The 561,656-nt window shown below is 40.3% G+C and overlaps 8 protein-coding genes and 4 long non-coding RNA genes across 25 annotated transcripts; 6 read left to right on the top strand and 6 right to left on the bottom strand.

Moving 5' to 3' along the window:
* Positions 1 to 8,462: 8,462 nt before the first annotated feature.
* snca (synuclein alpha) lies at positions 8,463 to 85,721 on the top strand. The gene is made up of 6 exons (XM_003221301.4): positions 8,463 to 8,867; positions 21,598 to 21,743; positions 37,221 to 37,262; positions 42,556 to 42,701; positions 81,283 to 81,369; positions 85,086 to 85,721. Exons 2-6 carry the CDS (start codon positions 21,623 to 21,625, stop codon positions 85,116 to 85,118), a joined length of 429 nt encoding a protein of 142 aa, XP_003221349.1. The 5' UTR covers positions 8,463 to 8,867; positions 21,598 to 21,622; the 3' UTR covers positions 85,119 to 85,721.
* LOC134299348 (uncharacterized) lies at positions 48,466 to 53,665 on the bottom strand. The gene is made up of 2 exons (XR_010006535.1): positions 53,232 to 53,665; positions 48,466 to 49,299 (listed from the first exon to the last, which is right to left on the bottom strand). It is a non-coding gene; the product is annotated as an uncharacterized LOC134299348 (long non-coding RNA).
* Positions 85,722 to 178,315: 92,594 nt separating the features above from the next.
* gprin3 (GPRIN family member 3) lies at positions 178,316 to 226,982 on the top strand. Of its 3 annotated transcripts, XM_008111046.3 has the most exons (3): positions 178,316 to 178,758; positions 185,836 to 185,939; positions 216,865 to 226,982. In XM_008111046.3, exon 3 carries the CDS (start codon positions 216,981 to 216,983, stop codon positions 219,261 to 219,263), a length of 2,283 nt encoding a protein of 760 aa, XP_008109253.1. In that variant the 5' UTR covers positions 178,316 to 178,758; positions 185,836 to 185,939; positions 216,865 to 216,980; the 3' UTR covers positions 219,264 to 226,982. The 3 variants fall into 3 exon arrangements, with proteins under 3 accessions (XP_008109253.1, XP_008109252.1, XP_062838024.1); XM_008111045.3 differs by lacking the exon at positions 185,836 to 185,939; XM_062981954.1 differs by lacking the exons at positions 178,316 to 178,758; positions 185,836 to 185,939 and adding an exon at positions 185,957 to 188,968.
* LOC103278898 (uncharacterized) lies at positions 199,089 to 202,421 on the bottom strand. The gene is made up of 3 exons (XR_506398.3): positions 202,329 to 202,421; positions 200,359 to 200,436; positions 199,089 to 199,215 (listed from the first exon to the last, which is right to left on the bottom strand). It is a non-coding gene; the product is annotated as an uncharacterized LOC103278898 (long non-coding RNA).
* Positions 222,993 to 252,903, bottom strand: LOC107982879 (uncharacterized). Of its 2 annotated transcripts, XR_010006527.1 has the most exons (5): positions 252,595 to 252,903; positions 243,147 to 243,339; positions 237,146 to 237,188; positions 229,097 to 229,209; positions 222,993 to 223,080 (listed from the first exon to the last, which is right to left on the bottom strand). It is a non-coding gene; the product is annotated as an uncharacterized LOC107982879 (long non-coding RNA). The 2 variants fall into 2 exon arrangements; XR_010006528.1 differs by lacking the exon at positions 237,146 to 237,188.
* A 9,132-nt stretch (positions 252,904 to 262,035) lies between these two features.
* On the top strand, positions 262,036 to 416,682 carry fam13a (family with sequence similarity 13 member A). Of its 4 annotated transcripts, XM_008111041.3 has the most exons (24): positions 262,036 to 262,257; positions 269,258 to 269,447; positions 277,469 to 277,678; positions 286,706 to 286,886; positions 295,117 to 295,276; positions 298,912 to 298,992; positions 317,882 to 318,051; positions 359,826 to 359,867; positions 370,143 to 370,190; positions 373,163 to 373,342; positions 378,779 to 378,965; positions 380,632 to 380,711; positions 381,582 to 381,624; positions 392,368 to 392,515; positions 401,134 to 401,347; positions 402,168 to 402,306; positions 403,101 to 403,182; positions 403,326 to 403,546; positions 404,982 to 405,065; positions 406,626 to 406,721; positions 408,522 to 408,605; positions 411,134 to 411,330; positions 412,614 to 412,715; positions 414,075 to 416,682. In XM_008111041.3, exons 1-24 carry the CDS (start codon positions 262,231 to 262,233, stop codon positions 414,199 to 414,201), a joined length of 3,093 nt encoding a protein of 1,030 aa, XP_008109248.1. In that variant the 5' UTR covers positions 262,036 to 262,230; the 3' UTR covers positions 414,202 to 416,682. The 4 variants fall into 4 exon arrangements, with proteins under 4 accessions (XP_008109248.1, XP_008109247.1, XP_062837972.1 ...); XM_008111040.3 differs by lacking the exon at positions 262,036 to 262,257 and having other exon boundaries at positions 269,114 to 269,447; XM_062981902.1 differs by lacking the exons at positions 262,036 to 262,257; positions 269,258 to 269,447; positions 277,469 to 277,678; ... (2 more) ...; positions 298,912 to 298,992; positions 317,882 to 318,051 and adding exons at positions 341,486 to 341,837; positions 346,514 to 346,668.
* Positions 416,683 to 422,741: 6,059 nt separating this feature from the next.
* LOC100563151 (probable E3 ubiquitin-protein ligase HERC3) lies at positions 422,742 to 484,220 on the bottom strand. 4 transcript variants are annotated; one of them, XM_008111037.3, is made up of 26 exons: positions 484,032 to 484,220; positions 469,185 to 469,311; positions 454,383 to 454,659; positions 451,498 to 451,657; positions 450,925 to 451,001; positions 449,447 to 449,668; positions 447,749 to 447,840; positions 446,416 to 446,546; positions 445,718 to 445,878; positions 443,661 to 443,737; positions 442,336 to 442,460; positions 440,928 to 440,990; positions 439,391 to 439,502; positions 438,646 to 438,835; positions 437,405 to 437,568; positions 434,824 to 434,937; positions 434,080 to 434,103; positions 433,908 to 433,997; positions 432,786 to 432,956; positions 431,877 to 432,020; positions 431,417 to 431,583; positions 430,601 to 430,667; positions 428,865 to 428,947; positions 427,115 to 427,298; positions 426,169 to 426,271; positions 422,742 to 424,627 (listed from the first exon to the last, which is right to left on the bottom strand). In XM_008111037.3, exons 2-26 carry the CDS (start codon positions 469,308 to 469,310, stop codon positions 424,419 to 424,421), a joined length of 3,333 nt encoding a protein of 1,110 aa, XP_008109244.3. In that variant the 5' UTR covers position 469,311; positions 484,032 to 484,220; the 3' UTR covers positions 422,742 to 424,418. The 4 variants fall into 4 exon arrangements, with proteins under 4 accessions (XP_008109244.3, XP_008109245.3, XP_062837971.1 ...); XM_008111038.3 differs by having other exon boundaries at positions 440,928 to 440,987; XM_062981901.1 differs by lacking the exon at positions 469,185 to 469,311.
* A 1,841-nt stretch (positions 484,221 to 486,061) lies between these two features.
* On the bottom strand, positions 486,062 to 528,264 carry LOC103278896 (E3 ISG15--protein ligase HERC5). 4 transcript variants are annotated; one of them, XM_008111035.3, is made up of 24 exons: positions 527,727 to 528,264; positions 523,789 to 523,921; positions 522,833 to 522,909; positions 521,526 to 521,747; positions 520,773 to 520,864; positions 519,114 to 519,244; positions 518,646 to 518,794; positions 517,670 to 517,746; positions 516,982 to 517,085; positions 515,958 to 516,017; positions 515,634 to 515,736; positions 515,033 to 515,216; positions 514,327 to 514,499; positions 512,912 to 513,019; positions 512,311 to 512,349; positions 511,076 to 511,180; positions 510,886 to 510,996; positions 502,620 to 502,763; positions 500,779 to 500,945; positions 499,987 to 500,053; positions 491,896 to 491,978; positions 490,301 to 490,484; positions 489,589 to 489,688; positions 486,062 to 488,714 (listed from the first exon to the last, which is right to left on the bottom strand). In XM_008111035.3, the coding sequence occupies exons 1-24, from the start codon at positions 528,058 to 528,060 to the stop codon at positions 488,500 to 488,502; spliced, it is 3,162 nt and encodes a 1,053-aa protein (XP_008109242.1). In that variant the 5' UTR covers positions 528,061 to 528,264; the 3' UTR covers positions 486,062 to 488,499. The 4 variants fall into 4 exon arrangements, 2 of the variants coding, with proteins under 2 accessions (XP_008109242.1, XP_016849281.1); XM_016993792.2 differs by lacking the exon at positions 489,589 to 489,688; XR_010006521.1 differs by lacking the exons at positions 489,589 to 489,688; positions 491,896 to 491,978 and having other exon boundaries at positions 488,579 to 488,714.
* pyurf (PIGY upstream open reading frame) lies at positions 505,614 to 509,166 on the top strand. Its single transcript, XM_003221247.4, has 2 exons — positions 505,614 to 505,822; positions 508,138 to 509,166. The coding sequence occupies exons 1-2, from the start codon at positions 505,644 to 505,646 to the stop codon at positions 508,277 to 508,279; spliced, it is 321 nt and encodes a 106-aa protein (XP_003221295.1). The 5' UTR covers positions 505,614 to 505,643; the 3' UTR covers positions 508,280 to 509,166.
* On the top strand, positions 508,321 to 509,716 carry pigy (phosphatidylinositol glycan anchor biosynthesis class Y). Its single transcript, XM_003221299.4, has one exon. The coding sequence runs from the start codon at positions 508,321 to 508,323 to the stop codon at positions 508,534 to 508,536; it is 216 nt and encodes a 71-aa protein (XP_003221347.1). The 3' UTR covers positions 508,537 to 509,716.
* A 45-nt stretch (positions 528,265 to 528,309) lies between the features above and the next one.
* Positions 528,310 to 560,352, top strand: LOC134299339 (uncharacterized). Its single transcript, XR_010006522.1, has 3 exons — positions 528,310 to 528,580; positions 537,205 to 537,279; positions 559,678 to 560,352. It is a non-coding gene; the product is annotated as an uncharacterized LOC134299339 (long non-coding RNA).
* Positions 531,331 to 558,321, bottom strand: LOC100568112 (probable E3 ubiquitin-protein ligase HERC6). Of its 2 annotated transcripts, none has more exons than XM_008111034.3 (23): positions 557,800 to 558,317; positions 555,120 to 555,276; positions 554,787 to 554,863; positions 553,387 to 553,614; positions 552,659 to 552,753; positions 551,434 to 551,564; positions 550,641 to 550,786; positions 547,104 to 547,177; positions 546,056 to 546,183; positions 545,033 to 545,092; positions 544,800 to 544,896; positions 543,261 to 543,450; positions 542,842 to 542,993; positions 542,642 to 542,758; positions 540,373 to 540,474; positions 539,447 to 539,617; positions 538,375 to 538,521; positions 537,501 to 537,667; positions 536,768 to 536,834; positions 535,815 to 535,885; positions 535,033 to 535,216; positions 533,858 to 533,960; positions 531,331 to 532,966 (listed from the first exon to the last, which is right to left on the bottom strand). In XM_008111034.3, the coding sequence occupies exons 1-23, from the start codon at positions 558,242 to 558,244 to the stop codon at positions 532,740 to 532,742; spliced, it is 3,336 nt and encodes a 1,111-aa protein (XP_008109241.2). In that variant the 5' UTR covers positions 558,245 to 558,317; the 3' UTR covers positions 531,331 to 532,739. The 2 variants fall into 2 exon arrangements, 1 of the variants encoding a protein (XP_008109241.2); XR_010006519.1 differs by lacking the exon at positions 531,331 to 532,966 and adding an exon at positions 534,789 to 534,875 and having other exon boundaries at positions 557,800 to 558,321.
* Positions 560,353 to 561,656: the final 1,304 nt, after the last annotated feature.

Genomic DNA, 561,656 nt, shown 5'->3' with positions numbered 1-561,656 from the left:
TCCTGTTTTCAATAAACATATTTTTGGTTATCTTTAATCAGCTTCTAGAGTATTTACTTTGGGGTTTGAGGTATAATTATAAGGTAAACCGAAGCCGCTTGGGTAGCCAGACCTAGAGATAGCCATTTTCCCCCAGCGTGCCTTCACACTAGAGGATTTAGAGCAGTGATTCCCAAAGTGGGAACTACCGCCCCCTGGTGGGTGCTGGAGCAATCCAGGGGAGCGGTGATGGCCACAGGTACATATATCTTTCTGTTTAATTGCTATTAAAAAATTTTAAAATTAATTTCCAGGGCGCTGAGTAATATTTTTTCTGGAAAGGGAGCAGTAGGCCAAATAAGTTTGGGAACCACTGATTTAGAGATTCCAAGAGAATTGTTATCTCTAGAGATATTTAGGTTCTCCAGCATGGTCAATATCTAGCAGAGGTTGAGAGTTGCACTGGAGGACTTAGGGATTCCTCAACAGAACACTTTAATCAAATGCATGAATAACCAAATCCACAAATCTAGAGGGCTCACTGTACTTTGTAACAGGGCATCGTATTGACTAGCACCTTGGTTTTTAAAACATAAAAGCTGGGTTCTTTAGAATGCAGTATTCTTTGTCTGCTCCTGAAAAGAATAGCAGATCAAACACTTCTGTTCTTAATGAGTTGCATCGCCTCTGCTTCAAAGTCCTCATTACATTCACCCTCACACACCATTTATGCTTAAACCTTTCACAATAAAGATTTGAAATTCAAACCAGATTTGGAGAAACCAATTTAGAAGACCAAATAGAGACAATGCATTCCTCCACATTTTTTCAAACATGAATTGTACTATTCACCATTTCTTTTGCCTTGCATTCCACCAAAGCTCTCCATTTCCCTGGACACCAAAAGCATTCAGAAGCTTTCTGTTTTAACTGTCCATAGTCTACTGATCCAGAACACAGGAGGTTATCTGGATATTGTATAAGTTCTCTCTGGGATTACAGGAAGCTGCTCTCATTGCAATTACTCTTCTTGTTACATTCGATGTGTGGCAGGCAGACCTGATCATGGGTGACAAAATGTGGAGAAACCAATACAGACATGAGTCTATACAGGCCTGAGATCTAGAAGGAAAAAATATATTAGTGGTTTAAAGTAATCAGTAAAGTAGATGGACAAACTAATTCCCCATTTGGCGTTAGTTCTCCAATAGTGTTAAAATTCATAATTCCCAAGAGACTTGTGTCATGATCTCCAATCTTAGACATCTCCGGATACAGAGCAAGCGCTGACAAAGAATAGATGCCAGCCATAAAACGGGCCAGCCATAAAACCTCAATTACCCTCTGGTATGTGAGAGCCCCTATATAAATGGGCTAAAGAGAAGATTCTGGTATTCTGTACAATAAAACCTGTTGGAATCTATCCAGCATGTGTCTTGGTGCTTTCTTCTGTGGAAGACTTACCCACAGCACAACTGGAAGAAGAGAACCTTACAACTTGACAATGGGGATGTTGGGAAACATAGTTCAAGACATCTGGAAACCATTCAAATTGTAGAAGGCTCCCTAGAACCTGGGAGTAAATCTAGAACCCAATGGATAAGCTTAATAACATTCCTATTTCATAACAAGCTGTGAAACCCAGAATTGGAATGTGGAGGTTTGAATCTTTCCATATACATTGGACGAGGGGGCTGAGCCCCTGACATGATATGGCCAGATTGGACTACCAGAATCTTATGTATTTGACTTTCCTCAAGCCTTGCCCCTGTCTCAGAAGAACTATCACTCCCAAGATTCTGTCAGAAAAAGATTGTTTAACAGAATGAGGTTTCCAATAAACTGAAGAGAAAGAAGCACACTATTTGGACTGGAGCTCCTGCTGTTTTATGCCTGTTCAGATTTATTCAAGGAAAAGCCAGCTAGCTTCAAACTGTATTATATGGTTTGCACAGATGTACCCACTGTTTATACTAAATTGGAACGGTTGGAGGGTATATGACTGTGGGTTTCTGAGAGTTAGTCTTCCTCCCAAACCCTTTCCCAGGACATGAGCCTTTGTTCCATGTGTTATTATTGCCTTTGCACTCCCAAAGTCTTAAAAATGGAGAAAAAAAATGAAGCAGGGAGAGAAATAGAACATATTACAGAAGATTATAAAAGCATTAACTGTGAAGTAAATGAAGAGAGAAACGATAGTTTGCATTTTCTCATAATATTAAGACTCTGGGTCATCCAATTAAATTGAGTGACAGAAAACTAAGGGCAAGACAAAAGACATCACTTCTTCATTCTACAAATAATGAACATACCACATTCACTGACACTCTGTTTCAGGGCAAGCTGAGCAAAGTTTTAATCAGTTTAGTCAATTTTAGTTCAGTATCATGTGTCAATGCTATATTAATTACAGTCAACTTAAAGTACATTTAAAGTTCATTTATCTATAAAGATACATTTAATAAGAATGAATCATGTGTTTTTAATATTTCATATATTTAAGAATGAGAGAGCGCCAATGTGTTGCAGTTGTTCGAGCTGGAACCATGCCGGACTTTAGCACAGCAGCTGCAATAAATCTTGCCAGTCGAAAGGTTGGCAGTTCGAAGCCCAGGTCGGGGGTGAGTGTCTGACCTTCAGCCCAGCTCACTGCCCACCTAGCAGATCGAAAACAGCTATGAGTAGATAAATAGGTACAACTTAAGCGGGGAGATATTTTAATGGCACCATAAGGAAATATCAGAAAAAATGCCTGTGAAGGAGGAAGTCTGTGGACAGGGCTCTTTGACATGGAGGATGGAGCGACAACACCTCCATGTGGCCGGAATCGAGCACAACCTCGAGGACGACGAAGATGAAAAAGGCCTATATACCTCTATCTGTGCTGTTGTCTCTCCTGTCAGTGTCTAACAGCATTGAATAAGTGTTCTGCGATCCTCCCTGAGTCTCCTTTGAGGTGAGAAGGGTAGAATATAAATATTGTAAATAAATAATACATAAATGCCATTTTCTAAGAGTGGTAAAAGGCAAGAGCTTAGGACCATACAGCCATATAACCCAGAATGTCAAGGCAGATAATCCACAATATCTTCTTTGAACTAGATTATCTGAGTCCACACTGCCATATAATCCAGTTCCATGTGGATTTTATACAGCTATGTGGAAGAGGCTTTAGTCTGTCCCAGGAGAACCCCTGACAAACACTGGCCCACTGTAATGCTATTTCAGGCCTGTGTGAATGGCTAGGCTGGAAAATGGCCATAGTGGCCTCGAGTGACTGGACCCCTGAGGCAACACTGGCCTTTTCCTCTCTCTGTGGAATGACCTTCAACATATCCAAAAGTCACATCAAAATCCATAGTTTGAGCCACAAAATTAGTCCTTGACTAATACATTATGTCACCATACACATAATTATATCCAGTATATACATTTTTCCTGCCAGAGATAGTCAGAGGTGCTTGCAGGATCTTAATTTTCATGTGCTGAAGTAACTCAACTACTAAATACTTCACTTAAGTGGGAGATGGGTCTCAATTAGTTTTCTATTTCAGGCAGAAAAAAAATGTTTTGGGCAAAATACCTTGGAAATGAGTGATCCTTCATTATTTTCCATTGAGTAGCAAAATCGCTCAGCTAAAAAACTCCTCCAAAAAGGAAAAATGCATCTTTGCTGGGGTCGCTGGTGGCTCCAAGATCATAGAGGTGGTGAAAATATTATACGGTTATCCAAGGTATTGAACCCTATTTTGAAATAGGTTGAACACCTTTAATAGCTCCTTTGACATCTGAACTAAAATCCAAAGCAGATTCAAAACTCCACAGACATTGGATCCATGACTTTCCTGTAGTATCCTAAAAAGTTAGGTAACTTATAGGAAGTACCCAAAACAGAGACATATTATAATTACAGAATGACACTTAACACTTCTGGATTCACTGTGTTTGCAAGACCCAGACTTAAAATAAATGGAAATTAAATTGAATTGCAGAAATGTGTTTTTCTACCTTCCCCGCAAATATATTTTAATACCCTATGGCTGATAGCACCATTTTAAATTGTTCAAGAAAAACAGAACAGTTGTATGGAGAAAACTCCCACATAGAGTTCATTCCACTTCTACTCCAGTCATTCAATTTTGGTATCTCAAGGGAGGAAAAATGAGCTCTTCCAGAGATCTGTCTGAATCTCTCTGCATTAGGTTATATTAACAAGAAATAGAAGGACAGTGGGACAATATAAAATGTAAAAAATATACACAAATCACCTCAACGGTGAAAATGAGAAATTCTGTACACCCTTTATTGTGGATTAAATGGTGATGTAACAATGAACTGACCTTTATAACAGCAAATTGGTATGGTGTTTTTCTTATGTCTGAGTGAGGTTTTTAAAATGTGTAAATAACAAGGGAATGGAAGACTTTAACTCTCTTCTTTACTATGGTTGCACTCAAGATGACTCCTGTGTGACCAGCTTTATATAAAGAGGAAAGTTTCTATTGAGGACTTTGCAGGCATTCTTCCAACGCAACCATAGGTATTAGCCAGAGTAGGCTATTATATGGAAGATAAGTGGAGCTGGACTGTAGTGAAGAAAAAGAGTTTTATGACCTTATCAGAAAGGCCAGGTGAAGCATCCCACGTCTTCTGGCTTCGCAAAGGAGAGGGGCAGCAAAGTGAATCCGTTGCCTCACAGGCAGCTCCTCTTGGCGATACTTTCCCCATCAGATGTGGGAAGCATCACCCTTCTGGGGAGGATTTGTGCTGGCTCTATTAGAAGCCTCCAAAGAAGCTTCCACCCCGGTTGGGCCTCCACCAGATATCATACAATGTCATGTGATGGTTGCCATGGGGCTCTGTCTCCAAAACAGATTGAAAGCATCATAGGACACTGTGTTTGGTGAGTGTGATGAGGTTGTTAAACTCCTTGAACATTTCCCTTCTAAAATCCCAATCCAGACTGGTAGTACTACTAGTTGTGGAAACTGGTTATCCCTCAACAGGGATATTATTTAAGTTTTTTTCTTAGGGCCTCATCACATGGGACAATTGAAGCAGCCTAGGATGCTTTTGCTCCAATTCGTCCATGGAGCCCCATGCCACTCATCAAACAATGTATAATGACTTCTGGTGGGGCTCCTTGGGCAAACTAGATCATAGCTTGGTGGGACACTGCCGCAGCCAACACAAAAGCCACGTTCCACAAGGAACAACGGAGCTTTGGCGTAGCAGTGACTGCCCCACTGCCACTCCAGTGCTACCATGATTCACCATGGACTGGCGAATCACAATGCTGAGCCTCATTCATGTAATGAGGTCATTAAAAGAAGAAAGATTTTAGCAATTTTCTTTCGGCTGCCAGAAACTCTTTGAAAAACACAGTTTTTGAAGCACATTGGAAACTTGGGTCTTATTCACATATGGTTATTTTGCATAGAAAATAGTATTTTCAATACAGAAAATATTAATGCATAGAAATATTATTTTATGTGCAGAAAATGCTTTCTATGAAAATCACTCATGTACAAATTTTCCACAGAAAAAAGTCACCAATTACCCCATTTTCTGCACAGGTAACATTTTATGTAGAGAAAATAATGTTTTTCTGCACATTTGGAGAAATGTGATTTTCTGAATATTTTGGATTCTTTTGGGATGCAGAATTCATGGACGTTGAGGACCAACTAGATGTCTGAGACTTCAGTTCCCAGAAGCCCCAGCCAGGATGTCCAGTGAAGGAGGGGGTCATTAGAAGCAGTAATCCAAAACATCTCAAGAGACAGCCAAAAGTTCCCCGTTCCAGCTCCATTATTTGATATGCAACTGATCCTCTTTATCCACAAAGTCTGCATTGACAGATTCCATTATCCACAGTTTGGAAAAATTCGCATCAAATTCCAAAAAACAGTCATATACAATTTTATATAAGGGACACTCTTTACTACACCATTGTATAGTATGTGATTTGAGGATCCACGGATTTTGGAGGGCCCTGGAACCAAAAGCAGCTGATACTAAGAGCCCACTGTATTTAGTATGCAATTAGTGATGTTTCTTTTACAACCCACCTATCACTTTAGAGCACTGGGTATCATCCTTTGGTCTTTCAGGTGCTTTCGACTTTGGATCTCAGAATTCCAGGTAGTTAACTAAGCTGGGTGAATCTTCAGGGAGTTGAAGACCAAAAACACCTGGAGGACCAAAGTTTGGGAATCACTGTAAATTTAGAGCCCACTGAATTTACTGTGCAATAAGAGATACTTTTGTGTTTTGCTCCCACGGGTGTTCTGGATTTCAGCTGTCAGAATTCCTGACAGTTGGTCAAGCTGGCTAGGACTTCTGAGAGTTGAAATCCCAAAACCTGTAGGACCAATGCTTGAGGATCACTACAAGTTTAGAGGAAGCCTATGGAAGGGCAAGAAGCAGCAAAACGTATAGCTATGGGTATAGGAGTGTCACGCCCTGGCAGCGGAGCACTAAGAACCAACACACTGGGCCAAATACAATCTAATATCTTTATTAAGGAAATATTATAGTAGAATAAAAACAAATAGAAAATGTAGTCCAGCAATAGACCTTTCAGGGAAGGTCAAATATAGTCCAGAAATATATTGTCCAGTATTTAATATTAGAGTTCAAAGCGGTAATCCCAAAACCGAAACACACTCTACTTCCAAGCAGTAGAGTGGGGAAAGCGTCCAAAGTATTTCTAAAGTTCAAAGTAAGTCCAAGGCAGGAACTGGAAACAAGGCTAAATACTTGGCATAAGATGTAAAGCTGGAAACACGACGAAATAGTTCATGAAAACTTTCCAAGGGAAAGAGAAGCGAAACACAACATCATCCAGATGCGCTCCTCCCTGCAAATTCCCAGGGGAGACTTAGCTAATTATCGTCCTGTCTGAGTGCTAATCTGGTGCTTCTCCTTGTTTGTTCTTTTTGACCCCGACTCGCCGCATAGAACTCTTTTCTCGCGAAGGGGGGAGAGGCGATGGGAAAAGCTTGTTCAAGGTCCGTTTTAATGGGCTCTTGGCAAGAATTGTCAACAACAGGCATCTGGAATAAGTCTGTCTCCTGCTGAGACGGCAAAAAACCCATGTTGTCGTCATCATGAGCCATAAAGGCGCTGGGGTCAGAACTCCGAGGCCCATGGGACATCACAAGGAGTGGCGCTCACTAGACCTTTGCCCCCAACCTGTTTTTCTTGGGTGTATTTACACTGCAAAATACACTGCTGCTGCTCAGTCATTTAGTCATCTCCGACTCTTCGTGACCTCCTGGACCAGTCCACGCCAGAGCTCCCTGTCGGCCGTCACTGCTCCCAGTTCCTTCAAGGTCAACCCAGTCACTTCAGGGATACCGTCCATCCATCTTGCCCTTGGTCAGCCTCTCTTCCTTTTTCCTTCCATTTTCCCCAGCATCGTGATCTTTTCCTGTCTCCTCATGATGTGGCCAAAATACTTCAGCTTTGCCTCTAATATCCTTTCCTCCAGTGAGCAGCCGGGCATTATTTCCTGGAGGATAGACTGGTTGGATCTTCTTGCGGTCCAAGGCACTCAGGATTTTCCTCCAGCACCAGAGTTCAAAAGCGTCTATCTTCCTTCGCTCAGTCTTCATTATGGTCCAGCTCTCGCAGCCATAGGTTACTATGGGGAATACCATTGCTTTGACTATGCAGACCTTCGTTGCCAGTGTGATGTCTCTGCTCTTCAGTATTTTGTCAAGGTTGGCCATTACTCTCCTCCCAAGAAGTAAACGTCTTCTGATTTCCTAGCTGCAGTCTGCATCTGCAGTGATCTTCGTGCCTAGAAATATAAAGTCTGTCACTACCTCCACGTTTTCTCCCTCTATTTGCCAGTTATCAATAGGTGTAGTTGCCATGATCTTGGTTTTCTCGACGTTTAACTGCAGAATACACACACCACTTTAACTGCCATGGCTCAATGCTACAACTCCCTTGATTCCACAGCATTGCACCACAGCAGTTAAAGTGATGCCAAACTTAATGAATTCTATAATGTAGATGCACCCTGGAACCAAACTCCTGAAGATACCAAGAATGGGCTGTATTTACTATCAAATAAGAGATGCTTCTTATATAACCTGTCTATCCCTTTAAACCACTGCTTCCCAATATTTGGTTCTCAGGGTGTTTTGGACCTCAACACCCAGAATTCCTGATGGCCAAAGCAGCTGAGGCTTCTGGGAGCTGAAGTCCCAAAAACCTGGAGGACAAGAGTTTGGGAATCATTGCAGGAAGGCAGCGCAAACTGCAAGGGAAAATTCCCCACTTGTTGCCCATCGGAGGAGGAAGAGTTTCTCCTTTCAGGAAAGCCTTCGGGGTGTCTTTCGGAGGTGAAGATGGAAGAAAGGGGTGGGGGGCTTTTTTACTACCGGGTGGAGCCAGCAAAAGATGGAGAGAGCAGGGAGGAGGAGGAGGAGGAGGAGAGGAGGAAGGCGGCGTCCTGGCTCCGGCTTGGCTCCTGGGCGCGGCTTTTCTCCGCTACCTGACGAATGAGGCAAGAGGCGGTGGGAAAAGGCGCAGGGAGAGGGAAAGAGAGGGAGGGAGAGAAGGAGAAGAAGAAGAAGCAAGGGAAGAAGCTGACTGGCCTCCCCTCAAGCCCTGGCATTCCTCCCTCTTTCCCACCCATTGCCCTGAAAGCGGGACCCGAGACCCCGGACCCATCCTTGCCCTCCTCGCCTGACTTCACCTGGACCTGGGTCCCACTCTCGCCTGAATCTCTGCATCCTTCAGCCGGGATGTACTGAGCACGCCATCGGAGCGCATCCTTGGTGAAATAAACTCGCCCTGTTCCCTTCTCCGGGCTCTTAATCACTTCCAAAGAGTCCCGAGGCGAAAGGAGTCACATTTCATTGGCAAGGAAGGTAAGTAAACTGGCTGAATTGATACTGGGGTTCTTTTATTTCTCCCCTTTAGGGAGAGAAAAAGAGAAGGCTTGTGGAGGGATGGCTTTTGCGAGTCTTGGGTGCATTTCCGTGGGAGTAAATTCCACTGAGCTTGATTTTGATAGAGTTATGGTGCATCTACATGCCTACAATTCAGTTTCAAAGTCTTTGAATTGCCAAGGCTCAATAGTATGGAGTCATAGGATTTGTAGTCTGGTGTCCTGTCCGTGTAGAGTGAATGTAGTTGGACACCACTTTAAACTGCCATGGCCCAATGGTATGGAATCCTTGGAGTTGTAGTTTGGTGAGGTACTAGCACGGTTTGGCAAAAGCTAAAGACCTTGCAAAGCAAACATTCCAGAGTGTTGTGGAAGGCTGTCATGGCCAGAATCACTGGGTTGCTGTGAGTTTTCCGGGCTGTATGGCCATGTTCCAGAAGCATTATCTTCCGACATTTCGTCCACATCTATGGCAGGCATCCTCAGAGGTTGTGAGGTCTGTTGGAAACTAGGCAAGGGGGTATATATATATCTGTGGAATATCCAGGGTGGGAGAAAGAACTCTTGTCTGTTTGAGGCAATTGTGAATGTTGCCATTGGCCACCTTAATTAGCATTGAATAGCCTTTCAGCTTCAAAGCCTGGCTGCTTCCTGTCTGGGGGAATCCTTTGTTGGGAGGTGTTAAGTGGCCCTGATTTTTTCAAAGCAATCAAACCAGGAAGCAGCCAGCCTTTGAACCTGCAAGGCTGTTCAAAGCTAATCAAGGTGGCCAATGGCAACATTCACACTTGCCTCAGACAAGCAACAGTTTCTTTCTCTCACCCTGAATGTTCCACAGATATATAAACCCCACTTGCCTAGTTTCCAACACACCTCACATCCTCTGAGGATGCCTGCCATAGATGTGGGTGAAACATCAGGAAAGAGTGTTTCTGGAACATGGCCATACAGCCCAGAAAACTCACAGCAACCCAGTGATTCCATAGGATCGAGCTATGGCAATTTAATAGTGTCAGACACCATAATTCTATAGTGTCCAGATGGACAATAAGAAATGTATCCCTATGGCAATGCCAGGTTGTACATCTTACTCAAAGACCAGAGTGTGGAAATACTCATGGGCAGGATTACAGGCAAACACAGCAATCTTGTGTCATAGGCTGCCTTCTGAAGTAAGTCCTGTTGGAAGTAGCAAGATTTATTTTACATTTTTATTTTATTTATTCTTATTTTTATCATTCCTTTCTCCCAAGGCTGCAAACAATACATATGACACAATAAATGTCATGTTTACAAACAATGTACGTAAATGCATTCAAATATTAATGCAAATGTTTTTTAAAAACAATTTAACTCTTTGAGTTATTAAAACCATTAGATGTTAAAATTCATTAAAATTCCACACCAATCCCAAAATACCAAGATTTATTTAGGAATTTTTTAAAAAAAACACCTTTCAAAGCTACACCTTTGATTTGAATGTTGGCCAGGGGCAGGTTATGACACTTACAAGAAGAAATCTCCTCAAAGTATCTACAGTTAGTATAAGAAAATGACTCTGAGACTTTGGATACCTGTGGAGCAGATTCCAAATGTTGCAAGTACGTGTGAACAGGTGTCTAGTCCCAAACACTTGTTTTTCAAAAACTCTGAATCTGTATACAGCTTTATAAATCTTTTGACTCATTTACTTTAAATCAAAAGATGGATGTGATTTAGTTTTTTTCCCCTGAGGGGCTGAGGTTGATTTGCATCACTTTGCTGGTCTTCTAGGACCAGTGAGGAACGTTGTAGTATATATTCAAAAGAGAGCTGAACTGTTTTTGCTATTGGGGCAACACATCAATTTCAGCTAATGGGCTAAACCTGTATCTGTATCCCAATGAGGCAACATCCTCTGTCTTCCCCACAATGGAAAACCAAATGCTCCAGTAAACACCTCCAGAGCCTCGCCCTGACTCCTCAGGAATTCAGTGGCATTGCTCCTAGCAGGATTTGCTGCTAAAATTCCCTTGGGGAGATGGAAATAACAAGAATAGAACTGTGGCATTTTAAAACACTAACAAGTCTCTGGGGCAACTGTAAGCATAGTTATTGGACTGTAATTCCCAGCAGCCCTAAGCAGTATAGCCAGGGGACAGGAAGGATGGAGTTGTGGTGCTTTAAGATAACAGGTGTTTTGGCTATTTTTGGATCTAGCACAAATGCAACCTGCTTCTTGGGTTGTTGTGTGTTTTCCGGGCTGTATGGCCATGTTCCAGCAGTATTCTCCCCTGATGTTACACCCACATCAATGGCAGGCATCCTCAGAGGTTGTGAGGTAACCTCTGAGGATGCCTGCCATAGATGTAGGCAAAATGTCAGGAGAGAATACTTCTGGAACATGGCCTTACAGCCCAGAAACACACACAAAAACCCTATGATTCCAGCCATGAAAGCCTTCAACGCAACCTGCTTCTTGATTTCCAAGTCATGAAATATTAAGTTACGGTATGTTCTATCTGTTTATAATTTACCTAGAACCAGGACTTCGTTAATGCCCTCCACCCCCAGACTAATGGTGCTTCTTCTTTGTAGTAGTGTTCAAAGAGACTGCCATGCTAGTCTGCTTTGCTTTGTTAGACTTCGTTATATATAAACATGAAAAGGCATAAAAGAATCCAAATGTGTTTTTGAGGCTGAGAAAAAAATGTTAACCTAAGCTCTCACGGAGACAGTCTGTTTCACTTATGCATTGCTTTCTGTAAAAACACACTCATCCAGGATTCTATGGAATCTGTAGGTGGGAAATTGGATATCTTTTTGAGATGTGTGAGGGAGGGTATGTTGTCTCTTTTCACAGGAGTAAGGAAAATTCATACAGCCCTTACTACTTCTTTACTTGACTAAATAGGTTAGATATGGTCTAGAAATAGTCTTTTCATTATTGAAAAGGGATAAAGAACTCCCTTACCCACACAGAGAGAGAGTAATCAAATTAAAGTGAAATGTTTCTGTTTTAAATTGTACAAATGTGAATAAAACTAAATCAGATGCATGACATCTTGTGCAGAGATGTGCTCTCCTTCTCTGACTGCAAATAGTTCCATAATTGGCATTTCAACACTTTCAATATAGGAGGATTTGTCTTAAAAATACTATGAAGAAATGCTGTCCCAGATGTTAGTAGTAGTCGGAGGTGGTCCCTCCCTGTAAAACAGGCATAGTCAAACTTTCCAGAAAGGACATGGTGGGTCACCACATCCTTATGCTGAGAAGACAGGGAAAAATAGGAGGGCCAGAGGAAAATGTCCATGGGGCCACATCCACCCCACAGGCCTTGCTTTGCCCATACCTGATGTAAAGGGTGTCATGATCACACAATACTTTCATGGGCTAGTAGGAAGTGGTTTTCCGAGCATCATGAGCCAAGTAGTACATGCCCCACTGCAGAAGCCCTGCCCAAACCCGATGTCCCCTCCTCTCAGAAAGTCCCACTAGTTAGTGGGGTCTATGGAAGGATCGTGTGATACTCCATGATCATGTGACATCCTCAAGAACCAGTAAGAAGTGGTCACATGATCACAAGAGGGATCACATGATCCATCCTGGGTTCATCTGGGCAGAAGGAGAAATGGCCATTTGGACCATTTCAGTTCACTTGGGTAATGAGCCTCTGAAAATCTGTTCCTTTTGGTCCACATGGTAATGGAGTCATCCTCTCAGAATTCCCCACTTGCATTTCAGACATCCAATGAAGGCAGTACATCTGTTTGAGATGGGACTAAGGTGGTGCACTTGTCAAGGGGCAGAAGTTAGGAATTTGATGGGTAGTACCACCTTTGACTGCTTGATGTTAATTCCAGAACTGGCCTTGTAAAGACAATTTAATATTTCTCCTCTCTTAAAGAATGCTAGGTGTCTTTTTTCATCCCTTTAAATTATAATTCACACCTTTATTGTCAAAATATTACTCACTTAATCATGGGCTTGCTGTACAACAGCCAAAGTAGGAATATAAGCTTCTGCTCTTTCACCTATTTTAATGTGGCAGAATTAGAGTTTAGATTTATTTATTGGTTTAATTATTTAATTTGACTAAAAATGAACAACAAAGTGCCATCTGCTTAAAACGGGTAGGCAAATGCTGATTTCCCATCAGCTCTATCTAACAGAGCCAATGGTGCAAAAGCACGCCATTGTGGTTACTGGTTTGAACATCTGATGGTAGTTCTGGAAACGAGGGTCCAATTCCCTGCTTAGCCATGGAAATCCATTAGATGACCTTATTTGAGTTGCACACTTTCCTCCCAGAAAATCCAATGACAGGTTCACCTTAGTTGTTATGGCACTTAAGCTACATGATTGAAACTGTAATCACAGTTATTAGAATCAACTCAAAATATTTTGGTACTTGAGGCAAAGATGCCCATCATTCATTCAAAAGCTGATTGACTATCCACTGGATCTTCTTTTGACTTCAGTAATTGCACAGCTCTGCCCTGAGAGGCTTGGTTCATTTAGCGCTGTCCTCCAACAGTTTCCATCACCCAAAGCAGCTGCCTTTCCCTAATAGTAGGGTTGGGTCTGATAGTTACTTAAAGCAAGACACATTGTGAAAATGGATAGGATTACCAGTTTAGTAATCACTGATTGGGTTAGCTGCTGATGCATCATCTGAATGCCACTCAGACCTGATGAATTGCAGAAGTTCTTCCCTTGGTATTCAAGACAGGCTTTTCCTCCCTGGTTCCCTTATGTCTGGCAGCTACCCACTCATCCCAAAAAGAAATTGTAGTGCAAGATTCAAAATGGAAGTCCTGTATGAAAATGCATTCTCAAAAGACCTGAATAAACCAGGTGGAAAAATTACACACGCGTGCTTTGCACTGTAGCAGAATTATAAATGGTGGTTAAATTGACAGCTGTTTGAGGGGTCTTGAACTGAAACATCCATTTTACTAAGTGGTGAATAAGATTAAAGATGTAAGGAGATAGGCTTAAAAGAAACCAACTGATGCAAAATAATGTCTTACTATGGAAACACAGAAGAAGAATCATGCAGAAGTATAACGTTCTGTGTCGTGTTGCTGGATAAATTGATAGATTGCTGATCTTAAAAGACTGATAAATGTTGTAACTGAAGAAAAGACTATATTCCCCTTATCACACTGGAGCTTTAACAGGGGCAGCCCCATTCTTCTGGTATAAACAGAATTCTGGGAAATGTAGTTTGGGAAGGCGAGGACCTCTGTAGCAGAATATTCAAAAGGCTGCACTGTAAACTATATTTCCCAGAATTCTGCTTGCACCAGGAGAATGGGGTTGCCTGTGTTAAAGCCCCAGTGTGATGAGGAAGTGCCTTTTTTCCAGATAATACACATAATAAATCTCATGAAGTTAATAGGGTCCTTGTAAGGTGACGGGTGATTTGAAGGCACATACACAACGAAGTGTAACTAATTTGGGAGTTCAAGTCCTTGCTTAGGCTAAATCTGGTCTAGTCATTATCTTTTAGCCTAATTTACTTCCTGGGTTTGTTCCTTGAAGGTACAATGCAATATCAGAGATACAAAGATGCAATGATTACACAAGCAGTCAGGCATTTATCTCAACAACCATATAGCCATATACTGCAAGGAGAGTCCAGAAATGGAGGCACTTGTTTAGATCTATTTGTGGATTTTTACATATATGTGTGTGTGTGTGTGTGTACAATAGATGTTAATTAGCTCTGAGTTGTATATATATACATGTCATGGAGCCAGATCCCAGGGCTGAATTTCCAAGCCCTGAATCTGACTTCATAACATAAAACAACCCTGCAAGCACCTGGCGGGAGGAGATAAAATGAGCCTGGGAACTCAGAGTTGAAAGTATAAACAATTATAATTGCTGTAGTGTGTGGGAATAGAAATCATGGTAGAAATGTGATCCCGAAGGTGGGGTTTGATGATGATATTTGCGTGTGATATTACGTTGCATCAGAAGTGATAAAATTAGATGTATGTAAACATTAGGTCATTCTCGACTTTTCCAAAGTCATGTATTCTTCAATAAAGATTGAATTTGAGAGCAGCTATCTTTGATCTGCGTTCAGACTGGTCCTTTGAAGTGAGCCTGACATTAAAGTCGAGAATCCATTTCTCACCCTCCTGCGGAATTCGCAGTGAAGTGATAATGAGTGAAGAAGGAGATCAAAGCCCAAATGGGGCAGAGAGGCCTTTGCAAGGGGCCCGGCCGAAGAGAGAAGAAACGCTGCAAGCCATAGCTTCCTCTACGGGGTACCCCAGGCCGAACGGCGTGACCCAGAGAATTCCCAGGGGAGGAAGAGGCGTCTCTGCGGCTGCAGAAACCAGTTGGGGATCTGGAGGAAGTATGCCGGAGACCGTGGCCCTGCGGTTATCCATCCTGGAAACTAATTTATCCAGGCTGTCGGAAACCGTGGGGAGATTGGTGCCATTATTGGAAGAGAATCTCCAAAAGGAGCCCAGCCGATATGGCGCCGAGAGAGAACCAAGTAAAGAAGGAGATTGGAGCCAGAGGGGCCAGCGAGCGTCAACGCAGAGTCCCGTGGCGGCAAGGGACGAGGGAGATGAGGAATACTGGCGGGAGCTGGAGTTCCGGGACAGAATGGCGCGAGAAGTGGAGCGTCAGCGAGCCCTGGGAACTCTGAGGCCGCCATCTCCAACAGAGCTCCCAACCCCCCGAATGGGCGTCGGGGTGGAAAGACCACTGGGGCCAGGGATCGGGTCCAGTGGATTAGCAGACGAAGGCGGAGAGGAGCGGGGGACCCAGGAAGAGGAGGAGGATGTGCCGTACGACGAGGAAAGGCGAGATGAGGGGGCTACAGCAAGGCCAGTATGCGGATGGGCGGAAGAGCCGACAGCGGCGGCAGACTTTCGGGAGCCGCGCAGAATGACCACCGGAGTGGGGCGCGGCGTGTTCCAAGGAGCCGCCCGAGGAAACCTGATGCAACCCTTCCCCATGCCTCCCAGACAGCATCAACGGGCTGCAGAATGGATGCCTAGAAGGGAAGATCTCAAACTAGAATACGGAGGGGAATCAGATGAACTGAACTTTTTTCTAATTAGCATCAGAGGATACATGGAAGACAATGCACACACATTCCCCTCCGAGGCAAGCAGGGTTCGAGCCATCGGCAACACACTAAAGCGAGGAGCAGCCAGCTGGTATGTGCAGCTTCATGCCAGACGCGACCCATGCCTGAGGTCAGTGCCCCGCTTCCTCGCCGCACTGGAAAACCGGTTCAGAGACCGGCTAGAGCAATTGAGGGCTCGAGACCAGCTGAAAGGAATAAAGCAGAGGGACAAAACAGTGCCCGAGTACGCAGAGGAATTCCTTCACCTCGCGGAAAGGGTACCAGAATGGTCTGAAGTGACCAAAGTGGAGTTATTTAAAGAGGGACTGCGCCCCGAGATTTTCAGCTGGGCAGCGCACAGAGACGACCCCGAAACGCTCCAGGGATGGATTCAACTAGCGGGGCGCGTCGAATCCACCCTGGCCCAAGTAAAGCGCTTCAGGAGCAGCAGCGGCCAGCAAAGACCGGTGGCGAGGGGTCGAGGAGAAACGAGGAAGCAGGAAAGACCCGGAGGGAGGCCGGGGATTCCCTCCAGAGGAGACGACAACAAACCTAAACCGGGATGCTTTGTATGTGGGAAGACGGGCCATCGAGCAGCAGAATGCTGGGCCCGGAAGGGGGAGCCGCCAAAAGCCCCAAAGCCCAAGCCAGCAACCGGGAGGCGCGCGGAAGAGGAGGTGCAGGCCCCAGAATCTTCAGAAAAACTGGTGAGTCGGGACAACCGCATGATAGTAGTGCCAATCTGCCTCTCAGGGCTAGAAAATCGGGCCACCTGCAAGGCATTTGTGGATTGTGGGTGTTCTAGAAATATTATAACCCCGGAGTTAGCAGGAGCGCTGAAATGCCAGCAGATGGCGCTTGACTCCCCAATTGCATTTTCGCAGCTAGATGGATCAGTCGCTGCTGGGGAAGTATCTACAAAGGAAATACGAGGAATCCCATGTAAAATAGGCAAATGGGAAGGAAGAATATCCTTTGTGATAGCCCCTATTGCCACATACCACGTAATATTAGGGATACCATGGCTCGAACAGGCAAATCCTGAAGTAGATTGGAGAGGAAAAAGCCTAGCATTCAAAGAACAGCAGATGCAATGGGAGATAAGCAAAATTGCAGAAGAGGAGGACGAGGAAGATGAAGCAGGGGAAATAGACCCACAGCTATTGCCACCTGAATACAGGGACTTTGTGGATGTTTTCAATCAGAAAGAGGCCAGTAAATTGCCTCCCAAAAGGAATATAGAAGTAGAAATTGAAATAACCCCAGGAGCAAACTTACCCAAACCAAAAGTGTATCCCATGTCTGTGCAGGAGAAGGAGGAATTGAGGAAATACATTGATAAAAACCTGGCGCGAGGCTTCATTAAGCCATCCAATTCTCCTCTCGGGGCCCCAGTGTTATTTAGGAGAAAGAAAGACAACTCCCTAAGATTGTGCATTGATTATCGAAATTTAAACGCAATTACTAAGGACAATAAATACCCTATGCCCTTAGTCAAGGATTTAATTACCGTATTGAAGAAAGGGAGCATATTTACTAAACTGGATTTAATTGAAGCGTATCATAAATTAAGGATCAAACCGGAGGATACTTGGAAAACTGCATTTTCCTGCGCATTCGGCCATTTTGAATACGAAATTTTGCCTTTCGGGTTAAAAAACGGAGGCGGCTGCTTTATGCAGCTTATAAATGAAATACTACACCCGTTATTGTACAGAGGGGTATTCATATTTCTTGATGATATCTTGATTGTAACTGAAGATAAGGAAAAGCACGTAAAATTGGTCCGGGAAGTTTTGCAGAGACTAAGAGAAGCAAAGCTGTACGCAAAACTGTCCAAATGTGAATTCAATAAAACTCAAATTGACTTTCTGGGGTATCGGATATCTCCAGAAGGGTTAGCTATGGATCCAGCTAAAGTAGCAGATGTGAAAGAATGGGGAGTGCCTCAAACAAGGAGGCAATTACAATCATTTCTGGGGTTTGCAAATTTTTACAGACCCTTCATAAAAGGTTTCGCGCAAATAACCGCACCCCTTACAGAACTTTTAAAAACAAAAGGGAAAGGGGAGACAGCAAAAGTGAAAGCTCCTGGCGCCAAACTGAGTTGGACGCCAGAATGCCAAAAGGCATTCGAAACCTTAAAAGAATGCTTCACTGAAGGACCCATCCTAAAACACCCCGATATCAGGAGCCCTTTCATAATCCATTGCGATGCCTCAGACTGTGCGTATGGGGCAGTACTATTGCAAAAAGATCAAAATGGGAACTTAAAACCCTGTGGATATTTGTCACGGAAGTTCAGCGAAACTGAAAAAAGTTGGCCAATATGGGAAAAAGAGGCATTAGCCATATTAAAAGCCTTAGAATGCTGGCGACACTTCCTCGAAGGAAGCGGAATCCCATTTGAAATTTGGTCTGACCATAAGAACCTACAATATTTAAAGTCTCCTAGAAAATTGTCCCCCAAACAAATTAGATGGGCGCAATACTTCAGCAGATTCGATTTCCAATTAAAGTTTTTTCAAGGGAAGCAGAACGTCTTGGCAGATGCTCTTTCACGCATGCCTCAACACGAAGGCATAACCACAGCAAAAGAGGGGACAATATTCTCTGACAAACAATGGGGCTTAGCTGTCAGGACAAGAGCACAAACCCAAAAGGAGAACACGGCTTTTGTTGAACTCGGCGGGGAAGAAAACTGGGGAAATGAACTTAAACAGTCTTATGAAGGAGATCAATGGATCGCGTCCAACGCAGAAAAGGGGGAACAGAAGGGGGGATTTTGGTTTGTAAACAAGAAACTGTATATCCCAGCAATATTAAGGATTAAGATTCTGCATCGTTTTCACAACAACCAGAGCGCTGGTCATACAGGAATTACAAAAACAACAAAGGCAATAGTAAAACATTGTTGGTGGCCAGGAATGAGGAAGGACATAAAGAATCATGTTGTTCAATGTGATGATTGTGCCAGAAATAAATCGGGAGGAGGGAAGCCTATGGGATTGTTACAAACAGTAGCGGAACCTACCAGACCTTGGGAATGTGTAGCTATGGACTTTGTGGGAGAACTGCCGGTTAGCAAAGGACATCGTTATATTTGGACAGTATTAGACCTGTTTTCTAAACAGGCTCACTTTATAGCGCTGACGAAACTACCATCGGCTGAGAAACTAGCTGAATTGTACATAAATCATATTTACAAACTACATGGATGTCCCAGTAGAGTAGTCAGTGACAGAGGAGTACAGTTCACAGCAAAATTTTGGGAAAAATTCTTGGAAATGCTAGGAGCAGAAAGGAGTCTAAGTTCTGCTTTTCACCCCATGACAAACGGGGCGGTAGAACGTACTCAGCAAACGCTTGGGCAGTTCCTTCGAATGTACTCTAACTTGAGACAAAATGACTGGTCTAGGTGGTTGGCTTTTGCGGAACTAGCCTTTAATTCAACTATACATTCAGCAACAAATAAAACCCCCTTTGAAGTAGTTTACGGGTATGAAATACAGCCTTTACCCCAGTTGCCAAGGTGGACAGAAAATGAGGAAACAGAGGCAGGGAAGTGGAAAACGCAAATGCTAGAATGTTGGAGTCAAGTGACTGCATCCTTAAAGGAAGCACACAAAAAGTATAAAGCGTTCGCAGACAGAAAGAGAGTGGAAGGCGATAAATTAAATAAAGGAGATCTAGTGTGGTTAAGTACCCAAAACATCAAATTGGGGCTACCTTCAAGAAAACTGGGCCCCAAATATATTGGACCATTCAGAATACAGGGTGTTATCAATGAAGTGACTTTCCAGTTGGCATTGCCAAAAAGTTTAGGGAAAATACACCCAGTATTCCATCGCAGCTTACTGAAAAAGTATATGGGGACTTTGGACAAAATGGACACATAGAGTTATTGTTTGATTTGTTTCAGAACTATGATGAAAGAAGAACCGAAGAGGAGGACGAAGAAAACGAGGGCGCCATGTCATGGAGCCAGATCCCAGGGCTGAATTTCCAAGCCCTGAATCTGACTTCATAACATAAAACAACCCTGCAAGCACCTGGCGGGAGGAGATAAAATGAGCCTGGGAACTCAGAGTTGAAAGTATAAACAATTATAATTGCTGTAGTGTGTGGGAATAGAAATCATGGTAGAAATGTGATCCCGAAGGTGGGGTTTGATGATGATATTTGCGTGTGATATTACGTTGCATCAGAAGTGATAAAATTAGATGTATGTAAACATTAGGTCATTCTCGACTTTTCCAAAGTCATGTATTCTTCAATAAAGATTGAATTTGAGAGCAGCTATCTTTGATCTGCGTTCAGACTGGTCCTTTGAAGTGAGCCTGACATATACACACACAAAATTGATTAGCATATATTGTTGCTGGAGAAATCTGTTTTATCTCTAGGCAAGCCTGTGGAAGATGAGGGCACCATCCCTATTAATCAGAACATCCTGATATTTGAACCCTCATGGCCCAATTTCCATTGTGTGAGAACAGACACATGGCTGGGCTTAACACAGTGGGATAAACCATTGTGCTGCAAAAAAGTCCTGTTGATCAAAAGGTCAGCAGTTTGAGCCCAGGTCAGACTGTCAACCCCAGCTCACCTGCCCTCTTAGCAGGTTGAAAGCTCTTAGTGGGAAAGTAATAAAGGCGCCTTTAAGGACATTGATCGGCAAGAAAGCTCCTTGGCATGGAATATGGAGAGACAGCACCCCTCAATGGCCAGAGTCAAACATAGCCTCCAAGATGCCGGAAATAATATGGGCAAAACTACCTTTACCTCTGTTGTGTTGTCTGTCCTTGTCAATTGTATAATTGGCATTGAATATTTGCAGTATGTGTGTTCTGTAAGCCACTCTGAGTCTCCTTCGAGGTGAGAAAGATGGGGTATAAATACTGTAAATAAATAAATAATAAATATGTTTGCATTGCATGAAACGACTGTTTCAAATGTGTGTGTATGCGTCAGTCACTCCTATAAGAATTGGTGGACACTCTCCCGTAAATTCATGAACTTGGCTCACCTGCTGGAAATAAACAAGCTGTTTTACAGAACAGTACAACCTTCTTTTATGTGATCCGTTATAGAGCATCTGTCCAGGTTCAGCAGTGAGCAGAAAATGGATGGGAGCAATTCTTCTCCATTAAGACAGCTCTTTGTAGCCACATTTCCCTATGTCATTTGGGTATTTAAAAGAGCATGAAATCTTATAAAAGCACACAGGGGGATTTAAAAAATATTACTAAGCTTTACATTTTCTGCAGTAAATATGGGACATCAAAATATATTACTGCAAACATATAACCCCATATATGTTGATGATTTCTGGTTGTCATATAATGTATAGATTTTTAAATGTTTTGAAAATATTTTAATTTGGCTTAAAAATTAGTTATAATACACATCTGATATACATAAACTGGATATACACAGGCTCAGTATAGAAGAAATAAATGAAACATGGATGTCAGTACGAAGTCTTTTTGTCATGGTCGTGCTCCCTGTTTCCTCCTCATATGGATTATCTCTGTATGAATTTGATTACTATACCAGTTGATTGATCACTTTGAAGAAGAATGCATACATAAGCTGTTGTTTATACTATTGGGTTTTTTCTTTCCAGTCCAGCATACAGTCATTCTTTGGCCATGGATGTGTTCATGAAAGGATTTAATAAAGCCAAGGATGGAGTTGTGGCAGCAGCAGAGAAAACAAAACAAGGTGTTGCAGAAGCAGCAGGGAAGACGAAAGAAGGTGTCCTCTATGTGGGTAGGTGAGCAAGAAACTCTAAACGAAGCTTGCTATTTGTCATCTTTTGAGAGCAAGACAGGGGGAATATGTAGCTCTCCAAATCATCTCCATTCCAGCCTTCCCAATGGTGATGGATGCTGGATGTTGTTCATCCATAATGTGAATACCCCTGGTTCCCATGTTTTAAAGGGTGTATTCAGGTGACCATTTGGTCACATATTTGCATTTTTCTATGGAATAATTCACCAAGCTTCTCCAGGAAGCAAGAGTTCACTTGAATTATATATATATATGAGCTCAAAAATTGACAGCAGTGAAGAGAAATGGCAGTGGGTGGGTTATGCTGGTATAAACAAGGAGCATTTATGGTTGGGGAAAGCAGTTGTGACACTCTAGAGCAGTGGTTATCAACCTGTGGGTCCCCAGATGTTTTGGCCTTCAACTCTCAGAAATCCTAACAGCTGATAAACTAGCTGGGATTTCTGGGAGTTGTTGGCCAAAACACCTGGGGACCCACAAGATGGAAACCACTGCATTAGACGATTAATGGTAAGAAGGCCAAGTTTAATCAGAGGGAGAGCATTTGGATCTATGGAACCTGTTTTAGAGGAAGGCAATGAAAATAGAGTTTACCTATCAAATTCACGAGGTCACCATAAATCAACAGGTGTCTTGAAGATACACATACAAGCAAGGTTGGGATTTCTGAGAGTTGTAGGTCAAAACACCTGGGAACCCACAGGTTAAGAACCACTACTAAACCTGTAGGTTTCCAGGTAAGCTCTAGAGCAGTGTTTCTCAACCTGTGGGTCCCCAGATATTTTGGCCTACAACTCCCAGAAATCCCAGCCAGTTTACCAGTTGTTAGGATTTCTGGGAGTTGAAAGCTAAAACATCTGGGGACCCACAGGTTGAGAACCACCACTCTAGATGTTTTTTAACTATATTCCATTATCTTTGAATACTAGGTTCTTATGTCCTGAAGTGTCTATATGGAAAAGATATAAGTAACTGAAGCAGTAAACAAGGGGAATGAAACAGAGTGAAGCAACTTTCTCAGGTGGTTACTAACTCTGAACTCCCAGAACTTTCCACTTTAGAGAGCAGAGATAGAAACTTTTAGCTAAAGTTCAGGTGTGAGTTTATGCGTAAGATGCTGTCTCAATGCCACTGTTAAAGTACAATTCATCTATCAAGTTATGTAAAAAGAAAGGAAATACTATATCAGGAAGCAAAAAGTTGTGAGCTGGCTGTGGCAGTGAGACAACAAGACCATGTCTCTTGCTGGGAATCACTTTTGTTGAGACACTGATGTTTTTCTTTAACTGTGTGATGAGGTGTGCATGTATTTTTCTAAAGAAAGTGGGTGTAATTGTTGTTGGCAGTTACTGGAAGATGACTGCTGTCATTACTATGCTTATTAGCAGAAATTTAGATGTTTCTTTAAAGAAAACTTTACCTATTACTTGGATCACCCAACAGGTCAATAGTTGTTACTGTAATCCAGACAGATAAATCACTAGATCACTTGTTACCAACCAATCAGTTACTATTACAGTTACTATAGTGCCATTAAAAATACCAGTAATGCTCTCTGATGCGATTGATTCTGATGTTTCAACCTGGAACTAGAGAAGAAATACAAAGACAGCAATAAGTAGTAAATTAGAACCATTGTAATCACAGGAGAAAAGTATTTTAGTTCTCGTTCATTACTGCAAAGAATAACACTTAGTTATCAGAGTAATTCATTAGAAAAATAAGTAACTTCTTAGCAACATTTATCAGTATATTCCGCATCAGTTTTCTAGGCCATTGTGTTCTATTTGGGACATGTATTTACCTTAATTAGTTCTTCCTCCTTTTAGAAAAGTTACTCTGTATTAAGCCTCTTATCACAACAGTATGGTAACATTAGGATTCTCCTCCATTACCCCAACACACTGGTGTTTTCACTGTTTTTGTTGCTTTTGGGCTCAAAGGGTGCAAGTGATGACAAGAAACAGCAAAACCATGGGGCCTTTTCCAAGAGTGTGCCTCTCAGCAGACATCCAATACTGTGAACCATGAACAACGACCCCATTTTTTCTTTTTCTCTTTGTTAAACGCAGATCATTGCCACATAGCTCAACTTATCAGTATGCTACACAGGTGGTTTTGCTGGAAATCTTAGCAACTTGTTGCTCCCGACTTTGAATTTTATGATGTTTTTTGTACCTGCTGTAAAAGGGAAGATACTCAGATGTGTGATGGATGCATCCTTCAGATGTGTAGATCAATGTAAAACTACATATCCTGCAGTGTGTCTTCACATTGCAAGTCATGTTATTCTAATGGGTTGGAAACAGATTGAAATAGGCTAGATTTAGGCTTCAAAGGACTGGCATGGGGCTTGTTTATTTTTGTTTTGTTTTTTGAAAATCCTCAAAAACAAGGAGTGTATCTTTACAAGCAACCAAAAATTGGATCAAAGAGAACACTCTTTGATTGGAGTATCAACCAAGTCTCTCATCAATCTTCATATCTTCTGCAGCAGGAGTATTCCTAACTGTTCGATTTCCAATCTTTGAGATATGTCTGTGTTGCCAATATCAGAGCTTGGAATATTGCTTTTTAACAGAAACCAGTTCAGTTACTCATCAGCCAAGAAAATATTACTCATTAATGTTACTACAGTCCACAAAGGTAATTTGCTGAATCACTCATATGCTACAATTATTGTTACTATTGGGCTATTGAAACAGGCAGGAAAATGCTCCTTGCTCCTCCAGCCCCTGCATCTCTCAATGAACATAATTCCAAGTGGATTCGCCTGTCTGGATTTCCATCTTCACAAGAACAACTTAGCAGACCATGCAGCTATCATGCACACTGCACACAGATGTTTTGGGTGGATGCACAGAAGGCATCAGTTCAGTCCTGTTTCCCCACAAAAATGTTCTAAATCTCATGCCTAATCCAGACATACAGAAAAGCATCTCCTCTTCTAAACTCTCATACAGCTCAAGAAAACCCAGGCACACCCAATGCTGCCTTTTACTAGCATCGCAATGTAGCTTCCCCACCCCCATACATTCACAATGACTCTTTCTTTCTGGCAATAACAGCAACTTCTTTCATTAAAGAAAAATAGAGAAAAGCAAAAAAAAAAAAAAAAAGGCGACATTTCAAACATTTTTAAAATTGTATTTGTAGTGGTCATGTTTTCCATGTTCTCCTCTTCCTCCTTCTCCTTGCCTCCCTTTCTTATTGTTGCCTCCCATATTCATCACTTGCCCTATACCATATCACCAGCCCTCTCCTCTCCCATTACTCAGATTGAATCAGAATGCAACCAGGAAGAAGTAGCAGGCGGAAACCCTATTATCTCTATTATCATAAGTTGAAAAGTAGTAAATTATAGCTCTGGATCTAACAAGCCAAAAGGTAACACTGTTCCAGGTCAATATTGCAAAAAGCAATTTGTTACTAATGTAACATTTTACTTTTACGCTTAGTCTGTTATGGATAACAGTGTGTGATTGACTACAGCAAGGAATTGTTATATCTTATTTATTAATTTGTGGAGATGGAAATTGAGCCCCCAGTGGTGCAGTGGATTAAATCACTGAGATATTGAACTTGCTGACTGAAAGGTTGGCGATTCGAATCCAGAGAGCAGGATGTGCTCCCGCTGTTAGTCCCAGCTTCTACCAACCTAGTAGTTCAAAAATATGCAAATGTGAGTAGATCAATAGGTATCGCTTATGCGGGAAGGTAACGGCGCTCCATGCAGTCATGCCGACCACATGACCTTGGAGGTGTCTACGGACAACACCGGCTCTTTGACTTAGAAATGGAGATGAGCACCAATCCCCAGAGTCAGATGTGACTAGACTTGATGTCAGGGGAAAACCTTTACCTTTATTTATTAATGTCACAAATAAAATATCTTCATTATGATGTACAACTGTATCCCTTATCCAAAGTGATTGGGAGCAGAAATATTTAAGATTTTGGATAAGATTTCTTGGAAATGGGACCCAAATATAAACACAAAAAATCTTCATATACACATTCTCTAGAGATAATTTTATACAAAATGTATTCAATAATTTTGTGCATGAAACAAAATTTGTGTGCATTGAACCATTAGAAAGTGAAGGTGTCACTAACTGAGTTACCTATTTGGACAATTTAGGAACTTTTCAGTTTTTTGATTTCCATTTAAGGGATACTCACCCTGTATTTCTTGCAAATGTAAAGGGATAGTCTTATATAGTCAGCCTATTGTTATTTGGCATACATTTGGAAGGGCAACTGAAAAAAACAACCCAGCTATCTAATGACCTCATCCCAAAAGACTGGGGGATGCAGGACGGATCATCTTCTTACAATTTCTGTTCATTTGAAAGATGGAGTCCCATAGAGCCCATGAAATGATGCAGAACTGCTTCTGGTGGATTTCGACTTTAAAGTGTATAGAAATAGAGACTCATGAAGCCAAGTAACAATCAACTGCACTGCCATCCCTGTGCCAGAAATGGCTGAAACCAGGTATTTAGGGTGAGATGGGAACTGTTGCATTTTAAGATAGGATGCAACCGTTGGTTTTTAAGGTGGGATGGGTACTATTGTTAAATGCTGTTTCCTTTGGAAATAGAAGGCCACTCTCTAAACTATATTTCCCAGAATTCTGCAGGTGGCAGAAATGTGAGACTGCCCACTTTAAAGACCTGGTGTGATAATGTCATTAGAATATGATTCTCCCACTTTCTTTTCCTTGTGGAATGAGGTCCTTAGATAAAGTAGTGCCAAGGAAAATTCCATTAGTCAGCATAGTGAATTTAGGTGTTGGACTAGGACTCTAAAGATCAGGATTTGAATACCTGGGTGACTTCAGTCAAGCTACACTCAGCCTTGGAGGAAGGCAATGGCAAACCATGCCAAAAAAAAGCCTGAGTGTCACCATAATGATTTGAAAGCATACCATAACTAAGTCCATACTTTCATTTTCAATTCCTGCCCATGGTTTCTAAGAGTATTGAACACAGAAAGGAAGACAAAGTAAAAAAAGCTGATTTAGTTCCTTCTTAAGGATGGAGGGTACCATGCATATTATCTGCCTCCCCATTAACCACTTCTTTTGGAGTACTTCAAGAGCAATGACTCTGAAAGCAATTTAAGGGCCAGGTGTTTCCCTGAAATATTGCTTACAGTATATAACTCATTTTCTTTCCACAAAAGTTGAAAGTGATAAACCTGTACCAGCCCTTCTGGGACTAGGCTGAAAGGCAAACAGAAGCTCACTCAACCCAAAATGTTCCTGGACCACTTGTGTTTAGTAGTACAATATGACTCCAGAATCCATGGGGGATACATTCCAGGATTTTGAGGAGAGTGCAAAACCAGGGATACTATTTAAATGAAGGACTTTTAGAGCAAGGATGCTGGAAGTCCTAGAACATACCTAGAAAGGAAATATAAAATGAAATCAAAGATAGTCGTTCTACAAATACCAAAGCTGTATACTTGAATTACCATGGCTCCATCGTACAGAAGCCTGGGATTTCATTTTGTTGAGGAGCTTAGAATTCTCTAAGGCCATGGTTCCCAACCTGTGGGTTCCCCAGGTGTTTTGGCCTTCAACTCTCAGAAATACCAGACAGTTTACCAGCTACCAGTATTATGATTTCTGGGAGTTGAAGACCAGAACCACTGCTAAGGCATTCCTCTGTGCTAAAACTATTTAGCTGTTTGTGATTCCATTATTTTGTCACTTTTGAACTTTTGTTGTGCAATGCTTTTGACACGAAATAAATAAATAAATTCCTCTGTGCTGTAGCTTTAGAGTTTTCTCACAGAAAATTCTAAGTACCTCATGAAACTACAAAGCCAGGGTTTGGTAGGATAAAGTTGAAATAATGTCGGAGTACTGTGACTATATATAACTAGTACACTCCATGCCTTAAATTAGAACTCATTGATTATTTCATAAATCGGTGCATGGCACTGAGTAGCAACTATTTGCATCATTTCAACCTGGGTTCCTTCCTTTTTGTGATTGTTTGAAAGTATGATACTACCACAAGGATGGACAACTATAACAAGTCTAGCAGCTAATTTTCTGTCCCTGAGACCCTACGGAGCTGCATGGACTGCCTAAAATATAAAGCAGAACTCCAAAAACTGAAATGGAGGGAAGTCCATTTTGCTTTTGAGAAACTGGTACAGTAGTGTCTCACTTATCCAACATAAACAGGCCAGCAGAACGTTGGATAAGCAAATATGTTGGATAACAAGGAGGGATTAAGGAAAAGACTATTACACATCAAATTAGGTTATTATTTTACAAATTAAGCACCAAAACATCATGTTATACAACAAATTCGACAGAAAAAGTAGTTCAATACTGTTGTGACTGCGCCTTCGGGGATTATGGTTGATGGTGATGGAATTCGAAGAGGAAGAAAAAACCCTCGTGATGAGGGTTCACTGGAGGAGTTGCGCAGGAAGCGACTTAGAGAGCTTTATGGGGGATCTTCTGAGGAAGATTCAGATGGGGAGATGGATGCTGAGGAACAGGTGGTGGCTGGGGAAGCAGGCACTGAATGGGCACAGCCACCGGAGATGTCTGGGGATTTGGGGCCTATGGATACTTCTGAACCTGGGGTTTCTGCAGGAGCTGATCCCAATTGGGATGCTTGGAGAAGGGAGGATGGTTCTTTAAGTGTTCATGGGGCTAAGTGTGGGCAGGATGATTGGGACTCCGATGAATTGCTAGGTACTCCAGATCCACGAGCTCTAGCTGTGTGGAGTTCAGACTCTGAGTAGATTTGGGACACCTGGTGTTTGGGTGTGAGTGTTTGGTCACCCAGGAGGAAGGGGAATAAAATGGGAATGTTTGGCCACTGCACTTTGCGTGTGGCAAGGTGTTGCTGAGGCGCCATTGGGATCTCTGTGTTTCCATGAAGACTGGACTTGGACTATGATTTGAATCTGCTGATATCACCTAGCTTGGCTCTCGCTGTGTTTTATCATGGACCTGTTTTGGATGACTGCACCCTCTTCGGACTTTGGATTGAATTTGACCTGGCTTCTGTCTACTCCCTCTGACTGACGGCTACTCCCGGCTTCTGACTATTGGTTTGTCTTTCGGAATTTCTGCTGCCTCCTGACCTGACCTTGGATTCTTCTGACGACGGCTATTCATCATCCCTTTGAGGCTTTCGGCTTATCTGCACCGTGGAAGCAGCTTTATTGCTTTTCTAGTTTGTTTATTTTCCAGCAATTAACTATATTTGTTTTCCAAAGCTGAATTGAAGCGTTATTTAGTTTTTTATTGAATGCCAGCATGGGAAATTAGCGTGACTCGTTTTTGAGTTATTACTGTCCAATCTACTCTCGAAACACTGAAAAGTGAAGTGTTTCAAGGATATTTCCTGTGTTTATGTTATTTTCTGGTTTATCTTCGGAATAAACTCTGTTTTGTATGTTAACTGGCGTCTGACTCTTGACAAATACACACTAATGCTATGTAGTAATTACTGTATTTATGAATTTAGCACCAAAATATCACGATGTATTGAAAACATTGACTACAAAAATGCATTGGATAATCCAGAACATTGGATAAGCGAGTGTTGGATAAGTGAGACTCTACTGTATCTTTTAAATGCTTGACAGTAGACAAGGGCCCTTGCCTTTTTAAAAGGAGAAACACCATTCCTGCAGGGAGGGATTCCTAAAAAAATTAATAATACACTTTTTATTTTCCTTTGTCTTGAAAATAGGTGTCCAGATTCTGTAGGAATCAAAAACTGCAAAAACAGCCAGAGGTACTGCCTGAGGTGCCAAGTCCTTGCTTTGCCCACCTATGTGTTAGATCATGGCCAAAGAGTGATTCCTTCTTGATATGCCTCGTTAAGAAGATTCCTTTGGGTTTCTAGTAGCATGAAGAACTGGGCCACTTAATATTTCTTGTCTGATGGAGAGATGGTATGATTCATAGCTGATGGGAGGGTAGCTTTTCCATAGATGATCTGTTTTAGAACATGCATTTGCTTTGAGTTTCCTATCCCTCCCCCCTTCCACCATCTGGCATGCAAGCAGCTGAGCAGATCTAGAAAGCTACATAATTGATTTGCCTTGGAGGGAAATGCTTGGTTTCCCCTGCCATTAGCAAAGGGGTACATGGCCACAAAGTATGCCTCCTCCAGCTTCCCTGTAATGAGCAATGTGTGCTTTTGCTTTGCACTGGGAAAAGGCTGCACATGGGATCCTCCTTTGGCTGGTGATTACAAGAATGCTTCTCTTTTTTATCCTACTATAATAATCTTAATGTTTCTTCTTAGAATAAACTGAATTGCAACATTTAGAGCAGGAGAATATAGGTTTAAATTTTTGGTAGTCAGCCAAATGAAAAGCACTTGAGAAGGGGATTTTCTTTTAATGAGTCAATTTATTTCAGGGGATTTTCTTTTAATGAGTCAATTTATTTCAGAGCTATCTCAATTTTCTGAAAGGAAATTTGTTTTCTGACATCTAGCAAAAAGCTTAGAAGCTTTTGCTTATATCCCTAGCATGTCATGGATGGAAAACAGCAGGTCAAAGTTATGATGATAGCCCAAACCTCAAAGACTTGATCCACAAGTTGACTCCATTCCCACCACTCCTTTATTGAATGGCACATTGGTTTACTCTGTGTTCCCTGTTGGAGCAGAGAGTATGGAGAGTCCCTTGAAAGAGGAGGATATATGCCATAGAAAACCTGGGTTAAAAAAAATAGTGGACCATCAGTGAAGTGGGATGAACATGGCAATATGCAATAGGAATGATTAATGCAAGTTTGCCTGCTTTGTGCGATAAAGTCCTTCATGGGCACAAGTGGCACTGTGCCCTTTCCTTTCATCTTCATGGTCTCTGTGAAAATTGCACATATGGTAGTTTCCTGCATAGTAGCCTCAGAATCTTCTGGAAAGCTTTAGTTCTTTAAGGCTAGCCAATGTTTTTTTTCTCAGATTCCTATGCTTGCTGCTAAGCAGACAAAAGTAACTGAGGCTACAGCCCCTCTCTCTGGCTATATACCTCTAGGGAGTATGGGCAGGGCTATAGCCTTAAAGAACTAAAGCACAGGCACAGGAAACTACCATATGTGCGAATTTCAAAGGTGACGACTCAAGAAACACAGTTACAGGTAAGCAACTACTCCTTCTTAAATCATCTAGCAGTGGAGCACATTAAGGATGGCATGCTGGTATATTGGCATGCAAGACTCTAGTAATAATCATTGGGAGGCCCATTAGTGGGTGCTGTTGCCTCTAGGTAGCAACTTGAAGGGATGTTTCTTCTGGAGTTGCTTCTTCAGCAGGTGTGGCCACTGGAAAAGACTGAACTATCCAATAAAATTGCCACGTCTATAAGCCTTAGCCAGTGTGGCACCTTCTGGCTTTGTTCTAGGTATGCACCTATGTGCTGTCATTGTTTTATACATTAAATTGCCCCTCATGTCTGGAAACAGCTATACACTCACTGGGCTCCAAAGTTCATGAACATTGCTTTTTGAATTCTCCCATTCAGGAGCTGCCATAAGCATGGAAGGCAAAAACTGTTTCAAAAGGTGAAGCTACCTCAAATAGACCAATTACTGCTTTCGCCTACATGATAATTTGTCGATACCATTACATTAGGAAGTGCAACGTTTCTCCTATCATCTGTGATCTAATGGTGTGGCTATTTAGTTTTCCATGCTTCCTCAACTTCTTCATGCCCAGGAATGAATTCAGTGCTCATTTTAAATGCCAATTTTGGGGATTAGCATTAAGACTGTAGCAGGGAGACTCAAGAAGATGTCCTTAACTGATTTTCTTTCTGCTTCTGTCACTGCCTTTCCCTTCTTTTGAGCCCTCCTTCTGTACCCAGTTGCTACAATCATCCAGAGAGAAATTGCACTGCAAATGAAGGAAATTGCTCTCCTCCCTTTTTTGCTGAGAGCAGACAAATGATGCCAAGGGAGAAAAGCACAAATTTATGAAATTCTGGCAGTTGAATGTTGAACCCTTTCCAGAGGGATGTTGGGTACTGACCCCATCTTTGCTTTATTTTTACTTGTGAAACACAGACCAGCCTACCATTAGCTTGTTTTCCTGGAAGTCTCAGAAATCAGAAACTGTTTGCTTTTGAATTTCATGATGTTTGTTGTATCTGCCCCCAAGGGAGGAACTCAGATGTGTGGCAGACCCATTTAGGCAGCCAGAGCAATATTAAAACCAAAACATTCTGTGGTGTGTTGGGATTGCAAAGCATTTTATTCTGATGAATTGAAAAGGCTTTAAAATGGGATTAAAACAGGCTATATTCAGGCTTCAAAGAGCTAACACATTTTTTGAAGAACCCTCAGGAACAGTGAGTTCACTTTTACTAATGATGAAGGAAATTAGATCAAGAAGCACACTCTTTGACTGGAGCATCAACAAAATCTGGTATCTGTCCTAGAATTTTCTTCTGCAGGAATACTGGTTCTATGGCTTGGTGTCTTTAAAGATTGCCAATCTCTGGCTGATGTTAAGACCCACCTGGGATACTAGCAAAGGTAACAATGCACAATTCAACCTGTCTAGGGATCCAGCAGCTATACATGTATGCCTAGTGAAATATCTCATTATGGCATGTTCTGTAGATGAGTCTCCATGCTGCTGGGTTACCAGAAGGTTTAGTATTATTTTTGGTATTTCTGTATCAATTGCATCTAAAGGCAACAAAACAGTTTAAGGGGTCTGGACAGATACTATGTCATACCTTGCAGACAAGAGTAGCCTGAAGCTTCAGGAAGAAAAACTAAATTATTACAATCAACAGACAGTATAAGCTGTCTTTTTCATTTGCCTTATTTTGCCTAGTAGTAAAAACAAGGTTACAGACCTAAATACCCTGGAGGTGTCAGATACTGTCTGATCTTGGAAGCAAATTAAGGTCACGGTAGTACTTGGATGGGTGGAATATCAAGTGCTGTAAACTATATTTTAGAGCAGTGGTTCTCAACCTATGCGTTCCCAGATGTTTTGGCCTTCAACTCACAGAAATCCTAACAGCTGATAAACTAGCTGGGATTTCTGGGAGTTGTTGGCCAAAACACCTGGGGACCCACAAGATGGGAACCACTGCATTAGACGATTAATGGTAAGAAGGCCAAGTTTAATCAGAGGGAGAGCATTTGGATCCATGGAACCTGTTTTAGAGGAAGGCAATGAAAATGGAGTTTACCTATCAAATTCACGAGGTCACCATAAATCAACAGGTGTCTTGAAGATACACATACAAGCAAGGTTGGGAAGAATTTCTCAGTGCCAGTAAGGCTATACGAGAGCATTGTAAAGCAAATTAAAAGCTTCTCCTCTCACAGGCATATCTCTTCTTTTCTCCCAGGATTATCTGTTATTTCTCTCAGCCTTAAACCATTGGGCCTCTATGCTATATTTGATTCTCCTGAATGATTGAAAATACCTAGCATTCAGAGCAGAGGGAGACAAGGGAATCGAAACTGATTATTACTCAAGGCCAGGCTGTTGTGCCTTTGTTATGAGTGATGACTTCATGCCTATTATAGAGCCATACGGCAGCCTGCTTGGTAAAGATGCCAGACGTTCTGTGTGTGTTCAAGAGGAAACTGGCTCTCTGCCTGCAAATGAGGAAACAGAACAATGGCCATCTTTGGAACTTTAGTGATTAGAGCTTTGGGGAAGGTAACGCTTCATACATAGACCCCCAGCCAAGAGAGCAGCTGATGTAATGTGAAAGAACACAGAGAAAGAGAGAGAAGGAGAAGCGGTGGGAGCTGAGAGTTATTTGATAAATGAACATGGTATATAAAGGACATAACCTGCACCTGTCGCTATTTGGAAGGGCCATTCCTGACTAATTCTCTCCCCCCTCCCTCACTCCCTCACTCCCTCTCATTTCATTTTTCCAGTTGCTTTTTAAATTCCCCAGTTTTCTTTCCTTTTCCTTCTCCCTCCTGTTTTCAGCTTGCTTCCATTGGTGCAACCTGATTTCTAATTCTGCAAGTAGTTCCTACTCAGATAACTCAAGATCACACTTACCCCCACCTCCAAGTAGGCTTAAGCAAGAGCATGCTGATGCAGCCTCTCCTAATATGCATATACTTCCTCATTTATAAGTTTTGCCACTTTGCTTATACTCTGACATTGTTTGCCCACACATTCCTGAGCCTTCATCTGTGAAATGTTGGAATTTATGTAATTACAGCCCAAAAACAGTGCCTCCCAAGGAAAATTGTGACAAACTAGCATGTCTACAAATTAAAAGACAACTATTGTCTGTATCAATGCTTTCAAGCGTTGTTTTTGCTTTTTGGACTATAGCAGTCTTAGAGTTGCTGTTTTGTTCCTTCAAATGGTTTCTTGCTTCTCAGTGGTGGCCCCTCGACTCTGGAACTCTCTCCCCAGGGAGATCAGACTGGCGCCTTCATTGTCCACCTTCCGTAAGGATTTAAAAACGTGGATGTTCTGGTGTACATTTGAGTGAATAGCCCCACCAGTTAAGCAGTTTGTATACAATTTCTCATTACACTTTATCTCTACTCCACATTTTTAGATTTCTAGTAACTTGATGACATCGTATCTCTCGCCCCTATCCTTGATTGTCCCTGTACTTCCCATGTATCCTACTTAGAGTCCGGCACTAGTTACCCTCCGCTTTGCAGCTTTTAAAATAATTGTTGTGTTTTATGTGTTTTATTCAGTTTTTATATTTATATTTTATTATTTTTATTAATTTTTATTAATTTATTATTATATTATTTATATTTTATATTGTTTATATTGTTTTAATGCATGTACTGTGTTTTAACCTATGTTACTGTTGGGCTCATCCCCATGTGAGCCGCCCCGAGTCCCTTCAGGGAGATGGTGGCAGGATACAAGAATAAAGTTGTTGTTGTTGTTGTTATTTCTTATGGCAACCTTATGGTGAACTTACCATGGCTTTTTCTTGGCAAGACTTGTTCAGAAAAAGTTGGCCCTTGCCTTCCTTTGAGGCTGAAAAGGTGTGACTTGCCCCAGTGGGTTTTATGGCTGAATGGATATTTGAACCCAAGTCTCTGGACTCCTAGTCTAAGCTCAAACCCAAACCACTACCCTACACTAGCTCTCTCTTAGAGTTGTTCTCCAAAGAAGTGAGGTTCTTTATCTCAGAGAAGGGTACCATGACCACTTGTATATTAAGTAGCTTTTATTCCCTAAACGTAGGAGACACTAAGTGCATATACGTATGAAGAATAGAGTGCCTTTCAGGTTTTCCTGTAAACTCCCTTAAAAACAAGTCTTCTGCAAAGCAATGCAGCAGATTAATCAGGCCAGCTCCTAAGATGGGTTTGACAACCACAATTAGCTACAACTCAAATTCAAGATATGTAACAAAGAGAAGTTCAGGAACAGATGGTTTAAAATAAAATGCATGTAACTCTTGATCTTAGATCAAGAACAGATATGACAGCTGGAGGTGTAGAGCTGTCCAGAAAGCTGAAATACATTCCGGAAAAGTATTGTGTAAAGAGGTACTAGATAGTTCTTAAGACAACATAAGGAATAATAGCTACTCTGGCATATCCCCTGGCTATGCCAATGCAAATCACCAAGAGGATTCAACCCTTCTCCCAAATGATGAAACATTTGAGGCCACAGTGATTCATTTCGTTGAATGCAGATAAAATGCATTGGGATTTCGTTATATAGTATGAGATGTGGGTTCACAACATTAAAACCTGAATTATGTTTTTAGTTTCCATCAGGGAAGCCTGTAATCCCTCAGGACTAGCTAGGTGCCTACTTGCTTTTCAGATCCAGTTTCAGCACCGAGTGCGGCCAAACTACAGCATTATCACTTGAGTTCCTTGCCGGAACAAGGAAGGTCACTTGCTATCCTGGAGCTCCAGCAGATGACATGATTTCTCCTGTTTCTTTTCTAGGGATTTGATGTGAGGCAGCCAATATGTGCCACAGAGTTCCTCTTATGTTGTGTATAGATTGCGTACAGTTGAGGAGGTTTAAGTCCATAGTGCTCTCTGCTTCTGGGTACTGTTGTCCATGGAAATTTTTACCCATTCAGAGAAGTAGGAATAGCCAACATCTTGAGTTTTATGTTGTCTGTTTAGTTTCATGATCACTAATGAACATGAATACTACTTATTGATGGAATGAATCAGGTTGGAATGGTGGTCATACCTTTCCTATTTTTAAAAAGGACATCCCCAAATGTGAATTGGCTCAGACAGGCTTTAAAACATAACAAAATGCCCTCATGCCCTTCAGAGGGTTCTGAGCATGTCTCCTTCCAGGTCTCCTTGGCAGCTCCTTGCCTTCCACAATTTATTTGAGTCAATTTTTACCTCACTTTTCTCCCACTCTAAGGCGAGACTCAAAATGGCTAACAATACAGTAAGAACATACAAAGTAAAAATTAAAAGAGATTAAAACCCGATAATTTTTATTGCAACCCAATTATCTAAAACTGTCAGCAATAAAACCATATTTATAAACATAACATATTTAAAAAGCAGTGGCCCATCCTTACATAGAAAAGGGGCTAAGTCTTTCCATTTTTGCTTTTATTTAAACATGTCTGATAAGAAGCAATGTTTTAAAGCAAAGGATTGCTGGGGGTGTTGAGAATTGTCAATATAATTATATGAGTCATCTCAGAACCTTTGCCCATTTAGTCTGTGTGAGGAACCGCAAACCTAGGAATGAGCATTTCCACATGTTTTGATCCACCAGCACCAGTGTGTACGTGTTTATCAGTGTGAATATATTATTTACGTTCATGCCTTAGTTTGGGTTAGTGGCAGATGGTAGCTGACATTCTGTTAGTGGCATAGGCATGCATAAGTCACACTAAAAATGCAGGACCAATTATTCATGCAACAGACTTGTTCTGCTGAAGTACAGCAGTATTGTGCAGTTCAGTGTGCAATCTTTATCTGGTGTTTCATAATGTTGCAAACAGTACCACATAAAGGTTATAATAATGCTGCTATATATAAATACATACTACTTATGCAACACTGAGGGATGTTGGGTGGTAGCCCATTGACATCAAAGCTACCTGCTCCCATTGGTAGTGTGTTTGTGTGCATGAGAAAGAGAGGTGTGTCTTTATGATTGTGACTTATTTTGTGCATGTGAATGTCTATGTCTGTGAATTATAAATATGTGTTCAGGTATCTGTGTTATGCATGAATATATATGAAAGTGTATTTATGTAGATATGTCTATAGATATGAGACCTCTGGCAGGCATCCAGAAACAAATTTGATCCGTGAACCAGTTTCTTTTTATAAGAATACACATCCTATAAAATTTTGAGCTTGATCTTGCTACAACTAGGAAAGGGAAACTGTACTTGCAGCACTCCAGTTCTCTAGTTTTATACTGTTGCTTGCTACGATCTGTTTCATTCAAATCTGCTGATGACTGATTTTCTTCCTTTTTTGATCAACAGGTTCAAAGACCAGGGATGGAGTTGTTCAAGGAGTCACAACAGGTAAGTCCAGATCATAATTTCCAGTTCTTTGTCCATCATATATCTCCCACCAGCCCTGTAAAGAAGTCTTTCATCCCTGATGAAGCTCTGATTCATGGCAGTGAGTAGGTGGGCAATGAAACCAAGTGTGCTGGAAAACACGTAGCTAGTGTCACCGGGGAATGAATGTGCCTTTAGGTAAAACTTGTAAGGATCCTAATTTGCATTGTGATTCTACTTCCTTTGACTTGAATAAGCTCTAGTACACCAATAGATGCTTAGCAATCAGCAAATTGGCTCACATTTATCTTGAGCAACAGCTGGTGTGAAGCCAGTCTGATTAGCCTAAGATAGAGAATTGTGCCCCAGGGCTGTTTCTTTCCCTCCAGCAATTGTGTATTGGAAAGGTGTATTAATGGAGACTAAACACACAGCCTTAAGAGTGCTACTTATAGGTTGTAGGTCATATAATTCCCATTTTGGCATGTACAGTTCCAATCAATCCTCTGTTGTCCCACTTTTTACCACTGCTCTTGTAATGTCCCAGTTTCTTTTTCTATAGTATCCCTCTGTCCTCAGCTTGCTTCAGATGCTGCAAACTGAGTTCAAAGTGCAAGAGTAGTTTGAATGCAACTGAATCCAAAGAGGAGAAAGTGGAACCTTGCCCATCCCAATAGGCTCAGGCAAAAGTAAACTGCACCAGCTTTTGCTGGCTTATTTGTTCATCTTCAATAAAAATTTTGCCATTTTGGCCACACTATGATGTTGCTTGGCCACACATGTCCCAGGTTTCATCTGTGAAATGATGGAGGATATACACAGATGTGTACCCTGTAGTAATTAGGGAAACAGAGCAGAAAACAATGTGTTCTGTGGTGGTCTCATGGAAAGCCAGTCATGAAGTTCAACACTGTGCTATACTCCTGGATAATGTAACAGAACTTGATCTATATATCCAAATACACTCCCTTTTGGGTTTGTACCAGCCAGTATAATTGAACCCATAATCTCAGGTGTTGTAATCTGGAATGGACGAAGGATTGGGGGAAATCCAACCCCAAATAGGGAAACAAGTTGTCCAGGAACACCTGGCCTCTCTAAACGAATTCAAGTCCCCAGGGCCAGATCAGCTACATCCAAGAGTATTGAAGGAATTAGCGGAAGTTATTTCAGAACCACTAGCAATTATCTTCGAGAGTTCTTGGAGAACGGGAGAAGTCCCAGCAGATTGGAGGAGGGCGAATGTGGTCCCTATCTTCAAGAAGGGAAAAAAGAACGACCCAAACAATTACCGTCCGGTCAGCCTCACATCGATACCAGGCAAGATTCTGGAAAAGATCATCAAGGAAGTGGTCTGCGAACACTTAGAAACAAATGCGGTCATTGCTAATAGTCAACACGGATTTACCAAAAACAAGTCATGCCAGACTAATCTGATCTCTTTTTTCGATAGAGTTACGAGTTGGGTCGATACAGGGAATGCTGTGGATGTAGCCTACATGGATTTCAGTAAGGCCTTCGACAAAGTCCCCCACGACCTTCTGGCAAATAAACTAGTAAAATGTGGGCTAGACAAAACTACGGTTAGGTGGATCTGCAATTGGCTAAGCGAACGAACCCAAAGGGTGCTCACCAATGCGTCATCTTCATCATGGAAAGAAGTGACAAGTGGAGTGCCGCAGGGCTCCGTCCTGGGCCCGGTTCTGTTCAACATCTTTATTAACGACTTAGACGAAGGGTTAGAAGGCACGATCATCAAGTTTGCAGATGACACAAAACTGGGAGGGATAGCTAACACTCCAGAAGACAGGAGCAGAATTCAAAACGATCTTGACAGACTAGAGAGATGGGCCGAAACTAACAAAATGAAGTTCAACAGGGACAAATGCAAGATACTTCATTTTGGCAGAAAAAATGGAAATCAAAGATACAGAATGGGGGACACCTGGCTTGACAGCAGTGTGTGTGAAAAAGACCTTGGAGTCCTCGTGGACAACAAGTTAAACATGAGCCAACAATGTGATGCAGCAGCTAAAAAAGCCAACGGGATTCTGGCCTGCATCAATAGGGGAATAGCGTCTAGATCCAGGGAAGTCATGCTCCCCCTCTATTCTGCCTTGGTCAGACCACACCTGGAATACTGTGTCCAATTTTGGGCACCGCAGATGAAGGGAGATGTTGACAAGCTGGAAAGCGTCCAGAGGAGGGCGACTAAAATGATTAAGGGTCTGGAGAACAAGCCCTATGAGGAGCGGCTTAAAGAGCTGGGCATGTTTAGCCTGCAGAAGAGAAGGCTGAGAGGAGACATGATAGCCATGTACAAATACGTGAAGGGAAGTCATAGGGAGGAGGGAGCAAGCTTGTTTTCTGCTGCCCTGCAGACTAGGACACGGAACAATGGCTTCAAACTACAGGAAAGGAGATTCCACCTGAACATCAGGAAGAACTTCCTCACTGTGAGGGCTGTTCGACAGTGGAACTCTCTCCCCCGGGCTGTGGTGGAGGTTCCTTCCTTGGAGGCTTTTAAGCAGAGGCTGGATGGCCATCTGTCGGGGGTGCTTTGAATGCGATTTCCTGCTTCTTAGCAGGGGGTTGGACTGGATGGCCCATGAGGTCTCTTCCAACTCTACTATTCTATGATTCTATGATTCTAATCTCAGCACACCATATCTCTTCACTCACACGCAGTTGGAAAATGGGGTCTGCTGGATAGTAAACACTGCCAATGGAAGAGTCTGGGTAACACTACAGAATTATAGTGCTATCATTCCACTTTAACTGCTGTGGTGCCGATCTATGTAAGCCTGGGGTTTGTAGTTTGATGTGGAACTGCAGTATGTTGGTTGATAACTCTGAATGCCCTTCCTAAACTGCCAGTCCCAGGATTCCATGGGCAGGAATCATGACAATTAAAGAGTAATAATACTGCTATAATTCATGGGGGCCTTCTGGAGATGTGATGGTCCATTTTTATGCAGGTTTTTTCCACCTCCAGAGTGTTGAGGTTTGGTGAGCAGCATGCTCAGAGAAATCATTTGCATTTGCCAGATCCAACCTTAATTGGTAAAGCATTAATAATATTTGCAACTGGAGGGAAGAGAGAGCAAAGTTTTCTTCTCAGCATGAGCCTGAGAAAGCCTAAGAGGGACCTGTTAGGAACTAGCACCACTGTTTTTTTTTTGTTTTTGTTTTTTTACATATCTCAATGTGCTGCTTTTCATTAAGTATTCAACATGCACATTTACAGGGTAAAGTGGCTTGGCAAGTGAAGCATAAGATATGGGATAACAAATGCATTTCTCCTGCATTCTTTTCTCTTTGGTGCTCAATCTCTCCGCATTTAGAGAACTGGTGGCTCATTTTGTGTGGGCTGGATTCCTGCTGCTGAATGTAGGAAGCCAAAGAATCTTTTTGTCATCTAGGAAAGGCTAAAAGAGGACAGCCCACAAGGTGTTAGCTCATAGCATTTCAAGGAGCTCTGGGTTTTGTGGAAATGCCAAGGTTAAGAGAGGGAATGCCAGACTGCTTTATCATCTGCTGTTCATCCTAATGTCTAAGGGTTTACTCTCTCTGCTACTCAACTGCATTTGTTTTGTACTTGTTTCTTTTCTTCTTCTTCTTTTAAACTAAGCTCTATGTGTGTGCGCAGATATCACTTGACAAATTAGCTTTTGAAAACTTGGAAAACATTTACAAGGAGATCATAGCAAGAGCAATCAGATCACTCACTCAACCTCTTAATGATGATGATGATGATGATGATGATGATGATGATGATGATGATAACTTTCTTCTTATAACCCATCTCCATCTCCCCAAAGGGACACTTGTTGATGTTTGTAAGAAAGATGCCCTGTGTCCATCTGCACAGAGAAGCTATCTCAAATATATCTGAAACTGAAACCAACTGGAAGCGTGGCTTTGATCATTTTCTCATTTCCTCTTGTTGAGAGAAGGAGACACTGGTTGAGTATGGAATCCCCTCCTGCAAGAGCCCACTAACTCTTTTCTGGCTCACAAATTCCCCTTCTCTTATGTCATGGCATGCTCCTGAGGTTGGCCAGGAAGCATGCAGCCAGGAAAATGTTATAGGAAATAAATATTTGACTATTTAATTCTTGCATGAAGCAATAACTTCAAAGATTTTCTTTCTGGTTGGACAGAAGTTATAAGATTTTCTGAATGTGTTTTTTCAGGACATTTTTGCAATCAATTATACAAAGAATTGCCACAAAAAAAAAGGAAAGCCCCCATGTCTTAGCATAGAAAATTCTTGTGCTCAAGACCCTCCTTTTTTTCATTGTGGTAAAAGTCCTTTTTCTGTAAAACCCAATTTTTGGCCATTTGTTTTGCAAAACTCCCTAATTAGAGCAATGACCACTTTTGAGAGGAAGCCAGATATGTCAAGATACTCCTGTTCCCTTCTTAAAATTTCTTAGAAGGAAACAGCTACTGTTAATTTCTTTCTTGCTCATCATCTCTGGACACTGCAGCAAGATGAACATGCTTTTGAGAGTAGGCATTGTCCATAAGAAGATCATGTTCCTATCACCTCACCCCGCCTGCTCTAAGCATTGTAGTATGCAAGAAGATCAGACAGAGCTACCCCATCCTCTCTTTTGCTCACATGAATTTTCCTTCTGGGAGAGCTGAGAGTAGGGATTCTACTCAGCAAACCAAATCCTTAGTTTGGAGCCATTTGGAAAGAAGGTGAGCAAGAAGAAGCAGCTGCTGCCTATGCATACTGGCCTACTGCCTGCTTATTCATTGCTACAGGATTAATGATTTGCCATATGATTAATATAATGTGAAAAATGCAATATATGTGTAAATAAGGATACCTGGATTGGGAGGACTAGTATATTGCGAGCCTCTTTGCTCTCTCACTAGTTCAGGTGGAGAAATAGGGAGGAAGTGAGTCAACAAAATATGTTGCCAGCAAACAAAAAGTGGCCCTTCTTTATGGAATCAACCATCACTCCAGTCTGCTAATTGGTGTTTTCTATCTGGGCCAAATGGAGGACTCCATAAATCAGACCCAATCTCTACCACATTGGATTCAAAGAATGAGCATGGGTGAATGTGACGATAACCATCTGTACTGAAGGAAATGTGATGTTGTATTCAGGCCAGAAGGATTGGAATAGGGGTTGCCAGAGTTTGAAAGTAACAAGTTATTTGAAATTAGTTATTTTTTGCATTAACTCAAAAATATAATTATCTGAGATAGCCAAACTGACCACAGTACTGACCACATGAAAAAAAATCAGCTTTCTCCCTCCTTCTATAACTGTACATGGTTTTTTTTCCACAGTGGCTGAGAAGACCAAAGAACAAGTATCAAATGTTGGGGGAGCTGTAGTGACTGGAGTCACAGCTGTAGCACAGAAGACGGTGGAAGGAGCTGGAAATTTTGCTGCAGCCACCGGCTTTGTCAAGAAGGACCAACTGGGCAAACAGGTTTGTTTTTCTGCTCTGTCTCTGAAAAGGACTAATCTGATATTTTTCTGCCTCTGCTCTTTTCCCCCCACCTCCATCATCTCTCTTCTTCATAACATTTAGGCTTACGATGGGGGAAGTGACCCTATAGATATTGTTGCCCTGTAATTCTATCATTTCCAGGCAGCATACCACTGGTGAGAGATTATGGGAAGTGCAGTATAAAAGCATCAGGGAAGTCACATAACTCTTGGCCATATCTAGGTAAACGCAATTCATGATGGATTGTCATAATATTACATTGTCTTGCCCTGCTTCACACTGCTGGCTGTTTGGATCAAGATAGTGCTGTGGCATCCCAGCATGTGGGTGTTCAATTTATTATATTTTTGAAATGTCACTCCTCCTGGCTCCCACAGCCACTTATCTTCTGTTTCTCACTGCCCAGCCAGAAAACTCCTACGACTTAATTAAGTGCACATTCTCCATGTCTGACACCTTGTAATGTGTTAGGGTCCACAAGCAGATTAGGAAAATATTGAGTTGGCCAAAACAGAACTTTATTCTGTAGAGTCTTCACTACATTCTTGCAGCAATGCATAATATTTTGGCATGTTTAGTTAGCTGCCCACTAAGTGACTTCAGAACAAGTCCAAAGATTATCAACTTTCATCATTAACTGAGTGTCAGGAGATTATAAATACCATCAATACAGTCCAAAGAGGTCAGAGAAGCAGACATGATTCCTCTCTATATCCTACGACTTTATCAGATGTGCCACCAAAATTGTTTTGAATCGTGGTCGAGCAGAGGGTGTGGGGAGATGTTGCCCACACTGTGCTCCGTCACGGCTTCCCCCTTGCCTCATCACATGGGGGAAGCCCTTTTTTCAGCAGTTCAACCCATTTTACCTTATGGAAAGATGGGGAGTCTCCCAGTGTTCGCCGTCATAGTTATCCAGGGTGTGATAGGAGCCTTTAGGCTTTGTGACTGAAATTAAAAACTCCCACTGCCGCCACTGGAAAAAGGGACATGTGAAAAGGTCCCTAAAAGCTATCTGTGTGGTCTGTTCCATTGTGTTAAAAACACTGACTGAGCTTAATAGAGATTCTAACCCAATGTGTTGAGCTTTCTTAAACATGAAGCTGCCTTATGATAGGGTAGAAGAGTTGTCGGCCTGGCCCACTTTTCTATATTATGACTGGTAACACCTGAAACGCAAAAACTGTTGGGGTTTTTTTTTGTTCTCCTTCAGAAGCTTACAGTTTAAAAAATCAATAGAGTTAAAACATGCAAAAAGTGTACATTGAAATACCATCACCTTATATAGGGCATGAGGTGCTGGAGATCACACCAGGAACCTTCTTGACTTGCCTGATGTTGCAGACTAGCACATTGCAAAATCAAGTGAAACACTTAGTAAATTAAATTTTCTGTCTCACTAATGTCTTATTTTTAAAAAACTCTACTGTGAATTCTCTCACACAGATATTGTAGAAGGCTGTTTTATACCTATCTTCCATGGTATTTTAAAGTATGTAACATTTTAAGTGTTGAAGGAAATAATGCTTTACTCTGCATTTGGTTTAATATTTTTGCATCAGTGCCATTTCTAAGTATTTACTAATTATTTCTAAGTAGCAAACCTTTGGGGAATTGGACAAAAAGCTGTTAAAAGGAAATGTGTCAGATTCAGATTGAGTAAAAAGAAGTTTCTGTGTTGTTATATTTTATCACTTGTGGGCAGCCCTCTCTATCAGCATCAGAAGGGAAGTTTTATGCAGTCTTATACAGTTCTTTGAAAACAATGTCCATACTGATGTAGCAATTATATTGAAATACAAATAATGTTACCATTACCTAAATGAAGTTGTTAGGTAGACACACAACATCAATGGGAGTCTATCAACACTACAAAAAAAATTTTTTTATTTAGACAGGTTAAAACAAAACCTACATATAAACACTGTTGTTTATTCATACAAACATACAAAACAAAAAAATCATCAAGAAAAGATTAAAATTATTTTTCTAGAATAATACTACATTCTAAACCTAAAAAAACACCCCAAAAATAACTACAGACTGTAAACAAATCTATGTTATGTAATCTAAGGGCTTTACATTCTGTGTCTAGTGGTTATATTATCTCAGTTTTGTGCACCCATTTAGTGAAAAGGAACCATTGGTACATCCTTTCTCACACAGAAACACACATCTAATCCTAAAAAAACAGTGATAGAGATTTGACCCCCTCTTTGCTGGAGGAACACATTAAATGAGCCCCAGTCCCTAAGATGTTGAATTCCAGGTCCCATCAGCCCTAGCCAGCACAAGCAAGGGTGAAAAATGCTGGCAATTGTGGTTCAACAACTGGAGGGCCACGTGATTTCCAATCCGAATCTTCTGTGTTTAGCTATCACAAATGGATTTAAGCCCTTGTGTCCAACTTCTATTTTGAAAGGCAAAAATGAAAAGGAAAGAGACCCTTAACTACATTGGGTACATTTAATTGACATCCTCCTCAGCTACACTATATATCTTGGCTATGCCAATAGACAGTCATTGTAACCTTTCATTTGGAGTGGCTCATGATTGGCAGAAAGATCACCACTGATGGGGTTTTAAGCAGAGGAATTTTAATGCGTATGTGTGCAGTTGTACTCTTCAAATCAGACTGCAATTGGGAGTTGCCTGTTTTAATCCTTCATAGAGAGATAAGAAAGAGGATATGGAGTCAGCATTCCAGATCCATGAGGTGTGGGCCTATGGATTGAACCAACCACAGCTTGAAATATTGGGAAAACATTCCAAACAGCAAATCTTGATTTACTACATTCAGAGCACCATGCTGATGTTTAGATATACCCACTGTGTTTTTCTGCCATTTCATAGATACTCAGGCTTCCTCTGGCACTCACTTGAGTTGTTTGCCATTTTATATCAGGGGTGCCATTTTACTATTCCATAGGAGCATTCACAGATTTCAGTATCCACAGTGGCTCCTGGAACCAAAACATCATCAAATACTGAGGAACCACAATATAGATTTCTCCATAGGCTATATTTATGTGCTCAGAATCTAGTATAAGTCAACAAGTAAGGGAGTGCCCTGTGCCCCCTCTGACTTTATTCTCCTCATATGAAGAATGACAGGATAAAGAAATTCTGTAGGACATTGACAGCCTACACATGCAGGAAAAGCTCTTTAGACTATTACTCTTCATGTGAAGTGAAAAATGATTAGGATGCTTGAAGCTAACATACTCCGTTCCCACATGTGTCAATTCTTACTATAGTCTGAACACCTGAATGGGGCTATAGGAGATGTGGATAACACTCTCCAACATCTCTCAAGTTTAGAACTTTAAAAGGTCCTTGTATTTTTGATGGGCAATGGGGGATCCGACATGGGGTGGAGGGAGAGCCTCAACTTGAATTCACTTCCAATTTTGATTTTAAAAATTTAGGGAGCCTTAAACAGTTCAGAAAGGTCAAATATGCAGCAAAGTTGCCCCCCTGCACTACTAGAGGCTTCATGGGGCCCTTTAAGGTTGAAAGCATCAGGGTTAGATGGAGTACATATGGCTTGGCAGATGGTCACATTTGGCAGCCTCTTGGCCATGACCAGCCACATGACCTTGGAGGTGTCTACGGACAACGCCGGCTCTTCAGCTTAGAAATGGAGATAAGCACCAACCCCCAGAGTCAGACATGACTTAACATCAGGGGAAAACTTTACCTTTATCTTTACCTGGCAACAGAAAAGAGGTGCAGTAGGGCAAGTAATTTCCCCCATCTTTTCTTTCCAACCAACTTATTAACTTTCAGTGTGAACAGAGGTTTCAAGCAGGGCTTTGACTGTGCCATTCTCAGATATAGACTGAAGGTGTGCCATCCCAAGTGACTCTACTGCATGCTTTTTCTGATCATGGAGATCAGCTCTTAACAGATATCTCTTCACAGTTTAGATGTACTTAACCTTTGCTTACTCCCTCCCCTTTTGCACAGCTGAGTAGGATCCATTGTGCATGTGTGCTTCATTGAACATCCCATTTTAAGCCTTTTAGATGACATAGGGCAAGCCACACTCTCTCAACCTCAGAGAGAAACAAAGGCAAGTTCCCTCCAACCAAATATTGTCAAGAAAACCCAATGAAAAAGTTGCCTTAGAGTGATCATAAACCAGAAATGACTTGAAGGCACACATTTTACTGCACATTACAGGAAAAATCCCCATTTTCCTGGTTGCAGACTTCAGCTTTGATGAAGCCAGAGTCAAACAAATGCTCTTGGCACATGCATGAACATTTCCACAGTTCTGGCTACTAACAGAAATTCTGTTTCCACTGCTTATGATCACTGACTTTTTTTTCTGATGGAAATCTTAATTTCCCATCTGCTTTCATGTACAATAACTTCCTTTGTTCTTAATCCTGTCAGTGGATTTTTAAAGTCTAATCCTGAAGCTGCATTTGAAATGAGCTTATCTAAGCTTAAAATTCTTCACCACTTTGTCAGATTGATCCTTCCTGTCCATGCATGTAAAGAAGATCACTACTGTGCATTTAAATATGATCTTGTATTCTGTACCAGGGGCACCTTAATACATAATTGAAAACTGGGGGAGAATTATATTTTGAAACATGCTTGATTCTTGTTTATTTGTATATCGAAATAGCTATTGCAGAGGTGAACAATTCAAAGCTGTCAGTCATATGGCTCCCTATCCATCCTCTTAGCCATCCCTGCTGTTATGGAATTTGTCATGCCAATAAGGAGTAGTAAAACGTGTGCCACTTATTTGCTGAAGTACTGTACTGCCGCTTGTTTTACAATTGTCCAAATTTTATTATTGAAATAATTATAGTGCAGATTATAGCCTAAAGAAATTCAATAATAATAATAAATCAAGGCATGCAATAAAAGATAAATATGGTACCTCTGTCTGTAGGGCATATTGTGTCTATGTGCTTATTCTGAAGGGTTGTTTTGTTTGTTTGTTTGTTTGTTTGTTTGACTGGTGGCACTCCAGTTTCAGTAGCACATCAGCAGGGTGGGTGGCACTTGGGACACTGGGTGGATGACAATATGCCTTCAGAACACCAGAAGATACCCATCCCAATGCATGGACCTCCCCCTCAAACACCTTAGGACACTCTTCAGAATTGTGTATCTAGCTCTCTTCAAAGGTCAGATAGAAGCATAATATAGAAGGAGAGCTGTAATCAGACTTCCTTATTTTAAAAGAACTGTAAAGAAGAGTAGAAGGAGGGAAGGGGTAATTTTAATGGTTAGCCTTCCTCTCATATTATTGCTGCTCTAAATCAGTTCTTTTCGCTCCCTTTCTATTTCTGTCTCTAGTATGGTTGGTGTCACCTATTAGGACAACAGATCATTGCAATTGGGTAATAATGCCAGTTCTGACCAGAATGCATGTGCATTAAAATTTCAAAAAAGCACAGACTTGTGGGTAAATTGATATGGTATATGTAAGATGGGCTTATGAAAAATAATGGTGTTCTATTTATTTATTATTTTATTTAATTATTTATTTAATACATTTATATCCTGCCCTTCTCACCTCGAAGGGGACTCAGAGCGGCTTACAAATTAAATTTACATACAATATTATATTATTAGCATAGCACAATGCTGGCAATAAATTACTATATTGTACTATATCAATATATTGTAATATTATTATATATTGTATATATATTGTAATATATCTCTGTCAGGACCCAGGCTGCAGAGCACCAATAACCATGCACAGAGACCAGAATCTATCTAATATCTTTATTAAAGGAATATATAAAGTCAATAAAAACAAGTGAAGAATATAGTTCAGAAGTAGACCTTTCAGGAAAGGTCAAATATAGTCCAGGAAAACAATGTCCAATATGAGATATTAGAGTCCAAAGTTATAATCCAATAACCGAAACACACACTTTGCCAAGCAAAGTGTGGGGAAATGACAAGGTCCTTTAGTCCAATGGAGCTTGACAACAAGGCTGGAGAGTAAAATAGATTCTTGGCAAACAAGGCTTGATTCAAGGCAACAAGAAGCAAGAGACGAGAACAGGGTCCGTGGCGAGGTCCGTGGCAAGGTCCGGGGAAACAAGGCAGGGCTGGAACAAGAACAAGGTCCTGGAAACAAGGAACTGGAATAGCGAGTCCACACACGATCTCGCTCCCGAAGCTGACGAATTGACTCCGCAAGGATCCCCTTGCGGTTAAACACCTATATAGGATCTTGTTTTCCCGCCAAGGAACACTTTCCCTGGGGAACAAGAAGTGAAACCCATACTGTGTCCAGATGCATGACTCCTTAAGATTTCCCAAGGGAAACAGGCTTAATCAGCTAATTGTCTGGCAGCAATTCTGGCGCTTCTGCGATTCGCCTCCCTAGCGCCTCTATCTCGATTATAATTATCCCGGCGAGAAAACGGGGGAGATTTCTGCTCAAGGCTTGTTTGGCTGACTTCTTGTGGGCAAACATCTTGCAGGTGCAAGGGCTCCAATTCTGGCTGAAACGGTGGGAAACCCAAGTTGTCCTCTTCATCTGCCACAATAGTACTAGGAACGGGACTACATGGCCCATGAGTCATCACAATATCTGAAACACAGCACAAAAATTGTCATTTTGGTGTCACATCTTCTGATGGTGTGATCCGATGTGGTCCACACCCACCACACTTATTTATTTATTTATTTATTTATTTACAGCATTTATATTCCACCCTTCTCACCCCGAAGGGGACTCAGGGCGGATCACATTACACATATAGGAAAACATTCAATGCCTTTTAACATAGAACAAAGACAAGACAAACATGGCTCCGAGCGGGCCTCGAACTCATGACCTCCTGGTCAGAGTGATTGCAGTGATTTATTGCAGCTGCTCTCTAGCCTGTGCCACAGCCCGAGCCATTCCATGCTATCCTACTGCCCTTCTCTCTCTCCCCCCGCTCCCACTATCTATCTATCCCTCTCTCTCTCTTACAAATGCACACAACCAATGGTAAAAGTTATTATAAGCTGCATTCCAATAATAATAACAACAACAACAAACAACAACAACGACGTATCCCACCACCATCTCCCTGAAGGGACTTGGGACAACTTACACAAGGCACAAGGTACCTAAAAGTAGGGCATGAAATGAAACACAATATAAAATGCAACTGAATGAAACAGATAAGCATGTAACAACAGAATAAAACTCAGAATAAAACAGGGCTCAGTCGTCAATGGCAATAGCTTATGTAAACATGGCCAGTCTGCAAACAATAGGGCCAGGGAATGGGAATAAGTGCAGAGCTGTAACCATGGGACAAGGACAGAATAAAGTGCAAGGCTGTATAACAAATTCATAGATCAACTAGGGACTAGGCATTCTCAAAAGCTTGTTTGAATGGTCAGGTCTTCAGGTCCCTATGGAAGGAGGACAGTGTCAGGGCTTGCCTAATCTCCCTGGGGAGGGCATTCCAAAGCCAATGGGCCACTACTGAGAAGGCCCTTGTCCCCACCAACTGCACTTGAGACAGTGGCAGGACCGAGAGGAGGGCCTCCCCAGCCAATCTTGGGGGGGGGGGGGTGCAGTCACGAAGATAGGCAGGACCCAAACCAACTTTAGGGCTTTGTAGGTAATAACCTTCACTTTTAATTGGGACCGGCAATTTATCGGGAGCCCATGGAGTTGCTTTAGTGGGGCATCATGTGCTCCTTTTAGTAACCTAATTGCCAATCTTTGCACCAGTTGCTGTGCCTGGAGGACTTCATGTTTCCCTTTCATTGTATCTGAAATACTGATCTAGACTGATCAGCTTCCTAAAGACAAGCTGCTTTATCACATACAACATCCACTTATAATTTCTACTGATTTTTAAACAGAACCACTGGTTCATTATCATTTAAAGCACAGCCTCTTTGTGGAATGTACTAACCTCTCATTAAATGTTTGTTCAACCTGCATCAGGGTGGATTTATAATGTGGGTCAATGGTGCAAGATAAATGCATCCATTTCTAACAGCTTTTGCACTCACATATGATCATAATTTAATTTTGGGGCCCTTTACTAAATCCCAGTGGATGTTTTTAATTGTCCTGAGCTCTCAAGGCATAATTTTTTTTCAAAAAATTAAACAGAGTGTGTGTGTTTTAAGAGATGAAGAGAGGAGACTTGAATAAACAAAAGGGTTGTATTCCAGTCATAGAGACACAGATAAATTATCCTCATCCTAGGTCAAAAGGTCACGAGATGGCCCAACCATAAGTAGTCATCCTTCAGCATTGTGTTGAAGGAGAGCTATATGTCAAGCAGCCTGCCTGGTACCTTCCAAGCAAGCCTGCTGTCTTTAAGTGTAGTGGATTTCCATATCAGAAAATAGTTCTGTATTTCACATTTTATGAGCAGAAGGAGAGGAGAGGAATTGTGAATTTTTTCTTACTAGTAGATTCAGGCAAAAGCAAACCTCTGCAGCATCTTCTATTATGGATGTTCTTTCTCACTAATACCTTTTGCTATCTTGAACACATTCTGATGTTAGCCATACATGTCATGGTTTTCATCTATAAAATGTTGAAACTTTGAATGAATGAAACTTTATTTATAGTCTGCCCTATCTCCCCAAAGGGGCTTAGGACGGCTTTCAGCAAAATAAACAGTGGCAAACATTCAATGCCGACAGTAATATATAAACAATTCAAACAACTCAATAAATTATAAAACAATTTAAACAAACAAGACATGACATAATCCACATAATTACAAACATTAAATCCTTAAAATCTCATTAAAATCTCTAAAATTGGACTAAAATTATTGGAGGGGAGATGGTAAACAGCAGATTAACAGAATGATAGCAGTTAGGCAAAGGTGCATATAGAAGGTATGTGCCCCATACACCAAAGCAAGAGGACATATTTTGTATTATCCATAAGCCCATTGTGTATTAATAACAGCAATACTGGAAAAGTGCTGTTTACATTTGCAGTGTTTTCTGAACCTTGACAGAGATTTGAATAGCAGTTACATAACTCCTGCTTGAGATTCAGTTTGGTCCATGGTCATAGTTTCTTGAGGGGTTAATAGCTTGAACACCCAGTATCGTTAAATATGAATTTACTGTTTTTCTAGCACTTCAGCAAACAAAGGGAATGTGTTAGCTTGAGTGGTTGAATCCGCAAAGGAACGACTTGGAGAACTTCACTGGGTTATAAAAGACAAAAAAATGCAGAACAAAGTTCATCTTTGCTATAGAAGAATTCCAGGTTCAGGGGAAACTGCTTCATTTTCTCTTGGCTGCTAGAGAACAATTCGATGCCATTCAACAATCCACCTCTAATTCAAATACATAAAATCAATACATACAAAATCTATAATACTCCTCTATCAACAATATTACATGGTAAAACATTATTGAAACTAGCAATAGTTAAAATTCAAAATCGCTTCTATCTCATTGCCATTTTCCACATCCATTGCACTTAGCCCAGTTAACTATTGCCATCCCCAAATTCTTCCCTCCACATACATTTTTGTATCTGCTTTCTAAAGGATAACAGGGATGGAGCCATTCTGATGTCCCTCAGGAGAGGGTTCAAGAGCCAAGGAACCACTGTCCCGAAGGCCCTATGTCTCATTCCCACCAGGTGTAGTGGGAGAAGCTCTCACATTACCAGGAAAGGAAATGGGAAGATTCCATTGCCTCGTTAGATACCACAGTGGGCTCCACAAAATGTGGGTGGGCACCATCTTGCTCATCCCACATAGGGAAACGGCTTACAGTCAGGAAATGTAAGAAGCGCATCTTAAACCACTGCCCTCAAAACATTAGAATTCTCATTTGTATCAAAGAAGACCCCATGACTCACATATTGCAAAACCTGGAGCATTAGTAAAAACCTATCTTTCAGTTCATTCATATATATCATATATACACATGTATATATTGACATCATGTATAAGTCGAGAGCATACTTTGGGACCAAAATTATGAATTGTAATGCAATTTGTGGATAAGTCAATGGTCATTCTGCAGACAAAAGAAAGACCAGCAATACCTCTATGATAACCTGGCAGCTACCATGTTTCCGTCCATCCAGGCATTCAGAATGATCAGAAGCATCACTGTGGAAGAGTAGAGAGGACCAGTGTTTCCTTTAGGTTTTCCAGAGCTAGATTAAGCTCTCACTTTTCACAACACTACTCATAGATCATTCATTTTATGATAACAGCACTTATATTGAACCATGGATAAGATGACCAAGGTTTTTAGTGTCAGTGTTTTGACTAAAATGTCTGCACTTATACATGAGTATATATAATATTCAGTTGACCCCAGAGCAAGAGGGCAACAAGGTCTAGCTCTTCCAGCTAGGCATTAGAGGGGTAAGACAATCCCTATAAATGGTCTGGATAAATTGGACCACCAAAATTTCTAAGTAGTTGAGCTCACTCAGGAGTTATCAATCAGAAGTGTACCAAATAAAAATATATCCTCAAGGTATATTATTTGGAGGCAACCATTTTGGGTGCTACCTACCTCAAAAGCAGTTCTGGGGTCCCTCCAAAGAGTCCAGCCTTGAGGGAAAAGTCCTCTTGGAGAAAGCATTTCAAGTTTGGAGCTGAGAAGTGCATAAATTAAGACCTATGCTCACATACCTTTGAGAACTGTACATTTTATGCAGTAAGTTAGCATATGTATTTTAGTGCAAGTTCTGTGAAGAGCATTCACAGAACTGAATGCATATTTAGCACTTTCTCTTTCCACCGCCTACATAAACTATGAGACAGGTTTTTGAAGTTGATGGAGTTCTCTGCAAAGATTGCTCTAAGGCTTCCCCCTCCCTGACACATGGCATGTTCTAAGATGTAGTTAAAACTGATGGTGAACCATATGTTCCAATTTAGGGCCATTTAGAGGACAGTCTTTAATTTGAAGGATTGTCAGAGAACAGTCCTCTACTTCAAGATATCCTCACAGCATAGAAACGTTACTAACTGGACTACAATTTCCAGAAACCCACATAGCTAGCCATCTAGTGGCCATGTTAGCTCAGAGATTCTAACAGATATAGACCAAAAGGTAGTTTATGGAAACTCTGGGAGTTCACTGTTTAAAGAAGTTCAGTTTGAGATGTTTTAATTTCTTATTTCATAGCTAAAGAAAAAGAATTACAACTCAACACAAAGAACTAAATCCCATTGCATTTAGTGGTATATCAAAATAAACCCTTCTGAGAAAACATCTATAGGATTTTGTCAAATCTAATAAATAGCTATTCAAACACAACCAAGTAATTATTTGCAAGCCCCCCTCCCCTTCCCATCATGTATATCAAGCAGAGATTGAGGGTTGGGCCACTCATATAATATCATATTCTCAACATGCCTTCCAATTCACATGATCTGGCATGGATAGTCCCAATTAATGTTACTGCAAATAGAATAGCTTTTGCTTAGTGTACCTGTTTTGAACAAGAATGGAAGTCAGTGTCCATTCTCTACTCTTCCATTGTTAAAAGGAAAAACATTACTGCATTATGTAGAAATGAGCCAAGCCTTGAAACCTTCTGTGAAGTCTATTGTCTCAGACACATTACCAACCTCATCAAGCACATTCAGTAGAGACACAAGAACTTTCATATTAGACATTCCCTGGCGGTGGTCCTCCTGTCCTAAGGAGGTGAGTCAGGTCCTTTCCTTGCTGTTGTACTATTCGATTAATAGCAAATATCCTCTCTTTTAGGTAGGTTGTGGGAAGCTGACTGGTTGCTGAGAAAGGGGCTTTTAATGGAGAGACACTGTATAATTTTAAAGGATGTATCTTTTACATTTCTCTTAATTCTTTTCATTTTAATCATTTGGTACTGTTTCATTATCCAAGTGGAGGCCACAAGAAGGCACTAGAGAAGGATAGTCATTTTATGGGGGGGGGGGGGAGTTAAAGGAGGAAAACCATTTTCCCAGTTTTCGCTAGTTATGCCCCCTCCCCCTTCCTATATCATAAACAAGGCTTGCTTCCACGGCAGGGACATGGGTGGAGGGAATAACAGGAGATCAGGGAGAAATGGTTTTACTCCTTCAACCCACCCTCCACCCCCATAAAATGGACTATCCTTCTCTCTCTAGCACCCCCTTGTGGCCTCTGGCCGGAAAACAAAACAGTACCAATCATTGGGTTGATGTGAGTTTTCCAGGCTGTATGGCCATGTTCCAGAAGTATTTTCTCCTGACTTTTTGCACACATCTATGGCAGGCATCCTTAGAGGTTGTGAGGATGCCTGCCTTAGATGTGGGTAAAACGCCAGGAGGGAATGCTTCTGGAACATGGCCATACAGCCCAGAAAACTCACAGCAACCCAGTGATTCTGAGCATGAAAGCACTGACAACAGTACCGGGCTATGGCGCAGGCTGGAGAGCAAGCCAGCTGCAACCAGCTGCAATGAATCACTCTGACCAGGGGGTCATGAGTTCAAGGTCCGCTCGGAGCCTGTGTTTGTCTTGTCTTTGTTCTATGTTAAAAGGCATTGAATGTTTGCCTATATGTGTAATGTGATCCGCCCTGAGTCCCCTTCGGGGTGAGAAGGGCGGAATACAAATGCTGTAAATAAATAAATAAATAAACAGTACTAATCATTTATTTAATTCTGTTTTAAAAACCATTGCTTGGTCTTATGAGCTTCCTTTACTCCCAGTTTTAAGAAAAAGTAGATCTGTAAATCAAAAGCCTGAATAAAGGGATTGATACATTGTAAGAGCAGGCATATATGTTGGAATCACTACACAGAGTTTTTTATTCTCTGCTCATGCTTTGCCCGGAAAAATAGATGATGTAATGTGATGGCTGTGGCTGCCTTTCAACTTTCCATGTAGAGGCCATTAGTGGTTGCTGTGTTACAATATCCTGTTTGACATCTCTCCCTGTTTCTTCTTCAGACTACAAAACAATTCATGAAATGATGTCTGAATTATCAAATTGTTTTGTGTCATCTGAGGATGTATTGTTTTTGAAGCACTCTGACAGAGTAATTTTATATAGAGGATCTGGAGAGTTTTTTTTAAAAAAGGGTTTCTCATCTCTGTGTTTTTCCTGTGATCCCTTCTCCCTATGGCTAGTGTTTTGGTAAATGACTGGAATGGATTCATCACAGAAGTACATTCTTCATGTGCCAAAGCCCACAAAGTAGACCCGGGAGAATGGGATTACTGGAACATTTCAAAACCAGGATGTCAGCTCATTAATTTTTATGTTGTGATGCTCTGAGGTGTCATTTTGGAAGTCTTTAATACTATTAAAATGTGCATATTGTGCTAGGAGATTCAAAGATACAATGACATATTGGCTTGATTGCTCAGGAATATAAAATGTGTGTCCGCACTTGGTCAGCGATGCCAAACGTCAGTTGAATCCAGTAAAGCAGCCTGCAGCAAATGATAGGTGGATCCAACAATATCTCCTAGAGCTCACATATGTTTGTTTTATAGAGGATGTAATTCATTACATGAAAAGAATAAGCTGAAGCTACTTAGGATGACTATCATATCTGAAAAGAGTGTTAGGAGTCTAAAGATCATAGATGCAGTCTTTGGAATTTACAAGAGTGACCTGGAACACTGTTTTGCGTCTATATTTCTTGTTCCGCCAGCAATCTGTTGCCTAGGAAAGAGAAATTGGGGGATGCACTTTAAAACAAAAATGGATTGTGAGGGCAGAAGCTACTGAAAAGAATTTTTTTAAAAAAAACAAAGTAGTTGCCAAGAAAAAATTATAATGCCAAAAAATGTAAAGAAGAAATCAAAAAGGTTTCATAGGGCAGCAACTGGATTGTCCCATGTCTACTCAACACTGTGGAGAAATAACAAGATAGAAATATGATTAATAATGGCACAAGGACACATGCAACAACATGAGGAATCCAGTTTATGTACTGCAAAAACGTTCTTGCACTGTAGGTCTTTTTGCATTCAAGAAGGTACCATCCAAACAAAGGTGGAATGGATGTGTAGAGCAATATTAACTTTCATAATGTTTCTGTGTAGAAGTTGCAGTCCAGCAATTCAAGACAGCATTGTGTCAAGGAAGGCCATAATCTCATATAAGTGGCTGATGGTATTTCCCTCACAGTTTTTTCTAAGCCAAAGCCGTTTCAGATTCAAATTCAGAGAAATGGGGAAAAATAAAATGGAGAAATACCATTGCCTCCTCTTTGGGGAAAAGCAGATATTGGTTTCTAGGATTCCAATGTTATTTTCTAAAGCAATATTTGCCCTCTCTTTCATTATTTCCCATGATGGCATTGCAATACTGTACACCAAGTTCAAATTATCCATGTCTAAATGTTGGAAGTTTTTCCTGTTAGAAATCCAGTAACCACAATTTTTCAATATTGGAAAGACCATAAAAGGTCGTAATTGTGATGCATCTCTACCAAAAAGATTGATGGATGATATGCATATTTTAAAAGTATGCTAGAAATAATCTGCCATGTTGTTAGTGTGGCATATTTCACCCCATCAAAAAACATATTCCATCATCCTACCCCATAGGAGGAGGAAGAGGAAAGGAAGAAGGGTCAATATTTTAATAATTTTTATTCAGGTCTGTGTTTTATACCCAAAGCACTGCACAGGTGCCACTTGTAAGTCACCTTGAGTTCCCCTCGGGGTAGAGAAAGGCGGGATATAAATATTGTAAATAAACAAATAAATAAATAAAGCAATGCAGAATGGCCTATCATTCCCCCACAGACTGCACCAGACTTGACTGATCCTAGGCAAGCAGTCATAGAGCTATGCTTTCTAGAATTTTGGCCATGGATTGACATACCAAAATTCACACCTTCCCAGAGCCTTTCTTGGACCAAATGTATTGTTACAAAATAGAGCTCAAGCTTCTGACTTTCTCCACATTTCTTATCAAGATGGATAAGGATGAGATAAATTTATGGGGCAGTCTTATTTGCAGATACTAATACTTCAGTCAGTAGATTCAAATTACAAAAGAAGAGGTTCTGCCTAAACATTAGGGAGAACTTCATGATGGCAAGAGCTATTTGTCAGAGGAATAAACTGCATTGGAAGGTGATGAACTCTCTTTTATTGGACTTCTGTTTCTCAGGAGGGCTTTAACTATTTAAAGGCAACCACTACCACTCTGAACAAATCTTGCCAAGAAAATCGCATGATAGCTTCACTTTAGGATACCACTAGTCAGAAATGACTTGAAGGTACACAATGACAACAACAACGCTTCATGGCAGGGAGTTGAACCAGATAAGCATTGGAGTAATTCTCAACTCTATGATTCTGCAAAAATAAAGCCATCATTACAGCCATAAGGTCAGCACTTTAGAGACATTCGCCAAATGCCAATTGCAGGCTGTACTGAAGGAATTAGTCACTGTTTATGTGCTACAGGTATCAGATTGTGTTCAGGATCTGGAGATTTTTAAAAAACAATACCTGCTGTCCGTTTCTAAAAATGATGATACCAGCTGTTGCCCAGAACCTTCTCTTTCTTTGAGCAAAACACTAGTTACTTGTACAGGCAGAGAATAGAACTATATATATTCTCCATATATTAGCAAAACCAAAGATTATTTAAGAGTCATTATTTTATTCCCGCTGCCCTCCTCGGTGGTGGCGGCGGGAAAGCTGCCCGTGGGGCGAGGGAGGAAAGGTGCAGGCCTTTTTCTTGCCCTGTGTGCATCTTCCTTGGCAGCAGCAAGCTGCCCACGGGGCGAGGAAAAGGCGTGTGCCTTTCTCTCCTCTCTCGACCAGCACACACCTTTCCCGTTGCCTTCCTCGGCAGCAGCGGCAGGAAAGCTGCCCACGGGGCGAGGGAGGAAAGGCGCAGGCCTTTTACTCGCCCCATGTGCACCCTCCTTGGCGGCGGCGGGAAAGGTGCGTGTGGGCCGGGGTGGAGAGAAATGTGCACACGCAGGCCGGATAAATGGCTCTGGCGGGCCGCATCTGGCCCGCGGGCCGTAGTTTGGGGACCCCTGGCTTAAAGCATCCTCTTGAAAATTAGTCCTTTAGAAATCAAAACACATTCAAAATTGAAATATGTTGCTCGATAAATAACAACTTACTTTATTGACAAAAAGTATTAAATTGTCTTCTCAGGGTTTTTTTAAATTGACCTGAAAGACTTAATGCAAAAGGCTAACAATTAAGATGCAACCTATTGAGGCAGAGAGGAACGTTTAGACGATATCATGGGTCAGTGCTTGGCTTTTGCTTGTATAACAGCCTTTAAAAAAAGACTAAGGTTAAAATAAAATATCACATGGTTGTCAAGTTAAAATAAAGACAATTGCTAGGTGCTAGTAGTGTGTTAAAATTGTAAGATACGCACAGGTAGATAAAGGGTAAGATTTATTTGCATATTATTAACAGTCAACAATGGCAAGTGCAGAATGAGATTGGAGTAGAGAAAGTAGTAAGAAGAAGGAAAAAAGAAAAACAGCAAAGCCAAGATATTGGCTTGGATCTATGAGAATTTGTCCTGACTCAAATGGAATTATAGATCTTCATAGCTCCAGCTCTATATTACAAATAAGTCATAAGTCCTTTCATTTCAACATTACAGTCAGAAATTGGGGAGAAGGTAGATTCTATGGCTTTTACTTTGATAACAGCCGAACAGATTGATCAAAAACCTGGTGATGTAGGTCAGATCAGTTTGAAAAAGGACTGTGCTGAATTTGAGATGGAAGGATTACTCTAAAAAAATTGCTCATTTATAGGAATTTCAAGCTTGATATATAACCTCCAGCAATTTGAAAAATATTATTGGGTTAGTTAGTTTGTTCTATACACCTTGCAGGTGTTAGATTTTTGCTGTTCGATTTCTCTGTTTGTGCAGCACCTTTTGAGTAATAGTTTGTTTTGCCAGCTCAAGGTTAGGGATATTCTTTTTGCTCAGACTACGACACATAGTTCTTTTATTTATAATGCATTTTCAGCCCATTTTAAGGTATGGAGTATATACTCCATGTACTCAACTTTATAGGAAAGACCAGAAGGTAAGATGGCTTAGAAAAGAGGTTGGGTTTGTGTAGTTACTATGGAGATGGGTGGGGAAGTGTAGGTAGTCAAGTAGTCATTGCAAAACAGAACAAAATCAGATTTTAAAACCCTTATCTTCTCTAACCCATACATATGGTGGATGGTTCGGAAAAGAAAAAGTCATATTTTTACTGAAGAATGATGATAGTCGGGATTCTTATGATGTAGCTTGCTTTGCCCTTGAAGCAAGGAAGATTCAAAAGAGCTTTGTGGAAACTCATCATCTTAAACTCGTCTCATCTTTCTGTATTGCTTAGTATTATAATCCTTTGGGTTGCTCTGGTTGAGTGGTGCTTAAAGGCCACTTAGGAAGCAAGAAAGATTCAAAAGAGCTTTGTGGACACTTATCATCTTAAAGTCTCTCATCTTGCTGTATTGCTTAGTGTTATAATCCTTTGGGTTGCTCTGGTTGAGTGGGTTTTAGGGCTGCCGAAAGTTTGTTACTGGCTGCCATCAAGTCAACTTATGACAATGAGTCATGTCTTCTTACGATATGGCTAAAGTAATCATTTATAAATATTTTGTATCTGTCTGTATGTAACATCTACTTAGGTTTTTAAAAATATGTATTATATATGTTTGCAAAGGACCTTAGATGACAAGCAATAAACTAGTTGCCCTTCTAAACAAGAAGAAATACATTGAGAATAGGGGGCAAGTATCATGTTACTATGGTTTAACTCATTGGTGGTATAATTTCACAGAGAGTGCTTTTGAATTTCTGTCTCCTTCCCTCCTGCTCATATAACCAACCAAACCAGTAGTTCTCAACCTATGGGTCCCCAGGTATTTTGGCCTACAACTCCCAGAAATCCCCGCCAATTTACCAGCTGTTAGGATTTCTGGGAGTTCAAAGCCAAAACATCTGGGTACCCACAGTTTGAGAACCACTGAACTAAACTGACTAACTAAAATAACATTTACTAATCGGGTCATCTTTCAGATGCTGCACTGAATGGACATATAGATAAACCAGTTATGCAAGACTTTGCAGGCTGGTCTCATCCATTGTGGTAGCTGGGCACCATTGCCTCATTCTCCCAGTAAATGATAAGCTGGTATTTTTAGAAAGAGTTCTTTATGTGTGCAGATGGATGTGGTTAGAGAGCCTACACATGAAAAGGGAACACGACATATGACCAAGGGAACATGTGTGGTGGACAGAGCTCTTCCATGTATCCCCACAACTCCTCTGCAACTATGCAATGCATGGCACCAATTGTGCACACTGTTCTGATGACAAAACATCTGCATTGCTTCACTCAATGCTAAAATGAACTCTTTTAGGCATAAAATGCCACAACTTTATTGGAAGTATAATTTCAGAGAAAAGAGGAACCTACAACTGTGTGGATCAAGCATGAAAGCCTTCCTGTCTTTTTGCTTCTCTCAACTCTTCCTTTCCCCTTTAAAATTGCTCTTAAATAACAAGTATTTTTTCAGTTCTTCTCTCAGTCTAACCATTCCCCAGCTGTAAAAAGAGAAGAACAGGCAATCAAAAGGAGTATCTCTTATATTCCACACCAGCTATTATTCCAACACTTTCTTTCATTGCTGGGCATAAATTGGATTAGTAATGATAGTTTTGGGGAACTTTGTTCTTTTTCCTCTTGATTTTACACAGCAGGAGGCCTGAGGCTGCAATCCCCCTCCCTGATACCTATAAATATTCTTTCAACATCTACTATGCTGCGCTGCTGCGTTTATGGTTCCCACCAGACACATTCTGCAATGGCCAACAATGATACAGGTTCAGCCATTGCTAATTGTTACACTTGTACCAATCTCTTAATCAGTCTTTGCAATTTACTCAGTTAAATCTTTTGTATTTCCACAACTTCAGTTCTCCCAAAAGGGCTGCCTCGCTACCTGAATAAATACAATTGTCATGCAAACTACGTACCTGCCCTTAAATCTGTCAATGCTTTATGCCTCACTATTTGCAGAGGCTTTCTATTTGTTAAGCAGGGAAATGATTGATCCTCTACATATTTGCTGCCAAAGTAAAGCAAGCACAGTGGGTCACAAGTGGGCAACCTATGGCCTGAGGCCCTCAGAACAACCTTCCTGTGGACTTTCCACATTTACTGGGTTTAAAGGCACAGGGTCCCTGCAAATGTGAAAAAAACATGAATTAAAAAATACCTTTTTAACCTGAGAGAATAACTAGGCCAGAGCTTTCTAAACTGTATGTTGAGACACACTACTGTATTGTAGAGTGTAAAATCACCTGGGGAGGCCCTGCTCTGTTCTGCCCTCTTCGCAGACGTGATTGGCAGGGACGAGAGACGGGGCCTTCTCAGTGGTGGCCCCTTGGCTATGGAACTCCCTCCCTAGGGAGATTAGATCAGCCCCCTCAATTCCTGATCTTCCTCAAAAAAGTGAAGACATGGCTCTTTGACCAAGCCTTCAGAAATCTGGTGCTATAATAGATATGAAAGATATGGAACTGACCAATGTTACGGCCCAGACTATGCCTATGGATCACGTGATTTACTCTGTTGTTCAGATTTAATGGTTAATTGTTTTATTTGTATTTTAATGTTTTATTTTATTTAAATGACTGCTTTTGTATTTTGTTTTTAAAGGCATTGAATTATTGCCATGTTGTGAAGCCGCCTTGAGTCCCCTCCGGGGTTGAGAAAGGCAGGGTAAAAGCACCGTAAATAAATAAATAAATATTGCCTGTAGTCCACAGGTTGTGTCACATGAAAAATGCCCCCCGCTTCTCCACACCCACAAAGAAATGCTGCCAGGTAGGAAAACACATCCAGCCTCTAGTGTATAGACTGCCTGGGAGGCCAGAGGCATCTCCTTCTCTAGAGGTTTTTGAACTGAGGCTGGATGTGTTTTCCTACCTGGCAACTCTGGCGCCGCCCCCCCCGCCCAGCGTGCCCTGGCTCCGCCTCCCACGCTGCGTGGGAGGTGGGGCCAGGGCGAATAGTGAGGGGGGCGGGGCCAGAGTTGGCCCCGCCCCCCGCCCAGCGTGCCCTGGCCCCGCCTCCCACGCAGCTTGGGAGGCGGAGCCAGGGCACGCTGGGCGGGGGGGCGGCGCCAGAGTTGGCCCCGCCTCCCACGCTACTCCCGCTTGCCCGTCTGGCCTTTTCTAACAGGCCAGACTGCAGCGGAGGTCCCTCCAGGCCGCGATCGCAACGTGGGAGGCGGGGCCAGGGCACGCTGGGCGGGGGGGGCGGGGCCAGCTCTGACGCCGCTCCCCCCCCGCCCAGCGTGCCTTGGCCCTGCCTCCCACGCAGCGTGGGAGGCGGGGCCAGGGCACGCTGGGCGGGGGGCGGCGCCAGAGCTGGCTCCGCCTCCCACGCTACTCCCGCTCGCCCGTCTGGCCTGCTAGATAAGGCCAGACGGGCGAGCGGGAGTAGCGTGGGAGGCGGGGCCAGCTCTGCCCCCCCCCCCGCCCAGCGTGCCCTGGCCCCGCCTCCCACGCTGCGTGGGAGGCAGGGCCAAGGCACGCTGGGCGGGGGGCGGCGGCGTCAGAGCTGGCTCCGCCTCCCACGCTACTCCTGCTCGCCCGTCTGGCCTTTTCTAGCTGGCCAGACTGCAGCGGAGGTCCCTGCAGGCCGCGATTGCGGCCTGCAGGGACCTCCGCTGCAGTCTGGCCAGCTAGAAAAGGCCAGACGGGCCAGGGCGCACTGGGCGGGAGGCGGGGCACCGTCAGGGCGGTGCCCCGCCTCCCGCCCAGCCTGACGGCGCCCCCCCCCCGGGCCTGCACCCGAGGCGGCGGCGTCAGGTGCCTCAATAGTGGGGCCGGCCCTGCCTTTAATATATGCCAATATCCTACATCAGTAATTAAGTAACATCTCTTACCTCAAACCCAGTCTTGTCCGACTCTGAGGGTTGGTGCTCATCTCCATTGCTAAGCCGAAGAGCCGGCATTGTCCGTAGACACCTCCAAGGTCATGTGGCCAGCATGACTGCATGGAACGCCGTTACCTTCCCGCCAGAGCGGTACCTATTGATATACTCACATTTGCATGTTTTCGAACTGCTAGGTTGGCAGAAGCTGGAGCTAACAGCAGGCGCTCACTCCTGGGACCTGGGTTTGAACCTGGGACCTTTCGGTCTGCAAGTTCAGCAGCTCAGTGCTTTAGCACACTGAGCCACCCTCAAACCCCTAACCCACTTTAAAGCCAAAAGTCCTATCAAGTTAAGACATGTACAAACAGGGCTGCAAAGAGGAGGATACTTCCAGTGCTTCCCAGTAGTCTTTTATAATCTGGGTAAACCACGATCCATTTAGGTGTCCTGGATTTTTATGGTGTTCCCGATCCATTTTTTTGGGAGCCACACGAATTCGGACAGAAATCCGTTTTTGATCCAGGAAGCTGAAATATTTGTTTTGCAATGGGGGGAGGGAACTTTCTACAGACTCCCCTTTCCATCATTTTAGACATAATTTGACCTTATGTCCTTCATTAAGACCTGTATTAAAAGCATCAAAGTTAAGATACCACTCTTTCTGTAATCCTTCCTCTTCTGTCAGTAGAGGATACAGGGTTTAATGCTATGGTTAAATTGGTTTCTACTCTAGAGGAAACAGGAGCATCAGGCAGTTTTCCAAGGCATTTTAAGGAGGCCCCCACCTCCCAGGGAAGGAAGAGGGAGTGGCCTGGAGGTATCCTATCCTGGATTTCCTTTTCTTTTTTAATATTCGTTTTATTGATACTTTACAAGCAACCTTATTCAACATATATATATATATATATATATATATATATATATATATATATATCTCCAATATTGTTTTACACCTTACATTAAAAGTGGGTGAACAATGCTTAGTAGCGAAAGTAGGAAAGGAAGAGAAGAAAAAGCGACAAAAAAAAAAGAAGAGAAAAAAAAGAAAAAAAGGCGAAAGAAAAAAAGCCCTCTCTTCTTTCTTGATTTGGAGGTGCTAGAGTGGTACCTCCCACTCCCCCCCCCCCCCCCCGCTTTCTGCTTCAGGTTTAATGCTTCGTTAAAGCTGTTTCTACTCTAAAGGAGACAGGACCTGCAGGCACACGTGCTCTCTCTGTAGCAGGCAATTTTCTAAGGCATTTTAAAGAGGCTTTCATTTACTTCTAGCGGCTGCCTCCCTCCCCACACTCCACATGTAACCAAAAGCAGCCAGTTTTCGACAGCCACTGTTCTGTTGTGGCCAGTAAAATAATGGCAGTGGAGACCATTCCATTATGGGCTTCCAAACCAACTGAACAACCTGAAGGCAAATGTCCATAATGAATCCGTGGACAAGCCTACTTCCCACTAGCAGGTAACAAGGAATTGAAACAGAAGTCCTCCTTCTGATTGCTGTAGCCTTGCTTACTGACAGGAGAGACCTGGACACATCATCATTGCACTCTGATTGGCAGTCGAATATAGTTCCTTCACTCACTGCAGCTACTGATTTTTAAAGTGGGTGGGAAGGCATGTAAAACTGGTTGTAGTGCTATGATAGTGACTACATAGTGATATGTAAGTTCGGTACAGAATGTTAGCTATGTTACTTCTCTTAACAATGAATTTTACTAACATATCTTTATACGGCGCTTTGAGTCTTGCTGTGGGAGAAAAGTGGGATAGAAATAAATAAACAAAAACAAATCTATTCCTTAGAAAAACCTTTTAGAGAGCCAGAATATTTATTTGATTCATACATACAAATTTTTGCACATTATGTTCTTCTGAGCATTATCTGTGAACCGATGTTGCTTTGCAATGATTGCAGAGTACTTAACCTATTCATTTGGCTTTGAGCTTCTATGTAAATGTGAAATAGTATGCACTACTTGAATCCTGTAGCAACACCAATGCTCTCTTAAAAGCTGGTATTATTGCAGAATTCCAGACGGATTGTCAGTATTCATTAGCTCAAGCACAAATGTTATTTGTGGGAGGAAGAGCTGTGATGACTGTCCCCCAACTGCTCCTACTGTATTTGTGATCAGTGTAGCTTAACATCCTATTTACTTTTCAATCAGGCCTGTATTCTCAGTTGACAGATTCTAGTGATAATCTTTTGGGTTATGTAATTTCTCAAATTGCTAAGAAATAACTCAATCCTTTTGGCAGAAAATTATGCATCTAAAAATAATATTGGGGAAGGTATTTCTTGAATAAAAGCCCTTTGTGGTGCAAAATCTGTTTTCTTCCTTGGTATGCTGCAGATTTTTCACTAACTTAAAACAATTCCGGGGAGAGAAAAGCCATGTTCTAGATGTGATGGTTCAAAATTTCTGCTGGAAAATCACGTGTTTTTAATGGCTTAGTCTGACCCTCTACCCAACAGTCCAGTATGTATAATCGTATGTATAATCTTGAAAAGTTTGTGGCCAGTCCCACAAAAACGGAAAAGAAGGAACAAAATTTCCAAATGTGTTAAGGAAGAAGAATAAGTACAATGAGGTCATTTTCCAATCCACATACTTTCTGTTTGATTTTGTCTATGAGAAGATTTGCATTTAAAAATCTAAGAATGTCCTTTGTCCTGGTAGTCTAACAATATCTCTACACGTACATACCTTCCACTATCTCAGTTTAACAGGAACAGTCCAAATTAACCTCTTTCATCTCATCTGTTCAGCAGTGTTTAAAATGTCCTAGTATCTCTCTTCTTCCCACCTCTCACACTTTACCCCCTCAGCTTACTTAAGTCACTGCAAACTGAGTTCAACATACAAAAGTGGTTTGTGCTCAGTAAAATCAGCAGGAGCAAAGAGCTGTCCTTGCTCAGGCAAAAGCAAACTGCTGCAGCTTCTCCAAGTTTGTATGTTCTTATTAATAACTGTGACACCTCTGGCTGCAAGAGCACTGGAAACCAATACACCGAGGCCAATAAACAATCTAATATCTTTATTAAGGAATTAAGAAATTAAAACGAAAACAAGCAGAAGATATAGTTCATCAATAGACCTTTCAGAAAAGGTCAAATATAGTCCAGTAGTATATTGTCCAATGTCTAATATTAGAGTTTAAAGTTTGTAATCCAAAACCGAAACACACTCAAACTCCTAAGCGGTTTGAGTGGGGAAACGTCCAAGTCTTTTGCTAGAGTTCAATGTAAGTCCAAGGCAAGGTATAGAAGACAAGGCTGGAACCACGGCGAGGCAAGGCAAGGAAACACGGCTAGGCAAGGCACGGCTAGACTCGAAGGTAGTGGATCCAAACGCGGTCCACACTTGGCTGGAAGTGAAGTTGATCCTCCAACTGACATGTTGACTCCGCGCTGGCTAGCTAACGCACAGAACTTTTAAGGAACTTCAAATTTTTTCACAGAGCAGGTGTCCAAATGCTCTTTTCCCAAGGGAAAAGAGCTAAAACAACATCTTCACCAGATGCTATCCTCCCTGAGAATTCTCAGGGGAAAACAGGTTAATCAGCAGATTCTCTAGCTGCTAATCGCGCGCTCCTTCTCCTGCCAGCTTTCTCAAACCTACTAGTTTCCCAAAATATTCGTCTATCAAAGGGAGGGGAACTGGTGGGAGAAGGCTCCATTTCAAGGGCCTTTTTAATGAGCTGTGGACTAGAATTGTCAATAGGAAGCAGCTGGAAAGAGGCAGAGTCTTGCTGAATCGGCACAAACCCCATGTCCTCGTCACAGTGGTCCATAATGGAGGCAGGATCACGGCCCAAGGGTTCAGGGGACATCACAATAACTTTCTCTATCTTAACCACACTCTGATGTGTTTTTTTGCATCCTACTTTTCAACTATGTAATGTTGGCAGGTATGCGCTTATATGCTTATTTCTTTCAGGGTTGGAATGCTAGAATCATTTTATTTATTTGTGAATATGTATTTTGTTTTTTAAGATAGGGATGTAAATAAATCCTGACATTTGAAAAACACCAGAAAAAACTCCCCATAGTAAGATGGTGAGATTTATTAACTTAATTCCCTTTGGACTCTGTCTGAGGAATTTTCCACATCTATAGAACTGATTTTGTGAATTCTTACAAAATGTGCACAGTTGGAAAATGTGATAACTGTTGCCTTGTTGAAAGGACCAATGAAATGAGTACCACTGAATGGGTTTGTGCCCTTGTGGCCAATCAGTCTTTCCTTTGTGCTTTCATATAAAAAAAGGGGGGAAGCAATATAGATGTTGTTTAAGCTTTCCTTGGATTTGAAAGATTACAAATATTTTCTTCAGTTTAATATTCTGTATCTTTTGTTTTAGGATATGTCTTGCAGATCCGTACTTGTAAATCAGTGTACCTAGAATGTATATAATGGCCACATAAAAATAAGCCATACTGGACTTTCTGGATGGGGCTACACTCTCCCTAAAAGATTGCGTTCAAAGTTTGGGATAAAGACTCCGGAATCCGTCTCTCCAAATATCCGCCCACGTAGATGTGACGGTCAGGAGTGCTTACTATCAGCTTCAGCAGATATGCCAGCCACCCCTTTCTTAGTTTTGAAGGACCTTAAAATGGTAGTGCATGTGCTGGTAACCTCAAAGCTGGACTACTGCAATGTGCTTTACATTGGGCTACCTTTGTACCAAGTTTGGAAACGCAAGTGGTTCCAAATACAGCAGCCAGATTGGTTATAGGAACATCAGTGAGTGAGCATATTGCACCTATACTAAAGTCACTCAACTGGCTAGCAGTTAGTTTCCAGACAAAGCACAAGGTGTTGGTTTTGACCTTTAAAGCCCTACATGGTTTGGGTCCAGATTAGTTAGAGGATTGCCTTCTCCCATATTATCCGCCCTTTAGGACAATGAGGTCCTCTACTCCAGCCTGCCAGAATCTGACTAGCGACTGTCACCCAGAGGACCTTTTCATCAGCCACCCCAAAACTGTGGAATGACCTGCCTGAAGAGTTTTGTCAGCTGTCGAAATTTAAAACCATCTGAAGACTATTCTCTTCTGGCAGGCCTACTCAGCCAGTTTTAATCATGAAATGTATATGCATGCCCTGTGTTTAATCTCTGTTCTCATCTACGCTCTGTCAGCCTCTATCAACTCCAGCTCCATGCGGGGACATGAAAGAAGCCTCCCACAACGATGGTAAAAACATCAAAGCATTTTGGTGTCCCCTGGGCAACGTCCTTGCAGACAACCAATTCTCTCACACCAGAAGCAACTTGCAGTTTCTCAAGTCACTCCTGACATGAAAAAAAATCTGTTCTGTGTATTTTAGTATGAATTTTATAGAAATAGGTGTCATTTCTAGAATGTTTGCAATGGTTATGTGTTTTAACTTTGTTGTAATCTGCCTCAAGCTACAAGGAGTACAAAGTAAAATTATTACTATTATTTACTATTATTAATAACAGATAATTTTCAAACACGATCACCCTTATTATCAGATTGTGTGAAAATATGTCAGCTCTTCCAGATATAAAGACTTTATAGCAGTTTAACCACTAAGCTAATACAAAAACTGGAACTCTACTCTGTTTTGGGAGGAAACTTAGAAAATTTGGAAGCTGTGGGTGGCTTTGTGACATAATTCACTTTGAAGAAAGGAGCTGAAGAATAACATAATAGAAGTGTGTATTATATAATTTGAATAAACCACAATTGCAGGCACCCACGTGTATCTCATAAAACCTGAAAGCAATCAGCACACCTGGGATGCTATCCCTTTTCAGAGTGCAGAAGAACACTTGGCTTTGTACTTGAAGCTACTGAATGCAATTGCCTATTTATATTTTGATGTTTCATAGCACTGAATCATACAGGTGATTCTCAAAAATCTGTAGAAACATCTTTTATCTGGGTGGGTTTTGAATATCTTATCTTTACCCACTAAATACTTTATTCAAGAGGATATAAGCAGCATTTTTCATGTTTAGAAAAAGTACATTATTAAAAGAATGCTAGCAGTATACATGTTACAGAGTCTATATACCAAGTATCTTTAAGTGAAGGTTTCTCTACTAGATAAGATACAGCCCTTAAGCCTATTTTTTCTCATTGATGATTTACACATTTTTTCCACATTCCTTATAATCACAGGTGGTTACTTCCATGTCAGTGAGATTGAGAAACTGTTTCAGATTTCATCTAAATTTTAAGGCAACTGTGCAATGTGATGGTCCAATTTTGATGGTGTAGTTCAGCACCTCAGATAGTTGTCTTAAAACTCAGACAAAAATCCAGAACTTGCATGGAAGCCATCAGTTACTTCTACATTTCTACTTTCTAGTACAATTTTTTACAAGGCTATTATAGTAAGCAATATTCAGTGGGAGGAGGAACCGATTAACAACAGCAGAGGGGTGTTGTGAGAGACAGAAGATATAATCAAAACAGATCTGAAGATAATCAGGATGAGGCAAAGCCAGTTGTGCAGAAGATGGTGAATCCGTTCAATAAGAGATGTAGCAAGTGTTCCATATCAAGGAAGGCTCATCCTTATCTGACATGAAGGGACCAGTTTGTTTTCTGAAATCATATACATCTATCGGTATGTTTGAATTCTATAAATCTGGCAAAAGCTAAAGGCAAGCTCCTAAAACAATGGAGTGTATAGTTATCCCATGCCCAAATACTTAAATTCCCTTATCTCCCCTTCCCAAAGTTAGATGAATGCAATCAATTCTCCTCTAGAAGCACTAAGAATGTAAAATTAAATTGTATCTCTACCCCATTTCTCACAGCTTTTATTTATTTATTTATTTATTTATTTATTTATTTATTTATTTATTTTGTGGAAGTATCCATTGCAGGGAAGAGAATAGTAGAGTCTATTTTCATCTCATATGAGGCCTTCTGACTCTTATCCAGTTTTGCCTGGGATATTATAAATTAAAGTCAGCCCTCCACATTCACTGTGATTAGGGGCTCTGGATCCCCATCGAAAATGCTGTATTTTCCCCCCAGGAGACAAACTTTCTAGGAATCTCTAGATCAGTTTTTCTCAACCCGTGGGTCCTCAGATGTTTTGGCCTTCAACTCCCAGAAATCCTAACAGCTGGTAAACTGGCTGGGGTTTCTGGGAATTGTAGGCCAAAACATCTGAGAACCCACAGGGTGAGAACCACTGCTTTAGATCCTACAGTGCAACTCTGTGGTCAACTTCTGCCAGGAGATGACCATAGAGATTAAAGGACCTAGAGATTTCTACAGGCATGTTCTCTATAGGAATCTCTTAAGTCATCTAGGAATCTCCAGATAAAAGTTTCCCAAAGACTTGCTCTGCAGGACCTAGAGATCACGAGAAAGAACATTATAATCAATTATGCAAATAAATATTCAAAAGTCCAACCCACAAATGTGGAGTGCCAAATGTATAATTAAATATCTAGATTAACTTCCAACTGAGTTGTCAAGGTGAGAAAATCTCAATTCTGTGATTATAAACCATTATGACTACTGGTAGAATGGCAATCTTCAATGTCTGTAATAGCCCATGCCCCTAACACCTATAATGACGATTTGTTGGCTCTCTAGAAGATAAAGAATTCAACAAATGCTTTTTTGCTTTTGTATCGTCACCTCTCCTTGAAAATGTCGCCTTTACTCAAGTAGTTAAAAGGGCTGACTCCAGAATTCTGAGTTGTAATTATCATGGCAAGTCTTTTCTGTGCTGAACGCCTCAGATAACTGAGATTTTAGCCATCTGGGTAGATGGAGGGTAGCATCTGCACTGCACTTGAGGGAGCGCTTGAGAATGAAACTTACAGTGTCAAGAACAGCAGGGCAACCACTTTAAACACAGCAAGGGCATTTTCTTAAGTGCATTACAGATTTTCAAACACTTCCACAGTTTTTCGTTGTTATTTTCTCCTAATACCTTTTGAGGTTATTCAGAGGAAGGGGTAGCAAAGGTATTAACACAGACATTCCTTGCACTCTTTCTTTCACAACTTTTATCTTTGGTTGGTGAGTATTATTCAGCTAAATGTGAAGGTCATGAGCCATTCACTCTGTCTAATACGGTATATCATGGGGAACCTAAAAACACATCCATGAATCCTCCAGCTATTCTGACTAGGTAGGAAAAGCCCCAGTAAATTAGTAATCACCATTGGAACCACCTTTACTGACTTGTGCCAGAGTCTTTGAATTATTATTGTTTTATTAGCCGCCTCTCCCTACAGTTCGAGGTGGGATAAAACATCATTAAAATAGATAGACCACAGAAGATAAAACAATTAATCCTCTGTCATCCCACTTTTTCATCCTCTATTAAAATATCCTAGTTTCTCTTGCCTTCTCCCACTTTCTCCCTTTTCTTTGGCTTACTTCAGTTGCTGCAATGCACAAATATACTTTTTACTCCATTAACCCAATAAGGGGAATGGAGAAGGAAGCAGTCTTGCCCTCCCCAGAAGGTTCAAGCAAAAATACAATTGTTCTACTCTCTTCTAGCTTGTATGTTTACCTCATTAACAACTTTTGCCATCTTGACCATCCTCTGATGCTGCTTGACCACATGCCTCCTGGTTTTCATCTGTGAAATGATGGAGAATATGCTAGCCATATTCTCCAAAATGCACTTTATTCAAACCACCCCTGAGTAGTCTCTGGACTACTATTCAAACCACCCCTGGAGTAGTATCAAACTGTGTCAGTCTTTTTCAAAACAGAAAAATACAGTATATACTCATGTATAAGTCTAGAGATTTAGTCAAAAAACTGATATCCCCAAAACCATGGATCAATGTGAGTGCTGCACCTTAACTCTTATCAGAAAAGTATCATCCTCTTCTCCAAATACAATGATGAAAAGCAGAAACCTAGTCCACCTTGAAAGATCCTAAAAGAAGCATCAACCCCCTCTATTCTCTCTGCTGCAGCCTCACTTCTGACCTTTTTGAATGTCAGAAAATGGCAGAGGTGGCATTGGCACTTTCTCTGTTGACTTATCCATGAGTCACATAACAATCCAAAATTATGGTCCCAGAATCTTCCCCTGACTTGTATATTAAGTCGACTTATACATGAGTATAAGTCCATGCAGTCATGCCGGCCACATGACCTTGGAGGTGTCTACGGACAATACCGGCTCTTCAGCTTAGAAATGGAGATGAGCACCAACCCCCAGAGTCAGACATGACTGGACTTAACGTCAGGGGAAACCTTTACCTATACATGAGTATATATGGTAGTATTTCAATACTACTACATTTTTAAAAAAATATTTGAAAATGTTCCTGTGTAATAAACCTCTTCTGCACCAAAGAGCTAATCATACCAGTCAGCATAAATTGTGCGTGTTTCTAGTGGCATTAATAAACACATAATCAAGAATACCGCCCTTAGTGTTGTGACCTAATTTAGCTTTGGTTACAGCCTTTTCTGCTGCAAATCATAAAGTAATCACAATCATAGGTAATCATAGGTATGCACAATTATGGTTCTTTTACTTCATTCAGAGGAGATAAATTATACACAGAGAAAGACAGCGTGAGTGTTCAGTCAGTCCTAGCCAATGCTTAATTCATATTTGTTAAAATGTTGGCTAGAAATTATTTTGTTCCCTGTACTGCTGATCTGAATTACAGATGGTGCAAATCTACTTTGTTAGAGAAGGTAATTGCAATGAGCTAGTCACTTTTTAAAAAGATTTGCAAATACGAAACTCATTTTTGGGTTGGCATACAATGCAGGCATAATATCCTGACCTCAGTTAACAAAGAAAATCTCAGTTAACAAAGCTTCTGACACAGGCTGAAATGACATAGGTTAAATCATGCCTCTTTTACTTTGGTGAAGAACTGGATTTTAAAAACAGGTGGAGAGATAAGTGGGTGCTCACCTCTAGGGATGCATCTACAATACACTGTAAAATGAATTCAATTTGACACCACTTTAACTACCATGTCTCAGTCCTATGGAATCATGAGAGTTGTACTTTACAAGGTCTTTACTCTTCTCTGCCAAAGAGAGTTGGTGCCCCACCAAATTACAACACCTAGGATTCTATAGTATTTACTCATGGAAGCCAAAATGATGTCAAACTACATTCTTTCTACAGTGTAGATGCCCCCTAGGTCATTTTATTGTTCCCGCTACAGAAGGGTAAAATCCTTACTTGTATCAGTGTCTAATAATTTAAATCCACACACATACACATTTTCCAGCTATCAATCCTTTCCAACCTTGAACTGCCAAATTAATGTGAAAGTCTCCAGCAATGACTACTGGATACAAATTACTCCTTTCTCAGCCACTTTTTAGCCATGGCAATAGCAATAGATACATCTATCTCATAGTAAAATCCATATTCACCAAACAGAAGTCTATAGAAATTCTTCTCCATGTCCTCCAACATTTTGCAGGTCACATGTTACCAAGGAACATCAGACTGTGATCAAGAAGGCAAAATTTGTTTATACCTGAGTCTAAAGTAGTGGTTCTCAACCTGTGGGTCCCCAGATGTTTTGGCCTTCAACTTCAAGAAATCCTAACAGCTGGTAAACTGGTTGGGATTTCTGGGAGTTGAAGGCCAAAACACCTGGGGACCCACAGGTTGAGAACCTCTGGTCTAAAGGGAAGAGCAAGATTTGGCTCCCTCCCCGCCCCCTCTCTCTCCTCCTTTTCACCATGCTGATGTGAGTGAAACTCACTTTTAAACCTAGTCTGCAGCAACTGAAGTATGCTGAGAATGAAGGGAGGAAATATGAGTAGAAGAGAGAAACTGAGACATTTTAAAGTAGTTGAAAAACTAAGATGACAGACAATTAATTGGGACTGCCTTGCCAAATCTAAAGAATTGAATAATATACTTATCCATGTTAAAACACTATGTGAAAAGGAACCTGTAGGTGGATGGATGGTGGAGAGGTGAAGTCAAGAATTTTAATTCACCTGTTTTTGAAAATGCAATAGGCATTGTTAAGTGAGATGGTCTCATTAAGAAAAGACTGAACTTGTAAGTGAATAAAGGTATTAAATATTTCAGTGCGTACCAGAGAGCAACAACTGGAGACAGGAAATTATTCTAAACACTGTTGATTAAAAGTGCTAAATTTCTGCAGTGTTATCAGGAATAATTATGTTAATTCTTTTTGGTATTTCTAATTGTGAAGAGAGTAGATACCAGTTCATTCAGCAGAGCTTCTTCTTATTCAAATAAAAATCCTAATTTGGTTTTAAATGTTTCTGTCAGTTACCTTAAGAAACATTGCTTTAATGAAACAAAATAGAAAGACAGTCAAAGTCACTGTTAGCTAGATAAATATGTTCTGTAACACATAATACATTTGTTGGTGTTATCAACTATAAGGTATTCCACTTTTCTTGTTCAAGTTAATTGGAAACAGAGAACTTTTAAAAAATAGAGGAGGGGGAAAGATAGATCTATAAGTGTATCTTCAGTGTTGAACTAATACAGTTTGACATCACTTTAACTACCTTGGCTCAATACTTTGAAATCCTGAGATTAGTAGTTTGGTGAGACACCAGCCCTCTTTGGCCATGGTTCCATAGCACCTTAGGTACAGCAGTTAGTGTCAAACTGCACTAATTCTACAGTGTAGATCAACCATGGACAAACGTGGGCTCTCTAGGGGTTTTGGACCTCAACTCCCACCATTCCTAACAGCCTCAGGCCTTTTCTTTTCCCCCCTCAGCCGCTTATACGGGGAGTTGAAGTCCAAACGTTAGCTCATGCCTGGTGTCAGTGCACCCTATGCTTCCTTTATCACTGAAGTATAATTTCAGACAAATACATGACGGGACACTTCATAGAACCTAGCTGACAAGCCAGAGAAAATTCCTAAACAAGACCTGGATTAATTTTGCAACTGCTAGTTTTAAAAGTAAGCTACTATGATGCCTAGGAGAGAGAATAACACACTTGACAAAACACAATAGATAACTGTATGCAGAAGTGTAGAGTCAAGGACAACTTGCAGGTGGCATTCTCTCCTGCATACACACACACTTTCACAAATATATTGTACACACAACTCTTACTCTACACTCTGTATGATAGAAGAAGGCTCTTTGAGAAGATGGGTCCTATCATGAGGGCAGATTAGGCATCCCATTGAAGATTTTGCAGTGTCATCAAAGGGCAATAATTTTGTAGATATTTAACGTCTCATTCTTTTGAGGTAGGGTTGTTCAGGACTTTTTATGCTGGAGTGGAGAGAGGAGTTAGTTAAATTGTTTCTTCTGGAGTGTGGGGTTCTCCTAGTTTTGGGGAGAGATTAGAATGGTTGGCTTTGGGTATTATGGCCCTTGACTTGGAGGTTGTGATTTGCATTCTGATTGAGATTGTGGCATTATTTTTCTCATAAATCATAAATTAAGTGTGAATGAAGTAATTTTCACTTCATGAATTTGTACAGAGACCACATATATATGCAGAGATATGATTCACTTGGTATCTGCCTGAAGTTGAAGAAGATGGATCATGGGAATGTATATGAGCTCATATGGAGAATATCTCCATAGGGCTGCCAGGTCTCAGGGCATGGACCTGAATCATCTCCAGGTGGGAAATTAAGATGCTCATTCTCCAGTATTGAAGGTTTGTGTCCCAGGCAAAAGGAAGGGGCTATGTCTCCATCTCAGCTAGTAGAACGGCTGCTTGCTACAGTTGGCAACCATTAATTGATTTGTTAATGCAATTTACAAAGACTTTTCAGGGAATCAGTTTTCTTAGCTTTCCTCTTCCCTAATGGTTGTTGTGGTACCAGGGTTCACCCATGACTCTTTCCTGCATCGACATTCTGTTTAGAAGCAAGAAGATTAAATTTAATTCATTAATTTCAGTGGCACCATGGGTTTTAGGAGAGAGATTGGTCAAACTTTTTCACGTCTGTTGAAAAGTAACATTTAGTTTCCTAATTGAGTTGCATGTATTCCTTTGAAATTAATTAGACGTAAAGGTCACTTACTTAACCTGAATCTGAACCATTTCAAAAAATGATTTTGAAAAATGTACTCAGAGAAGAGACTGAGCAATAAAGTAGATGTTAAAGGAAAGGACATAGAAAGCAGACCTAATTCATTAATGTTATTTTAAAGAACATTGAGTATACCAAAGCTCACAAAGCAGCCTAGAGAGAATTTGAAATAGTGATCACATATAGATTCATCTCATTTTCACCACTAGTGAAACAAAGTAAAAATATACCTATGAGTACGCTACAGGATTGAACTCACTGTTAGCTTTTCTGCCACAGAAACATCGATATGGGTTTATTATAGGTAAGATTCAAAAATACTCTGGTCCAATACTTGATTAAGTGTTCTGTAGGTAAGGCCCTATGTAGCATTTTAATGATAGCTCCCTTTGGTTCATGTCCTTAGTAATATCCAAAATAAAATGTATTATAAGTTGTACAACTCTTTATCTTCACCACATATCCTCACCTTCTATGTGCTCATTGGGCTATTTCCTTTTAAAATATATATATTTTAAAAAATGCAAAATAAGTAGGACATTTGAATATCAGGATGTAAAAATCATCTTGTGCCAGAAATTAATGCAACAGATTTTGGCTGAGAAATGGTTCCAAATCTCTCCAGTGACTGTTAAAATAGGGGAAAAGACAATTAGCATCTATTAGTTACCTTAAATGTAAGGTGTATAATTACAAAGGTTGAATGTGCATATATGCGCCATGACCACTAATGTTCAAAGTAGGACATGAAGCGTTATAATCTCAACAGATTTTTTCCACTTTGTATATCAAGACCAAATTGTTTTAGCAGCTGAAAAATAATTCAATCTATCAAAGTCTATCAAAGGTATTTCAAAAATCTGGATAGAGGGAAGGCTTGATCTAGTTCTTTATTTGATCTGGGAAGGGGAAAGGACAATACCTGGATAACAACAATAGTAAGAAATTAGGTACTTCTCTTAACAGCCATTCTTTTAAAACGTAGTATTCTTAAGGATGAAACCAGTCCATACTCCAGGAAATAATGCTTGACTACTCACTGCAAGGAATGATATTAGAGGCAAAGATGAAGTACTTTGGCCACATAATGGGAAGACAGGAAAGCTTGGAGAAGATAATGATGCTGGGGAAAATGGAAGGAAAAAGGAAGAGAGGCTGACCAAGGGCAAGATGGATGGATGTTATCCTTGAAGTGAATTGCTTGACCTTGAAGGAACTGGGGGTGGTGACTGCCGACAGGGAGCTCTGGCGTGGACTGATCCATGAGGTCACGAAGAGTCGGAAGTGACTGAACGAATAAACAACAACATTCTTAAGTGCCAGAGAAATTTTCTTCCCCAAAAGGTGAGATTCTGTTGAGATAAGGAATCTGTATTGTGTCTTTCCTTCATTCAGGCTGTTAAGGAGCAAATATTGAATTCTCAGTATTCAAACAGAAGGCATCTATACATAACACCTTTTGTACTTGTTAAAAGAACATCATTAGTTAAGGGATCACATTGAAAGGGGCAAAATTCCTTCCCAATATTCTGTTTAGTCACAATATTTCTGAGCACATGTAGAAACCATCCTGCAAAGTTATAGTTATAAAACAGAAGATCTGAACTGTGGGAGGGAGGGGCACATCTCAGATTCTGATACAAGTAAACCCAACGTGTGCAAATGGAATCAATTATTCATATCATACATACATATTCAATGAAGAGAAGGTCGGGGATCTGGAGACCATTGCAATAACTGGGACATGTGTCAAAATGAAGATTTCATGCCCTTTGGTTTAGAAAAGCAAAGCAGGACAAGAACACTTTTAACCCTTTTGTCTGTTATGTCACTGTTATGATCCCAATGCCTGAAGAAGGTAATGGGCTGGATGGGGAAAAACAAATTGAAACTGAATCCAGACAAAGCAGAGGTGCTTGCCACCAAGGGTCCTCATCTCGGGATGAAGTTATGTCAACCAGTTCTGGATGGGGTTACACTCCCCCTGAAAGGATGTTTGCAGCTTGGAGTGCTCCAGGATCCATCTCTCCAAATGTAAGTCCAGGTAGATCAGTGAACGGTCAGGAGTCCTTACTATCCACTTTGGCTGATTCACCAACTGCACCCCTTCCTGAAGATGGTAGTGCATGCACTGGTAACCTCAAGGTTGGACTTCTGCAATGCGCTTTACATTAAGCTACCCTTGTGCCAAGTTTGGAAACTCCAGCTGTTCAAAATACAGCAGTCAGATTGGTTATAGAAACATCTAGGAGTGAGCATATTTACACCTATCCTAAAGTCACTCAACTGGATGCCAATTAGTTTCTGGGCAAAGTACAAAGTATTGGCTTTGACCTTTAAAGCCCTACATGATTTGGGTCAAGATTACCTACAGGATCGCATTCTCCCATACAATTGGTCCCACACACTTAGGTCCTCTGGGGGCATTTGCTCCAACCAGCCAGAACCTGACTGGCAACCGCCACCCAGAGGACTTCTTCATCAGCTGCCCCAAGACTGTGGCACAACCTACCAGAAGATGTCGGAATTTAAAAACCATGTAAAGACCTATCTCTTCCAGCAGGCCTACCCAGACAGTCTTTAAGCATGAATTTTAACTGTGTGTTTAATTTATGTTTTGTGCATTTTAATATGTATTTTATAGAGACATGTTTTGGTGTGTAGTTTTTATAGAGGTATGTTTGAATAACTGGAGCAAAGTGCAATATATGTCTCATGATGATGCCACATGAATGTGAATGTACACTGCAGTTGTTTTCTCCATTTGTTTATTTTATGATGCTTATATTTATTATTGATGTATTCTGATTGCTGTTTATGTGATTTTAATATGTTATAAGCCGCTTTGGGTCTGGTGAAGGAGAAAAGTGGGATAAAAATAAAGATTTTTTAATATTATTATTATTACTACTACTACAGTAGAGTCTCACATATCCAACATAAACGGGCAGGCAGAATGTTGGATAAGCGAATATGTTGGATAATAAGGAGGCATTAAGGAAAAGCCTATTAAACATCAAATGAGGTTATGATTTTACAAATTAGGCACCAAAACATCATGTTATAAAACAAATTTGACAGAAAAAGTAGTTCAATATGCAGTAATGCTATGTAGTAATTACTGTATTTACGAATTTAGCACCAAAATATCATGATGTATTGGAAACATTGACTACAAAAATGCGTTGGATAATCCAGAACGTTGGATAAGCGAGTGTTGGATAAATGAGACTCTACTGTATTACTATATGTGTATTTGTGGTGTTTTTGCAGTGTTTATATCAGTTGTTCTGTAACCTGCCTCAAGCTATGAGGAGAGGCAAGTAAGAAATAAATTTTTATTATTATTCTTTCCCCAGTATGTGCTTGTCTATGTTTTGCATGTTTTAACAGAAACATGTCAAAGATGGGAATTTTAATGCAGAAGGGGGAGAAGAGAAATATGGGAGTCAGTTTCCTCCCTCACTGCTTCTGAAATGCCTTTCAAGCAGTTTGCTTCATAAAAAGATAAAAAGGCATTGGGGAAACATTATTCTTATTAGTGTGAAGCACACAGATAGGCTTTGGTGGAGATTGAAGCATTATAACCTTTCTCATTTCTGAAGTATTGCACCCAGGACTCTGTTGTCAAATATAGTGTTACTACTGGATGGAAATGTCTCTAATCTATCTTTATAAACATTGCAGATAATTGAGGTTGTGATCATTTTCAAGTTGGATTTCCATATGGAAGTCTGCAAATCTATTAGGATACCAAATGACAAATAGAAAGAATATTTGCAAAGATTCATTCTCACATTTTTTAAAAAATCTGACAGATAGGAAATTCTGTTAGGAAGAATAATAGACTGGTGAACATGTGGCACAATTTTATCCTGGCATTCAAACTTCCCTAACCGTTGTGGGGGGAATATTCTGCAAATCAAAACACATGGGTTTTTTGTCCAGGAAACCTGTTTTCAACATGTTTGTGGGGGGTTTTTGCACACACAAAAATCCCATGTGTTCTATCTGTTGAATTATCCTTATACAACATTTGAATACATGGAGAATAATGCAGAGGAAGTTTTGTCTTCTTAACAGTAGGGTGAAACCCAGTATATTTATTTATCCTCTCATACTAGAACAAAAAATAAGCAAAGATTTATATTCTCATCAGTCACATCATCATTAACTTCTGGATTTCAACAGCTATTTATAAAACACCTTCCAAAAACCCAAATTTAAGACAAAGCGTTGTCTTTGCCTCTGTCTGCTCGCCACTGTTTGGACATTTTTATATTTACTTTGAATGTTGAAACGAAGGATTGTTATACTGGTTGGGCTTCCCTTACCTAGATTTCCAAAATTTAGAAAACTCCAAACTCCAAAATTGTTCACTTGCATGGCTGAGATTGTGACACCTTTGCTTTCTGATGGTTTAGTGTACACAAATGTTGTTTCATGCACAAAATCAATACAAATATTGTAAAAAATTCTATTTGGGCAATGCACATAAGATGTATATGAAACACAAATCAGTTTCATATTCTCATCTCTAAGACATTTATTTGTACATAAATACAGGTGTTCCAATATCTCAAGAAAATATAAAATCCAAAACTGTTCTCGTCCCAATCACTTTGGATAAAAAGTACTCAACCTTTGTTTACAATTAAGTGTTTAAAAATCACCCTTTGTTGTTATATTCTCTCCTTTAACTCTATAGGATGAAGGTCTCCCTCAAGAAGGAATGATGGCTAACACAGACATGCCAGTAGACCCTGAAAACGAAGCCTATGAAATGCCTCCTGAGGTAAATCTTTCTTTGACAGCTTTTCTCAGCGTAACAGGGAAGTGATGCAGTGTTGGAGGTTTGTGTTTGCAACCCTTTGGGAAATTAGGAAGCTAGCAAACAAGGACCTCTCTTGAACTTGCTAGAGAATCTCTGTACACAGTGGATGATTCTCATCGGATTCAAAAACTAGTTCTCACTGAATGTTATCTAAATTAGTGAAGGGTAAGTTTTATTCTTCCAAAGGATAATCCTTTACCACTGGCCATGTCACGGCTGATGAGAAAGCATGAACTCAGTCTGCTCTAGCTCAATGTCTTATATTATTCAACCTGTTTATAAATTACTTGGATGATGAAATAGAAGGTATGTTTTTTTCAAATTTGTGATGATAGCCAATTAAGATTAGATGGCCATCTCTCAGAAACTATGAATTTCTTCATGGCAAGGAGTTGGTCAACATGGTACTTGCAGTATCTTTTGGCTTTATGATTTCTGACCACTGGGCTAATTGACTGTGATAATAAGATTTGGAGGCAAGCTATCTTCGAAGCACAGCTTTCCTGACACATGTTATTATGCCAGTACCTTCAGTGTAAGGACTTTAATTATGATCAGATCCTAGATTAGTATCAAAGAAGCACAAAAATACGCATATATTATGCAGTGTGAAAAAGACATGTACATTCTTCTTCCCTTGCACTGCCATTTCTGAATACTGCTTAGAATTGTAGATTTTTGTTCTTTCTTCAAAACACTTTTCCCCACCCCACCTCCATTATCTGCTTTGTTGTACCAGAAACTTCACAGATACACCTCAAACTTAAATACAAAATTGCAGATCTTAATGGACTGTGAGTGTCAGCAAATTGCAGCATTTTCTGAAAAACTGTCTCCATTAAGACTGCATCTTTAACTATCGTTAAAAACAGTTACTACACATTAGAGAAATGCAGCAGAATAGTATATTTGTTTCCTGTGGAGACAAGCAGTCTACTAGTTTAGGGAGAGGAACCTTCCTCTGGGAGCAAAAGAGCAGAAACTCCAATTTACTATGGTGGAAAAACAGCCTCTCTCTGTTCTCCTGAAACAACCGTGTTCCTTCCATATACATAGTGAAGAGCAGGCTCTTGGGGCTCTTCCCTTGCAAGCCCACTCAAGGAACAATATGCCAAAACCAGAAAGAAATAACTCAATACCGAACAATAAACAAGCAACAAGCTTCTCTCAAGGCTCTCCCCATGGCAAATTCCATCATAGAGGGATTTGACACTCAGCTTGTTAAGTAACCCCATATGATCTTGAATAGTAAGAAGAGCAGAGAGAGGCTTAGAAGAATGTATAATGAATCTGCCCAAATTTTCAGATTCTTGGACTTTGTTTTAGGTATCACATGAGGCAAGCAAATCACAATTATGACAAGATAATAGCATATTTGACTAAGACTTAGAACATGACGTCATTCCTCTTCCAGTAGTAGACAAGTTGGATAGTGTTTCTTTTACAAACACAATTCATTATTGATCTGCTTTCATAAAAGAAATTCTTTCAAATGGGGGCTTCCACTGGGAGAACCCAAGAGGAACAAAGTCATGTGATAAGTCTTGCTGTTATCCTGCTGTAACTGAAATTTTCCTCTATAATGTGATATGATCCTTAATCCTACCATCTTCACAGCCATATTTAGTGATGGCACAGCAGACAGGCTCCTCCATGGCTGCTCCCCAGGCATATAATTCTCTGACATTGAAGACTAAACTGGCTCCTCTCCCTGATCTCCTCCTAGCAGAACCTTTTGCCTTAAACTAGTAACTGATGTTCAACTGCCCATGTGGAAAAGTCTTTAATGGGGCCAATGGCTGTATTTTTATTGTTCTTGTTATGATTTTAAATTATTTTACAAGTCAACCTTTTGAGAACAGTATAATTTATTAGTTTTATATATCACTAGGTTATATGAGGCCCCTTCTTCACAGCTGTATAAAATGCACACTGAAGTGGATTATATGGCAGTGTGGAGTCAAGATAATCCAGTGCAAAGCAGATAATATAAGATTACAAATGGGTTATATAGCTGTGTGGAAGGATCTTGAGTCTACATTGCCATATAATCCAGTGCAAATTAGATAATCTGGAAGAGGCCTAAGTGAGGCCTAACTCTGCCTGTCCCCTGGGCTGAGTGGGTTGCTAGGAGACCAAGTGGGCAGAGATTAGCCCTCTAACTGGCAGCAATTGGATAAAAACAATAATTCCTTTCCCTCTAATTAGGACTTTATTTTTCTTTTCTTTTTGTTGTATCAACCTAGAGGCGTGGATGATGGGTTGTGTTATCAAATTTCGAGGTTGGGGGGCCTGTAGTTTGTTGTTTTGCCGGTCGCCGTGATGCCATCACTCATTTATATATATAGATTTCTGACAAAATAAGTAATCTTAAGGCATTTTCTATTCCTCTAGAGAAATTCTATGGTATTCTTGGGCCAGGAGTCCTTCATTTCAATAGGGTGACAGGATGAATGGGAAACACAAAGTAATGTGTAAAGTAAAGGAAGTTGTAGGAATACGATGCTATTTCCCGTCATAGAGCACAGACAAGATTGATCTTGTAACCTTCCCTTCCTTCCCTCCTTCCTTTGTGTTGGAAGTAGATGGAGCACAGTAATCTGCGTCCAGGAAGGGAGAATGGGGCGATCTGTGCCGTCCGCACGCGCGGACGGCACAGATCGCCCCATTCTCCCTTCCTGGCGATCTGCGTCTTATCATCAGGTGCGTCTTATAAAGCGAAAAATACGGTATTTGGTTCAATAGTTGGTTTCTATAAGAAATACCACTACAGATTCTGCAATATGTCCCCTAAGAGGGACTGCAGAATACAAGATCATCCTGTGAATACAGAAGCCTTCCTGAGCACAGAAGCTTTCATCATAGTTTAACATGACATCCATCAAAAGTGTTCAAGAGACAATTTCTGGATGTAGTAAACACATGAAGAGCAGGATCATGTTAATCTGTCTGCTTCTTCAGTACCACTTCTATATCTTCATAAGTTCTCTTATCCCTAACAGAAGTCCTAATCAGTTTCTGATGAGATGTGAAGCCTCTGAGTAATGAATCAAAACAGGGAGAAGACTTTGTGCGAAATAATTAAACAGAAACTAATACAGGGAAGGACTGAATGAAAACTGAAAACTTTTTGTTGAAGAGGAGAGTTCTAAGTCAGCCACATCCCTCGTAGCCTTGTTTTTTTTTCTATGTCTACAACTCATATTTGTTTGTGCACATGTGTGGAATAGAGAAAGGGATAAGAAAAGGAGAGTAGTACCCATACTAATCTGAATATGTCTCCTTGAAATCTGAAGTACAACTTAGAAACAGATTTATCACTTCAGTGAAAAAATTATTCAGTGTGGAATGTATAAAATGGGGCCTTGTTAGTCACTGGGATTTGGTTCCAGCATGGACTCCACCCCATTTATATCAAAATGTATGAATGTTCAAGTCTCATTACATACAGTGATATAGTAAAATTGTATCCCTTACTATATATATAAAATGATAAAATCCAGTTTTGCTTTTGGGATTTTTGAAAATATTTTCAAGATGTGAATTCATGGATACAGACTCTGTGGCTATAGAGAGATGACTATATTAAAATTTAATTTCTTCTTCTCTTTTTCCTTTCCCTTTTCTTCCTTCATTCCCCAATCTTTCTCCGTTGATGTTATTTCTGCTCCCAACAGGAGGAATACCAGGATTATGAACCTGAAGCATGAGTCTCACTCTCTTTCTTCTGTCTTCTGTGACCTGTTAACAAAGACATCCTGTCCTGTACAAGTGCTGAGTTCCAATGTGCCCAGTCGTAAACTATTTTTATAGTTTCTACAGTGTCTTTTGAAGTCTTCCATCAGCAATGATTGGAGCATCTGTAACTGTGTCCAGTTTTCGTTTCAGTAACCTCCTTTCTCTCTGAAACGAAAGTCCAGGTCTCAGAGCCATTGTTGTTGTGTGGATATTGTGGCTTCAACTTCTAAAAAAATGAAAACAATTTTTTTAAAAACCCACCTAAGTGTCTAACTCTATATTTGTAAAGCTGTACTTGTTTTGTTGACCTATTGTCAGTAATTTGATATTGTTTATGAAACAGGATTTTTAAAATGTTTCCTATGATTAGTCTTTTCTGTCTAAGGATGGCATTATAGTGAAAGTTATTAATATATTTCTATACATATATACAGATATATAAAGTAATTGAGCATGAACTATGCACCTATAAATATTAACTGTGAAATTTTATGTGCTTTGTGAAATGTTTTATTAACATGTCTCTGTAAATAATGGTGTCCAACTGGAATAAAATATGGTATCTATTCAAAATACAGATTTAGTGCTGGATATTTTCTCATGTGACTTCAGGTCAACTCCAGTGTAGGGTTTTTTTTTTTCAAGCAATATTCAGAGGAGGTGTACTATTACCAATTTTTGAGGCTAAAATATTGTGATTTAAGATTGAAATTATGGGCACCACAATTCTAGAAGGATATTGGCAAGCTGGAATATGTCCAGAGAAGATCAACCAAAATGGTAAAAGATCTGGGAGCCAAGGCCTATGAGGAGTGGCTTAGAGAGCTGGGTATGTTTAGCTTGGAGAAGAGAAAGTTGAGAAGGGACATAATAATAATGTTTAAATATTTGAAAGGATGTCATATTGAGAAGGGATCAACCATGTTTTCTGCTGCTTGACATGACTCAATAAATTCAATTCACAGGAAAAGAGATTCCACCTAAACATTAGAAAGAACTTCCTAATAGAACTATTCGACATTGGAATATGCTGCCTTGGAGGGTGGTGAAGTCTCCTTCTCTGGAGGCTTTTAAGATGAGACTGGATGGTATCTGTCAGGGATGCTTTGATTAGGTGTTCCTATGTGGCAGGGGGTTGAACTGGATGGTCCTTATGATCTGTTCCAACTGTTTGGTTCTATGATTTGCCATAGGTCACTGTCATGCCCCATGAAGACTCTCGCTGTTTACCTCTAGATTGACCCCCTTCCCTAGTTAAGCCCTTTTTAGTTAAATGGATTAATATTTAATGTACAGTTTCTGAAGGGCCAGTCTAGACAGCTTCTTTACATTTGAAGCCTCTGTTGCCCTGCCCTTTAAGAATCTCCTCAGGGGCAGAGCCTCTAGCAAGACATTTCTGGTTCTTTGAATAGTCATCTTTTCATGACTGAAAGGTGAAGAGAGAGGAAGGCCGGAAGGTCTATAAAATAGCACGTTCAGTCAGAGCTGTATTCAAGTGCATTCAGAGCTGCATTCTAGTCCAGTCGGAGCTGCATTCAAGTTCAGTCAGAGTTAAATATTGAAACCATATTAGAGACAGTTGAACACCATACAAGAAAGAGACAATAAGAAGAAATAAAGATTCTAGAACTGTGTCTATCTCTGAAAGACTTTACGTCTCCTCATAAAGACTTTGTAGTGAGACTCAGGAGAAGAGAGAATCTAAAATTCTTCTCAGTTAATAAATTCTTGTTTGATGCAACTATATAGTTTCTGATCTGTTCCCTGCACAGCCATTTCATCTTCCAAGTAGTTAAGATAGTGTGGGAGCAGAACAGTCACTCAGTAGGTTTTCAATGCTGAGATGGAATTCTCACAGACATAGTTCAACTGCTACACCACACTGGCTCACACCATTACACTATACATTAAGTCCCCCTTTCCCCCTGAATAAATGTCTACAGACTGCATTTAGTGGCCCCTGTTTTCCTACCCTTGGAGGTTGCGTGATATAGGAGCATGAAGGTAAAAGTCATGACATCCTGTTCCTCATTGCTATCATGAGCAGGACAGCAACAGAAGCTGAACTCCTTGCCACTGCACTAGAGAGATCTCTAGCAATGAGCAGCATCCCCAAGAGCGGAGATGATGGTATGTGATATCCTACAATCCACTGCCACTGCCCCCCTGTGGTCTTCCAAGCAGCATATAAGATTGCTCTTCAAATTATATAACATATGATAAATGTTTTTGGATTAAAGATTTTTGATAGTTCTTAATGATAGCCAGATGGAATGCCCTTGTTGCACAGCAGTCTACCTGTAGATGATAGTTGCTGCCGATTGCCACAATCAAAGTGTGCTAGTTCCTTGATTCATGGGCGTTTTGAAAACATTTAGTTGGCCATGTTGGAAATCAGGACACTCTTTGTTAGGCTTACAGTCTGACTCCAAAGGATTCCCTTGAGATGTTTATGCAAGTCTAAGTGTCATTGATGTAATGCATATGCCGATGTAGCAATTTCATGATTGATAGATGGATGGATGGATGGATGGATGGATGGATGGATGGATGGATGGATGGATGGATGACGGACGGACGGACGGATGGACGGATGGACAGACACCAGTGGGATGCCATTTTAGCAGGTGGGTCCTGGCAGTTGTAGTACCAAGATCTGGTATATTCAGCTTTGACTACAACTTATTTTGAATTTTCAAGACATAAGGGTTTCAAACTCAGTAGCAACATCTCTTCCCTGAGGCTTAGGGAAAACATATGCAAAAATAAAAAAGTGTACTTGTCATGGTTATGTATGAAGAATTTGATATTAATTATTTAGAACTTGGTGCCTCCTAAGCTAGTGCTCTCAGAAAATATGAAGTGTATATATCTCTCTGAGAACTGTGAGTCATTTCTGTTTGTTTCCTTGTGTTGATTTTTGTTCATTCATTCCAGGTAAACATCTGAAGAGCCATTCACAATTCAAGGCAATGTGCAGTCATCCTGTGGATGCCAGCTTTAGTTCACATGCCTTGGTTAAAAAAAAAGAAAAGAAAAATGTCCTCAAATGGCCAAAAAGGTAGCTGCCCATAGGTTTTTCTGGTTACCATAGAAACCCTGTGGGTGCATGCATGCATGCATTCATGTGTGTGTGTGTGTGTGTTATTCAACATTTTAATGAAATTCCTCAAGGATTGACAAATCTTTCTAAAGTAAATCGAATACAATTTTTGGAGTGGGTTCTGGTTGATGTTTTGTTACCTGTGGGAATTACAGGACCTGATGGAACGGCTGCAGTGCATAAATAACATGTAAATCTGGCAAAACAGAATCAATTCCAAGATGAATGAGATCCAAAGGGCTGACCCAATCAACATGTTCTCATTTAACAAAGTAATGGGATGCTTGTGCCTAGAGAATAATGTGTGAAACCACTGTTAGGCTTGGTTTCTTCTCAGTCTCAACTGTGTTTTCTTCCCATCATCTTGTTGTGTCAAGTGGCAATATTTCTGCATTTTGTTTTGTTTTGTATTTTTAAAATGCATGTTTTTGCAGCTTGAAAATGCCATTGTATTTTCTATTTCTATGTACAGCTGTGAAAGCTAGACAGTGAAGAAAGTTGAAAGGAAGATAATCAACTCATTTGAAATGTGATGCTGGATTGCTAAAAGATATAGAAATGGGTCCTAGAAAGGACAGCTCACTAGAAAACACAACAGCTGCTTAAGAAGAACCTGACATGTTCACAGACAATCTATTCCAACATTGAACAATTGTTTATGCCGTTCTTCTGAAGTCAGTGCACTTCCTGAACACTTCCTGGTAAGAATCATGCAATGAAAGCAGTACATATTACATGTGAATGAACCCTTATGTTATGTTCCTGAAAAGTGAGATCTTACACTTCCATTCAAGCAACCAGGCCAGTCTCCAACACAGATATCATCCTCCACAGTAGACGATCCTATCAATGTCATCATTAAAAAGTCTCAACTGAAAATAAAATTTATCAGATGGATGAACTAAATCAGAGAAGCGAACGCCCTCAGCCTGTAAGACCTGAGCAGGGATATTGAAGATAGGGTGAGCTAAGGTGCATCTATACTGTAGAATTAAAGCAGTTTTGTTATCGAAAAATTACACACATACACACCTCAAACAAAATGAATTATACAAAAATGTGAATTGTAAGATGGGGCTCCATTGGAAAATATAACTAGCCTCATGGTCATTTTTAATTGACCTAAAAAGTAACCTTTCTATGAAATTCCTTGGAAATTTCCCAGAATGTAAACTCACTTCACCCTCGCCTCACCCTTACCCAGAGAAAATAATCACAAATCAATTTCCTTTCTCTATCTGGCATGATATGATTTAGGCTAATGCTGGGAACATTGCCAGATCTATAGCACCTATCCAGATCCCTTTTGACAACCCTCCATTCTATGTAACTGCACCTCAAACACCTTTTCTCCATTGGCCAGCACTTCCTTTGTCTAGCTGGTATTGGACTATCAGGACCCATCCAGCACCCATCCAACTGCATTCCACTCAGATACACCCAGTTTCTCAGAAGAACTCACAAGAGACACAAGATGAATCCACGAATGGCAGTTTATTAAATTTCCAATCTCGCCTCTGATTGGCTCAGAGGCAGAAGCAGACTCGCGCCTCCTCCAATGAGGCAGCGGATCCTCCAGGACCAATGGGAAACTAGTATTGCAATTTTGAATTGTTATATACGTGCTGAGCTGCTGAACTTGCAGACCAAAAGGTCCCAGGTTCAAATCCTGGGAACGGAATGAGCGCCCGCTGTTAGCTTCAGCTCCTGCCAACCTAGCAATTCGAAATCATGCAAATGTGAGTAGATCAATAGGTACCGCTCCGGTGGGAAGGTAACGGCGCTCGATGCAGCCATGCCAGCCACATGACCTTGGAGGTGTCTACAGACAACGCCGGCTCTGCAGCTTAGAAATGGAGATGAGCACCAACCCACAGAGTCAGTCATGACTGGACTTAACGTCAGGGAAAAACCTTTACCTATTTCTACCAAAAGTAATATTTTAAAAAAATGTGTTCACAATAAGGGGATGTCAATACTTTGGAGTGATTTTCTCTGCTAAACTCCTTTTTGATCAGGAAGAACAAAATCCTCTGCTTTTGCCTTCAAATTGGTCTGTATCCTGATATGACCTTTTGGATTAGCTAGACAGTCTGGGCTCCCTGAATCTACATTTAGCACAGCTGAAACCACATAACAATTTAATATCACTTTAACTGTCATGGTGCAATGCTATGGAATCCTTAGAGTTGTCATTTCACAAGGTCTTTAGTCTTCTCTTCCAAAGAGTGCTAGGGCCTCACCAAACTACAACTCCCAAGATTCCATAGCATTGAGTCCTGGCAGTTCAAATGGTGCCAAAATTGCATTAATTCAATAGTAGATGCACCCTTGGTCTCTCATATGATTGCCTTAAGTCAAACCCAGCTTGCGGCAGTTAGCAATAACAATGTTTTATTTTTGTTCTGTGGTACTTCTGCATAAAGAAGAGAGCAGAACACTCATTCAACTCTGCCTTTCTTTACATAATGAAAATATAATCCCCTTAAAAATGGGTGCAGTCCTTTATGAAGTCTACCTGGCATTTATCAATATTCAAGGAAGCTCTTCTGATCTAAAAATGCCTAGCAGATGGGGAAGCGGTAGGTGGGAGGAACAGATGAAATAGCCAGAGATATAGGAAAGTAGGTCAGATGAAAGCTATCATATTTAGAGTGTTCTAAATATTGAGGTATTCTTTAGTTAAGCATTTAAATGTAGTGTCTGCTATAAATCTGACCAGAGTCTAAATCCATCACCCAATAAGACTTGGCATGTAACTTGCATCTACACTGTAGAATTAATGCAGTTTGACACCACTTTAACTGTCATGGCTGAACACTATAGAATCATGGCAATTGTAGTTTTACAAATTATAATTTTACAGTGTAGGTGCACCCTGGGAGTGGGATATATAATAGGTAGATTATAATCCATATGGTGCCAATAATTTTTTTGAGTACAGAAATGTGCATGTTTCTGACTCACGCAAAGCCTTTCATCAGCTGTTGCCTTCTGCTTCGCAAAAGCTGGAAAGTTAACTTGTGATTCCTCACTATGGAATGTGATTAAAGTAATCTGATTAAAGTGCTCGTGTCAGACGTTTCACACCTCCAAATGATAATAGGAGTCAACCATCATGGCAAAATGTAGCAGTTGTCAACAGACTGGCTGCTCCTATGCCTTTAAAGGATATTTGATATACAAAAAAACAGCAAGTGAAGTTGTTCACAGCTTGGGGATAAGCAGATCACTGCTAATTGCTGCTGCTGATATTTCTGTTAAAGCATCTGGTTCAAAAGTTGCTGGCCCATAGAGGAAAAGAGCAACATGTCTGATAATTAAGGATGATTATTATGGGTAACTAATACATATTTCATCAGTATTATTATAAAGAAAAGAATATTTTAAAAAATCCTGAAAAGGCTGCCTTTCATCTTTCTTTCTCCAGCATCATCAAAAATGAAAATGCCATGCAATGGCATCCATTTCTATTGCTGAAAACCTTGTAGAGTAATGCAGAACTAAAAAAATGCCCTCCTTGTCCAAATACATACATTTTATATCCTGATGGGCAAGATTTGAAGAGCATGGGATTGCTACTATTTGTAATTGTTTATTATTGCTGTGTGCCCCCAAGTCCTTTCTAACTAATGACAATGCTTAGCAAGATTTATGCAGCAGTGGTTTGCCATTACTTAATCATTTAGGCGATCCCTCGTTGTCTGAGTATAATTGTTTTCCAGGTGTGGTGTCCTGGCGGTAGATAAGTAGGCAACTGTGGAGCCCTGTTCTTAACCCACATGTTCTTCCACAGTGAGGACATCCGTTTCCAGGTGGAAAGTGGTCATGATCAGGGTTGGCTTGATGTGTCTTCCTGTTGGCACATTTCTTCCTCCATTTGTGCCTCTTCAAATTCCACAGCACTGCTGGTTACTGCTGACCACTAGCTAGAGCACTCAAGGGCCAGGGCTTCCCAGTTCTTGGTGTCTATACCACAGTTTTTAAGGTTAGTTTTAAGTCCATCTTTAAATCTCTTTTCCTGACCACCAACAGACCAGAGAATAGGGATCCAGCCTGTGCTGGATGGGGTTACATTCCCCCTGAAGATACAGGTCCATGGTTTGAGGATCTTCCTGTACTCAGCACTGAACCTGGAGGCCCAAGTGTCGGCAGTGGCCAGGAGGGCCTTTGCACAATTTAAATTTGCGTGCCAACTGTGCCCGTTCCTTGAGATGCCAGATCTGGCAAAGATGGTACATGACTTAGTTACATTGCATCTGGATTACTGTAACACACTCTACGTGGGGTTGCCTCTTAGGTTGGTTGGACATTTTTTCCTCTTAGGCTGAGAAAGTGTGACTTCTTGGATTGCACAGCAGAATGTGGATTTATTTTAAACCTTGGTATCACAGTCCCCTTATTCAGTACCCAAAACACAATACTACACAGTCTCTAAATGCTGCATCCCAACATCCCAAGGATTTTCTCGGCAGGAATTATTCAGATAAGGTTTGCAACTGTTTTTATCTAAAGGTGAGAGAGCATGATTTTCCCAAAATAATCTACCATTTTCTGCAGAATTTTTTTAATATATATATATATATATAAATGTTTTAGTGTGTTTTTCCTGGTATCCTAGTTTTGCATAGTTTCGCACAAAGATTCCATCAGATGACTTGATTCCAAGATAAAATATGAAGCAAAACAAAAAAAGGTAGTGTTCATTCAGGACCCACATACTGTCATGGCCCTGAGAAATACAAGATTATTATTCTTTGCTTTTCAAGAGCCATCAAATTCCAATCAGACAATGACACTTCAGAAGCCTAATTAACAAGGTCATTTAAAGCAGAGGATGGGGGAGAAGGAAAAGCAATCAATTATTCACAATAATGAAGCAATTGTGTTGGTAAGAAGAAACATTTCAGGAGAATGCATAGGCTGTCTTTGCTCCTAAGTAAATGACTTTCAAAACATGCCTCATATTGCCAGAGAAACAGAGTGAGGTTTTTTTTTAAATCAGATTGTATTTTTTCTGCCTCAAAACTGTGTATAGAAGCATCCCAAACCCATTAGCTGCAAGTGTCAATCAACCGAATTAAGTAAATTTGGTTGTATTCGGTAAACTAAGTATTATTGTTTAATGCTGGAGGAGGAAATAGAATCCCTCTTTTTGATCTCACTCTCTTCTATCATATCTTTATCATTCGATCCTACTACCTTCAATTCCTAAGAAAAAGATATTATGATGTAGGAAACCTATCTATGCATGAAGTACAGGGATGTGTAACAAGGACTCTCCAAAGGTTGGGCTGTAGCTCCCATGATTCACCATCAATTTGTTGGCCTTATTCCATCAATCAGGCCACAGATGCCTGCCCCTGCTATAGAGGGTCCTAAATTGTCTGCAGAACATCTATCTGTAGATGTAGTCTACATATGCTTTAGTCCAGTGGTTCCCAAACTTTGGTCCTTTGAGTCTTTTGGACTTCAGCTCCCAGAAGCCCCAGCCAGATTGTCCAAAAGCCACGAATTCTGGGAGCTGAAATCCAAGGTTTGAAGCCACTACCTTAGTTTTTCCTCCTGTCACATGTTGAAGGCAGCAAGACTAGGCAACAGGAGTGTGATGAAGTGGATGAGGCCAGAGAGTAGGTCTGTTCTTACCCCCATGTAATGAAGGTGAATGACTGAACAGGATGCTTGTTAACAGCATATTGTATCTTCTTGTTCAGATCTGGAGGTAATTGCACAGAAGAGGCAAGTGCCCCTGGAATTTTGGCATCTCAAATGATTGTTTAGTTTGTCCCTACAGTTGGGCCAGTTCTGAAAATAACATGTTTTCACATAATGGCTGGAATCCTATCATTTTCTATCTTATGTAACTTTAAATATATTTAACTATGTAGCGGAGGCACTAAGGAGCCCCGGTGGCGAAGAGGGTTAAAGCACTGAGCTGCTGAACTTGCAGATCGAAAGGTCCCAGGTTCAAACCCTGGGAGCGGCGTGAGCACCAGCTGTTCGGTCCAGCTTCTGCCAACCTAGCAGTTTGAAAACATGCAAATGTGAGTAGATCAATAGGTACCTCTCCGGCGGGAAGGTAACGGCGCTCCATGCAGTCATGCTGGCCACATGACCTTGGAGGTGTCTACGGACAACGCCAGCTCTTCGGCTTAGAAATGGAGATGAGCACCAACCCCCAGAGTCAGACATGACTGGACTTAACGTTTGGGGAAACCTTTACCTTACCTAGCGGAGGCACTAAGAAGCCCTGATAGTGAATTGTGGAGATATATACAGATTTACATCAGCACTCCCTAGCAAGTGTCCTGATGTGCAATTGGACTAATGTGCATTGATCCCGTTGTACCACAGGGTATCAGTCACATTGACAGTTCCCCTACATTGTAATGTCACAGCATCCTGTTATTAGATACAGACATTATTGAAAAACCCAGAGACGCAAGACTGGCCAATGAAAGCATTTAGTCCTCACCTTCAGGAAACAGGAGCAAAATCTATTGGGTCATTCTGCCTACTAGTTGGGCCACCCTGTGGACTGCTACTCCTTTTACTCTTTTGAAAAGTGTACTCTTCATCTGGGATGAGAACAGATATAGCATCAAGGCAAGAGATCAGAGTAAGAAAGATGACTTTCCATGCAGCTGCTTTGATGCATGCATTATTGTCTCCACAGATAATGCCCCATGTTTCATTTCCTGAAGAAACTTACTGTTTCAAAAAGGACTCTAGATTTTTCTATTCTTGCTTAGCCGAAAGATGCTATCACTCTAACACGTTCAGTTTGGAGCTCAGATGGAAAACAGCATCTGCTGAGATGAAAATTAAAGCAGATAAGCTGTTTCTGAAGGATTATTATCAATGCACATTTACCTCTACAAGGAATACATCAAGGACATCAAGGACACAATGCTGAAGCAAGTCTCCATTGCTGGGTCAGTTCCCCCAACAGTGGAAGCAACCCCACAATCCAGCATCACCACAAGCTGTTTTATGTCATGAGGCACAGGACAGGATGCCACAACTTCTTCATGTATAAAAATCAACTGGACAATCATATGAATGATGATAGAACATCATCTAGCACACCTGGAGATAGCAAAAGAGGTAGTCAATAAAGGACATATGTTGGACATAAGCCAATTCTTCAGCCTCCCTCAGCATCTACTGATAGAGACAACTTTGAGAAGTAGTTTAATCAGCATTATTTTTCTGTTCGGATCTTCACTTGCTATGGCCATACATTGGCCTGTGGATAAGTCAACACAGGTTTTTTGGGTCACTTTTCTGACATACACTTCTAGACTTATTCATGTCTATATACAGTAAATGAAGTTGAATTTGTCTCCTTGGAGTGGAATGTAACACAACTACCTCACTGTGCTACCTCAATGTAAAAGTATTTATGTCCATCTTACATACATATTTCCTCCCAAGGTGAAAAGAAAAAAAATGCTAGCCTTTCCAGGGTCATAATGCTTTGGAGTTCCAGGACAGGTCTGCTGTAAATGTCCAGCTCCCAATGTTATGATAGCATCTTTCTTCTAACACTAATGACATAATAAATGCATACATACAGCATGTTGAAAAAATAACTGCAGTGGGAAATAAAAACATAAACATTAATTACCACCCTAACAGGGACTCTAGGGAAGTTGTGATTGATTAAAATTCTGCACGGCAAGCCAATCATTGCTTATTTGTTGTACAGGAAATGAGTTACCAGTTGGATGAGTATGTTGATTCACTGGCGAATTCTAGCAAGTCTCTCTGTTCCTTTAGCAGTCCCAGAATTAGTTTTTTTTTTAAAAAAAAATTCTTTCACAATGAGAGATGAGATAATTAGTACTGAAGAGATTCCTTTACAAGCAAAAAGCTGATATCATATAAGCAAAAATTCTCAGATGATTATTACTAGGGAGATTCCAATATAATGATCAACACAGTCTTTCCATGATGAATTTTGCAAGGTTCAAATCCTGTTTAAAAGTTCAGAGCTGGGAAAAATTTCTGAAATATTTTTAATGACATGCAAGTGCATGTGACTCAAGATATACACAGCAATATCTTGTTTTGGATGGAGTAAAGTGGGTTATTCCAAAGTTCCTTGCATTGTCAGGTCCAAAAAAATCTATGTTCTTAATTAATTATAGACAGGATGCTTAAGTGAAAACTGGAAATGGATCTGCACCTTTAATGGCTGTGTATAAGAGGGAATTGTAATAAAATCACAAGGAACTTCCACTGAAATTCCCTCTTGTACACAGCCATTAAAAGTACAGGAGCCATCTCCAATTTGCACACTGCAACCCTGTTTCAAGGGTGTGTGAGATACCTCATTTCCTATGTATATCTCGTGTCAAAGCAATGCATATTTATTGCATTCAGATTTTTTTTACTTTTGAGGCCTACTTTTTGAAATTGTAACTATACAGTACAATTCCCTTATCCGTGCACTCAATAGCCATGGTTTCACTCACACACTGCAAAAAAATACTCCCTCTGGAAGTGTTTTGGGGGCTCTCTAGACATTCAATCGTACGTTTCCAACTAAAGTGTAGTCAAAATATAGGGCTTACTATTATCTACATTTTCAGATATCTGCTGGGTGTCTTGGAATGTATCCCATGTGATTACAGGGACTGTACTGTAATTTTATTTCATTATTTGAAGAGCCTTGATACTTTAATTATAAGTAATTTTTAGACTAGCATTCCCCTCTTTGGAGCTGAGTGACATCAAGTTGCTGGAAGATAGAGATGTATGTGTAACACGCCAGCTACCTGCTAGCCTTAAAGGTTCCCTACTGTCCTCATGAGTGGTAGAAGCGGCCAGCACTGAAATTTTAGTTACTATATTTTTTGGCTTCTGTACATGGACTGTTACAACAGTGGAAGGGTGGAGAGAGACATAATTTTGTCAATAGTAGTTATATTTCAATTGGGAGAAGGAAAATGAAATAAGTTTCCTTCTCCAGTCTAGATTCTTGGGAGCTATCCAAAGTGCTGAACAATATCCTTAAAATACGAATACTTTGAACAGTTTCAACTTTAGATCCACCAGCCATGAATGTTTCTTGCCTGTCACTTCGGTTATCAAAATGTCTTGGGTCACAATAGTTTCTAATTGCTGCTTCTATCTCAAAACCAACTAGACAGATGTTGTATCTGAGGTCTCAGTCCTGCTATTGGATAAGGAATTGATAATTTAAGAGGATTCATGGGCCAGTTTCCATGCTTCTGGGCCCTTAGGGTAATGCACTTATCCCTTCTGGCAAAATTGGTGACCAGAGGGTTTTCAAAATAGGAGTTGAATAAATCAAGGAAGGGGACTTGAGAAAAATTGTGTTCCATGAGGGCTTCAGGGGAGCAAAAGCAAACTTTGTGCTTCAGTACTACTTGACACCTCTAATTTCAAACCATGTTATTTTGTTCTACCTGACAAGATAGCTTATAATAATTCATTTTCTTCCAAGCTGACCCTTTATTTCCGACATTTTGTTCCAACAACTACATCATTTGTCTTCATTTTCAGAACTACTTGTTTTAGGCCCGCTCTCTCCAACTGGTTAAATCGCAAACTGATGTGTATGTTGACAAGTAACAGTTCAAGCCATCCTTAAAGCTCACTGATGTGTATGTTGACAAGTAACAGTTCAAGCCATCCTTAAAGAGCTGCCTAACATCTGATGGCATGAACTTGATCTACATGCATGCAAGGAGTATATTGCAAAATGAAGCATGGTGGACATTGCCACAGTACAGGTGGGTTTGGTCACTTTCTCATAGTCCCGAACAGAGATTATAACCTTTTCATATATTTCTTTGTGTGTGTACACGCGCGCACACACATACACACAGAGACAGATATCAAACACACACACACACACACATATATATATATATATATACACACACACACACACACACACATACAGGTCATAGTCACTGTTGGCTGCACATATTAAAATGTGTGGCTATCAGCTTCTTGATGCTTATCATAGGTTAACTATCTTACTTATTGCCTTGTTGATCATGCAAAACTCTTTAAAGTTTATGACCCAGCATCAGCAGACTGGGGCTACCTCAAACTTTTTTTTTTAATAGTGAACTCTTATTCCTAAAAGATAACCTGGAACAGTTCATTTTTAGAGGGAAAAACTGCATTCACCTTTCATCTTAAATTGAGTAATGCACTAAACCTAAAATGAGATGCATGGTGCATGCATTCCTTGTTTGTGATGTGGAATTTTTATTCTGTTATTGAGAATAAATAAGTAGATAATCAGACAGGAGTTAATTAGCACCTCTGAGGTGCCAAAGTTTTCCATATGGCTTAAAATTATTCTTAATCATCCACGAGACAGTTCTGGAGGTAAGAAATCTGCAAGGGATTATATGAAAATTTTGCATTGTGAATACTTCCAGTACTAAAAGACAACTGTGTACAATTTTGATTCATGGTGTGTCTTTTGAAGAGATTGATTTAGCTGTCTTTTTATTAGGGCTGTGTCTGTAGGTTTGCTCATTCATTGTGTGTGTCATAAAATCCATGAGATGATCTTGGGCAAGTCACACACTCTTTGCCTCAAAAAAACCATGATAGGCTCACCTTGAAGTCACTGTAAGTCAGAAATGACTAGAAGGCACACAAGAAGGAAGAGGAGGCGTCTATCTTCATTCATGAGTTTCTCTTCCTTGCTGAAGCTCAGTTCTGCAAATCCATGTCGAGAAGTTCATGCCTATATCTTTTGGAATTATCAGCTTAGTGCGCCAAGATTTCCATCCATTTTCTTCTGACAAATAGATTAGTTATTTGGCTTATCTTAATCTTTTTACAGATCTTTCAATATAAAGCTGTCTAGGCTTCCACAACTTGGTGGAGTTTGCATGTGTTGACTTAACAGTCTTGGAGTCATTTTCATTTTTGGTGAAGTATAAAGATATTAGGACTACTCATTTTTGTCTTGGTTTTGTTATTCTTATAAAAAAATATATATAACCAGAAAGCAGAGTCAACCTGTGTGGATTTCCTGTGTTCCTTGGAAGAACTGAAACAGATTGGAAAATATGGCACAATTTCTATTTCACTAAATTATGATCACTCTGTAACTCCCATTCAGCATATGAGACACATGATATTGAGAAAACAGACCACCAAATTATTGATTGTATAAAATATGAGATATCCCTGTGATTTTTCCTTATATCTAAATAGATTATATGTAAATAAGTCAGAAAGTCTCACTGCGAAACAGCATAACACTCCCATGTCAAAAGTTGACTTGTTTGTTTCACAATGTGGAATACAGCAGTAAATAAAGTTAAGATGGGTCATAGAATAGCTCCAAAACAATGCCTCATGGGCTTGCTGCCTGGCAGTGCCAGTCATTCTGAATAGCCTAGTGTTGGCTAGTCATACAATTGTGTCAAAGTTGTTTACCAATTATAGAAGGCAGCCTGCCATGCCATGACCTTGAAGACACAGCACCTCTGAAACACTACCATTGTGTCGGGTGTAAACCTTTGGCTATTGATAACAGCTTTTGAACCACCAGGTTTTTCTCTTCCTACATCTGCTTAATGAATGTATGTCTGTGTCCCTGATCTTCTTACCAACTCTATTTCTTTCTTTCTGTGTTGGCTATAAATATGTCACAATCTGGGAAAATGGCTTTTTGAAAATGTTCTTGCAGTGATTGGGGCCCTATGCAGGTATTTGCCTGCTGTCATGCAGAGTAAAATAGGATAAGGAGAAGTGGCTATGTATGGAAACCTCAACATCAATTCACATATAAGGTAGAGGGGTATGGAAATGTTGGTCCCAATATATTTTGAGCTCCCAGAACCCTCAGCACCTTTCACAATTGTGATTATAATCACCCAATTAACTTTACAGTGGTTTAAGGCCTGGAGAGGTCTTTTCCCAACAAGGCATAAATCCGGCTACTTCCTAAAGGACTCTTCTGGGTCTAAAATTTCCCAGGAAGCCCACTTCCATGGGAAGTCAAAGTTAGGCTTTCCTTTCTTTATTTTGGAAAGCTGCAAAGATAGCTCAAAACATATAGGGAATATTACAATTGATTTTTATTTTGTAGAAATATGAGTGGAAGTTAGGTCCATCACTGGCACGGATTGCCCCATCAGGATTACATCAGAATGTGAAGTTGTGCATGAATTGGAGAGCGGCAGCATTGTCAACCAAAGGAAGATATGCAACTGAACCTGAAACCAAATGTATACATGCACCATGAATAATGGGCACATCCATGCAACATCACATGCATGAACTGTGAGATCACATATGCAACTCCACTTCTGCAAACTTGAACTGAATGCAAATGTTCTGTATCAGACATGGGAAAAATTATGCCTCCATAAAACACCAACAGGATTCCAGTCCTTATCAACTGGTTGATTTTTTAAATTTTCTATTAACTGCTAGCTGGAATCCTCTGTAGCCTAAGCTGCAGACTTGTGTTACTGCTACATATTCATAATCCCTTTGTAGCCCATAAACAAGGCAGAGAATGTGAAAGTCCCCCAATCACCAAGTACTGGACAACAGCTGCTGCAATCAATGGGGTCCTGTTGTCCTGTTAATAGGAAAGCAGTTGGCTAATGGACCTACACCTCTTGAACTATCAGTCCCTGGCTCAATGGGAATTTGTGAATGAGATCCTGTTTATGCTAGTTACACTGGAAACTATTCATGGAAGGAGGTGGAAATGGTAGCCAACTGCTTACCAAGAGACAGAGGAACAGAACCTTACTGGTTGTAGCAGCTGTTTCCTAGAAAGTAGAAATGGAGGTAGGAGGAGGCAGGAATTCACTATGTGGCACCATAGGTACATGCAATGATGCATCATATATGGGATTTTGATAATTATCTGTGTGTGCATGAAATTGCTGTGTCATTGAAAGTTTTTTCCCTATTAACTTTTTATGTTTTTAAAAAAGCAAATGTCACCCTACTAATACTGTTCAACCTTTTGCAAAAAATTTTTTAATTTTTCACTGACAAAAGAATCATTTAACATAAAAGCCACAGCACCAAAGGCCCCAACTGCCTTGAAGTGAATTGACTTCAATGGTCTTGAGATCAATCTCCCAGCCCAGTCCTATTAGACACACATTTTTCATATATATTTCTGACCTGACAGCCTCTTTCGTCCTTATCATCAATCAGCTGAATGTTCAGGTACGCTAGATTCATCGTGTAATTTAAAAACTTATCATACCAGCCGGGTAGGTCTGTTGATCACCTTATCCTTTCATATATTCCTGCACAGCTTACTGATATGTATAGTTCTGACAAAGAAAAGCAAGGTCTTTATCCCCCTTGCTCTATATCCATTTATTGGGATTTATTAAGCCATTTTGAACTATACTGGGGCTATGTGATGTCTGGCTAAAGTGAAATCTTATCTGCTAGGCAGCTTGTGCGAATAAATTATGCTGCCTTCTCATTTTTCAACGAAATCTAAGGAAAATGTGGGATTACAGCACAAGTCTCAAATAGATACAATACATATTTCATCTCAAGAAACTATGACAGAGACAGAATTTGAAGTCACAATACCCATCAAACTGCAACACCCAGAATGCTCCATCACAGGAAACCTGTTATGATCTGCTTTTAATAATACCACCATGATCTTACATCTTGCTTATGTACTGTGAATTTACACTTTTGTAATTAAGCAGCCATAATACTACACCACCCATCTTCCAAATGCCAACATTGTGCAACCAATTGTGTTTCTACAAAAAATTGCTAGAGCACCGATGAACAATTCAAGAATGTGCAATTACATGTGTGATAGTTAACACTTGTGTAACTCCACACGCACAACTGTGAACCTCCTGTACAAATGAACCCATGTGTGTATAAAAAGCTGGAACATGTCTAGAGAAGGCTCGCCAAAATGGAACAATAGATTCAACTTACAGAAGGGATTCCACCTAAATATTAGGAAGACTGTTCTGATGGTATGAACTATTCAACGGTGAAATATCCTGCCTTGGAGCGTGGTGGAGTCTTCTCTGGAGGTTTTTTAACAGAGGCTGGATGGCCATCTGTCAAGAATGCTTTGATTACCTGGATGGCCTTTGTAGTCTTTCCTAACATTTACATTCTGTATTGTGGTGAAATCTATCAGAGCTAGCTTGTCCCAAAAAAGCCATCTAAAAAGTCACACAGCTGATCATTTGAAGAGGAAGCACCACATAAGAGTGGTTGAAAGCCTGGTAAGAAGTCAAACTAGATATTTTGGATCTCTTAAAATAATCTTGTTTGAGAAATACATTTCTCAAATATTATTAGATGGGGAACAAAGAAATAAATGTTCCTAACAAATAAAAAAGCTCTCAGACTGCAGCAGCTACCCTGCTTTTCTTTCTAAGAGCTCTAATACAAATCCAAAAAATGCTATGGAAAAAATGGAATAAGTAAATGCAAAAGGGAAGGTGGCTAAACTCAGCGACTTAGACCAGTCTTGAAAAGGCCTAAGAAAGTGCATAATACACAACTGTGTATAATATACACTATGAAATGTCACACTGCTCAGGAATCTGGGGTCTTTTGCATGCAAAGCATATACTCTACCACTGAGATAAATCCTCTACATTAATGCATGGTGGGCCAAGACTGAGTCATACATTTGGCATTTGTGTGAAAGACGCCCTCATGTGTATACATCAAATTTAAAGTTATTGATAAGGTCACTCCCAATACCAACACATGGTGTTCACATGGGGTAACATCTAGAATCGTGTTCACCAAAAAGATTCAAGTAAGTACAGTTGCTGTATTATTATTATTTTAAACTTTAAGGTGCTACTAAGTGGCTGGGCTGTGTCGCAGGCTGGTTAGCAGCAATAAATCACTCTGACCAAGAGGTCATGAGTTCGAGGCTAGCACGTGTTGAGGTGAGCACCCGACAATTAAAAATAAAAAAATAGCCCCTGCTCATTGCTGACCTAAGCAACCCGAAAGATAGTTGCATCTATCAAGTAGGAAATTTAGGTACCACTTATATCTGGGGAGGCTAATTTACAACACCATAAAAATCATCCAGCCGCCGTTGGAATGAGGAAGTTGCCATCGCAGTGGATGATGAAGCAGCTGCTCCCCCTGTGGCCGGAATCAAGCATACCCTCAGGAAGCTGGAAGCAGGGGAAGGTTTAAATTGCCTCTGCATCTGTCTCTGTCTCTGCTCTATGTTTATATGGCATTGAATGTTTGCCTTATATGTGTACAATGTGATCCGCCCTGAGTCCCCTTCGGGGTGAGAAGGGCGGAATATAAATACTGTAAATAAATAAATAAATAAATAAATATTAGACACTTTTCATGTTTTGTTGCACTAGACTAACACATGGCTATTTTGAAAATGTGACTCAGCAGCATTCTAAGAATCAAACTGGATCGTATATTTAGCACACATTTAGAAGAGATGAAAGACATCTGTCTGCTTAACATAGTACATGCTTTTCATCATCTACATATTTTATATTTAGCATTTTTGCTTTGTTATCAGACATTGAAAGGCAAGAGCAGGATTAATTTGTAAGTTTAATTGTGAAGACATGTCTAAAGGGGGAAAGCATATTGCTCACAGGAACTATGCATTCTTTTTAATTTCTAGTTTGAGCATCTGATTCCAGTTTTATCGTGAAAAGTCACTTGCATAACCAAATTCAACCTAACATTTTCCAGACATGTGTTTAAGGGATCAGGTATGCAAAGGAGAGAATGAAAGGTAGTAGGGCAGGGTTTTGTTTTTGTTTTTGTTTTTTTACCAAAAGAAACCTTTAATTTGATTCATTACTGGTGGGATCCAGCTAAGGGAAATGTAAAATCAGCCTTTTTTTAGCCCCATCACAGCCTGCGTTTGTGTCCAGTGAAGTTCCATCTGTCCTACAAATAGGATTAGTAGTTTGGCAGACATCTTAGCAAGATGATCTAATTTACTACATGAGGCTGACAAGACAGAGGATGAGCAGAGAAACGATAAGATAATTTGGGCAGATACATCCCCCCAAGACCCACAGATCTAGCTCTCATATTGTCTCTGTATTACCAGCCCTGTTAGACTGGCAACAGGTAGGCAAGGATGAAACAGGAAGTCTGCAACTTGCTTCCTTTTTCACGTTGGCTATGTCTGCTGTTCCTTCTTGTTTAAGTTCTTATCTTTTTCCCAAACTTTAATTTTTTGTCTCACTATTTATTCAGCCAGACACTGTAGCTTGTCTCCCCTTCAAGACCAAATGTGTCGACATTTATTTAAATGCCTATTTGTAGATGTTTAACTAAAGAGAGAAAAAAGATGACATTGTCTGGCCCCCAACAAAACACAAAACTCTCCTACTTGCTATATTTGCATCCTCTTGGTCATTTTGACTGGATTGAGACTGTCTATAATACAGTTCCAGAATGCAGATTAACTGCATTGAAGTAGATTTTTTTGAGTATACACTGCCATAGAATCCAGTTCAGTACAGTTAACCTACATTCTGAAACCACTTTATATGGCAGTATGGATCCAGCCTTCTCTGTAGCTAAATCGCTGCATATCTGGGGTTCAGTGTCATTTTCCCCATCATTTTCTCTCCCATTCTGTTTCTGGGGGTAAAGTGCTATTTGTGTTGGATGGAAACTATACACATACTAGGAATTCTTCCCAATACAAAGTGCATCACAAGAGAAGGAATGTAAGTTAGGGAGTATGGAAGAAGATGGGTTAATTTTTTCACTCCAGGGATGTGGCAATCCTAATAATGACAAACCTCCAACTGATGGTATTTGCATTTTATGTGTAGAAGTAGGAGAGATGCCTGCATCCTAACTACCAGGTGCATTTTGACTTGTACTTAGTCAGAAGAACGTGGTAATACACATCTCAGACTTGGTATCCTGTGCATGTGTTGGAGACCAAGGTTCAAATCAACCATTCATCCATGAAGCCAACTAGGTTGATTTGGATCACTCACTTTGTCACAGCATCATTTATCTCACAGAGTGATGTGATAGTAAACGTGGAGAGGAGGACATGTAGCCCAGGCATGGGCAAAATTTGGCCCTCCAAGTGTTTTGGACTTCCACTCCCACAATTCCTAACAGTGGGTAGGCTGTTAGGAATTGTGGGAGTTTAAGTCCAAAACACCTGGAGTGCCAAAGCTGGCCCATGCCTGATGTAGCCTGTTCTGTGTTCGATAGAGGAATAGTGGGATATATAGACTTTTGGACCCAAGACCTGACCTTGACTTATACATGGGATTGGTTTATGCATGATACGTACAGTAATTCTGAACCTCTTTCCATTTACTGGAAATTAAAACAACAAATTATAGTAAGTGACCAGTAGTAGAGGTGAGATTAAATTAGCTGAAGCTCTTTTTAATGAAAAAAGAAAAACAGTTGTTTGAATTATTAACATAAAACAGAAAAACTGATGAGAGAGGTTTACATAATACACACATATAATACTGAGCTATCAGGCTTGGAACAAATTCCTGAACAAGCTTTATATGTGTTGCAAATATTTTGTCAAGTTTCCAATGAGCAGTAAAGTGATATTCTTGAGGGATATGGCACAGTATGAAAACAGACAAAACAGTTTATGCTTCAAATAAGATTCCCTAGGCATAGTTTTACCATAGAGAAGTGCAAACAGCTGCAAAAAGTAAATTCTGTTGATTCTGTTTCCTTATTGCTACAGAAGACAATATCATCACTAATTTAAAAAGAAAATGTATTTATCCATACATCATTTGCAAAAAAAGCTGCAACTTCACAATCCACCATGTAATAATTCATGATGTTCATTTGTACTTCTACTCATAATACTGTGTTACTACTGACAGTGAATTCTGCAAGGAATGAACACTGATGAATAAAACCACCATTTGTACTTTTTTCTAACTTGGCACTTAAAATACTTCATCCAAAATCATTCTCTTTGAGATTTGAAGTGTGCTTTGTATTCTGTTCTTTCCGTATGCTTGTATCGACAGACTTTTGTTTCCTCTGTGCTCTAAGGCAATGGTTTCCAACCTTTTTGACTCACAGAGCCCTTTTTAGAATCAATTTCTATGGCTGAGCCCCTTAGACCTACCCTGTGACTTACAAGTTAATGGTGTTTAGGAGTAGTGTTACCGGGGGGGGGGGGGGGGGGGGGAGAAAGAAGGGACAGATAATAATCATACACTTTATTTATATTCTGCCCTTCTCCCCTGAGGAACTCAGAGTGCATTACAGTATCTATAGAGCAGACAAAGGCAAACATTCAGTACCTTATGTATAAACATACAATGAGACAGACAAAGGCAAAGACTTCCCTTTCCATTTCCTGCTTTGGAGGTGGCCTTCTCCATTTTCAAGGCCTGTGTTGTTACCTCCTGGTTGTGTGGCTGGCAGAATTGTTTGGAACATCTTTTATTGCCTTTTCTTGCTAAAGTGGGACCTATTTATCTACTCACATTTGCATGTTTTTGAACCGCCAGGTGGGCAGGAGCTGAACTAATAGCAGGAGCTCATCCCGACCCATGGATTCAAACTGTTGACCTTCCAACCTTCAGGTTAGCAGGTCAGCTGTTCAGCAGCACAAGGGTTTAACCCATTGCGCCACCTCAGCCTATATAAGGGACTATAAAGTAAAGAGAAAACAATTGTGCAATGTCCATGCAGTGAAATTGTATTTTAAAAATTGTGAAATTTACCATAATATCTCAATTTATTATCAATTACCACCAATACACATGATACTACATTTCTTTCTTAATCTTTAATTTAATTCAGTTCTTTTTTTCTTAATTTTCTTGGAGTGGCCACAGTGTCCTTAGTGCTCTGCAGGGCACAGTTGGAAACCATTGCTCTAAGGTGTTATTCAAACATTTCATGTTTTCCAACTGTCCTGATTTGGCAGGGGCAGTCCAAATTATTTTTCTGCCATCCCACTTTTGCAGCTGACTTTAAAATATCCCAATTTCCATCTCACCCTTGGATTCTCTAAACACTAAGTCATTAAATTACTTGAAAAGAAGAATGCAAATGAACTATTATTTATAATTGTAGTACAATATTAGCCAATGTAATGGCTTGAGCATTGGACTGTGACTCTGGAGACGAAAGTTCAAATCTTCACTCTACCACACACACACCCCGAGTGTCTTTGGGAAAGTCACATTTTCTCAACCTCAGAGGAAGGCAATGAGGAACCTCTTCTGAACAAATATTACAAAGGAAACCCTGTGACAAGGTTATCAAACAACCTCATCAGTCTTACTTAAATCAGTGTCCTAAGACGCTTCCAGCCTGTTTGGGGGATGGAGCTCCATGCTGGCCTTCACACTATGTCATGTCACTTCTGTGTTGTGCTGACTCCAATGGATTCTCCCCAGAAGGGGAACACTTTCCACGTGTGATGGGGAAAGAGTCACTGAGAGGAAGTTGTGCACGGGGCAATGCATTCACCCCACTGCCCCTCTCTTTACTCCGTGGGACGCTTCGCTGGACCTTTATGATAAGGTTGTCAGTGTCGCCATAGGTCAAAAACAACTTGAAGATACACAACAATAACAAAATAATTAGCATATAAATTAGATGCCCTAGAATATTACAGGGTGGGATATAAATACCTGTAATAAATAACATAACATAACATAACATAACAGCTTTAGAGTCTGGCCAATATTTTGCTGTTTTGATCACAAAAAAGTTTATAATTTCAACACTCCATGAAGCTCCCAGCGAATCAAAGGATGAGAAAACTAACCAAAGGATCTTGCTTATAGTTGCCCAGGTTTTCTCTAGTATTTTTATGGGCTCCTTTCAGAATAGCCACCCAGTTAAATTACCTTTGAAGTGAATGTTTTATTGTTTCCTAAAAAATGTGTGGGATTTGGCATTTGGGGATCCGACTGATCCTCTGTCATGTCTCTCCTTCTCTCCCCCCTCTCTCCTTATTATTCAAAGTTAGACGTTTATCTTTTCTTTTATATTTAATAGATATACTTGTCTCTTTCTTTAAAGCTGAAATGGTTAAATTGCTCTAAAAATAAGAAATAAGGAACAGATGCAGGTGGGTTTTTTTTTTGGGGGGGTTATGTGGAAGTACACTCTCAACCATGAATTGGTGTAATTGCGGCATTAAAGAGCAGTGCTATATTGAAGGTACTCAACCGCTATCAATGATAGCATGACTGCCGTGGAATAGTGAGTGTGTGTGATAAAGTTCTTATTTTTCTGTTCAATTCTGTTCAACTCCTATTTTATGATAGGAGTATTTCCTTGTAGTTTGTTTTGTATACTTATACACGATTTAATGCTTGAACACACACCTCACATTTTTTTAGTGTCTTCTCGGGTCCTTAAGACAGGATTTTTTTTTACAACTATGCAGTTCCTACATGCCTTCTAATTTGTGGTGGTTCCAAAGTAGTTTCTCAAATTTCCAATTATGCCCATAGGCCCACATATTTGAATGTACACCTATGGACATATTTGGGCATATCTGAATCTTACATTTTAGTGGTTGACCCATTTACATCATAATCTTTGAATTTTAAACTTTCCATCGTAATATAGGGCAAGTGTGCCTTTGTCTTAGAAAAGAGGAGGGCTACAAGAAATAGAGACTTCATTTTCAGTGACAGTTTTATGTCACTCACATTGCATGTTCCATACAGTTCTATTTTTAAAAATCCCTAGAAACCTTCAGTTTAAAAAATAATTAGCTGCAAAAGCGAATCATTACACTGCATCTCCATCTGGTGGCCACTTTAGATGATTCCATTCTTATTTTTAAATACAGTTTCTGTGAGATTTAAATGTAGAATGAAAATAAAAATGCTAGAAGTTATAACACCTACAGTTTGTATGTAGCCGAAAATCAAAGAAATAGCTTAAGGTTATTCATGCAGATCATGGAAGGAGCTCTTTGGACATGAGATGGTCTACAGGTGGCTTGCTTGTGGGCCAACAACAGTTCATAGCTATCAATGGCTTCTAGATCAGCACCAGTCCATAGGCCACCATTTTGGGTAGCATTTGCCTGGTTGATAATGAACTGAAAAAAACAGAGGAAGCAGAAGGAAAAAGCAGGGGCAATTTTCAGTCATGGAAAATCTCTAGTGATAATTTTTTTTCATGTCAGGAGCAACTTGAGAAACTGCAAGTCGCTTCTGGTGTGAGAGAATTGGCCGTCTGCAAGGACGTTGCCCAGGGGGTGCCCGGATGTTTTGATGTTTTTATCATTCTTGTGGGAGGCTTCTCTCATGTCCCTGCATGGAGCTGGAGCTGATAGAGGGAGCTCATCCACACTCTCCCTAGGTGGGATTTGAACCTGGCAGCTTTCAGATCAGCAACCCAACCTTCAAGTCACAAGGCTTTAATCCACTACACCACCGGGGGCTCCTAGTGATAAATTATCATACATCTATTCTTCGTTTCCATAATAAGCAATATGACATATATTGACATATGACTTTATTTATATTCTTTATTATATCCGAGATGTTTACTTTATCCTCTTCTACTTGAATATCGCTGTTGGATATTATATACCTAACCACCATTTACAGGTATGCTTGTAAAGCTTTTATATTATAACTCTTATTAGTTGGAATCTTACTGGATAGTTACAAATGCATAACCAAGAGTTATATACTTATGAGAGATGTGTATTCATGATCCTTACATATCCCCTCATTTAGAAGATTCACATGAACCACGAAAGTCCTGCAATCCTCACTTACTGAACGGCAGCTACTGCAATTGTCATTCGGGAAGTGGCTGACTGACATTATCACACACACTAGTGTGAACAATCTTCGCTATGATTGCTGCGGGGATCAAGAAAAGAACTTTGTGTCTACTTGTTGCAATGGAGATGCATATGAAAATTCCCAAAAGCAAACCTTGTCTTTGCTGTATGTTTAAGCCAAGGGCAGATTTGAGGCCCAAAAATGTGTATATTCTGCTGTTTCTCATTAAGTGCATGAAGTCTACAATTGCACAATTCACACTGCTATTACAGCCAAAAGGACGGTATTGCTCAGACTTGTCCTATCCACTATGGCTCCCTTATGCACTGCAATACATCTTTGGTCTGCTGTCACCTTTAACTTTGGAACAGTTCAAAAGGAAAAGAAAAAATGTGCCTGTTAGTATTCCATAATTGTGTGTTGCTAAAGTAAATGGCAAAGGTAGCCGCTTACTGGATTATAAGGAGGAGGAAACACTTGCCTCTAGGGAGATGTAAAGCCACATTTGACCTTCAATGTCCTGCCCACGGCAACATGTGAAGACATGGCACAGCTAAACATCCTTTGTCAGCACTGTCCAGTGTTTATCTTGATGTGTCACCTTCTTGAATTGGTACACAATACTGAACAATGTGCCATGTGACTTGTGGGAAATCAAAAGAAAAGGAACCCCAAACTTAACCTTTTTGTGTATGCAGCATCCCAGGAGAGAGGGGAAATGGTCTATTGTAAAAACACAATGCATCTGGGCTAATTCTAGGACAGACTCTTGGGGGAAAAGAATATGGTCAGATAAGGCTTTTAAAAAACATTCATATTCATACTGTATTTCAAACCATGCTAAATCAAAGGTAGTAATGTACAATCCCCTACTTCCACATTGCAGTGTTTAACTGCAACTCCCATCAACTATACCCAACAATGCTGGAAACTGCAATCTTGCAGTATCTGAAAGGCCGCACTTTGCCTATACCAGGCTAAACAAATTGTTGGCCCTCCCTAGAGTAGATCCATTGAAGTGAATTGGACTTAGTAAAAACTAACCTAGCCTGGGTCTGTTCTAGGCAGGTTTAACATTCTAATTCATTTCCTTACTGGATATTCCAACAGCTGGATATACAATGTATTTAGATCTAACCATTGAATATATACCTCTAAGAATGCATATTTTACTGCTGGAATGAATTGTCTTGCAATTACTTGAAAAAATATTCAATTTTGACAAGGAGGAAGGGAAGGCATGCTTTGGGGAAATTTAGGGAATCATAGTAACTTTTTAAAGTTCTTTCTGAAAGATATATATCTGTATTTATATCTATACCTATCTCCATTGTTTCATTGTGAAACAATTATTATTTTTCCAGGATAATTCATTGTGGAATCTCTGCATTATACCCCTAGTGTTTTACTGTGAGCAAATAACAAAGGCAACAGTCACCTCTTCTTTAAGAATTAACAGGTTGTCTGACCCAACTAAAAGCTAGCCATACGTGGCCCATGATTCTTTTTCTTATTTACCACCCTAAACAATTCCAAACCATTTGATTTCAGAAACTAAGCAAGGACGGGCCTCCTTGGTATTTGAATGGGAAACCACTAGGAATACCAGGGATTTAGAGGGAGGTACAGGATGGAATTCCACCTGAAGTCATAAAAAGCGCTGCCGGCCAGCATTGACTATTGTATCTGATTCAGTCTATCATGTGCTTATATAGATTGAGCATACAGTATTTTGTCCAAAACCCAAAATACGACAAAATCTAAAACTGCCCACATAGCTTTCTAATGGTTCAATGTACTCTCATTTTGTTTCATACATAAAAAAGCATTGTATATACTGTAAAATGACCCTCAGGCTATATGTATAAGGTGCCTATGAAACATAAATGAATGTTTATATTTAGACTTGGGTCATATGTCTAATATTTCTCATTTTATATATTAAAATATTCCAAAATCTGAAAAACTCCAGAATCCGAACCACTTCCAGTCCTTCTTTGGAGGCTTTTAAGCAGAGGCTGGATGACTATCTGTTGGGGGTGTTTTGAATGCGATTTTCCTGCTTCTTGGCAGGGGGTTGGACTGGATGGCCCACAAAGTCTCTTCCAAATCTATAATTCTATGATTCTAAGCATTTTGGATAACAGATACTCAGATGGTATGTACTAAATGTTCTTGGTTATATATGCCAAACTAACAATCACTGGACAGATGTATTTATGAATGCAGATAATTGCTGTTGTATGCCTTCTAGTTGTTTCCAACTTATGGCAACCCTAAGGTGAACCTATCATGACCTCTGATCTTGAACTGGAGTCCAACACTCCAGCCACTATGGTGGCTGTCATATACAGAAAATACAGATCTTTTATTTATTTTTAAAGGGTTAAAGTAGGAGTAAAAATATTTAATATCTAGGTATGTCAGCACTTTTCCATGGATGTGCAGCACCACTTCAGCACTTCTCAAGTGACTTTCACCCTGTGTTGCTATGACTGGTGGTTATGTGACTTTGGCCATAGTGAAAAGGTTAAGCTCAACCAATATAATTAATTCCTTAAAATAAAATAATTATGACATAGCAATGAAGGGCTGGCCTACCTTTAGGTCAGGTGCAATACCTGCCTAAGGCACCTGGTTGAGGGTGCAATGACAGGGACCCAAATTGCTCATTATTTAACTTACTATTATATTTAAGTGCAAGAGACAGGTAGAAGAGGGATTTTCTGCCTCAGGTGCCAAAATAATTTGACCAGCCTTGGGGAGGGAGGGGGCAGCAAAGTGTCCTAGCCTACCACCACCACCGCCCTCCCGCGCAATGCAGGAAACCTTGGCAAAATGTTAATAGCATGCACAACTGTGTTTCTCATTTGGACTATTTATAGAGCAATGCTCCCTGCTGTTCCATGATTATCATGAGATCATTTACTACTGGTAATTTAGAATCTAATTTCCCTCCCTCCCTCCCCCATTTTTCTTCTTCTCCTCTTTCCAAAAGCTGGACTGAAATAATTGAGCAACTGTATCAAGCTGCAGAAAAGGAATTGGAGAAAAAATGGAATAAAATCAAACACAAAGCACTATAAATAGAGTTACCCGCGGGTGACATCTAGTGGTGAAAGGCTATAATGGCCAAGACCTAATGGGGAAAGATCTGATCAGGCAAATAGGATGGAAAGATGCAGTATGTGTTGTTACAGTTCTTCAGGTTTTTAAAACTCCAAATGACACATCTGTTGTCCAGGGTATTTTCTGGAAAAAGCTTTGAACCAAATACAACATGTTATTACCATTCGCCAAGTGGGCTTCTTTTTCATTCCTAAGGTGCATCTACACTGTAAATTTAATGCGGTTTGACATCACTTTAACTGCCATGGCACAATATTGTGGAATCATGGGAATCTGCAGGTTGGTGAGACATTAGCACTCTTTAGCAGATAAAGCTAAATAATTTGTAAAACTACAATACCCCGGTGGTGAAGTGCGTTAAAGTGCTGAGCTGCTGAACTTGCAGACCGAAAGGTCCCAGGTTCAAATCCCGGGAGCGGCTAGAGCACCTGCTGTTAGCTCCAGTTCCTGCCAACCTAGCAGTTCGAAAACATGCAAATGTGAGTAGATCAATAGGTACCGTTCTGGCAGGAAGGTAACGGCGCTCCATGCAGTCATGCCGGCCACATGACCTTGGAGGTGTCTACGGACAATGCTGGCTCTTCGGCTTAGAAATGGAGATGAGCACCAACCCCCAGAGTCAGATATGACTGGACTTAACGTCAGGGGAAATCTTTACCTTTACCTACAATACCCATGATTCCATAATATTGAGTATTGACACTTAAAGTGGTGTCAAACTGTATTATTTTTACACTGTAGGTGCAACCCTAGAAACATCAGAACTTTATGCTTCCTCTTCCCCTTTTTGTTTAAAGCATTCCAGTGATGCAATTGATATGTGAAACAGCATTCTTGCATTACAATTTTCTTTTAAATTAAACATTCACAGAGGAGAAATTTTGCTCTGCAAAGTGTAGAACCACTTTAGCAAACTATTTTTAAGAGCCATGAAGCTGTCGTATGAATAACCCTCAAAAAGAAGAGGACAAATAAATATAGAGGTGATACAAACAAGCAAAACCCAAGAACCTGTATCACAAAAAGTCACATTTGTACTAAAGACCAATCTAGGCTGATGGAAGTCATAGTCCCACTCTATTCTTCTTTGATTAGACCTCAGCTGGAATAATTCTGTGTCCAGTTCTGGGCACCACAATTCAAGAAGGATGTTGACAAGCGGAAACGTGTCCAGAGAAGGGCAATCAAAATTATCAAGGTTTTGGAAACCAAACCCTATAACAAATGGCTGAGGGAGCTGGGTGTGTTTAGCTTGTAGAAAGGAAGGATTGAGAGGGAACATGATACACACACATTCAAATATTTCACATTGAGGATGTGGCTACCTTGTTTTCTGATGCTCCAGGGACTGGGACACAATGAAGCAATGGATTCAAACTGCAAGAAAATAGATCGCACCAAAACATTAGGAAGAACTTCCTGATGGTAAGAGCTTTTCAGCAGTGGAATATAATGCCTGGGAACTTGATGGAATCTTCTTCTCTGGAGGTTTTTAAGCAGAGGCTAGATGGTCATCTGTCAGGAGTGCTTTGATCCTATGTTCCTGCATGGCAGGAGGTTGGACTGGATGGCCCTTGTGGGTTCCTCCTGACTGTATAAGTCTATGATTCTAGTCTTCTGTTCCATTTTTATTTTTGTTGTAACTTCCTGCTCCAATTCTCCTGTTCTTTCCTGTTTCAATAGCATCTTACTAGCACATTTAAGAAAAGCAATATTCTGAAAATATCCCAAAGATTTCCCTGTTTTTAATTCAATTTTTTTGCATCCAAATCTCTCTTGTCTATGTGTTTTCTTTCCTTCAGATTCAGATGTATTTAAATATTTTCCTGCTCAAAAAGGAATCTCTGTGTGTGTTTTCACCTTTTTACCCATCACACCTGCCCAGTCAATTTTGTTTAACTCAGTGCCATTTTCCTCCGACAGCACATTTGTTATGTGTTTTCAGCAATGCAAATTGGAAAAGGATTTCCATTAAGGAGTGGGACTTATTATTGTTCAACAAAGGTATCATTTGGCTAAAGATGAGTTCCACTATTCTGTGTCGTTTTATGCACAGTATAATATGCCTGGCAGAATGACGGCTGAGCTCTTCAAAATGCAGATTATAATTAAAACGGGAGCCACCGAGAGAGAGAGAGAGTTTTTAAAAAAATCATTCACTGCAAGCTTCGGTAATTGGATAGATAGAATTTCAAATTGGAAAGCATTGCAATCATTACAAAGGAAGGTTTTGATTATACATATTTATTCCGTGAAGGTCGCCAAGCCAGGGGGAAACAGGCATTTTCTTATTGGTTGCCACACATGGAGAACAATAGGACATATATAATTGTAATTGACAGGTGACATTCAAAAAGTCTTTCATCAAACTTCATAAATTCAATTTTTTCACAATTGCCAAAGGTCATCATTTATGATTTTTTTAAAAAAAAACATCTTAATTGCTCATTGGGGATTTCATATCCCAAAGGCTGTACCCAAAAGGGAACTATGTAAAGGTATTTATTTATTTATTTATTTACAGTATACATTCCGCCCTTCTCACCCCGAAGGGGACTCAGGGTGAATCACATTACACATATAAGGCAAACATTCAATGCCATAACATAGAACAGAGACAGACGCAGGCACCGGGCTGGCCTCGAACTCATGACCTCTTGGTCAGAGTGATGGAATGTTGCAGCTGGCTGCTAACCAGCCTGCACTACAGCCCGGCCTGTTTCCAGTTTGGAACATTAATAGAAAATGAATGAAATTCTCATAGACCACAGACCCAATCTACACTGCCATATAATGCAGTTTGAAACAGTATTATTATATGCTCAGTATTATATAATGCAGTTTTACTGCATTGAATTGCATTATATGAGTCTACACTGACCATACAATAATGCAGCTTTAAACTGTATTATATGGCAGTGTAGATAGGGTGAGACAGCAGAACATAGTTTACACCAGTGGTTTTCAACCTGTGGGTCCCCAGATGTTTTAGCCTTCAACTTCCAGAAATCCTAACAGTTGGTAAACTGGCTGGGATTTCTAGGAGTTGTACGCCAAAACACCTGAGGACCCACATGTTGAGAACCACTAGTTTACACAGAAGCCTGAAAAATTAAAGCAGTTTGATACCACTTTAACTGACACAGCTCAAGGCTAGGGAATCCAGGGATTTGGAGTTCGTTAAGAGAAGTTTGGAAGAGAAGGTTAAAGACTTTGTAAAATTACATCTGCCATGAATCCATAACATTGAGTGAAAGCAGTTAAAATAATGTCAAACTGCATTAATTCTACGATGTAGATAAACCCTGGGATACAAAAGGCAAGTATAGAATGAGACATACAGTAAAGTCTCACTTATCCAAGCCTCGCTTATCCAAGTTTCTGGAACCACTTATCCAAGCCATTTTTGTAGTCAATGTTTTCAATATATTGTGATATTTTGGTGCTAAATTCGTAAATACAGTAATTACAACATAATATTACTGCGTATTGAACTGCTTTTTCTGTCAAATTTGTTGTAAAACATGATGTTTTGGTGCTTAATTTGTAAAATCATAACCTAATTTGATGTTTAATAGGCTTTTCCTTAATCCCTCTTTATTATCCAAGATATTCACTTATCCAAGCTTCTGCCGGCCCATTTAGCTTGGATAAGTGAGACTCTACTGTACTTCTTATCCTAAGAGGGACAGAAAATTTTTTCAACAGTACCCCACATCTTGTATCATGGCCACCCATTCAAAAAGGCAAACGACAAAGCTGTCTTTAGTGAAGCTGAGCTTTACCTGAAATGATTCACAGAGTTACAGGCTTTTGAAAAGATCAATGGGGTAGGGATGGGGTGAGTCACTGAAAATAGATGTCTATCTCTTTAATTTTAAACTGGATTGATAGGTTCACATGAAAAGCTCACTGTCAAAATAACCAGCTGTTTTAAGACTCAATTAAGATGACAAAAGCTCTTTTTACACTGATGTATAATAGAAGCAGATCTCTATCTATCTATCTATCTATCTATCTATCTATCTATCTATCTATCTATAAGGGTAATGAAATTTCGGCCTAGGACAAAACAACAAAACTACACATCCCAGAAACACTAAACTTGGCAGCACAACCCCTCATCCATGCCTCTACATTCATAGAACAAAAAGCTCCAGCTACTCCAGAAAACGGCCAGGCTTTGAGACTGCAAGGCTATTCACTGCTATTCCACCTGGCCAATAAAGGATTCCCATAAGCCACAACAAAGCGTGGTCGGGCAAAGCTAGTTCCTTTATAATTGTGGTGCCTTAAACTCCAGTAAAAAAACAAAAGTTTGTGCCAGAGCATAGAAAGTTCCTTTGCTACAGAATCTAGAAGTGGGTACAATTTGCCTCAAAGTAATTGGTTACCATTTCTGTTGCAGCTACATAGAAACAACTCTTTACAAAAATACCTAACAAAAAGTATTTTTTTAACAAAAAAGAACGAATGCTACTAACGTGTGGTACAAAAATCTCCTTTGTCTATATTGCTGTGGCATCAATACCCGCAATGGAGCACAAGACACAGCATGAACCAACCTGTAACTAATTATAGGTTATTCCTCTACTTATGAGAGAACACCTTCAGAACTGTAAAAACAACTATAAAATAACTAAAAATTACACTATAATGGAGATGCTGGTATCCTTTGTTAAAATGCCATTATCTTACCATCGTAATCTAATTTATGGTATGTCTAAATTATCACACATAAATACCACTTTAAACTGCCAGCACTACTGGCTATAGAATCCTAGGATTTGTAATTTATGAAATCACTGTCTGAAAACTCTAATTCTGTAATTCACGGGAGTGTGTTCTAAGTCCCTCGCCAGCCTGCAGATCCTAGGATAGAAATATGGAGTGATATCAAGTGATTATGATTGAGCGAGTACAGATAAATCTCATGTTGAACTTTAGGAACTGCAGAAATGGGTTACTTCTAAGTTCTGAATTTCACAGGTGTCTACTATATACACACAAATGGTAAATGTGAAGCTCCTTTCCCTTTATTCCACCACTGTACCAAGCAGATGTAAAATTCTGCCATTTGCAGTAAGGCTCTGGGACATTTTAAAAGCAGCTAATCCAATGTGATGACAGAAGATGAATTGGAGCTGTCCCTGCCAATTCAGGAGAGTTGGAAGATATGTTCTCTTGAACAAAGCTGGCCAAATAGAAGCAAAGGGCAAGATGGTGACCCTCTCATTCCAAGCATAGAAACTCTCCAGATGGTCCGATGAATCTTAAGAGTGTATCTCCACTCTAATGCAATATGACGCCACGTTAACTGCCATGACTCAATGCTATGGAACAGGCATGGGCAAACTTTGGCCATCCAGGTGTTTTGGACTTCAACTCCCAAAAATCCCAGCCAGCTTAAGGGCTGTTAGGAATTGTGGGAGTTGAAATCCAAAACACCTGGAGGGCTGAAGTTTGCCCATGCCTGCAATGGAATCATGGGAATTGCTGCCTTCTCTGCCCAAGAGTGGTGGCTCACCAAACTACAAATCCCAAGATTCCATAGCATTGCACCATGGCAATGAAGGTGATGTCAAACTGCATTCATTCCACATTGTCAATGCACACTTTGTTCAACTGGCTACTTAGAATCATAGAGTTGGAAGAGACCTATGGGCCATCTAGTCCAACCCCCTGCCAAGAAGCAGGAAATCGCATTCAAAACATCCCTGACAGATGGCCATCCAGCTTCTGCTTAAAAGCCTCCAAAGAAGGAGTCTCCACCAGACTCCAGGGTAGAGAGTTCTGCTGCTGAACAGCTCTCACAGTCAGGAAGTTCTTCCTAATGTTCAAGTGGAATCTCCATTTCCGTAGTTTGAAGTCATTGTTCTGCGTCCTGGTCTCCAGGGCAGCAGAAAACAAGCGTTCTCCCTCCTCCCTATGACTTCCCCTCACTTATTTATACATGGCTATCATGTCTCTTCTCAGCCTTCTCTTCTGCAGGCTAAACATGCCCAGTTCTTTAAGCCACTCCTCATAGGGCTTGTTCTCCAGACCCTTGATCATTTTAGTCGCCCTCCCCTGGACACTTCCCTTTAGTTGTGGTGCCCAGAATTTGACACAGTATTCCAGGTGTGGTCTGACCAAGGCAGAATAGAGGGATAGCAAGGCTTCACTGGATCTAGACACCATATTCCTATTTATGAAGGCCAAAATCCCATTAGCTTTTTTAGCCGCCGCATACCATTGTTGGCTCTTATTTCACTTGTTGTCCACAAGGACTCCAACATCTTTTTTATACATACTGCCGTCGAGCCAGGCGTCCCCCATTCTGCCTCTTTGCATTTCATTTTTTTCTCCCTAAGTGTCTTGCATTTGTCCCTGTTGAACTTCACTTACAAGTATTCTCCATTGCACATAAGGGAGGAGCTGAAAAACAGGCTAGCTCTGTCTGCCAACATTTCACCACTACTCCTCATAGCCAGCCCTGGGAATTCTCTGCATGATGCACCAGGCTTACACTTCCTAGGGTTGGTGTTAGCATCTACCTGTGGTCTTATTCCTCCACTGCATGCGCAGACACAGTCCAGGACCAGGCTACAGATAACTGTGATAAAAATGCCAGATAAAACAGACTGGAATGGCATTCAGTACCATCACACAGGATTCTGTAGACCTAACCGGATAACAATCATGAACAGAAGTTTGAATGTCATTGCTATGATCTTCCTGACCCAGTTGTTTTGTTCCTCAGTTACACAGTCCCAGCAGCCTCTGTCAAATGTAACCTTCTCCAGCTTTTTCTCTCTAAAACACACCAGTGGCTCATTACACTTTGTGTTGATGGAATCACCAGACAATTGGAGGTGAAAAGTTGGAAACAGCAACCCTGAATGCTTTAAAAAAAATCTTGTTGGTGATCAGTCTTGGTTTTCTAACTGCAGGCGAATCCTATGTATTTATTTGTATCATACAATTTGATCATAAAATGGATTTGTGTCCTTTCCTCTCTCTAATCAGGGCCCAGAGCCCCCAGTGGCGCAGTGAGTTAAACCCTTGTGCCAGCAGGACTGATGACTTGAAGGTTAGGTTGCTGACCTGAACTGTTGTCAGTTTGAATCCAACCTGGGGAGAGCTCGGATGAGCTCTATCAGCTCCAGTTCCATGTGGGAACATGAGAGAAACCTCCCACAAGGATGGTAAAAACATCAAAACATCCAGGTGTCCCCTGGGCAACGTCCTTGCAGATGGCCAGTTCTTTCACACCAGAAGTGACTTGCAGTTTCTCAAGTCACTGACACAAAAAAATAACCAGGGCCCAAGCATCATGGTGGGGTGCACTCACCAAGAATACAGTAATTTATTTGTGTCTGTTGTCACCAAATAGTTATAAACAATCTCCATAGAAAAAGAGCAGATAAGATGAGCATATAACCAAGGGCACCAACCCTGGGCACTGTAGATGGAAAAAGTATTTTCCAAGCTCTCACTGGACTATTGAATATGGGGGAGCGGGAGCAAATAAACACAGGTGAATTCCTCTTTTTTTCTCCCCCTTTCATGGAAAATGAAAGGCTGGAGTTATTTTGACAGGCCAGCTTATTTTATGAGTGCCTGCCAGGAAACAAGCAGCACAGAACATGCTCTTCCTATCAATGAGCTCAGACCCAATGATGTATTCCTCTATTTCACACAAGAGCAACAGTCCATGGATCAAAGTCAAAGTCTTCCAGTCCTGTTCTCCAATGAGGGGTTAGTGGCTAATTCAGCCATTGGGAACATTGAGACCCATTAACAAAGGAAACAATGAGAAAGTTGCTTTTACACCCTTACTTAGTAAATATTAGTGGTATATTTCTGCATTTAATGTTCTGGGTTGCTGTGAGTTTTCTGATCTGTATGGCCATTTTCCAGAAAAATTATCTCTTGGCATTTTGCCAGCATCTATCGCAGGCCTCTTCAGAGGTTGTGAGGTTTGTTGGAAACTAGGCAATTGGTGTTTATATATCTGTGGAATATCCAGGGTGGGAGAAAGAACTCTTGTCTACTTGAGGCAAGTGTGAATGTTGCAATTGGCCACCTTGATTAGCATTGAAAGGCCTTGCAACTTTAAAGCCTGGATGTTTCCTGCCTGAAGGAATCTATTGTTGGGAGGTGTTAGCAGGCCTTGATTGTTTCATGTCTGGAATTCCTTTGTTTTCTGAGTGTTGTTCTTTATTTACTACCCTGATAATTGAGTTTTTTAATACTGGTAGCCAAATTTTGTTCATTTTCATGGTTTCCTCCTTTCTGTTGAAATTGTCCACATGGTCTGACATGGTGGTTATTAGAGTGGTCCAGCATTTCTGTGTTCTCAAATAATATGCTGTGTCCAGTTTGGTTGATCAAGTGCTCTGCTATGGCTGACTTCTCTGGTTGAGTTAGTCTGCAGTGTGTTTCATGTTCCTTGATTGGTGTTTGGGCAATGCTCTGTTGGTGGTCCTTCTGTAGACTTATCCACAGCTGCATGGTATACGGTAGACTCTTGCAGATGTGAGAAGATCTCTCTTGTCCTTATCTGAATGTAGCATTTGTTGGAGTTCTTAGTGGGTCTGTAGAATGTTTGTAAGTTGTGTTTCTTCATCACCTATGCGATCAGTGGTTCCCTTAATGTATGGTAAGAACACTTTTCCTCTGGGTAGATCTTTATCTTTACTCTCGTGACTTGTTCTTGTTCCTGCAGCTCTTCTTATGTCTGTGGTGGAGTATGCATTGGCCTGTAGAGCCCAGTTTTGGTGGGTATTACTTAGAAGGGGAATAATACATCTCATTCTCCCTCTCTTTCTGAACTGAACTAACAAAAACAGCCCCACCATCTGTGATAAATCAACCTTAATAGGGTTATATTTGCATAAATGTTGACTTTCCACTGGGAAATAGTTTCAATCTACTTAGATTTCAGACTAGCAGTTCGACTTAGTATCAGACACATTAGAATGGCTGTACTACTGATGGTTGATTTAGATATTCATATGGCATACATATTAAAAATTCATTACATTGGCTTGAGTGTGTGTTTACCTGCAGTGTGGACAGACAAGATCTGAAAGATACAGAGATCTACAGCCCCTTTTATAGAGGTCAGGTTGTAAAGCAGATAATCTTCTTTTTTCTACATTTTGCCCAGTAAAACCAATAGGTATCAGAATTAGATACTCTTCATAATATTTTCTCAGCTACTTTGTTTCCATAGCTATCAAAAAGAGACACATGCACACACATTTAGACCTGTGACTTCTTTTTGGAGTCAAACCAATATTCCACATTTCTCCATTTCTGTCCTCCCTTTCCTTCTTTCATTTAAAAACAAAGGAATTTTTAATTTTTATTTTTTCATTTCTTACAACTTTGTTTTTGTTATAACGTGAAGATTTGTTTGTTTTACTGTTTCACAAAGAGCTCTCTCTAGCAAAAATGTGCTATATTTTAAACACAGCATGTTTCTACTTTAGGAATCTTAACCATTTTAATTTGTCCTTTCATTACCAAAATGCATCACCAGGAAGGCTTTCTAGGAACACATGCTTGCTCCAACCATAGTAAGAATTGTTTCTATCAGTCAGGCATACTGTCCTATAAAACAGGGTTTCTTAAATGTTTTCCATTCACAACTCCTTTTTATTTTATTTATTTATTTACAGTATTTATATTCCGCCCTTCTCACCCCGAAGGGGACTCAGGGAGGATTACAATGAACACATATATGGCAAACATTCAATGCCAACAGACAAACAACATGCATTAGACAGACTCAGAGGCATTTTTAACATTTTTCCAGCTTCACAATTCCGGCCACAGGGGGAGCTGTTGCTTCACTGTCCAGTAGTGGCTGTACTTCCGCATTCCTTTCCTCATGTTTTGCTGGCAGTTTTATGGTGTTGTAAATTAGCCTCCCGCATAAAGCATCCCTATATTTCCCTAATAGACAGGTGCAACTGTCTTTCGGGGCTGCATAGGTCAACAGCAAGCCGGGGCTATTAATGGTCAGAGGCTTAACCTGACCCGGGCTTCGAACTCATGACCTCTCGGTCAGTAGTGATTTATAGCAGCTGGTTACTAGCCAGCTGTGCCATAGCCCGGCAAAGCTGAAGGATTTTCTTCAACGTCCAGAGTGAGCACTGGATGTTGTTGCTAACAGATTCATGTAAATCCCTAAATCAGCCACTAGGTGGCATTCAGAAACTTTTTATGACTGCCAGATTTTTCATAAACCCCATTTCCTCTTACGGAGCCCCATTTGCAGGCAGGATCCACAATTTAAGAAGCAGTGCCATAGAGTTGCTTACTAAACTTCCTGCTTTTGATGTTTACCTGGGACGTGGGGAAAGGCATCAACAAACAGAATGCCAAATAGTTAGCTGACTATTTACTTACTTAAGCGATCCCTCATAGCCCGAGGATGGTGGCCCTCCAAGTCTAGTGTCTTGATGGTGGAGGCATTGGTGGCTGTGGAGATGTATTCTTGACTCGCATGTTCTTCTGCAGTGAGGACATCGGTTTCCAAGTGGAAGGTGGTCCAGGTCAGGGTTGGCTTGACGTGCCTTTCTCTTGGCACATTTCTTCCTTAAGCCCTCCATTCATGCCTCTTCGAATTTTACAGCATTACTGGTCACAGCTGACCTCCAGTTAGAGCACTCAAAGGCCAGGGCTTCCTAGTTCTCGGTGTCTATGCCACAGTTTTTAAAGTTGGCTTTAAGCCCATCTTCAAATGTCTTTTCCTGTCTACCAATATTATATCTTTTGTTCTTGAGTTGAGAATATAGCAACTGCTTTGGGAGTAATGCCTCTCAGAGAAAATGCCATTATAGGAGGGAAAACAGTGTACTGTAAGGAAATACAACATGACCCCCATAACCATAGAATCCATCTCTGTGGAGCATGCTCTGCCTTCCAGCTATCCTCTCCCTTGATTGAAGAGGTTAAAAGAAAATGTGAATGCTCGGAGCCATTGTGTTCTAAAACCAGCATGTGTTGATGATTTGTTGATTAAGATCAATACTTCAGATTCTGCCCTGAAGCAAACAGCAAACCAGTTCAGCAAGGGGATAATGCACTGCCACAACAGGCAATATCCTGTTTTATTTTGCCCCAACAGAGAAACATTTGCATAGTTTCTCAGGTGAGCACCTTGGATAACTTGTTTAAAATTCAGACTGATACTTGTAATTCTCCATAAATATCATTGCCTCTAGTATAAACTTCCAAAGTTCCAAAAACGGGAAGTCTGATGACAGTGTCACACACCATACACAATAAATCTTACCTCTAATAACGGTCACTGTTTACCTTCTATTTCCAGCATGAAAAGAGGAAAACCAAGGCAGATATAATTAACTAATCTGGATTACAAATAGTTTTGTTTTTCTTTGCAGCCTATACATATCCCAAGTTCATCACAGTTCTGGATCCCCTTCAAAGCTTGGATGAAAGACAATAAGCTAAAGATTCTGATTTAGAACCAGGGAGAAACTCAAGAGACTTCAGAAAAGCTACTAATGGAATGAAATTATGGACAGTTAAAAAGAAGACTAGATGACTCCACTATTAAGAAGAAAGGAAGAGTTGTACCTTTTTTCCAATTTTTAATTTTATTTTTCATCTACTTATTCTTTTCTCTTTCTCTCTCCTCTCCACCCCTTTATCTCCTTTCATCCTTCCCCCACACTGTTTTTTTCTTTTTTTTCTCTCTTTTCCTTTTTTTTCCTTTTATTCCTTCACTTGAAAATCCTTTCAATAAAATTATTTAACATGAAAAATAAGCAAAATATTTGCCTCCCCTTTCCTTTACATTTCAGAACTAGCAACTATATTACTCCTGCAAATGGAAATGGACTGTGTCCTTTGGCCAGCAGTGCTGAACAAGTATAATTAAATTCCAGGGACCTTCTGCAAGAAATCCATTGGATTTATTTCATGCTCACAAGGTCATTATAATGAAACCATTGGCTTTTCCTGTTTAGGTTGCTTATAGCAACACTGTGCAAGCAGTTTGGTGTGGCTAAATAGCAGCCTAATCCTTTTGATTGCTGATAGCCTTTTGGTGTTTCACAAATGCATATGTTTTCTTATATATGCATTTGCACTCTTTTATTTGTGGTGTAAGATCCATATTCAGTTCACAGTTGCATAAGCACAATTAGGCAGAGTTTCTCAAGTATATTACTTGCACACATAGCTGTACATTCTTGGACTGTGTGCAGCTACCTGTCAGTACTCTCACTATATCCACTAGGATTACAAAAAAAATCAAGTATGTTGTGTTTAAAGTACAGGATGGATCATAAAGAAATAAAGAAAACAAAGCGGGGGGGGGGGGCTCTAATCTCAACATTTGAATGTTGGGAAAATTGCAAAGTAAACTTCCAGTAAACAAAATAGGCATGCCCCCAATAGGATTATTAGATAACACAACCGATCAGATATATGGCAAGGTGATAAAAATATGAAACAAAGTGGAATAATAAAGTATGGTGACCTCTTAAACAATAAAAGATTGGGAAGGGTTAAAAGACAAGTGGGGACAAAGTAAATAGTATGAAAACAATATAACTTGAAACACATACTTATTGAGGTACAGAAAGAGAAATTAAACAGTAATGAGAAGGACATTGAATACTAGACAAATACAACTGAAAAATTAAACACCTAAGGACTAAGGAAACACAATGAAAAATTCTGACAAAATGATATTGATCCCCATCAACTAGCCCAGGCATGGGCAAACTTGGGCCCTCCTACTGGCTGTTAGGAATTGTGGGAGTTGAAGTCCAAAACACCTGGAGGGCCCAAGTTTGCCCATGCCTGAGCTAGCCCATATTACAAAAAGCACATCAAAACTATGTTGGCATAAATATGGTGAAAAAGGAACCTTCATACATATGTGGTGGGACTGTGATAAGTTACACATTTTTTATTTTTAAAAAAGTGAGATAGAGGAAATAATAGGGATAAAAATAGAGTTGAATAAAAATCAATCTTTAACCCAGAAAATATAAGTTATAGACGGGAATAAAAATGGACCAAAATTGCAAAATATATTATAGAAGCTGTACAAGCAACAGTTGCCCGAGAATGGAAGGAACACATAAAATAGGAAATAAAAAATGGTTCAAATATTTAGGAGACTACATGCTGCAGGACTATATTACTGAAAGGAGAATTAAATATATGAACGAACATATATACTAGGGAGAATTGGGAGTCAAAATGGAAAGAGCTGATAGCCAGAATTAAAGGGAAAAGAAAATACAAGATCTAACAAATAAAATAATATTTAAAAGAGAGATAAAAACCATTCCTAAAGGGATGGGGGTGAAAGGGAGAGGCAGGGGGAAATAACAGAAATATATAAGTAGTTCACAAATATAGAAATTGAAAGACTAACCATATAGGTTACACCACAATGGTATAAGTAAATAAGTGATTTTCTCTTTGGCTTTTTCCTTTTTTTCTGTAATGTGAATGTGAATCTCTTTATATAATTGAATAAAATATATTTTTAAAAAAATATGCTCGTAGATACAAAAATTGCTTATCACTTATTCAACAGAATGGGTGTATAGCAGTGTAGCTTTACATAAATGCAACTACACAAGTTAACAACCTCAGAAGCAGAGTGGTGTAGTGATTTGGGTGCTGGACTATAATTGGACATCAGGGTTAAAATCCAAACTACACATCTCAGGATTCCATAGCATAGAACCAGGTCAGTCAAAGTAGCATGAAACGCTGTTAATTCTACAGTGTAGGTGCACCTTAGTCTGCGAAAGGTTGTGCTACAAATTTCTTTCTCTGTTAGTGTCAAAGCTACTACAAGATCCCTTTGTGTACATCGTTGTGCTAATTTCTATTGTACTAATTTAGTTCCTGGGTTTATTTTATTATTTAGATTTTGAAATGTTTCTGTCCTGTCCTATATCTAAAGGTCTCAGGACAGCATACAAGTGCAATCAATGCAAACAGAACAATTGAAAGCAATACAAATGTTTTAAATAGACCAAAAACCTCTTAAATAGAATTAAAAAACTCAATAACTACATTTTAAAAGATATTAGTGATTTTAAAATCACATGCGCTAGTATTCTGGGATAAATCAGTGACTCACAACAACTTTGATAAATAGTAATGTGATGGCATGCCCGAGCCTTTGGGAGAACTATAGTGTCTGGCTTTACTCGGGGGCTATCTGAATATCTTCTGTTAAAATCAAGACCCTTAACATACAGAGGCACTTCAGGCAAGATGAAAGTTAACCAAAATGAGTTTACTGAAAACAAGATGAATAAAGGGTTAACTCTACCCGGGACTATTGAAAGATAGCTTAAAACCATACATTACAAAATAAGATTTTGTTGGTCGCAGTCATCTCTCTGGAATCCTTGAAAGTGTTTTGCCTCTGATGTAAAGCGATGGACTTGGGCTGACCACGAGCTTCTGTTGTCACTGGGACTGATGGTATATGAAGAGTTTAGTCCTAAGGATGCCTGTTTGGATTGCTAGGGCTTAGGATTTCCAGACTATATCCAAGCCTCTAAACACTGTAGCTCTATTGCAGAAAGAAAAGAGGGCCTAACAAGGTAGCTCTGAGCAGGCAAATGAACTAAACCAAGGCTGGCCTCTAGGGAGTTTTTTATGCTCCACCCAAAAACTAATACAAACGGAGGCACAGAGGACAGCTCTTCCAGCAGACCTCAAATCACATATAGGGAGAGATTTTCCCTCAAGGATTGAGATCTCAAGTCATTTATGCCTTTAAATGTCATTCAGATTGGAAGCTCATTGGCCACCTTCCCCATGGGAATTTTTTCGGCGTAAACTTGTCCAAATAACTCTTTTCCTTGAACAATCTTAAGTCATTCTATGACATCCCTTATTAGCCAAAATAATTGTGAGCAGAGGTTATACTTTGTCTGAAATTGATTTTTTGTTGTAGTTGTTCATGATTTATCTGCCTTCCCATAGTTCTTTCTTGCATTTGGGAGATGGAGGTCAAGAAGGTGGTCGATTTCCATTTGGCTGTATTAAAACCAAAACATTTCCATTACTGCAAGAAGAATGATGGAATTGTATTCAGAATTGCAAAGAGCCAATTTGAACAGATTGTTTCTATTGTCTCTGGAACAGCCTTCAGCACCAGGCATACAGCATTGTCCTGTTTCCTGTATATTTCCTGCACATTAGCATTCTTCTTCCAGCCACCGACATACCACAACACATGTGTACACAAACCAGTTGGTCAGGTCAGCCCGCAGATTTTCATCTTCCTCATCTAAACTATCTACTTTGCTAGTGCTACATATAATTTTTTTCTACCACTGGTGATAAATTTATCACCTATGCCTTTCTTCTTGCTCCAGAGACTGTACCTTACATTTCTTAAGTCAGTATCTTAACTAGGAATGTCTTTCTTTTCATACTTCACAGCTCTGAAGCTACACTGAGTGGACCAACTGCATGGAGAGGTTTTATTGCTTGCACAGACTGGCTGCCAGTGTATTACCCAGTTATATAATGGTGTGAACCACCATTATAGAGAGTAACACCAAAATGACTTGTCTATAATTTTTTGTGCAATGTTTCAGCAGAAATCTGGTTTTTTATATATGAACAGATCCCTGTATTTAAATATACCAATAATAATAATAATAATAATAATAATAATAATAATAATTGATTGATTGAATTGCTTTGATTGAAGTCAAAAATCAGAAACTCCTCAAAGCACCGGAGACAAAAAAAATTAGTATAAGAAAACTGCAGTACGAACTAGAGCTGACAGTTGGCACAACAAAGCATTGCATGGACAGTTCCTTAACAAAATTGAAGGAAAGGTTGATATATAGAAGGCCTGACTATGGTTCACGAATGGGACACCAAAGAAAGAGACAGAAGGCCTGATCCTTGCAGCCCAGGAGCAAGCCACAGAACAAATGCAATTAAGGCCAAGATAAAAAAACCAGCCAGTGACCAAAATGCAGACTGTTCAAGGAGGCTGAAGAAACTATTGATCATATCCTCAGTGGCTGTAAGAAAATCGCACAGACAGACTGCAAACAGAGGCACAACCAGTTCCTGCACCAGAAGCCAGAATTGCTGGAAGTGGGAAAACATAACTTTGTGCAAGGATAATTATGTGCTTAAAGTGGAGAGCAGAGATATAGGTGTTCATGGCATTTCTTTTTTATTTGTTGTCCATATTAAGATTATGTGCCTAGAACAGAAAAATCCACACTAGTTTGAACACTGAATACAAGAAATCCTCTTTCAAAAGTCATATAGATACACTTCTGAAATTCTTTAATAGCCATTTCTTAATAATAATTTTTAAAGAAATGCATTTGTTATGGTAAAACGCTATGTGTGGAGTTTCAAACCACAGGCATATACATACATACACACACACACACACACACACACACACACACATGCAAGTAAAGACAGAATATATTTTAAGGTGATAATTGGCATGGTATACACATGGCATAAACAGCTGAAGAGCTAACTGCAAAGCCTAATGTTGCAAGGAAGTGCTTGGCTGTCATTTCAATGTTGCACATTATGTGCTGAGAGAATCTGTGGCCAAGTTAACAGAATCCAGTGGAAACACCTATATACCTGTGGAAAATATTGTGCAACTTAAGAGAGTGGTGGTTGATTACAAAAGGGAAGAAAATGAAGAATTGAGAAGCAATTTTTGCTCTTACAAATTCTTATCAATGCTGTTGCTCCTGTTGTTTTGCGCCTTCATGTTATTTCTGGCTTATGGCAGCTCTAAGCCCAACCTAGCATGAGATTTTCTTGACAAAATTGGTTCAGGGCAGTTGCTTTTGCCTTCTGCTAAGACAGAGGGAGAGTGACTTCCCAAAAGCCACTTAGTAGGTTTGAATGGCCAAGTGGGGATTTGAACCTAGATGTCTAGAATCATAATCCAGTGTTCAAACCATTACACCATCCTGACTCTTAGCAGTATGTGATGGCACAATGGGTTAAACCCTTGTGCCATCTGAACTGCTGATCTGCTGGGTTGCTGACCTGCCGGTTCAAATCTGCGAGACAGGGTGAGCTTCTGTCAGTCAGCTCTAGCTTGTGGGGACATGAGAGAAGCCTCCCAGTAACACATCTGGGCATCCCGTGGGCAACGTCTTTGTAGAAGACCAATTCTCTCACACCAGAAACGACTTGAAGTATGTTCTCAAGTCACTTCTGACATTATAAAAAAAAGTATGCCAATATATTTAATAGACAAGAGAAGTGACTTTTCTATGTCTTTACAAAGAAAACGGAGGATATTTCTTTCTCTGACATACTTATGTGGAGGTAGGAGTGTGTAGGCATGGGACTGAATGTTCTTTACCCTCTAATTTGCCAATCTGCAGTGTTGCTCAAACTCTGCTCCTTCAGATACTTTGGACTTTAGCTCCCACAATTCCTAACAGCTGGTAAACTGGGTGGGATTTCTGGGAGTTGAGGAGCAGAGTTTGAGAAACACAGAGAGATTCATGCACATTTCACACCTGCCCCCACAAGGGGAGCATACAGAAGAAACATCTGTGTGCTTGAACAACAGCTTGGGAAAACATTTTACCATCTGATTGCTTGGACACAGAGCAGAACTAAGAGGAGAGGAAACCATGATAAACACTAATCCCTTTGCATTTCTCACTCAGCGGGATGATTGAAATGTTTCTATCTAGCTTGTTCATGCTACACATGGAATAAAATGTTTCCTCTCCTACTTCTCAATCCCTTTTTCTTTGTGTCTCAAATTCAAATGTAAGCCTGGAGGCATGGATTATCATACGATATAACTTGTGAGTCACTCTGGGTACCTTTTCGGATAAGGGGCGGAATATAAAATGCTTTTAACTAAATAAGATTAAATAGATGTATAAACAAATGTCATTTTTTCTGGGGGGGGTTTTTTTTTTGAAACAACACCTTATAAATCAAGCAGAAAAAGTCTTAAATCTTAAAAGAAGAAGTTCTATCCCTCAGGTTAATGAAAACCCGGGCTGTGGCTCTGGCTGTTGAGCAGCCAGCTGCAGCCAGTTGCAACAAATCACTCTGACCAAGAGGTCATGAGTTCGAGGCCAGCTCGGAGCCTGCCTTTGCCTCTGTCTTTGTTCTATGTTAAGGCATTGAATGTTTGCCTTATATGTGTAATGTGATCTTCCCTGAGTCCCCTTCGGGGTGAGAAGGGCGGAATATAAATACTTTAAATAAAATAAATAAATAAATATACAGGCAGTCCCCAATTTATGAAAAAGATAGGTCTGCTCCATACACACACACACACACACACACACATACATACACATATACATATATATACACACACACACACACACAGCCATGTGTGTGTGCTTTGGATAGCATAGGGAAAGGTTAACATGCCTGTGGTGTTTGTTTTGCTGTCTGTGCTCCTGTTCAGAAGATTTTGCCTCACTTTCTGTCCCTGTGATAATTGGATTTTGAAAAATTTGGTTTATTGCGGAAACAAGGATTGGGAAAAAGGCTTCAATTGAGACACATTTTCCCGATGATAACTCTTTCAGGAACTAATTTCTCTTCCAAAGGGTAGACTTATCTCATTTCCAGTTGTCTCACCTCCATTTGTAACTATGAGTTGTTTGTAAGTCGGATGTTTGTATTTTATATTTTATATTTATACAAAATTTCCTATGTTCATCTTAGGGCCATGAATCAGAAATGACTTGAAGATACACAACAAAAACAAAAACAACAATGAAGTCTGAAGCCTTTATTTGGAGGTAGAATTTGAAAGTCCGGGGCATAATCTCTGCACCCTTATTGTACATCATCAATCTGTCTCACATTTTCTAAAAAGTATCCAAATGTACAAATAAATTGAGGGAAGTTAAATGCCCTCCCGCATATCAATCTAAGCCCTTAATCTTGCCTTTTCCTTACATTTCTTTGTCTTCATCTTCCACCCCCAACTCTGAGTTCTTTCTGAATGGGCACACCACTAGGAAACTACAAGTGTTTGACTTCTAGCTACATCGTGCAGTTTATAATTTTCACGGATTACAGCATTTATGTAGTTAACAGCTCACACTGATCAAAGTATATCCCTGCTTTTAAAAGCTCAAGAAACACAGTCATAAAATCTCCAGTTGACCTTCTTTCCAGAGTAAGGTGTCAACTGAAGTTGTCACTGAAAATTCACTGGAGGAAAATATATTTCAAGGCAAGATCCATTCACAGTACTTGCACAGAGAAAGGATTCCTCGAAGATGGGCAAAAAGCAAAATACCATAGCCCCCAACTGTCCCAATATGCAAGGGACAGTCTCAACTATTCTTCCAGCATCCCCTTTATTTTACAAATTATTTTCCATTTTCTCCTCTTGTTCTTTAATTGTTGCAAACTGAGTTCAAAATGGAAATGTAGTATACATTCAACTTAACAAAAGGGAGAGGAGAAAAGAGGACAAAATTTTGTCCCTCTCTATGGCAAAAACAAACTGCTGCATCTTTAATAATCCATGTGCTCTTCTTCATTCATAATTTTTGTGAAAATTCCGATATCGTTTGGTCAGATGTGTCCCCATTTAATCTTTGAAATGTTGGAGGGCATGAGACACATATGTAATTCCTAAGGGGGAAAATATGAACCACTCCCTCCAAAAATAAGATCCTCTCCAAATAATATCCTTCAGCAGTTGGCTTTTTAAAAATGAGAGAGAATGTGTGTAACACATTTTAATGGAATTGTTTGCACTATATAATCACTCTCAATATTGCTTTCCTCCAGTCTGCCATGTTAAATTTTCACAGCTGTGTTTCCAAGCCAGCTGTAGCACATCTTTAATTGAATAGTGTCACCTACAGTACAGCCAAGAAAGTGCCATAAATAGATCTAATTCTTTTTTCTTATATATTTCAGTTGTGTGCAGAGATCCCACATGTGCAACTATAGAGTTTTAATTGGATTTGACCTTTACTAGCCCAGGTGGGGTTTTCTCTTTTTGCACCCTGATTCTAAACACCTGAATATTGCACAATTCATATTTATGCCTATCGCATTGCAGAAAATTGGCAGTAACATTGTGTTTTCACATATTATAGGAGCCTCGCTGTTTTTGTATACTGACAAGGGCACTTATTTAATAAAGTGAGCAATTATAGTCACAGATGACAAATAGAAGTATTCTCACTTACTTAGCTTTATCACATCACTGTCACCATGCAACCACTCATTTCACATGGGGCCCTTCCACACAGCCCTATATCCCAGAATATCAAGGCAGAAAAGCCCACAATATATGCTTTGAACTGGGTTATCTGAGTCCACACTGTCATATAGTCCATTTCAAAGCAGATATTGTGGGATTTTCTGCCTTGATATTCTGGGATATAGGGCTGTGTAGAAGGGTCCATGGTCTCCAAGAGAAATTCAAAAGCCAGTGTTTCTTCTGATCAAAGCAACAGTGTAGTGAAACCAAGGAGCATGAAGATGGCATGATGAGAAGTACAGAGTAGCAGAGTAGATGTCATTACTTGTCACCCTCCTGGGGCTTTCTTCTTCCCCTAAGGTTAGCTGCATTTCTCATACTAGTTGCAATGAGTAGATTTCCTCAGCACAAATATGCTATTGGAAGCCACTTCTGTTGTAAGAGAGAAAGTATTGGCTTAATTTTAAATTGGCAATCGAATATCATTAGCTTTACTAAAGACATGTTCAGTGTTGTCACTAAGATTGGTGTCACCCAGTGCAGTAACTCATGGTGTCACCCAAATAGAATTTCTTCCATACTAGACTATAAGGAGTCCTATTATTTCCTCTATAATATAGCCTAGAGCACTTCTCATTGGCCATCTCTTCTCTAGGGACCTCATCATATTGGCCACCAGAATTGCCACAAATCATGGCAAATCTGGAGGTGCCCCAAATTGCCCAATTTACTAAAAAAAAAAAACATCCCATGAGGGGAAGCATCCACTGCCCAGCTTCCCCCCATTGTTGCCAATGCAACACAGGAAGCCTCCTGTAAAAAAAAAAAACTGGTTCAGCTGCAGTTTAGCCATGGAGCCCCACTGGAAGTAGCTGTATGTCGTCGTCAGATGAGAGCCAGCAAGCTCCATGGGTAAATGTTGCATCATTTGCACCTGTACACACACACACATAAGTGGTGATGAGGGAATTACTGCACCAGAACACTGCACCCCAGGGAAGGATGAGGATATTCTGAATCTGAACCCACCTATTTTCAATCATAATGGAGGTTCTGCCAACTGGCATCTTCCCATTTGCTCTTTCCTTACATACCTCACAGCATGTTAACTCTTTTATCACATGGCAAGGATTTAGTCCTCCCAGTTTTATTCCATGATTTGCGGGGGTGGAGCACTGAGCTGGAGGGAGGAGGCGATAACCGCTTAGGGAGATGACACTGGTGGGTGGCACAGTAGACCTGGCTAAGGAGGATGCGCAGATGCAGCCATAGCAGGAGCAGAAGTGAAGCTACAGAGCCTGGCCATAGCGAGAGGGAAAGTATGGATTCATGTTTGTTGCCTCTCATAGGCAGCCATGTTGGTGTCATCCCCTCTAATGGTATCACCTGATGTGTTCCACATTCTTTGCACCCACCCCAACCCTTGATGGTGCCACTGCACTTTCTCCTGATGAAGACTAAGATACTGTTTTGTTTAAAAAAATATGGATTAACACAGCAACCACAACCAGCATTTTTGTACTCTGCTTGAGCCTAGCTATGATACTTATGATGAAAGCCCTCACTTCAAAATGCACCACTGATCAAAGCCATTTTAACTTTTCCAGAAGATATAATATCTTTGAAGGCGTATTACCTGATATTCATTCAATAAATTGAGTCCCATTTTGAACTAGATGCAAAATTTTCAGTCTCGTGATATTTGAAATAATACCTCCATCACCCCAACATTTCACAGATGAACAGCAGGACACATGCGGTCAAGCAACAACAGAGTGTGGTCAAGATGGCAAAAGGCACAAATGAAAAGGAACAGATGAATTAAAAGTCTTCACTTCTTTCCTCTCCCTTTTTTGTGTTAATTGAGTACAAACTGCTTTTGCACCTCAAACTCGATTTCAGGAGGCTGAAAACAAAAAAGAAAAATAGGAAGAGAGAAGAGAATTTGGAATATTTTATATGCTGCTGAAAAAAGTATGATGGCATAGTATTAATCAGTACTGTGCCTGCCAAATTTTGCCAGTTGAAGGCTATGTGGTAATATGTGCCTTTAAACAAGAGCTTTTTTTGGTCTTCTACACATATACAGTGATACCTTGAGTTAAAAATTTAATTTGTTCCATGACCAAGCTCTTAACGCAAATTGCTCTTATCTCAAAGTGAATTTTACCATTGAAATGCATTGAAATGCTATTAATCCATTCTGACCCCCATTTTGTTACATGTTTTTAAATAAGAAAATGTACTTTATAAATAACAAATGTGTATAAATGCACATCCACATGGAACAATAAAAAGAAATATCAATTTTAAAATGGTAAAAGCACAAAGTTGTGGCAAGGAAACTCAAAGCACAAAGTGGAGAGGCAGAAGCAAGATTCTCTTTATACTGTACTCATTCCAGCCTCCCTCTCTCTCTTGCTCTCTCTTCTTCTCTCTCTTCATGAAGAGAAACATATCAGAAATAAAAACCACACAAAGTCAACTAATCCAAAGTTCATCAAAGTGCACAGCAATCTCCCAAAGCAGACAAGAGCACGATCCATGAGGCACTGAGGCTGCTCCCTTGAAGCCCTAAAGCCCTGTACTCTCATACTCTGGTGTTACTGCTCCCTCTGACACAAGCTCTTAACTCAAAACTGTGCTAGTATGTCAAAGCAAAACCCCGGGCCAAGCAATCACTCTTAATTCAAAATGCTCATAAGTTGGAAAACTCTTAAGTTGAGGTTCCACTATAGTAGAACTCATTTCTCAACCAACATGTTTGCACTCATCTGCTCTCCATTTTAGAATATTCCAACAGTAAGTCCAAAGTAAAACTTGCAAGCTCAACTACTCTTAACGACCTCAAAATGACTGAAGTGCATTTATGAGCAACAACAGAAAGACTGAAAAATTGCTTACCCATTCTTGCAAATAATGTGTTGTCGCAAATCACTCATAGTTCTTACATGGGTGCCATTTCCCCAAAGAACACATTTCCCACGAATAAACGATAAAGAACAGCTTCCTTTTGCTTGGTGCCATTTTGAAAATTGTTCCTCTTGCTCTTGGTGGGAAAAGGAGCCATTTAAAATGATTTGCTCCACATTTACCCGTATTAAGACTTTTTCTGTTAGTATACCTCCACACAAAAGTGGGAAAAAATAAGTACAGCTGTCACCACTTTTTATCTCTTGCTAAGAATGGGCAAACATACTTCCTGGGAGAAAAACATGTCCAAAGAATGGCATTAGAGATTCTGGCTCATTAGACTCTAAAAGCAAGGGTTTAAAGTAGTATTATTCTGTGGCTTCAAGTAATGGTTCTAGTGGAAAACATAGGAATATAGGACATGTACGCAAAGTACTACTTTAATCTTGCAGGAAGGCAGTGTTCCAGTTTGGAAACTATCAAAGGCACATAAGAGAAGATCATTGGAGGTAACTTTTAATTCTGTCCTCCACACATGATAGGCATGTATTTGTTGGCTCTATGACGCAAACCAATACATTTGTGTGTTCTATTGTTCAACAGAAAAGTCAACCTAAAACTGGAATTACATCCTATTTTGAATGGGCCTGTCTGCCTCTGAAAGATTGGGTTCACAGCTTGCGGGTGCTCTTGAATCCAGCAATGCTTCTGGAATGCCAGGAAGGTGCTGTGGCCAGATTCAATTGATGCACCAGTTGTACCACTTCTTAGGGAAGGTGGACTTGACCACAGGGGTTCATGCCCTAAATTAACTCCTCATTAGGCTACTAAAAGGTAATCTATGGGCATGTCGACATGGGCACTATAAAGCAAAACGGGTTAGAATTGTCCTCATGGTATCCACATGATGCACAGTTGCTTCTTGCCCCAACATGGGATAAGGCAGTTTAACACGTTTTTGCCCTGCATTAGCCAAAGTAAGAGATGTTCCAGAGCCTCCCCGAAACTCTGGAGCAGCCCTGCACTTCAAGTTTATAAAGTTGTCTAGTTCTGAATTGTTGTTTTTCCACTTTCCCTGAACTCTGCACCACAAGGATAGGGGATCTTCCTCCAGAGCTAATTGAGATAGTATGGCCTATGTTTTCAAGACAGATATGGAGCTGCATGTGCTTCCCTCCTGAGATATGCAGTCAGGGCCGGTTGTTACTAGGCGGCCGCGGACGCGGCCGCCTCGGGCGCTGGCTGCTAGGGGCGCCATTCGGGCCTGACTTCCTGGTCGCGGCCGGCGATCGCCCGGGCGGTCGCCGGCCGCGACCAGGAAGTCAGGCCCGAATGCCCTAGCTGTGCTGTGCGCGTGCGCACAGCACAGCTAGGCCATTTTGCCCTTAGTAACAAACTAAGGGCAAAAATGGCTTCTCTGGCTGTGCGCATGCGCACAGCCAGATAAGCCATTTTTGCCCTTAGTTTGTTACTAAGGGCAAAATGGCCACGCTGGGCGGGGGCGGGGCCAACTGTGGCCCCGCCCCCCCTCACTAATCGCCCTGGCCCCGCCTCCCACGCAGCGTGGGAGGCGGGGCCAGGGCACGCTGGGCGGGGCCAGGGCGCGGGTGGCGGGGGCGCTTTTCAGCACCCCCGCTTCCCATTAAAAAATATCTCCGGCCGGCCCTGTATGCAGTTTGGAATAGCTGCTATTTACAAGCTTTTACCAGTTTAGAGTTTTTTCTATTCTGGACTAGACTCACCTAACATGGTCAACAGTGGAGTATCATGGAAACTGAAGTCCAAGGCAGTTGGAAGACACCACATTGTGATAAAATGTAGTTTGCATAATCACATGTCCATGGCTAAAGACAAATGGAACTTGCAAACTTTCTGAAGCTGAAAAACTTCTGGTTGATCTGAAAAAGAAATGTGGGAGGGAAGTGCGCAAAAACAGAAGACAAATCATAGTTAAGCTATAACATACCTTCTTAGCCTCTTTATATGCAACTATGCTAGCTATTGCAGAGGATATTAAGATCATGTTTTCGTAGAACCACTGAGTGGCACTGTATTCCAACACCAGGCAAACTGTGAATGCTGAAAAAAAGATCTCTTGTGCTGAGTTCACATGGGCATATAACATAAATAAGAGATAAGACTTTTGTGTTACTTGATATAACTAGATCCTTCTTAAATTCTTTTTTCTTTCTTTCTTTTTCTTTGCCAGATAGTACAAGCTGGGATTCTGGCAGTATGGTTCCCAGATCTCAGAACTAGCCTTTATTTTCTCTAGCTCTAGAGGTGGAATTTCAGGGTGAGAATGGTACCTTAAAAATAGATATTTTCCTCAATACTTAGACTCAGTGCTTTTTATTTTAATGGCATACTCTGTGCAGCTGTGATTGATACATAATGAATGCATGTTTAATGACATCAGAATGTGATATTGCATGTAGCAGCACCCTTGCAGTATTATCGGTGCCCATCCCCCTGTGACAGCCCAAGTGATCAACCCTAGTTATCAAGTTTTGGCCTTGACATCTCTGGGTCTGAGATGGTTCTGAACTGGAAACCCTAACTGATAGGGCTCTAAAACCAGCTTCCCAAAAAGAACTTAAGAGTTCAATTTTCCACAAAGACTTGAAAGACCTGATGCAACCTAAGATGTTTCACATCTCACCTTGTATGAGCTGTAGGTCATTGACTGCGTGGTAACTGGGGACCCCCCCCCCTCAAAATTAAATCAGCCTTTAATATTTCTTACTCAGTTCTCCATATCTCTATTGAAGAACAATGCTGATAGTCCCTCCGATAGTTACAAACCTGACCTCTAGGCAGCACATACAGAGATATTCACCTGAAAGGAACCAGATCCTATCTGATCTTAAAAGTTAAGCAGGGCTGTTCTTTGGTGTAAGTCATTAAAGTACTTTAAAGCACCCACTTTAAGGCAGTAGTGATTAAAGTGAACCTGTAGCCTTCAAACCCAATTTTGTTGCCCCAGATCTCCACAATTTTTTTAAATGAGACTTTTGAGAAATTGAAAATTTGATGCCCGGTGCAGCCACACACACACACAAATACACACACACACAGGTTTTAAGTAAGGATGAGAAGAGAAAGTTAAAAACTTCATAAAATTACAACAGTGAGCCAAAGTCGTGTAAAAATGCATTAATTCTACAGTGTAATTCCACCTTCTTTAAGGTCAAATCTTCCACGTGAATCTGGGTATGTGGGTGTCTGGAATATTATCTCCTTTTCTTTTTAAAAACACTTTAGCCTATTTCCCTTTTGGCTGAAATGTCCCCAGTGCTTTGCAACTCATTTTGAAAAACCAATTTGCTAACATACCTTTGGTTCTTAGCAAGCTAATCAGCACTTTGAAAGCCCTCTCAGCCACTTTGGAAACTAATTGGAGCTTTATCACACAGATCTTTTACCAAGCTATTTTTGGAGAAAGGGATGAGGAAATTCCTTTTCAAAGACAATGCCCTTGTATTTCTTTCTTATTACTTTGGTACTGTCTTCCTCAGCCCTCAGACATTATCCAAAATGAAGCTCTTGACTTAACCCATGATAAAAAATGTTAGACAGACTTATATTGAATTTATTATTTGTGAATCATGAATTTCCCTTGAAATTCCATCAGCTGTTTTGTGATGCGTCTACCACTTAAAACTGTCATGTTCGTCATTGTTTAATACTAAATATGCATTAATTATACTCTGTACACTAAATATGAAGAACAACACTGCTTCTGTCCTGGATCTCAAGGGAAACAGGTTTTCTATTGCTAATGGAGCTGAAATTTGATTTCCTGATTTTTACACCTTCTGCATCTATAGCAGTGGTTCTCAACCTGTGGGTCCCCCGGTGTTTTGGCTTTCAATTCCCAGAAATCCTAACAGCTGGTAAACTGGCTGGGATTACTGGGAGTTGTAGGCCAAAACACCTGGGGACCCACAGGTTGATTACCACTGATCTACAGAGTATAATTAATGCAACATGATAACACTTTAACTGCCATGTCCCATTACTATGGAATCCTGGGACACGTGGTTTAGTGAAATACTAGCACTCTTTGACAGAGAAGGCTAAGGACCTTGTAAAGCTACATCTGGCATGGTTCCATAGCATGACAAATAAAGTGGTGTCAAACTGCAATAGTTCTACAGTGTATATGTATGCTTTGCCTCCCAATGCTCACATGGCCTCTGTCTTCATTGATATCCCTCCACACTATTTTAACTGGCAACAAGAAAAATAACAGAAAATAACAAAAATACTCATCAGAGGAATTTATTGATGGTGAAAGCAGTTTGACTACAGAGCCAAATCATGAGAGGGAATGAGTCAAACTGCCTTTTGTTGATGGTTAGGAAGAACAGAGAGACAGGTATCTGATGTTGGTGCTTTAGCTCTGGATGCCTTGCACTGAGCAAGATTCTGGACTGGGTAGCTTAGAAACCTCTCTGTAACTACGATTTTAATCTATGAAATGTACGCTTGCCAGGTCAGGATCATCCCAGTACCCAAGAACTTGGGGATGACTTCTTGCAGTTCAGCATAATACAATAAGCATCATCCACAGTTGCTCAGATCATGTCATTTTACCAGCACCATTTTTGGAACTGGTGGGCTCCACAAAGCCCAGAGTGATGAGAGCAAGGGAAGAGTCACTGTAATGCAGCAGCAAACTAGTTTTTGTCACCACTGGGTCATGTGTCTATCATCCAGCCACCAGAGGCTGGCTCAGGGCCATGCAGTACAGACACCATCCAGCTCCAGAGTTAGCTGGGGAAGCATTCAGTGTGCCTCCAGTGATACTAATTTGAAGTAGCCCACTCTGGATCAGCATCAACATTTCTGGCCAGTGAAGATGCACCTAGTGTTATTGTGAAATCATCATTATTCATCTGGCTGTGTTACAGTAGCCAGACGAACAATGATGCTTCCACCTTCCTGTACCTTTAAAGAGGTGCTAGTACAGGAATGAGCAAACTGGCTGTCCAGGTGTTTTGAACTTCAGCTCCCAGAAATTCCAGCCAGTTTACTAGCTGTTAGGAATTGTGGGAGTTGAAATCCAAAAGACCTAGAGGGCCGAAGTTTGCCCATGCCTGTGCTAGTGGATGCTTTTATCTATTGACTTTAGATGGGGGGGGGGGGTTATTAGAAACCCACAATATGGATGAGGGGTGACTAGAAACCCACAAAACTAGTCTGAGTTTCCCCAAGTTTGTGTGTGAGAGAAAGAGAGTGAGTGTGAGGAGTGATTGGAGAAACTGCAAGTGGTGTGAGAGAATTGGCTGTATGCAAGGGCGTTGCCCAGGGAAATCCAAATGTTTGATGTTTTATCATCCTTGTGAGAGGCTTCTCATATGTCCCTGCATGGGGAGCTGGAGCTGACAGAGGGAGCTCACACGCTGTCCCCAAATTCGAACCAGTCCTGCCAGCACAAGGGTTTTAATCCATTGCGTCACCGGGGGCTCAGCTCAACCAAATAATCAGGTAATATTGCATCAACAACTCTCTATAGTTGAGTCCTCCCAGGAATAACAAAGGGTGCAGTCTATCTTTTGCACACTTGCCTGAGGATAAGCTATACTGTACATATGGAGGGGGCTTCTAAATATGCACTGTGCTTGTAAGAATCTTCATACTTATGTGTGATTGAATGATACTGAATGAAGAAAGTAATGTGCCCACCCTCTGATAATATCTTCTAGCACAATGGTTCTCAACCTGGGGTCCCCAGATGTTTTTGGCCTTCAAATCCCAGAAATCCTAACAGCTGGTAAACTGGTTGGGATTTCTGGGAGTTGTAGGCCAAAAACATCTGGGGATCCCAGGTTGAGAACCACTGGCGAACACCATAGCTTTGGCGATGACCTAACTGGACATTTCCCATCATAGCAGTGGGCAGTTATTCTTTAACTGTTGCATTAAGCCATGACTCCTTGAATAGAAAGTCAGAGCTTTAAACAGCTGTTTTATTTTGTGTGCTAGGAAAGCTCTGAATTGAGTGAAAACGGAGCTGGGAGACATTTGCCTTTAACGCTTTAGCTTGCACTGGGGTTTGTCATTTAACAAATGGAACTTTTCCAAGTAAAAGAAAGGCTTCCAAGCTTTGCTTTTAAAGGCATGTTCCCATTGACCGGTGCCTTTTGCTGGCAATTTTCTGTCTGTCATTGCAGATTGTTCCCCATGGCCCATAGGGAATGAGGGAGGTAGGAGAGGCGAAGGGAGTGAAAGAAATTCTCCCCCAAATGGCTCCAAAAGTGGGAGGATGTGGCCCTTAAGAGGCTAACTACAGCCTTGGAGTGAATACACTTTCCCCATTCCTGCTTTAAATTTTGTTCAGGAACTTTGCTGTTACCAGTGATACTCCTCCTCATCTAGGAGGACTTTGTTGTTGCCAAACCTAAAGAAGATATATGTGGATATTATTCATAGATGCTATATAAAGCACAAAGTGTTCTGGATTTCCCAATCTCCCTTTACTGTAAATCTGGTATTGGTTTTTCCCCTTACAAAATGGAGAAGTGAAATTAAGAGTTCAATATGCAACGTAAACACTGTTTCACTTACACTGTTTGCCGGTGCTTTGTGTTTGCTTTACGATATAAACCTTTCCAGACGTGGGCTGCTCCTGGCGTGATAAATAAATATTATCTTTAAATAGAAAATCTACATCATTGCAGACGTAATACAGTGAAATAAACGACACCTCATAATCACCATAAATAACAAGCAATGAATTAACACTATGTGGCTGCCAATCACACAGTATGCTTCCAAGCCATTGAGTGGGAATGTCTTGACTTTGTACAGGATGTAAAAGTATAATTTTATCAAATGCCAGATAAGTGTGCTTTAAGAGGAATCTGCTTTCAATAACAGATTGATTAAAGGGATTATCATTCTTCGAAATCTGGTTCCTCTTTGATACATACATTAATACAGGGTACATAAACCATCATTCATCAAAAGCACAATCCTGTTTCTGGAAAGATATAATAACTGTTAAGGACAACAGTTGGAAACAAATCAGTTTGCATTTGTAAGGTATGAAAAGAGTTTATGTCCAGGGACAATTATTCTAAAATGTACATAGAGCCTAGAGGCCCCTGGTGGCACAGTGTGTTAAAAGTGTTGAGCTGCTGAACTTGTGGACCAAAAGGTCCCAGGTTCAAATCCTGGGAGCGGAGTGAGCACCCGCTGTTAACTCCAGCTTCTGCCAACCTAGCAGTTCAAAAAAATGCAAATGTGAGTAGATCAATAGGTACCGCTCCGGCAGGAAGGTAACAGCGTTCCATGCAGTCATGCCGGCCACATGACCTTGGAGGTGTCTATGGACAATGCCGGCTCTTCGGCTTAGAAATGGAGATGAGCACCAACCCCCAGAGTCGGACACGACTGGACTTAACGTCAGGGGAAACCTTTACCTTTACCTTTTACATAGAGCCTACAATGAATGTATCACAACCCCCCATATCCATACGAACAATACTTATCTACATTTAACAAAGTAAATCCTCTATAGGCATTTTCTAGATCCTATGTATGATTCTGTGGTAAGCTTCACTATTTCCCCCAGTTTTGCACCTTCCCATAAAGTCCTGGAAAATATCCCATATGAATACAGGGATTGTACTGTACTGATAAAACAGCCTTTGCATGTGGTTGAAAGTTGATATTTCCATGTTCCATGTTATATTTTATTTAATTTTGCCTGTGTATTGTTTTATCTCATTGTTATCTTGTATTTCTAAAACAAACTACCAATTTTATGAAGATCCCTGGCCTTGTAGCTTCTAAAACAGCTTGAAGAATTTTGAATTTCCATTTCCCCAAAATGGATTCCCAGATAAGTTTGCAAAAGAAGAAAAAAAGGTGTAAGTCTAAGTTCTGGGATGTGATTCAACTCATGAAATGTTACAACTTCCTTGAGACCAGATTGTGATATTTCAAGGAATAAAACATATATGTTCTTATTCAAAATTGTCAGCAAAATGTTTTCTAAACTCCCCTGGCTTTCATCAGAGTGATTTTTAGTCTTCTAACAAGAACCTACCAGCATGGCATCAGGACATGATAAGAATTCAAGCTTTTACCTGATGAAGATAGCATTTTGCTCCAATATTGTTTTCTACTAACATAACCATATAATTAGGGTTGCCAGACTGAAAGCTTGGAGATAGCTCCTGTACCTTTAATGCTCATGTCACAACAACAAATTTCAGCAGGTGTGATGTAACCATAAGCAACACCTGCTGAAACTCCCTTTGCTACATGAAAGCTCTTAGAATCGTAGAGTTGGAAGAGACCTTGTGGGCCATACTTTTAAAACTGCCATGTAGATTCTTCCTGTATCTCTGGATTCTGGGACTGTCAAGACAACAAACTTCCAGAGACAAAAGAAAAACCTAAAAAAGCATCGGTATTCTGTGTCATCACCATCCAGGTCTCAAATGAGTTCCAATATTGCCTGTGTAATCATCTGCATAGCAAAACCACTTTCTTCACTAACAATTTGAAACTGTATTAAATGATCAGTGTAGATGGGGCCTAAGTAATGCTTTATTTATATACTTGGCCCTTGGGATTCCTTCCAACTTTTTGATTCTGTCATTCTCTGTGGTTGGGGGAGGCTGTCTTTTGAACCCCAATTTACCAGCAAGTTCACCCAAAGAATCCTTAAGTTGGAAGGGATCATAAGAATTCATTACTAAAGCATTCCTTAAAGCCCCCCTTCAAACCTTTATTTAAAGAATTCAGAAGAATATCATGGGATATTAGTGTTGGCAAGGACCTGTGCATGGTCCAGTAGCTAGACAATCCGATGTCAGCACAAAAATTAGTGAAGGCAGTGCAAATGGGCTGTGTAGGCACAGTCTAGCATATAATCACTTTGAAAGGAGTCCACTGAGAAATGAATGAAGCCACATTTGCCAGACACACAGCTGCTCTTGAACAACCAGAAGCTATGTAGCAAAGAAAGAAATAATGAATATGCTTACAATATATACTACTGAGAAAACAAATGCTCTTTTATGGCTCCATTGAAAATTTTGCTGAGATTCTGCTTGTCTCATCTGCAGCTCAACTGCATTGAAGGACGTCAACATCATAACAGAGAACGTCAATTATTACATGAAAATATTGTTATCTCCAAAGTCTCCCACTCTGGTGTTTTGTCAGTTCCTATAAAGTTAGCCACATCTGTCTTCAGAATGCAATTACTGGGAAAATACCATATAAACTCCCTGGGTTTTTACCTCTGCAGTCTCCTGAAATGAAGAAGAACAAGAAGAAAGGGAAGCTTAGACACAGGTTGACAAGCTCTGGCCCAAGCACTTTCCTCCTACAAGAATTATGAGGACTTATGCCAAATCTCAATATAGAGATAGAGGGAGAAAGCATAAAGGGGAATAGCTGGAGATAGTCAAAATAAATTTAGATCTGTCCTGCACCATAAGAGCCATCCTGGTTTTAGTGAGACTGGAACAAGGAGACCAGGTTTCGAATCTCTTCTTGGTCTTGGATGACCTTGGGCAAGTCACACTCTCACAGCTAAAAGGAAGGCAATGACCAATCCTCTCTGAACAAATCTTGCCAAGAAAAGTCTATTATAGAGTTGCCATACCGAATGGAGTAGTTTGGGTATTAGATTAGAACTCTGTGGACCCATTGTACAAATCATTGTTTGGTGATGAAAATCCACTGGGTTGCTCTGGGCAAGTTACATTTTCTTAGCCTCAGAGAGGCAAAGGTGAGCCTTCTCTGGAGAAATCTGACCAAGAAAACCCAGTGATAAGATTGCCATGAGTCTGAAATGATTTGAAGGCTATCTGTCTACCTACCTACTTACCTACCTGTGTATCTATCTATCTAGACCTTGATTTTACCATCTTATATAAGGGAACAATTTTTCTATGCCATTGTATATAATGGGAACCCATGGATTTGGCATGCAGAGTGGATCCTGAATGCAAATTCCAAAGGATGTCAAGGGCCCACTATATTCTGCTCTTCCATATGTGGAGATTATAAAGCAGACTGTGATGAGACAAAAGAGTGTATGTGACACACAGATTCTATGGATGCAATAATGTTAGATAAGTCTGCATAGGCAACTGCCTAGTGCAGTGCCTTTTTTAAAAAAAAATCTTTAAAAACCTAGAATACATACACACATACATACATTTAGGACCAAATTTTAAAAGAGCATGAAAAGAGCTTTGCGGTTATTTTTTCTTACTGTGAGGTCATGAGGCTGCCTCATCACACTGTGCTAAAGTCTTGGGTTTTGTCATGGTCCTTTGAACATCTTTTACTCATTAGGTGAAAGAAAAAAGTTCTTCAGACAGTCAATTGGACTGTCATTCTTGTTTAATGAAGTGGACTATAGTCGCTTATTGCAGAAATGTCTTTTTCTCATCCATCTCAAAGATGCTGAAAGATTCCTTTACACCTTTTTTTATGCTGCAACAGACTAATAACAGTTGGAATAATATTTCTTATCAGTGCCATTTCCTGTTTGCAAGGCATTGTTTGCCAACTGCAAGATGACATACCGAGAGAAAAAGAACCTTGCCTAGGACTATTCAGTGTTTGAATAATTTAATCATTATCTACTTGATGTGAGTAGGTAATACAGGTTGCATCTCTCTTATCCAAAATCTTGGATAAGAATTTGGGTATACATAGTGAAGGGAAAGGGGGGGGGGGGAGAGGTCAGATACAAATCCAAGGCCATTGAGTTTTTCTCAAAGAGCTCTCTCTCTCCACCACTCTCAGAAATTTGACAGGTGAACATTTTCCATTTGACTTGCACAAAATCCCTATAAAAAGCGGGTGCCAGGGGAGGGAAATCTTCAGATATATCTGACTGCTGCAGAATTGGGGATTGTTGAGAAGCTCTGGCTGGCTACACTGGCACTCATGAGGCAGTTTGATCAGGATGGCTGGCTCTTTGTGCCAGCAAGCCACTAAGATATAAACTCCAAATATCTGAATCTCACAAAGCCTCATCATGCGGCCACTGAAAGTGTCCCACATTGCTCCGCTTCACCATGGGGCATGGGAAAGCCGCCACACCATATCCCACAGCTGATTCCATGGAGGGAGCATGCTGCACATGTGGAATGTATAGCTTTTCTCCATTAAAGTCAATGGCAACAATGGAAACCTCCCATGTTGCCACAATGGCATGCCGGTTCCACCCTCCTTCACCCACAGAACTGGCATGATGTTGTCTGATGGGACCCAGCTGATCTTCTCTTTTTCAGAGGAAGGTAAAAATATATAAGCTATCTAAGTCAGAAGGTATGCTTTCAGTATTTCCAGGACTTCTTTGGATGATGCCCATCTGGTGAATCCCTTTTCCAAGGCTTCTTTGTGGTAGTGTGCAGTAAAAGATAAATTTTATAGTAAATAAACCATGGGGAAAACAGTGTGATGAATTTAATCTAATCTTTGAGGAGTAAAGTAGGATAATTTATGGTTCTGTAGTTTAGATATTAACTGGAGTGGAAAGTACAGCATAAATCTGAAAGGGAAGAAACACAACTATCCTGTTCCTCTTTCTCACCAAACCTCTGTCTTTTCCAGTCATGGATGATGATGTGAAACAAGTGGACCTCTTGATAATCCTCAGTGGTTCCTTTCTGCTAGAGTTCATAACTCTAGTAGTTCAGAATTCAACTGCAGGTTGACAATGTCCTACCCACTCCACTCACCTCTTAAAAATCTGGCCTGGGAGCAAATGTCTTGGCTTTTGCATTATATTGTTTCATTAAACGCTTTTCCTAATGTTTGCTTGTATTTACTCTTTAAATTGCAGTATTTTAAAAAAGAAGAACCAATTGCATAGCTATAGCATCATTGATATCAACGTATCCAAAGGCTAACATCTGTCTGGTAGTATACAAAGATTTGATTTGTACTTAGAAGGTTTTTGCAAGGTATCTTTTGTATAGGGTGGCACTTTTAAAAAGGCTTGAAAAAGATGGGAAAGCAGAAAACTAAAGAAGGAGTCAATTTTCTTCTGTTACTATGTGTACCATTCTCATTGTTATTTGGAGGGGTTATTCCTTTCACTTTCCTTTGTTCCTGCACTGTATAATTGGAACACATCAACCATGAACCTCACCTGAGGGAGTGGGAATGACCCCAAGCCCGGGGATACCATTCAACTAGCCACAGGGAACAGGAATGTCTGCTATGGGAAATCCAGGTAGACTGAGGTGTTTAGGGGCCAAATGCTACTATTGGCTATGAGAAGTTTTGGATCTAATCAACTAAAGGACCAGGATACTTCTCTGTTTAAGTGCCAACTGAAGTCTTGGTGAGGCCTGAAACTACAACCAGTTTCAAGTTAGAACACATTGTATTCTTATATTATGAAAGATGAGAAGAGGAGCCTCCCTTCCAATGAATTCTGTTGTAACTCACAGCCCATCTATATATATAAAAGAGTGATGGCATCACGGCGACTCACAAAACAACAAAAGTACAGGCCCCCAAACCTCAAAATTTGACAACACAACCCATCATCCATGCCTCTAGGTTGATACAACAAAAAGAAAAGAAAAATAAAGTCCTAATTAGAGGGAGAGCAATAATTTTTTTATCCAATTGCTGCCAGTTTAGAGGGCTAATCTCTGCCCACTTGGTTGCCTAGCAACCAAGGGACAGCCAGGTTTCAGTTAGGGGACAGGCTGATTGAGGCCTCACTTAGACTTCTTCCACAGATTATCAGATTTGCACTGGATTATATGGCAGTGTAGACTCAAGGCCCTTCCACACAGCTATATAAGCCATTTATAATCTTAGATTATCTGCTTTGAACTGGATTATCTTGACTACACACTGCCATATAATCCACTTCAGTGTGCATTTTATACAGCTGTGAAGAAGGAGCCTCATATAATCCAATTCTGAGCAGATAATATAAGATTAGAAATATACAGTAGAGTCTCACTTATCCAACGTAAACAGGCCGGCAGGATAAGTGAATATGTTGGATAATAAGAAGAGATTCAGGAAAAGCCAATTACACATCAAATTAGGTAATCGTTATACAAATTAAGCACCAAAACATCATATTATACAACAAATTTGACAGAAAAAGTAGTTCCATGCGCAGTAATGCTATGTAGTAATTACAGTAGAGTCTCACTTATCTAACACTCGCTTATCCAACATTCTGGATTATCCAACACATTTTTGTAGTCAATGCTTTCAATATATCGTGATATTTTGGTGCTAAATTCATAAATACAGTAATTACTATTTAGCATTACTGTGTACTGAAGTACATTTTCTGACAAATTTGTTGTCTAACATGATGTTTTGGTGTTTAATTTGTAAAATCATAACTTAATTTGATGTTTAATAGGCTTTTCCTTAATTCCTCATTATCCAACATATTCGCTTATCCAACGTTCTGCCGGCCCGTTTATGTTGGATAAGTGAGACTCTACTGTACTGTATTTACAAATTTACCACTAAAATATCACAATGAATTTAAAACACTGACTATAAAAACATTGATTATGAAAAGGCAGACTGCGTTGGATAATCCAGAACATTGTATAAGCGAATGTTGGATAAGTGAGGTTCTTCTTTAATATGAAATAATTACTGGGATAGAATAATGCAGAACAATATAATCTCTAAAACCAGGACAGTAAATAAACAGGGGAATTCCACACAGGAAACAATCAGGACCAGCTAACACCTCCCAACAAAGTATTCCCATCATTAAAGTCTCGCAAATCGTCTGTTTTCTCAGGGCCACAGACAGTAGAAGCACATAAAATATCGCAAACAACACCACTCTGAAAACAAGGGAATTCCAGACAGGAAACAATCAGGGCCAGCTAACACCTCCCAACAAAAAATTCACTCAGGGAGGAAACAGCCAGGCTTTAAAGCTGCAAGGCCATTACATCCTAATCATTTTTCCTAATTGCAGCATTCATACTTGCCTCCAACAGACAAAAAAAAACCAATCGGAAATATTGTATATTCACAACCTTTAGGAAATAATATCCCCTGATGGCGCAGCGTGTTAAAGCGCTGAGCTGCTGAAATTCTGGAACGAAAGGCCGCAGGTTTGAATTGGGGGAGTGGAGAGAGCCCCCACTGTTAGCCCCAGCTTCTGCCAACCCAGAAGTTCAAAAACATGCAAATGTGAGTGCATCAATAGGTACTGCTCCGGCGGGAAGGTAACGCCGCTCCATGCAGTCATCCCACATGACCTTGGAGGAGTCTACGGACAACGCCGGCTCTTCGGCTTAGAAATGGAGATGAGCACCAACCCCCAGAGTCAGACACGACTGGACTTAATATCAGGGGAAAACGTTTACCCTTTACCTTAACTACCACCAATTCCTCAATACTTTATTTCCCATACCACCATACTTCACCACAGCAACGCGTGGCCGGGCACAGCTAGTTCTATTTATAATTGTAGAGCCTTAAGCTATCTTGCCCTTCGTATGCTTCCTGAGGGAAGGGAGTCATAAAACATTCTCCTGTTGGACTGCAGTTCCCAGTATATCAGTTGTTGGGATTTTTCTTCCGACAGTACTTAGAGGGCTACAAGTTTCCCTGTTCTGATGTGGGAAAAGGATAACACCAGCAGCTATCAGCCTGTTTCCCCACCCTTATCTGTCCAAGTTATTGCTACTTTATAGTGTCCTAATTTTGTATGTCACATTTGCATTAATAGCTGACATTTCTTCCATCATGGCAACACTCACAAGGTTCCCTAGGCAGTCTCCTATCTAAACCCTGCTTTGTAATTGTGTTAATTATTCTGTAAGCTGCCTTGGGGATACAAACAAAAAAACGAATCAAGAGCAAGGCCAAATATTCTTGATTGTTTTGCAACCTTTCCACAGATTATCAGTGGCCCAGGGGCCACAATGTGAGAACTTCTGGTTTAGTTTTTCCTCCATTCCATCACACTTGATTCAGTACAGTTCTCAGAAGTAAAACATGCTGGTCATTCTCCAGAGGAGAAAGAAATGTTAAAGTGAAATTGCATAAATGAGAAAAACATAAAATTTCCCAAAGATCTTGAAAATCGGGTTAAGATGGGGCGAAGGTGAATGTTTCAGTCCAAAGGTTAAGAATCCCAAGAAATGGAAAGTTCTTCTACACTGGCCCAAATTTGAGTGAAATCAGCATTTAAAACTCAAATTTGGAAGGCCTAAACACCACCTTTTTGACAAGGGGATGGTCAAACACCTGCCCATGCTAAACCAGTCTGACCACAGGTGGGCATGGCCACCTGGCCTCTAACCTCCCTATACCCCATTTCCTCATTTAACATGTAAAGGAAGCTTTCTTACCAAAGCTGGAGGCTTCTAAGGACCCCATTTTGTGTCTAAATGTCATGACAGAATTCTGGAGAAAGGGGCAGGAAATTAAACCCTCAGAACTCTGTCACATCATTTTGACCCAAAATGGATCCCTTAGAATCCTCCAACCTCAGTAAGGAAGCTGGCTTTACATTTTAAACAGGGTTCAGGGAGGGAAAGGTGGCCCTGCCACACAGGGATTGCTGTGAGGATTGCTCTTGGGATGGTGTATCCTGGTCCCAAGAGCAGTTTCCACAGATCCCACAATTCAAAAAATTCAGACATCACTGAAAGGTCCAGAACTTTGGAGGTATCTTTTTAACCTAGTTTAAACCTGGGGTTCCAGGTTTTTTCCAGGTTAGTCCTGATTATCATGAAGTTTCATTTGGACATCTCGTGATAATGTGCCCCCCCATACCACATTAAATGTCAGTGTAGATGTGGCCACACATGCACAGAGAGCACTGCATTTGAGTAAATTGAACAGTTGCCAGCAACAAGGAGTTTCAACAACTGTGGAGAGATTTATAGGTTTCTGACTGGACACCATGTATTTGATTGCTCAACATTTCTTGTTTAATAGACATTGACTCCTAAATTCCAAAGGATGGGACAGCTCTTCAATGTCCACCCAGTCCTGTTGATGAGCTATAGACCCCCAGCGTCTTTGGCCACCAGCTCCTCAGATTCAAAGAGGGTTCTGTCTATTGGAGCCAGACACCCCTGGCAATCCTCCTCCTTTGCGTCAGATTCCAGAGCATGAGTTGTGACACCTTCCCTCAAGGTCTACCCTGGCAACATTTCCATGTCTAGAAAGACCTTCATTAGTTGTAGTTGACAGACATTGTTTTCATGGCCCCTGGCAAGAGTGTCCTTCATTAGCACTTCAGTATAATAATATTCCCTTCTCTTGTTTTGCTTTTTATAATCACAGACCGACTTTGCCTTTAGAAACACGGAAGGTCAGTAAGGAGCATGGGGTGGAAATCAATAGAGGAAAGCAATTTTAAAGGGGGAAAAACTGACTTAATCTGCATCACACAATCAAATCCTGGTCATTCTGTCTGTAGGATGGGGCATGGGCTGGTAGTACAAACTATTATCTATTCTAAGTTCAACATTATAAAATTATAAAAATGTACTGTTTTCTATGTTTACCATGATTTTTAAATGGAGGTCTCCTCCAAATGTTCTACCTAGAGGTGAAGTTTTTCTGTTCTATTTCAACCTGAGTCACTGCTCTGACATCCATCCTCCTTTCCAACAAATGTTTTGAGTGAGGAAAATTATATAACAATAAAATTGTAGCACCCTCAAGTAGTGAATGGCCTGTAGCAAGTTAGATTAGTGTAGAACAGCGTTTCTCAACCTGGGGGTCGGGACCCCGGGGGGGCATGAGGCGGGGTTCAGAGACGTCACCAAAGACCAGTTTTTTCTGTTGGTCATGGGGGCTCTGTGTGGGAAGTTTGGCCCAATTCAATCATTGGTAGAGTTAAAGGGGCTCGTTGATTGTAGGTGAACTATAAATCCCAGCAACTACAACTCCCATATATCAAGGTCTATTTTCTCCAAACTCCAAGAATGTTCAAATTTGGGCTAATTGAGTATTTATGCCAATTTTGGTCCAGATCCATCATTGTTTGAGTCCACAGTGCTCTCTGGATGTAGCTGAACTACAACTCCCAAACTCAAGGTCAGTGCCCACCAAACCCTTCCAGTATTTCCTATTGGTCATGGGAGTTCTGTGTGCCAAGTTTGGTTCAATTCCATCATAAGTGGAGTTCTAAATACTCTTCAATTGTAGGTGAACTATAAATCTCAGCAACTACAACTCCCAAATGACAAAATCATCCCCCCCCCCCCAAACCCCACTGGTATTCAAATTTGGGCCTATCGGGTATTTCTGCCAAATTTGGTCCAGTGAATTAAAATACATGCTGCATATCAGATATTTACATTGCAATTCATAACAGTAGCAAAATTAAAGTTATGAAGTAGCAACAAAAATAATTTTATGGTTGGGGGTCACCACAACATGAGGAACTGTATTAAGTGGTCGCAGCATTAGGAAGGTTGAGAACCACTGGTGTAGAAGGACAACACAGTTGAATGCTTTCCATGTGAAAACAAACATTTCGCTGGCAGGTGAAAACTTGCTTACCAAAGGGAAAAGGTTGTTGTCCAGCTTTCTCCCTGTTAGTCTGCCTTTGTGTTTGTCCAAATGGCTTTTGGATTGTTTTTCTAAAGCAGGAGAACATATAAAATGTGACTTCCTGACCCCATGCACTCTATAATGGTGCACTGCTTCCTTCTACTACAGATATAAACAATCACATAGTCCAGGGATGGGAAACATCTGACTCTCCAAATATTTTGGTCTATAACTCTTACAGTCTCTTACCATTTGGCATTATGGAAAAATGATAGGAGATCTAGGCAGAAATACAGAACCATAATGTTGAGTTGGTTATCTAGTCCAATTGCTTCCAAATACAGGAAATCCACATGAGAAAATGGCCATCCATTTAAAAAATCCATAACCCCTAGCCAGTGATTCAGCTCTATTGTTGTCTGAGTGGAAACTTTTTCTTTTAACTTGAATTCATTGGTATATATACTTGTCTCTGGAGCAACAGAAAGCAAGGTTGTTCCATCTTCTACATGACAGCCCATCAAATATTTTGAAACAGCTATCATAGCATTTTTCAGTCCTCTCTTCCCCATCAGGAATCCAAATGGATCAGCAATATTTTAGAGACAAGCCTTACATAAGTTATTAAGTGACTGCAATATGAAATTGGAGCCAAAATGGTTTGAATGTTGGACTAGGATCTTAAGATACAAGAGTTCAACCCCCTTGGGCATACTGTTCTCTAGCTCAGAGGAAGATGGAGGAAGACAAGTGCCAGACGATTCTGATGAGGATGATGGGTTTCAAAATGGTCTGAGAGCATTCAGGGAGATCTGCAGACAGGCCTGTCTAAGGCAAGTCAACCTGACCATGAACCAGAAGATGTTGTGTATATGGGGAAAAGTGAAAGTGAACTTTCCCTGGAGAATAGGCCCTGGGAAGCAACAGAGGGAGTAGAGGTCTAGAATTAGGGAAAGGAGTTTCAGGTCCAGATGTGGCAAGAGTGATGACATGAATTCTTTGGTGGGTTTAACTTAGGTGTTTGATTCTCAGCAATTCAGAGAAGACAACTTTGCCGTGGGGAAATAGACTTCTGTTCATGTTGCCAAGTTTCAAATCTATTATTCCTGTAACGTCAAGATTTTTGTTTCATGCTCATGCCTTGTCTCTGTACCTTGGAAGAATTTTTGCCTTTATTAAGTTTCCTGAGTTCAGGTTCCTGTATTTCACGTTCCTGTATTTCACCTTAGATTATTTCTGTGTTCTTGGATTTCTAGTTCCTGTGAAGTTTGCATGGATTTCTCAAGCACTTTTATTTAATATACTTTTGTATATTGCTGTTTATATCCTGCCTGCTGCTTTTGAATATAAACCCCTTTCCCACTTTTTATTATTCTTTATTCAATAAACACTTTATATTTGAACTATTGATCTCTGGTGTGCTGCTGGGTGAAGAGATGCCTCAGGGCTGAGGGGCAACACCTCTCAATACATCCTACCAAGAAAACTCTGTGATAGAAATGCTGCAAGTTGGAGTTGATTTGAAAGTATGTAACAGCAACAGCAGCAGCAACAACAATAACAGCAGCAGCAGCAGCAAAGACCATGGCCAATCTTCTGAATGTTTGTAAAAAATGATTCATAGTTCTCTGAGGGCTATGGGACTAGGTTAGTCTAGAACCAGCATAGTGTGAGAATCTATATGGTTGGACCTGAGGTATTTGGGGTTATGGCAATTGTGTCAGAAACATATATGTGAACATGAACCAGTTATGCAGTTGTAAGTCTAGCTTATGACCACAATTGCCAAACAGGATGGCAGTCATTCTGTTAAAATGCTACTTAAAAGACTTTTTCAAAATCACATTGAAAGTAGTTAGAAATGAAATGACTTTATACCCACACCATATCCCAAGTAACTCATTATCATCATCATCATCATCATCATCATCATCATCATCATCATCATCATCATCATCATCATCATTTAATTACTTATTAATCGCCCTCCATCCACGATGCTCTAGGCGATTTACAAGATAAAATTGCAAAGGGTAAAAATACATACATGCAAATATTAATAAAATTAACATAGATTAAAAGCTCTAGTAAAGAGCCAGGTCTTGAGTGCTAGGGTAAAAGGCCCTAACTCACACATGGCTCTCATATAGGGTGGCAAGGCATTCCATAAGGCAGGGGCAGAAATAGAAAAAGCTCTGTGTCTGGTCCTTTCCAAGTGGACTTCTCTAGGACCCGGTACATAAAGTAAGTCTCGTTGGGATGGCCGTTGCGACCTCCGATGATGGGAGAAGGAGAGACGGTCCCTAAGGTACGATGGGCCCTGGCCGTAAAGAGTTTTAAAGGTCAGAGTAGCCTGGCTGCCGCATTCTGAACAATACGGAGCTTTCAGGTCGTGGACATCGGAAGGCCAACATACAGGGCGTTGCAATAGTCCAGCCTAGACGTGACCGTGGCATGGATGACTGTTGCCAGAGCCTCATCAGATACATAGGGTGCCAGTTGCCTCGCTTGTCATAGGTGGAAAAAGGCCTGTTTGCTGGCAGCAGCGACTTGAGCTTCCATTGTCAGCTGCGAATCTAAAACGACACCCAGGCTCTTAACGGTAGGCGAAGGAGATAGGGCAGCACCATCGAAGGTGGGTAGCAAGTGGGTCAGACAAGTCGAGCGGCCATGCCAGAGAATCTCGGTCTTTGCTGGGTTCACCTTCAGTCTACTAGCATGTAGCCAGTTCGACAGAGCCTCCAGACATAAGGTGAAATTGTCTGGTATTGACGTTGCTCCAGGCTCCAAGCGCAGAAGGAGTTGGGTGTCGTCCGCATATTGATAGCAGTCTAGGCCAAAACTCCGAACCAAACTAGCAAGGGGTCTAACATAGATGTTGAAGAGAAGAGGGGAGAGAATTGCACCTTGGGGTACCCCACATAGGGGGGAGATCTGTCAGAGACTTGATCCATATACTCCACGCATTGGCTCCGGTTTCGCAGAAATGAGTTGAACCAATTGAGGGCCTGACCGCAAACTCCAGACATGGCGAGACTGTGAATCATTAGATCGTAGTCAATGGTGTCAAATGCTGTGGTAAGGTCGAGAAGTACCAGTAGCACTGATCCGCTGCTATCAGACTGGCGACGAAGTTCATCTGTGATGGCAACCAGGACTGTCTCTGTCCCATGGCCAGGGCGGAAGCCTGACTGGAAAGGGTCCAGGCCGGCTGTATCATCCAGAAATTGTTGCAATTGTCCCAGTACAGCCCGCTCTATCATCTTACCCAAGAATGGGAGGTTGGAGACAGGACGATAGTTGGCAAGGGTCATGGGATCCAAGCTAGGCTTCTTTAGCAAGGGACGAACCCTTGCCTCTTTTAGGTTGTCCGGGAAGACCCCCTGTTCAAGAGAACCATTGATTATATTACTCAACGGATCGAGTAGACCTTCCAGGCAGCTCTTCACCAACCAAGAGGGGCACGGATCAAGGGAACAGGTGGTTGGTTTTGCAACAGCCAGGATTCTAGCGACATCTTCCTTGTCAAGCGGAGTAAATCGGTCAAAGATAGGCCCACTAAGCGGCCACAAAGTCTCGAGCTCACTCATTATAGGTAACTACAAGCAGCCCCCAAGTTACAAACAAGTTAGGTTACATAGGTTTGTTCTTAAGCTGAATTTGTACATGTACAAATGTATATTTAGAACAGGTACATGTTTTAAGTCTAACTCCAGCCATTTACACACACGCACATGCACACATATTTGTTTTGGATAGCATAGAGAAGGGTTAATACCCCTGCAGTGTTGGTTTTGCTGTCTGTGCCCCTGTTCAGAAGATTGCACCTCACTTTCTGTCCTTGAGATAATTGGATTTTGAAAGATTTAGCTTGCTGTGGAAACAAGGATTGGTGGTAAAACTTCAGTGGATGATAACTCTTTCAGGAGTGAATTTCCCTTCCTAGGGGTAGATTTCTCTCACTTCCTGTTGTCTCACCCTGTTTGTAACTATGCGTTATTTGTAAGTCAGATGTTTGTAACCCGGGGACTGCCTGCATGCCATTTCTCAAGCCCTAATGGAAACAGCATGGTTATTGTAACAGGAGAATGGGTATAATTTTGTCAATGAATGGGAAAGTATGAAAAACTGTGAACAGGAAGCAGCTTTCCACTTCGGCTTATGCCTTTTCTTCACTATTCAGCCAGACAGTTGCCTCGAAAGACTTCTTGCTTTTTCTCCCATTCAATTTGTATGCAGCACACTACACACGTTCACGCTCTTAAGAGTGTGACTTACACGAAAGAATGTGAGAGCCCGACCAATCCCTGGGCTGCTTCGATTGGGGAGATGGCCAATCCAGAGGCCCTGCTGGTGTTTCTAAATTAAGCAACAAAACTGGAGCTAGGACAGACGTGGGAGCTGAGCTTCATAAACCAAATTTCCCTGCAGTGATGGAGCCATGATGCAATTGAGGCGGCCAATACAGCCCCTCATGAATCCATTCACATGTTTCCAGCCTCGTGTCACAGCAGCTTCTCAGCACAGACACGGGCCTCTCCGGAAGCAGACGCTGCAGCAGCCAGCAGGCTCTATTCAGAGACTGTAGCTGGTGTATTATTAGCTCTGAGCTCGTCAATGAAGTCAGTTGGTCTTACTTTAGATCCCCAAGCTGTGCTCCCACCACTGGCCTGGAGCTATAACATCTACACCTGGTAGAATGGGGCAAGTGCAGGAGTAACTATTTCCACAAACTTTATCTCTTGTCTGAAAAAAAAAAAGTGTGTGTACAGTGGTGAAGTGAATCTACTCTGGGATTTACTCTGAACTTTGTGTTATGTATCTTCAAGGTCCCCTATTGACCTATGAGGATCCCATGTATTTCAAAAGGTTTTAGACGATTCAGAGATTCAGTCGCATGGAACCATGGTGATTAAAGTGAGATTGAATGTGCTGTGTGGATACACAAATGTGATCTTTTTCATGCAACCTCTTTCATCAAACCCTTTCATTTACGCCAAAATGCGGATGAAAACAACTTACTGATAATGAGTATAATTTTCCCAGTCACAAAGGCATGTAACTACCTTCTTGCTATTGTGTGCCTTCAAGTCATGTCCAATTTATGGTGACCCTAAGAAGAGAACCGATGACCCCGTATGAAAAATCAAAGCAAATGAGGAGACAAAGCTCCACATGTTGTTGGCATTCTTCAGAAGCTTACTAAAAATACCAATATAATTGCTTTTAAGATACCCTTGTGACTTATTTCAGAGAAACAGTGGGTTCTTTTGTCTCTCTTCTGATTATCTGAATCCAGAGATGATAAAACCCACTGCCCAGTTCTCTTTGCTTAACGATCTATTTCTTTGGAAAATATATTACACAGCTCTGTCTAAGAGTAGGTATATGCAATGTAGAATATGGACAGTCCATGAGTTACAGACATCTGACTTACAAACAACTCAAAGTTAATAACCAGGGTGAGACAAGAGGAAGTGAGAGAAATCTACCCCTAGGAGGGGAAATTCACTTCTAAAAGAGTTATCCTGGGGAAAAGGTGTCTCCACCGAAGTTTTATCACCAATCTGGAGTTCCATTTTAAAAATGTACTCATTCTGACTTACATACACATTCCACTTAAGAACAATCCTAAGAAACCTATCTTGTGGGTAACTTGGGGACTGCCTATAATGTGACCTATATCTTATTGGAGAATATAACTAATTTAATATTTCCTTGCCAATGTATAAAATTGAATGATATTTGTATTTTTAATGTAATTCCAGAGGAAAGCAAGCTCTAATAATAACCAAAACATGTTCAGCTTTTGAAAACAGATAAAGCAAGTGACCACGGCGCTCCATGCAGTCATGCCGGCCACATGACCTTGGAGGTGTCGATGGACAATGCCGGCTCTTTGGCTTAGAAATGGAGATGAGCACCAACCCCTACAGTCGGTCATGACTGGACTTAACGTCAGGGGAAAACTTTACCTTTACTAAAGCAAGTGACCATATATCACCACATGGGGCTTTGTCCATAAAGAGAACCTATCGTATGATTTTCTTGGCAAGATTTGTTTGGCTTTGCCTCCCTCTGAGGCTGAGATAGTGTGACTTGTCCAGTTGGCCTTCCAAGACCAAGTGAGAATTTGAACTCTGGTCTCCTGAACTGAAGTCGAGCACCCAAACCACTGACCATACTGGCTTTCATACCTGTATCACTTTGTGATAATTATGAGAACATTACTTTATGGTCATTTCATACCTTTGGTGGCATAATTGTAAGCCTTAGTTGCCTTCTTAATTGTGGGTGATCTTATTAAGTGTTGCCTTGTGTTCTGCCATGTGCCGTTGCTCGGATGACAAAAAGTAGATGGGAAGAAAGTTGTTTTTTTGCAACAAGTCAGTGACTTGTAGCATTCTGGTATATGCAATTTTAAATAAATCAAATTCACTATTTCAGTAAAAAAAAAAAGAAGAAGAAGAAAGTAAAAGTCAAGTGCTATGGGGAAGGGTGTTCCAAAATGGCAATTACAATGGTAACTACTGTATAACTGTAAGGGAAAGCACCATCATGACCATTCATAACATCAGCCTGATGTCCTATGATCTGAGAAAATAATGCCCCATTGTCCTCCTGAGTCATTCATTAATCTCTAAATGTATCACTTAAGATGTGGAAACACATTCTTTCAAATGTGTCCTTCTGTAAACCCCCGTCATATGAATGGTTCCACGTTATATAACCAGGCCAAATATATATTTCCTCCCACCTCCTTGTCAGAGCGCAAACAGACCTGTAGTTTATAAAATAACTCCTTTCTTCTATCTAACGGGAATACCATAGCTACTAATCATGGCACAGAGGACAGATATAGATTGTTCAATGCAATCATCTCCCAGATTTCCAGAGGTTGGAAAAGTTGTGTAGACATTTAGTACTTCGTTGAGACACAGTTCTCAGATTCCCTCAGCTAGCATGAACCAAGACCATGCTGGTTGAAGAATTTTTGACAGATGTGAGCTCAAAGATGTAATTTTTCTAGGCTCTGGCTATAGGAGTAGGAATAGGGGTAAGAACTGTATGTTGACATTTCCCTAATTAGGGTTCAACTTCAAATGAACTCCTTTTAACTCAAAAATAAATCATATTATTTCCTGTTTTTCTTGATGGTCTTGACTCTTGTATTTTTTTGAGAAAAATATATAGTTTCTTCTGAATAATCCCATTCAAACCTATGAGAGATTGCCAATCACTGGAAAATACCAAGATAACTCAGAGCTTGCAAAAAATTATTCTGTTGGATTACAGATCCCAGAATCCCACAGCAAACACTTTCTCTTTGGACACAAGACAGAGTTCTATCTGTTTCTTGTTAGTGTGCACCTTCAAGCTGTTTCCAATATATTGTAACCATAGGGCAAACCTATTACTTAGCAAGATTTGTTCAGAAGAATGTGCCATTGCCTTTCTTTGAAGCTGAGAAAGACTTACCAAAGGTCACCCTGCATGGCTAAGCAGGGATTCAAACCCTGGTCTCCAGAGTCGTAACCCAAGTCTCAGACCAATATAACATGTTGGCTTTTTCAATTCTATCCATACACATTGCTGATGCCTACCCCACACGCATTTTATTATGTTATTTTTTTATTCCTTGGACTCTAAAATAAGAATCTCTGCTAAACAAAAACATGTATATTTACGTGCATGGTAGAAAGAAAAGTGGAACATAGCCATACAGCCCGGAAAACTCACAGCAACTCAGTGATTTCTACCAAGAAAGCCTTCAACAACACAAAAGTGGAGTAGTCATGGCTGTGAGGCCAAGAATAATACTATGGATTGGAAATGTGGATTATGTCCTTACAGCAAGTTTCGTTTGGTGGGGGAAATATGTGGCCAGTTCTGGTGTGTGTGATATTTCTCGCATTGACAGGGCTCTAGGTACACTGCCAAATAATGCAGTTTGAAACTGCATTATAGTATCAGTGCAGACTCACATAATGCAGTTCAATGCAGGTAAACTGCATTATATGAGTCTACACTGGCCACATAATGCAGTTTCAAACAGCATTATATGCCAGTGTAGATGGGGCTAGGGTCACTGCAAGACCAATGGAGAAAGGGGAAATGCAATGCCAAACAGATTTTTTTCCATCTCTGTAGGCAAGACTTATGCCACTTTATAATCCTCTAATCCAAATATCTTGTGAAAGCTAATGAATCGCATTCATTCATTGTTGTATGCAGTTTCAAGATTCTTCGTTTGTCTGTCCTTTGTTACAGTAAAAGATTCAAGGTGAATCACTGAAACAAAGGAAGATTTCCGTAATGATATTTTGAGGAACTCTGATGTTATCTCGAATACGAAGGACTGATGCTGTCATTTGACCTCGCAAAGAAGAGAGTCCTGGGACCTCATCCTCATTTTTTTCATGTTTGCCAAGATGAAGAGAATCATGAGTTTGCCTCCACTCAGAACAGATAGCTGGATTCTTTTGTGCTCATTTAATGAGATTTTAATTTTTAAGTCTGATAATCCCTTCACTCTGAAACTGTTAGTCAAGTTCTTTGAATTGACTTCGTGATGTTATTGGTTTGCAAAGTCACTAAGCTTTTGCAGGATTTCTCTTTTTTTTCTTTCATTGATTTCCCAGATTAAAAGATGCACATGAAGAATTCATAATTCAGCAGTGTCTGTCAGCCAAATAGCTAATAGAAACCATTAGCCTGACTAGACAGAGAAAGAGGCCAAGATACACATATGCCTTTAGGATATGCATAAAAAGGGGGTTGGTGGTAAGATACAACTTAACCTTGAAAGCCAGTGTGGTGTCGTGGTTTAAGCATTGAACCAGTAATATGAAGACCAAGGTTTGAATCCCCATTCAGCCAAGGAAACCCATTGTGTAAGTCACACACCTTGAGAGGAAGGCAATGGCCACCTACCTTCCATAAATCCTGCCAAGAAAACTCTATGATAAGATTTTCATATTGAAGTCAGCATGGTATGATGCTTTTATTATGCAAAAGAAGCATTTGTCAATCAGGTCAAAATCTTCATAATCTATATAGGTCATGGAACTCCAGCACAGAATTTTGATTGCCTGTGTAAAATTTGTTGTACTTTTTTCCCCTTTCTTTTTATTCTTTTTACTTGGATTATATACAGTGCTGGGGAACAAATATACCTTAAAGGCATCAGATCATAATATTCTGCATTACCAAGTCCTAAAAAATTTTTTAAGCTCTAGCTCTGAAAACAAACATGTGAGAGCTGGCTAGGGTTAATCACTGGTAGGTGCTCACATCTTCTCTGATATAAATTCTTCACACATTCCAAATGGATTAGACTGTAGTATTTATTTGCTTGGTTTTTATCCTAACTTTCTTCCAAGAAGCTCAGAGAGACGTATATGTCTCTCCTGTTTCTTCTTTGCAGTAACCAGGTAAGGTATGCTAGTCGAGAGATGCAACTGCCTAAAGGTCACTCCATGAAATGCCTGCTGGTGGTGATCATTGTTTATACCCTATCTTTTCCCAAAAGGGTCTGGATGCGTTAGACTTTCCTATTCCTACTTTGCTTTACTGTAATCATAACCAGAATTAGGAAGGAACTTGTACCCCCTCCTTTTGGATAGATCTTACATGTTTTTAAAATGCCTGAAGAGGTTTATTGTTAGGAGTAATATACAAAAAGTGTCAGTATGGAGCTTCAGCCAGTCATATTTTTTTTCAGGGATGCTTTATTTCATACTCTTTTGCAGAGAATTAAGTTCATTCAATGATTATACACCACAGCGCATCATACAGAGAGAGAGAGAGAGAGAGAGAGAGAAAGCAAGGATATTTAGTACTCATTGGTCTGTTTGAATCTCTCATTTCGAAGTATTTCTCTTCCCAAAATATTTTTGTGTTCTTGGAATGCTGATGGCAAGCCTAAAGTCATCACATGGTTTTCTTGGACTCTATCATTTTTCTCACCCAAGGTCACCCAGTGGGTTTTCATGGAATTGCTATGGAATTGAACCCTAGTCTTCAGAGTTATAGCCCAATGCTCAGATCACTACACCATACTGGCTATATAGGGTGACCCAAACTGAATGATATAGTGCAATGAGTTTCATATTTTGTGTTGTACTAAAATATTAAAAATAGTAATGTTCGCACCAATAAACTACATCAGAGCTTGGAAAACCTTGCCTTTTGGATTACAATTCCACGAATCTGCTAACCTTTGTAACCACTGGAATCCTAGGAACTGCAATCCAAAAATATTTTCCAAGTCTAGGCTGTATCAAGGCCGTAACATTGACTGAAATGCTTCCCCTGACTGAAGTTTGTCCTTTTGTAGATCAAAATGACCAGGCAGTTTTCCCTTGATTTTTTTTCTTTTTCAAAGGAAGGCTAATGGAACGTCAAATAGAATAAAACAATACAATGACAAAATAGCAGTCAATTATAACAAAACATATGTTGAACAATGAATGGGGCATAATTCAACAGCAGTACCAAATGATTCATACCAAAACAAGATTGCAATACAAAATGTCTATAAAATTCATGGAAAATTAAATAACAATTCAATTCAATGACAGTGATCCATCTCAATAAACAAGATAATAAGATTACAATTTTATTTCAGTACAAATACATTATGCTTACCCAACCATCCACCAGCAGCAGCCTCACAAGTAGTTTAGGTAGTGGATTGAAATCATGCAGCACTCCAAATATTGTTGGACTCAAAGTTCAGCAGTCTTAACCAGCATAGCCAATGGTGAAAAATGATAGGAGTGGCAGTTCATGTGGAAGGCTATATAACTCCCATCAATAATTTATGCTAATTCAATGTGTGATGGACAATTATTTTATTACATTTTCATCACTCAGTTTCATACCATTGGCTGTTGAAAACAGCTCAATGCATACTTCTGTAGGATTTCAGCATGAACGTGTTTCAGGGCATTTAGTGAAGTCACAGGGTCTCCAACTCGGAAGAAAAATCCCAAGTTGAGTGTTGCTGAGGATGAGAAAATTCTGATTTTGTGTCTGTTGTGGTGACTTTAAAATCTGAGTGGCCTTCTCCACTCATTTTTAGCTGATGCTAGATTTCATTGGCTCAGCTAATGGGTGCATGTACTTTGGCCCATTGTTCCATTTGAAGCTAGGCAAGAAGTAGAATGACAGCATGACCATTCAAGAGCCTTCTTCCACCTGAGCTCATTTCCAAAAATTAGCTGGCCCCGATTATTTTCCTTCCACGCCCCATGCCACTGAACCTTTGTCTCCATTCCCTGTGGCAATATAAGGACTTTCCCTCTGGTTTTGATTTAGACACTAACATATCAGAGAACAAGATGGTGCTAGTCTGACCATCCAAACACTTGTGTCTGATATCATGATCATATTATACCAGTAATGAAGGACATGATCTAGTTGCCAAATGCTACACCTACAAATCCATGCCCAGGTCAATGTGTTGATTTTAATCTTTAAAGATTTGGGTCAGAGATTGCCTGTCCTCCAGAAGCTGTCCTACAGTGGCCATAGGTGGATTCCATATCAGTGGGGAGATAAATTGATTCCAGAATTGAACATAAACTTCAAAGGATCTAGCTCTAGTGCGAAGTATTTACAGTAGAGTTCAGCACCTTGGAGAACTCCTTTGAAAAATTACTAGTTTCTCCTTCAGTTAACAAGGACATTTTTTTTTTGAGGCCCAAGGATTGTTTTAACAGTTGCAATAATCTTAATGGTTACAATATTTTTAGCTGCCTTGACCAATATATACACTCTACCATCTATCTTTCTGTCATATAAAGGTGGGATGGCAATGAAATGAATATAAGCATAAATAGCTTAAATAAACCTTCTATCTGACAAGCTGCTACTTGCAGAAGGATCTGTGAACAGTCACATCCCAGTTTTGTGTATGTGTAAATAAGCATGGAGGCATGTAGAAATGTGTGAGTTGATGACAGGACTTTGTCAGTAGTGGTACCTGAGTTCTCCAACTCATTCCCAGGTAGGAATGAGAAGAATATTTATAACTCTTCATCCTCAGGTCAAAACAGAGGTTCTCCAACAGACAGAAAACCTTGCTGAGAAGAATAACAGAGCAGTAAGAATCTTTCACAAATTTTGCTGTATTAAAATTACAAATTTGTCAGAAGAAATATTCAACAGAATAAAACACAAAGCCTGTTTTCTATGCAAAAAAAAAATGTATCTTGTAACAACAACAAAAACTGTTTTCTGTGTCAAAAAAACCCACACACAATTTCCTGCATTGGATACTTTCTTTACTGCATAGAAAACAGTTTTTATGCCACACACACAAAACAGACACCTGTTTTTGACACAAAAGAGTTACTCTGTAAATATTCAGGACATTTAGGTACATACTAAACACTGAAAAGCGTTCATTTTCTTTTGCAGCATGGAAAAAAACTATCATAAGTATTTGCCCACACATGAAAAAATGAAACATTTGAGGATTCACATCCCAATTCTCAAAAAGGATCAGCCAGTTCCATCCCTACTGAAATTACAGCAGACATCCCAAACTGCATTAACGAGGGCCCTGGTGGCACAGTGTGTTAAAGCGCTGAGCTGCTGAACTTGCGGACCAAAAGGTTCAAATCCCGGGAGCGGAATGAGCGCACGCTGTTAGCCCCAGCTCCTGCCAACCTAGCAGTTCGAAAACATGCAAATCTAAGTAGATCAATAGGTACCACTCCGGCGGGAAGGTAACGGCTGCGCTCCATGCAGTCATGCCGGCCACATGACCTTGGAGGTGTCTACGGACAATGCCGGCTCTTCGGCTTAGAAATTGAGATGAGCACCAACCCCCAGAGCCGGTCACAACTGGACTTAACGTCAGGAGAAACCTTTACGTTTACCTTTTAATGGCCTTAATAGTTTTAATAGTGTGTGCTTAGACCTGATTTTTTAAAATTTTGGTATCACCTTTTAAATCTGTGGGCTGAGAAGTAAACAAATAATGTTAATAAATAATAAGAAATAAATATTGCAGGGGAGATTCCTCTGTTTCCCAAATGTGGGCTCAGTACACTATGTGGAGACATGGAAGGGGCTTTCTCAGTGATGGCACCCCAATTGTGGAATGCCTTCCCCTTGGAGGTCCAATACTCATTTACTTTAGAAGCCAAGGCAAAACATGTATTTTCATTAAAGCCTTTAGTCCTTTTACATTTATCTCAAATACTGATATGGTTAGTGTTTTAAAATTTAAATCTGTTTTACCTCTTTATTTTGTTCAATATGTTTTTAACTTCCATACAACCTCTGTATCCATAGGGGCTACGATCCTGTACTTCGCATAAATAAACAAAACCACAGATAATAGAAAACTCTATTAAAATAAAAGACCTCCAGTGCATCTAGAAATGCTTAGTAAGAACTTTTTTTTCAAGCTCGGGCAATTGAAGCCACATATTTTGATTCTGCAGATGCAAGAGTCATATTGTATTTACATTATTCTTCACTGTTATAAGTGGTTTAATCTATTTTTAATTGTATTTATAAGATGCATTGGAATCCTTTTAATGTATGGCAAGGTAGAAAAATGTTTCAAGATGCTGTTGGACTACAATTCCTATCAGTTGAACCCAGTATTATTACTGGTGGACAGAAAATAGGAGTTGCAGTCCTACGTAATCTGGAGTACCACATTTCCCATTGTTACTCTAGATATTTTACAGTTAGACTCTCATTCTTTTCCTAATTTTTGGTCTATAGAACAGGAATCAGTGTTGCTTAAAAAGAACAAAGTAAAATGATGTTCCAGATTCTATGGTTGTTTAACAGATGAAAATATCAATTAATTAATGAATCAATTAATTAATTAACATTAATGACTGGATCCAAATGAGGATTTCAAGTCAGGGGGAGATGCTTTCCTATTCCTTGCTTCGAGATCAGGGTGACGTAAAGATGGTGTTATTTAGACTGAATTGTGCATCCATTTGTGAGATTCCTGAAGCACTTGATTAAGTATGTGGAAAGCAAAGGGCGCAGGGAGATGCAATGCAGCATGTGGAATGAATATTTACAGTACTCAAGTAGCATGAAGAGAAGGCATGATCAAGGGGAAAATGCACTCACGCCTCACACACACACATGCACACACGCAGCTTGCTTTACAATTAACCACATCTTCCGAGAGAGCAGTGACCTCTGAAAGAGACTCCGTCATTCTCTGAGGGCAAGGAAAAACGAGGCGGCTCATCTGTTGTTTGTTTTTCCCTTTATCCAGAACCAGAGGAAAAGACTATGAATAATATGCCTAAAACCACTGCTTTGAAATTGCCTATTCTTGTATACAAGGATAATGTACAGGGGGAATTTTGTAAAAGGAATGTAGTAATGGCCTGCAATTTAGATAGGTAAGTAAGTTGAATGATGAAGATTCGGAGCACTATCCTACACCCACTTTCTCAGAAAAAAGACCCAGCTGACAACTAAGGTAAGATGATTTAGGGTAGTCAAGCTATCCCTTGACTCTATTACAAGGGATTAATGTTTTGCTTCTGTTGTTGTTCAAAGGATCAACCTCCACCCTTGCCCCTTTAACTTCTAAAAGTAAGCCCACTTCACTTTAAAATTACTTTGTTTTACTTGACTACAGAGAAGTCACCAGTTCTCCCATATGCTATATTTTCATGAAATAGATTATGCAAACTTGACTTTTACTACTCTAGAGACTTATCATAAACTAAATGAAATGAAATGAAACCTTATTTATAGCCTGCTCTATCTCCTCGAAGGAACTTAGGGAAGCTTACAACAAAATAAACAATGGCAAACATTCAATGCCAACAGCAGTTTAGAAATAATGGATTCAAGTTATAAGAAAGAGAATCCAACTACATTTGAGGAAGAATTCTTGACCACAAGAACTATTTGACAGTGAAATTGATAGTGGAATATCCATCTTTGGGGCTTTTAAAATAGAGGTGGGATTTTTCCAAAGTTGTGTCTTTCTGTATAGCAGGAGTTGGACTTGTTGGCCCTTTCCATTGAATCATTCCATGCACAGAAACCAAACTTAAAGACAAAGTAAGGGAGGATGTATAGTTAGGAGAATATTCTGTCCAGCATGAAACAAAAGTGGAACAGACAAAATTGTATAATTGAAGATCATAAGCTAGGGACAGTAGGTTCAGGAATGAGATAGGTTTTAAGCTGAAGAAAGAGGGGTGCCTCCATATTAGGTGTTCCAAGAAAGAAGATACTTTAAAATATTTCCCAGAGATTATTGGAAAACAGAAGCAAAAAGATGAAAGAAAAATTAAAATACTTGAAATGAGAGCCAAAGTGGATGTGGAAATGTGTTATGAAACTAAGAGCAAGCACTGTGCAAATATCTCGTTCCATTCTGAGAACTAGGATTGTTTCTGTCTGAATATGAAAAAAATGGCAGTGTTTTTGGCATTTTGATCAATCTTTTAAAAAAGGATTGCCCAACTAAATGTATGCAACGTTCTTTTTGGAAATTTTGGATGAAAAAGTTAAGAAACTTAACTTCAATGAATTTGTGCTTGTACTTTCTGAAGTGTATTGCTTGTACTTGCATCATATTAGGCCAAATTATAATAAACCTCAGGAGCTTTGCCTTCAACCCAGAGTGCTTGTCCTCAATCGTATCTGATCTGGTTTAGCAGAAGCTTACCAGGCATGGACCTCCTTATCAGCGGTCCTAGCTGAAATCTCACCAGCTTTCTGCTTAATTTTATCCTCGGGATTCTCACATAGTTCAGTTCCGTTGCCTCAAGCAGCAGTTAATGTTGCAGACCAGAAAAACAACAGTATTCTAGCCAAGATAACCCAAGCTTAAGTTTGGCAAGAGGTCAACCCATACATGTGTTTTGTTGTGTTCTGCTAACTTTTCAAGTTAAAATGCTCAGAGCAACTGTAAAGAGAGGAAGATGACAAGGACACCTGTTGACAAAACTTCCTCATTCCTTCTTTTTTTCTTTCCCCTAATAAGTGAAAGATGACCATAGAACATCATAGTGCAATAAACCCCCCTTATGACCTTACAAGGAAAAATAGAGCAGCATAGAAAGGTAGTCACATATTTTCATAACCTGGTTCAATTTTGTTTGGGGAAATATATATACATTAGAGTCTCACTTATCCAAGCTAAACAGGCTGGCAGAAGCTTGGATAAGCAAATATCTTGGATAATAAGGAGGGATTAAGGAAAAGTCTATTAAACATCAAATTCGGTTATGATTTTACAAATTAAGCACCAAAACATCATGTTATGCAACAAATTTGACAGAAAAAGTAGTTCAATACGCAGTAATGTTATGTTGAAATTACTGTATTTATGAATTTAGCACCAAAATATCATGATATACAGTATTGAAAACATTAACTACAAAAATGGCTAGGATAATCCAGAAGCTTGGATAAGCAAAGCTTGGATAAGTGAGACTCTACTGTATGTGTAATTAAGTATGTTAGGTATTTAAGTATGATGGGCTATCTTTCTTCAAGTCATTTGCAACTTAGCGTTCCATAAAATTAAAAAGATAGAAAATGAAACCAATAGAATCCCCACGATGTTTTGTTTGAGCAGAGGAATGGAGATGAGGAGAAGGATACTATTTAACCCCATCCGATTTTTTTTGGTACTTGAAACCATTTTTCCTCTCTTTTCCAACCATGAATATCCCTGATCTGAAATGCTTAGGGCCAGAAGTGTTTTGGAATTTGGATTTTTATTTTGGATTTGAGAATATCTATATTTGCATCTTCACACACAATAAGATAACTTCAAGATGGAACTCCAGTCTAAACAGAAAATTCATTTCTGTTTGAAGTATACCTTATACACACATGGAAGTATTTTTCATACAATTTTTTAAAATTATTATGTGCATGAAACAAAGTTGGTGTATTCTGAATCACCAGAAAGTAAAAGTGTTGACGTCAGCCACCTATGTTGATTTTGGAGTATTTTGGATTTCGGAATTCTAGATATGAGAGGACCTATATGAAAAAGAAGGAGAGTGCGCTATTTTGAGAAAGAGAAATGGCTGAAGAGGAGAAGTGTTCCCTCTTTCCATAATTCCTCTACCCAAAGTTATAGCCTCATTGAACAGTTATTAGTTTTAAAATTACATCGGGCAAGGGAAAATTCAGGACTGAATGCTTTATCTGGCTCTGCATTTAAAATTAACTGCCAGAATGATTTTTTTTAACTTGTAGCATTTGGGCTGCTGGCATATATTTGAATAAACTAAGGATAGTTATCGCCTTGGATATTACTTTGTTAAATTCCTCCTTCTTAAAACCAAACCCTAGAATAGACTCTACTACATAAACAGAAGCTGATGTTTATGGATGTTGTGAAGCTATAAATAGACTTCTGATGGCAAGCTGTTTAATAGGTTTTCCATTTTCATAATTCAGAGCCAGTAAAAAAAAAAGGAAAGTTCAAGAAAAAAATTCAGAAACAGACCCAAGTCTTCTAAAAAACAAATACTGCTCTTAAAAATATAATTATTTTGCAAAATATAGCAGTTTGCATTTCCGAGGACAAATGAAGAGCCTCTGCATTACAGTGTGTTACAGCCACCATAAACCACAGGAAAATCATCTGGCCATAAAGAAGACTTTTGTCTTCAAAGCTGCCTTTACTACTTGAAGTAGCATTTAAGTAGATAGGTTTATTAATCTCTTTTAGGATAAAAATTGAGTAACACTTTTGAGACAACTTGGCAAAAAGAAATTAAATCTATCAGGAACTTTCATGACATCTTCCTCTGAGTCCCTGATAACTTGAGAAAGGAATTATTTCTTCTCAGTCTCAAAGTTGTGACTGCATCCTATGATGGATTTTCTTATTGCTCGTGACTTCAGTTTTACAAATTTGAGAGGCTGCATGAAAAGTGTGTTTTCAAAAAATTCAAGGCAGTTCGACTTTTGGGTCCATTGACACTGCCGTAGAATGCAGTTTGAAACAGTATTATATGGCCAGTGTAAATTCACATAATGCAATTTAACTGCATTGAACTGCATTGTATGAGTCAACATTGTTCATATAATGAACTTTCAAACTACATTATACAGCAATGTAGTTGGGGACTTTGTAAAAAACAAATAAGTAATGCAAACATTGACAGCCCTTGATCATTGGGCTCATTTTCTTAGTTTATATTAGCATCGTATTAAACAAGTGTTAATCCTAGAATTCCAATAAATTGATTTTCTCAATTAATTATGTTGTCCCTTCTTTGTCACTCAATTACCAGTTTATTCCACAACTTCATTGATTTTACAGTCAGCCTTCCACATTCACATGCAATCTCTTCCTCCACAGCTTTTTAGTCCTTTTCTTGCTATTAACTACCAAACACAGCACACAAACACGAATCAAGGAATGTGAAAGGCACTGCAGACTAACTCTACCAGAAAAGTCAGCCATAGCAGAGCACCTGGACACAGCATGTTATTTGAGAACACAGAAATGCTGGACCACTCTAATAACTACCATGTCAGTCTACACAGAGAAGCCATTGAAATCCACAAGCATGTGGACTATTTCAACAAAAAGGAGGAAACCATGAAAATGAACAAAATCTGGCTACCAGTATTTAAAAAAACTCAAAAATCAGGACAGTAAATAAAGAACAACACTCAGAAACAAGGGGAATTCCAGACAGGAAACGATCAGGGCCAGCTAACACCTCCCAACAAAAGATTCCCCCAGGCAGGAAGCAGCCAGACTTTGAAACTGCATGACTATTATATAATGTGGCCAATTGCAACATTTACACTTGCCTCAAACAGACAAGAGTTCTTTCTCCCACCCTGGACCTTTCACAGATATATAAGCCCCACTTTCCTAGTTTCCAACAGATCTCACAACCTCTGAGGATGTCTGCCACAGATGTGGGCAAAATGTCAGGAGAGAATGCTTCTGGAACATGGCCATACAGCCCGGAAAACTCACAGCTACCCAGTGATTCTGGCCATGAAAGCTTTTGACAACAGAAGTATAATGTTCTTTGATGAAATAATAATCATTTTATGCTAGGTTTTTTACATGCCTTTTACATGGCAACCTGTATTACAGTTATTTTACTTTCTCCCAGGGTACACCAGTACTGCAGAACTATAAAATATAGTAATCATTGTTATTATGCAATTCAGAAAGTTCAAGATTTGATTTCTGAAGAGCTCTGTGGTTCCTATGTGACCCCATAAACTTCTTTTTCTTGAATGGAGTCAGTGTCTCAAATCCAACTGCCTTTGGGAATGGACGTTCAGGGTATGGTGAGACAGACAGAGACCACCTAACCTGTATCCTCATTGTAGAGTGGTCTAGTTGGGAGAGACCCAAAGGGCCATTCAGTCCAACCGCTTGCAATGTAGGGATCCACAACCAAAGCACTCCTAAGCGGTGGCCACCCAGCCTCTCTTTAAGAACCTCCATATACCAAAGCAACATGTTCCACTGTCAAACAGATTTTACCATCCAGATTTTCTTCTGAAATTTAGATGAAATTTCTTTTCCTCTAGTTGCACTGTACATTTACACTGTAGAATTAATGCAACTTGACACCACTTTAACTGTCATGGCTAAATGCTGTGGTATCCTGGGAGTTGGAGTTTGGTGAGGCATCAGCCCTCTGGCAGAGAAGGTGAAAGACCTTGTCAAGACCTAGCCTTGAGCCATGGTAGATAATGTGGCATCAAATTGCATTAATTCTATAGTGTACAAACGTCCTTAGTCACTGGAGCAGCAGAAAACAAGCATGCTGTTTTCTTCAATATGACATGCTTTCAAATATTTAAACATGGCTATAATGCCACACACAAACACACACACTTCTCCAGGTTAAACATATCCAGCTCCCCAAGCTTGGTTTCCAAACCTTTGATCATTTTGGTCACTTCTCTGGACATATTCTAGTTTGTCAATTACTTTTTTGAATTTATGAGATTTGACCAAGCTGAATAGAGTGGTACTATTATTTCCATCGATCTAGACATTATTTCTTTTAGAGCAAATAATTTCTTCTAATCTATACAATCAAGACTATATACAGCAGAGTCTCGCTTATCCAACCTTCACTTATCCAATGTTCTGGATTATCCAACGCAGTTTGCCTTTTAGTAGTCAATGTTTTTGTAGTCAAATTTTCAATATATTGTGAAATTTTGGTGATAAATTCATAAATACAGTAATTACTACATAATATTACTGTGTATTGAACTGCTTTTTCTGTCGATTTGTTGTAAAACATGATGTTTTGGTGCTTAATTTGTAAAATCATAACGTAATTTGACGTTTAATAGGCTTTTCTTTAATCCCTCCTTATTATCCAACATTTTTGCTTATCCAACATTCTGCCAGCCCGTTTATATTGGATAAACATAAACTGTATATGTACTCTATGAAATATAGATTGATTGGATGCATTATCCAAAATAGGAGCCCCCAGTGGTGCAATGGGTTAAATCCTTGTGCCAATGGGACTGCTGACTTGAAGGTTGGGTTGATGACCTGAAGGTTGCCGGTTCAAATCTGGGGAGAGTGCAGATGAGCTCCCTCTGTCAGCTCTAGCTCTCCATGTGGGGACATGAGAGAAGCCTCCCACAAGGATGGTAAAAACATCAAAACATCCGGGCATCCCCTGGGCAACATCCTTACAGACGGCCAATTCTCTCACACCAGAAGCAACTTGCAGTTTCTCAAATCACTCCTGACATGAAAAAAAATAATCCAAAATATGTTTGCAGTATCATGTCTAGCACCTCTTCCTTTTCTGATCCTTGGTTGTTATGAATGGCCATTCCAGAGATTTGGCATGGATCTTTACTCCCTTTAGCTCTGATTAAGTGAGCTCTTCGTCTTCTGTCTTGATTTGCATCCACTTCTACCTGGAGCAGATATACATTTTTATCTTTGGCAATTTGAGATTCATTCTCCTTTTCCCCAATGCTGGTCCAGTCCGTATCTTCTTCATTCCCTTCCTACTGACTCCTTTTATCTCTAAATCAGCAGTCTCTTCCTTTTAAGTCCTGATCTGATCTGCACCTACTTGTACCCGGAGCAAACACAGCAATTTGAGTCTCATCCTCTCTATTCCTGATACTGTGATGGCCACATGCTTGGCACCCCCTCCCTTCCTAGTGACTCCCTTTAGCTCCGATTCCATGATCTCCTTTTCAGTTCACTTCTACTTGGAGAAGATACATCACTGGTGATTTCAGTTCCATCTCCTTTATTCCCAAAGGTGTGATTGTGTCACCCCAGGATGGCGTGCATGTCCCCATCTCCTTCCTAGTGATTCCCTTTAGCACTGTTTCTGTGATCTGCTCTTCTTCAGTGCTGTGCATCGACTTGTACATGGAGCAGACACACCTCTCCATAGTGACCACCTGGTGGAGTCCACATCACCGTACTCTCCTTGGCATCATCATTGATACAACACACTCTACATGGGGTTACCTTTGAAGATTGTTTAGAAGTTTCAAGTGGTCCAACGGATGGCAATCAGGTTCCTCACTGGAGCAATGTACAGGGAGCAAACAACTCCCCTGTTACATCAGCTCCACTGGCTGCCAGTTTGCTACCTAGCACAATTCAAAGCGCTAGCTTTAGCCTATAAAGCCGTAAATGGTTCTGGCCCAGTTTACCTGTCCAAACATATCTCCTTCTATGAAACATCGTGGAGGTTAACATCTTCTGGGGAGGCCCTGCTCTTGATCCCACCTTCTTCGCAGGCGTAGTTGGTTGGAACGAGAGACAGAGCCATCTCAGTGGTGGCCCTTTGGCTGTGGAACTCCCTCCCCAGTTATATTTGATCAGCTTCTTCCCTACTAAATTCAGAAAGCAAATTAAAACATAGCCATGGGACCAAGCTTTTGGAGAATAACTGCAGTGCAATAAATGAACGTAGAATCTGTGCAATGACAATTGGAATGGCCCTTATTACGACTTTGGCTTATGTGATTTTAATAATTGATGTAATTGTTTTTAGATGTTTTGATTCTCTGGTTTCTAATGTAGGTGTTTACCAATTGTATGTTATTTTAAGGCATTGAATTGTTGCCAATATGTGAGGCAGCCCTAAGTCTCCCTCGGGGTTGAGAAGGGCGGGGTACAAATATGGTAAGTAAATAAATCATAGAGTTGGAAGAGACCACACGGGCCATCCAGTTCAACCCCTTGCCATGCAGGAAACACCAATCAAAGCACCCCTGACAGAGATGGCCTTCCTAGTGTTTCTTCAAATCTTAGCTGATTTGCACTCCCTTCTACCGGGATCAGATATATCTTTCTATCATGAGTGGTTTGAATTTCATTCCCTTTATTCTCAATGATGTGATGGTGTCACCTGGGGTGATTTGCACCACCCGGAGCCCCCGGTGGAACAATGGGTAAAACCCTTGTGACGGCAGGACTACCGAATTGAAGGTTGGTTGGGTTGCTGACCTGAAGGTTGCCAGTTTGCATCCGGGGAAAGTGCAGATGAGCTCTCTCTGTCAGCTCCAGCTCCCCATGTGGGGACATGAGAGGAGCCTCCCACAAGGATGGCAGAACATCACAAACATCAGGGTGTCCCCTGGGCAACATCCTTGCAGATGGCCAATTCTCTCACATCAGAAGCGACTTGCAATTTCTCAAGTCACTCCTGACACAGAAAATAAAATCTGCACCACTCTGTACCAGTCCCAAGGATTTCCTTTATTTCTGATTCAGGGCCCTTCCACACAGCCATATAATCCAGGAAATCAAGGCAGACAATCCACAATATCTGCTTTGAACTGGATTATCTGAGTCTGCTTTCATGGCTGGGATCACAGTGTTGTTGTATGTTTTCCGGGCTGTATGGCCATGTTCCATAAGTATTCTCTCCTGACGCTTTGCCCACATCTATGGCAGGCATCCTCAGAGGTTGTGAGGTGTGGAGAAACTAAGCAAGGAACACAGAACACAGAAATGCTGGACCACTCCAACAACTATCATGTCAGACTACACAGAGAATCCATTGAAATTCACAAGCATGTGGACAACTTCAACAGAAAGGAGGAAACCATGAACATGAACAAAATCTGGCTAAAAAAGTAAAGCCCCAGTGGCGAAGTGTGTTAAAGCACTGAGCTGCTGAACTTGCAGACTGAAAGGTCACAGGTTCAAATCCCGGGAGCGGAGTGAGTGCCCGCTGTTAGCCCCAGCTCCTGCCAACCTAGCAGTTTGAAAACATGCCAATGTGAGTAGATCAACAGGTACTGCTCCGGCGGGAAGGTAACAGCGCTGCATGCAGTCACATGACTTTGGAGGTGTCTACGGACAACGCCAGCTCTTCGGCTTAGAAATGGAGATGAGCACCAACCCCCTGAGTCAGACATGACTGGACTTAACGTCAGGGGAAAACCTTTACCTTTTTTGAATAAGAAGTAACACTCTGAAAACAGAAGAGTTCCAGGGGCAGCTAATGACTCTGAACAAAGGATGCCCCCAGGCAGGAAAAGCCAGGAGGTGAACCTTTCCAATGCTAATTAAGGTGATTGATTAACTGCAACATTCACACTGGCTTACAAAGAGTTCTTCTCTCACCCTGGACTTTCCACAGATATATATTAACCTTCCTTGCTTAGTTTCTCCATACCTCACAACCTCTGAGGATGCCTGCCATAGATGTGGGTGAAACGTCAGGAGAGAATACTTCTGGAACATGGCCATACAGCCCGGAAAACATACAACAACCTTGGGATTTGTCTTTTGGTGAGGCATCAGTCCTCTTGAGCAGAGGAGACCTTGGGGTTGTTGTATGTCTTTCGGGCTGTGTGGCCATGTTCCAGAAGTATTCTCTCCTGACGTTTCGCCCACATCTATGGCAGGCATCTTCAGAGGTTGTGAGGCATTGGATAAACTAGGCAAGGAAGGTAAATATATATCTGTGGAAAGTCCAGGGTGTGACAAGAGTCCTTTGTCAGTTGGAAGCCAGCATTGTTTCAGTTAATCACCCTAATTAGCATCGGAAAGGTTTGTCTCATGCCTGTGGGGCATCCTTTGTTCAGTCATTAGCCGTCCTTGGGGCTCCTCTGCCCTCCGAGTGTTGCTTCCCATCTACTGTTCTTATTTTAGGGTTTTTTAATACTGGTAGCCAGATTTTGTTCATTTTCATGGTTTCCTCCTTCCTGTTGAAATTGTCCACATGCTTGTAGATTTCAATGGCTTCTCTGTGTAGTTGTTGGAGTGGCTACTCCAACAACATGATAGTTGTTGGAGTGGCCAAGCATTTCTGTGTTCTCAAATAATATACTGTGTCCAGGTTGGTTCATCAAGTGCTCTGCTATGGCTGATTTCTCTGGTTGAGTGAGTCTACAGTGCCTTTCATGTTCTTTGACTCGTGTTAGGTGCTACGTTTGTAGACTTGTCCACAGCTGCATGGTATCCGGCAGACTCCTGCAACTAGGCAAGAAAGGTAAATATATATCTGTGGAGAGTCCAGGGTGTGACAAGAGGAGACCTTGTCAGATTGCACCCCTTCTCACAGAGCCATGACAGTTGCAGTGGTGTCAAACTGCATTCCTTCCACCGTGTGGATGCCCTGCTGGTGACGCAGAAACCTCCCCTCCTTGCCCGGGCAGCCGAAGAGCCGCCCTCCTTCCTTCCTTACTCCTCCTCCTGCTCCTCCTGGGAGGTACCTGCGCCGCCCCCAAGAGCAGCCCCAGCCCCACCACCCCTGGCTCCGTCGCCTCCTCCTTCCTGCTTCTCCGCCGCTTCCGACTTGTAGCGCCTTCCCAGAGGTGTGTGTTTGCTGGTTGGCTTGTGTGTCTCTGTGTTTTAGGGCTGCCTCCTTCGCGGGATCGGGGAAGCTTCGGCGGACGGAAAAAGCCGCCTGTCCTGCTCCGATGAGGCATTTCACTGCAAGGTCATCCCTTTTCTCCTTTGGCCCGGGCTGCTGCTTTCCCGCTGCTGAAAGGTAAGCGCTACCTGGACGGCTGGCAGGCGATTGGGGAGAGCTCATCCGCCTGGTTAGTTAGGGATCACGGTAGGTAGGTAGGTAAGTAGGTAGATTTCTCGGTCCCGCCGACTTCAATCCTATCGAGTTTAACATATACATATATTCAACCGCATGCACTACGTGGTTAGTTAGGGCTCACAACAACTATAGAACACATACACAGAACTACCTCAAGTTCCATCCCATCGAGTTCAATATATATCCAACCCCATGCACTGCAGAATCTCTCAGGATAGGGCTTAAAATACACACACACACACAATACACACAGAGACCTGTATATTCAGTCCCATGGAGTTAAATCCCATCGAGTTCAGTATATATCCAGTCCCATGCACTGCAGAATTTCTCAGGTTAGGGCTCAAAATACACACACCTCAAAATACACACAGAGACCTATATATTCAGTCCCATGGAATTCAATCCCATCGAGTTCAATATATATGCAGTCCCATGCACTGAATCTCTCCAGTTAGGGCTCAAATACACACATACATACACACACACAGACCTCAAAATACACACAGAGACCTCTATATTCAGTCCCATGGAGTTCAATCTCATTGAGTTCAGTATATATCCAGTCCCATGCACTGCAGAATCTCTCAGGTTAGGGCTCAAAACACACACACACACACCCCTATATATTCAATCCCATTGAGTTCAATCCCATCGAGTTCAGTATATATTCAATCCCATGCACTGCAGAACCACACTCCATTATATGCCTGGATGTCTGTCCTGTTGTGGGTGATGAGTCCAGGACAACACTGGGTGCAGCAACGCTGTAGAATAAATGCAGTTTGACACCATCGGGCATATCCCAATGCTGTGGGAGCCTAAGAGTTGTAGTTTGGTGAGGCACCAGTACTCTCGGCCAGAGAAGGCTAAAGACATAGTTAAACTACAACTTCTATGATTCCATAGCATTGTTCCATGGCAGTTAAAGTGGTGTCAAACTGCATGAATTCTGCAGTGTAGATGTACCCTCTGGATTGCTGCCCAGGACAAAGGCTCAAACAAGAACACAGGAGTATATACCAGAAGCTAACTTTGCACCTATTTTTTTAAAGGAAGCCATTCCACCTTTAAAAACACTCAACCACTTCCTTGTAAAATCCTGTCTTTCCTCGATCTCTTTAAATGTGTCAACCCATCCAAGGAAAGAAAACTGATTCAAGCAGGAAGAACTATGCAAAGAAGTTTAGTCATCTTTGCATGTATGGTTTTGGGCTCTTTGTTAATAGGGAGAGACTCATGGAAAGGGTTGTTGTTCACATCAGTTGAGAAGAAGGATGGGGCTAATATACATACAATGGAGGATTCAGGGATCTCTTCAGTCCTTTCCAAACTGATCTGATGTGCATCCATTTCTAAGTGGAACAGGCACATCTTTAGTCCAAGCCATGACTGCTTTGGGTTTCATGCAGTTTCTTTCCAAAGCTGTGATGCCTTTAGGGTTGCCATTTCTCCTTTGAAAGGTACTAGAAGATACGTGCGATCTTGGCTACGTACCACAGGAAAGCCAGACCAATAAAAAGCATTGGATTCCGTCCCAGACGCAGGACATGTGTACAACTTGGGTGGCTGAGTAATTTATTCTGAAAATAAAGCACAGGAGAGAACTTTTCTCAGATGCAAGGTCAGGATGAGAAGTCCAGCTCTTGCTACTTAAGTTATATTTTGCAGGAGTGTCTTGTTCTACCTTTTGTTGGAAATGGCATTATAATTAATTTTTGTTGCTGTTGTGTTGTTGTATTGGAAGCATTAGATCTTTACTCCCTTTAACTTTGCTCCTTAGGCTATGGCTGGATCTTCATTGCCATGGTAGACCAATATAATGCAGTTTAACTGCATTGAACTGCATTGTATGGCTTACACTGACCATATAATGAAATTCCAAACTGCATTGTATAACAGTGTAGATCCAGCCTATAGTTTGCATAGATGCCTTGTTCAACCCTTTGTTGCAAAGGTATTGTTAATAAATGTGGTTGTTGTGTTGTTGTTATTAGTGGTCATTCCAGAGCCTTGAAGGAGATCTTTGCTCTCTTTAACGCTACTGCTTAGGCTATATCTTGCATGAATGTCTTTTTCTACTCTTTGTTGGAAATGTCATTTTAAGTAAATGTTGTTGCTGTTGTTGTTAGTAAATCTTCACTCAATTTTCCTCTGCAGCTTAGGCTATATTTTGCATGAATGCCTATTTCAGCCTTTTGTTGGAAATTGTGTTATAAATAAATTATGTTGTTGTTGTTGTTGTTGTTGTTGTTAATAATATTCACTCCAGAAACTTGAACACCGCTCCCTTTACCTCTGCTACTTAGGCTATATCTTGCATTAATATCTTGTTCTGCCCTTTGTTGGAAATGATATTGTAAACAATTGTTGTTGTTAGTGGTCAGAGGCTTATGAAGTAGATCTTTGCTCCTTTTAACCCTGCTGCTGTTATGCAGTAAAGAGAGCCAAATCAAGGCCTGTGTGCAACTAGCTAGTGTTTACAATACATACCAACCGTTCTGCTTTGCCCATTCATAAGAAGATGTGTGTAGGCATGAAGGAAGGAGAGATTTTAACTGGCAGCTGTGCTCTTACACCGAGTGAGTCAAGCTTGTTAGCTGTGCATGAGCTCAGCCTTACTATAAGTGTATATCTAGTTTGGGGGATTCATCTTTCATATCCATCTGATGTACTTAATCTACAAAAATGACAACAAACTTTCATGCAGAGCACATTTTGCCATGCCTTAGTGATTTTGTACATTTATGCACCTCCAAAACAATGTAATGTAGGAAACCGCAGGAGAATAAGTGGAGGAAATGGTTTAGCTGAAAACTAAGGGAAGGGCAGGGCTGGGAGAGGATGTAATTGAGTGCAAAGTTTTGCTTGGTTATCTTTAAGCAAATAGGTTGAGTTTTCTCTTCCTGTTTCCAGGGGTTGGCTTGTCTATAGACAAACCTAAGCAACGCAAAGCGATCTGTGTGTGCCCAGAAAAGGCAATTAGCAGTGACTTTATTGACTTCATGATATTTATATAATAGACATGTTTCAAAATCCTGTCTTCGTGGAGCTTAAGCGAAAAATGAAGGAGCCATAACAAATGAAGAAATTGAGATTTATTTATCAGTAAAGAATAACAGAGTGCCCCATTTTTTTGGCGGGGGGGGGGGGGGGCTTTATATGGCTGAACAAACCCATCCGGACATAGTGCAGCTGGAAGTTCTCCTCCTGAGAGCTTTGTGCAGGAGATGTTCCTGGTGGATTATGCCCTTTTTGTCATTTTACTGCAGTATGTTTAGGTTTGTTGGTGTGTGCCTGTGTGTTTGCCATCTAGTAGGAAAGAGTTATTGCCATAGCAACACTACTGTCATGGCATAAAAACGCTGCCTCAGTACAGGTGGTAGGAAAACAAGGCAACAGCTTATGAAAAAAGCTGAACTGGGGGTCTTGTGGCATCTGTCATTTATCCTCACAGAGGATGTTGATGGTTTCAGTCTTTGACATAATGAAGGATGGGATAGAAGGAAGTCAGGGAAGGGAGAAGATTCGTTTGCATGCAGAATAAGAATATGCTGCCCAAATTTCTACTCCTCTTGGCAAGCTGTGCCTCTCCTGGCACGCTTATTTATTTTTGCCACGCGCAAAATGTATCTTTGACTATCCTCTTAAGTTTGTTGGTGTTCAGACCAGCCTGCAAAGCAGGTAGTCAAAGCACACAGAAGCCTGAGTGAGTCATATGAAGATCTGAACAGAGGCAACAGGGTGCAGTGTTGCTGGGGATGTGAATGGGAGAATCAAATCTCTGCTCAGCTATGAGGCTAGTTTGAGTGACGTTGGTCAGGCTGCCGTCTTCTCACACTTACTGACCTCACATGGTCGCTAGGATAATAAATAGACCTTTTTATGGGCTTCTTTCAGGGGAAGTCAGGATAAAGGGGAGGAATTAGAACAGAGACTGCTGCTACGTTGTGATGGCTCACACTCAGAAACGAGAAACCTTATTAAAATAAGATACTACGTATTCATTAGGTTTTTTGAGCAGCCCATTATAATTATTTTATTGCTAATGTCCCTCCATAAGTCCTCTACCCCTTGAGCTGCTCACTTGCCATTATCACTGAAAATTCACCCTTGCTTCTTTCTTTAAATGCAAATGCAAGCCACTCAGGATGTAAATGAGGTCTGACACCATTTGGAGATAACTAGTCAAATCTAAATAGTTGTGTGGCTTCCCATATCAGTGGAGTCCACTGTGGATTTTAGTCTGAATTTTAAATGAGCAATCCGCAGTTTTGAACTTATTCCTGAAATGGGGAATGCTACAGCATCTTCGTTGTTGTTGTTGTTGTTGTTGTTGTTGTTGTTGTTGTTGTTGTTATCACCCTGCTTTTCTCTCAGGATGCCAAAGCGGATCTACTATTTTCCAGTTTGGATTAAAACCATTAGCCACTCCACTGCCCCCACTGGAATGTAAGCCAACTACTGCTGCTACTCATTTGGCATCCCCTTCCTCCAACAAGGCTAAACATACTAATTTGTTGGCCAACAGAAATTAATTATTAAAAAATTGAGAATATTTAGTTCAATTTAATTACAACAGTTATTTTGCTCATTTCATGGCAATTCCTTGGGCAGAAAACATGAATCATAGTACTGGTCTTTGTAGATCAAATTTCTTGATATAATTTTGTGGGAAGGTTGAGAATGACAAAAAGAACATAGATGAAGAATCAATAACAAAATGTCCCATTAGGGGGCAATAGTGAGAACCCACATGCCATTCTTTATTAAAATTCATAGATCATTTTGAAAACTAATGAATTAAGTAGGAAAACTACCATAAGCTCTGCTTCAGAAAACCTCCCAAAAGCAGGACGTTACTGGATTAGCTAAACCAAGTGAACACATCAAGGTCATGAGTTTGAGGCCAGCCCGTGGCGGGGTGAACACCCGTCAATTAAAAATAAAATATAGCCCCTGCTCGTTGCTGACCTAGCAACCCAAAAGATAGTTGCATCTATCAAGTAGGAAATAAGGTACCACTTATAAAAGTTGGGAGGCAAGTTTAATTAATTTACAACGTTGGAATGAGGAAGTGAGGAAGTGCCATCAGAGTGGATGATGAAGCAGCTGCTCCCCCCGTGGCCAGAATCGAACATCCCCTCAGGAGAAGGTTAACTTGCCTCTGCATCTGTCTGTCTGTCTGTCTCTGCCTCGGTTTGATGTGTTTATGGGCATTGAATGTTTGCCCTGTATGTGTATAATGTGATCCGCCCTGAGTCCCCTATGGGGTGAGAAGGGCGGAATATAAATACTGTAAATAAATAAATTGGTTGAAAGAATAAAACAAAGATCAAGTTTTGGAAATGGAGAAGAGTAGCTGCACTCTTCCATTTAAAATGTGAAAACAATCAATCAATAAAAATAATCACCAAGGAGCTGGATCATACTTTATATACTCTAAGACAGAGCTATCATATTCATTCATGCTCTGTTATGGTGTTATAGATATGCACGAAATAAAATACAGAAGTGTTAACATCTAGCCATTCCTTTTTCATTACCACTGAAGGATGTCTTGCTCTTCCATGGCAGTCCATTGTTAGTAGCTGAGGTATGTTTGTGCAGCTTTACCCACAGAAGGTGTTTGGGATTTTAGCTCCCAGAATTCCTGACAATTAGCCAATCTGAATGGGGCTACTGGAAGTTAAAGTTCTAAAAAAAAAAGGCTGGAGGAACAAAGATTGGGAGCTACTAGTCTAATCTGTCATTTTAATAAAAATAGAGTCAGTGACCACTTCACAACCATCAATGCAACTTGGATCCACTTCAATAAAAAGCTAATACTTCTTTCTGCTCATTGGCAGTTAATAGCTTCCTAGGACAGTGCACCAATTCTGGGGTTTAGTCTGAATTTTAAAGAAGTAATTAAAAGTGTGTCAGATAGGGTTCAGCATCATTAACAACTTCTCTGGAGTTTAGGCAAGAAGTCAGGCTAGATTCATCATTCCACTGACATGGAAGCAACCATCTTCCCCTATTCGATGTACTAGTTTTATAGATGCAACGGTTCAGCATGCACACTTTCAAGAAGCATTCAAGCATGTGATGCACACACATGTACATCATGTGTACATCAGAGAGAAGAACTGATACAGTCCAGGAAGAGTTTTTCCATATGTCTCTGTTGCAGACTAACTCTCAATGATTCTCTCTCCTTGCCTTGTCTGGACAATGTGACTATCCCAGCAAACAAGCAGTTTCTTCATGTCCTAGGATAGTCTCCGTTGTTGGATCAGGGACACAGGTGTGCAAGGTGATCAGATGCCTGCAGCTTTTGGCATCCATATAGTAAACTTCACTGCATGCTCAGACTGCAGCTCAGCTAGCTTTCAGCAGCTCTCTGCAAAGGAGAGTTGACTTGCCAACTGAACACTAAAAAAACTGCAGCTGCTTCAGTGTTCATTGGGTTGAATCTGCAGAACTGGGATACAAGAATTGCTTGAAAACAGTGTCTGATCAAATTCCTCTTCTGGAATAGATAGATCAGAGTGGGCAAAGTAAGACCCTCTGGAAGCCTGTGGGTTTTGCAGCCTTTGGTTCCTGATTTTCCTAACTGTCCCCTCCTTTTTTTTTTTTTTTTTTTTACAAAAAAAGGTGTTTGTGACTTGCTGAAGGTTTCTCTGGACTTATTCACACTACACAATTACAGTGCTTTTATTCCACTTTAACTGCTATGGTCCCATCACATGGAAACTTGAAATTCACCTTTTAGGGATTGGGATTTAGAATTCTTAGCCAAAAAGCTCTGGTGCTTCATCAAACTACAAACTCCAGAACTGCATAGGATAGAACAACTGCAGTTAAAGTGGAGTGATAGTGTTACAATTATTTGGTATGAATGGGCCCCAGGAATGGCAATTCACCTTTATAATAGTCCTGTGTCCTCTGCACTGTTTAATTTTTAATAATATTTTGAAAACTAATAATGTGTTTGTTTGTTTGTTTGTTTGTTTGTTTGTTTGGTGTTTTTAGTGGTCTGTACAACTCTGAAGGGCTGGGAGGGGCAGAAAATTGCTCCAGACCCACCTTGTTGCCCAGTGCAGGATATTTTGCTGCAGAAGAATAATAAGCACAAGGTGAGATTAAAAAGATATAGCAAAGCATGTGCATGCATGTGTAGTTATTTAAAACAAAAATAGAACAGGTTCCTGCTCTTGGCAAGGCCCAATTGCATACTTCATTATGCCAGTACTTGTGAAATCAGGACGTTCCCCCTTTCCGCTACAACCTTCCTTCCCCCAAAGTAGTGCCAATAACCTGCAGGGGCCCTTTAACACTAGATAATTAAAACACTAGGATTCCGCTTTAATTGCCATAGTTGCATTTCTAGAGGTTGTTACTTGGTAAACTGGAGCTAAATGCCCCCCCCCCAAAAAAAAAACAACAACCCTGCAACTGAGTTCCAAAATGATGTAGTGGTTTAAGCACAAGTCTATGACTCTGGAGATGCAGGATTTGAATCCTTCCCTCTGGTTACAAAAGTTCTGGTGGGTAGACTAGCAATTAATAAATACTTCAGCAATAACAACAATAGTGATGCTGATGCAACACTGTTTGGAAACTGCCCAGTTTTCTGGGGTTGTTAACTCATTGATTCATGATTTTCTGATAGAATATGATTAATTGATGGTCAGAAACTCCAAGTGGCAATGCCTAGTAGACTTCGAAAGCAATAATGATAATAATGATGACAGTGATAATGGTAATAATCATGATAATGTGACACTATTTGGAATGAGCCACATATCTAGAATTAATCCAGTGATTATCAAATTCTTGGACAGAATGTGATCCTATGGCCCAGAACTCCAGTTGGTAATACCTGATATACTATGCATCCGATGATGGTGGTGGTTTTTATATATTGTATCAGAAGTGAAACTGAGGGTACAGTTGTAATGTATTTAGAAACACAAACAAAGTTAAAAACTTGGCATTATACTAAATGTCCTTTGAACAAAATCTGGTCACTTGGAGTGCCTCTGGTGTCACTGCGAGAAGGTCCTCCAGATGGTGGTGGTGGTGGTGATGATGACATAAATTCTGTTGGAAACTTGTATCTTTATAAGAGAATGTATCTACAGGAATTAGATTTGGACAGCTCTGTGACTTCTGCTATGTCATTACTACATAGGGAAGCCAGTGAAGTGACCAATGCACAATGGGACATGGGCTAGGAATTGCTGATGAGCATTGGTAGAACCTAATAAACATCAGGACACTTTTGCTGGTATTCTGTTATTGTTACTATTGTGTGCCCCCAAGTCATTTCCAACTTATGGCGGCCCTAAGAAAAACCTAACATGTGGGCTTCTGAGGCTAGGAGCATTTGACTCACATGGTCATCCAGGGTTTCTATGCTGAATGGGAAATTGAATCCTGGTCTTGAGTCTTAGTCTTAGTCCAACACTCAGACATGCCTGCTACATGCCTAAGTATGAAGCTTGGGCTGGATGGGCCTCGTAGTCTCTCCCAACTCGATAATACTAAGTACAGTAGAGTCACTTATCCAACACTCACTTATCCAACGTTCTGGATTATCCAACACATTTTTGTAGTCAATGTTTTCAATGCATTGTGATATTTTGGTACTAAATTCGTAAATACAGTAATTACTATATAGCATTAATGTCTAATGAACTACTTTTTCTGTCAAATTTGTTGTATAACATGATGTTTTGGTGCTTAATTTGTAAAATCATAACCCATTTTGATGTTTAATAGGCTTTTTCTTAATCTCTCCTTATTATCCAATATATTCGCTTATCCAACATTCTGCCAGCCCGTTTATGTTGGATAAGTGAAACTCTACTGTATAAGTAAAGTTACGTAACATTTACTATGATGGAGAGTTCTGCTCAATAACAAGCATTGCTTGTTCATTTTTCCTGAACAATCAAATGTTAATACTCTTTCTAATACTGCTACTCTCTGGGATGCTCAAGGTTTGCTCTACTGCATCCCTGATTTTGTGAAATATTGAGCTGACAACAGGCCTCCCAGCCTGCTGGGTTGAGGTTGAGCCACAGCAGGCCTTGCAATCCCAAGCGTGAAAGATTCTGAATAACAGAGGCACTTCCACATTCACTTGCATTTTGGTCCACTGGCTAATTAGACTTGCTTTAAAAAAATCTATATCTCATAACATTACTGCAGCAATGTTTCCACCCATTTCGTCTCGGGCTGCCTTTGTCTGTCGGAAATGAATAGACCTCTCATATTTAATTTTTTTTCTCTCTCTATGTGAGTGTTTAAATAGCTTTGAATTTATCATGGAAACCGGCAGGAACAAGTTTGGGGACAGGCTATAGTTTGGATTGTGAGGTTTTGGAAGTTTTTTCTCCCCAGTTGTCATTTGGCCCCAAAGAAAGTGTAGAATAAATGATAGGGAGCTGTGAGATACTTCCTTTTTTTATTATAAAAAAGTGGAAATTTATCTTAGAATACACACACACACACACACACACTTGATCATTAAGGTTGTATTCAATATCAGGAAGATCTGCAGAAAAAGTTTCATTGGGGTCAAAGTCATTTGATACTATATTTATTTGAATCTAATGCTCACCTTTTTTTTTTTGGCTAAATTACCTTCCCAATTAAGGTGCTCAATAGATTCGCATAATACAGTAACTAAGCTTAGTGCTGAGACAAAAGAAAAGGAGAAGCTACATCAGAGCACCTGGAGCTCCTTTCTGAGGGATGTCATCTCTAATTTAATTGTCATGGCTCAATGCTATGCAATGCTGGGATTCGTAATTTGGTGGGACATCAGCATTTTTTGACAGCCTCTGTGATCCCAAACTACAGCCTCCATGACCATGATTGAGCCAGGTCAGTTAAAGTGGATTCATTCTACAGCATTCTACAACATAGATTTATCTAAAGGGTTTCTTTTCCATTGCTGAAAGCTTTGGTGTTATAATACTTTTGCTTTTGAACAAGGAATTATAAGCATGTAGCCACTGTAATGCGCACCTTTTCTGGCCAAATTACAAAAGGTGTACTTTTTGCTGCTGCGCATTACATTTGCCAGCAAATTCTTGTTTTGTTTTGTTTCAGGGTTTTGAAAATTAAGGTGCATGTCAGACTCAAGTAAATACAGGTATGTCCTCTAAATATTTACTGGTTAGACTTCTGCTATGTCAGATCCCAAAAACTACTGAGGTTGTATCCCTATTTCGACTGAGCCTCTTGCAAGTAGAACCACTATTGCCACCCATTATTTTGTGTTCATCCTAGTTTGAGTCTAGACTTACTCATTCCTTTCTGGGCATCATCAGCTATGGCTACAATTGTTTGCATGCTAACCATGGAATAAGATCTATGGAACTCACTGGGATTTTAGTAAACATCCATAAGATGATATTGTTGATCTTAGTTCACTCCATCATGTTTCCCACTTGGTCATTGTAAGCAATGGTAGCTGATGGCTTCCCAGATTGAAAATGTCAGGCACTAAGTTTGAGAGCATTGTATACACAGTACTTCTGTATTCAGTTTTGTGATTTATATGGATTGCTGTTGCCCAATTGTACAGAATAGACTGTTCTTATTTGGGGCCCATTTGAGGTGTTCTAGTGTAATGCAATCCTCCAAGTAGTTTTTCTTTGTCTCTTTCCTGCTATTGTGGCAACTTTGCAGTGAAACATTTCAGTTTATTCTACAAATATTAAACAAGAACCTTTCTCAATCTGAACCAGGATCCATCTAGGCCTGTCATTTCTGGGAAACCTACAAAAAGAGAATGCAGACAACCCCACCTCTCAGTTACATACATTCAGAATAATTTAGAAGCATGTATAATGGTTCTGAACATGGGGTCTCCATTGAGCTAGTTTGTCTGTAAACTGTAGATAAACCTATCTGTTCCAAAACAATTAACTCCAAACTTCCTTAATCTGATGTTTATCGGATGTTTTGGATTACATTATCTTTTCCAGGCTAGCAGATTAATTTATCAGTCCTAAATCCATCTACTCTAGAGTTCCTCAACCCAGTGGCATACAGATGCTTTGGTCTACAAATTTCATCACTTCCCTAGGTTTGTTGGTTGGTGGGGATTAGAATCCAAAACACCTCGAAGGCACCAGATGGTCAAAGCTTACTATATATCCCTACCACACAGTTTGCCATGGATAGCTTTGCCTTAGACAAGCCAATCGTATTCATTTTGTGAACAGACCTTGCCTGCATCTATATAGGCTTGAAAAACAGCAAAGTATTGCAATGGATACAGTATGTGTTCTTCCGAATAAGGCTATCCAGAATCAGAAGTCCTAAGTATAGTTGGAATCCTTAAACTAGGAGCTCTTTATAAGTCAAGGACAAACTGCTCACATTCACTGTACATCTCAAGCCTGGAATGCAGCAGGATCAGAATTCTTAATTTTATCTTCGTGACAAGTAAAGTGAAGACAGAATGATGAACTTGTGCTACAAAAAGTAGGAGGCTTTAATGAGTCCATTCAAGCATACAGTTGATATTAAAGTTATCAAAGCAAGATTGGGGTGATGAGTACCCAAAGAAAACACAGTGGGATGAGTGAAGGGAAGCAACATATATTTACTGTTCAAATGTATGGATCTAATATAGCACACCAGGGCCTGAATCCTGTTGTGATATTTTATTTAGCTTGCAGGGAAAATCCCTGGCCAGTATTCCAGTATTTAGCTTTACAATAAACATTGGCAAACTATCTTTCGTTGTATTTGTTACCTTTAAAAAACCTTGGGAGAGAAAGTGGCATAAAAGAACAAATATTTGAAATTTACTAAAATGTCCATAAAGGTAAAATATGAGCAATCAATAGAAAACATCATTGTTTATATGAGCATTGTGGCCATGTGTTACTTACTTTTAAATGGAACTTTATCTTGCCCTAATCCCACTCCATATGTAATTTACATATAATTCATTACTTCCTGTTACACCCCAAGGTAGTGAAAGCATAAGCAAAACAGTTTATTGAAGGATATATATGTATATATGTGTGCAAGCAGATAGCATAAAAGTCAATAGAGAAACTAGTCCATAATATAAAGTCTATGACTGTTCAACACAGGTCCAGTAAAGTCTTTCAATATTGTAATCCACAAAGGAAACTCAATAGTTCTGCCAAGAAGTTGGAGTTAGTCCGTAACACCATCCAAACTGGGTCAGCCAGAAGTTGCAAGGAACAAGAACAAGATGCTGTAATCCCACTAACTGTAATCCACAAGGGAAACAATCGCCAACGAGTCGTGGATTCAAGGTTAACAAAGCAAAGTATACTTGAGAATCACTGAGCACAAACACAGCCTGGAAATCCTGAAACCAGGCACGGGAACAAGGCAAGGAGCAGAGGCAGGAACATAGATTCTTCTTCCAAGATTGGCAAAGTTGACACCGCAACCAGAGCAGGGAATGAAGCACCTTTAAAGAGTTTTCAAGGCTACAAGTCAATGAGAGTTGGGGCGCACAGAACTTCACATGGGAAAGTTAGTCATTAGTGCGCCTGAGAGCCAAACGTCAACTCCGTCTCACACCCTCCCTTTGACTCCTTTCCTTCGCAAAAGATTCTCTCCGATTAAAAGCAGCATCGTCCCCTGCATCAACAACATCTGGCAAAACAAACCTTGTCTGATAGGAATGCTCGCCAATTAGCAGATTCTCTGGCACCACTACTTTGGGCACCTGCAGAGGCATTGGGCTTTGATCCAAGTCCTGGATGGGGCCAAAATCCGAATCAGACTCTGAATCAGGCTCCAACTCCTGCTGTAGTACAGGCCACGGCGGCTGAGTTACAACACTTCCCAACTCTGCATTTTCGTGGGACAATAACAAGAGGCAGAGAAGCTATTGCCTTCTGAATTCTAGTGGACTGAATTTCTTATTGAGTTCTGCCAGTTCATCTGGCCAGTGGTGAGAAAGGAGTTATGGTTCAACCACACCTGAATGTTCATATTCACTGGCACGTTTATTGTGAAAACGGAATTGAATCCAAGCCATGGCAGATATACAACCCATGGACTAATGTGGATTAATATGGCCTTGAACTATGTTAGTAGAAGTTGCAGGATACACCAGAGTTCTGGCAAAACCCCAAAGTGTGACTTTGAGCACATGCAATCTGCTGCGCCATTCTCTATTTGGGAATTGGCCATAGCTGTTTACATTGCCATCCTGCTTTACCCAGGCTCAGTTGATCTGGCATCTGTGGTGTTCCTAAGGCACAAAAATGGCACTGGACACTGCTTCACACCCAGTGACAATATCCAGAGTAATAAGATGATCAGAAAAGAGAAGGGCAAAAAGAGGGAGGGATTCCTCATTTCCCTTCTCCTCTCTCTTGCATAGCATTTTCGCTTTGGATATTGTCACTCCATTTTTGTGCCCTGCGGGCACTGCAAACACCAGATTGATGGTGAAAAGTTAAGAGTTGCAGTTGAGTGGCACCAAACTTGTTCTGGCACTGCTCAGCTATGCAGCTTCCACCCAGACACTGGGCTGGTTCAGGGTCATGCTTTTGGCTGCATCTTAGGAGCCCCCGGTGGCTCAGTGTGTTAAAGCGCTGTGCTGCTGAACTTGCAGACCGAAAGGTCCCAGGTTCAAATCTGGGGAGCGGAGTGAGCGCCCGCTGTTAGCTCCAGCTTCTGCCAACCTAGCAGTTTGAAAACATGCAAATGTGAGTAGATCAATAGGTGGGAAGGTAACGGCGTTCCATGCAGTCATGCCGGCCACATGACCTTGGAGGTGTCTATGGACAACACCGGCTCTTCAGCTTAGAAATGGAGATGAGCACCAACCCCCAGAGTCGGAAACGACTGGACTTAACGTCAGGGGAAACCTTTACCTTTACCTAGGATGAAGCATCAAAAAAGAACATCTATCTATTGGTTCATCTGGCTAATTGCTGACTATCAACAGCTCTTCAAGGTTTAGATAGTTATTGCTCCTGGCCCCACTTGGGATTTTCCACATACAGCATCACTGAGAGCCCTTCTGCGAACAAGATGTTTCTGAGGTATCTCATTGTTCCTTCATGATAGCCTGAGTATGAGAGCTAGTTAAAAGGCTGTTCTTAGAAGCATGTGAAATAAAGGAGGGTGGGGTTGTCTGGCTACACTTATGGTTTCATAATGACCTGCTTTGTTTATTGTATGATCATGACCTGTTGCATTGATATGCGGCTGTCATGGGAGAATCTCAAAATGCATTATGGGCCTGGATGTACTTGCTGGTCACATTAAATAAGTTCAGGCTTTGGTGTCTTTTTTTTTTTTTAAAGCAGCCAATCATGTCCTGCACGGGGCTTATAAATACAGAAACCATCTTCAGAACAACCAGGATATTAAACAGTGGCTTGAAACAAATTCAATATCATGACTTGTTCTGAAATAGCAAAAATTAGCAATGACAGCTATTAAAAATAAAACTTCCTGGCTTGATCTTGGCTAGTGCAAGACAATTCACTGTGTGCATGCCAAAAGGCAGGTTCATATCTTGGTTTGTTAGTAGTGATGTTAATCATCTGACCAGGCCCCAGATGACAAGACATCAATACATGCCATCAATTTATATGATGTGAATATTATGTATGGACAAATATATAGCAATTGCTAGATTCTAACAATGCAGGCAATGTAAGGAAGGGATAGAGTGGATTCATATTATCTGGAGTTTCACTTATCCACACTCCAAAAAACATTCATTCCCAGAATATTTGTGGGCCTCTCTAGCTCCTCCGTTGCAATTCTGTGATATGCTTCTAACCCAAGAACAGTCAAAATATAGGATTGGGGTCCCCAGTGGCACAGCATGTTAAAGCGCTGAGCTGCTGAACCTGTGGACCCAAAGGTCGCAAGTTCAAATCCAGGGAGTGGAGTGAGCACCCACTGTTAGCCCCAGCTTCTGCCAACCTAGCAGTTTGAAAACATGCAAATGTGAATAGATCAATAGGTACCGCTCCGGTGGGAAAGTAATGGCACTCCATGCAGTCATGTCTACAGACAACGCTGGCTCTTTGGCTTAGAAATTGAGATGAGCACCAGAGTTGGACACGACTGGACTTAATGTCAGGGGAAAACCTTTTATTATCCATGGTTTCAGGTATCCAGAGGAGGTTGTACTGTATTTGGTGGAACTGATTTAACCAAATATTGCATTACATTTCTTGTGAGCAAAAGTGTATTTTCACAAAATCACTTCACAGAAAATATTTTAGATAGGTTATCGGACAATGAAACTACCATATTATCAGGTGAAATCCTGTCTCTGTACACGCGCATTGGAATACATAATCTTTTGTAATCTCTTTTGTGGACTTTAAACTCTACACCTATTTTGCTGAAACAAAGACTTGTGGCGACTGCTAATCAGAAATATTTAGTTACTTATTAAATCTACAGAACTCATGCCAAAGCTAGTAAATTGACTTCAGTGTACATATGGAAGTAGAAGAGTAAACTATTTAAAAATTCAGCTCTCTTACATTGAAATGTATATCCTGTTTTTCGTCCTTCAAAGTGATGGTGCTCACAGCAAATAAAAATAGGACTAAACCAATAGTCAGCCTCCACAGAACTAAAACCAGTTATTCAACCACAGAAACTTCAAAACCGACAACAACCAGAAGAGTTGAGTAGTAAAAAACGGAAATCTGTGCTGCAGAAAGGCAATTGCCTTGTATGAAAAGAGAATCAATGGGGTGCATCTGCACTGTAGAATGAATACATTTTGACAGCACTTTAACTGCTATGGCTAAATGCTATGGAATTGTTTCTCTGCTGAAAAGTCCTAAAAGCTAATCCATTTTCCAACCATTTTGTTGCTGGCTTTTAAGGGGGGGGGTCTTAAAACGTAACTTTTATCTGAGCTGTTTTTAATTAAGTTAACTTTTGAATGTTTTATGCTGTTGCCACTACTGCTTTTAAACTGTTGGCTTTAAATTGCTCTCGTTAGATATTTAAATTAATGTGTGTGGTCCTCACTGTCAAATGTTTTAAGCACCGTTTTACCTTTGATTGCTATTTTTAATGATCTGTTATCTGTGCAAGTAGCTTTTTCATCTAAGTTGCCTTGAGGGGCCCTTATCTTAATTTTATTGTTTTATTTTCAAATTAATTGGTGACAGTTAACCGGGATCTTGAATTACACCAGGAAGCACATTAGCAACTAGTGCAGCTGGAACAGCATGGTAATAATGTACCTAACTTATCAAATATGTTTGGTTGCAGATGTGCAAGTCATAATGAGATAGCATGTCATTTGGTTGCAAACATGACATGCTGCCTTACTATGACTTGCACTTCTGAGAATACGATTGTTTATAGGAAAGTCATGTTGAGTATGTTCCATCCAAAGAGATAGGATGCAAGTTGCTCAGCATTGCTTCGGTCCTTACCAGGACTGATGACAAGTCATCCAGTGAAGCTAGTTAGATTCAGGGCAGGTAAAGTGAAGAACTTCTTGAGGCATATCGTTAAAAATTTAGAATTTAGTACTATAAGATATGCTTCTGGTATTCAACAGAAGTGGCTCTAGGTCAGGACTAAACACATTCATGAAAGATGGAACTGTTAGTGGTTACTAGCCATGATGCATACATGCATAATCTCCAATAACAGAGGCAGTAACCAATCACTTGTCAACATATAGCGACCCCACAAATTTCACAGGGTTTTCTTCAAGGAATACTTGGATACGTTTTTATTATTTCCTTCCTCTGATATATGTCCTACAGCATCTGGTATTCATTGTTAGTCTTCCATCCATGTCCCAACCAAGCTTGACCCTTCTTACCTTCCTATGTATGTTAACTCCCTTGGAAACATGACCAGAAGAGTAGTGTTGCACTCATGTCCTGTTTTTCCTATTCATTGGTAGATGTTTGGTCATTGTGTGAGCAGAATACTGGATGGGATAAGTCCTTGATCTCATGCAGCATGGCTCTTCCAGTGCTCTTCCATTAGAATGCCATTTATTTGAATGTGACCTTTGCTAAGAATAGCTTGAAAATAATACATTCATTTTAATATTCCACAGTCTTGAAATTCTTGCTGTCCCTTTTTCATGGATGGTATTCATGTAATGTTTCAAAGCTTGAACTCCATTTTACATGTCCACAGATGTAAAAGCCTAGTTGGAGTTAAATTAGAACTATTGTATAGTGATGATGAACTCAATGGTAGCAAACCAGTGGTAACTTAAATCTAGGGGAAATGGAGGCTTATGGTAAATGAAATCAGGTATTTGAATGTGTTGATGGATCTGAATTGCTACCCAGGAGGAGGAATTAATTATCTTATGGATTTGTTACAGATTTATAGTGCAGCGGTACTCTTGGATCTGACTAATTATGAACACTAAGATTGAAGGTGAAAAACACAAGTTTCAGAGCCAATTTAAAAGTCAATCCTCACAAAATTCTCATCTGTTTGTTTTGCACAGAAAACATTTTGTGTGCAGGAAGCAACATTTTCTGCATATGAAAATCTGCTTTCAGTGTAGAAGACATTGCTTTCTATGGAAATCAATCATGTTTTATGCAGAATAAGTTCAGTATTACAACAATTTATGTGAAAGAAATGGCTGTTTCTGTGCAGGAAATAATATTTCTGCCCAGAAAATGCTGTTTTATGAGCAAAACAGACCTTTGTGAAAATTCTCCAGAATGCTACCCAAACTGAAAATATTCCCTTAGTCCAGGATTCTTCTTATCAAAACTTGAGAAACACATTTGTTGACATTTTTTCAAGTATTTCTGAATATTCTTAAAATAAAATTGCAAATAGCAGATATAAAAATTGCAGATAGCAAGTTCTAAACTGGCACATCCTTAGATCTGTGCCAGTTTAGAACCTGCTGTCTGCAATTTTGTAAGTACTTATGTTTTTATCAGTACCTGAAGTGCACCACCTTAGATAATGAAAACATGTTTAATATATTAATCCATCTTGAAGGACTAAATGTTACAGATCTAATATTACCAGTAGTTAATTTCTCATATGATTCTTGCAAGATAATTATTTGCATGTGATTGTTCACTTTCAAAAACATAAGAAGGCAGTCATCTTTTTTTAGGCATTTTTTTCAAAACTGTCTTCTAACTGAATTTCTTTTCTATTTCCCCCTTCTTATATTCCTGACTTTCATACATATAGTAAATTGGTTTAATTTAAGTGAGATTTAAAATTAAAAAGATTGAAAAGCATGCCCTGGCTTTCTTCCCCTCTAGAATTTGTTGCTACTTCCTCCAGTCTAAGTTTTAAAATAGCCTTTAATTGGCATTCAACAAAATAATTAGCAAATACATTCTTTATAGATACAAATAAAAGCTATGATACATGACTTTTTTCATTACCAACAGGATACTGCTACATAACTTTTATTTATGAAGCACAGTACAAAAGCCTTAGCTCTTTGCTTTTAGGTTGGATTTTAAAAGTATAATAGAAAATTGTTTGGACAAGTATGTGAAGAAAATTATTTGGATCAGCATGTAAAGCAGCTTTAATTTGAATGATTCCATTAGGCCATCTACCTTTGTACTTTTCATTCAGGTCATTTTTATAACACCATATTAAACATAGTATCTTTAATAGTACACAAGAGCCAGTGTGGTGTAGTGTGGTGTAGTAAATTACTGGAGAGCTGGGATCTTTCATTCAGGGCTCCCATTCCAAGCATTGTGGGCAACAAGTGGATTATTTTAGCAGATGCAGCCATAGTATTATATAACATATACAGTGTTTCCCCACTACTTCGCAGTTCACTTTTTGCGGACTTGCAGTTTCGGGGGGAAACGGGGTATATTTAAACATTATTTTAATTGTTATGTGGCCTTTCTCCCCCTTGCAACCCTTCCCTACCAGCGCCTGCTGGGCCCTTGCTCCAGGCCCGTCATGTTGTTCTGCCTGCTTCCCTGCAGCCAGAGAAGAAAGAACACTGCTCCATAAGCAAGCAAGGGAGGGTGGGTGAAAGAGTCAAGGCCGACAGCAGCAAAAGCCTGGAAGAGGCAGCTAGGTCCGGGTACTGCTTCTGCCCCGCCTCCTCTTCCGAGTCCACATTTCCTGGCGTGGCCCAGCTGAAGCAGAGGCAGAAGCTTCTGAGGAAATTTCTTCCTTCAGTGGGCGTTTGGGCCAACCAGCCACAAAAGCCCTCCCCGTTCACCCACCCGCCCGTGCCTTGGCTCCTTCGTCACACCAGGGGCCGGCAGCACTGGCACCCAGCATGGCGAAGGAGCCAGCCGTGTGTGTTGCTAGGTAGATAGCAAGCTACCTAGCAACACACATGGGGCTCTTGCCCCTTTGGAGGTACCCCATGCATGTTGCTTGGTAGATAGCAAGCTAGGTAGCCAGCCAGCGAGCAGGTGAACGGGGAGGGCCTTTGTGGCCCTCCCCATTCACCCGCTCGGATTGCAAGGAGGCTCGGACCAGCGGGGTTTTTCTGTAGATATATAGTGCTTGCAAATATTGCAGGAGGGAAATGCACATATATAGAGAGAGGATTTGCAAACGTTTCAGGGGAAAATGCATATGTGAAATTAATATATAATATAATTATAGATGTATATCTATCTCCCCATTGTGTTGTCGAAGGCTTTCATGACTGGGATCACAGGGTTGTTGTATGTCTTTCGGGCTGTGTGGCCAAGTTCCAGAAGTAGTCTCTCCTGACATTTCACCCACATCTATGGCAGGCATCCTCAGAGGTTGTGAGGTATGGATGTTTATATTGGCATTGAATGTTTGCCTGTTACTATGTTGGAAGCTGGTCTGAGTCCCCATGGGGAGATAGACAGGGTGGGATACAAATGAAGTTTTGTTATTATTATTATTACTACTACTACTATTATTATTATGTTATTGTTAATGCCATATTGTTTTTGTTGACCGTACTTTTCCACTTACAGAGCTAGTTTACTGTTTTTCTTTGAAATATGGTAAATATTCAAAAACATTGAACTACTGATGCCTCAATTAATGTAATGTTATTGGTATCTATTTTTATTTTGAAATTTACCAGTAGCTGCTGCATTTCCACCCTCGGCTTATACTCGAGTCAATGGGTTTTCCCAGTTTCTTTGTGGTAAAATTAAGTGCCTCGGCCTGTATTCAGGTCAGCTTATACTTGAGTATATACAGTAAATGTGTTCCTCATCATTTTAGGCATGGTTTGGGGGGATACATATGTGAAAATCCTGATTTACATATTAATTCATCTTTTAAAACCAAAGTGTTTCGTTTAACTAATGAAAAACTTTTTATTTTGGCTTTTGGGGAAGAAGAAAGCAGGGATTTTTCCAATTTTCCAGGCCTTCACATCTCTATTCATCTCAGACTTAATGTTTCTCCATGGCTTCTCTTAGCCTGAAATATAGAGAAGTGAAAGGTGAGAAGAGCAGATGTTTTCATCAGTCTTAGCTGGAAGAGCAAAAGTCATAGACTAGTATATACCAGTAAAGACAAAATTGCCCAAACAGATAAGAGGAAATTGAAGCCCAAACATAGGGTGATTTAGAGATAAGGATGAGATCTTTGTGCTGAATTTTTGGGGCACAGTTATTAATAAAGCTGGTGGCTTTACTAGTATAGCTACTAAAAATTACAGAACTTTTAGGATAATTGGCTATTAATTAAACCAGCTTAGAAAGATATTACCCATGACTCTAAGTTCAGAAAAATATTTTTAAACTGCTAAATTTGAGAGCACATTTGAAAAAAAAATGTTTCAGTTCTAAAAATGGAATAGTAGTAAGGTGTATTGTTTAATATTATTACTCGACATTTGAAAACTAGGAAATGGACAGATGAGACTGGTATGTGACCCATAATGCAATTATATATGGGAAAATGTAAAATTAGGAATAGGGGATTTTTGACCCATGTAGTGTTTCACATCCCTCATTCCCTTACCAGTGGCCGTGCTGGATCGTACAGATGGAAAACCATTTTGCTGAAATATCTGGAGCATTTCAGCCTCTCCACCCATGACTTTAGTCCCCAAGGTGAAAGTTTAGTGCTCTGAGAAGAGCACTAAACTTCCATGTAGTAGAAAAGTTCTATTTGCTATCCAAGACACTTGTTGTTGTAGACTCTTATCAGATTGTGACTATATATAATTAAGATTGTGTATTATTTAGCTGCAATTGCATGGGAATTCCTCTGCTGTTAACCTTCTATTCTCATGTGGTAAAGGAAAGTGATGTAAGCACAACAACCACAAACATGAAACGTTTTGATTATTCTGTGTATAGCAAACTGGATTGGGAAACAGGCTGGGAGACCTGTATTTCCTGTTGGCTCTTAGTTCTTTGATTTTATCTCAAGGTTGTTTTCACCTTTTATGACCTCTCTTTCATGGGAAAGAAGTTGCCTCAAAACCAAGGGACACAAATTCCCAAGGGATACCCATGGATACTCCCACTATGAATGCCCTCATCCAGTTTGTCTAGTTTCTCCTGTCTCACCACCTACTGATAGTATGTTTCCAACATGACCTTTCTTCCATACCTTGATTTTTCCTCCCTGTTTCTGGGCTTTGAGAAGAACCACACTTCATGATCAGAAGGCCTCTTGTCCTCATCCATTCTTATTAAGGTAAAGAACATTGAGTCACATTTTAGGAGAAAGGTTGATAGCATCATAAAAAAAGGAGGAGGAGGAGGAGGAGAAAAAGAACATGTGAAGGTGCAAGCATCATTGTGTTCAACAGCTTTGTTCACCCCATCACCGTTCTCCATGTATTGTCCTCCATCTATTAAGTGCAAATTTTTACACCAAAGCCTGAAAAATTACTCTTACAACTACAGTTCCCATAATTTCCACCAGCTAAATCCTGTTGGTTAGTCCTGGCTAGCATAGTCCCATTGAGCCAGCTGGATTTACCTGTGTGATGTCTTAGTATGTTGCCACTAAGTCAATTGGGGCTAGTCTAGTCTGGATTAACTAACAGGATGGTAGCCAGAGTCTGCAAAAATAAAGTTGACTTCTCCACACCCCACTTTTTTGCAGTATGTTATTTTTACAGAAATAAAGGTTAGCAGCAAGTTCTTTCTCACCAGAACATTTTCAACACTAATACAGTGTCTACATCTAACTGGATAATCCATGTTAAGTGTCCCAGAGCTACTCCATTGCAGCCCAGGAGCATCCCTGGAATCCTTTAACCAACTACACAGTAGACCAAACCGAAGGTGCACTGGGGCTACCACTGTTATGTCATTAGAGACCTGATGCTGAAAGTGCATTTCTGGTCATGTGGCTGGGGTTCTGGTGTAACATCATCAGAAGTGATGTCATTATCAAATCTGGGCAGGAGCTGATTGCTGATAGTAATGCAGCAATGGGTCTGTTGGAAGACTGAGCAGTGGATTGGGACTTATTCAGCTGTCCACACCTCTGAAACTCTGGAGTAAAACCCTTGTTTCCTAAAAAAAATAGTTTGAGAAATCCTACAATTCATGGCTGGATGCATGCACCATCTGAACTCTCCGCAGCAACTAAGCAGTGAATTCACTTTATTTTGGCCATTTAGACACAGGCCCCTTCCACATTGTCCTTATATCCCAGGATCTGATCCCAGATTATCTGTTTATCCCAGATTATCTAGCAGTGGGGACTCATATAATCTAGTTTAAAACAGATAATCTGGGATCAGATCCTGTGATATAAGGACAGTGTGGAAGGGGCCTCTGTCTTAATTATAACTCCCAGGATTATACTAGGGAGGCTATGTGGTTTCATCTATCGTGGTACTGGTCCAGACATGCAGTTCAGATATGTAACAAATACAACAAACACATGGGAATCAGCAGAGGGCATGGTGGAGATGCCTACTCATGAGAAACAAGACAAGTTATTTAAATAAATGTGTTCATTTTTGAGACCAAGGGCCAAATCAGTTCTAGGCAACCAAACTGGCACTACAAGCCGGAAGTTGGAAAAATACTTTTTGACTACAATTCCCAGAATCCAGCAATGAAAAAAAGTTATTTTAATAGTGCAAAATGGTGACCATGTTAGGATTCTAGAAGTTGTTGTCCCAAAAATAACTTTTCATTGCTCTGGTATGGCATGCAACTCCTGACAAGTTGTTATTGCTACTATGGTTCTCATCAGCCTCCAAGTCATTTCTGACTTACAACAGCCCTAAAATGAATAAGATGCATCTTTTTTTTTTTATAAGATTTGTTCAGTGGGGGGACTCTGAGCCAAGATAATGTGACTTGCCCAAATATACCCATTAGATTTGCATGATCAAACAAGAATCTGAACCCTGTTCTCCAGAGTCTAATGTAGCATTCTAGCTTTTCCTGATTTTTTGCCTGCACTCATTTTCACATGCACTCTTCAGAGTTTTACCAAATGATTATAGAACACAATCACATGTAACTCCACATTCCATGATTTTCATTCTCTCAACCCCAAGCCACATTGGCCTTCCTTATTCTAGCAGCTCGTCAATAAATCTTAAAACTGACCTTGAGTCATCCTGTAACTTATAACCGAACAGCTGGGAGTGAACTGTGTTGAGTAATATTTCTTCCTTTTGTCTCTGAGGGTACCAGAGTGGAACCTGTCCGAAAATAGGTAGAGAAAATATTCACCAGGTTAGCCCCTTAATTAATGATCTCAGATTAAAAAGTGGATGGGGTAGTGTGATTAAAAAAAAAACCCCAAAGGCTAGTGTTATATAAATCCAGGCAGCAAAAGGTACTGCCATCCATTTTTCACTCAGTGACCTTCTTTCAAGTTTTGCATAGTGAGTAGGTTGTCAAGTGTAGAAGAGGAGGAGAATTAAACATGAATTTTAAACAAAGCAGACAACTTAGCTGCTAAGTACAAAGATGTATGTGAATGTGTGGATAAGCGAGAGGTTGGAAGGGCAGTTTGAACTTCATTATGAATATTGCACAAGATAATTTGGGAACGGTAGTTTCACAAGGTCTTTAGCTTCCCTGCCAAAAAAGGGTGTTGGTGCCCAGGACTCCCAGGATTCCATAGCATTGAGCCATGGCAGTTAAAGTGGTGTCAAACTGCATTATTTATACAGTGCGTCAGAGGGGAACTGTGCCTACTAGGTTCTTCCAACAATTTTTGTTGCTATTGTTGCTCCTTAGTGGCCTTTGGACCTTCAAAAATAATCTTGAGCTGACTAAGTGGCGCATGGGCAGTACAACACTACTCCTGACAATATCATTTGGCAAATTTATATCAAAATATAAAATGTGATTTCTCGAATTAAATTCTTTATTATGCTCTTCTACCTCAGCTTGGAGCCCCGGTGGCTCAGCAAGTTAAACTGTTGAGCTGTTGAATTTGCTGAAAGATCGGTGGCTCGAATCCAAAGAGCGGGGTGAGCACCCACTGTTAGCCCAAGCTTCTGCCAACCTAGCAATTTGAAAATGTAAAAATGAGAATAGATCAATAGGTACCGCTCTGGCAGGAAGGTAACTGCTCCATGCAGTCATGTCAGTTACGTGACCTTGGATGTGTCTATGGACAACGCCGGCTCTTAGGCTTAGAAATGGAAATGAGCACCAACCCCCTGAGTTGGACACGACTAAACTTAATGTCAGGGGAAAACCTTTACCTTTACCTTACCTCAGATTATAAGAGTGCTTGTGCCACCATTATCAACCACTAAATAATGGTACCCCCCCCAAATGATTAGAGGGATGAATAACAAAATATTTTTCTGAGTCCCCTCGGGAAAATAGGTGTGGGATATAAATAATAATTATTATTATTGTTATTATTGTTATCTATGCTATCCAATTTTGGCACTTTGATTGCACTTCAGTTATTGTCTTTCTATTATGCAGAATCCTGCATGTGACAAAATATAAGCATTTTCTGGGTCCTCCAAGCAAACCATAGGCTTAATGGCATGCTTCCACCAGAAATTGACCACAGAATCACACTGCAGGACCTATCAATGCCTAGAAAAGTGTCCTTTCCTAGTCCATTAAGCACTTCTATGGTTTGCTTCTGCTGGAAGTGATTCATTGACTAGAGTTCACAATTATCCATGGTTTCATGTATCCATGTGAAGTCCTGGAAAGTATTATCTAGTTTACAGAAATAGAGATAATACTGTACTTTGCACGTCTTCTCTACTCAAATGCATGTAACACCAGTATGAACTTCCTTCATAATACTCATCCCACTTTGCACCCACTGTGTACTATGCTGCAAATGCAGCCACGTTTTCCTATATGATGCCTTTGCTCTTGTTAGTTGTGTTATGGCAGCCAAAGCATTCACTATGTGATGGCAAGAATGGGTCGAAATTTATTTTTTCTTTTTCTTTTTAATCCTTTGGTTCTGGTGACGGGTCAAGAAGACATAATTCTGTTCCAGCCAGTAAAATTCTAACTAGGTGGCAAACTTGATCACATTCTGTCTAACATTCTAAACTAGACATCTTCTGGTTGCTTTACCCACATCCACTTTACAAATCAAATAGAGAAATGTCATGTTACAGATATCTCAGCACTGCAGACTAGCTGAATAGAATTTTTTTTTTATCTAAGCTTGGATTTAACATGGGCTTCTCTCTGTCTTCTTTCCACTAGAATGCCTCAATATTTCTAAATCACTGAAAAAGAGGAAGAAACTAGATGTGATAAGGGTCAACGTTGTCCGATGTTAGGATCTTAAAATCAGTTTTCAGCCTCACAAACAAAAGGACAACAGCAATTGCTCTTCACAACAGCAATTTTATTAACTTCCTCAAGGCTTTTCATTGACATAAAAGAAATGAACAGCTGAGTGTTTTGCAAACGTTATTGATTTTCACCTTCAAAGCAACTCTGAGATGTTGGATGCTACTATTTATTCCCAGTTTACAGATGAAAACCAGGATTTGCTTATAGGACAGACATAAGAAAATAGAGAAGGAGAAAGTTCAAAGAGCCAGAAGTCAAAGTAGGGGTCATTGTGCAGGTCATTTAAGTCCCTTGACAGCCTAAAGACTTTATTCCTATTATCTGCAATACTAATGTAGTCAGAGACCTTTGAAATTCATTCTCAGCATGCATTACTTAGCACCTTCCCTTGCTGTTGGAACAGGAAGTCTGTCCAAGTGAATTGTCAAAGATCACACCATAAGTGGGTGGCAGAAACAAGGAAGAGTCAAATCTTTGAGTTCCCTTCTCACAAGTGAATGCCTTTGTTAAAAAAGTGTTATTTCTTTTTTTAATCTCTCCAAGAATCTCTAGGTCCTCCAGCAGAAATTGACCATAGAATCACTTCAAAGTGTTCTCTCTAGAAATCTGTAGGTCCTCCAGCACAAGTCAATGGTCAATCCTAAGCTAAAGGACCTAGAGATTCCTCAAGAGACCATATTAATCAAATCTGTGAATAATAATATTCTTAGGCCACATCTACACTGCAATATAATGCAGTTTGAAACTGCAAGAGGAATGGCATAAAAGAAAAAAATTATTCACTGTTCCTGAATGTTACATCTACGCCGATCTTGGATTATTAAAAAATAAATCTTCCAGAATCCCCCAGCTGTTTTACTACTGCATCATTACAACATTGTTAGTACTAAACATATTTTGCTTTAGAACCATGGTTAGTATAAGGATTTTTGCAGTTGTAATGTGGCACCATAGACCTAAAAAAGGCAAAGTAGAATGGGGTAAGGCTATTACTTACCCTTGAAAACAAATTATTGGCCCCTTGTAGTTTCTGAATCTATGTTTGAATGTACTCCCAGTGTTGGCTCTCTTTCTCATTTTCTTGGCAGATCATTCCGTGAATGAATTTTTCTCAAGGTCAAGGAACATATGAGGATAGTGAACATAAATATGTGATTTTTTTCCAATTTTCAGCCAGCTCATTATTTTTAATCATGCTGATTTAGCGCACCTTTAGATAGACTTCACACACGTACCCTCTAAAAAAATGGAGGGCCTGCAAAGTATTCAACATGCATCAGACTCTATACAGAATTAACAAAAGTTAATTCAGTTTTTGTCTGAGCAGTAATGGAAATATTTCTGTCTACTTCAGGATAGTTCCAGAATTGTGTAGCTGCTTATGGAAAGAGTTGAAAATAGAATATAGTCTTCCTTATTCATTGAATTTACAAAACCCCATTATAGCCTTGAGTACATATTCTCGCTAAAATGTGCTTTTTAAAGGTCAATTAACACCCCAAGAAGCCTCAGGGACTACAATTTGTTATTTAAAGGTTATTTTCCACTCACCCTTAAATGTGGAGCCTCTGATGGCCTAGGAGATAAAAGCCTTGTGACTTGAAGGTTGGGTTGCTGACCTGAAGGCTGCCAGGTTTGAATCCCACCCGGGGAGAGCGCAGATGAGCTCCCTCTATCAGCTCCAGCTCCATGCGGGGACATGAGAGAAGCCTCCCACAAGGATGGTAAAAACATCAAATCATTCAGGTGTCCCCTCGGCAATGTCCTTGCAGACGGCCAATTCTCTCACTCCAGAAGCAACTCCAGTTGCTCCTGACACGAAAAAAACAAAAAACCCTTAAATGTAATCTTCCCAGGTTTTACTTTAGCTATAGCCCCTGTTTCCACCTTTCTTGGTTATCGCCATTGGAGTCTGGAGCTTAGACCTTGACTCTAGGACCTCCTCAGACAGGCTAAATTGCCCGTCCTACAATAGTCCTACTCTACTTGTGCCACAGATTCCTCTGGCTCCCATCCCACAATGTCAAACTACTTCCAGCAGGACTCTGTGGCAAAAGTAGAGTAGAAACATCATACGCTACCACCACAGCAACACAGGAGGTTTCCCATGTTGCAGGCCTGGGCTGTGGCGCAGGCGGGAGAGCAAGCCAGCTGCAATTAACTGCAATGAATCACTCTGACCACGAGGTCATGAGTTCGAGGCCCACTCGGAGCCTATGTTTATTTGTCTTTGTTCTATGTTAAAAGGCATTGAATGTTTATATATTTGTGTTATGTGATCCGCCCTGAGTCCCCTTCTGGGTGAGAAGGGCGGAATATAAATGCTGCAAATAAATAAATAAATAGCTAACAACGACAGGAAGCTGGGCGGCAGACGCTTCTCCCATGGAATGGAGTAAAGGAGAAGCCGGGCGATGCAGGGCATAAAACATGGAAGGGTGCAGATTTAAAACACAGCACTGTCAGATATGCTTTTCCTCCAAATGTTTCAGCTGTTGTTCCTCCAGAAGAAGGTTTCAGCGCCCTGGGTGGGGGCTGTGGAGGATCTGCTTGTAGAGAAGTAGTTTTGAGGAAAGGAAGTGGGCAAAACTATGGTTCAACAGTACCCTTTCTATTTGCTTGCCTCCAGTAAATCTGGACTGTAAGATGGGTGGGTGGCAGATCTGGATCTATAGATAGATTGCTGGGTGATTTACAGTAGATTGACAATACATCCTTCCTGTTTTTCACCAATCACTGTAACAATGTGGCTCCTTTTCCTAAATTATACTGATGGAACAAAGCAGGCTTGGGGAAAATAATGATGAATAGATCTACTTTTAGTACTCTGTGTCCTAGGAATAAATGTACAGGACCAGGACAGGCAACTATTAACCAGCTCCCAAAGACCTTGGAGAATCACACGTATTGTTGAATCCACACTTGCAAAACAGACAGACAGACACAGACAGATAGATAGAAAGACAGAATCCTAAAATGCTGTATTTTCTGCTTCTTTTACATTTATATCATCACAATTTTTCCAGTGAGCTTAGCAGTGCCTTGAGACAATGATTTCTGAAGCATTTTGACCCATATCTCTCCTTCCAAGCAATCAAATTTCATCCTAGGGACAGATTTCACAGCTCTTCTGTGTTACTCCATAATGTTCCTTCAAATTGCATGTCGACTTATGGTAACCACAGCAATTTCATTGAGTTTTCTTCGGCAAGGAATACTCAGAGATGGTTTTGCCAGTTTTTCTTCTGAAGTATAGCATTCAAGATTTGGCATTCATTCCAGGGCTGACCCCTTACCTTCCAAGCTCAGACAGGATCAGATGCCTTTAGGATATATCATATGGCCACCTTATAAGTGAGAGATACGTTCCTGAAATTATAGTAGAAACAGGACATTGTGACAATAGCAAACCCTATTGAAATGAACAACTTCCATGAAAAGTTATCTTAGAGTTATCCTGAAGGATCTAGAAAATTCCTAAAGATTTGCTATGTCCTCCAGTATGACTTTTGTAACATCTGGTGGAAGCATACCACAGAATGGCCCAGAGGATCAAAGCAAGAGTAAGGCAGCCTCCAGGAGATCCCATCTCTGGTTGTAATCCTCAGTCAGAGCAAATACCAAGTCATGGTGCCTTCTCTTCTAACCATACATACAGTCATTCTTATCTTGGTGTCTGTCTAAAGTAGGTCATTATGTGCTGCTTCCATCACACATATATAAAGAGAAGTGAATAAAAGCTTTTCTTCACAGCCACCTCCCTGCACACACTTATTCTTCACTTAAGTTGCATGGAATCTAAAAATACAAATTTTCTTAAAGGAAATGCTTCCCTTCTATGTAAATCTTTTTCACTGGCCGTTAATTGAATAGAATGTAGTTATCCAACCTTTGTTATCAATTGTCTCATAGTTTGCTATGGAAAGAAGACAGGAAGCTATTAGCATCATTTTCTGAAGTTTAAACATTAATTATAATGTACTTAAGGGGAACTGAAAGAGAGAAATATGGAAAGCTATTGAAGCAGTTCAAATTTATAAATAAATTTAAGGCCAGATCTAAATCTAGTGTCGTCTACAGTCAGCCCATTGAATCATTTATTGAGTACTTTACTCAAGGCTTCCATAAATCCCCCTGAACAAACATCTCGGAGTCTCTCAACCAATATTTGGCCTATATGTTAACATTTATTTTGAGGGACTACAATGCCCCAAAGTCACACCCAGCTATAGTTCCGGTTGGCCATATTGGAAGGGAACTGAGGTCCACCAAAAAAAACTTTCACATGTTATTTTATGCTACTACTTCACAGAAAAGTACAAACAGCATATTGTTGTTGTTTTAAAAGGAGGAAATAATTTGCAGAGAATCTAGAGTGTCCATTGCCACTGTCATATAACAGTCACAGTGGGAACACAGCAAAAGTGTGAAAAGACAGGAAACCATGGATGGAGGTGGGCAGTAAATGAAAGGAGTGAAATGTTCTTGTTTTGTTTCACTTCAGGTCAATAATTGTGCTTTGTGTCCACTGCAAGTTCTGTGATGAACAAAGCCAATCTCTTAATTTCTGCAAAATGTCAAAATGCCTTTCCCAAATCTTTGGGGAAAGATTTCAGTAGCTGTTTCAGAGGCTTTTATGGGCAGAGCTGTATATACACTATGAGTTATGGAGCTGCATAGAAGAACTGCAAAATGTGTCCCTATGATGGAATTACAATTGCTTGGAATACCCACACCAGTTTCTGGGATCCTGGTCCCTTTTGCTTAACATCGATCTGATTTATTTTAATAACAGAATTTTGTTCCTTCTCCCTTCTTTAGCATTAGAAACATAATGATGTTGATGGGTATCAAGAGAGGCTTATTTTGATCTGAATCCTGCAGACCAACAATTGCAATGCAATAATCTGGCACCAGGAGCCCCCGGTGGCACAGTGGGCTAAACCGCTGAGCTGCTGAACATGCTGGCCGAAAGGTTGGCGGTTCGAATCTGGGGAGCGGGGTGAGCCCCAACTTCTGCTGACCTAGCAGTTTGAAAACATGCAAATGTGAGTAGATCAATAGCTATCGCTCCGACGGGAAGGTAATGGCACTCTATGCAGTAATGCCGGCCACATGGCCTTGGAGGTGTCTACAAACAATGCCAGCTCTTCGGCTTAGAAATGGAGATGAGCACCAACCCCCAGAGTCAGACGTTACTAGACTTAATGTCAAGGGAAAAATCTTTACCTTAATCTGGCACCAATACATTTAATGCAGAATTTCACTTTGGGACAGTGTAGCCACCTTTTCATTGGGAGGATTCAAGTGATGGATGGCTGACCATAATTAAGCTAGATTTCAGGTAAGCAGATCAAGCAATTTAAATAGATTCCATGATTTGATCAGTAAGCAATGCTCTTGTATATCAGCTCAGAACTGAGTGCACAAGAGCAAGAATTGTTTTGCCTAAGTCATTCTTCTGTCACTTTGTCAAAGTATTGTTTAATTCCGCAACTGTGTGTACTTGGAAGCCGTTTCTCCTTTCCTTTCACCTTGGGAAGAGGAATAAATCTGTTTGTATTGTTGAGTAACAGACTTTGGTCTTGGCAAGAACTTATATGCACCATTCAAAAGGAAGCAATATACTTCATTCTGCAACTCTGACAAATAACAAGAGACATTTTTTAAAAAGTTGTACGTCTGTATGTGGTTTCATACAGATTGAGGCATTTGAAAGTGGAAAGTGGTGTTACTGAGTGTTTTCAAGTTGTTTCCTGTGCTGTTTTGTTACTTTCTGGCTGGCTGCCAGAATTAGAAGCAAAGCCAGATAAAAAATTCCAGCTGAGCAGCTTTTCCTGTTGTCCTAGCAGCACAATATGTTATCAGTTTGAATGCTGTCTTCTCTTTTGAGATATGTCAGACTGTTGTGTCCATGGATTCTCCCTTTTTTGTGTGTTGTTAATTATTTTTTTTGTCCTGTGATAAATTACAGCATAAAGGTTCTTTTAACTAAAGTATGCAACATATGAAATGTTTAAAAGATTGATAAGATCTATAAGTTTGGCTAATAAAATGGAAGGCCATAAGGCCACTGTGCACTCAGTTCTGAGCTGACATACAAGAGCATTGCATACTGATCTCATAGATTTGAGCCATAGCAATTAAAGAGGTGTGAAACTACCTTAATTCAACAGTGCAGATGCCCCCTTAGGGGTCTTCTGCACAATATTAAAACCCAGGAGGAAGTGAGTTAAAATAACCCGCTCCCTCCTGGGTCTGAGTCCACAACCCCATGCTTTCCCTCAGCAAGTAGCTAGATGTGGAAGCAGTCCCCACAGGGCTTTCACCTCTAAAGACCCAAACCTTAGCTTAAGGTTTGGGTCTTTAGAGGTGTTTAATTAATGCAGAGTAAACCAGGAAAACCCAATTTACTCTGCATTCATCTGGGCACTTCTGGTAAAAAACAAGACAGGTCACGTGTTTTGGGCCTTTTTGGAAGGGCCTTTAGTCTGTGAAAGCTTATGCTACCAACTTATTATTAAAAAGGTAAAGGTTTCCCCTGACATTAAGTCCAGTCGTGTCCGACTCTGGGGGTTGGTGCTCATCTCCATTTCTAAGCTGAAGAGCCGGCGTTATCCGTAGACACCTCCAAGGTCATGTGGCCGACATGACTACATGGAACGCCGTTACCTTCCCACCTATTGATCTACTCACATTTGCATGTTTTCAAACTGCTAGGTTGGCAGAAGCTGGAGCTAACAGCGGGCGCTCACTCCGCTCCCTGGGTTTGAACCCGGGACCTTTCGGTCTGCAAGTTCAGCAGCTCAGTGCTTTAACGCACTGAGCCACCGGAGGCTCCAACTTATTATTATGCTTATTTATATCCTGCTTTTTCTCTCCACAATGAAACTCAAAGCCTCTTTCTTTTTATTAATCTCTATAGTGCTACAAGAGCTTTTTACATGCTGATATTTTGAACTAACGTGGCTATATCTTTGGAATCATAGTGTTATAATTGTAAAACATGAAATGGCTCAGTGTAGATATATTTATTTATTTATTTATTTACAGTATTTATATTCCACCCTTCTCACCCTGAAGGGGACTCAGGGCAGATTACAATGAACACATATATGGCAAACATTCAATGCCAACAGACAAACAACATACAGTATAGACAGACACAGAGGCATTTAACATTTTTCCAGCTTCACGATTCTGGCCACAGGGGGAGCTGTTGCTTCACCGTCCACTAGTGGCTGTACTTCCTCATTCCTTTCCTCGTGTTTTGCTGGCAGTTTTATGGTGTTGTTAATTAGTTAAATTAGCCTCCCGCATAAAGCGTACCTAAATTTCCCTACTTGACAGATGCAACTGTCTTTCGGGGCTGCATAGGTCAACAGCAAGCCGAGTTATTTAATGGTCGGGGGCTTAACCCGGCCCGGGCTTTGAACTCATGACCTCTCGGTCAGTAGTGATTTATTGCAGCTGATTACTAGCCAGCTGCGCCCCAGAAAATTTATCACTGAAACTTAAAAACACCTGCAAATGGGAATGGGATGAATCAGAGAGGCGCTCCCACCCTGAAATAGTGAAAAAACAGCAGGACAAAAACCATTCAAAACCAAATAGAAATGACTTCTATTTGCCCAGAATGTCACTTCATGCCTGCTGGCTCAGGATTCTGAAACGAGTAGTTTAAAAAAGTAATATTTCCAAGCTTTTGTTATAAGGGAGCAGAGATTGTAGCTCCCAGTTCATGTAGCTAACCATGTAGAAAATTCAGTTGACTTCCTCCAAGCCTCTCAAGCAAGTCTGCCCACACTTTGGTAGCAAGGTGCTGGTTTTTTATTTCCTGTTTCAGGTTTATATACTCGTAACTGCTTTTACAATACATTCTGTTTGGGACTTCAAGCCCCAGACATTTTTATGTTGTAGAGCAACTGGGATTTAGGAAGTAAATCATTACCGTACTTCGTTCTGCCAACTATAAAGGGTTTTATGCTTTACCCCTGGGTGAAAAATGAAATTGTCCATGATTGAGGGTAAAGTTGGTTCAACAAATAGCACTTTTTGAACCAGTGTTTTAGAAATTGCCCATTGATTTGCTAATAGGCGTCCTACCTAGCCATTCTTTCAAAGCAGGAGGGCAGGACTTCAAGTTTTATTTGTGTGTTTAGGAAGCTAAGACTTGCTAATAAAAGCTGTGCTTTAATCCACATGTGCTAGAGGCATTGTTTGTAAGAAACTATCAATCTATTGTTTCAAACTCTATGAATTTTCACCTTGTCATTCTTCTGGGAGAAGAATTTTGTATTTTAGATTTTGTATTTTACCTATTTATGGACCTTCCTGGTCCAGTGTTCTACAGTCTTACAGTTTTGCTTGTCACGCTTATTTTCTCATATTGTTTTGTTTTTTAAATGATGATGATGGCAATGAAGAAGGCAATGGTGATTGTATCAAACCATGTTCTGTCAATGGCTGTTCAGAGAATTGTGTGGGTAAGCTACGTCCTGAACACTAAACGTTTCAAGTCCTATGCTATAATATTTTCTACACCACACCAACTCATTTTCTAGGGTTAGAGGACCTAGTGGGAGCTAAAGGTGTGAGTTCCTATGTTTTGGTAAAAATGTGAGATGAATCATTTACTCCCGCAGTGGACCATTGGTGTTTAATCTATGTCCTAAATGTGCTCAGAATTGGTCCAGTGGGGTCTGGGCTGCTCAAAGAAGCCTAATAAGTCCTGACCAGGCTTCAATGATGGACAGCCCATAGAATGAGAGAATCCGATAGAATCTGAGAGGAAATCACAAGCTCATTACTAACCTCAAAATAGCCAAAGTTTGGTCCTACTTTGAGATAATGCTGGATATGGTCTGAACAAAAAAATTGACTAAAGCATCGTAACTACATAACACTGAAACAAATACCACAATAATGGTTGACCTATATTGATTCGATCTCAGGCTAGGACTAGGGAGACCCAGTTCAGATCTTTAATCAGAAGCGATGCCCACTAGGGACTTCATCACATGGAGTTCCAGAAATCGGGGGAAAGCCATGGGAAACCATGGACAGCATTCCATTTCATCTCCTTACCCTCGTGGGTCATGGGCTACCATCCCACAATTTTCCCCCACTGTCCCCAGCTTCCCTCCATGCTGTTCCCAGCTTTTTCTATGAGGAATCGGGCAGTCACCCAATTCCTCAGGGCTCCATCTCTGCTTGCTATCATCACACTGCTGGCATGGAGCCCTGCCAGAAGGAGCCCTGCATCATTTGATAGGCTCCGGTGGAGTCCGTCCCAGCAGCATGCTGACAGCACGCAGAGATTGAGAAAACTCCCCATCTGATGAGTTTATATGTGACCTTGGGCCAGTAATTGTCTCTAACTATACACTTCCAGGGCACTTATAAAATATAAGTGAAAAGTAGGACCAGATATGTTACCTGGAAGTTCCTTGAAGGAAAGGTAGGATATATATGTCATTAATGATGATGATGATGGTATTGACAGTAATACCGTATGACCCCCATATCCACATAGGATATGGTCTAAGACAAACACCAACGCTCCCATGGATACATGAAACCATAGGCAACAATGAATCCTATATTTTTACTATACTTGGGTGGGAAATGTACCATAAATTAACACATAAATTAACACAAACATTTCAGGGGGAATATTTCTGGAGCATGGATAAGTGAAGTTCTGCTGCCCTGGAGGCTAGGACGCGGAACAATGGCTTCAAACTACAGGAAAGAAGATCCCACCTGAACATTAGGAAGAACTTCCTCACTGTGAGAGCTGTTCAGCACTGCAACTCTCTGCCCAGAGTGTGGTTGAGGCTCCTTCTTTGGGGGCTTTTAAGCAGAGGCTGGATTGGGGTGCTCTGTCGGGGGTGCTTTGAATGTCATCTTCCTGCTTCTTGGCAGGGGGCTGGACTGGATGGCCCATGAGGTCTCTTCCAACTCTATGATTCTATGAAATGTTGGGTATCAAGTCCATGGAGAAGGAGACCAATAATAATAGAAAGTAGTAGTAGTATAATTATATAAATAATTGCAATAATAATAGAAAGAATTGTATGTGTGTGTGTGTGTGTGTGTGAGGAGTGACTTGAGAAACTGCAAGTCACTTCTGGTGTGAGAGAATTGGCCATCTACAAAGATGTTGCCCAAGGGACGCCCAGATATTTTACCATCCTTGTGGGAAGCTTCTCTTATGCATGGGGAGCTGGAGCTGACAGAGGCACTCTCCTCAGATTCGAACCAGCAAACCTCAGGTTTGAAACCCAACCTTTAGGTCAGCAGTCCTGCTGGCACAATTGTTTAACCCACCGTGTCACCGCGGGCTCCTACATTATAATTATATAACAATAATTAATTGCAGTTATAACAATCACAAAGTAATAGCAGCATTAAGAATAAACAGCACTATATCTCTGTCTTTTAAGATGTTCTACTCTTGGAATGGCTGTGTGTCTCTGTATTTCTTGCTGACTGAAATAATTGATTTAAATTGCCTTGATTGTTAAATCTATCCACTCAGATTTACCAGAAAGCTCGTCTTAACATTTTGTGTTCTTTTTTTCTCAGCAAGAGTGCACCTAGGATGACCCTGAATTTCTTAGTATTAGAAAATTAATGCTGCTCAAAGCTTTTGGGGGTGAGGGTTAAAGCAATCATGGCATTTGCTGCCAATAGTTCATATCTCTGCTAAGAGTGAATTTTGATGAAACACACAGTGAGTGTGTGGAGAGATGAAATGGGTGGAGGGTGAGCAATATCCCAGCCACGAAGACACTGGGGAGTAGAGCATGCTAACAAGCAGAATCTTGCTTTTGAACACTGTAAAAATAGATTGTGTAAGAAGTTACATATTAAATAAAGTGTTATATTCTTAAATTAAACATATTTGCTACTTGGCTTTCAGTGAATTATTTCTTCCCTGCACAGTATTTGTAAAGAATTACAAGATCTTTCAAGGCATCCAAGATTCTTTCTCATTCCTTCTCTCTCCAACTTTAAAATTAAGGGAAGCCATCATAGTATCCCTGAGGTTCTGCTCCTCCCAAATTTAATTTCTTTAAGTTTTAAAGGGAATAATAGATTCTTAAAATATAATCACAGGGTTATCATTTACATTAATGTAAGCTTCACCATATGTCAAAAATATGCTTAGGAATGTCTTTGGACCACTGAATAATGGATCTTTCCAACCAAAGATTAAGAACCTTCCTGCTACCGTGTTTCCCCGAAAATAAGACAGTGTCTTATATTAATTTTTGCTGCCAAAGATGTGCAAGGTCTTATTTTCAGGGGATATCTTATTTTTCCATGAAGAAGAATTCACTATTATTGTTGAAATAAAATGAACATTTATTATATACTGTGCAGTAGTAGTAGTCATAATCAGACAAGCTGTGAATCCTATCAAGAATTTCTTGTTACTACCATTATTTCCATGTACAACAATCTATGGTATGTACATTTACCAATCCTGCATGCTCTGGTGTTCTGTTTGGCGAGCATGCTTCCAAACAAAAACTTTGCTAGGTCTTACTTTCGGGGGAGGCCTTATATTTAGCAATCCAGCAAAACCTCTACTAGGTCTTATTTTCGGGGAAACAGGGTACAGTGGGGTCATTCAGGATACAACCAACTTCTCCCAGGGCTCATAACCAAAACAGTCCTGAAAAATAAATACCAATGTCTGTGCTGGTCAAGAGATTCTGGAAATTGTAGCCAAAATAGTTAAAACTTACAGGTTAATAAATACAAAAACTGGAGTATTTACCACCTTCCCAAGAACAACTCATTAATTCTGTGGGGTTTTTTTGTCTTAAGTAGGAGTTAATATCTTTTCTCTATAGTGGTAACTGTGTTTTACCTTGGAGAAGAGGACACATTACAAGTGATCGACGTTACAATCCCCACTGGACCATGAAACTCACCTTGGACCAGTCTCCCTTTCTTAACGTAACAATTCTCATAGGATAAATGGGGGAAAGAGAGCCATTTGTGTTGTCTTGAGTTTGTTGAAGCAAAGGTGGAGTTAGATGTCATTAGTAAGTGTGAAAAAAAGCATTATAAACTAGATGTAGATAACATCTGACCCACAATATCTGCTTTTCCTGGGAAAGCTTTCACATTCCTTTTCCCTAGGACAGTCTGACCAAAAGATAGATCACCACTTGGAAGGAGTCTGTGGATATGGAAAGTGAAATAGACCCCTGATATAATACATCATACCTGTTCATACCTCTCTTAGATGTTCAGAGTGTCTGTTTGGATGTTTTTATATTTATAATTCCATATAATTAATTTGTTTCCATGTTTTCTTTGTTACCAGACCAGTTGGAAGAAACCATCATTCATCACTATACTGCAGCCCGCATCATTCCATTTAATCCAGAACTGATCAACACCAGATGAAACTGACTGGAGATTGTTAAACAATTCAATTCCATGGGGACTGTACCAGATCCCCTAAGATCTGCCAAGCTTTCATTGGTCACTTTGTCTGAAGAGAAGAATGGCCTAGGAGAGTTATCCCCTAAATACCAACAGAAGGAAGCAACCATAGAGAGAAACAGCAATGGATATCCTTTTGGTGCCAAGGTACAGCCCACTGAAGAACAGCTGTTTGGAGTGAACTGTGTGGCAGAAGCCAATGTTCAAAAGACTGAGCAGTCTTGTGGATATGACACTAGCAGCCCAACCATGCTTTCTCCAGGGTCCTTCAACCGATCCAAAGAAGGCTGCCTGGAGACAGTGAACAACTCTAAGCAGGAAGCCAGCAGTGATTGCAAAGGTCAGGTCTTGGTAGAAAGCCATAGTTTGGGACAAGCTGCACTCAAGGCACCTGCGATCCAAGAGACTAACCAAGTTGGTGGAGAGCTCCTCTTTAGTGCAGTCGATGATAAAGCAAGTTCTCCATCTAAAGAAGGTGATTGTGTCATGAAGAACAAAACCCATGAAACTTCTTCTCTCCTTCCTAGTCATCCAGATACTTCACCAACCACTCCAGCCGTAAAGCAAATTGTGGAAGAAAAGTTTGCTCCTGAGAAAAATGGATCACCAACTTCAGCAAAGGAGTTGGAACCTGTTTCTGGTCTTGAGCTGAAGTCCCCTGTTTGTATGGATGCCAAACCAAAGGGTGTAAAGGATGAAAGTTCCCATCCTAGTGCCAGGACTGTGCCAGAATCTCTATCCAAATCCAAATCTGAGAATAAATCACAACCATCACTCAAGGGTGAAACAATAGAGGAGGCTGTACCAGAGCCCTCTAAGTTCAGAGACACAGGCACAATGACAGTGCCAGCAACTAGAGAGAACATAAGCAGGACCTGTCAAGATGCTGAAGTTCAGGCTGTAGCTAGCATGGAAAGCAAATCAGCTTCTACCAGTCCAAGTATCTTTGCTGCCTTCCTAAAAGAAAGCATGCCTTCTGAGGCAAAGCAGAAACAAGATCAGTTGCACATCATTTACACAGCAGCTGGTGGGAAGGAACAATCTGAAATTGTTGACAACTTTACCCAAAAAGCTCCATCCACCGGCATCATGCCTGAAGTGCATATTCAGGCACCAGCTGCAACAAAGAAGAAGTTGGTAGCTCAAGTTGTCAAAACTCAAGATGACCCATCAGGCATGATGAATGCAGTCTGCTCAGCTTCACTGGACAAAGCAGAGCATCCATGCCCACTGGCATCTGGTTGTACTCAAGAAATATCGGTTAAGGAGATGGAAGTACAAACACCAGGTGTGGCTAGATATTACAGTGGCCTTCCTCAGCAAATGGCGGACAGTTCGGTTTTGCAGAAAACAAGGCCTGTTTATCAAATTTCCATCCACACCAGTAACCAGCCTCTGGCTCCCTCACAACCTGTGAACATTGAAACCACACTACCTCCATGTTCTGGTCTACCAGAAGTCAAAAGCAAACATCATCACATTGGAATCTCTGTGACAGAAAATCAGCCTACATCTCCATCTTGTGGCAGACAGCCTGAAGAAGATAAAGTTCTACCTACCACTGCTGGTCCTCATAGTACCAGAACAGGGGAGCAGCTGCAAATCAAGACTATTAGTGATGTTGACATTAAACCGAAGAAGGAAGACAGCTTTGTCCATCCTGATTCTAAAGAACAGAAGACAAGTAAGAGAGCAGCTGTAGCAGTGGCTGTTGTTGGGCTCCAGGCAACATGTCCTCCAATTGCAGCCCAGAAAGAACGAGGCAATTTTTCAGCCACTCAGAAAGAGACAGGTGCTATTGGGTTGGAGTCTGAGTGGAGCAGCAATTCTGCCCCAGATCAAGAGACCAAAACCAGTGAAAGGAGGAAAGATCCAAAGCTTTCCCGAACAGAAGCTCCTGCTTCCATCCAGCCTGCGGCAAGCCATGGCGGAAAGAAGAAAGAAGCCAAGTCTGAGGCTAAAGTGCATCTGAAGCAATCCAAGCACGTCAGAGATGTGGTGTGGGATGAACAGGGCATGACATGGGAGGTTTATGGAGCCTCCCTTGATCCGGAATCCCTGGGGATCGCTATCCAGAACCATCTGCAGCGGCAGATCAGGGAACATGAGAAACTGTTAAAGGCCCAAAACACCCAGACCCGTAAATCAATTTCTTCAGATACATCTTCAAATAAGAAACTGAAAGGGAGGCAACACAATGTTTTCCAATCCATGATGCAGAATATCCGGCGCCCAAATTGCTGTGTTCGCCCTGCTGCTTCTGCTGTGTCAGATTAAAACAGTTAGGGATATGGGTGGGAAAATCAATATACATTCATTTCTAGCCATTTGCATAAGAGTACACAGAAATCCATAGAAAATAGGTCCTGAAGTTCAGCTTTGTTCCTTAAATTTCTGATACAGGCAGGAGGGAGGAATAGAGACTGCATATTTTATTCCCAGAGGTCATCCCATTTTAACTATTTGGGATTCTTTTTTTTACAAATGGCACATTTAGATTTTGTTTTTAACTAGACATGCTTGACCCCAATCAGCTGCCAGAAGACAATATAGGCATTTAATGAAGCACAATTAAAAATGGCCAGTTACTATAACCAGCTTGTAGCAGCTTGAAAGGCAAAAGAAAGGGAGGGTGTCAGATGCTTTTAAAAATGATTGATGTGTGTCTAGATCTTACACAGTTTTTTTAAAATATTGGTAATGAAAACTTCAACATCTTTGCAGTAATGTAATAAATATTCCCAAACAGAGAAGAATGTGAATATGTACCTATTTTGGATGGATTTTGAAAGTGAGTGGCCTTTCTTAAATTTATAAACTCAAGAAAGAAATCTTTCAAGACTTGCATTCTCGCTCTCTATTTATTCCAGTAGAATAAAATTCCAAGTACCAGGTCTACCCAGAGGAGGAATTTCAGGGACAATCTACCATCTTGATTCACACATTGTGGGGCAGTGAGCCTTTTGTGCCAATAATCCATGTAGAATACAGTTGTTTTGTGCCAAATGACCATTGTAGCCATCTGGTAGCCCTATCACAAAAAGGTGCTTCGGACTGGAGTATTAGGGGGACTTCAAATATGACAAATCGCAACAAATTTCAACAGGTGCCAGATTTTTTTTCAACATTTATGGGACTCCAGTGTGAGATTTCGACTGTTATTTATCGATGTGATTTGTTCTTCTGTGGTTGGTGTTTTGTAATACTTTCTTTCTGAGATTTTACTTCTGCGCCATTTTATCATGGAGGAGTAAGGATTTTCCACGACACATGGAGATGTAGGGGATATTCAGTACACTTTCTAACCCTTTTAGAGCATCTGTTCATGTCGCACACATGGTATACTGGGAAGCAACAGAACCTTGTCTGAAGCAAAAGTTTTATGTGTTTTTTTTTCCTATGGGATGCCTGTCTTGGCAGAGAGGAAATTGCATTGACAGAAATGTGTTAAAATTGCTGTATTGTGATTCATAAAGCCATTGATTGTTTGCCATCCACATCATTTGTTTTATGCATTTTGTGGAGATAAAAGTTAACTACACATCCCAGAGCAGGTGTGGAGAACCTGTGGACCACAACTCTCATCATTGCTAATGTCAGGTTGGTAGAAATTGGAGGCCAACTACTCTTAGGGGGTCACTGGCCCTAATGTGGTCTTATTTAGGTGTATCCAAACAGAGTTGCCGCAGGGATGCTAAGAGGCATTCACCAAATAGGTATGTGATGCTGTTTCTCTTTGGTGTGTTTTTTACTCAAAAGTGCCAATCCATAACCATCGAATCATTGCCATGCTAGAAGCTATGCCTTTCCCTTTGCGAAGATTGTCAGTGTTAGAGAATAATTGGATGACGTATTTTTCTCACACGTTGTGCTTCAGATCAGGTTTGGGAACATTATTTTCTCTGTGTGTTGTTGGACTGCAGTTCCCATTGGCATAGGTAGTGGGTAAAGGATAATGGAAAGTTACAACCCATCAAGCCATATGTTGCCTTCTTGCTTTTCTTTCTTGTAGTTATTTATTTTTATACTGGGCTCCAATTGGACAACCTTTAAGGTAGGCCTAGCCTAACCTAAAGTGCCAGACCCCACCTGATCTTAGACGTTAAACAGTGAGAGCATTGGTTAATAATTGGTTGGAGGACTACTAAGGAATATTGAGTACAGTGGGCTATATTTCAGAGGAAGAAAGTGGCAAAACAATTTATGAGGATTCCTTGCCTAAGAAAATCCTATGAAATTCATGGGGTTACCATAAATAACAGGCAACTTTGAAACACTTACACATCCTCTTGTGTAGTGAGTGAGTCACATAGCCAGCTTCTCTGTGTCTGTATTATATGACTTCAAATCACCTTTTAACCTACAGCCTCCCCATCAATTTCACAGGGTTCTAATAGGAGTACTCAGAAGTCATTTGTCATTGCCTTCCTTTGAAATATTACCTCCTACAGTATATGATATTCCTTGGTGGTCCTTCATCCAAGGAATAAACAGCCCTGACCCTGCCTAGCTTTCAAGGTCACAATAGAATCAAGCCATGCAACCCCTCTTTTTTACCTCCCCAGAATCCTCCAACCGGGTGGAAGAGTATACTATTTTAAAAAAAGAAAACTAAATTATCCCAAAGCCTGGGAGAATCTTGGATTTGTCATCCAGCATCCTTCCTGACATTATCTTAGTGGAGGGAGAGGGGATCACTTGCATTCTTTCCCTTGCCAATCCTTGCTTATCTCTCCAAATTTAATTCCACCCCTCCCATTTTTGTCTAGAAAAATTAACTTGAAGTGAGCAACTTTCCGTTAAAATGCTGCATTCTGGGACCCCAACTCAAAACAAATCTCAAACCTCCTGCAAGTTACTTCCAGGTCCTAACCTCATTTCCAGTACAGTAGAGTCTCGCTTATCCAACATAAACGGGCCGGCAGAATGTTGGATAAGCAAAAATGTTGGATAATGAGGGATTAAGGAAAAGCCTAATTAATGTCAAATTACATTATGATTTTACAAATTAACCACAAAAACATCATGTTTTACAAGTCTGCCACTTGTTTGGGAGTGTGGCTGCACTTGTGTTGTCACTGGACGTGTTGGCCCACTGGCCGTTGCTGCCTAGAGAAACAGCTGTGGATCTGGGTGGAAGGCAAACTGCGTTGGATAAAACAGAACATTGGATAAGCAAAGGTTGGATAAGCGAGACTACTGTATGTGGCTAACGTGTGCCCACTTCTGTCTTAGAGTCCATAACTGCATCCTTCCTGTATCACCCCATTAATATTGGACATTCCAGAGCAGGTTAAAAGAGACCACAGTATGATAGCTACCCAAACTACGGTTGTCCTTGTTGCTGGCAGGGATGGGTGCTAGTTCCTCATGTGTGATTAAGGAAAGAATGCATCTTAGAGTAAAGACAGTTTTGTGCCCTTCAGATGTTGGACAATGGTTTCTATCAGCCCCAAACAACATGTATCCTTCTTTAGAAGTTTTTAAACAGACTGAATGACCATCTGTTGGGAGTGCTTTCATGGCAGGGTGTTAGATTGGATGGATTTTGTGGTTTCTTCCAACTATGATTCCATGTTCAGTGATGATGATTGGATTTGCAATCCAGAAGATCATAGAGGAGAATTGTGCCATCCAGATAACATTTAAAAAGTTATTTTTCATAAAGTTTAGGCGATGTCATAAAGAGGCTCCATGGCCCAGTTCTGTGAACCTTTGCACTTTTACTAACATTAACCATGTTTTTTTAAAAAGAAACAAAAATCAATTTAAATTATTCCCACTTTCTACAAACAGAGAAGGGGGTGGTACACAGCAGGAAGAGCTCAGTAGATTGTTTTTGTAACTGGTTGTGTAACTGTCACTTTATAGATCTCTAAGCTTGACTTTAAAAAAGAAAAATAATAGGGTAGAGAAATCACAGCCCCCAGGTGATTGTCCAGCCTTGTATTTCCACTTCAGAAAACTTCCACGCCGAGGGAACTGGGGGCAATATTAGTGATCCAAGTAGAAGAGCCAGTGATAAGGATTCTGTGGAAATCCTTATATCCAAACAGAAGACAGGACAGAATTCCGGTACAAAATCCAGATTTTTCTGAGCAATGCAAAAGTAGAAACTTGTTCATTAAATTTTTCAGGGCAAAACCATAAATTACAAAAGAAAAAAACATGAAATATTGAAGCTGTTCTGAATTTAAAACCTGCCAAGATATTTTTTTGCTATCTAAGACAATATAACAAGTGATGCTGTCCCCTAAGACCTCATCTACATGGCCATGTAAAATCCACATTATCTGCTTTGAACTTGATTATATGGCAGTGTAAACTCATAATCTCATTCAAAGCAGATAATATGGAATTTGTGTGGCAGTGAAGATAAGGCCTAAGTCAATATCCATTGTACCCAAGTTTGCCTTTAGTTTGACATAGAAGTCAGAAAACCACACAGATGCTTTTCCTTGCCTTAACTGACCAAACAAAGAACGTAGATGACCTATATAAGAGTACAGCAGGAGCAGGGAACACGTGGGCTTGGAGATGCTGGACGGCAATAGCCATCTTCCCTAGATAGTATGGTTATGGTTATTGCAGTTCCACAGCTGAAGGGCCACATGTTACTATCCCTAGCTGAGAGAAATAACGAGTGAGAGCACAATTCTATATCCATTTGCCTGGGAGTTCTTCTGTTGGTCCTCCACATTGGTGAGCTTAACTTTTACAGATTTGCATATTTATGGATTTAATTAGTATGGTCTCTCTGGGAATCTCATGACCTCCGATGTGATTTTGTGATCAACATCTAATGAAAGTTGAGCATAGATTTACACTGGAGGACCTAAATACCTAGAGATATATTATCTTAGCTTTTAAAAAGGTATTTTTTCATTCACGTTTATTCCAATTTCATGGGGGTCATGTGCCATTAACTCTTAACTGTGTACATATTTTCCTGATGGTAAACCCCCAGTGAAAACAGGTATAAGATTGCACAGTCAGCTCTCTGTCAAGCAAGGTTACCTGTCTACTTCGGAAAGCACTGTACAGCTTTAAAAAGCTCTATTCACCCACTTTCCATCTGTTTGTTGGGCTTTGAAATAAAAGGGAGTGAGACCATGAATATCCTGCCCTCCATCTCACTTGTTTCTATATTAAATAGTTGATCCAATCCTTAAGTCATAAGGTTTTTAGTTTGGCCCTTGGAATCCGTACTGACTTCTCGACCACTTGCACCTTCACCATATGTTTTTCATCATAAAAAAATTGAACCCAGATTATACTTTATAATGTTGCCCTCAACCCCACATACCTATTGAAATGGTAAAACGGCCCCAAATCACAATTATTCCCGGGAGGGGGGGATGACTCTTAAGTGGTGCAATGTCACTTTTGGCAACTAAAGCAATGTGACTCCAAGGTTTTGAAGAAGCTGAAAATGCTTGTTCAAACCGCAGGGTGTGCCAGTCCTTATGTTACAAATAACCCCCCCCCCTCCCCCCAAGTCTGCTATCTCCAGTTTAAAATGATCACGGTGCAGATGATGGGACAAAAGCCCTGCTTCTTCCAACTGCAGCAAAAAATGTGAAGTGGTATATAAACATGTTGCTTATTTCTTGGGCTGAGTCACGGCCAGGAAAGCTACACACATAATGTTTGCCAGCTTTAATGTGGATTAAAATTAAAGAGATTTTAAAGATGAGCCCATTTGACTTTCCTTCCAGCTAAGTGTACTTTATTCCACCTAAGTAGGTTACATATTTAGGATATGCTTCACCGGGCTGCACTTTCTAAGCATTTTATCTGAAAGCAGTGGAATGTGTCTTCAGGAAATGTTTTACATTGGTATTAAACATAGTTTAATACCATGATTTAACTTTTAATTGTCTTGACAACATCCTATGAATTTCTGGATTTTGTAGCTTGGTGAATCATTACAGTTATCTGTACCCTTCCCTAAACTGCAAATCCCAGGGTCTTAAGAGTAGTGTTGTTTGGAGGACACTAAAGTTGATGGTAAATTCCACTACCATCAATGGGATTTACTCCTAAATTAAATTGCTACAGATATGAGTGTTCAAATAACACCCTTTTCCATCCACTGATCCAAATCCAGGCAAACATGTTAGAAACTTTTCAGATGAAACTTTACCTATCCTGGAAATAGTTAGTGTGAACCTGTTTTTAGGTCTACAGGGGCAACAAGGCCATGTGAATTGGGCCCATGGTTCATGTGACGTGGTCCCGGGACCCAATCCAAAAAGGGCCCACACCTGCTAAGACCCAGATCCTACCTAAGATCCAGATCTTACTAGATGTTTAAATAATTTGGAACAAAGCAGGGAAACCCTGCTTTGTTCCAAATTAATTCTGTTTTACCTGAGGCGTCCAAACAAAGCTTCCAGTGAAACCCATTTAATTCAGTTCATTTGGACTTCAAATTAAATTTCTGGCTAGGTAGGTAGGTGTCCCCTTTCTCCCTCCTTACTCCATGTGTGTCCCTCCCAAAGTTTGATGGAAGAGATAACCATTCTAAATAGAAGTAGTATATCCTTTTTGGTGATGATAAGAAGTTACACTGTAAGAGATATAGAATATGCTGCCTGTCTCCATCTCTATATCCAAAAGGTTTGGAAATCAGTGAGTGATTTATCCACTGTTTCTAGGTGATGCATATTCCATGTGCTTTGAATCTTTTGTGGTATTTTTATTCTCCACTAAAAGTATGACCCATCTCTTTTCATTTTACTCATGAGCCATACTACTGCATATCTTTTCTTAAAGTGCTAAGAAATATTGAAATAGTCTCTGTTAGCACCAATCATGCATTGTTTCACTATCTCCCACACAAGGCTGGTACATCCATATGATATGTCAGGCAACCAACATCCATTATGAACATATTGAACTCAAAGAGGCCTTCATTTGTGAATCTAGTAGTCAACCCTTAATTTAACATCCTGTTGCATCTGAGTTCGATTCTCACATATTTCATCTTGCTTTTCATAACCATTGGTATTTAAAGTGCCAAGTCATGGAGGACTTGCCCATAATATACCTGACAATGAAAGAAATGTGCACTTCTTGTTATTGTCCCAAATGTGACCTTTACCCGGATTGAATGAATGGTAGTAATCCTTGATGGTATTATTGAATAAGAACCTTTAATGTATGGCTTTTTTTTGTCAGTCTGTTGGCTCCAAATTGTATTCACTTCCCAGAGTGTGGTGCAGTGTTGGCAACTGTCTCTACATTCAGATCTCCTAAAATCTCTTAATGTTTATTCTCGTGCCTTCGGGTCCTTTGTTTCCACTCTTGTTGTACTCGCTAATTGTGATGTCTATTAAGGAATCTTCTGTCATTTTCTCCCATTGTTTTTAATGACTTCCAAATCTTCAATGTTCTGAACAAGTTTTTCTTTAAAAATAACTACTGTGACTGTGGACTGCACAGAAGAACATGTCAGAAGAACAGAAATTATGAATAGCAAAGGAAAGCTTTCTGGCTTAGATGGACTTCAAGCTCCTGAGGGAAAAAATGGGTCCATCTTCTCCCTGACTCCTCCTTTTGTTTACAACTAAACTGCTTGCTGGCTTTTCAATAGCCAGTGAAGAATCACCAGGAAAGGGAAAAAAAAAACAATTGACATTTTCCATTCTATGAGATGTGATGACTGGCCCAAACTTTTTATATCAGCTTCTTTCATCTGATGAATTCAACCCACCTTGTATCCTAGCTCACTAATGCCTCTAATTATAGTGTTTCCAATACATATATATAGGTAACAAGTTGCTTTAAATTTGCAAATAATTTAAAAAGTAAGAGTTCCACAGTAACTGAGTGACCACGGATGGAAAGAACAGCTGGTAGGATATAGATGTGGTACAATTCCTTTTCATATATATGTATATGTATATTTAAATATTGTTGGATTCTTTTTAGAAACAAAATGGGATTAATAGTGAATACAATACAATGGGCACATAAACCTACAGAAATTCATTTGCCATAATGTGTTCTCTGTTTCCCTTCACCTTCAAAAGACAACGTCCATCATACCAGCACATTTGATGTTCTGAAGTATTATATTTGGAAGACCTTTCTCTCCTTGGGTTTGTATGAAGTGTTAGCTGCTTGGGTTTTGATTTTGATCTTTTAAATCATTATCCTGGACAAACTTTTTAGAGTTATCCTCAGCAACCACTAAATACATCTTCATGTTCTACTGGCCAGCCAATTCTATCTCAAACAATGGCATTCTTGTAGTTTTCCATGTCCTATATTGGGAAATTATTTGAATTTTCTGTATGAGATGATGTTTCCACACATAAAAACATATCTCACCAAATTATTCCTGAAGTAGTTAAATTACTCAAATAGCCATGCTAAAGAGTTTCATTTAGAAGGGGGATTCAAATTTGAAATAAAATGGGATGATGATGGTGATTATGATTTTCAATTCCAGCCTACAGATGTCATTTAATGGAGTCTTGAGCCATCTGTGAAACAAATGCTATTCACAAATCTAGGAATTTTGGACATCAGTGATTTGGATCCTGGCCATTAGTCTCAGAATCAGTGTGGTATTGTGGGATAATGTGACATGTAGCAAGTAACTGCTACTGTAAACTATTTTCATTTTCATTTAGATGTTTGGACAGTCTATTTAGAGTTGCTCCACAGAGCACCTATTCCCACTGGAACAATAGCTGTTTTCCCTAAACAGAGGTTATGAATCTCAATCTGTATGTCTTACATTGGTGGTGATGGTGCTGTGAAGCTTGTTACTTCTTGACCAGTTGCACAAGGGCATGTGGATGGCTCTTGGGTGAAGTTACATACCTGAATCACAGGTTGGTCATGAGTCCATACCTGGGCACTAACTGGCTGCTGTTGGAGAAGATGGAGTAACCTTCAACTCATTCTCTAAACCAACTAACAAGGGCAGAAATCGTTCCTTCTCTGTTGGTTGCGAGATGACACCCAGGTGCACCTCCTGTCCAGTCAGACTTGAGGAGATTGAATTGTGCCAGAGAGTCACCTGGAAAGCTATGGAATAGATGAGGCAAGCCATTGCTTAAGGAAATCCTAGATATCTCCCTGTACAAGACTGGAAAAATATTGGCACTGGTGTAATAAATTACACCAGCATAAGTCACCAGCAGAATTCTGGCATATCCTCGCAATCAATCTGGCCTTACATGCACTTCATGGATAAAAGAGGGTGCTGAAGTCAGCTCTTCCCAAATCAACACTATTTCTTGTACAACTTGCTCTTCCAGTTATCTTTCTGCCCGTGATATCTTTCACGATGGCTTGCTGCTTCTTGTTTTGGTTTGGATTTTTTTTGGAATATGTTGCCCTTTTTGGTATAAATTTTATTGTGTTATGTGAAAATAGCATAAAATATACAAAATTTAACAATCAAAATACAAATATTATTTCCCCAGTTGTCCCCACCCCCCATTCCCACCGGTGAACCACCACCCATGACTTCTGACACCACTCAGGATGGAACTAGTATCTGACAAAAATCTATCCTTATAATTACACTAATCAATTCCCTCTGCAGCTATTTCAAAGTCTATTTTTGTCTTCTTTTTTAAATACCCCAAAGCAAGTATGCATTTTCTAATGAAATCTTCATTATTTCCTCCCAGTATGCTATTGGAGAGCTTGGCCATTTGGATGTATTCAACTAATTTTCTTCTCCAACCCTTAATGAGGCTATAGCTTTCTGATCATTTGTGCCTGCAGATGTTTGATTTCTTCCCAGTTTCACTAGGTACAGAGCCCTGTGTCATTCCAGATGTTGCTGAAATGCAGTTCCCAGAATCCTTCACAATTGGCTATGCTAGCTAGTGTTAATGGGAGCTTCAGCCCATCATCATTATATATGAGCCCTGAAATATAATAAAGGAGATGCAGGAAGGTCATGCTGAGGAACATCTGGAATGCATTACATCAAACTAGGAATCAAAGTAACTCACAACAAGATTTTAAAAAGAAATAGCAAAAAAAAAATCATAGGAGATCTACAGAATCCTTTGATTTGAATGCAGCTATGATGTCATAGCGAAACTCTGTTTCCTGGTTCAAGCCCCCTTAAAACCTACCTTACAAGCCATGTGTCTATACCACTGTTTCTCAAACTCTGCTCCTCCAGATGTTTTGGACTTCAGCTCGCAAAAGTCCCAGCCAGTTTACCAGTTGTTTGGAATTATGGGCGCTGAAGAATAAAATTACCTTTAGGCTATGTGTAATAAAGTATATATTAAAAATAAATGAATTTCACATTTAAACGTGGGTCCTAGGATATGTATGTATATGCAAATTTAGGTGTTCCAATATCTGGGGAGAAAACTGAAATAATAATAATAATAATAATAATAATAATAATAATAATAATAATAATAATGTTATTTCTTACCTGTCTCTTCTCGCAGCTTGAGGCAGGTTGCAGCATAATTAAAACACATAAAACATTGTAAAAATTCTATAAATACACATATTAAAATGTATTTCTATTAAAAAATACATATTAAAATACACAGAAAGATTAAACCAAGACACAAGTTTAAAATTTGTGCTTAAAACTGGCTGTGTAGGCTTGCTGGAAGAGATACGTCTTTAGTTGGTTTAAATTATTATTATTATTATTATTATTATTATTATTATTATTATTATTATTATTTATATACCACCGTATCTCCTCAGGAGGACTCAGAGCAGTGTCCAACATAAAGCAAAACATTCAATTGACCATACTACAATGTGAACATAATAAAAATAATAAACATAATAAAACAAGAACGTACAATTCAAAACAATCCACAAAAGTTAAAATCTAGTTTCAATATGCTCCATTAATGGGTTCAATGACCAGAGCTTCGGAGTGGACATGGCCAACTATGACAGACGCTTGTGACGGTGGTGAGAAGCAAAAGGAGGGCCTCCCCAGCAGATCTTAGTGCCCGGACTGGTTCATAAGGGGAGATGCGATCACGAAGATAGGCAGGGCCCAAGCCATATAGGGCTTTATAGGTTGCACCTTTATAGGGTGCACCTTGAAGCGGGACCGGCAGCTTATCGGCAGCCAGTGGAACTGCTCTAATAAGAGCGTATGCACCCTATAATTAGCTCCTGTTAGAAGCCTAAATTCTGACAGCTGATTGAGCTGTTGGAGCTCTTCCGGTAGGCCATTTCACAGTCATGGGGTGGCCGATGAAATGGTCCTCTGGATGACAGTCACCAATCAGGTTCTGGTTGGTTGGAGTAACCACCCCCCAGAGGATCTCAGTGTTTGGAGCGGATTGTATGGGAGATTGCGATCCTTTAGGTAACTTGGCTTTAAAGGTCAAAACCAACACTTGGTACTTTTCCTGGAAACTAATTGGCAGCCATGTTGTCAAAGGCTTTCATGGCCGGGATCACAGGGTTGTTGTATGTCTTTCGGGCTGTGTGGCCATGTTCCAAAAGTATTCTCTCCTGACGTTTCGCCCACATCTATGGCAGGCATCTTCGGAGGTTGGGAGGTATGGATAAACTAAGTAAGGAAAGGAAAGAATATATATCTGTGGAGAGTCCAGGGTGTGGCAAGAGTCCTTTGTCACTGGGAAGCCAGCATTAATGTTTCAGTTAATCACCTAATTAGCATTGGAAAGGTTTTGTCTCTTGTCCCTAGTTTATCCATACCTCACAACCTCTGAGGATGCCTGCCATAGATGTGGGCGAAACATCAGGAGAGAATACTTCTGGAACATGGCCACACAGCCCGAAAGACATACAACAACCCTCTAATTGGCAGCCCTTGGAGTGACTTTAGGATAGGTGAAATATGCTCACTCCTGGATGTACCAATAACCATTCTGGCTGCCATATTTTGAACCAGCAGAAGTTTCTGAACTTGGTACAAAGGTATCCCAGTGTAAAGTGCATTGTAGAAGTTCAACCTTGAGGTAACCAGCGCATGCACTACCATCTTTATGTCCTCCAAATCTAGGAAGGGGCACAGCTGGCATATCAGCCGGAGCTGGTAGTAAGCACTCCTGACCGTCACATCTACCTGGCCTGACATTTGGGGAGATGGATCTGGAAACACTACCAAGCTGTGAACATAGTCTTTCAGGGTGAATGCAACCCTATCCATGACTGGTTGGCACACCTCCATCCTGACATGAGGACCCTTGATGGCAAGCACCTCTGTTTTGTCTGGATTCAGTCTCAATTTCTTTTTCCTTCTCCAGTTACATTACTTTCTCCAGGCATTCATTCAGAAGTGGCACACTCTTCTTACCGTGTTTCCCCAAAAATAAGACAGTGTCTTATATTAATTTTTGCTCCCAAAGATGCTCTAGGTCTTATTTTTGGGGGATGTCTTATTTTTCCATTAAGAAGAATTCACATTTATTGTTGAACAAAAAAAAAGAATAGTTATTATATACTCTATAGTAGTTGTCATCAAAAACCAGCATAACCAGATGAACTGTGAATCTTATCAAGAATTTCTTGTTACTACCATTATTTCCATGTACAACACTCTATGGTACATTCATTTATCGATCCTGCATGTTCTGGTGTTCTGTTTGGCGGGCATGCTTCCAAACAAAACCTTTGCTAGGTCTTACTTTTGGGGGAGGCCTTATATTTAGCAACTCAGCAAAACTTCTACTAGGTCTTATTTTCTGGGGATGCCTTATTTTAGGGGAAACAGGGTAGCTGAAGTTGTTTTTGAAGGCATGGAAAAATATATTTGGATGTTATCAGCATACTAATAACACCTCACCCCATGCCCATAGATGATCTCTCCCAGCAGTTTCATACAAATATTAAAAAGCATTCATATCCAAAACATTTCCTGCCCCAACCATTTTGTATATGGGATACTCAATCTGCAGTGTTAAAAGAGGTTTTCACAAATTGTCCCTTTAAAACAAACCTAAACGGAAAGCAATTTTAAAAGCACAGCAATAAGAATGCAAAATAACACCTTTTTTAAAAACGCACCAGCAAGACCTGAATAAAAAAGACAGCAAGGAATTAGATTAGCCTCCAGTGAAAAGGAGTCACATACTCGGGATGTATCATCTTCTATAACGAAAGGATTAACATTTTAAACAGCCTATTTTTCTTGTAGTCTCAATGTACCTGTTGAAGACTACTGGTCTCAATGCATTTGTTCTGACAAATGATTTACTTCTTCCCTTTCAATATAAATGTCCAAGGCAGTTGACAATGATTAAAGTCTAACATACCCTAAACCACAATAAACAGGTGTAAATACGGGAGTCTGCTAAAACTGCTATTTTAAGTGATGCTGGGATTGAATAAAACAGACTATCCCCACATAAGCCCACTCACATTTTGAGATCTTTGAGGAAGGATTTCTCTCAATCCTACAAACATCACTGACACATTTGTTGAGGACACGAGAAAGAGCCTACTTGGTGGCTTCCCCAAAACACTGGAAACCCTTTCCATAGGAGGTGAGACTCCTATGAGGCTGGTCTGAAGGTCATATGTATGTACAAGGTTATCACAAGGATGAAGTGTAGTCAAAAAAAGTTACTTCTTCGAGCTCTGAGCAGTGCTGCCTGGAGGTTTGTGTGGACCTCTAATTCACTCTCACATTAAGGTCCCATTTACTCTGGCATAATATGCAGTTTCAAACTGCATTACATGGTAGTGTAGATGGGACTTTAGTAAAGATGCTATCCAGGTAGTGAATTGTCCTGAAAATAGGTTCAGTACCTTGGATAGTTCTCAGACTAGCGGTGCATCTACACAACATCACTTTAACAGCCATGCCTCAATTCTATGGAGTTATAGAGGTTGTATTTTAGCATTTTAACAAGGCACTATGAGAAGGCAAAGACTTTGTAAAACATCAGCTCCCCAGGATTCCATAGTCATGGCAATTAAAGTGGTGCCAAACTGCATTGAATCTATGTAGATACACACAGAGTCATATTTAGGCTTCCTTTTGAGTGTGCTTTCAGTAGGAAAACAATGATTGAAGGAAACCTTGGAGTGTGGTCTGGAGAGAGAAAGATAAATGTTTACATCAGGAAATGCTTCTACACAAACTTCAGATCTAGAAAATTTAGCACCTTTATACACCCACATTTCATGCAAAATAAAAACAGCGCAGTTCACAGTACGTCTGCACTACATTGGTAAAGAGGTCTGATATCACTTTGACTATTATGGCCCAATCCTAAGGAATGCTGAAATCTACAGTTTGTCAAAGTACAGGTTGAGTATTTCTTATCCAGAATTCTGAAATCTAAAAAAACCCAAAATCTGAAATTGCTCACCTGGGTGGCTCAAATAGTGCTCCCTTTGCTTTCTGATGTGTACACAAGCTTGATTTCATGCAGAAAATTATTTAAAATGTTGTATAAAATTACAGTGTATATAAAATATAAATGAATTACCTGTTTATAGACTTGGGCTCCATCTTCAAGATATCTTATGTACATATATGCAAATACAAATCCTCTTAAATTGGGGATGTTTGGGGGGGGGGAAATCTGAAGTCCAAAATACTTGTGGTCCCAAGCATTTTGGATAGTGGAAACAACCTGTACTTGGCATTTTCAGCTAAAGAGCTCAATTGCATTCATTGAACCACAATCATGTATTACAAAAATGGTAATGCCATTTTAATACACAATCCTTCGTCTCATCATAGTGGTGCAAGGCGTTGCACTAGAACTCTCTAGCACAGAATTCTAAATATTTCACTGAACTACAAATAGAGGATTCTTAGGAACTGGATACATCCCAAAATAAGTTCAAACTGATATAATTGTGTGCCACCTTTAAAATTATTGAAACATTAGACTGTAACTGTATCAAAAAAAAAAAAAAGGTAAAGGTTTCCCCTGACGTCAATTCCAGTCATTTCTGACTCTGGGGGTTGGTGCTCATCTCCAATTCTAAGCCTAAGAGCCAGAGTTGTCCGTAGACCCCTCCAAGGTCATGTGGCCGGCATGACTGCATGGAGCGCCATTACCTTCCCGCCTGAGTGGTACCTATTGATCTACTCACATTTGCATGTTTTCGAACTGCTAGGTTGGCAGAAGCTAGAGCTAACAGCGGCCGCTCATGCCGCTCCCGGGGTTTGAACCTGGGACCTTTCGGTTTACAAGTTCAGCAGCTCAGTGCTTCGCCACCAGGGCTCTTTAATTGTATCAAAGGGAGACATTAAATACATAGAATGGGTATGGGATAACGAACATGTTCGTGCAAAGCATAATGATATATATTAGAACCGAAGGCATCATTTCAGCTTGTCATATCTCCTTTCATATAGAGGGATTGTAACAAATGATTGATATAAAGCAGAAAAAAGGAGTGTCTGTTTAATTACATCTTTATAAGTGAAAAGAATGGTACCATTGCCAGATCTATGATCCAATTCCTCTGCAAAACACAGCACTAATAGTATGTTAAAGAATGAATGGCATTCAAACGCTTCAGATGGAATTACGCAGGGGCCTGACCTTAACATTCCTTGCTGATGCAAAGGCTCACTCTTAAAATGGTCATAAATCTATTTGAAAATCAGAAGACTGATGGATTCCCAAAGCCGCCTGACATTTTTTGTGGCTGTATTAATTTTCTATATTAGGAGTGAGGGGAGGGAAGTTACAAGATGGGGAAACAGCTAGTTTAACTTTCAAGCTGCACTGTAGCTTCTATTTTTCATATTGCTTTTAGACCCTTGAATTTGAAAAACAGTTCTGTAATGATCTACAGACATTATGTTATTGATTTGGTCAACACATATAGGAAATTCCTTGTTTTGCTGTTTTACATCTCTAGATTTCCACGTCAATCAACATAAAACAATAAAATGTCTTTATTAATTGTCTGTTGTTTACTTGTCGACTGTCTATACACTACCTATATCAGATTGGTCCCATTTTAACCATCAAGGTTGCATCCTGCAGCATTTGTAGATTGGTCAGGATTTGAAATTCTCTGCTAGACTGTTCTAATTATATAATGCAGAGAATTCTAAATACCTCACTCAATGTGCATCTACACTGTAGAATGAATGCAGTTTTACACGACTTCAACTTCCATGGCTCAATGTGATGGAATCCAGAGGATTTAGTTTCCTGAGACAAAGAAGGCAAAAGAATTTGTAAAACTATATGTGGTGTCAAACTCCATTGTGTATAGTGTAGATGTACCCCAAACTCTATGGAGTAGTGAACTGAATTCAGAGACAGATGCAAGTAGACACCCTCTGGTTTAAGGTAAAGGTAAAGATTTCCCCTGACGTTAAGTCCAGTCATGTCTGACTCTGGGGGTTGGTGCTCATCTCCATTTCTAAGCCGAAGAGCCGGCGTTGTCCGTAGACACCTCCAAGGTGATGTGGCCAGCATGACTACATGGAGTGCCATTACCCTTCCTGCAGGAGCGGTACCTATTGATCTACTCACATTGGCATGTTTTCGAACTGCTAGGTTGGCAGAAGCTGAAGCTAACAGCAGGTGCTCACTCCGCTCCCGGGATTTGAACCTGGGACCTTTCAGTCTGTTAGTTCAGCAGCTCAGTGCTTTAACACACTTCGTCACCGGGGCTCCCTCTGGTTTAGCATCTAATAAAAAAACCCTTTTAAATGGGAAACCTTTGGCCCACATCTGCAGTTCTGGGTATTGATCATGGTGGTTTGAGGATTCTGGAAATTAGTGCAAAAGCAAGGTAGTCCTAAACTCTGGTTTAGTCGCCAGATTGAATTACAAGGATGCATGCTCAGTTAGTTGCACATCCCTCCTCTGGTTTCTTGCAGCATAATTTTCCTGATCCAAAAGCAGGGCATATGGTTTTCAAACACTGGTCCTCCAGTTATTTCAGAATCCACAGAAAATTGGCCCAATAGTCAAGGATTTTGGAAGATAAAGGGTGGATCTATACTGTAGAATGAATGTAGTTTTGACACCACTTTAATTGCCAATGCTATGGAATCATAGCAGCTACACTTTTACAAGGTCGTTAACCTTCTCTGTCAAAGAGTGCTAATGTTTCATAAAACTACAACTCCCAGATTCTATGACATTGCTACTTCTTTTTGTAATTACAATGAGAAATAACAGATTTGTAGCGGAAAATGATAGTTGTCCCAGCAGCAGGTATCTAAAAAGGCTACAAGGAATGCAGCATTGTTCAAATAGTCCCCAGGTGATCTTTGTCCCAGCTTAATCCCAGCAAAACAATGGCACCAGGAGGGAAGGAAACTCTGCTGAGCAAAAGCGGGGGGGGGGGGGGGGCGTTCATTAATAAAACAAGGCTTGTGGTTGTTAGGAGCAGAGCAATACAGACTAAACAGCACAATCCCAATGAGAGTGTTTGCATCTGGTGTGGGCCACAGCAGATACTTTCATTTTAGTTGTCAGACTTTGGCCCTCTAGTTTTTTTTTAGCCTTGGCAATTAAAGTGCTGCCAAACGGCATTCATTCCACAGTGTAGATGAACCCTTAACTTCTTTGTGTTGAAGGCTTCCAGAACTATCTTTGCTTGCTTCAGTTTGGCATTCTTAACCTAATCCCAAAAGGTATATGATTTTGGGAAGGCCAATGGTTGGGTATTCAAAAAGAGTGTGTTGTGCAGGAAAAAGATCTTGAATCCACTTCCCATCATCTCAAGCTAGAAGACCAAATATTGGTGAAAGTGCCATGGCTATAGCAGATTTAATGGGCACACACACGCACACGCAAACACATGAATATATATAATATTAATATTAATAATAATATTATGTTGTAATACAATGTAATAATAATAATAATTCACTATTATTATTGTATATTTATATTACATGCAATATTACTAATAATATTGCAATATAGTTGTATAATATAATATATTGTATGTATATATACTTGTAAACCGCCCTGAGTCCCCTTCGGGGTGAGAAGGGCGGTATATAAATGTCGCAAATAAATAAATAAATAAATTTGTCTGACTCAGTAGTCCTGAAAAAAGCAGTTCCCAATCTGAGAAGTACCTCTCAGCATAAGGATGGCAAATGTGCAGCCTTTCCTGTATTGTTTTTGGACAGCAACTCCCATTATCCCTCACCATTGGCTAGGAGATCTAGGGCTGATGGGTGTTATTTCCCACATCTATGGAGGGACAGAGATCTGTCTTACCTGTTATTCCCTCTGTGCAGAATACAGCCATGGTGCACTAATCCTGTGTAAAAAGTGGTTACTTTAATAAGTACCCTGATGCAAAAATACATCACAAAAATCATGCATATGCATTTAAATTAAACACAGGAGGTGTGCTGATTTCCAGTTCCAGCTAGCTTTTATATTCTGCAGTATGAGAGAAGCTTCTCAGTTCTTGTTTCAGCTGCCTTTAGAGGAGCCGTAATCTTTCCTATCCATCTTCAAAGCCACAATGGAAGGGGAAACTCCTACGGTCAACAGAGTCCTGTGCTTTCTTTTCCAGCCCTGTGTTTTGCCCTCTCTCCCATCGTGTTCTTTGAACTGATTTTGCTTCTTCACCAGACACACCAGCTCCTATTGCTTCTGAACCACATGTTGCAATATCATTCTACCCTAAATCTCCAAGAGTTTTTCTCCTACAAAAGATGTATTTCCAGATATTTTTGATGTTGAATGCTTGCACAGTTGAGCTATCATTTCTCTCAACATCAGGCATTCTTCTGTCAGGTCTGAAGAACTATGAAGATCTGAAAGAGCTGGACCTGAATTTGAACATGAAATTATGATATATATATTTTTGTATTTCTTTCACTCACAGATCTTATTCTCTAATGCAGGACTCCATAATCTGAGAAACACATCCTGATATCATCTGCAATAGGCCTCTAGGTGATTTGGACACCAACTCTCCAAAGCCCCAGCCATCATGGGCAACAGAAAGGGTATTGACAGGATATTGACAAACTGGAACATCCCTAGGGAAAGGCAAGCAAAAATGGTCTGGAAGCCAAACCCTATGAAGAGTGGCTTAGTAAGCTGGGGATGTTTAGCTGGAAGAAGAGAAGGATGGAAAGTGACATGATATAAATGTTCGAAATGAAATCATATTGAAGACAGAGCAAGCCCATTTTCTTGCTGCTCCAGATATTAGGACATGGAGATTTGGATTCAAACTACAGGAAACGAGATCCTGCCTAAACATTAGAAAGAACTTCCTAATGATAAGAGATGCTTGACAGTGGAATATGCTACCCTGAAGGGTGGTGGAGTCTCCTTCTCCAGAGCCTGATGGCCATCTGTTTGGAATGCTTTGATTGTGTCTCCCTGGAAGAACGGGGTTGGAGTGGATGATCCTTAGAAGTGTTTTCACACTCTATGATTCTATTATTCTATCTGGAGATTCATTGATATTCCCAGACCTATTTTAAAGGAAGTATATAGAGTCTTTGATCCCTTAGATGTTGTTGAGCTACAACTCACATCAGCCACATGTAGCATATGTAACAATTGATAGTGGCAGAAATTGCAATCTAACAACATCTGGAGAACTGTATATCAACTGTATATACATATATATTATGTATATATTTCAAGAGCTCCTCTACAGTCACTTGGCACAGCAAAATAATGAACAAGTTGGTATGAACACATCTGTTTCTCATTACATGTTCAACATTCACCTTATACAAAAATTAAAGGGTCAAGCTAGACAGAAAAGGGAAAGTATATTCCTTAAGATTAACTCCTTTCCCCTCAGAGAATGGGGTTTTCTCAGATATGCAACCAGACTTGAAAAGTAAATTGGTGTTTAGCTTCTAAGGATCAATACAATTACAGGGCTATAATAAATGCAACATTATGTCTGTAAGGAAAATCATATGCTATGCCAAACAGAAAACTTTAACTACATCTGAAAACATGTTAAACATAGTATTAAGCCTGACCCTAAGTAGACTCCAAGTATTGACTTTGCTGGATTTAGGAAAGGAAATCTGTCTGCAGGGTTCCAGCTTAACTACTGAAATAACATTGGGGATGAAAAGTCTGATCCTTCCGGTCCTGCTGTGGCCTTTAACTTAAGGGAACGATGTGGGTCATTCGCACTGAGATTGTGCTTTCATTCCATGCCACCATTAATTGTAGAATAATGAAGTTAGAAGAGACCACATGGGCCATATAGTCCAACCCATTGCCATAGGGCTGTGCACGGATCCGTTTTGAAAAACGGACTCTGGCTGGTTTGGCCGGGTTGGCCAGCTGTCATGGCACAGGCTCTGCCACCATTTTTTTTACAGCCGCAACAGACCACGTGGCTGCAGAAAACAACTGCTTTATGTTTCTTTCAGCTACACGTGAAGCCCGGAGAAGCAGATGCGCGCCCGCACGGGGTTTCCCTATGCGCTCTGCCTGTTGAGCAAATCAGAACAGATAAAACCCATGACATGTCATTTAGTCAAGCTGGGCTTCCATTTTTCTGTTGCAAGAAGGTTCCTGAGAGAGACAGATTGGTGATCTAAATTCTCAGTGCCACCCGTAGCTCTACATGGCTTGGTTTGCTTTTTGACTCAAATAGCAATAAATAAGCAGTTTACCTTCTACACACAAGAAACTGCCACCAATGATGCCCTTCACAAGTTTCAAATGTGGGGTAGAAGTATCTTACCATTTCTAAAGCCAGGGCCGGCCCCACTATTGAGGCACCTGACGCCGCCGCCTCGGGCGCAGGCCCGGGGGGGCGCCGTCAGGCTGGGCGGGAGGCGGGGCACCGCCCTGACGGTGCCCCGCCTCCCGCCCAGTGCGCCCTGGCCCGTCTGGCCTTTTCTAGCTGGCCAGAAAGCAGCGGAGGTCCCTCCAGGCCGCAATCGCGGCCTACAGGGACCTCCGCTGCTTTCTGGCCTGCTAGAAAAGGCCAGACGGGCGAGCGGGAGTAGCGTGGGAGGCGGGGCCAGCTCTGGCGCCGCCGCCCCCCGCCCAGCGTGCCCTGGCCCCGCCTCCCACGCTGCGTGGGAGGCGGGGCCAAGGCACGCTGGGCGGGGGGGAGCGGCGTCAGAGCTGGCTCCGCCTCCCACGCTACTCCCGCTCGCCCGTCTGGCCTTTTCTAGCAGGCCAGAAAGCAGCGGAGGTCCCTCCAGGCCGCGATCACGGCCTGGAGGGACCTCCGCTGCTTTCTGGCCTGCTAGAAAAGGCCAGACGGGCGAGCGGGAGTAGCGTGGGAGGCGGAGCCAGCTCTGGCCCCGCCCCCCTGCCCAGCGTGCCCTGGCCCCGCCTCCCACGCTGCGTGGGAGGCGGGGCCAGGGCACGCTGGGCAGGGGGCGGGGCCAACTCTGGCCCCGCCCCCCTCACTAATCGCCCTGGCCCCGCCTCCCACGCAGCGTGGGAGGCGGGGCCAGGGCACGCTGGGCGGGGCCAAGGCACGGGAGGCGGGGCCGGTGGCGGGGGCGCTTTTCAGCACCCCCGCTTCCCATTAAAAAATATCTCCGGCCGGCCCTGTCTAAAGCCGCCATAAAATGAGGAGGTAATTTATATCTTTTTTAAAGAATGGCTAATGCTCTTTCAGGTGGTGTGACTCCCACTGAAATAAGTGTTTAACTCAGATTCATTGAATGGGTGTTGAGGGCAAACGATCCCAGAAAGGGTAGTTTCTTAAGCCTGATGCTTTTAATCCAGGCCCTATTGAAGGATATAAGGAGAAACAATCCCAGAAAGGGTTTTTTTAAAAAAAAAATCTGATGCTTTTAATCTAAGTCTTATTGAAGGAAGTAAGGAAAAACGATCCCAGAAAGGGGAGGTTCTTAAACTTGATGCTTTTAATGCATGTCTTATTGATGGATATAAGGAGAACCAATTTCAGAAAGGGGGTTTTCTTGAGCCTCGTAAATTCCCCATTGTTGCCAATGGATGGGTCTTTCAGTTGCCAGATTGAAAAACAGATTTTTTTTTTCCCCTTGACCGAATTCGGGAGGCTCCTGAAAAATGAATCTGGGGGTCCACCAACATATGAATACCAAAAGAACAGGGTTTAACCAAATTGCACACCCCTACCTGCCATGCAGGAAAAGCACAATCAGAGCACCCCTGATAGATGGCCATCCTGCCTCTGTTTAAAAGCCTTCATAAAGGAGCTTCCACCACACTCCCAGGCAGATACTTCCACTGTTGAAAAGCTCTCACAGTGTGGAAGTTCTTTGTAATGTTCAGGTAGAATCTCCTTTCCTGTAATTTGAATCCATTGCTCCAAGTCCTAATCTCCAGGGCAGCAGAAAACAAGCCTGCTCCCTCTTCCTTATGGCATTCTTTCATATATTTAAATATGTCTTCTTAACCTTCTTTTCTGCAAGCCAAACATCCCCAGCTCTTGAAGCCACTACTCATAGGGCATGGTCTCCAAACTTTGATAATTTTAGTCACCCTCCTCTGGACACCTTCCAGCTTGTTAATATCCCTCTTGAATTGTGTGGCCCAGAACTGGACATAGTATTCCAGGTAAAGTTTGACCAAAGCAAAATAAAGAGGCAGGATGTTCTAGGCACTATACTTTTTTGATGCAGCCCAAATCCCATTGGCTTTTTTAGTTGCTGAATCACAATGTTCCTTTCTAATTAATTATCAAAGAACTGCTTGTTAGAGAGAATTTTTCTTTAGCTTGTTATGCTTGTTCTTGAGTCTCGGTTTAAATGTATTAAATAAATAATAAAGAGATCCTTTTGGGAGTGGACTTTTATCAGTTCTGACACACTTCAGGGCAAGAAAAAGTCAGAATGCACAGCTCCCTTAGCATCTGAATCAATTTTTCCACCACTTCTCTGCCCTTCCATGTTAAATGACAGAGCTGGGCATCTATGGTTCTTCACATGTTTCTTGCCTGTATTTTCCATCACATACCATGATGAAGCATTCATTATGGGAGCTGTATTTCAGAAACATCACAAAAGCTACACTTTCCCCATCCTTATGCTTATCAAATGGGCATCAATACAGCTCACAATACTAAGCAGAGAATATCACAAATAGGACCATGATCTATAATTTCTATTTCATTTTTTCTGTTAATCAGTCTGTGCGTTCCCATCCTGCAATAGAACATGCAATAGAAAAATATACAATAAAGATGCAGATCTATGCCAACTTCCATAGATAAGAGCAGCTTTGAATCATGTGGGGATTATTCCTGAGCAAGTACTTTCAAGTACTTGCTTGAGAAAGGAGACCAATGACAACTCTCTCTTATCTTGTCTCATTACAACCTATAAGAATAGCCAAAGCTGACAGACAGTGGACTACATGGCCCATTGGTCTGATGCACTACAGCTGTTTGTGCATGTGGGAGGAAAGTGCCTCCTGCCAGGTCCCTGAGCTAATATTTCTCTTTACGGTATTCTAAGAACAGATGAGCCAGATCGGAAGGTGTTTGCCAAAGGGCTCTCAGAGGTCAGACTGTTTTTCACAATGATTTACAGCATTTCTGCTTATTCCAGCACTCTTTGAGCTCAGCAAGCCCCATCTGCTATGGCAAACTAGTTTCTCATCTCGCACCAGATGGGATTCAGTACCCTGTCCTTGAGACACTGGGATAGGTCAAAATAGAAGTTCTGCCTTTTGTGCCAATAATTGAAGAGAAAGAACCATTTTTAAAAAACAGAAACTAAGGACAGAGTTTATATCGCAATTCTAATGATATTATTATTATTGTGTTTACCTATACTCCACTTTTTCTCTCCACAAGGAGACTCGAAGATAAGACTGGACTTATCATTTAACAGAACAAAACAGGTGTAATTGTGCAATAGAGCTAGGACTCATGGACACACCTAATCCACCACCAAAGAACATCCCCCCCCCCAATCCTTTGCTGTAGTTCCTAAAGTAACTGATGGGAAAATGCATCTAGCCACAATGTATTATGATCTATCTCTATTATAAACAACATATTTTGGAGTAGTTTGCTCATGAGAAGGCAAGAGGCATTAGCAAGAGGCAAGAGTAGTTCTTGGCAGAGAAGAAAAGTGCCATTGATACTTTGAAGGAAGACCAATATAGCTGACTGCATTTTTGGACTATTCCTGGTAATGTGTCTCATGGGGACTGTCACAATGAGAGGCAACACTTTTTAATTTGCTACTTCACGACTGGTCAGCTGCCTTAGGTACCTAATACTGCAGATCAAAAGCTTGGTGTTAGGAATAGAACTTGAGACACTGACCTTAGTAGTCATCCTGGATAAGGGATTCTGGCAGCTGGTATAGTCCAAAAGATCCCTTTCCCAAGCAGTAATAAGAAGGCAGGGTTGGATGTGACAGCCCAAATAAATCTGATGCTCTCAGGTACTGTAGAAGATTTGCCCTGAAGACATCATTGAAGATAGATTCAACTCCTATTCCAATTGGTTTTTGAACCTATATAAGAGTAAGTTGGTGTGAATATTTATCAGTTAGCAAACAAATGGCACACTTAAAGCAAATGCCATGTATGTGAACTTCATCAGAGAAATGGCATGGAAAGGAAGGTTTGAGATGGTATATCCTTCCCTGCAGTCCTTTCCAAAATTGTACCACCATCACCTGAGTTCTGATGCCATGCATATTGACAAAGAAGTAATATACGCTGTGTTCCATATGGCTTACTCCCTACTAACTGTGTTTGGATACTTAAGTTTATTTTATTCTAGAACGAGTGTGGTGTAGTGCTTTGAGCATTGGAGTATGATTTTGGAGAAAATGGGTTTAAATCCCTACTCAGTCATGGAAGCCCAGTGAGCAAGCTTGGATAAGTCACACACTCAGTCTCAGGGAAAAGCAAAGACAAATTCTCAATGTTCTGAACTATTTTCTCCATAACTTTCCCCTCTCTTTTTCTATCAGTACTTGTGGACTTTCCAATGCAAAGCTTTCTTTCCAGCAGCGTCACTTTCAATGAATGTGGGCTGTAAGCAAATGTCCTATCAAATATTATATATAGAACATTTATGACTGAATTTATAGCAACAATCTCTGTTTGACTTTTGCTTAGCCTTAGTATGACAGTCAGTCACCAGAACGGTTACCATCTATGGTTTCTTCTAATGCAGAGTTCTGGCTTATTACAACTGACTGACTACCAAGCTTGGCCAAGTGATTGGCTATAAACCTGGTGAAATTTATTGAAACCCTCCTAAAATGCAATTGGATGATTTTAATAAGAATTAATTTTATTACACTTAAGTAAAAAGACCGAATGGAAAGATTCAATCCCATGTTGCACTGGCATAAAAACAACATTGTTGCATTGTAAAATAGGTGGGGTGTTTTATGACCCTGGGTGAGAGTTTCATTGTATTTAGAGTGAGAATTTAATGCTGTGGTCCCCATTTTGTGGTCCTACAGATGTTTTGGACTTTAGTTTCCAGAATTTCTGATTGTTCAGTAAGCTGTTTGGAGTTTTTACAAGTTAAAGTCCAAAATACTCAAGCAACCAAAGTTTGGGTGCATATCTTTTATTTTCAGGTTCCAGTGAGAATGCCAATATTGCCACTGAGAAAAATTCCGATTTACCTATAATGGGACTCACTCTCTAAAAATCAAAGCATATAATTTCATTCCATTATCAATCAATCAGTCATTAAATTTACAGTCCCTTTTGCTTCAAATTTCTTACATCATAGTTCACCAAGAACAGCTGCAGACATTTTTTGGTTCGGGTTTGTGACACTATCCAGAACCAAAGAATACTCTGATAGCAAGAATCCATCAATTTTTGAGATCTTGGGGAGGTTGTTTTTTGTCTCAGCTGTTCTTTATTATTATCTTTTAATTTCTTGGGAAGGTGTATGTGATAAGAAGCCAGTATCTGGGGAAATTATTTATAACTGGTCAGGTGACACTGCTCCAGAATGCCTGCATTGTAGATTTGCTCTTGTGTGCATTTGGCAAAGAAATGTGACCCTGGGGAAATAAAAGGCTTCATTGTTAGCTCCTTATTCATAAACCTTCAAACTTAGGAGTCCACACAAATTAGCCACAGTGACTGATGGGATCAAGATGTCAAGAAGAGATTTTGCATGGGGCAGCATTCCTAAAATTGCTCGAGAGCGACTTAACTGAAGCTAGGGCTGACTGGTGTGAAATTTAAAGAATTATTCTCCTCGTATAAACTGCAAAGTATTCACAGGATCAAGGTCACTTGGGCTATTGGAGGAAGACAAGGGAAAGGGAAGAGAAACACACTTCAGAGTTATTGTTATGACTGATTTCATTGGTTTCTCACAATGGCAGCCAGAAAAATATTAAAATAGCCAGAGTATTCTTTTGACTGAGCTGACCTATATCCTACTTTTGGCCTTTATTTTTGAAAGGTACTAAAACATTCTTCAAAATAAATAAATGCATTAAATGCTTTATCCTAAAGGAAAAGGAATGCTGCTCTGTGAACATCAATCATGATGCCAGAAGGTTAAGCAAATTCCCTGCTTCTCCTTTTCATCTTGGATCTGAACCTTATTTCTAGCTGAACAAAGAAAGCTGAGCCCTACCTTGATATTAGACCGAATATTTTAACAAGTAGTTTGCTTTGCAAATAACAGGCAAACCGTATTTCTTTCCTAACTGGTGAATCCATAGAATGAATGGTTTGTGAACTTCAGAAAACTTTTGAATTAAGTAGCACATTGCAAACGGATTAAGAAAATAACAGAAAATCAGAGAGAGAGAAATTAGCGAAAAGGGATATTTATTATTTCTTGTTTGACTTTGCTTACAAAAGCTCAAGCTGGTTTGTGTCAATGCACACTTTGCTTCACAACAGTATTTTCATTGCATTCGGTGATTATCTCTTATTTCTGCACATTTTGTCCAAGCAGTTTTATACTTCAATCTTAGAATTGCCTTTCCTGAGGTATCTGGTAGCATGGCCTCAGAATTTTAGCATGGCCTCAAAATTTTGTTAATCTCCCAGGACATCTCACTTCATTCAACTCAATGAACTACTGAAATGCACAAGGCAGGTGGAAATGTAATAAACTCTTCCTTGCTGCTCAGTGAGCTCTGAACAGACAGAACCAGCAAGAGCCCTTGGCTGAAAGCAGTGCCAAGAATTGGGTTGATTTCTTTAAGTCCCGGTGAGATTGAAGAGAGTGAGCAGAGTACAATGAAGGAGAACAATGGCTTATGAAGTGTGAAGAAGTATGCAAGAACCCAAGGTTAATTTAACAAGTAGCAAGATAAATTTCAACAGGAATAAATGTACAGTTATGCATTTAGGGCGAGGGAGGGGGCACGCCAAGATAAGATGGGCCAAACTTAAGGTAAAGGTAAAGGATTTCCCCTGACATTGAGTCTAGTCATGTCTGACTCTGGGGGTTGATGCTCATCTCCATTTCTAAGCCAAAGAGCCAGCATTGTCCATATGCACCTCCAAGGTCATGTGGCCGGTATGATTGCATGGAGTGCAGTTACCTTCCTGCTGGAGCAGTACCTATTGATCTACTCACATTTGCATGTTTTTGAACTGCTGGGTTGGCAGAAGCTGCAGCTAACAGCAGGAGCTCACCCTGCTCCCCAGATCTGAACCGCCAACCTTTCAGACAGAAGTTCAGCAGCTTAGCTGTTTAACCCGCTGCACCATCAGGGGGTCAAACTTAGCTTAAAAGAAATGTGTTAAAAGGCTGTTGGGGAGTCATAGAGCTCATACGGTATACACTGGCTGATTATTGCACAGCCAGACCACATGACCAGGAAGAAAGAGGTTGCAACTGTAAAGGCCAGGTACTCTCCCAAAGCTCTGTAGCTGCTTGCAGACCAATCCATCAGTTTTCCCTATGCTAATGAGCATAAGCTAAAGATCTTCCCCTGACATTAAGTCTAGTCATGTTCTACTATGGGGGTTGATGCTCATCTCCATTTCTAAGCCAAAGAGCCGGCATTCTCCATATGCACCTCCAAGGTCATGTGGCCGGTATGACTGCATGGAGTGCTGTTACTTTCCTGCTGGAGCAGTACCTATTGACCTACTCACATTTGCATGTTTTTGAACTGCTAGGTTGGTAGAAGCTGGGGCTAACAGCAGGAGCTTACCCCATTCCCTGGATTTGAACTGCCGACCTTTCAGTCAGCAAGTTCAGCAGCTCCGCGGTTTAACCCACTGCGTCACTGGGGGGTCCTTGAGCATAGAGGAGGAGAAAAAGGAGGAGGACTGGGCATAGGTATCAGGCTGCATATACTGTGAATATCAAAATATGTGGCTGCTCAAGTGCCATTATGTAGTCTTTTGTCCTTAAGAACAGTCTACTTAAATTCTGAAGGCCAGAAATATTTTAAAGATAGGAGTGATCTACTTAACGAACTGATGGCTGCCTCTCAGTGTGGCGTTTGAATGGATTTTCTGTTCAGGGTTTTCCTGCTGCCTTTTCAAAAAGAAAACAGTAACCGAGGATTATTTTAGCCTTAAACATTTGGACAGTGCTCTTCGCAAGAACTCTTTCCAGCAGCAGCTTCCCTTATATAGTGTTGGATTCCAGTTCACGGGTTGCTGATTTTTTTTTTAAAGTAAACATGGTATTTTATTTTCTAGGCCACTGTGATAATTAATGCAGGCAGTTGGCAAATTCAGTGGTCATGAAGGGCTGTTAGAATGGACCAGAAAGGGGCAATAAATATTTTCTGTGTTTCCAGGGCAAGTTAACATTCTTTCCATTCAGCAAGGATCACAAGTTACTTAAGATTTGTAAGCCTATTTGTAGAATAAAGGTTATTTGTAAGACCTATTTGTAGAATAGAATTATCTGCTTTAAACTGGAATACACTAGTCCGCACTGCCAGGTAACCTGAGATATAAACCGATAATCTGGGGAAAGATCCTGGGATATAGAAGCAGTGTGGAAGGGCACTAAGAGAATTGTGTCAGTGAAGCCCATTTTCACAAGCACTCACTTTCCCATCTCATCCTCTGCCTAGTTGGATGATTGTTAGCAACATCAACATTAGCAAGGTGATTACTTCCATATTTTTTTTACTTATACAAAGGTTATGTGTCTCAGTTTTTATTATTGTACACACACATATTGTTAGTTTTGAATGAAAAGTTTGCTGAAACCTGTAAAGCTGCCCTTGTTTCCTTAAGCTATCTGTGTTATTTCTGCCTCTGGTGTTACATTTTCTGTTTGAAAAGTAATGTGCAGAATTGTTTAACATTTATATAAAGCTATTCTGAACATGAAAGTCACAATAATTAATTAGTTTAAGTAACTTTCCATGCTCTGCCCATTCCTCCAGAAAACATAATATAATTCAGAATCTGGGCGGCTATTTAAAAAAATCTAATCTAGTAGTATTTAAAGTGATTCTTATTCGAAACAAATACTGCCATCTTGTGTTGGGATTGAGAGGTGTTAAAAATACTAAATTTCATTCTGCATTCTGTTTATTTTGAAATAAATTTCACCCAATTCTACAGCTATGACTTTTTTTTTCTTTAGTCATATTTATTTACATCACTTTGGTCATCTGACCATTTGGTTTATGTTTGTCTTATAGGCTAAAGGCAACTAAATACATCAGCCCCATCTACACTGCCATATAATGCAATTTAAGCTGCATTATATGAGTGAGTCTACACTGACTATGTGATGCAGTTTCAAACTACATTATATGGTAGTGTAGATGGGGCCATAGTCACAATGAATGCTCCACCTGCATTTAATGATCCAATTATCTTATACCTTTCAACTGGAACCAAAATATGTTATTGTAAACTTCCAATTAAAGGCAATCTAGCCAGTTTGCAGTGCAGCTGGTACTGTGCCCACCTATGTTACAAGCATACCATATAAGTGTGTGTGTGTGTGTGTGTGTGTGTGTGTGTATAATTCCATCCCTTTCTTACATGTATAGATTTCAATGTGCAGTTTTAGCATGAATTTAAATCAATGATCAATGCAACATAAAATAACTTCAGTTTAAACTGGATTGTAATAATGGTGAGGAATCTAAAGTAGAGATAAGAGAGGGAAGAAAATTAGCTCTCGAATTAGGTAGTGCTGGGGAAAGAATTACTTCTAGAATTAGGATGTGAAATAATCCAAATAGGAAGAGGTCACTCTGGCTGGATCTACTCTGCCCTATATCCCAAGATCTGATCTGAGATTATCTTATTATCCCAGATTACCTGGCAGTGTAGACTAATATGATCCAGTTCAAAGCACATAATCTGGGATCAGATCTAGCCTTTATGGGGGAAAAATCCCAATGCATCGATTTAAAAGATTTCTAAACAAATGTTTTAAAAAAATTCAGGGCTGTCATCTATGGACAGAACATGTAATTCTCTTGACAGCAACACTGTCCCCTAATCCCCAGCCTGCGAAGCTAAGCTTGGAGGCGTAGTGATGTTGCACTCTATTTCAATGGCAAGATCTCAATCCAGACTCTTCTTTCCTACATCAAAGCAGTGCAAGCAGAGTTCATAAAGTTTAGTTGGGACAGCCATGGTTTTCCAGATGTTTTGGGACTAGCGTTTCCATCACACTTGACCACTGGCCAGCCATGCTGGCTGGGGATGATGGAAGCTGGAATTTAACTATGTTCGGAAAACACAAGTACACTATTTTGCCATAATTCAGTTGCCTTGAAACCTGTTTTGAAAACAGTGACATGTGCATTTAATCATTTGTGATAAATATATTCCCTTGGACGATCTTGAAATCTGCTTGATTCTTGCTTTGTATTGTATGGGGATGAATGCTGAAATTTAGGCTATATTTTTCCTATTGTTTCCACCTTTTTTCGCCTAGTCTTCTATAGTGCTTTGTCCTTAGACAGCCTTTTATTAATGCATAGTAATGCTGTCAGCTCTCAGCATTTATCTCTCCTCATAATATAGTTCCTCTTCAGTAGTTTAATCATAATGAAAATAAGGCTCCACTGAGATGGACTGCCCTGGCTGCCTATTCATAAAGCTCATAATTATTCCCACCGGGGGTTTGGCAAGACTAAACTGTTTCACAGGATATTTGTTAAAAGCTCTTTATATTTTTTTATTCAACCTGACATCATTTCTATATTCCTGCCAGCAAAATGTCATGAAGGTATACCAGTTCGCAATGCAGCTGGTACTATGCCCACCTATGTTGCAAGCATGCCATATATATATATATATATATATATATATATATATATATATATATATATATATATATATACACATACATACATACATACACATATACAGTAGAGTGTCGCATATCCAATGTAAACGGGCCGGCAGAACGTTGGATAAGCAAATATGTTGGATAATAAGAAGAGATTAAGGAAAAGCCTATTAAACATTAAATTAGGTTATGATTTTACAAATGAAGCACCAAAACATCATGTTATATAACAAATTTGACAGAAAAAGTAGTTCAATACACAGTAATGCTATGTAGTAATTACTGTATTTACTAATTTAGCACCAAAATATCATGATGTATTGAAAACATTGACTACAAAAATGCGTTGGATAATCCAGAACGTTGGATAAGTGAGACTCTACTGTGTGTGTGTGTGTGTGTGTGTGTGTGTATAGACACACACACATATATTATTCCATCCCTACATGTGGTACAGCCCTACTTGGATTGCGAGTGTGTCTGATTTAGGGGCCGGGCTGTGGCGCAGCTGGTTAGTAACCATCTGCAATAAATCACTACTGACTAAGGCCATGAGTTCGAAGCCTGGGTCAGATTGAGTGCCCAACCATTAAATAGCGCCAGCTTGTTGTTTACCTAAGCAACCCGAAAGACAGTTGCATCTGTCAAGTAGGAAATTTAGGGACCAGTTATGCGGGGAGGCTAATTTAACTAATTTATGTCACCATAAAAATGTTCAGCAGTGTGTGTGCTGGAAGATGGGGAAGTATTCCATCAAGGACTTGGCCTCACAGTGGATGATGAAGCAGCAGCTCCCCCTGTGTCTCTGTCTCTGTGTGTCGTATGTCTAATGGCATTGAATGATTGCTATGTATAGGTACATTGTGATCCGCCCTGAGTCCCCTTCAGGGTGAGAAGGGTGGAATATAAATACTGTAAATAAATAAATAAATCAATAAATAGCACAGTTTGACACTACTTTGATTGACGCAGCTAAATGCTATGGGATCCTGGGGTTTGTAATTTAAAGACGCACCAGCCCTCTGTGGCACAGAAGGCTAAAGACCTTGGGAAATTACCACTCCCAGGATTCCGTGGCAATGATCCATGGCAATTAAAGTGGTGTCAAACTGTATTAATTCTACAGTGTAGCTGAACCCAGTATTATTTCACAAGCGGAGCAAGCAGACTACTCTTATCAAGCAAAATGTGAAAAACCATTATTTAAACAAAAGCCTCTGCTGAAGCCTCACTAAGACCCCTTCTACACTGCCCTAAAGCCCAAAATTTGATCCCAGATTATCTGATTTAAACTGAATTATATGTGTCTCCACTGCCACATAATATGGGATAAACAGATAATCTGGGCTCAGATCCTGGGATATAAGGCAGTGTAAAAGGGGGCCTAAGGGCTCTTCCACACAGTCCAATAACCCAGAATATCAAGGCAGATAATCCACAATATCTGCTTTGAACTGGAACATGTGTTTATGGGATACTAGAAGACCATCTCCTTCCCCAAGAAACATAGGCCCCTTCCATCCCCACATTTTCTGCTTTGAACTGGAATATATGGCAGTGTGGACTCATATCTGAGAAAATGTGGGATTTTATTCATCTGTGTGGTAGGGGTCCCAGTCATGGGGTGTTTTTGGGTATACTAATAGGAATTAAATGGTTTGACTGTTTATTTTTAATAGTTTTGATGTTTGATCCTATTTTAGTCTCTATACATTTTTAAGGTTTTAAATTGTATATTACATTGTTTTTAGTGTTGTTAGCTGTTGGGACTCTTTTTATTTATTTATTTATTTATTTATTTACAGCATTTATATTCCGCCCTTCTCGCCCCGAAGGGGACTCAGGGTGGATCACATTACACATATAGGCAAACATTCAATGCCTTTTAACATAGAACAAAGACAAACAAACATAGGCTCCGAGCGGGCCTCGAACTCATGACCTCCTGGTCAGAGTGATTCATTGCAGTTAATTGCAGCTGGCTTGCTCTCCCGCCTGCGCCACAGCCCGGAGAGATATAAAGTGGGAGATTAATTGTCGTCATCATCTCCCCCATGGAAATAATAGCAACAGTAGTAACAAGTAGTAACAAGTAGATATGCCTTGACAGTGAACTGTTTGAAGGAAAATATAGTGGGAAGATGAGAGAAACCATTTCTTCAAATTTCATGGCAGGGTAGAAATTGTCACATTGCCAGGGCTCTGCCAGTACACAAGCACAGGTGCCCCAAAACAAACACCCAGCTTGTGTAAAACTGTTTAATTAAAGCAGCACTTACTGTCTGTCTGGTTTCATAGTCCAAATGCAAAACATGAAGATAGCACTCAGCTACAGAATATAAGACAAAGACCGATAGCAAATGCAGATGCAGGTTCGAGAAAACACCATCAAAAAGGCCCAATACAAAAGTCAAATGCCAAGAGTTCAATTAGTAAAGTCCAAGGATCAAGAGTCTATACTATAATCAATAGCCAGCCCAGAGATTCAAGATTCCAGAGTTACGAGAGGTCAGGATAGTGAAAATCCACAAACCTGGGGGTGGGGGTGTAAACAGCAACAGCCAAAGTAAAACAAATACTTTTCTCCCAAAGATCAGTCTCCAGGCTAGCTCCTTATATCCAGTAAAACCCAGCTGCAACCTATCTCTTGCAAGCCTCCATCCTCAATTGCTTTACTCAGCCCTTTAGAATTAAGACTTACCTAAACCCCTTCCATCACCAACTGCTAGTCCTGACACCACCAACCACCATCAACTGCAGAACATGATACATGACATAAACCAGCATTTAAAATCAACTCTGGGCAGACAGTTCAATAGGTTATTTTGGGAGACTAAAATTCTTGTTACACTACAGCAAATATGACTATTCTTATTTTTCTGCTGTTCATCTGCCCATATTGGTAGTCTAAACTTGCTTACTCACTGGTTAGGGGCTTTTGTTTCTTAGGCTATAGCACTCTTTCTTCTTATGCCTGCAGTCATGGAGTGCATCTACACTGTTGAATTCCTGCAGTTTGATACCACTTTAACAGCACTGGTTCAATGCTATAGAACCACAGGAATTACAGGCCCCATCTACACTTCTATATACTGTAATGAAATTTGAAACTGCATTATATGGTCACTGTAGACTCATATAGTGCAGTTAGATGCACCCGTGGACAGCACTGACAAACACACATTTTGGTGCCTCAAATGGTGCCTGTTTCTAGGTATATTTGACTGGCTGATTCCAAAAATTGCACTATTTTTCACTTATCAGCTCTAATTTTTGAGATGTAAAATATATGTGATCTGTCAATTGCCATCAGGCTCACTGATAGAAAACCATAACAGCATCTAGGAAACCAGAACTGATGCAGTCAATACAATGCAATTTTCTGAATCAGTGAGCCAAATAACCCCAGAAAGAGAACTTAAAAGCAAGCCACCAATATTTTTTTGTTGGGCAATGCAGTTTGCTTTCATTCTGAGCAATTGAAAAGGGCAGATTTTGAAGTTTTCATAACTCACTTAAAACGTTCTATTGCTTAACCACTCTGTATATTTTAAATGCAGCCTCTGAGTTTTCACAAGCACTATTTGTTTTCAAATCACCCAGGAAAAAAGCTGCACAATCACCCTATGGCAAGGTACATAAAAGTCTGCGCATGCGCAGAAAACTCTCCTCCTTGACAAAGTTGGCTTGAATTGAGGGAGACGTTGATTTCCGCGCTTGGCCAGTAGGTGGCACTGTTTACCCTTCTCTCAATGCGAGCTAACGAGAATTTAAAGGCGCATTTGCACCGTAGAATTAATGCACTTTGGCATCAATTTATTTTGCATGGCTCAATCAATACTATAGAATCAGGAGACTTGTATTTTGATTAGTTACATGTGCTATTTGGCAGGGAAGGCTAATGATCTTGTAAAACTATAAGTCCCATGATTCCATAGTATTGAGCCCTGATGTCAAACTGCATTAATTCAACCCTGTAAATGCATCCTAAGGATCACAATGGGCTTTACTAATATGTAGTGCCCAAATTATATTGTTGGTCTTGGGCCCCTTCTACACAGCTATATAAAATCAAGACTATATGCTCTGAACTGGATTATCTGGCAGTGAAGATTATCTGCCTTGATATTCTGGATTATATGGCAGTGTAGAAGGGGTCCTTGCTTGAACAAAGGTTAATGGTTCTTGTTCCTTTGGTTACAGCATTCTCTTTATCCTAATGCCCACTAGGTTGAGTATCCCTTACATGAAATACTTGGAGTCTGAAGTTGTTTGGATTCTGCCCCCCCCCCGTCCCCCCCAGATTTTGCAATACTTGCATAATGAGATACAGTAGAGTCTCACTTATCCAAGCTAAACGGGCCAGCAGAAGCTTGGATAAGCAGATAGCTTGGATAATAAGGAGGGATTAAGGAAAAACCTATTAAACATCAAATTAGGTTATGATTTTACAAATTAAGCATCAAAACATCATGTTATACTACAAATTTGACAGAAAAAGCAGTTCAATACGCAGTAATGTTATGTTGTAATTACTGTATTTACGAATTTAGCACCAAAATATCATGATATATTGAAAACATTGACTACAAAAATGGCTTGGATAATCCAGAAGCTTGGATAAACGAGGCTTGGATAAGTGAGACTCTACTGTACATTGGAAGTGGAACCCAAATCTAAACATGTCATTTATTGATGTTTCACATACACAAGTCCACACATTTATTAAAAGCACAGGAATCTTATCCTTTTATTCAGTTGGCCACAGTTCTTGTGCCCATACTGGGATTAAGTGGCCTTAAGGGTACCAAGTGAAATAAAGGCCAGGGCTGCTGTGACTTTGGGCCCTTCTACAGTGCCATATAATCCAGTTCAAAGCAGATAAGGTGGATTTTTATGCAGCTGTATAGAAGGGGCCTTTAATAGCTGTGTATGCACCATATCCCATTTGATGTTGGAAGTTAATCAGCATCAACCCTGGTTAGTCTTTAGATGAGAGATTGCCAATGGATGCTTGGTACTGTTTGTTATATTGCCTGGTACTGTAGGCAATATTTCAGAGGAATGACATGGCAAACCACCTCTGAGTTTTGCTTACCTAAGGCCCCATCTACGCTGCCATATTAAAATCCAGATTACATGCTTTGAACTGAAGTATATGGCAGTGTAGAAGGGGCCTAAATCACATGTGTCAAACTCAAAGCCTAATCTGGCCTGCCAGGTCATGTTATATGGTCCTCCAGGTGCTGGACTACAATTCCTGTATTCCTCATCCTTAGACATCATGACTAGACCTGATGGGAATTGTGATGCAGTAACATCTGGAACCTAGCAGTTCAAAAACATGCAAATGTGAGTAGATCAATAGGTATCACTTCGGTGGGAAAGTAACAGCACTCCATGCAGTCATACCAGCCACGTGGCCTTGGAGGTGCATATGGACAACGCTGGCTCTTTGGCTTAGAAATGGAAATGAGCACCAAACCCCAGAGTCAGACATGTCAGGGGGAAACCTTTACCTTTACCTTACTAACATCTGGAAAGCTGCAGTTCGTTCTATTTAGTCAGGATAGTGGGGCTTCAATTTAGAGACATGTCTTGTGGCTATGATTCCCAGACTTTAAAATGCCCTTTTTCCTTTCTCCACTCAGATACACAAGGGCTATTGGTTTGCAATTCCCATTATCCCCAATCCAAGGATGGATAACCAAAAGTGATGGGAGATGTCGTTCAATAGCATCTAGGGACACAAATTGGGTAAAAACTAAAGAGCACTGACCACCATGTAAAGGTAGAGGTTTTCCCCTGACTTTAAGTCCAGTCATGACCGACTCTGGGGTTTGGTGCTCATCTCCATTTCTAAGCCGAAGAGCCGGCGTTGTCCGTAGACACCTCCAAGGTCATGTGGCCGGCATGACTGCATGGAGCACCGTTACCTTCCCACCGGAGCAGAACCTATTGATCTACTCACATTTGCATGTTTTCGAACTGCTAGGTTGGCAGGAGCTGGGGCTAACAGCGGGCGCTCATTCCGCTCCCAGGATTTGAACCTGGGACCTATTGGTCCGCAAGTTCAGCAGCTCAGCGCTTTAACGCACTGTGCCACCAGTATGTAAAATATCATAAATCGCAGTTGGCTCTTTGTATCCACAGATTCTCCACCCATGAATTCAACGGTCCTTAGAAAGGCAACCATGAGGCTGATGTGACCCTCAATGAAAATGGATTTGGCACCCTTGATCTAAGCCTAAGCAACTTGAAGGCACCATACTCACACTGTAAAAGAGGAGATTTCAGCAAGGGCTACTTGCAACAGCTTTTCATGCAAGGACTAACTCTCACTCTAGGGACTTCCACACAGGCCCATAACCCGCAACAGGTCACGGGTTTGCTAAACGACATCTCAGGTAAACATGAAATGCTCTGGATTGATTTGACACCTGGAAAGATCCAGACCTTAATGTAAAGTTTGGATCTTTCCAGGTGTAGGCTTGTGGGAATTCACTCCTGGTAATGTGGAACTTTTTCCAGGAGTCAATACCCATTGTCATCCATATTCTTTGGGCTCTCAAAACCCGAAGGAGCGGGATGGCATCTCCACCCTCCCCTTCCAGCCACCCAGAGCTTTTGACAGAGGGGCCTGAGCATGCAGCCAGGCTCCTTAGGTAAGTTTAGGACATAAATGGGGGGCTGGGAGGGGAGGGTGGGAGCACCATCCCACTTCTTTGGGGAATTAACCCCACAGGGACCACACCTGGAAAGATCTAGACCTTACATTAAGTTCCGGATCTTTTCACGTGTCTAATTAATCCAGAGTAAACGGAAACCCCAGTTTACTCTGGATTAATTCAGGTTTACCTGAAGCATCACTTGGACACCTCAGGTAAACCTGAGACAAGTTCCACATTTTGGGCCCTGTCTGGATGAACCCTTAGTCTACACTGCCATGCAATCCAGTTCAAAGCAGATAATCTGGATTTTATGTGGCAGTGTAGATCCCACCTCAAACAAGGGCATAAATGATATGCAACAGTTTGTGATTATCAGTGGGAAAGTCAGATATATTCAATACATGCTCAGTGGTGTTCAAAGCATGGAAGAAAGGCTGTTGAAAAAGCTAGTGACTCAAGTAATATGTGAATTGAACTTCTAGAGGTGAAACCATGACTGCATCTACACTATCATATAATACTGTCTGAAACTGCATTATATGGTTGGTGTGGGCCAGGCATGGGCAAACTTCAGCACTCCAGGTGTTTTGGACTTCAACTCCCAAAAATCCCAGCCATTTTACTGGCTTTTGGGAATTGTGGAAGTTGCCTGGTGTAGACTCATATAATACAGTTTAACTGCATTGAACTGCATTACATGAGTCTCTACACTGACCATGTAATGCAGTTCCAAACAGCATTATATGGCAGTGAAGATGTTGCCCCAGTGCTCTGTAGCATTTTGAAGATGTGGGAGCAAATGGGCCTTAGCAATCAAAACAGAATGATGCTATAATTATCTGTTTATAGTGTACTACAGACCTTTTTGCTGTTTCTGTACTGGGGGTGCCAGAATTATAACAAATCTATCAATCTTTTGAACTGTATTTCAGATAGTGAGATGTAGCCTGCTGCAGCAACGGCTTGTGTGCTCATAGACCAAATGTAGCATGTAGTCTGGTTTAATTTGTGTAAAAGCACATCAAGATTAAGAGGAAAACAATTCTTTGCAGTGCATGGCGAAAGTACATTAAGGGATTAGTGGGAGAGCAGATCATATAACTAGCATTACCCACCCTGGCCTTGCTGTGGTTGCATTAGAGCTTACACAGCCACAAACAAGTTTGGAAGCACTCTCTGTGGCGATGTATACGTTTTTGTGGGACCTGTGCATGTGTCTGCTGCAATTTGTTCAACTTTATTGGCTCTTGGAGCCATTTCACAAAGGAGAAAAGAATATACGAGTATCTTTCCTATCTATACATACATACTATTTTCATAGACAAATAAATGAATTTCTGAACATGTGTCTTTTATAGGGCTGGCCCAATATATTTTGCACATATTTTGAGCATCAATTGGTACAACATGCAAAGATCAAAGCTTGGAAAATATACTTTTGAGTTTATACTGGAAGAATCCCCAGTTAGCATTGTACTACAACTCCTAGAATTTTCCAGTTAGCACATCTTCTAAAGTAATTTTTCAAAGTTCTAGTCAAAAGGCATATTATTTTCTAGTCAGTTATTTTTGGTGCTTGAGATGGAAAATACAACAGATATATCTCCTATTGTATGCCAATAATAATACAATAATAACAAATTGATTGTGTGTTCCTGCATAGCAGGGGGTTGGACTGGATGACCCTTGATGTTTCTTCCAACTTTGCGTTTCTAAATCAGGAATTTGCTGCCATTTCATGATTTACCGAATCAGCTATCTGAGGCAGGCAGCCTTGTTGCTGGGCTGGCCCTGGATTCTTATATGCTACACAAAATGAAATACACATGACATTATATCTTTAATGGGTTGCTAAAGGCCATCGTTTTCTACCACACCTCTTTATCTGGCTTGTAGCAAATTCCATCATACTATTTGCCAGGATCATAAAAGCGGAAGGCTGTTAAATTAAGACTGGGTAATTCTGGTCATCCAGATGGTTTGGATTAGTACTTTTATCTTTCTTTACCATTGACCATGTTGGGTACAAACCCTAGGATTCCATCGCACTGAGTCATGGTAGCAAACTGGTGTCAATTAATTCTACAGTGTAGATGCCCATGTCATCTAGCATATTTACGGCAGCTAAACTGAGGCCACAGGCCCCTGGTGGCACAGTGTGTTAAAGCACTGAGCTGCTGAACTTGCTGACCAAAAGGTTCCAGGTTCAAATCCCAGGAGCAGAGTGAGCGCCCGCTGTTGCTCCAGCTTCTGCCAACCTAGCAGTTTGAAAACATGCAAATGTGAGTAAATCAATAGGTACCGCTCTGGTGGGAAGGTAACGGCGCTCCATGCAGTCATGCCGGCCACATGACCTTGGAGGTGTCTACGGACAACGCCGGCTCTTCAGCTTAGAAATGGAGATGAGCACCAACCTACAGAGTCGGTCACAACTGGACTTAACGTCAGGGGAAACCTTTACCTTTACCTAATCTCTCTTGTCCTTTGCTGAATGTAGCATTTGTTAGATTTTCTTACTGTGTCTGATGATTGTGTTTCTTTCTTCATCAGTTTCCCTACGCCTCCAACAGACAGAGTTCTTTCTCCCACCCTGGACCTTCCACAGATATATAAGCCTCCCTTGTGTTTCCAATATACCTCACAACCTCTGGAAATGCCTGTCATAGATGTGGGTGAAACGTCTGGAGAGAATGCTTCTGGAACATGGCTATACAGCCCAGAAAACTCACAGCAACCCATTGTGTATCCTGCTTTGGGCAAAGTGGAGGATACTCCCAAGTTTGCTGGCACCACAGCAATCTAGAGAACCGGATCAGAGCAGGTTAGGCTCGATCAGCTGTCCCAGCTGGACACCAGCACCATCAATCGTTTCCTGCACTCCTTGAAACGCAGGGAATATATCTTCATGATCAAGAGAAGGAGTTCCTTTTAAAAATTTACATTAGGATTTTTGCATATGATATGGGGGGGAGAGAGAGAAATAGCTGGTGGCACTATTGTTATTATCCAGATGGAAACAATTTTTCCTAAAACATAGTAACCAATAACTCTAGTTAGGAATAGTTTGCGTGGATTTTGCTTTGAAAATGTCTTAAATTCGAGTGAGCTAAAGTATGTTATACTTACTTTGCACAAGTTGCCATTTGAATACAGATCTGGACACGTTTTATTATTTTTGAATGTATATTTTCTGATTGTATATTAGATTGTTTGTGTCAAATAATTAATAAAATAATTTCAAAAAAAATTATTTTCCTGCACTCATCAATTGCAGAGAAAGGTGATACTGCAGACTTAAGCAATCCCTCATAGTTCGAGGATGATGGTCTTCCAGTCGTGAGGTCTTGAGGTTGAATTCTTAGGTGGCTGAAGAGACCTATTCTTGATCTGCATATTCTACCACAGTGAGGACATCGGTTTCCAGGTGGAAGGTGGTCCCGGTCAGGGTTGGCTTGATGGGCCTTCCTCTTGGCATGTTTCTCCCTTAAGCCCTCAATTGGTGCCTCTTTGAATTCCACAGCACTGCTGGTCACAGCTGACCTCCAATTAGAGCGCTCAAGGGCCAGGGCTTCCCAGTTCTCAGTGTCTATGCCACAGTTTTTAAGGTTGACTTTAAGCCCATCTTTAAATCTCTTTTCCTGCCTACCAACATTACGTTTCCCATTCTTGAGTTTGGAGTAGAGCAACTGCTTTGGGAGACGGTGGTCGGGCATTCGGACAATGTGGCCAGTCCAACGGAGTTGATGGCATAGGAGCATCGCTTCAATGCTGGTGGTCTTTGCTTCCTCAAGCACACTGACATTTGTCCGCCTGTCTTCCCAAGAGATTTGCAGGATTCTTCTGAGGCAGCGCTGATGGAAACGCTCCAGGAGTTGAGTGTGACATCTGTAGCCTGTCCACGTTTCGCAGGCATAGAGCAGGGTTGGGAGGACAATCTATATACAGTAGAGTCTCACTTATCCAAGCTAAACAGGCCAGCAGAAGCTTGGATAAGAGAATATCTTGGATAATAAGGAGGGATTAAGGAAAAGCCTATTAATCATCAAATTAGGTTATGATTTTACAAATTAAGCACCAAAACATCATGTTATACAACAAATTTGACAGAAAAAGCAGTTCAATACGCAGTAATGTTATGTTGTAATTACTGTATTTACGAATTTAGCACCAAAATATCACGATATATTGAAAACATTGACTACAAAAATGGCTTGGATAATCCAGAGGCTTGGATAAGTGAGACTCTACTGTATATAAAAGCGTAATGAAATTTTGGCCTAGGACAAAACAACAAAACTACACATCCCAGAAACACTAAACTTGGCAGCACAACCCCTCATCCATGCCTCTACATTCATACAACAAAAAGAAAACAACAAAAAATCCTAATTAGAGGGAGAGGAATAATTTTTTTTATCAAATTGCTGCCAGTTAGAAGGCTAAGGTCCGCCCACTTGGTCTCCTAGCAACCCACTCAGCTCAGGGGACAGGCAGAGGTAGGCCTCACTTAGGCCTCTTCCACACTGCCTATAAAATACAGATTAGCAGATTTGAACTGGATTATATGGCAGTGTAGACTCAGGGCCCTTCCACACAGCTATATAACCCATTTATAGTCTTATATTATCTGCTTTGAAATATCACAATGAATTTAAAACACTGACTACAAAAACATTTGACTATTAAAAGGAAGACTGCGTTGGATAATCCAGAACATTGGATAAGCGAATGTTGGATAAGTGAGATTTTACTCTACAGGGGAAAACCTTTACCCTTTACCTTCACTATCACCAATTCCTCAATACTTTATTTCCCATACCACCATACTTTGCCACAGCAACGCGTGGCCGGGCACAGCTAGTGGCTTTATAAACAAGCACCTTGGTATCTCTACGGATTGCAGAGAAAGGGGGTTGATTAGGAATTGTGGAGTTGAAGTCCAAAACACCTAGAGGGTCAAAGTTTGTCCATGCCTGGCAGCTTGTCAATATCCTTCCTGAATGGTGGTACCCAGAACTGGACAGAGGATTCCAGGTGAGGGATAAACAATAGAGCAAAACGTAAGGCGAAGTCAAGACCAGAGGGTGTATTTCCTGGGCAGAGGCGGCGGCAGCAGCGCCCCTTGCGCAAAGTGGGGAGAAACCTCTCCAAGGCAAGCCAGCCTCCTCGCCTGAAATCCCGGGAAGTTCCCGTAAAAGATGCCGATGAGTTTCCAAGTCCGGGGCCATGTGACTCCCCAAGGCTGCCAATGCCGTGCGCCTGGCTCGGATTTCAGTCCCAGCGCCTTCCCTTCAGCCACGCGTCTCGGGAGCCCCGTGGAGGGGCCTTGCGCGCAAAGGGGCGCCTTGTGAGGCGAGTGGGTGGCCCTGGCGCCCAAGCCTTAGAGAGATGCCACGAGTGGGGCTTTCCCTGCCCGCTTGAAGGAGGACTGAGCAGCTCCAGAAGCCTTTCCTGCTTCCATTCCCTCGGCATTACTCCTTCCAGACACTTTGGAAAGCATGGGAGCCGGCGCCTTAGCCATCTGTGTGAGTAGTACTACAAGCTGCCTCTTGTCTGTGGCGATTTGTGCGTGAAAAAGTGGCGGCTGGTGTGTGGCCTGAATACGGGCAGAGTTAGCCCAGCAGACAAGGGAAACATTGAATACAGCCAGCATATTTCTATAGCACTGTCCTGTATGTTTTGGTACAGAAGGAGAAACTAGCCGGCTTGGTTTTTGGTATGACTTCTCCCAGTGTTAAGCGCCACTTCTTTTCATGGTGATGCAATGGGTGGGTGTTTACTTTCAACAATCCATCCTGAAAGTCTGGCCTTTTTTTTAATGTTTTAGGTGTACTTCTGAAACCACGCCAAGAGGAAAGGCACTCATAAAAATGTAGTTTTCCCCCTTTCCTTTAGAAGCAAAACTCAGGATTTTATTTACAGTGCATTCCACTACAGGTTGGGCATTCTTTATCCAAAATGCATAGGACCAGAAGTGTGTCATATTTCGAATTTTGGAATACAGTAGAGTCTCACTTATCCAAGCTAAATGGGCCGAAGAACATGGATAAGCAAATATCTTGGATAATAAGGAGGGATTAAGGAAAAGCCTATTAAACATCAAATTAGGTTATGATTTTACAAATTAAGCACCAAAACATCATGCTATACAACAAATTTGACAGAAAAAGTAGTTCAATACGCAGGATGCCTGCTATAGATGTGGGCGAAACGTCAGGAGAGAATACTTCTGGAACATGGCCACACAGCCCGAAAGACATGCAACAACCCAATACGCAGTAATGTTATGTTGTAATTACTGTATTTACAAATTTAGCACCAAAATATCATGATATATTGAAAACAACTACAAAAATGCCTTGGATAACCCAGAACCTTGGATAAGCGAGGCTTGGATAAGTGATACTCTACTGTACTTGCATATCTATTCATGATAGTAATGTATAATGTATACATCAATACATCAATATATAATGAGATAAGGGAACAGCCATACAGCCCAGAAACAAAACAACATCCCAGATAGTGGAATCCATTGATGTTTCATGGACAGCTTCTACATGTAGCCTCAAGGTGGTTTTATATACTTTTATAGTATACACAAAAATTAATCCATGTACCATCAAGAAAACAGAGGTTTTACTATCTCAGCCACGCATTTGGACAGTTTTGGATTTTGGAGGATTTCAGAATTCCAGATCAGGAATGGTCAACCTATATTTCCAATAGCATCCGAACAGAAATTCCATCCTCGAGAAGTAGTTTTATGAGTTGCTGTGAGTTTTCCGGGCTGTATGGCCATGATCCAGAAGCATTCTCTCCTGATGTTTTGCCCACATCTATGACAGGCATCCTCAGAGGTTGAGGGATTTGTTGTAAACTAGGCAAGTGAGGTTTATGTATCTGTGGAATGTCCAAGGTGGGAGAAAGAACTCTTGTCTGCTTGAGGCAGGTGTGAATGTTGCAAATGGCCAACTTGATTAGCATTTAATGGCCTTGCAGCTTCAATGACTGGCTGGTTGCTGCCTGGGGAAATCATTTGTTGAGAGGTGTTAGCTGGTTCTGATTGATTCTTTTCTGGAATTCCCCTGCTTTTTGGGTGTTGCTCTTTATTTACTATCCTGATTTTAGAGTTTTGGGGTTTTTTTTTAATACTGGTAGCCAGATTTTGTTCATTTTCATGATTTCCTCCTTTCTGTTGAAATTGTCCACAAGCAGAGAAGAGTTCTTTCTCCCACCCTAGAACTTTGACAGATGTATAAACCCCACTTGACTAGTTTCCAACAGATCCCTCAACCTCTGAGGATGACTGCCATGGATCTGGGCAAAACGTCAGGAGAGAATGCTTCTCAATCATGGCCATACAGCCCGGAAAACTCACAGCAACCCAGTGATTCCAGCCATGAAAGCCTTTGACAACACAAGTAGTTTTCTATTATTCCGTCTGTTTCTGTGATTGATTGTTATTATTCTGTCTGTTTCTGTGATTGATTGTTATTTATTCTAAGTCTGTTATTCAAAACAGAGTTCCATTGAGATAAATAGGATTCAGTCTCAAGCTGTTGTGTATAAAGTTGATATTGTAGGAATTTTTTGCTCGAATTTTATTCATGCATGCATACCTATATTTACGTCTAAGCAAAACAAACACTGAATATTGCTTTGAAATAAAGTTCCTTCCTACTCACCCACCCATGCACCTAAAAGTATCATATGTTTACAATTCTGCCTATTTTAGTGCCCCAACATTGTTTCCATAATGCTGTGTAGTTAGGCTTTTTCAGAGCCTGCTTTTCCAACTCAGAGTTGTATAAGTGGCAGGCCCTGTGTCTGTTTTCAAGGGGAGAAAAAAGGAGAAAGAAAGCTGCACATTAGATAAAGCCAATTTGTTTTTCAAAGCAGGATTCTCACCCACTCCCATACTGGTTTCTTTTCTTTTGGTTCTTTTACTGTCAGACTTCCTAAGTGACAATGGCTGCTGTTAATCCTCAGTCCAGCTGATCTCAAAAGGGGCTTACTCCTAAGCAGGTCTGTGCATGTTTGCTGCAGATATGGGTATGTTTAAATGCAAGGTTTTTAAAAAACAACAACTAGAGGAGTCACACACATACACCACCTTTTAGTCTAACACTGCAAGCAGGCCGATTTTTTAAATAGCGTTTGAGAAGGAAAGCTTATGTTTAAGACTATGCATGCGTAACTGTGTGTGAAAAAGAAAAGAATCTTCAAATTGACTCTACAAAGTGAATATAGTGTGTGGCTTAGCCCACGTCACAGAGAGCAAGCACGCTATCAGGGTTTGAAAATTAAGCTTTGGCCCTGAGACCAGGGTTTAAAATGTCTGCATAGCCATTGAACCTGCTGGATGATCTTAGGCACATCACACTCTCTCAGTCTCAGAGAATGGCAAAAGCCACCTCCTCTGACCAACTCCTGCCAAGAAAACCTGTAATGGGTATTTATTTATTATTGTTTTTTATATATAAATTTTTTATTGACGAAGAAAAGGAGATCTTTATACATAAAAAGTAGGGGAACAATATAAGGTATAGACCAGGGGTCCCCAAACTAAGGCCCGGGGGCCGGATGCGGCCCTCCAAGGTCATTTACCTGGCCCCCGCCCTCAGTTTTATAATATATTTTTGTATTAGTTTTAATAATATAATATATTGTACATACATATAATATTGATAATAATATTATGTTATACAATATAATACTAATAATAGTACCATATAATATTAATTATATGTTATATATTACATAATATATAATAGTATAGTGGTATAGTTCAATATAGAATTATATAATGCTAATATTGTGCTATGCTAATAATATAATATATTGTATGTACATATAGCTGCTCTGAGTCCCCTTTGGGGTGAGAAGGGTGGGATATAAATGTAGTAAATAAATGCAGTAAATAAATAATTAATTTTAGACTTAGGCTCGGACAAAGTCTGAAATGACTTGAAGACACACAACAACAACAATCCTAATTAACTTCACTATTTCATTGGCCAGTAGCTGGCCCACACTTTCCATCGAAACCCTGATAGGTTTATGTTGGTTAAAATTGTTTTCATTTTTAAATATTGTATTATTCTTTCATTGTTGTTGTTGTTGTTGTTGTTTCACTACAAATAAGACATGTGCAGTATGCATAGGAATTTGTATTTTTTTTCAAATGATAATTCGGCCCCCACAACAGTCTGAAAGATTGTGGACCAGCCCTCTGCTTCAAAAGTTTGAGGACCCCTGGTATAGACAGTAGAAAAAAAAGAGAAAGAAAAAGAAGATGTATATAGAAGGATAATATATACAAGGAAAGTATTTACTTCATTTATATACCGCTTTTCTTACCCCTGAGGGGGCTCAAAGTGGTTTCCAACATAATAATGGTGAAATGCAATGCCGACATATATGTGAAAAACCAAAACATCTGGACAATAACATGTAACTATAAATTAAAACCATTAACCATATTAAAACATGAGGTATAAGCAAACATTTAAACACTAAGACAAAAATTAAAACATCCTAGTATAAAACATTTAAATCACATAGTCCAAAATAATAATCCAAAAGCCATTCCAGTTGTCAGTTGCACATATTCCCTATCACTGATCAAAGGCTTGGTCCCATGGCCATGTCTTTGCTTTACTTCTGAAGGTCGAGAGAGAGGGCTCCGACCTAATTTCACTGGGGAGGGAGTTCCATAGCTCCCTGTCTCTCGTCCCCACCAACCGCACCTGCAATGGAGGTGGGATTGAGAACAGGGCCTCCCCAGAAGATCTTAACCTCCGTGATGGTTCATAGAGGGAGATGCATTTGGACAGGTAAGCTGTGCTGGAACCGTTTAGGGTTTTATAGGCTAAAGCCAGCACTTTGAATTGTGCTTGGTAGCAGACTGGCAGCTTGCAGGTATACCTTAAGGTTGCCACAAGTTGGAAATCACTTGAAGTCACATAACAGTAAGAATAATAAAAATTACCTCATGTAACAGTGTGCACATTTAAGAAAAAAGCAAGACTTAATTAGTCCTCTTGCCATCTGTGGTTGTTTGAGCTGTATGTTTTTAAAATTTAAGCTGACAACTTCCATGATTGATATTTTGGCATAAAAGACTTACCCATTTCATTATACAGGGAGATTTGGCACCTTGCCTCAGAAGGCCCTGATTTGGTGCAGCTCTACAGAAAGTAATGGTCCATAGATTGGCACCAGTCCACAAACCATTAGATGTTGGCTCACAAAAAGTTTCCAGGAAAGAAGAAATAGTTGCAGTCTGTGGGCACAAACGTGATGCCACTCCTTAGCACATTGTGGGGAAAACTGCCAGCCTTCGGGGTGAGAAGGGCGGAATATAAATGCTGTAAATAAATATAAACAGATTAAAAAGCACTGATTTCTTTTCTTTTCACTATTATTTTTGGTGTTTTATCCATTTATATGGATACTCCTAGATTCAGGTGTGTGTGTAATGGCTTCCTTTCATCTTCTGAGATAACATAAATAACATTTTAACAGAATTATCTTGCAGTTCCTGTTATTTCTATCACTTTTCTCTTTCCCTTTGGGTCTTTTCACCATGGTTTTGTGTATATCTGTGCAGAAGTTACACCATAGTGTTCAGTGGGACGTAACTCCCTGGAAAGCATGCCAGGTGTTGCTGCCTTTATTCTTAAATGCTGTTGAGCAGGAAGTAATGTTGCCAAATTATCAAAACAATAACAAAGGACAATCAAAATTCATGATGTGCAAAGTTAAAGAAACAACTATTCACAAGTTGTGTTCTATGTAAATACCAAATGAAATGATTCAGTTAGTTTAGCCTCGTCACTTTCTGTAAAATGAACAAAGTATCCACATTGAAAAATTACATAATGCACGTATTTCTGTTTTTATGAAAGGTCCACACTCCAAAATATGAGATTTTTGGGGGCATCTTGCTAAGCCTGTCTAAAAAGAAAAGCTTTCCATCACACAAATACAGGACATCCCATGTAATAAAGAATACCTACCAGTCCTATAAGGGACACACTTTATGGCCCACAAATAAGGGACATTCTGATAATAAGGGATAAATGGCAACCTTATCAAAATGGACATTCTGTTCTGTCTTATTAGGTCAGATCAGTCCCATAATTTAAATGAATTTAGAATGGTTATTCAGAACTATATACCTGCCATTTTCTTCAGAATTGAGATGTTTACATCATTGAGGATTATAAAACATATATGCAAAGTCTGACCCAACAAGGAGAATGAAACCTACCAACTTGTATTGTGGTTCAACTTCTTTGTTTCCTTTTTACCAGGTTGCTAGAGCCTGTAGAATTAAGCTTATTAAATATCTCTCTGGTCACAGATAATGTAATATTGGGCTGCTTACAAATTGGCAGCTCACGTGGTGTCTGTATTTGATTAAGTATTTGTAAATGCCTGCAAAAATGAATGCAATGAGTGCAAACAGTCAGAGTTAGGTAATCCTTTTATTTAGATCACACAAAATCCCACACAACTTTACAAGCTCTGGGTTCTCCAGAACTCCTCATCAGGCTTAAGGCTGCAAAACATAAAGAGTGTAAAAAGGGGGGAAATCATGATTTAGAATATTCTGAACACAATGCTTGTGTGTTTACAAAAGTAAACATCACAGTCTAGTGGACTGTGCAATGGGCTAAATGGTTCAGTCTTACGCTATGCCTTACCCTATATAATTTTCCTTTCTTTTCTTTTTAGATAGTAATTTATTTTGGCCAGTGATTAGGGAAAAAAGGAGGAAATAAAATATAGTATTAAAATAATATTAAATATAAAGCATTTTACCAGTTGGATGTGGTTCTGGAGACTACGGTTTGATTCTTCCATCACTGGGTTAATCACACTCTCTCAGCCCCAGAAACCCCCATGATAAATTCATCTCAAGGATCGCCATAAGTCAGAAACAATTTGAAGGTGCACAAGAACACAACTCTTTGGCACAGAAGGCTAAAGATATTGTAAAACTACAACTCCCACCATTCCATAGCATTTAATTACAGCAGTTAAAGTTGTGTCAAACTGCATTAATTCCACAGTGTCACTGCATCCATGAATGTCTAGAAAACAGCTTATAGAATAGTGTATAGCTGAAAGTGCTACATAAGAACTCAGTTGTTTTTCATTGCCTTGCAAGCCTTACTTAGCTCTTTCTTTTTATCTGTACTTCTCCTTATGCTGATATTTCGGTGATGGTTGCTATTCACCGACAGTCCTTTTATTTCCGCTCCACCCACAGTTGCTCTGGTGATGCAGTTTGAGTGCTTAGAAGTTATCCACTCATGTTGCTTGGCTACCCGTTGAGAAACTCCTCCTCGGGAGTGTCTTTTCCCCTCTTTTCCATCCTACATGGGTGTGTGCATGTTTTTGTCCCAGATTTTTTTCTGGGGTGAACTTTGCTGTGAATTTGTGTCTCCAAGAGCCATGCAGCCCCCTGTGGTAACACTGACAGAATGTTCTGCCTTTCTCTGCTCTTTCAAGCAAAGTAAGTCAGCAGTGAGGCTGAAAGAAGATATGAAAAAGATTGCCTGCGCACCATTGAAAGGGCAGAGAGGAATCCCTGTTCGGAGAGTGTTTGGCACGAACCTTCAGGAGCTTCAGCAGCAGGGACTAAGCAAGAACGGCATTCCAGATGTGGTCTGGGATATTGTTGAATACCTGACTCGGCACGGTAAGATCCTGCTTCATTCCTTGTATTTTAAAAAAAGATAGCAAAAAGGTGTCATATTAAAGGTATAGCTGTTCTACTAGAACATATTTGTTAAATGTCATTATAATTATAGAGTTAGAAGAGACCACAAAGACCTCCAATCCAACCCGGATAGCACTCTTGACAGATGGCCATCTATCCTCTGTTTAAAACCTCCAGAGGAGGAAACTCCCATCATTGAACAACTCCTATTGTCAGGAAGTTCTTTCCAATATTTAGGAGTAATTTATTCTTCTACAGTTTGAAACCATTGCTTTGTGTCTTAGTCTCCAGAGCAGCAAAAAGTAAGCTTGCTCCCTCCTTAATATGACATCCTTTCAAATACAGTAGAGTTTCACGTATCCAAGCCTTGCTTATACAAGCCTCTAGATTATCCAAGCCATTTTTGTAGTCAATGTTTTCAATATATCGTGATATTTTGGTGCTAAATTCATAAATACAGTAATTACAACATAACATTACTGCGTATTGAACTACTTTTTCTGTCAAATTTGTTGTATAACATGATGTTTTGGTGCTTAATTTGTAAAATCATAACCTAATTTGATGTTTAATAGGCTTTTCCTTAATCCCTCCTTATTATCCAAGATACTCGCTTATCCAACATTCTGCCGGTCTGTTTAGCTTGGATAAGTGAGACTCTACTGTATTTAAATGTGGCTGCCATGTCCCCTCTTAACCTTCTTTTCTCCAAGTTAAACATACCCAGCTGCCCAAGCCCGTCCTGATAGCTTCCAGATCTTTTCTGAAATTCTAAGATCCAAAATTGTTCACTTGGGTGGCTAAGATAGTGACACCTTTGCTTTCTAATGGTTCAGCCAAAACCTTGTTGCATACACATATTGTATAAAACAACCTTCAGGCTATGTGTGTAAGACATCAATGAATTTTGTGTTCAGACTTGTATCCCATCTCCAAGATATCTCCTTATGTGTGTATATGGAAATAGCAGAGGTGCTTAGGATTTTGTTATGTTTTCCTGTATGCAAATACTATGAAAACACTTCCCAGACACTTCTGGTATTTGCATATGCATACATAATACATACATAAATTTGCATGTACAAAAACATAGGGAATCCCAAACACTTCTGGTTCTAGGCATTTCAAATTCTTGTTTAGAGAGCATGTAAAAGTTGATTTTGGGGGGATATTAGGTTCTTAGAATCCTCCAGCCAGCAGGACCCATACCCATGTTAGCTAAGGAATTATGGAAGCTGTAGTGGAAAAATTTAATTTTACTAAACTCTTGATTTTGGGCCACCGAAAGAGAAAAAGGGAGAGAATACTAAGGATCTGAAATTTATGGTCGCTCACTGTTATGTGAAATTCTGTGTAATCCTCCTGTCAGAATTACACTTTCCAGGGACTATTAATGTAGGATGGAGAGCTGGAGAGCAGGCTGGAGAGCAAGGCTGGAGAGCAAGCCAGCTGCAATGAATCACTCTGACCAGGAGGTTATGAGTTCGAGGCCCGCTAGGAGCCTATGTTTGTCTTGTCTTTGTTCTATATTAAAAGGCATTGTATTTTTGCCTATATGTGTAATGTGATCCGCCCTGAGTCCTCTTCGGGGTGAGAAGGGCGGAATATAAATGCTGTAAATAAATAAATAAATAAATAAATTTTGAGAGGGTAATGAGAAGGTCCTGTCTCTTGTTCCCTCTAATTTTGCCTGCGAAGGAGGTGGGAATGAGAGCAGAGTCTCCCCAGACAATCTTAAACTCCCAAGATGGTTCATAAGAGGAGATATGTTCAGACAGGTAAGCTGGGCCAAAACCATTTAGAGCTTTATATGCTAAAGCCAGCACTTAATTATGCTTGGGAACAGACTGGCAGCCAGTGGAGCTGACGTAACAGGGGGGGTTATGCTCCCTGTACTCCGCTCCGGTGAGCAATCTGGCTTCAGCTTGTTGGACCATTTGAAGGTTCTGAACAAACTTCAAAGGCAACCCCACATAGAGCACATTGCAGTAGTCTATTCGGGATGTAACCAGAGCATGGACCACTGTGGTCAAGTCATACCTCCCAAAGTATGGGTGTAACTTGCACACAAGTTTTAATTGCGCGAATACACCCCTGGCCACCGCCGAAACCTGGGGTTCCAGGCCTAGCGATGAGTCCAGGAAAACTCCCAAGCTGCAAACCTGCGTCTTCGAGGGAGTGTAACCCCGTCCAACACAGGCTGTAACCCTATGCCCTGTTCGGCCTTGTGACTGACCAAGAGTACTTCTGTCTTGTCTGGATTCAATTTCCATTTGTTCGCCTTCATCCAGACCATTACAGCTGCCAAGCACCAGTTCAGGACCTGAACAGCCTCCTTAGTAGCAGGTGGAAAGGAACGTCATCTGAACATACAGATGACATCGAACTCCAAAACTCTGGATGATCCCACCCAACGGCTTCATGTATTATTTATTTATTTATTTACAGTATTTATATTCCACCCTTCTCACCCTGAAGGGGACTCAGGGCGGATCACATTACACATATAAGGCAAACATTCAATGCCTTAACATAGAACAAAGACAAGACAAACACGGGGCTCCGAGTTGGCCTCGAACTCATGACCTCTTGGTCAGAGTGATTTGTTGCAGCTGGTTGCTCAACAGCCTGCGCCACAGCCTGGCCCCATGTAGATGTTAAACAACATGGGAGACAGTATTTTTGAAGATAGAGCACCACTCTTTGGCAGAGAAGCATGAAAACCTTGTAAAACAGCAACTCTTATGATTCCATAATATTAATTAAGTTGGACCCCAAGTGGTTTTGTTTGGTACTAGCTGTGCCCGGCCACGCGTTGCTGTGGCAAAGTGGTGGTGGTATTGGTTAAAAATTGTTGTGTAATTTTTATTTGACGTTATTTGTATTTTTTAATTTTATTTATTATATTTTATTATTTTCTTGTATAATTTTTAGTTATTTTTTGTTATTATGGTATTTTATTGTATTGATTTTTTAGTGTTTTTAATTATTTTTTTAGTGTTTTTTATTATTTTTATTGGGTTGCTAAGAGACCAAGTTGGAGGAGCTTAGCCTTCTAACTGGCAGCAATTGGATAAAAGCAATTATTCCTCTCTCTCTAATTAGGACTTTATTTTTCTTTTCTTTTTGTTGTATCAACCTAGAGCCGTGGATGATGGGTTGTGTTGTCAAATTTCAAGGTTGGGGGGCCTGTAGTTTTGTTGTTTTGTGGGTCGCCGCGATGCCATCACTCTTTTATATATATAGATTAGTTTTCCTTATCTTAGTCTGAAATGTTATTGCAACAACACTTATAGGTTTGACATCAACGAGATTATCCTGCCCATACTTTGAAGTAATCTTTGGTGGTCCTACTTGAGAGAGAAAGGCATGAGAGAGAGAGAGAGCCTTATTGCGGGGACACCATCATTTTCAATGAATTTAATCCTACATGAATGTGGATTAAATAATACAGGCGTTTACAACATAGGACCCACTTAATGCCATTCTCCTCTGCTTGTTTCATTTTTGAAACATTGTTTTATAGCGTCGCTCTATGATGCTAAGGTGCTGTCTTTTAGCAATAAATTCATTTATTCGTTTTGTCAAGGGCATGGTCCTAAAAGTTGGGCAATGAAATAGCCAGATAAATAGATAGATTTTATTTTAAAAAATGAAACTTTTATAAAGACCCAAGTCTAGGTGTGCCACATAATTTTTTAGCAAACAGCCAGTTAGCACATAGGAAGTATAGTGTCCTTTTTACAGAATGTGCATTTGCTTTGCTCTTCTTTTTGTTTCTCATGTGATTAGATGATGATAATAAAGTAACAAGCTAAACATTTTTGGGTTAAACATAAGCAACTCTTTGTGAAGTTGTGTTGCATTTCAAGATGTCCTGTGTCCTGCCCTCCCCTGCCTCCCGTTGATTATGTCTTTTTCTTTTGAAAGTGGCCTTTTGTCTGAAGGATGATGTAAGATGTAATGGTTACTCAGCTTTTTGGCCTATGGCTATTAACGGAATTATTTTCGCAGTTGTCATCCAAAAAACAACTTTTCGGAGCTCAATCTATGGGCTTCTGAAGACAGGGCAAATGTATTTGAGAGCTACATATTAATTACTATAGCTCTCAGGGTGTGCAGATAGATAGACAGACAGACAGATATATGCATGCATACAGACATATGCATACATGCATACACATACGTACACAAACACATACATACATGCATACACATACGTACACAAACACATACATACATGCATACACATACGTACACAAATACATGCATACATACTGTGCAAGTGTTTTTGTTGCTATTTTCTGATGACTTCTGTGCTCAACATTTTATCCCAATCCTTAAGTGGGATTTAGAGAAGTATCAGACCAAAAAGTATCCTTCGTGTCTTTCCTTTTTATTTTTACTTTTTAAACATGCATCTTTGCAGAAATGGAATGACACTTCTGCACCATAGCAGTACAACTCCCAACATACATTTTTTAAATGAAGGAAAAGGTGAAAATTTACTATTGGATTGTAGGATTCACTTAGCAAAACATACTCTAATTTGTTTTTTAAAGAAACAACATTGGAAATATTAATTTACAAAAAGCTACAAACTAGTAAAGTTTTATTATTACCAGTGAGCCACCCCATTGCGCAATAAGAATGAAGGTGGTAAGAACTGAAAAAACTCAGCAAAACTCAAGGGGCTGTTCTGCAAGAAGTCAAACTTCTTCAAACCAGTTTAGAGGAACCTATTATGGGATTAGTGTAATTTGGACTAAGCCTGGGTTTAAAATTTGCATATGACTGTAAAAACCCACTGGTGACCTTTAGCAAGTCACATTCTCTCAGCCTCAGAGGAAGGCAAAGGCAATTGGAAACGACTTAAAGGCACACATCAACAAAAGCTATGGAAGCATTTTTTTTTTAAATTCGTGTCAGAAATGACTTGAGAACACACTGTAAGTCGTTTCTGGTGTAAGAGAATTGGGCATCTACAGAGACGTTGCCCAGGGGAAACCCGGATGTGTTACCATCCTGCTGGGAGGCATCTCTCATGTCCCCACAAGCTAGAGCTGACAGATGGGAGCTTACCCTGTCTCAGATTTAACCCAGCAACCTTCAGGTCAGCAACGCAACCTTCAGGTCTGCAGTCCAGCCGGCACAAGGGTTTAACCCATTGCGCCACCGGTGTTCCTATGGAAGCATTTATACTAGTTCTGATTTAGAGAACTTGGGTTTGTTGTTGTTGTTGTTTATTTGTTCAGTCGCTTCCGACTCTTTGTGACCTCAGGGACCAGTCCACACCAGAGTTCCCTGTCGGCCATTGCCACTCCCAGCTCCTTCAAGGTAAAAACCAGTCACTTCAAGGATACCATCCATCCATCTTGCCCTCTTCCTTTTTCCTTCCATTTTGCCCAGCATCATTATCTTCTCGAAACTTTCCTGTCTTTTCCTGATGTGGTCAAAGTACTTCATCTTTGCCTTTAATATGCTTCCCTCCAGTGAGCAGCTGGGCATTATTTCCTGGAGGATGGAGTGGCTGGATCTTCTTGCGGTCCAAGGCACTCTCCGGATTTTCCTCCAGCACCAGAGTTCAAAAGCGTCTATCTTCCTTCGCTCAGCCTTCCTTAATGGTCCTGCTCTCTCATCCATAGGTTACTAAGGGGAATACCATTGCTTTCACTATGTGGATCTTCATTGCCAGTGTGATGTTTCAACTCTTCACTATTTTATTGAGGTTGGTCATTACTCTCCTCCCAAGAAGTAAATGTCTTTTGATTTCCTGGCTGCAATCTTCGTGCCTAGAAATACATATAAAGTCTGTCACTGCCTCCACGTTTTCTCCCTCTGTTTTCCAGTTATCAATCAGTCTGGTTGCCATAATCTTGGTTTTTTTATGTTTAACTGCAACCCAGCTTTTGCACTTTCTTCTTTCACCTTGGTGATAAGGCTCCTCAGCTCCTCCTCGCTTTCAGCCATCAGAGTGGTATCATCTGCATATCTAAGGTTGTTCCTCCAGCAATTTTAGCTCCAGCCTTGGATTCCTCAAGCCCCGCACGTTGCATGATGTGTTCTGCATACTAGTTGAATAGGGAGGGTGATAGTATACAGCCCTGCCGTACTCCTTTCCCAATCTTGAACCAGTCTGTTGTTCAAGAGAACTTACTGTCTGCAATGTCTCATTGTGGCCAGAAGGTGTCAGTACTGGATTTCTCTGTATTTATAGTAAGATATTTCTCAAAGGTTCCAACACTGCAGCATATTCAAAGCTTTTGTATATATTATATCAATCCTTATTATAAAGCTTTGCCAGGCAGGTCAGTATGACTATCTCTATATGCTGGCCACATGACCTTGGACCTACGGACAACGCTGGCTCTTCGGCTTAGAAATGGAGATGAGCACCAACCCCCAGAGTCGGACATGACTGAACTTAACGTCAGGGGAAACCTTTACCTTTTATATAGTGGATACTTTTGGAGATTAAGTGACATTTCGTGATTTTGTGAAAGAAAGACAATTGAACACAGGACTCCCTTTTTCAACATTGTGCATTACTCTCTTCTCTCTCTAGTGGTATTTGCATTTACAAAATATATAAGCTGCCATTCTTCTGCAAGGATCCTAACCAGCTCCCTGTATCCACTGACATTCCTGGCAGGACCAAGGTTACCTGAAACTATGAATATGACCAAATACAGTACCATTAAATTACCTGACATCCACTCCTAGCAACGGGGCCTCTGGTGGCAGTGTTAAAGCACTGAGCTGCTGAACTTGCAGACCAAAAGGTCACAGGTTTGAACCCGGGGAGCGGAATGAGCGCCTGCTGTTAGCCCCATCTTCTGCCGACCTAGCAGTTTGAAAACATGCAAATGTGAGTGGATCAATAGGTACCGCTCCGGCGGGAAGGTAACATCGCTCCATGCAGTCATGCCGGCCACATGACCTTGGAGGTGTCTGGACAACGCCGACTCTTCGGTTTAGAAATGGAGATGAGTACCCACCCCCAGAGTCAGAAACGCCTGGACTTAACCTCAGGGGAAACCTTTACCACTCCCAGCATTGTATAAAGTTGTATTGGGGGACCTCGCAATTTCTAGAGATATATCTCCTCTAAATATTTGTTAAGTACCCTCATGCAACTCTATGGTAACTCCTGGGGGAGACACGTGATAGAAGTGCCTGAAATATCTTACAAATTCCTAAAGAGACCATTTTCCTCAGGTGCGGGTAAGTGAAACTGAATATGAGTGCCATGGTTATGGAAGTCTTAGGCTATTGCTATGATGCTTTTCTATAATAAGCATTAAGTAAGAATACAAGCTTATACACACTAGAAGAGAACGTCCAGCTCATTCCCACTTATGCTCAGTTGACATGAACCACAGTTGCACAGAGTATGAGAGTCTAACATAAGAAGAAAGTACACAAATATTTCTACAGTGCTTTTCAAGGTACTGTTCTTGCCTTGAAATTTCTTCCTCTTGATGGATTGGAGAGGGATGGTCAGGTTTGGAGATGTGAGAGCCCTGTTTGAAGTGGTTCAGTCCATGTCTATACCACCCTTCTTTACTACTTGTGGCTGTATATGTGGCTTTTCCAAGTTTATGCTTGATTATGACTCTGCCCTATTTATTTACAGTTGTTAAGTGCCTATTCTATTTACACTGTATATATTTTACTTTAAGTGTTACGGCATATGTTGTATAAATCCGATTCGAGATTTTATTATATTATGTCAGGGGTGAGGAACTTTAGACACACCAGACGGCTTGGGATGGCAGCACCCACAATCCTTTTCCCTTTCTGGAAGACCAAAGCATTATACATAAATGAATGTGCAGACTTCATTTTGGCCTCTTCTCCACTGTTTTAGAGGGGGGAAATTGACTGAGGAATTGGCTATATTTAGCATTGGCCATCCGTTGGTTTCTTGGCAGTGTATTTTTAATGCAGGGTAATGGGTGCGCTGGTTATTTTGACTCGTTTCGAATATATAATTACAGGTCTAAAACAGGAAGGGCTGTTCAGGGTGAATGGCAGTCTGAAAACAGTGGAACAGCTGCGCCTGAAGTACGAGAGCGGAGAGGAAGTGGACCTGGTGGCCGACGGAGATGTCAGCTCAGCTGCCAGTTTGCTGAAACTATTTCTCAGGGAGCTGCCAGACCGCGTGATCACTTCTGCGGCACACCCCAAATTCATGCAGCTGTACCAAGGTGACCATTTTTCATTCCTACACATAATATTCATATAATCAGAGTTGGGAGAATCCCCAAGGGGCCATCTAGTCCAAACTCATTCTGCCATGTAGGAATACACAATCAAAGCACTCCTGACAGATGGCCAGGCAGTCCCTGTGTAAAAGAAACCCCACCTCACTCCAACTTCTACTGTTTGGAAGGTCTTCCTAATGTTTAGTTGGGATCTCTTTTCCTGCAGTTTGACTCCATTGCTGTGCCCTGCTCTCCATAGCAGGAGAAAACTATGTGACGTCCTTTCAAATATTTAAACATGGCTATTATGTCTCCTGGGAGCCCCCGGTGGTGCAGTGTGTTAAACCGCTGTACTGCTAACTTGCAGACTGATAGGTTGCAGGTTCAAATACAGGGAGCACAGGGAGCGCCCACTGTTAGCCCCAGGTTCTGTCAACCTAACAGTTCGAAAACATGCAAATGTGAGTAGATCTGTAGGTACCTCTCCAGCAGGAAGGTGATGGTGCTCCATGCAGTCATGACCTTGGAGGTGTTTACGGACAATGCCGGCTCTTCGGCTTAGAAATGGAGATGAGCGCCAACCCCCAGAGTCAGAAACGACTGGACTTAACGTCAGGGGCAAATTTTTACCCTTACCCCCATTATGTCTCATCTTTTCTTCTTTTCTTCAAGCATTGAATCAATGTGATTGGAGTGTGAGACTAAGACACTAGAAGATCAGGGTCTAAACTCTTCCCTGTGGAAAGCCACTGAATGACCTTGGAAAAGCCACACTTTCTGAGCCACAGAGCAAATGTAATGGCAAACAACCACTATCCTGAGCAAATTTTGCAAAGAAAATCCTATGATAGAGTTACTTTAGCGCTGCCAAAATCACAACCAACTTGCAGTAAACATAACATAGAAATCTAAGATATATCCTGTACTCATTCCTTGGTTGATCCACAAGACACAAAGATGTGTTTAGAGTTTTTAATCATTGTTCCTAATGCAGCAGTTTCATTTTCATTTTGGGAAGCCTGAAACAAAAGTTTACACTCCAAAGAATCCTTATGCCCAGTTACAGAAATGCAAATTCTGTCATTAAAAATAAAGTGTGTGAGTGAATGTCAGTGGCAGCCTTACTGTTAGGTAGTAGGGTTGTGCTTTTGGCATAAACCTGGACCCGTTTCATGCCTCAGCTTTCGGTGAGGGCCCTGATTGATTTTTTGGTAGCCTCTCGAAATCAGGAGGGCAGATATTTGTTTTTCCTCTGGGGTCCGAAAGATCAGTTTTCTATCAGCACATTATGTGGGGGGCTTCCCAGGCTCCCCTTCCCCTCATTTTAGGCATTTAAGCTGTTTTACTTTAGAGAAGAGACCCTCAGTTGCAGGCAGTCGCACACCATATTTCCAAGGTAAGGAGGCATAGAGCACCACATGCTCACAAAAGCAGAGGGGGAGCTGATGATCGGCTCTCACTTGCTTTTGTGTTGAGCTAAGCTTTCTAGAGATGGCCTTCTCATTATGTGTTTCCAAAAGTAATGAAAGTGTGAAAGAATGGATGAAATTAAGGAAAATGGGTTTTGTGCACAACTGTTAGGGAGAGCAAGATAGTGGCCTGCAATGTCAGATACAATAGGTGAGATGGCACCAGGATATTTCATCTCCCCAAGTTCAATAAACTTCACTGCCCTAAATGCCTTATGTGACTGCCAGTAAAATTGACTTCTTTGTATAGATTAAGTTGACTGCTGGGAAGAGTGGAGCTTACCTGTTGGTTCAGACAGCTAAATGGTTAGCCTTGGTAAACAAATAAATGCAAGAAAATATTTTTTCTTGAATTTGATTGCTTTGCTTCTTCTGATTTCAAAATGACCAGGAAAAAAACAAAAAAAGGAGAGCACATGTCTTACAAATGGAAGATTGATTCCCCTTATATCACCAGCTAGGGGTGGGGAAATTTCATTTTTGGAACCAGAGCGAGCCATTACCAGTCAGTATGACTAATAGTGATTAAATGTACACAGACTGCACATAAGCCAGCTTCTTGGGTTCATCCTGATTAGGAGAGGATCATGACTCAGTAGTAGACAAACTATCTTGCATGCAGAAGTTTTCCAAGTATGAGGAGGAGGATAATAAGCTTTCCACGTGTATAATGTGCATAATATTATTATTTCCTGCTTCTTGGCAGGGGGTTGGACTGGATGGCCCATGAGGTCTCTTCCAACTCTACTATTCTATGATTCTATATATGCCAGTCTCCAGATTCAGCTTTTTGGTAAATGCATTGGGAACATTTTACTGCCTCCAGGTAGAAGCACAAAAGGGATCATGGCCATAATCTAGCATGCTGTCTATAGGAAAGTAATTATTTGAAAATTAACCGTTTCCAAAATACATTCCAAAGCCATCAGGGACAAACAGCTAAGTGAAGATGAGTGGTCTAGGGCTTACCATTTCATATTGTAGAGGAAAATCAATATAACCTCTGTATATATATAGAGAGAGATATAACAATATTCCTCTGTATAAGAATAAAATACCTTTGTCGCAACTTAAGACACAAGAGAAGACCTATCTTTTCTGGCAGGCCTCCCCAGACAGTTTTAATGACGAATATTAAACTTGCATCTTATGTTTAATCTCTGTTTTGGATTAAATATAAGATACAAGTTTATCTTATGTTTAATATCTGTTTAGGAACTGCTGTGGTGCAATGGGTTAAACCCTTGTGCTGGCTGAACTGCTGACTTGAAGGTTGGGTTGCTGACCTGAAGGTTGCCGGTTCAAATCCGTGAGACAGGGTGAGCTCCTGTCTGTCAGCTCTAGCTTGCAGGGACATGAGAGAGTCCTTCCAGCAGGATGGTAACACATCCGGGTGTCCCCTGGGTAACATCTTTGTAGATGGCCAATTCTCTCACACCAGAAGCGACTTGCAGTATATTCTCAAATCGCTTCTGACACAATTTTAAAAATCTGTTTTTTTCTTTTAATATGTATTTGTGCAAATATGTTTATTTTTAAGAATGTTTTTAGCTGAATGTGTGTTTTACAATATTGTAACCTGCCTGTCTTTCTTCTAGCTATATCACTTTTCCGTCTACATAAAATAAAAGTCAGCCCTCCATATCCATGGATTCTGCATCCACATGCCATCCATGGCTTGAAAATGTTCACAATAATATCAAAAGCAAACATTGATTTGGCTATTTTATATAAGGGAAACTATTTTACTACACCATTACATATAATGGGCCTAGCTTGCACTGATTTTGGTGTCCAGGGGATCCTAGAACCAAACCCCAACAGCTACCAAGATCCCATTAAATTTTGAATGGAGGAGCATTCGGCTGTGTATTTGAAGATGGTGGAGTCCAGATATAAGTTTATCCCCTCAGTGTCAACCACATATCCTCAAGGTCTGTCTATCTAATCTTCCTTCCTTCCTTGGTCATACTACAGTAGGTTTAAGATACAATGGCAACTATTGCATTTTAATTTTGAAAATGTTGAAAGCTTGCTGGCTCCTGTTGCTGTTACCATAGGGCTTAGCAGTAAAAATGTCCTCTAACAGTCTGCTATTTTGTGTGGTGAGTTTATTTCTTTCTTTTTTCAAGGCCACTTGTCCCATGTTCCTGAACTTATGTTTTTGATAAGATCAAGGTCGGCTGGGAAGACTAAGAATGGTCTACTTGTTTGTGGTCATAAAGGTGCCAGTTATCTATCACTCAGCAAAACACATAAAGCCTTGTTTTGGAAATAATGTCGACCCAAGGAATAATAACAACAAGGGACACATGTTCCCAGACTGTTTAAAGATAAAACAAATGGTGATTTCAGGAGGTGGGGCTAAAGAGCCAGACAACGTCTCTGTCACATTGAGGAATTGGAATTTTCAAAGGTATTATTGGAGGTTATGGACATTTTGACAAAACCATTCCAAATTTCTTTGCTATGTGTTTGCCATAATGACTTTAGAGGAAAGATGTGCTGGAGGTTGTACAAATTAGTGCAAATTCTTCTTGAATCAAGATGCAGAGGAGTTCTTGGAAAGCCTGGTCCTGCATCTGGTTCAGATGTTATTGGACTACAGCACCTTGAGTCTTAGTCGCAAAGCCGGTAAGAAGCTATGCCATCTGCTGGTTATATGCAGTTATATTTGAATGGCCAAGAAGATCATAGAATCATAGAATCATAGAATAGTAGAGCTGGAAGAGACCACATGGGCCATCTAGTCCAACCCCCTGCTAAGAAGCAGGAAATCGCATTCAAAGCACCCCTGACAGATGGCCATCCAGCCTCTGCTTAAAAGCCTCCAAAGAAGGAGCCTCCACCACGGCCCCGGGGAGAGAGTTCCACTGTCGAACAGCTCTCACAGTGAGGAAGTTCTTCCTGATGTTCAGGTGGAATCTCCTTTCCTGTAGTTTGAAGCCATTGTTCCGTGTCCTAGTCTGCAGGGCAGCAGAAAACAAGCTTGCTCCCTCTTCCCTATGACTTCCCTTCACATATTTGTACATGGCTATCATGTCTCCTCTCAGCCTTCTCTTCTGCAGGCTAAACATGCCCAGCTCTTTAAGCCGCTCCTCATAGGGCTTGTTCTCCAGACCCTTAATCATTTTAGTCGCCCTCCTCTGGACGCTTTCCAGCTTGTCAACATCTCCCTTCAACTGTGGTGCCCAAAATTGGACACAGTATTCCAGGTGTGGTCTGACCAAGGCAGAATGGAGGGGGAGCATGACTTCCCTGGATCTAGACGCTATTCCCCTATTGATGCAGGCCAGAATCCCATTGGCTTTTTTAGCAGCCGCATCACATTGTTGGCTCATGTTTAACTTGTTGTCCACGAGGACTCCAAGGTCTTTTTCGCACACATTGCTGTCAAGCCAGGCGTCCCCCATTCTGTATCTTTGATTTCCATTTTTTCTGCCGAAGTGAAGTATCTTGCATTTGTCCCTGTTGAACTTCATTTTGTTAGTTTTGGCCCATCTCTCTAGTCTGTCAAGATCGTTTTGAATTCTGCTCCTGTCTTCTGGAGTGTTAGCTATCCCTCCCAGTTTTGTGTCGTCTGCAAACTTGATGATCGTGCCTTCTAACCCTTCGTCTAAGTCGTTAATAAAGATGTTGAACAGAACCGGGCCCAGGACGGAGCCCTGCGGCACTCCACTTGTCACTTCTTTCCATGATGAAGACGACGCATTGGTGAGCACCCTTTGGGTTCGTTCGCTTAGCCAATTACAGATCCACCTAACCGTAGTTTTGTCTAGCCCACATTTTACTAGTTTGTTTGCCAGAAGGTCGTGGGGGACTTTGTCGAAGGCCTTACTAAAATCCAGGTACGCTACATCCACAGCATTCCCTGTATCGACCCAACTCGTAACTCTATCGAAAAAAGAGATCAGATTAGTCTGGCATGACTTGTTTTTGGTAAATCCGTGTTGACTATTAGCAATGACCGCATTTGTTTCTAAGTGTTCGCAGACCACTTCCTTAATGATCTTTTCCAGAATTTTGCCTGGTATTGATGTGAGGCTGACCGGACGGTAATTGTTTGGGTCGTTCTTTTTTCCCTTCTTGAAGATAGGGACCACATTCGCCCTCCTCCAAATCCAAATATTCTTTCAATTCACTTTCTGTTCTAGAGGTTTCCCTTCTTTAGCACAGTTATTCACGGACAATGGGAAATCCTCAGTTCTCTGGAATACTTAAAGCTTTTTAAGTATCAATGATGAAGTGGTGAGGTATAAACAAGTGTCCGTCCAGAGTTGATATTGTCCACACTGGGATGATGGTTTAGGTAGCATATCCTTCACAGTTGTGGCTGCTCTATAATTTCTAATCTTCCTGGCCAAGCGGGCTGGAAATACTGCCCTGTATCTTGTTATTTTGTGTCAGCTAGAGTAGACCAATTGAATCAATTATTGAGTCAACACATAAATTAATTCAGTGGATTTCCACCAGTCAAGGTCCACAGTAAGATCAAGACAATTGGGAGTTGCAGTCCAATACATCTACAGGGCTTCTGGTTTGGGAAGGCTGTATTAAATTAAAAGGATCTTGGGCAGAAGTGTCTTTTGTGCAAACTTTTTAACTTACTTAAATAATCTTGAGCTAGATGGATCAACAGCCTAACTCACTGTAATGCCTTTTAAGTATTCATAATCCACCATGTGTCTATTGATCACTAACAAGCTGCCAGAACACTGTAGTATGCTTGTCTTGATATTTCTTTGTCATATGCCTAGCCGGATAAAAGTGACACTCCTACATTACATGCAGCCATAGTGAAATTCATGCTGAGAATGTCCTGGATCATGCTGTTGACCAGCATGCTACATTTTCTCTTCACTGATAAGCATTATTAGCAATAGATACTAGAAAGGCTTTGCAAAACGAATGGTAAGATCCAATCTGTTTTATAAGGGAAGCATATTTTTCACCTGTTCAGGAAACATTGGAAAACTAATTACTTCTCACCATCTCCTGCTGACATTTGAGCTCATTTGGTACTTTTCCATGTTAAGAAAGATTTCTTTCATTTCCCTGGAAACCCAGCAAGATTTTAGTCTTCAAGATAGAAATATATGGTAGTCAAGACCACTGCAATCAAAATCTTCAGTCTTTTGGGATAAACAGAAATCTCAGAGAAGCCTGGTTTCCTCTTTTCTGTAAAGATTTGATACTCTGAAAGTTTTGAACAATATGCCATTCTCGAACTCCAGTTCAGATAATATGCCTTCCCAATAATGTACTGGAATCTCATTAATATATTGTCAACACACACACATATATATCTATACTATACTATACTATACTATACTATACTATATATCTATCTATCTGGAGTTGTACTTGGGGACTGAAATCGTAGTACACTGAGTTAGATCTTTGGGTCATCTAGCTAGGTAGCATCTACTGAAGTTGGCAGCAGTTTTCCAAGGGCTTAAGTAGATTAGCTCTTCTGTCTGTGCTCCCTTTACATGGAAATACCAAGAATTGAACCTAGGAACTTTAGCATACAAAATAAATGCTCTACTACATAATTATGAGTCTCCTCCAGACCATTTTCCTATCACCTCACTGTTCTAGAGCTCCCTCTAGTCCCTCCATATGACCATGTTTTATGATGGAAACATTTTGTACAGAAGGGAGAAAGGAAACCTTTGTTGGAGGGCTTTGAATGCAGAAGGTCCCAGACTTGATCTGTAGCATCTAGTCACAGTGACCTGATGGTAAGATGATATGGAAGACCTGTTCTGAGAACCTGAAGAATTGCTGCCAGCCAAAGAAAACAGTCCTAGATGGAATAATAGTCTGAGTTTGTATGTGTCCTAATTTTTATGTATTACATTGTGATGGCCTTGGGCTGTAAACAGTAATTTTCGGTTATAACTCAGTTCACTGAGCTAAAGAGGGTTTATAATAGCAGCAGCAGGAAGCCAATAAAAGAGCATCCTTGTAATGTAATATTCTGCCACATCATTTGATAATATCTCATAGCATTCAGGATTTGGCTCACTGTAAAATGTCTAATGGTTTAGCATGAACTGTCTCAGCTTTTCTAGCTGGGTTGGTTTGTCCATATTTTTGTATTTAGGTTTAATCTTGTTTGGTTGTATTACCTCATTGCTGCTGCTCATTTACTTGCCCAATTCCTGTGTTCCGAATGTGAGCTGCTGCCCATAAAGAGAAATGACGAATTCCTTTTTTTCATCCCAAGAGAGAGAGAGAGAAAATGATACTGACAGCATGGAAGGGTGCTGAGGACTTCCAGGGGTCCATGGTGGGCCTCTTGTTGAGTTGCAAGCCTTCATAATTGCCTGAAGATACTGACTTTTGTGCTAACCAAGATGTTTGTTAGGAGAAAGATCTCCTGAGCTTGAAAGGGCTACTTGTTTAGGACAACTCCCAGTTTTTGAACGTATTCTTCATACTGGTAACCTTTCCAAACTCTGCTGATTCCATAGATTTTTTTCTAGACAAGGCTTTCATTGGGAAAATACTCTGAACATTTAATGGAATTTGGTGAGGAATCAAGACATTGCTATCATCCTCTTGGAGTTTCTAATGTTTCATGTTTTTCCATTACAGAGAGTTAAATAACTGGTACTCAGTAAGATCTGTCTTTCTTAAGAAGACCCTCAGTAATTTTAAATCTTAGAACCGTCCATAGAATCATAGACTTGGAAGAGACCTTGTGGGCCATCCAATCCAACCCCCTGCCAAGAAGCAGGAAAATCACATTCAAAGCACCCCCGACAGATGGCCATCTGGCCTCTCCTTAAAAGCCTCCAATGAAGGTGCCTCCATCACAGTCCGGGGCAGAGAGTTCCACTGCTGAACATGAACAGCTCTCACAGTTAGGAAGTTCTTCCTAATGTTCAGGTGGAATCTCCTTTCCTGTAGTTTGAAGCCGTTGTTCCACGTCCTAGTCTTCAGGGCAGCAGAAAACAAGCCTGCTCCCTCCTTCCTATAACTTCCCCTATCCATACCATGCAATTATAGTGTTGTCATTCCACTTTAAAGGTTACGTTTCCATCCTTTAAGTTCCTGGGAGTTCCAGTTTAGGGATATAGAGTTCTCAGCTGGAGACCTGCAATGCCTCACCAAAGTAGACACTCCCAACATTCAGTAGCATGGGAACAGGATAGTTAAAGTGGAATAATAGTGTTAGAATTGTATAGTGTTGCTTCCTTCAAATCCAGATTCATCTCCCCTTCCTTGCTCACTGTTGTTGTTCTGTGCCTTTTAATCACTTCCAACTTATGGCAACTCTTAGGTGATATTTTACTGACCAAATTTGTTCAGAGTGGGTTTGCCTTGGCTTTCCTCTGAGGCCGAAAGAGTGCAATTTGCCCAACGTTTTTTGCGGCTGATCTGGGATTTGAACCCTGGCCTCCAGCTTTGTAGTTCAGCTCTGAAATCACTGCTTCGTGCTGCCCAATATAGTTGTCTGTAATCCTCATGACACCAAAAACAGCTAAGACTGAGTGAAGAAATTCACTGTTTGGATAACTTCTCTGTATTTCTTCTTCTTTCCCTCCTCCAGATTCCAGACAGCATGGTCTGAATGCAAACTCTTTAAGAGAACTCTTGAGACAGCTGCCTGAGGTCCACTATCGCCTGCTGAAATACCTTTGCCACTTCCTGAGAAGAGTTGCTGAACATCACTCAGAGAACAAAATGAATATTTCCAACCTTGCCACAGTATTTGGACCAAACTGCTTTCAGTAAGTTCCTTATTTGAGAGAAATTCCCCCCAAAAAGGTAGGGTGCAGAGTTAGGTGCTAAGAAAAAAATAAGTTGATAAAAAAGGGTTTATTTATTTTGTATCAAAGGTAAGGTAAAGGTTTTCCCTGATGTTAAGGCCAGTCATATCTGACTCTGGGGGTTGGTGCTCATCTCCATTTGTAAGCCGAAGAGCCGGCGTTGTCCGTAGACGCCTCCAAGGTCATGTGGCCGGCATGACTGCATGGAGTGCCGTTACCTTCCCGCTAGAGCAGTACCTATTGATCTACTCACATTGGCATGTTTTCGAACTGCTAGGTTGGCAGGAGCTGGAGCTAATAGCGGCCGCTCACGCCGCTCCCGGGGTTTGAACCTGGGACCTTTCGGTCTGCAGGTTCAGCAGCTCAGTGCTTTAACGCACTTCGCCACCGGGGCTCCTTTTTATCAAAAGCATTGCATTAATAAGTCTAAAACTAATAAAAATAGAGGGAATACAAACAGCTAAATTATTTTGACCAAAAACGGGCAACAGGGACCGCATTGTCTGCAGCTTTCAACAATTCTTCTTCTGTATATGAGGCAGGGCATTGTGGACAAGCATACAGATGCTGAGTTGTTTGTTCTGTGCCACAGTTGCACAAAGTGGAAGTTTATTCTAGATAGCACCATTTTGCCAGGTTGTCTTTTGATCTGCCAATTCCACTTCTGAGTCTGTTCAGGGACCTCTAGGTTGCCCATTCTTGGTTTGCCCTTGGAGGCAGACCCTCCTGGAGGGCCATCTATTTGGGATTTCCTGGTTTAGCTGCCCAGAGGGATACTCTTACTGTTGCTAGGGGAACATTAAGGGGATGGTGGTTCTCATGAAGTTTTTCTTTGATTTGAGTCTACTGGAAGGAGGCTGATAGCCATGGACGGCTTTCACAGTGTTCAATCATATTTCTCTTGCAGTTAGCAGCAACTTCCTGTCGCAGGAGGGGCAATGCCAACTAGATTATAGAGTTTATCAACAGGCGTAGGCTTAAGACATCCTGTGATTATTCTGTATATTTCATTCAGTGCTATGTTCAACTTCTTTGCTTGGATAGACTTGTGCCAAATAGGATGGCTGGGTTCCCATGGATGTCATGGCATCTGAGCAAACCATTAGAATCAAGAAAAAGCTTTGTGATTCATCTTTTATGGAAATAAAATACCAATCCTCGTGGATATTGGTCTTTTTCCTCATTAAAAACATGAATAATTGTTTGGAACTGACCACAACAATGTGAGGTAAAAGGGTTCTTTGCAGTAGCTCTCTTTGTATGTTTTGATGACAAGGGTTAGTGGTGGGAGAGAACAAGATCTCAACTTAATCCTGATCCTGATTCAGGGCACAAGGCACACATGAGGGGAAAAAGCTGTTTTCCTTAGAAATTGCAGATTAAAAATATTTTTAAAAACATTGCATGAAAGCCCTCAAGTGTTTAAAAGAAGTGTTTTCACTGCAAAACTGGAGGAATGTTGCGTTTTGAACCAGGGCCAGGACTGAGATAAGGACAAATTATTTTGTAGGTGTGGGTTCAGCCCTTATTATATCACTTTCTCTTTTTCTCATGCTGAAATTCCTTTCACTGTGTTGGCTTACTATTTGTTCCGTAGGACAACAGTGTTTTTCATTGAGGTTGTTTTGCTACTGAACTCTGAGTCCGTTTTGGTGACTTTGCCTTGATTCTTCCAACTTGCTTGTTTTGGATACTGTGGAATCTCAAAAGTGTCAACCAGTGGGCAGAGTGAAAGGATTTCTGAGAAACTTTATTTGGGCTGCATGCAAATAGTAGTGTTGATAAACACCCTTGTGTTTGGATATGTCCTGGCACCAACTATGTGTGTTAGTCCTAACGTGAAGCAAAGGGCAATTGAGCAGGACAACCTGGCACAAGAAGGGGTCACCTCAACTTCTGAGTGATATTTCTGCTTTGAGGGCTTGATTGGAAAATGTTGTGCAGTGGTCAACTAGTGATTCCTGATTTCTCTAGGAACCTCCATAGCTCAATAAGAGCAGACAATTTTTGCATGAAGTTCGGAAATGTTCATTTAGATAGAAGTAACATTGCTTTTCTGGGTAAAATTAAGCTATAGAACAGGGGTCCCCAAACTAAGGTCCGGGGGCCGGATGAGGCCCATCGAAGCCATTTATCCGGCCCCCACGGCACAAGGGCAGAAGGGGGTTGGGCTAAATGACCCAAGGGGTCTCTTCTTCTCTTACAACCCTTGTTATTGTTGTTGTTGTTGTTATTATTATTATTAACATTGAGGCTGGGTGGCCATCTTTCAGGGGTGCTTTGCTTGTGCTTTCGGTGCACAAAGGCAGAAGGGGATTGGACTCAATGGCCCAAAGGGTCTCTTCCAACCCTCTTTTTTATTGTTGTTGTTGTTGTTATTATTATTGTTTGTTGGCCAACTATAGTTCGGCCCTCCAACGGTCCGAAGGATCGTGAACTGACCCCCTGTTTAAAAAGTTTAGGGACCTCTGCTATAGAAGATGCACAATGTAGAATAATTAATTCACTTTGTTTGGTGTTAATAAGACATGAGTCGTTTTCAGACATTTACAAGGGAATTTGAGGCTTTTAAACAGGTGCAATGTTAACAGTTTTTCTACTTCGTTGCAAATAAGTCTTTTGGGGGAATGCTCTCCTGCATCGGTACGGGTGTTGTTGCATATATCTCCACTTTTAGCAGTAATACCAGATGAGCATTGACAGCAAAAAGGACATTAGAAATCCATGGCCTGTCAGGTTGACAACCATGAAGCAGATGTTAATAAGTGTGTTCTATGTAGATAAACATGGAAATATTGATCTTAGTTAACCTAGCCATCTGTTTCCCTGTAAAAGTAGCATACTGCCCCCACTCATATATAGTATGATGCATATATTTATTAAAGCCTGCACTTAAAAATAAGGGATTTTTTTGATGTCTATGTTTGAAAGGAAAATCTATCCAACCTTCAAACTGGGGGCATTCTTTATAATACCTCCTACATTAAACTGGATTATATGAGTCTACACTGCTATAGAATCCAGTTCAATGCAGTTAATCTTCAACCTGAAATTGCATTATATGGCAGTGCAGATGGGGCCTCTGTGTTATTTCTAGAACAGGGCTATAGCTTAAAAAATTAAGAAGAACCATTTGTACAGCATGTATGTAAAGAAAATGCAGATGCCCAGACTGGGGATGAGAAATGAATAATTTTCAATGGCATACTCTTAGACCAGACTGAAAGGGGTTTCAGTCCAAATTTGCAGGGTTAATCTTACTTACAAGGTCAGCTTTTTGTGTACAAAAATGCTGAACTTTTGTAAAACAATTCTACTAAAAGAGAAGGCTCTGTTGGAACGGAAAGTATGCACAGTATCAATAAGATAAAAACAGCCTAGTAAAAGCTTTACCTTAATCCGCTTTGTCCTTGTCCTTCTGTCTCTTTCTTGCCTCAGTAGAAGCCAAAGTATGTGGAACTTTCTTAAAAGGCTCCTAATATTTAATCTGTGTAACTAACTGTAGGAATGTAAATAGTAGGATGGAATGTCTTTTTCTTAGCAGAAAAAGTAATGTTTAAGTTTTACGATATCCTGACTGTATTGTACATTGAGTCCTCGACATTTCCAGGTTTAACTTTGGATATTTATGGATTTGATCAGTATGTTGTCTTTCGGAATCTCCAGGTTCTCTGAGATGACTCTTAAGATCAGTTTTTGCCAAAAGTTGTCCAGAGAACTGTCTTGGAAGGTCTAGATATTTTTAAAGAGAACAGTTCTCCAGAAATCTATAGTTCCTCCCTCATGATTCCATGATACATTTCCAGCAGAGGCTGAACATAGTGTCCACAGGGGCACCTAGAGAAGCATAGAAAGGTATATTCTAAGTTTTTTAAATTGTGTTTTCATTTGTAGTTTTTCCACCTTCACGGGGGTCCTGCACTCCTAACCCCTGCAAAAGTGGAGGATTTACTGTATACTCAACTATCCTTGGTGATTTTAATGAAATAATATAGTGTTCCATTGTTTTATTACTGTTGTGCTGTAATTTTATTGTATTTTCTAGCTTTAACATTATTCTCTGTTGTTATATTTAAAATAAGCGATAGAAGCATATCAAATATAAGCAAATATAGTACAATCCTAAATGAAAGGTAGTCACCTGCTTCTGACTCAGCTTTCTAATGGAGCAGAAGAGATTTCCGAGACAGGCTGTTTCGTATTTACAAAGAACCAAGGTTTTGCAACTTCCTGGGAAGCATGTAAGATTAAATACTTTATAAAGACAGGATATTGGAATACGAATATCAGAGGACTAAGTTCGTCATCCTTCCACCTGCTGTTTCCCACTTAGTCATCCTGCCCCGTGTTTGGGCAGCTGGTATAAAAGAAAGTGTATTACCTTTTTGGGTGCACTTTGTCTCTTCCCTTCCATTCTTCCATTGCCTCCTCTTTCTAATCCTATTTTGTCCATAGATTTATTGCAAAAAGTCAGACTGAAATAAAACAGGCAGTAATTTCTTTTTTGTTTGGGCTATGTTGGCTATATTGGTAGGATATTCTGGCAGCTGTAGCTCCCGAAATTACCCTTCCTAGACTATCTAGGTGAGTATATTACACCTATCCTAAAGTCACTCCATTATCTGCCAATTAGTTTCTGGGCAAAGTACAAGGTCTTGGTTATGACCTTTAAAGCCACACATGATTTGGGTCCAGGTTACCTAAAGGATCGCCTTCTTCCATACAATTCGCCCTGCACACTTAGGTCTTCTGGGGGGCATCTGCTCCAACCAGCCAGAACCCGACTGGCCACTGTCACCCAGCGGACCTTTTCATCAGCTGCCCCACAACTGTTCTCTTGGAATGACCTGCCATGTTGAAAAGAAACAAACCCTGCCGTGTATTGTGTCAGGAACCACAATCATAATTCAGTGGAAAATACAATTGAAATGACAGTATTCATTCTGTTTGGTACAGTGAATTTGTTTGTTTGTTTTTTTTCCTTTACCAAATGATGGACCTCTATTGCTGACACTCCTTTGCCAATACACTTGGATGTACGGCACACATGCATTCATTGCCAAAGACATTCTATTTAAATGTGGGATGTAGATGTTGTGGCCCAGATACATTTTATAATACGAAATTGTGGAAAGTGCATGAACTGCATTTCCCCCCCTGACTCTTCTCAGCCTCCTTGACTGTGCTTGCATTTAAACTCTTTCTGCAGACTAAATGGAGAGGACCTAAACTCAGATTCCTCCTTCTATTTCTTGGAAAACTGTGTGAGACGCTGAGTTTAAAATAGATTGACAAGGCCAGTGCCAGCAATATTTATGGTCTCTAGTTTTGATTGGGATTGCTCCCATAGGGCAGAGAGCTTTTAGCCTGCTTTTTACTGGTGGCACTGTGTGTTAAAGCACTGAGCTGCTGAACTTGCGGACCAAAAGGTCCCAGGTTCAAATCCCGGGAGCGGAATGAACACCCGCTGTTAGCCCCAGCTCCTACCAACCTAGCAGTTCGAAAACATGCAAATGTGGGTAGATCAATAGGTACCGCTCCGGCGGGAAGGTAATGGCGCTCCAAGCAGTCATGACAGCCACATGACCTTGGAGGTGTCTACAGACAACACCAGCTCTTCAGCTTAGAAATGGAGATGAGCGCCAACCCCCAGAGTCGGTCACGACTGGACTTAATGTCAGGGGAAACCTCTACCTCTTACTAAGTGGACCAAGGCAATTTTTTTCTTCTCTGGTCATTTCAGTCTTGCAAAATGATTCTTTACTTAACCATAGTTCTTGCCCAGGATGAAAAATAGAAGGTCTTCTCTGCAGGTGTTTGGAGGTGCAAAGCAGTGAAAGCCTCAATGGGATGTTTAAGGTAGCAACCTCAGTGCTTTTTTCAGAGCATTTGATTTGTGAAAATTTGCCAGAAAATTCTGTTTTTATAGTTTCTCAAGAAGGGTGCAACAAAAACTTCAGCATAACCATGAATGTACGTGAAACTGCTATGTAGGCATCCTATAAAGCCTTGGCAGTTTAGAGAAAGGTACAGTTGGTGATCCACATTTGTGAGTTTTGACTTTTGCAAATTTTATTATTTGCAGATTTGATTAAAATTGTCTCTCTGGGAATCACTATGTCCTCCAGTGCAACTTCCTCAAGAAGTTGACCATCAAGAACCTAGTAATTTCTAAAGAGGACATCTATCCAGAAATCTTGAGGTCCTTCAATATGATAGCTTCCAGTAGAAGCTGACTGAAGAGTTGTGCTGGAGGACCTACAAACTCCTAGAGGACTGTTCTCTCTGATAAAAAAATTGGAAAGTTGGCACAAACCATCTTCACCACATCCTCTTTACACTATATTTTTCAGCCAGCCACAAACCAGGCTGATTGTCAAATCAGCTATCACTTAATCTTTGTTTGGGGTACATGTCCAAAGTGAGCATTTCAAACACAGAGCACACAACAAAGAAAAATGTGTTGTACAAGATGAATTTGAGATCGCTTTTGAACCAAGAACAAATGGCACATTTCATATAAAATCAATCAGTTAAAAAAAAGAGATTTAAAAAGGACCAGCATTTTGTGTGTAACTCTCATATGAGAATGGTTGTCTATTTTGACTATGATGTGAAACAGGGATGAAGAAGCAGTCCTGACTGTTTTGTACAACAGCTCCTATAATCTCTTATAATTTGCCATGTTGCCTGGAGTTCCTAGGAACTAAACACTTATAGAGCAAAAGTTTCCCCACCCCTGGTCTACAATGAAACAAAGAATGTTTTATCCCATGACGTAAGCAAATCAGAGTATGGGAATTAGGTGTGTTTATTGATTCAGATGTATTTTCCCCTCGGCAATTTTATATCCTTCTGCTCTTTCTGGACTTGTTTTTCTTCCACCAGATTGTTGCTTGTTGCTATTTCTAAACCAAGTTGGGAAAACTACTTGCTTCTTAGTCTGGGTGTTTCTTAAATTTCTGACAGCAGGGAGAGCCCTATTTCCCCTTAAACTAAAATTTGTGGGATGTTATTAGTACAATCCTATACATATTTTCTCAGACAGTAATTGTGATGTATTTTGCAGAACTTAGTCCCAGGTAAGTATGTATGGTAATGCAAACTGTGGCTAGAAAATAGGCAATGGTTTCAAGGTTAGAAATGTAACTCAGTTTACGTTTAGGTACATTTCTGTTTTAAAAAGTAGATATGTTGCTGCAAATTCCTGCAAAATTTAGTGCTCGAAGTAGTCATAATATGGAAAGAAAGGGGGTTGAACAGTTTCAACTGGTTTCAATTTTAGTCAAAATTAATATAATATAATATAATATAATAATAATAACTTTATTTTTATACCCCGCCCCATCTCCCTGGAGGGGCTCGGAGCGGCTTACATGGGGACAAAGCCCGACATATACAACAATAAAACAATGAAGTGAATATTTCAACAATAAAACATCAACATCAATAAAACCATCATAAAAAACAACATACAGCATAAAATATTAAAATTAATAACATGTGAAATGTAACAGTAAGTAAGCCTTACTTAAATAAAGTAGAGACCACTTGCAGTGAAAGCCCCCTCCAAAATGCATCTAAGAATGAATCTTGTTATTTTTCCATTTTGATGGTCAGATATATAGCTCTTTTTATTTAAAAATGCTGTGATTAATTGATGAGGCAAATATGTGTGTTTTCCCCCCCATTTTGCTGTTTGTAAGGGTTGCTGTTGTTTTCTTTGCCTGTTGTATACAGGCACACATGGCTATAGGACCTTTGGCTAGTCTAGAACCCCAGTGTTTAATTGCAGTCAATATTTTTAACATTCAGTAAAACGGAAAGAAAGACTGTCAGATGCAATGAAAGAGAGAATAACATCTCAGAACTTCGGAAGTTCCTTTTCTGCAGTGTCCAGTATCCTATAGGCAGTAACTTTTCCAAGCTCTGTATGTTCTTTATAATGCTGCTTTCTGAAGTATTTGAGGATGTCCCCAAACCTATTATTGGTCACTACTTAACTTCTCATGCAAATTAAGAAGTAATATTAATCTAAGCCTTGTGCTGCAGTCCACGGTGTGCCACCCAGTGCACTTTCTATTCCCTGGTGACCTATTTGGCTAGCACACAGTCATTTCATTATAGCTCATTAAGAGTTGTGTACTTTTTATTTCTAATGCCCTCAACCTGTTGACTTTTTTTTGTATAGCGTATCTCCTGGATTTGAAGGTATGAAGGAGCAAGAGACCTGCAACAAAATCATGGCTTACATGCTGGAAAACTTCAGTGCCTTGTTTGAGTGGGAACACATGAAGAAGGAGAATGAAATGCATCCATGTGAGGAATTGTCAAAGATTATATTGGTGAAAGTGAGTGCTAGAAAGATCATCTTTTGTTTCTGATGTAACTGCATTCAGCAGGCAAGGTATAATGAAATTAGGGAGGAATTAGTAATTTTAGCAGTTTGCTTTCCACTATGAGAAGATCTACAAAAATCATACAATTTTTGAGATACAGACATCCTTCTATATCCATAAATTCTGCATCCATTGATTCAGCCATCCATAGCCTAAAAATATATGGGACACTATTTTATTACATTATTGTAATATAATGATACTTGAGCATCCATGTAGACAGTTTTGGGTGTTGTTGTTGTTGTTGTATTTATATATACCCCGCTTTATCTCTCCAAAGGGGACTTAACATAAAAACATTAGCACAGCATTCAAAATATACAAATATTAAAACAGAATTAAGTATAAGCAGTATTAAAAGATTCACAGCATATTCAAAGCTGAATGAGGGATGCTCAACTTGTATTTTCAAGACAAAGGAAGTTATCAGTTGGTTTGACTTCAAGAAACCCCACCGGGATTTTTTTCATACAATTATCTCCCATAGATACCAAAATCTGACATAGGGACACTTCTGCTGTCTGGTGATTCATTGTACACAATCTTCGTTGGATACACAAGATTATTTAAAATACTGTAGAAAATTGCCTTCAAAATTTGTGTCTAAAGTATATACAAAACATAAATGAATTTCATGTTTCGACTTGGATCCCATCTCCTTATGTACATATATTAAAATACAGGTATTTCAAAATCCAAAAAACCCCAAAATCCCAGAGACTTCCAGTTCCAGGTGTTTCAGATAGTAGATATTCAACCTTTAACTCTAGTTTTGGTGAGAGGGAATTAGGTGGGGAAGAAATGTTGAATAGGAAAACTCTATGAAAGGAGAGCTTGTGCAATTTTTTTTCCAATCCAAACTTTCTGCCCAAACCGATCTTCCTTCCTCCCTGACACTCCCTATTGATTTTTTCATTAATGTGAAAATGTCAGGGAAGTGTTATTATATGATACCTAATTCAAGCATGTGAAGTAGATGTGCTCTGAGGCTTTACATCTTTCCTGGTACAGAAATAACATGGAAAGTATAGGTAGGTTCTTACATCCCCCCCCCCCAAAAAAGAAGAGGATTTCAGCATGTTTCCCCAATCTTTTAACACTTAAAATTAACAACACATACATGTGAAATGAAACAGCCAAGGCAGATAAACTAAGTAAATAGAAATGTTTTGAACTTTCTAGACACGATTTGAAAGTTTCTTCTAATGTGCACCTAAGATTTTCTTTTCTGCCACCCCAAGTTTCTTCTGATTTCCATTTTGATGCCCAAACTGATAGATCTACTTTTTAAATATGTTCCAAATGGCTGCTAAGTCTGGCTTGTCAGCTTTCCCGCACCTCTTTCTCTCTATTTTGCTGTGCATGTCATCTCAGTAAGATATTCTAGAAGCAGCTGCTGTTTACCTTGCCTATTATAGGCAGGCACATGGGGTCAGCTAGGCTAGAATCACAGTGTTTCCAAACATAGTATTTGCTTATTGCACTATTTACTACAGACACACAGCTGCAATCTAACACATAAGATGTGTATTTCTCCAACCCTTCTTCCCTATTCCGTGAGTGCTGATATTGCTTCCATCTAAATAGGGCATAATGAAGAAACCCTGCTAGATGGGCAATAGAAGTCACTCTCAAGAGTTTGTTAAATGTACTGCTTTTGAAGTAGTGGGGTTTTTAAAAATGCTGATCTGTTTGCTTTTGGATCTTGAAGTCTCAAGCAAAAGCTAGAAGCAAAATAAGTACTATAACAAGTCATCATAGAATATTCTGTTCTGTCCTTAGGCTGTGTGTAAGGCAGCTTGTTAAATACATTTCCAGTTCCATGCTCCTTCAAGCTGTACTGTTTACTGCATTAATTGCTAGCTGTCATTGCATCCTGTAATATAATACCAGTCTTGGCAGTAAGAAATCTGATATGGGAAGATTAGGACAGTTTTGATCTTTGCCATTTCAACCCTCTTTCAGATCACCTCCAATGCCCTGGTCTTTGAACATTGTTGCATTTTCTCATAAATATTGCCTGGCTCTTGAACAAATTCAAAAACTGGGCGGGAGGGCTGCAAAAATAGCTTTATGGGTCCACATGTGGCTCTAAAGCAATACCTTGCCCACTAGGAACTAGGAATGTAGCTTCCAACTTTCCACCCTGTAAACTAGGACCTATAAATGAACATCAAGCCCCGCTTGTTAGAGATAAAAAGAGCCAGGATTCTGGGCCTGAAACATAGCACTAAGTTTGCAGAAGGAATCAATCAGGATCAATTAGACAGCATGTGCTAACATGCTGTACGTTGCCAAAAAGCCAGAATTATTTGCATTTCTGGCTTAGAACTTTATGGAACACAGCATAATATTTCTTACTAGCTATGTGTATTGACAGGCAGCGAACTGTATTGATATATATTCTAACATGTTACAAAACTGGTACAATATGTAGTCCAGGTGTTGCTCTGAATTTCCAGATATGCAATAAGTACACCATGTTTTATGCTGCAACCATTTGTGTATATAGACCAACAGACTAAAACAAGAAATATTTTGTAAACTGGAAGAATACTATATTTTGCTGTTCTGACTTTCTTGTGTTAGCGAATTGCGTTTTGACCATTCTGGCATTGTACAAAGCCACAGCTATACTTCTTTTAACTATGGTTTGGAGTGATGCCTGAATCCAGCCATTACACAGTGTTGCCAGGCTCTTTAGCAAACACTCCCAACTCTTTCTCATGACCTTGTACTTGATATAAAATAAACCCAAAAACTGGGAATGTCAATAACTTTTTAATTGCAAAATGTTCCACTGAGCAACCATTGCTTTCTCTGTCTTCAATTCCTGAGACTATCAAAACAGTAAATTACCAAAATAATAAAATGTATTGTATAACTCAAGCTAATATATGTTTTGCAGAACTGGCAGCCTTTTATACATGTCTGAATGGTGGCTATAAGGACCAGAATGTTTTTACTTTTTTCTGTTTAGTTTAGTTTTTATTGAATAGACGTATAGTCAAGAAGTCATCTACAATACCAATAAAAGAGAGCATTTAAGAACTCAGAACACTGATTCAAAACACCATTGCATGTCAAATTAAATGAAGAAAGTTATGCTTGGAAATGGCATATTGATTTTATTTTTAAGTCCCTATGTAAATATTTTTTTTTGTTTTTAATACGATTTTATTTATAATAACAGAAGACAATTGACAAAGAGACACAAACCAAAAACACAAGGCAACAACGCAGTAAACTTTTTGGGAGTGTAGTTTTCAGAGCCATACAAAACGATAGTATCTAAGAAGTGTGTACTTAAATGTAGTTTTCAGAGCCACACAAAAAAGAAGTGTGTACTTAACTCCTGATACAAAGGATTCCTTTCACCAAAACAAACTTTCCACCATTGTATCAAATCCTTAAATTTCTCCAGCAATGTCATGTTCTATAACCAGAACCATCAATAATGTTACACTTGTTTGGTAATTCTTCCATGCAAGAATGAAACTGCAGTCCAGAGGGAGAAAACCCAGTATTTTGTGAAGGAGACCCCCATGCTCCTGTTTTTCTTACTAGACTATCTTCTCTCTTCCTAGGAGGCCAGCTGCAAGCAAAATCTGCCTGTCATTCTGACAAGTGTTGAAAGGGAAACTCCAAAGCGGAGTCCAAGAAACAAGGTACAGAAAAATGGGTGCTGTTTTTTCTCGGTTGTTTTTGTTTCACTTGCTTTTTCTCTCTACGTGCCATGAGAAACCTTGGACTTTCCTGGCGTTTTGCCCTGTAGTTTGCAAAAGCCACATTAGGCATAAGGAATCCTCCATCAGCAGCTATGTCTGCTGAAGTTGTCAGATGAAGCCCTTTTAACTTCAGAAACTCCCCTCACTGGAGGTGGACCAATCCAACCTGCCTGAGCCGCCTATCCGTGTTTATCTCAGGTCCCATCTACACTGCTATAATGCAGCTTCAGGCAGTTTAACTGCATTGAACTGCATTATGTGGCAGTGTAGACTTCTATAACACAGTTCAATGCAGTTAAACTGCATCATGAAATTGCATTATATGGCAATGTAACTGGGGCCTCACATGCGGGCATCTTGTGGCCCTCCAGATGTTGCTAGGCCAGCATAACCAGTGATGAACCAGTAGGAGCTGGGGTTCAATGTCCTCTGAAGGTTTCATTTCTGGCATTATTTGAACCTTGTTCCTGTGCATCTTTCACATATATTTCCTATGGTGCTGTCCATCCTGAATCCTTGCCTTTCTTTTTGCTTGAGGTTGCTTTAGTTTACATATTGGGCTTTATCTTGCTTTGTCACACTTCACTTTGTTGACAAAACCCTGGATATTGTTTTTCCTGGCTCTACTTTGCCAAGACTTGAACTTTAACATCAAATCAGGCTGGAACTTCCATACAGCTACAAAGGTCATTTAGAACCAGGTAGTATAATATCTCCACCTTCCTAGCCTCCCTATAGCTGTGGACCACATGAGCACTTTGTGGTAGATTGGAAGTGATGTCACATCATTTCTGATTACAATATGGGGGCAATTTTCCACCATAACAAAGGGATTATTTGCATTTGTGAGTTGTTTTGGTCTGTTTAGGGCAATTTTAAGGCATAATATTTCTAAGAATTTGTTTTAATTGTTTGATTTGGAGGACTACCTGAAGGCTACACTAGGTGCAGGTTTCCGGAGAATATATGCCCCACAAGCTGTACTTTCCCACCCATGATTTAAAACACAGGTAGACATTCGAGTTCATTGTTGCTGCTAACTATTGGCAGTACTAGTTTAAAACATCTGAAAAGCAGTAAGTTGCCTGCCTTTGGTTTAGGAAAGTCAGACAAGAATTCACCATTAGAAAAGAGATTTGCAAACAGAACGTTGCACTCTTCCAGAATATAGCTGCTAGAAGTCTCCTTTGTAGAGAGAAAAAGGTGGGATGATGGTGGTGGTGATGATGATGGTGTTGATGATGATGATGATGATGATATCATTTTCATGTTCTTCATTGGTGCTGAGTTGATTTCAACATATGGTGATGCTAAGAATGAAAGACATCCAAGTTGACATGTTATCAATAGCCCTGCTCAGGTATTGAAAACACAAAACTGTGGCTATCTTGGTTTGGTCTATCCACCTGTCATGAGCTCTTCCACCTTTCGTACAGCCTTCCACTTCCATCAGGCATTATTGTCTTTTCTAATGAGTCATTTCTTCTTATGCTATGTCCAAAGTATGAGGGTCCTAGTTTGGTCATCTTGGCTTCTTACAGAAGTCCAATCCATTTCTTTGTCATTTTGGCAGTTCATGGTATCTGTAGAACATCTGCTTTGTACAAGAATTGGTGTGTCAAGTTAATCTCAACTCCATACCTTGTATAAGTGATATAAAAAGGCAGTTTGATTATTGCCAAGGTTTTGCGTAATATATTCAGTCCTATTCTGAGGATGGGCCAAGGCAATTCAAGGCAATATTGGTCAATATGGGTAGCTTTTTAAACCTAGGTAAATCTCACTTGCAGCAACATCTTCAAGTACTGAGGATCTGGCTCAGCTGTTTCCTCTGTGTCTTAGCAAGCATTACTCATCCACTTTCAAGGGTAGCCACAGAACAGAAAATATGTGAAAACTCATAAATGTTGAGTATCCCATATCCAAATTACTTGGGACCAGAAGTGTTTAGGTTTTTGATTGAGCAAAACTGCCACCTTCTTGAAAGCAGAAGCGGGCAGCAAAAAGATTTCCAGATAAGGGGTGTTCAACCTTTTATGCACCTTTTATGTGAAAAAAATGATAAGTCATTGGGAGCAAAGAATAAGAAGTATAAAAATCTTTGTGGTGGGGAACGAAAAATAAAATAAAGCCTAGAGTGAAAGAATTGTGTGTGTAAAAGAATACAGCACCATAAGGAGAAAATCCATGTGACTGGCTATTACATGTCATTTGTCTTTGAGAACTAGGCCAGATACCTTGATTTAAATTCAGGCTTAAGGTGAATGCCTCTTAAGTTTTTCTTAGCATGTAATAACCATCACAACAGATGTTTGATTTGCTTGGGGCCAAAACTATTGCCCTCTGCCTTTCAATAGAACTCATACTATCAAGATACCGAAACTCATAAATGTTCTACATTCCCTGAGTTAGCAAATTCTGCAGAGCTTTAGAAGTTAAGCCCTTTTAAGGTACACTGGATTGCAAGATAATGTGTTTCCCTCTCAAAGCAAAAATCCCCACAACTAGGTTAAAATAGACTTCTGTGTTATAGTTCAGTGGAACACAGTTTGCCTTTTGATAAGTAGACCCATTTATATTTCTTGCTTCCAAATGCAAGAACATATTTCACTCTCCCTCCTTCCCATTCTTTCTTTTCTTTTTTTCTTTATGGGCATCATTTGATTACTTATTGCCTCACAGCCCAGATAGAAAAGATCTTAAGATATACAGTGTTTTTTCAGCGCTTAGGGTGCAATTTCTTAACAAATTTGAATACCCCCCAAATGACATCTAGAGGAGAGAGCAATTTTTACTTCAGTTGTTGTCGTTGTTGCCCTGAGCCATTTTACATCTGAGAGAGACCTTGTTCTTCACAGTAACTGGCAAGTCCAAGAGAATTTGAATAATAAATCCTTCTGTTCCTTAGAGGGTATTGAGGGTAAATGTGGGCAAAAATCCAAATAAATTTCAGCATACTACATTGATGGCGTCAGTAGGGTTGGTGTCACCCAACATGGTAACTCGTTCTGTCACCCGCATGCATCTGCTCCCATACCAGACAATGCCACACTGGAGCATGTTATCCTTTTCCATGAATTTGATATCCATAGTTTCACATACTCACGTTCCAAAACATTATTCCATCTGTAAGTATTTGTGGGTCCCTCTAGTCCCTCCAGTTTGATTCCATGGTGTGCTTCGATTCCAAGTTTAGCTATCATCCAATTTTATATATCCACGGAGTGGGGGGAGGGGAATCTTGAAATGTACCCCCATGGAAACAGGTACTATATTGTAGTTAAAATACCAGCAATTATTTTTAAAAACCCAGCAATGGCAAAAACAACAACATAGGCATGTGGTGGATACAGATGAAACCACATGATTTGAAGTGTCTTTTTGATTTAATAATAATGGCACCTCTGATCAGAACACATGCACATGAGAACGTTCAAAAAGTAAATTAGCATAGGGTTTTCACCTTGAGGGTCTATAGAAGCCGTCCATGTAAGCTGGGCTGATGAAAAATGTTTTTGTGGTAAGTTACATTGCACAAAATTTAGATTTAGATACTCTCTAATGGTGTCACCCTGTGTGGTTGCACCTCTTTGTGTTGCAGTAGGGGTGTGTGAACAGGTTCCTCCCTCTATTTTAAGTATAGACACACCTACTTTTGAAGAAGGAGAAGTTGTTGTTGTCATAATAGTAGAGGAAGAGGAAGAGAAAAATAAACATGATGATACTAAATTGTTCAACTAATGCACACCTAGTGTGTGTTGGTGCATGTATGCAGCCTTTCGGTGAATTACCAGAGGATCTTAGATCTTTGGCTATTAATGTTTGTTTGGGATTTGAACTTCTCTTTGACACTGGATGCCTTCTGAGCCTTCTCATTGCAGTATGGACGGAACCAGAGTATTCATTTGTTATGTACACTGTTATATTTATGCAGTTCTTGGCACCTGCTCGCAAAGACACAGTATCTGCAGATGCCCCAGTCTGTAAGGATAAGCATGCCAAATCTGGGAGGAGGGGAATATGCCACATATAGATTGTCTCCATTTTTGAACCCAGTTAACTTAAGTCAAGCTAGGCATTTGACACTCCCAGACTGGAAAAAAATTCTTCCTATAACATTTGTATTGTCAGCAAAGAGGCAGTTCAGAGAAAGTGAGCTGGCCTTGAAATGTTGACCTTTTCAAACTCAGATGTGACATGCTCAGCATTTGGCAACCACAGTGTCATTTTAACCCTTCATGGCATCTGTTGCTACACAGTTTGCGTATATTACTATCAAATAGCTATAGTTTGTTCCAATATGGGTGGGTGGGTAGCTTTTTATACTTGGATAAATCTCACTTTATGTTTATGGGCATTTTCTTCCCACCTCCATGTCAGCTTTAGATCCTCAGCATAAAGATATACAATGTATATCTATATACAATATAGATACTTTTGGTATCATTTATATGAAGAATTTATACAACACTTTTGATTTAATTTGAATGATTGACTTTGTACTATACTTATACAGTGCTTGAGGATATTATCAAGACGACGGTAAGACTGTTGTTGAGTATCAACTGATCTTATTTGTTAGAACTGGATTTAAAACAAGAGACTGTAACAGTTTAACCGAATCCAAACCTGAAGTGATGCTACATTGTATATCTTTAAGTTAAGAGTTGTATACATCCATTTGGATAATATTATACCTATAGGGTACCTACACTATATTGTACGTTGTTTATTTGAACTGATACTATAAATAAGGTTACCATTATCTGTTGGATGAACGACAGGGACGGGGTTACGGTCAATCACCGGGTTAATTTAAACCCAGTTCAGACCTGAAATGGTGTAGAACTACAATTATTTACCTATACAGTTTTGAACATATAAATTGATGTTACATTCCGAATATACAAAGGATTATATTGCAATAGAAGTGTATAACTTGAACACAACTTACCTTGTATTATATTATATACCATACTTTTCCTTTTTGCTGTGTATTATAGACATCTGTGCATATAGCTTTAGATCCTCACCTGTATACATGTAAGCAGAATTTGCAAATGTTAAACGTTTGCAGGTTTAACACTTGCAGATCAGATTAATATGATCCCTATAGGGATCTCTAGTGCCTCCAGCACAACTCTGTGTTCAATGTCCTCCAGAAGATGAATGTAGAGTTATGCTGGAGGACCTAGAGAAATCTCTAAACATTGTAGCTCCTCCAGCATAATACTGTTGTCACTTTCTGGAAGAAATTGATCATAGGATTCAGCTGGACAAGCTAGAGATTCATAGAGAGGCTGCTCTCTCAGGTGTAAAAAAATGTATTTTCTATTTATGGTTTTTCCCACTGTTGCAAGGGTCCTGCATGTCAAACTCTTTTAACAACCTCTTGAACTGTGCTGGGACATACTCACCCTGCTGATGTTTTGAGTTCCCCATGATAACAGTTCTTCTCTGTACTAACAGTGTGTTGACAATAGTGGGTTTCTGATTGCATCATTTTAAAAACATTTTGTTACCAAATTACCTGCAAGTTGATAAAAAAGTAGCCCCAAAACATCTAAGAAAGTTAGGACTGGCCAAAAACTTATACAGGGAACAAATTTGATATGCAGATCTGAGTTGTGTTTAGTAGCAAGGATATGGACTTTTATTCTGTATATCTGGGTAAGCTCAAAGTTTAGCTTAGCCTTTGATTTCATACATAAATTGTACCTTTAAAAATAACATTTCAAAGATCTCATAAGCAGCCAACAAGTCCCCCCCCCCCCCCGGTTTGTTCAGCAGTATCTTTTTGTTTGTGTAAGCTGTGTCTCTTGAATCCTCAACCTTCTGCAGTGTCATGTTAAGAAAGCCATTTCTAGAATGCTGGGAAGGATGACAAGTTTGCTTTCCTTGAGTGAGTCTTCCAGTCATTGATGACCAACTGACTAAATATTTCTCAGTGCTCAGAAACTAAGAGAGCTCAGTTCTGAACTGTGCCATCAGTCTTTTGGCTGTTTCTTTATACCCCATTCAGATATGAGACTTGGAGCAGAAGGCATGGAAAGAAAACATTATAAGGGAATTATAATAACTTGAATTGTCTGAAGTGATTAAATTATGTTGAAGAGACCCATACAGATATTTCCTTTCATAATGCTCTAAATAGGGGTTCCAGACTGAGAACTACAGTGAGCACTTGTCTTTCTAGTAATGGTGTAGATAAGGGCATTTCAAGAGTTGTTGTTTGCCACAAGACCAGGAAACAAGAAACACCTGCTAAAATGTCATTTTCTACACAACTATTCAAGGGCAGAAGATTCCCCACTTTTCACTCCAGACTGTTTTCACCCTTTGGTGCTCCGGATATTGAGATTTCGGCTCTCAGAATCAATGATGAATGACCATACTGACTGGGACTTTGGGGAGTTAACATTGAAAACTAAATCTCTCCCTCCCCCCCCCCCCACCTTCATTTTTTCATTTCTGTTCTGTTTTTCCTCTGTAGAGTATATGCTGACATATCTGAGTTTCCACCTCATCATTTTGCCCTTGCAACACTGTAAAGTAGATCTGATTGAAAGAGAATAACTAGCCCAAGGCCATCAAGTCAATTTTGTGACTCAGTAAAGATCCCCAAGATGCAGTCCAACTTTCTAACTCTACTTCCTACTGGGTTGATAAACCCCATTGCAGTTTTAGGATTTCTGAGTTGGGTGGGAGAAAGTTTGGACTTTCAAACCATGAAATCTCTCATCCTAGATCATAGAATCATAGAATAGTAGAGTTGGAAGAGACCTCATGGGCCATCTAGTCCAACCCCCTGCCAAGAAGCAGGAAATCGCATTCAAAGCACCCCCAACAGATGGCCATCCAGCCTCTGCTTAAAAGCCTCCAAAGAAGGAGCCTCCACCACAGTCCGGAGCAGAGAGTTCCACTGAGAAAGTTCTTCCTGATGTTCAGGTGGAATCTCCTTTCCTGTAGTTTGAAGCCATTGTTTCGTGTCCTAGTCTGCAGGGCAGCAGAAAACAAGCTTGCTCCCTCCTCCCTATGACTTCCCCTCACATATTTGTACATGGCTATCATGTCTCCTCTCAGCCTTCTCTTCTGCAGGCTAAACATGCCCAGTTCTTTAAGCCACTCCTCATAGGGCTTGTTCTCCAGACCTTTGATCATTTTAGTTGCCCTCCTCGGGACACATTCCAGCTTGTCAACATCTCCCTTCAACTGCGGTGCCCAAAATTGAACACAGTATTCCAGGTGTGGTCTGACCCAGGCAGAATAGAGGGGTAGCATGACTTCCCTGGATCTAGACACTATACTCCTATTGATGCAGGCCAAAATCCCGTTGGCTTTCTTAGCAGCTGCATGATGGACCTCATCACACAATGGAAATTCAGAATCCTATGATGCTTCTGTCCCAGTTGAGCCACAGAACACCACAGTGCCCATCACATGACGTAGCCTCACTTCCGGCAGGGATCCATGGGTCAACTGGAATGGCAGCGTCATAGGATACTGCAATGCCAACACGGGAGCCTTCCCATGTTCCATTTGGAACAATGGGGACTACTGTGGGGGGAAGCCATGCTGTAACACGTCCCCACATGTGATGAGGAAGTGTCAGCTGGCAGCAAGGTGGGGTGCAGGGTGCCAGGATTGCCCCACTGCCCCTGATTCACCACAGAGGCTAGTGAATTGGAAAGGTCCTCAGACATTCTTGATTGTGTGGTACAGATTTGTGGTATTGTGAGGGCCCAATAGGTACAATGTGCTCTTTTGCCTGATTTGTAAATTTGGCACATGGTGAACCATGTACCTTTGCTCTTCTGGCCTTTCCCTTTCCCTCTTTGCAAAAGTACAGTACACAAAAGTAAATCTTCTTTTGTTGCTCTAAAAAGTACACTCAGCTACAATTCCTTTGTATTCAAACATGTTTATTGCTTCCTTTGGGCAATCAGTAGAGGTCAATTCCCCATTTGAATGAAAGAAGAACAGGAAAACTGTCAATGGTAGGAAAGGTTTCTATTGTATCCACTGCAGTATTTGTATATATGGACATGGCTAAACTTTGGTTCAGTTTTTGGAACAAACCACCATTGTTTTTCATCTTACGCTTTTTTCCCCTTAGAGATTGGAAGAGTGTATGGTTTTTTTTAGACTAAAGACCTGTGTCGGCAATGCTGTGTGGAAAATTATGAGAATTGTAGTACCCAAAAGTAATGTTTCCAAATTCTGCTTTCTCCTTTCCAGCTAATTTCTCCAAATTTCTTATGTTTCGTCTTCTGTTTCGCTGTGATGTTGGCTGTGATTGTTTTAAATTAATATTTTAATGTGATAGATGGTTTACTTGGGATGTAAACAATGTAAATATCAGTGCATATATTTTACACTCAAAGAAAACTAAACAGTGTCTCTTTCTGTGGTGGAAATAATAATTTGAAGATTATATCCGTACAAAGATAGGGCAGTAGGAGGTACTGAAGCTTGCAAAGTTTCTATAGGATACAGCCCGCAGAGTAGAAAGTAGAGGGGCTTTCTAAACAATTTGGCTGAACACTTAAATTGTCCCTCAATCAAGATTGTAATTGAAACAATCAGAAAGCCTTGTGCCCTGACCGATCTGGAAGTGAACGAAAGGCCAATGACCCTTCTTTACAATCCAATTCTGTGAAGGTTCACTGTGTCTCTTTCCTCCTCTAGGAACAGGACAAAGCCATTGAATTGTATTCATAAAACAAAATGCAAACTTCACTCCCACTATACGCGCTCACACTTGTTTACCTACCTTCAGAATATACCCTTAAAAAACTAACAAAACAAAACATAGCTTAGTGGACCTTTGTGCAGAATTGCAAGGCACTCCATGCCCTGTGAGGCATCTGCCTTTTGTCACCTTTTGTGGAAACATTTTGAACTGTCAGCATTTCATGACATAATTTTATTGTTGTGTGCCTTAAAGTCATTTAGAATATATAAAAATACAGATTGGCGTATGCTGAACATAAGGATGGGCAAAGTACTGGTTGCAAGCCACATGTGGCCCTCAGAACCATTTTGTTGCCCTTCTGGGTAAAAACAGATGGCAAAAACTGGGGGGAAATGTCTCTAAATACCCTTTAGGGTGTGTGTGGGTTACTTTCATTTAAGCTCAAGAGAGAACCCAAAGGCTATTTTTCCTCCCGTGGACTATCCTGGCTCACTTCCTTGATCCCCTCACCAAAAAGTACCAAAGTGGCCATTCGTACTTGTAGAAGCTCCCAGTGTGTATATATGTGAGGGCCCTTCCAAGACAGGCTCTATATCCCAGGATCTGATCCCAGGTTTTCTGCTTTAACCTGGATTATATGAGTCCCCACTGCCAGGTAATCTGGGATAAACAATAAACATGGGATCAGATCCTGGGAATAGAGCCTGTCTGGAAGGGCCCTGAGAGAGACATGATTTAAAATCTATTTGAGACTTCCAGGAGCTTACCTTAGATCAGAGAAGAGACTTTTAAAAAACTGGAAGACAATTTTGGTCAGTTCCAGTTTTTAAAAAGGCTTCTGCAGGGCAGGGTCAGGAGTGAAGAGCTTTTAAATCACTGCATGTTTTCATATCCTTGTTTTTCAGCATGACAGGATGCACTTTGCTTTTAGAGATAGGTATAGCTGATTTAACAAAGTATTTTTGCACAGATGAAGCATCCACTTTGGTATCAGTAATGTGATTTCATATTCGGAGATTCTCAGCTTTTAATGTTGGATGTCCTTTTGGTTGTCAAGGCAATGGTAGGTGAAATATTGGCTGCCAGAGCAGTGGCTAAGTAACATTTCCACTGGTCCTAAAAATACACATCTTCATGGAATAAAATTGTGAACCTTTTCTCTCCCAGTTCCATTTATTTGTACATAGAATTGTCAGCACCACTGAACATTTATTGCTGTGCAGGGAAGGATTATGAAAACTGGTCAGAAAAGAGTGACTGGCAATGTTAATGTATGTCTAGCCTAAACAAAGTGAGAGTAGGTATTAAGTGAGAAAGATAACTGAGAGATTTGTAGTGCAAGCAATATAGTGTACAGAACAACTTACTTCACACCCAGAGACACTTAATCTCAGCAGGTTGCCCAACTTTCACACACCAGTAATTCTAGGGTTAGTTGGAATATTGAATCTTCGTTTCCTGGTAACGTTTTTTTCAAATAAAAACAACTGATCTTCCCCTCTATATAGTGATAGCATAACAACAGATTTACAACACAAGCAGTCCAACTTGTTCTCTCATGAAATGGCAGCTCAAAAGTCTTCATCTATCGATCTCAATGAAAGCCTTTGACAACAGATTGTGATGGAGTTCTTTGGTGCCCTAACTAGGAAGAGCACAGCCTCAGTTGTATGGACTGCAACTTCCATCTTTCCCTACCATTGGCCCTATGGGAGTTCTATTCCAACATCTGGAAGACCAAATATTTTCTATCATTGCTATATTGATTGACATGCATGAGATAGAAAGTATGTTCCTTATAATGTCATGTTTCTTCATGGGAATTCAAGCGTTCATAGTGTTCCTAGGAAATCTCCCATCGGATGCTAACCAGATTGCTCAATGTTCATTCCAGCGGGCCTTCGTGCCAATGGGCTATACATCTAATCTCTCACCAGAAAACAACATCTGGGGATCAGTTTATCAGACAGGAGTCCTGTGTACATACATTGTGACCCCATCATGGAAACCACTATTAGGATAACTCAGTGATCATGTCCTTGTATCCTTTTTTTTAACCAATTATGAAAACTGGCATCTTAACAGCATAAAGTCCCTTTTGCTCTACAAAATAGGTTTTGAAGTCTAGGATAAAACTGGTCTAGGGCAGACAAGATTTCTTGCCGAATAACAAGAACTTGACTAATCACCTTCTGGAGAGCAGCAGGGTTCAGGGGTGGCCAGGGTCGAGAGGATTGGATTTACAACAATGCAATAAGCTTTTAGTCTGGACTCTTGCGTAAGGAGTTGACTGCTCAAATCATTGGCAAACATGAACCTGCCATTGTTAGGAATGGAGCATAACACATTAAGATTGCAATGGAAAGGTATTTGGGTGAAGGTTTTTTTTTTAATATTCTTAAATGAATCCTTCATGTTTTTAAGCTTTTCATTATTACATATAAATGTCAGGCATTTAACATGTTTGCTGTTGCAGTTATGTCACCATTGGCATCCAAATAATTTAATAGGATACTGTCAAAATATACAAACTTTTAGCTCTGGAGAAAGGAAAGGAATTATTTAATCTGTTTTAATACTTTGAGCTGCTTCTGTGCAAAAGGGTTTCATTTAGACAGCCTAGCTAAGAGCAGTGGGTTGACTTATCTTCCATAAGTTTGCATCATGCTTTATGACATATGAAGTGGGTTCTAATATTTTGGAGTCCCACTATTTGAGCCCTTTGGCCATTTTGGCTAGAGCTAATGGGACTCAGACAAGAGTCCCTAGAACGAAATATTTGCACATCTAAGAATTGCAGGGCTCACATATAAGTAATTGCAATAGCCAGAGATGGCCATGGTTTAGTATTGAAGTTTCATCACCCTTTTCTAATTTCTGGTAACTTCAGGATGACAGGAAGCAGAAGCCAACAGTGTTTATGGGAACTGTCTTGTGGCACTTGAAAATCCTGTGCATTTCTGCTTGATTTAGTGGGCCATTTGTAATAATGCCAACAGTGTCAACAAGGCACCCAAATTCTTTCATTAGGCTGTAATTCTGTGTTATGGATGTGAAGTACAAGAATACCATAAATGGAGAGGGACGGGTTTCGTGGCAAAACATTCTGGACCATTTGGGTGTACATACATGGACAGTCTTTTATTATGACATAGACATTAATTTTGTGAGCACAGTAAACCCTTGAAGGGTTTTTTCAATATCTGTACCCAGCCTGAAAAGGAATGATGGACATGAGCAATATTTTGCCTCTCTTACTAATGCTTGGACAATTTGTACGATCATTGGTATTACATTGAGAAAGAGGTGTCAAACAAGAGCTGAGATTCTACATCAGACTTGTGTAGTGCAAATCTACAGATATGCAATTAAGTAGTGGTTGTGTGACACCACCCTCCTGGTGTATGCAGCCATTGTGCAGCCAGTAGTTTAGACCAGAACTTCTTAAATTGTGGGTTCTGATCCCAAATGGGGTCCCCTTAGCTCAGTGTTGGGGTCTCAAAAGGTTGACAAGACTAAAATATTTCTGAACATCACCTAGTGGCTGTTTTAGATATTTACATTAATCTGTTGTGCACTGATTATAATGGACTCTGAAGATACTTCAGCTGTACTTCATGCAAAGAAGAATCAGCCTGTTTAGCAAGCCAAGCAAATGCTGTTTTGTTTTTCATAAATGTTTGATGTTATGCCTATTTTATATAACTATATACCAGAGCTCACATTAAAAATGAGGTCCTATTTATTTTCTTCATGTCTCGAAGTGTAGGTCCTTTCAAATATTTGGGATTCCCACTACTGGCCTTTTTGGATAGAGCTACTGGGACTTACTAGCCCATAGTGTTTGGAGAAACCCAGGCTAGACAATCTGATAGGCTCCTTGACAATTTCTGAAGACATATTTTCGTATCTAAGAGTCACAGGATTCCAATATGAGTAACTATTATAGACGACGATGGCCATAGTTCCACACTATGATTATAGTTCTCCTTCTCTTCTTATCTCTAATTCATTCAAGAAGGAGGAAAGAAGAAGCCAACGTGTCTATGTGAGCTGATCTTGTAGCCTTTGAAAGACTTATGTAACAACCCTTTTGGCTTGACGTAGGGGGCCATATTGTCGCACCCCAAGGCTGCATGGACACCTTGAAAACAACACTGGAGCCCAGAATATAAGCAATCAAGCTGTTTATTGTAGAATATAAGCAAGCACAAGCAAATAAAATTCAAAGTCAATAGAGTGGACGAACCACCAAGCAATGTACTTATCTGTCCTTAATAGAAGTCCAAGAAAGTCTCTCGAAGTTATAATCCAAACAGGAACTGTGCTTAGTCCCACAAAGTATCAGAAATAGTCCACACAAAGATCTCTTTCCAAGCAGGAAACAGCAGGAAGCCACAAGGAACAAAAACCAAACTCAAAGTAATCCAAGGAACTATAATCCACACGACCAGGAACCAGCAAGGTCCAACTGGAAACAAGGCACAACAAGGCAAGAAATACTTGGAATCCACAAGGCAAAATCTTGGCTGGAAAATCACGGAAGCAAGAGCATGAAGATGGAGATCTTTCTCACTTGAATAGCAAAGTTGACACCTCTGTGGTGCAGAGGAAGCAAGGAATATCATTCTAATGAGAACTAGGGAGTGCTGTCCTTCTCATGAGAAAGTTCCTCATTAGTGCATCTGTGAACCAGACGTTGACTCCGTCTCAGAAATTCCCTTTTTCTTCGCCTGTGTGTAAACATCTTCCTTCTGTCAAAATCATCAATCTCCTCCGGGCTAACAAGCCCATCTGGCTGAACTGGCCTTGACTGCCTATCGGAATGTTCATCCCTGGTTTCAGAATCCTCTGTAGAAACCAATTCAGGCACCTGCAGCTGGATTGCAGGCCTATAATCAAAGTCTTGGATAGGGCCAAAGTCTGATTCTGACTCCAGCTCAGGCTGAGCTACAACATACCCTAACCCTAACCCTCTCCTTCATCAAAAAGCAAAATGTTTTGAACTGATCCTGTTCCAGACCCAACAATTTCACTGGTGTGAATCTGAGCCCACTGTTACTTCATTATTTTTTTAAAGGAAGATAGTTTGTTCCAGTGAAACTAGGGGGCCAGCATAGTATAGTGGCTTCAGTATTGAAGTAGGACTCTAGGGACCTCATCACCTCGTGATGAGCAATAGCAGGGGGATTCACCATATAGCGTGATGAATCTGGTATGCAGTGTGGGGGAGCCGTCACCCCATGCCCCACATCGGCTGCCCCTATCCCACAGGGGGAAGCATTGCCACCCAGCTTCCCCCAGTGCTCACCCCGTTCTTCTCAATGCAAACATGGGAAGGCTGCCTCTTACAACTATTTTACCACAGGTGAGGAACAGAGCCCTGCTGGAAGTAGGTGTACGTTGTTTGATGGGGTCTGGTGGACTCCGTCCATCAACTGTGGTAAAAGTGTCATACGACTGGTAAATTTACCCATGTGATGAAATCCTAAAGAATAAGTAGGGCCTCTACGAAAGCAGTCGAGACAGTGGGAATTCCTGGAGGCCTCTCAGTAGCTGGGACAGCTAGACAGATGGGTTGGAGCTCAAGTGTCTTATCTTTTCTGTTACCCAAAATATCCCTTCAGGAATTTGCCAAGGGAGAAGGGTTTGCTTAAGGTTGGTTCATGGGTTTGTTTTCTCTACAGAAATGACCAACATATTAGCACCTCATCTGGAGCAATGCCTAAAAGCTTGAGGAGGGTTTCACAACTGTGATGACTCATGGGCCTTGTAGTCCTGTTCCTAGTACTATTGTGGCAGACGAAGAGGAAAACATGGGGTTTTCGCCGGTTCAGCAAGAGCCGGAGTCTCTTCACCTGCAGGATGTTGATGTTTGCCCTCAAGAATTCAGCCAAACAGGCCTTGGGCAGAACTCCCCTCCGTTTCCCAGGAGGGAAAATTATTCTAAAGATAGGGGAGTCAGGGAGGCTAATCGGAGAAGCCTGAGAATCGCTGCCAAACAAATGGCTGATTAGGTCTGCTTCCCTTGGGAAATTCTAAGGAGTCATGCATCTGGACAGAGTTGGGTTTCGCTTCTCGTTCTCTAGGGAAAGAGTTCTGTTGGCGGGAAAACGAGACCCAATATAGGTGTTTGGCGCGAGGGATTCTTTGCGGAGTCAATTGATCAGCTTGAGGAGAGAGATCGTGTGTGGACTTCGTAATCCCAGTTCCTTGCTTTCCGGATCTAGCTTCAAGCCTTGCCTTGTCTCACGGTTTTACCACGGACTCTGTTCATGCTTCATGTTCGTCTTGTCTCCAGTCACGGATCTAGTCAAGAATCAAGTTTATTTCCAGCCTTGTTGTCAAGCTTCATTGGACTCTAAGACTCTGTTATTTCCCCACACTATTGCTTGGCAAAGTGTGTGTTTCGGTCAAGTGGATTAAAACTTTGAACTCTAATATCTTATATTGGACAATACATTACTGGACTATATTTGACCTCATCTGAAAGGTCTGCTTCTGAACTATATTCTTCACTTGTTTTTATTGATTTTATATATTTCTTTAATAAAGATATTAGATAGAGACTGGCCTCTGTGTAAGGTTATTGGTGCTCTGCAGCCAAGGACCTGACAACAACTCAGCATTCAGTCATACACCCTGCATCCTATAAAATGTCTGATGTGTCAAAAAAAAAAAAAGGAATGGAGAAGCAGGGCTTTTATCTCACTTAGCAGCACTGCTATTATTTATGCTAAGATAGTCGAGGATTTCTACGGTCACTTAGATCAGTGGCTGTAGATCTGCCTGAGCTAGAGTTTCAGTTATATGAGTGGAATGCAATATGACTATGCCTGTCTCTTTGTCTGATGTCTATCTTTTGAGGACTTACTTAAGAGCCTATCTCTAGGGTCATCCAAGGAGCAGTTCATGCTGGGACAGTCCACTAAGATTATATAAACTTTACAGGAGGCAGAAGTAACCTGAGCAGACCTTACTCCATCAAGAAGCAACATGGCTATAGATAAATCTCTCACTAAAGAGAGAGTCAATTTCTCTTTACATGTGTCTGTGGGAAAGCATGTCTTTATCAGTGGGCTTTTCACGAAGTCTGCCAGCAGAGGCCACCATTAAAGATCAGTTGATGGCCCACCTGCTGTTGAGCCTCTGGTGATCCTTCAAAATAGAATAACAGAATCACAGTTGGAAGGGACTGCAAAGACCAGCTTATTCAATCCCCTGCTATGTGGGAATATTCAATCGTACAGCCACAAAGATGGCATCCATCTTGGTTAAAGACTTCCAAAATTTATTCCACTATAAAATGTCAGGAAGTTATTTCTAATCTCTCTTTCCTTGGAATTTGAATTAATTGGTTTGCGTCCTACTATTTGAAGTAGCAGAAAACAAGCTTATTCCATCTACATGACTTTTCTTTTGAGCATCTCAGTTATACTGTTGCCTATGTCACACATACCTTTCCTATCTTCAAGGATGACACTAGGAGGTTGTTGAAGAATTTGAGGTAACACATCTGGGAAAGATCTCTTGAAGAGTCATAATCAGATTGGAAATAGATCTGATTTCTTATAAGACATCTTCATAAGTGAAAAGCTTGTCCCACTTTGGAGTGTACTCTTTTGGATCCTCTCACCATGTGAAATATGATTAACACAGCCTGCAAATGGATGGGTGCATGGTATCCACAATAAGAAAGGCAGTGGACTAGAAAAATATTCCAAATGTGGTTGTAGTATGTTAGTATGCCCTGATTTGTATAAGGGCAGTACAGTCAGCCCTTCACGTTTATAGGTTTGATTTTGTGGATTTAATTATTTGTGGATTGGATTGAAATATTCTCGTTAGGAATTTCTAGGTCCTCCAGTGTGTCTCTGTGGTCAACTTCTGGAAGAATTTGACCATAGATTTATAATGAAAGCTCTAGAAATTCCTGCAGAGAACACCTCTCAAGGTATCTCTAGGTCCTCCAGTAAGACTCTATGGTCACCTTCCAATTTTTGGAGGAACTAGAGATTTCTAGAGAGGTGTTCTCTCTCAGGTAAAAAAGATAGTGGTATTTTTATTTGTGTTTTTTTCACTTTTGCAGTGGTCCCGTCCCCCTAAGCCCAGTGAATGTGGAGGGATAACTATATGATGTTGGCAGTTTTATTTCGGATTCCTTTTCTAATCACATCTGATATAAAAGGTGCAGAATAGGTTGACATTTTCTACACAATTGCAATTGCAAAGCAAAAGATGTTACCCCTTAAAGACTGATACATTTATTATGATATTAATTTTCATGGACTATACTCCACTTCAGTGAACATATTCACAATAAAATTGTTAGTCTTTATCTGCTAAAAGGCTCTTTTGTTTATTATAAGCCTCAAGCTTCTGCACCGAGCTGTGACATCCTTAAGAAGTGAATTTGCATTCAGAGGTTGTGCTGAGTGCTGATTCCTGAGGTTCTGTCAATACCATAACTTTCCTTTGTGTCCCTCTGAGTAGCATTTTGGCATCATTCTTAGTACAGATATGCCTCTAGGTTGACTTTTGGATACACAGAAGCTATTTGTTGAATGCTGGTAGAGCTTCCTTCAGCAAAGACATCACCAAGTGATAGCAGCCAACTCCAAACTTATATTTGTTTTCTTTATGGCCTTGGGCTCAAATTTAGAGGTTAGTCATCCAGATAACAAATGCTGCAGTGTGCCTCAGAGTATCAATATCTAGACTGAAATCTGCCCAAGCTGAACATCCTAGAATAAAAGCTCATATGAGTATTTTATCACTATAGCCCTGCTGGTGTATAGAGCTAAAATGGTGACAAAGACTTGGGTGGGAATGTAATTTCTGTTGGAAGCTAAGCAGAGCAATCCCTGTTAGTACATCGGTGGGAAACTGCTGACATACTACTATAGACTATATTCCTTGTCTAAGAAAACCCTATAAAATTCATGGGGTCACATATGTCAACAGGCAACTTGAAGGTACACACAAATGCACCACATACCCAAAAGGTTCAAAAGATCTTCTGAATGGTTTACACTGTTTCCCTCCTCTTTCACGCTGCAGGTGCCGGCGGTAGTGGCTTCCTCCTCCTAGGTCTTACTTTTGGGGGATGTCTTATAGTTCACATTTCCACAAAATCTCTACTAGGTCTTATTTTTTGGGGATGTCTTATTTTCGGGGAAACACAGTACCTGTTGCAGCAGCATAAGTATAGCTGAGCGGCAATAGATCTACTATTGGATTCCCTTTCTAATAAAATGTACATAATAACAAACACCTCTAATTGTGGGCCATGATTTTTGTTATGGCAATCATAGAATCACAGAGTTGGAAGAGACCTTGTGGGCCATCCAATCCAACCCCCTGACAAGAAGCAGAAAAATCGCATTCAAAGCACCCCCAACAGATAGCCATCCAGCTTCTGCTTAAAAGCCTCCAAAGAAGGGGCCTCTACCACACTCCGGGGCAGAGAGTTCCACTGCTGAACAGCTCTCACAGTGAGGAAGTTCTTCCTGATGTACAGGTGGAATCTCCTTTCCTGTAGTTTAAAGCCATTGTTCCAATGCGTCCTAGTCTCCAGGGCAGCAGAAAACAAGCCTGCTCCCTCCTCCCTATGACTTCTCCTCACATATTTATACATGGTTATCATGTCCCCTCTCAGCCTTCTCTTCTGCAGGCTAAACATACCCAGCTCTTTCAGCCGCTCCTCGTAGGGCTTGTTCTGAGCCAATCTGAGCCACATGTTCTTTATCAGCCACATAATGATACTAGTCTCATCTCCAGTTTTGGAGAAATGTACTCAAATTATAACGAGATGTGTGTAGAAAGAGAATGTGCAAAATGTTGCCTGCTAGTTAAAATTCTCAGCTTTATTTATAAAACTTTTGCTTCAATAACACTGCGGGACTCTTGGTTGATGCACTTTTTTATTGCCTAATGCATTTACAGTTTTCTTGGGGTTTCTTTTCATTTGATAGTAGGAAATTGCTGAATCACTCTTTGCTTTGCATTCTCAGCACTGTATTTAAAAAAAGGGGGGAATGAAGAAACATGCCACCTTGTTGGCTGCAAATGAGCTGGAAAGATTTCTCTGCCCCATTACAATTTTTATATTTTTCTTTTATTTTATTTCTCTAGATCACAAAGTGCAAACAAGAAGGTTCTTCTCTGGCATTTTTAATGCCACAGCCAAGGCTCTCAGATGGAATTCCCCGTGTTAGCATCCATTTAACTGACAGTTCGTGTCCAGAGGAGATGGATTTAGCAGACGATATCTCCTTCATGAGCAGCACTGCATTCTTCACCAGGTTAGTGTTGCTTCTTCCTCCATCTCATACAATATGTAGCATTTGAACTATATTTAGTGATTTTTGCAGGCACACAAAGATCTGCAGCATTGCAGCAGAGCCCGTGAGCCCTGCAAGAAAGTGTTAAGTGTTGAGCAGCCAGCTGCACCCACATTGAAGTATTTCCTCTGTTTATCATTGATATTGAAAAGGATGTTTGGCTTAAATGCATGTTTAGGTCTCTGGAATGCCAGCAGCAGGCTGGAAGAAATATGCTCTCGGATGTCAGTGATTTAAGATGGCTTTCATCCAAGTTAATGGTCTTAGGATGGTAGAATAGCCCCATACACTCTGAAACCATTTGTACAACAAATTAAATTTTGTGTCCCTTCAGATAAAAGGCCATTCTTTTGAGTGCTTCCATTTCTCAGGAAGCAAGGAGTGATGATTCTCTTCCTTAGCTGGGCTTCTTGTGAAGCGTAATTGGGTTGGCGCTTGCTTTTATCTTGCTTTTATTATAGCACTTCTAATGCAAGGTTGAAAATATCGATTAATTTCTATTTGGCTGCTTTCACTGCAATAACATAAACATCCGAAAATGTATAGTTTTATCACTATGATTGTCCAACTGTCATGAATCTCATACTCATGAGAAAAGCTGTGGTCCTTGTCTTAAAGGTATGGTACTTCAGAAGTGGCAAATAGACAGAAGGGAAATAAATGCAGCAAAGTAGAGATAAATAGGCAGGAAAGACTCTCCGTTGGAATGCTACTAAGATAAGGATCTGATGGAAGCATTTAGTTATTTCAAGTCAGCAAAAGGCTGTTTGGATCTGAGGCAGAAGTCAGAATCTCTTTGCCTCACAACCTACTTGGTGGACTTGACAGACTCATCTTAAATGGACTGGAAGATTGCGGGTTCAGGACCTACTAACCTTCCAGTTATGATAATACACTGACGCATACTGGAATCCAACCAACCAATGAATTGAAGTGTACTATGAATAATAATAATGATGATGATGATGATGATGATGATGATGATGATGATGATGTTCTGGAACACAACACACCAGACATCACAGTTGTGAAAAAGAAAAAGGTTTGTATCATTGATGTCGCCATCCCAGGTGACAGTCGCATTGATGAAAAACAACAGGAAAAACTCAGCCACTATCAGGACCTCAAGATTGAACTTCAAAGACTCTGGCAGAAGCCAATGCAGGTGGTCCCGGTGGTGATCGGCACATTGGGTGCTGTGCCAAAAGATCTCAGCCGGCATTTGGAAACAATAGGCATTGACAAAGTTACGATCTGCCAACTGCAAAAGGCCACCCTACTGGGATCTGCACACATCATCCGAAAATACATCACACACACTTGGGAAGTGTTCGACTTGTGATTTTGTGATACGAAATCCAGCATATCTATTTTGTTTGCTGTGTCATAAAATAATAATAATAATAATAATAATAATAATAATAATAATAATAATAATAATACTTTATTTTTATATCCCGTTCCCATCTCCCCCAGGGGACTCGGGGCAGCTCACATGGGGACAAGATCGATATCAACATACATTAAAAATAATCATAAATTAAAACCAAGATAAACAATAAAAACATATGAACTCCTCTGGATGGACAAATAGTATATCAGGGGTTTGTTATATTTGTTGCTCTTATCCCCACGGTTTTTAAATATTTCCAAATGATAGTTCTGGTTTCCCTTACTACTTTTTGACAATTCCTGGCATCAGCTACAACATTTTATTCCCACCATCAAGTGGGCTTTCCTTTTGATTCCTAAACATATCAGAACAAAAAAGTGTTCTTCTTTTCTCATTTAAAAAAAAATCATAATAGTTATATTGGATCCATGGATCATTGAAATGGCAATTTTGCACTTGCAAACTGTAAGTCTAAAAAAAAAATCAATCAAAGGAAAACTTTCCTTTAGACCTTAAAATCACCTCAACAAATCAAAACTTTGATTTAAAAAATATTTTAATACACATCCAAGAAGTCACTCCGATCTGCCGTAATAATAATGAAACGTGAATAAGTATAAGACAACAACAATCAAAATCTCACAAAATTCAAGAAGGTATTTTGCTTAATACAAAGCGTAATACAGAGTTAATAGGGACCAAATGATCGGGGAAAAGCATGAGATAATTTGTTTTGCCGTAAGGGTAAACAAATTTAACCATAATCCAGAAAGGTAGAGGTGCTGTGAATTTGATGGGATTGTGCTTCCTTTGAAAATGCAATTCTGCAGTCTGTGTGCACTCTGGGACTCAACCATGACCACAGAAGCCCAGGTCTCAGCGGTGGCCAAGAATGTGTTAGTACAATGGGCTGTTGTGTGTTTTCCGGGCTGTATGGCTATATTCCAGAAGCATTCTCTCCTGACATTTCGCCCACATCTATGGCAGGGGTTGTACCTCATAACCTCTGAGGATACCTGTCATAGGTGTGGCTGAAACATCGGGAGAGAATGCTTCTGGAACATGGCCATACAGCCCGGAAAACACACAATAACCCAGTGATTTCGGCCATGAAAGCCTTCAACAACACATTAATACAATGTTCGCCAACTGTACCCATTCCTTGAGATATCAAATCCAGCCATGGTAACATGGGCCTTTATTACATCCCGTGTGATTTGTTGTAATGCATTATGTGCGTGGCTGCTTTTGAAAAGTGTTTAGAAACTTCAGGGGATCCAAAGAGCTGCAGCCAGATTGTTACTGGTGCTAGCAGCAGGGACACACACCGTCCTCTTTTTTCCATTGGCTGCCAGTCAATTTCCATAATTCAAAGTGCGGGTTATGATCTACAAAGTTCTATATGACTCATATCTAGGTTATCTGAAGGACTGTATCATCCTGTATGACATTTTCTGGGAAGCCATTATCTCTGTCCCACCGATATTCCATGGATGAGAACTTTCTCAGTGATGGCTCTCAGACTCGGTAACTCCCTCCCTGAAGAAGTTAGACAGGTACTGTTCTTACTCTCCTTTCGTACAAAAGTGAAGATTAGTTTGTTTTAATAGACCTTTGAGGGCCACTGACTAGGGCGAAAGGGCATTTCATATGGTATGCTGCTTATATTTGGTGTTTTTCTTATAAATTATTTGCTTTAAATTGCTTTCAACATTATTGCTAGTTGAAATGTATGCTTAACTACATAATTTTAGCTGTATATCTTTTAACTTTTTTTAGCCACTTGAGTGTTAGACTGCAGAAAATAAATAAATAAACATAGCAACCATTTTACTATTTAAAAATCTATTTTTAATAACGTACAAATATTTTTGTCACTTTTAAAGTTTGTTAGGAGTAGACCAGAAGCTCCTTCCATTTTTTTTTAATCTCTGTAGTTCTCAGAAAAGTGTATAATTTGTGGAGCTTTGAATGCCTAAAATGTCTATCTCTTTGCGATATATCTGGCATAGCACTGCTTCTGTTCCACACCTTAGTTCTGTGGTCCTAAACTCTGGTATGGAGCACTGCAAGAAAGCCATTGACTGCTGCCAGGGTTCAGCACCATGGGCTGCAGCCTAGCTGGACAGCTCCCTGCTTTTTCTTCTTCTTAATAGGCTTTGCATATGTATGCCTCCAAATGAGGATTATACCTCTGTTGATTAATGATTTGTTTGCTGAAACAGGTCACATCTCACATATCCTATAGGTCTGTAGCACTGTTTTTCTTTTTGTTCCTCTCCCTTTAATTCCCAAGGCAGCTCCTAAGCAAGTAACCTCTAGTTCCAGTTCCCAATGGTATCGTAAAAACATTTGATCTTGGCAATAGAAAACTCACAGGAGAAGGTGGTGGCAGCACTGTGTGTTTGTGTATAACATCTTCTAGCCATTGCTGGTCAATGTCCAGAACCAGCCCTAGAATTAGGCAAGAGGAGGTGGCTGCCTTAGGCAGTCAATTTTGTCCATTTTGTCCATTACTATTTACGACAGTAAATGAATACTTCCAACAATATACTTCATAGAATTGTAGAATGATAGAGTTGGAGAGACCACATGGACCATCTAGTCCAACCCCCTGATGTGCAGGAAAAGCACAATCAAGTCACCCCCAGCAGATATAATAATAAAACTACTAAATAATAGTAGTAAATAATATTGCCTGTTGCCTGTTGAGCTTGGCTGATCACATGGATTTCATTGAATTTTCTCAAGTAAAGAAAATACAAATGTGGTTTGACACTGCAGTGCTTTCTCCTGAATATAGCCTACAGCAACACTTTGGCAGTCTGTCTTCGGAGTAATAAACAGGACTTAGTCATTGATAAATAAGTAAATGAATAAACTACTCTAAAATAAAAGCCAGTTTATTTGCCTGCCTGGGAAAATTAAAATTTCTTCAAAACGTATTATTTAAATATAATTTCTGAGAGCTGTTTTTTGGTGAGGCACCAGCACTATTTGGTAGAGAAGCTAAAAACTTGTAAAACTACATCTTCAGTCATTCAATAGCACTAAGCCATGACAGTTAAAGTGTTGTCAAACTGCATTAATTCTGCAGTGTAGATGTACCTCCAGAAAAAGTTATTCAGTAGTCTGACAAGTTGTTCTGTTGTTGTGCAGTATTAATTTTCCAAGTTTGCTGAGCTGCAGCTGTTAGCCGGTATATAATGAGCAGTTTGCATGACAAAAGATTCAATTGCATCCCATGCAGCCCTTGTTCAAAAAGCTGCCTTTTGCCTCAGATCTCATTATTTATAATACTTGATCCAATGAACTGTTAAATGTTCTTTACATTTGAATTAATAATTTAAGAATAGAAATAAGAGAACTGTGTCTTCTTGCCAGTATCGCTTTACGTTTGCTAGAAATATAGAGGATGGAAGTAATCAGTTACAAGTAATGTCACAATTTGTGGGTGGTCTGGTTTGATTTGGTTTACAATGAGGGTGCAATGAGGTCTTTCAGTCACGTTGTTGGTCTCTCTACTTTCTGACTGAAACCAAGATACATCCAACTTATTAATTCTCCACAGAACATAGACATTTACTTCCATTGTATACCAATTTGTTTCTGAAATGAACTGGCAGCTGTTGTGTGCTATCAGTATCTACCCATGCCTAGAATTTACTGAAGACAAATGTTTTCAAAATGACTGGGAAAAGTACTTAGCCTGTTTATATACTCTCAGTGTCTTGCGCCAGAGATCTTACAATTGCTTTTTTGTGATTGCAGAGAAAACTACCATGGTATCTGCCAGGGCATGCACTGTGTTACCTTTTGGGTATGCCTGGAGATTTCCAAAGAGAAGCTTTGTTTATGCCAACACTTTGCTTCCCAGCCTGACTAATATGGCTTTGTGTTCCAACAGTGAGGAGTTTATTAATCACATAGTCCTGTAGCAATCATAAATAAGGTGGAGAATGTGCGTGTGGCTGGAGTTTATTCCTAGAAACTCAGGAAGAAACACATAGCTACGCTTTGTTTATATGATGCAGAAATTGTGGACATACTCAAGAGTAGTTACTGCCATAAACTGCTAGGATAGATGGATTGGATTATACTCTAGGCACTTGGGATCCTGGTATGTGTTAGTGGACTGTCCTTGCTCACATTTTCCCCATCCTGGTGGAGTTTTTTTAGAAAATTTGCAGAGCTTAGAATTTTAAGAGGTTTTTTTTTTCGAGAGGTAGAAATCCCAGAACCTCCAGGTTGCAGGATGAGTGGCAGTGCTTACTCATTTATTTGATTTATGTCACCTTTCCCTCCCAACACACAAATCAAAGCATCTTACAGTGTGAGTTAAAACAAGTGTTACGAAGTTTTCAAAAACATTAAATATTAAATCTATCCAATTAGAAGATTAATGTAAAATAATTTAAAACACATGAAATACCTATCTATCGATATCAAAGTCAAAGTATGTCTGTCTGATTGGAACACAAAAGCTGTTAGGTTGCCCTCTATAATGTCACCAGATTAGCTGTTACTAGATGTGGCCCTCTGTGATGTCACTGGGAAAGAAAGGTGGCATGTCTATGAGGGGAAGGGAGGAAGGGAGGGAGGGAAGGAGGGAGGGAGGGAGGGAGGAAGGAAGGAAGGAAGGAAGAACGGAAGGAAGGAAGGAAGGAGCACCAAGAAAGCCATGTTGCCATTGAGACATTGTGAGGTAGGCATAGACCCTCTCTTTTTTCTCCATATTAGGAGCGACTTGAGAAACTGCAAGTTGCTTCTGGTGTGAGAGAATTGGTCGTCTGCAAGGACGTTGCCCAGGGGATGCCCAGATGTTTTGATGTTTTACCATCCTTGTGGGAGGCTTCTCTCATGTGCTTGCATGAGGAGCTAGAGCTGACAGAGGGAGCTCATTGGCACAAGGGTTTAACTCCATAGGCCCTCTTATAGCTGGAGAAGGGGGAAAGGGGAGGAAGGAAAAGAAAAGAAATTAGAAAGGAAGACATTTTTCCAAATGAAGCAGAGTGTGTTTGAGGATTGAGGCATCCATAGGGATACCAAGGTGTTTGTTTATTAAGCTATTGTCCCAACTCTGTTATACATTAGCAAAATGTGGACCGTTTACAGGTGTCACACTCAACTTCTGGAACAATTCCATCAGCGTTGACTCCAAAAAATCCTGCAAAGCTCTTGGGAAGACAGGTGAACAAATGTCAGTGTGCTGGAAGAAGCAAAGACCACTAACTAGCAGTGAAGCAATGCTCCTATGTGTCACGACCCGGCTGCAGGGCACCAATAACCATACACAGAGGCCAGAATCTATCTAATATCTTTATTGAAGGAGTATATAAAGTTAATAAAAACAAGTGTAGAAAATAGTCCAGAATTAGACCTTTCAGGAAAGGTCAAAGTTAGTCCAAAGAAACAATGTCCAATATGAAATATTAAGGTCCAAAGTTATAATCCAATATCCGAAACACTCACTTTGCCAGGCAAAGTGAGGGGAGATGACAAGGTCCTTTAGTCCAAGAACTTGAACGAGGCTAGGAAATAACTTGACTCTCGGAAAAACAAGGCTTGAATACAAGACAGCAAGGAACGAGAAACAAGAACAAGGTCCGTGGTGTTTACTTGGCAAAATCCGGGAAACAAGGCAAGGCTGGGTCTTGGAAAGCAAGGCAAAATCCGTGGAAGAACAAGGCTGGAAAACGAAGGCTTGAATCAGGAACAAAGGCTTGGAAGCGGAGTAGCTGTCCACACACACTACTCCAGTTGCTGACGAATTGACTCCGCAAGAACCCTCCGGGAGCAAGGAACCTAAATAGGCCTTGTTTTCCCCACCAGAGAACACTTCTCTGGGGAACCAGAACCGAAAGTCAATCTCTGTGTCCAGATGTATGACTCCCTAAAATTTCTCATGGGAACAGGCTTAATCATCTGAATGCTTTGCTGCTATTCTCAAACTCCTGCGATTAGCCTGTTGCACTCCCTTCTGCAGGAGAATGTAATTACGGCGCGAAAAAGGGGGAGAACTCGACTCCGGGCTTGTTTGGGAGATTTCTGGAAAACAAACCTCCTGCAGGTGCAAAGGCTCAATTTCTGGCTGAAATGGTTCCCTTTCTGGCTGAAATGGAGGAAAACCCAAGTTCTCCTCTTCGTCAGTCACAACAGCACTAGGAATGGGACTACAATGCCCATGAGTCATCACACTATGCCATCAACTTCACTGGACTGGCTATGTTGTCTGAATGCCCGATCACCATCTTCCAAAGCAATTACTATACTCCCAACTCAAGAACGGAAACCAGAATGTTGGCGAACAGGAAAAAAGATTTAAAGATTGGCTTAGAGCTAACCTTAAAAACTGTGGCATAGACACAGAGATCTGGGAAGCTTTGGCCCTTGAACTCTCTGGAGGTCAGCTGTGACTAGCAGTGCTGTGGAATTCAAAGAATTACAAATGGAGGGCGAAAGGAACAAACGTGCTGAGAGGAAGGTGCATCAAACCAACTCTGATCGGGACCGCCTTCCATCTGGTTACCAATGTCCTCACTGTGGAAGAACACGCAAGTCAATAATAGGGCTCTACAGTTACCTATATATCCACTGCGAAGACATTACACTTGGTAGGCCATCATACTTGGACAACGAGGGATTGCCCAAGTAAGTTAGTATACTTGCTATAACACTCAATCTGCTTGGGAGCTTCTGTGACTTGCTGCCTTAAAAAAGGCAACTTTCCCAAGTTTTACAGCAGTGGTTCTCAACCTGGGGTCCCCAGATGTTTTTGGCCTTCAACTCCCAGAAATCCTAACAGCTGGTAAACTGGCTGGGATTTCTGGGAGTTGTAGGCCAAAAACATCTGGAGACCCCAGGTTGGGAACCATTGCTTTACAGATTGGAGAGACATTTCAATCTTTTAACACTCATGCACTCAATTTGGAAGTGTTGGAAAAGCACCAGACTACAAAGCAGGGCTGATGGATAGACACAACAACCCCTCTTTGTGATTGCACAATCATGAAAATGTACATCACAAGAGCCTTTGTTACCATTCTCTTGAAGAATGTATTTCTCAAAAACATTGGTTATGTAACATCGTCCGTGGTGCCAACATCCCACAGTGGAATAAAGAATGGGATTGACTGCATGGGAGGGTGGAGTCAAATGTACTTCTCCAAAATGAAGTGAGTCAGCTTGGAAAAACTAACGCAACAAGAGCCTGAAGCACAAGGAGAAGATTGAGAGAGACAGAGGAAAGAACACATCTCTCACCAATTAAATTGGTTTTGGTTACAAGATGACGCCATAATTGGCAAGATTAAGAGTTTTTTCAGGTGGAAAATCTACATACCTATCACAAAAGGTGTATTTTCTCCTGGCATTTAGCCTGGTTGTCATTGCGCTTGAGCTTTAGCCACATTCCTAATGAATCACAGGTTGAGTTGGTGATAGGTTAGGCACTGTGCATTGGGCCCTTCTAATCTCTTATGCAAACCTGATACAGAGTGTCCTTGGTGACAAGAGCAGCTAAGTGCAATGGCCTAATATACTTAAAACTACTTGACATATTCAGTCAACAACATGTAATTGCATTCTTTTATCACCTGTCGGGAAACAATGGGGCAGGCTTTTGATCAGTTTACTGAGGCTGAGAAGGTGAAAGGGATGCTAATAAGCAAAAGAGAAATTAACTGTTGCATAAATCCAATTACTAGTGCCACCTAGAGCAGACCCATTGAATCAGTGGCTTAACCAGTCAACACTTATATAAAATACATTGATTAAACTGTAGGAACTAAGAATTGGAGGTGAATTGAATTGAGGCTCATATCTTTTTATCCAGGAGACTTTTTAAGAAAGTATAAATTGCTTCACTGAAAAACATAGCTTACTTTGGAAACAAGGATTGGTGAGAAAGCTTCAGTGGAGATACCTTTTCTCCATGACAACTCTCTCAGGAGTGAATTTCCCTTCTGAGGAGTAGATTTCTCTCGCTTCCTCTTATTTCATCCCCATTCTTAACTATGAGGTGTGTGTAAGTCAGATGTTTGTAACTCAGGGACTGCCTGTATTTGACCTGATTTTAAAAATGGCACAATTTTTCCCCTACCGCCTTTACTCTTTGGGATACATATTCCATTTCCTAGTCTGCTTGCCCATAGAAAATCATGATAATCATGTCTAAGAAACTACAGCTGATGTGGTCTATATCCAATGCAATTTTCTGAATCGGGACCCCAAATAACCCCAGGAATAGGCCTAAAAACCAAGACACCAAAATGCTTTTGGTTAGGCTATGTTATGTAGGGACAGAGTTTTTAATTTTGAAAAGGAGCACAGCATTAACAGCAGTAAGATTTGGTGATTTGTGCCATGTTGTGCACCTATTTATTGAAACTTTGTTTCCATATGCAGATTAATTTATGTAAAAAAATATAGTCTCTAAAGTAACATTTAGTTCATACCAATCCTTGCTTTTACTTCATCTTTTGGAAATTGACTGCAGTCTAATTTGGATGGAATTTTGTTTATTTTGTTAGTTTGTATGTGTGTATGCACCTTCAAGTTACCTGGTGGGTTTTCTTAGGCAAGGAAACTGGTATTAGTTGGTGGTCTCCCATCTAAGTTGTAGCCAGGACTCACCCTCAAGATCAGAAAGGATGTATTTTTTACATAAAGGTGAAATAACTTGTAAAGATTTAAAATGCTATGCAACACGAGCTACAGTTTCATAAACAGATGACCTTTTGGCCAGACACTTAAAACTAGATAATACTATTGGGAAAACTATTCTACAATACATATGTTTGTTTTTGTTTGGGGTTTTTTTTAAAGGCAAATCCCTGGCATTTACCAAACAAACATCTTCAAAATAAGGTAATTCTTTAGGCTATTCACTTCTGCCTCTTACAGGGATTCAGCAAAACAATGTTTGGAATCATTTTTCAAATGTGCTCATTTTCATACAAAAAGATCAGTTGTGTGTAATGGGTTTTGTATGTGGGTGTAATGGATATTGGTCTCTTGTATTTTCTCATTTCTGAAAACATTTCTGATTTTTTTATGGAGAGCTTCACTTGTGAGCATCCATTTTTGAGAAGGGGCCACAGCCCAGCAAGCCCTGCCATTAGGCAGAAGGACACAGATGCCTCCAACAAAAGATGCATAAGAGCAATAGTGAAGCATTGGAAGAAAAGAGATTTGACATGAGATCTGCTCTGTACCCCCTTGCTTTCAGGTGTGGTAGTAAGGAGTCTGCCATACTTGTAGCATAATCTTTCTTCGGGAAGCTTAGGCCAGATTTCTACAGGGTCTTTAAATCACAGCATATGCCCCCAAAAACCAAAGCTGTTCAGCTTCCATAGCAGAAGCACATTGTGTTACTCCAGATTATTCTATGCAATGTTATTATCCACAAAAAAGTATAATCTCTTTTTCTAAGCAATCTCTATACCAAATTATATAAGCATTTTATCACGTCCTTATTTATGGCCTAGTTTTATGTATGTTTATCTGAATGCAGGGACACTATGTTCACTTGAACTTTCTCCCAGGTAAAGGTGTGAGGAATGATTGCTGCGAACATATTTTCTTACAGTTAGGAAAGTTTAAGGTTTATCTCTTAATGGAAGTGGTCCGTTCTTTTTGTCCCCTTCCCCTTTTCTGTACATTCTGGTATTTGTATTATTATTATTTTTAAATTAAGCATCTGGATCTGTATATCCGGGCACACATAATTTTTAATCATTATGTAATGGTAATGGTAAAGGTAAAGGTAAAGGTTTTCCCCTGGCATTAAGTCTGGGAGTTCATGCTCATTTCCATTTCTAAGCCAAAGAGTCGGCATTGCCTGTAGACGCTTCCAAGGTTATGTGGCCGGCATGACTGCATGTCACATCAGTCTCAGTGGAGAGTTTGAAGTACTCAGCTGTATTAGAGGTTTTTTTATAAATTGATGTATGTTATGCTATAGCAGGCATGGGCAAACTTTGGCCCTCCAGGTGCTTTGGACTTCAACTCTTACATTCTTAACAGCCTATTGGTTGTTAAGAATTGTGGGAGTTGAAGTCCAAAGCACCTGGAGGGCTGAAGTTTGCCCATGCCTGTGCTATAGTGTTGGTTTTGTTGCTGCACTGGTGTTTGAAATCCTAGTTAGTTGATTTGATCATCCCTTAGAGCAGTGATGGGCACTGTGATCCTCCAGATGTTTTTGGCCATCAACTTTCACAATATCTCACAACTAATGAGAATTGTAGGCCACAGACATATTAAAGCCCATGTTTGTGCACCCACACTTCAGATGTAAAAGTAGGATAGCTGTGATGGAAACTAAATACATTGGTGTAAAAAGGTTCCAGGTTAGAATCAGCATCATTCTCTTGGTGACCTTTTTCTCAGTTCAGTCTTAGCTATAATGCTTTTGGAATATTATGTTTGAAATACTGTAGCGTTCAACTTCTGATGACGCAAGGAAAGTATTTTTAATCAAGATAGCCAAGGTTATTGTATTTTCAGGAATCCCGGCATTCTGCCTAAGGGTCTAAGGCAGATAAAAATGCAAGCCTTTCTCTTTTCCCCCCTTTTCTTTGCCTTTTTAGTAGTGGATATAGGTTAATTGGTTGCAAGAAGCTTGGCATTTGAAAGATCTGCTTATCAGCAAATGGTCGAATTTATGCTCAGAGGTCTGTTTCATGAAAATTCCTTTCTGAGTGCCAATATACAATTTTGCCACTCCATAATTTAAAGTTATGGGAATGTTTTAAAGTTAAAAAACCAAAAAAAATGGAGGGGGCAAATGGGTGGCTCTTTTAACTTCTTTGGTGGACACATGAAGATATAACACATTGTTGAATACCTATGTTGTGTATAAACACTTGAATTAAACCAATAAACTACACAGTCTTAATCCCATTAGTTGCATACCACAAAATCCAGTTCCAGGATTGCAAGACCTAATCTTTTTGGATTGGTTTAGACTTTAGACACATCACCAAACTATCCATTTAGCTTTTCAAAAGAAGTACAAAACATCCTTGGCCAGTTTGGGCAAAGTGATTTGCCTCAATCCCAGGAAAGAGATTAAGGACATGGGGCTAGGACCTAAACTAAAGGATCAAGATTTCAAGAAGAATGATTCCACCTAAAGAATAGGAAGAACTTCATGGTGGTAAGAGTTGTTCAGGAGTGGAATGGACTTACTTTGATGGTTGACCATGGATTCTCCTTCTTTGGAGGTCTTTGAACAGTTAAGATTCCAACTTTGTGTTTTCATCACATATTTCTATGTGGAAGGAGATCAGATTAGATGTTCATTGGGATTCCTTCCAACTATATGATTTTATCATTCTGTGTAAGGCTGATGAGTGTAGGACTTAGACTGCAAAATATTTCCCCCATCCCCAGGGAAAATCAGATGATCTGCAATCATCATGAGCTTCTGACACACCATTAAAACTCTATTATTTTATTACCCCTTCAGCTTTTGAATTTCTTTTTAAAGTTTATTTTGTTCTGTTCTGTTCTGTATAAGGCAAAAAAAATCAAGTTTTCCTTTTTGGAATTTTTGCCACCAAATATTTTCGAGGCATAGTTGGTTGAATCTGTGGGTGCAGAACCCATATATACAGAGGGCTAATGGTATAATAAAGCCTATGTTTAGATAGAATTTAGAAAAGTCCTTCACAAATTATGATCCAATAATTTTAATATACTTCGGTTGTGAGTCATATCATCAAAATAATGTCTAGATGTTAAGGGCGACTCTCATAAACTATATCCCTTTTGGACCTTTGGAACTGGGAGGTGGTTAAATATGAGGGAAATGTCTTTATCACGAGCACTTAAATGTCACCAATACTGTTAAGCAGCCACATAAATACCTCAGGTCTATGAATAAATTCCCAAAAGGCCTCATATCCATCATCATTTTTTATTTATTCTGTTAAATTTATAGCCCCTGAAATTTTGGATACTAGTGTGACTAATCAGTTTATACTTAGTCAAAGTTTAATATGAGATGTTAATTTATATACTGCTTTTGAGAGAGTGTGTATTTTATTAGGGGGGTGTGTGTGTGTGTGTGTCACTGATATATTTTTATTCCATGAATAACCCGGCTGGCCTGAGAGAGGCAGAAGCACCTGCTCATGTCAACTGAACTCCTGCAGGGCAATGAGGTAGTAATGACCGCCAGTTGCTCCTGCCTTCAAGAGATGCCAGTTACTGGCAGGGCACAGTTAAAGGAAAGAAGCATTAATATGACTCACCACTCAGCCCTGATATTTCCTTCATTCTAGAATAGTTCAGAGTCAGATGGCAATGAAAAAGCACTCATACCTAACATCACATTTGTTTCTGCCCTTGTGTTCTAATTTAACATCTCTAACCAGGGTTGGCGGGCTTTGCATGTAAAAAGTCCCAAGAACAATCCATGACATCTCAAGACATAGTTGACAAAGACTCCTATGAAAAAAACCTAGTAGATCAGATGGGCACATTTGGTGAGTTTGTAGACCAATTTCAGCCCCCTTGATCCCCACTGTGCTTTTCACCTCTTGCTATTCTATGGTTACATGCTGTCAAAATCAGACATTAATAAACTTTATTTATTTATACCCCGCCACCATCTCCCCAACGGGGACTCGGGGCAGCTTACATGGGGCCATGTCCAGAACAATACAATTTGACAGAATATAAAAAGAGCAACAAATCATAACACATTGAACAATACAATAAATGATAATATACATTACAACGCAAAATCAGAAGAACAATAAAAACAAAGGCGGGCCACATGAACACTAAGTTAAAACTCAGGGTGAGAAAAGGAATAACAATGAAAACAACGAAGAACAGGGTCATAAAATAGTGGTGCAATCTGGAGGATAGATACTGGAGGAGAGCAACAGGGAAGATGTATGTAGTAATTACTCTCCAAAAGCACAACAGAAGAGCCATGTTTTCAGGTCTTTCTTAAAGGCTACTAATGTGGGGGCTTGCCTAATCTCAATGGGCAGTGAGTTCTACAATCGGGGGGCCACAGCAGAGAAGGCCCTCTCCCTTGTTCCCACAAGACGGGCCTGAGATATTGGCAGTGGCGACAGGAGAGCCTCCCCTGAGGATCGAAGGGATCGGGCAGGTTTATGATAGGAGATACGGTCACGAAGGTAGGTAGGTCCCAAACCGTTTAGGGCTTTATAGGTGATGGTCTGCACCTTGAATTGGGACTGGAAAATAAACGGTAGCCTGAACATTGAGCATGGATCGATACAAAAGGAACTCCAGTTTGACAAAACTCACATTTAGGTTCACAGTTGTACTATACAACAAGAACCCACTCTTTTAGTGGAAGTAAATGCCATTTAGCCGCTGTATTATAGCAATTGTGCCAGCGACAATGTCTCCATGGGTTGCAAAAGTGACCAGGATTTATATTGCTCGCACTCAGTGTCAACAGTATTAGATTAGATCAGGTCTGACTTTATGCAAGGCAACTTTTTATGTTCCAACTTTGCTGTGCAAACCAGTGGTTAGTCTCACAGAGCCCTATAAAGGTTTTTGCATTGCTTCACCATTAGCTCTAGACAACATAGTTAATGGTGAGATATGCAGGGAGTTGAAATACAACCACATTCTACGTCTTCAAGACAAACTGTTGTTTTGCATCCAGTTCCACTTGGGATACACACAAAAGTTAAAACCCAACAATTTGGGGGGGGGGGGGGGGTATTAGCTATGTTTGGTAATTCTGAGCTCCAGATGTCATCGCTGGTTGCATTTCCCCTTTTCCAAGTAAATGGAGTTGGAATTACCTAATGTAGAGCCATTCACATCATTTTGTCATGTCTTTACATATCAGGACAGAAAAGCAATCTCAGGCAGAGGAAGCACACAAGATGACTCAATACTATAGAATGAGATCCATTCAGCTTGTTTAAAAGTACCCCAAGGCAGCTGTAAATAGGCTTCCCATGAAAGGGAAACCTGCAAATTACAATTAGTACTATAAAATGGATGAGATCATCAGAATTGCACTACTGGGGCTTCCTGGGGCAAGGTAGATACTCCACTTTTTCTGTAATGTTAAGATAGCATTCCACCTGAGTTAATCTCTGAAATCCATGCTGAGATCACATTGTTGGAATGGAATTTTTAACTGACTAATTCATTATGTTTTCTCCATTGTACCGTCTAGAAATTTTAGTCAAAAAATCAACCTAAAAAACCTGTGCTGAGTTTTCCAGGGTTAGTGTAAGTACTAGGCTTGTGCATTTGTATGGAATTATTTACCGTTTCTGTTTGTTCCATTCGTATGGCCCTGTTTCCGTCCGCCACTTATGAAAATGGGCACCTATACGAATGGGCTTTTCCATCCAAGGTATAAAAAAAAAAAATCCAAAAAATTCAAGCCTTGGGCAGCAAAGCTTCAGATCCTGCGAGTGCTTGATGGTAGACTCAGCAGCAAGGGCCTACGAGCCATAGAGTGCTCAATGCTCACAGGCCCGGCTCGCAGGGCCTACAAGCATCAAGTGATCGATGGCTTGTAGACCCTGACTGCCAGGATTACAGTCAAGCGCTCAATCGTAGGCTCGGCAGCCAGGGCCTACGAGCATTGAGTGTTCGGTGCTCAACTGTAGGCCCTGTAAACCAGGCCTACGAGACATTGAGCGCTCAATGCTCATAGGCCTGGCAGGCAGGACCTACGAGCATAAAGCACCTGGTGCTTGGCTGAAGGCCCTGTGAGCCAGGGCCTACAGCCAAGCGCCGAAAGTGAGCCGACCAAATGGCTACCATTCCCCTCTGCCTTTTGTTTCACTGTTTCTTTTGTTCTTGTGGGTTGTACCGTTCCGTGCTATCCGAATGGATGAAATGGTACAAAGCCATGAAAGAAACAGGTGAAACAGGATTCGGGCACTACTCTAGTAAGAACTATACCTTAACTCTTATAAATAACAGAATCTTCCCCTTCTCCGGAGTGGCAAAAGGGAAGAGCTTGGTCCACCCTAGGAGTACCTGCTGTATTTTTTCAATTCTAAGATGCACATTTCCTTCCATATAAACATTTAAGGGGTGCATCTTAGAATCACAGGTTATCATACATGTGTGTGTGTGTCTGTTGATAGTACTGATGTCAATCTTATACTTGATCACATCTTAGAATTAAAGAAATACATTAAAAGAAGCAGAAGTCCCTTTCTCCAGCAATTGGGAGGAAGGATTATTATCTGATAGTCGAGTCAACCATTCAATAGATCCATATTCCCATGCTTAGTTGATTTTCTACAGATGTGATCAGTACAGGCCCCATCTACACTAACCATTTAATGCAGTTCAAAGCTAACTTCAAACTGCGGTGGCTAGACAACAAACTTGTATGAAAACATACATAAGAAATCCCTTCATGCGCATCAGTGCTTTGTGGTTTTTGGAACCTACCGTCTGGCCCTCAAAGTGGTTCCAGGATTTCCTCTGCACAGCAAAAACACTGTCTTCAATACTGGCTTGAGATTGCATTAAATTACCAATGTAGATGGGGTCAAAGCTGTGGCCTGGTTTTATTCTATGTAGTTGTGTCTGGATCTTCATCCCCAAATTGTTACCAACAGTGCAAATAATAATTTCTCTTTTCAGTTTGGTTAAATACTGGGGAAATGACTGCAAAAAAGGGAGGGGGTAATTAGATTTCAGTTTCTGTTCTGAAAGTGTAAAAGGACAGCAAATAGGATGGCAAAATTACTTCAAAGGAAAGCTTGCTGCTAATAGCCTATCACTCTGGCGCCTGATTGTTTCGAGAGGAAATGAAGGATTCAAGAACAGCTTGTGGATGAAATTTCAGTACGGCTTTTTTGGTGAAATGGAAAATTCCACTCTCCCATACCAGTATTGCCACATAGAACAAATACTCACTTTGGAGAAAGAAACGTTTGCCAGGATTAGAAATTTTGGCTTTCAAATGCAAATATGATAATGTGGTCACACTTCCTTATTTGTTATTACAAAAAATAAGTGAATGTGTATCTCTGATTTATTTTAGTAGAATAATTGTGCTGACAACGTGGCAGTTTTCTCAAAAATGTACAGCCACGACACATCCTCATGTAATCTCAGATTATAGCTGTTGCGGGTACAGAACTGTATAGATGCATCTACTCTGTAGAATTACTGCAGTTTGACACTGCTTTAACTGCCATGGCTCAATTCTGTGGAATCCTGGGGCATTTGGGCACCAGTACTCGAGAATAGATGTCTGAAGCACTGTAAAACTACAACTCCCATGATTTCATAGCATTGAGCAAGGGGAGTTAAAGCAGTGTCAAACCACATTAATTCTACAATGTAGATAATCCTAATATTGTGTGATTCTTGAGTCAGAAGGATTTTTGTATGATGTTGTAATCAAAGCATTCTTAACACTGTGACCTTCTCAGTTACTCTTAATAGTAGGAAGCATTAAACAAACAGCTTAGAAACACATGACAGCCAAGGAGCTTCATTGTTCGTCAGCCCTTTTTATGTACTTCTACATACCATGTCTTCTTGTAGCAGCAGCTACATGACAGTTTGTTGTTTATGTTATACATAAAGTGTTTTCCTTCCTTGCTGGGCAAACTCAGGGAGAGTTTTCAGCTTCCATAACCAATCCTTGGCGAATCTTTGATGGTGTCATTTCATGCTGCAAAAGAACAGACCTTTTCATTCATACAGCAGAACTTGGAAAAGTTGGTTTAAGGGTCCACAATTCCCAGAAGGCCCTTGTCAAAAGGGGATTTGGGGTTGTATTGTAGTCAAAAATACAAACCCTTTGAAATTCAGATTTACACTTCAGATTCACCTCTCTAAATGCATCACTTTAAAAGATACTAGTTAAGAATAGAGCGGTATTATTTCTTTCCTCCATCTAGACTTCACTTCACTTCACTTCACTTTATTTCTTAGTTGCTCTCCATCAGAGTGCTCCGAGCGACTTACAATTTAAAATATCATTCCACAATATAAAAACATTCAACATAAAAACATTCAACAGTGACTATTTGGCAAATTAGATCTGATTTACTTAAATGCACAACCAAACAGCCAAGACTTGAGCGCTTTCCCAAAAGGTCGCATGGGCAAAAGGTCGCATGGGCAAAAGACCAGGCATGGGCAAACTTCAGCCCTCCAGGTGTTATGGACTTCGACGACCAGATATCCCAACAGTCTTACCGGCTGTTAGGAATTGTGGGAGTTGAAGTCCAAAACACCTGGAGAGCTGAAGTTTGCCCATGCCTGATGTAGACACTATACTCATATTGATGCAGCCTAGAATTCCTTTGGCTTTTTTAGCTGACACATCACACTTTTGGCTCATGTTCATCTTGTGGTCTGTTGCATACATTTCCAGGTTAATGTAGCATATAGTGCTTTGTAAAAGCAGTCCAACAGTTGAATTTTCCACATTTTATTAAGTTAACCCTTGGAATTTTGATTTAATTGACATTGTTACTGCTTGACATACACAAGATGCTCAAAACTGTGAACATGCAAAATATTTTCCTTTTGACACAAATATTAAGTAAGCAGAAATTAATTGGCATGTTGAGACACTCTATTTGAGATACATAACAGGATTCACCAGGTATGTTTAACTGACGTCAAAATTCTGAGCAGATGCAGAAATACCGATTGAATAACTGCAGGGTTTGGTAAAGTATTGTCCCAAAGTAAACCTGAAACAAATTGCTTAAAGGGATGTCTGTATTTCATTCAGACGTATTTTCATGACTCATTTTTTTGTGCCTGTGATATATAAACACACTAATGCTTTATTGCATGTGATGTTGGCAAGTCTGGAATTTTATGTATGTTGGAATAAGTCAAACCAAGATTTAAACAATACACAATTCAGGATAGCTTACACCAGAAAATGTCTGATTTGGAATGTTTGGAGATAATTTTGGTCAAGCAAACCAGTCATTTCTGGATATCTATATCTTCATCTTATCCCATTAATTCTTCTTTGTGCTTATCTTGGGTGGGGGGAATGTACTTTGCAATATTTTTCCCCCTTTGTTTTGTTTTCCTCTTTGAAACAGTTTTGGCAATATGTTTCCCTGAAAACAATTAACATCAATAAAATAAGGAACATTACAATAAAAAGTAAGACAGCACCATAAAACAATATCAATAAACTTGTTTGTCATCGGCATCGGAGCAGATAAATCCAGAAACATTCATAAAGGTTTCTTTGTAGGGTAAAGGGAGAGGGTGTATTATCAATGTAATAAAAATAAAAATTGATTGTAGAAGGCAGATGTTTGGTGAGTTTACTGCAGTATATATCTACATATACACTACTGTAGTACGTATGTACTTGTATACATATAAACAAGGTTCAAGCCCGAGAGGCATTGATTTGTAAGAAACCAGTGCTGTGCGTTAAGTGATCTGATCCTATGCAAATTGTCAATTGTAACACTCATCCAATTACCACACATAGAAGTGTAGTTATATAATACCATTTAAAGGGAGTAGAATAATAAGGTATAAAAATCTTCAGATAGAGAGTATGAGGTTCGTAGGATTGTTTTCTTGTTTAGTTTGTGTACATATGTGTGTCTTTTTATTCTTTGATTTTTAGTTAGTTGTAATAGCTAGAACGTCGCTGCATAGTTGTAACACGATCATCAAATCTTGCTTCTTTGTGTTATTGCTGGCGTTCTCTCTTTCGCAAATAAAAATTATTTTTAAAAACAATTCTGAAAATTTGTCAAAATTTTGATAGCAGCCTTGGCTTGAAGACGGGAGAAGTCACTTTTGTTTTTTAACGTTTTAATGTATTTGGTTGCTGTGAGTTTTCTGGGCTGTATGGCCATGTTCCAGAAGCTTTCTTCCCTGATGTTTCACCTAAATCTATAGCAGGCATCCTCAAAGATTGTGAGGTTTGTGTATTTTTATGTATTTCTTTTTAACAGTGGGGGATCCAGAGGGAACATACAGGGAAGGAGTTTTAGGGGGTTATTTTTGAATTGGATTTCTTCCTTTTGTCCATATTTTTTATTACATAAAAATTAAAACAATATTTTGAAAAGATCTACAGTGTCAAGGCACCCAGAGCCTATGATGATATTCCAAAATCCGAGGAAGAAAAATCTGAAATCCGAAACACTTCTGGCCCCGAGTATTTTGTATAGGGGATGCTGATATAAGCAGGCTGAGAGAGGGGCTTGGAGACGTGTGCCTGTGCATAGCTTGTACAACAAAAGATGCTTTTTCTGCCCCTCCCCACAAGTGATGGACGTGTTTGACGTGATGTGGCAAGAGCAAAGCACGTGAAACTAAAGCAGAGGCCGTGGCAGCAGGCGGGGAAGAAGCACGTAGCCTGCAATTCCCAGGAGGAACCGGTTGTAGCTCCACAAATTGTTCTCCGCTGAGCCCTCCCTTTTCCAAAATAATGCACAGCACGTCATAGCATTTGAGTTTCTCCAACTCTCCCCATGTTATTCCTCTTCTCTATTCAAATGAATAATATAGGCTGTCTCCCACCACCACCCAAAAATGTATATACTCTTGAACTGCTAATAGTAGCAATAGTATTTACTTGGAGGCCAAGTCAATGTAGTATTTATGTTGAGAAATGCATGATTCAATTGGAGATATGAATTCCGTCTTAGGGTGCATCTACATTGCAGAAATGATAGTTTGACGCCACTTTAATGTTCATGAGACCATAGCTTACTACTATGAGATCATGGAAGTTGTAATTTCACAAGGTCTCCAGCCTTTTCTGCCAAAGTGTGTGGGTGCCTCACCAAACAGAATTCTGGGAGTTGTAGTCCATAAGGAGCTTTCCCCAGGTTGGAGGATTCCAACATCACTGCAAAACTTGGGGAATGTTCCCTTGTTTGGACAACTCCCTGTCCAAAAGAAAAAAAAGCTTTTTCCCAGACAGATGGATTCTGAGAGTTATAGTCCAAAAGAAGCTTTCATCAGGATGAAAAAATCCAACAGAATTTGGGAAGATTTCTTTGTTTGGACTCTGTGAGTTGCAGTCCAAAAGCAGCTTCTCCCGGGCTGGGGGATTCTGGGAGTTGTAGTCTGAAAGAAGCCTTTCCTAAGATGTCGGGAATTCTGGGAGTCCAAGTTCAAAAGGAGTCGTACCCAGACTGGGGGGTTCTGGGTGCTGTTGTCCAAAATAATCTTTTCTTGAACCAGGAGCTTCTTGTAACCCAAAAGGCACTATTTCCAGACCTGGGGGGATTCTGGGCAATGTAGTCCAAAAACGAGTTTACCTCAACTCTAAATCATTTTATACCAGGCTGGAGGTATTCTGGAAGTTGTAGTTCAAAAGACGTTTTCCCAGGCTGTGAGTCTTGTAGTCCAAAATGAGCTCTAACAAAGGGATTCTGGGAGTTGTGGTCCAAAATAAACTTTTCTCAAACTGAAGGATTCTCACATCACTGCAGAACTTTGGTTTGGACTACAACTTCCATGCCAGGAGTTTTGCCAGGCTGCGAGATTCTGGGTGTTGTAGTGCAAACAGTTTCCTGTGGTAAGGGATTCTGGGAATTGTAGTTGAGAGGGTTTCCCATGGTGGGGGATTTTGTGTGTTGTGGGGAAAGTTTTGCCATGGTAGGGGACTCTGGGTGTTGTAATATAAACCATTTCCTGAGGTAGGGAATTCTGAGTGTTAGAGTACAGAAAATTTTCTGAAGTAGGGAATTCTGGGCATGTAGTCAAAAGTTTCCCGAGGTAGGAGATTCTGGGTGCTATAACCCAGATGTTTTCCCAAGGCAGGAGATGCTGGATGTTATAGTCCAAAAAAAAAAGGGAGTTTGTTCCAGGCTCTAAAACACAGTGGGGCAAAAGGCACTGCAGCCCCCATTGTCAGCTTTCTGCCACAGACAGGGCCGTAGCCAGAAAAAAAATTCGGGGTGGGGGGGTGGGGGGGTTTAACCCCTAGCTCACACCCCTCCCCGCTACAAACCTGTCAATATCTGCTTGAGATAGTGCCTGGAGGGACTCTTAATGTTTTGTGTCTCATAGACTTAGCATGGGGATTTGGTTAACCAGTTAAAATTCATCAGTAAACCAGGTTTTTTTTATAACCTGAAAAATTTCGGGGGGGGGGGGGGTTGAACCCCTAAAACCACCCCCTCGCTACAGGCCTGGCCACAGATTATACTACGGTATGTAACAAAATTCTGTCCTTGGTTTGAAGGTATTATTTCCTGTTTAATCGTGTGGCACTTACTTTGAAAGTGGTTGTTATACTCCAGAAACTTCGTTTTTGAGGCTGTTTTCAAGTACAGTGTTCCCTCACTTATCGCTGGGGTTATGTTCCAGGACCATCCACAATAAGTGAAGATCCGCAAAGTAGGGACACTATATTTATTTTAATATTTATACATTATTTTAGTAGTTATACACTATTTTAAGTCTTTATCAACCAATCGTGTGTTGATAAATCACCTCGTTCTCCTCCTGTTGATGCTTGGGCCCCTTTTCTTTCCCTTTGGCTTCTCCTTCCTCCCTTCCTTAGGCTGTAAATTGTAATTTTTTATGATTTATAATTGTCTGTTAGCGTTTATTGAAAAACTGCAAAACAGCGAATCTGCGAAAAGTGAACCGCGAAGTAGTGAGGGAACACTGCATGTTGAATTGATTGAGACTCTATGAGATGTTCATTGAAAAACTATAACAAAATGTGCTGCTGGATGTCCCACAAAAACAAAGTTTTTGCAGTTTAGTAAATGTTTCCTATGTTGCTATGACAGAACCAATTAGGAAATGACATTTATAACCCAGGAATAAAAAATCGTGATATATAGTGTTATTAAACAAGGCAAGATTGTTCCGGTGGAAGGCAGCAAAGTTTCAAATTACCCCCAAAAAGGAGCAGGAGGAGGGGGCTGAGCCTTTGGAGGCCGAGCAGCTTCAAACCAGTTGTCCCTGGGCTGCTTTCCTTCCATTGGCCGAAAGCTTTCAGCTGAACAAAAGGTCAAAGTGTCTATGTCTATATGTGTGTGTGTGTCTGTCTTTGCACAAGAAAAAAAAGAGGGAAGCCTTTAAAGCGCCTGCCTTCTTCCTCGGAGGCTGTAAACACAGCACAGCCTGCCAAGGAAGGGAGTGTGTCTCAGAGACAGAGAGAGACAGAGAGGAGGGAAGGGTGAAGTGCACGAGGCACTGGCAATGCCAAATGCATGGTCTCCAGTGCAAGGAAAACAGAAATCCAGCTTGCAAGGACATCTGGAAGCCTCTCCCTCCTTATTCCATTTTATTTGGCTGGTTTAGCTGGAGAAGACTGCAGAGAAGGAGAAAAAACTCGAACCTGTTTGCTGTCCAGCTTACTTTCAGCAATGGCTTGTGAGATCATGTCTTTGCAAAGGTAGTTTGCTGCTATTATTATTATTATTATTATTATTATTATTATTATTATTATTATTATATGACACAGCAAGCAAGATAGATATGCTGGATTATTATTATTATTATTATTATTATTATTATTATTATTATTATTATTATTATTAGCTGTCTGTCTGCATTGTGTTTTAATGATGGTGATAAAATTAAGGGATCTCAGCACTTGGGCACTCCAGACTAAGTTTAACTTTCACGAATGACTTGTGAAATCATGCCTTTGTAAAAGAAGCTTTCTTTTCTCATTACACCATGTAACATATTTTTGTTCCTGGGTTATACATCTCATTTCCTAATTTTCTCTATCATAAAACATGGAAATCGTTTATTAAACTGAAAAAAAACTTTGTTTTTGTGGGATATTCTTCGGCACATTTTGCTATAGTTTTCCAATGAATATCTCATCAAGTCTCAACCAATTCAACATAGTTTGTCGCAGCCACAGAAATGAAGTTTTTAGAGTATGACAACTACTTTCAAAGTAAATACTGCAAAATTGAACAGGAATGACACTTTCAAACCAGGAACAAAAACATTCAAATTTTGTTACATAGTGTTATTATTGTTATTATTACTATTGTCTATCTGTATAGCATTTAAATCTTTGAATTTACTTTTTAATGATTGTGATAAAATTGAGGAATTTCACCAGGAATAGCACGTGGGCAATCCAGATCAAGTTAATCTCTGGGTGCATCTACTACACTGTCTGAATTAATGCAGTTGGAACCTCTTTAGCCACCATGGAATTAGAGTAGTTGTAGTTTTACAAAGTCTTCAGCCTTCTTTGCCAAAAAGTGCTGGTGCCTCACCAAACTACAAATCCCAGGATTCTATAGCAAGTGGTGTCAAACTGCATTAATTCAACAGTGTGGATGCACACTTAGTAACAGCAGCCTCTGTTTTCCTTTCAGGTGAATTTAGGGATTTGGAGACAAAAGTGAAAAAAAACTGCATGCTAGAGTACTGTGTGTTTAGTTTTAGAAAGCATTGGGCAGTTATGGGAAAGGGAATAGATAAGACAGACAAAGTCATGTTTATTCTGCATACTGACATTCATAGACATGCATGGTTTTTTGTTTGTCTTAGTTACGCAAGTTTGGGCATGTCTGCACAGAAGACTAGTTATTCAGCCTGTAAACTCTGAAACTGGGAGAAAGGTGGGTTGTAAATAAAGTCAATAAATTAATGAGAGTAAGTCCTGCTCTCATTTATTATGGGTTTATAGGCTTAATAACTAGACTAGACTTCAAATTATCAAGTTGTTCTTGGTAGGGTGTCTTCTATACTGGACCAGTGTCGTGTATCTAGGAATGCCAAAATGTTGAATGTTCAAGGCTGAAGAGGTTAAAAATTTCATAACTTTAAAGCAGAATTTGTCAAGCTGTTTCTTAAGGTGCACTCCTGTGTTGACTCACCTGTATGTTCAGTGTGGGCTTTGTGTAAATATGCTTATGATTTAGATATTATGAAAGTTTTTGAACAAGGACTTGGGTGCATAAAAGTATCACAAGGAGTATTTGTAGTGGTTGAACATCTTGGTGTGAACAAAACAGGAGGCTGGTATGTATATCTGCTGTTTGAAATATCACGTTGCAGATATTTTTCAGCCACAGTTTTTCAGAGTCACTTCAAGGAGAGGTAGAAAAGTGGCATTTCTTTCCTTAAGACAAGCAGTTAGAGTGGTGTCAAGCTGCATTAATTCTACAGTGTAGATAGATGTACCCTGAGGAGTGACATCGTGTATGATTGTGTTAAAGCAGTGTGTGTGTCTTTGTGCTTCTTCAAGTCGCCTGTAGACTTATGGTGACCGCTAGAATATTATATGGACTTCTTAGGCAATGACTATTCAGAGATTTTGCCAGTACCTTCCTATCAAATAGAGTCCAAGGCACCTGGTATTCATTGCCTGTCTCTCATCCAAGTACTAACCAGAGCAGAACCTGCTTAACTTTTCAGATCAGACATATTTTGGTGTCTTTCAGATATTTGAACCCTAAAATAGAATGAGGTATTCAGAGTTTACTAAAAATAAAAATAACTAAGAATATGTAATGCAATTCGCATAGTTGCTAGGTTCGTTTGGTTAATTAGAAAGTCATTATATCCTTAAGGGTAAAAGTTTTCCCCTGACGCTAAGCCTAGTTGTGTCCAACTCTGGGGGTTGGTGCTTATCTCCATTTCTAAGCCAAAGAGCCGGCATTGTCCATAGACGCCTCCAAAGTCATGTGGCCACTGGCATGGCTGCATGGAGCACCATTACCTTCCCACTAGAGTGGTATCTATTGATATACTCACATTTGCATGTTTTCAAACTGCTAGGTTGGCAGAAGCTGGGGCTAACAGCGGGAGCTCACCCCACTCCCCACATTAGAACCACCAACCTTTCAGACAGCAAGTTCAGCAGCTCAGCAGTTTAATCCGCTGTGCCACTGGGTGCTCCTTACCTTTTTAAATTTGCTATCAAGTTATACTCTAGAAAATTAAAGGATTGCCTTATTTGTATTTTCTGATTTCCGGGACCTAAACAGCTTTGTTTCACATAGAAGGAAAGAAATGTTCAAACATGCCCTCCACTTTCCTTCTTTAGTGCTGTCCCTAGTAATAAATAATGCTGAATCCCCGGAAGACAAAATTCTGCTTTGCAGTATTGTCATCTCAAATGTGTATCATCATGGATTGTAGAAATTCCTGCTCCATTCTTTTCTTTATTTTTTTAACTGTATGGCTTTGATTTACAAGAGACATCTCTCTCCCTATAATCTCTCAGGAATCGGAGCAAGGCAGATGCTGGTAAAACAAGCGGCAGGTTCAAAGCTCTCATTTGAACTCTCGACCGGGAATGTGTTGTTCCCTAGGAAAACAACATTCCTGTAGTGAAGAAGAAAAAACTGATTACACTCCTGGTTTTATTAATGAAATGCTTAGTTTAGAGATAAGCCTGGGAGTATAATATGCCAGAGAAACAAGTCTGAGGCTTTGATTTTTTTAAAAGGACACTTTTAAAAATTCTCATAAATCAGTTATGTAGCTACTGATTTTCAGCAGTGACACTATGCTCCTTGAGGAAGCAGATTACTCTTGTTTTATGCATAGATTTTTACTTAAGCCTTGTTTTTGCAAAATGCATGTAACAATGATCAGTTTGCAGTCCTCCAGATTTTGTTAGACTGAGGTACATTGCACACTAGAATTAATACAATTCGACACCACTTTAACTGCCATAGCTCAGCATAATTGGATCATGGGAGTTGTAGTTTTACAAGGTCTTCAGCCTTCTCTGTCCAAGAGTGCTGGTGCCTTATCAAACTACAACTCCTATTATTCAATTGCATTGAGCCATGGCAGTTAAAGTGGTGTTCGGTAAAGGTAAAGGTTTCCCTGACGTTAAGTCCAGTCGTGACCGACTCTGGGGGTTGGTGCTCATCTCCATTTCTAAGCCGAAGAGCCGGCGTTGTCCGTAGACACCTCCAAGGTCCTGTGACCGGCATGACTGCATGGAGTGCTGTTACCTTCCCGCCGGAGCGGTACCTATTGATCTACTCACATTTGCGTGTTTTCGAACTGCTAGGTTGGCAGGAGCTGGGGCTAACAGCGGGCGCTCATTCCGCTCCCGGGATTTGAACCTGGGTCCTTTTGGTCTGCAAGTTCAGCAGCTCAGCGCTTTAACACACTGTGCCACCAGGGGCCCCTAAAGTGGTGTTAACTTGCATTAATTTTTCAGTGTAGATGCACCCAAATTGTATATTCTTGCATAGCAGGGTCTTGGACTAGATGGTCCTCGCTGTTCCTTCCAACTTTAAGATTCTTAAGATTCATATCCCTGGTCATAGAAAACTAGTTTTCATAACTAAAAGTTATCATTTACTGTTTTGCTCGTTGTCCTTTTTCAAGTGCAAGATTCAGTTCTGTGTGGGTTATGTGAAGTAGTATAATCCCAACATAGATTTACCTGCTTATTTGCTGTTCTCAGATTGTTGACACAGGGCAAGTGACTTTCCTAAGCCATCAGTGAAAAAGCTGGTGGCTTTCCCTCCTTGTTTTCCCTTCCCAAGGAAATGCCATTCTTGTTCTTGCCAGCCTTGACTAATCGTACTATTAGTCATGAACTCTGAACCACATGCATGGGCCAGTGCCAGATCCTGGGGGCTGTAAACATTAGCAGCCGCTTTTATGATGCCAAAAGGCTACCGTATCTACTCTTAAAGGGGAAATCTTTTATTATTAAACAGTAGAGCAATTGTTAAATAATTCACAGATTCAAAACAGGTGAAGAACATCTTACTACCCTTGAATCTTCTGTGAAGGTTATGGTATTACAAAATGGATTGTCACGGACAGATTGCATCCTATATTTTTGGCTTTCAGACTGCAACATGGCTAGAACCTTCACAATCTATATAGCCCCCCATCTCTCAACAATTCCACATTTTGGGGGGAAATAATTAAGTTCCCTATGCATCACGTTATTGGGACATGGAAGAACCATCTCCACTATTCAGCATTTATCCTTGATTGCTTCATCTTTATATGCAAGGATGAACAATGAAACCACAGCTAGCCGTCCACATTGAGGATTTGACTTTTATGGATTTGATTATTCATGGATTTGATTAAAATGCCCTCTTTATGAATCCCTAGGTTCTCCAGTGGAGCCTCCGGTGGCTCAGTGTGTTAAAGTGCTGAGCTGCTGAACTTGCAGACCGAAAGGTCCCCGGTTCAAATCCCGGGAGCGGAGTGAGCGCCTGCTGTTAGCTCCAGCTCCTGCCAACCTAGCAGTTCGAAAACATGCAAATGTGAGTAGATCAATAGGTACCGCTCCAGTGGGAAGGTAATGGCGCTCCATGCAGTCATGCCGGCCACATGACCTTGGAAGTGTCTACGGACAACGCCGGCTCTTCGGCTTATTTATTTATTTATTTATTTACAGTATTTATATTCCGCCCTTCTCACCCCGAAGGGGACTCAGGGCGGATTACAATGAACACATATATGGCAAACATTCAATGCCAATAGACAAACAACATTCAGTTTTAGACAGACACAGAGGCATTTTTTTTTAACATCTTCCAGCTTCACGATTTCCGGCCACAGGGGGAGCTGTTGCTTCACCGTCCATTGGTGGCTGTTCTTCCTCTTCTTTTCCTCGTGAGCAGTTTTATGGTGTTGTAGATTAGTTAAATTAGCCTCCCGCATAAAGCGTCCCTAAATTTCCCTAACTGACAGATTCAACTGTCTTTCGGGGCTGCTAGGTCAACAGCAAGCCGGGGCTTTTTTCTTTTTTTTTTATGGTCGGAGGCTTAACCCGACCCGGGCTTCAAACTCATGACCTCTCGGTCAGTAGTGATTTATAGCAGCTGGTTACTAGCTAGCTGCGCCACAGCCCGGCCCCGGCTTAGAAATGGAGATGAGCACCAACCCCCAGAGTTGGACACGACTGTACTTAATATCAGGGGAAACCTTTACCTTTACCTTTACCTTTACCTTAGCTTCTCCAGTGTGACTCTATGGTCAACTTCTGCCAGAAGTTGACCATAGAAGCAAGCTGGAGGATTAGAAAGAACATCTTTCCAAGAATCTCTAATAAGATTATGTGGTCACCTTCTGGTTGAAGTTAACCATAAAGCCATGCTGGAGAACTTAGAGATTTCTGATCACACGTTCGCTTCAGTAACAAAACAAAACAAAATAAAGCAATTTTATTACTTGGATTTTTTTTACTCTTGTGAAGGTCCTGTGCCCCTAATCCCAGTGAATGAGGAGGGAAGATTGTAGTTTACTCCTCACTTTGGCAGAAAATAGATAAATCGCCACAGTATGTTTCCTGTAATTCAGATGTCTGGAGATGTTATTATAAGAGGAAAACATGTTTTCTTGTAACATTCCTCTTCATTCTCAGTATAGATTTTTAAAAGGTATTTTTCTTTATAGAATAGTTCCTGTGCAACACCTCATGACATCAAATACCAGGGAAAAATTGTGCACACTTCTTACTGGTCCATTATTCTTCCCAGTGGGAGTTTGAAACTGTCAGGAAACCTGCTTCTTTGATCTAGGGACAAATGTTCTTTCCATGCCTAGTCCAATACCATAAAAATGTGGCAAAGTGATATGTTCCAGAAAATGCTGGTAGAATTATTCATCAGCAAGTGTAATTTAGTTCTGTTTTTTTATTTTTGAAGTCATTACTGTATTAATTTATATTTGAACTCTCCAGGAACCACCATTTAAAGATAGGAGGGACTTCTAAAACAAAAAATCAGAAGGTTCCACTTAGATAAGTCACGCTTAGTGTATTCTTACGTGCTGAATTGCATTGTTCCATATGTATAGGCTCTCAGTCTGAAGAACTACAGATCAAGTGCACCTTAAGTGTGGATTGCTTTTCCATGATCTCATTTCATAGCTCTAATATTTTGTTTAAATACACAAAATAACGCTGGACCGTTCCAACATACTGCAAATGGGAAGGAAGGAAGGTTCAGATAAGTTGTACGACCCACATGGTCCTTAACAACAGCACAATCCAATAAGACCCTACAAAAATGAGTCCTGCAGCGTTGGATGTAACATTTGAAATGGCATTTCATTTCAGGAGCATTTTCACACTAAGCAATTATAACACTATGCTTCCATCCTATGAAATCCTAAGATTTGTTAGTTTAGAAACCTTAGACAGAGTTCTAGCAAACCAGCAAAATATTAAGTTCCAAGATTCATAGGAGGCAGTCTAGGCAGTAAATAAACAAACAATTGAAATAATCAGTTAAAGCAATTAAAATAACCCAGGTGGTCTAATGCAATACTTGAATGTGCATTAAGGAAATGATTCGGGTCTAAACTTACAGAAATTTCTTTTAGAATAAATGTACTTTTTAAAAATGCTGTACAGTGTTTGCAGATATTGCTTCCAAAGGCTTAGGAAGCACAAGAAGTTGCCTTATACCCACAAATTGGTAAATTTACTGTTTTGAGCTATAGCTTCCAAAATCCTTTGGCTCACCTGATCAATGACCATGCTGATGTAAAGATTTGGGGAGTTGTGGTGCCAAAAAAGATCAGTACAAAGTCAGCAAGACATTGACTAGGAGCTGTTCTAGGATTCTGACAGGGATTTCCCTGCCCTTTATGGGAGATGCCAAAGGTTGAACTTGGGTATTTTTACATGGAAATTGTGCCCTCCATCAACTATAGCTCTTTTTTACATGTTTTGGTCAATAGCTCTCATTGCTGCACTTCGTGATTTACTACATATTATCAGTGGGTGATTTAAACAACAATAGAGTGGTTAGGAGAAAGTAATGTAAACATATTTATTTTATGCCAGAGGCCAGTTTCAACGTGATTTGGAGGCTGAAACATTCAATAATATCTGGTATCCATCACGCACACATGATTATGCCGCGTACGTGACCCAGTAGCCCTCTTTTACAACCATCTGCAAATAATTAAGTTGGGAAGAGAAAGATAATCTGAAAGGCTGGCTTCAGGCCCTTTATGTCAAATGTATCAGTCCCAGGGCTAATTTCTGACCTCTGCACCAGTCGCTCTGATATTAATCTTACATCAGCTTTTAAAGGGCCTCCCAGCTTGTGGGTGTTGTCCATAGAAAGGGAACTGTGTTTCTGGTACCTTTACAGTAACTTGTTTTTCACCTAGATTGTAGGTGGGTGTTTATATTCATAATGTTAAGATAAAGCCAAGGAGATAATACTGGCACTTTGGACTTCCCCTCCTGTTTAGCCACTTTTCAAAATGCTTTGCAGCTCCACATAAATGAAATAAAGTATGGCATGTATTTATTAAGAGGCAGAGGTTAGACAGCTGCTAAAGTCCATATGTGAGTGTGTTTAGGTGAGGTATACTAACCTAATATGGATCCTTAGAAGGTATTGGTCTCCCCAGGTCCTTCCACACAGCCATATAATCCAGAATATCAAGGCAGAATAACCCACAATATCTGCTTTGCACTGGGTTATCTGAGTACACACTTCCAAATATCCCAGTTCAAAGCAGATAATGTGGGATTTTATTCAGTCATGTGGAAGGGAACCCGTTTATCTCAGGTTTTTTAAACAAAAACCAGATGACTATCTGTCAGGGGTTTTTAGTTACATACTAGCTGTGCCCGGCCACGCGTTGCTGTGGCAAAGTATGGTGGTATGGGAAATAAAGTACTGAGGAATTGGTGGTAGTTAAGGTAAAGGATTCCCTCGGCTGAGTGGGTTGCTAGGAGACCAAGTGGGCGGAGCTTAGCCTTCTAACTGGCAGCAATAGGATAAAAACAATTATTCTTCTCCCTCTAATGAGGACTTTATTTTTCTTTTCTTTTTGTTGTATCAACCTAGAGGCGTGGATGAGGGGTTGTGTTGTCAATTTTCGAGGTTGGGGGGTGTTTACTTTTGTTGTTTTGTCCACTGCCGTGATGCCATCATTTTTTTATATATATAGATTATTGTGCTGAATTGGACTGGATAAGTGCTTTTCAGACTATTTAATGTTATGGAATAACTATTATTGTAGGAGGCCCTGGTGGGTGGCGCAGTAGGTTAAACCCTTGTGCTGGCAGTTCTGCTGACCGACAGTTTGGTAATTCAAATCCGGGGAGAGTGGGTGAGCTCCCTCTGTCAGCTCCAGCTCCTCATGCAGGGACATGAGAGAAACCTCCAATGAGGATGTTAAAACATAAAATATCTGGGAATCCCCTGGGCAACGTCCTTGCAGAAGGCCAATTCTCTCACACAGATGTTTTTCAAGTCGCTCCTGACACGAAAAAACCCTGTTGTTGTTGTTGTTGTTGTTGTTATTCTCCAGTGTACTAGGGACCAACATTAGATTTATATATATGAAATAAAATTATTTCTTACTGTTCTTGAAACTTGCCATGAATTAGCAGCCAACGGCTTGAGAGCAACACTGGTTCATGGATCAGAACTTTTTTTAGCAACCTTCTAGATGGCTCTGGATAGCCCTTCTAACATATACATTGCTAATTTGTGGATTAATTTGTATTTTAATCTATTGATTTAAATGCCACTAATTGGAAGAAAGTTGTTTTTGCAAGACAGCCTTTGCAACCCCCTTTTTAACTGTGTAATTGTCTTGAATCTAAATTGCCAGGTCATACTTTCACAATGGAGGTTGAAGAATTTAATTGCCTTGTTTACATTTTCCAGAGAAACATTTTAAGGGAAACTTCTCAAGAACAATGCAGTGTTATTTGTAAAGAGTCTGGCAGAAGCATGGTTATTAAGCTCTGTCTAGGGTGGTCTGGGAGTTGTAGTCCAAAAGGTAACTTTTTCAGACTCTGAACTGTGGGAAAGGTATGCAGAGCTGTGATCTAGCACAGAATTTGCTTGAATCCCATTGAAAGATTTAAGCAGGACCCTTGATGAAAGGGGTGAAAGTGGAAAAGAGGCATTGAAAAAAATCACCTGGAAAATTGAATCTCTAGGTCCCCCAGGGTGACTCTGTGGTCAGCCTCCATTTATCAAGGACCAAGAGCAGCAGTTCCCAAACTTTTTCGGACATGGAAATAAAGAGATTCATTTTTCATTTTTAAAGCAGATTATGTTAAATTTAAATAAGATCTTCATGTCTCTAGCACAAACCTTTAAAAAGACTTTTAAAGATTTTTCGTAGCAACCATATGATGTTTTTGTGGAATCCTAGGGTTTCACGGAACAGAGTTTGGGATTCCTAATGAAACCATATTAATTAAATCTGTGAATAATAAAATCCACAAAAGTTAAGCCCATAAATGTGGAGGGCAAGTGTAATCAGAAAACTTTATCAATTGTGAACTTTTTGGCATGAAGAAGCCAAATAGGCACAGACAACAATTTGTCTTATTTGCCTGTTCAGGCTGGACACAACATTGTCTACTCCTTTGAACAATACTGTTCACATTTTAATGAAACTCTGTGTTTCAATTATACATAATGATAGTTTAGAACAGGCTTGAGAACAACTATGAACCCAGTCACCTTTGGTGCCTTAAAAAAACACTGTGAGATTATTGTATGTGTAAATAGGAATGGCTGCGGTTGGCTCCTCTTTTGTCAGGCCACAAGGTATCAGAGATTGCTAAATAACACAGGTATGTGTCAACAGGTGAAAAATGTTCTTGGGAAATGTTGCCTTCACCTCCATCAATAAAATGCTTAGTGTTATAACCATGACAGCATTACATAATATAAAGTAAACAGAGATGCTGTAGTCTTTGTTCACTGATCATCATGAAAACCTAAACTTTGAACCCAAGATAGAACATTCACTTCGTTTTCTAGTGAAAAGGGGGGAAATCTCAGCTCTCCTGTGAAATAGTGGAGTCTCTTGATGCCCCAACAAGTTTTTCGAAACTGTCCGTCACTGAATATTTGCAGTTGCCTAGTAACCTATCTCTTATTATTATGCAACCTCCTTACGTTTGGTCTGTATTAAATGCTACTGTTGAATTCAAAGGCAAGGGTGCGGCTTTGGCAGTTGTACAGCATCAGTAATTCTCTCCACCTTGTTCTGACCCATTTTCAGTCTTACCCATCCAGGGAGTTTTGCCAGGCTGAAAATGATAAACAGATGTGCCCATTTCCAATCTTCCAAAACCCTCTTCCTTTCATTGTAATCTTGAAGAAATAAAGCAATAAAAGCACTTCCTACGCAAACATATTATTAACAATGTAACCTTATGGTAAAGAGGAGGCAGTGGTGTATTTCCATTGATACATCGTTTGTTAATTAGGACACATTGCAAGCTTTGTTTTGATTATAGTGGAGAGGGAACGCAAACTATTGAGTTTTTAGTTATTCAATAACTAGGTTCTGATATTGATCACATGAACCAAACTAACATAATCAAGGTTTCTATGCCACATGAGTTATTGGTGCAAGATAAAGATATGGCACTGCCTGCCTTATATGTTTCTGCCAAACTGGGGGTAGAATTCCTCTGTCCAAAGTACACCTGATTAGCAGGGTCATTTCTTTTAAAATATTGTATCCCCAACATCTAACCTTGGTTTTTAAAAGAATGAAAACAGTAAAACGCCACATACAGTAATTAAAAAGATCTCTGTAAAATGAAAAGTGCAGGTACGCATGCAAACCAGAATTTTAAAAATCTATATTTTGATGATACCCTTATCAGGCCAAGCCCAGAAAGATAGAATTGTGTGCATGTTTTTGAAATCTTCTAATTTTTCCATCAAGCAAGATGGGGAAGAAGAACTATTGTTCATGTCATGTAATCTGCATATGAGTAAAATAAATCATTTTAACAAACAAAACATCTGAAACATGGGCCAGTACTTTTAACAGTACAGTCATATACATCTTTACTCAAATGTGAGCCCAACTGGGTGTGGTAAGGTTTACTCTGAGAGATGTGTTAATAGAATTGGGGCATATAACCTTTGGCCTAATTCAGTGGTTCTCAACTTGTGGGTCCCTAGGTGTTTTAGCCTACAACTCCCAGAAATCCCAGCCAGTTTACCAGCTGTTAGGATTTCTGGGAGTTGAAGGCCAAAACATCTGGGGACCCCAGGTTGAGAACCACTGGCCTAATTCCTAAAAAACTGATTTCAGGCCCCATGCAAGCAGCTAGGAGGGAATATTGAAATAATGGCAACTGAATCTCAATGGAAAGATGACATCTGATAATAGCAGCAGTCAGAATATTTCTCAACCAAAGAGTTGTTTTTCCAAGTCTGCATTACTTTGTGGGTCAGAGCATGCCCCTTGTTAGAAACAGGACTCCTGCTTGACAGAAATAAGAAAGTTTCTGTTTTTTTCATCATTTGTTGTGCACCTTTACCTCTAGCAGTTAGTTTAAGCATCACTGGGTTATAAGGCCACATTTGCTCAGCTAAAGTCCTGTAATATCCTGTACTAAGTCTTTCTGCAAAAGCTAAGGCATTGCTGCCTGTTTACAAAAGAGGTTGGCTTGCCAAGCTGTACCTGAACGATAAGGAGAAAGGAATGAGAGCCAACATAACAAAGTTTGCTGGCAGGTTAAGCCAAAATCAACAAGCTCTCTGTTGACCTGATATGGCAGTACAGTTAAAACAACTGGCTGGTTTTCTCCATATCAAAAACAACATAGAGTCCCGTGACACCTTACAAGGTTTGTTTTTATTAATGTCCACTTCATCAGATGCATGGTGCATTATTCTTATTTGGAAGATCTTCTTGTGTGCCCAAGAAGATCTTCCAAATGTACTCATGCAACAGAACGGTAGAAGGCTCAGGCCGAACTATTCAAGTTGCAGGTCATATTCATATTCACCTATCTTAACAATTACATGCACATGAAAAAACAGAAAACCTCAGTGAGTTAGGTTAAATACATTCCCTCAACTATGCTGAATGTTTCTTGCAGAGATGTGTTTATTTCATCAGGAGGAATATCCAAAATTCAGAATCCCACAAAAAACATGCCGCCTGATGTGACACAATCCATTCTACTAACTTGTTCACCTCCATGCATGTACCAGACAGAAATCATGGCCATTTGGTCCCGCTGTTTCCCTTTTTGTATAGGGCTTTTCCCCCTGCTTTCCTATTCCTGGAAGCTGCTTTTTTGCAAGGTTATTTTATCAGAGGTCAAAGCACAATATCTTTAAAAATAGTTCAGCAACCTAAGCAATTGATTATATTTTAAGTAGCCAAATATTTGATGAGAATGACATGGCCCTGAAAAACCTTGTGTGAGCATGTTTACCACCGCCAAGGACAGGGAAAACATGCACAGCTCCCCTGGCAAGTGCTTTTGTAAACATTGGCAGGAGGGGAAGAGGGTCTGACCCTTTCGCTGTCTGTCTTTTGCATGGATTACTCATTTGTGAGGCAGGATCAGTTCCTTTTTTTGCATTGCAACTCTAGGGACCATGTTGGCAGTAAAATATGCAAGTTGTGGTCCAAATAAGTAACATACCTAGGTTCTGGTGGCCCCCTTCCCCAAAAGAGTACACACATAATGAAAATTGTGTTTTGTGGAGGAAAACATGTTCTATTTTCTACTGTGAAACTGGTATATTTAAAAAAAAAAAAAACCAGGAAGAGTCACAGTGTTCAGATCTATGACAAGTAGCATAGGAATTTCATAATAATGTGGATAGAGAATAGTAGCCCTCCAGATATATTTGTCCTGTAACTATTACCATTCCTAAGTCAAAATACTGTACATGGAATTGAAATAATTGTATCTGCTTTTACTGACTCACCAGGTCTTGTTCACACTGTGTAACGGAAACTTTAAAAGTGTGGGTTAACTTGGCCAGATGGAATTTTGTGCCATGAAATGAAATAAAACACATTTCTCTAGAAATATTGGAGGTGATGATGTTTAGCCTCACCTTCTTGACATATTGGCTTTTTATGTAAATGTGTTTATCTAATGCATTAAAATATGTATATTCTACTTTTTTTCTAAAGATCTCAGGACTGCATGGAATAAAACAAACCTGAGTAATTCAAGCAGTAAAGGTGAAAATGAAATGATTTTTAAGGGCTGAAAGCATACTAAAACATTTTAGCAAGATAAAACAGGCATATTTATAATGTTAAAATAGCTTAAATAATATTAATTGAGGAGCATGTGAGGGATTTTATAAAACCAGTTAGCTCCAAAAGGTTTTAGTGGACAGCCACATTTTCACTAGGCACTAGAAAAATGGCAACATTGACACTAACATTCCCTAACTGGGATGCCAAAGCATGGGTGGTCATCTCCAATGTCCTCGCTCTGCATACTGCTACGATTTTTTTTAATTTCTGTGTTTGGAGGAGCATTCAATCGCCTGGCTCAACCCACCTGCAGCCTCTCCTTTTCACATGTTCTCCTTGTAGAGAAGCATGTGCTTCACTGTGCATATTCCATACTTTTTTTTTTTTTTTACTATACTTGCCACCTTTCTCCCAAAATGGGATCCAGTCATGGGAAAGCATTCCAGAATTGTCTTCTCATTTACTTTCTTGGTTTATACCTTCTCTTTCAAATTGGGACCCAAGCGGATTGTAATATTTGTTAAAATGGGTATAATTCATATAATCATGGCACAGAACCTACCACCTGATATCTTTAGATTCATCCAACAATTGGTGTCTGGCTCAGAAGGTGCTAAGCTGCAATTTCTGCAATTTCTTTAGCCTTTTAAGCAGGTTTTGGGAAACCTTCTAAAACTGCCATTCCTGGAGCCTCTTCTCTCCAAAAGTAGAAGAAATCATTTTTTTAGAGCAGTGGGCATCAAGGCTTGGAATAATGCCATTGGTGCAGAAGCTGCATATGGTCCACAGAGTGTACTTTGCCCTTGCTTTAAAACAACCTCTAGGTGTTTTGAAGGAGCCCCAGTGGCGAAGTGTGTTAAAGCACTGAGCTGCTGAACTGGCAGACCGAAAGGTCGCAGGTTCAAATCCCGGGAGCGGAGTGAGCACCCGCTGTTAGCTCCAGCTTCTGCCAACCTAGCAGTTCGAAAACATGCCAATGTGAGTAGATCAATAGGTACCGCTCCGGCAGGAACGTAACGGCGCTCCAATCAGTCATTCTGGCCACATGACCTTGGAGGTGTCTGCGGACAACGCCGGCTCTTTGGCTTAAAAATGGAGATGAGCACCAACCCCCAGAGTTAGACATGACTGGACTTAACGTCTGGGGAAACCTTTACCTTTACCTTAGGTGTTTTGAACTTCAGCTCCCAGAATTCCTGATCATTGGACAAGCTGGCTAAGGCTTCTGGGAATTGGAGTCCAGACATCTGGAGGGCCACAGGTTGTGCAGGCCTAGTTTAAACCAATGGGCGCGGTGAGTATACTTCTTAAGAAATACTTCTGTTCAACATCTTTATTAACGACTTAGACAAAGGGTTAGAAGGCACGATCATCAAGTTTGCAGACGACACAAAACTGGGAGGGATAGCTAACACTCCAGAAGACAGGAGTAGAATTCAAAACGATCTTGACAGACTAGAGAGATGGGCCAAAACTAACAAAATGAAGTTCAACAGGGACAAATGCAAGATACTTCACTTTGGCAGAAAAAATGGAAATCAAAGATACAGAATGGGGGACGCCTGGCTTGACAGCAGTGTGTGCGAAAAAGACCTTGGAGTCCTCGTGGACAACAAGTTAAACATGAGCCAACAATGTGATGCGGCTGCTAAAAAAGCCAATGGGATTCTGGCCTGCATCAATAGGGGAATAGCGTCTAGATCCAGGGAAGTTATGCTCCCCCTCTATTCTGCCTTGGTCAGACCACACCTGGAATACTGTGTCCAATTTTGGGCACCACAGTTGAAGGGAGATGTTGACAAGCTGGAAAGCGTCCAGAGGAGGGCGACTAAAATGATTAAGGGTCTGGAGAACAAGCCCTATGAGGAGTGGCTTAAAGAGCTGGGCATGTTTAGCCTGCAGAAGAGAAGGCTGAGAGGAGACATGATAGCCATGTACAAATACGTGAAGGGAAGTCATAGGGAGGAGGGAGCAAGATTGTTTTCTGCTGCCCTGCAGACTAGGACACGGAACAATGGCTTCAAACTACAGGAAATGAGATTCCACCTGAACATCAGGAAGAACTTCCTCTATGATTCTATGATTCTATGAAATTTATTTTAAAATGGAAACATGGCATCATATTCAGCAGAGTGGATGGTAGGGACAACATAGGGCACTCTTCTCTATGCAAATACATGCTGTTTCACCATAATAGAGATGGGATAAAATTCATAATGCAGAAATGTTTGAACAGTAGACGTTATTCTGAGAACTAGAGGGTTCCTCAATCCCTTTCCCATTGAGAGAGATTTCAACTGCTTAGGAAATTAAAGCAGGCAGGAGAGCCCTTCTTCCTTCTCAAATAAACAGTTCCAAGCATTCAAATGCTTTTTTTAAAAAACTGTTGCTGGAGATTCAAAGCGTTTATGACTTCACAACAAGTTGTCAGAAGGTCTTCCCACCCATAATAATTGATGGGAGAAAGGGAGACTGACTAGACAATAAAATTTATTGGAATTTTCTAGCATTTCAAGCTCTATGGGGCTGGAAATATTTCTGGAGACCAGAAGTCTTTTAAAAATGAAGAATAGTCCAGTTTCCTAGCTCCATGTTCTCATGTCGCCCTAGTATTTTATTGGAGCAGCATGCGGAGTCCAGCATGAGTCCTGAATCCAGGGGGGCAGTGTGTTCTCACCCTAGAGATGAATCTTCCCTGTAAATTGGTCATGAATAGATCCACAGTGAACAGAGGTGGATAATAGAAGGTAGCAGTATTCATTTCAGAAATGATTTGAACTGTGCAGTTAAGAATGAGGTCCTCAATAACACAACAACATTTCAAAACCAATTAGTTTATATTGTGGTTACACCTGTCAGTTTCCTTCTCATAAAAACTTAGATTGTTATGATTTGATTGTAAAGGCCCCTTATTATGACTGGCAGGCTATCATAGTATGTTTTCTTCCTGCCCAGCCTTCCTTTTCCTGATATTAAAGTGATAAGAAGAGCCTCTTATTAGGGACTCCATTCAACCATTTAAACAGTGGAGGTGAACTCCTGCAGAAATCAGATAATATGTCTTCCAGGACTAATAGCAGCATAGAAAGCACAAATCAATCCCAGGTGAAGCTGGAATTATTTCTTCCTCCCAAGTTTTTTTCAGGAAGGTAAACTGAAAGAAAGTGTCTCACCTCCTCATGTACTTGTAGTGTTGTTTTGTGCTGGTTGATTTTGTATTTAAAATGTTCCTTCCATGATTGGTCAAATGTCTGAAAGTTATCACAGTGTCATTGTCCTTATAGCATTTCTGGCAGATTTTTTTCTAACATTAGACCTATTTAGGTGTTACTCATCTTGGTTTCCCTAACTCGCAAGTAGGGATGTATGTAGCCCTGCCCTACTCCTTTCCATGATTATTCTCCTCATGTAACAAGGACCCTGAAAAATTGAGATTTCTGTTTTCGTGAAGAGTATCTGTGCAATCAAAAACTCCTCTTCTTCAGACACCTCAATTTATATGTGAGCAAATAAAGAGCTGGGGCTAGGTGGTCACTTGCTCATATGTGGATCGAGATGAGTTAATGTGAATGTGGCTAAAGTTCACAGTCCAGTAGCCACATTCATGTGTTACCTTTTCCCATCAAAACATGAGCAAAGGAATATATAAGTAGAAGAATTATTATTGTGTCAGGTATAGGATATGTGTGTCTGTCTTAGGATAGAGCAGTGGTTCCCAATCTTTGGGCCTCCTGGTGTTTTGGACTTCAGCTCCCACAGTTCCTAACAGCTGGTAAGCTGGCTGGGATTTCTGGGAGTTAAAGTCCAGAACACCTATAGACCCAAAGGTTGGGAACCATTGGAATAAAGAAATTCTATGCATGATTGAAGGAAGTTAAGCATGCATGAGCTATCCAGTTAATAAATTCCATAGAATGCAGCAGCTTTGTGTTTAGACCATGCAATCCAACAATTTAGGTCTCATCTTAGGAGAGTGAGCTGATGTCAGCAAAAAAATTGGCTCCTTTTTCCGCATGAAATTATCCCATTATTCCTTTTTTTAGGAGCAAATTATTCACATGTGGAACAACAGGAAACTGTCTTGCTTTCCTGCCTCAAAGTCTGTTCCAATTTTGGCTGCAGTATTGCTGTAGAAATAGTCCCAGAAGTATTTGCTGCTCAGCTGCTGTGGCTCTTGACAGTTCAGCATTATCTTGTTCTGCCTCGGTGAGCACAACCAAATGACTTGGGATTTTGTAACCTTGAAGAATGTAGTTTTAACACTTTCTTCTCTCATCACTGCAACCAAAACTGTCTTTAAAACTATGCAGTAGAATACAGTTATCAGTGTGCATTCACTTCATTCAGCCTCTCTCTCTTTCAGCCTCATCCAGATGGAGTATAACTAAACTTGAAATAAAAGGATAGAAATCTAAATATTAATGTGAAACCTGTCTTGTTTATTTTTCAGCTCACAAGAGGATGAAAGGCCTATGTCACCCTTCTATCTGAGGTATTTACTTTTTTATTTGTTTATTTATATTCTCTCTTAGCAGAGCTTGAATTGTAAAAAAAAAAAAGCAATGCAGAAGGGGGTTAAAAGATTTTTTTTCCAAAGTTCCTTTAACATTTTGTCTCGAAGCATCAAAACTGGAGGAGTCATTTCTTAGCCAGTGAAAATGATGGTCTGTACATTCAGAGTAAGGTTAAAAAAATTGTATTTCCCCCAACAAAATATAATTATCAATGCAGAATGCTGCTGCAAAATATGACATTGGCCCTATCCTGTATTTTCACACAAAGGCATAAATGCTATTGTTGCTCCTGATTTGAGTAAATACATTAATTCATTTTGCCCCCAAATTTGCCCTCACCATAGACATGTCTTTATACAGCAGCTTTACGGTTTACTATCTTGATGTTTTGCTGTAAACCACGTGGAACTCTTGGCAGCTATAGTTGAAGAAACATTCTTCCATAAACTTAACTAATTATGTAAAATTCCATACAACATGTTCTTTTCCCTCCATAATAGGCAGGTTACACAACAAGATTTCTGTGCCAGAGTTTTGTATGGTACATATGAAGGCATGGCAATGTAGAGGTCTTTGGGTTTGTTTTCCAGGTTTGCCTTTGATCGCTCTAGTAATGAGCTCTTTCTGGAACAGAACGGAGGGAAATAATCCCATAGTGGCAATTCTGTGCGAATGGAAGTGTGCCTAAAATAGCAGTGCCTATTAATTAAGGCAAGGCAGAGATCTAGTTTGGTGAACACCATTCCTATATGTATGGCTCATTTCTTTTTATTATCTTACAGAGCTGTATAACATCCCCCTGGGTGCGTTTAAGTAGCTTGTTCTTTCAATTTTTGCTATTCAATAGAAGTGTGTGTCACTGGTTTGCCAAGAGGAGTTGGTTTGGCAGGAAGGAATGGGTATGAAAAAAGAAATTCCATCTAAATATTAGTAAGGACTTGTTTTACTGTAAAAGCTGGTTGTCAGTGGAATAGTTTGCTTCAGATATGGTGGACTCGGCATCCTTGGAGATCTTTAAACAGAGGCTGGGTAGACATTTTCCAGAAGCACTTTAATTGTCCGTTCCTGGATTGGTTAGTCTGGATGACCCACGGGATCCCTTCCAACTGTATTATTCTACCCTGCTCAAAACTTGGTATTTGGCTGTTGGAGAGTTCTTGTGATGAGAGGCAGGTGGTCTCCCTTAAGTTGCTTCTGCCATTTTTCTTCTCTGCCATGGTTCAAAGATCAAAGGGGGAAACTGCCTCAAGGAATCCATGCCAGAAGTTATTTTGCTAGATTGTTTTGTTCCCCACCCCACCCCCATTGTTTTGCTGATTTCCTTGCCAGTCAAGTTTGCTTTGAATCAAACTTATTTATGTGTTAGAACAACTGAGCAATTAATGTAAACACATGGAGGATGTGGGATGCAAGTTGTATACAGCACAATGAGTCCAGTGTTTAAGAACAGACTGTTATGTAACATCTTTGGGTGGATGCAAACAAGGGCTGTCCAGATTCCTGGGACTGCACAATGCCTGATACTTGCCAATTAGCAGGAACATGAGGTATAGTTCAGTTTTCCATTTTGTCAGCTGCGCTGCAAATGTTACAGAGTTTTTGATGAACGCAGTGACTTGAGTATATTCCTTGTGAACTCTTTTTTTCTCCTCCCACTCAGTCTCAGCAAAGGAATGTAAACCTGAAGATCCCATTCAAGCAAAATGACTTTAGACAGGATGCTCATTGACCCTTATCTACCTGAAATCCCTTTTTGGCTATGGATTAGGATCTTATATCAAGTTTGCATAGTTTAAAATCTATGTAGTTACACAGTAGATACACAACATCACAATTCTGATTAATAGCTACATTTTACAGTTTATGGTTGTATCTGCCAGTGTACTTTAGTTTTCCATTGTGCAGTTGGGAATACTCAATGGAGTCACTAGAAAATCCATTAATGCTACAATCACTACTATAAAATCTCTCAGTTCCCTTTTAAGTAGTTTGGAAACAAGTTCCCATTTCTCATGGCTGCAGTGTCTCCACATGATATTAGACATTTGTGTGCCCCAAACTTATTTTTTAAATGCCTGAAAGCAAATGATTACCCATTACCAAGTAACAAAAGTCAGATACGGTTAGTCCTCTGTATCCACAGATTCCACTATCCATGACTTGAAAGTATTCCCCCCTCCCCCAGCTCTAAACTCTAAAGCAAGCCTTGATTTTGCCTCTCATATAAGTGACACCGTTTTACTGTCTATTATATTTAATTGAATTTGAGCATTCAAAGATTTTGGTATCCATGAAGGTCCTGGAACCAAACCCTGGTGGATACTGAGGGCCCATTGTTTAAGTATGTACTGCAGCTCTAGTCAAATCACTGTGAACTTTTCTTACAGACTTCATGACATGCTGATTGCACCATAAAACATACCTTCCAAGTTTGAAGGTTGCAGAAGCTTTGACAATTCTTGACAGCAGGATATTGCACCATGACCCAAACAAATGGTCTAGTTCCTATTATACCAAGGTCAAAGTAGTTGACAAATGAACAAAGGAAGATATATGTGTGAGATATAGGATGTTCCCTTGTTTTAGCATCACAGTTGTGTTTGGAAATATCAAGCATGTTTCTCCTAAGGAGGCCCAGATTATGGAAAGAGTCTCCTTGCTTGTTTGCCAAGTCTAGATAGAAGGAATGAAATGAACAAATAGTGTGTTCTATCAGTACAGACTTATGCTTGGTTTGCCTTAAGTTACTATAGGCGCAGCCTCACGAAAAATACCAAAGCTGCTTTTAACAAGAATCTTGGAGTAAATACATGCTTTTGTTTTTATGTGTCTTCAAGTTGTTTTCAACGTATAGCAACCCTCAGGCAAACTTATCATGGGGTTGTCTTGGTACAATTTCTTTAGATGTGGTTTGCCTGTACCTTTCTTTGATCCCGAGAGTATGATTTGCCCAAAGTCACTCAGTGAGTTTCCATGGCTCAATAGGATTTGAATCCTGATCTCCTAGAGTCCTTATCCAACATCAGTTATATGCACCAAATGCCTAAAGGTCAGCCTGGCATCCTTTAGAAAAGTTCTATCCTTTGTAAGCAGCATTTACATGGAGATGAAGTAGATCAGGCAGAGAGTTTCATCTTTTCTCTGCTCGCTATATATTTCACTCACCAACCCCTGTCTCTAATTTAAGTTTTCTTTGTTTTCAAAAGGGTTTTTTTTCCTTTTTGAAAAAAACCCCAACATCTGAGTGCCTTTGGAGGCAGTGAAGACCCTGGATGCATTAGTAACTTCTACATCATAATGTCATACCCACCAAGACCATGAATATTTAAATATGAATGATGTTATGCATGATAAACACCTTCCCATCATTCTGAACCGCTAGAGTCTCAGAGCTTAGCAATGGTATTATGGTAAAACAAAGAATTATATATTGATGCGTAGCTCTGTTCTGATACATGTTTAGCAGATGAATTTTTCAAACTCAACCTTCATATAGTTTTAAAAGCTGTTGTCAGAATTTAAAATAGATGCATCCAGTCATAACCACAAGTTAAGACTAAACCACAGTCATTAGAACTAGATAAACCATGACCTAGCCTAGAAAGATAACGACTTAGTCCACCCACTTATCTCTTATAATCCTTGCATATCTGCAGTGTTGTGGCTCTGTTTCCCAAAGACTGTAAATTCTTAAATTCCTGTTGTAATCATGATACACAAAGAGTCTTGTGGCACCTTAACGGTGAACCTTCTTGGGCAGCTGCCCGCTTGATGCAAGATACAGTTTTTAGTCATGCGGTTCATAAATCTTAAAAACCCTTTAAAGTCTTTGTTCCCTCCTTTCATCACTGGCCAACAGTTCTCTCCTCCTGCTTCTCATTCATCATAATTGGACATGCTGGTTGAAAATACCTGGAATAATTAACTGAAAATGAAACATTATTCTAAATTTCATAACCCAGTTGTGGGAGTGCTCTGGGTAATGGTTCACTGTGGTCCCAGTTCTTTTGATTTCTTTGGCGGTCATGGTTGAATGTCAGAATGCACAATGCAGAAAACAGCCTTGTTCATGTCTACCATTCTTCAGTTTTGTCATTTCAGTGAAAGTTGTTTCTCCTCTAGAACACATCTGTGCATTTAACTGTGTCATTAAGTGCAATCCTGTAATCGGTTAAAGAAAAGCAGGAGGAATGTAACTAAGCAAAAGCTCATATTTCTAGTTGGATTAGTTTTGTTATGATTATGTGCTTTAATTTATAACAATCCTATGAATGAGACATCTCCAAGGAAACCTGTTATTAACAGCACTGCTCATGGTTAGCCTTCTGTATATCAAAACCAGCAGTCTTATAAACATGAAGCATCAAATTGAATTGGCGGTTTGGTCACAGCATGAAAAAGCTTCTGTCTTTGGTCTGCTCAGAGAAGCAGATTGATCTGTAAACATTATCTCTGTGTTGTGAAAAAGTCTCAGCTCTTCATATTGTTGTATCAAGTTGCCATTAAAAGGAACAAGACTAGAAGGTGCCAGGGCTATTTCCTAGTCAATAATCCTACAATCACTTGCATGGAAGTTGTACTGTGTGAGTATTTGCTGCAAAACAATGATGTGTAATCCGTAACCTTTCCCCTCTTTTTGATGATCAAAAAATTTGGGGGAAAAAACCACCTGCTTTTCACCGCAGCCAATTAATCAGTTAAAAAATCCACGGTAAGAATCCCATTGAAAATCCCAAGTAGAGTAGACCTATTGGATGAGTTGTTCAGTGCTAAATCAGTATTGTGTAAAATCCTATTCATTCAATGGACCTCTGGTTGAGGTTACAAATTAGGTTCAGGTTGGTGTTGCCTATAACTAAATACCCTAAAGATTCCTGATCCCATCAGATCATGAAGCTTAGCAAGGTTAGCATTGGTTAGTACTTGGATGGTGGAGTGCCAAGGAATACCAAGTGCTTTCGGCTATATTTCAGAGGATGGACCTGGCAGAACTACTTCTGAATAGTCCTTGTCTAGGTAAATCCTATGAAATCACTGGTATCCCCATAAATGAGCAGATAGCTGTAAAGCAGATACACTCATGTGCAGGTACACACAGAGTATGTTGTCTGGCTGCTGAGGGTGCTGTGTTCCTTCTAGATGTAGCAGGAGATGGCAATCTCATTCAAGTAAGTGGGGAAATAGAAGAAGCTTTCACCTCCATCATTACCACCACCAACATTTATCCTGAATGATCTCTGGATCTCAGCCTCTCCATCCTTTCATCCAAAATTATCTGCATAAGATGTGAGGGAAGAAAGGGGCAAATGCATTCCTGGCCCATGAGTAGATGCAAGATGTGGCCCACAAGGCATGTACACCATGTATTAAAAACAACCTGCAGAAACATTAACATGGGTACCAAAAGGAAGATCTAAGTTGCTCCTTGAAGCTTTGTATATATGAATGCATGTGTACCTCAGCCACAGGGTATCATATCTTTAAGGAGGACTCATAACTCAGTGGCAGAGCACATGCTTTGTATGCCAAAGGTTCTTTTATTAGTCCTGTGCATCTCCTGTTTTCAAAGGTGGAAATTAAATTAGAAGAAAGATCTCAGACAGAGATTATCACTTAAATATAGAATATTGGACAAATAGCCTGATCCAGTTTCCTGCGTAGACATATGTCAGGTTCCTATGTTTCCTTATGTTTGCCATTACTTTCCTCTGAGTTTGAGAGGCCATGATATGTCCAAGATAATCCACTGGGTTTCCATAGTTGCCCAGGGATTTGAACCCTGGTCCTTCAGAGTCCTAATCAGATACTGAAATTACTACCCTGGGATTTGGTATTTTTAATGCTTTCTATTCCTTCAGACAGTTTTAAAGAAAGGTTGGAGTTCTTTCCATATGCATTTCTGCATTGCAAAGGGTCAAACTTAGGTAGTCCTTGGGGCCCCTTTCAATTCTATGATTATGTAAGATCTACAATAAATTAATTTGACAGTGACTTTAAGAAAGCATCTATAAGACTATGCAGAATTGTATTGAGGCCAAATTCAGCCATGATCTGGCCAGTTGCTGATTCCTTTATCAGATGAAAGTTGCCTGTTGCTTATTTCTGAACCAGGATGGGGGAAAGAAGCCAGGTGACTGTCAGTAGGAGTTATTATTAAGATTTATTATTATCATTTGTTTATAAATCACTTTGCATCGCAGTTTACAAGTTAGGGGCCCCTGGTAGCACAGTGTGTTAAAGCGCTGAGCTGCTGAACTTGCGGACCAAAAAGTCCCAGGTTCAAATCCCGGAAGCAGAATAAGCGCCCGCTGTTAGCCCCAGCACCTGCCAACCTAGCAGTTCGAAAACATGCAAATGTGAGTAGATCAATAGGTACTGCTCCGGCAGGAAGGTAACGGCGCTCCATGCAGTCATGCCAGCCACATGACCTTGGAGGTGTCTATGGACAACGCCGGCTCTTTGGCTTAGAAATGGAGTTAGACTGGACTTAACTTCAGGGGAAACCTTTACCTTTACCTTACAAGTTAAAGTACTCAAAACAGTGGATCTTGCCAAAAGTGGACTATCAAAAATATGTAAATACAGAGGAAAGAAATGATAAAATATTAACCTATACAGTTATAAAACAAATTATCCACATAAAATACAGTATAATATAAGACAAATCTATCAACATATGTGTTTATCTTAAACACACAAGACTATAAAACAATATTAAACTAAAATTCCAAAACCTTTGGAAAACAAAAATGTTTTTAATTGAGATTTGAAAAACACACAGGAAGAAACAGTCTGCAAATGTTCAGGGAGGAGTATAGAGTAGCAAGTGAAAAACAGCCAAGTTGAGCCAAGAAAGAAGAGACTTTTGTTTGGGTGAGAAGGCTACCATTCCAATAACAAATCACAGTCATGCCAGTAAAAAGAGATAAGGACTATAAGATAAAGGGGAGCTAGGTTACCAACAAGAATGTAGGAAAAAGAAACTTTTAAAACATCAGAATGCTTAATGTAATACATACAACACTTGTTGGGAGATTCTTGCTTAGCAAGTGCTCCTGAGGGTGTTTGCTGAGCTCTGCATTTCCTAGCGTAGCTTTCACTTAGACCTTGGTAATGCAAGCATGCCGTGTTGATTTACATACAAGCCAGCTGGCCAGCTGGGCTAACTAATTCCCCCGCAGATAAGAGGATCAAGCCAAATGAAATGTCCTAAGCTCCTAACAACTTGGTTTAATGAATACTGTAGTCAGGGTGAACTTCAGGAAAATGTCACATGGCCTTCTTATCTACAAAGCTGAGTCAGCAGGAAGGAGGATGGAGGTGAGAGAGAGAGAGAGAGAGAGAGAGAGAGAGAGAGAGAGGATGTTGCAGGTCTCAAATCTAATCTTGCCAGGCAATTAAGAGACCCGGTCTGAGGAAGTGCCTCATTCTTTAAGCCATTTAAGCTTCCTAGGAAGAGAAGGCTTTTCAACAGGGACATCTCCAGCCTGGAGATTCAGTCAGAAACTGTTTGGACAGAGAGCAAATGATAAATGGAAACGATCTTTCCAAAAATAGCATTTTTTTTTTACACAGGACAATTATATGTTCATTGTCATATATACTGCTGTGTGTGATACATTGAGAAAAGGTACTTTTTGTGCAGAACTTGGAAATACACTTTTAGACTACAGTTCCAAGAATCCCCCAGAGAACATGACCATCATGCTTGGAGTTATACTCCAAAATGGGAATGTTTCAAAATTTTATTTCGACTACATCTACTGGTATTATGGAGCCCCTGGTGGTGCAGTAGTTAAACCACTGAGCTGCTGAACTTGCTGACCGAAAGCTCAGCGGTTTGAATCTGGGCAGCAGATTGAACTTCCCATGTTAGCCCCAGCTTCTGCCACCCTAGCAGTTTGAAAACATGCAAATGTGAGTAGATCAATAGGTACAATAAGCATGCAGTCATGCTGGCCACATGACCTTGGAGGCATCTATGGACAACGCTTAGAAATGGAGATGAGCACTACCCCCCAGAGTCAGACACGACTAGACTTAATGTCAAGGGGAAACTTTTACCTCTACTTTTACTACTGGTATTGGACCAAAAACATAAAAAATAAAGGAAGGTACAAGCAATGCCTTATCTTCTGTGTTATGACTATGAAAGCTCCCATTCCACATTGAATGAAGATTGTGCTTAGTCCAATTTTCTTACCCATAAAGACTCTTATGGAAAGCCTTCAGGCAGATAGATGCCATGTTACCGCTTCTATTTGTGTGTCCCTATCTTACTGGTACATAGTAGTACTTGCATCTGATGCTGTGACTCATTCATATGTTGGTTGTGTATCACACTGCAGTCAATCTTTCACATTCTCTGCGGTAAGGTGCAAAACCTCACAAATGTGGATAAACTATGAATAAACGTAGCATTAAAAAACAAAGAGAACTCCTCTTTAGGATTCACAGAATCCTCCAGTGAGACTTTATGGTCAATGTCCACTGAACATTGACCAGAGAATCTCACTGCAGGGCCTAGAGCAGTGGTTCTCAACCTGTGGGTCCCCAGGTGTTTTGGCCTACAATTTCCAGAAATCCCAGCCAGTTTACCAACCATTAGGATTCCTGGGAGTTGAAGGCCAAAACATCTGGGGACCATAGGTTGAAAACCACTGGCCTAGAGGTTTCTGGTGAAAACATAATAATCAAAGCTGTGAATAATCAATAACAAAAGTTGAACCCATAAACGTGGACAACCAACTGTAAGTATCTCTCTGATTCACCTCCTCTTCCTGGTTTAAAGGAGTGGGCAATGTGCAGAGGAGCCCATCAGTCCTTAACGTTCTCCATGAAAAAAGTCTCTTCTGCCATCTAGGGGCTCCGAGGGACAGGTTTCCCTTCTTATGCCTAATTGCAGACTCCCCAAGAACTCCTAGCCATTCATTGCCTTATGTGGCTCCAGTAGGTTCAAGGGGTCATTTTCAGTTAAAGTGTTTTTAATGGAGATGTTGGAAGGAGGTTTGCCTTCAGAGTTCTGCTGCAAAGTTCTGGACCTAAGAAAGTTGCCCCGACCCTGCTGTAAAGCAAGGATGAGAATTGTGCAGCTGTGCTAGTGTTGTTGGACTAGAGCTCCCATGTTTCCTCAACATAGCTAGTTTGCTTGCTTATGTATGAATTTATCCATTTTATATTCTACCTTTCTCCCAAATGGGAGCCAAGCTGCCTCACATATGAAATAAATCATGGCACATGCCTTTATGTCAATACCTCGAGGGCACCAGATCCCATCTGATCTTGGAGTCAGCCCTGGTTAGAACTTGGATGGGAGAGCACCAAGAAATGCCAGGTGCTGTAGACTGTATTTCAGAGGAAGGCAATAGTATCCCTTGCCTTTAAAAAATCCTGTGAAAACCATGGGACCACCATAAGGTGACAGGCAATGTGAAGGCACATATATGCATACATACACACACACACAAAACACACACACACAGTAAAATAAGTAGTAAAAAGTTTTAAAACAATTTTAAAAACTACTACATTAAAACACCAATACTTTAGGTCAATAATATAAAACTGTGACAAGACCAATAAAAATGCACCCCTATAAAGAGCTCATTACATAAGATCTACCTCATTACATGGTTAGTGTTACTATGAACTGCAGTCCAAAAGCAATTGCGGTGGTAATAATAATAAGTATAATAATAATAATAATTTTATATTTGTATGCCACCTCCATCTCCGCGAGGGGAGATTTTCTTCACCTCTGCATTTTAGTATTTGCACAACAAAAAGGTCAGAAATCCATTTGCCCTGTAAAACCAGAATTAACTATGTTGACTTAGATTTATATTCTTTGTTCAACTCAAAGCACTTCCTCTTGTGCTTTGCTTGCTTTCTGTGAACAACCTGCCTTGTGCCATGAACATACAGGTCACAGCAATCACTGGACATAATAGGTGAATTGCTATTCTCTCTGTTTTCAGACAAAGGCTGAAATACCAAGTGATGTCTTGAATTTCTCAGTCTCTACCTCACCTTAAGTTTTGTACTTTTTTTCCAGTAGAATCAATTCATTCATCATTCCCAGAGTGCAAAAATAGTGTTCTTGCATGTTTGAAACTGCCCCAAGGCTTGTATGCATAGAAGGTTTTGGAAGCAGATTTTCTACTTTCACTTTCCTTTATGTTATTTTTTTTAAGTGAAACTCTGTAGTTTGGGTGCTTTGATATTTTGATGTAATCTTGTTTCTTTTCCTGCAGTGCTCATGTGCCACAAGTCAACAACAACAGCATCCCTGCTACTGGAGAGTAAGTGACCACTTTATGCCTTGTTCTGTTTTCCTTTGTTCTATTATGCTTTAGACTTTGTTTTTAATTTTCTTGACTGGTCAGGCTCATAAGAAATCCTTGAAGAAATTCCGTAGAGTTATACATAGCTGAACATTAAATTTGATCAAGTAGCTATCAACTTAGCCACTCCAGAGATCTGTTTTGGCTGGAGGGTGGGATATAAGTACTCTAAATAGATGGATAAATTTGATTGTAACACTTTGGTGTGCAATTTTCTGCCTAGCTGAAGGCATTTCATGCAGATGTAGGCAGAAAATAGCCTGAGCAGGACTGTCCAATTTCTAGTGGATGACCATGTACCAGCCATTTGTAAAGCAATGCTGCATTGCATAAAATGTATTGTATAGTTTAAATACATGTCACCTTTTAGATAGTACATCCTCAAGTCATTTCTTCTGTTTTTAATTAGGAGTGTAATTCTTGGGAAGAGGATGAGTTCACTGTCCCCCATCTCCCCCAATAAAAATTCTCAAATAATGTTTTCGTTCAGTCCCTCAATTGTTAGCACTGTTAAGAGAAAGACTTTGAAAGTCATTCATGTCCAGAAATCTTCTGTTTCCTTTGTTTGAATTATCTTGGTAACTTTGCCTACCTCCTCCTTTTAGATGCCTAAACTATATTTCTAAATATTATGTGAAGTTTGAATGCTAAACTTTGGGGCTGATGAAAAAAATCACCCGAGGGCATAATTCTTATTGGGGCAGGTCCTTATTTTGCCCCTTTCCACACTCTTGGAAAATATTTGGGAACATTTCAAGTTAGATACACTTGAATTATTACAAAAACATGAGTGTGCACCACTGCGTATATGCATTTCCAAGAGGTTTCCCACTTAGAGGATGAGATCTTGACCAGCTTAATTTCATGATGCAAGGTTGCTTTCTTGCATGTCCTTGGCCCATAAGTTGATCATGTTGTTTTCAACTACTGTATACTCCTTTTGGCCGAAGACTCCCATCAGCTTTCCCACAGTATGACTGATCTGCTAGGCCCTGGGGGGAAAATTGCTGATTGCAGCACTGAAAGAAAAAAAAAACTAAGATCAATACCAGTAGTTATATTTATTGGAATTGCTGCCTCAGGCCAAGGCTTTAAAACACACACATACATGCACGCACCCAGCAATTCCAGAGCTGCCTGAAAGTGGAAGAGATGTAAATCACCTTATGTCAGAATGCTGAAATGTGAGCATGCTGGTGTGTATGTGGATTGCAATAAGTGCAGCCCATGGGAGCAAAAAGATTACCCAGCCCTGCTTCGGAGTCTCCTCTTAGTGTGCACTGCAGTTTCCCTCCCTAAAGGCACCAGATTTCAATCTGATCTTGGAAGCTAAGTGGGGTCAGTCCTGATTAGTACTTGAATGGGAGCTATCCAGTGAATAGAACATGCTGTCGGCTATATTTCAGAGAAGAGAATTGGCAAAGCCAACTCTGAAGATTCATTGACTAAGAAAACCATATGAAATTCATAAGGTTGCCATAAGGCTACATGAAGGCACATACACACAGCAATGGCTCTCCCAAGCTATGGTGGGGTATAACTAAAATAAAGTAAAATAAATTAAAAAGTTCCCAGACCCTCCATATAGTTCAAGTTTTCCTTAATCTGGCAATAAAAAGGGAAGATTGCCTCTCTTGGAAGTGAGCAGGAGTTACTGTTTACATACATACGTGCATGTAACATTAAGAAGTGGATTTTGTTCGCTTCTAATTTTTGCATTTATGGCTCTTCTGCACACAGCAAGTATGTCAGAAGATTGCTACTAGTGACAATATTTCTTTCTCGAGCTTTTGCTTTTGTTTGTTAACAGAAGTGATCAAGGCAACATTTTGTTGTCCTGAATTTCTGGGAGTTGTAGTTATTTGTTGCTTTAGTTTCTGGGCATGGGATGCAGTCATCCAAATGATGTCATTGATGCTCCAAATGATTTTGTCAGTTTGTAGCACTAGCTGCCACATTTTATGCCCTTCAGATATCAGGACAAAAAGTATCATTTTCTTTTCTTTTCACTTTTTAAATAAACACTTTTTAGTGAATCAGTGAAACAACCCTTTTGCACAGCAAAGATTTTTTTTAATTCAGGGAGTATTTTTTTTCTTTCCAATCACTTCAGTAAAACCATGCTGTTAAAAAGGCTTTGGAAAAATTCTAGTTCAGATACAAGAAACTGCACAGAGTTGACATCAACTGGCAAAAAAAATCCCCCAGAAAAACCTAATGATCTGTATCACAAGAACTAAAACATCTGCGTCGCAAGCGCGGTTGGTGGGGACACGAGACAGGGCCTTCTCTGTGGTGGCCCCCCGACTCTGGAACACCCTCCCCAAGGATCTCAGACAGGCCCCTACATTGGCAGTCTTCAGAAAGAACTTGAAGACCTGGCTGTTCCAATGTGCCTTCCCAGATTAATAGGAAATCTCCAATACCAAGTCCTATAAGCACTTTATTAGAACTTAGATTGCATATCGCACCCTGCACTTGCCCTATAAGCCTTATATTTCACCTGTCACATCAGCACTTTTAATCTTGTACCCATTACTCTGGCCTGGCCCAGTTTTATTGTGTTTTAGCGTATTGTTTACTGCTTGTTGTTTATACTGTTTTAATTGTTTTAATTTGCCTTTTGTTTTGTATTGTTATATTGTGTGTTGAGGCCTTGGCCTTTGTAAGCCGCATCGAGTCCTTCGGGAGATGCTAGCGGGGTACAAATAAAGTTTAATTAATTAATTAATTAATTAATCTTTAGATCAATCTGGAACAGCCCCACATTGCTTCCAGAAACATAAAATCTTCCCCAGTTGTCTCTCATGCAATTGCCTCATTCTGTGTTAGTATTTTATAATAACAAGTTCAAATGGAAATTGGTCCATTTCCGAACTATGTATTTCTTCATTTTTTAATGTGACCGTTCTTTTAATTTGGCTTGACAGGTTTTTAGAGAAGACCATCAGGTCAGCCGTTGAGCAGCATCTTTTTGACGTTCATGGCTCCGGGGGTCAAAGTTCTGAAGACTCTGAATCTGGGACTTCCTCGACGTCTTCCAATGTTTCTGCCAGGCAGCGAAGGCGGCACCATAAAGAACAGGATGAAGCCCGAAGAACCCGAGAGAGGTATGTTAGGAGTTTCTCCCTCCTTTTTAGAAACCTTTCATATCAACCTCCAGATAGATTCGGATGGCAGGATTTTGTTCTCTTTGATTACTACAAAGAGTAATGAGTTTTAGAACAGACATTTTGCTCATTTACTTTTTTTAAAGTGTTGTCATCCTTGACTGCTTTTTAGCCATAGAGATACTGAATATCTACAACTGCTACCAAAAAAGTCATTACATAAGATAGAATAGGAGCACCATATTATTTCAAAACACTTCGCTGGCAGAAACCCCATTTCATTTTAGCAGCTATGTTTTATCACTTCAGCGTGTGATTCTGTAATGAGGAAGAAGAATGTGCTTATAAATCTGAGACAGTTTAATAGATATTTTGATCCTAAACTCTCAGATCTGTTTAACAGTCATGTTTATAGTGACAATGAAAGCACAAATGAACTAAAAGTGGTTGTAAAGGAGTTCCAAAAGTCAGCAGAGATAATATTTGAGTTGAATCACCACCAGACAAATCGTCTGCCCCATAGCCATGCCAATTCCAGTGACTTCTAAGTAGGTCTCCCTTGGTACTGATTTACACAACTATGGCATAATGCACGTTGGCCATGATAAGACCTGTGATCCAACACATCTGGAGATTACAGTTTTGGGCAAAGTTGTCTTACAAATCCCCAGTTGATTGAGGGGTTCAATGTGCTAAATGGCCACTGGTGAAGTTCCAATCCCCCATTTTATTCAAGGATCCAGTGCCATAATAGTTGTTCTAATGTTGTCTCTCTTCTTGACCAGAAACAGATCTAGAGTTCCCCTTTGCTATGGGCAGAGCTCAGTAACAGTGTACATATTCTTCTGCACATGTGTGGCCATTCTTCCAGTTTAACAGAAACCTGGGTAATTAACTGGGAAAAGCATTTCCCATCTTGGGAAAACTTGACCAAATCAAGAGCGAGGAAACTTTTTCAGCCAGAGGTCTACATTCCAGCCGTGAATGGTGCTAAAGCAAAGTGACTGTTGCCAGATGTAATTCTTACCAATTTCGACTTTTTCCTACCAACCACCCAAAGCGTCACATAGTTCTGTGCATGTCTACTCAAAAGTATCTCCCACCCTCAGTACCACAGGATGCAAAACTGTGCTCAGATCCATGTAATAGGTTCCCAAGCTTGAAATAGATTCTTCTCTCTGATCACTAATTTGAGATAAGAGCAGAAGAAATGTATAGGCCAGATTGAGAGCTCGCACAAATCACAACTATTCCCTGGCGTAAATGGAATGATCTGGTTCTGTGTAAGGGAGACTTGGAGTGTATCTACACTGTAGAGCAGTAGTTCTCAACCTGTGGGTCCCCAGGTGTTTTGACCTTCAACTCCCAGAAATCCTAGCCAGTTTACCAGCTGTTAGGATGTCTGGGAGTTGAAGGCCAAAACATCTGGGGACCCACAGGTTGAGAACCACTGCTGTAGAGGTAATACAGCTCGATATCACTTTTTCTGCCAGGGCTTAATGTTATGGAATCCTGGGAGTTGTAGTTTTAAAGGTTTTTTTAGTTTTCTCTGCAAAAAAAAAAATACTGGTGCATCCTCAAACTCCAACTCCCAGGATTTCTTAGAATTGAGCCATGGCAAATAAAGTGATGTCAGATTGCATAAATTCTGCAGTATAGATGCAACCTTGGTGTTAATCAACATGCTGTGACATTACACAGTTATTGGATTGCTTCCTTCTTCTCTTGTTTTATTTTGAGGCGGGGCAGGGGAGGAAATGGAACATCAATATCCTAAGTTTTAAAAAATGTTCAGTGAAAACATTTCCATTTATAAAAGTAAAAATGGTAGCCTTTGGGGACAAGGGGACCTTTTCCATTGTCAGAAGTAACATTCTTCTTGTGTTCATGCTGTGAGGCTTCTCAGGCAAGTAGGTCAGAGGCAGGCTAGCGTACGTGTTTCGCAGCATATAGCTCTGCAGTTGGGTGTTTCCCCCTCCCCTTATGCAGCCTGACCACTGAATTGCAGATCTGCCATATTAAACAAAATGCCTTTTAAGCTTCATTTTCTCAAAAGCCTTATGTTGAGGCTGTTTGTCCATCTAGCAAGTATTGTGCATTTTTACTGATGGTCACTTCAGGAGCAGAAAGCGCAGACCAATGTCTCATCCTTTCCCATATAAAATCCACATACCCATTAAGACAAACTGACAAAAAGTCCCAAAAACTGGTTCCACATAAAATGGCTGTAAAATCCACTGTGAGATATGAAAAGCAATAATTTCTGCATTTCTGTTCTTTGGGTCTTATCAAGGTTTGTTTTGCATATATGACCCCAGATGTAATCTATATATATAAAAGAGTGATGGCATCAGGGCAGCGGACAAAACAACAAAACTACAGGCCCCCCAACCTCGAAATTTGACAACACAACCCATCATTCACGGCTCTAGGTTGATACAACAAAAAGAAAAGAAAAATAAAGTCCTAATTACAGGGAGAGGAATAATAGTTTTTATCCAATTGCTGCCAGTTAGAAGGCTAAGCTCCGCTCATTTGGTCTCCTAGCAACCTACTCAGCCCCGGGGACAGGCACAGTTAGGCCTCACTTAGGCCTCTTCCACAGATTATCAGATTTTAACTGGATTATATGGCAGTGCAGACTCAAGGCCCTTCCACACAGCTATATAACCCATTTCGAATCTTATATTATCTGCTTTGAACTGGATTATCTTGACTCCATACAGCCATATAATCCACTTCAGTGTGCATACTAAACATAAAGACAACCATACAACAGACATTCAATACCACCACTACCTCAACAATTTCTCACCAACACCACCAGACAACGCCACAGCAACGCGTGGCCGGGCACAGCTAGTAATTTATAAGATGGAATCGATTTGGATATTTAGGTGAAAGGAGACCAGGTGATATTAATATGCATGGATTGTATCTATGTGCCCAAAGAAAAAACATAGAATCGCATTATGAGGGTACAAAGGGCCTAGATGATATCCTTAAATTAAAATATCTGATAAATTGTGTTTTTTCTTTTCAGTAACAACATACAGACATATATTTTTTTGTCCTGTTGCAGTTCAGCAAGCAGGCACATTCTGCAGATCTGTATCTCATAATAGTTTTTATTGCAGCATTGTGTATAAAAACATTGGTACTTGGCTGATAAAATCAGAACATTGGGAGAAAGTTGGATATTTTTTTTTTAAAAAAGGTTTCAGACTGACCTGTAAACATTTTGAGCTGTTTCCTTTTTGTGGGTGTTAATAGAAGTCAAATAGGATCAGATTCCAATTGCCGTTTATTCCCTGTTAGCACTTTGCATGTTCCTACCTTTACTTTTCAGCATTCTAGCCTACATTCTTTGGTCTAGCAATTTATCGTTTTTGCCTCAGGGTGCATTGAGGTTCACATTTTTTAAAAGTAGAGAAGGAAATATTGCAGATAACATTCTTTAAAATATAGGTTGGGTATCCTTTATCCAAAATGCTTGAAACTTGGAATGTTTTGGATTTTGGAATATTTGAATATACTTTATTGTTAATATTATTACCACTCTTTGCTCTTTTAAATGAGATTCCAAGTGGCTGAGAGATCTTGGAGAAGGGGCCCAGTTCTTAGAACAAAATTCATTTATGTTTAAAATAGAACTTATACACATAGCCTGAAGGCCATTTTTATACAATATTTGTAATAATTTTGGAAACAGAACAAGGTTTGTGTACACTGAATCACATGAAGGCAAAGATCTTGCTATTTTTCTATCACTCATGTGGCCAATTTCAGATTTTGTAGCATTTCAGATATCAAAGTTCTGGACAAGAGGTGCTTGTTACATGCTGTAGAAATTGGATTTTTCATTGGGGAAATGGTTTTCAAGATGCAATCCATGTTATGTCACAACGTTACTACCTCTTAAACTCTCACTGGTTTAAGTATCTTTTAAGAGAGAAAAAGCAACATCATAATAATAATTCTCTTTACCTATACGCAAGAGGCTAGTTCTCCCAGAGATTGCGTGCTCAGGCTCCAGAAATTTGAGACTGCTTTTGACAGAAAAAGGTATTCACATATTTGGAAATTCTTCAACAATATAAAATGAAAAAACTTCGGGATAGAGTTTGAAAAAGTTAATTTTCGGATCTAAAGCTCTCAAAATGTCCTACTCAATATGATCACATGCATGGATGTGCTCTCTGAAAGATTCTGTAAGTTGTATTTCAAAATATTAACTGTTCCAATTGCACTGCTGTTTAAAGGATTTTGGGGGTTGTGATCTTCAAAAATATCATTTCCCAGCTCTGCATCATAATTACCTTCACTTCTTGAATCTGTGTTAAATAGATTTGGTGGAAAAACTTCCTAGGACGTCTGCCCTGCATGTCTCTTGCACTGAATACACTAATACACTTTTCATTGCCAATTCACATGAAATGTTTTGTCCTATGAAATAATTTAGAACTAAAAATGTAGAATTGATCCTGCCTCTTTAGGCTTTAGTCAGTGTTTTTTCCCTTAAGCAGTTAATATCTAAGAGGATTTGTGGCTAAGATTTTAATGAATGGTGTGGTTGAATCATGCTCATACATACATGACATCTGACTGTGTAATAGATTATTATTTAAAATGATAATCCATACAAATTAGGCACAGGCTTATGGGTGAAATCTCAGTAAAGAAAATCCTTTCTGTTTGCCTCACAGAGGGCAGGGAAAAGTTATACTAATGGGAGCACATGTATAGAGTCCATTTGTAGTCATAAAAAGAATGGGAATGCCTGCAAATATTGAGTCTTCATTTTATTTTCTCACATCTACAGCAAGACGGTCTGTACCTGCTTAATGAAACAATTAAGATAATTGTTATAGATGTGTTGCAGTGGATTTAACTTTGATTAATAATGTTTTGCTAGACCGGTGTCTACTTCGAGTATATGCATTTCTACAGGAAATTTTCACATTGTTCAGCCATCTACCGGATTCTTAATAGTGGTACAAGTAGGACTAATATTTCCATGTACTTCTCTTCTTCATTCAGTGAAATTCAAGGTTGTTTCCTATTCAGGCGCTAACCCACTAGTTCCCAGTAGTTTTGGGCCTCCAGGTGTTTTGGACTTCAACTCCCAGAAATTCCAGCCAGCTTACCAGCTGTTAGAAACTGTGGGAGTTGAAGTCCAAAACACCTGGAGGCCCAAAGGTTGGGAACCACTGCTCTAACCAAATCTAGAACTGCTTAGCTTCAGTATGGTTGCTCTGTCATGTTCTTTCATATCATTGGGGCCTCTGCCTTTTGTTCTCATAGCCAATTATAATACATGGTACACCTATTAAAAGCTATAGTCACAATATTTACTTTCCAGAACTCTCCAAAATTGGATTTTGTTTCACAAATTTGCTGAAACAGTCTGTAACCTTGCACTTTTTTCCTGTCTAGGGAGGTCATCAATAAAGAGAATATTCCTTCTGGCTTCAGTGGCATTGACGAGTGTATGCTGACAGCCCAAGAAGTAGAAAAACTGCAAGAGAACAGCTCTGGATACGTAGGAGAAAGAAGTAAACCCAAGCGACAGAAATCCAGCTCCAAACTTTCCGAGCTGAATGACAACCAGGATACCCTTCTGGTAAGTAAAGCTGTTAAAATCAATTTTTCAGCTGGCATGCTGAGACTTGAGGCATCATGTGCTTGTCATCATATGCTAGTTGAAGCAGCTTATGTTGAGTGGTTTGTCTGAGTTGCAACCCTGGAAATCTCAGGTAGACCTCATTGATAAGCAACACTTGGGAAATGTAGTGGTTTTGGTCTAAAGTTTCTGGAATGTTTCAGTCAATAATCCCTGTTATAGTTCAAAATGAGAACTTTTCCATGCTATGTTGGTAATTTTTGCTTCAAGTCATAGCAAACCTGCAATTAGAATTATGTCTTTCGGAGATAGCAGTGGCCACTTGGGAGCTGATGAGAACCAACTTGGTGGAATTGGTGTCCAGTGGGATAGCCAGTCGGCAAGGCCATTTGCCTACTTTGACCATTGCCATATTCATTGCACAAAGAGCATTTTATCATCTTAAATGAGTGTCTGCTTGCATGAGTAGCCAGGACAGCTCTGCGACTATGTAAATAGAAAAAGCCAGTTGCATGTGCAACCAATATAGTGCTGCATTTTGTCACCAGGAGACAAAAGCTGTTTGATAAGGTGATGGTCAGAGTAATCGACTGGTTGTAGTTTGCACCTCTTTGCTACTGAATAACAAATTCTGTGTCCGCTCATGTTCTATTTGATCAGCATGTGCGTCTAAATTTGGAAATTCATTCCTTTGGACTACATCTCCCAGCATCCCTCAGCTAGCATGGACATTATCTCTAAGTTTTGCAAACGATGGAATAATTTCAACCATTGTTCCTTTTGTTTTAGAAATCTTCTTCCATTAAAGAAAACTTGGGTTTTTTCCCGTTTCTGGTGCATGTGGCCATGGTGAATAATGAGCAGAAAAATATAATAGAAAAACATAGATTGAGGGGAAAACCCAGAAAACACCTTGGGTTTATATGAGGAAGGAGTGACTTGTTTGTAAGAGTGTGTGTAAAATGATTCAATGTGTGAATCTTTTTTTCTGCATGTGTGAGCAATATGTTTTCATCATTCTAGACAAGATAATAGCTGTTCCTTCCACTGGAAGTGTAGTAAATATGGGTGCCAAATGCACTTAATTTGATAATAGTATTGATTGTGTTGACATATGTTGCCAAATAGCAGGTATGGGACTCAAGATAACAAGTGTGGTTGGAATGCAGGCTTATTAAGCCTTTTACAGCTTGTCACTTCTTCACCACAGCTTGTTACAAATCCCTCTTCGATCTCTGCAAAATATTACTATTGATAGCAAGGAGAGATGAACGTGACAGTTGAAAGGCCATTTTTCTCATTCACAACTTTCAAGCCTTAGTGATTCCATAGACCAGAGATAAAATCCAGTATTCCAGAACATTTTGAATGGCAAAATGCAGCATCCATCATCCATTAGCTATCCTGGTTAGGGCTGATGGGAACAGAAGTCCCCCAAAAATCCAGCAGGCTTTGTGTTGCCCAAACCTGCCATATACAGAACTGGAGTGAACAACAGAGAATGATGGCAATATGATGTCTTGCCTAGGGGGTTCTTATAAAGCTTGCATGCCATGGACATGTTTGCATGAAAAATAAATATAAATTGTGCCATCTCTGTTTAAAATTTAAATTCAGTTTTAGAAAACAATTATTCATGATTGTCTTTATATTTCATCTTGGACAGACGATGGAAACATTTGCTCCCCTGAGACCTGTGGACAGAACAGGACCAGATGACGACATGGAAGTGTTTTCAGAAGACAGGTGACTTGCTTAGAAATCCTTCTATCCAAGGTTTTAGTTAACACCAGGGTATGGAAGAGTAATTTGGGAGGCTAGACTTCCCAGAATCATCCATCCAGTATGGTTATTGGCTATCACAGCTAGGGGACTCAGAGAAGTCATACATTGCTCACTCTGCCTTGAGTTTAGAGTATTTTTACCATTTTTATTACAAATATCAGTAGTGGGGAGAGGTGAAAAAGAGAAGAAAAATCATACATACCAATTATTCTTAATATTTTGTTGTTGTTGACTACCGTCAAGTTGACTTCACCATGAATGGGGACCTCAAAGTCACCATATCACCACAAGAGTTCTACTCAGGTCTGTTGGTCTTTTCTAGTGAGCCATATCTTCTCATGATATGGCTGAAGTATGACAGCCTCAGCTTTAGCCATTTTGGCTTCTAAGGAGAATTTAGATTTGATTTACTGTAGGACCCATATCAGTTTTCTTCATTTTCCAGCTTTTACAACCATACGTAGAAACAAAAGGTTGAGTGGCCTGGGCAATCCCAAGTTTAGCACACATATTACAATGGCTATCTTGGATGAAAACAGCTTGTTTATCCTGATGCAATAGCTGTTACTAGTTGAGAGAAAACCAAAAACATTTCCTCTCTGAGCAAGATAATGACGTTACCTGGTTCCTTTTCTTTCTCTGTAACCAGAGAGATCTTTTCCATATGTGTCTCTAAAGTGGAGGTGAATATGCATGATTTGAGCTTTAAAATGCTGCACTCAGAATATTCTTTTCAGTCGTGTTTTAGAAATATTCTAGTATTTTGTGTGGAAAAGTGGTCTTGTACTTGCACACTTTTAATCCAAACTTTTTCTCCTTTATTATATATAGCAAAGACAGTGAAAGTGACGGTGACATATTCAGACACTCTCAGGTTAGTATTTTATTCATTCTTATTTATTGACTAAGGTTAGTCCCCCCATTTAAAAAAAATCTAATTAGATTTGTATTATTCTCCATGAAATTCCCTCCCCAGAAGCATTCACTTGATACTAGCCATTTCTGAGTGCCAAGTTTCAAAAAGGTTTTCTTCCCCTGTGCATTCAATAGATATGTTTCTGCTGACTTTCTCCCTCGGATGGTTATATTTTAATGGGATTTGAAAGGGTTTTAATCTATTTGTGTCTTGATGCTGTGCTGTTCTCAAAGGCATTTGGTTGGTTTGCATGGAAACAAAATGCTGGACTTTGATCCGATAGGTTAGGGTTTGTTTTATATTGTTAAGTAAGAAAAATAGTAAAGTGTAGACTTGCCCTAATACTTGGAATCAACTGCCTTGGAGATTATTTAAAAGAAATACACAGGGAGGCTCGCTTTTCCAGGATTCACCTGGAACAGAGCTAGCATGTTGGAAGCACCGAGGGAAAATAAATGGCAGCTAAATCAAGGATTATCTCACACCACAGAACTTTAGCACTATTATTATATTTTAACCACCATACTTCTGTCCTGTGGAATCCTAGAATTTGAAGGTTAAGGAAAAATGTGTTGTCGAAGGCTTTCATGGCCTGAATCACTGGGTTGCTATGAGTTTTCTGAGCTGTATGGCCATGTTCCGGAAGCATTCTCTCCTGACGTATTAAAAAACTATAAAATGAGGACAAAAAATAAAGAACAACATTCAGAAAACAGGGGAATTCTAGACAAGAAGTAATCAATGCCTGCTAACACCTCCCAACAAAGAATTCCCCTAGGCAGGAAGCAGCCAGGCTTTGAAGCTGCGATGCTTTTCAGTGCTAATCAAGCTTGCCAATTGCAACATTCACACTTGCCTCAAACAAGACAAGAGTTCTTTCTCCCACCCTGGACCTTCCACAGATATATAAACCTCACTTGCCTAGTTTCCAGCAGACCTCATGATCTCTGAGGATGCCTGCCATAGATGTGGGCGAAATGTCAGGAGATAATGCTTCTGGAACATGGCCATACAACCCAGAAGACCTGTAGCAACTTAAGGAGAAATGTTAAGAATTCTCAACCAGGAGAGCTCTAGTGCCTCACCAAATTATAAAATTCAAAATTCCATAGGATGCAGCCATTTCAGTTAAAGTAGGATCAAAATGCTTTAACTCTGTTGAGTGAAAGGGTCACTTGGCAATACTTGGAGTGGTGAACCAGTGAAAAAAGTATAAAAGGGAGCCCATAGTAACTATCATTGCTGGGCCCTACCAAGACGATGCTTCATAAAAACTGCCCAAGAAGCCGAGTTGCCAATACCAGCCTTATGGAAATTCCAAGTAAATGTCTGTGTTATAGATATCTTTGAAGAGCTATAAAAATGAATGCTGACAAATAGTAACATCTTAAAATAAAATAAGAGGTTGTTTCTGCGTGTAAAGGGATATCTAGAATAATATAGTTGTCAGAGTGAAAGGTACTTGTAATAATGACAATTTCACTAAAGGCAGTTTCAGCAGGTTGCATGACAAGGAATATCTAAAATTTCTTCATTATAGGTACAAGAGCCCTCTCGACATGTCAGTCTAAGTTAGAGCTGTGGTAATAATGTAGTGTTTTCTCCAATCCCTCTTTGATTCTGTTTTGCAGAGAAAACAAAACTCATGTCCTCCTGAGTGTCTTGCATTTTCCTCAGAAGTGTTTGTTTTGGCAGGGAATGGCTTGCTGTGGAGTGTAGTTCCAGTGGAGTGTTTTCATGGTAGGTCAAGATATGCAGGGAGGACAGGATAAGGCTGCAAGCGATGACTTAATTGATCTCCTAGAGGTGAGATTTGTACAAGTGACTGTGTGATTCAAAATGCAAGGTCTCTTCGCCAGTACATTACACAGTTAGCAGGTTTGTTGTTGAACATCATGAAGCACAAAGTCAGGAGACCTGTGCAGTGCAGCGTGGAGTGTGTTCCCTGTTTTGTTTTTATATAATCACCTGTTTCCTTCTATATGTTTTGCTGCTAATCCTGGTGGATGTTTTTGCTTCCCCTCTTAATACTTTCTTCTGTGAACTGAAATTTGTTCCTTCTCTTTAGGGTTTAAGGATTAAGAGAGGGCAATCCTATGGTTAGAACGAGAACGCTTTGTTCCCTGTCAATTCTGTTTCCTTTCTTTCTATCTTTGCACCTTTTTTTACCGAAATTCCCGTAGGCGTCTTAGTCTCTAGAAAGCAGAGAGAGGTCAGCTGCTTTTTGTTTTGGCGGAAGTAGGTGGACTGTGGATTTTCTCCCTTTTCTAAGGAAAGTTACTTTTAAGAAGACTGGGACTCAGAGCATAATCCCACCATTGTTTAGTTCTGTTTCAGCATGACATTGTATTTGTTCTTCTACATTGTACCTTTCCAAGTTACTGTGTGGTCTAATCTAGGGTAGAAAGGAAGATGAGATGGCAAGATACATTCAGTACCATCACAAATAAATCAATTTTATCTGTCTATATAACCCAAGGTCTTGATATGACTTCTGGAACTAACACTCACTTTTTTGGGTTTAGCAAATTTTCTAAAGTTATCCATGTACTGTACTTCTAATGGTTTCTTTCCAACCTGAAGTGAGAAATGTCTTGCTTTAGATAAACTAGTATTCTCTGGAAACTATACCCTTTGGTCAATACTTCTTTTTGTAACCTTATATTTTTACAGAATTGTGATGCTTTCATAATAAACCTGAAAAGAAATAGAACTACAGTAGTCAGTTTTGTTAATTTCATTTAAGTAGCCAAATCATCTGCAGAACCAATGGTCAGGCAATTCAATTACATAATGGAGGACTGGATCTTGAATGCCAGGAGATGGTAAAAATGAGCTATGCTCTAATCTCACCAAATCAATCTCAGTTCTAAATCTTATTCCTGCTGATACAAAATTCCAAGTAATAGATGAATACCAGGATGGCCACTCAGACACTCCTCCTCCTTTTAACCAAGTTAATTCATTTTAGACTTTGATGTAAGGTTCATGTTAGTCAGAATGATGGACAAGTTCATTGGGTGCCAGTGACTGACTATACTCTGCCAAGTTGTGCAATAAGATATGTATAATTGGTAGCCAATTGCTTTCTCCACCTTTACTCTTCCAAAATAAGACCTGTACCTTTAAAGTGTCCATGTGTCCTTTTCCATGTCTGGTTATTCTAGTAGTGTACCCAGACTTGTACCATGATGTCCCAGGCTGGAAAAGAAGAGGAGAAGAACACAGCCCTGGGCCACATGTCTTAAGTTAAGACTAATGCATAATCTCCATAGTGTCCAAATCAGCCAGTCTGGTGTAATGATTTGAATGTCAGATCAAGATCAGTGATTTTGGGCCAGTTATTCCTTCTGAGCTTGACTTACTTTAGAAGCTTGTTGTGAAGATAGAGATAGGGAACATAGCACCAAGTCTAATGCCTGGTGCTCTTCAGTGGAATATGTTGTGATAGATGGATGGATGGATAGACAGATAGGCAGACAGTACAAAGAAGTCCAAGTAGCTGTGTGGTTCAATTATTATGGAATACCAGATCATCATTTAAAGAATACATTCATATTCTTAAATTAAAACCCTTAACGCTTTTATGTATTCATAGCGCTTTGCTACCCCACTTACTCTCATAACTGCATCCTTGGACTTCGATCATTCTTCCCAAACTAAAAATTCCAGGAATCTTTAAGATGGAGCCATAGCAGTTAAAGTGGTGATAAAGTGACATAATTGTGTAGTGTGTTTCTCTAGTTATAGAGGAGACCACAAGGACTATCTAGTCCAACCCTCTGCCATACAGGAACATACAATCAAAGTATCCCCTGACAGATGGCCAATCCAGCCTCTGCTTTAAAACCTACAGAGAAGTAGACTCCACCAGACTCCAAAGCAGCATTTTCCACTGTCGAACAGCTCTTTCTGTCTAGGAGTTCTTTCTAGTGTTTAGGTGGAATCATTTTTCCTCCAATTTGAATCCATTGCTCCATGTCCTAGTTGCAATGTGATATGATTCATTAAGCTTTGGACTTCAACTCTAGAGACCAAGGTTCAAATCCTCGCTCAGCCATAGACACCGACTGTGTGACCTTGGGCAAGTAATACTCTTTCAGCATCAGAACAAGGCAAAAGCAGACCTCTCCCAAATAAATCTTGCCAAGAATATAAGTTCTCATAGATCCAAAGTGATTTGAAGACATACAAATAAAGCTATCAGTTCCCTCATGACAGACCTCTCCCTAAAGCTCACGGGAAGTATCCTCCTTCACAAGGTTGTTGTGAGGAGACAGTGAATCTTGGAACAAGATATTAAAAATACTGTACACCTTTGTTCCCCTGCTTTAAAAGGTGATAAAACTGTGTTGAATTGCCTTACATTCCTGTGCTATTAGTTACACACTGATCTGACAGACTGAACTTCTCTTCCAAAAATGAAATATGGAACCATATGGTTATAAATAACCGTTTGAAGTGAATTTATATTTCAGTTGGCATTTTATCACAGGAAAGGCATAGAATTTACCCTGAGATCTCATTATTTGAGTATTAAAGGGTCAACAAAATGTTACATTCTTTTGGAATAGTTTTACATTCCACAGCCTTTCTAAGCCTGTTGCTTAGGGGATTTAAAAGCATACTTTTTAAAACAAATGATGTTATTCAGAGCTCACCAACAAGAGCAAGCTATGTACCCCTTTGCCTGCCTACGGGATCATAAATGAAGGTCGCATCTTTTCTCTGTTAGATCTTAATGAACTGAATTGTAAGGTAGAACTGGATCACCAGAACCTGTGCATTTCCTCTGTTAGATCTTAATGAATTGAATTGCAAGGCAGAGAAAGGTCATAAGTGACACATCAATGACCTTAGTTTTGCCAGAAGGTGTTAATCCATCCTTTGCCCACATTCTGTGTGTGTGCCAGCTTATGGCAACCTCATGAATTTCGTAGGATTTTTTTAGGCAAGGAATACTCAGAGGTGCTACTTGCTTCTGCCCTGCACATTTATAGGTTTGTCTTTTGCAGATTTGATTATTCACAATATTGATTAATATGTTATCTCTAAGTCCTCTGGTTCACTTCTGTGGTTAACTTCCAACAGAGTCTAAAGAGATGTTCATCAGATCCAAAAAAGGTTGTTGTTTTTATTTCATGGTGGTCCTATGCCCCTAACTCCCAGTGAATGAGGAAGGATGACTTCATAACACTTGGTATTCATGGGCAACCTCCCATCTAACTAGAGCTTGCCCTGCTTAGTTTATAAAATCAGATGTAGTCAGGCAGCTCTTGGTGTACTCCAATGGCCCTTTAAACCCACATCTCTGTGTTCTTAGTATTGACATTTGATAAGTTACCTTGTTTAGTAACTAACAAGCTCTCTAAATCTTCCAGCTTACAAATAAAAAGAGATTGGATAATATACCAATCAGTATTGCAGTAAAGGTAAAGGTTTCCCCTTGACATTAAGTCTAGTTGAGTCCAACTCTGAGAGGTGGTGCTCATCTCAATTTTTAAACGAAAGAGCTACCATTGTCTGTAGACATCTCATGTGGTCAACATGACTGCATGGAGCACCCTTACCTTCCCACCAGGGCAGAACCTATTCATCTACTCACATTTGCATGTTCTTGAACTGCTAAGTTGGCAGAAGCTGGGGCTAATGACAGGAGCTCACCCTGCTCCGCCGATTCAAACCGCTGACCTTTCAGTCAGCAAGTTCCGCAACTCAGCAGTTTAACTCACTGCACCACCAGTTTAACTCACTGCACCTTCATATAAATCATTGCCCTGTAGGCTGGGGGATTCTGGGAGCTGTACTCCATCTCATTTTTTTCCAAGCTCTGCTTTGTAAGTAAACAAAGTGAAAATAATGCATATAAATCAGAGATAATCAATTAGCCCTTCAGATGCTTTTCAATTGCAGCTCCTAGCATTCTCCACTGGCTATGCTGGTTAGGGCAGCTGGTATTGGCAGTTTAACACTATCTGGAGGACCCATGATACAGATCTGTGATGGAATCTTGCTTGGAATATTGTGTGTCCTGGAGCAGTTGCATTCTCCTCTTTCTGTCAAGGCTAAGTCATCATTTACCATCAGTGGAGATCCTTAGCTTTCCTGGCAACTCTCTGCCCCCTGTTCTTGCATTATAATTCACACAGATACAAGTGAATCCTCAAATAGATATGTGAAAGTGCTTGGATATCAGCAACATCTTTGAGCATTTTTTTTATAAAATCCATTTGCCAAGACATTGAGCCCTCTACGTATGTTTAGGGCATGACTGGAAATTCACTGCAACTCCCTTGGGTCTCCGCTGCATCATTCTTCTGAAGGCTTTATGGATTATTCATTGCATTATGAGCTGCATGAGTGAACAAGTAGCCCATTGCGTGTTTCTCACGTTAAAGGACAGAGATCCTGTTTTATTCCACAACAAGGCTGCATTCTGCTACATGTTTTAAACTTGCCTTCTGAAATGTGTGTGTTAAATGTTGCTGTCAAGGAAGGAACGGACTGAATTTTTAAGGTTTGTGCTGATATATGCTTCATTCTGCAGTTTTGCGAAACAGTGTATTGGCAGGGTATGGCTTGTTGACAGCTGCTTTGTGAATATTCTGGTCTGTTTACATCTAGTTGCCCAAGAAAATGTTCCGGTTGTACAGACTCAGTTCCTCTACTGAAGTTCCTGTTGAGTGGCAACCGAATGTGTGCAGGCTCTTGCATTGCTTCGAAAGATCATTGGCAGTTTGAAATTACAGCAAAGTGACAACACAAGAAGAGATTAAACTTCCAGTACAGTTTGTCTTGTAGAGAAAGGGAATAAGAATGTTTATTTCTATCCTCTGGCAAATTAAGTTCCTTGGGTGTTACTTGAGCTTTTAAGTCCTTCCTTAGCAAAAGTGTAGGGTGGGAAGGAGGGACACAAAGAGGACAGGACATGTTGTTGAACGGTGCAAAACAAATAGCTTGAAATGTTTGCACTAAACTGGTTTGGATTAAAGACACTATAGCCAAGGAAACATTTTTTTACTTTAAAAAAAAACACAAAAAACCTTTGCAGTGTTTTTCTCTTTTAGAAAAAGTTGACATGACTTATATGGGGAAGAAAGAGAAATAAAAAGTTGTGCAATTTATTAGGGTCATGACAGTTGAAAAACCAGTTCTTTCAACATTCAGAGTGGGTTTGTGTTTTTTGTTTTTTTGTTTTTTGCTGTCGAGTAAAATATTTCCTTCACTATTCGAAATATCCTTTTTTCCCCCTCTATGCTTGTAAAATCTCTGTCCTTATTTAGCTAGTCATTCAATTCAAATGATGCACTTGTTTGTGTTGTATTTTACTTTTTGGTACAGATATAAAATGTTCTTTGTAGGAATTACAAAGTTTCCCAGTGCGACTCTGTGGACAGCATCTGCTGGACACTAACTATCTAGTCATGCTGGAAGACCTAGAGAAGTGAACCCAAAGTGTTTTGCATAAAATAACATGATCCCATGTCACTGAAGTGTCATCTTCCTCTTCTGGCCCATGACATTCTTCCAGGGCAGTATATTCCCTTGTCATTCTCATTATGGCTTTACCCATTAAGTTTGATTCCTGAAATGTCTAATAGCTGAATGGGAAGAGTATTGTGTGAATGCACTCTGTTTACTCAACTCTCCCTAAAACTTCAGGCACTCATTCAGCCTACACAGATATACTGATAGACCATACAGCAACCATGTCCTCAGTGGATATGTTCCTGGACTTACCATGGTAGTTATAAGCAAACTATTGAAATGAATTGCTCCTTGTGGAAGAATAGCATGGAGGCATGCTGAAGGACTTGGAAAATGCCTAGAAAGAGCATTGTTATGGATGTGGATAAGTGAAACTGTGGGTACCAGCAGATAATGGAGCCATACTGTTCTCCACTTAAACTGCCATGGCTTCATGAGGGACCATGATTAATGTCTTCCAACTCAGTCATTTTCTTTCTTCTGGTTGTTTTGTTTTAACTTGAGACCATCCGTTATAAATGGTAATGAATAAAGCTGGACCTCTATCTTAGCTTATGCCTTAAAATAATATTAAGTAATTGTATGACAGGTTGATTTTGACACTTAATCGATATCGTGGTGCAATTACCAAAATGAGTTCAACCAAAAAACCACACCTGTTTTGAATACAGTGTTCTTGTTCTCTTTCTTCTCTCTTCCTCTAAGTTAGTTTGGCAGACATGCAATGCAAATATATGATAGGTCTTTAAATGTCTAGTAATAGTTTCATATTTACATTTTGGATGTTGTTTGGTTTTCAAGACTGTTCTGGGTGTAGTACAGAAGTCTAAAGCAGGACAAGGAATTTTGCAAACTGGAAGCCATAGTTTCTCCCAAAATCAATGGTTGAATTAAAAAGAGAGAGATCAGAATTACACACCCAGAAGCCTATGGGTGACATGATTTTCCATACAATTGATCTCCATCATACCTCCCATTCCTAAAAATGTGCAGAATAGCAAATTTAAGAAATCCGAAGAGTCTTTGAGTGTCTTCCTTACCAAAGGATCTTTAATATTGTTGTTTCTGTTGGAGGACATCTGGAATTTATTTTAACAGCATGATACATGCTGAACTAGATTGCCAATATTTTTGTATCAAATCCTGTAAGCAGTTGGCAGTGTGATTGACATGGAGGCTATAGTTGAGAAGCATACTATGTACTTTTCATATGTGCGTAACAAGCCTATGGTGTAGATTTGGGGGCAATTTTGCGAGGGAAGGGCAGGACAATTAACCCGGCAGCTACAGTTTTTGGCAGCCGGCTGCTGTGGATCTCTGCTCTCTATTTTGCTTTATTCTCAATGGGTTTGGGAGATTTCCTGCCACAAAACCCAACATGCTTCCCAGATGCTCAAGATCATTAACAGCAGGTTCCAGATGCAAGCTTTGAAGTAAAACCTTATACATGTCCATTGAGAAACAAATTCCAGCTAGCAGGATCTGTCTCTTATTCTTAAGTAACTGTGAACAACCAGAATCTCAATTTTAATCTATTCAAAGGGAGCACAGCTAAAAGCACAGATGGCTGCTCAGTTTGTACTCCTTTGAATTTCATTGGATGAGTCCCAGGTTTTTTTGCTCTTTCTCTCTTTTTCATCTTTTAGATTGCAAATCTGTCACTTTTTAAAAAACAGAATATATTTGAGATGTTTCAGGAAGATTTTCAGCTGAAGAATAGGATAAAAGTTGCTGCTGCTAGACATAGCGGTATTAGTAGTAATAGCAATGGTGATGTGTCTTAATAACAATGATAACTTACAGTAGTAATACTAGTACATTTTAACTCTCATTTGCAGTGTCAGCATATAGAGCTCTGTATTTACAAAAAGATTCCCATTGTTTTGAAGAACTATCCACAGTTGTAAACTGCCATGGACTGGGGAAAAGACTAGATAGATAAATACTCCACTAACATCTGATGGCCGTTAATCTTTTTACAATCTTTTCTCTGGTTGCTTTCGTCAGCATTTGTAATCTATTCCTGGAGAGTTGAGCAGTGTCTTTCTTCTCTCTCTCTTTTTACTGCCTGCATTATCTTCTTCAGAAAACAGAATTTCCCCCTCCTGGAGAGAGAACTGGTGTATTTGCACGTACTTTTGTATTCCTTGTGGACAGAGTTCCTCTGCTCCCTTCATTTTGCAGTGAGATAGAGAGAGCGCTGTGATGAACTCAGGCGATAAATCCAGATAGGTTAAGCCCACAGAAAAAGCAAATAGCGCAGGGAAGAAAGAGAAGTGAGTTCTGTGGGCTCAAAGAGGCACAGCATTTCTCAGATATCATGCAAGTGAGCTGTTTGACAGCAAAGAACGGCTGCTTTCCCTCCTCCCTCTGCTATAAATTATAGATCACCTACTTGGCGACGCTTAGGAATGGAGGGGGGGGGATGAAATGGATGAGGATTGGTTGGACTGGGAAGCATTCCTGGTGGCTGGATTATTTCCCAGGGCGCTCCAGCATCCAGTTGTTTAAATGCCAAAGCCCCACTCCGGTTTGGGTTTGCGCAACAGTGGCTTGTAATATCCCAGAGCACCTCCATAAATAGTCCGGTTCTCCCCCACACCCAGGCAGAAAACAACCACAGGAAACCAAGGGACGTGCAGCCAGCCCAGCTTGGCTGGCACTCATTGATTTCCACCAGCAGCCCAGACTCGCTAGAGAGCATTCACCTACCTTCCTCGCTTAAGCTCTTCATCTCATCGACTCTGGACTATCTCGAGGGGACGGGTCAGTGGCCGGAGGTGTCTCCTTCCAAAGTACTCTCAGTTGCTACAGCAGCCTTAGCAACAGTGACACTTGTGTGAGCAGGGCTGGCATTTTTACTTCGACTTTTCCAGTGTCAGAAAAATTGCATTTTCCGGAGAAGGCAGGACCTTCACTGTGCCATCATCATTAGATTGGTAACTGGAGATTGTATCAACTACTTGCATTTTCAGAGAGAGAGAATTTCTGGGCTGCTTGCTGACATTTTTAACCAAGGAGAAAGTTTTGGAGATATTAAGTTTGTGGGCTCTTGGATGCTAAGTCACATGTTATTTTGCATAAAAGGAGAAACAGCCTTGATTTTATGCAAGCATTTATAGCAGCATTTTCCCTCCCACTTACTCTGAACATTGCAAAATATATTTAGGAGGAGGGCATACCCTGTTTCTCACTTTTGGGGATTTGTTCCAGTGTTTGACCATGAAGATCCAGGAGCATCCCAGCCTTCCCGAAACCAAATTACAGAGGAACCAAGACCCTGATGGCCAGGAAGAGACTTTTGTATCAGAAGTGCCTCGACTGGACTTGACTGCCTTGTGCAGCGACAACAACTGGGAAGGTACGGTAGATTGAGTGTTGGCATGAGTGAAGCTGATGCATTTCCATTCCTCTTTTTGTGAACAATCTATAGGAATAAGAAACCTGTTTGGATGCAAAACCAAATATTGTACTGAAAAAAATGTATTGATGTCTTGCTGTCAGGATGGAGGAAGATGCAGGGAACATTTTTGTTCTCTTGTTTGGTCTGTTTACTGTAGTTTTGAGATGCTAAACCTATTGTATTGGCACTCTTGTGTGGTGCACCCAAAGTGGCACAGTTTTGTGTCCAGCTGTTAAGGGGTTTCCTCCTGACTTCTTAGAATCTTATAATAAATATTGGGGAGAGGGAGAAACCTTTTTTTTTTCATTTCCTACCTTGAAATTCCTTTCCCATAAAAAATTCTGGGGGTTTTTGGGTTTTGAGTTAGGTTGTTTGTTTGATAGGAGATGTGTTTGCTTTTGATTTGTACATTGATTATGTTTCTAGTGATCCTGCTCTTTTCACCTTGGCAAGACCAAGATGTTTTGCATTAGTCATTTTAATGGTTTTCATATGTTTGGGCGCACAGACGTGCCTCCATCGGACTGTACTAAGAGAAAGACAGGGAGAGAAGAATCACTTTCACTTGATTGCATTTATTAAAGCCACAAAATTGAAAAGCACATTTTTAGTTTTGCATTCATGGGAAGCTTCTGGTAGTGAACTGTGTTTTAGCAAAAAAGTAATTTTTGTGGCTTTGCTCTTGGGAATCTTTCCAGAGCTAAAATAGCAAAGGAAACATCAGCCATCATGCCAAAATGCATCTGCTGGCCCTTGAAACTGAACAGTTGGAAGGTATCAGATACATTCCAGAGTTTATTTTTTACGAGATTTTAAAATCGTCTTTCCTTATTAACAATTAAGAGCTATAATTAAGGGTAGTTTGTTATCAGATCTCCCCCATGAAAGGGAAGATAGATTGATTTGATCTTTGCCCTGCAAGATTGAGGCAAAACTAATACTTTCATGCAATATGTGCAGTACTCTTGTCTTTCTATATAGAGAACTTCAGGAGGCAATGACAATTTATATATACATGCTATTTATGTATCAGTTCAGAATTTTAAAGCAGGGTCAGATCTGGCTGTTAATATTCAAACATGCAGTACAAGCAGCTGTGGCTGTTCTTGACAGAAGACACCAGGTGACATGCTGTTCTTTTTGCATGTTAGCTATTCACTAGAGACTCTTCCTCTGCATATAAAGTACACCTCAACGGAGTCCCTACAACAGTCTTTCTGCCACTATATTCCTTTAATATTCAAATTCTCTTTGCCTTGAAAACGGGATGGTTGTGTTTTTTTAAATCTTTTCTTAAGGTGACTGCAATGAAGGCTCCTTTTTCATTCCCTGTGGGTTCACCTGTCAATATGCTTGAATCAAAATATCTCCTTCTCATTTCTGAAATCTAGATGAAATGTTGATAGGGCTGAAGTGGGTGGAAGACAAAAAGACTATGTGGTGAATGACTCTTGACTTACTTCAACTTTACCCATTTTGTTGCCCACCAAATCTGTTAGATGATAAGGAGGGAATTGGTGGGCAGGTTTGGTGGGCATGTGTCTTCCTACCTGGCCTTTCTCTCACTCCTAAGAATTCCTTGGAGAAAAACAGATGGTGGACAGGTTGACAGCTGTTCCAGAACCTCCTGCATTCCTTGATGTGGCATTTAGAGCAGAATAAGATACAGGACACTGCCATCCCCCATTCCCCCCATGAGTTGTTGGTATGGGCCCATTTAATCATGAGTACTTGTGCACAACAGGAATCACAATTTTAACCTACTGACATGGAACACAGATAAAAGCCCACCCAGATGGCCTGCTCAGGAGGTTATGTGACTTTCACTTCTCAGGTAATTTACCATCCCTACCATTCTGTTGCCCGTGTTTCAATAGCTTAGAATCCAGATTCCAGTTGTGCACAGGTACTCAAGACACAACTACAAAATCTTCCAGGTGGGGTTTCTTACTAGGCATGCATAGGGTTGTGCACGACATCTTATATTTGGAATTTGCCAGTGAGCTTGAGCAGTTGAGAAGGATGCTTTTATTTTGTGGCAGGAAATCCTCCCTAATCCCTTTGAGGAAAATGCAGAATGGAAAGTAGAGATCCACAGGAAATTTAACCAAAATTGTAGCTCCAAACTCTTAAGCTGTGTAGAGTCAAGGTATCACTGTCCAGCTGAAAGAGATTATTGTTGACCAATCTCTGTAGCTTTCAAGTTGAGAAGAAGGCTCAATACTTTATTGTGATGGTCAGAAAGTAGAGGCCCACTTGCAAGGGCAAGCAAGAATAACGAAGGCTCGTTTGAAATATCTTGGGATAACAGAACTCTATCCACATACAGAACTCATATCTTAGCTTCATGGGAGGACCCTGGGCCCACCATTACATTTCTCATAAAGCAGGAGATCTTAATCATTGGTTCTCCAGATGCTTTGGACTTCACCTCGCGGAGTTGCTTTTTTTCTGTGTCAGAAACAACTTGAGAAACTGCAAGTCGCTTCTGGTGTGAGAGAATTGGCCATCTGCAAGGACATTACCCAGGAGACACCCAGATGTTTTAATGCTCAACATCAGAGTTGTTCAACATGGCTCATTTTCTGGAAGTTCAAGTCCAACACAATTAGAGGATCAAAATTTGAGGAAGCCTTTTCTGTTCACCCCAAAATATACTTGTTCTCTAACTTTCTAAGACAATCAAGTTTGCTGTGGCATTTGTAGTAATTGTTTTATTTGCCTGGAATTTATAATGTAGTTCGAGAACAATGTATGTTCATGATGAAGATGAGTTGTTGCAATCCTCCTTTTCCTCTTTCTTGGATTGGTCTATAACAGCCTTTTCCAGGAGTTCTGGGAACTGCTGCATCTCACTACCCAATCCCTAGGTTGCTTTCATTCCTTGGGTTAGTTGCATATGTAATCCCAGCCAATGTCAGGACCCTGGCTGCAGAGCACCAATAACCTTACACAGAGGCCAGTCTCTATCTAATATCTTTATTAAAGAAATATATAAAATCAATAAAAACAAGTGAAGAATATAGTTCAGAAGCAGACCTTTCAGATGAGGTCAAATATAGTCCAGAAATGTATTGTCCAATATAAGATATTAGAGTTCAAAGTTTTAATCCACTTGACCGAAACACACACTTTGCCAAGCAATAGTGTGGGGAAATAACAGAGTCTTTAAAGTCCAATGAAGCTTGACAACAAGGCTGGAAATAAACTTGATTCTTGACTAGATCCGTGACTGGAGGCAAGACGAACATGAAGCATGAAACAGAGTCTGTGGTAAAACCGTGAGACAAGGCAAGGCTTGAAGCTTGATCCGGGAAGCAAGGAACTGGGATTACGAAGTCCACACACGATCTCTCTCCTCAAGCTGATCAATTGACTCCGCAAAGAATCCCTCGCGCCAAACACCTATATTGGGTCTCGTTTTCCCGCCAACAGAACTCTTTCCCTAGAGAACGAGAAGCGAAACCCAACTCTGTCCAGATGCATGACTCCTTAGAATTTCCCAAGGGAAGCAGACCTAATCAGCCATTTGTTTGGCAGCGATTCTCAGGCTTCTCCGATTAGCCTCCCTGACTCCCCTATCTTTAGAATAATTTTCCCTCCTGGAAAACGGGGGGGAGTTCTGCCCAAGGCCTGTTTGAGGGCAAACATCAACATCCTGCAGGTGAAGAGACTCTGGCTCTTGCTGAACCGGCGAAAACCCCATGTTTTCCTCTTCGTCTGCCACAATAGTACTAGGAACAGGACTGCAAGGCCCATGAGTCGTCACAGCCAATCAGGCATTTTGTATGTGATGGCCTTATCAATGTAGCCAACTGACTGACTACATCGATTGATCTGTTCTATGATGCTATAGAGGGGAAACAAGAGAAGTTGAGCTTAAAAGTGGACATTTTTGTATAATAAATGAGACAAAACTTGTCAAGTTGTGGCATTTGGACATTGCTACAAACATTTCTGAAAAACTATAAGAAGATGTTTTGTTTTCCTTTATGAGCCGGAAATAAGTCAATGTTTATAGTTCTGAAATAAGCCGTATCAGCCTCTTGTATTTAGAGACGAAAGCACTCAGTAGGAATTGAGATGTTTTAATGCCTCCTAAGCAGCCATCATTTGTCACTTTTTTAGATTATTTAATTAAGTAGGTTGACACTTTAATATGCACCCACGCAGTTGAAGAGGAACATGGAGAACAGATGGTTTGGGCATGTGGTAAGCTTCAGTTTTAACTTTCTGAACAATCAGTCTTTGCAGATCTGAAGTGTGAAATCCATGCCTCTGCTACTCCATTACTTTTTAAAATCCCCCAGAACTAAATTTATGATGGTTTGAATGTCTGTTCTTACATTAACATGATTGGGTATCACATATGCATCAGTAACATCTATTAGGTTGGGCATGTATAAGGCTGGCAAGCTTTTTTCTGTGGTAGACCCATCCTTACACAGGCTCCTGTCACAGACCTTCAGAGATCTATACAGTAGCGTCTCACTTATCCAAGATAAACGGGCCGGCAGAACCTTGGATAAGCAAAAATCTTGGATAATAAGGAGGGATTAAGAAAAAAGCCTATTAAACATAAAATTACATTATGATTTTACAAATTAAGCACCAAAACATTATGTTTTACAAGAAATTGACACAAAAAGCAGTTCAATACACAGTAATGTTATGTAGTAATTACTGTATTTACGAATTTAACACCAAAACATTGCAACATTGACTACAAAAACAATGACTACTAAAAGGCAGACTGCCTTGGATAATACAGAACCTTGGATAAGTGAAGCTTGGATAAGTGAGAATCTACTGTACTTTTTATTCTGCTTTTTGACTCGTATGCAACACTTCAAGACATTTCAGTTCAGAATCACATTTTGTTGGAGAATCCACACAGGCATTACAGCTGTTAAGTTTTTTTCCCAAATTTCAGACACTTGCCATTGGCAGTTACAACTAAAACCAAATAACAACCAGAATGGTTGTATCCTTTCCCAAAACACCTTAATTTTCTTTCTTACACATGTAGTTTTGTACAAGGGGTACTGCACTCAGGTATACTGCCAGGATTCCTAGAATTTGTACAGCTGAAACTTTTCAATGTTTAAGATGGGTACTCATTCTGACAATACTATTGAGGAAAGTTGGCAAGAAATTACAGTTTTTCAGACATCTGAAAACCTGACATTTTACTTCCTCAAGATCAAAGCTAAACAATGTTTCCTAATCAGGAAAAGCATTATTTTAAACCTCTTGTAAGATCTTTTGTAGTTATTCTGCTTTTCTAAGAAGTTCTACTTTTTGAAAGCAGTTGTTGACTTCAGAATTCCTTTTTAGAATTACAAGTTCAAAGCTATAAAACTTAAACCATCTAATCCCATGGAGCTAAGAAGGAGCATGCAAACCAGCTTAGTAAAGTATCCAACTGCAGAATAGTAGGGTCCTCGTGGGATCGGGTGGGAATGGTCACAAGGTGAGACTGTAAACATGTTCCAGTATGTTGGCCACCCTGGCTTCCCCTTCTCCGCTCCACTACCAACTCTGTCCAAACACACAATGCATTGTATTTTAAACTTGGCAAATTAATCCGTCCAGCAGATTTAAGCTACCTCATGCTTTGCAGTGCAAGTCTGAGATGGTAGCTTTTGGTATCAGCTGTATGAACTTGGAATTAGTTGAATCTGAATATTTATTCTGTTACTTTCAGGTCTCCCCCAGGTTGGTGTGATAATGGAAACAAATCTGCCCATGGGGATTGGGGTCTTGTACCTCTGGAAAGTAACATTGCTACACTTTGGGTTTGAGTGTTTGAAAGGAGTAGTAGCTTGACCTGAAACCCATGGGTAACATAGAGTTTTGTGATGTCACAATGACAAAGAGGAAGGAGGAAGCAGAGCACACTGGGAAAATACAGGTGCTCCTGCTGGTCAGGTAGAATCATCTTCATCTTTAGGAATACAGAAAGACCATGAGTGGTGGTGTTAGAAAAACTTTTGGGGTATTTGCTATAGTACTGCAATCCCTCAGGAGATGTTATATGGAGGTGGCTATTACTGAATACTGTTGCGTACTCAATTCCTAATCTTCTCCGGATCCTGTGACTGTGTTCTTTTCCAGCTTTATTTCCCCCAACATTCCATATTAGGAGCTTCCATGATCTAGACTCTTATACAGGTTGAGCATCCATCATCTGAAATGTTTGGAACCAGAAATGTTTTTGATTTCAGGATAATGAAATATCTTGGAGATTGGACCCAAGTCTAAACATAAAATTCATTTGCTTCATATACACATAGATATTAGGTAGTTTTGTAAGGTACTTTAAATAATTTTGTGGATGAAAGCAAATTAGTATACACGGAATCGTCTACCTCAGCCATTCATGGGGACAATTTTGGATTTTTGAGTATTTTGAGTTTTAGAATTCCCAAATAAGGAATGCTCAACCTGCATATATAAAGGCTGTCTGTCTTGCTTTTGGCAGGCTGTAGCAAGGGTGATATGCTCACAACACTTCTGTTTTGGAACCCAAGAAAAGCATGCTGAAGCAATGAGTCTTAAGTGTTTTTTTTCCAATTTATACTAATCTAAGGAATAGCTGAAAGGATATAGCAAATCTGAATAGAGGAAGAGATGTTTTTATTACACTATGCACTACACAGATTATTACAAATCCTACAGATTTCCAAAAGAGTCGATGCTTAAATTTACTGGATAATATAGTATTTTATTATCTTCCTCCTGCCGATCTGGTGGAATTTTGCTGTAATGTTCCAGGATAAGGAATTGTATTTGTTGATGCTTTATGTTAAAATAAAACAAGGGAAGAAGAGAAGGAGCAGCCAAGGAATTTTTTGAAAAGAAATTTAGATGAAAGGAGTTAATTTTTCAACATAATATAACAAGTTGGTGAAAGGGTGTTCTCTTGAGCAGTGGCACATCTCCATTGGGTATTCTGCCAATTGGCTATTTCTCATAACTAGAGAGGACAGTAATTTTGGCAGCTGCTGAAATGCTTTATTTAAAACATGCCAAATAAATTAAGAACTCTCTCATCTTTGCTCTTCAGAAGCAAATGCATTTTAAATTTTGGATCTGAAGCAAATAGTGGATTGCCCAGAGGAGAAGAGTAATGCCATAGCTTTTGAAATGTATTGCTGCTTGTTTGCTGTAGTTGTGCACGATCCCCTCTTTGAACTTACTGAATATGTTTAAACTTCTTTAAGTTATATCCTGTAAATCAGAAAAGGAAATCAAACAGAATTAGCTTGGGTTGGCTCCCATAAAGGCTTGGTGAAATTGATCATGTGGGGAAAATAAGACCAATGTCCCTACTTTATGGGATTGCATTGTGGATACAGGTAACCCAAGGCTATAAAAGATACTGCTTCTTTAAAGTGTCTTTTCAGCATCAGTGTTAGGGAATAGCTAGAGAGAGTGGTCTCATGGCTGATGTCATCCAACATCACCTGTCACCTACTCCATCTCAACAACTAAAGTTTGATGCTTTTAGAAGTGTCTCCCTGAACTACCCGATAAAAGATACTTGTAATATAACATCATTCATTCATTCATTCATTTATACACTGCCTTTCTCTCAAAGTCCACCCCAAGGTGGTTCCAAAGAGAATTTATTTATTTATTTATGTACAGTATTTATATTCCACCCTTCTCACCCCAAAGGGGACTCAGGGCAGATCACAATGTACATATATATGGCAAACATTCAATGCCATTAGACAAGCAACACAGAGACAGACACAGAGGCTATTTAACTTTCCAGCTTCTGGCTTTGTGAGGGTATGCTCTATTCCGGCCACAGGAGGAGCTGCTGCTTCATCATCCACTGTGACAACGAGTCCTTTTGATGGAGTACTTCCTCCTCCAGCACACACACTGCTGGACGTTTTTATTGGGTTGTAAATTAGTTAAATTAGCCTCCCCGCATAAGCCATCCCTAAATTTTCCTACTTGACAGATGCAACTGTCTTTCGGGTTGCTTAGGTAATAGCTGGGGCTATTTAACAGTCGGGTACTCAATCCAACTCAGGCTTTGAGCTCACGACCTCTTGGTCAGTTGTGATTTATTGCGGCAGGCGTCACAGCCCGGATCATCAACCATCAGCGTCACAGCCCGGATCATCACACAAAACAGTATAATATAATTTGAAAGACATATACAAATGTGAAAAACATACATCCCAATAAGAGGCCTCCCAGTTTACACACGTAATTCTGCTTAAACAGAAAAGTATTTATCTGCCAGCGAAAGTAGAGGTTGGAAACAACTACTATGAAAGTTATCTCTTGTGACCTCACCAAATGAGCCTGTGATGGTGATTTTTTAACTAAGATCATTAAGGGTCCCCTATCTGTTTTAATGTTGCATGTGCCTACTGGACTTTTATACTGGGATGGAGTTTGGGGGGGGGGGGTAGTTCTTCTTTTTTCTCTCTTGCTAGAGACTTAGACTAATAATTTGAGACCTATAGTGCCTGTACCTAAATAAATGCAAAATTAATTTGGAAGAGATCGCTCACAATTTCCATGCATTGTCCTCTCATTTGATTTTCCAGAACCTGTCCCTGCTTTCTCCTCCTGGCAGCGTGATGGCTTAGATTCCGACGAAGCCCGCCTCTCCCCTCAGGCCGGCCGCCTCATTCGCCAACTTTTGGACGAGGACAGTGATCCAATGTTGTCCCCTCGTTTCTATGCCTATGGGCAAAGTCAGCAGTACCTTGATGATACAGAAGTGCCTCCTTCCCCTCCCAACTCACATTCATTCATGAGGTAGGTTGGTGAGGTGTAACTTTAACACAGAGATGAGGAACCATTTGGGATGGCAGCCTTGGGATTGCAACCAAGATCACCTTTTCAGAAATCCCTAGTAGTCAGACAGCATCATATCTTATGGTTACACCTCTCCGTGTCATTTAATCATGAATTATCGTGATAACCAGTTTTGCCTTCACTCCTAATAATTTAAAATACGTACTACTTTTAATGTCAAAAGTCCTTTATCACTTCTGTCTGATTTGCCTTTACATTCAGCCCAGTTAACCAGGTTCTCATTTTACAGAAGAATAACTGAGTCGGAAAATATAGCAAGTTTTTAAATGTAACATAATGCAGCTGTAGGCCCAAAACTGTGTTCCCAGCTTTAGATTGCACTCTAGTAATTTCCGTTGCTACTATTTCATGATCGATGGTGAGGTGTTTTTTTTCTTAAAGCACAGCATTAAAACTGTATGTGCTTTCAGATGTATTTGGCAACTGTAATATAATAAAGTGTGGTTTACTGCAGAGTGGGAACCTGGGTCAGTAGTCAGAGCACATGTTTCACTTGCAGAATTTCCTAGGTTAATTGTGTGTGATTGCCATTTAATGAAATCAGGTAGGTGGTGAAAGAGAACGCCACTTGAGACCCAAAATGCCCACCAAAATAAACAGTCTTTGTCTAAATTAGTTTCCAATGTTCCTGTGTTCAAATCTTGCTGATTTTGTGAGAATTCATTTTTTCTTTCTGTCACACCAAGCCCTTTTCTTGTTAGTTCTGTATATACTAGGTAATAACTAGTTGATTTAACAATGTCACCTTCATTCATTACAGGAGAAGAAGCTCATCTTTGGGATCTTACGAAGATGACCGAGAGGATTTAACACCCGCTCAACTGACACGCAGGATTCAGGGGCTGAAGAAAAAGATCAGGAGGTTTGAAGAAAAATTTGAAGAAGAGAGGAAATACCGAGTAAGTTGCCACAAACCTTTATTTTAATGATCCAGCAAAACTCTCTGGTGTTTTCTTTTCCCATTGGCAAAATGAGGATTTTTCTGGCCTGAACATCCCCAGGGATTGGATTGTTAAGCAGCAGGGCTGTTCAGTTGGAAACTCAGAAGAACTGTGAACTTCAGTAGAAAAAAGGAAAGTTTTTCAGGCTCCATCGCACTGAAAAAATAACCCTCTGTGGCCTATCATTCTCAGGCTGTAATCCTATGCCCACTTCGCTTGAGAGTAAATCCCACTACACTCAGGTTAACTTATACATGTCTGTGTAAAATATTCATAGGATCATGCTATTAATCTTTTGTCAGCTTATTTAATTAGTTAACTGATTTATAAACGTCAGTTTTGTATAGAACACACACTTTGTTGGAGTTTGGCTTTATTTTAATTATCATTTTATGCACTGGTTTCTGTCATTATTATTAGTTTGAATCTTGGAAGAGCGTGATATTTGCAGATAAAATGTGTATTTTTCTTTTGGGTACATTTCAATTCATTATTATTCTAGAAAATGGTTTACTCTTTAAGTTATCAAAGTGCAGCAAGTGCTAAAATATCAGGGAGGAAAATGCTTAGATCTTTCTGGCAACCGCTTCCCTCGTTTACTCTTTCTTTCGTAACATGTACAAATTAAATTTAATGACCAGAAGATTCAACTGAAGCAAATCAACATCTTTATGTAATCTTTGTTTCAGATTATGTTGCCTGTATTTACCTGAAAAAACTTTCTTCTCTTTGTTTTCCCTGCTCTCTCGCAGCCATCACACAGTGACAAAGCTGCCAACCTGGAAGTGCTGAAGTGGACAAACGACCTTGCAAAATTTCGGAAGCAGCTGAAAGGTGAGGACTTGACCTGACATGGAGTAGTTGCATAAGCTTTGGACTGATTTTGCAGTCTTTCACTCTCTTGTATTCTCTCTCTTGGTCCTTCATGGTGTTGGGAATCCACTTCCTTTTTTTTTGCTCTCGTTCCAAAACTATAGAGTCCAAACTGAAGATGTCAGAGGAAGATCTGGTTCCTGTGATGCGCCAGAGGAGCAATACACTTCCCAAAAGTTTTGGCTCTCAGCTGGAGAAGGAGGAGGAGAAGAAGCAAGATGTGCCTGATAAATCATCAAAGCCAGCAGTAGAAGCAACTCTGGAAACCATGCAAAAGAAACTCCAGGAGAAAAGGGCAGAGGCAAACAGGCCTGAAGACATTAAGGTACAATGGAATAAGTGAAATGGCTTCAGTTACCAAGAACAATAAATCACTGAAGTACCGAATCTAATGTCAGTCTCATATAAAAACATACCCATTGAAATCTGTGGGATATCAGTAAACAGTGTCTACTGAGTTCCATTCTTTTACATGGATCTACACCAGTTGGAACTGTCATTGCATTTAGCCACAAGTTTCTGGTTTTAAATTCTTGTTTTTTTCTCAACATGTACATATAATTCAACATATAGAACATATCATTTTGCAATTGTATAAAATCACTACCTAGCTCCCAGGTGCAGGCAACCTTCTGTTTTCCAGATATTTTGGGCTATAACTCCTATGAGCCCCAATCAACATGGCCAAAGGACAGCTTATTTGTTTACTTGTGTTATTAATTTATCTCCCAGCCTCCTCAAGTAAACTATTTAAAAAGCTGCCTTTAATTTTACATTGTATTTCGATATAGGATTATGGGTTCATTTCAGAAATCTTAAGTGTAGCCTGTAAATGCTTGTAATTAAATTTTGACTTTGATACAAATAAGATTATGTGAGAGAGAGGCACTTCCAATGATATAGGGAAGAAATAAATTTCAATTTAAATGTTAAAGTAACTTGTTTAGATATTTAAAATCCAATTTTCTGCCCTTGTCATTTGTGATATTACCAGTGAGGAGAAGGCAATCATTCCACTGATGTTTACAACAGTGTCCATATAGCATGGTGTTAACAGCTGCTCTCATTTTAAAGCAGAGTGGTTGAAGAGCATCAAAAGGCACCTAATTGCATGATCTAATCTTGTGAAAGAGTCCCACACTTTAAGTGATTAAATATGTGACTTGAACTTTCAGATGAATGATTGACATTTGTGAAAGTATAATGAAAGTGCTGGTGTACCGATATAATGGTTACAGAGTGATTTGATGAACAGTAATAATACTGAGAACTTAGATAGCACAACTATTAGTTCTTCTTTTAAGGTTGACAGGAAGACGTTTGACAGATCTCACAGGGTTTCCTCCCTCCTCCATTAAGTGTGTGTTGACTTTCCCTAACAATTACTATGTGTGAAGTGTTACCACTCCTACATTCACTAGGCACAGGTTCCTTGCAAAAAATTAAAAATAGTAAATTTAAAAACCCACTATTTTCTGAGAGACCATCTCTGTAAGAATCTCTAGGCACTCTAGCACAATTCTCTGGTGAACTTCTGATGTAAGGTGACCAAAATGCCACAATGGAGGACCTAACAATTCCTGAAGGGAGCATTTTAATCAAATCCACAAATTTAGAGAGACAGTTATATTGTTCATCAGGGCTATATGGTGAGAGAATGGAATGGGGCATGGAAAAGAATGGGATGTATTAGTAGAACTGCCCTTATTCACAGCTTCCCTTGTTCTCTTCCTACATCTCCTCTTTGCTTGTTTTTTCAGGACATGACTAGAGACCAGATAGCCGCAGAGAAAGTAGCTCTTCAGAAATCCCTCTTGTATTATGAAAGCATCCACGGAAGACCAGTAAGTAAAGCAGCATTCTTATCAAGCATTCCTCATGCTGAAGTTATGTTGATGGCCAAGATACAAATGGAGGAAAACACATTCATTTCATAAATGTGAGGAAAAAGTACAATAGTACAAATACCATGGTGGCCGATTTCATTAGTATAATGTGATTGTTATTGGTCCACTGATAGTTACTGACCTGTTCTGTTTTGTGTATTACATATGACCGAGTGACATTATAGTAGATTGAGTTGCTGTGAATTTTCCGGGCTGTATGGCCATGTTCCAGAAGCATTCTCTCCTCATGTTTCGCCCACATCTATGGCAGGCATCCTCAGAGGTTATGAGGTCTGTTGGAAACTAGGCATGTGAGGTTTATATATCTATGAAATGTCCAAGGTGGGAGAAAGAACTCTTGTCTGTTTGAAGCAAGTGTGAATGATGCAATTGGCCACCTTGATTAGCATTGAATAGCCTTGTAGTTTCAAAGCTTGGCTGTTTCCTGCCTGTGGGAATCCTTTGTTGGGAGGTGTTAGCTGGCATAGTAGATTGTATCAACCCACCAACATTTTTTAAAAGCTCTATAGAAAGTCAGTGTGGACGCCTTTAATTTTTCTATAGACGTGCTTCTCAGTATGAGTTCCTGGCCTCCCTTATGTTCTTTGCCTAGTATTACACACTGTATTGTCTGCTTCAAGTTCCTGACCCCATCATACTTGCTAGAGCTTCAGTCTTCAATAGAACAAGCTTTAACTCCAATTGACACCTCTCAGGGCCACTTCACACCATTTGCTTTGACTTGGTGTAAATTAGACACGTACAAATTGTACTCTTGTTTTGTGTTTGGCAACAAGCAGTGTTGCTCATGACCCCTCTCCAGTTCATCCCGTGTTGGATTCTTCCAGAACAGTTGTTGACAATTTGACGTGTTAAAAAGAGTAGTTTGGAGTGATGAGCAAGTCAGATAACTGCTCATTTTGGAGACAACAGCAAATGATGCTTTCCTCCATTCACTTCTCTGATTGCTTTTTCTCCTTACCAATTGTATTGTTGTTTTTGTTTTTAATCTTTCATAACTTAGTGTTTTTACTCTTCGCCCCATTGTTTACACATTCAAGTTGCTTTATAGTGCTTGCCTTGGAAGCAGTGCTTTGCAATCGCTATCTAAGGTTAACAACAGAATTAATACTGCCAACACTTCCATTTTAGATTTCAAGGAATGTTAACAGTGGAAACAAAACAATTCCAAAAAAGTAATTTAACATATCTGATCTTCCTCATTTCTCTCTTAGTGGTGTCATTAATGAGAGTGCACTCTAGCTCATTTTATCAACTATTACTGATGCTTCAGATTCATTAGTTGTGTCTTTGAAATGATATCACTACATCTGTTCCTATCTTAATAATTGGACAGGGAAATAAAATGCCATGTGTTTTTTATGCACATGTTCAAAAGGCGATTCACTTCTCAAAAGACATTAAATGGAGATTAATGGAGTGGTGATAATTTGTTGCTACCTGCAGAATCCATTACCACCTTTTGCCTTCAGCCAGGTGTATTTTTCTTCTTTTCAGATAACAAAGCATGAACGGCATATGATGAAGCCACTATATGACAGATACCGTTTGGTCAAGCAGATCCTCTCAAGGGCCAACAGCATCCCAATTATTGTAAGTATTCATTTCTTTTGCATGTTCAATTTATCAGATTTTACTCCCCATGCTGGCAGAGAGCATCTCAACTTGGAGGAGTTTGCTTCTAGGGAGTGGTCAGGATTCATTTGCTTAAGGACCCAATTATTTATCTTTTTGGTGGTTAAGGATATCAGCAGAACTGTCTTTCAGCATGCCATTTGAAATGAGCTAATTTTGTTTCTCATCTTTTTTCAATGTCCAGCTTTCAGTACTATACATGCAGTTATAATGGTGTGGACAATCCTAAATTTGGTGTTCAATAATATATGTTTATACTTGAGAATCTTATATAGTTCCTTCATAGCTACCCAATATTTGCTGTGAGGGCCATATCGTCATATTGCAGTACCCTTGACCGATGAAATTAAGGGTCTACCTAATCTCTCACTTTTGATACAACGTATTTCATAGTGTTGCTTTATGGCCATGAGGACTAGATGCATTGTTACCTTCCTTTCTTCCTGTGCCCTCACTTCTTTCCTCCATTCCTGCCTAAGGGAGAGCCTGTATACCAGCTTGTGTGTAGGGCAGTTACTATGTGTAGTACATTCATTCCAAAACTGCTTCCTTGGCCTTTAGACCATTTGTATCCTAGCCAGTGCAAACACGAAATGCTTTCCTCTTACTTTCAGCCTGTTCCTTTATTTTCATGAATAAATGTTTATTTTCACTCCTTTGCTGGTGCCAGACCAAAGCCTAGGTCTTGGCAGCATTGTATGTGGATTTTAAAAAATAAAGCTCCTCTTCAGATGAATTGATGGAGCACATGAGTTACTCAGAGCTGTTGCCTATATCCTGGCAGGCACATGTTGTCTCTAGGCCTGGGATTGATTTCTGACTTGTGTTTCCTGCTGAAATGTTGGGATGGGGGGTTCATGAAAACATTAAATACTACCTTCAGCCTCATTAATTTTAGTTGAGGCAGGAGGACTGAGGAAGAGAAGTTCCATATTGGATTTTTATATGATAACACAAATGGGAAAAATCATATTTTTGAAGCAGTTCAACATTTCACATGCTCTATGATGAATTCTCTAAATGTGTACACCTCAACCACTTGGATTTCCATATTTTCCAAAATTCTCACATCATTCTGTTTGAATGAAGAACCCCCAACTCAGTATGGATCTCCATCAAAATTTCTGCTTGTACAAGAGCCACTGAATTCAGGCGAATTTATCTATACATACACTTTGGCAACAGGAACACATACATGAGAGAAGGACATAATCCTTTCCTCTGCCGTATATGAAGTAATTGGGAGAGCCATCAGGATTTGGGACTCAGTCCTTCTGGTCTTCCCTAGATGGCCATACTCCATGACCCCATCAAGTGATGATTTCCCAGTATTTTTGCACTTTTGTTTCCCATTTCTCAAAAATGTTAAGTGCTAAGTGTTCTTGGGGATTTCCAAGTTAGTTTGCTCTGAGTCCTCCTCCTTATTCATTGATGTTGCCACCTCTTCATCCAGTAATTCCTGAATACTTTCTGTTTCTTTTGCCTTCCTATAATGAATAACCCAGATGTGGGGCCATTTTTTTTTCATTTGGATCTGCTTTCTGTTGAAATGAGGTTCCTGGAAACCCCCCTGGATTAAAATTTGGCCCTCAAACTGAAATATGGTGGCCCATCCTTGGTATAGAAGGACTTCTGTGAGCAGGACGGGGAGTTTCTCAGATTTTTAAAATATATCTTAAATGCATTCTTGGGAAGAGTTTGTTTAGATTTGGAAATGGGTGAGGAAGAGGATATCACAATATAACCTTGTTATCACAGGGTTCCCCCTCCAGCAAACGGAGAAGTCCTTTGTTGCAGCCGATTATTGAGGGAGAAACTGCTTCCTTTTTCAAGGAGATAAAGGTGAGGGGGAAAACCAACTCTTATAAATAATTTTCATGTATGTATCATTCCTTTCTCTCATAATGAAAGTGGTAGAGTGATGTTATTGTTCCTGGTTGCTGATTATTCTATACTTCTTGAAATAGGTTTCAACTTTTAGGGAACTCCTACATAAATATATCAACACCTCCAAAAAGTTTTTTAAATCATTATTTGCCGTGGAATTGCTTGCGACTTCGCATGGAACTCTAGAATTGCTGAAAATCCTAGTTTTAAAATGCAGGTCTAGATGCAATGGATCTACATCAGTCTGAGTTACCTGACAAGTCATGGGAGATTATGGGAGCATGTGCCTCTGCTCTGCACCCTTAAACCTTCATTTGCCAAAACTTTGGCCAGTATTATAGCAATTTTGTAGGCACATTTTTGGTGTTTAGCCAGGTTATTAGGGTTTTTTTTTTCCAGGCACACAGTAAAGACATCTGTGTCCATGGCTTTTTTTCAAGGACAGAAAAGCAACTTTTCTTTCAATTCCCAGAAATATATATATTTGACGATTCATGTAACTGTGATTCATGTAACTGTGATTCATGTAACTGTGAATATTAATATCAGGTTTTAGTAATTCAGTGGTTACAGTTTTTTGATGCAGTCTTAATAATGGTGCTCCTTGTCTACTGGATTCCAGTTGGCAAAAGTCTCCTTGACTGGTCTTTTGGACGAGCAAAATCTTGGCAAGGTTCACAGTGGGAATACTACAGTTAGAAGGAAAATTGAGCTCTCTCTTCAGCTCCAAAGCCTTTCCACAGTGGTAGCTTTCGTCACTGTCTTTTCAGCCCTACAAAATGAAGCCATATAAACCATAAACTCCCAAGGCCTTTCCAGTGAGTTGTCCCAGCCTGTGGCCAAATTGCTGCTGAATAGCCCTCCTCTTCCAGTGTTATTAGGCTTGCAAGTATGTAGTCGTTCTTTTGAAGACATCTTTTTATCAGGGATAACAGATTTCCTATCAGTTGAAATTATCTATGACAGCAATAAAGATTTTCATTTATAGGGAGTTTTCATTTGATACCTACCATCTCTCAAGCCTCCCTGTTTGGGAATCATAGAATAATAGAGTTGGAAGAGACCTCATGGGCCATCCAGTCTAACCCCCTGCCAAGAAGCAGGAAATCGCATTCAGAGCACCCCCGACAGATGGCCATCCAGCCTCTGCTTAAAAGCCTCCAAAGAAGGAGCCTCCACCACACCCCAGAGCAGAGAGTTCCAGAAGAAGTTCCTCTGGAATGCTTTTAAACAATTTTTTGTTTCTCTACTTTCCTGTGGTGATTTTTTTTCACACTGTTTCTCACTAATCAAAGAAGAAATGGTAACTCTTGGTCTTCCTTTTTTGAGTCTTGGCTTAGCTTCATATTCGCCTGCTTTCTGATGTTCACCAAATCTAAAATGACCCCACTATGGTGGCCAGGGATGTAGATACAGAGAGAGCAAAATGAACGCATTGCCCCACAAATAAAAATTCTACCCCTATCTAGTTTTCAAATGTTTAGCTTTTCAATAACTTAAACTTCATTTAGGTAAAGGTAAAGGTTTTCCCCTGACATTAAGCCTAGTTGTGTCCGACTCTGGGGGTTGGTGCTCATCTCCATTTCTAAGCTAAAGAGTCAGCATTGTTCGTAGACACCTTCATGTGGCCGGCATGACTGCATGGAGTGCCATTATCTTCCTGTCAGAGCAGTACCTATTGATATACTCACATTTGCATGTTTTCGAACTGCTAGGTTGGCAGAAGCTGGGGCTAACAGGGGGAGCTCACCCTGTTCCCCGGATTCAAACCGCCGACCTTTCAGTTAGCAAGCTCAGCGGTTTAACCCACTGTGCCACTGGGGGCTCCCAATAAACTTCATTTCGGTTTTGAAAATACAGTTTAACATCCAAAGCAAAAGGGCAGGAAAGGCAATACAAATACATTCAGGTTCTAGGTGTCCGTGGTTTTTAATCAATGGTTTACTCAGGCTTTTAATGAATAATGGCGAAGACGACATGGACTGACTTATGGCTAAAGCACGAGGGTTTTTGGACGAATGGCGGGATATAAATGAGAAGGGCGGGATATAAATGTTGGAAATAAATAAATAAATAAATTTACATTGATTTCTTCTTTATAGACCGTATTCCTCAATGCTAAATTGAAGCTCTTTGGAATGTCTGTCCAATTTTTTGTGCAATTGGCACCCCACATTTGCAGAATTAATCTTTATGGATTTGATTAATACGTTTTGTGTTGGAAGTTTTAGGTCCACCCAGTGTGACTCTATAGTCAAAGGAATTTCTTGGTTTTTCAATGCGACTATATGCTGGAGGACCTAGGGATTCCTAGAGAAATGTTCTCTTAAGTTCAATAAAACAGCAATGCTGTTTCCATTTTTATGGGCATCCTACGCTCCTAATCCTACTGTGTTGTAAATAGGATGTGTATGTTTGACATAATCTCCCTGGCAAAGACAGAGCAGCCGATGGTAATCAGAAGTGTCACAATGTCTTCACAGGAGGAAGAGGATGGTTCTGAGGATGACAGCAACACAAAACCAGATTTCACTGTCACCATAAAGTCAGACTTCAATGTGAGAAGTTTTTTGGACCAACTGGAAGATGACACAGATGGCTTTGTTTCTCCAGTGGATGACAGGATTCCTTCAAGAGGTGGCCAAGACATGGGGCTGTCAAATCTTCATGCTGCATCTATGTAAGTCTGATTTCTGATGATCTGCAACAGAACCTTCCCAACAGTTTGTGTTGGTGACATACTTTTCAGACATACATCATTACACAACAGAGTAATTCAGTTTTACTGGCAAACTGAAGGTGTAACCAACTTCTTATAAGAGATATGGACACATATATAAATTATCATAATGAAATGTATGCGCACACAACATATCTCATGAAAACCTTTTATTTATATTTTTAAATATATGATTTCTAAGATTTTTGTCATTTCTTATTACTTTAATGCAACACACCTACATGTTGCAGTCAACATAATAAAGTATCATGACACAGAGTTTGGAAAGCCCTGGTATACAATTAACATTCTGCCTTCCACATTTGAGGTTTAATTTTTATAGATTTTATTATTCGCAGATTTGATTGCTAGGTTTTCCTTAGGAATTTTTGGTCTCCCAGGGTGATTTTGTGGTTAACTTCTCCTAGAAACTAAATATAAAGGCATCCTGGAGGACTGGGATATTCCTAAAGAGGTATTATCACAGGTTCAAAAACATTTAGTTTTTTTATATTTGCTCTTTTTCCGCTTTTTGTGGTGGTTCTGCTTCTATTTTTCCCTTGCTTGCCAAAATTGGAGAGCCGGCGGTACTATACATTTCTGCAAAGTGTAATATAAAACTGAAAGAACTGTATGTAGCAAGCATATCTGACAATGAAAGAAAGGATATCTCATACAATGGTAATATAGTAATAAAATATCATATGATGTAAGAGCCCCGGTGGCGAAGTGTGTTAAAGCACTGAGCTGCTGAACTTGCAGACCGAAAGTTCCCAGGTTCAAATCCCGGGAGCGGAGTGAGCGTCCGCTGTTAGCTCCAGCTTCTGCCAACCTAGCAGTTCGAAAACATGCAAATGTGAGTAGATCAATAGGTCCCGCTCTGGCGGGAAGATAACAGCACTCCATGCAGTCATGCTGGCCACATGACCTTGGAGGTGTCTACGGACAACGCCAGCTCTTCGGCTTAGAAATGGAGATGAGCACCAACCCCCAGAGTCAGACATGACTGGACTTAACGTCAGGGGAAACCTTTACCTTTACCTATCATATGATATAAAGTCATGAATAGTGTTTTCTTAAGAACAGGAGCTGAAATGTCATAAAGTTCATTACCATCTGTTGAACAGCTGTATGGTAGTTATTACTTCAGCTACCATGATGACCTTGTCTATGTTAATATTTATCTCTTTTTTAATTTTTCAATGCCTGCTTGATCTTTGTTTTTGTTTTGTTAAATACTGCAGGCCAGAACTTGTAGAGCAGCTTCAAGAAGTCAGGGAAGAGAAAAAGAGGATCAGGAAAAAACTAAGAGATTTTGAGGATAATTTTTTCCGTCAAAATGGAAGGTAACCATTTCTGGGTTTTGTTTTCATCTCTCACTTTGAAATGTCAGAACCAGAACAGGGAAAAGTTACTTGTTGGAAAGCAGCTTTCAAAATCTCCTGACCAGAATAGCCACTGGACATTCTGGGTGGGAGATTGTGAGAGTTGTAGTTCAAAAAAGTAACTTTCCCAAGGTGTGGTCAGATTGTAACACTCGGTTAATTTAGATACACTCCCCAGAGTAGTCTCTCACTAACAAACTTTAAATTGCACACTTTTCCTTCTATCCAGTCTTTGCATATGAAGAAATGAATATGTCTTAATCTTATTCAAAGAAAGGTGTTTCATTTATTTCTTTCATAAGGCATTTATTCATTTATTTATTTCATTAGGAATCCCCGGTGGCGCAATGGCTTAAACCTTTGTGCCAACAGCACTGCTGACCTACAAGTCAGCAGTTCGAATCCGAGGAGAGCGGGGAAACTCCCTCTGTCAGCTCCAGCTCCCCATGCAGGGACATGAGAGAAGCCTCCCACAAGGATAGTAAAACATCAAACATCCGGGTCTCCCCAGGCCAGCGTCCTTGCAGATGGCCAATTCTCTCACACCAGAAGCGATTTGCAATTTTTCAAGTCACTCCTGACACAAAAAAATTATTTCACTAGACATTCTTAACTAATCAAATCCAATCCGTCTTGATGCTCTGAACAAACAGAATTTTGAACCATTCAAGTTACTTTTGCCCATTTAATAGAGCTTCTGACACTTATTAGCAATTTGATTTATAGATCATAAGAGGAAGCTAGAAAATATTGGAGAAGAAGTTAGTTCTCATAATACTCTTAGAATGTTATGGTTTCGTTATATGCAAATATAATGTGGGAAATATTACAAAAATGTACTGATGTTAGAGAACAGCTAAAAATTCCAGGATGTTTCTAAAGCCAACTTTAAGAGTCCTCCAGTTTTGAAGACAAATTGCTATTTCCATTTCATGTTGGAGCTACAGGGATGTTGTTCACAAGATATAATTTACAAAATCATATGGTCTAGAACAGAGGTGTCAAACTTGTGAGCCTCTAGATGTTTGTGATTCCCAGAAGTCCTACCCAGTTTATCCAATGTTAAGGAATTCAGAAGCTGAAGTCCAAAACACATGGATGGCCACAAGCTTGACAGCACTAGTCCAAAAGCTTCCTTGAATAGATGGAACTGCAGTTCTGCAAGGAGTCAATCTACTTTTGGGGGTTTTTTCCCATGTGAAGGTACTATTCCTGTCTGAACAGTAGAGGATATTGATAGTTCAAAAGATCTTTTGCACACATAACCTAAAGAGATATTAATATGGTGGAAGTAACTGTTTTCTTTCTGTTCTCCATCAGAAATGTCCAGAAAGAGGACCGTACTCCTATGGCTGAAGAATATAATGAATACAAGCAGGTTAAAGCCAAGCTGAGGCTGCTGGAGGTCTTAATCAGCAAAAGAGATTTTGGCTCCAAGATCATGTAATGAAGGCAAATTCAACATAGCCAGTAGGGATAAGAAGTTGACCAAGCCAAAGGAATGATTGCTCAAAGAACTCAACAAGAGCCTTATACCTTGACGGCCTTTTGGGCAGCTCTCCCTGGACTGTGGCTCACAGAAGAGAGGAAGGAAGGGTCCCAACGCCTTTCTTCATACTTGTGGCCTGCTTTTTGCCTCCAAACTGGTTACCAAAGCCAGCAGAAGGTGGAATAAGGAGGAATGAAGACATCCTCCGAAGGCTCTGCCCCAGAAGGTCCTTTGGCTTTGATCAGCCTGTGACTTGTGAGCTGCTCAGACTGCGTCTGATTTATACCTTCTCTAACACATCACTGCAAAAGAGGCAAAACTAGTTTGAGCTATCACAGATCTCCAAATAATTGTCGTTGTAATTGTCAGACCAATAAAGCACCGGAGTCTGTTTTAATGAGGAAGGGCTTGCATTCTATGACATTCTAGTTTGCTCCACTTTGAAGCCAGAATTGCCACTTAACTGGAAAGCAATACGTTGCTAGCTTGGCCTTCAGTGTGACTTTTTCTTACACTTTTTAAAAAATAAAACTGTTGGCTTTGTGGATTTTTTTCCCTTCCTGAAAAGCTATCTCAGAACTGATCCTTTGAACAGACAAGAAGAAGAGCAGCTAAGAAAGACGAACCCCTTGGAGAAGTATTTTTGAGATACTCAACAATAGTGATTTTTGAGTGGAACGGCTCTAAGTACCAAATGTATTCCAACTGTGTTCTGATTTTCAACGTATGTTTTGAGGGATCCTGACAGTGCTCAAAAATGTGATCGTAGCACAGTTCCTCAGTAATAAGATCAGCAATGGCAGGCAAGTTTCTGTGGAAAACAATGGCCACATCTGTTGTTACTTTTTCTGTAATTATGTTCTGCAATGCCCTCTTGTTTTCATGTCAGATCTGCCTTATGTCCCTATGATCCTTTCTAGAAGGTCTGAAGCATGCAGTCCATTTGTGGCAGATGTATGTATAGAGGTTCCTCAGCAAACAAAATAATATAGGGATGCTTTTTCTCTGAACTTGTGAAGTTCTCTTAATGGTGACTTTTTAAAAAACAAAACCAAAGGGCAGTATCAATTTGTGCTGTGTCCTTACACCATTGATCCCAACAGCGAGATGTATTCTTTCTGTTCATGTTTAGCTGCAACTGTTTGTATGGCTTTGTTGTTGCTGTACTTCAAAATAGCTTGTGTACAATTGTAGGTACAATGATGCACTTTAGAGAGAGAGAGAGAGAATTTTATATTTTTTTAAGAATCAAAAACAAATAGTAAACATAACCAAAACTGTACTTTAAAAAAAGAAAAGAAAAGAAAAACCACGGTATTTTGTCTACCTGACCTTTTTGTTATGCCGTTCTTCTGGGAAGGAAAAGCATGCCTAAAATTCAGCTTTAAGCTCTGTCTAGAGAAGCAAGCAGCTGAAGTCAGCAGAAACTTTTCCTAGGAAGTTTTTAAAAGTGTGTTTGTATATTGAATAATGGCTGATCAGAGTTTATATGGCTGCTTTCTTATCTGTATCTGTAAAAACTGTTAAGTTGTGAACTTTGTTACAAAATTCACAAATCCCATTAAATTAATTCTCGTCAAAACTGAATTGCAATTACTAAGATTTTCTGATTAAAACTGAGGCACAAAAATGTGGGCCTGGATCCAAAGAAATGTGTTCTGTGAGCCTAAGCAGCGGTGGGAATTCTGCAGCCCTACAGATGTTGGTGAACTGCAAATCCTTCAGCATTGGTTGTGTTGGTCAATCTGGAGTTGGATGTCCAGTTACACATTCCCCATCCATACCCTAAAAGGGACTATATGCTTGCTTTTCTCTTATGGCCACATGGCAGACTGTTTTTGGAACTAGGGGGACAGAAGCTTAAAAGAAAAATAGCCAAAAAAATTCACCAGGCCAACACAAGCCATTAACATGAGCCTCATAATCCAACCCTACTAGACTCAGGAGCTAAGTTCCACTGAGTTCAGTTATATACTTTTAGACATATGTTAAAGGGTTGCCACCTGATAAATTTGTTGGTTTTCAATCATTATTTTAAACACAACTTTTCTTACCAAAATTGCTGCTTGTCATTTGTATTAAAAATATGTGATATATCTGCTTTCAGAATCTAGATTAAGATAGCTTCTGTGAAAACATCTTCTTCTAGGACACTTATAGACTATTGCAGCATGAACAAGAATGATGCAGGGGTGTACCTTAGTTTCCGATCTGAATCCCTGTGTGTCTGTTTCAAAATGCTAATATAAACCAATGAAGCTGAGACGTTTATTTTAAAGCCAAATAAGAATGGTAATAATGAACAACTCACAGCTATAAATGATTCCTAGATTTTATTTTTTAAAAGAAAAGAAAACCTTGTAATTTGTTCGCAAGTGAACGAGTGAACAGTCAAATCATTAACAGTTTTTTACATTAAAATTAATGTGAAACAATGAACATACCTTCTCTGAATCATTTTGTTAGGTTTCTGGGTTTGATTTCTATACACGTGCACGATTTGAATATTCTGTAGTCTGAAATACTTTTTCTTTAACTAAAATGAAAGCACTTGTAGGTTCACATGGTGTCAGCTGCCTGCTCTTTCTCAGCTTGATGTCAGAAGATGGCAATACATTCCCAGAAAAGAAGACAACTGTTATCTTGATGTGTGCATACAGTGTTCAGGTCAGCTAGGGAAAAAGTGACCAGGTGGAAAGTGGCATGCTTACCCTTCCTAACTTTGGAAGAGCAATCTCTTTTTGATACTATGTTCCTATAGTTAGAAATGCCAGCCAAATCCATATGGTGAAAAAAGCAGGTAAAAGGATTAGTTGGAATATGACCCTGACCTGTTTTGGGAGTTGAACATAATCTAGAATGGGTGAGATAACTTTTCAAAAACTTTGGTTAAATCCTGTCAAAAGTCACCAATGCAAGCTCATCTTGTTAGGCATTCCTGTCACCATAAATTGACATAGAATCACATGCAGGTTGTAGATCACCCATAAATGAGTGATGTTGCATGTCACTCATATTCTCAGGAACAGAGAGGTAGCTTTCTCTGGGACCATTGCAGAAATGGCGCCCATAGCATGACTATTGTGAAACGTGTCCAGATGCAAAAACAGATTCATTGTGCATCAGAAATGCTGTGCAATAGGAGCCTCATTTCACAAATTGTTTTGCACTCTGCTGTGCATTGCCACACTTTACTGGTATGGTTATGAATTGTAGGCGCTGTTGCAGATCTTAGTCAAACGGCTGTAGTGGCATATTGGTTGGACCCACAACTACACTTTAAGTAGTGATATATCTTATGTGTTTTTCCCTGAGTACAAAACTGTCCTCTTGCCATTTTTCCATCTGCATTTCTGCTGTTCCTGCTTCCAACTGTTTTGAGTTGGATGGAACAAAAAGGAGTAATGAAGGGACTATACTGATCATGCAGTAAATGAAAATGAATGTCTGTCTATATTCAGAGATAGTTCGAATAAGAACAGTGCCTAATGAAAACGGGCAATTTGTCATCATAATCTCCCTGCCTGGTTCAAGATTATAAGCTTCCAAATGAATGGTTTCCTGCAGATCTGCAGATACCCTCATAAAATAATAATTCTCAGGCTTCTTTGGGGTAATTAAACCAACATTAAAGTAAGAATCTGAAAATCTGTCATCTTGCTTTTGCTGAATTTTCTCAAACATCTCTCCTGCTCCCATTTCCTTATTTGTTTCATGCTGGTCTTTTAGAGACTCCATCCTCTTTCCACACTGAAACCTGTGCAGATCTTGCAATATCTTATATATATATCCATAGTTTCTCCCCCCCAAATTAACTAAGTCAGGGATTGGAATCATAAAGCAAGGACCCCATGGCAAGTGTCTCACCATTTTTCAGCTTAAAAACCCCAGTTTAGTCCCCTATTGTGTATTATATCAATGTTCTATAAGCCATCACCCTAAAACAGCAAAAATGGGAGCACGTATTGTAAATGCCCTTGAAAACAGCTGGGAAGTGGCAAATCGTTTCTAGTTGACCAGAATGTGGTGGCACAGTACAGCTCTCTAGGTCCCAGAGCAAGCCATTCCTAGACTAAAGTTTCTTCTTTTTCCCATTCTGCACATTTTATCAATAATAATAAAAAATTTAAAAAAATTACTTTATTTATAACCCACTTCCATCTCCCTGAGGGGACTTGGAGCGATTCACATGGGGACTAAGCCCAATCAACAGATAAAACAATACGATGACAGCTTATATAATTAAAGCAATAACAGTAAAATAACATTCAGAAAATACATAACAAGCATCATGACTAAATGGTGGGACTATTAAGAAATTACAGGGAAGGCAGGCATTCACACGGTATACTGATTTACATGTACCTTTTCTCTGAAAATCTCAATTCGCTTCACAAAGGTGTGAGTGCTTGAGGCAAGGTTCACATTTTGACTCCACTGGTCAAGCGAACATTACTTTCCCTGCAATTGTCAAGTCCAAGAAAATGTATGTCTAGATGAGTTTCCTTGTGGAGCGAAAAAGCAGGGTATAAACATCATCATCATCATGGTTGTTGTCCAATATTGTCCTTTTCCTCTTTGTTCCTCCACAGCTCTCACGTTATAAATTCTGGTAGAAAGGTCTCAATGCATTCATTATTCCTTCCCTCAGCCAATTCATTTTTATCACAATGATTCAACTAATTAATGCAGAAAATTCAAAAGGTATGAGACCAAGGGAGACAAGCTAGACCTATACCTTGTATCAGTAACAAAAGTAAATAACCTGACTTTTGGGCAACTCTTTCTCAACAATTTTGTTCAAAAATTATACTAGAGACACTATGACGAATTTGAAAATATCTGAGGTTTTATGATGGCAAATGAAACCAAAGATCCTTCCAATGAGAAGGTTCCAATGAGGAATGTCCTGAGACACTATGCAAGTGTTCCATATTTTTACCAAAACGTTTTATGTTATGGAAAAAGGCAGAAGGAGCTAAACAAAAACTTCTTCTGGAGGCATCCTCTGAGGATGCCTGCCATAGATGTGGGCGAAATGTCAGAAGAGAATACTTCTGGAACATGGCCATACAGCCCGGAAAACATGCAACAACCCAATGTGTTGAGTATTTGAGTAAAAACAAATGTTTGCAGCAATCTCTTCTTCTTGTTCAGCATTTTGCATGCACTGACAGTCAATCACTTTGACTGAATGTAATATCTAGAATTATATCAGACACAATCCAGGGCAAATCCTCCATGTAAACCCAGAGTTTGAAAAGTTACTTAGACTGCAAGCCCAAGAATCCTCCAGGCAGCACAACTTCTGGGCATCTTGGATGGAGGATTCTGGTAACTGTAGTCCAAAATCATAACTTTTCCCAGGACTACATAAACCCTGTCAAAATGGGAGGATAATACTACTCTTGTACAACTCATTCTTTTCAGTCAAACATGTGGAGATGTTTTCCAAGACCTGTGCCTCTATGTTTTATGGATACACAGCTCGATTACACCAATAAGTACTAAATGTACTATGTAGCTGTAGCTTTTGCCAAACATCATTCTTGTTACACAAGTGATGCCACCATTTTTCTTAGCTTTATGCACCCAATATGAATCCTTGCAGACTCTCTTCCCTTTACATCAGTTAAAAGTCAACAAAATTCAGTAGATGTGTCTTTTTGTTTTTTAAAATGTAAACCAATGGACAACTGTTCTGTGTGTACATTTTTGTACATAGTATTATTTTATATAAAACAAAATAAAGCCTACTTTTGACCGCAACAGACTACATCAATCTTTCTTAGTAAAATAAATGGAGGATACTAGTAGTCTTCTAGGATGTAACTATTAATTATTGACCAGCAGCCCTTTGGTGAAACAAGCAGGCCAAATTGCACTGTGCATAATGATATTTTTTTCAACTGCTTGACTTTGATTTTAAAAACTCTTAACCTCAAAGTTTGCATATTCCCAAGCCACACAAATGGCGCCAGAGTTCTTGCCATATTGTATTAAAAAGAAGCATGTTCTCATTTTTTATTGTTTACATCTTTAACTAAACAGAAACACACATTTATTGGCAAATTGTAGAGTTAAAAAGGTAAAGGTAAAAGTTTCCCCTTGACAATAAGTGTAGTTGAGTCCGAGTCTGGGTGTGGTGCTCATCTCCAAAGGGCCAAAGAGCCCGCTTTGTCCATAGACGCCTCCTAGGTCATGTGGCCAGCATGACTGCAAGGAATGCCATTAACTTTTCCCCGAAGTGGTACCTATTGCTCTACTCACGTTTGCATGTTTTCGAACTGCTAGGTTGCCACATGCTAGGGCTAACAACGGGAGCTCACTCTGCCCTGCAGATTCGAATCGCCGATCTTCTGGTCAGCACATTTTGCAGCTTAGCGGTTTAACACACTGCGCCACCATGGCGCCAATTGTGGGAATGATTTCTTTAATAAGAACAGCTCTGATGGCTGGAGGGATTCTATGAGTTGTAGTCCAAAAACATATAGCGGACTCCTATTTGACCTTTTACATGAAGTTATTTTGCATATACATAGCAAAGTGGCAGAGATACTAAGAAATTTGGGCAGAGTTCACTGGATCACCTGTACAATGCCCAATCTGCTTTGATGTCCAATGTGGCTGATGCACCTGGAAACAGATATATATTGGGCTGATTTTGTAGCATTTCCATTAGGCATTGGGTATCAAAGCTCATGCAATTCCTGTCTTATACCAGCAGCCCTCTAGTGGAGAAGACCTTTGCAACTGTGCAATTCTGATTACACTTATGAGGATGCAACACTCAGCATATCCTGACCATGGGTTTTCCACCAGCAAGGCGTCTACCTTTTATTGTTTATTCAGGCAACAGTTCTTGATCTCTAATGGGTCCTTATCATATGCCACCCAACCCTTCTCGCTGAATGTCATAGGGACAGAACCTGAGTTTTCGGTCTACCACACTTCTGTGGTCTTACAGAGTATTTTGGAGGTCTGCTGCTTCTTTCTTTGACATGGAGATTTCTCCATGTCAAAGGATCCATGTTTAAGACCATTCTGTACCTATTGACCCATGACTATGTCTTTGATGTGCTCATGACTGCGGTGGGAATCAAATTCCAGGCTAGACAGCACCAGTAGCCAGCAGGCATTGAATGAAGGTGATTTGGGGTACAGATTCATAGAGTTAGAAAATAATGGTTTTCATCCTAGTGAAACTGGAAAAAAAATGCTTCAGAACTGCGACAATGACATCAAAGCTGATCAATTAAAAAACGAACAGATGAAGCCCTGGCTACTAAATGTGGCATAGTCTTATCCTTTCTGGTGCTGGCCTGCAGTTGTCCACACTCAAGATTTTTCCTCAAAAATTTTGGGGGGAAAATCATCATCAATGCCCTAGACCAGGGGTCCCCAAACTAAGGCCCAGGGGCCAGATGCGGCCCATTGAAGCCATTTACCCGGCCCCCACGGCACAAGGGCAGAAGGGGGTTGGGCTAAATGACCCAAGGGGTCTCTTCTTCTCTTACAATCCTTATTATTATTATTGTTGTTGTTGTTGTTGTTGTTAACATTGAGGCTGGGTGGCCATCTGTCAGGGATGCTTTGCTTGTGCTTATGGTGCAGAGGCAGAAGGGGGTTGGACTCAATGGCCCAAGAGGTCTCTTCCAACCCTCTTTATTATTATTATTATTATTATTATTATTATTATTATCATCATTGATTCTGGGTGGCCATCTGTCAGGGGTGCTTTGCTTGTGCTTTTGGTGCACAAAAGCAAAGGGGGATTGGACTCAATGGCCCAAAGGGTCTCTTCCAACCCTCTTTTTTATTATTATTGTTGTTGTAATTATTATTATTATTTATTGCTCGGTGCCAACTATAGTCCGGCCCTCCAATGGTCCGAAGGATTGTGAACTGGCCCCCTGTTTAAAAAGTTTGGGGACCCCTGCCCTAGATAGTGTGGCACAGAAGCTTAACTGCAACTGCAATGGAAATAGTATTACAACTGTAATAAAGCTAAATATGTTGTGATCTAGAAATCACAAAGGGAGGAATCCTAGGTGAGGAGGTAGCTCTTTGCCAGGATCACTTTATGATTCCCACCACTGGCACATTAAAGGGGAACAAAGTTCAACACACATTAGAACTTCCCTTAATAATGCCAACAAATTGCATGTAACTCAGGGGATTAATTGCATTAAAATCGGCTTTACAAAACCACCAGAAACCATGTGACAAGTCCCTTTCTGCCAAGACTGGCACTTACTGATTTCCAAAAAATGTTTCCTACTGTTAAAGAGTGAGCGAATAAGAGACTTTCCAAATGCAAAGGTAAATGTGAGCCTTTTTAGGTGCACCATTGCCCATGCTCTTTGTTTATGCAGCTAAGGCATGATTCTGTCCTTGTTAATTATTGTTTGGTATTAGTTCCACTTCACAGCAAGGGAGATGCATCACATCACTACAGAATTGGGTTGTGTTTTTTACCATCAACATGTAGTCTCATAAAAGCAGGACTGAGAGAGAATTTATTTTCTCCTTTTAGGCAAACAAGGTATAAAATCTGAAGGAAACATTACATTTATTGCATAATACTGGGCTATGTACAACACACAATATAAAATAAACATTTGACACAGCCATATTTAATGCTGTAGTATAAAGAGATCTGAACAGCTACCCAAGTAGCAAATCAATGCTATTATTTAGTTCTTTTAAAGGTTTTCCCCAAATGTCTTCACAGTATTTCCATCAGGGAGGTGCAATGGGGGGAAAAAATGTTACCTTGCAAAGCATTTGTTAAAAAGGTTTTGAAATGGGCTCAAATCCAAAGACGGTTAAATTGTGACTGAATTACTTTTTGAGACTCATTTCTATAAAGATAACAACAGTCAGAAGGAAATTGGAGCTGGACTGGACTGAGACTTTAACCCTTTGCCCTCCCTGACATGCCCTTCCAACTCACTCCATTCACTGCTTTTCTGGGAACTTAAGTCAGGACTTAACTGGAGCTGGACTACCCTGCTATATAAATAATGAGGCTTGAATCAGATTGACACTAGATCTTGGAAACAAATAGGGTGGCATTCATTATGACACTGGGGGAAAAGAAAAAGCTGTTGCAGGGTGTGTTATGAGGAAGAAGTACAGAAAACGGACAACTTTCTTCCCTCCTGCCCTTACAGTGCATACAAGGACCCTGGCTTATGGGAAGCAGAGACAGGCCTCCCCATCTATTAAAAGGTGCATGAAACATGTTGGACCACTCTCAGGATCCTGTTCCTGAACAGAATCTAGGAAATAGGAGAGAAAAACACAGTGCGTTTAAATAGACTCTTCTCCTTTAAGCATATAAAAAAGTAATATTTCAAGGTACTGTCATGTAGGTCCATAAGGACCTTTGTCTATTTCTGTTTTGCTACAAAGCAAAGGGCTGAAATTTCTGTGGCTCAACAGAAAGGTAGATATATTATTTAATCATTTCATTTTCTGTAGCTGAAGCAAAAGAGAAAGGAATACAACTTCATTCAAACTTCAGCCTCAACTTCAAAATCTTCATTAACCATCTTTTTTCTCCCTTTTCCCTTAAACAACTATTTGCAGATATTATCTGTCACAAAGCTGCCTGCTATGAGAGAAAAAGGAAAATACTTCTGTTTCACCTCAAAAACTAACAGCAGAGGTGGGAGTTAAGGTGCAAGAAGACAACAGAGAAAGTCTGTAATGAAAAGAGAAGAAACAGAAAGGACATTCACAGCTGTGGAGAAACAGGTGAAAGATAGATATATATATATATATATATATATATATATATATATATATATATATATATATATATATATATATTTTCTATCCAAGTTATCACAATCCACCTTTTCAGATAGTTATTTCAAAACATTGACTGTATTTTGAACAGGAGCTGAACTGGAAGAGCAGGGAAGAAAAATAAACTTCTAATAAATATCAGCCAATAAGCATAAAAGAACTTCCAACAGTTTGATGGACAAGTTGAAAACATCAAAGCTGAAATCTTAAAGAAAGTGAACCAGACTTTGCTGCAGTTCTATTTCCTATACTCTCCCTCTCGCTTCACTGAACATTATTAATATCATTTCTTTACAAAAATAAAAAAAACAAGACAGTATTTTCTTTCTATACACAATTGTCTATGTTGAAGCTGGCTTTCATGCCAAGCTGAAGCCCTCATAGTTGTCAATGGCTTGCATGAGTCGTGTGCTCAGGATTTCCTTGTTGCTGTACTTGGGCAGGTCGAGGAGGTTGTAGCAGGTATGAGCAACGGGCAGGTACTCCTCTCCGCTGGACGTCGACTGGATGACAATTCGCAAACTTGACATGCCATAGATGGGGATCCGGTCGCTGCCAGTCAGGAACACTGGAAAGGCAAAGAGGATCACTTATCATTGATGTATAACAGATTTCCTGTTCCATCTTCAAAAACACTGCTGAGCTATCTACTCCATGTCCCATCCTTAAAGGACTATATGTCCTTCCAAACAGCCACCCATGACCTCTGGTGCTGTGTTACTTTACTGGGGGGAGGGGGGGGGGGGGAAGGGAGGGTCTAGATTAGAGTTTGGAAATGTTACCATATTGTACTGGAACTTTTAGAAGAGCAAAGTGAATGAGAAACCCATCCTTCTAGTGGAGGAATGGGAAACTTGTAATCCTCCCAATGTAACAGCACTGAAATCTGCAGTATCTCCCTCTACTGGCTATGCTGGAAACGGATTCAGAATGTCCTGTGAAACTCACATCCCTGATTTAGTGGAAGGCATCAAATTGCAAAGTGTGTTAATGCACTGAGCTACTGAACTTGCAGACCGAAAGGTCCCAGGTTCAAATCCCGGGAGCGGAGTGATCACCCGCTGTTAGCTCCAGCTTCTGCCAACCTAGCAGTTCAGAAACATGCCAATGTGAGTAGACCAATAGGTACTGCTCCAGCAGGAAGGTAACGGCGCTCCATGCAGTCATGCCGGCCACATGACCTTGGAGGTGTCTACGGACAACGGCGGCTCTTCGGCTTAGAAATGGAGATGAGCACCAACCCCCAGAGTCGGTCACAACTGGACTTAACATCAGGGGAAACCTTTACCTTTACTTATCAAATGCAGTTTTATAAAATCTTATAATTATGCATTCAGGAGAATCCATATCAAATGTGTAGATTATACAAATCTGGGCAGGATAGCTAACATACTGGAAGAAAATAACAGAATTCAAATGGGTAAACTAAAAAATTGGGCTGAAACTACTGGAATAAAATTCAGTGCAAAGAAATATATAGTTCTACATTTGGGTCACAAAAACTAAATCCACAGGTGTAGGAAGAAAAATATAATTGGCCTCCATTTCCATGGATTCTCAATCCATGGATTCAACTACCCATGGTTTTATTACACTAAAAACATTCCAAAAGGCAAACCTTGATTTTGCCATTTTATATACTGGGCCGCTGTATATGTGAGCAACCATGGAAAGTGTATGGATGCTGCAAGGATAGAAACAATCCAAAGCAGATGCCAAGAGTCCTCTGTGCTTGGTTTAGCAGTAACATACGTGGACAGCTGTTTGCTGAGAATGCTCAACGTGGAGTTCTGGTGCTGAGTTGTAGATTGAATTCAGTTTTTATTGTGTCAGAAGCGACTTGAGAACATGCTGCAAGTCATTTCCGGTGTGAGAGAATTGGCCGTCTACAGAGACATTGCCCAGAGAACACCAGGATATGTTAGCTGGGAGGCTTCTCTCATGTCCCTGCAAGCTAAAGCTGACAGACAGGAGCTCAGCCCATCTCACGGATTAGAACCAGCAACCTTCAGGTCAGCAATTCAGTCAGCACAATGTCATATGGGTACTCCTTCAACTTTATGATTCTACGTGGATATCTGCCATTACTTTAAATTAATTAATACTTACAGAGAAATTTTTTCTTTTTTTCTAGCGGAAACTCATGAAAGATCTCCCAAAACATCTGCACAGTTGGGTGTGTGGCTGAATAGTCCCCTTTGTAAGTTGTGCTCTGTAAAATAAGTTATAAAATGTAACACAGATACCAAAGAACTAGAGGTCAATGTATTAATTTAAAACACAAAATGATGCCTACATTTATCTCTCTAAAAACACTTCTGTTATTTGGTTGCTAACTTTGCAGGCTGGGAATAAATGTATGAAGTACGAAGTGTAACCAGGTATAACATAAATAGTGTAAGATGAAATACTGAAAGCTAGACATATTCAAATGTGAATTTTCACATCATTGAGAACCTTGCTTAAAGCTTAAATACCCACAATAATAAAATAGAGCTAACAAGTTAGACTGCTTTGCAATCTTCAACCTATGAAGGGAGGGCTATAATGTAGGCGCCAATCTATACTGTTCCTGATAAATAATAAACTGTCTCAATATGTTGAAAGGTAATACTGGTAAGAAAACATCTAGATTATGCTAAAATAGATATGTCTCATTATTATTGTAATGGATGTCTATTAGGATACTTATGGATATAACAAATGCTGTTCAGATATAACAGTGCTCAAGGGGATTAACCCTTGAATGCTTGTGTGTTCATAGATGCCTGTTTAGTGATGAATGATTCCTGAAATAAATGGACTAGGGATACTGACCAGGGAAAAGTGTTAGTATTATTTGCTTTTAAAATTACCCTGTGGCTTTTACTCCTATCCTCGCACACATCTCATGTTTCAAGGGGCTTTTTTTATTGTTGAGCACCAATAAGACCTTCAACTTTCAGGTAGCTGAAGAATCATCCCACAAGACTTCACTATGGAGATCACAACCCCAGAGATTGCAATTTCTAAGCTCACCAACAACAGAAAGACATGAAACGAATGGACAACCTACCTCCTCCAGCTCCTTCCAGTTGTAGTTGCTGCTTCCAACAATCATAGCCCTCAGCTCAGTTGGCTGGAACAGTTCCAACACCTTGCCACCACACACCTTCAGGAAGCCACTGGAGAAAGCTGTGTACCACTCGTGGATGGAAATGTTGAAGATGTAATTTACATAGGCGTCAACAAATTCCTGTCTGGGAGAACAACAGACATACTAATGTTCATTATCTTTGGATAGCATAGGGAAGCATTAACATCCCTGTGGTATTTGTTTGGTGTCTGTGTCCCTGTTCAGAAGATTTCACTTCACTTTCTGTCCCTGTCATAATTATGACACAATTGGTGATAAAGCTTCTGTGGAAACACTTTTCCCCCATGATAATAACTCGACTAGGAGTGAATTTCCCTTCCTAGGGGTAGATTTCTCTCACTTCCTGTTATCTCACCCCCTTTCTTAACTATGAGTCATTTGTAAGTCGGGTGCTTGTAACTCGGGACTGTCAGTACACAGAAATCCATAACACAGGCTTAATATCGTTAGTCTGCAGTCAGGACCCCGGTACTCAACATTGTAATAAAGTTTGGGTTGTTTGCTCTCACAGTGCACATAGTCTTTAAGTAAACAGGGCTTCTACTGGAAGGAAGAGAGACTCTCATTTGGCCAAGGGAGCATACAAAGCTGAATTTGTTTGGCTTGGAGAATAGTGAAAGGTGCTGTGATAGTCATATTTAAATATCAGAAGAGATATTCTGTAGAAGATAGAGCAAGTTTGTTTTTTGCTGCTCCAGAGACAAGAACACAAATGTGTAAATTCAAAATACAAGAGTTCCCACCTAAACATTAGGAGGAACTCTTTTTTTTTTTTTACTGTTAAGAGCTGCTCAATAGTGAAATAGATGACTTCAAAGCATGTTGGGCTCTCCATCTTTGGAAATCTTGAAACGGAGGCTGGATCAGCATCTTTCAGGTATGCTTTAGCCGTGGGATCCTGCAAGGCAGTGGGTGAACTAAATGGCCCTTGGGACCTCTTCCTGTTACATGCTTCTATAATTTTAGGAATTGTCCAGAAAAGTAAATCTTATGAATTCTGAAAGGTGCATTCCCATCTCTACCTTTCATTCAGGACATCTCAATGGATAATATAACACTGAAAATATGTTGGATACCACAATGGCCATGTAGAATCTGCATTTTCCAAAGTAGCAGAGAAATACACCTAGGGAGCAAGTACTACTGACCAGTCACTTTCAGAAACAGGATGTTGAATATATTTGTCTGATACAATTGGCCTCTTGCTAAGTGTAAGGTTTCATAACAAACCAAATCCGGAGTGCGTACTGTTTACATAAATCTACCGCAAATATAACAGAATAAAGGATACAGTGTGAAGCGTAAGATGGCACGCCACCACTTTATTGGTTTGCATTTCCCTTTGGAGTCAGCCAAATGTCAGTAAAATAAGGAAAGCGAAGGGCAGACAACAGAACCTTTTCTTTCTTATTATCTTTCTCATAGTTCAATTGGATTTTAATATTTGGTTTCACATGTTCTCCGGGGATCTTGTACAGCAGAGATTTTATTAATATTTATATCTCCCTATCTAAAAATTGAACATTTAGTCACCGCTAGGGGATTTACACAGAAGCTATCGGGCTGATCTCACAACAGCCACGGTGAATTATCCAGATTCACAGGCGGATGCTACTAGTTATTTCCAAACAAGAAAGATATATGGAGCAGTCAGGCTTTCCAAACCCACCTGTTGTCTTTTTGTACTGCGATTTTGTCTCCATCGGGAATGAGGCTCTTCTGCTCGGTCACACCGTAGCTTTCCCTGCATATCTGTTTTTCCCACCCAAAAGAAACAACAGAATTGCTTTATTTTCTATATTACCACTGGAGGCTAAAATTTAGATAGGAATGCGTGTTATCTTTCATCATATGCTCATTGAGAAGGTACAAATTGGGGAAAGAATAATAAGAATAATACTAATAGGGTTTTTTTCTTACCCGCCTCTCCTCATGGCTGAATAATTACAGAATAATTCAAACACATAAACATTACAAAAACACTACAGATATATGTATTAAAACACATTCCTAGAAAAGCTACATAATATTTCTATAAAATACTTATTAAATTACACAAAATAGAGATTAAAAGGGCACACATTTAAAATTCATGCTTAAAGAGATATAGGGAAAGGAGTAGGCATAACATAATGAGAAAAAATTTGTGGCCATCACTGATGCATGCATCTAAATGAGGTGTATGTTCAACGTCCAAGTCGTACTGAAAACAGCGAAATCCAGATAGATGACTTCCGCCTTTTGAAACATGTCCAATTTATTTGGCTGTGTTGGCACATTAAAAGAACACCCCAAAGATTCCGTTGTGCCCATGTTTTGTAACCGAGGCCTCATCTACACAGCCTGTGTGGACTCATATTCATTGCTGGTGCTTGAGGCTCAGGTATAGGGGGTGATGGACTGGATGAAGGCTAACAAGCTGAAGCTAAATCCAGAAAAGACAGTGGTCCCCCGGGTCAGTCGCGAGGCCCATCAGGATATAGGGTGACAACCTGTGCTTGACACCAACGCTTAATGCTCAGGTGTCGGCGGTGGCTGGGAGGACCTCTGCACAGTTAAAATTTGTACGCCAGCTGCAACTGTACCTCGAAAAGCCTGACTTGGCCATGGTGATCCATATCTTAGTTACATCCAGAATTGACTATTGTAATGCACTCCATGTGGAGCTGCCTTTGAAGACGACTCGGAAACTGCAGTTAATGCAAAGGTTGGCAGCCAGATTATTAACCAGGGCAAGCTTTAGGGAGCATACCATACCCCTTTTAAAGCAGCTCCACTGGCTTCCAATAAGTTTTTGGGCCCAATTCAAAGTGCAGGTGATTACCTATTAAGCCTATACTCTTCGAGTCCAACATATCTTCGAGACCAGATCACATCTCCTTCTACAAACTGGCATGGGCATTGAGATCTGGGGAGGCCCTTCTCTCAGTTCCACCACCGTCTCAAGTACGGTTGGTGGGGACGAGAGAGAGGGCCTTCTCGGTGGTGGCTCTCCAATTCTGGAATACCCTCCCTGAAGAAATTAGGTTAGCCTCTACTCTTCAAGCCTTTCAGCTGAGTTTAAAAATATGGCTCTTCAGATAGCCCTTTGATCCTGTGTAATCAATGGTCAGCTTGATGAGCCACCGATTGTATTACTCCGCACTTTGATTGTTACGGCAGATAGCCAGCTTATATAAGTTTATACTGACCATATAACGCAATCCGAAACTCCATTATATGGCCATGTAAACGGGGCCAGAGTGTTACACTAGGACTTTGAAAACCAAGGCAAAGCCTCTGTACTCGCCAAGCTGTTTGTTTTTTCTCTATTCTCTCCTCAGAGAGCTTTTGTGAGATAAGTCTCAAGTCCTAATGTCCAGCCATAAAGAAAGATGAACATAAACACATATGAACTTGTCTTACTGTAAAATAGAGGCAAAATGTTTCCTCCACGTCTTCCCCAGGATAATCTAAAAGCTGCTGAAGACTCCTACAGGCAAGACAGAAGAAAGAGAAACAGAAGTTAAAAATGTGAGATGCAATTTGTTCATGTATAACATAAAACTCTCTTCCCTTATTCTTCCAAAACAGTTTTCCAGAACCAAATTTCAGGAAGAAACGCAGAGGAAATAACAATCTATAAAGTCCCACCTAAACTGAAACTAGTTATACTTAAGATGTCAGATACTTGAAAGAGAGTATCATAGGAGAATAAATGATTTGTTTCTTAAGCCTTGCCTCTATTTATGTACTGTCTGTCATTGAATGTTTGCCATATATGTACCTGTAATCTGGTCTGAGTCCCCTCGGGGAGATAGAGCGGAATATAAATAAAGGATATTATTATATTGTTATTATTAAGAATTGGAAATATACAGTCAATCCTCCACATCTACAGGTTTTACTTTTGCACATATGATTATTTGCTGATTTAATTAAAATGTTCCCTCGAGGAATCCCTAGATCCTCCAGTGAGACTGCATGTTAAAATTCAGTTTTATAAACCTTGTGTAGCACTGCTTTGTATTCTGTAGGTTATTTTATGAATTATTTATCTGAATATAATTTGAAAATGAAACCCTCTTTTGCAAAACTAAAACCAATGCTCTTTGGGGAACAGAATTCTCATCTAAAACTATGTAATCTAAAATCACACAATTTTCTTGGAAGTGCAGGAGCCATTCTTTGTCAAATGATCATGCAAAAGGGACAGGAAAATACACAGCTAGAAATGTCTACCTTCCTTCCATGGGAGACAGCTCCTTCAAGTCTTCTAAGCAAGGCGCCACGTTCAGAAGTTTCTTATAGAGAGCCAATGGAAAGTGAAGATCAACCACAGTGAAGTTGTAGATCGCCAAGCCACAAATTATGCCAATTAGATGAAACCAGTTGTGCTCTACAAAACACTTTGGACACACAAAGGGGGGAAAGGTGTTAGAAAAAGAAAACTTCAGATAAAGATTTCCCTACCCAATGCTCTCCAGATGTGTTGGACAATGGGCCATACTGGAAATGGGCATGATAAAATTCATAGCCCTAAACATTTGGAAGGGTTAGGGAAGGGTAGGTAGGGTAGAACTACAACTGGAAAGATACCATACCTATCTTAAGACCTGGGTCTACACCTCCAAGTTGTACCTATGTTGTTTAGTGAGCTTCCTAGTAAACCATTAACACATATACACCAAATCATACTCACAGTGTCTGAAAACCACAGCAGGTTTGATTCAGAGTAGAAAGTGAACATCCCATAAATGGGATTCAGGAGCTCTTTTAGCAGCAGAAGGAAGAATTCCTTTGTGACTCCGCCAGCATCAACAGCTTCCTCGCCATCAAAGATGACCTGCCATAATGAATAACCAATGTTATCTTAATGAAACTTGGTAGTTTCCAAATCTGTAGTTTCCGTATATGTTGTTGGTTTTCAGCTTTCAGAAGCCCTCAGCAAGTATAGGCAGAGATTTTGGAGATTGTGACCCAATATTTGAGAATAGAAAAGAACAAGAGACAGTGCTTAGAATATTTTGCAATGGGAAACAAGTCAAGAGCTTGGATGAGTTAACTGTTTTGGATGAAAACTATCAGAATTCCCCAAACAGCAGAGCCACCAGCTAAGGATTTATAGAGATTAGTTTGAGCATTGGACTACAATTCTGGAGACCAGGATTCATATCCTGGTGGAAACACACTGTGGAAACACACTGAGGCCCCATCTACACTGTCATATTATGCATTCTGAACTGCATTATATGGTCAGTGTAGCCTCATATAATGCAGATTAAATTGCACTGAACTGCATATGAGTCTGCCATAAAATCCAGTTCAATCTGCATTATAATGACAGTGTAGATGGGGCCTGAGGTAGCCTTGGGCAAGTCACAATCTCTCCACTTCAGAAGACAAAGGCAATTCCCCTTTTAACAAATCTTGCAAAGAAAATCCTGGACAGGATTGTCTAATTCATAAACAACTTGAAAACATACAAGAAAAAAGTAACGTTTTCAAGTTGTGGAAGTCCCCTTCTTCCCTGTCTTACACAGATATTTAAGATCCACATGAAGGCCAGACTCATAAAAGCATTATCAGTGAGAAACAGACATGGCTTTACCTTGAGAGGCTTTTTCAAGTCAATATCAGAATGAATGCTCAACTCCCTCAAAGCGTCACCAACCAGGTTGCTGCGACGGACGTGAAGGACCAGGAAAGGACTTCGAGCCAAAAGAGGCTCCAACGTGAGAAGCATGAAAACATTCTGTAAATTTGCTCCACTGATGGCCACCTACAAACACAGACAAAAATAGACAACATCAGCAAAGCATACACACCAACTTTTATTTTATAGACAGGGGGTAATACTAAAAAATCTCTTCAAAATAACTAGTTGTTAATCAAGGATACCGTCTTCTCTTCCTAGAATGTAGGAATATTTTGACCAAGTCAAGACAAATACCCATTTGTCGATGCTAAACACCCCCACAAATGGGAACATAGAGCCTAGTGAAGCCATCCATATATATGTGTGTGCAAATTTTACATGTCTGCATGAATTTATTAAAGATTAGGAAACATATTGTTTTGGGTGGCAATTCCTCAAAAAAAAACTCTGTGCAACTACTCCAAATTCTAGTAAGGCACCAAAATATTATCCAGAATTTGGTATCCTCCTTGTTCAGTTTTCATGTAAAGGCAACAGTGATTTCTCATGCTAAATGCTACAGTATTTACTTCATAGACTTCTAAATCACCTGTAATTTTTTCTACTGTTGCCACCTACTGGAAAATATAAATATAACAGACTAGAGATGGAAAGAGATGTTGCAGATTGAGCTTCCCTTATGCAAAACACTTGGGACCTGAAGTGTTGAGAATTTTGAATTTTTCAGATTTAAGAATACCTGTATTTGCATCTATGTACATTATGAAATATCCTGAAGATGGCACCCAAGTCTTAATACAAGGGAAGCAGGAGATGCAAGGAATAGGCATGAAAGCTAAATACCTAATATTGTATTACATAATAATAATAATAATAATAATAATAATAATAATAATAATAATATAATGTAATATTATATTATACTAATAATAATACAATATAATGATATAGTACAATATAGTAATGTAATGCTTATATTGTGCTATGCTAATAATATATTGTATGTACATTTGATTTGTGAGTCCTCTCCGGGGTGAGAAGAGCGGGATATAAATGTACTAAATAAATAAATACCTGCATCTGTAACTCTGCATCAGTCTGCAGCATCTTCGTTTTGGCTTGTGCATCGAAGATGAATGGATAAGAACACAGAGTCACAGCATCCTGGAAAAAAGAGTTCAATTTAGTGGTGACAGTCTGAGCTTCTGCTGAAAACCACTTTGGCAAGCTCAATTTGAGTTTTTACCTGCATGATAGGTGGTCTCACTTTCTGCACAGGACAAGGAAGGCAGGTGGAGAAGGAAAGAGAAACAGAAAAAGGCTGTGAGTTTCCTATCAAGACACCATTCATTACAGTTTGACCCTAATATTCTGATAAAGATCTCCAGGAGAAGTATACTATACAGTGGGCCACAGTATTGGCAGGGGTTTAGTTTCAGGACTTCACACAGAAACGAAAAAACACAGATGATCATGACCCCATGTTATGAAATGGCAGCAAGAGAAGCATACACTCTTCAGTGTGCCTGCTTTCACATTACCACCATTTAATAATATGGCATGTGATGTAAGCAGTTGGCTAAAACCAGATTCAGAGAGGTCATCATATACAGGGTTGTTGTATGTCTTTTGGGCTGTGTGGCCATGTTCCAGAAGTATTCATGGCCACACAGCCCAAAAGACATACAACAACCCTGTGATCCCGGCCATGAAAGCCTTCGACAACACATGGTCATCATATACGTTTTGAATTTTTTTAAAAAACGTTTGCGCTCTGTGAATTTTTAATACGTTTGTTTTAACTGATGTAAGCTGCCAAACTGAGGGAAAGGCATGATGATTACGATGATGACGATAACCGCGACTGCAGTTTGTATGGCCCATGGAGAATAGACTGCAGAAAATCTGGATGACATAAAGTGCACAGGGCAAAACACAGCTACGTCCCCATGCTATTCCCTTCTCTCTTTCATTAGATGACACCTCTTACCATTCCAGCTTGATGTAAGAACCACATCAGATAGTCTTCCTGAATATCCACCAGACTGGAAATTTCCGGGATGTAAAACTTGTCATATTCTACATGCCTCGCTTTCTGATTGACCTGATTTGAAAAAGAAAAAGGGGCAGTGAATATTTTCTTGCTACAGTTCTGCATGCAAACCATATATATATACTTAGTGAAAACACAAGCTTGGGAAATTACAATTCAGAGAAAGGCAAAGTTATAGCAATGAACTGGTGAAAAACACACATCTTCTGCTAATAGTTAGAACAAATGTATAGCAAAGGAAGCAACAGGATTTTATATTTTCATGCAGACTTCTACGAGTATTAAGCTAAATACACAAAGGCTTGAGCCTGGCCATATTGCAGCACCCTGAATACATTTTATTTATTCTGTGTCAAACCTGATTTCTAGCTGAATGAATGACTATTTGAAAATACAGTAGAGTCCCACTTATCCAACACTCGCTTATCCAAGGTTCTGGATTATCCAATGCTTTTTTGTAGTCAATGTTTTCAATACATTGTGATATTTTGGTGCCAAGTTCGTAAATACAGTAATTTCTACATAGCATTACTCTGTGTATTGAACTACTTTTTCTGTCAAATTTGTGGTATAACATGATGTTTTGGTGCTTAATTTATAAAAGCATAACCTAATTTGATGTTTAATAGGCTTTTCCTTAATCCCTCCTTATTATCCAACATATTCGCTTATCCAACATTCTGCTGGCCCATTTATGTTGGATAAGTGAGACTCTAATGTACAAGGAAATTCCAGATCAGGCTATAAACAATAGCACGTGAGATGTTTGGGAGTCAGAGTTGGCCAAATTTACTGGATGAGTTAATAGCCTGATTCAGTATAAGGCATGTTCTTAGGTTCTTAGGTACATTACAAAAACTAAAGTATATAGTAAGCCCCCTATATCTGTGTGGGATATATTTCTGGCCAGAACGAAGTTACACAAAACTGTGAATGTAACAAAACACCATTGAATTACTTCACTTCTGGCCCCAGCATACCAAAGAGTTGTATTGGAGGTTATCAGGTTCCTAGAGAGATATTTTGACTCAGGCACAGGCAAACTTCGGCCCTCCGGGTGTTTTGGACTTCAACCCACACTTCTTCACAGCCTATCTAGAGGGCCAAAGTTTGCCCATGCCTGTTTCAACTAGAAACTTGCTAGTTTCTCCAATGCAACTCTGGTAATTTCCTGTGATGTATATTATAGAATCACCTGGTTATCCTAGCAAATTTTCGCCATGGGCAATAATAAATGAAACTGTGGACATGGGTACTGGAGTTACTGGGGTCTTACTGTACTGACTATGCAGATCCAGTTTCAGTATACAGGCAGTCCTCAAATTATGAACAAGATAGGTTCTGCAGGTGTGTCCTTCAGGTTATATATATTTATATAGATAGATAGCTATAGATATAGATATATAGATATATATGTAGCTGAAGTTACGCTTGAAATGTCCCTGTTCTGACTTACAAATTCAACTAAAGAACACACCTGCAAAGCCTATCATATAGATAGATAGATAGATAGATAGATAGATAGATAGATAGATAGAAGATATATATAAGGTATTTATATTTACACATGCTTTGGCTAGCAAAGGGAAGCATTAACCCTCCTGTGGTGTTTGTTTTGTTGTCTGTGCCCGTTTGGAAGATTTAACCTCATGTCCCTGTGAAAATTGGATTTTGAAAAATTTGGCTTGTTGTGGAAACAAGGATTGGAATACTGTGTCCAATTTTGGGCACCGCAGTTGAAGGGAGATGTTGACAAGCTGGAAAGCGTCCAGAGGAGGGCGACTAAAATGATTAAGGGTCTGGAGAACAAGCCCTATGAGGAGCGGCTTAAAGAGCTGGGCATGTTTAGCCTGCAGAAGAGAAGGCTGAGAGGAGACATGATAGCCATGTACAAATACGTGAAGGGAAGTCAAAGGGAGGAGGGAGCAAGCTTGTTTTCTGCTGCCCTGCAGACTAGGACACGGAACAATGGCTTCAAACTACAGGAAAGGAGATTCCACCTGAACATCAGGAAGAACTTCCTCACTGTGAGAGCTGTTCGACAGTGGAACTCTCTCCCCCGGGCCATGGTGGAGGCTCCTTCTTTGGAGGCTTTTAAGCAGAGGCTGGATGGCCATCTGTCGGGGGTGCTTTGAATGCGATTTCCTGCTTCTTAGCAGGGGGTTGGACTGGATGGCCCATGAGGTCTCTTCCAACTCTACTATTCTATGATTCTATGATTCTATGGTGAATAAGCTTCTGTGGAGACACCTTTTCCACATGATAATAACTCTTTCAGGAATGAATTTCCCTTCTGAGAGGTAGATTTTTCTCCCTCATTCTTAACTATGAGTCATTTGTAAGTCAGATGTTTGTCACTCAGGGACAGCCTGCACTGCCTATTTATCTTATTGGATTCTACATGTATACGTCCCACTCCAAACATGAAACCCAACAGATAAATGACAAGAGGACAGGGAGGCATTTTGAAAATTGTGCAGGGCAACACACACTTGCATGCACTGAGTAGCCTTCTTACTTTGTGAAGTTTCTCCAGAAGTTTCAGTGCAGCTGTAATGTAACTACTGTACAAGACAGGGATCAATAATGTTTTCCTTCCATTCAAGAGGTAAACAACAGCCCCTTTATAGAGGTCCACCAACCTCAAGAAGTATCCGGGGCATATCTGAGACCACCAGTTATCTAAGCAGATGACAGAAAATCAAAACATACTATTAGCTTCAGCATCACATTGAATAACATTTTATACAGGTTGAATATTCCTTATCCAAAATGCTTGGAACCAGAAGTGTTTTGGATCTCAGGTTATGGAATACCTATCAATAATAATGTAATAATAGATCTTTAATTATATCCCACTTTTCTCCCATGAAGGGAACCAAAGTGGCTTCCAGCATATTAAATAAAATACAAACCATATTAAATACGTACAAATAAGATATCTCAGAGATGTGACCCAAGTCTAAACATGGAATTTATTTATATGCCACACACGCCTTATACACATAGACTGAAGGTAATTTAATATAGCATTTTAAAATAATTTTGTGTACAAAACAAAGTTTGTGTAGACTAAATCATCAGGAGGAGCCACAGGAAGGAAAATTACCATTTCCTAAAAGAGACAATAAGAAGTTTCTGGAAATTTCGCAAAACCTTCTTGATTGCTTTGGAAACTGGTGGATCTCTCTGGGGACTTGTGGTGGAGAAGGAAAAGAAAGAAGGCATCTGGGCTTATTTTTAGAAAGTCAAAAAAAAAAAAGTAATACAAGTGAAAACGTTGTCAAGATGAATGCAATTAAATCTGGATGAAGATTAACCTAACATTTAATATTTCTCACTCCTTTCTGATCTGCTAAGCAAAGCAGACTTTGCCTTCTTCCCTGCAAGAAATCAGGTTGGTTACTAAACATGCCAATACATCTGAGATAAGGTGTAATGGCTGCTGACTTTAAAAAGCACCAATGCTCTGCTAAAGCACAAAAAAGAAGAAGCAGTTCTTAAGAAGTTTTATCTCCATGCAGAGAAAGACTAAATTTAGTTCCCCTGGGCACAGTGGACAGCATATTTCCTTCACCCTTGTGACAGGATCTTTACCACTCATGCCGGCAAAAAATATTTAAGAAAAAGAGTTGGCTCTAGACTGGGTGGAAAAATGTTCCAGTATTTGAAACAGCTGATATGTGTGAATAATTTCCTTCTTTAAAGGCGTGTAGGACAGCAAAAACAATTTCAAAAAAAGGCAAGGGTATCTTCTACCTAAAACTTTACTGGGGTTCCTGTCCAGGCGCAATATGGCCATTGCCAATGGAAGTGTCAAGGTGACATAGTTCTTTGAATCTTGAAATGGTGGGAATTCTGGCAGAATCAGATAAATTCTCATGGCTTCAACATCTGGTGGGGAGCTGGGCAGCTGTGGGATCAAAAAGCTTTCAAAACTCTTCGAGATCTGGGAAGAGGAAAAAGAAGAAGAAAACGAAGAAAAATGAGATTCAGATCACAGTCCTATGTGGGGGGGTTTCAACTCAGTTCTGGCACCATGAAAAGAAACGATGCTGGATAAATCATATGAAGGACTATGTCAGCATGTTTCCAGTTTAAAAGTCAGTACCATCGATTTTATTTCCTGAGCCCCTTCACAGTAAGACACAGGTTTATTTGATAATCAAGTAGAAACCTGGTTTCTAAGAACTCAAGCATGTAACTTCATAGCAACAAGAAAATAGAGCAGACAGATTTCAGGCACATACTGGAGGCACATAGTCATATTGTGGGTGAAACACAGTTCTCTCTTTACACACAGACAGCGGGGGCAGAGAACATATGTATTTTTGCCAATAGTCATCCTGCAGACAGTTTAATTTGCAATAGTGGAGAAGGTGTGGCTTCAAATATCTGCTGTAGCCTCTCCCAACCGAGTGCCATGCAGATATGTGACTATAACTCCCATAATCCCCAAACAGCATGACTTTGCAGAAAGTGATAGTTTGTTTCAGTGTCATACCTGGTCAAGCAAGATAGCATGCTGAGATGTCATTAGTTTATCGAACATCACTCTGGTGGAATCCAAGTCAATCCCTGGAATTTTGGGACTAGTTTTGAAATGTTCATCTATTCTGTTTAAAAAAAGTTTACAAAATGAGTGGTGTCTAATGTGCAACACATTCATAATTTATTTCGTGGTTACATTTCAGTTTTGTCTTTCTTCCAAAGTGCTCGAGATTACATATAAGATTTTCCCTCCTATTTTTATCTGCATCACAGCCTTGTGAGGCAAATGAGGTTGAAACACAATGATAGGTCCAAGCTCCTTCATTGCTATTGTTGGCAAAATGGGGATTTGAACCTAAGTCTCTTCAGTCCTAGGACATGATCTGACTTGCAAAATAGCAAGTATACATTCTGAGCTCCTAAAGGCACTTGGAACAATCTGGGTATAAATGATGGGAGCGATTTGATACAGACTTCAAAGGTGACTTAAAGACACTTGTACTGGATGGAACAAAAGTCCCTGGTCAAAAGTCAAAGAATAATTTAAGGCCACCAAAGAGTTTGCTTGAACTTACCCAAGCAGAACTCTGCACATCGATGGTACAATACAAATAAATGATAAAAATAAGAAGATACTGGATATCTCCTTGCACAACAGCCCTCAAAGAACCGTACTTTTAGTCCCAATCAGAGCAGACTCATTGAGTCAATGAGATTTCCCTATTTTGATTCAACATTAATTAATTTACTGAATGGATCTAACCCAAGGATGAGTTGGCCATTAGGAATTGGCTGTTAGGAATTGTGGGTGTTGAAGTCCAAAACACCTGGAGGGCCAAAGCTTGCCCATGCCTGGTCTAACCAAAAAGATGCCAGCACCACACTGCATAAGTCACTGGGAAGATTCTGGCCACATACTAGCTAGTTTTGTTAAAATCAACAACAGCATGTCCACTCTTGGAGCAGGGTTATGATCACACATCTTTCCCAGTTTTTCAGCTAAATCTCACTGAATAGACCAAGAGCTAAACATAGCACGCAGTGGCATAACTACTATTGCCATAACAACTTAAGACAGTGCAGCAAGGAAGGCTCTTCCACGCTCTCTGTCTCCTGGAGCCTCGTGTCAAGTGATACTTGAGCACAGAATCAGTCTTGACAGTCTGTAAGTTCAGCCAGGGAGGAGCTTCCTCTAATACCAGCATCAGCTGTCAAAAGCCTTATATAAGACACTCTGCTGAGCCACTGTCCTTTCTTCACTCCACACACATTTGGTCCTGGGCTGAGAGATTTTTATATAACATTCACTCCTATTTAGCAGGATGTGTGGAGGCGTTGTTCCTGATGGACTGGGTCCCATCTTTTCTTTTTTCCGCCTCCACCTTCCTTTGTCAGGAAGCCACGGATCAAATTGGTCCTCCTCGCTGATCCAAACCTAACTAGCCCTTAGTGAGCAGAGAGTTCTGTGGTTGACATCTGCTCAACCAACATTGACAATCATAGAAAACAAGGAGAAATGATTTGAGATTTACTCGTTTAAAGCCACTTACTTCTTTTCTAAGAAGCTCCCATTCCAGCAGGCAGCTGAGGACAGGATCTGGACAACCTCACTGCTTAGAGAGAAGACAGTCAAAATGGTTATGAGACACTAGCATATGTATTCCACATAATATTTACATCTTTCTTTCCCAAATGATTTCAACTCTTGTTCTTAGGCAGAACATGGAAATATTTCTTGGACTAGAATTCCTAGGACACCTCAAGTACTGTATATACTTGAGTATAAGCTGACTTGAATATAAGCCAAGGCCCCTAATTTTATTGGGAAAACTTATTGACTCGAGTATAAGACGAGGGTGGGAAATGCAGCAGCTACTGGTAAATTTCAAAAATAAAAATAGATACCAATAAAATTACATTAATTGTGGCATCAGTAGGTTAAATGTTTTTGAATATTTACATAAAACTGTAATTTAAGATAAGACTGTCCAACTCTGATTACCTATATACAGTAGAGTCTCACTTATCCAAGCCTTGCTTATCCAAGCTTCTGGATTATCCAATGCATTTTTGTAGTAAATCTTTTCAATATATCGTGATATTTTGGTGCTAAATTCCTAAATACAATAATGATAACATAACATTACTGCGTATTGAACTACTTTTTCTGTCAAATTTGTTGCATAACATGATGTTTTGGTGCTTAATTTGTAAAAACATAACCTAATTTGATGCTTAATAGGCTTTTCGTTAATCCCTCCTCATTATTCAAGATATTCGCTTATCCAAGGTTCTGCCAGCCCCTTTAGCTTGGATAAGTGAGACTCTACTGTACTTGAATATAAGCTGACCCAAATATAAGGTGGCCAGGACCCTCACTTAAATATAAACCAAGGGGGGCTTTTTCAGCCCTAAAAAGGGCTGAAAACTCAGCTTATACTTGAGTATGTACGGTATACTTTTTTAATTTGAACCTCACTGCAGATTCCTGAAATATTTCTAAAAGTTAAGTCTTTTGACACCCAAGGTAAACAGATAGTATCTGTGTGTGTGTCAAAAACTAATAAAGCAACCCAAACTGTACAGCCTGCCTAAGTTACTGATATTTGCAACATATATCTTAATATACTTAATACTTAATATACACTTCTGGGAGTCTACCACTCCCAACTACTTTTTTTTTTAAAAAAGAAAGAATCCATATGTTCTTTAGTCCAGAAGAAGCAGCAATAAACTGCTGAAGAATTTCACGTTGATGTTCAGCAACAAAACTTCATCTTGAGAAAAATCACAGAATGTGGTGGTGAAGAAAGCTGTACAACACGTATACATACAGGCCATTTGCAGAAAAATAATATTGCTCTCAGAGGATCCCTTACTTGGCACAACCATGAATTCATAAACAAATCATAAAAGTGATACTGTACAGTGTGGTAAGCACAAGAGAAATGAGCATACTTCACTGAATTAGGATTCTTCTTTTCCGAAAGCTTTTGTCTCCACGTATCTATCGTATCATCATTAATTGAACAGATATAAGCACTTTGATTAATGGTCCGGAAATCATCTGCTGGTGGTGAATTCTGCAAAAGAAAGTGAGTTCAAGAATGATTTCATCAAATGGGTGGAGAACACTGATGCCTTTCTTAATGTGTGCAAGCAGAAATGGCTTTGCCATTAGTTACAGTGAGGTGACAGCCTCAAGCAAGTGCGACATCTATCCAACATATCCTACTGAACTGAGCCATTCTCTTCTTTTGGAAAACAAAGCTGTGTAGGCTGAACAACTTACCATCCCATTGTCCCATTAAGATCCAACTAACAGTCCATGTGGTTTCCATTCATGGAATAGCGTTAGGGTCCCTACTGAATTCTCTGTCTCAGGCAGTAAAATACCTTCTTCCCAACAGTGGGAAGTAATTTTCTCTAAATGGGGTCATATGTGTAGGGTTCCTATTATGGGCAACACACACAGAGGCCAAATCCTCAACACATAATGCTGCATGATCTACACAAAAGGGGTGGGCAGCTGTCGTCATTCCTCTAATCCAGTGATTCCCACACCTTGGCCTTCCAGATGTATTGGACTTCAGCTCCCAGAATACATGAATGTTGACCAAATTGGCCGTGGCTTATGGGAGCTAAAGTCCAAAGCATCTGGAGTAGCAAAATTTGGGCGCCATTGCTCTAATCTTTTGCCACTGTCTGTGCTGGATGATAGCTGAAAAAATATTATGAGGACATAGTTGCCCAACCTAACTTACAAAAGTTATATCTCATTCTCAAAAATTACTGTCTTTGTGTAATGCTGGTTTCTCAAATCTACTCAGTCTGAGATTCACTGCAGTAGTGCATTCTCAAACCAAAGGCCCTTACACACTACACATTTTTTAAGGTTATGATTCCACTTTAATTGCCATAATTCTCTCCTATGAAATCCTGGGATTTGCAGTTTAGGGAGGATCATAGAATCATAGAGTTGGAAGAGACCTCATGGGCCATCCAGTCTAACCCTCTGCCAAGAAGCAGGAGTATTTAGAGTTCTCAGACAGAGACCCCTAGTGCCTCACCAAACTATAAACTCCGGGATTCCTCAGGGTGCAGCCATAGTTAAAGCAGAATTGTAGTGCTACAACTGTTTTTATCTTGCAAATTGAGTTCACAGTTGTATGAGAGTTGACTCTCACTCCTGGGTTTCACCAAACATAGAGAACAAACAGACAAATAACAAATAACTCTCTCACACACAGAGACACCACATTAACATAACAACTTTATATTACCTCTCTTTCAGAACAAAGGACAAATGTTTGGTCTCCTCCAGAGAAGATATGTTTAACAACGTAATGTTTACAGGCATCTGTTGAAGGAGATGGATATCAATTAGACATGACTCTGTAATCACAGACATCCTACTTCTTTTCCCTTGGGAAACTAAGGTAACAAAAACCAAATTAATAAGATAACAAAAGACAGATTTTAATGAGTCTTTCAGGCCGGTGTCTGCCTATTACAGCTCGAAGACTGAATGGAAATGTATTTTGTGCTACTGTTTTCTTTGTTGCATTCAAAACGTAACAATTGATTCTCTCTCCTCTCCTAACCTTATGAAGATAGGAAATATCGATGAAGACTCAATTTTATTTTGTATACTATGAAGTAGTGCTAAGTAGAAGAAAAATCTATTCATTGATCCCCATAATTCAGTGTTGTCTAAATTAATTGGTGGCAGTTTTCCATATCTTTATTCAGGCTTCATACAGAAAAGCCAGGGATTAAATCTGCAATCTTCTGCATGCAAAACCTCTGCTCTCCCATTGAGCTATGGCCTTTGATCACCCTTGTATATGATAGCAACCACAAACTCAATTATACAAAGGGCTTGTAGGCAAGTACACAATAATATGCAACAGAGATCAGAAGTAGTAATGGCCACTGACTATATCCATATACACAAGTTCTGTAACAAGCATGTGGGAAAAGGAAGCATGACTAAGGATCGAATTCACAGGAACTCTTAAAAGGTTTTCATGTTCATCCATAATGGATAGTTTACCAGTACAGAAAGAAAGATACGGCTCATTCAACAGTTATATGTCTGTGCTTCATTTTAATGCTCCAGAAATCAATATTGCAGTATTTTTTCCACGGTGACATACTTTTCATCCATGAGTACCAACCTTTTGTTAGATTACTATAGATAGAAATGAGGATACTTCCTTCAAAACTGATTCAATTCCTAAAAATACAGATCAGTTTGCAATGACCCATAAACTACACAAGCAACAGGCAATTCACATTCATCTCAGTGAAGGTGAGATAACAGTTAATAGTATCTCTGTTTAAATATATTATGTTAGTAATGAAGAGATGCATTGGGATAAGGAGGGAATTTCTCTCACCTCAATCTCTCCCTATGGACCATCACTACCTTGAAACTGGAAATATTATTATTATTATTATTATTATTATTATTATTATTATTATTATTATTATTATTTCAACCCTACTTTATCTCTCCACAAGGAGACTCAAATGACCCAAAAACCACTTTCAGTTTCATTTAAAATTAGGGAAGTCCTATGTGACTTGTTTTACGGCAGTGTTTATTGCACTGTGCCTGTCCAGGTTTGCCAGATGTTAGGAATTGTGGAAGGTGAAGTCCAAAACACCTGGAGAAGAACAATTTGAGAAACTCTGTTTTGCAGGAAAAGCAGCACTGATTCTCATGGGCCCAAGAGCCACAACACTGGAGGGGGACATATAAAGCCTGCATGTTGCCTACTATGATATACATGGAAAATCTCAAACTGAGAAAAGAAAGGGAGAAATTGCAGAGGCACAATAATACCATGCTAGATCTGATATGTGACAGGGAGCATTCTGAGAAGCCAGCTTCCTCTCAGGAATGTTCATCAGGCCGAAAGGAAAGCTTACCATCTCAAATCAAATAGCCCACTTGATACAACACTTTTAAACATTTCCTTTAGAAGAACTCCAAAAAACCAAAGTGAAAAGAACCATTTGGAGAATGAGGGGTCCAACAGTCAAACTACTATGTCATGCCAACTCGCCACATGGCAGCTCTGAAAGTTTAGGAGTAGGACTCATTTTGCTCTTTTTATATTCTCAGATTGGAAATGTGATGGTAAAGTCACTGCATTATAAATGTATTGATTCAAAAAGGCTGTATGCATTGGCATACATATTCAGCCATACTCAGCCTTAATTGCAACCAGACCAGTCTCAGACCAGTCTCAGCTTTCATAAGCTCCTACTGCAGCCAGCCGTGCATCATCCAAAATCTAAGCATAGCCTGCTCTATTGTGCCCACACTTACCAGCTCTTCTAGAAACTGGCTCATTGTGAGCTGCCCAGTGGCCTTTGACTGGAGAAGGACATTTCAGATTGCAGGTATGCCCAGATCCCAGCTGGCCTTTGATTCCACAGCCAAATGCATAGATAAGTCCTGAAGAAGGCACAAAGGCTAAAGTGTGCTGTCTGCAAACAACAATAACGTTACATGTATGAGTGCTGCTTTCAGAAAGACAGGGCAACAATACACTCAATACAAAACAGAACTCTCGCTTCCATCCATTCTATCAGAGCCTATACATAATTTATGGACTGTCTTTCCCCAAATCCAGCAGCCAGAATGATACAGTCATAGTATGGTACCATCTGGGGGATTCTGAGAGTTGCAATCTTAAATATGTAAGATGTCTTTATTTAGCATTACACTTTTTAAAAACCATTTTTAGTACCTACGTGGACAGGGCAATTTTTACGCTGATCTGAATCTCTGTGTTCCATTTCTGTAGCATATCCCAACTGCTTGATACAAAAACAATTTCATTGAAAATAACCACCCAAATCAAGAATCATTTTATACGGAGGGAATATATGAAAGAGTGAAGAATTTCATTATCTATAACCTTGACCTCTCAGTTCTGCGTGCCCCAACTTTCACTTGATTATTGTTCAAACAACTGCGACACTCACCACACCAATGAAGAAAAAGCATATACTATCACTCACCTACCACATGCAATCTGGGACACTTCGCTGCCCATCAGCTCCAAAACTCTTCTGGGGTTGACTTCGTCATTGAAGGAATCATGACCCAGTTGCCCACATGAACCGGCACCAAAGGTGAACACTCCTCCAGTCTGTATTCAAAAATACAGTAACATTTTAACTTAGGGAAAAGCAGGACTCACAAGTTCTGCTACTTTATCACTGCTTGCATCTACAGCCAAAGGCACTTCCAACTGTACACAAAATTTCTGCCATTTCTGCACCAAGCTGTATGCACAATAGGCCTGAGTCCCTTTGCACCTCAATTATAGCAATATGATTATACTGCAAATGCTATGGCAGTATTCTATGGAATTCTGGGGTTTGCAATCTCTCTGGCAGAAGTTTAAGCTTTGTTGTTAATTGCCATCTTGGACTTATGGTGACCCTATGAATATAAGACTTCCAAGATACCCCACCATCAGTGACTCTGCTCATCTCCTATGGCTTCCTTGATTAAGTATATATCTTTAATGGAGTGGTTCCCCGCCCCGCCCCCCCGATGCCTCCCACTTTAGTTATTTATTTATTTACCTTATTTATACCCCACCTTTCTCTACCCCAAGGGTGATTCAGGGCGGCTTTCAAATGGCATTTATACAGTGCCTTAAGACATACAAACTTAAACTTGAAATAAAAATTGGATTAAAATTAATACATATATATTAACATAATTAAAATACATTCCAATGTGAAATCCTACAGTGTTTCATCCACTTTACCAAATCCCAGAGTGTTTAATAATAAGTCATGCCATCTCATGATATGCCCAAACTACAACAGAATCAATTTGGTCATTTTAGCCTCTAGGAAGGCTCAATTGATTCCAAGACACATTTATTGGTCATTTTGACAATCCATATTATCTGCAGAACTTGTTTAAAGCACATTTCAAATAAGTTGATTCTCTTTCTGTCAGAATTCTAAGTACTCTTTCTTGAAGTGCAAATCCAACATTCCATAGGATGGAACCATGGCAATAAAAGTGGATTAATAGTGCTATAATTGAGGGTGTGAAAGGAACTCTGGTCTAGGTATACAACAGAATATGGTAGAAAGAGGCTTCAGAGTCCACTTCCGAACAAAATGAACCACTTCAAAATGCAAATAGCGACATCTCAATTGTAATGTTTCCCTACCTGAAACAAGGACTTGGGTATTTTCTTCCCTATATGTTAGTACTGCTTATTTTATGAAAGTAGAAAGTAGTGTCACAGAAAGTGGCAAGAAAAATATAAGCCACGTCCCACCCGCTTACATCCCCATCAAAGCTCAAGCAAGATGATATTTTTACCTTTGTCAGGACAGCAGTGTGGTCACTTCCGCAGCTAATGTAGACAACCTTTTGAGTCCTTAAGAGCTTCACATGGCATGGAGACTCCCGATCTACATTAAGGAGTATTAAATAATCCAGAATTATGTAAATAAAAAAACATATAGGACAGTTCGGGTCAATACATTTTCTCTCAGACCCAGTCTCTCTGTTCATAAAACTGTTAATGTCAATGGAATGTTTATAACCAACCTTCTATATAAGTAAAAAAAACCTACATATTTAATCCAATTTGTTATAAACACTCTTCTGCAGACTGGAGCACTTAGATCTTACAGTCCAATCAATGATCCGGTTTAATAGGCCACAATTGGCATGAGGGGTAGGCTAAAAGCCCTGCCAGAAATTTCAGCTGCTGTAAATATAATTTCTACCTTAAAAATGCCAGTCTTCAGTATACTTCATTATCACATTTTCCTAGCAATCAAGATGAATTACCAGCCTTTCTCATGACCTTCATTGTGGCCTATTGAGCAGCTGCAATTATCCCAGCAAATGCTTGACAATCCTAATTTGGGAGGATAGTAGGAAATAGTTTGTGAAGATAAACAAAGCACCTTAACAATTCAAAGTCAAGCCAATGCAATCCCAACACTACTCTACTGAAAGTAAGAGAGGCAGCAGAAGAGCTTTCTTACAAGAATCTGATAACTATTAAGGACAAACCAAAACTGTAAACATTTCTGAAATGCAAATTTATTTGCCTCCCCTTTTCACTACAGTATAAGTCAGTTGTTCTCAACTTTTGGTCCTCCAGGTATTTTAGACTTCCAGAAATCCCAGCCAGTTTACCAGTTGTTAGGAATTGTGGGAGCTGAAGTCCAAAACACCTGGAGGACCAAAGGTAGGGAACCACTACTATAAGCTATAAGGTAAAGGTTTTCCCCTGACATTAAATCTAGTCATGTCTGATTTTGAGGGTTGGTGCTCATCTCCATTTCTAAGCCAAGGAGCCGGCATTGTCCGTAGACACCTCCAAGGTCATGCGGCTGGCATGACTGCATAGAGAACTGTTACTTTCCCGCCGGAGCGCTATCTATTGATCTACTCACAGTTGCATGTTTTCGAACTGCTAGGTTGGCGGAAGCTGGGGCTAACAGCGGGAGCTCACTCCGCTCCCCAGATTCAAACCGCCAAACTTTTGGTCAGCAAGTTCAGCAGCTCAGCTGTTTAACCCACTCTGCCACTGGGGGCTCTGCTATAAGCTATACAGAACAATAAAAAGTAGAGGTCCACCCTGAAACCCTAGTTCAGAGACTGGATCTGAGATCCTATTTTAAAATAGTAGAGAGCAAACACTGAAAGATGCCACCCAAGTAGTGTCATAGGTGAGTTAGATGCTAGCACACAGCCCTAAGAGAATTCCAGCCTTAAAATCATTCAATCTCTTTTTTTAGGAAATACATCTTGGCCTGAGCTTCCCCACAAAAGACATGCTGCTGCCTTTCTTGGTTTTCATGGACCAGTGGGGATTTGAAACCTGGTCTTCCAGAGTCCTAATCCAACATGAATTGTTAAGCTCTATTTTGAACCATTAGTCAAGTCGTGCTGAATTATAGCATGCACAAAAAAAACCATGGGTCTCTTAGAAAAGAATAATCCCAACAGCAACAATTCTCTTCCAAAAGAGAAATTTCCCTGGATAACAACTCAGCGTACCTTGCTCATCGCTCAACCCCAGCTGTCCTGAGGTATTCTTCCCCCAACCAAACACAGCTCCAGAGAGAGACAAGGCAAAGCTATGGGCTCCTCCAGCAGCGACCTGAGCCAAGGGGATCCCGTCAAGCGATTTGACCCGCTGAGGGCTGGCTTGGGAAGGGAACTCTTTGCCCAGTCCAAGCTGTCCATGGCTGTTCTGTCCCCAAGCAAAGAATTGTCCATCTGGAGAGGGAAAAGACCCACAGGTAACTATAGTGAAAAAAATTCTTTGTTACATCACAGAAACCAACCAACATAGAAATTGAATATGATATGTAGGAAAGGAGAACATTTATCCCAAGCTAATGTAATTACTATAGATTATACTGGGATGTAGAGCATTGAAAACATACCAGTGTCATGAATTTACTAGGTGGTTCTAAGAAAATTCTCATTCACCCTCAGCTTTACTTTGCATTTAATAATAATAATAATAAAACTTTATTTATACCCCGCCACCATCTCCCCGCGGGGACTAGGGGTGGCTCACATGGGGCAAGGCCCAACTAGCACAATTTACAAAAATAACAGCATAAATACATTGAACAATATACAAAAAATGAAACACAGTAAGACAATAAAACAAGAGTTAATAATATCAATCAATTTATAGAAAGGACCAGAACAGTATGGTCTGTGGACTACATGCACTCCTTCCTAGGCCATTTTTGTGGCTCTAGAACCCAATTATTTAATTAATTATTCCAAATTATCCCAAACATCCTATAGGTTGGGAGTAATTTTGGTATGATCATGCAGCTTGGCACATCACGCCTCATCTCAACAGTTCCCTACCTAATGTTGCAAATACCTTCCACACCTTTGGTCCATCTGGAGGAAATTAATTTTTAACAAAAAAAAAGTATGGAGTGCTTCTTCACCTTGGTGGCCCAAAATGCCCCTCTCAGTGCCAATAGTTGCCCAATCTTGTGCTATAGGATAAGCCCAGGATATAAGATAATTCCAACCTATTTTTCAAGGTATTATGATCTCTTGAGATGAACATGCATGCGAAATTTTCTTGTTGTGTTTCCATCATTTGGCAACTAAGGTGAACCAATCACTAGATTTTCTCTGCATTATTTGTTCTAATTTGTTGATAGCTGAACCTAAAGTTGAGAGTGTGTGGTTTCCTTAAGGCCACTCAGTGGGTTTCCTTGGATCGAGTGAGAATTCAAGCAAGACATTATTAGAAGAAAAATAATAACTCTCTGGAAACTATCATGAACCTGGGTATAAATCACACAATTGAAATCACTCGTTTTTCTACCTCAAGTTTTCAGGACCTGTATTAAAATTAAATTGGATTTTTTTCATTGAAAATTTAGACTTGGCAACCTTTTCAAAATTTAATCTTACTGCACAACCATAATTGTAAAAAACTGTACCAACTGGTTAATTAGGAAATAATAATAATAGCAACAACAATCATACTATACCAGCAGCAAGAGCTAAACAGTGCCAGTTGCCACAGGAGACCTGAAGTATCATCTCTTGGTTCAGCTTTTTTATTAACCTAAGCAGGAAAAAAGAAATATTTTTAAAACATGAGAAATACAAACTATTACATTCTATTTAAAATCATGCTTATATAAAGCAGGACTATACTAAACAGCATAGACTATAGACTCCAATGTGCAGCCAGCATGGGGCATGTCACTTCCACCTCGTATATTTGTAAAAAAGTGGATAGTTTCTTGGTACCTAAGATCTTTGGTACCTAAGACTTCTTCCTAAAGATTGAGGATGGGAGAAACTACATGGGAAAATCAGCTCCTGAAAATCCATTGTAGTCATTCCTCCAAATGTTCAGATTCTGTATCCATGGATTCAACCATCCCTAGCATGAAAATGTTCAAAACCAAATTCCAAAAACCAAAACTTGATTTTGCCATTTTATACAAGGGACTATTTACACTACCACTGTATATAATAGAACTTGAGTATTCACAGATTTTGGTATCCACAAGGACACTGGAACCAAACTCTGGCAGATACTGCATTATGATTACCTTGGCACAGCCACTGAGTCCTCTGTTGTCGTGAGGCCAAGCTGGCCATCGCTGCCAGCCCCCCAGGAGAAAAGCCGCCCTTGGTCACTGAGGGCCAGGCTGTGAGACTCCCCACAGGCAACATGGATGATGTGCTGATCTGCTAGTGCTCCAATTTGCTCTGTGGGAAGACAAGAAAAAATGTCACTTATGCACATCAGCCAGCCAACCAAACACATGCTACCCATTGGCTGACATAGAAATGACACTGTAAAAGGACATGCCTGGCAGTTTCCATCTCCTCCATGCCACATGGGCATCAAAGTTATTCGGATTTATTACCCACAAGAAGGGACAGGTAATAAATGTATTATTGGATACATAACAAGATTAGTACACAGCAAATAAGATCACTATTCTGGCTTTTGTATTGGATCACATGTCAGACACTTCCCAAGTGTCTAGGACTATGATGTATTGGTGATTAATGCGTGCAGATCCAAGTAGGGTGGCCTTTTGCAACTGACAAATGGTAATTTTGTCAGCATTGATTGTTTTCAAGTGAAGGACAAAGTCTTTAGGCACTGTGCCCATAGTGATCTTATTTGCTGTGTACTATTCTTGTCACCACTGGGACCACCTTGACTGGCTTGTGACGGAGTGTTTGCAGTTCGATCTTTAGATACTCATATCGTATAAGCTTTTGTCAGTTCTGCTGTCACTTGAGATTACAATATCGATGATACATCATCATCATCATTATCATCATCACTATTATTATACCTCTGGTGAGGGAAGATCAACTAGCCTTCCAGATAATCAGCTGCATTGCTAAAAACTACCTTGGTCAGAAAGGTTTCTCTTAGACACAGCCAAAATGTACTTCCCTGTAATTTAAGTGAACCTGATCCAAGACCTGAAAAAAATATGATTCCCAGAATCCCTCAGCCAAAGAAGCAGCCCAAACGTACTTTTCCAAGCTCTACCCTTTCTCAGTGGGACAGCAATGAATGAGTGTTTGTCCTGGATTATCTGCACATCAGTCCTGGGTAGAATAGCCTTTCACCCACCAATTTGTCTCCAACTCACAGCAACCAGAAAGGCTAGAAAAATGTTTGAACATAAACAGGAGTCCTCAGCATGCAAAGCACATGTTCTACTGTTGAGATGCCCCAGTTCCCAAAGGAAGGCCTCAGCTAGCGAGGAACACATCGGAAAACACAGAAAAGGCTTCTGTCCAGATGATGCCCAGCAAAGAAATTGCCATTGCTGTTAGGATTTTGTTAAACTGAAAAGTACTTTTAAAGTGAACAGTCTCCATTTTCCGGTTCAAGCAGTGGCAGAGATAGGGGCAATTCACAGGCAGATGGGAAAGTTCCTTTCCAGATGGAATGAGCTTTAGGATCCAACAGCCTGCCCAATTCTATGTCACCATAATGTCAGGACACAAAAATCCCATAGGACCCTCTGATGAAAACTCCAGAACAGAATACATTTCAGGCCCTTCGAAGAAAAGCTAGGAGAAATAAAACGAGGCCAGCCCTTCAGTTCATAAATCATTCACTCTCTTTGCTTTCTAGCTGATGAGGGATACAACATGCCTCGCTTTATCTAAATTAATGATATTTACGAATACTTTGGAAGATGTATTATAGCGCACTGTGCATGTTTCACCAGACAGAATTAATATATATCAGTGCTTCTGCTCTCAAGCCTTTCTTTCCAGCATAGACAGCTTTCAAAAACAAGAAGACGTAACAACAACATGCAAAGAGCTTCTTTCTTTGTCAGCTGAGAAATGATCTCCAGCTAGATTATACCAGGCCTTTTTAAGCACCAAACAGAAACAGAAATTGCAATCAATGGGATAGGAGGTGACACAGCATGAAAAGTATCCAACCCATACCACACACTCCCAACCCTGCTCCAATCATCACTCCAAGGATGGCTTATATACTATTTTAAGCAGTATTCTTGGGTAGCAGGAGGCCTGTGGTGACTGAGGGCCCTTCCACACAGCCATATAACCCAGAATATCAAGTCAGATAATGCACAATATCTGCCTTGAACTGGATTATCCGAGTCCACACTGCCATATAATCCAGTTCAATGTGGATTTTATACAACTGAGTGGAAGGGGGCCTGAGTGGTCACTGAACATATACATGACTTATTTGAAATTTCAGAAGAGTATAAACTGACAGACATGACTTGACAAATGAACATCGGATGCTCTTTTCTGAAATGCCATGTTCCATATTATGAACAAAATTTGATTTACAATACAGAAAGACTTGAGACTTTTTGTATCTCTGGAAATACAATTTGTTCTTTAGTATTTTGCAGACTTCCATTACTGAGTCTGAAGCTTCCATGCAACATCCCTATTATACCTTTTGTTGCAAAGCCACAATCTGCACAGATCAGTTCAAATACTGTAACTAGTTACACTGCATTTTTCAGATACCTGGGCAAGAAATAAAATTGGCAACAGTTCTAAAACAACCAAAACAGGCAACATTGCACATCTGAAGGAGTCAGGGGAATAAAGGTATCATTCCAGCAAGGCACAACTCTTAACATGCCATCCTACTTGCTCACAACAAAGATTGCTTTGGGAACAAAAAGAAAGTAATTTGAGCTAAACTATCTAAGTGGAAACCACCAGTACACGGAAACATAGAGCCACTGGGAAAGCCCCTGCATTAGTCATGGTTGCATGTTTTCCTTTGAGGTTAACCTAGGTTGTTCTTCAAATATCAAATTCCCACCACGTTACAGCTGATAGTGAAAGTATAATAAAGGCATAAACATGAAGAAAAAAAGATATAGAAATAGCAAGCACAAAACAATCACAGGCATATAGCAGAACCAAAAATGAGTGGTTGGTTTCAGAAATGACATACCTGGCTTGCTCCCTTCCTTTTCATGTCCTAGTTGTCCCTTGGTGTTCACGCCACAGGTATAGACTTCCCCATCCTCCAGCAAGAAGATGGAATGGTTCCCACCACAAGCCACTTCCTTCACACTCCTCTCATGAATGAAACCACTGGTCCGAGGCTCCAGGATGATTGGCTGGACGGTACTACTTGTCCCAGGATATCCAAAAGACCAATATCCCCAACATAACATCTTCTTTCCTTTTAGGAAGTCATCTAGCTTGTTTTCTTGTCTTTTTCCCCCCTAGAGGACAAAACAAAAAGGCAGAGGGAGATTATGAGAATTAGAAATTTTCAGACTATACAAGGGCTACTAGAAGTGACACCAACAAAGGAAGTAATTTCCCGTCTTAACAATACAGTAGAGTCTCACTTATCCAACATTCTGGATTATCCAACGCATTTTTGTAGTCAATGTTTTCAATGCATTGTGATATTTTGGTGCTAAATTTGTAAATACAGTAATTACTACATATCATTAATGTGTAATGAACGACTTTTTCTGTCAAATTTGTTGTATAACATGATGTTTTGGTGCTTAATTTGTAAAATCATAACCTAATTTGATGTTTAATAGGCTTCTTCTTAATCTCTCCTTATTATCCAATATATTCGCTCATCCAACATTCTGCTGGCCCGTTTATGTTGGATAAGTGAGACTCTACTGTATTTCCATCTAGAAAGCACAGGAATTACCATCCCCTGTTTTCCAAAGGAAAAGCCATTCTAGAAAAAGCCATACTTTCAAAATGCTTAGAAATAATTAAATATATGCAATGCAGTTAGATTTATTCATTTATTTATTTATTTACATCATTTATATTCCGCCCTTCTCACCCCGAAGGGGACTCAGGGCGGATCACATTACACATATAGGCAAACATTCAATGCCTTTTAACATAGAACAAAGACAAACGAACATAGGCTCCGAGCGGGCCTCGAACTCATGACCTCCTGGTCAGCGTGATTAATTGCAGTTAATTGCAGCTGGCTGTCCTTTTCCTTGAAAAATGATGCAAGAAGTTACATTTCAAAAGTAATGCAACGAGGGGAAACAAAATTACCTCAACAGTACAATAAGCAATATTTCCTACTTTTGTCTTTTTGCATTCAAAAGTCAAATATCCCTCTTTGGAAGTTTTTAAACAGAGGTTGTATGGCAACCAGTCAGGAGTGCTTTGATAGCCGCTCTGAGTCCCCTCGGGGAGAAGGGCGGGGTATAAATGCATGTAATAAATAAATAAATAAATAAATAGTATATCCCTGTAGAGCAGAATGGAGTTGGACTGGATGGTTCTTGGGAGTCTCTTCCAATTCTATCGCTCGAAATTTTGTTGTTGCAACCACAGTGTACACAGCATAATGCAGAATAAAGGGATAGTAATGTTGTTATTCCAACATGCAACGTGACTCTGGCACACACCTGCATCTCAGTCTATCTTATTTGTATCACATTTCTTCTTCTTAGGCATATGCAAGCTTTCTGTATCATCTTACAAACACCACTGTCAAAGTAGGTTGAAAGAAAATTATAACTGACCTAAAGTCTCACAGTGAGCTTTATAGCTGAGCTAAAGTATAGGGTCAGGTCACCCTGATCCATGGTTGCTGATCTGAAAGCTGCCAGGTTCGAATCCCACCAGGGGAGAGCGCGGATGAGCTCCCGCTATCAGCTCCAGCTCCATGTGGGGACATGAAAGAAGCCTCCCACAAGGATGATAAAAACATCAAAACATCCGGGCGTCCCCTGGGCAACGTCCTTGTAGACGGCCAATTCTCTCACACCAGAAGCGACTTGCAGTTTCTCAAGTTGCTTCTGACACACACACAAAAAACCCTGATCCATATCGAACACAACATCACAGTCTCCCCCTAACATTTTTGCAGCCACGTCCTACAATCCATGCTGATAGCAAATATATACTTAAGACAAGATAGAAAGACACTGTTGTTGGTTGTGCAACATTGTGCATACATCACTAGAGACTAGTGGGGATGCGGAGGGTGCAGATAGCACCATGTGGCACCATCCTAATAATTTAAATAATTTGGTGTATTTAAACAAAAATATCTCTGCTGTGGTTTTTCTAACTACAAAAACATTTTTGTAAGCCCAGCTTACATATACTGTATATATATATACAGCCTCAAGGCTAAGGCTCTATGATAAACAATGTTTTGAACTTTGTAATGTGCATTTGCTCTGGTCAAATTTGCATTATTACCCAATTACAATGACATGGTTTCACCTGGAGGCACTATAAGCACATGCTGTGGGTTTTGTTGCTGCTATATTATTATAATAATTGCAGCTTTTGTCATTACATTCAGTGATCTATGAGAATTATAATATAAAAATAATAAATACAAAAACATTACTATGGATTCCATATAGTCGGTTCATGGAGCTGACGCTATGAGTTACCATGCTAGGTAAGAGCACTGGGAAAAATGCAAGGTCTAAATCAGGGGACCCCAAACTAAGATCTGTGGGCCGGATGTGACCCTCCATCCCTTAAATAGGTTTGGCACCCTAAATATCTCCTTTAAAGTTCAGACTAGAATCTGCCTCAGGTAAGATTTTTTTTTCTCCTCTCAGAACTTTCTCTGTCTGTAGCTATTTTCCCTGGACAACATTCAAGAGAAAAAGAAAAAAGAAAGTAAAGCTCCTTGGTCAGTTTGTGTGAGACTGACTGCTATTTTCGTTCCACTCCTCTGAAAACTATTCCCTGCAGTGAACAGAACTTGGAAAATTTATTTTGGGAGGCCAAAACCTCTGATTCAGCCATACAAAATGGCTATGGGTCATCATGGCTAGAGGATTCTAGGAGATGCAATCCAAAAATGAAATATTCCCATGCCCTGACCATGATCAACCCACAGATAGCCTACGTTGTGTAATGATATAAAGTAGTACACACTTTTGCTTCTTTTCACATTATCCAATACCTGCTCCATTCCTTTAAGTTTGTGATCCCTAAAATAACAAAAATAACTGCATATGCATAATATAGATCTGGTGGTAATTTGAACCCTATCCAGCTTCCTCTTGAATCAGAACCTATTTATTTATTTTATTTAGAATGCAAATATATCCAAGGGATTGCTTCCTATAATTAAGAAGATTGTTATAAACCAAAATGCATGGTAAAAAGCACTCAGTAATAAATAATAGAAGGATGGGAAGAAGGATGGATTTTATTTACCTTTTTTCTATCCTGCTTTTCTCCCAATAGAGCAACCTGCATAAACTGAATTGTTTACTGAATTTTCAGTTTTGGAAAGAAGGTGGGATATAAACCAAGTAAATAAACAAACAAAATACAAACCATCCTATTTTCTATGAAATGCTGAACATGTTGCTAGAACAACTTCCTCCCCTTTGCAGGAGGTTTAAAAACAGCCTCCCCAAACAAAGTAAAACCTATGTCAAACATTTTCTTAACGCTTCCTGCCAGCTGGCAGAGCAGCCAAGGCGGCAAATAAAATTCAAGTATTCCCATTCACAAGCCATTAATGCTATAACAGATGTGTTGACAACACCTTCCTTAAGTAATATACTGCTTGTTCCTTCCATAAGTCCTCTGCATGGAAAGCACTTTTTGTCCTTAGGGTTATCCAAGTTCAATACATGAAATAAAATAAGAGGGAAACCCATCACATCAATACAAACCCAATTGCCTCAATGCAAGAAGTTGCATACCCAAGAAATTTAGCAAATCACATATTCTCAGCATTAGAAAAATGAAAAGATGAATCCTGCTTAACAAAGGCCTTATATTTTGACTATATTTATTTATTTATTTATTTACATCATTTATATTCCGCCCTTCTCACCCCGAAGGGGACTCAGGGCGGATCACATTACACATATTAGGCAAACATTCAATGCCTTTTTAACACAGGACAAAGACAAACAAACATAGCTCCGAGTGGGCCTCGAACTTATGACCTCCTGGTCAGTGACTCATTGCTCTCCCATCTGCGCCACAGCCCCGGGCTATATTGAGTCAAAGGCATCCCATAGAAAGCACTGGAGAACCCAGAGAGGCCCATAAACACTTCCGGGTGGAGTGTGGATAAGTGAAATTAGATTTAGAGTTGGTGGATAAGGGGTGGTATTAAATTATCAATTTAATGATATAATGATATATAATAATATTATACTATACTAATATTATAATACATTGTATATACATGTAATATTAATAATAATATTATGATGTAATACAATGTAATAATTATTATAATTCACTATTATAATTGTATATTTATATTACATGCAATATTACTAATAATATTGCGATATAGTTGTATAATATAATATATTGTATGTATATATACTTGTAAACCGCCCTGAGTCCCCTTCGGGTGAGAAGGGCGGTATATAAATGTCGCGAATAAATAAATAAATACTGTATTACAAATGCTACATTGCAACTATAGGTGTTGGGGTTGGGGATCAATTTATTAATTACTATTAAACTAAACTAACCAATATACATTTAAAGGGCAGAAGCAAATGTAAGTCTGTATTATTAATCCCCATATTAACACATTGCCTTGGGTTTCTGGGAGTTGTAGTCCATCAATCGGTTTGGGGCTCTCAGAGTGCATCTCCAAGGCAGAATTAATGCAGTTTGACACATCTTGAACTGCCATGGCTCAATGGTATGGAATTTGGGAATTGCAGTTTGGCAAAGCACTAGCATTTTTTAGCAATGAAGGCTAACCACCTTCTAAAACTGCAATCCTCCTGATTCCACAGCCTTAAGCAATGTCAGTTAAAGCATTATCAAACTGCATTAATTCTACAGTGTAGATGCACCCATCAAGGAGAGAAATGATGCAGACACCTCAATAAAGCTACCCTGTTTCCCCGAAAATAAGACAGTGTCTTATATTAATTTTTGCTCCCAAAGATGTGGTAGGTCTTATTTTCAGGGGATGTCTTATTTTTCCATGAAGAAGAATTAACATTTATTGTCGAACAAAAATTTAACATTTATTATATACTATACAATAGTTGTCATCTCAAACCAGCATAACCAGACAAACTGTGAATCCTATCAAGAATTTATTACTACAGTAGATTCTCACTTATCCAACACTCGCTTATCCAACGTTCTAGATTATCCAATGCATTTTTGTAGACAATGTTTTCAATACATCGTAATATTTTGGTGCTAAATTCGTAAATACAGCAATTACTACATAGCATTACTGCGTATTGAACTACTTTTCTGTCAAATTTGTTGTTAAACATGATGTTTTGGTGCTTAATTTGTAAAATCATAACCTATTTTGATGTGTAATAGGTTTTTCCTTAATCCCTCCTTATTATCCAACATATTCGCTTATCCAACATTCTGCTGGCCCGTTTATGTTGGATAAGTGAGACTCTATTGTACCATTATTTCCATGTTCTACAATCTATGGTACGTATGCTTCCAAACAAAAACTTTGCTAGGTCTTACTTTCGGGGGAGGCCTTATATTTAGCAATTCAGCAAAACCTCTACTAGGTCTTATTTTCTGGGGATGTCTTATTTTCAGGGAAACAGGGTATTAGGCCTGGGTCTGATCAGAATTGAAATGGGAAGTGGTTTGGGAACATAATACATTGTGTGCTATTTACATTCGTTTTGAATGTTACATATTTCATCTCAGATAGCACTCTTTGCCAGAGAAAGCTAACCACCTTCTAAACTGCCATGTCCCTCATTCCATAGCCTTAAGCTAGGACAGTTAAAATACCAGTAGTATCAAACTGCATCAATTCCACAGTGTGGATGCACTCCAAGATCTATACAAACAGCATTACTGTGCCACCAACCACAGCAAGCAAACAAACCGTTTACATTTGCCAAGTCTAAACCACAGCCTCCTCTAATCTGCACACAATCTGCCCAGTTTCCCCGGGGCTTTGATTCCCAGCTTCCTAACAGCAGACAGAGCAGAAGGGAGAGGTCAGGCAAGAGGAGCCGACGCATGCATGCATGCAAGCAGCACACGCCAGCGGGAGCACGTACACCCACCATACACACCACACACACACACATGCACGCACACCCTCCTTCTCCTCCTCCTCCTCCTCCTCCTAATACATGTTCCTGAGCCCAGGGAAGCAAGCAGCATGTGCAAAAGGAAGCACGTGGCTCGTGGCTCTGTTCCCGTCCCTGCCTTTAGTATGCAGCATCATCATCACTATCACCATCACCATTATTATTCAGCCAGTCAGCCAGCATCTGATGCCTTCTAGTTAGCTTTAGCATCCCTTTAGCAGAAAACAAGCTTCCTGAAGGGGAGGCAATGAGACTCAAAAAGGGAAACATCTGCCTTGACAGCCCTATCCAGGGATGGATTTAAGCATTATGCCTTCCCATCCAATCCTATTTTAAAAAATATTATTGCTGTTATGTATTGTAATCATAAATTATTAATATTATTAATATTATTATCAGCGAGCCAGTCAAGCATATGATAACCTAAGCAGAAAACATGCCACACTTTCCAAGGGGAGGCTTTGTGCTCATCTTTTCCTTTACTATGCATGACCATTGCCATTAACATTATCTTTATCATCATCATCATAATTCAGCCAGCCAGCCAGGAATTTGATTCTTTCTAGTTTGCTTTAGCATCTCATAAAAATGCCAGGGTTAAGAAGAAAACAAGCCATGCTTTCCAAAAAGGAGGCTATGTGCCTATCTCTTCCTTGACCATGCATCATCATTATTATTTAGTCAACAAGCTGGACATCTGATGTTAGTTGACTTTAGCATTCCATAAAGAAGAAAACATGCCATGCTTTTCAAAGGGAAGGCACTGTGCCCATCTCTTCCTTTACCATGCATTAATATTACTCAGCCAATCAGCCAGGCATCTGATGCCTTCTGGTTTACTTTAGCATCCCATAAGGATACTAAGGCAAAGCAGAAAACAAGCCACAATTTCCAAAGAAGAGGGGAGGGAATGGGACTCAAAGAGGGAAATGTCTGCCATGACAGTCCTATACAGGGATTTATTGAAACAATACATCTTTCAATTCCATTGTTTTTAAATTAGCATTGCTGCTATTATTGCTGTTGTTAATATTATTATACATTGGGATCACAACTGTTATTATTTTGGTGATGGTGGTATTGTCTGAAGACTGTACATGCTAAGCTGAATTGCCCGTCCTCAAGTTTGAATTTGAGGAAGTGTTTTGCTACCTTTTTTCAGGTTGGAATGCAACTGAGACAGACATGAAATCATCAGGAATGACTGGAAATCAGGAAGAGAAAAAGAGAAATATCTCCCCAGCCCTACAGCTCAGTGTGCATAAATAGGGAAGCTGTCAAAAGCGGGAAGGAGAGGAATACTAGCACCAGCAACATCCAAGATTGCCTCTTCTCATGCAAAATGAAATCTACATTCGAAATAATGCTCTTCAACTGCCATGGCTCAATGCTATGAAATCCTGGGAGTTGTAGTTTTACAGCCTCCTCTGCCATGGTGCCTCATCAACATTGGCATGGAGCCATGGCGATTTAAGAGGTGTCAAACTGCATTAATTCTACAGTGTAGATGTACTCTTGGACTTATTTCTTCCCTTTCCCTTACCCTAATATGATTGACTTCCAGCTCCCTGGGCTAAGGACACATATTTAAAAAAAATCTAAAGTATTCCTTCCTATAGTGTGAATTTTACTTTATCCTTTTAGCTAGAAGTTCAAACTAATCAATGTTTGAATAGAAGAGCATCCTGCTTAATTTTCACAAACCATACCCATTATTTTTCCACCACCATCTTTTTAAAATAAAACTTAAGAAACAGTTTCCGGTCTTTCATAAACCCGTTTTGGAATTTTTATTTATTCAATCATCATTGCAAACCTGACCATTTCAGCTAATTTAAAGATTTTTTTTAAAAAAATCTCAATTATTCTACTGTAGGCATCTCTGCCTTTTCCCCAATGTTGTGCATATAGCATTCTTGTCCCCAATAACATACAATATTATACTTACTGACATTCCCTATTCATTTTGCATTTCTTATAAAAATAATTACAAAAGTAATAGAATCTGGACCCAGATCTTTCTGTAATATAATGAGGTTTTTTTTCATCTTTGAAAGGTAACTTTTGTTTTCCCAAGACACTGGGGGCATAAACTCCTCCTGTGCAAGGGCCATTCAAAGGAAAGGAAATCTGATTTGTGCCAAATGGGTAATGAATACCCACTCAAAGAATAAAAACCAGAGAAAAGGGGGATTGGAAGAATCTTATTCTAGGTTGTATGGCCATGTTCCAGACACATTCTCTCCTGACATTTCACCCACATCTATGGCAGGCATCCCCAGAGGGTGTGAGGTCTGTTAGAAACTAGGCAAGTGGGGTTTATATATATGAGGAAGGTCCAGGGTGGGAGAAAGAATTCTTGTCTGTTTGAGGAACGTGCGAATGTTGCAATTGGCCACTCTGGTTAGCACTAAATGGCTCTGCAGCTTCAAAAGAAACAATCAGGGCCAGCTAACACCTCCCAACAAAGGATCCCCCTCCCAGGCAGGAAGCAGAGAGGCTTTGAAACTGTCTAATGCTAATCAAGGTGGCCAATTGCAACATTCACACCTGCTTCAAACAGACAAGAGTTCTTTCTCCCACATATATAAACCCAATTGCCTAGTTTCCAACAGACCTCACAACCTCTGAGGATGCCTGCCAGATGTGGGTGAAACGTCAGGAGAGAATGCTTCTAGAACATGGCTATACAGCCCAAAAAACTAACAAACCAGTAATTCCGCCCATGAAAGCCTTCTTCAACACGATCTTATTCTATCTATCCAAAAAAAAGTATATCTCAAATTGATTGGTTCCTTTGTGCATATATATGTGTGCCTTCAAAGATAGGAATATTCAGATATGATTTTGCCAGTTCCTTTATCTGAAACATAGGCTACAGCAGCTAGCATTCCTTGTCAGTCTCCCATCCAAATACTAACCACAGCATATCCTGCTTAGAGTGGTCAGGGGTACATATACACTGTAGGAGATAATGCAGTTTGAACCTTTAACTGCCATGGCTCCATGCTATGGAGTCCTAGGAGCTGTACTTTGGTGAGGCACCAGCACTCTTTGGCAAATAAATCTAAAGAACTTGTAAAACTACAACTCCTATGATCCCATAGCATTGAGCCATAGCAGTTATAGTCAGGCAAAACTGTATTAATTCTAGAGTACAGAGCAGTGGTTCCCAACCTGTGGTCCGTGGACCACCAGAGGACCCCAAGAACTAAAATATGGTCCACAGCCTCATCGTTACTAATCCCATTGCAACAAGAGAGACTGGTCTCACAAAACCCTCTTATAGTGCTGAGGCAATGGGGATGTCAGGAAGGGCGTGACAACAAGCCTCCTGACTGCTGCTTCTCCTCCTCCTCCCTCCCCTTGAGTGAAGTCGTTCCATGTGGTGACTGGAAGCGGGAGCACCTTGGTGTCTTTGGTTTTTAGGCCTGCTCCTGGGGTTATTTGGGGTGCTGATTCCGAAAGTTGCATTGGATCGACCTCATAAGCTCAAGATAGTTAAATATGGTTTTCTGTGGGTGAGCAGATGGCGACCACTGGATGGCATATGTTCTGCATCAGAAACTAGAGCTGATGTGGTCTATCTAATGCAATTTTCTGAATCAGCACCCCAAATAACCAAACTGAATGTAAAGTTGACCAAAAAATGATTTGTAACCCTTTTGGTACTAATGCTGGAGAGTGATCCCTGGCCAAAGTGGTCCCTGGTCAAGGTTGAGAACCACTGGTATAGAAAGAGCTTTCAAGTACAGTTGGCCCTCTGTATCCACAGATACTATATTATTGGATTCCATCATACACAGCTTGAAAATATTTTCCAAAAATCCCCAAAAACAAACCTTTTATTTACCCTTTTTTATAGAACAGGCAGCATTTTGCAATGTCATTTTAAATTATGGGACTTGGGCATCCACAGATATCAGTATTCAAACCCAGCATCCCTTCCATGTTTCAGAATTGGACAGCACACAACCCTCTAGAAAACTCACAATAACCCAATGCTTCTGGCCATGAAAACCTTCGACAACACAATCCCCATAGAAATTGGCTCAGGGGAAAGCCCTATAGCTCCAGGATTGCAGAGTTTAAAAACCAGGTTCTTCTAAAAGAGAAAGTGAAAGGGCCAAAATGAAACCCTCAACTCGCAGGTCTTATTTTGCCTGTTAATTAAAGAGATCTGCAGAACAAATTCAGAAAATGTGTTATCAAAAGCTTTCATGGCCGGAACCACTAGGTTGCTGAGAGTTTTCCGGGCTGTATGGCCATGTTCCAGAAGCATTCCCTCCTGACTCACATCTATGTCAAGCATCCTCTGAGGTTGTGAGGTATGTTGGAAACTAGGTAAGAAGGTTTTATATATCTCTGGAATGTCCAGGGTGGGAGAAAGAACTCTTGCCTGTTGGAGGCAAGTATGAATGTTGCAACTAATCACCTTGGTTAGCACTGAAAAGCCTTGCAGCTTCAAAGCCAGGCTGCTTCCTGCCTGGGGGAATCCTTTGTTGGGAGGTGTTATCTGGCCCTGATTGTTTCATGCCTGAAATTCCCGTTTTCAGAGTGTTGCTCTTTATTTTGTGCCCTGCTTTTAGAGTTTTTTAAAATATCGGTAGCCAGATTTTGTTCATTTTCATGGTTTCCTCTTTTCTGTTGAAATTGTCCACATATTTGTGGATTTCAGTATCTTCTCTGTGTAGTCTGACATGATGGTTGCTAGAGTGGTCCAGCATTTCTGTGTCCTCAAAGAATATACTGTGTCCAGGTTGGTTCATCAAGTGCTCTGCTACGGCCTAGTTTCCAACAGACCTCACAACCTCTGCCACAGATGTGGGTGAAACATCAGGAGAGAATGCTTCTGGAACATGGCCATGCAGCCCGGGAAACTCACAGCAACCCAGTGAGTTGACAACACACTGAGCAGAGATTACCTCTCCACTGTAGAACGAATGCAAGTTTGGCACCACTTTAACTGCACTGGAGTCCTGGGAGTTGTAGTTTCACAAGGTCTTTTCCCTTCTCTACGTAATAGCGCCCCTCACAAAACTACAAAATCCCATTACTCCACAGCACTGAGCCAAGGGAGTCAAAATGTGTTAATTATAGTGTAGACAGCTGCACCCCAAGTTAAGGCACATCACCAGGCATGGGCAAACTTGGGCCCTCCAGGTGTTTTGGACTACAACTCCCACAATTCCTAACAGCCTACCGGCTGTTAGGAATTGTGGGAGTTGTAGTTCAAAACACCTGGAGGGCCAAAGTTTGCCCATGCCTGATTTATACTGTGCAACACATGCATTTTTTTAGTGCTATGATATCTTGGGAATTGCAGTTTTGTGGTTCCCCAGACTTCTATGGCAGAGAAGGCCGAAGATCTTGCAAAACTACAACTCCCATGATCCCATAAGCCATGAGCAATGACATTTAAAATGGTGTCAAACTGCATCCTGATTCCCTCCATGCAAATGGGTCTGAAAGCCAGAGTGATGAACCTAGTGGGTCCCCTTCCTCCTACCAATGGTTGGGAATCTCTTAAAGGCGCAGTACCCCCTCTCCCCCAACCCAAATATCCCTCACCTGCTTATGATGATGTGGCTCCCTCGGCTGCAAAAAAGGGCTTTTTTTTCCAGATGTGGTTCGCACCTCTGGCGCGAGTTATTTCTCCCAGAGCCCCAATCCCAGGGAAGTTTGCCTTCCTCCAGCAAGACAAACCGAGCCCTGCTTGGGTGATTGACGCGTCCTACCGCCTCCACCAATGGGAGCCCGAGGGGCTTCCCGCAGCCACCAATCGGAGAGGGAGTTGAAGCAGGGGCGGGGCTAGCAGTGGGCAGACCGATTGTTAACCCTTGAGGCACCAAAGCGCTGTTTCAGAGGATTGGTTGGGTTGCTCTTTATAGCTTTGAGCCACAGCAGTGAAAAGGGTGCATCGACACTAGAAAGAATGCAGCTTGACACCACTTCATGGGAGATGCAGTTTGGAGAGGCATGAGAAGGCTCAAGACTTTGGAAAACTACAACTCCCAGGATTCCATAGCCTTGAGTCATGGCAATTAAAGGCTGCATCCACTGTAGAATTAATACAGTTTCACCTGTCATGGGAATCATGAGAGTTGAAGTTTTCCAAGGTCTTAAACCCCTGCCAAAGAATCCTTGTGCCTCACCAAACTACAACTCCCACGATTCCATAGCCTTGAGCCATGGCATTAATTCCCATGGGAATCAAGGGAGTTGTAGTCTTCCAAGGTCTTAAACCCCTGCCAAAGTGTGCTGGTGTCACACCAAAACTACAACTCTCAAGATTCCATAACAAATAACCATTTTAAAAATTCTGTTTGACTGCCACGGCGTGATGTAATGCAATCCTGGGAGCTGTAGTTTGGTGTGGCACCAACACTCTTTGGCAGGGGTTTAAGATCTTGGAAAACTACAACTCCTAATACTGAGCTATGGCAGTTAATGGTAGGTGAAACTACTCCCAGGATTCTATAGCCTTGAGCCATGGCAATTAAAGGGTGCATCCACTCTAGAATTAATGCAGTTTCACATAGGGTTAACTCCCATTGGAATCATGGGAGTTGTAGTCTTCCAACGTCTTAAACTCTTGCCAAAGAGTGATAGTGCCTCACCAAACTACAACTCCCAGGATTCCATAGCCTATAGCCATGAGAATTAAAGGATGCATTCACTGTAGAATGTAATGCAGTTTCACCTACCATTAACTCCCATGGGAATCAAGGGAGTTGTAGTCTTCCAAGGTCTTAATCTCTTGCCAAAGAGTGATAGTGCCTCACCAAACTACAACTTCCAGGATTCCATAGCCTTGAGCTATGGCAATTAAAGGGTGTGTGCATCCATTGTAGAATGCATGCAGTTTCACCTACCATTAACTCCCATGGCCAAGTGTTATGGAATCATTGGAGTTGTAGTTTTCCAAGGTCTTAAACCCCTGCCAAAGTGTGCTGGTGCCTCACCAAACTACAACTCTCAAGATTCCATAACAAATAACCACTTTAAAAATTCTGTTTGACTACCACGACATAATATAATGCAATCCTGAGAGCTGTAGTTTGGTGTGGTACCAACACTCTTTGGCAGGGGTTTATGATCTTGGAAAACTACAACTCCTAATACTGAGCTATGGCAGTTAATGGTAGGTGAAACTACATTAATTCTACAGTGGATGCACCCTTTAATTGCCATAGCTCAAGGCTATGGAATCCTGGGAGTTGTAGTTTTCCAAGGTCTTGAGCTTTCTCTGCCAATGAGGGCTTATGCCTCCCCAAACTACATCTCCCAGGAGTCCATAGCCTATAGCCATGGGAATTAAAGGATGCATTCACTGTAGAATGTAATGCAGTTTCACCTACCATTAACTCCCATGGGAATCAAGGGAGTTGTAGTCTTCCAAGGTCTTAAACCCCTGCCAAAGAGTGCTGGTGCCTCACAACTACAACTCCCATGATTCTATTGCATAGTGTCATGGCAGTCAAACAGTATTATTTAAGTGTTTATTTATACCCTGCTTTATCTTTCCCAAAGGGGCTTACAATTAAAAAGTACAACCACATAATTCAAAATACAGCAAAGTCTCGCTTATCCAACATAAACAGGCCGGCAGAACATTGGATAAGCGAAAATGTTGGATAATAAGGAGGGATTAAGGAAAAGCCTATTAAACATAAAATTACAGTATGGTTTTACAAATTAAGCACCAAAACATCATGTTTTACAACAAATTGACAGAAAAAGTAGTTCAATACACGGTAACATTATGTAGTAATTTCTGTATTTACGAATTTAGCACCAAAACATCACAACATTTACTACAAAAGCATTGACTACTACAAGGTAGACTGCATTAGATTATACTGAACATTGGATAAGCGAAGGCTGGATAAGCGAGACTCTACTGCAGGGGTCCCCAAACTAAGGCCCGGGGGCCGGATGCGGCCCTCCAAGGTCATCTACCTGGCCCCCGCCCTCAGTTTTATAATATAATATTTTATATCAGTTTTAATAATATAATATATTGTATATACATATAATATTGATAATAATCTTATGTTATACAATATAATACTAATAGTAATACCATATAATAATATTAATTATATGTTATATATTACATATTATATAATAGTATAGTGGTATAGTTCAATATAGTAATATATAATGCTAATATTGTGTTATGTTAATAATATAATATATTGTATGTACATATAGCTTCTCTGAGTCCCCTTCGGGATGAGAAGGGTGGGATATAAATGTAGTAAATAAATGCAGAAAATAAATAATTAATTTTAGACTTAGGTTCGGCCAAAGTCTGACATGACTTGAAGGCACACAACAACAACAACAACAACAACAACAACAACAACAATCCTAATTAACTTGACTATCTCATTGGCCAGTAGCAGGCCCACACTTTCCATTGAAATCCTAATAGGTTTATGTTGGTTAAAATTGTTTTCATTTTTAAATATTGTATTCTTTCTTTATTGTTGTTGTTGCACTACAAATAAGACATGTGCAGTATGCATAGGAATTTCTTTGTATTTTTTTTCAAATGATAATTCGGCCCCTCAACAGTCTGAAGGATTGTGGACCGGCCCTCTGCTTAAAAAGTTTGAGGACCCCTGCTCTACTGTATACAAATACTGTATGCACAAATATGTAAATATGCAAACATTAAAACATTAAATTAAACTTACAGTGGAAGAGTTGCGCCCAAAGATTTGTTCATAAAGGGTTTGCCCTTGACTTCTTCTGCAGCACGGGTTGCATCTACACCGTAGCTTTAATGCAGTTTGGCACCACTTTACCTTCCACGGCTCCATGCTGTGGAATCACAGGATTGTATTTTGATGAGGCACCAGCACTCTTCAACAGAAAAGGCTAACTGGAAAACTAAAACTCTCAATATTCCATAGCATTGAGGCATGGTATTTAAAGTGTATTGTGATGCACCTTTGGACTGGAAATTCCAGAATTCTTCAACCAGCATGGCTTCTGATTCTATTGTTCTGGAATTTTGGATTGATAATCCAAAAAGTAAGTGATTTAAACTCTACTTAAATTTAGAAAATAATTACCGTATATATCGAGTATAAGACGACCCGAATATAATTTCAGAAATAAAAACAGATACCAATAAAATTACATTAACTGAAGCATCAGTAGGTTAAATGTTTTTGAATATTTACATAAAGCTCTAATTTAAGATAAGCTAGTCTAACTCTGATTAAATCAGTATTCTCATCTTCTTCAATGTAAATGTGCTTATGTATCCTTTTAATAATAATAGAGTAAAATAATACATGTAATAATAATAAATAATTATAATAATACAGGAAAATAATACATGTAGTAATAAATAGAGTAAATTAATAAATATAATAAGATCAGAGTGAAATAATAAATGTATTAATAATAACAATAAAATAGAGTAAAATAAATATAATAGTAGCAACAATAATAGAGAAAAATAATAAATGTAATGATACCAATAATAATAGAGAAAAATAATAAATGTACCATATATTCTCAAGTATAAGCTGACCCAAATATAAGCCAACCAGGACCCTCACCCGAGTATAAGCTGCGGGGGGCTTTTTCAGTCTCAAAAAAGGGCTGAAAAACTAGGCTTATACTCGAGTATATACCGTAAATGAAGTAAGCATAGCTCAACAATTCCCTTTACTCTGAATATCAACTCATACAGAGTGTGCTGTGAAGGTGGATAGGTGTATATCATCTGAAAGCTAGAGTCCCCAGAGCATCCCATTGGAGTGAATGCAATTTTTAAAAGCCATTTTAAAACAGGATCCACGTTATGATCGATACAGCACACTCCTTTGGTTTGCAAGCGCTGGAAATGCAAATGCTGCTTGAGCATCGCTTGCCAAAATAGCAGGCTGGCTCGAGTCCTGGAGGTAGACTTAATGTCATCTGCTCTCCAATAATTCAGATTCATCCGCAAATGGATTCTCAGAAGTGCTTCCCATTGGTGCCACATGAAGCAAAACAGCTGATGAAATTGTAAATGCGGTAATAATCCACTTGGATTTATTGATTTCCTTGGAACTCATGAAGGGTTGGATTTAACTTTAGGCAAAGTAATCTGCACAAAGTGTCTGATTTTGGGTGTCATGGTAGGCTTATAAATTGTTACTTATTTAGGTTGTTATTGGGGCATTTTTCCCTTGGGTAGAGAAAGCTCAAGGCCTTTTAAACCTACAGCTTCCAGGATTCTACAGAATTGAGCTGTGGCAGTTAAAGTGGTGTCAAACAGTGTTAAATCAATAGTGTAGATTAGCCCTTAGAGCAAAACAAGCCTGAACCTTTCCCTTTGTATATATTATGAGACAATATAGAAAAATTATATTGCTGGGGAAAGAGGAAGGCAGTATTACAAGTAGATCCATTCAGGCTGCATCTACACTGTAGAAATAATGCAGTTTGACAAGGCTCACTGCTATGAATCCTGGGAGTTGCAGTTTTACAAGGTCTTCAGCCTTCTCTTCCAAAGAGTTGAGGCTGGTGCCTCACCAAACTATAACTACCAGGATTCCATAGCGGACGTACAAATGTTATTACAGGTGGTTTAAAATGCATTCTTAAATTCTCGTTATGTTACTTTCCTCCTCAAAGTATATCAGGCAATATATGCCAGAAATCAAAATACAGTAGAGTCTCACTTATTCAAGCTAAACGGGCCGGCAGAAGCTTGGATAAGTGAATATCTTGGATAATAAGGAGGGATTAAGGAAAAGCCTATTAAACATCAAATTAGGTTATGATTTTACAAATTATAGCAAAACAGGAAAAAGGCAATTGAGATAAGAAACAGTACCTCATCCAAAAAGAGTTAACTCAAAATTAAACAATATTGTAGTACAGAGCGAGAAAGAAGAACTAACTAGGTGTGCATCTTCTACAGGGTGGAATTAATGCATTCTGACGCCTCTTTAATTGCTGTGGCTCAATGATGTGTAATCATAAGAATTGTAGTTCGGCAAAGTCTTAAGCCTTCTCTGCCAAAAAGTGCTGGTGCAGAACCAAACGACAACTTCCAGGACACCATAGCATAGTCAAGGACACATCTGTCGTCTCTCTCGATGCATCCATTGTATTGCAGCATATATGAGACGATGTTTCAGCTCCTCAGAAGTCTAGCCTTTGATGGTCCTTTCCCTTGTTCCAAAAATAGCACCAGAGATACAAGATTGAGCCTGACAAAGAATGAGGTCATCCGAATAGAAAAACACCCTTTGGATACAGAGAAAGGAGTTGAAGGCAAGCACTCTTGAACCCACCGGAGGTGAATGCCTGTTGGCAAGCGCCAGGCGTGACTCACAGCAAGATAAGGATCATGTGGAGATGGGGGAGCGCAGCTCTCTGAGCTGGAAGAGGCACTGACCGAGTTCATCTACACCATAGATTTAATGCAATTTGACTCCACTTGAACTGCCATGGCTCAATGCTACAGAATTATAAGAGTCGTAATTTTACAGGACCTTTAGCCTTCTTTGCCAAAGAGTGCTGGTGCCTCACCAAGCTACAATTTCCAGGATTCCTTAGCACTGAAACATGGCAGTTAAAGTAGTGTCAAACTATCAGTTCTACACTCTAGATGCACCCATGGTCTCCACTATGGATTCATATCGGATGCAGAGTGGTCTGGATCTTCATCAGCATCGTGAAGCACAGGGCAGAGAAGTTTAAACTTCCTCAATTGGTGCATCACAACAAAAATGAAGGTACACAAATGTACAAACTGCAGATCTTCATGATCAGCTAAGAAGTGGGAATTTTTATGATACTGAAGGGGACAAGGGGCCTGATTTCATTTGATTAATGAATAGCAATAGCATGAAGAATAGGTTTGATTAAATACATAGCCTTAGAAATCAATTGATGATAGTCATTTTAGTGTTAGAAGGAAATCTGCCATACTCCTTACTGTTAGAAGGAAATCTACCTTAGTCTTAGTGTTAAGCCGGGCTGTGGCGCAGGCTGGTGAGCGGCCTGCTGCAAAATCACTCTGACCATGAGGTCATGAGTTCGAGGCCAGCCCGGCGGGGTGAGCACCATCAATTTAAAAAAAAATAAAAAATAGCCCGTGCTCGTTGCTGACCTATCAACCGGAAAGATAGTTGCATCTATCAAGTAGGAAATAAGGTACCACTTATAAAGTGGGGAGGCAAATTTAACTAATTTACAACGTTGGAATGAGGAAGTGTGTGATGACCCATGGGCCTTGTAGTCCTGCTCAGGACATTGTAATTCCTGATGAAGATGAAAACTTGGGTTTTTTACCTTCCCAGTCTGAACTGGATTCCTCTCAGCCAGATCTTTCCCAGGCAGATCTGGGAACCTTGCACCTGCAAGAAAGTTGTCTCCCAGAAGTATGTCAAACAAGCCCAGAGCCTACTTCTCCCGTATTCTTGCGCCGGGAGTTTTGTAAACAACAGAGAAGTTTGGATTCAGCTTCGCGCAGGAGTGCGAGGATTGCAGCTAAGAATGTGGCCAATTAAGACTGCTTCTCGTGAGAATCTTTGGGGAGTCTCACATCTGGTCTCAGAGTTAGCTTTCGGTTCTGATTCCCAGAGAACTGCTTCGGCGGGAAAGCTAGACTCTATTTAGGTGTTTTACCCGCGTAGTAACTTCGCGGAGTCAATTCGTCAGCCTACGGAGCGAGTTGTGTCTGGACAGCGCGCTCCGATTCAAGCCTCGCTCCTGCTCAAGCCTTGCCTAGCTATCCAGCCTTCGCCTTGCTTCCCAGCCTTTGTTTATCTACGGACTTTGCCTTGTTTCCCAGGATCAATCCTTGCCTTGTTCCACGGATTTATCAAGTTATTCCACGGACCTTGTTCTTGTTCTTAGTTACCTTGTTCCACGTTCAAGCCTTGTTTCAAGTGTCAAGTTATTTCCTAGCCTCGCTCAAGTTTCATGGACTAAAGGACCTTGTCATCTCCCCTCACTTTGCTTGGCAAAGTGAGTGTTTCGGTTATTGGATTACAACTTTGGACCTTAATATTTCTTATTGGACATTGCTTTTTTGGACTAATTCTGACCTTTCCTGAAAGGTCTAATTCTGGACTATTTTCTACACTTGTTTTTATTAACTTTATATATTCCTACAATAAAGATATTAGATAGATTCTGGCCTCTGTGTATGGTTATTGGTGCTCTGCAGCCTGGGTCGCGACAGTTTGACTCCGCCACCCTAAGCACCAATTAACCTCGGCCAGAATGTCTACCGGAGTCGTACCTGGGCCGAGCGGCCAGCCGATTACCTACACCATCGACAAGGAAGAGGTGGACCGAATCCGTGATAAGCTCAATGCACAGGATGGAGAAATAAGGGGTTTGAAGGAACGTGGTGTTCGTCTTCCGGCCATGGCGTTGCCAACCAAGTTTACTGGAGAAGCTTCTAAGGTTCATGTCTTCCGTCGCCAATGTCAAGCTTATCTGGAGGCCCGTGCTGCCGAGTTTCCCCAAGAAGACATCAAAGTGGCATGGGTTTACAGTCTTCTAGACGGGCCAGCGGCCAGCTGGGCGACGGCTCTGTTCGACCAAGCCTCTCCACACCTAAGATCAGCGCAACACTTCTTGGACCACCTCAAGGAGACTTGGGGAATCGAGGACAATTTGGAGGCAGCCGGTCACAAACTCCGTCGCCTTTTCCAAGGAGACAGACCTATGTCTCAGTATATAGCCGAGTTCCGAGTGCTGGCCCACAACACCGGCTGGAACGATGTAGCCCTCAGGGGACAATTCCGGGAGGGTCTCAACATTGAAATGCTGGAAGAAATCTCCAAGGTGGATCCTCCCCAGACCCTCGAGGCACTCATTGATCAATGTTTACGGGCTGAAGTCATGATTGCCAACAGGAAACAGTGGGTTCGAGGCCAGGGCAGTAGAGCCGGGGCAAAACCCCCCGCTCCCGCCAGCGTTCAGCCACGTCCGGTGTGGAGACCCCCACCGCCAACCCCATACCCCAGAGGAGGCGAGGAGGTGCCGATGCAGTTGGGCAATGTGCGTCCCAGACTAGATGCCGCCGAGAAGGCCCGTCGTCAACGCTTAAACCTCTGCTGGTACTGCGGGAACGGGGGCCACTTCGCCAGAGAGTGCCCAGCCAAAGGGAAGCCTGCCGCCCGTCTTGCGGCGGCGTCCTCCACGGAGACGAAGGCGTCTGAGCCGACTGGCACACAGCCGGCGGGGGAAGCCAACGACCGGGTGTAGAGAGGCTCGCCAACCCGGTCAAAAAATCCATCCAAGAGCCGCCAACCGGGGTCCTGTTCCTTCTCGTGGTCACATTATGGTCAGCAAAAAGGGGACCCGTCATGATCCACGCCATGATAGACTCTGGAGCTACCAACAATTTCATCGATAGAGAGTATGCCGACTCTCTGGGATTACAATATCATGATTTCAAGAATGCCCGTGTGGTGCAAGCCATAGACGGCCGTCCCCTCAAGACGGGCCCCGTAAGTCAGTGGTCGGAACCCACCAGGATGTGGATAAGGGAACATATGGAAGAGATTTCCTTCTTTGTTACCGAGGTCCCCCATTTCCCTGTGATTTTGGGAATTCCATGGCTGACTCTCCACGACCCTAACATCTCCTGGTCCAACAGAGAACTGCAGTTTGCTTCACCGTACTGCCAAAACCATTGCCTCGTAGCCAAGGTATGCCATGCCACAGACACCGAGCCCATCATCACCTTGCCAAAGAAGTACTCCGAGTATTGGGATGTATTCAATGAGAAAGAAGCCGAAAAATTACCCCCACATAGACCTTATGACTGTGCCATTGACTTGGTGGAGGGGGCCCCGATCCCGCGAGGGCATCTCTACTCCCTGACTGAACCAGAGCAAGAAGCTCTCAGGGAATTCCTAGAGACAAACCTTCGCAAGGGATTCATCAGACCCTCTCAATCCCCAGCCGCCTCCCCAGTGATGTTTGTGAAGAAGAAGTCAGGGGAACTACGCTTGGTGGTGGACTACAGAGCATTGAACAATATCACCAAGCGGAACAGCTATCCCCTGCCCTTAATCTCGGATCTACTGGATCGGCTTCGAGGAGCCAAGGTTTACACCAAGCTGGATCTTCGGGGGGCTTACAACTTAGTTCGCATCAGGGAAGGGGACGAGTGGAAGACCGCCTTCCAGACCAAATTCGGATTATTTGAGTCCCGAGTTATGAATTTCGGTTTATGCGGAGCCCCCGCAACGTTCCAGCATTTTGTCAATGACATTTTTCAGGACTATCTAGACAGGTTCTTGATAATCTACCTGGACGATTTTTTGGTGTTTTCCAGATCACAATCAGAACATGAGAACCACGTCAAAATGGTGTTACAACGATTGCGGGATCATGGACTTTATGCCAAGCTGGAAAAATGCGCTTTTGATCTACAAGAGGTAGATTTCCTTGGTTACCGCATCTCGCCTCTAGGGCTTTCCATGGATCCAGCCAAAGTTTCAGCAGTATTGGAATGGCGGGCGCCAACTAACAAGAAAGAGGTGCAGCGTTTCTTGGGGTTCGCGAACTACTACCGCAAGTTCATTCCAGATTTTGCCCGCTGGTCCGACCCCATCACTAGCTGCATCCGTGGAAAGCAGCCTTTCCGCTGGACTGATCAAGCAGAGAAAGGGTTCCAGCAACTAAAGAAACTATTCACCTCCCAGCCAATTCTACAGCACCCAAATCCTGGAACCCCTTTTGTGGTGCAAGCGGACGCCTCTGATGTGGCAATTGGGGCTGTACTCTTACAACCGGTGGGAGATCACCTCCACCCCTGTGCCTTTTATTCTCGTCAACTAACCACACCAGAGAGGAATTACACCATTTGGGAAAAAGAACTACTGGCCATAAAGGCAGCCTTTGAAACTTGGAGACATTGGCTAGAAGGGGCCAAATTTCCCATTGAAGTCCACACTGATCATCGTAATCTAGAACATCTAAGAACTGCCCGCAAACTAAATCAGAGGCAGCAACGTTGGGCTTTATTCTTTGAACGTTTCAACTTCCAGATCCATTATGTGACCCCAGCCCAAACCAAGCAAGCAGACGCTCTGTCACGTAAACCGGAATACGCTGCAGGACGCAAGGAGACCTTTGAATCCCAACTGCTACAACCTGAGAACTTTGCCACGCTCACGGTGGGGAACACCAAATCCATTCCCATTGGTTCAACTTCCCCTACTCCAGGACCCATCTGTGCTCAAGAAATCAGGGCTAGTCAGCAAGCAGATGCCTGGGCGCAGGACCAACTTCGCCAAGGTCTGCATTTCCCCTTTTCGCTTAAAGATGGGCTGCTCTGCTATAGAAATCATGTTTATATCCCACCCGGACCGGGCAGGGAAAAAGCGCTTCGTCTGTGTCATGACTGCAAACCAGCAGGACACTTCGGACTATTTAAAACTATGCATTTGATCCTAAGGGATTTTTGGTGGCCCAAGATCCGCAAGGATGTGGAAAAATATGTCAACACCTGCCCAGTATGCCAGCGCTCCAAGATACGAAGGGAGAAGCCCTCAGGGCTTTTACACCCCCTTCCTACCCCATCTCGCCCATGGGAAATAATTTCCGCGGATTTCATCACTGACCTACCACCTTCCTGTGGATTCACCACGATCTTAGTGGTGGTGGACCTATTCACCAAGTTAGCCCATTTCATTCCCTGCGAAGGCCTCCCCACGGCCAAGGAAACTGCGGATCTATTTCTTCAACATGTTTTCAGACTACATGGATTGCCCAAGAGTTTAGTCACAGACCGTGGATCTCAATTCACCTCTCGTTTTTGGAAGGCACTACAAAAACTATTGGGCATAGACTCTCGCTTATCTTCAGCTCATCATCCCCAAACAGATGGGCAAACGGAGCGCACCAATGCCACTTTGGAGCAGTATCTTCGCTGTTATGTAAACTATCAACAGGACAATTGGGCTTCTCTGTTACCACTGTCTGAGTTTGCCTACAACAATGGAGTTCAAGCTTCTACAAAAGAAACGCCGTTCTTTGCAAACTACGGCTTCCATCCACGTTTCTTCCCCCCTGTCATTGAAACTTCAGAGGTTCCCGCAGCAGAGGATTGGCTGCAGGAACTCACAGCGGTGCAACAACTTTTGCTCCAGCAACTGGACCAAGCCAAGGAGGACTATAAACGCCACGCTGACAAACATCGCCAGCCGGGCCCCGAAATCAAGGTAGGAGATCGGGTTTTCCTGTCCACTCGCTTTCTGCCCTCCCACCGCCCTTGCCGGAAGTTAGATGCCCGTTTCATTGGTCCCTATCCAGTGGTGGCGCAATTAAACCCCGTGACTTTCAAACTCCAACTTCCGCGTTCAATGCGCATTCACCCAGTGTTTCACCGTTCCCTGCTCCTTCCGGCGGATGGTGTGCGACCTGATACAGACCAACCGGCCCCCCCTCCTGTTTTGATGAATGGGGAGGAGGAGTTCGAGGTTGAGGACATTTTGGATTCTCGCTTTCACCGCCGCCGCCTACAATATCTCATTGACTGGGTGGGTTTTGGCCCTGAGGAACGCTCTTGGGAAGACGCCTCCACAGTCCATGCTCCTGATCTAACCCGTCGCTTTCATCAGACCTATCCCACCAAACCACGACCTCGCGCCTCGGGGAGAGGGCCCCAGTTTGGGAGGGGCCTTGAGGAGGGGGATAGTGTGATGACCCATGGGCCTTGTAGTCCTGCTCAGGACATTGTAATTCCTGATGAAGATGAAAACTTGGGTTTTTTACCTTCCCAGTCTGAACTGGATTCCTCTCAGCCAGATCTTTCCCAGGCAGATCTGGGAACCTTGCACCTGCAAGAAAGTTGTCTCCCAGAAGTATGTCAAACAAGCCCAGAGCCTACTTCTCCCGTATTCTTGCGCCGGGAGTTTTGTAAACAACAGAGAAGTTTGGATTCAGCTTCGCGCAGGAGTGCGAGGATTGCAGCTAAGAATGTGGCCAATTAAGACTGCTTCTCGTGAGAATCTTTGGGGAGTCTCACATCTGGTCTCAGAGTTAGCTTTCGGTTCTGATTCCCAGAGAACTGCTTCGGCGGGAAAGCTAGACTCTATTTAGGTGTTTTACCCGCGTAGTAACTTCGCGGAGTCAATTCGTCAGCCTACGGAGCGAGTTGTGTCTGGACAGCGCGCTCCGATTCAAGCCTCGCTCCTGCTCAAGCCTTGCCTAGCTATCCAGCCTTCGCCTTGCTTCCCAGCCTTTGTTTATCTACGGACTTTGCCTTGTTTCCCAGGATCAATCCTTGCCTTGTTCCACGGATTTATCAAGTTATTCCACGGACCTTGTTCTTGTTCTTAGTTACCTTGTTCCACGTTCAAGCCTTGTTTCAAGTGTCAAGTTATTTCCTAGCCTCGCTCAAGTTTCATGGACTAAAGGACCTTGTCATCTCCCCTCACTTTGCTTGGCAAAGTGAGTGTTTCGGTTATTGGATTACAACTTTGGACCTTAATATTTCTTATTGGACATTGCTTTTTTGGACTAATTCTGACCTTTCCTGAAAGGTCTAATTCTGGACTATTTTCTACACTTGTTTTTATTAACTTTATATATTCCTACAATAAAGATATTAGATAGATTCTGGCCTCTGTGTATGGTTATTGGTGCTCTGCAGCCTGGGTCGCGACAAAGTGCCATCACAGTGGATGATGAAGCAGCTGCTCCCCCCTGTGGCCAGAATTGAACATCGCCTCAGGAAAGGTTAAATTGCCTCTGCTTCTGTCTCTGTCTCGGTTCTATGTGTATATGGGCACTGAATGTTTGCCCTATATGTATATAATGTGATCCGCCCTGAGTCCTCTTTGGGGTGAGAAGGGCAGAATATAAATACTGTAAATAAATAAATAAAATAAATAAGCCACGAGAAACACACAGAAAAAAATGGCAGTTGAAAGAAGAGAAACAGCCCATCACTTCTTTAGATATATGAAAAGAGACATCAGTTGAAGGTCTGGAATGTCAAACCAAGGAACTCACAAGACAATACCCCCCCCCCCCCCCCACACACACACATACAAAAGCAGGTCTTAGATGTAGACAGTTCAAACAAAATAGTGTCTTATGGACTGAACACAAAATTGATGCCTCAAAGGAAGGGAAAAGGCCCAGATGGTATATAGATATATGGAATGACTGTAACTGGGAAGCTGTGCTTTCCTGAACAGTTTTGATAAGCATCTAACCAAAGGTAGCATGGGAGGATGAAAGGGAATGGAAAGGAAGAGAGCCTGGGAAAAATAATTTTGGGAGGTGTGAAACGTCCTTGGAAATTCTATAAAAGCCAACTGAGCTGTGTCTCATGGTGGCACTTCCTTATTTTCCAGGAAGAAAGGAAGCAAAGAAGGAAGGAATTAGAATTTGGTCCAACATTCAGGGAAAATTAGGTACTTATCTCAAGCGGCAGATGGTGAAAGGTGAGTGTTTTCCAGCCTCTAAATAAGTTGTGGAAGAAGAGTTGATGGAAGATTCAAGATGGTTGGTCTTTCCACATGGAACGGGGTAGGGCACCTTCCCCTTATTGTAAGAATTTGAGTTTCAGACCAAAATACTAGTTTACCAAGGTTCAGATTCCCACTCAGCCATGGAAACCCACTGGGTAACTTTGGGGAAGTCACACTCTCAGCCTCAGAGGGGGACAAAGACAAACCCTCTCCAACAAATCTTGCCAAGGAAAACCCATAATAGGTTGGCTGTAAGTCAAGGATGACTTAAAGGCACACAATAACAGCAAAAACTTTCAATTTTAGAGAAAAGCGGGATATAAATAAATACTCCAAAGCAGCCTATCTCTTATGTGTTTCAAATAAACATACTTGGAGAGTGTTTGTCTGTTGAGCTAAAGAGATTAAAACTAAATGTTAGAAAGGACTTCCTGATGGTAACAGTGGAATATGTCCCTCAGAGAATGGTGGGGTGTTTCTCTCTTGAGGATTTTAAGCAGAGGTTAGATGGCCATCTGTCAGGAGTGCTTTTATTGAGGTGTTCCTGCATGGTAGATTGGGATTGGACTGGATAACCTCTGGGGGTCTCTTCCAACTCTATGGTTCTATTAAATAATTGGGGGAGTATAATTACCTATAATACTCCATCATCTGTTCAAAATAAACATCTGCAGCATCAATATTATATTAGGTATGAGCAGTGTAGCTACTGATCATATATGGTTTGAATAGAAGTGTACAAGGGGCAAAAAGCATCCTTTGCCTCCCTAAAAACCCTTTAAAATGAGCTGCATCCAGTAAAAAAAATGAGAGCAATTCCTTCTACTCTCACTAACAGAATTTAAACTAGCTATCCCTAAGGCAGAAAAGAAAGCTGGTGGGTGATTCACCTGAGACAGAATAATAGAAACTCTCTCCTGGAAAATAATGATGACAGAAAAGTCTGAATCCGATGAACAAGGCAATTGTGTGTATGTTTATGCATTCAAGTATAACAGTATTTGTTTCTGTGGATATGGTTGTGAAGGGGGGGAAATAAAACTGTTTAGGGAAAACAAACTCTCTGCTTCTTCACTTTGCATCCAAAGAAACAGCACTTGCTCCAAGAGCAGGGATTAAGACAGGAAGGCTTTATTAGCCTATAAAGTTTCCCCAGAAAGCCTTATCTTCCATGTGCCAGCAGCATCACATCTGAGTAGAAGCAAACAAATCTCAACCTGCAAATAGACTGATAATCATTTAAGCTCCGATAGTAAAAAAACAACAGAGTCTTGAGGCATCTTAAAGACCAACAGATGCATTATGGCATAAGCTTTGTATGTGTGTGGACTAGGATCTACTTCATCGGTGATGAAAGTAAGTTTATCCTCAGTTGACTGGAAAACTTATTGATATAATACACTTATTTTTCTTAAAGTTGAATGATAGCATTTTGCCTATATAGAAGCTGAGCATTCTTTATCAGGAAACCCAAAATCCAACATAGTCCACATGGGAGGTTAAGAGAGTAGCAGATTTGCTTTCTGATGTATAGTCTTGCAGCTTCAAAGTATGGCTGCTTCCTGCCTGGGGGAAATCCTTTGTTGGAAAGTGATTATCTGGCCTTGATTGTTTCATGTCTGGAATTCCTGTTTTTGAATTCCTCCCAACAAAGGATTCCCCCAGGCAGGAAGCAGCCAAGCTTTGAAGCTGCAAGGCTATTCTATGCTAATCAAGGTGATCAATTACAACATCCACACTTGCCTCAAACAGACAAGAGTTCTTTCTTCAACCTTGGACATTCCACAGATATATAAACCCCACTTGCCTAGTTCCCAACAGATCTCACAACCTCTGAGGATGCCTGCCATAGATGTGGTTGAAACGTTAGGAGAGAATGCTTCTGGAACATGGCCATACAGCCCGGAAAACTCACAGCAACCCAGTAATTCCGGCCATGAAAGCCTTCGACAACACATTAAACATACTTTGACTTTTATGTATAGAGACTGCAACTATTTTGCTCAAGGAGGCTCAATTTTAAGTGGTGACAGATGAGGGCACTGGAATGCCCCTTTAATATTTGCAACCAAAGAAATATAAAAGAGAGATGAAACAAGCTAAGAAAAAGCAAACAATTGCTAATGCCTGCGGGTAACAAGGACATCATGTCATGACAAAGCATAAAAACACCCAGAGATAACATGTCAAGACTTCCCTGTGTTGACGGTTGCATACTTTCAGAAATGCATCACTGCTAGCAGCAAAACCAATGGGCCTGCCTGCTCTGTTAAAGCTATATCTAGAGACGAGACAATACCCAGAAAGCAAGCAAGAGAGAGCATCTGGGAAACAATGCCATAATCAGAGTGTATATATTATAGAAACACACATCGAGACAAATAATAGTAATAATCCAAAACTATGGCTAAGATCTGGTTTATGGGTCAGGATATAAATAAATGAATACATTTCAAAAATAAAGCATAATCCCCTTGTCAATAGATTTGATATCCACACTTCATACACACACACATACAGTAGAGTCTCACTTATCCAACATAAACGGGCCGGCAGAATGTTGGATAAGTGAATATGTTGGATAATAAGGAGGCATTAAGGAAGAGCCTATTAAACATCAAATTAGGTTATGATTTTACAAATTAAGCACCAAAGCATCATGTTAGAAAACAAATTTGACAGAAAAAGTAGTTCAATATGCAGTAATGCTATGTAGTAATTACTGTATTTACGAATTTAGCACCAAAATATCATGATGTATTAAAAACATTGATTACAAAAATGTGTTGGATAATCCAGAACGTTGGATAAGCGAGTGTTGGATAAGTGAGACTCTACTGTACCAGCTTTTTGGGAAATGTTTTGGTAAGTCCTGTGTGATTCTATGTTTCCAGCCCAAGTAGAATCAAAATATAGGGTTTACTATTATCTATCGTTTCAGGTATACATGAGAGTCTTGGAACATATTTTTCATGAATACAGGAGTCATACTGTAGTGTTTTTATTGGTGTGTTGGACTGGATGAACCAAAACATTAAATGACTGGGACAATCCTCCCCCCCTCCCCCCAATGTCTCTCAGATTGGATCGACATTGCCCTATATCCCAGGATCTGATCCCAAATTATCTGCTTTGAATCGGATTATATGAGTCTACACTGCTAGATAATTTGGGATAAGCAGATAATCTGGGATCAGATCCTGGGATATAGGGTAGTGTAGAAGTGTCCCAGGTTCAAACCCCGGGAGCAGCGCAAGCGCCCACTGTTAGCTCCAGCTTCTGCCAACCTAGCAGTTCAAAAACATGCCAATGTGAGTAGATCAATAGGTACCGCTCCAGCGGGAAGGTAACAGCGCCCCATGCAGTCATGCCGGCCACATGACCTTGGAGGAGTCTATGGACAACGCTGGCTCTTCGGCTTTGAAATGGAGATGAGCACCAACCCCCAGAGTTGGACACAACTGGACTTAATGTCAGGGGAAAACCTTTACCTTTATCTTTAGAAGGGGATTCAGATGGACCTACCTTGTAGGATTCTTGTGAAGAAATGGTGTATCAGGCCCCTTCTATACTGCTATATAAAATCCAGATTATCTGCTTTGAACTGAATTATCTAGCAATATAGACTCATATAATCCAGTTCAAAGCAGATAGCCTGGAGTATCTGTTTTGAAAATCTGGATTATATAGCAGTGTAGAAGGGACCACAAAGACATGTGAGCTGTCTTGGCTCATCATTGAGGAAAGAGGGTATAAATGTGTCTAGACTCCATATAAATCAAGTTAGGAGCCTGCTGGCTAGGTGTCCAGAAAAGACAAATGTGTGAAAGACTTCATGAAGAAAGGCAGATATATAGCAGAGAAATAGTAAGGTCCATCTAGAAAACACTCCAATGAATACTAGGTTCAATAAGGCTTATTTCTATGGGAAAGTTCAGATTGAAACTATAGTAGGCACTCTACTTTTACAAACTGTAGGGATGCAGGACCTCCATAAAAATGGGTAAACCACAAATTTAGAACTTGAAACTTGAAAAAAAACGTATTTCTAAAAATAAGAACAGTAGAGGAAGTAGAACTCACCTTTTGATGTGTTGTTAAACCTGTGCCGTTCTGTGCTGGAACACGAGATGATGCATTATTTCATCCTTATTCCATGTTGTCAGGATGACATGGGATCTTCTGAAAGAGATGTTCTCCCCAGTTGGTCAAGCCATTAGCTTCACAGAGACCTAGGTTTCATCCTGACCCAAGTGAATGAAGGAGACCTCAGCCAATGAGTTCACAAAGGCATGAGTTTACTAGCTGCTGCCTATTTAGTGACCTCATAAAACTTTTACTTTTGATTCAGCAGTTTCCTTCTGCCCTCAAATCTGGTGTCCTTCGATTGTGACAGACTACATTTCCCATCATTCCAGTGGCCATGTCTTCCAGAAAATATAGGATTGCTTTCTAGTCTTAAATCTAATTGCTATTTCCTTTTAGAATCTAATGAATCAATGGTTCTTAAATAAGAATTGGTTTAGCATTCATCACTAGATTCAATTGATTTATTTCAGCTAGAATTAGGACCAGGCTTTAGCACAGCTGGCTAATCACCAGCAGCAAAAGGTTGGCAGTTCGAAGCCCGGGTTGAGGTGAGTACTGAACCTTCAACCCAGCTTAATGTCCACCTAAGCAGTTCAAAAACAGCTGTGAGCTGTGAGTAGAGAAATTAGCCACCACTTAAGCGGAGAGGTATTTTACGGCACCATAAAAGGAAATGCTGTAGAGTCTCACTTATCCAAGCTAAACGGGCCGGCAGAAGCTTGGATAAGCGAATATCTTGGATAATAAAGAGGGATTAAGAAAAAGCCTATTAAACATCAAATTAGGTTATGATTTTACAAATTAAGCACCAAAACATCATGTTATACAACAAATTTGACAGAAAAAGTAGTTCAATAAGCAGTAATGTTGTGTTGTAATTACTGTATTTACGAATTTAGCACCAAAATATCACAATATATTGAAAACATTGACTACAAAAATGGCTTGGATAATCCAGAACCTTGGATAAGTGAGACTCTACTGTATCAGAAATGCCACCGATCAAAGAGCAGGAGGAAAGTTTGAGATCAAGGGCTCGTCATCATAGTGGGTGGAGCGACAGCACTCCCGTGACCAGAATCGAGCACACCCTCCAGGATGCTGAAGTTGAAAAAGTGCCGGCATAATACCTCTTATCTGTTGTCTGTCCTGTATGTATAACAGCATTGAATGCTTGCCGTGTATATGTTCTGTGATCCGCCCTGAGTCCCCTTCGGGGTGAGAAGGGCGGAATATAAATGCTTTAAATAAATAAATAAATAAATAAAATTGGCAACCTCATACCCACCAACATTTCACAGATGAAACTAGGACAGAGCAGAAGTTATCAACAAGATTGCAGCAGTTTGCTTTTGCCTCAGCAGACAAGGAGTGCATCTTTGGAGTTAAGAGTTGTACAGGGGGTTTTAGCCTTCTCTGTCAGTTTAACTGCGTTGGCTCAATGTTATGGAAATCCTGGGAGTTGTAGTTTGATGAGGCATCAGAGCTCTTTGGCAAAGAAGGCAAAAAATATTGTAAAACCATAATTCCATAGCATTGAGCCATGGCAATTAAAGTAGTGTAGAAATTCATTAAAAATTCATAGTGTAGCACCCAAAGGCTGCATCTTCAGAAGCATCTTTAAAAGCATATGCTATTCACATTGTTCTCCCTTTGCATGCTATTAAGCACATTCTTACCGCATCTAACCTGAGCCCATGCAGAAAGTGAATGTTGAATTTATAAGGGCTTAAATACCCTAAAGGCACCAGATCCTGTCTCATCTTGGATGAGTCAGTGGATGGGGAAATGCCAATGAACACCAGGTACAATAGGCTATATTTCAGAAAAGGTAGTGTCAAATCTATCTTGGGTTATTCCTTGCCTAAGGAAACCTTATGAAATTCATGAGGTTGTCACAAATCGACCCACAACACAAAGACAAACACATATGAAGTTTTCTAAGAAATAGAAACACACATAGGCAATACTAATGTTATTTTGTGTAATAGATTTTTCTCAAATAAAGACAAGGTCCACATGCATAAGGTTTGTAAGGAAATATATTTATTTACCCCTTAAAAAATTAAAAATCTCAGAACAATGCACAAAGCTGAATTCAAGTCTTTGCTTCACAACAACCCTGTGAAGTAAGTCAGGCGCAAAGAAAGTCATGATAAGCTCAAGGTCACCAAGGCCCCTTCCACACAGCTGAATAAAATCCCACATTTTCTGCTTTGAACCGGAATACATGGCAGTTTGGACTCAGATAACCCAGTTCAAAGCAGACATTGGTCCCACCCCCGTCACAAGTGTGGCTGGTGAGTACGAGAGGGCCTTCTCCATGATTGCCCCCCGCCTCTACAACTCCCTCTCTAAAGAAATAAAAATGGCCCACACCCTCCTTTCCTTTAAGAAACAGTTAAAGACACATCTATGCACCTTAGCATTCGGAGAGGAGGATTAACATAACTGGCACCCCATAGCAGCTATGGTCTAAGTGAAACTATAACAAATGCCAAACATTTTCTGCAACTTGGTCATTTAATTCGGTCTGGGTATACGCTCGCTCTGTGCATTAATGTTTTTATTGACTGTTATGTTTAAATTTATTGTTTTGTATAATTTGGAATTTTTATTATAATATGTTATCGTCATTTGATGTTAAGTGAAGTAGTTGTGGCATGGAGAGAGAGGGCGGTCTAGAAATAAAGTTTGTTTGTTTGTTGATTGTTTGATTTGAGGGATTTCCTGTCTTGATATTCTGGGTTATATGGCTGTGTCAAAGGGCCCTAAGTGAACATCATGACTATTTGGGGATTTGAACCCAGTTGCCTTCTGACATAAGGAAATACTCTCTGTAGCTGCTACACCATACTGATAGTGAAAAGAAAAAAACCAAAACAGAACTGCAATCTCTCTTGCAGTAACATGTTGTTCTCTTACAATAACATGTGTCCTGGTTGAATAAATAAATCAAAGATAAACTTTGAAAGAAGTGGAAGCACATTTCACACCAAGCCACACCAAAACATAAAGTGGCACAAAGTTAGAAAAATAAATAAACAGAAGCTGGATGGCCATCTGCTTTGACTGCGATTTTCCTGCTTCTTGGCAGGGGATGGACTGGATGGCCCATGAGGTCTCTTCCAACTCTTTGATTCTATGAAATTGGAAGTGCTCAATATAGTTGTTATTTTCCATTAAGTCAGCTTTAACTTACAGAGACCCAATAAATGGGAGACCTTCAAGAAACCCTGTTATTAACAAACTTGCAAACTCAGGATCATTTGTTTCCCTTTTTCCCTCCCACTTCCCACTTCTTGCCAGTAAAGTGAATACAAATAAAACAAAAGTATAGCTATGACTGATACTGCAAAATGGGTGGATGACTATAGGTGCCTACCATTAAAGCAGTGGTTCTCAACATGGGGTCCCAGATGGTTTTGGTCTTCAACTCCCAGAAATCCTTACAACTGGTAAACTGGCTGGGATTCCTGGGAGTTGTAGGCCAAAAACATCTGGGGACTCCAGGTTGAGAACCACTGTATTAAAGGAATTATGTTCCTCTCTAATCAGTTATATGAAACCACTAATGCAATCAAACACAATTGAATCACTTCACTTCTGGCCCCAGTATACCACAGAATTGCACTGGAAAACCTTGAGATTCCCAGAGAGGTATTCTAACTAGGAATTTGTTCGGTTAGCAAATGCAATTCAATTGTACCTTCCAGGGAAAGTGTACCATACTATTGCCTGGAGAACCTAGCAAATTCCTAGACGTGGTTAAGTGAAACCACGGATATGGGTTCTGCTGTTACATGGGTCTTATTATATTACAATATTGTCTAACGAATCATGTCATCCCATATGTCCAACATATGATGGCCAAACGAGCACAACCTGTTTTCATTTCTGAATTTTCCTGGACAACCAAACCCTTTGCCTCAAACCTATCAAAGCCACCAAACCACTACTCCTGGAAAAATTAAAAGAACTGCAAAACTCATTTATTATTCAACCAGGAAAAATATTTGGTACAGTAGAGTCTCACTTATCCAACATAAACGGGCCGGCAGAACGTTGGATAAGCGAATATGTTGGATAATAAGGAGGGATTAAGGAAAAGCCTATTAAACATCAAATTAAGTTATGCTTTTACTAATTAAGCACCAAAACATCATATTAGACCACAAATTTGACAGAAAAAGTAGTTCAATACACAGTAATGCTATGTAGAAATTACTGTATTTACAAACTTGGCACCAAAATATCACGATGTATTGAAAACATTGACTACAAAAAGCGTTGGATAATCCAGAACGTTGGATAAGTGAGACTCTACTGTATTGGAGGGTTGGGCAAACAAAAACATTTGAGGGCTGTATATGGCTCACAATCTCCACTTTACCCATCGCTGAAATGGACAGAAATGGTGGACATTTCTGGCAGAAAGCACATTCAAAGGGACATCCAGATTTCAGGAGAGGCCAAATTTTTCAGAATACTCTAGAGCAGTAAGGAACATTTTCTTGAGAACATCTCTGTTGCTATATCTTGGAAGGAACAAGATTTTACAGCAAGTAGAGGCTTCCGGATACCACAAGTCTGGGTCTTCTTTCCTTGAATCAGTAATTGTGAATATGAATTTTTCCATCCCTTGAGCTGGAATGCGGTTGGTTCCTGTAAGGAAAGCTGGAGAGATAATTGTTGACAATAAAGCAGCAAATCCTGAACACATCTTTGCAGAGAAGTAATAAGCACATTGTCAGTGAGTGGAATATGCCCATTTTCTGCTTGACCTGGCAAATGAGTTTTCAACAGTTGTAGGAATATCGAACATTTGAAAGAATGGAAGTATTCATAAATACAGTATGGCACCGTATCTTCTTGAGATAAGTTAACAGACTTCAAAAATGTGGAAACAGTATTGAAATGAAGGAGTTCTGGGCCAAGAATACTATGGAGTCATGTTGGATAATCTAGAAAATGCCTAAAAAATATATACTTTGTCAAATGTGAACAAATGAAACCACGTATACTGTTCCTGTGGATACCGGGTTGGGAGGATATGCTGTATGTAATAGCTATGCACTCACCGGGAATTTGGAGGCTTCTGGGGAACACAGTCTATCAATTTAACTTCTCAAAGTTTTAACAGTAATAAAAAGCATTGATTCTGTGTGATATCTAATGACCTCTTAAAATGAGTGGCATAGTACTAGGTTTGGCCTAAATACTCCAAGCGTTGATCTAATGCTCTTCCCAATAGGCACAGACCATTAAATCAATTGCAATCATATTTACATTAGATGGCCCAACTCAGTTTGCACTTACAATTGGATATATCTTAAAGAGGGCCAGTGGGATGTACTTGTGTGAGTAATCTAGAAGTCCAGAGTTCAAATTCTTGCTCAGCCATGGAAACCCACTGGAGAGACCTGGGGCAAGTCACTCTTTCTCAGGCTCAGAAGAAAGCAATGGCAATCTTCCTCTGAATAAACTTATCCAAGAAAAATCTATCACAGAGCTGGCTTAAAGGTACGTAAGAACGTTTAACATTTATTACCAAGAAAATCCTTCTTCATCTCTTCAGGAAGATCATGAAACTCATCCCAAAAATCCTTTATTATTTGTTCTGTCTTTTCATAACCAGCATACTTTGCATTCTGTGAAATTGAATTTAAAAATGGCATTCTTAGTCCTTCAATATCTCTTTATATAAACCCTGCCCTCAACCTATACTTAACATTGACTATACTCAAGGATACATATTACGTCTGTATGCAGGAGCAGGCAATTACTGGCTCCGGTTGCCCCTGTTCATGCAATGTAAAAACCTGCTCCTGAAAGCTGGGATACTTTATTGAGCAGGTTTTCAACACAACAGACAGGTGCAGGAGAGAAGAAAGTGTGAACACTATTATGAGTCTAACATTAGATTCAACCCACTGGTTTTATTCCTAACTATATAACCCTCTGTGTATGTGATAACCTTTTACTTTCTTGTTCACTCTGATTTCTTTGCCAAGGATCTATCCCAACACATGGGTGCACATTAATTTAATAAGATATTTAATGAGGCTACAGCATCTCCCAAAATGCAAAAAAAATTATATAAATAACCCTCTGCACACTTGACTTCTTAATACGCACATAAACTGCACAAGGAGCATGTATTAAGATACAAATCAGGAAGGACTGCAATAGAAGCGTACCAGAGAATACAACATTGTTTTACAGTACATTTCACACAATGATGAATCCAGTATACATCCTACCTTTTCAAATTGTTCCCAATCATATTTTTTATGTCCAAGCAGAACAAGTTGGAGTTCAATAGGATTGAAGATTTTCCACTTTCCAGTTGGGCAGCCTCTTTCAAATCCACGCATAAAATCTGCAAACTGCTTCTCGACCGATGTGGTGAATATGTAATGCACATAAGCATCCACATATTCTTTTCTGCAAACAGATCAAAAAGTTAATTTAACAATTTACTATATATTTTAAGATTTAAAAATCTTAACTAATCTACATCTTATAAAAGACCCAAAGTAAAGCTTAAATTCTTGATTTCAACGGTGAGGTTGCAGAAGGGGAGGAGGAGGCAATTGTATCTAATCCTTTGGCTATGTAGGGAACCTGAAGGGAACAGCTTCATACAAACCTACACCTGTCTACTAAGCCTTACTATGTTTTAGTAGAGAATACTTTTAATTAAGTGGATATGGAATGAAAGCTTGAAAAAGTCCCCTTCAATAGCCAAGAATAATACTGATTTGGGAGTCTGGAGGAGGAAGGATTTTAAATGAGCACAGTAGCACTTATGGGTGAAAAGAAAGGTAAGATTTGAGAATGTTTCCCTGCTATCCATCGTATTTCCTGCCAGTGGGTATCTTGTATTAGAAGACTGGAAGTTCCATGATTTCTTTACATGTGATGTCTCATGGGCCATGTAGTCCTGTTCCTAGTACTATTGTGGCAGATGAAGAGGAAAACTTTGGTTTCCCACCGATTCAGCCAGAATCGGAGCCCCTGCACCTGCAGGATGTTTGCCCTCAAGAAGTCAGCCAAACAAGCCTTGGGCAGAATTCTCCCCCGTTCTCTCGCCGGGATAATTATAATCGAGATAGGGGCGCTCGGGAGGCGAGTCGCCGAAGCGCCAGGATCGCTGCCAGACAATTAGCTGATTAAGCCTGTTTCCCTTGGGAAATCTTAAGGAGTCATGCATCTGGACACAGTTTGGGTTTCACTTCTTGTTCTCCAGGGAAAGTGTTCCTTGGCGGGAATACAAGATCCTATATAGCTGTTTCCCGCAAGGGGATCCTTGCGGAGTCAATTCGTCAGCTTCAGGAGTGAGATCATGTGTAGACTACGCTACTCCAGTTCCTTTGTTTCCAGGACCTTGCCACGGATCTCGTTCCAGTTCCAAGCCAGCCTTGTTCCCCGGACCTCGTCACGGACCTCGTTCTTGCTTCTTGCTTCTTGTTGCCTCGTATCAAGCCTTGTTTGCCAAGAATCCAGTTGTTTCCCAGCCTTGTTGTCAAGCTCCATTGGACTAAAGGACCTTGTCATTTCCCCACACTTTGCTTGGCAAAGTGTGTGTTTCGGTTATTGGATTACAACTTTGGACTCTAATATCTCATATTGGACATTGCCTTCCTGGACTATATTTGACCTTTCCTGAAAGGTCTACTTCTGAACTTTATTCTTCACTTGTTTTTATTGACTTTATATATTCCTTTAATAAAGATATTAGATAGAATCTGGCCTCTGCGCATGGTTATTGGTGCTCCGTAGCCTGGGTCTTGACATTACAACACATAATTATCCCAAAAGTAAATCTAATTCAAAACGAAGGAGAAAAACTTGCCTGTTGGACTTAGTGACAGGAAGGTTGGCACCATTTTCTTTCAGCTCAATCATAGTTCTGGATCCTTCATGTTCTTCCACTTTCTAAATAGACATAAAGTTTACATAAAAATGAAAATCGTTATATATCATGAGGCATGCTGTTCGTTACTTTTAAGTGCTGGATAATGAACGCAGGCGTATGTGTGTGTATGCGTGTACCTTCAACTCACCTGGCCACCTATGACAACTCCACAAATTTTGTATTCTTTCCAAGAAATACTCAGAAGTGATATTGCCAGTTCCTTGCTCTGAAATATAATGTATAGAACCCAGTATTTCTTGGTGACCTCCCATAAAAATTCTAGCCAAAGCCGATCCTATTTAGCTTCCAAGATCAGAAGGAATCTGGTGCTTTTAGGGTATTTAGTGTCATATACAGCCATATAAATCCTATAAAGGAACATCTCTTCCCATAGCAACATGTCAGGCAATTGACACCATTGTACTGAAACCATTCTGTCTTCAGAAGTGAAGTTGGTGGTAACATATGAAAGCAGTGGTCCTCAACTCTGGAAATTCCCTGACCATTCCTTCCTTTTCTCTACATCAAGATTTGTGCCTTGAGGATCTGCATGGTTGGGTGAGGCTGTCCATAGGAAGAACCAGGACACACATACACATGGGCAGAGGCCCAAAGCCTCCACAGTTGCCAGGGGGATCGCCTCATCATTCCTCCTAACCAAGCAATCCAGATCAAGCTCACTGTACTAGCAGGATGTTAAGAATTTCTCCTGCCTGTTCAACAATGATAGTGATCAAGAACTTGCTTTGCTTGTTGCTTTCCTGTTTAGCATGGGGTTGGACTAGATGGCCCATGTGGTCTCTTCCAACTTGATTATTCTACGATTCTATAAGATTGCTTTTCAGTTTCTTCTACTAGCAGGAAGAAAACAGTAGTCTCATTTCTGCTGAGCAGCAAAGTCCATCCCTGATCAGCCCAGCTGGACAGTCCAGGGTGGAAGAAATGGATATTGTTTCTGGATCTCTTTTGATTTGCATAGAGAGCATCAGTGTCCCACAAGTTGTCCTCTTGAACTTTATGGAACTTCTTGTTGTTTGCCTTCAAGTTGTTTCCAACGTATGGAGACCCTAAGGTGACCCTATCATAGTGTTTTCTGAGGCTGAGAGTGTGTGACTCACCCAGAGTGACTTAGGGCCCTTCCACACAGCCATATAACCCATCATATCAAGGCAGATAATCCACAATATCTGCTTTGAACTAGTTTATCTGAGTCCATATTGCCATATAATCCAGTTCAATGTAGATTTTATACAGCTGTATGGAAGGGGGCTGTCAGCTTCCAATGACAAGCAGGGTCTAAGCCAGGTCTATTCAAACTGCCTGAGCTTTCAATAGTGTCACGACCCAGGCTGCAGAGCACCAATAACCATACACAGAGGCCAGAATCTATCTAATATCTTTATTAAGGAAATATATAAAGTTAATAAAAGCAAGTGTATGAAATAGTCCAGAAGTAGACCTTTCAGGAAAGGTCAAAATTAGTCCAAAGAAACAATGTCCAATATGAAATATTAAGGTCCAAAGTTGTAATCCAATAACCGAAACACTCACTTTGCCAGGCAAAGTGAGGGGAGATGACAATGTCCTTTAGTCCATGAAACTTGAGCGAGGCTAGGAAGTAACTTGAAACAAGGCTTGATACAGGGCAACAAGGAACGAGGAGCAAGAACAAGATCCGTGGAATTACTTGGCAAAATCCGGAAAACAAGGCAAGGCTGAGTCCTGGAAAACAAGGCAAGGTCCGTGGAGGTAAACAAGGCTGGAAACGGGAACGAAGGCTTGGAAACAGGAGCGAAGGCTTGGAATCAGGAACAAGGCTTGAAACAGGAACGAGGCTTGGAAACGGAGCGCGCTGTCCACACACAACTTACTCCAGTAGCTGACGAATTGACTCCGCAAGATCCCTTTGTGGGCAAAACACCTAAATAGGGTCTAGTTTTCCCACCAAAGAGCAGTTCTCTGGGGAACAAGAAACGAAAGCTAATCTCTGAGTCCAGATGCATGACTCCTTAAAGTTTCCCATGGAAAGCAGGCTTAATCAGCTGAATTCTTAGCAGCTATCCTAGCACTCCTGCGAGACGCTGCTTGAACTCCCCTCTGTTGTTTACAAAACTCGTGGCGAGAAAACACAGGAGATTTAGGCTCAGGGCTTGTTTGACAGACTTCTGGAAGACAAATCTCTTGCAGGTGCAAGGTTCCCAAATCTGGCTGGGAAGTTTCCAATTCTGACTGAGACGGTGAAAAACCCAAGTTCTCCTCTTCATCTGGCACTACAGTGCCAGAAACGGGACTACATGGCCCATGACTCATCACACTATCCCCCTCCTCAAGCCCCCTCTCAAACTGGGACTCTCTCCCCGAGGCGCGAGGCCGCGGCTTGGCGGGATAGGTCTGATGGAAGCGGCGGGTTAGATCAGGAGCATGGACTGTGGAAGCGTCTTCCCAAGAGCGTTCCTCGGGGCCAAAACCCACCCAGTCAATGAGATATTGTAGGCGGCGGCGGTGAAAGCGAGAATCCAAAATGTCCTGAACCTCAAACTCCTCCTCCCCATTCATCAAAACAGGAGGGGGGGCCGGCCGGTCTGTATCAGGGCGCACACCATCCGCCGGAAGGAGCAGGGAGCGGTGGAACACTGGATGAATGCGCATTGAGCGCGGAAGTTGGAGTTTGAAAGTCACGGGGTTAAGTTGCGCCACCACTGGATAGGGGCCAATGAAACGGGCATCTAACTTCCGGCAAGGGCGATGGGAGGGCAAAAAACGAGTGGACAGAAGAACCCAGTCTCCTACCTTGATTTCGGGGCCCGGCTGGCGATGTTTGTCAGCGTGGCGTTTATAGTTCTCCTTGGCTTGGTCTAGTTGCTGGAGCAAGAGTTGTTGCACCGCTGTGAGTTCCTGCAGCCAGTCCTCTGCTGCGGGAACTTCTGAGGTTTCAATGACAGGGGGAAAGAAACGTGGGTGGAAGCCGTAGTTTGCAAAGAACGGGGTTTCTTTAGTAGAAGCCTGGACCCCATTGTTGTAGGCAAACTCTGACAGCGATAACAGGGAAGCCCAATTGTCCTGCTGGTAGTTCACATAACAGCGAAGGTATTGTTCCAAAGTGGCATTGGTGCGCTCGGTTTGCCCATCTGTTTGGGGATGATGAGCCGAAGATAAACGAGAGTCTATGCCCAATAGTTTTTGTAGTGCTTTCCAGAAACGAGAGGTGAATTGGGACCCACGGTCTGTGACCAAACTCTTGGGCAATCCATGCAATCTGAAAACATGTTGGAGGAATAGATCTGCAGTCTCTTTGGCCGTGGGAAGGCCATCACAGGGAATGAAATGGGCTAACTTGGTGAAAAGGTCCACCACCACTAGGATCGTGGTGAATCCACAGGAAGGTGGTAGATCAGTGATAAAATCCGCAGAGATTATTTCCCATGGGTGGGATGGGGTAGGGAGGGGATGCAGAAGCCCTGAGGGCTTTTCTCTTCTTGTCTTGGAGCGCTGGCATACCGGGCAGGTGTTGACATATTTTTCCACATCCTTGCGGATCTTGGGCCACCAGAAATCTCTTAGGATCAAATGCATGGTTTTAAATAGCCCGAAATGCCCTGCTGGCTTGCAGTCATGACACAGACGAAGTGCTTTTTCCCTGCCCGGTCCTGGGGGGATGTAAACATGATTTCTATAGCAAAGTAGCCCATCCTTAAGCGAAAAGGGAAAATGTAGTCCTTGGCGAAGTTGGTCCTGTGCCCAGGCATCTGCTTGCTGACTAGCCCTGATTTCCTGGGCACAAAGGGGTCCTGGAGTAGGGGGAGTTGATTCAATGGGAGTGGATTTGGTGTTTCCCATTGTGAGCGTGGCAAAGTTCTCGGGTTGCAGCAGCTGGGACTCAAAGGCCTCCTTGCGCCCTGCAGCGTATTCCGGTTTCCGTGACAGAGCATCTGCTTGCTTGGTCTGGGCTGGGATTACATAATGAATTTGGAAGTTAAAACGTTCAAAGAATAAAGCCCAGCGTTGTTGCCTCTGATTTAGCTTGCGGGCAGTTCTTAGATGCTCTAGATTCCGATGATCAGTATGGACTTCAATGGGAAATTTGGCCCCTTCTAACCAATGTCTCCAAGTTTCAAAGGCTGCCTTTATGGCCAATAGTTCCTTTTCCCAAATGGTGTAATTTCTCTCTGGTGCGGTCAATTGACGGGAATAAAAGGCACAAGGATGAAGATGATCTCCTACTGGTTGTAGGAGTACAGCCCCAATTGCCACATCGGAGGCGTCCGCCTGCACGACAAAAGGGGTTTCAGGATCTGGATGCTGAAGGATTGGCTGGGACGTGAATAATTTCTTTAGTTGTTGGAACCCTTTCTCTGCTTGATCTGTCCAGCGGAAAGGCTGTTTCCCACGGATGCAGCTGGTGATTGGGTCAGACCAGCGGGCAAAGTCTGGAATGAACTTGCGGTAGTAGTTCGCGAACCCCAAGAATCGTTGCACCTCTTTCTTGTTGGTTGGCGCCCGCCATTCCAATACTGCTGAAACCTTTGCCGGGTCCATGGAGAGCCCTAGTGGTGAGACGCGGTATCCCAGGAAATCTACCTCTTGTAGATCAAAAGCGCATTTTTCCAGCTTGGCATAAAGTCCATGATCCCGCAATCGTTGTAACACCATTCTGACGTGGTTCTCATGTTCTGATTGTGATCTAGAAAACACCAAAAAATCGTCCAGGTAGATGATCAAGAACCGATCTAGATAATCCTGAAAGATGTCATTGACAAAATGCTGGAACGTTGCGGGAGCTCCACATAAACCATAATTCATAACTCGGGACTCGAATAATCCGAATTTAGTCTGGAAGGCGGTCTTCCACTCGTCCCCTTCTCTGATGCGAACTAGATTATAAGCCCCCCGAAGATCCAGCTTGGTGTAGACCTTGGCTCCTCGAAGTCGGTCTAATAGGTCCGAGATCAAAGGCAGGGGATAGCTGTTCCGCTTAGTGATATTGTTCAATGCTCTATAGTCCACCACCAAGCGTAAGTCCCCTGACTTCTTTTTCACAAACATCACTGGGGAAGCGGCTGGGGATTGAGAGGGTCTGATGAATCCCTTGCGAAGGTTTGACTCTATGAACTCCCTGAGAGCTTCTTGCTCCGGTTCAGTCAGGGAGTAGAGATGTCCTCGCGGGATCGGGGCCCCCTCCACCAAGTCAATGGCACAGTCATAAGGTCTATGTGGGGGTAATCTCTCGGCTTCTTTTTCATTGAATACATCCCAATATTCTGAGTACTTCTTGGGCAAGGTGATAATGGGTTCAGTGTCTGTGGCATGGCAGACCTTGGCTACAAGGCAATGGTTTTGGCAATATTTTGAAGCAAACTGCAGTTCTCTGTTGGACCAGGAGATGCTTGGGTCGTGAAGTGTCAGCCATGGAATTCCCAAAATCACAGGGAAATGGGGAACCTCGGTAACAAAGAAGGAAATCTCTTCCATATGTTCCCTTATCCACATTCTGGTGGGTTCCGACCACTGGCTTACGGGACCCATCTTGAGGGGGCGGCCATCGATGGCTTGCACCACGCGGGCATTCTTGAAGTCATGGTATTGTAATCCCAGAGAGTCGGCATACTCTCTATCAATGAAATTGTTCGTGGCTCCTGAGTCTATCATGGCATGGACCATGACGGGCCCTTTTTTTGCTGACCACAAGGTGACCACTAGAAGAAATAGGACCCCGGTTGGCGGCTCTTGAGTGGGTTTTTTGACCGGGTTGGCGAGCCTCTCTACGCCCGGTCGCTGGCTTCCCCCGCCGGCTGTGCGCCAGCCGCCTCAAACGTCTTTGTCTCCGTGGAGGACGCCGCCGCCAGACGGGCGGCGGGCTTCCCTTTGGCTGGGCACTCTCTGGCGAAGTGGCCCCCGTTTCCGCAGTACCAACAGAGATTTAGGCGTTGGCGGCGGGCCTTCTCGGCGGCATCTAATCTGGGACGCACATTGCCCAACTGCATCGGCACCTCCTCGCTCCCTCTGGGGTATGGGGCTGGTGGCGGGGGTCTCCATACTGGACGCGGCTGGACGCCGGTGGGAGCGGGAGGTTTCACCCCAGCTCTACCGCTCTGGCCTCGGACCCATTGTTTTCTGTTGGCAAGCATGACTTCAGCTCGTAAACATTGATCAATGAGTGCTTCAAGAGAGTGGGGAGGATCCACCTTGGAGATTTCTTCCAGCATCTCAATGTTGAGACCCTCCCGAAATTGTCCTCTGAGGGCTACATCGTTCCAGCCGGTGTTGTGGGCCAGCACTCGGAACTCGGCTATGTACTGGGACAAGGGTCTGTCCCCTTGGGAGAGGCGCCGGAGTTTGTGGCCGGCTGCCTCCAAATTGTCCTCGATTCCCCAGGTCTCCTTAAGGTGGTCCAAGAAGTGTTGCGCTGACCTTAGATGTGGGGAGGCTTGGTCGAACAGTGCCGTCGCCCAGTTGGCCGCTGGCCCGTCTAGGAGACTGTAAACCCACGCCACCTTGATGTCTTCTTGGGGAAACTCGGCAGCACGGGCCTCTAGATAAGCCTGGCACTGGCGACGGAAAACATGAACCTTAGAAGCTTCTCCAGAAAACTTGGTTGGCAACGCCATGGCCGGGAGACGGATTCCGCGTTCCTTCAAACCCTTTATTTCCCCATCCTGCGCATTGAGCTTATCATGGATCCGGTCCACCTCATCCTTGTCGATGGTGTAGCTGATCGGCTGGCCACCCGGCCCGGCTCCGGTAGACATTCTGGCCTAGGTTAATTGGTGCTTAGGGTGGCGGAGTCAAACTGTCACGACCCAGGCTGCAGAGCACCAATAACCATACACAGAGGCCAGAATCTATCTAATATCTTTATTAAGGAAATATATAAAGTTAATAAAAGCAAGTGTATGAAATAGTCCAGAAGTAGACCTTTCAGGAAAGGTCAAAATTAGTCCAAAGAAACAATGTCCAATATGAAATATTAAGGTCCAAAGTTGTAATCCAATAACCGAAACACTCACTTTGCCAGGCAAAGTGAGGGGAGATGACAATGTCCTTTAGTCCATGAAACTTGAGCGAGGCTAGGAAGTAACTTGAAACAAGGCTTGATACAGGGCAACAAGGAACGAGGAGCAAGAACAAGATCCGTGGAATTACTTGGCAAAATCCGGAAAACAAGGCAAGGCTGAGTCCTGGAAAACAAGGCAAGGTCCGTGGAGGTAAACAAGGCTGGAAACGGGAACGAAGGCTTGGAAACAGGAGCGAAGGCTTGGAATCAGGAACAAGGCTTGAAACAGGAACGAGGCTTGGAAACGGAGCGCGCTGTCCACACACAACTTACTCCAGTAGCTGACGAATTGACTCCGCAAGATCCCTTTGTGGGCAAAACACCTAAATAGGGTCTAGTTTTCCCACCAAAGAGCAGTTCTCTGGGGAACCAGAAACGAAAGCTAATCTCTGAGTCCAGATGCATGACTCCTTAAAGTTTCCCATGGAAAGCAGGCTTAATCAGCTGAATTCTTAGCAGCTATCCTAGCACTCCTGCGAGACGCTGCTTGAACTCCCCTCTGTTGTTTACAAAACTCGTGGCGAGAAAACACAGGAGATTTAGGCTCAGGGCTTGTTTGACAGACTTCTGGAAGACAAATCTCTTGCAGGTGCAAGGTTCCCAAATCTGGCTGGGAAGTTTCCAATTCTGACTGAGACGGTGAAAAACTCAAGTTCTCCTCTTCATCTGGCACTACAGTGCCAGAAACGGGACTACATGGCCCATGACTCATCACAAATAGCAATTACTTCTATCAAACAATGTTAAGCTTTACAAAATAGTATTGCTTCTCTATTTTTCTACTATTTGATTTGAAATGTCATGTCTTTGGGTATATTCCCCATGTTTTGCCATGGTTGTAGTTTTACATGGTATTTAGTCTTCTCTGCTAAATAATAACATTGACTGATAGCAGTTGAAGTGGTGTCAAACTGCATTATTTCTACAGTGTAAATGCATCCCTTATGACCGATGAGAAGAGAATCAACATCTCTTACCATGAAATCCAACTGGAGGAGTTCAATGACATCTTCACGCTGTTCATCCAGGACTGTCTGAAGACTTCTAACAAGAAAAGCAAGTATAAAATAGAGCATGTTGTTAATCCCAACAGTAAAACACATGTCCTACATTAAATCATCCTAAATAGATTTTTTGTTTTTTGTTTACAATGACCACACTTCCATTGTCACATTTAGCTATTATAATTCTTCTGAGTTAGCACAGTGTAGTGGCTTGCATGTTGGATTAGAAGTGTGGGAGATCCGGGTTCGAATCCCTGTTAAGTCATGGAAACCTATTGGGTGACACTGGCATGTCAAACTCTCTACGGCCCTTCCACACAGCTGAATAAAATCCCACATTTTCTGCTTTGAACTGGGATATAAGGCAATGTGGACTCAGATAACCCAGTTCAAAGCAGATATTGTGGGATTTCTTGCCTTGATATTCTGGGTTATATGGCTGTGTGGAAGGGCCCTAAGCCTCAGAAGAAAGCAATGGAAAACCCCACTTACAAAGAAAACCCCATGAATCACCAGAAATCAGAAACAACCTGAAGGTATAAAACAACTAGTATTCTATTTATTTCAACAGCCCTTTCTTCCAAATAAATATGTTTAAAACTGAAGCTTTCTGCTATAATCCATTGCATGACTAATGCCCCTTCTATACTGCCATATAGTCCAGTTCAAAGCAGATAATATGGATTTTACACGGTAGTGTAGAAGGGGCCTTAGTCTAACGCTATATACTTGCACACCTATATGAGGAACAGTTTTATCTCATACCTTCCTATTGTAGGAAACAGCTCCTTCAAATCTTCCAGAGTTGGTTGAACATTTGCCATCTTCTTGAACAGAGCAAGAGGGAAAGGAAAGGCAGCAATCTTCTGGTTATAGAGTGCCATCCCAAACAGGTTCCCAATTAGAAAATATATGTCTTTTTGTGCTGGTACCTAGTTGGAAAATTAAAGTGAACAATTCTGTTGAAGTCTCCCCAACTATTTCAGATTTTTTTAAAAAAAAGTGAAGACACTGACTTTTCCCCCAAGAAAAATTTAACACTGTAGTTATTTCTAAACCAGAGGTTGTTTGTTCATTTTCCTTTGTTTGTTGAGTTAAAAAATTGAACCACAATGCAGATGAGACAGAGGTGCTTCTAATCAATCAAAGGCAAACCAGGGAACAGAGATTTAGGTCACATGTATATACAAATCTCCACTGTCATATAAAATCCAGATTATCTGCTGTGACCTAGAATATATCTACACTGCCATATAATCCAGTTCAAAGCAGATAATCTGGATTGTATATGGCAGTGTAGATGGGGCCTAAGTCTCTGCTGGAAAGGGTTACACTCCTGCCAAAATCTCAGGTTCAAAGACTGGGTATATTGTAGAATTAATGCAGTTTGACACGACTTGAATTGCTATGGCTCATTTCTATGGATTCATGGAAGCTGTAGTTTTACAAAGTTTTTAACCTTCTCGGTCAAAGAGTGCTGGTGCCTCACCAAACTACAGCTTCCAGGATTCCGTAGCACTGAGCCAGGACAATAGTATTGAGCCATGGCAATTATAGTGATGTCAAACTGCCTTCGTTTGACAGTGTGGATGCACCAAAATACTTCTGATCCTCAATAGTTTAGCAACAAAATGCATGGTGAGGAAAACAGGAATAGAAATATGTTTGTGAAGGGGTTTCCTCCCCTTAATGGGTTTTATCTGGCAACAAATAAGATGGAAAAAACAACGGGAAGTCATCGGAAGGCTGCAAATTGAAGATGACTTCATCAAGAAACCTCTATTAATGAGGCAATGAGCTCACACACACAAAAACCAACATCATGTGATTGCCAACAAAAACAGAAGTGACTTGTCTTGTCCTCTTGGGTATACAAAGTCTTAAATTCACAATTGTTCTGTGTTGCCACACTCTGGCCCTATATCACAAGCTACAATTGGAGGACAAGAAAATTAAAAAAACTGCAGCTTTACAATGGAGACTAGATCTAACAGAGGTGCTTTGTACTAGGAAGAAGGTACCAGTCGTGAATCTATTTTCAGTTTCACTTTTTTTTTTTTTTGCTTTAAACAGCATGTCTCAGGGTTCTTCCATACAGACATATATACCCAGAATATCAAGGCAGATAATCCACAATATCTGCTTTGAACTGTATAATCTGAGTCCACGCTGTCATATAATCCAGTTCAATGTGGATTTTATACAGCTGTGTGGAAGGGGCCTAATTTGTCTTCATAACTTCATGTTAGTGGCACCGCTATCTTGCTTCTCAAAAGGTTTATGTGCAAAGAGAATCCTTTTATATGTGCCCACACTTCTTGTGTAAGTATATGGCAATATAAGTAAATCCAGAAATAGAGCATCTGCATTCTTGAATCAATATAGTTTGGCACTACGTTCAATGCCATGGCTCAATGCTATGGAATATAGGGAGCTGCAGTTTTACAAGGTCTCTAGCCTTCCCTGCCAAAAAGTGCTGGTGCCTCAATAAATTACAAATTCCAGAATTCCATAGCACTGAGCCATTGCGGTTAAAAGTGGTGTCAAACTGCATTAATTATACAATGTGAAAACACTTGTCGTAACAATAAAAATTCACATTTTACCTGGGGTGGAAACCAAATCAGATGCGACTCATCAAAATGTGTGAATATCCGACATTTGGGCGCACACAGTTCCTTTACGAGGATGGTAAAAAATTCCTGAGACAGGCCTCCATCATCAATCCCAGGCTCTCCTTCGAATTGCACCTGTTAAATTAAAATCAGGTGGTTCAACTAATTTAGATACACAGGTCATTTCTATCCCCACTGTGCAATCTGCTTATTATTGGGCTGCAGTGAGTTTTTTTCGGGCTGTATGGCCATGTTCCAATAGAATTTTCTCCTGACATTTTCTTCTGCTTATTATTATTTTGGGGGTACAAAACTGAGGCTGCAAGATCATGGGTGAACCTTACACTGTAGAACAAATGCAGTCTGACATCACTTACAGTGGCTCAATGCTATGCAAATACTGGGATTTTTAGTTTGATGAGACACCTGAACTCTTGGGCAGGGAAAGTGAAAGGTCTAGTGAAACTACATACCCTGCCGGCTGTTAGGAATTGTGGGAGTTGAAGTCCAAAACACCTGGAGATCCAACGTTTGCCAATGCCTGGTCAAAATATACCTAGTGGGGTGTTATACGGATGCCTCCAAACACATGCCTGGAATTGAGCAATCTTTAGTTTGCTGTTGAAGGTTTTCATGGCCAGAATCACTGGGTTGCTGTATGGCCATGTTTCAGAAGCATTATTTCCTGACTTTCACCCATGTCTATGGCAGGCATCCTCAGAGGTTGGGAGGCCTGTTGGAAACCAGGTAAGCGGGGTTTATATATCTGTGGATTGTCCAGGGTGAGAGAAAGAACTCTTGTCTGTTGGAGGCCAGGAAGAATGGTGCAAAATTGATCACCTTGATTAGCATTTAATGGCCTTGCAGATTCAAAGCCTGTCTGATTCCTGCCTGAGGGAATCCTTTGTTGGGAGGTGTTAGCCCTGAATGTTTCATGTCTGGAATTCCCATTTTCATAGTGTTGATCTTTATTTACTATCCTGATCTTAGAATTTTTTAATACTGGTAGCCAGATTTTGTTCATTTTCATGGTTTCCTCCTTTTGGTTGAAGTTGTCCACATGTTTGTGGATTTCAATGGCTTCTCTGTGTAGTCTGACAAAGTGGTTGTTAGAGTGGTCCAGCATTTCTGTGTTCTCAAATAATATGCTGTGTCCAGGTTGGTTCATCAAGTGCTCTGCTATGGCTGACTTCTCTGGTTGAGCTAGTCTCCAATGCCTTTCATGTTCCCTGATTTGTGTTTGGGCAATGCTGTGTTTGGTGGTCCCTATGTAGACTTGTCCACAGCTGTATGGTATACGGTAGACTAGGTGAGAGGATCCCTTTTGTCCTTTTCTAAAAGTAGAATTTATTTGATTTTCTTAGTGGGGCTGTAGTTTGTAGGTTGTGTTTCTTCATTAGCTTCCCTATGGTTCCCTTGATTTATGGTAAGAATACTTTTCCTTTGGGTGGATCTTTATCTTGACTATAATGGCTTGTTCTTGGCCTTGCAGCTCTTCTAATGTCTGTGGTGGAGTACCCATTGGCCTGTAGAGTCCAGTTTAGGTGGTTCAGTTCACCTTAAAGGAGGTGTGCTTCGCAGATTCTTTTTGCACAGTCTGCCAGGGCTTTAATTGTGCTTCTTTTTTGACTTGGGTGATGGTTGGAGTTTTTGTGTAGGTATCTATTCGTTTGTGTAGGCTTTCTGCAAACTGTAAATAGACATTAAACAATCATGGCCAGCTAACACCTCCCAACAAAGGATTCCCTCAGGCAGGAAGCAGCCAAGCTTTGAACTTGCAAGGCCATTAAATGCTAATCAAGGTGGCCAATTGCACGTCACACTTGCCTCAGACAGACAAGAGTTATTTCTCTCACCCTGAACATTCCAGATATATAAACCTTACTTGCCTAGTTTCCAAAGCCCCTAGTGGCGCAGCAGATTAAATCGCTGAGCTGCTGAACGTTGACTGGAAGTTTGGCGGTTCAAATCCGAGGAGCAGGGAGAGCTCCCACTGTTAGGCACAGCTTCTGCCAACCTCAGTTTGAAAACATGCAAATGTGAGTAGATCAATAGGTACTGCTCCAGTGGGAAGGTAATGGCACTCCATGCAGTCATGCCGGCCACATGACCTTGGAGGTGTCTATAGACGACGCCGGCTCTTCAGCTTAGAAATGGAGATGAGCACCAACCCCCAGAGTTGGACGCGACTAGACTTAATGTCACGGGAAACCTTTACCTTATCTATTCATGTGTGTAGATTTTCTGCAAACTGTTTTCTGTAAACAGACATGAAACTATCATGGCCAGCTAACACATCCCCCCTCCCCCAAAAAAGGATCCCTTCAGGCAGGAAGCAGCCAAGCTTTGAAGTTTTTTTTTTCCCTTGTCAGGAGCAACCGGAGTTGCTTCTGGAGTGAGAGAATTGGCCATCTGCAAGGACGTTGCCCAGGGGACGCCCGGATGTTTTGATGTTTTACCATCCTTGTGGTAGGCTTCTCTCATGTCCCCGCATGGAGCTGGAGCTGATAGAGGGAGCTCATCCATGCTCTCCTCGGGTGGGATTCGAACCTGGCAGCTTTCAGGTCAGCAATCCAACCTTCAAGTCACGAGGCTTTTATCCCCTAGGCCATCGAAGGCTCCTAGCTTTGAATCTGCAAAGCTGTTCAATGCTAATCAAGGTGACCAATTGCAACAGTCACACTTGCCTCAAACAGACAACGAGTTCTTTCTCCCACCCTGATCATTCCACAGATCTATACACCCCACTTGCCTAGTTTCCAACAGACCTCACAACCTCTGTGGATGCCTGCCAAAGATGTGGGCGAAACGCCAGGACAGAATGCTTCTGGAACATGGAAAACTCACAGCAACGCAATCTTTAGTTTTTGGTAGGAACCTAAAACAACGGCTCCGGCTTTCCAAGGGACTGCTTTCGACAGCACTCTCATTCAGGAAGCAGTCCGGTGAAGCCGACTTCCTTTCCCAGCTGACCTTGGGGCTGGTGCTTGCAGTGAGGGCGTGCAACCGCGAATCATGCCGATGCTGCCTCACGGACTCCTGCGCCTCTCCGCTTGCGTTCCGCTTTGGAGGAAAGGCTCTCGGGCGCTCTTCTCCAAGGCGGCCGGGAACGGAGGACAGCAGGAGCCCAAGCCGCCCTTCGATGCCAGCCTCCTCCAGATCCTCGTCTGCCCCTTGTCCAAGAAGCCACTCAGGTTAGAAGCCATTGGCTCCCATTTGAGGCTGAATCAACTCATGAATTTGGCGCCACTTTCACTTCTGTATGGCTCAATGCTATGGAATCCTGGTGGTTTGTACTTTAGAGAAGGCTTTAGACCAGGCCTGGGCCAACTTGGGCCCTCCGGGTGTTTTGGACTCCAACTCCCACAATTCCTAACAGCCGGTAGGCTGTTAGGAATTGTGGGAGTTGGAGTCCAAAACACCCGGAGGGCCCAAGTTGGCCCAGGCCTGGTTTAGACCTTGTGAAACTACAACTCCCAAGATCCCATTTTTGTATCCTTTTAAAATCGCATTTCATTCATTTTTATTCACACTTAAATTGTTTTAATATTCCAACTACAGTAGAGTCTCACCCAACATAAACTGGACCTTGATTAGCATTAATGGCCATGCCAGCTTCATTCCTGCCTGGGGGAATCCTTTGTTCCGAGGTGTTAGCAGCCCCTAATTGATTCATGTCTGTAACTTCCTCTGCTTTCAGAGTGTGTGGTTGTTTTTACTTCTGATTGTACTTTCTGGCATTGATGTTTGCCATTGTTTTGTTGAGTCCCCAAGGCAGTGGTGGCCAACCTATGACACGCGTGTCAGCACTGACATGCCTAGCCATTTTTGCTGACACACTGCTGCATGCAGATTGATTGGATGACTTATGTCTTTTGTGGCCAAATTTGGTATGATTTGGTCCAGTGGTTTTCTTGTTTATTGCATGGGAATTATGCACATTTTATTATATCATTCTATTATTATTCTATTATTATTGTAGTATTATATTATTATTATATTATTACTATTATATTATTATTAATTATTCATGACTACATTGAAATTAGAATAGAGAGAAACAAGAGATACCATAGATTGTTGTACATGAAAATAATGGTAGTAAATAGTTTTTGATTTATTAAATACAGTTATATATTACAATTATACATTTTTGTTATTTAAATCATACATATTGCAAAATTATGTTTTTTTTTCTCGAAGTGACACACCACCCATGCCATGCTAGGTTTTTTTAGGCGAATTTTGACACACCAAGTGCAAAAGGTTGCCCATCATTGCCCCAAGGGGAGATAGGGTGTGATAGAAATATTTATTATTATTATATTAGTGTCTCACATATCCAACATAAACGGGCCGGCAGAATGTTGGATAAGCAAAAATGTTGTATAATAAGGAGAGATTAAGGAAAAGCCTATTAAACATCAAATTACATTATGATTTTACAAATTAAGCACCAAAACATCATGTTTTACAAAAATGTACAGAAAAAGCAGTTCAGTAATTACTGTATTTATAAATTTAGCACCAAAACTTCAGTGTATTGAAAAATTGACTACAAAAACATTGACTACTAAAAGGCTAACTGCATTGGATAATCCAGAATGTTGGCTAAGCGAATGTTGGATAAGCAAGACTCTACTGTATATAGTATATTATATTATTATAGGATTCTACACTGCCATATAATCCAGTTCAAAGCAGATAATCTGGATTTTATATGGCAGTGTAGAAAGGGGTAGACTTTAGATTTCTGTATAATCTACAGTGTAGCTTTGAATGTATCCTGAAAATCTCAGCAACACAAAGGTAAAGCACAGTATACCAACAAAAAGGAGGACACGGTTTTCATACAGCAAGAAATCTAAACTGAGGACCTTTTCATCAGCTGGTTTTAGACAATGGGCCCTTCTACACTGCCACATAATTCAGATTATCAAAGCAAATAATCCACATTTTCTGATTTGAACTGGATAATCTGAGTCTACACTGCCATGTAATCCAGTTCAAAGCAGATAATCTGGATTTTATATGGCAGGAATAACCTGCCAGAACAGATTTAACAGCTAATTGAGCTTTCAAACTTTAAAGCACAATTAAAGCAGGCCTACCAAGTCAGTTTTAAACTCTGTATTTTAAAGTGGCAGTTTATTGCTACGAATTATTTTAATGGGTTTTAATCTTATGTCAGTGTCTTTTAATATATGTGTTTTAATGGTTTTTATCTATATAATTTAACTATGTTGTTCTTTATCTTAAGGAAAGGTGGGTAAGAGGATGATGATGATGATGTTTATATTATATTATTATTATTGACCCAAAGACAGAGTATGACATAGCAAATGAGATATATATGCTGGATTTCATATTATTATAATATAATAATAATGCCAATAGCATATTACATCTTACTGAAAGACTGATTTGACTACTTCTTTGTCCCAGGACCCTATTCTTAAAGAAATGGCATTAGCTAACTTAACATGTCAGTATTTGTTATGTTTCCTAGATATGAGGAATCCACCAATGAATTAATCAATGAAGAGCTGGGTATTGCCTACCCCATCACCGATGGCATCCCTAATATGATCCCCCAAGCTGCCAGGATGATTGGCAAAGACAAGCAGGAAGGGGAACCTGAGCAGACCTAGATGTTTTTCTCCTTATAGAAGATATTCACAGGTGAAGAAAAATGTTTCTGTCTCTGCCTACGATGACTGTACTCATCCCTGTGTTGTCTTTAGCTGGCCTGTTTTATTCAGCCAGTGTTGATGAAAACTTTCCTCAGGGCTGCACAAGTACAACCAGCCTGTGTTTCTACAGCCTGCTGCTTCCAGTTACCATACCAGTTTATGTGTTCTTCCACCTCTGGACCTGGATGGGCCTTAAACTCTTTCGCCACAACTAGGTTAGGCTGAAATGAGTGGACATGGGCTAAAAGATGTGCTTTGCTTTATCTGTTTGCAGTAGGATTTGAAGCCATCCCTAACAAGCAGCAGACTTAACACATGGAAATAAGCATCCACACAAGCAAATAGAAAACTTGCTTTTACTCTTCCCATTCCCAACCAAATCCACAGGAATAATGATGAGTTATACAGATAAGGTGGATGAAATGCACTACGTAATTTCACTACCTGTCTACCTTGCCCAAAAGAAAGGGACTACATTTCCATCTTTGGACCTGTATAGTCAACCCTGTGCAGAAATATACCATGGTAGAACTTAACGTGTTACCAGATACTTTCAAGCAATTATCACAGTTCCTTGGAAGAATGGCATTTCATGCAGAATAATACCTGATGTCACCCTAAATGGATTTTCTGTCATGACCCTATTGTGTTTTCAGGATGCCTTTTTTAATTGTTGGACATGGTGATAATAGATAGTAGTCAGGATTTTTCTTTCATTAAGATGCACTGTTTTCTGCCCTTAGATTTTACGCTTGAATTAATGATATTAACAGATTGTGATCAAAACAGAACAAAAAGGGATTCAAAAGCAATTATTTCCCATTAATAAAGCAACTGAAAAACCAGGTAGATATGTAATTATTATTTTGCTCAATGCTTTATTTGAATTTTCACCTTAAAGGGGGATAACCCTCTCACCTACAATTTCCCATGACATACTAATCTGATTCCAGAGAGGGTTTCCAGGAATTCAATATGTCCTCTGGGTGTCAGTATTATAGGGAAATGGGTTGCATTAAGAATGGGTTTTGCCCTTCTAGTTCTAATAAGGAATATCCAGCATTAGATTTAGTTCAGAGGTTTCTTTTTTAAAAGATCATAAATATTCGTCCTGTTGATTAGTGCCTGTATGTCATCTCCAGCATGTGGCAACCCTAAGGGGTTTTTTTGACAGGATTTTGATCACAGACCCTTTTAGTATTAAACGCATTATGAGGCTGAGAGAATGACTTGGCCAAGTTTACCCTGTGGGTTTCTATGGTAGACTGGAGATTCAGACTCTTTTTTTCAGTACTAGTGCTGTGGTCAAACCACTAGACCATGTTACTAGTTATGTATAAAATATGCCTAACTGGACATTCAGCTTCATTTACATTAAATTCCAAAGTCACCACATTTCTGTATGTTGCTTTTGTTATTCAAGACCTTATGTGAGTTGGTTGAATTGTTAATAGTCAGCCCATATTACTTGTTAAAAGAATGAATGATGAATTACTGCAAGTAACCTCAAGATTACACACCATCAAAGTGCTGCTTTCCATGACAATTGTTTACCATAGATAATAAAAAGGTAGGTAAAGGTTTCCCCTGATGTTAAGTCCAGTCATGTCTGACTCTGGGGGTTGGTGCTCATCTCCATTTCTAAGCCAAAGAGCCGGCGTTGTCCATAGACACCTCCAAGGTCATGTGGCCGGCATGACTGCATGGAGCGCTGTTACCTTCCCGCCGGAGTGGTACCTATTGATCTACTCACATTGGCATGTTTTCGAACTGCTAGGCTGGCAGAAGCTGGAGCTAACAGCAGGCGCTCACTCCGCTCCCGGGATTTGAATCTGCGACCTTTCGGTCTGCAAGTTCAACAGCTCAGTGCTTTAATATACCAGCATTCTAATGCCATATAAATTGGGAAGCGAGACTACATATTGTCAATTATGTAGAAATGTTGCAGGGAGGCAGAACACTGTAAAAACTCATTGTTTTGTGGTGTATATACGTAAACTGCTATCCTCCATCTGTTGGCTTCATCTCTTGCCAGCTCTAGGAATGTTTCTGATAGTGTGTGATGGGATTTGTAGTCCAACATATTTGACAGGCACCCGTTTGGAGATGTCTAGTTTACTAGAAGACATGTATCTCCAGTACAACTAAAAATAATTTCACTTCTTTTCCTCTGAAGTAAATCATGTGTGATTTAAATTAGTTATAATGGAGGCAGTATAACATGTTGTGAATAACGTTGCTAATTAGCCAGGGTTGAGTGAGCCTAACAAGATTTTTTTTTTAAAAAAAAACTCTTAAGAGAGCATGGGTGTTTATAATGATATTTTTCTAGACTACAACTGCCAGAATCTACCAGCTCGTGGGGGGGGGGGGGGGGGGCACCAACAATATTTCCATGATCTACCTTAAACTATGACAAAACACAATGTTAGCTGCTTCACTGGATGTTTCTTCCAAAGCATTAACATATAATATGTGGATGTGATGGCTGGTAAAATATTACATTTGAATTTCAGGTGAGTCTTATCACAACACAGTAAGAGGTATAAAACTGGGTATCTTACTTTAAAAAACTGCTGAAACCAGTTTGATGATACACTTCTTATACATTGCCATGTATCCTGCATCAAATGTTGCCTTCTAACGTGCAGCTTGCTAACAATGCCAGGGTTGTTCTGTAAGGACACACACATTAGGTCACAGGGCTATGATAAATATTTTACAGTTATACCTTGCAATTTTTGATGCACTTACCAAGCTGTAGTTAAAATGCCGAAACAAACAGCATAGTGTATGCAGAAGAATCTTATCTTCCAACTCAAAAATGCAAGGGAACTGGCTGAGTATATCAAAGGCAAGCTGAAATGACAAAGCAGTAATTTACAGTATAAGATTGCTAACTTTCAAATTCAATACTGAAAAGTCTACAGTCTTTCACTACATTGTTAACATATTTCATGTGTTCCATGGATAAAAAGAAGTATGAGAAGATGGGAAAAATCCAGATTTTTGCAGAAATTAAAAAAAATAGGAAAATGCCTGGTGGTACTGATAGAGGACACCTGAAACAGGATAATAAGAATAATGGTATGAGATGTGAAACGGTATGATAGGGCAGTATGATGGAGTGAACGCCAAAATGTACACTCAGGCCCCTTCCACACTGCCATATAAAATACACATTATCTGCTTTGAACTGGATTATATGGCAGTGTAGACTCAGATAATCCAGTTCAAAGCAGATAATGTGGATTTTCTGCTTTGATAACCTGGATTATCTGGCAGTGTAGAACAGGCCTGAGTTACATGAAGAAGTTTCATCCTCCATTGACTTGCATGCAGATTGCTTACACACATACATTGTTTTGCCTGAGCGCAACCATGCTTCTGTTTCCTCAGTGGATTTCAGATGTTCAGTGAAAACATGAGGTAAAATGTATTTCACTTTCCAGATTCCTAAGAACACTTGCACTGATGGTCATTAATACCTTCCTTTGACTCTATGCTCTGAACAGTCTATAAAATAGAGACTAGAATCCCAGGCCAGAATCCTAGAGTTGGAAAATACCGCAAAGGGCCATCCCATCCAACCCCCATTCTGCCATGTAGGAGCATACAATCAGAGCACTCCCGGCAGATGGCCATTGACTTAAAAACCTGTAGAGATTCTGAGGCAGCTTATTCCAGTGTTGGAGCTGTTACAGTCAGATTTAAGTGGGATAATTTCAGCCAGGAAGACAAAAACGTTTCTTCATATTGAAACACCTAGGCTTTTTAGTCACTACAAAAATACCTGCATATGGTGACCTCTAAACAAGATGTTTCTTGGCAAATAACATGCGTCTCTTGTAGGAAAGGGGGAGCAGAGTAAAAGGAAGGTAAATGAGAAGAAAACTTCATGCTGAGATAAACATGGAAAGATAAGACAGCTAACCAATTAATGACACCAGAAGACTAAAGCATAACAAAACAGAGCAAGTAATCCTTACTTGTATTTCGTCCCCCTTTGAAACAAGTCTTCGTATCAGCTGCTCCAAAGTTGCACAAGAGAAAACAGAAAAACAATATTTTTGAAACAAATTTGGTGAAACAATATTCTCCTTTTGCACCTTAGATGGTCAACCTTGTAATAGCTTTGAGTACTTCAACACGGTAGAAGTAATGCATATTGCCACTGCTATCACTGTTATGCATATTTATATTTGTTTTAGTTTTAGTGGCCTGTGAGGGTTTAAGATGTTAAAAATGGCATTTTGGAGTGTCTCACCTAGATACTGCTATTTACAGTCATAGTTGTTGTATACCTTCAAGTCGTTTTCAGCTCATGGAGGCCCAAAGGAAGCCCTATTATGAGGTTTTCTGGGGCTGGGCTGCTTCATCCAAAGCCATGTGTGACTCGCCCAGGGTCACTCATTGGGTTTCCAAGGCCAAGTGGGGAATCTAACCCTGGTCTCCAATGCTCAAACTACTACACACAGTGGCTCGCTAATATTTATAATACAGTGGAATAAATCTGAATCTGAAGAATAAAAAACGGGAGGAAATGGCACTTGACTCCTAAAGGTAAAAACAATTTCAGTTACTACTTACTTGTTCCTCATTCCATATGTTATTCCTACTTGGAGGAGCCAATATTCTTTTCAGTTCAGGAATGTAAAAGTTGCTTTCTTGGATTGTGAAGTTGGTCTTGCGATTTACCTGAATTTATGAATACAAGTTTACAATAAAGAATAACAAAATGCTGTGTATGTGAAACTTGCTGCAAAATATTTTGGCTCAACAGTAATAGTACAATGGAGGACAAAATCTGTGAGACAACTTTAAAGAAACTGCCTCATATGAAAAAATGCCAATTTTAAAAAAAATCCAAAGTTATATTTCTATCCATTAATCTGAAGGGAGCATGCGTGAGTTTGCTCACTGCTGCTTCTTTGCTGCTTATTTTAAAGTCAAGCTGACAGACAGTGACTGACTTGTGGTCACTTTGTGAGCTTCATGATTTTGCAGAAGCCAGTTCTTTCCAATCCTACACTGCAACACTCAAAATCAGGTATACATCTTAGCACAAGGGAGATCTAAGGAGATAGAGCAGTTGCAGAGAAGTTCCACCAAAACTTTTCCATCAGGTGTAGACCCTCAAACCAAGTCTGCCCAGCTAATTTAGGGAGCATCTGGAATCATGTTGGCTGGATAATTCTGGAAGCCACAGCCAAAATAGTAAATTTTCTAAGTTCTGGTGTTCACTCTTAGTGATCTCTGATGATACTCCATTGGGGTTGAGGTCAGTAATGGTCAAGGTGCTGCCTCCAACTCCCACATTGCCTTTTCCTCCGTCTTCCCTAACAGCCCTTTCCTGCTTCTCCTTAGATCAGAGGGTTTCCGAGTTGCCAGTAGGCTGCTAGTTAACCTTAAAGCCATTGGTATGTAGTTCCCAGGTCATCACAGAGAAAGTGGGGGAACAGAATGTCAAATGTGGATGATGGATGTGAGGCGGATATATTGAGACACTTACAGCCTTCCGTCTCAATTCTCCCCTCCATTCGGCAACTCAGCATCTGCCTAGTAGCACGAACAAATAAGACTGCATAGCTGTCTGTCGATCCCGGCGGTAATAAATCTTTATTTACACAGCTATATACACAAATAGCAGCCGGAGCTCTTACAGCAAGCTAAGACTTATCAGTAAAGAATAACTCCTCTCAAATTCCATTCTCTGTGACATGTTTCCTTCCACGCAGGCAAAAGCGGAAGTCTAATTCCTTTCCCCTCTAGGCAGTAAATCATTGCTCTATGCAGTAAATCATTGCTCTATGCGATTAACTATTTCAGTACTGGATTGCTTACCGAAGCAAACTTACACACTTACATTGAAACAATGAGTTAAACATTTCACTACATTGAACCATTACCTTGACACAGAACAAATATGTCATCAATCCTTCAGTTAGGCAATGTTGAGACTCTCTCATACAATGCCTCAAATTTTCCATTCAAGGTCTTCCTACCTCATAAAGCATCTGTAGAACCTGAAGAGGCCAAACGAAGTCCACTGATAGGGTTACACTCTCTGAACATCTCAGGTGTTTAATGACAGAAGAAAGATTGGCACTGATAAGTCTTTGATACATGCCCACTAGATCCTTGAAGAATGTGACGTCTAGATTAGACCACCAGGTTTCTGAAAAGAGAGCTGATGAGTATACATTGCAGTCTTGGAGCTAACCACACAAATACTTGAGGAAAAAATTGTCCTTGTGGTTCTGTTCCTCCTAGGGGTTTCTTGGCAAGATTTATTCAGAGAAGGTTTGCCATTGCTTTCCTCAGAGTATGTGACTTGCCCAAGATCACCCAATGAGCTTCCATGACTGAGCCAGGATTCAAATCTTGGTTTCCCAGAGTCCTAGTCAATCTGATATACCCTTGCTGGAAGGTGAGGCCAAAGGAAGCCCCTCTCCATATTATCTTTTTTGAAGGGACAATAAAATTGGGATATAATAACATTTTTTTCTTGTTTAAATGTAAGAACAAGCAAGCTAGGCATCACTGTAAGCAAAACAGACTGCTAAGAGTCCGTGGACAATTGTTCTTTCAAAGTATTCCCTTTCTTTTTATTCCAAAACACTAAAATGACTCTAAAAGTATGCATATTTAATATTCTCAAAACTATTGAAGTGAAGTGATGAATGCCCTCTCCAAATAAACCAGCTTTACCAAGGATTTGCTTGTCCTTTTCTGGAAGTTTGCAGATGGCTTGTGCCAGTTGACCAAGGAGACAATCAGATGTAATAGCCTCCTTCCATAAGAGGACAGGAACAATGAGGAAGACTCTGAGTGCTTCAGGAGAGGCAGGAACCAATGAAAGAGAGTTGAGAAGCTTTCGAAGGGCCTTCAACATCTTCCGGAGGGGAAAAACATAACAAAAATAAAAAACTTACTCTAGAGTAGTAAATTCAGTTTAATATAGTAATGGTTTTTAATACTCTGTTTTAATTCCCCACAATTCTCCCATGTACTACCAAAAATTGGATCTCAGAAATGACAATCCAACTTTGCAGATTCACTGGATATTGGCTTTAAAGCAGTGGTTCCCAACCTTTGGGTCTCCACGTTTTTGGGCTTTCAACTCCCAGAAATTCCAGCCAGCTTACCAGCTGTTAGGAACTGTGGGTGCTGAAGTCCAAAACACCTGGAGGTCCAAAGGCTAGGAACCATTGCTTTAATGGAAGGAAGTTATTCTGCTTTTCCTATAGGACAAAAATCTGACAATTTTCTATTCTATCCTGATAGATCAGATTCCAGGGTTGAGACTTACCTGTGTGATGACTTTAGGCTTAGCAGCAATCTTTTCACAGAAAAGGAACACTGCTGGCATATCCACATTGGCAGCCTTTGAGGATGTTCTGCAAGTTTTCTCTCTGTCAGAAATACAATGAACCAGTTAGAATCTCAGTTTCTTTCTTTGTTATCAATCATGAATACTTTGCAAGCCCTATTTGCCAGCAAAGAGGACTTGGTGATAACGCATGTCTGTGAATGTCCACAGAGTTTTCACATATTCTTCTTGCTAATCATTAAAAGATAAATCCACCAAGTTTAATCTCAGCCCTAGTTGACAGAAAGAGTGGGTGCAATTTACCTCTTCTCTTGAAAGCTTCCATTGATGCAAGCAGCAGATGAGAAGATCAACTTAATTTCCCTGTTAGGCAAAAAAGAACAATGTACCAATAGTCTTTGAGCCTTTGCTTTTGGAGTTCAGCATTTCTTGCAAGTGACAAGGGGCTTCTGCTCTGAGTTATTTTGAGTTGATTTCAGTTTCTCCGTTAAATCTCCATTTTCAAGCAGAAGCTCCCTATTGAATATTATACATTGCTTACTTTTAGATAATAGAGAAGGAAGGGATAAGAGGCAACAGAGAAAGAGAAGCAATAGAATGGTTACTTGTTCCCTTAGTGTTATTTTACATCATGGGAAGTACTATCCAAACCCAGATCTGACATGTTTTCTCCAACTCCGTATCCTGGGGTAACTTGCTTGACCTGGAAAATAGGCCTAGGATACATCTACTCTATAAAATTAATGCAGTCTGACACCACTTTAACTGTCATGGTTCAATTATATGCATCAGAGTTGCAGTTTTAAAAGGTCTTGAACTTCTCGGCACTCTTCTTTTGAAAAAGCATAGGAGGTGGGCTAGAAGTTAAACCATGCTTGTCCTGTTTAGTTAGTCTTCTCTAACAAGTTTCTATCAAGTTCTGGGGTTGAGGCCAAAGGGCTTATCTCGTTCTACTCCTTAAGAGGATTTTCAGCCTGGGTACAAAAAATCATAGTAGCTCACAAGGCTAGATAGTAAACCTCAAAACATGACATTTTTTGTTCAAGTCCAAGAATTCCTGAGACATCCACAACTGCAAAAATAGCCCCTACAAACCCATTTAACTAGAAGTGAGAATATTATAATCCTCCAGATGTCGCAGTAATGCAACTCACATCGTTCCTCCCTATTCACTCCCTAATCCTACATTCCACATACACTAAATAATGTATTCTTCTCTTTAATTTGGAATTAGGAATGTAAACGCCAGAAAAACCAAACTATGACAAAGATTTGCACATAGCTTCTTTTTTAAAACAGCAACTGTAAAAATCTAACAGAGACTTACTGTTCTATGTTCTGCCAGCATTTAGGATCCGAATTAGAAGCCCACTTTTCAGTCTTTTCCTCCTCCACTCTGGCAAGAGTTCGGTTTAAATTTGCATATTTTTGCTGTAGAAAATAAGACAAAAACCAAAATATGTTTTCATATGCTCTGTAATTTCTTCTTCTTCTGGTGACTTCAAAGCAGAACCACAAGTGAAATTGGGAATGAATGTGTCAATTTTTTTTCTTGTCAGGAGCGACTTGAGAAATTGCAGGTCGCTTCTGGTGTGAGATAATTGACCGTCTGCAAAGACGTTGCCCAGGGGACGACCAGATGTTTTTGATGTTTTTACCAACCTTGCAGGAGGCTTTTCCCATGTCCCCGCATGTGTCAAATAATATATGGTTAGTATGACCAGAATAATGTGGAAATTGTGCTGTAATGATTCCATAAATATTTAAGTTGGGTTTTGAAACATGTTTTGGATGATAAGGCAGTATTTCACCTTTTAAGAAAATCAGAGCTGTGTTCGGTAAAGAGTTATTTCCCCTCAAATTGTTGCTGCTGAAGTGGAACCCCCACCCCTTCCAATAATTATGCATTTTTGTGTCTTAGTATTTCTGTATATTTTCCTATATCTTTCAAATGTGTCAGTAGACTTGTCAGTCTCACCACCTTTTTCCATTCACTATCTCCAATATTAGTTTACCTTTTCCTTTAACAGAAGCACAATGCTTTGGTCCTCTCCAGCAATGATTTTAACCATTTCCTCCGGGATATTCTTTCCTACAATAGATAGTAAAGTAAACAATTAATCAGAAGTTATTTAAACAATTTTGCACTTTTTTTGTCAGAAAATAGAAATGTTTCTTGAAATTACAATGTCAAACATAAGACAAAAATATGATTACAGAATTATTAGTCCAGCCATTTTCTCTTAAAGTAGCTGTTATCCCCTTCTACTTTTTATCTGAAAGAACACATTTCTTGGAATCTATAGGTGCTTCAGCACAACTCTGTGATCAACATATACAAAAAGGTGACCACAGAATCACATTGGAGGACCTGCAATGCCTAGAGAAGTGTTCCTTTTACAAATCTATAGGTCATCCAACACAACTCTCTGGAGGAGGCTGACCATAGAGTCATGCTTAAGGACCTAGAGATTCCGAGAAGAACATATTAATTTAATCTGCAAATAATAAATCTGCAGAAGTGGACGCTGCAAATGTGGAGGACCAGCTGTAGCTAATGGGAAACACCAAATTAAGGTAGTAAGGTAAAGGTTTTCCCCTGACATTCAGTCTCGTCGTTGGAGGTTGCTGCTCATCTCCATTTCTAAGCTGAAGAGCTGGCATTGTGTGTAGACACCTCCAAGATCAAGTGGCCGGCATGACTGCATGGTATGCCTTTACCTTCCCGCCAGAAGGTAACGGGAAGGTACCTATTGATCTACCCACGTTTGCATGTTTTTGAACTACTAGGTTAGCAGAAGCTGGGGCTAACAGTGGGAGCTCACCCCGCTCCCCGGATTCGAACTGCCAACCTTTTGGTCAGCAGCTCAGCGGTTTAATACACTGCGCCACCAAGGGCAACAACTTAAAGGTGTTTCTTAAATTTAGAATTCTCTTGATTCCAACCTACACAACTCAACTATACTTGTACAAATAAAGCACACGATTTACCTCGGATCATCTTTTGGCCATTCACAGTCAAATCAAGAGGAAGTGGTATTAGTCGGTCACATTTCTCCCCCTTTCCAAGCTGTCCTTCTGCTCCAGATCCAAAAGAATAGACTTCCCCGAGGTTTGGGACGTAGACAAGAGTGTGCCATCTATTAGCAGAATTAAAGGAAAAATATGTGTGGAATCTCTACTGACATCAAATGTTTCCAAGTCTAACTCCCAAAACAGCTTTTACTATGGAAGTGAAAGGGTTTTGTCAAGCATTTGGTGATTTCCTCAGTGCAGTGGATCAGGATCAACCTATGATTTGGGGTCATTGCCGATGATGAGAAGCCTTTCCTGCCATTAATACTGGTAGCTTTTAAAGCATGACAAATTGTACTATGGTGCTTCTTAAAAGAATTTTGGCAGATATTTAAAAATGTTAATAACTGGTCCCTGCTCTCCCCTGAACTAGCCATGCCTTACCTTCCACAAGCTATCTGAGATACTTGAGCCCCAGACAGCTCTGTCACCAGACGTGGAAACCATTCATTGTATCTGGAGTTGTGACCAAGTTGTCCATGGCTACCATCTCCGAAGGTGCAGACCATCCCATCCTTCACGGACAAAAGAAAATAATGTCACTCCTCAGCACAAACAACTGCTGATAATTCATAGAGAAGGAACATTTGTCACGGTAGGGCAAGAAGTTAAAGATATCATCCAATTCTCTACTGCTGCTCTTTGTATGGGAAATTCTCTCTGAATACAGTTGTCAGAAGACAATAGTACACATAGTACCAGGGTCTTTGGAAGAGCTTGGAAAATTTAATTTTGGGACCACAATTTGTTGTTTGTTCCCTGACTTATTACAACTCTATGGCAAATGTATCATGGTGTGTTTTTCGGCAACATTTGTTCTGAGGCAATTTGTTTTTGCTTTTCCTCTGAGGCTGAGCCATGCCCAAGGTCAGCCAGTGTGTTTCCATGGCCAAGAGGAAATTCAAACCCTTTCCCATAGTACAACACTCAAACTATTACACCATGCTGGTTCAGTATACTGGAAATGGATAATTTTGAATAATTAATAATGCGTTATTTTCTATAACATATTCAGTTTGTTCCTTCTATTTTTATGTATTGGATTCATATTCTGCCTTGCAAGTTACTTCTGGTTGACTTGCAAGAAGCACTGCTTGACTATCAAGCAAAAAGTGGGTGCTATAAATAATATCATATGAAAGCTGACTGGCACCACAGCCAGACACAGTGAAGACATCTGCCTTTGCGCTTTGCTACTCTGCTGCTTAATATGCATGCCCAGTGTGGAACACACCTCACCATGTTAAAACAGTGGATGTGGTTCTTAATTAAACATGCCACATTATCACAGGACATCTATGCTCCCCACCACTGGAGAAATTGTACTGTATAGCCGATATTCCACCACCTGACATCCGATGGGAAGTAGCAGCCAACAATGAAAGGACCAAGGCAGTGACATCTCTGGCCCATCCCCTGCTCAGATATCAGCCAGCATGCCATAAAAAAATAGTTTTCTAATATCTATAGAGATACTCGCAGGAACACCTCAGCAACCGAGAGTCCAAAAGTGGCAGGCTAAAACCCAGAACCTCAAGCCATGGCTGATATCAAATGAGAGACTCCCTCCTGAGCACAGAAAAGACTGGGTGTTTTGGAAGGCGCTGAACAGGCTGCACTTTGGCACCATGAGATGCAAAGCCAACCTTAAGAAATGGGGCCACAAAGTGGAGTCCACAACATGCATGTGCGGAGAAGAGCAAACCACAGACCACTTATTACAATGCAAGCTGAGCCCTGCCACATGCACAATTAATGCAGTTTGACACCTTTTTAATTGCTATGGCTCAATGCTATGGAATCCTGGAATTTGTTATTTGTTGAGACGCCATCCTGTTTGGCAGTGATGATTGATGGATACAAAATCCATGAATATGCAGGGCTGACTATATTTTTTGCATTATGGCTATTAGCGTGGGGGATTTGGATGAATTCTTCTGTAATGTAGTAGTCTATGGTAACTTTAAAAAATGGCAGAAGTTACGAAAGGTCCATTAGAAATGTAAAGCTACTAAGCTAATAAAACCAACAACCCATGCAAACCTTTGAAAGAACTGCAGTGTGTTCTCCGCCACATGAAATGAATGCTATTCTCTTATCTTCCAAGGCCTTCACATGCATAGGGAAGCATCTTTCTGAAATAGGATTAAAAGTTAAATGGAACCATGCTGAAAGATTGCCAGTAGATCTTTAAGAAGCGAAACAGATAATGAAATAGTTTATCACTATACCTAGAAATGATTTTGTCTAGCTGAATATACACAGCTGGAATTGTATGTAAAATGTTGCTGATTGTATCTTTGTATTGTATGCATTAACAATAACTAGAGACTAAGGATGCATCTACCCTGTTAGGTGAATGCAGTTCAACGCCACTTGAACTGTTATGGCTCAACGCTATGAAATCAATGAAGGTGTTGTTTTCCAAGGCGTTTAGCCTCTGCCAAAGTACGCTCTTGCCTCACCAAACTACAATTCCCAGGATTCCATAGCATTGAGCCATGGCGGTTAAAGTGGTGTCAAACTGTGCTAATTCTACAGTATGGATACATTCCCAAAGCAAGCTTTGTTTACTGTAAAGATACTCTTGTACCTTGACAATGGAATGCTGCTTAAAAAACTTCTAGCTAGACAGAGGATGAAGTCAAAGAGAGGTCTAAGTAGGTGTTAAAAGACTTGTTAAAAGGATATTTGCTGCCAGAGGCTTTGTTAAAGGAGATATGCCTCGCTTTTCATTTAACTGATAGGTATTTCTCAGATACAGATTCCATCACATTTATATCAGTTTTTCCTCACCTGCTGTGTCTCCGAGTCCCAGTTGACCAAAAGCATTCTTTCCCCAAGAAAAGACAGTGCCAGACAAAGATAGAGCCATGCTGTGAGCTGAACCAGCTGCAATTTGGGCCAGAGGAACGTTTTCAAGAGGCCACACCGGCTGTGGTTGTCCAATAGTGCTGCTCTTCCTTCCCACTCCAAGTTGACCATATTCATTCTGACCCCAGGCAAAGAGTTCTCCTCCTTAATACAACAAGAAGCAATGTGACTGAATACAATACACACTGAGGTTCTCAACAGGTGTCTGTGTGTAGGTCTCAGTGAGGATGCACAGTGGACTGCAACACCTGAAAAGGTGTGTGACTATTTCCCTCAGGCATGATATCTCTCAGAGTTCCCTCTATGAACTCTGTTATGAAGAATCAGTTAAAGTACGCGCTAGAGATGGATAAAATATTCATAAGTTATTTGGTTGAACATCAGGAACAATATAAAGTATTCCACAGTGCCATATAATCCAGATGGTAAAGGTAAAGGTTTTCCCCTGACGTTAAGTCCAGTCGTGACCGACTCTGGGGGTTGGTGCTCATCTCCATTTCTAAGCCGAAGAGCCGGCGTTGTCCATAGACACCTCCAAGGTCATGTGGCCGGCATGACTGCATGGAGCGCCGTTACCTTCCCGCCGGAGCGGTACCTATTGATCTACTCACATTTGCATGTTTTCGAACTGCTAGGTTGGCAGGAGCTGGGGCTAACAGCGGCTGACCTTTCAGTCTGCAAGTTCAGCAGCTCAGTGCTTTAACACACTGCGCCACCACCAGGGACCCAGTGATCAAATCCAGATGATCAAAGCAGAAAATCCATATTATCTGCTTTGAACTGGATTATATGAATCTACACTGCCATATAGGTAAAGGTAAAGGTTTCCCCTGACAAGTCCAGTCGTGTCCAACTGGGGGTTGGTGCTCATCTCCATTTCTAAGCCGAAGAGCCAGGGTTGTCCATAGACATCTCCAAGGTCATGTGGCTGGCATGACTGCACGGAGCGCAGTTACTCCAGTTCAAATCAGATAATCTGGATTTTATATGGCAGTGTAGAAGGGACATAGGTGTCTTTTGGTCGGACCAGTGCCTGGCTTGATTCTGCCTGGCTCCGTCTGACTTTGTGGCTGATTTTATTTTTATTTTTTACCCCCCTCTCCTTTCAGCTTGAGGCATGGCACAACAGACAAAGTTGTTTAACGGCACACTTCTAAGATGATTGCTTTAAATTTTCTGTGATTTTTAACAAAAAAAAAAATTAGAGATACATAAAAAATGCTTAATACCTTCTGAAAGCGCCATAGAATGATGGTCACCACACGCAATTTGAACAATCCGCTTGTTTCCTAATTCTTTCAGTAATCTGTTTTATAAAAAATGCACACACGTGTCAATCAAGTGTCAACATTTCTGTAAGTACTCCATAAATTAGGCAAGTGAATCAAGAGGGAAAATACCTTTGGAATATGAGGACTATAAACAAACTTGAATGGGTTTGCTATATTTTAAAACGCCAAATTGGGAGCAGATGAACATAATGCCTGTTTTGTACAATCCCCATATCCATAGCCGCAGGACCAGTATTCATGCATTCATTTTTCAACATATGACAAAATAGGTCCTCTGAGCATTTTCTAGTACCTCCAGCAATATTCTTAAACCAGAAGTCCTTCACTTCAATAGGGTTCACTCTGATTTCATCTATCCATATAAAGTCCAGGAACATATCATGCACATAGAAGTTGTGCTGGATGCTAATATGTTCATCTGTGTACCTAAATGGAGTTTCTGACTTGTTCAGGGGGGAGTTGCCTTTGCCATCATTTGAGGCTGAGAGAGTGTGACTTGTTGAAGGCCACCAAGTGAGTTTCCATGACAGGGATTTAAACAATAGTCTCCAGAGTCACAGTCTAAAGCTCAAACCACTACCTCTGACATAACAAGAATGATTTGAAAGTTTTTATTAATGTTTTTATTAACAAGTATATACCTCTCTGCCAACTAAGATGATCTGGTCTGGATAATGGGAGTAAAACCAAGTACAAAGAAATGTTAGATAGATAGATAGATAGATAGATAGATAGATAGATAGATAGATAGATAGATAGATAGATAGATGAAACATGGAATTAAAACCGCATCTACCCCTTAATGTTGTGCTGGGCTGCTGCCCCACATCAGATTGAGGATCATTTGAACCACCAAAAATAATTGTCATGCAATGTAATGGAGGGACTCCTACCTTGGTTCTGAATTAACACTTCTGGATGCAAGACTGTGTTCAGAAAGTCTTCCTTCTGATGATAGGATGAGCAGGTGAGATACTTCAGAGTCCAACAAATCCACTTTGCTGTTCTTTTTCAACTTGATGTGTTCTGCAAGATTGAACAATACAATCTCAGGCATAGCTTTATACATGTTTTTATAATTTGGCTTTCAAATCACTTTGAGAATTCTGATTAATTGAACAGCACAGAATAAAGATCAAGCTGTAAATAGCAAACTAGTGAAATTTTGTGCCATGGCTCAATGCGATGAAATCATAGGAGTTGTAGTTTTACAAGGTCTTTAGTCTGCTTTTTTGTTGCCTCACCAAACTACAACTCCCAGGATTCCATAGGATTGAGTCATGGCTGTTAAAGTGGTGTCAAACTATGAATTCCACAATCTAGATGCATCCCTAGTCTGCTCTATGACATCTTTTAAAAATTATTACATAATTACACATGTCCACATGGTGTCCTATCTCCAGAATAGAAACTGAAAGGCACGATGATGTAAACAACGGGTGAAAATTAGGCCTTTCTGATGTGGTTTGACTAAAACTTCCAGAATTCGTAACTTTCCTGCCTAAGACTGAAAGTTAAAGTCTTTAGAGAACATGTTAGTAATAGAAGCAGAAGCAATATGGAAAAAATGGGGTTCTGGCTCTTCAAAAAACTAAAGAACACGTTTCAACAAACCCGTTATTCAAAACTAACACTACATAAATGCAAAATTAAATAACCATGGGTGCATTGCACTGAAGAATTAATGCAGTTCGATACCACTTGGCTCATACATATAATATCACGGGATTCATAGTTTGGTGAGGCACCAGCACTCTTTTGCAAGAAAGGCTAAAGATCTTGTAAAACTGCAACTCCCATGATTCCATAACATTGAGCTATGGCTGTTAAAGTGGTGCCAAACTGAATTCTATAATGTAGATGCACCCCAAGTTGGGGGGGCCTAGTGTAAATTTGTTCTGAATCTAAAGATTATTTGAAGGCTTCTTTCAACATAATACTGGGTTGCATATGTGTTTATGCAAGTTACTTGTGGATTTATGGCAACCTCATGAATTTCATTGGATTTTCTCAGGCAAATATTACTTTGGACAGAGACCACTTACAGGTCTTATTTCGAAGAAAACCACCTCCAAAATTTAATTTTTAAGGAAATTCTACTAAATCCATGGTGTTGCCATAATTTGGTGACAGGAAGGCGTACACACACACACACCCAGGGCCAAGAAGTTTGGAAATCACTCTATGACCCAGTAGGACCACTACAATCAATTTTATGATTATTTCAGAGACAAAAAATCTCTTAGCAGTGAGGGGTGTATCAACACATTGCAAGTAATTGCAAATCTGCAAATAATTGCAAATTTTTGACACCAGTTAAACTAACTGCAAAGTCTTTAACCTTCTTTGCCAAAGAGTGCTGCAACTACAACTTTGAAAACTGCATAGCATTGAACCACTGTAGTTCAAGTGGTGTCAAACTGCATTAATTCTACAGTGATACACCCTGATTCTACGAAAGCTTATCCTCCCATGCCTGTTCAATAGCCTTCTGTTTAAGCTACCAATGGGGAACATGTACATTGTAGAAGTAATGATGCCACGTTAACTGCTATGGCTCAATGCTATGGAATCATGGGAGTTGTAGGGTTGCTGTGAGTTTTTCGGGCTGTATGGACATGTTCCAGAAGCATTCTCTCCTGACGTTTCACCCACATCTATGTCAGGCATCCTCAGAGGTTGTGAGGTATATGGGAAAACTAAGAAAGGAAGTTTACATATCTGTGGAATGCCCAGCGTGGGAGAAAGAACTCTTGTCTGTTTAAGGAAAGTGTGAATGTTCTCATTATAATTCTATTCTGAATGTTATTAGGTTCCTTTCATCGGGGTATTTTAATCTAATGATTTTATCTTATATTGCTGCTATAGTTCCCCCCCCCCCCCCCCAACCTTTGAAGTTGACTGAATTGCATTGGTGGTTGTTTGATATTACAGTAGAGTCTCACTTATCCAAGCTAAACGGGCAGGCAGAAGCTTGGATAAGTGAATATCTTTGATAATAAGGAGGGATTAAGGAAAAAGCCTATTAAACATCAAATTAGGTTATGATTTTACAAATTAAGCACCAAAATATCATGTTTTACAACAAATTTGACAGAAAAAGCAGTTCAATACGCAGTAATGTTATGTTGTAATTACTGTATTTACAAATTTAGCACCAAAATATCACGATATATTGAAAACATTGACTACAAAAATGGCTTGGATAATCCAGAAACTTGGATAAGCGAGGCTTCGATAAGTGAGACTCTACTGTATTACTGTTGTATAAACCTTTGTTTTAACTTCTGTTTTATCATCTTCTTGTGTTATAAACTGTATATATTGTTAATGTATTTGCGCTGTTACTTTTGTAACATTGTGAGCCGCCCCGAGTCCCCAGGGGAGATGGTGGTAGGGTATAAATAAAGTTTTATTATTATTATGTTGCAACTGACCACCTTGATTAGAACTGAATGGCCTTTCTGCTTCAAAGCCTGCCTGTTTCCTGCCTGGGGGAATACTTTGTTTGGAGGTAAGTATCTGGCCCTGATTGTTTCCTATCTGGAATTCCCCTGGTTTTGAGTGTTGTTATTTATTCACTCTCCTAATTTTAGAGTGTTTTTTTTTTAAAAAAATACTTGTAGCCAGATGTTGTTCATTTTCATGGTTTCCTCCTTTTAATACAGGGAATCCTACCAGTATTATCTTTAAAAATCCTCTAAAATCAGGACGGTAAATAAAGAACAACACTCAAAAACTGGGGAAATCCAGACAAGAAACAATCAGGGCCAGCTAACACCTCCCAACAAAGGATTCCTCCAGGCAGAAAACAGTTGGGCTTTCAAACTGAAAGGTTCAACAGACATCACATCCTTTGAGGATGCCTGCCATAAATGTGGGTGAAACGCCAGGAGAGAATGCTTCTTCATGGCCATCCAGCTTGGAAAACTCACAGCAACCTAGTGATTCCGGCCTTGAACAACACATGGGAGTTGTAGTTTGGTGAGCCACCTGCACTCTCTGGCAGGGAAGGCAAAGTCCTTGTAAAACTACAATGCCCAGGATTGGATAGCACTGAGCCAGAGCAGTTCAAGGACTCGGATTGCCCTAACTTTTACAGTGTCTAAACTGATGGCCCTCTTGCTATGAAAGCACATTTGTCCTGCCGGGAATCAAGCAAGCCCATGATAATAATGATATTACAATATAATACATTGTATTTGTTACCCCGTTTTCAGGGTTCAAGTTAAAACATACAGATAAAACAGAATAACATTAAAATACATGTATTAAAATACAGTAGAGTCTCACTTATCCAACATAAACGGGCCGGCAGAACGTTAGATAAGCGAATATGTTGAATAATATGGAGGGATTAAGAAAAGCCTATTAAACATCAAATCAAGTTATGATTTTACAAATTAAGCACCAAAACATCATGTTATACAACAAATTTGACAAAAAAGTAGTTCAATACACTGTTATGCTATGTAGTAATTACTTTATTTACGAATTTAGCACCAAAATATCACAATATATTGAAAACATTTACTACAAAAATGCATTGGATAATCCGGAACGTTGGATAAGCGAGTGTTGGATAAGTGAGACTCTACTGTACATAGAGCAAAGGTTAAAACATCAATACAAACAAAATACAAAGTAAAAAGCATAGTTTAAAATTGACTGGGTAAACCACCAACCAAGTAAGTGATGATCACCAAGGAGAACCCCGTAAATTGGAAAGGCGGTTCTTCCTTTTTTTGTCTGGACTGCAACTCCCAGCCACTCCCTGGACGAGGAATGTGGGAGTTGTAGTCCAAGCACTGTCCCTTCCTCGGCTACTCACTGGGTTTCCTCCTGGCCGCATTTGGGCATCCTGGCTTCCCAGCTGCTGGCTCAAACACCAACACGTCTCGCTTCTGCGTCCCCACGACAGCCAGGTACCCGTGTTTGCAGCTGATCTGTCGGATAGCTCCAGGGTCAACCCGGCAAACCTGATCCCTTTCGGGGAACAGCCTCAGCCCCATCGATTTGCCCGAGGATGGAGTGGGTGGTGGGCCGGATTGGGAGGGCGCCTTGCCTTTACCCAAAGTCTCCCTCTTCTTGGGCATCTCTTTCGGGCATCTTCGCATCTTTTCCCTTTTGGGCATCTTCGCGGGTTGTTTCTTCCCAGCGGGCATCTTAAGCCGTTCCGTTTAGTGGGGGGAAACTCAGAGGAGACCCCAGTTCTCTCTCCTCTTGCAGAACACAAGTCCTAAGAAGGAGGAAGAGAGGAAAGTCCTTTTGCACCAAAGCAAGGCTGGAAGACGCGCACCAGTCCCGCTCAGCCTCCTCCGCTTCTGGCGCGGCTCTGGAAGGAAAGAGATTTTATTCAGGCGGTGGGAGCTCTCCCTTCCGATTTCCAGTTTCTTTTTGTGCCTTTGGTTTCGAAACCTCACAGGGGGCGCGTCCTCCGGGGAAACAGAAACTACTTTGGTTGCTCCTGTGGCCACTGTAACTTTCTATTTTCTTCAAAAGGGGAAAAAAGTTAACATCCAAGTTGGATTTTATGGCTGATCTTGGAAGCTGAGCAGGGTCGTCTCCGATTAGCCCTTGCTTTGGGTCGCTGTGAGTTTTCCGGGCAGTATGACCCATGTTCCAGAAGCATTCTCTCCTGACGTTTCGCCCACATCTGTGACAGGCACCCTCAGAGGATGTGAGGTTTGTTGGAAACTAGGCAAGTGGGGTTTATATATCTGTGCAATATTCAAGGTGGGAGAAAGAACTCTTGTATGAGAAAAGTGTGAATGTTGCAACTGATCAACTTGATTAGCATTGAATTGCCTTTCAGCTTCAAAGCCTGGCTGCTTCCTGCCTGGGGGGAGTCCTTTGTTAGGAGGTGTTAACTGGCCCCAATTGCTTCATAGAAACGTAAAAAAGGAAAGTATGGTATATAGTATGTAAGTATTGTTAGCAATGTAATACTATTTTCTATATAAACAACTTTTAGTGGCACTTGTTTACTAGTAATGTAATATTGTTAGTAATATTACATTACTAACAGTACTTACATACTATATACCATACTTTCCTTTTTTATGTTTCACTGTAGATTATAGACACCTGTGTTTTGAGTCCCGATTGTTTCATGCCTGGAATTCCCGTGTTTCCCGAGGGTTATTCTTTATTCACTGTCCTGATTTTAGAGTTTTTAAAAAAATACTGGTAGCCAGATTTTGCAAGCAAACCACATACCATGCAAGACATTCTCAATAGCCCAATAGAGAAGAAGGATGGACCCCTTCCACACCTCAGCCAGAGGCTCCTGTTGAAGCCCCAATTTGTGCCCTGGCTCAGGCCATTTGTATAACCTGCTTGTTTATATTTTGAGATGTTCTGAACATCACACCACCCTTGGTTATCCCACCATTGCTTATCTTACGCCTGTCTCCAAGATTAAATTCTCATGCCCTTCAAGGTTATTGATTCCTTCTTGCGATGTATCACGATATGTTATCGTACATATCTAGACAAGGTACACGAGTTTGCAAAATCATAATCTCTAAACAGCTCAGAGGGCAGAGACAATATGGAGGAATATCTAGGCCTCAGGTCACTATCACATCGAAATAACAAAAGGGTTATTTTAGACAAGGCACTATGTAACCTAATATGAAAAAAAATCTGTTCCTGGTTTGAAAGTGTTATTTCCTGTTTAATTGTACAATAGGTAAAGGTAAAAGTTTTCCCCTGACATTAAGTCTAGTTGTGTCTGACTCTGGGGGTTGGTGCTCATCTAAATTTCTAAACTGAAGAGCCAGCGTTGTCCGTAGACACCTCCAAGGTCCTGTGGCTGGCATGATTGCATAAAGCGCCATTACCTTCCCACCAGAGCAGTACCTATTGATCTACTCTCATTTGCATTTTTTTTGAACTGCTAGGTTGGCAGAAGCTGGGGCTAGCAGTGGGAGCTCACCCCACTCCCCAGATTCAAACCACCAATTTTTCAGTCAGCAAGTTCAGCAGCTCAGTGGTTTAACCTGCTGCGCCACCAGCACTTACTTTGTGCAGTATTTACTTTGAAAGTACAGTAGTTGTTATATTCCAGAAACTTTGTTTTTGCTGCTGTCAGAAGCTATGTTGATTTGGTTGAGACTCTATTCATTGAAAAACTATAGCAAAATATGCTGCAGGATGTCTTGCAGAAGGTTTTTTATGATAGAACCAATTAGGAAATGAAATTTATAACCCAGGATTAAAAATTGTGTTACGTAGTGAAATGGTTGGGTCAGTCCTTCTTCTAAAGTATCGCCTACAGTATCACCTGGTGTTCACTGGTCTCCCATCCAAATACTAACCAAGGCTGACCCTACTTAGTTTCCAATATCAGACAAGAGCTGATGCCTGTGAGGTGTTTAGATGCTATTACACACTAGTCAACAAGTTAACAACCTGTTGTGAAGAATTTGAATAGCACTTTGTAGAATAAGTCCCCCAGATTCATTCCAATGAATGCTGTTGCCGATACGGTTCCAATGTAACTTTGGCTCCTGTTTGTCCAATGTTGATGGATACTTTTCGATTTGAAGATGTAGACAGGATCCTTGGAAGCAAGAGAACTACGATGTGTTCTAGATCCTTTGCCCATCTTGTCTGATCACAGGCCAGAGGGTGACCTGGTAGGTGCAGAGTGTTGTGAATGCCAGAACAAGACAAAATTCCAACTTGCCTTAAGGATGCACTAATTTAAAAGCCATCCTAGAACCTCACCATAATGAGTGACACTTGGCCAGTCTCCAAATTCCCTGTTGCACAATTAAAGGTAGACCTTTGCACAATTAAAACATGTAGCAACTACATCCATTCCTTGCGCTGCCAGATCTGGCCATGTTGGTACATGCTTTAGTTGTATCCCATTTGGATTACTGTAACATGCTTTTGAACAGAACCACAAAAGAAAAAGTAAATTTAAAATTAAAATAATACTCATGAGTATTAGCAATAGATGACTGTAAAAACAGTGAATCCAGTAATATGAGGTGTGTTTATCACTAAAAATTACAGTATTAATAATTAAACTGTACCAAATAAATCAGTGATAATATAGCTATCATAAAACATAATTATTAAAGCATTTATAATGTAAATAACAGAATACCTAAATTGTATTTAATCAATCAATCCATAATAGAGAGGTAGTGTTCATGTGCCTAAATTTGTATTTGCATCTGTTGTACCTTGTGTCAGAAGAAGAAAGGTATTGTGGGTATATAAGAAACAACAGAATACATATTAACCTCTAGCTTGGTCTAACACCAAGTCTAATATCCAGTACAACAAGCCAAAACATACTAAATTCTCAACTGTAAAGGAAATAGGCCCCTGTCATTCCCACAGAAAATGTAGAATTATTATGTTGTGCTAGAGCCCTGAAACATCTTTTCACCACAAACCACACTCTATCCAGGTAATCCAGTAAGTAGAAGTTTATTTAAAGAAGAGTACATATATATACCCTGTTTCTCCTAAAATAAGACATCCCCAGAAACTAAGACCTAGTAGAGGTTTTGCTGAATTGCTAAATATAAGGCCTCCCCCAAAAGTAAGACCTAGCAAAGTTTTTGTTTGGAAGCATGCCCGCCAAACAGAACACCAGAGCATGCAGGATGGGTAAATGTACGTACCATAGAGTGTTGTACATGGACATAATGGTAGTAACAAGAAATTCCTGATAGGATTCACAATTTGTCTGGTTATGCTGGTTTGTGATGACAACTACTGTACAGTATACAATAAATGTTTAATTTTTTTTTGTTCAACAATAAATGTGAATTCTTCTCCATGGAAAAATAAGAATCCCCTGAAAATAAAACCTAGAGCATCTCTGGGAGCAAAAATTAATATAAGACACTGTCTTATTTTTGGGGAAACACAGTATATGCACAAATTCTAAAAAGAGAATCAAAGTTCAAAGGGTTATTTTCAAGATAGCTGAGAGTTTAAAATCCTTTCACATACAGTCTCCAGAGTCAATCCACAAATATATCCATAAACAAGATAGCATGAATCCAAGACAGGCAACCTATATCACACATGAACTAGAAGCAAGAACAAAGTAAAAACTTGAATGCATGAATTCCAAGCACATAGGACCAAAAACCAAGAGCTGTTCGCCTGAATACAATGTTGCTCTCACAAAGGATTGTACCAGCAGGATTCACTTTAAAAGGCCTCAATCCCTCCCATAACATCATTTCTCACACACCTGCTTTTCTTCTCCTTATCCCTGGGAAAAGCAAGTCTGTCTTTGTTGCATGCCCTGTCTCCGCAATTCCAAGTACCTTGATCTAGACAAACATTCATCTTCCACATTTCTCTCAGCCTGCACTTCTGGCAGGTTCTCACGAGAACTTATATATCGCTTTTTCCGGCCCCATGGGAACTGCCAGGAGATTTCAAAACAACTGTCTCTAGACCACTTCTATCCACCTCTGGGCTCTCTGAATCTATCCCAGAATCTGACCAGGCTGCAACATATTAGATGGTTTTTAGCAACAAAAAAAATCTCCAGAAAATTTTTTTAAAAGGGAATTGGGAAAGGAATTTTAAAAGCAAAAAAGCTAGGAAGTTTATTTCAGCTTTTAGGAGATAAAATTGTAGCAGATGAACAAATTTTTGTCCTTCTCTTCAAAAGAAGACAAGATGATTCAGAAAACTACAACTAGTCTGCTAGACCCTCAATATCAAGAAAAATCAGAATATACAGGAGTCTGTCTGTAAGTATCTTGATGACAATACAGTGATCAGGATGAGCCAGTATGGGTTTGTTAAGAATAAGTATAGGTTTGTTAAGAACTGTCAAACTAAGATAATTTCCATTTCAGACATTTTCATTTTCCTGTTTGCCAAAGCCTCGATTGTTCTCAATGGCCTGTTGTAGTTTCTCCTTGAGTTTTCCAATTGTAGAAAAAGGTGGCAGGAGTAAAAGATGAAAACAGATCTGAGCTTCAGGGATATGATCTTCTGAAAGAGACCGGTGTGAGTGAATTGTTATCCTCAAGGAATTCATTCCCATCGGAGGGACCCGGTCCGTTCCTGCAACAAATACTAGATGATGAAGAGAAAGGGATTGGTTAGGTTTTGTGCAGAGGTAGGAAATATTCAGATAACCCAGAAATATGTGTGATATAAATCCCAAGTGGGACAAAATGAAATGCCTAAATTAGTGGGATTAGCTCTAAGGGTCTTTCTTTCTCTTTCCAATGATATGCACAGGCTTTTTGTTCATACATATCTCCTGGCTATATGTTACTGTACTACAGGATGAGATTTTCATGTCATTTTTTATAAGTATTAAAGGATTTCAAATTCCCTATATCCTTGGAGCCACTCAAAACTAGAAGTTTCTTGAAGTAGATGTAATGGCACATGTCCATATCGACCACCATATAAGGAACTTAATCGGCCACACTTGGCTAACTTAATTTGGAAAAGTGTGAGAACTCCACACACAAGATTTCACAATCCTCTTTGGAGGAAGAGTGGAACAAACATATTATTCTTTAAATATATAAGAACTTTCCAGTTCCAAAAATATTTTTATACAACTGACTACATAATTTGGAAGGTTTATTTTTTATTACCGATCCCATAATTCTGGGAATTTTACATCTAAACAATTAGCGTTTTTGGTCTCTGATCAAATAAGTATTAATACTTTCAGATGATTCATTTTTTGGAAAGAACTGGTTTTACCTCAGTCCTATGCATTGCTGAAGTTCAGGGCTGCAATTAAAATAGCAGAGATCTATCTGTCTGTCTATCTATCTATCTATCTATCTATCTATCTATCTATCTATAGTATTTCTTTGGACTTCTGAGGTTATCCTTCAGGATTTCAAGTGTCTTTTGTGCTAGTTCATTCTGAAGACAGAGACGGTCCAACATGACCTCTTGGAAAATGATTTTTAAAAACTGGTTTATGGATAGGATACTTACACAAGAAGGATTTTTTGTCAGTCAAAGGTAGCTCATGGAAAACCTTCCAGAACATTTTAATGGTAGGGTGTGTTGGACTATATATTCCCCAGTACACAGCATTCTTTGAAACAAAATAAAATAGAACAAAACACTTTAATCAGACAAATGAAAAGATGCAAAAGTGACATTCAGAAGGGAGGTAGTGATCACGCCACAAAATCCTCATGGGAAACCTCAGAGCATAAACTAAATTATTATACTACAAGTGCAAGAAGTTCATGCTATCTATGGCTATACTGGGGAATTCTGGAAAGTACTGTCCAAGAAATAAATTTTCCAAACTTTGGGGAACCTTTAGTTTGCATTGGGCTCTTGGAGACCTTGCTTATGTCCTGGCACCCAAGCCCTCAAGTCCCCATCACTGCAAGACACAGCAGACGAACAGGAGCTAAGCAGGGATGTTATGAGAAAAGGTGCACATGAATTAAATTCTCTACACACTATCCTCCTCATGCAAAACTATTGGTCTTTACAGCCACCCAAACACTACAAGTAAGCAAAAGAAGGAAAATCTATGAGAAGAGTGATTCAGTAAGGCACTAGAATGCTCTGGTGGAGAATTCTAAGTTGTCTTCCCTAAACTACAAAACCCAGGATTCCTAGGATATTGCCACAGCAGTTAAAATTGAACTATAGCCTTAAAGCAGTGTAGTGTAAAAGGACACTATGTGTAATCGAAAGGAAAGGTGTGCATGCTCGAAGAGTAGAAAGGGCATGCACTCATGTGAATGAAAGAGTATCAAGCTTGCGGTCCTCTAGGTGTTTTGGACTTTAAGTCCCAGAATTCCTGATCATTTGACAAACTGTTTTGGACTGGGAGTTGGAGGTCCAAACATTTAGAGGGCAAAAGAAATACCCCTGCTCTAAGTGATGGCAAAAATGCACTCACATAAGCTTACACTCCATCAACATGCTTCTTGGATCTTGACTACTAACAAGTGTATCCTCAATGCAGATGTATAATCCAGATGGACACCTTGCAAAAGGAAATTCGATTCAACTGAGTTGGGGATTATGACTTCTAGCCACATCCACCATCCTGCTCAGCAATAGTCATGATGTGCAAGTAGCCCTTAGCCATTCAGGTTACCCACTCTGATCAAGACAGGAAATTCACGTTGCCCATCACCAACCTTTTCGTACAATTCCCAGTCATAGTTTGCATTTCCAATCGCTAATTCCATTAGTTCTGGAGGCTCGAAGAAGTCAATTATGCATTTGTCAAGGACTTTGTAAAACCCTCTCTTGAATTCTCCAAAAACTTCATTTACAGATATATTGAAAATATAATCCACATATTTGTTGACAAAATCCTTCCTGTAAAGCAAGATAAGTGAAAAATAATAGTTTGCTCTGAAAATATGATGAACCCCATTGTTTTTTTTGTTTTGTTTTTTAAAACCCTCTCAACTTAAATGTAAATTGGTAGGTTTCCATATTTATCAAGAGTGGAATTCAGGTCTTATTAGTCCAACTCAAACAGCACTACAACTTTCTCATATATGTTAGTCTGGTTTGAAAAAGTTGCTTAATAGTAATACACTTTCTTTGCCAGAAATATATTTTAGGGTCTTCTAAAATTAACATTCCTAGCATTATGGTGCATGATATTCAGCAACCCTAAACATCTGAATGGATGAAAGAGGAGAATGAAATATTGTTTTAGAAGTTAGGAGAAATTAAAAAAAAAACAGACAGAAGAAGTTTGGATAGTTTACACTCGACTTAAACACACATCTTGCCATACCATTCTTCTCTTTCCCATATTTCTGAATTGGTTTTTAGCTCAATCTCCTCCAACGTGGGGTGCCCTCCAGATGTTTGGTACCATAACTCTCATAATTGCCACCCAACACAGCTACAGCTGTAATCTACTCAGAACTTCAGATATTGGATTGAAGTCATCAGTACATACTTGTTACTGTTATTCACAGCTATGGAATTGCCATTTGGAATTAAATCCACCTTCACATCATCCCAGAAAATCTGAAAAGAGATTTAAAAAAAACACTAAAAAGAATGTACAGACATCAGTTTGAAACTCACAATAACCATCTCAAGAAGCCTTCAATGTACAGTGAATTTGACAACAGTGGTCATCAGCTCAAGATTGAGTGACGTGTAATGGTTACAGCATCAGTCAAAGCTGTGCCACCAAAAAACCCCACTACAATTCAAACCTATAAAATGGTATTCCATTCTCACTGGAAAGTAAGAAAAGGATCCATGTAACCATAACATGTCTTTTTTTGTTTTCAAAATAAACATTTCCCACTTCACCCCTTTTCAGGTTATTGTCCCACTAATAGCACTCTTTTCTAGCAAAGAAAGACTGCTTGTCACATCAAAACCTACTGAGGTCTATCTAGTTTATCTTGGTTATTTATTTGATTTATATTCCACTTTTCTTCAAAGATAGAACTCAGGAAGTGGTTTGCAATATAAATTAAAACACAAGAGGACCTTATCTGATATGGCATTATATAGAACAGTCCCTTCATTGAGACCATAAAGACTTTAACCATTAGACTTTTCTACTCTCAACTGAAAGCAAGTATGTTTATTTAGTCATTATCATGAACAATAATGAGTTAATTTATTTTATATTTTCTTTCTTAGAATTTTTAGAATTTAATGTCAGTGTGTCTGTTTTAATTGGGATTCTTTAAAAGAAAACAAGAACTGTTTTAAAATAAATACACAAATATCAGGTAAATACTTGCCCAACATTTCATTATCTCTTGGTCTTGCTGGCCTCAGTTTTATGTGGATGTAAAGATTTTACTGAGTTTCTTAACTTAAAGGTTTATCATTTGAAGGGGGACAGTAATTGGGTAATAGAATGGCAAAAGTTGTGGAGAGACTTACAGAGAAGCACAGCTGAAAGTTTTCTTCAATGTCATCACATTCATAGTCAAGAACTGCCTGCAAACTCCTAGTTAACAAACAGAAAACAATTACAACTAGTTCAACCAGTACAAGTTACAAGTTCCCCAAATTACGAACAAGATAGGTTCTGTAGGTTAGTTCATAAGTTAAATTTGTATGTAAGTCGGAACAGGTACATTTTTAAAGTGTAACTCCAGTCATAAATATTTATTTTGTACCTTTGGATAGCATAGGGAAGGGTTAACATTCCTGTAGTGTTTGTTTTGTTGTCTGTGTCCCTGTTCAGAAGATTCCACCTCACTTTCGGTCTCTGTGATAATTGGATTTTGAACTATGTGGCTTGTTGTGAAAATCCAATTATTACAGGGACCGAAAGCTTCAGCGGAAACACATTTTTCCCATTATAATTCTTCCAGGAGTGAATTTCCTTCCAATTGGAAAGAAGAGGACAATCCCTATTCAAACCAACATTTTCCAGGATCAACTAGCAAGTAAGGATCTCTTCACATCCTTGATTCTAGGATGCATTTGTGTATTTTATCTGAGAAAAGTTAAGACTCATTACTATAGGAGCAAAGAACTGAGAATGCATACAGAACCTGTTTTGAACTTTGCCCACTTCTGTGCAGATAGAACTAGTTGGCCTATTTGACCTAGGGCTATGAAGGCTGGATGTATAGACTTATTGATGGAGATAATATAAACCATTTACCTTCCAAGTACAGGGTCCAGCTCTTTCAAGTCATCAAGGGTGGGTTTCTTGTCAAGCAGTTTTTTAAAGGCAGCAAGTGGGAAAGGCACATAGGCAATGACTCTGTTGAACATGGCAAGGCCACAGAGGATCCCAAAAAGGTAGTATTTATTCTTGGATACTTTTTTCTGCAAGAGAGAAAAATACAGACAATGACTTGAAACAGTTCCCTGTTCCTATGACCAACACAAATAATTGTTCTTGGATTGTAAGGTCCATTGTGATCAGCAGAATTTGTCCAGAATCTTAGAAGAAGGCAGCATTTTGAAATGATATCATGTTGAAAATTCCACGAATTATATTCAAAGAGGTAACTTTCCCAGTTGTAAGCCAAGCTGAGCTCCCAATCCCACTAGATTAGTGGTTCTCAACCTGGGTTCCCCAGATGTTTTTGGCCTATAACTCCCAGAAATCCCAGCCAGTTTACCAGCTGTTAAGATTTCTGGGAGTTGAAGGCCAAAAACATCTGGGGACCCCAGGTTAAAAACCACTGCACTAGATGCAGATAATTTTGAATTGAATGCTAACAACAGAATTTGGAATTTCTACAAGAAAGGCAAAAAGCATGAAACAATGATATCAAAAATTATAGTCTTCAAAAGTAACCAAAAATTGCTGGGGAACCCAAAAGGCAACAGGAGGTAAATGTATGAAGTCCTGCCAGCAAAAGAGATCAAGGCACCTGTGAGCCAATGTATGGTTTACGGATGGATACCGGTGGATTGATCCTGGTCAAAGTGGGGCAGACATGTTTGAAAGGTGAGGAAACTGTAATAGGTGAAATCTTGAATACCTTAGAAGTTTATCCGACTGAGCTCCAGTCATTGAAACTCACCCTGGTACAAAACCACATTGGAGAACTGGGGTGAGGATACATAAACATCCCATAGTCTGGCTGCACCATATCCTCAAAAACATGTGAAAAGAATTCCAAAAGAACCCCTCCAGCTTCAAATCTAGACATCTCTCCTTCAAATTCAACCTGTAAGGAAAAAATAAAGACAAGTGTTTTGAACCACACAGAAAGAAGGAGAACCTTTGCTTCCTAGTGGCATGGAAAGTGCCTATGTGTAAGGGAGGATCTCATCCCTTCACATTCACTGGAGCTAAGAATGCAGAATCCTCACACAAGTGGAAAAAAACATGAATAAGAAGGCTATTTTTTAACTAATAAAACATCACTCTAGAAATCTCTAGGTCCTTCAGCAAAAATGTCACATTTGAACAGAGCTGTATGCAGCTCTGAAGCCATAACTGACTGGCACAAGTGTAATTCATAATGCAAATTATTGAGGTCTACTTAGTTCAAAGCCTGCTGAGCAAAACTAAGTAGTATGCATGCAAGCATGCAGGAATTAAAATAATATTCTACCTTTCTGCTTGAGGAAAATTCAAGACAGTACAGGCAGTCCCCAAATTACAACAAACAATAAAGAATCTGTAGGTTTGCTCTTAAGCTGAATTTGTAAGTTGAAACAGGTACATTTTTAAAGTGTAACTCCAGCCATAATTTTCTGTAGCATTGGATAGCATAGGGAAAAAATAGCACCCGTGTTGTTTGCTTTTCTGTCTGTGCCCCGTTCAGCAGATTTCACCTCACTTTCTGTCCATGTGATAATTGTATTTTGAAAAATGTGACTTTTTGTGGAATCAAGGATTGGTGATAAAGCTTCAGTGGAGACAACTTCCCCCCATGATGACTCTTAGGAGTTAATTTTCCTTCTGAGGGGTAGATTTCTCTCACTTCCTGTTGTCTCATTCCCGTTCTTAACTATAAGCCGTTTGTGAGACGGATGCTTGTACCATGGGGGTTGGGGGAATATGGATTACAGCCTAATTGTTAATCCAGTTCTAAAGATTGATGTCATGCAACATTTCATAATAAGACCTGTTTTCCATCAACTTACCAACAATTGCATCTTGAGAGAGATATCCTCCACATGACTCAGTTTGTGCAAAGTGTTTTCGACAAGATTCTGGCGCTGCACCCTCAAAAGAAAGACGGGCAACTTGGGGAGTTCACTGCTTCTCTGCATTCGATTCAGCATGATTTCATGATGGGCACCAACCTTCATGCACTGGAGAAATACAAGGAGAGATTTCCAAAGGAACAGGCAAGTTAAGTTTTTAAGGTGCAATGGGAATCTTCATTGTTCCTGCTATAATACACTTAGAGAACTATTGTAGCATGAGCTTTATGGACTGCAACCCCATCTTCAGAGCTTGAAGACATTAATTTTCTGAACTACAACTTCTAGAATTCCTATCTAAGTTAGATGGCTTGCAGGGCAACCCAAAAAGTAGTTTTCCCAAGCTCTGTCCAACTTTATTAGAAAGTGATGCCAGAACGGTTTACAATTCATTTTCCTCTGTCTAAATTGTCTGCAATCCCAGATAGATAGATAGAAATCACACACATTAGGACTTCACATACACACTATTGGTTAAAGAAGATCTGGGAGGAAATGTAGTTCAATATTGTTTTAAAGTGACAAGAGAAACTTATGGAAAAGACTGCAAGGGATTTGCACTTGGCAGGCAAACTGTGAACTTGGGGAGGTGAGAGCAGATATGGAAACAGCATTTGAAAATATTTCTAAAAGTAGAAAATTGTTTTTTGAGTGGTTGATAAGAAAGAAGAAGGGAATCCTGCCGAGGACAATTTTTGCAGTTTGGAACTTATTGTGTGCAAACTGTGTATGTTGTCTTTCTGTAGAGAAAACAGCTTATTTTTTAGATGAAATAGTACCAAAAATGCTGTGCCCCTCCCTGCTCCAAAAATATGTAATACAAATTTTTGCAGAAGTCTTGCTGAAATCCCAGGGTAACTTACCTCTTGATTGAAAATGGTCTCCATGGCAAAAATCTCCATCTTGGTCAGTAGATTGTAAACAAAAGGAAATGAACAAAGGGAAACGGGAAATGATTCTGGATTCTGTAGAGGGAGAAAATAATGTGCTTACAACTTTTTAAATAACAATTTAAATGGTTTGCAAAGCAGTGTGATGCAGTGCCTTGAATGTTGGACTAGGATTCTGGAAGACAGTGGTTCAAATCTTTACCTGTAAGGTTCAGGCTGACTCTATTTAGTTTAGAAAAAAAAAGTTCTCAAAGGTTTATAAGTGAGCTTTCCAAACTTTTCATGTTGACGACACATTTTTTAGACATGCATAATTTCACAACACAGTAATTCAGTTTTATTAGCAAACCAGAGGTTAAACCAAAATATATGGGGACACAACACATCTCATGAAAACCTTTTATGTATATTTTTAAAATGTATGATTTGTAGGAGAATAACATAGATTTCCAAGTGTTTCATCATTTATGAGTAACAATATGTTACCAGTACTAATATTACTAATACTACTAAACACTCTTGCTACATAAAAATGCATGCAAGTTGGTATTGCTTTTTTCACATAGCTTTTTTGTTACATTTGAGTGACACGCCTATACACTGCAGCTGACACAGTAATGTGTTGTAGCAAATAGCTTAGAAAGCTCTGGTTTATAGCTTTATTCAGAAAATAGAGATGACCACAGCTGACACCCAGTTTAGGTGATTCAGTTCCCCTTGGAGGAGGTGGGGTTCGCAGATTCTTTTTGCACAATCTGCCAGGGCTTTAATTGTGTTTTTACTTGGGTGATGGTTGGAGTTTTCATGTAGGTATCTATCCGTGTGTGTAGGTTTTCTGTAAACTGTGTGGCCCAATTGTTGACTGGGTTTACGGATGACTAAGAAATCTAGAAATGGCAGTTTTCCTTCCTTTTCTTTTTCCATGGTGAATTGGATGTTTGGGTGGATGCTGTTGAGATGGTCCAGGAACTTGTTTCGTTCTTCTGCTCCATGGCTCCAGATGGTGAAAGTGTCATCCAAAAATCTGAACCATACAGTGGGTGTTTTTTTTTGGTGTTGTTTTCAGGGCTTGTTTCTCAAAGTGTTCCATGTAGAAATTTGCTATGACCAGGCTGAGAGGGCTCCCTATGGCGACTCCATCTTTCTGTTCATAGAATTCCTTGTCCCACTGGAAGTTGCTTGTGGTGAGGCAATAGTGAAACAGGGCTGTGATGTCTTCTGGGAAATTCTGGTTGATTAGTGCAATGGTGTTTGCTACTGGGACCTTAGTAAATAGAGATACCACATTGAAGCTGATCAGTATGTTATTGGTGCTGAGCTTGACGTTGCTGATTTTTTCTAGGAAGTGGGCTGAGTCCTTGATGTAGTGCATAGTGAGCCCAATATGGGTTTGTAGCTGTGCAGCCAGAAAGTTTGCCAAATCGTATGTGGGCAATCCAATGGCACTCATGATGGGTCTCAGTGGGGCGGAGTCCTTATGGATTTTTGGGAGTCCATAAAGCCTAGATTCACAGATACTATTCTTATATATAAAGCATTTCTTCTGTTGGTGATACTGAAATTACAATCAATGGCATCTTATAATCGAAAAAAATATGATAGTTGTTAGTGTTACAGAAGATTTTTGAATAAATAAAAAACACTTCCAAATATAGGAAACCAATCAGTCTTTAATTATTAGCATTTTGTGCAATGGAGAAAAGAAGCTCCTGAAAAAAAGTTTCTGAAGTGGCTCCCCCCCCCCCCCCCCAAAGTACAGCAATATGAACAGGAATGTATAACCTTGTGTATTTACACAAAAGCTCTGTTGATTGGTCATGACAAACATCATTGAAGACCACTCTTATTATGCGTATTCATTAAGAAATCAACATAAATTAGTTGTGAATATTTGTATGCAATGAAGAAAGGAATGCAAGAATGTGGCATATCCCATCATCCATATCCCATCAATCCATTCCTAGTCAATCTTGCCAGTGGTGAAGGATGATGTAAGTTGCAGTCCAGCAACATCTGCAAGGCCACAAGTTGCCTAATTCTTATTCAGTCCTGCTCTTATCTACTTTCCAAACTGTCATAGATCTTTTCAAATACTTCTCCCAAAGATTTTTTAACTAAAGCAATTTGATCTGCAAAACCAACTGTGTGTTTCTGAAGGTTATTAATTTTGTACAAATTACCTAAACTTCACTGTTCTCATTTAATTCTAAGACTGGAGAAAAAACAAAGCAATAATACTTACTGGGTGTGTCTTGCGTGTATGCCACCTTCCTAAGTCTAAAAAGGTATTAATTATTTTATTGATATCATCGATGTAGAAGTTTCTTATCTGGAGTTTGTAGTCTGCCTTCTTGTTTACCTTGAAGAGCAACAAATATTCAGGTTTATAAACAGCAATGGCTCAGTCTAATTTAACACAGACAAGATCCCAACCACACTTACCTTGTACAATTTTTTAAGTACTTCAAGGAGTGGAATAACTTCTTGGCATTGTGGGTAGAAATTGTAATAGGACAGCTGAGATTTCACAGCTCTGCTAAGCATCTGAACTATTTGGTCGAAAGATGACGCTGGCAGCAAAGACCAATAGTTTTCTGTAAAAAAAAAAATTTCACTTTTTGGAAAAAAAAACAAAAATATAAAAACATTGCTGTTGATATTTTCAGACACATGGAACAAGAACTCAGGAAAAATGTTTGTTTTTCTTAGTGCTTTTTTCTCCCTATTCTAATCCAATGCCTTAGCCTGATCCAGAAACTCTTTGGAAATTTAGGATTTCATTACCTTAATCAACACGTGTAAAGGCAAAGAAATTGGAATACATTGTTTGCTTTGCACTTCCTCCTTCTTTCCACACTTACCTAAAATTTCGGAAGAGCGCTTGCTTAAGCCTAGAACTGCTTTTGCAAAGGGCAGAGCCAAAGATTGCATTTTCTGGGCTTCAAGGGCTGCAGAACACTCAGGCAGCAGCAGGAAGATTGAAAGGGCTTCTTGGTGAGGAGAATTCAGCGGAAGGGCTGGAATCAGGTAGTTCAACAGACAGAAAGAAATCTACAGCCATTTTTAAAAACAGTATGTTTAGTTGAGCATAGAACACAACAAAAATACATACATACTATTTTTTTTTTTTTACATTCGACTAAGGTTGGAAAAGCATTTTTGGACTGTAATTCCCAGAATCTCCCACCCTGCATGGCTATCATTCTGTTTCATGCTATGCATTAGTTCTAGACCAGTGTTTCCCAAACTGTAGTCTTCCAGAGTTTTCAACGTCAGCTCCCATAATTACTGTTCAGTGGCCAAGGCATCTAAGGCTTCCAGAAGTCCAAAACATGCGGAGAACTAGTGTCCAGGAAGCATTGCTCTTGACTGTGGAAAATGTTGACTCCATTTTTAAAACCCTACTTTAAATGGAATGTCGGCCACCTCAAGTCCTATGCAATGGGAAAATCAAAATATAAACTATAAATACATAAATAAAATTCTTATTTTGGATCCCAAGTCTTAGAAATTATGCTGGTTACACTAGTTAAGAGGTGTTTAAGGGGTCCAGTCCATACTTAAGCTTTTCCAAAGTCTGGAACCAATGCACAAAATGGAACAGAACTGCATCAGAAGACTTATCTTGTCTAGGAGTCAGTCCTGCAACTTTCTTGGCAAATTATTATTTATTTTTAAAAAAGAATGGGATGAAATACAACTAAAAACATACTTTTCTTCCTGAAATTTTAAAAGTGATTTGGGGCTTTTGAAGCAGGTGGTATAGAACACACTTCTGTGGCAGAGAATAAGGTAGCAACACAAAACCATATGATATTCCCCTCTTTTGTATAATACAACTTCAACCCTGCACCTATAAGAGTATCTACAAAGTTACAGTGCAAGAGTACTGCAGCAATCACTTAGTAAGCCATAACTGTGATACAGTTGGTCCTCCACATTTGCAAATTTTGACCTTTACAGATCTGATGAAAGTGTTTTCTCAAAAATCCCTAAATCATCCAGTGGTTAACTTCCACTGGAAGTTGATCATAAAATCATGCTGGAGGACCTAGAGAGCGAGAACACCCTCTAGGAAGTTTTAGGTCCTGTAGTGCAATTCTATAGGGAACATCCAGTGAAAGTTGATGATAGTCATGCTGGAGATCCTAAAGGAGTGATCTCTGAGGTTAAAATAAAGCAATTTTATTTTTTGCAGTTCTTCCTTTTCAGGAGAGTCCCACTCCCTTAACTCCAGAAAATTTGGAAGACTGAGCATATAATGTAGTTAACCCTTTATTATTGGGGGGGAAAGCTAGCTGGAGAACTAGTTATCCATAAGTATTTATCTCTTCAACACACTAACCAACAAAGATCAATGAATTAAAAAGTTGTTAAGAACAAAGAGAAATCTTTCTTACCCTTCCAGCTATCCAGTCTCTAGTTGCAAGGTTCTCAAATATCTTTTTTGCCTTTTCTAAATTGATTGCTACACAACAACCACTTTTAAAAGGAGATCTAGAAGGAGAAAAATAATTACCTTCCTGAAGTTTTATGAGGGAAAGGAAATACTTTCAATCTGTCTAAGCTGTTCTAGGCATTTCATCCCCCCCCCCCCCCCCAATTTCTGTACCATGGGAAGCACACTACTTACCCTTGCTTTAAAAAGCTTGCTGTTAAACAAGGAGAAGATGAAAATATTGTTTCTATTTCCCTATTAAAAAGAAAAGAAAAAGAACATCCATTAGAACACAGCAGCATACTTGCAATATGGACCTGGGAGATTTCGTCCTTCCCCCTTTTCAGTGTAAATTGTGTGTTTAAAAAATACACTTATATTTTTCATTACACTTGTAATAATTGATGGAAGAAAAACTGAGTAATCCCACCCAGCCTCCTTAAACCTGGCACAATTGGCTGGGAGATCATTGGAGTTGATGTCAGACACTCAAGAAAGTCACAATGCTTAGTAGCATGTACAAATGTTTACTTGAAAATCCTTTTGTATCCAGACTGGGTTACTCATTATTTTAGAACTGCCAACATAATTTCACTTAGTTGCAAATAACTATTTGTTTATCTATACTGGAGAAGGACTGGGTAAATGTTTGTCCACCTTATACAAAATAGCTAGTTTCCAAGATTAGCATCACATCAGTATTAAACCAGCTTGTGGTTTGGTCCCAGGACCCCCAGTGGATACACATATCCTTGGGTGCTAAAGTCCCATTATATACAACGGGGTGGTGAAATGGAGTCCTTATATAAAATAGCCCAATAAACGTTTCCTTTTGGGATTTCTTCCAAATATTTTCAAGCCATGGATGGTTGAACTTGTGGACACATGGAAATAGATGGCCAACTGAATTCAGTTTAACATGTATTTTAAAGGTTACAGATTATATCGGGTAACATAAAAATACAGAACAGCTACCCTCAAAGCTGAATAGTTTGTACTTTTAATACATGAGATCATACAGAAAAAAATAATTATGGTTTTATAGGTCTTTTGGGAACTTTGTTCCTTTAGGAATTTTGGACTGTAACTCCCACAATCCTTCATTACTCGCTACAGAAACTGGGGCTTCTGGAGTTTGGTACAGAAATATTGGAAGCTTTCCATCATGTTGCTTTCTTAAACCTCTGTTATAAGAAGACAAAGAGTATGAACACCAACCTTTTTGCATTTTGCCGCTTTTCACTTTCTGCAGTTGCTGACAGCCACATGTCTATCTGCATTTCCTCCAGCCGGCTAATCCGTGGCAAGGGTTCCATAGAGAGGGTTTCATTCCTATATGCAGAAACCTTCGCAAAGAAAAAGCCATACAAGAGCTTTCACCTGATCATTTTTAAAAGGAATCATCCATACCTTGAGATATCATCAGACTGAACTCACAGCACTCACATTCCAAGATAGGAATCAGTAACCCTTAGTTTATAGTATAAGATGGGCCTGGCAATTGCAAATAATCTGAGTGCCAATATTCTGCCCCAAGACCATCTGCAGGCTGAACAAACTGCCACATCCTAATGAATATGCCTGAAAATTCATTCCTGTAATTTGAAAAAAGCTATTTTTAGAATAATTCAATAGGGGGCTCTCCAAAATATTTAAAAAGTGAATAGCTGCTCCTAAGATCTTCAAGAGGTCACACTGCAATTAGTCGGCTGCTAGCTTCTATGATTCTATCTTAATTTGAGGGATATTCACAAAATGTTATTAACATGGATGTATTGATGCAAACTTAGAGGACTCCAAATATATGCTCTGAGCAACGAACATAGCCATTTTGCAATGTGGAATCATTTTCTCCATATCACGAGAGGAGGAGGCTATCGGCTGTGGAACAGCTTGGGAAAGTTACCTTTTGTACTACAAAGCCCCAAATCCCCAATTAGCAAACCCCATGAAATTGCAACCCAAAGTCTAAATCTAACTGGTAGCCCAAATACAGTATATCTACTAATTCAAAGAAACCTACCGAAGTTTCCATTAATTTAAGGAGTCTGTTCTAGGTGGGATGGATATCGGAATTTTTGAAAAGCACATTTTCACACCTCTCTTGTTGTGTCATTTCATTTCCAGGGTACAATCTAAATGGCGGATTTTTTATGATAATTCCTACTCTTAAACTGTAATAATTATAATGCAGCAGGTCTTCACTATAACAAATAGCATGTGCTACATAAACATGTTTTCAAGGCAATATAAATGAACAGTCTACCTGTGTGTGAAACACTGTGGCAAAGTTGACATATGTTCCAGCAAAAATCTGTTTCACTTGCATGCCCACCAATTCTGCAATGACAGGAAAGCAGGTCATTCTGAAATTATGAGTCCATATTTTCCTGGAGTTATCAGTGTAGGAATCGCCTTCAATAAAAGGGCCCATGTATTATTCCCCCCACCCTTTCTCTTGCATTATACTCCTTTTTCATTAATCTTTTAAGGTAATATGCAATCTTGTAGTTACACAGATCTTTTCTGTTGGCAAAAATGTGTACACATAACAAGAAATGGAATCATGTGTTCACTGTTTTGAACATCAAGAAAAACCTAATTCTTATTTGAGGGTTTTTTGTAATAATTTGATAATTTTTGGGGGGTCAAATACCATCGGTAAAACATTTTAATCCAATTCTCTTTCAAGTGTTGGAAATGTGATGACCAAGTGGGAACTTTTTTCCACTGTTGGTGGACCTGCAAAAAAGCGAAAAATTATTGGAAGGAAATCCACCAAAAAATTAAAAAGATGTTGCAAACTGAAATAAATCTGGACCCAAAATACTTTCTTTTAGGGATGCTTAACATTGAAAAAGAAAAAAATTAAGAAATTCTTTTTAACTATCTTAACACGGCAGCAAGAATGACATATGCCAAATATTGTAAAAAGAAAGAAACTCCCGAGTTAAACTGCTGGTTAAATAAGGTGTTGGAAATAATGAATATGGATAAGTTGACGTATTTATTAAAATCATGGCAGACCGAAAAAACAAACAAACTGGGATTTGATAAAAAAAACTATTTGAAAGAGGAGCAAATGAAGGTGTTAATTTAAACAGATGTTTTATTAATACAGATTGAGTGTAAGAAGATACCGACACTAGCGAGAAAAGAAACAAGAAAAAGTAATCAAAAACTTTTTAAAGTAACTGTGTAAGAGATGGAAGTCAATGTATATACCTTTTTTTCCTTCCCCCCCCCCCCCCGTTTTTGTCATTTGTATTTATTTATTTAGTAACTAGCTGTGCCCTGCCACGCGTTGCTGTGGCCATTTAGAATTCCACTGAATCGCCTCGCTGCTTCCAAGCCTGGGTGCTTTCTATATATGGGCCTCCTTGCTTTGGCTGGTTGAATGGGACGGAGTGGTGTGATGGCTTCCAAATGTGAGGGTTTTTTATGTAGGGGAAATATTGGTTTGAGAGGTTGAAGAGGAGTGAATAGTGTTGGTGCTTTGAAGCCTGGCCGCTTTCTACCTTGTGGAATTGTTGGTTGGGCAGGTCGAATAGCAATGAATAGTCTGAGTGCAGGAAGTATGAATGTTGCAATTAGTTACGTTTTGAATGTATTGAATGGCCCTGGAGATTCGAGGCCTGGCTGTTTCCTGGTTGAGGGAATCCTTTGTTGGGAGGTGTTAGCTGGGCCTGATTGTTTCCTGTGTGGAATTCCCGTGTTTGGAATGTCCCTGTCTTTTGAGTGTTGTTTTGTATTTTGTGTCCTGATTTTAGAGATTCTATTGTTCGGTTTTCTTATTAGACCATAGTAATTATTACATATGATATAAAGTAATGTTATGTATTAATTACTGTTCTTACAAATGTAGCACACAAACATAGCAACATTTAATTCGAAAACATTGACTACTAAATGGAAGACTGGCTTGGATAAGTGAAGCTTGGCTAAGTGAGACTCTACTGTATTATCTGTTTGGAGGCCAAGTGTGAATGTTGCCATTGGCGAGCTTGATTAGCACTGAATGGCCTTGCAGCTTCAGTGCCTGGGTGGTTCTTGCCTGTGAAGCTGTTGATGATTATTGTTGTGGTTGTGATGGTTTTTACAGTAGAGTCTCACTTATCCAACATAAACGGGCCTGCAGAATGTTGGATAAGCAAATATGTTGGATAATAAGGAGGGATTAAGGGAAAGCCTATTAAACATCAAATTAGGTTATGATTTTACAAATTAAGCACCAAAACATCATGTTAGACAACAAATTTGACAGAAAAAGTAGTTCAATAGGCAGTAATGCTATGTAGTAATTACTGTATTTACAAATGTAGCACCAAAATATCACGATATATTTAAAACATTGACTACCAAATTGTGTTGGATAATCCAGAATGTTGGATAAGTGAGACTTTACTGTATTGGAATTGAGGTGTAGAGGAGGAGAAACTGAAAGTAATGGAGGGAGAACTCTTCCTGCTTCCCTTCTGGCCCCCGCCCCTCCGTGGCCTCGGTGTGCCTGTTTGAGGGGGCGACGTGGGCAAGGCCCCTCCCTCCCACCTTGCTCTCTTTCCCTGATGACCATGAGGAGGAGGTCGTCCCGGAGGAGGGTGGCCGGGGAGGAGGCCTGGCCTCCCGGCCCTCTCCTGGCCACGTCCCCCGGCCCCAGTCCCGGCCAGGCCTCGCCAGGGGGAGGGCGGCGGTGGGGGGCTCTGTGTAGGCCTTGCTGGTCCCTCCTCCCTGGTGCCATGTTGAGGGCCGCTGGGTGAGGTTTTTCTTGGTCGCGGTGCCTCGGAGCAGGAAGAGGGGAGCGCGCGGGAGCGCCTGTTGAGGGAAGGGGTGGGGGTTGTTCTCTCCGTGCCTGGGGTTCGTTGTGGCGGAGGCGCACATGGAGCGTTTTTGTTTTTAGGCCCCGTGGTGGTTCCTGTTGTTTATTTTAGTTGTATGAACCCAGAGGCAGGGATGAGGGGTTGTGCTGGCAAATTTTGAGGTTGTGGGATATGTAGTTTTGTTGTTTTGCTCGGTGCCGGGATTCCATTACCATTTTATATATATAGATTTTTACTTTTTGTCATTATTAGTATTACCTGGGTTTTTTTGGGTTTTTTTATTATCTCTCTTCCTCTTTAGTCTATCTCTTTCACCCCTCTTTCCTATAAACACATTTATTCTCATATGTTCACTGTATATATTATTCAAAACTTTAATAAAATTTATTTAAAAAAGAAAAAAGAAAAACCTAATTCTAAATTTTAAAAAAGCTGAAGTGTAAACTATTTCATAAATAAGTTACTCGTATTACTTTATTATGAGTATTTTCTTTTATGAGTAAAGAAACTATGCAATGCACTAAAGCATTACAGGCTGAGTGCTCCTTATCTATAATTCCAAAATTGTCCCCATAGGTAGCTGAGATAATGATGTTTTTGTTTTTTGATGGTTCAATGAACACAAGCTTTGCTTCATTCACAAAATTATTTTAAATGTTGTGTATAAAACCAGCTTCAAGCCATCCGTATAAAATGTATATGAAATACAAATGAACTTTCTGTATAGACTTCGGTCCCATCGCCAATAAATCTCATTCTGTATATCTGAGGACTGTATAATCCAAAAATAAAAATAAAAAATCCAAAGTATGGGACCCACCTGGCCCCTAGCATTTCAGATAGGGTTACTCAACCTGTACAACCTTGGCCTGGAAAGTTTTATTGCACTTTCTGTGTGGTTTCTGAAGTCTTGAGCATGACACAAATATTCAAACATTTCTTCCCGACCCGAATGCAATCTGTACTTGCACTTTTAAAAGAGGTACCATTTGGAGAAACAAGAGCACTAATATTCAGACATCCTCCCCCATCTGGCTTGCTTTGAGTTGTTCCACTTCTGTTTCGCTGCAAAGGTCCACGTCCAAAAGATAAAAGCTGACCAGAAGTAGAGATGCGCACAAGAGTGTGATAGCTGTTGTAAGAAGGAAAAAGGGATATTGTAACGTTGTTAGCTGAAGCCTTCTGTTCACCCTGTTGGAATACTGTGTTTTGGTAGAAAGAATTGATAGTACATTTACTTCTTAGCAACCAAAACTGAGAAGTACGGTATCACTAATACTGGATATATCTTTCATGACTGGTAGCTACAGATAAGCTTGTATTTCATGAAATTTTGAAGTTGATGACCATCAATACACCTTGTAATAGCAAATTTCCACAGTTTGGCAATACTGTAATCCACTTATCAACTATTTGTCCCTGGTGTATGTTTGCTAATAACATCTTCCATTAGGTAGCTTAACAAAATGGATTAAGTTGCATCTAAATAATAATAATAATAATAATAATAATAATAATAATAATAATAATTAAACTTTATTTATACCCCGCCACCATCTCCCCAACGGGGACTCGGGGCGGCTTACATGGGGCCATGCCCAAAACAATACAATGTAAACAGCATATAAAAGAACAGCACAACACAAATAGGTTCTTACATTACATTAATTACTTTATCCAAGCCCTATAGGAACAAAGCTACTGCTAGTGCTTACCCAGAATGATGGGTGAAGCCCTCCTTTACTCAATCCATGAATCTTTAATGGCTCTGGTACATACCTGCCACATGCCAAAAGTGAAACTGGACCATCAATCCACTCAACTTTCTGGGGACCAAACTTTGGACTAGAAGAACTATTGCGTCCTAGTTGTCCAGCGCTGTCATCTCCAAATGTATACACACTGCCATTCTATTCAAGGTTTTAGAAAACCAAATTTGTGTTACTGTCACTGGTATTGTTGACAAATTCTACTCCATTTTTCCAGTTTAAAAATGTATATTAATTCATCCTTTGTTCTTCCTTACAATAACACCATGGTATTCACCAAGCAACAACCAGAATCATGTTCATGTGCAGATCCACCTATACAAACAGTCTCAACAGTCATGAAGCTCACTGAGTGACCTTGTTGTTACTATTTCAAAACACGTCTAAATATATTTAAAAAACCTGGAGCCAATCTGCACTGACTTCTAAGGTAAAGGTTTCCCCCTAACTTTGAGTCTAGTTGTGTCTGACTCTGGGGGTTGGTAAAAAGGTAAAGGTTTCCCCTGATGTTAAGTACAGTCATGTCTGACTCTGGGGGTTGGTGCTCATCTCCATTTCTAAGCCGAAGAGCCAACGTTGTCCGCAGACACCTCCAATGTCATTTGGCTGGCATAACTGCATGGAGCACCGTTACCTTCCCGCTGGAGCGGAACCTATTGATCTACTCACATTTGCATGTTTTCGAACTGCTAGGTTGGCAGAAGCTGGGGCTAATAGGAGCTATTATTATTATTATTATTATTATTATTATTATTATTATTATTATTAGCAGCAGCTAACCCACTACACCATTGGGGGCTCCTACTTGTACCCATAATGTTCAACTGTTTTCAGTAAGTGCTGCTCGTTTTACAGAGCCAAAACTGTTTTGAGCCACTTTGGGCAATATCCTGTTGCATGGAGGGTAAGGTCATGGTCCAGTGGAACTTATAGGTATATCAAATATGTATAAGAGCCAAAATGCATAAAATATGCATAAAAGCAATCAGCATTTGCAAGGCTTGGTAAATAGACCACTTTTCCTTTTCATGAAGTACAGCTGAAGCATTTTCTGCAGAGTCCACTGTAAACACTGCATGTTCTTGCTAACAGATTTGTGTAAATGTCTAAAACAGTCACCATGTAGCATTCAGAAAACTTTTACTGTTGCCATTTTTCCATGACCCAACATTGAGCTAAGTGGACTCCATCTGGGGTTGGGACGCACAGCTTAAGAATTGTGATTTAGCCTGTACCTGGGTGAGCACAGCAGTGTGTTCAGCCCCACAGCTCACAAAGGCCACATCAAGGCTCCTCAAAGCAGCTATTGAGTATGGTTTGAAGATTTGTTCTGTGGAAAAAACATATTAGAATAATACCATATATATGTGTGTGTGTATATATATGTATAAGTCAATCTCATGTCAAAGTCAAGGGCAAGGTTTAGTGCCAATGTTATGGATTTTCATATGACCTACGGATAAGTCAACCATCATCATGTAGAGAGGAGGAAGTGCCATCTCTGTCATTTTCCCATACAGGCTATCAAAAAGGCCCTTTGCCACTCAATTCAGAAAATCTAACACCAAAATATCACGATGTATTGAAAACATTGACTATTAAAAATGTGTTGGATAATCCAGAATGTTGGATAAGCGAATGTTGGATAAGTGAGAACCTACTGTATCTTGATTTTGCCTTTTTATATAAAGGACACCGTTATATATAATGCAACCTGAGCATCCTCTGATTTAGCATCCATAATGAATCCTGGAACAAAATCCAAGCAGATATCAAGAGCCTATTCTATATCCATTTAATAACAAAGGTGACATGTAGAACAGCACACTAAGAAAAGCAGTTTCCTGAAAGAACAGTCAGTTCCTCATGATATAGTCTGACCACTCCAAAGCCAAGGCTTTTAGGTTAGAGGTGAAGAAAAAAGGACCTCATCTAGGCTTGTAAAATGTGAAGGCAGCCTTACCTTTGGGCTTAGCCTGGCTCAGTCCCAGCTGATGTGCGTTGTTCCTTCCCCATCCATACACAACGCCAGAAAGGGACAGGGCAAAGCTATGCGCTCCGCCTGCTGCCACCTGAGCCAAAGGGATGCCATCCAGAGCAGAGACTTGCTGCGGAGAAGCCTGAGATGAGATGTCTTTGCCAAGTCCCAGCTGCCCATGGATGTTTTGACCCCATGAAAAAATTCTGCCATCTATATTAGAATAGAAAAATGTTTCACATGGATCTAGTTGTATTTGTGCAACATCTTCATACACCATATATTGTATCCTCCAGGTAGGATCATAACGGACATCTAGCCCAGCCCCAGACCCTGCAGGAATACACAACTACAGCATGCCTGAAAGCCGCTCATCTGATCTCTGTTGAAAGAGCCGTAAATACAAGCCCTTAAGCCAGCATTCCTCAATTTAATGCTCTCCAGATGCATCACAATACTATCTTACCATTCAAACAACACCACCACTGGCCTGCTCTCTAAACGCAATGGGAAATGTAGTCCACTGTCAAGAAAGTAGTTTGCACTGTGTTGTCGAAGGCTTTCTATATCTGATGCACTTTATCCCATCAGTTGGAAATAGCTCCAAGGCCCACCCCATCCCAAGTCTATTGATTGTAGCACTTTAGTCATCTACCTCACCCCCTGAGTTTACAATATTCACTCTGCGCACTTTGGTCCAGTTCATCTTTATGACTTTTACTCTAGTCTTTTAAATTATGTTTAATTATACTATGGTCATTTTATTTTACTATAATAATGTGTCTAATTTTATACTTTCACTTTGATGTGTTTTTATCTTCTGTTTACTGTAATGGGTTTGGCCCCATGTAAGCCGCCCTGAGTCATTTCAGGGAGATGTGGCAGGGTACAAAAATAAAGTTATTATAATATTATTATTATTTTATTGTCAGAATCACTGGGTTGCTGTGAGTTTTCCGGGCTGTATGGCCATGTTCCAGAAGCATTCTCTCCTGACATTTTGCCCACATCTATGGCAGGCATCTTCAGAGATTGTGAGAGAGTAGTTTGCACTGTTAACTCTCTCCACTGAGTTAATGGAAGGTCCTTCCACACAGCCATATAACCCAGAATATCAAGGCAGAATAACCCACAATCTCTGCTTTGAACTGGAATATCTGAGTCCACACTGCCATATATCCCAGTTCAAAGCAGATAACATGGGATTTTATTCAGCTGTGTGGAAGGGGCCTGAGTGCAAACTACTTTGTGAATCAAAAAAATAAATAAAAAAAGATAGCATGGCAATGACAGCAAAGAAATTTTCACATGTGAAATATACATCTATAGTGATGCAAATCCTGTTAGCAAAAACAAAACAAATAAATACTAAAACCAGTTCTTACCGTTTGTCAGTGCTATTGAGTGATCGTGTCCACAAGCAACCTGGATTACCTTGTATTTGGATAAAGCGTTTATTGTCCTGTAAAAAATATGAAAGAATAAAACTGTTAGGATTTTAGAATGGAAGAGAAAAAACCCCACTAGCTCTCAAGATACAGAATTAGTGATATTTTACAAAACAACTTTGAAGAAATATAAAATCTGTATGTATCCCAAGTTTTGGACTTAATGTTTGATCAAGGCCTGTCATTAACACAGGTTTTTTTTGGCACAATATCTTATTTAAAATATCAAAATAATATTTAAGATTTCATTTCGGATTATTAGCCACTTACTTTGGAATTAAACGGTCTCCCAATTCACCAGTGCCCAGCTGTCCAAAAGTACCAGCTCCCCATGAATAGACCCTTCCTTTGTTGCAAACAGCCAGCGAGTGCTCCTTTCCACAGCTTACATGGACAACTTTTTGTGTTTCCAATGCTTGGATTAGCTCTTATAAGAAGAAAGTAAAGACAGATACAAGGTATTAATTCATAAACCATGATCATTAGAAAGATTTGAAAGACTCCCCAAGTCCCTTCAGGGAGATGGAGGTGGGGTATAAAAATCAAGTTGTGATTATCATTATTATTATTGACACAACAACATTGTATGACACAGCAAACAAGATAGATATGCTGGATTTCGTATCACAAAATCACAAGTCGAACACTTCCCAAGCGTCTAGGACTGTGTGATGTATTTTCGGATGATGCATGCAGATCCCAGTAGGGTGGCCTTTTGCAGTTGTTGTTGTTGTTGTTATTATTATTATTATGTTATACAACAATGGTACTGCAGTGCAAAAATAATCAGAATTTGGTTGCTCTTTGAGAAGGTGTTCCTAGACCAGTGGTTCCCAACCTGTGGACCACCAGTGGTTCCCAAGAACTAAAATATGGTCTGTGGACTCACCATTACTATACTGTTGCAACGAGAGTGACTGGGAGCGACTGGTCTCACAAAACCCTCTTAGAGTGCCAAGGCAACCAGGATGTCAGGATGTCAGGAGGGGAGAGGCTAACTACCCACTAGGCCTGTTCCTGGGGTTATCTGGGATGCTGATTCAGAAAATTGCATTGGATAGACCACATCAGCTCTAGATGATTAAATATGGTTTTTTTGTGGGCAAGCAGATGGTGACTACCAAGGTCTATCCAATGTGGTCTATCCAATTCAATTTTCTGAATCAGCACCCCAAATAACCAAACTGAATCTAACGTTGACCAAAAACCTATTTGTAACCCTTTTGGTATTGATGTTGGAGGGTGGTCCCTGGTCAAAGTGGTCCCTGGTCAAAAAAGGGTTGGGAACCACTATTCTAGACTCTATGATTTTGGAGGGGGAAATCCAGTGGAGGGAGAAGCTAATCGGGTTCATTCCTGGTTAGTAGTCAGACGGGAGACTGCCAATGGATATCAGGTGCAGAGGAAGAACTGGCAAAGCTACCTCTATTCCTTATGAAATTCTTGGGGTGGCCCTAAGTGGACTGGTGACTTGAAGGCATATATGTGCCTTCCTGTCCAAAGATGTTAGCAGAGGCTGGGCAATCTTGGCGAGCCAGCTGCCTTTGCTGTTTTCCTCCCCTCCCTCCAAAGTTTGCACAGGATCCAGGAACAGAAGGAAAGGATTCCCCTCAAAGAAAGGGAGGAGTCTTCAGCTATCAGCACAAGCACGGCCTGAGAAGGGAAGGAAAGGAAACTGAAACTGTTTCAGGAGTGACTCATCTTTGGGAACAGGGAGTCCGGACTGATCTCAACTGTGAGCGGAAACCGAAACCCAGAAAAGGCTTTCCAGAGTTCATGCACTCAGGAAAAGGCAGGGTGAAAACCCCTTTCAGAGACAGCAGAGTCTTGCCGCATAATGCTGTGTTTTTTTGTAATTCTGTTACATCTGCTTCTCTCTCACACACAAACCACATCTCATGCCTTTGCATTTGGGGGGAGGGTTTGCAATCCACCAAAACGTATGCCTCATGCCATTTATTTTCATTGTTGAAGCCATTTCAACTCCCAGTTTTGAGAGGAAAGCCATGGCTGACGGAGTGGGGATTCTGGGAACTGCAGCTCTCCCAAAGGAACTACGCCAAGACCTAAGGATGGCAAATGCAGCCTGCATGTTTCCTTGAAAAGAAGCCAACACTGAAACCTGTGCATTCAGAAACACATATGGCCAGAGACATTATTGTCCTCCAGACAAGCTATTGCAGAATAGAAACTGAAGACATGGGCAGGGTGGATCTTGTAGTGCTCTTAGATATACACTGTATACAACTTGTTCTCATTCTGAATTATTATTACTTTTAACATTGTAAAAAATATCAAAAATCCCAAAAGTGGAGAAGTGTGTTGAAATTCCAAGAGAAACTTTGCCAGAGAGAGGTCTGCACTGCTGTACTAAAGGGATAACGACCATTTCAACATCTGCCATAAAACTATACTTTCAGATGGCATTTGTAATTCGGATTAAATCACTATTATAATATGTTTTCTTCAATGGAAGTGCGTTTCCTTAGCCTTCAGATAATCCCCATGGCCAGTATTCAAGGTTAACGGGTGTATACATATTTTGGGGACACTCTGTACATAGGGAGGAAGAGAGTGTCTTGAGCCCTTGGCCTGGAAGTAACGCTTTCCCGGGAATTGGCCCCGTTAATTCCATAGCATGGAGTTTAACATGTAGTTGTTGTGTGTTTTCTGGGCTGTATGGCTATGTTCCAGAAGTATTCTCTCCTGACGTTTCGCCCACATCTATGCCAGGCATCCCCAGAGGATGCCTGCCATAGATGTGGGCGAAACGTCAGGAGAGAATACTTCTGGAACATGGCCATACAGCCCAGAAAACACACAACAACCCTGTGATCCCGGCCATGAAAGCCTTCGACAACACAGTTTAACATGTATTTTTCAACCTCAATGCATTGACCTAGCCTTCAAATAACCCCCATAGCTACTAATTAGCTATTAAAAGGCTTACCTGGGCCGTAGGAGCGCTTCTCCTGCCCCGAAGGGAGCCTCCTGCCCAGCTGTCCCCGGCTGTTGTCTCCGCAAGAGGCCACCCCGCCATCATCGCGCAACAGCAGCGTGTGCCGCTCCCCGCAAGCCACCAGCACCACCGCTTGGTCCGCCGGAGCTCGGGGTCCTGGTCGGAAAGGCACCGGCCCCGAGACCCCCTCCCCTTTCCCCAGCCCCAGCTGCCCAGCAGAGCCTTCGCCCCAGCAGTACAGCATCCTCTCGCCCCGCAAATGAGCCCCTCTCTCTTGTCCCGGGTCTAATCCGCGTTGCACCTCCTTTGCAGGACCTTTCCTCCTTCCTCCTAAGGAAGCACCCCTTGGCCTCCCATTTGGGCCTTCATGTACAAGCCCAGAGGGAGCACCGCCCCTCCCAGCAGCCCTGCCCACATCGGAGGCTGCCAGTTTCATAGAATCAAAACCCCATCTCCTCCACGGTGAACTGAACCACCTAAACTGGGCCCTACAGGCCAATGGAGACTCCACCACAGACCTCAGAAGAGCTGCGAGACCAAGAACAAGCCAGGAGAGTCAAGACAAAGATCCACCCAAAGGAAAAGTGTTCTTACCCAACATCAAGGGAACCACTGACCGCATAGGGAAGCTGATGAAGAAACACAAGCTATAAACTATACAGACCCACTAAGAAAATCCAACAAATGCTACAGTTCAGAGGAGGACAAGAGGGATCCTCTCACCCCTGCAGGAGTCTACCATAAACCATGCAGCTGTGGACAAGTCTACAAGAGGGACCACCAAACACAGCAGCATTGTCCAAACACGGATCAAGGAACATGAAAGGCACTGCAGACTAATTCAACCAGAGAAGTCAACCATAGCAGAGCACGTGATGAACCAACCTGGACACAGCATATTATTTGAGAACACAGAAATGCTGGACCACTCTGACAACCACCATGCCAGACTTCACAGAGAAGCCACTGAAATCCACAAGCATGTGGACAATTTCAACAGAATCGAAGAAACCATGAAAATGAACAAAATATGGCTAGTATTATTTAAAACAAACTCTTAAATCATGACAGTAAATAAAGAATACTCTGAAAACGGGAATTCCAGACATGAAACAATCAGGGCCAGCTAACACCTCCCAAAGAAGGATTCCCCCAGACAGGAATCAGACAGGTTTTGAAGCTGCAAGGCTTTTTGATGCTAATCAAGGTGATTAATTGCACCATTCACACTTGCCTCCAGTAGACAAGAGTTCTTTCTCCCACGCTGGACCTTCCATAGATATATAAACCTCACTGACCTAGTTTCCAATATACCTCACAACCTCAGAGGATGCCTGCCATAGGTGTGGGTGAAATGACAGGAGAGAATGCTTCTGGAACATGGCCATACAGCCTGGAAAACTCACAGCAATGATTCCGGCCATGAAAGCCTTTGACAACACATTTTGTAGAGTTGATTAATATTTCATCTCTATAAATCCCCAGGTCCCTCAACATGACTTTATAGTCAATGACTTGCAGATGTTGACCACAAAGTGATGTTGGAGGATCTAAATATTCCAAGAGAGAACATTTCTTTCTTTTTGTGTTAATGGTTTTGTTTTTAACATGGGTAGAATAATATCAAAATCAGTCACCCTTTCAAAATACATGCAGAATGTTGTTTTCTTAATTTTCTTAACAATGCCAATTCCACATTTATCTCCGACCTGTGTCTATCCATATTACTCCCCTCCTGCCTCTCCCCCGACACTCCAAGAACAGTACTTTCTTTTATTCAAATATTATTTTAATTAATCAAATGTAGGAGAGTATGGTTCCATTCTTCATATTTTTCTTTTCAATCTTTATCAATCTTCTCCATTTCAGATCCCTGTTTCGGCCTAATGTGGATTTGGTTCTCCTTTCCAAGATGTAATCCTGAAGCATGAAGTCCGCTGGATATTCAAACCATTTTTAACTCCCCACTTTCTATGTTCTTTCCAGCCAAGTGGTAACCAACTTGGTGACTTTAAGCAAGTCATACTCTCTCAGCTTCTGAGGAAAGAAGTGGCAAGCCCCTTCTGAATAAAGCTTTCCAATAAAGCCACTTAGAATTGCCCTTCAAAAGGCAGCATGGTATAGTGATTTGGATGTTGGAGTATGACTCTGGAGACCAAGGGTCAATTTTCCTCCTCAGTCATAGGAACCCACTGAGTGACCTTAGGCAAGTCACACTCTCTCAGCTTCTGAGGAAAGCAATGGCAAACCCCTCCTGAACAAATCTTGCCATTAAAACTGTAACGTGTCTCTCTTAGGGACATCCTCCAAGACCCAGCTTGGTGTAGTGGTTTGAGCACTGAGTATGAATTTCCTGCCCCGCCATAGAAAACCACTGGTTTTGGGCAGGTCACGCTCCCTCATCCTCAGAGAAAGGCAAAGATGAATCCTGTGATTTTAGGCCATCATAAGTTGGAAAGGACTTGAAGGCACAGTGGCATCACTAGTGGGGTATGTGGGATACAAACTGCACTGAGACTACTTAATTAAAAATGTTTTGAATCACATGGTTTTGTCTACATGCACTATAAGCACATGCTGTTGTTTTAGTTGCTTTTTAAAAAAAAGTGGTTGATTTTGTCAAATTTTCAAGTATTTTAGCTGCAATATTGTAGTATTTTGTGGAGGACAAGGGGTAGACACCATTTGTTACCACGCTGGGTGACACCAACCCTAGTGATGGAAGAAATTCAAGGGTATTTTGTCTCTAATCTTTCCTCCTTCTTTCCAGAACTGGTTCAGGTATCAATGCCTCCTTCCTGCAGTCTTAAAGCACTGCCAGGTTGGTAAGGTTGATTCCAAGGTAAAGTCCTGTTCTTTCTGTTGATTTTCTTTAGAGCAGGAAAGGGAATCACATAGCCCTCCCAAATTGTCTCTGAACTTTTGCATGAACTCTTTACCCAATCTAGTCTTTAGATTGCAGCCATCACAAGGCAAGGCGGATTATATATCACTTAGGGCAGTGCCTGATGCAATACAACTCGGATCTTGCCACTGTAATGCAAATAGATGTATAAATTGGAACAAGTGTGCTGCCCTGCTAACTGTGACAATTTAACCTAAAGGGATTCTAGATGAGAATTGGGAACACAAGTAATTAACATGTAATTAACTCGTTATAATGGTGAGAAGTTGAACTGTCATCCTCCAGATATTGTGTAATCGCATCTTCCATCAGCTCTAGCCAACACAGCATATGAATGCTGGGATTTGCAGTCCAACAAGATTTGTGGGGGCACACCAGTCCTATTCCTGCTTCAAATCAGATATAGGAGTGTTGAGGACCTCAAAATGCTATTGTACTGCAATTCCCAGTGTTTTTCATTGAAGTCTATGCTGGCTAGGACTGCTAGGAGTTGCAGTTCAACCACAGCAAAACCAGACGATTCCCCACATAAGGAGATCTCAGAGATGATCCCCAGATAGTGGATGCATTTACAATGTAGAATCAATGCGATGGAATCCTGGGAGTTATGGTGAGGCATTAACACCCGTTGGCAAATAAAACGAAAAACTATCCTGGGTTTCATAGCATTCAGCCATGTCTGTTAAAATGGAAATATTTCCAAATACTTTTAATAATGATAATCCTTGAAGCATTTGGTTTCAAGAAGAAGAAAAATACTTTTAGTTGCAGTCAGAACGAATCATTGCTACATAATGATAAAGTGGCGGAAGGCTGCAAAAACAATTTTTAAGGATAATTTGAATAAAGATGCAGATGTTAGAAGAGTTTTGGATATGAGTGAAGCTTTTACTAGAGGGTGCTCTATTCATCATTCATCTACCAGAACTTAGAAAAACATAAC

Source organism: Anolis carolinensis, chromosome 5 (genome assembly GCF_035594765.1).
Source record: "Anolis carolinensis isolate JA03-04 chromosome 5, rAnoCar3.1.pri, whole genome shotgun sequence".
NCBI classification, from domain to species: Eukaryota; Metazoa; Chordata; class Lepidosauria; order Squamata; family Dactyloidae; genus Anolis; species Anolis carolinensis.
Note: the sequence above shows the minus strand (reverse complement) of the source record. Positions and strands in the feature narration are given on the sequence as shown.

Bases quoted from the DNA above. Each gene is read 5' to 3' on its own strand.
- pigy (XM_003221299.4), top strand. From the start codon at position 508,321: ATGTTTCTGTCTCTGCCTACGATGACTGTACTCATCCCTGTGTTGTCT.
- snca (XM_003221301.4), top strand. From the start codon at position 21,623: ATGGATGTGTTCATGAAAGGATTTAATAAAGCCAAGGATGGAGTTGTG. The intron at 42,702-81,282 runs GTTTGTTTTTCT...TTAACTCTATAG, and splicing joins AGGACCAACTGGGCAAACAG to GATGAAGGTCTCCCTCAAGA. The intron at 81,370-85,085 runs GTAAATCTTTCT...TGCTCCCAACAG, and splicing joins CCTATGAAATGCCTCCTGAG to GAGGAATACCAGGATTATGA.
- LOC100563151 (XM_008111037.3), bottom strand. From the start codon at position 469,310: ATGGAGCCGTGGAAGGTAAAGTGGTGCCAAACTGCATTAAAGCTACGG. The intron at 449,669-450,924 runs GTATAGTATGAT...TTCCCTCTCCAG, and splicing joins CTGTTTAGCTCTTGCTGCTG to ATGGACAATTCTTTGCTTGG. The intron at 447,841-449,446 runs GTACGCTGAGTT...TCCTTAATGTAG, and splicing joins GGGGTTGAGCGATGAGCAAG to ATCGGGAGTCTCCATGCCAT.
- LOC103278896 (XM_008111035.3), bottom strand. From the start codon at position 528,060: ATGCCCGCTGGGAAGAAACAACCCGCGAAGATGCCCAAAAGGGAAAAG. The intron at 516,018-516,981 runs GTAAGTCTCTGT...TTTGCCTAACAG, and splicing joins TGCTGGCAGAACATAGAACA to GGAAATTAAGTTGATCTTCT. The intron at 500,946-502,619 runs GTAAAATGTGAA...TTTTCCAACTAG, and splicing joins TGATTTGGTTTCCACCCCAG to GTACCAGCACAAAAAGACAT.
- pyurf (XM_003221247.4), top strand. From the start codon at position 505,644: ATGCCGATGCTGCCTCACGGACTCCTGCGCCTCTCCGCTTGCGTTCCG. The intron at 505,823-508,137 runs GTTAGAAGCCAT...TATGTTTCCTAG, and splicing joins TTGTCCAAGAAGCCACTCAG to ATATGAGGAATCCACCAATG.
- LOC100568112 (XM_008111034.3), bottom strand. From the start codon at position 558,244: ATGAAACTGGCAGCCTCCGATGTGGGCAGGGCTGCTGGGAGGGGCGGT. The intron at 550,787-551,433 runs GTATGTACCAGA...TTCTTACAACAG, and splicing joins TCACTTTTGGCATGTGGCAG to CTATCACACTCTTGTGCGCA. The intron at 542,759-542,841 runs GTAAGTGTGGTT...TTGCTCTTCAAG, and splicing joins TACTTAAAAAATTGTACAAG to GTAAACAAGAAGGCAGACTA.
- fam13a (XM_008111040.3), top strand. From the start codon at position 269,126: ATGGGTGTGTGCATGTTTTTGTCCCAGATTTTTTTCTGGGGTGAACTT. The intron at 378,966-380,631 runs GTAAGTAAAGCT...CATCTTGGACAG, and splicing joins ACAACCAGGATACCCTTCTG to ACGATGGAAACATTTGCTCC. The intron at 380,712-381,581 runs GTGACTTGCTTA...TATTATATATAG, and splicing joins GAAGTGTTTTCAGAAGACAG to CAAAGACAGTGAAAGTGACG.
- gprin3 (XM_008111045.3), top strand. From the start codon at position 216,981: ATGGGGACTGTACCAGATCCCCTAAGATCTGCCAAGCTTTCATTGGTC.